The 576,716-nt window shown below is 39.0% G+C and overlaps 21 protein-coding genes, 6 long non-coding RNA genes and 32 other non-coding genes across 80 annotated transcripts; 49 read left to right on the forward strand and 10 right to left on the reverse strand.

Moving 5' to 3' along the window:
- The first annotated feature begins 2,716 nt into the window (after positions 1-2,716).
- Positions 2,717-7,292, forward strand: umps (uridine monophosphate synthetase). Its single transcript, XM_088605577.1, has 6 exons — positions 2,717-2,957; positions 3,664-3,817; positions 4,513-5,184; positions 5,605-5,780; positions 6,039-6,153; positions 7,053-7,292. The coding sequence occupies exons 1-6, from the start codon at positions 2,814-2,816 to the stop codon at positions 7,232-7,234; spliced, it is 1,443 nt and encodes a 480-aa protein (XP_088461703.1). The 5' UTR covers positions 2,717-2,813; the 3' UTR covers positions 7,235-7,292.
- A 4,016-nt stretch (positions 7,293-11,308) lies between these two features.
- LOC148649204 (uncharacterized) lies at positions 11,309-12,958 on the forward strand. Its single transcript, XR_015926303.1, has 2 exons — positions 11,309-11,899; positions 12,053-12,958. It is a non-coding gene; the product is annotated as an uncharacterized LOC148649204 (long non-coding RNA).
- Positions 12,959-24,355: 11,397 nt separating this feature from the next.
- On the forward strand, positions 24,356-27,232 carry LOC148649205 (beta-crystallin A2-like). The gene is made up of 5 exons (XM_088605579.1): positions 24,356-24,478; positions 24,870-25,055; positions 25,928-26,069; positions 26,586-26,728; positions 26,989-27,232. Exons 2-5 carry the CDS (start codon positions 24,895-24,897, stop codon positions 27,134-27,136), a joined length of 594 nt encoding a protein of 197 aa, XP_088461705.1. The 5' UTR covers positions 24,356-24,478; positions 24,870-24,894; the 3' UTR covers positions 27,137-27,232.
- LOC148649206 (uncharacterized) lies at positions 25,082-29,886 on the reverse strand. The gene is made up of 2 exons (XR_015926305.1): positions 29,549-29,886; positions 25,082-25,689 (listed from the first exon to the last, which is right to left on the reverse strand). It is a non-coding gene; the product is annotated as an uncharacterized LOC148649206 (long non-coding RNA).
- LOC148649207 (uncharacterized) lies at positions 29,806-31,663 on the forward strand. The gene is made up of 2 exons (XR_015926304.1): positions 29,806-29,941; positions 30,583-31,663. It is a non-coding gene; the product is annotated as an uncharacterized LOC148649207 (long non-coding RNA).
- Positions 31,664-37,381: 5,718 nt separating this feature from the next.
- Positions 37,382-41,047, forward strand: fev (FEV transcription factor, ETS family member). 2 transcript variants are annotated; one of them, XM_088605581.1, is made up of 3 exons: positions 37,382-37,478; positions 38,070-38,141; positions 39,278-41,047. In XM_088605581.1, the coding sequence occupies exons 1-3, from the start codon at positions 37,430-37,432 to the stop codon at positions 39,814-39,816; spliced, it is 660 nt and encodes a 219-aa protein (XP_088461707.1). In that variant the 5' UTR covers positions 37,382-37,429; the 3' UTR covers positions 39,817-41,047. The 2 variants fall into 2 exon arrangements, with proteins under 2 accessions (XP_088461707.1, XP_088461706.1); XM_088605580.1 differs by lacking the exon at positions 37,382-37,478 and having other exon boundaries at positions 37,523-38,141.
- A 15,738-nt stretch (positions 41,048-56,785) lies between these two features.
- On the reverse strand, positions 56,786-60,211 carry cdk5r2b (cyclin dependent kinase 5, regulatory subunit 2b (p39)). Its single transcript, XM_088605582.1, has one exon. The coding sequence runs from the start codon at positions 59,826-59,828 to the stop codon at positions 58,851-58,853; it is 978 nt and encodes a 325-aa protein (XP_088461708.1). The 5' UTR covers positions 59,829-60,211; the 3' UTR covers positions 56,786-58,850.
- A 76,636-nt stretch (positions 60,212-136,847) lies between these two features.
- Positions 136,848-156,208, reverse strand: wnt10a (wingless-type MMTV integration site family, member 10a). Its single transcript, XM_088605586.1, has 4 exons — positions 155,670-156,208; positions 153,770-154,032; positions 149,626-149,999; positions 136,848-139,548 (listed from the first exon to the last, which is right to left on the reverse strand). Exons 1-4 carry the CDS (start codon positions 155,729-155,731, stop codon positions 139,081-139,083), a joined length of 1,167 nt encoding a protein of 388 aa, XP_088461712.1. The 5' UTR covers positions 155,732-156,208; the 3' UTR covers positions 136,848-139,080.
- A 48-nt stretch (positions 156,209-156,256) lies between these two features.
- LOC148649211 (uncharacterized) lies at positions 156,257-180,783 on the forward strand. Its single transcript, XR_015926306.1, has 3 exons — positions 156,257-156,562; positions 157,349-157,489; positions 180,644-180,783. It is a non-coding gene; the product is annotated as an uncharacterized LOC148649211 (long non-coding RNA).
- On the reverse strand, positions 178,759-195,306 carry wnt6b (wingless-type MMTV integration site family, member 6b). Its single transcript, XM_088605587.1, has 4 exons — positions 194,375-195,306; positions 188,431-188,651; positions 180,688-180,989; positions 178,759-179,742 (listed from the first exon to the last, which is right to left on the reverse strand). The coding sequence occupies exons 1-4, from the start codon at positions 194,449-194,451 to the stop codon at positions 179,281-179,283; spliced, it is 1,062 nt and encodes a 353-aa protein (XP_088461713.1). The 5' UTR covers positions 194,452-195,306; the 3' UTR covers positions 178,759-179,280.
- A 17,195-nt stretch (positions 195,307-212,501) lies between these two features.
- Positions 212,502-223,020, forward strand: LOC148649213 (sterol 26-hydroxylase, mitochondrial-like). Its single transcript, XM_088605590.1, has 10 exons — positions 212,502-212,519; positions 213,464-213,685; positions 215,558-215,748; positions 216,742-216,941; positions 217,172-217,369; positions 217,949-218,112; positions 219,129-219,295; positions 219,946-220,024; positions 221,004-221,207; positions 221,617-223,020. Exons 2-10 carry the CDS (start codon positions 213,485-213,487, stop codon positions 221,740-221,742), a joined length of 1,530 nt encoding a protein of 509 aa, XP_088461716.1. The 5' UTR covers positions 212,502-212,519; positions 213,464-213,484; the 3' UTR covers positions 221,743-223,020.
- A 1,623-nt stretch (positions 223,021-224,643) lies between these two features.
- On the forward strand, positions 224,644-242,185 carry chpfa (chondroitin polymerizing factor a). The gene is made up of 4 exons (XM_088605589.1): positions 224,644-225,329; positions 230,523-231,087; positions 236,292-236,474; positions 237,072-242,185. Exons 1-4 carry the CDS (start codon positions 225,031-225,033, stop codon positions 238,332-238,334), a joined length of 2,310 nt encoding a protein of 769 aa, XP_088461715.1. The 5' UTR covers positions 224,644-225,030; the 3' UTR covers positions 238,335-242,185.
- Positions 242,186-243,953: 1,768 nt separating this feature from the next.
- Positions 243,954-255,649, reverse strand: vps16 (VPS16 core subunit of CORVET and HOPS complexes). The gene is made up of 24 exons (XM_088605591.1): positions 255,458-255,649; positions 253,986-254,074; positions 253,347-253,438; positions 253,038-253,166; positions 252,639-252,783; positions 252,298-252,413; positions 252,077-252,199; positions 251,661-251,716; positions 251,489-251,583; positions 251,112-251,201; positions 250,756-250,832; positions 250,425-250,556; positions 249,705-249,832; positions 248,599-248,634; positions 248,364-248,472; positions 248,112-248,246; positions 247,478-247,586; positions 247,119-247,216; positions 246,910-247,014; positions 246,549-246,626; positions 245,525-245,694; positions 245,304-245,400; positions 244,888-244,991; positions 243,954-244,617 (listed from the first exon to the last, which is right to left on the reverse strand). The coding sequence occupies exons 1-24, from the start codon at positions 255,505-255,507 to the stop codon at positions 244,473-244,475; spliced, it is 2,508 nt and encodes an 835-aa protein (XP_088461717.1). The 5' UTR covers positions 255,508-255,649; the 3' UTR covers positions 243,954-244,472.
- A 1,288-nt stretch (positions 255,650-256,937) lies between these two features.
- On the forward strand, positions 256,938-259,619 carry LOC148649216 (uncharacterized). The gene is made up of 2 exons (XM_088605595.1): positions 256,938-257,540; positions 258,061-259,619. Exons 1-2 carry the CDS (start codon positions 257,493-257,495, stop codon positions 258,823-258,825), a joined length of 813 nt encoding a protein of 270 aa, XP_088461721.1. The 5' UTR covers positions 256,938-257,492; the 3' UTR covers positions 258,826-259,619.
- A 5-nt stretch (positions 259,620-259,624) lies between these two features.
- Positions 259,625-265,372, reverse strand: tyw5 (tRNA-yW synthesizing protein 5). Its single transcript, XM_088605594.1, has 8 exons — positions 264,845-265,372; positions 263,590-263,744; positions 262,697-262,766; positions 261,840-261,884; positions 261,415-261,552; positions 261,134-261,221; positions 260,925-261,041; positions 259,625-260,250 (listed from the first exon to the last, which is right to left on the reverse strand). The coding sequence occupies exons 1-8, from the start codon at positions 264,929-264,931 to the stop codon at positions 259,898-259,900; spliced, it is 1,053 nt and encodes a 350-aa protein (XP_088461720.1). The 5' UTR covers positions 264,932-265,372; the 3' UTR covers positions 259,625-259,897.
- Positions 265,373-265,417: 45 nt separating this feature from the next.
- On the forward strand, positions 265,418-269,823 carry maip1 (matrix AAA peptidase interacting protein 1). Its single transcript, XM_088605596.1, has 5 exons — positions 265,418-265,789; positions 266,472-266,543; positions 266,742-266,868; positions 267,608-267,758; positions 267,984-269,823. Exons 1-5 carry the CDS (start codon positions 265,460-265,462, stop codon positions 268,060-268,062), a joined length of 759 nt encoding a protein of 252 aa, XP_088461722.1. The 5' UTR covers positions 265,418-265,459; the 3' UTR covers positions 268,063-269,823.
- A 671-nt stretch (positions 269,824-270,494) lies between these two features.
- Positions 270,495-301,847, forward strand: pgap1 (post-GPI attachment to proteins inositol deacylase 1). Of its 2 annotated transcripts, XM_088605592.1 has the most exons (27): positions 270,495-270,820; positions 274,565-274,718; positions 275,621-275,796; positions 276,053-276,224; positions 276,316-276,476; positions 277,592-277,644; positions 279,486-279,552; positions 279,926-280,031; positions 280,209-280,267; positions 280,744-280,827; positions 282,157-282,206; positions 283,294-283,345; positions 283,736-283,813; positions 284,147-284,222; positions 284,892-284,965; positions 285,208-285,259; positions 285,571-285,637; positions 285,917-286,022; positions 287,867-287,905; positions 291,421-291,514; positions 291,805-291,895; positions 292,691-292,930; positions 293,699-293,834; positions 294,725-294,775; positions 295,110-295,312; positions 295,843-295,947; positions 296,149-301,847. In XM_088605592.1, exons 1-27 carry the CDS (start codon positions 270,689-270,691, stop codon positions 296,285-296,287), a joined length of 2,817 nt encoding a protein of 938 aa, XP_088461718.1. In that variant the 5' UTR covers positions 270,495-270,688; the 3' UTR covers positions 296,288-301,847. The 2 variants fall into 2 exon arrangements, with proteins under 2 accessions (XP_088461718.1, XP_088461719.1); XM_088605593.1 differs by lacking the exons at positions 270,495-270,820; positions 274,565-274,718; positions 275,621-275,796 and adding an exon at positions 275,867-275,885.
- Positions 301,848-308,201: 6,354 nt separating this feature from the next.
- On the forward strand, positions 308,202-322,528 carry gtf3c3 (general transcription factor IIIC, polypeptide 3). 3 transcript variants are annotated; one of them, XM_088605597.1, is made up of 18 exons: positions 308,202-308,563; positions 309,452-309,554; positions 310,455-310,639; positions 311,027-311,150; positions 311,799-311,990; positions 313,401-313,566; positions 314,194-314,341; positions 314,673-314,754; positions 315,009-315,109; positions 315,347-315,518; positions 315,775-315,977; positions 316,172-316,273; positions 316,501-316,636; positions 317,268-317,493; positions 319,351-319,541; positions 320,352-320,476; positions 320,575-320,727; positions 320,991-322,528. In XM_088605597.1, exons 1-18 carry the CDS (start codon positions 308,465-308,467, stop codon positions 321,111-321,113), a joined length of 2,631 nt encoding a protein of 876 aa, XP_088461723.1. In that variant the 5' UTR covers positions 308,202-308,464; the 3' UTR covers positions 321,114-322,528. The 3 variants fall into 3 exon arrangements, 1 of the variants encoding a protein (XP_088461723.1); XR_015926307.1 differs by lacking the exon at positions 320,991-322,528 and having other exon boundaries at positions 319,351-319,426; positions 320,575-320,711; XR_015926309.1 differs by lacking the exon at positions 320,991-322,528 and having other exon boundaries at positions 319,351-319,405; positions 320,575-320,711.
- A 1,099-nt stretch (positions 322,529-323,627) lies between these two features.
- Positions 323,628-323,744, forward strand: LOC148649221 (U5 spliceosomal RNA). The gene has a single exon (XR_015926582.1). It is a non-coding gene; the product is annotated as a U5 spliceosomal RNA (small nuclear RNA).
- A 391-nt stretch (positions 323,745-324,135) lies between these two features.
- Positions 324,136-324,252, forward strand: LOC148649222 (U5 spliceosomal RNA). The gene has a single exon (XR_015926583.1). It is a non-coding gene; the product is annotated as a U5 spliceosomal RNA (small nuclear RNA).
- Positions 324,253-324,643: 391 nt separating this feature from the next.
- LOC148649223 (U5 spliceosomal RNA) lies at positions 324,644-324,760 on the forward strand. Its single transcript, XR_015926584.1, has one exon. It is a non-coding gene; the product is annotated as a U5 spliceosomal RNA (small nuclear RNA).
- Positions 324,761-325,151: 391 nt separating this feature from the next.
- Positions 325,152-325,268, forward strand: LOC148649224 (U5 spliceosomal RNA). Its single transcript, XR_015926605.1, has one exon. It is a non-coding gene; the product is annotated as a U5 spliceosomal RNA (small nuclear RNA).
- A 391-nt stretch (positions 325,269-325,659) lies between these two features.
- Positions 325,660-325,776, forward strand: LOC148649225 (U5 spliceosomal RNA). Its single transcript, XR_015926585.1, has one exon. It is a non-coding gene; the product is annotated as a U5 spliceosomal RNA (small nuclear RNA).
- Positions 325,777-326,137: 361 nt separating this feature from the next.
- Positions 326,138-326,254, forward strand: LOC148649226 (U5 spliceosomal RNA). The gene has a single exon (XR_015926586.1). It is a non-coding gene; the product is annotated as a U5 spliceosomal RNA (small nuclear RNA).
- Positions 326,255-326,645: 391 nt separating this feature from the next.
- On the forward strand, positions 326,646-326,762 carry LOC148649227 (U5 spliceosomal RNA). The gene has a single exon (XR_015926587.1). It is a non-coding gene; the product is annotated as a U5 spliceosomal RNA (small nuclear RNA).
- A 391-nt stretch (positions 326,763-327,153) lies between these two features.
- LOC148649228 (U5 spliceosomal RNA) lies at positions 327,154-327,270 on the forward strand. Its single transcript, XR_015926588.1, has one exon. It is a non-coding gene; the product is annotated as a U5 spliceosomal RNA (small nuclear RNA).
- A 391-nt stretch (positions 327,271-327,661) lies between these two features.
- Positions 327,662-327,778, forward strand: LOC148649229 (U5 spliceosomal RNA). Its single transcript, XR_015926579.1, has one exon. It is a non-coding gene; the product is annotated as a U5 spliceosomal RNA (small nuclear RNA).
- Positions 327,779-328,169: 391 nt separating this feature from the next.
- Positions 328,170-328,286, forward strand: LOC148649230 (U5 spliceosomal RNA). The gene has a single exon (XR_015926603.1). It is a non-coding gene; the product is annotated as a U5 spliceosomal RNA (small nuclear RNA).
- Positions 328,287-328,677: 391 nt separating this feature from the next.
- On the forward strand, positions 328,678-328,794 carry LOC148649231 (U5 spliceosomal RNA). The gene has a single exon (XR_015926589.1). It is a non-coding gene; the product is annotated as a U5 spliceosomal RNA (small nuclear RNA).
- Positions 328,795-329,185: 391 nt separating this feature from the next.
- Positions 329,186-329,302, forward strand: LOC148649232 (U5 spliceosomal RNA). The gene has a single exon (XR_015926609.1). It is a non-coding gene; the product is annotated as a U5 spliceosomal RNA (small nuclear RNA).
- A 391-nt stretch (positions 329,303-329,693) lies between these two features.
- On the forward strand, positions 329,694-329,810 carry LOC148649233 (U5 spliceosomal RNA). The gene has a single exon (XR_015926590.1). It is a non-coding gene; the product is annotated as a U5 spliceosomal RNA (small nuclear RNA).
- A 391-nt stretch (positions 329,811-330,201) lies between these two features.
- On the forward strand, positions 330,202-330,318 carry LOC148649234 (U5 spliceosomal RNA). Its single transcript, XR_015926580.1, has one exon. It is a non-coding gene; the product is annotated as a U5 spliceosomal RNA (small nuclear RNA).
- Positions 330,319-330,709: 391 nt separating this feature from the next.
- Positions 330,710-330,826, forward strand: LOC148649235 (U5 spliceosomal RNA). Its single transcript, XR_015926604.1, has one exon. It is a non-coding gene; the product is annotated as a U5 spliceosomal RNA (small nuclear RNA).
- Positions 330,827-331,217: 391 nt separating this feature from the next.
- On the forward strand, positions 331,218-331,334 carry LOC148649236 (U5 spliceosomal RNA). The gene has a single exon (XR_015926591.1). It is a non-coding gene; the product is annotated as a U5 spliceosomal RNA (small nuclear RNA).
- Positions 331,335-331,725: 391 nt separating this feature from the next.
- LOC148649237 (U5 spliceosomal RNA) lies at positions 331,726-331,842 on the forward strand. Its single transcript, XR_015926592.1, has one exon. It is a non-coding gene; the product is annotated as a U5 spliceosomal RNA (small nuclear RNA).
- A 391-nt stretch (positions 331,843-332,233) lies between these two features.
- On the forward strand, positions 332,234-332,350 carry LOC148649238 (U5 spliceosomal RNA). Its single transcript, XR_015926601.1, has one exon. It is a non-coding gene; the product is annotated as a U5 spliceosomal RNA (small nuclear RNA).
- A 391-nt stretch (positions 332,351-332,741) lies between these two features.
- On the forward strand, positions 332,742-332,858 carry LOC148649239 (U5 spliceosomal RNA). The gene has a single exon (XR_015926593.1). It is a non-coding gene; the product is annotated as a U5 spliceosomal RNA (small nuclear RNA).
- A 391-nt stretch (positions 332,859-333,249) lies between these two features.
- LOC148649240 (U5 spliceosomal RNA) lies at positions 333,250-333,366 on the forward strand. Its single transcript, XR_015926594.1, has one exon. It is a non-coding gene; the product is annotated as a U5 spliceosomal RNA (small nuclear RNA).
- A 391-nt stretch (positions 333,367-333,757) lies between these two features.
- Positions 333,758-333,874, forward strand: LOC148649241 (U5 spliceosomal RNA). Its single transcript, XR_015926595.1, has one exon. It is a non-coding gene; the product is annotated as a U5 spliceosomal RNA (small nuclear RNA).
- A 391-nt stretch (positions 333,875-334,265) lies between these two features.
- On the forward strand, positions 334,266-334,382 carry LOC148649242 (U5 spliceosomal RNA). The gene has a single exon (XR_015926606.1). It is a non-coding gene; the product is annotated as a U5 spliceosomal RNA (small nuclear RNA).
- Positions 334,383-334,773: 391 nt separating this feature from the next.
- LOC148649243 (U5 spliceosomal RNA) lies at positions 334,774-334,890 on the forward strand. The gene has a single exon (XR_015926596.1). It is a non-coding gene; the product is annotated as a U5 spliceosomal RNA (small nuclear RNA).
- A 391-nt stretch (positions 334,891-335,281) lies between these two features.
- LOC148649244 (U5 spliceosomal RNA) lies at positions 335,282-335,398 on the forward strand. The gene has a single exon (XR_015926597.1). It is a non-coding gene; the product is annotated as a U5 spliceosomal RNA (small nuclear RNA).
- Positions 335,399-335,789: 391 nt separating this feature from the next.
- Positions 335,790-335,906, forward strand: LOC148649245 (U5 spliceosomal RNA). The gene has a single exon (XR_015926608.1). It is a non-coding gene; the product is annotated as a U5 spliceosomal RNA (small nuclear RNA).
- Positions 335,907-336,297: 391 nt separating this feature from the next.
- On the forward strand, positions 336,298-336,414 carry LOC148649246 (U5 spliceosomal RNA). Its single transcript, XR_015926607.1, has one exon. It is a non-coding gene; the product is annotated as a U5 spliceosomal RNA (small nuclear RNA).
- A 391-nt stretch (positions 336,415-336,805) lies between these two features.
- On the forward strand, positions 336,806-336,922 carry LOC148649247 (U5 spliceosomal RNA). Its single transcript, XR_015926598.1, has one exon. It is a non-coding gene; the product is annotated as a U5 spliceosomal RNA (small nuclear RNA).
- A 391-nt stretch (positions 336,923-337,313) lies between these two features.
- LOC148649248 (U5 spliceosomal RNA) lies at positions 337,314-337,430 on the forward strand. The gene has a single exon (XR_015926599.1). It is a non-coding gene; the product is annotated as a U5 spliceosomal RNA (small nuclear RNA).
- Positions 337,431-337,821: 391 nt separating this feature from the next.
- LOC148649249 (U5 spliceosomal RNA) lies at positions 337,822-337,938 on the forward strand. The gene has a single exon (XR_015926602.1). It is a non-coding gene; the product is annotated as a U5 spliceosomal RNA (small nuclear RNA).
- Positions 337,939-338,329: 391 nt separating this feature from the next.
- LOC148649250 (U5 spliceosomal RNA) lies at positions 338,330-338,446 on the forward strand. The gene has a single exon (XR_015926600.1). It is a non-coding gene; the product is annotated as a U5 spliceosomal RNA (small nuclear RNA).
- A 391-nt stretch (positions 338,447-338,837) lies between these two features.
- Positions 338,838-338,954, forward strand: LOC148649251 (U5 spliceosomal RNA). The gene has a single exon (XR_015926610.1). It is a non-coding gene; the product is annotated as a U5 spliceosomal RNA (small nuclear RNA).
- Positions 338,955-344,128: 5,174 nt separating this feature from the next.
- On the forward strand, positions 344,129-392,601 carry hecw2a (HECT, C2 and WW domain containing E3 ubiquitin protein ligase 2a). Of its 13 annotated transcripts, none has more exons than XM_088605601.1 (32): positions 344,129-344,910; positions 362,435-362,511; positions 364,004-364,125; positions 364,546-364,905; positions 369,037-369,144; positions 369,917-370,011; positions 373,031-373,106; positions 374,603-374,772; positions 374,993-375,135; positions 375,989-376,089; positions 376,479-377,284; positions 377,769-378,069; positions 379,284-379,379; positions 379,764-379,914; positions 380,054-380,154; positions 380,976-381,100; positions 381,632-381,817; positions 382,244-382,396; positions 383,221-383,323; positions 383,650-383,746; positions 384,032-384,115; positions 384,369-384,478; positions 386,403-386,523; positions 386,804-386,917; positions 387,564-387,716; positions 388,118-388,216; positions 388,933-389,062; positions 389,286-389,432; positions 389,810-389,924; positions 390,208-390,293; positions 390,547-390,659; positions 390,786-392,601. In XM_088605601.1, exons 2-32 carry the CDS (start codon positions 362,453-362,455, stop codon positions 390,895-390,897), a joined length of 4,737 nt encoding a protein of 1,578 aa, XP_088461727.1. In that variant the 5' UTR covers positions 344,129-344,910; positions 362,435-362,452; the 3' UTR covers positions 390,898-392,601. The 13 variants fall into 13 exon arrangements, with proteins under 13 accessions (XP_088461727.1, XP_088461726.1, XP_088461728.1 ...); XM_088605600.1 differs by having other exon boundaries at positions 362,438-362,511; XM_088605602.1 differs by having other exon boundaries at positions 344,129-344,518; positions 362,438-362,511.
- A 2,167-nt stretch (positions 392,602-394,768) lies between these two features.
- On the forward strand, positions 394,769-408,264 carry stk17b (serine/threonine kinase 17b (apoptosis-inducing)). Of its 2 annotated transcripts, none has more exons than XM_088605613.1 (7): positions 394,769-395,606; positions 400,514-400,744; positions 403,569-403,707; positions 404,140-404,266; positions 405,303-405,351; positions 405,727-405,906; positions 407,228-408,264. In XM_088605613.1, the coding sequence occupies exons 1-7, from the start codon at positions 395,485-395,487 to the stop codon at positions 407,457-407,459; spliced, it is 1,080 nt and encodes a 359-aa protein (XP_088461739.1). In that variant the 5' UTR covers positions 394,769-395,484; the 3' UTR covers positions 407,460-408,264. The 2 variants fall into 2 exon arrangements, with proteins under 2 accessions (XP_088461739.1, XP_088461740.1); XM_088605614.1 differs by having other exon boundaries at positions 394,774-395,606; positions 400,532-400,744.
- Positions 408,265-414,200: 5,936 nt separating this feature from the next.
- Positions 414,201-420,189, reverse strand: c14h2orf69 (chromosome 14 C2orf69 homolog). Its single transcript, XM_088605615.1, has 2 exons — positions 419,817-420,189; positions 414,201-418,118 (listed from the first exon to the last, which is right to left on the reverse strand). Exons 1-2 carry the CDS (start codon positions 420,111-420,113, stop codon positions 417,360-417,362), a joined length of 1,056 nt encoding a protein of 351 aa, XP_088461741.1. The 5' UTR covers positions 420,114-420,189; the 3' UTR covers positions 414,201-417,359.
- ftcdnl1 (formiminotransferase cyclodeaminase N-terminal like 1) lies at positions 419,931-425,129 on the forward strand. 4 transcript variants are annotated; one of them, XM_088605618.1, is made up of 6 exons: positions 419,931-420,069; positions 421,207-421,322; positions 422,158-422,253; positions 423,410-423,565; positions 423,949-424,137; positions 424,430-425,129. In XM_088605618.1, the coding sequence occupies exons 2-6, from the start codon at positions 421,211-421,213 to the stop codon at positions 424,852-424,854; spliced, it is 978 nt and encodes a 325-aa protein (XP_088461744.1). In that variant the 5' UTR covers positions 419,931-420,069; positions 421,207-421,210; the 3' UTR covers positions 424,855-425,129. The 4 variants fall into 4 exon arrangements, with proteins under 4 accessions (XP_088461744.1, XP_088461743.1, XP_088461745.1 ...); XM_088605617.1 differs by lacking the exon at positions 419,931-420,069 and adding an exon at positions 420,440-420,582; XM_088605616.1 differs by lacking the exon at positions 419,931-420,069 and adding an exon at positions 420,441-420,586.
- A 1,077-nt stretch (positions 425,130-426,206) lies between these two features.
- trnas-cga (transfer RNA serine (anticodon CGA)) lies at positions 426,207-426,288 on the forward strand. Its single transcript has one exon. It is a non-coding gene; the product is annotated as a tRNA-Ser (tRNA).
- A 210-nt stretch (positions 426,289-426,498) lies between these two features.
- Positions 426,499-434,170, forward strand: nabp1a (nucleic acid binding protein 1a). 2 transcript variants are annotated; one of them, XM_088605621.1, is made up of 6 exons: positions 426,499-426,618; positions 429,433-429,571; positions 430,521-430,592; positions 431,339-431,423; positions 433,105-433,171; positions 433,562-434,170. In XM_088605621.1, exons 1-6 carry the CDS (start codon positions 426,579-426,581, stop codon positions 433,768-433,770), a joined length of 612 nt encoding a protein of 203 aa, XP_088461747.1. In that variant the 5' UTR covers positions 426,499-426,578; the 3' UTR covers positions 433,771-434,170. The 2 variants fall into 2 exon arrangements, with proteins under 2 accessions (XP_088461747.1, XP_088461746.1); XM_088605620.1 differs by lacking the exon at positions 426,499-426,618 and adding an exon at positions 427,448-428,408.
- Positions 434,171-437,214: 3,044 nt separating this feature from the next.
- Positions 437,215-457,263, reverse strand: cavin2a (caveolae associated protein 2a). Its single transcript, XM_088605611.1, has 2 exons — positions 456,441-457,263; positions 437,215-442,061 (listed from the first exon to the last, which is right to left on the reverse strand). Exons 1-2 carry the CDS (start codon positions 456,948-456,950, stop codon positions 441,234-441,236), a joined length of 1,338 nt encoding a protein of 445 aa, XP_088461737.1. The 5' UTR covers positions 456,951-457,263; the 3' UTR covers positions 437,215-441,233.
- A 4-nt stretch (positions 457,264-457,267) lies between these two features.
- Positions 457,268-461,163, forward strand: LOC148649259 (uncharacterized). Its single transcript, XR_015926312.1, has 3 exons — positions 457,268-457,370; positions 459,120-460,124; positions 461,026-461,163. It is a non-coding gene; the product is annotated as an uncharacterized LOC148649259 (long non-coding RNA).
- LOC148649260 (uncharacterized) lies at positions 460,194-465,150 on the reverse strand. The gene is made up of 5 exons (XR_015926311.1): positions 464,764-465,150; positions 463,269-463,419; positions 461,922-461,986; positions 461,655-461,805; positions 460,194-461,353 (listed from the first exon to the last, which is right to left on the reverse strand). It is a non-coding gene; the product is annotated as an uncharacterized LOC148649260 (long non-coding RNA).
- Positions 465,151-480,834: 15,684 nt separating this feature from the next.
- tmeff2a (transmembrane protein with EGF-like and two follistatin-like domains 2a) lies at positions 480,835-557,058 on the reverse strand. The gene is made up of 10 exons (XM_088605622.1): positions 556,344-557,058; positions 541,334-541,443; positions 529,952-530,081; positions 522,821-522,847; positions 496,450-496,546; positions 489,292-489,440; positions 488,794-488,853; positions 487,257-487,383; positions 485,787-485,945; positions 480,835-481,205 (listed from the first exon to the last, which is right to left on the reverse strand). Exons 1-10 carry the CDS (start codon positions 556,525-556,527, stop codon positions 481,109-481,111), a joined length of 1,140 nt encoding a protein of 379 aa, XP_088461748.1. The 5' UTR covers positions 556,528-557,058; the 3' UTR covers positions 480,835-481,108.
- Positions 557,059-576,716: the final 19,658 nt, after the last annotated feature.

Consider the following 576,716-nt stretch of genomic DNA (forward strand, 5'->3'; position numbering starts at 1 on the left):
TCATACTACTTTCTGAAAATATTATGTTAAGTGTGGTTTTGAAAACATGATGCTCTGCAAAATCACTACAGAGAGCAGACGGAAGCAAACCTAAACTTGTGGTGCCATACTCTTCAAAACTCCTGCTTCATTCATAGAGTGCTGGAATTGGAAACACTTTCATTTGGTTCTAATAGAAGTTTCTACATATTACTTCAAAAAAAAGCATTCATGTGATTTGCAAGTCATTACAACTGGAAAAACAACAACAACATTTTGTCTAAATATTAATAAATTACTTTACAAAAAAGGCCTTATCATTCTGAAAATCACAGTGAGCTATGCAAGAAAAAAAGATGCTGATGCAGTGATTCCTGGTTTTATTTTCAAAACAAAGCACACATTTTTGCAGAAGTTGATGAACAAAGCCTTTTTTCCTGATAAACAGGTAACCATTTCTGAAATGTGTATATATATATAAATGTATTGTATAAACATCAATGTTTATATAATACATTGATTTCCGAGTGTTGCATACTGGCACAACAAGAGGTTATCACTTTATAGGTCTTCTCAAATTATTGCTGGCATCATGCCTGATGTATTAGCACTATTTTTTTAGATATAACTCTATAACTTGTGCTGATAAAGCCATTGTACAGTGAAATGTTCAATATAGGCTAGCAGTGGTTAGCATTGCTGCCTCTCATCGCTGTACTGTACTGTATTCTGGATTTAATTCTGGGCCTTGGCTACCATCTGCATGGGGTTTGTGTCTTCTCCCCATATGTGCCTGGGTTTTCCTCCAGGGCCAAAAACATACTGGTAGGTTAATTGGCTTCTGAGAAAAATGTATCCTGCACTCATTGTGTGCTGGGACAGGCTTCAGGTCCCCTGCAACCCTAAATTGCATGAAACAGTTAGAAAAAGGATGGATGGATACTCAGTATAGGTTAAATTCTCTTTGCAAATTCTCTGTAACTTTCCGCTCAGTTTTGGCGGGCTTGTTCTGAATTAAATTGAGATCTCGTTTGGGAGGAATTAAACTATGGATCAGGTGGTCTGTATCAGCAATGTATGATTTGTGTGATTTGTAGCATTTTCTGTGGCAAAAGTAATGCTGCTTTAAATGGTACAACTGTGTCCTACCCTCTACATACTGCCAGACCATGATTTGCTGAAAGACTCCAAAATTAAAATGGTGCCAGAATGTACACATGGTAACCCAAAGGGCATCGTACAGTGTTTTGCCAATCCTCTCTGTGCTAGAGTAGAATTGTAAAAGTGTGACAGATGCAGAGGTTTAGGCTAGATCTCAGGTGCATATGAACCTAAAGTGAACTCACTAGAAAGATGTCAAACTGCAAAAGGAGAGACAGTACTGATACATTACTATAAGGATCTGGCAGCTAACTTAGCATCCTTGTGGAGCCAAAGGTGTTACTCTCAATAATTAGCTAAAACAATCGCTCAGGAATCATGGCTGCAAAGATACAATCATAAGAAAATGTGTCTTTATTATGCTCGAGATCTAGATCTAAATATAGATTCACAAACCTGAGCATCAGACTATCAAGAACAGCTGCAAAGACTACAGCCACAGAGCTCAAAATAAAGTAAACCCTAATGGAAGCATTTATAAGGAAAAGTAGGGAATTGATTGGGACATTGTTACTCGTAGTTCTGTTCAATGTATACAGTATGTACAGCATGCTTGTCTTCGTATAAGGCTATAAAAAGAGCGAAATTACCGCTCCCCAAAAATGTTCATTAAACTACCCTTCTGTACGCCTTTATCACAATATGAATTTACTGACTGTGTGCAACCTTCCTGGATCACGTCCCAAGAAAGAAACAGGAGAAGAAATGCCAAGAGTACAGAGCCCATCAGGAGATGGTCTCACACTATCTTTTCTCTTTCATCGCAGTAAAACCTATCAAAGCAGAAAAACCTGTGTCCAATGTTCAACGGCGTACTACAGGGAAGAGCTGAACTGTCCAAAAGGAAAGCTACAGTAATTGTACACCTGTTCGCATGATGTGCATGACTAAAATATATGTTTATTCTTGAGTTAGACGCTATCGTACTCCAATGTATAGGTTGCTGAATCAAATCTTAGAATCTTTATTGCTTGTGGTCAAATAGGTCAGGCTAAGACCAAAGCAGAAAATACTTTTTTTTTTCAAATAGCATTCTGACGTCCATATTTCCGCTGCCTTCTTTCCCTATTTAATTCGTAATTTTGTAATTGTACTAAAAACACATTTTAATCCAAATGACAAATGAACTTCATGATACTAGTACAATGTGTTATAGTTTAAGTGCAAAAGGCTAAATAAAACACTTTACATTTTTACATAGACAGAAATCAGAAAATCTCTACCTTAAAGTCGTGTAAAGAAAGAAAATTCTCACTACAGGTCTGTGTCTATTCATGGACATACTGTATATTAAATGCAGCTAATTACAAACATGCGCTGGATTAATGTTTTGTGAATTTTAATTACTTACTAATTAATATCGTCATACGACTTTGAATCGCGCACATTCTCGCCAAAATTACACGGAAAGACACGAAACGTACCGAGAACTAGCGGTATACTAGTTCAACTAGTACAGAGAAATTTGTGGGATTTTCTAAATGAGGTTATACCACACAAAGTGATGCGGTGTCATTTCGAGTCGGAAATACACGATATATTCCGGCTACTGCCGAAGCAAGAGAGACATATTGGATTCTTTATGTGGTTATGTCACACAAACCAAGACAGACACAAGTCGGTGAAAGGGAACGAGTTCGTGCAGTATCTTGTGTTCGTGTTGAACTGCAAAAATGGAAACTTTAGACGAGCTCATCATTAAGTTATATGAAGTTCAAGCAGTTAAATTTGGCTCATTCCAGCTGAAGAGTGGGATAACTTCACCTATTTATTTTGATCTGAGAGTAATCGTGTCTTACCCAGCTTTACTGAACCAGGTAACGTAACCAGTTTACAGATTTCACATTCACGTGCTTGTTAAATTCACGTGTTCCAGATCTTGAGTGTTTAAAAATGTCACTCTGCAAGATAAAGTATCTAATATCCTCAAATGTGATGTGACCCGCATGCATATACAGAATATCAACATAACAAATTAGTGAAATAATAGCACGCTATACCAGCACGCTCTCAGTCAAAATGGAAAAACAAGATTTGTGTAAAAACCCAGTGTTCAAACTAACCCCGATCTAATCAAACGTTAATTGTATAAGCAGTGAGTAGACGTCTATTTTATTACCTAGTAATAGAGTACTGGTTTACTTTTATATAAAGAAAATGCTCCCATGGAATATCCTCTTACTTATTACTTAGTTTTACTGATTATTAGCAAAAGTTCTTATCAATTAAGATCGTAGTCGATATCACAGCTTTAAAGAGCTAAATAATTCCTGCCTGGTCCTAGAATTCTCTTAAAAATTCATTTCAGCTGACTATATGTCACTGAAAAGCGATATAGGAAATTCGAGATGATTTTACTGGCAAAAAATATTGCTATTTTAAACGACATTATGTCTTGAAAGTTTGATGATTATTTAAAAATATTGTTTATTGTTAATACGTTGGTATAAATGGTGGCCTCTCTTGAAACCCATATTTTTTTTGCATTTTTTTGCATTCTGTATCTGGATCATTTCGAAACAGGTGTCCAGCCTTCTCTTCCAGTGTGCTCAGGGTGCAGAAGTGAAGTTTAACAGTGTGTGTGGAGTCCCCTATACAGCTTTACCCTTGGCCACCATCATGTGTTCTGCCCATCAGATTCCAATGCTTATTCGAAGAAAGGAAGCCAAAGATTACGGTATGCGAATTATGGAAAATTGTCCACATCCATAGGTGTAGACATTCAAACATTAACATCAGTTTATTTGCTTAATTTAATCAATCCCTTGTTTATATTATAGGTAATATGGGTAATGTCTTCTCCAGCGACTTCCCATAGTTACATGGGTAATAATGGATCATTCTGACGATGATTCAGTAGTTGTTCTACACGCTGAGCACTGCATTTGAAGTTGCCATGCTTACGTTTTTGTGACGTTCTGCCGGTGTGACACCTGACAAAGGCTTAATGGCTGAAACATTGTTTTTTCTTTCGAATTTTCTGCGTAGAAAGAAAAAGCACAACGCCATTGCACACTGACGCAGCCCCACGCCTGAGCGTGTTCTTGTCTTCCGCTGTTGTCACATAATCCCGTTTTCTTCTGCACGTGCCTGTGTTGAGATGACTGATGAGGTATCAGCGAAAAAGCTTGTGCTGTTCCCAAAAGATTTCAAAGAGGTCCACTGACACACAAATCGGAGAATCGCAAAGGATCAAGACCGTTTCCTGTAACTTATAGTCATCTTTTAGATTGTGTGTCATGTGGGCTTCTTTGATTGTGGAATTGTAGGGGCTGACAAAAGCAAGATATTGATTTGGGGAAAAAAGGTTGTGATGAAAGATCTTAACTTGTTCCCTTTGATGCTTTTTTTCTTCTTGTCATCTACATAAAGGAACAAAACGCCTTGTGGAAGGTACCATCCATCCTGGGGAGACTTGTCTCATTATTGAAGATGTGGTGACCAGTGGAGGCAGTGTTCTAGAGACCGCAGAGGTGCTCCAGACGGAGGGCCTGAAGGTGACCGATGCCATAGTGCTGATGGACAGGGAGCAGGGGGGCAGGTGCAGGCTGGAACAGAAAGGCATCCGCCTGCACGCCGTGTGCTCCATTTCGAAACTCCTGGACGTTCTGCACAAAACTGGGAAGATCGATGCCGAGGTGGTGCGCAGCGTCAGCAGGTTCATACAGGAGAACCGCGCTTTTGAGTCCCCGAAAGGCAACAGTGCGGCGCCAGCAAAGGAAGAGGATGAGAACCTGAGCTACGGCGCTCGTGCTGGACTGCCTTCAGTGCATCCCTTGGCAGCCCGGTTGCTGAAGCTGATGGAGAAGAAGAAGACCAACCTGTGTCTGTCGGCTGACGTGACGGATTCTGAAGAGCTGCTGAATGTGGCAGATACTCTGGGTCCCTACATTTGTCTGCTCAAGACGCATGTTGACATCCTCCAGGACTTCAAGCCTGACTTCGTCAAGGCTCTGAAAGCTCTGGCGGATAAGCATGAATTCATGTTGTTTGAGGATCGGAAGTTTGCTGATATTGGTAACACAGTGAAACACCAGTACGAAGGTAATTTGACTTAAGTGGGAAACCAGGGCAGTTTGTAGATCCGAGATCTTAACTAAGAACGTGTAGTAATTGTTTGTGATGGCTAAAGATATTGTAGTTGTCTTTTGTATTAATGGTGCACAGAGTGCTCCATCTCATTTAGGAGATATGTCTTTACCTTATTGGAAAGGGAATGGCAGCCAAGCTGAAATTGAATAAAAAATGTCTTTTGGGACATCCAGATACTTAAGTGTCCTTTTGAAACTAAATGCTTCTAAATAGAAATAATTAAAAAACTTAAATGTCAAATGTGTTGTTTTTTTTTTTTAATTAAGAACCCTGCATTAGAGTCCTGATTAGAGTTCAGATCCCTTAGTCCAGATTTTAAAATTGCATTATCCTGTTTTCGTCACAAAATCTTCCTCTGGTTTTCTTCAATAGGCGGCGTGTACCAGATTTCCACTTGGGCTCATGTAGTAAATGCCCACGCTGTGCCAGGCCCTGGGGTGGTGAAAGGACTGAGTGAGGTGGGGAGACCCCTGAACAGGGGTTGTCTCTTGATAGCCCAGATGAGCTCACAAGGCTCCTTGGCGACAGGAGACTACACCCAGGCTACGGTTAGTATTGCAGTTTATACAGAGAATAAATACCATCAACATGGTTTTAATCTATCCTATTACAAAGGACCTGAAGGCTAATATAAAGCACAATTTTAGATCTGTGATACCGGTTATTTCACATTTCCTGAAGCAATACTGTGAACTCTAAACTAAAACAAAAAGAGAGAAATCACTGTATGTGTGTATGAGCCCTCCTGTACTAAGAGTGAAATACAAGCTGTGAATGCAGTAACCAATATTTCCATGTTTTCACAGGTTAAAATGGCTGAAGAACATTCTGACTTTGTATTTGGCTTCATTAGCGTTTCAAAAATAAGCAGTAAACCTGGATTTCTTCATTTGACTCCTGGAGTACAAATGCAATCAGGGGGTGAGTATGGTTCTGCTCTTAAGAGAACAATGAAGAAATAGTCAGATGTGGATCTAAACAGGGGTATATTTGTCCTTAACATCTTGAACAACCTATGACATTAAAAGTCAAGGAGGAAAATATCTAGCATACTGCATTTGAAAGTGAATTTTAGTGGACCTCTGTACTGTCTTAATGGATTTATATGATTAGAGTGCCAGAATACAAAATTGTACAGTATGATAAGATACAGTGACTTGAAAATGTTATTACCACCTACCAAGTCTCATTTAGATTAATTATAAGTAATGTGTACACAGTGCAGTTTCATGGGTTTACTTAGCAAGACTGACAGCTAGGTTTTGAACGTTGCCACAAGATGGCGCTACAGTATCAAAAATCAAAGATTGCTGCAAAGGTTGACACAGGAAGCAGTTAATAAGTTAGACTTTCACTTTAGTGTGTTTTAGTTCCAATTTAATTTTTATTTTGATCTTTTTGCCAGCATTACCATTAAAAATGTCTTGCAGTCTGAGTTTTACATCTATTTTTTTCTGCTTCAGAGATAAAAAAACATTGCTTAGTACATGTATCTGCTTCTACCAAAATCCTTCATTTTTTAGCACTTAAGCATTACAGGTCTCGTGTTAATGATTTGAATGGTATAGGCTTACAAAGGCCTTTGACCATTTAAGACAAGTGCTTTATATGAATCCACAGCAGACTGTGCCATAATATGTATGATGCAAGACTGCTGTCTGTATTTTCATCTATTACTTATGCTGTCGAGAATGCTCTGAAATTGAAGAAAAACAGGCACAAGGCAGAGTTTGTTCACAAACGTGTATTTACTGAAAACTGGAAAAAACACAGGTTGGTTGCAAATCAAATGAATAACTTGTTTTACATTTATTTTGAAGGAGATGCTCTGGGACAGCAGTATTTAAACCCAGAAGAAGTGCTTTTTAAGAGAGGTTCAGATATCATCATTGTGGGAAGAGGTATTTTAATGGCCCCAGATCGAGTGAAGGCTGCAGAAGACTACAGGACAGCCGGGTGGGCGGCTTACCTGAAGAGGATTTCTGGACCTCAAACCCCATAACTTCAATCATCAGAAAGAAGACTTACATTCCTAAATAAAAGCAGAAATTCAAATCGGACTTTGGTTTCTTCCTGTTCGAACTAGGTGCTATTTTCCACTTTCCAGCCTTGGAAAACTAAATACATTTGAGTTCTAGAACTGCAAAAGCCCCTTTTCAAAATTTAGCATATTCAAAGCAGTTACTTTTCGGAACCAGCAATGTGACATCTTCATTTCATTCCTTCAGCAGCATCGGAGTGAATGTGTAAAGATACACATTAGCATAATAAATCAAAATTATCAGAATTTAGCATTAAATTCTTCAGTGTTATGTATAGATACATGTGTGAACAGTTAATTATGTATTTCTAGTTCTACACTAGAAATGGTAGACAATTTCAAATATCCAATACAAATATTAAATGTCTGCATCCCCAAAATGTTAGTACTATTTGCATTGATAGGCGGCGCAACAATTTAAACTTTTATTTCCATTAATGTTTTTTTTTAATCATGAGGGCAAGAAATATGATTTTAATTTATTCTTTAGCATAATTATACAACACATCTAATACATTGAGAGCGCTCTTGCATTGTAATAGCAGCTCTTAGAATCTTAACAAACGCCGCTGTTGCTAAAATACAAATTCATCAGTCAGAAAATGTCTTCATTATAGAAGAGGACTTCTTTAAATGTTTTTGTTTTTTTTCTGGAGTGTGCAAGTCTTATCTGCTGGGGTTTACTTGACAATCCAGGTCGAGAACCTGATATCTGCTACTCTTCTTTCAGATGAGCTCTTGGTTGTTTTAATCAACTCCAAATTTAACAAAAAAAAATGCATTGGCCATTTTGTATAGAAATGTCAAATTATTTTTTACAGTTAAAGATTCAGTTGTAAACATAGATTTCAAAATACTCTTGAAGTCCTTGTCTTTTGTTTGAAGCTGGAAACAAAAGTTCTTATCAAATCATTGGTTCAGTTATATATTTGACTGAAAACCAGCATTGCAGGTAAAAGATTAGTAAAAATGATATTTCATCCCTCCCAGGGCTACTATTGGACAACCCCAGAATATGTCTTTAAAATTTCATTTTAGCTAAGCTTCTGTTTTACCTAACTAAATGTGTTATTGTCTTTTACTACTCAATAGTATTTACCTAACAGATGCCCTTCTACAGAGTGACATTAAAATGTACAAAATGTGCATTAAGTGCAAGTACAAGGAGCAATCATGCAGGTACAGCAAGGCAAAAATACTAACCGTGAAGCTATAACACACTGGCAGTCTTCAACTGAAGGGCTGCTCAGAATAATTGAAATGGTAAGAATTAAAATAGTACACAAAGTGGATACAGAGCAGAAATATAAACACCTTATGTATTCCATACTTACAGTACAGGAAATAACTGCAAATAGCAAGTTACATTTCCAGTCAGAGAATTAAAAACATTAGTACCTTACAGTATAAGAGTTATTGAAAAATGTAGATGAGAACTGAGAAATCAAAGGCACTCTCTGAACATATGTGTTGTAAGGTGGACAGGAACCATGCAATTGTAATTTTACTGAGTATTTCCTCCACAGAGGAGTAAGATTATAGAAACAAAGGTCTCTGGTACTGGAAATCTGGCAGAAGAATAACAAAGAGGAGGCAGAGAGAGAGAAAAGACTGAAGATAGGCAAGAGCAGAGTGTTTTATATAATGGTAGATAATAACTAGGGTTTTTTTGTAGCAGAGCGTGCAGCAATAGACAGCAAGTGGAAGAACTAGAGTAGAAGGAGCAAAGAGAGTGAGAGAAAAGACAATGTGAGAAATGACTCTGGGAAGAGTTGAAGGGGGCAGAGACAGTAGTGTTGACATTGGGTGGGCCAGGAAGTCAATATTGGTCTAGGTGGAAGAGTATCATTTTCAAATATACAATTTTTTGTCACTTTTTCTCCCCCAGAGAGTGAAGAAAAAGAAGGAAATTACAGGAGGTCAGGCTTCAAATAATTTATTTTAAGATTATGAGAGTCTATCGAGAAGGAGAAGGCTCTGGGACAAGCAGAGACATGCGAATCGGTGGAAGGAAAAGAGAGGACAGTCTGAGCCTCATTAGCATAAAAGTGGTACAAAAAGATGTGGGAAGCAATTAAATGAACCAGGGAGTCATTACAGAATAAGAGATGCAGGGGACCCAGGACAGAACCTTTGGGAACACTGATGGCAGGACAGCAGACCCCACTAGTAGAGCTGCTATGACATTTAACAAGGACAGAAGAGAACCAGGCGTGTCCACTGACAAACATGTCTAGTGCTGAGAGAGGTGATAGAAGAATAAAGGGATCAAGTGTCGAAGAAGGTGTGAGATCAAGGAGGATTAAGACATGAAATGGAGGGAGCATACTGTAATCTGAGTGAAGAGAATCATTAACCTGAGAGCAGCTTCTGCTCAAATGTGTGAAGTCAACGTCGAACTGGAGAGTGTCAAGCAGCAAGTCAAGCAAGAGGAAAATGGAGGGCTAAGCAATGCATCATCTTCTCAAGGGTTTTAGAAAAAAAAGGGAAGAAGAGAGAAAGAACAGTAGTTCTTCAAGAGATGTGAGACATAGTGTGTTTTTTTAAGGGATACACAATCAAATGGAAAAAGATTGAGAAAAAGAGTATAGGGGTGTTGAAGAGAGAAGAAATACAGTGTAGGGAAAAAAATCAGTTAGGGATAAACCTGAATGGTAGTTTTATGGCCCTGGACCAAAGAGAAGATATCCAAATCATGTATCTAACTCACACTAGCTCTAACATGCAAAAAGATGTTGCATGCTGCTTATCTCTCCAATTTTGAAAAGGGGCTTTGCCTTTCTGAACAAACAGCTTAGAATCTTTTTACAAATAGGTGTGATACTAGCAATTTGCCAGTGTTGACACAGAATGTTGTTTTGTGAGTCCATTGGTTGACAGCTGTCTGTATTGACCTTAGCTATGATTATGATAATTATCATGGATTCTTGTTTTTAAAATGTCATTGAAACATCCATTTCCACATGTGAGTGCATTTATAAATCCACACTGCAGGAGACCTCATTTACATTTTCTAATGTATCTGACACAGGAAGGGTTTCCCATACTGAATTTAATGGTATTCAACCAGGGGAGCTTCACAGTACCATATTATGTAAAGATGTCCAAGTTGAACTCTCCTGTTTCATCAGATGTCATAGAAACACATTGATTTTGTTCAATTTTCATACAGGTATACCGTGCCTGCAATCAAAATCTGGCACAATATGCAGCTTTTCAAACTAACTGTGTATTATTTGAAAATCTGATACTCTTTAATCCATTACACATATCCCACTTACTTAAGTGACGTTAGAGATACTATACATAAAATAGTTTACGTTAGAATAATTCAGAGTCTTGCAGGATAAAATTATGTTTACGAATCTGTGGTAAGAGCCCAAAACAATCCACTTTAACAAAGGGTCAAGGACAACAAGAAGTCTTCTCTGCATAATCCTGAAACTATCTGTAAAATTGAGATTTAAATTATGCTTTATGGTATATCACCCACCTGACCTTCATGTGTTCATAAGAGCAAGAGGAACTTGCACAGCAGCTTTTGTCCAAACTCAGGGAAGCACAGAAAATGCACTCTGACCCATGTACAGTACTTCCTAGTGATAAAAATACAACAATGTTGTAATGTGTATGTCAGTGTTTGACTCTTCCTGTGTTAAGGACGTTCGTATTGTTTACTGAGCACTGTATACAGTATCTACTAGAATTTACACAGATACTGCAGTTCATCGAAAGGCTTCAGCTCAGTTTCTGCTCTTCTCCGTAGTCATCTCAACCACACACATTGTTTATCACACCTATGGGTGCATGTTTAGATATACAAAAAAGAAGTGCATAACACACACCAGGAGAACCTGTATATATAAATAAAAAGCTTACATTATTTTCACATTAATCTATTATGAAACACACACTAGTGTTTTATTGTTCAGATTAGAAGTCATCCTTCCCTTCTCCTATCCTTTCACTGAAAATTTGCTTTTCAACTTTATATTTTTTAAATATTTTTAATTTTTATTCTGGGCTCTTCAGAGTGATTTTGCTAGCCTACAGCGAAAGACCAGGAAGCGGGCTCAATTTGCAAGCCGTATGGAAATCTTTGTGTAAATTAGTTGCAGCAGGTGGGTGGAAAAAAGCGAGACAGGTGCTTTTTTTTCAGGTTAATGAAACTGCTCTATGCGCCACTCAATGCACCTTTCTATTCTATTTTACAATCATCTCCGAGTGCAGAGATCAGCCAACAGACCTATCGTATCACCTCCATCAGCCCTAATTAACAAACTGACACACTCGTTAGTTTGCATAGAGTCCATGCTGGAAAAGCCAAGGGACTTAATCACCTCCCTCGGCCCACCCCCTAGTCCTTGTGTAAATATTTGATCAGAGCAAACGCACCGTGCGACAGGTGTGCAGAAGAGGATCCTCTCTCTTTAAAGACTAATATATTTTCCCCCCTCTTACCTCTTCTGATAAATGGAGGGGTTGCTATTTTTACCCTGACTATATAAACTGGTCTTCTGGCGTACAGGTTCATTTCCCCTAAGGACGCAGAAATGAAAAAGGTGACATTTCTTCGGGAGAACTGCCGACGTGTCATTCACTGGAAAGCAAACAAGCTAGTGACAGGTAAGACGTTCGTGTACGTGATTCAGACTCTACATCTCAACTTTCGGTAACAATTCTAATCAACCGCCACTCTGTTCCTTTTGTTCAATTGATTACATCCCAGACTTTAAACTAATTTTGTTTGATTCCTCTCGTTTTTTCAAATTGGTTTAGGACCTCACCTTACATGGAAATGAAGTTCACCTGGACAGGTTTGGTAGAAGAAGACAACCTGAAGACGAAAGCTGTTCTTTTCAGAACCTGAAGACGACATCGCAAAGGTCAAACTACTCAGATTCAAGACGAGTTCTGCAGAAAATGACTTTAGGGTTGTGTTGACCTTACACGGAGACTCAGATTATTTCTGTATTTGCCTCACGTTGAGCCAGACGTACAATACCTGAAGACGAAGTTTTGTTCGTTCGGCTCGCGTTAAGCAGGTACAGATTGTCGACCCATCTGAATCCAGAACCACGAAAATTAAACAACGATATTTACTTGGAGAGATAAAGAGGACAGAACCTATAACGGAGGCGCGTAAATTATGAAACCGAGGACTACTTCAAATTGAGCCTTTATTCAAAAACGTTCAATTTAATAAATCGTCCTAGGGCAGATTTTAAAGCGAGGGATTTTCAGATTTGTAGATATTTTATTTATTTTTGAAGCTTTACCTTCTCTGTTAAACGTATAGAGTACTTACAGGTTTGATATACTTCATATTCGTCCTCGCCCCTTCTCTGTATTTCACTTAGAAAGTGTATATTTGATTTACACCATTCGAAGTCATGGTGTGTGAAGAAAATATCGCGTAGCGTTTAGGTGAAGAAAGATAAAACGCCTTACTTACTGTTTCCTGTTATTAAAATGTTCATTTCCTAAAACAGAATATCTTGTATGATTCTAGACGGAACTTCTAATAATGTTTGTTTTTAATGAAAGAAGTCATTACTTGCATTTAGATACATTTAAGTCACAATTAGGCTACTTTGGTCTCTGCAGGAGTTTGTACAGTATGTGTATGCCAATATTGTTCACTGCAAGTGGAAGTCAATAAAAATAAGTACCCGCAACAAATAATCTGACACCCACAAGAAGTTCTGAATAAGAGTTTATATTTAACTACATCAACCGTTTCCCCAGCGTGCTTTTTGGAAGGATTATGAAAATGTCTGCGTATTAAGAAGAATCCGTATGGATTGCTGCAAAATAAAGAAAATGTGGGAAACCGGTCTTACCCAAACGACATTACTGTACAACGCAGCCACCGGCACGCAATTAATTTTCATTTAACCAAAGTTTCCAGTGATTCACCACCCAATGTTTTGTAGTGCTAACGAGTTCATCTTGGAACAACTTTGCATGCTTTCATTATGAAACTATTCTTTAACATAAAACTAATACAACGTTGTTCCTATTTTATTTTTTAAAGTGGTGTCTAACTATCAATTCATCCGGTTTATCTCTAAAACAAATTGTTATAGCAGTATGAATGCGTAATGCCATTTGTCCTAAACACTCCCACATGAATTCTAACTTTATCCATGTCCAGTTTAAAAATTACAATGTTCTCTTGGAGATGTAAGTTCTTGCTACAGACTGAATGCACTGGAAGACTAAACAAGCTTTCTGCTAATCATCTGGGCATCCAAAAATCTACAGTACATACAGTACGATGCAGCTAATAACACATTAAAAAACAAATCCTTAGAAAAACTATGGACGCCGAGGGAGCAGACTAATATAGAAAATGCATCTGATGTATTTTTAAAATAAATATCTGTGTTAAAAAAAGTCATACACTGCATGCATTTTGTTAAGAACAGAGATGATAACTACAGTATTAGACATTACCATGGAAACCAACACCAAGACTTGTGACATAAGCAGCAGCTCTAACATGTTTAACAAACACTTTAATGGAACAGCGTAAAACATTAACTACAGAAAACAGAGTGGTCAATAATATGAAGGAGAACATCTGTCACTTTAACTCCCCTGACGTCCTAGATCTACTTATTAGTTTATAGCCCCGAATCTGAAAAAAAGAAAAAGCCATTTTCATGCTCTGTTTGAGTGTCCCTTATTGACTTCTCAATCTTTTTTCTTAAATTTTAACCTAATTTCCAGAACCCTATTAGTTCTATATAACAATATATACTGAATTTGAATTTGCCAGATTTTAGAGAAAATCCTTGTTAAATGTACAGTATCATTAATTTACACCTTATGTTATGACTTCTATCGCTGCACAACAAAGGATCAAATACTATTTTCTTAAAGTCTGAATAATTCCACATGGTTGCCTTCCATTCTATCACATATAATTAGTACTTATCACTCCTGTTTCTTTTAAACAGTCCCAAGATTCCAAGTTAAATTTTACTATAACATGAGGTTGTGAAAGATGGTAAATTCTTTACCTAAGACTTCCAATCCTCTCCTGCCTAAGCAAGTGGAGACAACTAGAGAAATTTGTCAAGGGCTCACAAAACCTACTACAGGGAGAATTTATTTTTCACATTCTAAGCTACAGTTTCTGTTTATCAGATATCATGTAATGTCAATTTGTTGTGTATTATAAAGAATGATTATCTCAAACTATAGGGAGAGAATGAAGGACTGTTTTCCGGCCATACTGTAGAAATAGCGTATTATTCAGTGCGTTTCATCTTTAAAGAATGTGACACGATTCTGTTACGCTTTGCAGAGGTTGTGGTCCAACAGAAGCAGGACAACAAATGTAACTAGACTGAATACTGAATTGTGTCTCAATGGCCACTGAATTCAGCCCACTGCTGTGTTCCTTTGACTTGTGAGAGAAAGACATTTTAGAAAAACTACTGGATTTATGTATAGATTATAGGGCTTAATATGAGACATTATCATTGATTCTCCAATAATCTTAATGGCACTGTAGTGACTTTTTATTTTTCCTTTGTCTTTTTCAACTTTGAGAAACATTTCCTGAAAATAGAATAAATTACAGCAATTATACATTTTAATTTAACAAATAAAACAAATAGCAGAATTCTTTCCCCAGGTGACCAAAGATTAATGTAATGTAGTAATACTAATGTGTGTATATATACAGTACATACTGTACACATATTATCATACAGTATGTACAGTAATTATATCACTTATTGTATACATACAATAATGTAAAGACATCAGAAGTATTTCAAGCTCAAACCACAATTGGCAAAGCAAAAACCGGGATGGAAGAGAATTCATGTCAATGAACCAGTGTTTAAAGAAGGAAAAAGTAACATTTTCAATAATATTTTGGTATATAAAACCTTTCAGCTATTTAGCACATATTGTAAAAGTCAGTTTAATATGTTACACTTTTGCAAACACAGGGACGTATCAGGGAATTGACAATCAAAAGCATTCAGTTTTTATAACGTAACATAAAGAAATTGCCTTTACTTTAGAGCAACATAAACTTACAATTACAAACAAAAGAAAGGTGTCTGCAAAAAGTACATAAAATAAGGATGTTTCACAGGCATGAGTTAAGTAGTTAGGAAAACTGCTTATGCTCTGTTCACATAAGCTTTAGAAAAGTTAAAAGTGATCTTACTCTCTGTATTTTAATACATTTGCATACATGACCCGGGACTAGTTTTTCAAGAAGATGAACAGGAGCTACAGGTATACTGTATACAGTACATTCAAGACAAACATCTACCAAGTTCTGTGTTAGAGCAGAATCTGGAAACAACACAAAACAGAAACTTAATTTCTTCACAGTTAACAACTGTTCAATTATCAGATACTCTCCCTTAAAATTCAGGATTCACATCATTTTGCTTTCTTTTCTCTGCAAATCAGGAAGTCTATAGAAAACAACCCACAAAAGGCCACTGTCAGATTTTTACATAGATCTGAATTTTGTTATTAGCCCCCTTATTATTTTATTAATGTATTTTTCTAACCGCAATTCATGATAGTACTGTAAAAACTAGTATAAAAAATACATAATATTAAGTTTGACTTTATATTAATGTAAAAGGGAAAAGAAAATGTCAAAATGAATCACAATTGGGCACCATTTGGTGCATATGTTTCATTGTATATCTGTATATCACTACTACTTGCACAAAAATGCACAATGTTTGAAACTGTGTTGCAGTGATAAAGCCTTATTACACCTGAAATATACAATTGCTAATTCATTCCAAGTAAAAAAAAACATCCTTAATATCCTTGTAAAGGAGAATGTATAGTACAATGGCTGTAAAATGAAAAAATAAAATAAAATGGCTCAGAAACAGCCTACAATGCTACCTTTTTGAGTATTTATCAATCTACTTCTTACTTTTGTTTCTATTGCTCTACACAGCAGCTGACAAATTTGTATTGTGAAAAATTTTCTTTGCTATAATGCAAACAGCTGTTGTAAGCTCTGTTTATGCCTGAAGTGTTTTTATGCTGTTCCTTCAGCACAGGTACAGATAAATAATGTAAGGAATTACAAAGACAACTATGCCTGTTCCCCTCTTGTTCTAAATCAACCATTACTCCACCACCTCCCAAAGTATTCACTTTACATTTTGTGATGCTGGGTATAACTAACAACTACTGTAGATGATATACATTTCTGTGTAAACTGTTGTTGAAGGCTTTAAATAGCAAGGAGGACAAAACAGGTGGAAATATACCCATTAAAATTGTGATTTGTACAAAATGCAAAAATGTACAAAATGACTATTTAGGGATGGTCTTTAAACGTACATAAAACTAAAAATCTTATTGAATATTTGCCAGTAAGGTCATTGAATAATAAACAGGCCTATCATTCAAGAACAGGATAAATGTTGATTAGAGAGCACTAGGAATTATAATGATGTGAAGGATTGGTTCTTGTATAAATGGGACAAGAAAGGTAGTCTTGATAACACACAGTACAAAGGGTTTTCAAAGTGCTATTACTTCAACATAAATAAGCATTGCCTTCGATATTATTTGACTCCATTTTGTGTAGAAATATTCTAGATCATTGCTTTTCTTGGGTGGTAATTACTGATTTGGATGTGGGTTTTTAAATAGTAGGGATACTCTTTATTGAAGCGACAACCTTAGTTTTAATGGAGTTTAAGGGAGTTTGAAGAGAATTAAAAAACACAAATCATCATAAATCTTGAATGAACAACTGAAAACAGATGCAAAATATTCATCTCAAATTAACTTTTTAAGCATATGGCTTTCTTTTTGTACCTTACTAGTAGCTGTACAGAAAGCTTTATATTTTAATTAACAGTGTATTGCACCTATCCGTGTTTAGCTACAGTTCTGCACATATTTATTCTACACATTGCAAACTAAACAAAGTCTCAAAACCAGCATCCTGGTCAACACCCAAAATGCTAACTAACAGATACCTTTCCAGTTCTCTGTTTCATAGTGCATCTATTGCCGATTCAAATAGAAGATATACATAGAATAAGTTGAATGTTACTATTATAACATTTTTCTCATTTATGTTCCTTGTCATCTGCATCTGTAGTATTAGGCTGCAATGATGTATTTATGAAGTTATGTATTTTGACTACTTTCACACATTCTAAAAAATATCAAAACCTTCTATTTTAAACTTTCTTAGGTTTATGATTAAGTTTCTATTCGTTTTTCCCACAGAACACAAAGAAATTGAAACCTTGCTTTTTTATTTTTAGCTCAATGTTTATACTTTCTAGTTGAATTAACATAAAAGGATTTAAAATGTATACAGGAAAATAATGAGCAGAAATAAAACTTTGATAATTCAATGAAAAATGCAGGACTAATGATCAATATAGGATTGATTTTCAGACTGTCCATTTGTGGAATTCAAACATAGGTGTAACACATATAACACAATCATGGCGTCAAAGAGTGTCAAATTGTTTATACTGATTGTTATCGATAAAAATACATTTATTGTCATCTGTATTGAAAATAACCCTGCTACAGCAGTTCTGCTGGTATCTGTTTCATCTTTTTGGTGAAATACAGAGTTATCAAAAGACACAGCACTGGTCATGTTACACATAGTAGTCAGGAACAGATGCAATTATTTTAACAGCTGTTTTCTTTATTAAAATTTGTTGCACATTATTGTATTATAATACTGTGTTTCTGCAGTACTTGTTCCAATTACGGCTTTTTGTTCTTGGAGGTTTTCATAGATAATTTATTACATTTACAAAGCCAGGGGCACTGTGTTGCTGGTTAAATGGGTCTTAGTCCGTGCCTGAGGGGTATGAGCTGTTTAATACAAGGATGCATGAAAGGTTACTAATGAAATATGCAAATGTTTCTAGGCTGTTTATCGTTGTATTTTATACAGGAAAACTGTGTGATGGTGTCCGAATCAAGAAATTAAGTAAAGGGTACATCTAATAGTTCCAGTTTTATGTTAAATGCTTCATTGCTATTATATGCTTAGGGTTGCACCATAACAGAAAGCTTTCAGAGAGCAGATGTTACCAGGTGGAGCTGTCAGTGCCCGTTCAAATTTGTCCTTCAGAGGATTAGTTTCTATGGCAGCAACAAACATGTGGAACAGGTAATTTTGCTGTCCATTCAATGACTATTTAAATAGCACTTCCCAATATTAAACATACAAAATGCCTGGTAACTAGTCAACTTATATTGTCTGCACTGCTAGCTGTTATTATTGATCCACTCAAGGCAGGCATCTTGAAAATGTCATGTGTGCACAGCTACATTTTACAATCATGCAGGATCAAATTCAGAAATCATTTACCATCCTGTTAAGTTTACAGCTGTTTCTTTTCTAACATGTACTGTATGAAACAAAATCAAGCATAAATTTAATGTGTAATCGATCAATAGACAGATGGTTAGTTCGCATGAGTCTTAAGTCTTAAGGATGCTAAATGAATATCTGATGCTTCCCAAATTTCTTTTTAATTTTGTAATAGTAGGAGTTTTCAAAAATATGACCATGCCCACAAAACTGCAACTTTTTGCTTTTTGGATCAAAGAATGATAATCCAAAATTCAATCATTATTCAGTATTCATTCACAAATATTTTAAGGTATAAACCACTCATGACTTTAATAAAAATGACAAGCTGTTTTAAAAATCCAGTCAAACAACTTTCCACTCATGTTCCTTAATAAACGATTTACAATTATCAAGTTTTACTGCAATTTGTTTTCTTTTTGTCCAGATCAACATATTTTACAATACAATTTTCCAATTTTCTTTGAGTACTACAAAGTTGTAGTGACATTTGTAATGTAGAGATATAAAAGTTCTTGTATTTTGCAATGTGTGCAAACTGATACGAATAGTTTACGAAGCTACAATGAGAATCCTGACAACACAGTAAATATATATTCTTGAGAAAAAACAATATTATGGTGGGCTGAACAGATAGCTGTTTTTTTCTCTGCTTTTCTGAGGAGAACAACATAAAGTCAGCTTTGGTAAGATGTCACATCAACGCTGTCAGAAAAGAAGTCCACACCCTCTGTTTGCATGCTTTGAGGTGGGATAAAGAGATCATTCTCTGATATGTAAAGGAGAAATTTACAAGTTAAATAGATGTAACTGTTGGTAGTTTAAAAGTGTTGGATTTTTCTAATTATTTTACGAAAATGCCTTCAACGTTTAACATAACGTCTTTGGATCGTCAGCCTATTTGATTGTAGTGTCATAAACGAAAACGTGGCATTTCACTTTGAACCAGCTTAAATCCTCCCTTCTTTCAAAAACAATTTAATCACCAACCTGATACGCTCTTGTTTTCGTGCGACTGCTCTATGGCAGTGTGTGGGGGTGGTGGTGACGGCCGGGTAACCATGGTAGACCTTCATTCAGGAAAGGTTTATTCCTTCATCACGCATGAAAAGCGCATGCATTCAAAATGCCCTGAACTCTAAAGAAGGGGAAATCTTTTGGCAATTGATTTCTGTCGCTCTAAATTATAATGAAGAAATAACAGCTGCATTTTGATGTGCGACTAATAAAAAATTGATGCGCAGCAAAGATGAGAATACTGCAATAAAACAATTCAGATGTGTTAAGATTTTTGTTTGTGTCCATCGGCTTTATGAGTCATAATGTTTATGTTTATCAATGCAACAAGATATGCCATTTTTATTTTTAAAATGTGCGTAGTACACAGTAGAAATATACCTTAATATGGTTTTAAGCCTGTTGTGCTGAGTCAGTGCATTGATATTTTAAACACCTACACATTATACATTATATTTATATAACACAAGGTGTTAAACTATTTTGGTGTAGATTTAGAGACTTATTTTTTGAGAATTATTTTAGTATACCCAGGCCCACTGTTAGTTAATGAAAGAGAAACAGTAAAACCTTTTGTAATATCTTTGTAGCAAAGATAAAATTCAAAGTAGACTAGTGAGTTAGCAAATTTACATGGCTACCTTCTACTAACTCAAATTTCCTAGTAAAATAAGTGCTCAGCTGATCCTGAGCAGACACAGATCTAATCATTCAAATACAGGAACAAAGGACACCTGCTGTGCATCTGCCTGCCTTGTTAACAAAGTCTGCAGTATGCATTAGCCAGGCAACTGAATTGACAATCCATCAGGCAAAAAGAATCAACCAAACACAATGTAAACACATTTCAATTAACCCAAAGCACTACCACCTCCCTTTGCACTGTGCAAAGTGGGAAGAGTTTTATTCATTAGTCACACATTTGGATTTTTATCAACCTGCACCATGTTCTCCTGACGCTATCATACATAACATTTTAGATAAAAAGAAACATAAAAAACACACATATATACTCTTACTTATTCTATTTCTCTTTAGCAATTTGTTCCCTGGTCATTTTTAAATTTAATCTCCAACACTGCATAAATTTGGACTTTTATTTAATGGAAAAAGGGTGTATAATATAGCAATATATTCCAGTAATTATATTTTGTTTAAGGTATGTATTGTTTCACAAGCCTTTTTTAAAGTAATAAGAATGTTTAAAAAGATTAGGTGTAGAATCAGATTATATTCTCTGGCAGAGAACCTAAAACAATTTCTGAATAAGATGTAAACTACACTTCTTAATGCTGGCAGCAGCATTCACAGCAGATCAGCAGTAGTCTGATCTTCTAAGAACTCAGCAGCCAAGCAAAGCTGGTCTTGGATAGTACAGGGATGGGAGTCTTCAAAAGATTGAAGTTGCTGGTGCAGGTGGCACGATGCCCTCTGGATCAGAATTCCAAAAACAACATGGCCATAGAGTGGCATGATGGTGTAGTGACTAGCATTGTTGTCTCACATCACTAGGTTCTGGGTTCAATTCCTGAGGTGCCATCTGCATGGAGTTTGTATGTTCTCAATGTGCTTGCATTGATTTCCTCCCATAGTCCAAAGACCTACAGGTAGGTTAATTGAATTCTGGGAAAAGTGTCCCTGGCGTGAGTGAGTATTTGTCTGTGTCCATGTGTGCTCTTGCACCAGTTGCTTGCTGGGATGGACTCCAGCTTCCCCACAGCCCTGTACTGGATAAAACATATAGAAAATAGATGGATGTAATATGCCAATATGAGCACTGTTAAGAAGAGTAGGGCTGTTAGCCCTGGTGTCCTGGATAATTTCCACTTTGCGCTTGTACAATATAAATTGCTGTCCATAAAGCAATTTCTTACTTCTCAGTGTGATCTGCAGTACAATGGGACTGCTAATGTATATTGTCTGTGTATCATCTAGCAGGTGAGATGCACTTCAGCAATGGATGAAGTGGGTTCCCATTCATCCATTGAATCTGCTTTCAGATTCTTTTGAAAGAAAAGCACCTAGCTATAAACTCAGAGAATTATTATAAACATTATTATTAAGGAACTAATAAACCACAAAGAAACTCCCCTTTCTCTTTATTGCCTTTAGTACACATTGTTAATAACCTTATTTTATTATTTTATAGGTAGCATGTTCTTGTTGCTATTGACCTCTGTGCATTCGTAGGTGAAGGGAAAAAATAAATTATTATTTTGCTCAGGAGGAAGGGATTTTTTAACCTTATTCCCTCTAAGCAATTTTTCCTGCTGGCAAAACTGTTAAATTCTTTGCATAACAATTTGATGCACCAAACATACTGTAACATAATTCAGTATTGTACATGAAACTCCTTACTCCACAATAAGATTTTCACTAGCCACCACTAGGAGGTGGAAAAAAACAAGGCTTCATCCAATAATAGAAGAGGGAATTATAGAAAACCATTACAACTGTATGATTTCACCGTCCTTCCTTTCCTGAAGTAATGTGTGTGACTAATGTTAAAGCCCATTTACAGGATTGTACTTCGTTGAAACCAGTAAATGAAATAAGAAACATTATAGTAAGCCTTGAGGCCAAGTGTAAACTAAAGTTAGACTAGCAATTTAGTAACAATTCTGTTCAGCCAAGTTATTATGGTCTAGGAAGCTCCACAAGAGCTGCTGTTACTTTCTTATTCTTCTTCATAACTGTTTCTTGATCACAGATGTCCCTAATGCAACACCGTAATTTGGGCCTTGTATGGTAAAGTTCCTAAAAAAAGTCTAAGCAACTATCAGTATTTGAAATGATGCCAAATATATAAATATAAAATGCAAAAGGCCGACCTTACGTTTTATATACAGTACTTATACTGAACCACTCACTGTACTGATATGAATACCATTCCATTCTCCGTCATTTTGCAAAAATAAAATGCAGGTTTTGGATTTCTGAAATTCAGATGGATATTTAAATAGAACATTCTAAATGAGACAGCAATTTTCACATAATAGATCTCTCTCCATCTATATTTAACATTATTGGTGATTGGCTAATGGTGGTTTTAGACCTGCTTCCTACAGTGTAATGAGGCGTGATCCTCCATCACTACACTTTCTCTCTATATTTGCATAACATCTGTCAGGCAGTTGTAAATACAGTATGTCCAGGATCGTGGTTTTGTTACTCTCTTGAGAAGAGACATTAAAAAACTGCTGTAAATAACAATAATAAGGATTCTGCAGGTTTGAAACATACCTTACATATAATTGACATCTGGAAGGTATTTCTTAGCTTTAGAGTTTTTTGTTTTTACCAAGATATTAGCCAAAATAATTATTTTCTCTCCTTTTTCAATATATTCTTATAATATGGCATTTGACTGTGGGTATACTCAGACAGAAGCCCTGTTCATAACACTGACCAAGATTTTTTAGCAGTTTGTCTTTGATATGCAATGTTTTAAAAAGAAATATGACAATGTTCCTTAAATTAAAATAACAAAGCAATGATCATGTCGTACTATTAAGAACAATTTTAATATTTAAGACTTGTAACTATTTTATCATGTACGTGCAGTACACAGTTACTCCACAAGATGTCATTTGAGCTTTATATTTACAATACTATAAGAGAAGTACTGTACATTAAGGTTTTTTGCATCTTCTATGTCTGCTTCAAGAGATATAATCAGTAAAATAGTTTTAAAATAGTTGACTTTCCTTTGCCTGATATCCAGATTTTAAGAGAATAATGGAGAATACAATGTCCAAGCAGGAACGTTTTGAGGAATGTAATTGGTGGACCATCTGAGTCTCAGTAAATATTGTAAATCCATAACTAAAGAGATTCTAAAGAGACTTTCACAAAGGCTACATGACATCTGTCAAACTTAATAGATTCCTTTCAGAAGCAGAAGATTTTCTGTTGACTAAAACCACACTGTATATCATTATTTAATACTGCCAAATAATGAAGCATATTATACTTTCAGAGTGACTGAAGCCTGCTTGACCTTAGTATTGAGTATCTCCTTATCAAGCCAAAAAGGCAGATGCAGAAAAATAGTAAAACCTTAAACCTAAAAAAACCCTGAAAAATGCAGACCGTAAAGATATCTTTTCAAGGAAAAGACAATCCTTAAAACAATGTTGCTGATGGATTCACTGAATAACAATCAAAAAATCATCCTGCTAACCACAAACTAATACTACTTACTAAGGTACTAGCCAGGCTAAAACTGTTCCTTTTATTAAAGGTAAAACCTTATTTAGCTAACTTTTAAACTTTTCTTAACATTCAGACATTATGTGGATTCATTTTTACAGTATTATCTCTTTTGTGGCACAAAATAATTCCAGTGTTTATCTATACAGTTGTCTCATTAATATCTCTTTTAGAACGGTTTCCTGCAACATTTCAGGGAGATTCTTCTTCAAACACAGTAACAAATGCCGTAGCTCTGAATGTCGAATGGCATAATGAAGGTACTCCAAAAAGCAGCATTAATGACCATCTCTACAGTTAATCTCGCAGACTACAGTTATTATCCTGCTTTCCAATCAAACTGTTGTGTCAGTTTTTTGGCATTGAAGGTGTCTCTCCATCAATCACGGGGCAATAGTTTCTATTTTGATGAGTCAGAAAACCTAAGACCCTCACAATAGACATTTCAGAGCCTAACAATAGTTTGAGCTAATGCTCTCTTTCAGTCAGGCATTGCTGAGTGAGCAGTGGTTGTGCGTATTCTGCATTTAAGCCAAGGCCTGGTACTATATAAACACTGGAGCAAAGCTTGTCCCCGACATTGACTTTACTGGATCTGTCCACTTCAGAATGTAAGTATCCTATTGCTGTTGAACATATGGACTGAATTGTATCACATTATAGTTTTTCATATATTTAGACAAGTACAACTACGGTGGACTTCACGGTGCACTTCAAAAACAATAACACAAACCATTAATCTAAACTGACTTTTGGTGACAGGGAATTAGAAACAAGGCATCTATAGTTCCTTTAATTACTTTTCTAATGTAAGTTGAACTTATTGCTTTCAAAACATCAGGGCATCAAAACATTGCTGCCTAAGCTAACAAACATTATATTGTTCTAGACTCTAGATGATGGTGATCATGCAGTTTTTGAGTCTAGATTTGTAGCCAGTTAAAAAGGTTAATATTTAATCTCCTTCACTTAAGTCCACTTTCTATGTTTTTATTCATACAGAAGAAGGTAATTGGAGCCAGCAAAAATGACTACGCAACCAATGGTCGAACAAATGGGACAGTGGAAAATCACTGTGTGGGAGGAGGAAAATTTCCAAGGAAAACGTTGCGAGTTTATGATGGAATGTCAGAACATCATGGAGAGAGGATTTCACAAGATCCGCTCCATCAAGGTGGAAAATGGCCCGTAAGTCTGAATGGATATAAGCCTGGTTCTTTTCCTCACAACATTTTTATTTTCAGTACTTCTTTTAAAACTGAGGTAGACCAGCACTCTATTTAGAGTAAGATGTGATTTTCACACACATTATTTTTACCATCTTGTCTCTAACATTTGCCAAAAAAGTATTTGTAAGATACATTTGAATATTTCTATACATTTTTGTGCTATAGGAATTGATATAAACAAGTAAAGTACTAGTATTCAAGAACATATCCCTTTTAACAATTTCTGGAATACTAAATTTCTAGTATTGAATGAAATGTTAAATAAAATAAGTCTGACAAATAAAAGGGAAGGTCATTTATGACAAATCATTGTCATATTCATAAGTGAAAAACGTAAAATAACAACCTTATAAAGAGACCTTTTTGTAATTTAGTTTGTAAATAACTTCCTTAAACTGTATTATTACAAGCAGTCAGACAATGAGAAATATATAAAAATAACATTTTAAAGTGGACAACTAATAATTGTGGTAATTATAATTTTATAGATAACATTTTGGTAAAACACAAGATTAATAAAAATTGCTGGTTCTAAGATGTTATTAGGATGATGCCATCAATGAACCTGAGTGTGAATGTATCATCATTAAGACCTGTAAAACAAAGGTAGAAACATGTTAGGACAATGTGTGTTTTCACTAGAAAATAACCCACCTTGACTCTAGCCCTTTCAGGATGTATTCATGGATTTGTTTCATGCAGATTTAGACAACCTGAGACAAAACAATTTGATCCATTGTGATTCCAGAATAGGTTTCCTTAATCTTATTAACAAATGCGATTTTGGTCAGATTCCCAAGTACTCATCTCGTTTCTCACCCCCTTGCACAGCTGGGTCGGCTATGAGTATCCTGAGTACCAAGGCCAGCAGTTCATCCTGGAGAAGGGAGACTATCCTCGCTGGGAGGCCTGGAGTGGAAACAGTGGCTACAGAACGGAGCACCTGCTGTCCTTCAGACCAATCAGATGTGCTGTGAGCTTGAAAAACCAATATATGTACCTTAATTTATACATTCAGACAGATGCACATGCTCTAGACAAACACCAGACTAAAGATTAAAGTGAAAGAAATTGTACTAGAATGGCCCTTACATCCTTCCCTATGTATTTCAATTACGCTGAAGTGCTAAAACACTCGTGTAATGTTACAATTACAGCTAACACTTTAAAGTTATTTTCACAATTTAAACAAAGAAAAGGAATGATACATGGTTTTTAGCCCTGTCAATTAAAACCTTCAAAAAAATGGTTCAAACACCCATTTTATGAATTACAAAGGCCATGTTACTTAGGGGAACTAAGAGAAACTACTGCACTTTGTTCTGTTAAAAAAACACATCCATTTTGTAGACACATTACTAATTGAGATACTCTGACATAATATTGCCCTGAAAGTGTTCGCATTTTGAAACAGCTTCATCAAAAATCCAAGGTACCCATTTGTTTCCCCTCTTTGCTATCTGATCAGAGTTGTTGCGTTTCTCTGTAGAACCACAGTGACAGCAAGGTGACTCTGTACGAGTGCGAGGACTTCCAGGGCCGGAAGTTTGAAATGTGTGATGACTACCCCTCCCTGCAAGCCATGGGCTGGTGCAGCAAGGAGGTCCCATCGATCAAAGTCAACTCTGGGGCGTGAGTTCAACTTAAATACCAGTTGACTTTAGTTTAGTAAAATTATGTGCACTTTTAACCACACCAAGCAGTGAAAACTGTTTTTAATAATCCTGTTCTGTTTATGTTTTCCTCATGATGATGGTGGGATCTCTTCATTGCTGGAAGCCTGCCAGTCATTCTTAGTCAGCGCTTTTAAGATCCCTTTTAAACCTCATCATGAGCACATTCTAGTGGCCAGTTCTAACAGTGATGTTTCCTCCTCTATTGATTCTTCACAGTTGGGTAGCCTATCAATACCCAGGTTACCGTGGATACCAGTACATCCTGGAGAGAGACAGACACAATGGAGAATACAGAAACTACAACGAGTACAGCACCCAGGCTCACACCAACCAGATTCAATCTATCCGCAGAATTCAGCACTAAGTCCAACCGACACTTTTCCTTACAGTGATTATGTATCTAGCATTGCATGAAATGTACTAAAATAGGCAATAAAAGCATTGTTCAAACTATGGAAAAGAGTGCATGTGGCCATTCCTTGCTTTCTTCAGTTCCTCCCAAAAGTGGAACTAACTATCTATCTATCTATTATGCTAGATGACAACCTGAGGCAGATTTTAAATAAATGTACCACACTTGACTGTCTGACTTCTTCTACATTTAAATCATATCAACAGATTTTCAAATTTCAATTATGATAAAGTTGAAGTTATTCATTATATCAATTCAGATCACTTTAATCCAGTATATAGACAGACCTTTTCAGAAATGTTTTGTATACATACAATAGTGTGAAGAAAAGGATGGCTTGTGGTTATTTACAATAATTAAAAAAAAACATTTTTTCATGTTAACTATAGGCTATCTATCCTTGTCAATGGGAATGTGGAAAATCACAACTAACAATAACTGTACTTTATTTCCAATAAACATAAGCATAAGTTTAATCAATGCTGTAAATGTTTTGATTATGTGTTATTTCATAGATATTATATTATATATTCTATATATAATGCTAAGGCAAATAATACATTTTGTTTGCCTTGGAATACATCAATTTTAAATAGTTATGAATACATGCATTTCTTTGTGGTTTTCACTAAAGAACAATGTTTTAAAATGATACTGTGAACTTTAGTTTCAGCTGTAAGTGAAATTTATTAAAAATTCCCCGAACTGTATACTAGAAAAAATGCATAGATTACGATACATTAAAGTGCCTCATATTCCTTTATTCTATTTCAGCTATTCCTTTAAGACCTATATTCTTAGTTTACATTTGAAATCAGCTTTGTCTATAGATGTTTTTCTTGATCAGTTTACATTAAGACATTGAAGGGTTGTGTTGATGATGTTTAAATTGGGTTGTGCAAATCAAGTGCTGGTAAACTGTTTAAAAGAGAAGCACTCTTCTGCATATTCCTATTTTCTCAGAATCATCTCCAAACATTATGTTGTTTTAGTGGGACATTACAAATTTTAGAAGTCAAGCTTTTAATGAAACTTAACAGAATGTGGGTAATATAGAATTATTGTTGTTTTTTTTTTTACAGAAACAGAACAGATTAAGTACAGACCAATAGCTATCGATCTAAAATATCTAAGAAACTAAGTTTCAAAGAATTATATGAAGGGTTATGAATTGGCTCCTGGTGTTTCACAGCACCATGGTATATAGGATATCTAAAATAATTCTAATTCTGCCTTTTGCTTATACAGTATGAAATTGAACTTAGTAGCCTTGGACAGTAGTTTCCACCTTTTTAGGGTTAATCAGCATGGCATAGCTAACTGGTGATGGGTGATAAGGACAATATACAGTAAGCATCTTACACTGAGCACCTTTCACATCTACAATGCTCTTTAGTAATATACTGTCAAACACTAACATCCATTCTATACTGAAAATGTTTTGTTAATAATTTCAGAAAACAGAAGAAGGGGTCACAAATATGCAGCTTAAAATCAAGCAGGTAGATGAAAAAGAAGTGACTCATGTTTTCTTTACTTAATGTTGCATGCCTCTGGAATAACTCAAGTAATGTTGCTGATTCTTCCAGTTAAACTTTTGTTTACGAGGTTCTCTGAGCTGTCCAAGGTACTGAACATTTTCAAAACCTTTATTCAAGGGTTCCACCTGCATATGAGAGGCAGTTGTAGGTTATTTTAAATGGTAAAATGATGATTCGGTATTATATACAGCAAACCCATCAGTTCTATCATTTGGTGAAGATTTGCCTCTGCTAAAACACTTAGATAATACTGAAACCTAATCCAGACTTTGACTAATTAAACCTTTATACTGACTTGAAATATCATGCTTGTAATCAGTGTGAATGTGAACCTCACAGTATTGACCAAAATATCTTAATTGCAGGAGAACATGAATAGTCAGTCCCTAAATCTGGCACTTTCATATTAATCTCTCTTGCTCTGTGGTGTAATATGGTAGCTCTCAAAACGTCATTACAATCTCCTATTGCCACTGGAAAAATAGGAACAATGGGAAAAAATATAAAGTTATTATGCTGTAAACCATGTTTAATTAAAATAACTGTAAAAAGTACTTGTTTCGTGGTGTTTTACTTACCTATTGCATAACATATAAATCTATTTCTCCACCCGTTTGTAAGCTGCGATCAACCTACTACTGTACAGTGTTAACAGATTTCAGAAACTAAACTGCAGTACACAAAATGAAAGACTGAAAAGGTACAGTATTTGTTATAAAATGCTCCAAAAAATGTTCTGTTACAAAACAAATGATTTTTTACACACTTTTTTTTCTTTTAGCTGGGCAGTAGTATAGACAGTGACACGTAGTATTCCGGATACCTGTCTTATTCAGTGGGTGGGGTACGGTGCAGTCGGGAAGACGTTTGTGTAGTTTCCTTCATTTGAATGCAGCCACGAGTCACGCTGTCACATCCTGCTTTGAATCCGTCTCCTGTTAAAATTTACAATGGAGGACAACACTGGCTTTACCTAATAAGTTGTGCTCCCAACACACCCACAAGCTAACTTGAATCCATGCTCCAGCTTTGAACTTACAATGCAATTTCCCACACCCAGAACAGGATCTCTTAATAAATGTTCAACTATACACACCTTTTACAAATACACTTTCCTATCTCAACTGATTTAATCAGCTGCCCTAGCAGTGTGCGTTTAGCATAGCCAGACTACACAGCTTCTTAAGGGACAAATACTGTATAGTGCTCCTAGGAGGTAAGTTAAATTATTAACAAGGCAATCTTGTGTTTTAGAAAATACTGCCATAATGGAGACGTTTTGTAAATATATATCTGCTTCATATTAAAGAAAAAAACGAATATTTATGGGAACCGAGGTAAAAGGATTTTGTTCATTATTTTAAATAGTTATACACATGCAACAGGTCGTGACATGTGAAAAGTGTTCATGCACATCAATCACCTTTTTCAGACGCTTTGAAAAGGATAATTTTGTTACCATTGTTTAATGTGATTTTATTTTGATTTTTTGTTCTCTTGTGTTCATACTTATCGTTTTTGCTCTTTGTTTTAAGGTGTTAATTTGTTAATTCTGTATTTCTTGCATACGTTAAAAACAGCAGTTAATCTGTAAGGGAAGGCAGTTATATTTTGCGTTTTATATTGGTGTCCAGATATCTCTCTCAAATTACTTCAACTACATTATCTTCTTTGGTTAAATTCTGTGAACTACTGTATACAGGCTTTTATCCTGATTTATATCATAATTCTGTTAGAAATGCAACAGGCTTGAATGAAAACAGCCTTTAATCCTTAACGCACTGCTACAATCTGCATGTCAAAGTTTGAATTTAAATATAAAATAAGATTTTAAACGCATTCACTTTATTATTTCAGATACGGAAGCAGCACACTCCTCTGAATGAAACGTTCCTGCATACTGAAGCCACTGATCACAATTATCACCTGGAAAAAAACCCAAAACTTAGTTTTGAAGGGGGTTGAAAACAGCATGTATGCTAATACACAATTGTAATATACATAAAGACCTAGTTAACGTATTTGCGAATAATACTGTTTCACAAGGAAAACGGTAGGAAAGATCTCTTGTATTCTGGGCTTGTTTTAAGTTGCCTGCGATTTGTTTAAAGACTCAGGCAGCTAAAGCAAGTCTGGAAAGCCGGAGGCAACTTCGATGGAGACCCGATAAAAGCACAAAATATTTGTAGAAAAAAAATTTACCATAATTTATTAATCTCTTTTGAAACTTTTACTTTATGAAACGTAAAATAATTAAAATAACATCGCAAAAAATGCGTCATTCCTGCCTAGTAATGTATATACAGACGCTAAAGGGACGAGTATTTCCTATTTTAAATTCAGTTTGCTAGTCGATCGCTATCAAACACGGAAAGCGACGTCACTTGATCACTGGACTTGCCTCTTAGTTCCACACAATCCCTCAAACCTCTACTAACGGAGAACATCACAGAGAGCAAAGTTTTCAAACCTCAACAACTCCTGAGTAATTTAAATACAGATTTGTGTTGGGATTAAGCTACCGGTGTTAGCATTTAAGATGAGCTGTCCGTTATTTATGTGCAGCTGCCGTGCTCCTTGTTTTCAGCAATGCCATGTTACTTAGTTACGACAGGGTGTCGTTTCACGAACTGCTGCACTGGAGAGAGACAGTAAAGAGCGCATGAAAATCCGCAGTCAGTGGAGCTGTTGTAGCGTTGAGGATCGTTGTACTGAATTGCAAGGGCTCTGTAAATAGTTTAGAATTAAGTACTGCGCTCCTTAGTATGTTAGGTTAGTATGGTACAGTAGGTTTCCCGGTGAGGGTTGGGCGACAATTATTTACAGATCCCTTGTAGTTCAGTAGAAGACCAGGTTCACTCCACTACACTGTGCGTTTATGAAGTGTTAGCCTTGCTCTTGTAGCTCTGTGTTGAATAAAGAGTAAAACTGGACAACACCCATCACGTCTTTTTTTTTTTGTATGTTACAGCAATGTTATAACGTTTGTTCTTTTTTGCTTTTTATAGTATCTGGCTATCTGACAGACTGAAGCCGGAAAGTAATTCTATAATATTGAGCTGGTTTCATTTAAAATATTTAGATTATCATATTATATTTCATATTTATGTTTGATCTCCAGATACACGAAAGCCATCCGAGTCAAAATGCTGTGGTCCGTGTTTACATAAATTAAGTTAGTTAACCGAAATACCGAAAACCGAAACTGTACTTTCAATGTTTTCTAATAGGTAGCCTTGTAGGTTTTTACTTACTTAAACTGTTCTAGTGCAGCCAACATACCGTAACCTCGAGTATTTTCTTCCTTACGTCTCATACTACTGTATGACGTGTTACAATACTGAAAGATATGTTGGCTTGTTGTAAATGGATTTTTCAATTATATAATTTTCTAATCCACCTTGAAACTATTGTAAGTACTTGTAAAGTGCACACTGTGGGAAATGTAGATAAAATGGAAAACAGACATGCCTTAGAAAAAAAGTTGTTTTGATTGAAAAATACATATTTTGAAATGTAATCAAATGCAACAAAGTCTTCCTGAAACAGTTGTATCCTGTAATGACTGTAATCATCAGTGTTGTGTAGTGACTATCACTCAACATCACATTTCAATTTTAGAAAGGGTTCAATGTTATAGAATCGGTCTTAGAGTCAAACAATCATACAGACAGAATGTATGGCAAAATGAAAAATGAAGTAACAAAAAATAGTATACAGATATTCATTCACAAGGAAAATCCAGCAAGTTATATTAGCTACTGTATACCATATTGCATTCCTCACATTAGCATTTAGAAGAAACAAGACACTGGGTGAATTTTACTGTAATACTGTAAATAAAATCTGTTTAGTTTGCATTTAAAGTGTTGGGGACACCCCCCTCTACATCCTCAAAACAGTTACAAAAAAGAGCAATTGGGACTTTGAAAACACCAGGTAAGTGGAGAACCAAGGTTACATTTTCTGTCATTCTGAATGTTTTTGTTTACAGGAATAACAACCTGTAAAGAAAAAAAAAAAGCAGAGAAAAATAATCATTTGAATACTTAGAGGGGTCATTCAGGGGCCATCCGAGTGATTCTATGGATAAAGGTGCTCACCTGAAACCAGGATCAACCCTCTGATACAGGATTGAGTCCGGGTCATGTCACTGTCTCACTGTGCCAGGCCATGGCCTAATGGTTGAGCATGGGCAAGGGTAGGACACGGTTCTCAGCAACACAGCGACCCCAGCAACCTCCTGGGCACTTGCAGGCACATGGCACTTTCGGTGTGTTTCACCTGCAATCTACGCTGAATCTCAAGTATGGGGCTGACTAGCTGGTGACATGTTAGGAGCTGAATGGCTCAAAGGTGGGAGGGTCCGAAGAGTCTGCCTACATTTCCTCATTCTCCTCCGTGTGTCACGAGAACTGTAGCCAGGACATCAAAAACACATGACTGGCTACTCCAAAGTAGATGGGCGTAACAAAAATAACAGGCCACATTAAACTTGTAAAAACACTGTCCTTAGAAAGAGGGGAGATCCAAGACAACTGCATTTGCAGCCACAAAAGTGTATTCCATGTTTAAGTGTACCTACTGTAAATAGTCAGGTCACAATATCCTGGACTGCTTTGTTACTTTTAAAAACATTCTCTGTTGTAGTTACACTATAAGAGAGGACTAGGGGAAATCTGCCACATAAGTTCTTTGACACTGCAAAGCACTGAATCTAAGAACTTTGGTGTTTAGCATGTAGTATGGCAAAAGACATGGTCTTAAATATCTGTAAATACTTAAGTGGGAGGACAAGACATGCACTGATTTTCTATATTAGGCAGAAATACTGAAGTATCCTGTTAAAAGTGTCTTATAAAGGATAACGATTTCAAAACTTCCAAGGCAATGTTAAAGAGTTCTAATCCTTACAATGAAGGAAATGTCAGAGTAAACTTTAAAAAAAAAAATTAAGACCTATCTACAGTACAACAGGGAAAATGGAAAAAGTCTGGGTGTTTTGTGTATCTGTGGCTTCCCCCGCAGAGGCTTTGTTAAACAAAACGTAATTGATATAAGAATATGTAAATATGTTATATGTAGAAGATTAGAAGTATTGGATAAAATCAGGTCAATAATAATTTACACATAGACAGTATTACTACTAAATGAAACGGCTAGTAGAGTTTCAGAGCAAAGGCGGATCGTTTCAGCAGAAGCATTAAACAGAGATAAAGCTGAGCGCCCCCTGGCTGACAACCTGATGATAAATGATCTGACCAGCAATCCAGCTGCAAGGTATCTACAGTAGATGATGTGGCATTCGGTGAATGCGCCGTATTAAGTACTTAAGGCAGCATGCTGAACCATAAAGCTGACAAGCTAACTGAGTGAAAAGACCAGGTGTTACCAATACGTTATCGCTGTCCGATATCTAGCAGTTCTCTATGTAATTTCCGTAAACCAATGGAACACTCAATAAAAAAAAATAAAGTTTCAAATTCTAAATGCACAAAAGTCCTTTTTTTAAATCGTTAGAGACTTGAAAAAGGAGTTTCCGGCTGTAGAGAAGTCAGGTGACAGCACTGAACCACGGTAAAGTCTTTGACTAACGCTGAAATATTCAGAGAATGGTCTTGTAAAACAACAAAACAGACCACTTGATTGTTTTCGATTTCCCATCTTCATGAAGAAAATCCGGAGTTCCCCCGTCACCCAGCCTACGGCACGCCTCCAAGGCCATACTGTACAAAGGCACTGCGCGTTGTCTGCGTGCTCAGAAATAAGGAAGACGGTAAACAAGAGTCAGTTCCCTCCCTCCTTCAAATCTGGTCCTGCAGACCGACACACCTGCTGATTTTTGTTACACCTGAGCACTCGGTTAGGGTCTTCAGCCATTAATAGACATAATTTAACTGTTAACCATGCAGTATAGACTGTTGTCTATTACAAAAAAAAATATAAAATAATTGTATTTCTTAAAATCTCCAATCTTTGAGTAAAAAAAAATAACATACAAAGGTTCAAAGCAAGAGACATGCTGGTCCAGATCGGGATTCATTTCCGTAAAGAGCTCAGCAGCAATGAAACCAGTTTGTGGGAACACTTGTGGTAAAAGCCTCATGTAGAACTCCAGGATCGGGTGCTAGATTCTTGCAGATTTTACGTTTAGCAGCAAATTAAGACCTACAAAAACAAGTGACATCACTTCTTATCCAATATCCAAAAATATTTAGAGATGCAATACTGTATATTTAGATTTACACGTAAATAATTGATTAGTATTGTGCAATTTTTTTAAATTCCTTAAAAAGAAGATGTATACAATTTTACGATGTCTGTAAAAACCGTAAGACATATTTAACATATTATACTAATTTATAGACTAATATGCTTTCCAGATATCTAAAAACATTCTTACAAATAAAATATATGAAATGTATTGTGATAAACACCACTGGAATGAAATTCCAAAATACAATGAAATTAGTGGAATCTGTTGCCACTGCAAAGTCTGTCAGATACTGCATGCAGTGTGGACTCTCACACTGGCCTTATCCTTCATCATTGGTTAATTGTATAACTGTATAAGGCACATCGACTTTCTTTTTAGGAATTCATGGGTGCTTGGCATGTCTTCTTAAACACTGTTATTGTGCATTCTCCATAAATAAACTGGAAGTGCAGTTCAAGGAAATTGTGATGTCACATTTGAATGCTATTCTTGGCATTTGTTTGCATTTGGGTGGAATAATTATGTATGCATTAGATATATATTAGAATAAGCATGCTCTGAAAGGTGACAGGGATAAAGGAATGAATTTCCACAATGCCACTGGGTCCATGGACTTTCTTTGGCAAAGAAATGACTTGTTTCCTGACAGCCAGTGTTTGATTTCCAGTTTGACCTAGATCCCTCCAGAGCATTGCTGTGTACAGAGCATTACATCAGAATGAAAAGCCAAGCAAAACAGAAAGCAGGGTGATATCAGGCTGGATTGCTTTCGTAGGGATATATGTGATTCTGAAGGGAACACTTCCCCTGTTTACACATAGATGTAAAACGTGGACCCTGGATGTAAATAATTATATCAAAATTGCAGACAAATCAAAACATGTTTGTGTGGATCAGCAAAAAGAAATAAAAAGAGGGCTAGAAAGCAAACAAGTAATTAGAATGCCACATCATTGGACCAGCTAACTATACTCCTAAGAGAAACAAATGGAAAACAATATCTACCTACAGTAGATAGCATGTTCACATGTAACACATTAACAAGATCAGTGTGGAGAAGTATACAGTAAGAACAAAATTCACTGTGGCATCTTACAGAAGTGAACTCAAAAAAGACTAAAGAGAAAGAAAATTATCTAACTAAACATCATAAATAAACTTAAAAGTATTCTGAAGTCCATTATTCACATGGAACAATATATTGGATAACATAACAGCAAGCAATATAATTTGTAATAGGTTGTGGGCATACACACATACTGTATACACAAACAGTACACAGCTTAATAATCTCATGTCATGAAATAACTTTTACCAATATGTGAATAACTCAGAATGAATGAGTAAAATGTACACAGTAGCAAACCCCCCATCCCAAACACACAAAGTACCCTGATATTCCTCTGCCATTGCAATTATGACACTAAGAGCTTGTAAGATTGATTGTAGTGGTACCATATTAATGTTTTCTATTGATCAAAATAATCCATTTCAACCTTAAGTTGAAAATCAGCCTTTACCCCTGTATATTTAGCACCTGACATCTGAGTTTCGTTAAATAATACCACCGTTATTCTTTGAAATATTAAGCTTTTACAAAAAAATATATTTATCCAGACCTATAACACCAGCTATATGGATGTTTCAATAAATATGTAATATGTATGAATGCTTTGAAAAAGATGAGTCAGACGTTTGTTAAATATGAGCTTTAATAGATGAAAAAGATAATTGTGGATGAACAACAACGAGAACTAACGACATATTGTGCCAGTAGTCTTTTTCATGTATTCATGTATGAATTTTCTTTTAAAATTATATTCTAGATATAAGGTACAAATTACAATTCTACATCAAATAATGCCATCTGAATGTGAAAGCTTTTCTCAATGGCTGGCATTTTAATAAATTATTGCTTTAACTTAAGATTTTAAGTCGATTTATCACCATTTAACCACATATTGAACTATTATTTCATTTCGATCGCTGATAGATAACGACAACCCATTATCCAGAACTGGAACAATCGTGTTGCTGTTTTCTTAGGCGCAATGAAGCATAATTTAAAATGTAAATATTTTGTTCAGATTCGAGCCGGACCGTTTTGTTTACAAAGAGTTAAAAAGGCGGAAAATTGAACGGATCTGAACAGGTTTCCATGTCAAACACTTCAATTCTCCATAGAAACTCTGATCTTAACTCGGAAACTTTATTAAACCCCGATGGAGGATTGATAAAGCAGAATTTCTATCGGCTTCTTTTTATTGTGGAGACAGGGCATGATGACAGAGGTAAATTGCTCTTTTAATTAAAGCAATGCACCAAAGGAAATTACAGTCTGAATATTGTCTCAGAGATGGCGTTTGTGACTGTTGCCTGGAAACTTCAATCTGTTTCACATTTATTCCAGATCACAGTTTTGAGATAAAGTTTAATAAAAATCCTTCCCCCAAATGAAATTCAGCCCTTTCTGATCAAACAGCTACAATGAAACAGAACTGTGGAGCAAACCTTATGTTTAACATGTATCTCTCAGGTATCCGCCACTTTCTGATTTAAAGCTTTTACAAATACAAGTTTTAACTAAAGAAGAGGATTGTTTTTAATTTTACATTGCCTGGTCGTTTTCTTGTCTGCTATTCAGCTTTTCCCTCTGCAGTCTGCTGGCTTTAAGCCCCCATCTCTTTGTCGGAAATCGGATTTCCTTTTTCCTGAACGCGTTTCCTGACTTCACCTCTAAAACTCGGAAAAGAAAACTGCAGATGCTGCCAAAGGAAAAAAAAAAACTTTGGGAAAAGAAGAAGACTTGCACAATACAACAGTGCAAGAAAGTTTTTAGATGTATAAACTATCTCAAGAATTAATCTAATACAGATTTAATATCTTGTATTTTTTCTTTTATATTTTTAAAAACAATTAAATTCATTTCGCTTGCCCTATTCTCCTACTAGTTATTTCATCAGTTAAAAGCAGAGGAAATGTCGACGATGGCATCAAAATAAACAATTAAAAAATGACCAATTAGCTGTCATCAAACACAAAGAGTTGTCTAAGTGTAAAATCCAAATGCCAAATGTTGTGCAAATTGTTACTGATAGACACTCGTGTTCATCTTTTTTTATTTCAGATCCCTCAGAAAATTTATTCAAAGAAGGAAAAACCTCATCCTGGAGTCCTATTAACACCGGCGTGCAGAAAGGTAAGTCTTGAGTATTATTATTGTTATTATTATCGATCGAGACGGACGTTTTCTATTTGTAATAGATTATACTTATTTAAGAAAAAAATCATGGAAAACAATTTATATTATTTCAAAGGTTAAAAACAAGACAGTTATTGAAAGGTAGCTTTTGGTTTTCTTACGCTTACAACAACTAATAATAATAATAATAATAATAATAATAATAATAATAATAATAATAATAATAATACAGATGACAATCACGCACCAGAGGTTCGCATTCAATGGCTAAATTATATAAAATCATTGCTAATGAGGGCCGTTAGTCCTCATGTATATAGACAATTAAATTATATCATCATACTCCTCACTTATTTTGAAGAAAGCTAAAAAGGAAAAAAAGAACATTTATATAAGCACAAAGTGCTTACGATAATACGATATCAAGCCCATTTTAGTTTTTTATATTCGTTATATAAAATATGTATTTCATTTTTTTATTTTTATTAAAAAAGGTGATAGTATAGATTGTCCAATGTTTAAAAGCTAAGGAACTCCTACATTCATAGACTGCAGGTAAAGTAGTATGTTGTATACAAAATAAGTCTATGAATAATTTGTATACGATGCCTTTAATCCCAAAGGATTTTTTTAAAACACTTTGATTTCCTTATTCTTGCCATGTGGCGGCACGTTAGTACCATATTAAATGTACTGTACGTTTATATTAAAAAGAAAAAAAAAAACAGTATCACCAGGAGAATTTCGAGTATTAACCTTAAATTTCTTCAGAAAAAAAACAGTGAACTACAAACATGGTGCATGTTTTAAATCCATATGTACACATTCATAAACATGTTACGTAGTGTATGCATTTGCTATATGAAAGATATACAGTACATGTATCACTTTATACTGTATATATGTGCAACTTATTGTATTGTAATACTGCACATACTAAATCTTTCAATGAATGAACCTGAAGTCGTTGCCTTATGTCGATTTTAAACATGATTTGTGACACTGGTATCTCTTAATCTTTGTGTTCCTGTTGAGCCTTACACAGATCTCCAGTATATTCAGATGTTCAGGGTAGGCTGAACACTATAACAGAATAACATTCGACAGAGCTGATAATTTGTTGTCTTTTTTAGGAAGCGGACAGATTCAACTTTGGCAGTTTCTGCTGGAACTACTATCTGACAGCTCAAATATGAGCTGTATTGCCTGGGAAGGGACAAACGGGGAATTTAAACTGATTGATCCTGATGAGGTGGCTAGGAGATGGGGTGAGAGAAAGAGCAAGCCTAACATGAACTACGACAAACTGAGCCGAGCTCTTCGCTACTACTATGACAAAAATATAATGACAAAAGTTCATGGGAAACGGTATGCCTATAAATTCGATTTTCATGGCCTAGCTCAAGTCTGTCAGCCGTCCACCACCGAGCACGCCTTGTACAAATTTCAGAGCAATTTCGCTCCCATCCCCTTTTCGGGAATTTCTAAACTCAATCTCGTCACTCCAAGTGTCGCTCCATCCGGATTCTCCTACTGGCCCGGGTCTCCGCCTGCTCTCTACCCCGGACACAACCTCCAACCCTCCGGAGCGTTCAGTTCAGTAGCAGCATCTCATATAAGCGGCATCAACAATATTAACAACTTAAGTAACATCAGTAACCACTACCATTAAGCATTTAGGGTTTTTCGTGCTATTTACAAAGAAAACAGTACAAATTATTTTTAAGGATGTGCTGATTGTATATTTTGAAACAACTTGTCTGTTTACAGATCTCCTACTACAAAATGTTTTTAAAGGAAGGATTTTTTGTTTTAGACACGGACCGCATTACGCTGGCAGTATTTTTCGCTGCATGCAAGTCTGCTGTTGTTGGTCTGAGTCTTGTTGAATTATTAATGGGCGATTTCCATTCCTCTACCATCATTAACAGTGTGCCGGAAAATACACATATTTATAGATCCGAATTCGTCAAATGAAAACAAAGCATTTGCCATTAATACAGTGAAGGTATTTTAAAATTGGCTGCTACCTTGAAGCGACCTTGATGCTGCCATCACGTTCGATTGAAAAATTGTCCCAATGGGACATTTAGCGCCATCTGGTGTTTGGAACTATATAGAAAAGGCTATTATTATCGTTGTTGTTTTAGTAGTATCTGGATACTATAAAAAATAAATGTGAAAGCATTGTCATTACGGGGTTCATACATTTTTTAAAAACGAAATCTTTGATTACCGTAAGTTTACCTAGGCTATCCATCTGTTTTCTAACTGCTTCTTCCAATTCAGGGTTGTGGGCAGCTGGATGCATTTGGGGTATCTATACATAAAGTATACAAAAAACATCTTTCTAACATTATTTCTGGTCGACAATACCCACACAGTGTGAAAGGCAGGATGAGTATATGTAGAATTGGATTAATGTTTGTTCTGTGATCTGCGGTAGGTGGTGAATGTAGAACGCCTCGATATCACTGACTCTTAGCTTTTTAGATGTTATGATAAAAAGCGTTTTCAAGGCTAATTCAAGTTTATTCCACCCCCTGATGTATACACACAGGACACCAGGAATCACCAGCAATGTTTAATTTTACATCCTTAAATACAGATCAGCTTGATCAGTTCAAAGAATATTTAAGAATAATTAACATACATGACTATTCTGAGCCATTTTTTGTGTAGTGATATTTACAGTTTTTTTGTATGTCCAGTGTCAGTCTAATGTCTTGATTATGTAAAATAGATAAAGCCTGCATTCCCATTGCCCATTGCTCTGTAATATACTGTAGCTGTTTCCATTTCATTTTCTATTGCACTGTAGTATAATTATTTCTCTACAGTATGTACACCTGTCTTGTAAAATAATTAAGTGTTAATAATTAAATGTTCTTCAAAGTACAAAACTCTGAGCTTTTCTGTGAGTTTATATATGTCTAAAAGTAGTACAATGTTGATACACAGTATGTACAGCTGCTTTATGTATCATTAATGATCACATTTTCACAGTGAACCTTTCTAATGCCAGTTGAAAGACATTTAAAACAATATGGTTTAGCTTTTTAACACATAAACCCAGCCAGTCCATATTTGGTATAGTATTTCTGAGCATTGAAAAATATCACATGATATGTTTAGTAATTTTAAAACATGATATATTAAGATTTATATTAGAACCACTTTTATTTGAACCTTTCTGACTTGATACACATAGTCTTGAAAAATACACGTATCCTAATATTTCTGAGAAAAATAATTACAGAACACTGTAAAGGAACAGATGAAAACAAGATTCACATGTCAGTTCTTTCTAAGGGGAAACCATTTTAAAAACAATTATAATCAGATCCTAGCACTGTACCATATACAGTATTGAAGTCTTGCACAGATTACCATCAATATGAAACTGGAAAAAAGACAATCTACATTTTCACAGTTCTGACAGGCATTTTTCATAGAAAAACAATTACCTTTTCTCTTAAAAAGTCCCTCTTTTTTTACATTCAGCACAGACGTTTGGAGCAAAAGGTGGCCAAGGTGTTTTATATTTCTAAATAAAATATTTATGAACAGATTTTCAGGTGTTTACTGTATGTGGGCTAGAACTTTTTATAAAACAAATGGTATTTAAAAACAAAATTAAGCGCCAAAGATACGCTGCACTACACTTAGGCTTAGTGTCACAGTAGTGCAGAAGGAATAGTAGATTAATTACATTTAGAATATGTGTGTGCGTATGTTTACAGTATGGCAAGGTTTTTCATTTCAAAACTAGAGGCAAGACCTCCTTGGGTAGACTAGACTTGATACATCGTAATCTCATTATGTAGTCCTAGATTTTTAAAAACTCAGTTTCACGTCTAAAATTTCAAATCAGTTTGTCCTTTGCATTTTAAAAATACATCTTGTTTAAGGAAAAAAAGGATACGTTTTTCAGTTCTGAAGCAGTTACACTAAAAACAACAGCAAAAGAACTATTGTATATTTTCAAATAACTGTTTCGATCTGTATGCTAGGCACAAACTCACTGGGCCCTACATTCAAAACACTTAAGTGATTGAATACCAGTTTCTTTTTAGGGGGATTTTAATATTAGGCCCATTGTTGTTATCCATCCATCCATTTTATAACCACGTCTTCCAAAACAGGATTGCAGGAGAGCTGGAGCCTATCTCGGCAAGCAACAAGCAAAAGGCAGGGTATATCCTGGATGCTATGCAAGTGCATCGCGGGGCACTCACAAACAAACACACACTCACGCCTGGGCCAATTTCCCCAGAAGCCAATTAATAATAATAATAATAATAATAATAATAATAATAATAATAATAATAATAATTGGTTACACTTATATAGCGCTTTTTTCTGGACACTCCACTCAAAGCGCTTTACAGGTAATGGGGACTCCCCTCCACAACCACCAATGTGCAGCATCCACCTGGATGATGCGATGGCAGCCATAGTGCGCCAGAACGCTCACCACACATCAGATATCAGTGGGGAGGAGAGCAGAGTGATGAAGCCAATTCATAAAATTAACCTACTAGAATGTCTTTGGAACGTGGGAGGAAACCAGAGCACCCAGAGGAAACTCACGCGAACAGCCATTAATATTATGTAGTGAACTAAATTATCTCAAAGGAACAAGTAAAGGTTTATTCCATGCTGAAAAGAGAAGAAAAGAAACACAACATTTCAGCTGTGGAGCCTTCTTCGGGTGTGTAATGTAAATTACATTACAATTACTCACACCAGAAGAAGGCTCCACAGCCGAAACATTGTTTCTTTTCTTCTCTTTTCAGCGTGGAATAAACCTTTACTTGTTCTTTTGTAGCCTATGCATGCTGATGCAGCTCCCTACTTGATCTAAATTATTTCAATGCTTTCATTTAGGTCAAAGTAATTCACAGCCTGCATTAATTACTGCCTCATAACCCTGTTGCCAAGGTCATGCTTTAAGTGCTGTGCAGTTTATTGATGGATAAATGATCTTGATCAGCATTTTCACACGCTTCTACACCGTATGATTCACTTCTGGTGAATAAAAGAATTTAAAATCTGTTCTGTTTTTGAAATGTGATATTGTAGAGAATAGAGAGTTTGGATAATAACCGAATTTTTACTTTTATTTTCAGTTTATTTGATTTTTTTCAAAATTATTATTCCCTCTGTGATCAGGTTTTTTGCGCCATACAATTGTGAAAAAACGCTTAGCGTTAAAAGGGTATTTACCCTCAAGAGGGCGCTGTTCCTTTAAAAACAAGGTCATAGACAAAACTGCAACTCGAAATGTCACTGCTTTGCTGTCGGTCGATCCTGACAGGTTAAATCGAAATTGTATAAATTTGCTAATTAATATGCAGGAAGTCAGTAAATGATGGAATGTCTTTTTCATAAAGTACAATTAATTAAAAAATCTTAAAATACAACTGTGAAATATGGCTGTTTATGTTTTAACAGTTCTGATTCCTTCTTAAAACTCCATGACAATCGAACTGCATGATTTCCCTTCTACCATATTCCCATAAAGCAATATGGTATAATCATTTTAAGATAAGTTTGACATTCTAATTGTTCAAATCTCAATGGTTTTGAAAGTTTGTCTGTGAATGTTTGGTTACATGTAATTCAATGTTATTTTTACTGAAAGAAGCAAGCTACTGTATATTAAAACATCTATTAAAATGTACACACTTTAAATATATTTGCCTTGACATATTTAAATAACTAATATGCAATTGTGCTGAAGTAATAATCATATTAGCTTATCATAATATGCTACTTTAGACAAGGTATGTAGTATAGACAACATACTGTATACTTACAGCTGTGGCCCTTAATATATCATTTTTTTCTAACAGTACAGGACATAAATCTAGGTATCGAGTGGATGTTAACACTGCAGTTATGCAACTAAAGCAGCATTTTAAGAAAATACTGATGAATACATATTAAATATGTTTTGAAATATGTATATAATTATAATAAATATATATTTAAGAACAACTAATCTAAACAAAAAAAAAAGGGCTGGCAAAAATAAAATGGCTACTCAAGAACATGGCTTTTTTCCAAAAAGGAAAATCAAATAATCTTCAGATTAGGCACCACTCAGACACTGCCTGTGACTTTTCCTCTAAAACGGATGGAAGAAATTTAATCTGGATGATTTAATCAGATGTGATTGATATGCAAGCGTGCTAAAAAAGGTACATAAACTATTGAAATTAAAGAGAAGCTGCTAAAAATCTAATTTGGTGAAATTGATAGGTGAATTTAGCAGGTAAATAATACAATTTGCATTGTTTTCCAGTGTGAATAGCTTGATAAGAAGACTGTATGTGTGACCTGAATATCAATGACATCATCTGGGACTAAGGATTTCCATTGATGGCAATGTCTGTGCCCACAGACACAGGAAGCGTTTTAAATCCAATCACTTACTGATAGAAGCAAGCCAAACAGTGAGCTCTGAAGACATGGATTTAAAACCTCTGTGAGAGAACAGTACTTGGCTGTAAGAACAGTCAGATGATTCATAAAATATTCAGTAAGAAGCTTCTTTACTTTAACAGAATGAACAGCTATGTTCCAATCACATCGCCTTTAACAAAAAATAGTCAAATGAATAAAACCTATTCAAAGGATCCTAAACCCAAAGCCAATAAATTATTTTTAACCTTAAGAATATTAACGAGATGTATTTATAGCAATAATAACACGTTATACATGTTTTAAATTAGTGAGGGAAACCTGTTACTTAGTATTTGTAATGCAATACATTGTAAACAAGCTTTTGGCTTTAATTTCATCTAGACTGTTTGGCCTATTTGTTTTAAAGAAAACAAAGGAATAATAACCACCAATGGTTTCCCACTGCATGTGATGTTGAATATGCAGTATCAAGAAAAAAGACTCTCACAATTTCCTCTGTTGTGTGAAAGTATGACATGATATGAGTATTTAGCTATGTAAAAAATGGATGAGTATACAACCATTCAAACATTCAAAGTTGTCAAGAATAAACAGACAGGTCTCTATATTGTACACTGTACAGTTCATATATAGCATTACATTATTTTACATATTGATACATATTACAGAGTGGAAATCAAAATGAGACATCCATTTGTACTATAACAAGCATGCTGGTAGTGACTTCTGTGGGCTCAGAAATATTAAACACTATGTGGGCCATAGCATTTAGTATAATTTTCCAAAACAGATCCTACTGTGCTTTACATAAACTTTCAAGCCATCTGAAAAGAACAGTGCCTCAGAATTCTGGTTTAAGTGATGTTTGTTTACGTCTTACTATGGGGGAATTCAGGTTAGGTTAGTACTTTCCATCTTTTGTTGTTTTACAGTATGTTTAATTTTTAAATTATGCACACCACATTCCTCTCAAAGCACTATAGAAAACATAAAAGAAAATGTCCTAGACAGAGTAGAGTGATTCCAAATTTTTCTGCGTCAATAAGCCAAAATGCTAACCATTGTCATGAAAAGGAACATCTATTTATTTATTTGATTTATTTGTGCTGATTTCTGTTTCAGCTCAGACATGAAAGCTTTGTATTTGCCTCTATACTTTTGTTTACCTCAGAGCTTGTTCTAAAGATGTATTCCTTGTAACATGCTGTTCTCTTTACGGTGAGGCGTTTAATATGCATCATTAACAACATATTGTACACAAAAGGAGAAAACTGACATATGGTGTTGATGTAAAATATTAGATGTAGTCCTAGATTTGCATTGGAATCTTCAGCTTTAATCAGAAAACATTTCATTATCCTTCAAACAACCTACTGTATAATATATTCTACAAGAAATATACTATATCTATGGACAGGTTTAGGTTTAGGAATTAGCAAACACTTTGTATTTTTTTTATCTTGATGCACATGTACAAATATATTCGGGGGCTTGGTGGTGCCCTTTGATTTTTTTGGCTGTGGAATGAGGGTAGTCCCTACACTGCTGTCACAATCGCTCATTTAGTTTGTCAAAAGCAACACTGCTGGCAACCATAGCAACAATCTCCCGACTGGGCTCCTAGTGAGGCCAGGCAGAGATTGGCTGGACTGATCCATATTCTCCATGGTTCACTTTCTCAGCAACATCTGATTCAGGTACAATACGCAAAAAGACAGATGCAATCAATTTGCAGGACACTTGGTGGAGATGACATAGAAATCGTTTGTTTAAGGGAAAAATAAAAAAGGTAAAAATTTGGACCCACCAAAATTTAAATGAAGATGATAAAAATAATGTTTTTCCTTGTAGCTATACTATTTATAAGAAGTGCATAAACAGCAAAGGAATAGTCCTTTTAAAGTCAGTCACTGTAAACCTACCAGAACCAAAATGTTAAAAGAGTAATGAAAGAAGATGCTTAAGTTCCAAAGAAACATACTGTAATTGCAGTGAAATAGGCAGTGTATTGGAATACATTTATTGTTTTAATTGTTTTTAGTTGAACAAATGCATCAACTGATTATAAATGTTCCATCTTTGTGCAGACATGACAATATGTAATTTAAGTTTATCTTAGAAATGTGTGTGATATTTTTTTCAAATTACAATATGACTCATTTATATACGATATATATTAAGTGAACAAGGTCAACATGGTTATGTAATTCAGCTTAAAATGGCTTCTTAGCGGAGCTGAGATGGAGATGAAGATATAATCCCTTAGGTAACTATAGTATGTAATTTGAACCCTAGGACACATGGCCCATATTTTATTGATACAAAATTATATTTAACGATCAATACTTTTACTAGCATTAAATAAGGAGGTACAACTGCTTTTCAATCAAGAAACCCTAAAACAAAGCATTACCTTTTCGGATTCAAAGCTTCAATTGTTCATACACAATGCTCAAAACAGTCCTGCCAATAAGTAATCTTTAAAAGGTCTACTGTACTTTACAGCTTGCCACACTATTTACTGTTTACTGTGACCTCAGAGTCGAAGACAACCCACCAAATCTAAGGTTCTCTTAAAAAAACTATCTGGGTAAGGCATTGTTTTAAGATGATAGTTATTGGTATCTAGCTAGGGTTGTAGAGACATTTCAGTTTTGTAAAGCCCAGCTGATATTGTTAAAAATCCAAATTGCCTTTCTATTTTTAAAATGAACGTTTTCATTAGAGATTGGCCCATTAAAACTTTGCCATATTAAGCGGATTTACATCAGTACATGGGCGGCACAGTTGTGCAATGGTTAATATTGCTGCCTTGCAACACTGAGGCCCTGGATTCAGTTCCAGACCTGGGGTACTATCTGTGTGGAGTTTATGTGTTCTCTACATGTTTGTATGGTTTTCTCCCATAGTCCAAAGACATACTGCTAGGTTAATTGGCTTCTTGGAAAATTGGTAGGAGTGTCTGTGTCTGCCCTTTGATGGACTGGTGCCCCATCAAGGGTGTATCTTTCCTTGCGCTCGTTGCTTGATTAGGCTCTGAACTGGATGAAGCGGTCAGAAACTAGATGGATGGACATCAGTACATAGAGCCGTACATAGACAGACTATGAAGTACTTCAATCACATCTTCAGTCTGAAAAGACAGGTTTGTCTGCACATTAAATTTGACTTTAACATAGGAAAGAAAGCCAACATTACCGCTTTGATAAAACATAATGATGAGGTATTTTGGCCATAACCTGCAAATGATTTCATATACCGTATCACTTAATAATTTTGAAATACTTTAAACAAGCATAGTATGGATTGTACAGAAAAAAATGTATTTCATGATAGAAAAATTAGACAAGTAATAGACGAGATTGACTGAATAAGAAGACCCTACTTACGTCTGTAAAAAATAAATCGTAATGGCTAAAACCTGTGAGAAAGTTCATTTAAAGGGGAACTGCAATGCTATTTTTATATTCCGGTTTTAGAAAGAATCAGCATTGATGAGTGCATTTCAAAGCACATTAAAAGCAAAATGTATATAGTAATTTTGAAAACCTCCAGATAGACTAAATGTCCAGGTATGCGCAGCGCCATATTCTGCGAATTAAAAACGAGGCAACAAAACTTTCGGTTATGTGAAGCGTTCCCATTGCATTCTAAAGAAGCAGGCTTGTGATTACATCTCTTTTAATCCAATGAAAATATTGTTCTCGACTTTAAGAAGGTTTTGCCGATAAATGTAATTTACTTGTTAACTCTGTGTGAAGATCACATTAGAATCTTTCTGCAGTGAAATATCAGCTGCACAATTTACTGTATACTTACTGTAATTCACTCGTAGATCGCATTACATTGGTTATTACTGCGAGTAGCAAGCAGGAACGGCCGCTTCAAGGCACAATTCGTGGGAACTCTCGCTCTCGCCAATGCGAGGGGTTTGGGACAACATGGCGACTAACAGTACTTTCTCAAAGTTCAGGATTTTGTGCTTCATTCGAAATTTGTCATTTTTTTCTCTACTGTTACTTAATTTATTTTGTTACCGAGATTGAATAACTAATGGGATTGAGTTCCATAGCTGAGAAGTTACGTCTTTGGATCTGGGTGATGTCAGTTTCTGTCTGTGATGTGTTTATACACTAGTCAGTTTGCAGTGTTATCACAGAGTTGTATCACTCCTCCAGTCAATTCTAACTGCACTATGATTAAGCATTGAGAGAGTGGCAAGCTGTTTTCATTAACAAGCAGTGAGTGATACCTCACTGGAGGATTTTATAAAGAAAATGAATTGCTGACTTAAAACAGTATAAAGTCAGTTCTGTCATGTCTTTTGTAACTGAGATTTCTTAAAGATGGAGCACAGTTGGCAGAGGCAGAAAGCTGCTGGGGGTAGGATTGAGATTAACTAGCCAGGGTTCTCTTATAACTTTTGAAACAGTGACAGTATTTTTTTTTCCCCTGTGGGGGAGGAGGAGTCATTGCAATCAGAACTGAGACATAAAGAAACTATTGGCGATTCCAAATTTGGTGGATTTAGAATATAAAATCTAAACAAAAAATAAAAGTGAGATCTATAAATTCAATTACAGCATGTTTTTGTAATAAAGAATCTTTCCTATATTTTAACTGATTTATTTCATATTCATATTCAGATTGACTTACAGTATCCCTTATAACCCGTAATACATTAGTATGATGTCAATATTTAGTGACCTCTGCAAATAGATATTAGACATTTGTGGTTTATTTATTTTTTCTGAGCATGGAAATGATTACTTCTCTGTTAACAACTTATACTGTACCATGTGATTTTTAAGCCTTAAGATCAGGTTTTACCAACATTTATGAGAAAGTCATACCCCAACTCCTGTAATCACGAACACAGGACCTTCTTTCCCAGTGTTCTTTGCTCAAGTGCCCCTCTGATGACCCCACGTCACTGTCCACACAGCAGCTTTGTCTTGTCTGTAGAGGACTCTGACCGCATCATCCACATGGCCAGGCCGGACTCCCTTGAGTCAAGTGGAGTTGAAGCCAAGGTTTTTAAATCTTCTTCTAACTCAAACTAATAAATTGCTGTGTTGTTGTTGCATCTCCTGAATGTCATAAAGAGAATGGTGCAAAACCATAGAAGTGTGAACACATTCATGCATAGTTATTCAGCTATTCAGGAGATGAATATACTGTACTGTTGATATTGTAACGCAACGGGGTTCAGGTGGGCCCTTGCCACATCAGGTCAGCCCCGCACCGTCGGGGGCTTGAACCCGGGACTCCCGCGTCACTCAACAGGGACCCAGCCCGGTGAGCTAAAGAGAGATCTCTCTACAGCCCCCTGGCTGTAGTCCTGCTATTACAGGGAAGGGCGGTGACATCACCGCTCTGGTAAACCAGCTCTTACACAGTACCTGTCGGCCATATGTGTTACAATATTATATAAACAGTTATGAACATTTACACAAAAGAAAGGCAGTTCATGGATACTAAATTTGGCTACACAGCTAGAGTGAAAGGAAAGACACAGAGCTGTGGAAACTCACCACAGTAAATCCTTATTAAGGTTAATTGTTACAAAGCACATCTGCTAGTGTGAGTTACGTATTACAGCTAATCTTTTTGAAGCACAATGCTCAAGCTAATAGAAGATCCATACTTTTCTTCTTATATAACCATCATTACTCTCAGATTGAATTATTATTGAATAGACACCAAAAGAACTGTTAGAGAATCTTCTTTAAGGCTCAATAAGAATGATACAATTCTGTGACCACATGCATGAAAACAAATGCAAAGTAGACTAGGGAGTTAGAAACTGTGAAATGATTCTTTTGAATGAAACGCTTACTTGAGGGTTTTACAATTACTTGATGTAAATGAAAACACAAAATCTCTAATGGAAAACATTTACCTCTTGTTTATTTTATGTTTTTTTATGGTTATGTTTAGAGTATGTATGTAGAATGTTTCGAGATGTTTTATTTACATATTAGCCAAATGTAACTGTTTGGAGCTCATGTGGTGGACTAAGACTTCTAAATTCTAAAATCAGTACTGTAAATACAAATTTTCACTGACATTTCTCACAAAACTTTGATAGTTTGAAAAGGAAAACCACGAAGTACTCTTGAAAATCCTATTATTTTAAATATTAGTGAAACTGTAGTATAAGAGAAGAATGCTTTGTACATGGATTCCTATGACTGAACTGGACAGTTATTCAGTTACCACTTTATAATAATGTTATTAGAGTTTTTGGAAGATAAAATCTGAAAGCTGGACTCCTGTGTTATCGCTCTCTCTTTGTCCCACCTCCTCTTTACTCTCTTTCTAACGTTTTTTTATTGAATTTTGCAAACTGAGCCCAACATGTTTTTTGTTTGCAACAGATGTGAAGGTGATGAAAAAAGCCACATGCTGAGCAGTACTTTTGAGGGAATTATTATAAAATGGTGCTCTGAATCTGTCTAAACGATCCAATGACTAGATTCCAAATCTGTAGGTGGTGTTGAATATCTCTTCAGTTGAATTCAGCCACAGTACACCTGCCTCCTTTCTGAAGATAAACCAGCAAGGGGTCTCCATTAAGAAGGACCTGTGCTTTTTATAGAACAAACAAAACTGCAGATGAGTGTTATTTTTGGACTTGTCTGTTCCACTTTTTAGAAAAATGAAAGAGCAAAAAGCACATAAAGCATGTCCTTCTAATTGACTGCTTATTATGTTTTGGTTAAAAATACAAGAAGGATTTTGTTTTATAATTGTGGTTTATATAATTACTTATTTTATTTTTGATACTATAGGTAGGGACCGGACCTATGACATCATACTGCTAATAATATAATATCTTTAATTTTAGTAGTTAGATCAAGCCCTGTCTAAGGCAGATACAGTAAAAGGCATGATTAGAAAAGTGAACTTTATTGTTGTACTCATCTGGTACTGTTGGAACTCCCTCTTTTTAGTGAAGAATGAGCTAAGAAGCTGCAGCAAGGTTGAAGATGGAGAGGGATGAAAAAATTAAACACTTTAAAAAATGTAAAATTTACATGTAAGTACGTGGATCTGGGTGAGTTAAGGTTTGGTAATATTCCATTTGTAAGGCTGTTGTGCTGAGGAAGCACTACAATAGAATGCTTTCTGAAAGTGTTCACATCCTTCCAGCAATGTCCAATTTTATGTGTACATATTTTTTAAAGTGAATATTATTCTTGAGTGTTGAAACTGAATATTTTTATGGGTGAATAATGTTAAATGTCAGCAATACAATATATAAAACAACTTACACCAAGGCACTGTACTTGTAAATATACAGTACATCACAGAATATAACCAAGACTCAAGTGAATTCCATGCATATAGTCTGGACATTTCTCAATTTCACTGTCTTCACAGGTTTTCTGAACCCACCCACAAATATTAATTAATTATGATCAGTTACAGAATATCTAGTTTTTGTCTAATACTAGCTTCATTCTTTCAGTTTTGAAGGATTAATTTTGTTGCAACTTAAACAAAGATAAAGTTTAGTTTTGCTGCATGTCAATGTGTTTTTCCTCCTTCAGAGTACAGTAGCAGTTGTCAAACTGTGGGGTGCAAACCTTTCAAGGGTGTGTGGGATGAATCAATGCAAAAAAAACATTTACAAACTTGTAAACCAGTTTACCACAACCAAACCAGTATTACATGAGTACTAGGAGATATCATTAGTTAATACTTGTTCATCTTTTGTAAATTTATAATCTGTATATGTAATGCAACACCATGTAATGCTTACAAAAAAAAAAACCTAAATCAACCCCTTTGCTCTGAGGCTTATTATATTATTTGTATGGCTTTTGTTGAGGAGTTGAAGATAGTTCATAGATACCTGTACACCATTGCCATGATTCCAAAGTGAAGCAACAACCTTTGCAATTTGCAACTTTCAAACAATGTGCAGGAGTGGAGCAAGCAGGCAGATACTTTGAAAGAGCACATTGGCTTCACTCAGAGCAATCTCAATAATTTCTCTCACACCAGCATCTTCTCCTCCACTTCTGTGCTCTCTGGCTTCTATTATTCAAAAGCTCTTACTTTTCATGGTTCTATGCAGCTGAATAAGTGCTGTTGATTGCCAACGGTCTGATCTTCAGCCTGAGACAACCCACCCATTGCAGCCTCTTTAAGCTGATTAGAATGCCTCCATATAGTTACAGCTGAGTCTGTTACATTTGAGCTAACTGAGATTCCCAGAATTACCCTGTGTGAGGGATTATTCACAAGATATTTTTAGTAAACAACAACCATAATCTTCCCCTGTTTACTCCAGATTTTGTGCCTATAAGGTGAACATAATGCTTAACTGTGCAGTGTATACAGGTCAGTCTATTACTGTCATGGCCTATACTGTAAATACAGAGACCTTAAAAGACAGCGTTCATTGAGGTCTGCCATGAAAATACCAATGATTAACAGTAATAAATGTTTTAATTTAAGTGTATTGTTGGGATCTGCATTATCTGAAATTTGCATTATCTGAAACTTCAGATTGTTCAGAATTCTACTTTACAAGGTGCCAGAATAAAGCTGCATGCCCAAAGGAGGAACTGCTTGGAGTTAAGAAGCATCTTAAAAAGGAAGGAGAGTGGAGATTGATGAGAACTCAGCAGGAGAATATTAACTGTAATTATATGCAGAAAAATATCTTAATGTATAGAAGACATTAATTATAATGCACAGCAAATATTTCACATTTGCTTAAAAATATATTCCATGAAGCCAAATACAAAATCAGCTTTAGTCAATTTAAAGCATTGAGACAAAAGCCATTCATTTTTTCTTGTAATATCGTAACACAGGCTGCCAGTCCTTCATTCAAAACATTATGCATTTAGTTTTTGTTCCACTACTGAAGCTTTGTGTCTCTCACATCGGCATGTTTGAACAAAAAACAGTTAAACTGGTGAGATGAGTCTGGTGCAAAATCATGCTCATATTAAACATCAGATTAGAAATATGTCATGTGTGTAATTGAGCAGGAGGTTGGTTTGTTTTGCTGGAGTAATGGGGCCAACTATATTGCACCTGTCAAGTGAAGTTTTGTGCTAATGTGGATCACCAGTGTTGACAGATTCGTAAGTGGAAATGGAAATTTATTTTTAGAATGGCCAATTGGATAGTTCATAAGACCAACCACCTGAACATGGAATGCAAAAATCTAAGACACCTGCTAATAAACCATCATCATAATAAGTAAACTTCACTGCATGATTCCCTCAGCTGACATTAAATGCTTAGCTAATGTCTTAATTCTAAGAAGTTTCCTCATTGATAATATTTAAATCGGTGTTTCAATAAGTTACAGTTGATAAAAGTTTGTATTAAACCCCTAAAGAAAAGTACAGAGGATACCATTCCTTATAACTTGCTACTAAAATCTAAAAGTACCTTTCCCCCCTTTTGGCATGGATTGCAGAAGAGAGAAGAAGACAAAATAAGAAGAATTTGACAAATGAGACTGAGACTTAAAGTCTTGAAATATGCACAGTCCATCCTCATTAAGAAATATGGCATATTGGAGGAAAAATGACATGTAAGAAGTTTATCCATTCATTTTCAATAAAGGTTCAGGCCAGTTCAAGATAACTGTGAAGAAGAATCTAGCACCTAGCAGACAGCAGTCTGCCAAACCTTGCAGACAGTGCAGGTAAAATGGCACCCTTAATGGCATGCCATTCTATTGCACAAAAAACAGACATACTTGCATTATTTTGAAATGGCGATCAACCTTGGCATCATGACTAGGAAACCAGAGCATATGACAAAAACATGACCACAGAGGGAACACATAAACTCTGCACAGGAGGGATCTCAGTCCCAAATTGAACTCAGGACCCAAATAGGAGAATGGGAATACCACGTCTTTTTGGAATTTTGTGAATTTTATATTAAATACCAAGCTGTAATAAGCATATGAATATGTTTCCTAGTTCAATTAAGTTGTTAACAATATTATTTTTCTTAAACTTTTCAGCTAAATGCATTATCATGAATCTGTGATTAGTAGATATGGATAACTTGAAGCCAATGTGGTGGGTTAACTCTGTGAAAGTTGCATTGTGGGAAACTGTTTTCTTACAAAACAGGAAAAGATAGTCACTTGTGGATAGATTGTAACTGATAACATGCTGAAAGGTGAAGGTAACATCTACACAGGTCTTCCTATAATATTGTGTGTTTGAAACGTATTCATTATTTAAAATAAATGATTTACCTTGTGAAAAACATACAGCATTTTGCAGTTAGAGGCTGTCATTAGTACTGAATCAACAGCATTTCTATTCCTGCACTACATCTGGATATCTTTACATTTCTGCTTTGATATATACTATAAGCTGACATAAAATATGCTTTTTAAGATTGAACCCAGTTTTGATATCTTTATTATGTGAAACTGATTCATTAGAAAGCACATCCATCTGGGATGCAAAATACTGTTGGTAGGTAACTAGTAAGAAACATAATAACTGTGACAATTGAGGAAGTGTTAAACTGTGTTTCTTTCCCATGGCCATTATGCTTTCTTCTGAATCACATCCTGGTTTTGTCCTGATACCGTATCTCCATAACAACTATGTTTCTATAAATGTCATCATCACATTGCCAATGAATAACATATGGCAGTTTTTAAAATTATATAACTTGGACTCTTTTCTTTCAGAATGCTTTCTATCCATGCATTTCTCAAACACAAACGTGGGTAATGAAAGCATTCATTTTATAGTTAAGCATTTGTCCTTCAAGTGTCCTCAATGAACTAGCTTGTTGCTAGGAAATTTCATTACGCAGAAGAACTGTCCACCAAATTCTAAATCACATTTTAACACAAGGTGATTCATGTTTGTGATTAAGATATGTAGGCAAAATAACTTTAAAAGTTGTCAGACATTTCAATTGTAAAATGTGCTTCATTTAAAGATGTGTGAGTACCTTCTCAATGAAATTGGAAAATTTAGTTTTTACCTGTTCAACCACTTTAAAAAGTGAAGTAGTCTTTCCTCTTCCTTCAAAGTTTAAACATTCTTTCACTGCCTAATTAAGGATAGTTTTGCAATGCACACTGTTCAAGGTTATAGTACATTTTAAGAATAAGCAGTTGCTATGAAAGTTGATAGTTGATAGATTCATATACTTATTTTTCAGTGATCAGACCCACTATATGCCCCACTGACGATTTCTATGAATAAAGCTGGCTGTGTCTGCAACTTCAAATTTACATACAATAAGCAAAACAGAATTAGAAATGCAGACTGTTCTATCTACACTTTCCAGCGCTGTAAAACGCTGAATACATTAATATTTATATTGCCGTTATTCAATTACACAGTTCTTTTAAGAAACACCTTTCAATGTTATGGTATTTTTAAGAAAGAAATTACTGCAATGTCATCCTGATTATACACACCGTTTACCAGTCCTGTTAGATTTAGTTGGTTTTCATGTATTTCAAAATTAAAATACGTTACTTTATTTTTTGACTATGTACTGTATGATGCTAAACACGTATTTTTTGTGTTTTCGAGAAAGCAAATCCCTTAGAGGTTTTATGATAGAAACAAAGAATTTGAGAACATACATACAGTAGTAGAATTAATTTGACAATTGAGTTTTTTCACAGATGAGTGCGCTGTCTCGTTCGCAACACTATGTATAGAAATCTTTATTGTTAAAGGTTACAAGGTATACTTCTGCAGTATTGCATTATACATTAATCTAGTCCACGCTTGATGTGGATGATACACGTTTACTAATGTATCGGTTGCTATGGCTACGAAGGGAATGCGCCTGCAGTGCTGGATTATAAATTCCCCTGACCCAGCAACCGGGCTCCGCAGCTCTCTGTCAGAGTGACAGCTCAAACAGACTGCACCAAATTCCAGCCAATCAAGTTTGAGAACGGCGATGCCATGTGCTTTATTCACAAATTCAGTTTTTTTTCCCCTTAATTCAAGTTTAGAGTTTAGTGCGTAGGCATGTAGTATGTAGGATCAGCCGCTTATTAGTGACACATTTCTGGAGGCGCAATAATATAGTCCATCTATAGTCATTCTATAGTCCTTGTTTTTCACAATTGGTTCCAAGAAAAAAGATAATTAAACATTGACGCATTTGGTCGGCTTTGTCACGAACTAGGAGCTGCTTTCAGAAAACAGAAAACAAAAGAATTGACTGAAAAATCGACTTTATCAAATGCTTTTATTAGATATAATTGTGGAGTTTCACAAATTCACCGTAGATAGACTATACTACTACATTAGGATGATTATATATAACGCTGTGAAAATCCTGTGGATCGCAGGGTGGCGATTGCTGAAATAATACTTGGATTAATATTAGTGGTTTTGTGAATTGCACGTTCCTCAATTAACGAATGTTGTTATTATTATTGTAATTGTATTTACCGTCTATTGTCTTGTCTGCTGTTCTGTATATACTGCACCTGACAGACTAATGAGAAACACTTTCATTATACTATGCACCTGTGTAAGTATAATGACAAATGGTTGAATTGAATTGAAATTATAAGTGCATTCATTGAGAGTTCTGTCAAGATCTGTAGGTCTTATAATAATAATAATAATAATAATAATAATAATAATAATAATAATAATAATAATAATAATAATAATAAATAGGACTATCAGGTAAGCTGACTGAGCTACAGTACTACTGTTGGTTGTTTTCAGCACCAGGACCAGCGACTGCAAGTGAAGCACCCTGACAAATTCCAAGGACAGCCCTGACGAGCTCTTAAATTCCTTGGGTCTTCTTTCATTTAAGATGTCTTTTACTGGTCAGGTGTATGTTGGTGTTTTTGTTGAATGGATCATAGGTCACACAAATCTACAGCACAAGAATATATCTATGTAAACATGGATCTCTTTGGGAGATGACGTGACCGAGAAAGGTTTCGTTTAAAAATGTTGCTGATTTCTAATTCATTACTAGGGAAAAGAAGCAACATGCAAATTGAAAATATACGATGTTAGAATTTCTATGAGGATTAGCCGAATCGCTAATTTTTAAGTCTTGGGCAGAACAAATTAGAACACTGAGGAGGAAAACAAGATAGATTTCAGTTGATTTAATTAAGGGATTTGATCTTTAAAAAGACGATAAACCACTGCTTTCTTGAACAGCTACAAATTGACATATTTACAATAATACTAGTTTCGTTCCAGTGTTTGGATAAAAGATCACAGATTAGGCTTATTTTATTCATCAAACACATACATCTTATATGTGTGATTATTTAATCATAGCAGAATAATTAAACATTATAAATACAAAAGTACGTTAATAAACTTAATAAACAACAGATAATCCGCCTCTTTAAGGCTAAATATAATTAACGAGTTTAAATCTAATGTGTCTTGAACGTCATTGTTATATCTAAACACCGATCTTAGAAAATCGGTATTCCACACATAGACAAATCTGTTAAAGTGTGAGGTGTACTGCCAGATCTGTCATTAATAAATAGTGCACAATGACAAGGATACAGTTGCAGCATCCACATTCATGAAACTCACTTGTACATACACTCTAAATCATTTTGAATTTTTTAACAAAGTAAAAAATAAAATAAGAATTCAATATCATGGAACCAGATGTCATTAGTATTTATATATATATTTTCTTAAATATACAATATAAAACAATACGTTTTATACTTTAACAATATTGGCACATAGGACGGTATAGTAACATTTCTTTGTAAAATTGTACATTCAAATAGCATGAGGTTCAACATAGTAATGTGCAATATGTCCGTTAAAGGCCAGCACCTTGGATAGCTCCATCTCCAACCCCAAACTTTAATACTGCTATTTCTCTTCCGTCTTCCTTTACAATTAAAATATTTATATAAATAAATTATCTAAACATTGACATACTAGCTAACATTTTATTTGCCCCACTGCAGCTCTGCATCACCACCCATTTTAAAGCCACAATGAAGGTACAATTGGAATACACATTAGGCATGCATTTATTTACTCGTAACTGCCCCTTAATCTAACCCCAGTGTACTGTGATTCACAGTAGCAAGGGGGTATTTATATTACACTGATTTACAACACGAAACATCTCTTGTCAGCAAAGGGATATCCCAGTCTCTTTTGATTCGAAGGCTCCAGTACACATTACCTGTTCGCTTTCACAGAATCTAGACCCTAAAACCAGCCTCCCGTTTCATGGGTGCAGCAGAATATTTCTCCTACTCTAACATTTGTTCTATACTTAGCGATCCAGATTGATAGTCCACTGTCCATTTGTTTCTCTAGTTCCTGCTTCGTTTTTCAGGTCCTGGAATACCTGAGTAAAGAAGTGTGGATCGGAATTGATCTGCAGCATTTTGGCACTCATTTTATCAATGACCTGCAGACATCTCTCCCAGAAGACCTCCTTGTTGGTCTCAACTAGAAAGGGTTTTAGAGGGTAAGATATCTCGTTACCCATGTACGAATAAGCCAAGTAGAGGCAGGTCAGGAAGGTGGCTTGAAGTTCATATTCACTGCTTATGTCGTCGCTCACGGCTTCTCTGCAAAGCAAGTAGACAAACACCAGGTTAGCGGGTGTGATGAAGCCTTGATCCTGCCATCCCTGAAGCAGGAGGGATCGGTCCACATTTCGGAACCACAGGATGATCTCGTTGGGGCTCAGCTCCTTGAGTTTAAAGCATCTCCTGCACATGAAATCGCCGAGGCAACGCAACAGCTCCCCTGTAGATGCCTGAACAATCACGCGTCTTGGGGAGATGAGGGAGCGATTGCTAGGCTGCTTCTGAACCGATATGAGCTGCTTTCCATTCTGTGAGACGTTTTGGGTTTGACTAGGATGTAGGCTCTGGTTGGGTACAGTGGGTACCGGTACCGCGAGGGGTCCAGACTTCTGGTCCCGATGTGATCCTTTCCGATCCGAGCCCGGCTGCTGCGATTTTTTCAGGTTTTCGTTATTTAGCTTTTCGACCGGGTTGTTGTTAGCCTGCGACGCTGGGGGGTTCGGATTAACTTTCTTAGCATTCTTTTTCTTAGCCGAGGCGGCCACCAGCCTTTTCCATGTAAGAGCCGAAATCAAAACTGAGTGTCTCTTCAGGCTCTTCTCCGTTTTGCCATTTTTGCTGTTAGGAATAGCCGCGTACCCTCCCACTGAGTCAGGCTTCTCGTCGAGAATGCCACCTTTTCCTGATGCCGGAGATAAAGAGAGGACCGTTCCCATTTTTTTTGTGATCAACCAACACCCTGTGGCCTTGATGTACGCTGTTTCTTGCCTTGCTTACTCCGACGTCTGTCACCCGACACAAATAAAATAGCTTTCAAGTCAGAGCCTCAGATTCAATTCCATTGATAATTAATTAGTCCACTGGATAGACAGTGGGGAGAGGCTGCGGGAAATCGGATGGAAGGCGCAGGCTGAGATTCCAGCAAGAGATGTGAGGCTCACAGCCACTCCTTCTGCAGCAACCCGCTGAACCCGCAGCTTCAGTCAGTGAGAGGAATGGGCTGGACTGAAAGATTCGTAGCCAGGCAAAAACAATCTGGATCAACCTGCAAACCGGGATAAGCCGCTCTGGTCTGATGAGTCAGCCAACCTGAAGACGATGCTTCAAGAATGACAGCCGCCTGTGCCAATCGCGAACAGCATTTTCCACACCATATCGTAATTTTACGGCAAGCAATTTATAGCATGCAGTCGAATACAGCGTTCTATTTTCATGAACTCTTCGTCTTTTTAGTACACGTTGCTAGTTGTCTCGCAGAACGATCTAAGTTTGCCACGTTCTCTGCTCGTATTGTTTAAACACGGATTTGTAGCTATGACCCGTTTTTATTATTCAGTATAGAACGATAACTGTTGTACAAACATTAAAAAAATCAACAGTTACCCTAACTACGACAACTGATGCAGCAGAAAGCTATTGATGTAAACTGATTATTCTTTTATTTTTCTTCAAAACTGCAACGTTTCAGAACTCTCGAATCGTATTCTACGTGTTCTATTATGTGTATTAGAACTCCGGCTGAAAAACCTGAATACGCAATAAAGGTTATGTTTTTCGAACAGAAACAAAGACAATCAAACTGGCCGGAAGTGTTCCGTGAAGTACGATTCTTACGGTTTTATAATATTCTGACGTTCGTCTAAAAAGACATGCCAATAGTGGTTCAATAAACCAAATAAACAAAAACATTAAAAATTCAACAAATGTTTTTGGTTCCAACACACCTGTATTGTATTTGTAATGCTCTCAGTGTGGTAGCGGGGTTTCTGAGATGTGAAACTTGGACAGTTATGACTATGTCTACAAGAAAACCATAGTGTACATTTCTTTCAAAGAGCCTCCAGGACGAATTGCAACAAACTAAACTACATAAAATTAGAGGAAAATTTAAATAAATTGCCTAACTTCATTGGTATAACTAATTTAAAGCCAGAAAAGTGTGTTTTTTTTTCACCAAGAAGGGCACAATTATGAAAGTTTAAAGGTTGTACTGTACGTACAGAAGACTGTATTAATTTCAACAGCACAGTAAATCAACAGCAAGAAGTAAACGTAAAAAACACTAAAGACAAAAGTGCAAGTGGGACAGTTAACAATGAAAAATAATCAGAAGTAGGATGCAAACAGAGAATACGTGTTTAACAAATCTGCATTTTAAGGAAGATGCATGAGTTTCAATAAATGTTATTTTAGTCCTCTCTTCACTTAATCGTTTAAACATTTAAGCTATTAAGTGGAAGGCACAGGCTGTAATGGAAAGTTTCCTGAAACTGTAAGGAACTCGTAAGAAGATTAGCCTCAACCTGGGGCTGTGCTCTCATTAGAGTGCTGCCAGTATCCATCTGGATACAGCCACGTCTTTCTATATGAATGACCCAAGGCTTAGGTTTACAATATTTATCAACAGTGCATGACACCCGGACGACTCAAAATTACCAAGGCAGCAGTTTCATGGCAGCTAAGGAAATGTGACAAAAACACAATAAAAACATTCAGCTGAATTTGCAGTTGCATTATAATAATACTTCCTGCCACATACAGTACAGTATATAGCGCTTTTCTGGACACTCCACTCAAAGCGCTTTACAGGTAATGGGGACTCCCCTCCTCCACCACCAATGTGCAGCATCCACCTGGATGATGCGACTGCAGCCATAGTGCACCAGTACTCTCACCACACATCAGTGGGGAGGAGAACAGAGTGATGAAGCTAATTCATAGATGGGGATTATTAGGAGTCCATGATTGGTAAAGGCCAATGGAAATTGTGGCCAGGACAGCAGGGTAACACCCCTACTCTTTTTGGGAAATGCTGTGAGAAATTTGTAATGACCGCGCAGAGTCAGATCCTCAGTTTTTCATCTCATCCAAAGGATGGTGCCTTTTTACAGTGAAGTGTCCCCATCACTATACTGGGACATTATGACCCGACACATCCGACTGTGGGACACATAGACTGCAGGGTGAGCGCCGCCTACTGACCCCACTAACCACTTCCAGCAGTAACCTTGGTTTTTCCCAGGAGGTCTCCCATTCAGGTACTGACCAGGCTCACACCTGCTTAGCTTCAATGGGTTGCCTGTTATGAGCTGTAGGGTGATATGGCTGATGGCCATATAAGCAACAGAAATAAAAAATGTTCATCCAAAAGGCCAAAGGGGCCTTTGATCTTAAATTGGATGGACAGGGAAAGAAACAAAGAGATACAAAAAGAATAAAAAAGTTGTGTTGGTCCAGACTGACATTTAAGACATACATATGTTTATTAGGTCAACCTGTTCTCAGATGTTATTCATTTTGTGTCCAGTACTGACAATTATAACAGGATTTTCATATGTGTCTGAGCAGCATAAACCAGCAAAGGTGACTCTTTGGAGCAGACATTGGGGGCTTAATAACAGACACTGGTTTTTGAAGACGTTCAAGTAGGTAGCTGCATGCACAGGCTGCAAAGGAACGGGAAAAAGGTTCATTCCATGCTGAAAGGTAAGGAAAGAAAACCTAAAGAAGGCTCCACATCCAAAACATTGTGTTTCTTCCCTTTCAGCATGGTATTAATCTTTACTGGTTTCTGAAGTCTTGTTAACTAACTACTGTATGATGGGGACTTCACAAGATGTGGTGCAAAGGTTTTCCAAGTGCAATAATGCTTAGTTGGGATTTAGTTGGTCAGTGTTGGGCTTGTTGGGCAGCTGTGAGCTTACAGTGCTATGAGCAAGAGAAGTATCACTCCCTCAGTCAGTTCTAACCGTGTTGTGGTCACTGTAGATATTGTACTGGGAAAAGTGACAGAGAGGTTTGATAGCGCACATCAATCACAGAAATGTAAGTGCAGTCCTCATCTGTCCTGTACTGATATTCCAAGCTAGAGAGAAGATGGGCTGGTATAAAAGAAAAAAATGTTGATTCTTTTATGTGATATAGGATATGGTTATTACAAATGATAAACAAGTGAAATAATGTGAAAAAACAAATGTAGAGCATATTGAATATTATTCACCCATGTGAAACATTACAACTTAATGCTGATCTGATCTTCAGAGAAAACACAGACGTAATTGTTAAGTGACACCTGTGAAATGTAAGATTAATGTGATACGGTAAGAACTCCAGTGTTTAGATACAAAAATGTGCATTGTAAGGTGAAATAAAATCTTGTGAGATCATTTCTATGATACATTAGTTGTGTAAAATTTAATGTTACACAATAGACTATTACAGTTTAATACAATTTAAAAAATAATTTGTCGAAAGAGCTACAGTACATGGAGCATGATACCAACATTCACTTACTATATGGGTTTATATGAAGAACAGAGTTCTGTGTTCGAAGACCAGATTTAATTTTTTAATTATCTAAAATAATGTCATTATCTACCAGAACATCAACAGGCTTGAATTTGGACTTAATCAGATTTTTAGCAGCACAGTTACATAACATAAACCAATACAGTGATACATTCTAAGTCTACAATTTATTTTACCTTCCATTTTAAAAGGGTGCACTTTACAGCTCCTTTAAAATACCACTTGAAACTTGTACTCTAATGCTAAATATGATCCAGACTCTCTTTTGAGTCCTATACATTCAGGATAATATTGGGGTATATTTACAAAAGCTAGGCAAACACAGCTACTTCAATTAAATAAGAAGTAGTTTAAATCTGAAACTGTACATTGCCCTGTGATGGACTGGTGTCCTGTCCAGGGTGTAGTCCTGCCCTGGTCTTATGTTTCCAGGTTTCTGCAACCTTACAGAGTACCATTACCATTACTATGCCCCTTACCCTTTCAGATTACCAGATAAGCTTAATGTGTCTTGGGAAATATACAGATAACATCAAACACTGAAGTCAGATGATTAATTAATTGTGAATTTTAGTGCAATTTAATCAAACAGCAATCGTGGATTCCTGAAGCAAATACCTCTCTCTCTCTCTTACTGTTTTTCACATGCTTAACAGGCTTGGCAAGCTCCTCAATCTGGGCAAGACTACCATGCAGTACCCATCTGGGAAATTCATTGACATAAGATGTGCCAACAAGAATGGAGAGTTCATGCAGCAAAACTCCAGCCAGCTTTTTGTTACATGATCTGAAACACAACTGTATGCTTCTATTAATAGCTAAGAATATAATATCAATTTCATTGTGACGCTATGCGCACCATCCAAGATGACTCTGCCCTCAGAAAACTGCAGCACGAAGAGGCCCAACAAATCATTTCAAAAATTCAAAACAGAACTTAAACATCACAAACGGAAAAAATGAATTAAGCCTTCCTTTTTTAGTCACTGGCAAAGAGCAAAATCACCAACGGCACTAACCCTGTCTGAATGGCATTGACATTTTTTTACTTTTTAATTTCTGGATTTAGCTACTGATCAAGGAATATATTGTTCAGCACAAACCAGGATGTTTTTCCACAGGTATGGACAGTTGTCATATAGCTTGTCGGCAGTCCTGCATATAAGATTAGAGCTCTAGATGTGTGCAAAGCAAAGCACTATACTAAGTTGCTAAATCAATCGATTAAGGGTACAGATATACATCTTCTACACAGAAGAAGGAAGAGATAATTGTCTCTGTCCCTGCTTTAAATTCTGAAAATGCCTAAGAACACATTCTCTCACTGACCTTTAAAAGTTTAGCTTTAGGACAGCCAGAGGAAGAGCCAATAAGTACATCAAAATCTCATAAAGCAGGTGTTAACACATTAGTTCTGCTTAATTTCAGGTGCTGTTTACTGAGCTAACAAATATTTCAAGTGAGCATTGCTATGTAATGTGTTCATTCAGAATGGAAATGAGGACCAGGTGACATCTATTTGACAAACGTGTGTTTTGAAAAACAGTCTCAAGCAGTTCCAAATTGGCATTCTGCTTTTCAAACGTCCACAATCATACGAATGATGACAAAAACAGTTGCATGTTTATGGCCAGCGGCCTTAACTTCACCCTTGAATTCACAACTGATAACCCACTGAAGCTAGGCAGGTGTGAGCCTGGTCAGTACCTGGATGAGAGACCTCCTGGGAAAAAACGATGTTGCTGCTGGAAGAGGTGTTAGTGGGGCGGGCATGGGTCCTCATGCCCCAGCATAGTGACAGGGACACTATATTGTAAAACAGGTGCTGTCCTTTGGATGAGATGGAAAACCAAGGTTCTGACTCTCTGTGGTCATTGAATATCCCAGGGTATTTCTCGAAAGGAGTAGCGGTGTTACCCAATTTCCTCTTGGCCTTTTCCAATCATAAGCACGTACTGTAATAATCCCCATCTATGAATTGGCTTCATCACTTTGTTCTCCTCCCCACTGATAGCTGATGTGTGGTGAGTGTACTGGCGCACTATGGCTGCCATTGCATCATCCAGGTGGATGCTGCACATTGGTGGTGGTGGAGGGGAGTCCCCATTACCTGTAAAGCGCTTTGAGTGGAGTGTCCAGAAAAGTGCTATATAAGTGTAAGCAATTATTATTACTTGAGCAACTTTTTTGTGATCTTTCATAAATACAAATATCCCTTTTCCAGTTGTCTGAAGGAAGACGTCTAAGATACTGTAAGTCATAGAGCTACTATAGTAAATTTAATGTGAAGTTTTACGGATCTGTTTTTTTTTCGTTTGTGTGCCAAGAAGTAGTTATTAGACCTGGCAAGGTGGGTGATGATTCAACGCTACATCTTACATTTAAAGAGTTTCTCGGCTCCACGTTGTGGTCACTCTGGGGTGGTGCAATGCCTGCGGCATAATACGAATTAAAAGCAGGAGTCTGCCGATCCGAAACTGAAAGATTGTGCTTGTCACAGTCAATCTAGCCTTTTAGCTACAACAAAATACAAATAAAAACTATGAAAATATATATACTCTGTATACGAAGCAAGAGAGTAATACAAAAATTAAAAAACATTTTGTGTTACTCCGATGTATTTTACAGCTTAGCCTGCTATTTGTGGTGTGCATAAACCATGCAGTCAGCTGTTAAACTGTGCCCACTAGTGATTTTATCATCTGTGCATTAATGGTTTTTATTGGTTTTTGATATTAAGGAATTGCAATACTGTAGATGTTGTAAAAATCCTGGGTTCAGTTGAGGTTTTTAGGCATTCATATATGAAGGAAAACAGAGCTTTTACTGAACGATAATCAAACTTTATTCGAAACCGAAATAAAAAAGAGATTAAAAGAAAAAGAGTAACAGCGCGAACGTGATTTCTCAACCCCAAAAGTCCACACCACAATTTCCTCTGGGGCAGAGATCAAACAAAACTTCTCTCACACTAAACAAACCACCACAGCAAAAATAAACCTGAATAAGAACATACAACACAAAATACTGAACATGTTAACACAAATTAAACGTCTCGTAATATTACAACAAACCGTTTGATTATTATGGTTATTTCATGAGTTAAATAGGTACATTTACCCAAATTAATTTTTAGCTTCCTAGGTGTGCTTTTGTTCCTGTTAATGGGTATGTGTAGTCAACTTTTGAACTCTCTGTCCTAGTTCTGTAGGTTGAACAAACAAGTCGTGCAGTTCTTTTAAAATATAAAACACTTTCTACACTTTCGTCCCTAATAATATAGAGAATATCGCAATCTGCAAGCTAGTTAGAGAGCTAGGAGTATGAATGAGAACTAAATCCATCTTTACGACAATGGGCATGTCTAAATGTTGTATATTACATAGCTTTATTACATGGCTATGACCAGCGTTTATTTGTTGGATTTACAGCTATATACTGTAACTGAATATGACGAACAATGGTACTTGCATTAACTTTCTTATTATGGGTTGTACTAAGATCAGCTATGTATGAGGGATTGCCGGAAATGTAAGCATTTAGAATGAACTACCGGTATACAGTAATGCTTTCAATCTAGATTGACATTCTTCCTCGGAATCTAATCCAATTTTGCCTACAGACTAATGGAAAAAATGTTATTCAAAAAGTAAACAGCAGATGGCAGCATTTTCAAAGCTAAACTACAGTATTTAATCATAAAGTGAGTAATTCTGGTTGCATGAAGGCTGCTGAGCTAACCTGTCAGCGGTGGCCTTCACCACTTCAGGCTAATATTTAATAATCCAAACTGCAAGTCAGTGAAATAATAGATCTCAAGGCTTCTATCTCTGTAATATTCACTTTAATGACAGAATCCTGCTTTCAACCCACTTACCAATGCCAACAATTTAATCACAGAACAAATGGCAATTATACCTACCCAGCTGTTAGTTCAAGAAAACCTTTTTATATTAAAGAAAGCCATTTACTCAATTTGTCAGCATTTAGTAGCTGAAGTTAGATTTGAAATAAGAGGACATAATGAACACGTGTTCTCCTTAAAGGCCTTTTTCAAAGTTAATGTCAGCAGAATTGTAAAATTCATTTCCAGAAAATTTAACTAACAATTACCTCTGATATTGCCTGTAACGTAACGTTACTGGCTGTGATCTCACGTTTCCTATTTTCTCTACTAAGAAAACATTCTAGGTAAAAAAAAAATGCACGTAAATTCTCATGAAAAAAAAATAATGAATCAAACATTAGATTACTGATTTTGTTGTGAGAAAAGGATTAATTTAATCAAAGGTTAAAAATATATTTACTGTAGGATGCTGAAAATCTTTACATTGAGTGTTTAGGTATTTATTCACAACACTGCAGGAATTGCCTAAAAACGGTTGAATAATCCAAGCATTAATCAATTAGAAATCAGAAAAACAAATCTTTTAACTTTGGTACCCCACAGTATAAACAATCAAGTATGCAAAGGTAATTTCACTTTGTTTTCACAATCCTCCTCATCTCTACAGTTATTGTAAGAATATTATAAAGGGCAGCAAAGCCTGAGTACCTGGCAAGTTTTAAGGCTCATAATTGTGTTATATATAGCAGAAAGACATTCTGAAGATCCCATTATGTTTTGTACTCAAACACATCAAAAGAAAACAAAAGATCACATTCCTGTCCTTATCAAAAAATTGTCCATCATTCCATTCAGCACAGGCTTAGCGTTGAGTTTGAGAGCAGGTGGATGTCTGGGAAAATTAGAGATCTACAGCAAAATAAAACTGCAGCTGGGGTGCACAAACTAGATAAGGCGTACAACAAATGATAAATGTGACATGAGAAAATAGCATAAAATTACAGATCACAGAAAGACATTCATACCTCATGACTGCCTTCTTATAAAAAGGAGGGATTGTTACAGAAATGGAGGGCTTTGTCAAAACACACACCTAAAGACATGGTACAGTATATACAGTACTGTATGAACCCATTTCACAGGAAAAAAAACAGCTTAACAGTTCTTGGATAAAGTAATTGGAAAGCTTTAAGCCACATTGAGTCTCAACATGCTGTTGTCTTTTACTTATCCTATTTGCTTTCTATGGATCCTTGAGGGTTGTTTTTAATTTTTTTGTGAAATGAGACAAATACTGTACTTCAGATAAGGGTTTGGTTTCAGATTACAGCCAGCTTGTCTAATGTACCCAAAACAATTTTAAGACACTGTAATGCATACATGAAACCGTCCAGCTGTATGCAGTGTTAAAAGCATAAAGCATTTGTTCCTGATTAAAGGCTCTCATTTGAAGATAATAAAGTGCAAAGAATGAGGCAAGTCTCGTGCAAACAAATCTGTCTCTATTTTAAGTCATTGAAGACATCAGTTTACATGCTTGATGTTATGTTACTGAGTTTGCAGAAGAAATCATCCATTTTAGTCATTCAACTAAGTCTAAGAACATAGTGAAATAATTTAATTTTATCAATACAGCAGGGATTACTTCTATTAAAAATAAAATCAGCATGGCGAGCAGATTCACTCTGGTTTCCTGTTGTTGCAAAGTCCTCAGTTACACAAAACACACCAGAAAATGTACGCCATATTGTGTGTTTGTACAGTATTTTGCTGTTGGAGATTCCAAAAGGATAATTTTACTTATTTACTATAATTAAAATGTTTATTTTTCCTGTCCGTGGTTAAATGCTGGATAGAGATTGTATTATTACAGTAGGTACATTACAGTAAATGGAACTTAATAGCACAAAAAAATCAGAAGACAGATTTTGATTGCTCATTGATGCACTTAGAGGTGTTTAGTTTTCATTTCATACAATGTCTCTGAGAGATTGCTCATTATCTGGTGATGGAATAAAATATAATTCTTTGATATTTCTTTAGTCTAGAAAAATCATTTTTTTTACAAGGGTGTTTGTGGAATAACTGGATGTATATATTAGACTACTGGAGTTTGTACACCATTTTACATACAAGGCTGCTTTATTAAACCTTTAATTCAGTTGAACATTAAACCTTTAATTCAATTGTAAATTTACTATCACTTATCACAGTGACTCTCCACACATTATAAACAGCTCTAACCCAGATTTAGTGTTGCTAAAGTCATACAGTTGTCAGTTTTAGAAAGCACCAGTTTTTGTTTTAAGGTTGTTCTGTGTCAGTTTCTGTCCATTATGATCTGTCAATAATGTACAGTTCATGTTGTTTTTGTCCACTTTGATCTAGTCATGCTAGACAAAGTATAAATGTGGTGCTACAAAATATAACAGAGGCTTTGAAGTTATTTACAATAACAAGTTGTGATCTTCACAAGCATGTTAATGGCACTTTCTGAGAAATTTGTCAAAACTAGTGTCTTAGTACACGTGCTGGCAGGTATAGGACTTTTCTCTCTTAAAAGAATATTATACAATGTATTTATAATGTTTTTCACATTGATATTGAAAAAACAAGTTAGGATTTTTCTGCCTTAAAAATAGTAAGTTAATCAAGCAGAAACAGTTAAAAGAGTCAAAATAGTGCTCAAACATTATTTGAAAATAATAAAAGCACTTATTCCCTTATTTTGAGTCTTGTAAAGATGCAATTGAAAGATTAAACTAGGCAAGTAAAAGGAAGGTAGAATCAGACAGGCTGACTTAATAAAAAGGTTATCTACATCTGTTTCCCGCACAGACCTGCTGGGACTGGATAAGACTGATAAAATGATCTGGAATACTACATTTTGCCATCAATAGGTGGCAGCCTTGTCTGTACATCTTGTCAGTATCTGATCTGTTGCAGTTTGGGATTTGCTTCACTTGTGTATAGTATAAGGGAGTGTTGACTGGTTTATATCAGCAGACAGTGCTGACCCTGTGCATTGAGACAGGGTCGTGTTTAATGCTCTGTTGCTGCCAGGATAAACAGACAAATCCCTGATTATATTTAAGGAAAGCGGTTCATGAAAGGCAACCCTGCAGATAAATACATTAAACACCACTCCCGTTGTCATCGTTTCAGCCTTTGATGGAACACTACCCACCGGCTTCCCAAAATAAACCTGTTTCCTCTTACAGGCCTGGGAAATTGGCTGTGCCTGCCACCGGAAAAATATTCCACGCTTCATTTCAGTCAAAAATACATATTCGCTCTTAATCGTTTCAAGTCCTGTAGTCTTCTAAGAAACCAGTGAATGGTGTGGATTCTGGAGAGCTAAGACACAGTAATTATTTTCTTTAGTTACAGATGTAAAGATGCTCTTTACCGCTGGGTCTTATTAAAGCTTGTATTTTCTTGTTGTTGTTTTTGCTACTGGATTGGTCTGTTTCTGGTAGTCCGGATTAAACAAAGGAAGCATGGTTTTCTGGTGCTTAGCCTCACAGCTCTTGGCTTCTACGAACAGTTCTGGACTTTGACATCTAGTGAGTGGAGTCTGTATGTCCTTCCTTTGATCACATGCGTCTGGGTGCTCTAGTTTCGTCCCACCTTCCAGAAGCATGCTTGCTCATTGATGTAAATTGGGGTCTTTGAATCATACCTGTGTAGTAGTGAGTGTGTCCTGTGATACACTGGTGTCCATCCTGTCAATGGTGTAGTCCCATGATCCCTGGATAGTCTGTAAACTGTTGTGACCTTTACCTGAAAAAACCAAAAGTAATTACCAAAACGTGATCTCTGTGTTTTGAAAGACATAGACCACAGAAATCCATAGCACAGGTCTTTTTATCTCCCAAAATTGCTTTTCCTTTTCCGAGCTCACACTGCCATTACCGAAGAACACTAAGCGTGCTGTTTAGCTAAGGTATAATTGCTGCCACCTTTTGATAAGGGCCTGTTAAAGCCACCAGACAATGAAAACTATTGCAGAGCCTTACATATTTCACTCACTTGCTCTTTAATCGTATTTGATTTCAGAAGATGTAGATTAACAGTATCTGTGGCCCTGAAGGTAAAGAATGCACACACTGTAGTCATTAAAAAATCAGAACTATAAGTGCAAATTTCCCTTCTCTAAGTCAAGGCTGTTGCATTCCTATCGACAGGTGGTTAAAATGGTTTTCATATCAGAGACGCTCCCCCTCTTTTCCTGTCTGTACCACCCCCAAACAGACTGAGAGAGACCTCTTGTTCCTCAGCCTCAGTGCTAGCCAAACACCTGGTCCAAAATCAACAGCACATGTTGAAAAGGGCTAACGGCTCTCTGTTCCATGCTGAGGATGATGTCATTCCATCCCACTATGGCAAAACACTATGACTTGTCAAACTAAAGAGAAAAGCCACAAAAAACTCCCTCTGGAAGTAATAAGGAGATTTTTTTCTGGGAAAGAGTGTTGTGCGAGCAGTGGTTTCCAGATTTCACCTGCTGCCAACTTTTAATGCAGAGATAAACAGAGGAAAATCATTATAGACTTTTAAAACAGATTTTGCATACCAAGCGTGACCTTCATGTATTGATGAGTGAAAGAGAAACCTCAGGCAAAGACTTGTCTTAAAAAAGAGAATATACATTATTTGGTGGTTTATTCTATTTCTTTGAAAGTCATTTCATCCAAAAAATCAGTTAATCTAGTAAAGTCATATGGTAAAATATCCACGATTCCATTATCTTCTTACTTCTACTGTGCAACAAAAAGTGATAAAATACTGCCATGGCTAAATAAAACATTTGTCTATGGTCATGGCACTTTAACTATGTATTTAACATAGAAATTGATATAGAAAGGTTAGCTCAATCAGAAGAATTTTTAGTTTTCAAAATGGGCTTTTGTGAGTAGAACTAATAAAGTCCTGAAACTAAACGCAGACTATTCATTTTAGAGAAATATTTAATTTGTGCTTTTTGTACTGTGGGGGCAGTTGCTCATAAGAAAATAGAATGTAAAAACACTCTATTCTGTTTTCATAATGAGAGTTTACTGCTAAGCTCATGTAACTGAAAACAAGCTCCATTACTTCTCTACTGTCTGCCAACACCACCTGTCTCTCAGATGCAGAAAAGGTATTGTACGTCTTATGAAAAGTCATCCAACAGAGGGCAACACAGGATATCAAATCTTTACAGGGCTCCAATAACAGAAAATTAAGATTTCTTAACAAGAAGTACTTAATTTATTCTGAATGAGACTGCTACGTTAATTATGCAGACAATTAAAAGATTTGTGATGTTAAAAACCTTTCTCAGGAAATGCAATACAACAAAGAAATAAATTAACACGTCCACCTAATATACTGTAGTGAAATACTTTTAGAACCACGTAAGCTACTTTTATGTCTTATCACATTACCTATGTTTGATTCTTCTACTAAAAGAAGTTGTAAGTTTAAAATGCTTGCCTCTTTTATGAAATGTTCACTCGTATAACAATGATATTTTTTCTGAATATTAATGCTGTTAAGTCTGACCTTTGTACTATATACGTACACAGCGAATTTACAGAATTTAGTTCAAAGGCACTTGCTTGCACAACACATACTGTATTAGCTGCTTGTTTTAATTAATATGTCAGTGTTTCATGAATTATGAAAGATAAATGTAAAATGACCTACTGATGAACAATTAGTAACTGTGGTATGTCATATTATTCTCTGTGTAATATAACCAGTTCAGCACTATACATTTTAAATCAAATATGTAGCTGCATCAGCATGCATAGGCTGCAAAGGAACAAGTTAAAGATTTATTCCATGCTGAAAAGAGAATAAAGGAAAAAACGTTTTGGCTGTGGAGCCTTCTTCGGGTGTGAACTGAAGAAGGCTCCACAGTCGAAACATTGTGTTTGCTTTCTTCTTTTTTCAGCATGTAATAAACCTTTAACTTGTTCCTTTACATTTTAAATCATTTTCTCACAATTGCAGTGGGGGAATTGTGACTGAAACAGATAGAACAGGGAGTGAGGTGACATCAATAACTTACTTCTAAAACATTAATTAGGAAAAATGTCATGGATTGAAAACGTTTAAAAATGGTACATCTGTTTTCTGACTATAGTGGTGTTTGTCAACAGAAAAAAACAAGAACGAGAAGAATAAAAAAACTGATGAGAACTGATGCTCACATAATTGCAGAAGAAATGCTTTATATTTATTCTGTTTGGGCAACAATTATGCATAATTCTGGACTATGGCATGGATAGCATTAGCATAGCTCCAGAGTCCTGAGTTTGATTTCTGTCTTGGGAGTTTGCTAAATTGATGATTATTAAATTGTCTCTTTCTCTGTTGCCCTGTGTGATGTGTATCCTGATGTGCATCAATCCATTGAAAGGGTCAGTGTACTCTCAGATACGCCTAGTGTCCAGTGCTTTCAGAATAGGCTCCTACTTACCACCACCTTCACCAACCTTACTTCTGTAAAATTGAGAATAATCTGATAGGTGTGTTTGCACAGCTGATCTCGATAGAACTGTTATTGAATTCATAGAATTCAAGCATACGAGACAAACATTGGCACATATTCCCGATTACGTGAAAAGAAAAGACAATATATTTTGCATTGAATAGATGTGTTATGGTTTGTTTCCATGGTTAATACATCAACATTAAAGACAATATTAAATGAAGCCTAAAATCAATTAACAAAAACATTGAACTTTTTTACACAGCCAGAACAAAGCACATCCTAAAAAGAAGTATAATTTATGGGTTAACATTTTAGTGTATTCCAGCATTATTGTGTTGTATATCTACAATATATCCAATTCTAATATTTTTTTATTAAAAAGCTGCTTTTTTATTTTATTAATGTTCTGTAACATTCTGTAGATGGTTAATAAATATGTCATAAAGTATTAACAAAGCAATACAGTACATTACAGTGCTACATTATTAGAATATATTGATAGTTTTAGTAATATCTTCCACTGACTTCACTTCTACTATAAAATGTAATATCTAAATAAAATTCTAAATTTTATTTTTTAAAATAAAATCTACAATTATCACTTATAAGCCACATTAAAGTAAACTGTTGCGCATTGTATTTGTCCAGATATTGAACCGAGCAGTCAGTGAAAATGAAGGTTTAAGGTTTCAAGATGTAGAATACAAAGAAAAATCTTTAGCGTATAAAAACAGTGATGGAAACCCTTCATATTTCTGCAGTCATTTTAAGATATCTGAATGGCAATTTCTCCTAATGTTTTTTTCTTTGCTTTCGGGACTGTTATCGCCTCTCATCAGGGCTCCTTGAAGTTGTTTTATAAGACATGACGACAGAACAGTTAGAAAGTGATCAGCCAGCGAGGAACATCTGAAATCCATTTCCAGCAATTAAAGAGAGAACTATCAGCTCTAAACATCACTCGTTACCACGGAGCCAGTGCAAACATTCTCCTCACACACATTCCCATAAACAGTGACAAAACATTTCCAAATATAATCAAAGTACAGAAAAATAGCTCTTCATGAGCAAGACTAAGAATGTGCCGATATTCAAAAGCCTTAAAGTTATTGACAAAGTCATCCTAATTGATTTCTTCTCAATCAGCAGTGAAACACATACCAGGGACACACATGGAAACTAAATGGAAGTGGATTTTAAAATGTGAACAGGAGACACTTTTCAACACAAAGGGTTGTGGGAGTCTGGAACAAGCTACCCAGCCACACTGTTGAAGTCAATATGCTAGGCTGTTTCAAGAAATGGTTGAATTAGATTTTTGTGTTAGTTAGTTTCTAGCAACCAAATGGGCCAGACATGTAACCTTTGCACTCATTTGAAAAGTTAAGAATATATCCAAATAGCAAATGTAAATGCCAAGAATCTTAGCATAAGGGCACTCTACAAATTTAGAAGAAAATGAAGAATTTTTCCACTGTGATAGCTTTACTTTATCATGGTTGTCCCATTGTGATTACTCTAAATTTAAATTTAAATCAGTCTGGAGTTACATTTTCCAGAGTGGGACAAGCCATATTACAATGCTGTTTCAGTTTATTTTTCTTGTAATTATGATTATCATACTTTACATTTTGTTTAAACAATAGCTGTTGCTTTAATACAGTCAGGACAGACTTTGAAAAATGTGCAAAGCCTTAGTCCCCCCACCCTTTAAAAAAGAATAACAAACACAGTATAATGAGCTCCTTCATTAATTAATCGACTTGTTAATTATGTTTTTAAGATATTGAAAGGATGCAAGTTTTTAAGGTCCTTCTTATCAGTTTGTTCTGTAACAGGATATACATGTAATAAACATGCTGGTTTGACAGACAATAGAAGCACTTTTGACACACTCGGTGCTGGAATGTCCCTGCCTGTTATAAGTAAAATAGCTGGAAGAGAATATGCAGCAGGGAGCATCATTAATGTCTCTCAGTAACAACAGAGGGAGGCCTCATGTTGGGTCAGAAGGAGCAAAGAAACAGTGAGGGGGTGGAGCGGCGCCATTGGAACATAATGGCAACAAAAGGTTACCATGTTGTAACAAAGATAATGTGTTGATTTTTCAAAGCAAGAAAGAAAAATGCTTTCAAGTGTACTCAAGGATAACGCATTCTGAGAGACACAGATTCCAACTGCATTAGCCAGTTGTTTCTTGGCAATGATCAAGTCTTGCATTTACAGTATGCAGATTAATACATTAGACAGACAGACAGATATCCTCTTTCCAGCGTTTAGATAGTCAATGTATGTCCTTCAACAAGACATTGCCAGACGTCTGAGATAAGAAACGAAGAGAATGTGAAGGTATAATGTTTTAATGTAAAATATTAGATGTTGTTCTTTACAGATAAACGTGACGCTTTCATTTTGACTTTTCAGGATCTTGCAGATGAATATTTGTCTTCATTTGGACCCAACTCAGTGAGAAAACACTGTCACTGCTTTTTCCCCAATACGTGTAAATTCCTTTTTTATAAGAGATCAAGAGAACTGTGAAAGCCTTGCACAATACACCAGTAATTCATTCTTCAACTGGGTGGCAGAAACTTAATTGAATATCACATGGCTGTCATTTCTAACTGATGTTTTCTATGCTATTTTACAAAAGACACTTTTGGAACGGAAGGTATATTTTCCATACAGGAAACTTTGGGAGATTTTGGACTTATTTTCTTCAGTGTGTGATGATGTTATGTATAGGATGAGGAGTTTGGATCATATTTTTTACTATGAGAGCATGAGCATGTTGTTTTTCTTATAAGAACATAAGAAAATTCCAGACGAGAGGAAGCTATTCTTCCCATCTAGCCTGTTTGGTAGCTAGTAGCTATTTGGTCCAAGGATCTTATTCAGTTGTTTCTTGTAAGAAACCAGGGTATTGGCTTCAACAACATGACTATGTTGCTGGTTCTATAATATGTACAACAAATGCTTGTGGGGAATACAGAACTTATTTGTAGAGCAAGCACTGAAATGCAGAAAGCTTTACACCTCTCAGTCAATCACCTATTACCAATAGGATCTAAGAACATTTTTTTGTTTTCTAACAAAAATGTAAAATATTAAATCAAACCATAACTGTATTTCAGATTCTTCTATCCCCTTTAGTTTTTTAGATTAGGGTAAAACACACAGCTCGAGTAAAGCAACTGTCTACATTCTCTTTTGAGGATCTAAAAAAATAACTTATTTAAGGACGTTTTTTTTTTCTTGTTAAACTATTCCGACTGGGTGGAAAGTAAATTATTAAGGGTGTGTTTGTGCATGTATAATCCCAAAAGTTAAAAACAGGGAGAACATACTTTCTGCTTTATTTCCATGGTATTTTCACTGTAACACAAAAGAAACACAAAACAAGGATTCAATCTTAACTGGACACTAAGGGTACTCGTACAGGAGAGCTTATTTAAATAAAAAATCAACACAAAGTATAAATTGTCATCTAGCAATTGTCAGATAGTAAACCTAACATGCCATCTGGATTGAATCTAGTTTGGTTGACTTAAGACTGGAGGTTTATGCTATATTTACAAGAAAGGAGTCACAGATGTAGGAAAACAGTTCTCCCAGAGATCATGCAAAAGCCTGGATCACAGTTTTCATTCAACTCTGAAAGACCTTTTGGAAGCAGTACACAACAGATTTCACTGCTTGGAAAATGCAGGCAGTAAAAGTTTGTTCATGTTTGAACAGAAAACTAGCACTTGATGGAAGATAAACTGTCAAAAATTAATATAAAAATAGAGATAATTTTACCAAATGCCTGAGGTACACAGCCTTGAGCTCATTCTTACCTGTATTAAGCTGTAAACAGTCTTCAGACATCTTTGCCTTAGTATGAGGCAGACCTCCTGATGCAGCAGGTTAATTACAGATCATTTTTATTTAATTTCAATTAAATATTGATCAAACAGTAAATGAAATAACTGTTCAATGAAGTTAGGGTAATCAGGAAATTTATACCAGACTCTGGGACTCCTGCCCTCAAACTCTTTCCCCATCAAATGAATTTGACAATTTCTATACTTTTTTCCTCCTAAAAGCTTCAGTTAAAAAGATATGTGAGAATTTATGCCAAGATGCAAAATCCTTCTTTTATTATTGAATTGTGGATTGAGCTTCACGTATAGCATGGGGTTAAATTGAGCTAAGGTCCTTAGTATGAGTCCTGCGAAACCCTACCCTTTCATAGATCTTCAGAGAGGTGGCAAAAAAAACAATCTGTGAAATTTACCAGTCGTGGCAGCGTAAGGGTTAGTCTGTACAGTCAAAACTGAATTTCGGCAAATTAGCAAACTAAAACAAAATGCAAATAACAAAAATAGATAAGGCTTATTCTCTGGCAAGAAGTAACCTGCTCTAGTTTGCTGGAGGAATACATTCTTTTTCTCCAAAGCCAACAGCTACTTGTCAATATTTTATACATGTTTAAGCATCTCTTTATCAGGCTACAGCTACCATGCATGGCTTGGAATTTGGTATCCAAATATTAATGTTTTAAAAGAGAACTTTATATTGTACAGTTTAACATGCTTGCTCTTCCATTCCATCAACTTAATTTATGGTCTCCACACCCACATCATTTTCCTAAGACTGAGCCGTATCAACTGTATGTGAGTGAACTTGTACACTCAAGCAAAACAGTGTTGTACTTGAAAAAGGAAGGTAATGTCATCATCGTTTACAGCATTTACAACCTGAGTTAATATTTTTCTTTTAAATCTGGAGTTTTGATTCGATTGATCTGGTACAGCTTTGCTTTTGCTACAAGCACCTGTAGAAAAAATTACGCAGAATGAAAAACAAAATCCTTAAAGTCTTTAAAGTATGAAATCTGGCTCGGTGAGCACACATCTGTGTCTGTCCCAGCTTGGAAGAAATGCCTTTAAGAATTTTTCAAAGAAAACTCAATATGAAAGGTGTCAGTTAATAACTCAATTAATTTCTATACTTGTAAGCAAATAAACACAAAAAGCAAGAATAAGTAAAAGAATTTGATTTAGTTCTTATGTTAAATGATTACTTATTTGAAGCTGAACACCCAAAAGCTTTATTTTAAGAATGGAAACCACAATGTTTTAAAATGAGTGTTTTCCTTTATTGTGGAATAGTTTCTTATCAGTGGCCACTAACTTGGAGAATTTTTAATTTCTCATAACTCTGCATATTGACATGTACAATATTGAAATAAATTATTATGTATTATTTTATGTGAGTATTTCCATGTATACTAAGCCCTTACTATTGGCTACTAAAGCCTTTATTATTACTGCAGTAAGGACAGACCATCTGTCATTATTAAAGCATTTATTAGATCCTTTTAACTCAATCTACTTATCTCACTGCACTGAATGACATTAAATTACCAGGGCAATTACTCATATATTTGAAACATCCACACAAATAACCCCTGCTGGAGGGAGTTTAATAAAGATTTTCTACTTTCTACTGACACTCATTATATTAGCCTGCAATTAGTACTAGGAATGTTCTGACGTTTGAAATTGAGTAGCAGTATGTAATATAGATTGTATGGCCTTGTCACCACTAGTAACTTCCACTACAGGGACAGCATGTGAAAGATTTCTCTTTTTATTTCCATGTGCATTTGGGAAGCTGAGAATTCTTCATGGAACTGTATTGAAATATTTAATAAAAGATGCCATTCGTGGATATTTTGATGATATTGCTCTGTTGACACACAATACTTGTGTCTATAAAGCCTTAAAATTGTGAAATTATCTTTCCACAAAAAGCACCAGCCATTTCCTGAGGTACAGTATGTAACACTTCTTAGCATTCAGATATGCATTGGACCAAGGTGTGCATTGGACATTTTCTGTGTATGTTACTTTTAGAATCATGCATCATTATTTATATTTTATTATATGAAGACTGCAATATTCAATGAAACCGGTATCAAAAAACATTCCAACATATAAAATTATATGCCGTAATATAATGACTAGAGGCAGTTTAAAAATACAGATGCCTTAACAATTGTAGTGTATGTTTTTATTTCATTACGTTCATAACAGTTTGTGATTCAGTTTAAAATATTGGATCCTTTTCACTATATCTCCGCCCCCATTTATGTTAATGACAATGTGGTAAGTTAACATTTTAAGACCTGTAACAAGCACATCATTTTGTTACAGAATCGATGCATTTCCTCAACAGACTGATACAGACACATAAGCGGCACTTTGAGTTTCTGTTTGTTTTTTGTTTTTGTGGAAGAAGTTATATCGTGCCAGAGTCACAATCATGAGAAAACAAATGGTGTGGTTGACACAACACTAGATTTTAATTTGACATCGCAAAACCACAAACAACACTGATAAAGATTGATTTAATACAACTGGATAATATTTTGACCAAACCCAAATTAATCACAAAATGAATCGTTTTGAGACCACCAAAGCTTTGCACTCACGTCATGCTGTTTGTCTGTTTTTTATTTAAGGCACTAATTAGTGTAGTTGAACACTGGAAGTGAAAGCATGCACTGTGGGAACGCCATATCTTGTACTGAATGTAAAATTGTGAAAAACAGCATCCACTGACAGATATATTATTTGAAATATCACTGCCAATAAATGTCAACAGATTGGAATATACAATACAAGACAGCTGGAAAAAGAAAACTCAATTTCTATATACTACATTTGCATATTCCCAATATCTGTGGATTAATCTGGTGTTTTCAAATGTTCGAACTACACTTGCTATGTCTGTGGAATCAGACTTCAAGATAGGCTTTTACTTTATAATAATGAATACATTTCATGAATGGGCAGATCAAATTGTACATCTTCAAAGCTATGATATTGATTATGTGGGTCAGATGTAAGACCATAAATATAGGTTTTGAGGTTTTTTTATGCCCATGTTATTTATATATATATACACAAGGCACAGGCAGAAGAATGCAGTTTAGCTTTTGTCCTCCACCTATATTATATTTTTCAGAAATTGTCAAAATGCAGCAAAAAACATTTAGAAACAAATGGTAGTGCTAAGAACAGGAGAGGTTACCAGCATTTATTGGTGGAGCTTACCCTTTCCCTGTCAAAATAGCAGTAAGATTTATGGTGTTCATGAAATGCAACAGAAGACTGGCAATGCTGGCTAATAACATGGCTAAAGAGAGAATGATGCGTAGCTTAGTAATATGAAGAACACAGCAAGGGGCGAGTGGACCATCCATCTATGTCCGACAGCATTGTCTCCTTAACAGTGGGGAACCGATGCTTCTCTTACCTTCAAGCTTTACCCTTTGAGAAAACACAGCAGTGGTCTCGCAAATGGGTTTATCATTAATAAACTACAATTCAGGATGGAGCACTGTGACTGCAGTGAGTCTGAGAAAGCGCCAGTGAGACATAAATCTTAAATGGAATGAATGGAGGAAGAGATGTGGCCACTGGTTGTGGCTGAAAACGATGATTTACAAAGACAGGGATCACAACTAGTAATGTGTACATCTCACTACGCATACCACTCTACGCAGACTTGAAGTAGTAATCAGTGGCAATGAACATAAGGAAGACTGTAAACAATAAGAGGCCATTTGTCCCATCTAGCCTGTTTGGTTAATAGTAATTATTTGATAGTATCCAAATCAGTCTCTGATTCTGAAATGGAGGGTATCCATTCCAGAAAGATGTACAGTACGTGTAGCTTGTTCCAGACTCCCACAATCCTTTGTGTAAGAAATGCACTTCCCTGCAGTTTCCATTTTTGTCTGCTGGTTTATGATTCACCGATGACTGTTGAGACGTCTACTGGATTGACTTTGTCAACGTCTTAAAAAATTCACAACACTTGAATCCTTTCCATTCATTGTCTTCTCAATTTAAGATGAAAAAGGTTTAGTCTGAAGCCCGTCAGTGTGGGACATTCCTCTAAGCCCTGGAATGTATTTGGTTGTTCTTTTGTGGACTGACTCCAAAGAAGCAATAGTATTTTTTGTAATGTGGTAACCAAATTTGTATACATCTTCGTAAATTAGGTTTACCTAGTGTATTGTTACAATAGTAACATACTATCCCTTGTTTTAATTTTCATTTACATATTGTTTACATTTTTATTCCTTTCCCACATTGTCTAGAAGATGGAAACTTCAACACAACAAATTTCTACATTCTCACCAGCTAGTTCAAGCTCAGTGTTTACAATGTGTATAGTTTATAGTTTAATTTACCTGAATGTAGAACTTATTACTTAGCTACTGCTAGTTGCTTGCCTATTCTCGAAATGTATATACTGTAGGTATTTTGGAATTGCCTTTGCAGTCTCTATAGTGTTTTCCTATCTTAGTATTTTCTGTGAGTTTGACAAGTTCACAAACTAAGCCAACATCTAAATAACGTATTTATTGATAGCTATGTGATTCCCCCACATGCCTACTTGCAATTTAAGAAAGAATAAAAATGGCTCTGAAGATACCTTATGGCCTAAATACTTTAGTAGTCTATATGGTTTAACCAATTCTAATTCACACTTATACTGTATGTTACAGTATATAATATACTATCATAAACCAAACAGATATTATTATTCTTTCTTTTTTGTTGCTTTTGAGTAATGCATATGAAAGATTCAAATGACTTTTGAATTTACTTTTTTTCCACCCTTTTATAATTAAGATTTTTGTATGACTTTTTTTCTAGTTTTACTTTTTTTTAGCAATTTTGTACTAGAAATATGGATAATGTTAATTTCTGGATTTCATAGAAAATAATTAGGCATAATATTGTACCAGAATATATTTTTTGAACATAGAATTGAGGTCACATTATTTTAGAAATATAAGGGATGGTTGGATTAGATCAACTTTTAGATAGCAGAGTTAAATAAAATACAGTACTTCCCTGACCTGAAATAACATACAGATGATTCTGTTGTTGTCCCTAAATTTTGAATGTCAATGAGCTCCTATAGCCTTCCTTTATTTACATTGTGTTTCAGTTAATAAAACCTTTACAAGTGTAATAAATAATTCATGGCAGTATAAAGAAAGGTTTTGTTTTTGTTTATGCTTTAATAAGATCTATTTTGGACTTCTTTAATGTAAACCTTTTGATTTATTGGCCTCAGGAAACTCCTAACAAGTGCTATAATTATCTCTATTTATGTATACGGAAAATAGTGCCTTGAGCATATAAATACACCTTGCGCTAATCATAAAACACTGGCAAGACACTGGCATCAAGCAGCAATATTTATTGGCATATTGGTATGATAATGAGGTGCTATTATTGTTGGTAGACAGAGACAGCAGGTCTAAGTTTGCCTGCTAATTAACGTTTTATGTTATTGTTGACTTGTGAATATGACCATTTGAAATTTCGCTTTCTTCAATTTATTTCTTAGGTAAACTGCTGAAGGAAAAAAAAAAGTAAAAACATTTGGACACAGACAAGTTAAGCAGGATAGAAATTGCAAGTAAAACAGGTTTGAACAGAGCTTTTAAAATTCTGATCTAAGAGGTTGCCAGCGGGATAGCCTTTAAAAGTGTAAAACATCAAATTGATGAACATAAAATGATAGAAAGCTTTAATGCTTTCTGTAAGTCAGCAATTGGTTCAATGAATGAGTGAGTATACCAAATGCACTAATACTGATCTCCCAGCTTTATGCATCAAACATTTCCTTGACACTTATTTCTTCAGTCAGTAGTTGTACAGTAACTTCAAAGATTAGAAAGGTACATGTGGCTGCAGAAGCACTTAAACTGATGCAACATTATTCCACCTTGCAGGCAAATAGAAGCAGAACAAGTCTGGCTGCTTGAGTTTGGCAGATGATGAAAAAACTAGTATTTTGCTGAGCACGAATCAGATCCCTTTCTCTCCCCAGTTTACTTCGGTGCATGACTCGCACTGAAACACTTTCACTGCTCATTGAGTTTTATTTTTTTTTTGCGTTTCTTTTTTCTCAGCATGTTGCTTCACCATCGTGATTTGAAATAGAATTTATAGCTTGCGACCTGATCTAAAACATCCTTAATATCCAAAGCAATAGCAGTTACTCTGAATTATAAAATATAATTCAGTCAAATTAAAAAGAATTAAAAAGAGTGTTGGTTCTTTAAATTGCACCTTCATTGTTTTGGTCTATTATTCTGTTCTATTAAACTATTACTTTAAACTTGCCAAAATATTAATGTTATTCAGAATGTCAATTACTTCATTATGATACTAAAGAATTCCTCTTCACTAGCTTGTATGCATTCTACTACTAAAGAAATACAATTCAGCCACATCAAGGCAAAGAAAGCTTGTATTGATCTCATATTTTTTACATCAAATATTTTTATAATGGCTCAGGTTTACACAAAAGTTAAATACAATTACAGTACAAGCCCATATCATTTAAAATATGAAAAATGATAAGGCGTTCCCTGTAAATTAAAACACATAATTAAAGGTGCTTGCATGGAGATGACTCATTAGAGTTAATGAGTTAATGAGTTAATGATACTGAAAGACACAGAAAGTAATTCACAAGTGAGACTTGTGAAATGCAGTTGACCTACAATATGTTCTAGAGAATTTGTTTTCACCTGCTTTATGTTAGACTAATTGAAGCCATGCCAAGTCTAGTAACAGATTTCATGAATTCATTTTCAGCTGCACAGAACATTATCTGTTTTTTCACTGGTCATACAATCATTCAATTGCACAAGCTATCTCTGACTTATAATAAAAAGTATTCAAATCAATTACAATTTAGCATATACAGTACATCTGTACAGCATATACTGCATAATAAAGAACACACTTTATTTACTACCCTTTAACAAATCAATATGGTTTGTTATATATCAATATAAAAACATTATGAAATAAAGTTTTTGGAATCCAGAAAACAACAGAAAACAATTTAAAAGTGAATGTTGAGTACAAGGAATGCAAGATGTTCTTGCCTTGTCTATGTAGTTGTGACATAACATGTATTCAAACATACGTTAGGCATCTAATTTTACTTTAAACTGTATTTTAAAAAAAGCTAAAGATATGAGTTTATACATATTTGATCACCAGAGAACATAAAAATGTAGGATTTACTGTAGATCCCAGACACAAGTACCTGAGCCACATGGTCCAAATAACACCTCAAACTTGCTACCACAAAGCTCCCTGATTCTGGAATTCAAACAGTCTTTGAACTGTTTGAACAGGCTTGTTATAAACAACAAGCCCTCTAATGCTTTCCTCTTCTTAACTCTGCAGCAACCCTGGTAAATGAAAAGCATCAGCCTAATCCCCTGGAGTTAATGGCACACCCCTTGAATTTGTTCTTGGGACCCTTAGTGCTTGAGATGATACAGACCATTATGAAAAGGGGCTCCTTTGCAAGAGACATCAAAACTGCTATTATGTCTTTACTGAAAAGGGAAAGGTCACCTCTGAAAGTGTTAGCTATCACCCTCTGTCCCCAATAAATGCAGATTCAATGCTATGTGACAAATTACTTGTAGGCAGATTTGAGGCCTAAATTACTAAACTGAAGAATTGTGATCAACAATTCATTTGACAATTATAGTTGTCATTTCTTCTATATCATTCATGCCATTGATACCAAAAAATGAGTCAGAATTATTTCTTTAGACTGCTGAAAAGGCCTTTGATCATGTGGAATGGGACTATCAGTGGTTGGTATTAGAAAGTATAGGTTTAGGGACTGGGGTCATTAAAATGATTTATCACGCTTACTGACATAAAACTAACGGGTTGAAAATTAATCTTATCACACTACGGTGATTGATGAAAAAAATGCTAAAATTAGAACAAAGTGCTATTTGCATTAATCTATTTCTATTGTTTTGTTCTATTTAATATTAAAACATATTACCTATTTTTATTATAACAGCAAAATATATTACAAAAAAGAGAAGCATTAGCCTGAGAAATGGGAAGCATACTGTAGCACCACTGTAAAATATAAAGTAGATCCACAGAATGGAACCTCCATTTCAAGCACACCATGGCACGAAGTTCTAAGACACATCCCACACTATAACATTCCACTGATGTAGAGCATCTGACATATTTCTGAGAGCCCATCAGAATGACATGTAGAACAGACTCAATTTACAAAATGACCTATATGTTCCCTTGTGAGGACAGGGAAGAGACACAGTACTGCATTATTGACTATGATCACAAAGTTGTCTAAGTGTGATGGCAGGGCCAATGTCTCCTCCTTTCTTTTTAGGAGAGCCATACAACTTGGGATGTGTGTGCTGGCTGTGAGTATTATGTTGCATTGCTGCTTAAATTTTGGGAAGGATTGGTAATGTTTAAAATAACTAGAAAAAAGCAGTCTTCAAAGTTGATAAATCAGGAAGTTTCCTGGAATGTACAGCTTTATTATAGTAAGAGGAATAGGTATTGGGCTGTACATATACAAAAATAGGATGTTATCTGTACAGGACTGATAGTAGAGTACAGTAGTTTACACATACATTGGAATTCTTAATCGCGCTGAACTCTCAGGATATACACAGTACAACAGACAACACCACACGATGTAGACAGTACATGAAAAACATAATAAATAATAACAACAGGAACAATAAATATGTTGTGGGACAATAAATATGTATTAGTGAGAAAAAAACATGGTAGCCCATGCAAAAAATGTGTAGTGTAGTTGTGTATTGAGTCTGAGAGGCTTAATATTAGTAAATTTAGGTTTTACAGAAGTATAAATATCAGGCAGTAATTGACTTCAAATTGGTTTGCTTACGTCAGTCCACATTTATGGTAGGTCACCAGTTCCCACCCATATTATTACTTAAAGTGGTTGGACCTACGTACTGTATATGGCATGACTCTGACTCAGTCTCTGGTTCTGTGCACACACAAACATATGGGATGTACTTAGTGTCTTGCAAAGCATATTGTGGTTAAACCTCTCTTCTTTTATAGTTATTTTAATCTTTTTTTATTACATCCTTAAACATTGCTGATAAAATGCAAGTTCAATGTTAAAGTGAAGGTCTTGAAAGGAAATGTGGCATAAAGGTGATTAAAACTCAGTGAGACTGTGTTGTCAAACTCTGAAATCTACATATGTTAAGCGTAAGGTAAACCTTTTTTTAAAAAGACACAAATCAGTGCAGAAATTCAAAGCACGGCCTTATTGTTATCACTACAGCTGTAGGCTATTTGTATTTAAATCCATAAAAAGTTGCCTATTGTACCATTGGGCAGGAATCTAAACCCGTATTATTATATACATTTTTATTCGTTGGGAAAATCAATTTGCCAGATTTATGTCTCTGCAGGTTGCACTGTAACCTGATTTAAATTCAAAGGCCTGTATTATCTTCCTCAGTACAAAGTGTTTCAAAACCTCCTGTCCCGACTCACTATAAATCCTAAAAAACATAATAAAGCTGTCACAATATATGTATATATATTCAATATGATATTTGTGAAGGGTGAATAAAAGGCTCTCAATGGTTACAGCATCATCAGACAGGTTCCTTAGAAAGAGCTTGTGACATAATAGATTAGCTTGACTGTTGTACTGACATCTTGCAAAGTTTTCAGGTTCTTCCAAATCCAGAAGATTTACTCTGCAAAATTGCAGCTTCTATTCAGTTTCTTGTAGTTGCTGAACCACTGTGGAAAGCCTACTCTATTACTTTAATACTATTATGGACATTGTGGTCAAGTGGACTTGAGAGTCGTTCTTTTGTCGAAAGGGAAAGAATGACTCAGTCCTTGAGCCATGTCCACCTACAGAGAAGTTATAACTAAAGACACGCAAGGACAGTGGGTCTTATTGGAAGCATGGGAGACTGACAAAATATAACCTTTTATTTCTGAGGGGCTTGATATAACAGTGCTGATTCTATATAGTTTGAAAAATTAGACTTTTAGAAATATGGGGTTAAATTAACAAAACCTCCCTTTTAAAGATCTACGAAAGTCATTTAAAAAAAACACTCCAGCAGAAGCAATTGGAAGGAGTCCCTTTAATATAGTTTTGAAACTTTTGCTTCATAAAACTCTTTGTCCTGCAGAGGGCAAACTTTGCCATTCTCAGCCTTCTCTGTCACAGCAGCGGCCCTCACACCTGTTCACCAGATGTTAAGAGAGGAGAAAATGAGCTTGACATTCATGGTTTTCAGAGATCTTTTTTATCATTTCATTCTTGCCTGTGACATTTTTTTTCTTTTTTTTTTCCTCATACTTATTTAAACTGTTTCTTAACCTTGCTTAGTAGAGGGTGAACTGTAGGAAATTCAACCTGATCCTCTGCAGCGAACCTCAGGAGTGTGTACCACAAAGCCTAATATTCTTCATCTTTACTGGTAGCACACCGTCACTACAGCTTTTTTAAAAAGAATTCAGCAGCGCCAATCAGGAACCCTGTTTCAGTACTATCACATGTAAATCACTCCCTCAGTAACAGAAAAAGTGATCAGTGTTCACGTAGGCAAATTAACCAATTATAAATCCTGGATTAATCCATTGTTCTTCCAGCAAGAATTTAAAGTAAGTTCAAATTAAGTTCACATCTTTCTTCTCAGGCACACACACAAATCAAACCAGCAACACAATTAGGAATCATTTTATACACTACATTCCCCGTGTGTACATTTTTGAGGAGTTTATGTAATCAAACACAGTTTTGCTGTTTGAGGAAGAATCTTGTAATAAACTGAGCCAAAATATTTTAGCACTGGCATACAAACATGCTTGGCTTGAGTTTGCATAACCCTCAATAAAATATTACAAAAAAATTAAAAATAATCACAATAAGACCAACCTACTGTAAAATAAAAGTGAAAATGTACTAAAAAACTTGTAATACATATTGAAATTTATTCTGATTTTTTGTTTGTTAATATAGTTTTAATTTGATTAATCATTCATTCATCTGCAGAAGACTAACATTTCAGACGATATGCAGAGATAAGTATTAGTTGCATGTTTATTAAGTTGCTAAATGCAGCTCTGCTGAAGAAAGTTATTGCTTCAATATTCAAAACTGAACAATCCTTGTGTATTTTATAATAAAAATAAATGAAAAAAATACCTTCAAGAATTAAAACCAGCCTTCTTTCTGAAGATCCTTTCTCACTATTATTATAAGAATGTATTTAAAAGTTGTATATGAACTTTGACAAGCCCGTTAAATTTGTTCTAGGAGTGGTATTGACAGCTTGGGGCTAATTTTAATTAATGTTTACACAAGTCTTTTCTAAAATATAAATATTACTAGCATGCACTCATGGTTTGCCTTCCAAAAGTATTTACTTACATTTATCCAAGTATTCTGCAGTTCTTCACTTTAGAAAATGTGTATACATCATTAGTAATTATAAAAACAGATCAAAAGTCATAGGAAGGGGGTGAAAACTATTGCAGGGCACCGTATGCATTTCTGTGTGTGGCCTATAAAAAGATGAACAGCACAGTATGTCCACAAGGGCCGAAAAAGGCTACAAAAGGTCAGTGACACAAATGTTACAGTATTGTAGAAACAGTTCTGAAATTTAAGCTAAAAGAAAGCAACAACATGAATGGAAAACAAAACCAGTGACGTGAGACTCCTGTGGACTTACATGATTATATGAAGACACCCAAGATGAACACAGAGTCGAAGAGAAGATTCCCTTTCAGAAAAGAGGGTTCCACTGCCCAGACTCCCCTTGAGCAGTTCTAATACAGGCTTGAGCACTGAGTTTGAGTTTCAGTGTGTAATACTTCATTTAACCAGAGATCTTTGCGTATTATAAAAGTTTTATTTTTCTAAGATAAGTATTTAAGTAAAAAAGCAAAATAGTAAAATGGTTCCCTAATAGTTAATAGTAATTGGACTTTTACAATATATGGCTATTTTTTTTAATGAAAATTCATTACAATTATTACTCCTCTTCTACTATCTGCCTATGTGGGCAGTTTTGTATTTCTCTGAACACATATTTACTTAATGAATATAAAATATAAAAAATGAACATACAGTACACTAATACTGTAATATGTTTTATACATAACATATACAGTATTGTGTGATGCAGGCCTTGGATGGTTTTTATTTAATTTTTAGTGGCTTTAGTGCCTCAGCCACTCAGTTATATCTTTGAATTAATAACCTACTCCCAAATACAGCACACCACAGCGTTTTGTACAGTATTTGTTCAGGCATAAGAGACATGGCAACTCATAAGTATTACATAACATTTTCACATGACTCTGACATGCCTTAAATATGTACAATAATAACTTTGCGAGTTAAGAAAATTCAATGGCTTAGTAGTTCACAAAGCAATATGAATAACTGAACAATACCCTTATACATATAAAACCTGATGTTATTACAGTAGATTATGGTAAAGAAAGCTGATTAGAAATCAATATTTAGTCTGGCAAAGTAGAACAAAGTAGAATTTTAGTAGAACAAAGAATATGCAAGTTATTAAAATTATTTCAGCAGATGGTGAACCAAACATACATGTTTTTTTGTACATTTAGGATTTCACTAGATTCTCAGATATTAAATGCACAAATGAATGAGTACATAGCAGTTTTTATTTATGTGACCACAAAATGGCACATGAATAAAGTAAAATAAAAAATGTTAAAATTAAAGTATCGCTCTTTAATATTTTGTAAAGAAAGCCACAGAAAGGGTGTTCCCACTGAACAGGGCCCAGTGGTGGTGGCTGGAGTCGATAGGTTGTTTGATCCTTCAGCTGGATTCCCTGGAAAACCCGAACTCTTCAGTGTTCAGATGCTCTGGGTTTTTGGAAATATTACAGTCAACTCAGCACTGAAGTAACCCTGATTCACATCAGCTGTGTATCAGCGTGCCACGAGAACCACTCAAGAAACTCTGCATGTGTTGAACCCACAATTTAGCAAGATTGTTGTGTTACAGATATATGATACGATAGTACTTATACAGTTATTTTTAAAAAATCTCTTTATTGCCAGCAACAATTTGGAATATGTTGCATTCCAGGGAATGTGTGTGCAATAACTACTGATACACAGATCTTGCCTCAGAACAACAAATATGAAGAAAATTACCCTATTACTGTAAGTAACTTTCAAGAGAAATAAAATCTTTGTAGGGTCACACACATTTTTCTTTTTTCTCCTGTTATTTTTTTGTTTTGACAAATGTTGATTGGGTGCTGTGTATGACCATGCTTGTGCTGGCACATAACAGGCACATATGCTTGCCTGTTATTTTTATTACTTACATTTTTGAGTTCTGATGCTCAGTTCTATTCCAAGCTGCACAATAATGTTCCAGAATTAGGGTTTAAACTAAATTGATTGCAAATTGTTTTCTAATGTGTGCCCACCATGACCACTTGACTAATATGGATTCGCACTGGAACAGAGGTAACATACAATACATAACATACACAGATATATTACAAACAATATGAATTCAAATATTACATAGTTTTTTTATTGAAATATTTGAATGGATTTAAGGTCAATTGTTAAAATGGCTTCACGATGGATTCAATATGATCTTGTTATGGAAATTGAAAGTAGTTTTTTTACCCCAGACATATTTGTTATGTGATTAAAGGGATTAGATTACATGTATTTATTGCATTATATATAAAAAAACAATATCTATGATCAATCTCTAATTCCATTAACATTTAAAATATGTTAACTTATAAATACAAAACTGAATGTGTGTAATGTCTTCATGAAAACACGTTAAAATATGTTTGTGCTTCGTCTTAACTTCCCAAACCAACCTGGTGCTCTAGTGTTCTCTGTTTATTATTTCCAAAAGAGCTCTAAATGAACCCTTAATTGAACTAGAAACATGCTCATTAAGTATTGTTTAAATAAACCACTTCCCATTCCAGGGCTAGGGGCTCCTCTCTTTGATTCTCCCTGCAACGGTGACTGTGATTGCAGAAGAAATCACACCACATTCCTGGTGAATGTAAAAGTATTCTTGATGAAATAATCGGGCACTGTATGGACCTAAATCCACTCAAATGCTTTTAAATAATAAGAAAAAGAAAAGTGGTGGAAGAAGCTCACAGAAGATGTGAAACATTTTCTTTCTTTAAAAATATGCATGTTTCTGACAGAGCTTAGTCTGAATCGCTTCATCAACCTGCATATTAATCAAATCCATCACTTGACCTTGCATATATCTGTCTTGCACCATGCGTTCATTCAGTATATACTAAACCCATCCCTCAGTTTATGAATACCTGGTTTACGAATGTTCGCTGTAAACAAACATGCATTTTCATATCTGTTTTTCAAAGGCATCAAAGGTTACAAAGAGTTTTGCTTCAATGAAGATGCATCCTTCATTGTCAAAGAGAAGACATGACCCTTCCAGTGTGACATCCACAGCGCAGATCTTTTACACATTTTATCTTGTCTATTTATCTTATTAACTACTGTATTAGAATAATGGGATTGGTGTTATAAACAAGTAACAGACAATTTCAGACCTCAATCGGGGTAAAAACAAGTATGGCTAAGTGGTTTTCTAAATCTTGGGAATTAATCTAAAGGCTTAACACGCACCTGTAAAGGTTTCAAACAATCAAGATAAAATAAAGACAGTGCAAGTGAGAGAATCATTAGGGAACTGGAAGGAAGATATGGTTAGCTTAGATGTTTTAAAATTCCACATTAATCCAAACTGAAGTTTTGCAATATTAGAAAAAGTAAAGTATGAAGAAATGAGACAGTTTAGTTAGACATGGAGTTAGCAGATAAGAGGTTGCAAGTTTCAAGATGTTGTCTGAGGTACAGAACAGATTCATACCAAGAATAAGCAAATCCAGGGATAGAAAGGATATGGTTTAATTAGATCATTGTGAAAAATCACAATATATAATGCACTTCATGAAAACAGTTATACGAAGGATGAAGTTATAGAAAATGAGTATTGCTGTATAAACAGGTTCGGGAAGTGGGAGAACATACAGTAGATGGTGTACAGAAATTCAAGTGAAAGAGGAGAAATGGAGAGACAGTGAGGGGACAACAGGGAAAGATAAGGGACTAAAGACAGGTAGATGCAAAATAATTGAGAGATTAGAAGACCTGAGGACTAAGGGTTTCAAACCAGGTCATTGAATGCGTGTGGCAAAAGGCAATAAGAGGAGGGAGTAGAATAATGAAGTAGCATGAGAAAAGTGAAAAAGAGAAAAAACACAGTAAGTCAACTTCTGGTTGAGGTGGAGTGGACTGATAATTTTAACAATTTTGTCCAGTACTTTCACATAGCACTAGAGCTTGCATGAGTTGTGTGGAATTTAGTGAAGGAACATTTCCAATTATCAAACATATTGAAGGCAGAAGCATCCTAGAGAAGTAGTGAGCTCAGAATAGGACTGATATAAAGTCTTGGAGGAAGAGGAGACGAGGGCAGTGGAGTCAAGAGAAACAGAAACAAAAGTCCACAGAAAGAGGAGAGCAGAGTTTGAGCTAGACGTCCAGGAGAAGTACATTAAGAAGTTGTTCTACTAGCATGAAAGACAGTCTTTTATGGTATTACAATATATAACTGGAGCATGTGTGGTTACCTGATTTGAACAGTCATCTCAGGACCACTTCAGAGTGCCCAATCTGTCCAGTTCTAACAGGTTCTTAACCTGTTATGTACCAATATAAAGTCATTTGCAATTTGCAGTTTTGAACATTATTGAGAGTTGTGGAGAGTGTCCTCTTACAGCATAAGAGTTTATACATGTCTTATTCAAAGTAACCTCTAGTGCATCTGTATTTTAATGTTCTTAAATATATACTGTAACCTACCATTCTTTTGGCTTTTCCAATTTACTGTCCATAGATTAAATTATAACCACAACAAATCCACTAAAACATCTGAAAGGAGCTATTTAATGCTTGAAATGTTCTTACTTATGTTCACTATACTTGATTCTTACTAGTATCAAGTTCTTACTAATGTTCAATATACTTAATCCTTACTTATTTTATGATGTGACTATCAATTTATGTATGTCATCTTAGTATGTTGTTCCACTGACCTTTTCTATCAGCATTCAGTTTCTCAAAGGTTTTTATACAACAAGAAGAGCAAAATATCTATCAGAGAAAGTTATGGTCCTCATATTTTCAAATGTCATTATATCAGGTGATGTTGCTTTTCTTCTGGTATATTTCCACCAGTTTTGAATCCACCTGCAACAGGCACTGAACACCAATTTCAATTTTAAAACCTGAAGTACTTAGTTGTATGCTTTCTGTAGGTCTACGTATGTATTTATATACAGTATGTGAAGTATATACATAAAACATTTAATGAGCATTAAAATACAGAAAATTCTTAGTTCCATCTGGAAATGGAAAATGAGTGTTTCCCTTAATTTAGAAACTGTAGTTTATTATGTTTATAGTTTATATTTGGAAGCTGTATTTTAGAGGAACAAAAACAAGAGACAAGTACTGCATTTAAAATATTGTGTATTAAACACTTAGAAAGTTTACTGTATAGCATTCCTTCTACAAGCTGGAAACCATAAATGAGTTATAAAAAAGAGTTAAATATAGACTTTCAAAAATGTGCGTGATGCAGGGAACATAAACATAGTTACACTGCAGATTGTAATATAAATTCCTTAAGTAACAAAATGAAAAAAGCTGTTGTAGCACTGATGTTGTAGACTATTTGGTTCCAATGTAAAAACAAAACAATTCAAAACAGTGACACGTACTGTATATGTCATGAGTTTTGTGGTTGCACATTTTACATGTTCATATTCTAGAACATCCACGCATGCAGTAGGAGACATTATCCTAATAAAAGACATTTAAAGTGATCTTTTTGTTATACTTGTTTGAAAGCAAATAGGAGAGGATGGAACATACAGTAGAAACATCATAAAAGCATACAGGTAGAGGTACTGTAGTGCTACAAATTCCATTTGTAATAACAAAAACAAATAAACCATATAAGAAAATTCTGAAAAAATGAATGGTGATTTTGATTTCACAAAAAGTATAAAACAATGCACATATAGAAAAGTATATAAAATATATTTAATATATATAATATAAAAAATATAGAATTTCACTGTAGAATATGAGGACTCCCTTCTTAAACAGCAGATTTTGTAAATCTGGACAGCTGTCACTGTCAAATTGCAATTTGAATGAAAAATCAGCTAATGTCATCTTCAACAAGACCATTTTGAGCCTGCAGGCTGTTGCCTGGAAGTTATGCTTGGAAGTGAGTAAGTACACCGTGAATCAGTATCTTAAACAGCTATGCAATCCATATAATAACCAAAGACCTGGCCATAATGTTTGCATCCAGTCACCCATGAGCTCAGTGCCTAGGAGCTAAACTGCAGCATCATTTGGAAACCATCAGTCTCAGACAGGCTCAATCAGGCAGTCACCTCATCTAGACCTCCCAGTCCCTCCCAGATGGTAGTTACCCTTGCCTTGCCTGACTTCAAACAATTAAACAAACAGTAGCAATAAATGTGCACAGAACCACAGAGAATAATATAAACAAACCAGTTAAAACATAATGTGTGGGTTTGGGAGGTAATGATTGACTTTTCTAAAAAATCATTAAGGAAAAACATTTAAGTAATGTTGCAAAAAGAAAATCCACTTATTCTATAGTCATTGTATATGGGTTGTATGTTTAAAAGTACACAGCATGTGTAAACAGAGAGACTAACGGGTGTTCAAGTTTTATTGGAAAAATTATAGAGCCAATTCAAAAAGTAGTATAATTAAGATCAGATATTTGATTATAATTTGATATCCTGTTATTTGTGATGCATACACATCACAGATGAAAGACTAGGCTAAATTCTTCTGTAGTTCTTGGAACTAGCAGTTAATCTTTTCCTTTCGGAACTGGAGATGGTGAATGTAGTTTTCCAATATTTTTCCCTTCTATACCGACAGTCTACAATAGTCCTGATGCAGTGTTACAGACCACTCATTTATTTAATCACACATTTTTAAACAATACACATATAATTGTACGTTTTTATCCATGGAACCATAATTAACATCTACATATGTTATACACAGTATACCTTTCATCATTAAGTGAAATGGTTGGCGGCCTGAATAATCATGTAATGGATGTATCTTAGCATAAAATGCTGCCTCACCCCCCGCAATAAGTGTTTATCACTGCATCAAAATTGTTAAGTTAGGTGGAGTTCCATTTATCACTGACTAAAGTTCTGTTTGATGGGGCCATGCAATCCCAGACCAAATCACAATGCCAAAAAGGAAATTTAATCCAGGCTCAAGTCATGATGTTTTCCCAATGGCTTCATTGTAAAGCAAAGCTTTACCATTTTTTTGGATAGATCAGAGAGGATGGAAGAAAAAAAACAAATGTAAGTGAGGTGGACATCAGGACAGAACATCTCATTATTTTAAGAAGAAAAAAAGACAACAGTGTCAAAGACACGGTCAAGAACAAAGCAGAGAATTTTAAGTATTTAAATGTTTTCTTAAACAGGAAGAAAACAAAAATGGAGAAAATGAAAACTTGCATGGCTCTTTGATTTTTATCAACAGCAACCTTGAGGTGTTTCACAATTGCTATATTTTTCCATTTCTTTCAAGAAAATGTATTTTTCAAATATTGCAAGTGTATTTTTTATATAAATGTAGCGTGTATGTGTTTATTTTTTCTAGTTTTTACAACTGTTTTGAAAATCAGTACATTGTCAATATAGTTTGTGTCTGTGGCCAATACTATTACACTTATGTACTGTAGCAATAAATCTTGGGTGTTTGTACAACAATACATAATTCAATAGCCAAATTATAAACCTTGACGTAAGGTGGAAGAGAGGCATGATTTGAATAGATTTACTTTATGGGGGAAACTGGACATGCTGAGGCAATGTCAACCAGTCTATGAGAGCAAGACTGTTGGTACCCCCAAAATAAGTGAGTTTATAAGTGAAACAAGTTTAACAGAATATGAAACAAGTAAACTGTAAGTATATCAAACAAGGAAAGGGGGATTTGAAAGATCCGATGGAGACCTTAGTAAATTTTCCTAGCCAACCACTGAGAGTGGAGAGGTTTTGGGTGCTGTCTGAGGCATGTTAATCCTGACCAGTATTGTTTTAAGTGAAGGTGACAAAGGTGATATGGGAATATAACTTCTGAATAAGGAAAAGTCATTCTCAGTGGTACATCGCCATCAGAGCTTGGCTTAATAAAGCCCCTACCAAAAGTAGGTAAACAAAATGCCAATGAGAAATGCAAGAGAGAACTGGAGATATTTCTCAAGGCCAGGGGACTTAGAACATTTCTTCTCTAGATGGGTATTTAGGACACTGAGCAGGCTGGCAAAGGTTGCATGTAGGGAACATTTTGGGAAAAAATCGTTGGGTGCTATGTGGACTTGTCACACAGGGATGGAGATGCGACACTTGAAGGAGCAGGGGCTGCAGGGTGGGCACCTGGTGTGGAAAGAGCTATCACTGGCGAGTTCAAACCAAGGCAGACTGACGACGTGGGCATGAGTGAGGACGGACCTCAGCATCTCAATGAGTTCAGTATAAAAAAATATTAAAACTGACTAACATTTACTTAAAAATGATATTTTATGTGATATTTTTTTTCAGCAGTTTTCTAGCCAATAATTATGGTAACAGATGACATGGATATTCTGTGGCATGTTGGTAACTATTTTATGGGCCAGTAATATACAGGTGTGCTCACTCCAGCTGTCATAACATCAGTTGAAACTTGTTTATGCTGAGTATATTAGCCAACTTCCTTTCACATTTTTTTCTGAATGGGAACAAGTGCGTGCAAAAATCCCCATAGAAATAAAAAATGAAAATACATGCAAATGACAAGATCTTTTACATATAAAAATCTACAAAACTATCTAGGTAGAGAAATCTTGTAGTCATCAGTGGTAGAAACCACCATGCACACAATTCATTGAAACAGGGAGAAAGAAACTGATAAAAGTCAAATTTGACAGAGAACGCAGTAGGTGTATATCCACAGTGCAGCCTTGCACATGTCTACAAGATACTATCAAAGCAATATCACACTGCTTGATCTTTTCATGCTTCTGCTAATATTCTGTGATTGGAAACAGAAATGAGGAACAGAGCAGAATATAGCAGATAGACAATTAACAAAACAGAACCACTGAATCCCAGATATTCAATAGTCATGGGTCAGAGGAGGCTACTGTATCTTACTACTAATGTCCGGTGTTTGAGATGTGGCACAGAATTCTCCAACTGTTGTAATCACTCATAAACAGTCATTCAGACTAAGAACTTGTTGCTACACTGTCAAATGACTCAAACAATGTGCCTTACAGCTAAAAGTGCAATGTCTGGAGATGCGTGGTACCCGATTGAAATTGCTTGTCAGGCTTTTGTCAAAAATCTCCATAACGTTGTTTCAACTGGTTATTTTGGAATAACATAAATGAAGAGCAGTGCCCTCATGCATATTACCATGCATATACTGCGAAACCTTTAGAAATCCAGAATTACAAAACACATGGGAATTTATTATTGTACATTTAGTTTGATTGAAGATGTTTCAAGTAAGTTTTTTTGTTCCAAATCAGTTATACTGTTCTTGGTGAGGTACTGTATGTAGTGGGTACTTGGTTAAAAATACTTTACTAATGCAAGGACTACATCATGATTTGTACTGTAGATAAAGATAATATTTCAATGACATGATCAAACCAAGTCTGTTAGATTTACAGTGTACGCAAACGTTGTACCAATGGCCGACTACTTTAAAGAAAAGTCTTATCATATGGTTACAATTTCATTATTAAAGCTTGCTTTCTGGAAGTGTGGGCAATGTAAATACCCATCTGATAACCGTTTAAAAGACTACCCTCCAGATTGAAACTAATTGGTATAACCACACAAGTTGAGGCTACAGGAAATGAGATTCATACTACTTTGTCAAGACCTCCTCCTCAAAAGGACATTAGAGTCTCCAGTGATGGGCACAAGAGGGAAGGTAACTACTTCCTGGAGTAGTGTTCTCATTGTGGTGATCAATTTAATTCCAAATTATTTACAATAACCACTGTATTGAAAAACAATTCATCTGCTCCTTTATAATCAATATACAGTTATCTCTGCAAAATTGATCATTACTAAATAATCCTATTAGCAAATCAATTTTCATGCCAAAACAATGTTTCAGAAATTGTTTTTGTATTTTTATACACTGAAGTTCTTTCTAATCCAAAAAACTTAAGAAGGCGGACATAAATACAACTCTCATACAAAATAAAAAGTCTAAGTATACTGATGTATAGAAAACAATAAAGGAGTACTTATTAAAAACAGAACTTAATAAATGACTGTACAGAATCTTAATTTTAATATGCTTTTGTCAGTCTTTTGGAAGTGAAAGTTTTAAGCTTTAAAACCATTAAAAGGAAATTCAGAAGAGACTAGATTGCCTAACAAATTTAAAAGAGCTTTTAGGAGAGAGTTCTTTCCTTACAAATTACAGATTGTAGTATATAAATCCAAGCAATCTCTAGAGAGCCTTATAGTTTTTCTTTGACATTATAAATAGGGTTTCAGCAATGAGATTTGATACTATTTCATCTTGTAGACTTAACATGGTACACTCATCCACTGAAGGCTGAAAATGAATCAGCCACCCACAATTAACATTCATCTCCATTTACAGTAAATCGAATTAAAATGACAGCCCAAGTAAAATTATTAGGTAGGCATGTTGGAGAACTCTTTTTCTTTCAATCCCACAACCAACACACATGTTTTAAACTATGATACTGTGCAAAATCTGCACTTGGGAAACACGAAGAGACATACATACTATAATGATAAAGGTTTAGCAAATGGAGGAAATCAGCAAGTCTACATTAATAAATGTCCTCAAAAACAGTTGTTTTAATATTAACCTAAAAAGTGCAGTGAGTTCATAAATCATACAAATAGGAGCCCTAAAATTGTGGTAAATTCTGATTCAACTAACTATGCAAGACAAAAACAATGCATAAAAGATTATCAATTTAGTTTGCAGTTTCTGTTGCCTTAAGACAGCCTTTTTAATCCTAACCACATAATCAAATGTCTAGAGATCACTGAACCCTAAGGCTTTTTTTGGAAATAGTCCTAGAATGTTTTCACCTGTAGAATATGCAGGAGGTGCAGCAGCATTTAAGAAGCATCCACTATGGCCTTTCATGGAAATGTTGACTGTTTCAGAGACTGACATGCTTAATATTACTTTACTGCTACAGGTTTTGCTCTGTACCGGTTTACCTGTGTTTCATATTAGGTAGTCATTACCTCATCACAACTGCTTGAAGCTGGTCCTTCATTGACTGAAAGTTTTCTCCACAAAGGATATTATATCACAGACTCATGTGAGTCATTAAACCACTTCATTTCTCTTCAGCTCCACCCTGACAACCACTCATTCACCTGTCCCAACTCTAATAATACTGTGTCATTTAGTTGGACGGATCTTCTTACCCCATTCAAAGATAAATGTAGCCCATGTAGATGTTTCACTGAGCATGTGGTTAGCACTTAGAAAACCTCAAAGGACGCAGAGTGCAGAGCGCAGATCCTTTGTAATGCAGTGTTTAAAATATTACTTGGGGGGCCACCTACGGTCTTTTTGACTTACTGTTTGTTCATCTGAGGCCTTTAATCTGTCGTTGTGGATGGTAAGGGATTCAAGATATAAGGAAACAAATTAAGCCTTATGTAAATGAAATTGAACAAATGTGTGGTCTGGTTTTGTGAACATGGCCTTAGGGTGTAAAGCTAAAGACTTTTTGGAGGATTTTGTTAATGGGAAATTTCATGGATCCTTTAAGTAGTCAGCACACTGATGCTGCAGTGCAGAGGTCTTTAGGCATTTGCCTGGCAGTGTCTTTCTCCATTCATTCTGTGTTGATCAATCCTGTTGTAATAAATAACTTCATGCTTCCTGTTATACTTTTCACATAATTACAGTATATCTAGTATTATTTTCAAGTATAATATAACTCACAAAATCACAAACCATAACTGCCTGCTGTCCAAATTGAAGTTCAAGGTGGTAATCAGTAAGCTTTACAAATCAGCAAGAAAGCCTGGAGATTGCAAAGCGTATAACCTTCGAACACTACATAATGAGTTAGAGTGAATATTAATTGATGTCTATAACTGTTCTGTGCTGAGCATTTGTATTTCTGTATAAATGCTCAGCTACAGTGAATCTACCATAAAATTAAACACGGAAGCTTTTATTGTTGACTATGCCGAATGGTATTTATTTACAGAAAGACACTCTTATTTGCAAGTAGAAAAAAACACCACAGACTGTGTAATTGATCTGACAGAGAAATTCCACTGTTCTGGTTTACATTAGTACCCTTGTTTCATAAAAGACGCTGTAGTAATGTATTTGCAATGTCACAGACTGGGATTTAGGAAGCTCAAATTGAATTATTTTTTTTCTTTTACCTTGAGTCATTCCTGAATCATTTATGTGGTGCAATAGGTAATACTATTGAAATTAGAAACCATTCATTAAAGCAAAATGTGCATCCCAGACAGACTTGCCAGCAGAATAAAAGAATCTAAAACCATCCTCCTCCTCAGTGCTGACAAGGCTAGGAGGTATTGCATCAGGAAAAAGAAGCAATTATACACTTAGTTCTATTTTGTTATATATTGTTAGATCAGAAAGAAATTTTGTGAATTTACACTCAGGATGATGTCTGTGTCCAAGAAGATATGATTACAACTGATTACAAAATTTTAATTACTGTACTTATTTTTACTGTTTCTTTATGCACAGGAATGCAGTAACACAATTCTGAAGACTATTATTGAGCAATACAGGTTACTATTTAATACCTTAACAAACAATTCCAGAGATTAATATATATCTTTTATTCCTGTAGTAACATTGGCTGAATTTATTTCATTTTATTTTATTTTATTTACCGCAGGTAAACACCCATTAAATGTATGCTCCAAGAAGCCTTTTAACAATGCAATAATTTGAACAGTATCCTAGTCATTAATCACAGTAGAAAAAAAATGGTTTCAAGAGACAGATTGAAGCATGGCTTAAAGAAAGTGGTTTCTTCAATATCACACATTTCAGAGTTCAATGATAAATTCCATATCTACTATCTGTTGTGTTGTCTGACAATTGAAGTTGTAACATTAAAGTCATTTTCTTTGGCTTGCATCTGGTAGTGATTTTCTGGAAACCTTTTTGCCGGGAGGAGTGAAATGTTTTTAGGCACCTAAAGGTTACAAACAAGAGGAGACCGTTCAGCCTATTTAGCTTGTCTAGTAGTCAGTAGCTAATTGATCCAAAGATCTCATCCAGCTGTTACTTGAAAGATTATAGACTTTGAGAAAATTGCAAAGGAACTTTTTCCATACTCCCATAACCCATTGCATCATGAAGATGTCTCCTGTTATCAGTTTTAGAGTTTTACAGCAAATGCACTTCCACATAGTCTTCATAATACAGAATGCACCTTGTATTATTTATTTTACCCTTAATTGTAATATTTCCTTCTCTCCCAGCCAGTACTTTTCTTCAACTGGTTCCTGTTCTTTTTCAATCATTTTATGAAGTGCTTTTTTCCTGAAATTTTTCTCAAGTGAGTTTGTAAACCATGTAAGATACTGCTTTTTAGCCTTTGTTTTACTCACTCTTCGGATAAATCTGTTCTTTGCTTCAAGCGGAATCTTTTAAAAGTTGTTGTCACCCATTCTGCATTGAATCAATATCCACCTATCCACCACATGAGTTTTGTGATCAAAGATGTCTTATAATGTCTTAAGGTTACAGCTTACAGTACAATTTTAGCTGGAATTGGCTGCAATAAAAATATTTGAGCAAAAATAAACTTAGTATAAAAAGTTAGTGGTAAAAATAACAAAATGGTTAAATATAGTACAGTAGGGTTAAATTAGCATCCTCAATTCAGGTATCTTTTTTCGACCATATCATTTACTGTATGGTTATGAAAAGGAGCCATGACTCTCACCAGAGAGAGTTAACTGAAAATAAGTGGAAGGATGGGTTATGAAAAGGTAATACAAATGTTTGACACTTAAATCTTGTAAAGGCATTTCAGCTGACTTTTCTCTTGATGCCTTGAACAAATCCATTCTTAAATTTGGCCTTTGAGAAAACTTGTGAACACAACTGGGCAACAATTAAGATCTTAAAAGAAAGCTGCCAGCATAAAAATCCATCAGATTAATTCATCTTTATGTAATTATTACATCTTACTCTAATGTACAGTATTTAACATGGGACTGTTTGAAAAGAAAGAGAAAATTGAAATGTTCTTTTCGTAACTTTCTTAGAAATGGACTGTTTTTGATGTGCAGATCACACTTCAGTGCAAACAACTACAATCCACTGGTAGAAATCTTCGTATATCATACAGAGAGAAGGGCCAATGTATTTTAAACAGTCTAAACAGACAACAATAATACAATAAAGATATTTAAAATATCCAGCTTCAAATTGGAACAATATACAGTAGGCTACAACTCAAATATGTCTTGCTCCAACAGAGATGCTTAAGTATTTCTCAGACAAATTAAAATAAGCATAGATTGAGTCTATCATGTTCTTATACTATATACAAAAGTCTGCAACACAGCTGCTAAAACCCACATCAATTCAAGAAATTCTTGTTCATTTTAATTGAGGTCCATGTGCCATTGCCCATTTAATTAATCTGTACAGCATACTGTAAAACATAATTAATGTCTTCTAAACAACAAAAAAGTGTTGCTCTCTGGAGCAAGATTCATTTTTATTTCAGTTGGACTGCAAGGCAAAAAAAATTGTGGAAAGAATACTTTCCTTTTCTTCAATTCTTATTTCTGGCTTATTAAATGTCTTGGTTCCTCTAGATAAATACCAGGAGTATTTTGTACAGTTTCAAAAGAAAAGTCATCCAACAAGTACAGTATAACATGAGCCTGATATACTTCTTTTGGCACAAAAGGCCAGACCTGTGATGGGAGTATATCTCTGGGATGGACGCTTAACTGTTACCAGCATAATTGTGTAAAAATAATGAACATTCCTGAAAAGTATAAATAAATCTAAAGTGGATGTTGATTACAATGTCACAGATATACAGGATCTACTCTTAAATATTAAACTTCACATAAAATGTAATTGTTTTTTACATATCCATCTGAGAGCTTTACAATCAGCAATTAGATCTCACATTAGAAAACTTCTAAGCTTTGTGGATTCTTAGTTGATTCTGCTTTTCATTATAGTCCCTAAGTGCATAATTCCTTGGATTATTGTTCCTGATCTACAATGAGCTCAAAGATGCAGCCTGTCTTTTTAGTAACTCAGTATGAAGGCAAAATTAAATATGATGTTCAAGGGAGGATATCTGAAAATGACAGGGGAGGTAAAAAAGACATATCATGTACAAAAATACCCAATAAGCTTGGGATTTGCTTTGGTGAAATATGTGTTTGCAGATGCTATGATGTCCCATACATGTAGAAAGGTAAACCACCTCATTTGCTCTTCACACAAGCCACCTCCTATATACTCCCTTTGTTAATTCTGAGTTGGTTTGCTTGGTTGCCATGGTGGGAAATGACATCAGTGGCAGGTTCCACACCCTTCCCTATAATCTGAAAAGTTTTTTGTATGTTATCTTAAGTACAAAACGATTTTTTAGAGTTATAATTATTCCAAATATACAATGATGTTTTCCATGCTAAATTACACAGTAGCAACAACTGTGTTCCAGAGTGTGTGTTTTTTTTTCCAAAGGTGCCTTCAGCATTTAGAAATGCATGCTGAAGTCTGAAAGGCAGAAGTACTTCACCTGGATCATAAGCACTGACAACAAATTCATATAAATAATAGCTGCATGTGTTTCTCTCAGGTATGGCCAGGGGCACAATGGGTGTGATCCACAAGCCATGTACAGTACATGTCCTGACAGAAGATACTTGCTGACATTTACATAAGTGAAGCATTATTAGTATGAAAATTGTGTAATAATGCTACAGGACCTTTTCCTTCCCATGACTTAAATGTCATATGCATATGATACACAAAAATTCTCATTGGGAATTATTTTCTTAGTGCAAAACTATTACACTTAGAATATTTATTTCTCAGACTTCTACACTAACTTAAGGGGCTATTTGGTTAACCAGTAAATACAAGTTCTAAACATGGTTAGAACTGGGCTGGGCTGAGAGAAAAGATGGGTATTGCCGAGTACAAGAAGAATGTATAGAGAAACACTTTCCAAAATTACATTACAACAGGCTAAACAAAGAACATTCCTGTGTCTGACATAGGGCAGTAGTCTACAATGTATTGCTACAGATAAATGTTTACTAAAATCAGAGTCTGGAGAAATCAGTTTTAATAACTCAACTTACCTTTTCCTTGCTGTGTGTGTAGATAATGCATTTAGATGCAGCATTTGAAAGACTTTGTAAGGCACAGCTCTGACAGCCCAAATTACACAACCAAAATACTAATCAAACCCACCGTGCCAAAAGACCTTCCCCATTTCATCATTAATTTATTCCTTCTTTAGAAGACAGGATGTGATGACAACATAAACTCATTACAAATGGGATTCCCAACTGCCATTATCATTATCCAGAATTAAGCACGCTTTTCATCAGATACCAAGAACTTAACAGAAATATTGGCCCAGTTAAACCTCATCACAGGTGTAAAACTGGTTAGAACTGAAAGAGAATTAAAAACCCTGCTGAACTGTGGGCACAGATCATCTGAGCTGGGAAGCAGTTTATGATTGATGAGCATAAAATCTTCAGATGGAGATAAAACCTTTGATCTCTGGCATCTTAGTGCTCCCACATATTTATCTCATTAAAAACTACATGGCAATAACTGGTAATAACACAGAATGCAAGTTAAGGTATGCAAAAAACAAATTAAACATTGAGGAAGAGAAGGATAAACCATGTGTTAAAAAACTTAAATGGATATCAAAGAGAAGTAAACTTAAGAAAAGTTCTGAGAATTTCAGCTGTCTTCCTGACTTTTCAAAGATTAACTGAGGACAAAAAGTATAAAAGAAAGACAAGCCTGAACTTCCTGGCCTGGTATTGGAAAACATATGATACATATTATGGCATTTCTGCAGGCAGTAGAACCTTGGTCTCAAACCTGAATGCATCCAAACCTCACAGAACCACATAGCTGTTTGAAGACCACCACATCCATCATGCTCAAGCTGCATGATGGTAGGAGGTCACTGACCATCAGCTCCTATATGAAATTAAATAAATGGTTTTTATTTCCTTTCCTTGAATAAAGCCCAAATAAAATCTTTAAAGAGCTCATCATTAATTCTGCAAAGGAAGTATCGTGTGAGACTGAACTAGGTGATAAGACTTATCCACGGACTTAGAATAAGGACAATTTGGAACAAGTGCCCTCTGCATTTTAATTTGATTACTACATAATTTCTGTATGAACTAAACTCAAATTAATCAATCCCCAGTGTTCTGTGTAAGTGCATTGAAAAATAAGTCTGAAATAAAACCCCTTTGTGGTTTATCCCACAGGGTTGAAGAAGGTTGATTAAATCAGTTTGTATGCTACAGTATTTAAACCAACTGTTTGTGTGTACAACTACACTGCATATTCATGTCCTTTTGACTCCTAAAATCTTTGCCCTGAGGTTCATAGTCTCAAATTGAAATATACAGTATATGTATTCTATAACTTAAGATTGGATAGGAGAAAATAGAAGGCTAAGTGACGCAGAAGGAATACCCTTCATAAACATGAACCTAAAGCATGCTATTTTCATTAAAAATCCAAAGTTCTAGTTGCTTTAAATGTCTAAATTACAGAACAGCACATTTCAAAGTTGCACACTAAATATAATAAAAGGATTTGTGGGGATTTTAATTGTATATATGCATGAACTCTCAGTGCAGGCTGAAGATGTGTGGTTTGCATGATTTATAAAGGTTTAGAATGTGGTTTTTGGGGTTTTTGTTACAACAGAGGAATCCTACTTTCTAGTACATACTGCTTTCACATTACAGTAAGTTCACATTGCAGTCTTCACCTGCTTTCTCTCTTCTTTGAGAAAAGATGATTAAGATCAGTCTTTCAGCAATAAATTACTAAAGATTGAGGTTAAGTTTCACATTATATGATCAGTCATAGTAAGGTGGAGTAACAAACCCTTACCCTGTCAGGTCCCTAGGGTCTGCATGTACAAAACTCATGATGACTCTATAAAGGCAAAATCCAGTAGGCTTTATTTTCCTCCTTTGCATGCTAAGACCACAAACAAGTCAGCACTCAAAACACTAATGTAGCTTAATGCAAACCCTTTATATAGCAAACAAACGATTAACTATACCCATGCGAAACTGTGAGTTCCTACACCCTTTACCAATTAGCGATTAATTACAAATAATGAATCCCCACTGTGGCTATTTACAAGTGAATTAGAGGCCATATACAGTAGCAGCCTCTAGTGGCAAGTCAACTGCAATTACAGCCTTTTCTACTCCTAATCTCAGGTGTATTGGCCAAAAATTATCTTATTACTTATTACAACAATTATTACTTCACATGCTACTTTTAATAATACTGATACTGCTGTAGCTAATTATAATATAATTGCACTTTTTATAGATTTCAGTACTGAAGTTATGGAGAGTACTAAGAGTTATGCATGGCTATGGTGTAATGTATCAGTCATGAAGCAGTGTAAAGCTGTCATACTGAAACATAACATCATATCTCCTTGAGACCTAATAGCACCACACCCTTCTGTACCCCTCATGCACTTTTAACTATGAGACTAAAATATCAGATCAATACAGTACAAACACAAGAATGTTTTAATTTTCAAACCATGTGAGATTGGGCCATTTAGTCCATCTAGCCTGTTTGGTAGTTAGTGTCTAATTGATCCATGAATCTGATCTAGCTGTTTCTTAAAGGAAGCCAAGTAGCTTGTTTCTTACAACCTTTTGTGTTCTACTAGTTAACTACTGTAACTATACTAGAATCTAGATCACTGATGTAATTTAGGAAAAACGGTGGTCCTAGCACAGATCCCTGTGGTACTCCACTAATGACATGTCCTCAATTGGAGCATTCAGACATTTATCTGTATTCTGTTTCCTATTAACTAATTTAATTCCTAACATAAATATTTTCTCAGATACCATCCATACGTAATTTGGGAATTCATATTTTATGAGAAAAAGGCTTCTGAAAATCTACATACACCATATCACATGCTTTGCATGTCTAATTCTACTCTTTAAAATTCATGTTTATTAACCCTTAGGGTCTTATCCATACAGGCAAACATCTAGTTTATTTCCAATAATTGTTTTCATGACCTTATAGATAAAAGTTACTAGCCTATATAACAATTCAGGAAACTAAGTGGATAGATTTGAGCAAGCTGTTGGCAACATATGGGTTATCTCTCTGCTCCCAGAGCAAATGCCTGGTGCCTTATCCCAAACATTATCTTACTGTCTTACTGTCTTACTGTCCCATGATGTGCCACTTTGCTCTTTTTGAACTTGGGAAAGAGAGCTTTGATGTCAACTCATTCTTGGCTGCTCTCTTTTCTCTGCTTTTTAATGTGTGTTAATGACAGCTAAGTCAAAATTCTAATATTTTGAAAAGGGAATATACTGTAGCATACTTTTCCAAAGGAAAACTGTGTATACAGAAATACTGTAGAAAGCTCAATGGAGGGCATGTCATCACTTCACTATTAAATTTTTAGTGACTGGATTTTCTCCACAGGATTATCTCTTAAAAGAAATTACTTGTGACAGAAACTAAATCAATGAAAACACCCTTCTAAGTGCTTGCTCAAGATTCCATTAAAAGCATGTGTTCCATTTTCTCTCACTTAGTGAAAAACACACATTCATGGGATTGCATAATGGTTGCATAAGACAGTGCTTTGGTACTTTTTTATGAATTGTATATGATTTATAATTTAGTCAGTCCTTTCTAAACTAGCATTAAAGTACATTACTTTTTTGTCATTTCAAACTTAACAGAAAATTTTGCAAGGCAACAGTAAGTTGGATGAGGCTTTCATCCAAAAAACAAACCTTTTGATTAAACATATTGGGCATATAATAAATGTTTGGACCTTTATAAGTTTGTTAGTGTTATTATTCCAGTTTATTTAATAAGCTCTTCTCCTTTGGATATCTTAGAAAGAAAGCAAAATAACAAAAATCTAAATCTAGAGTCACAACAACAAATTTACCTGATCCAGAAAATAATTTGGGTATAAAAATAACATCCCTTATTTATAGTCATGGAACAGATCACATTTTTTAATGGCTGTCTGACCTGGACATTACTAATCACACTTTCAATACACTTCATGCTCACATTATTTTCCAACATTAATCAAATCACACATTGTTTGCTCAGCTGTGGAAAGAATCAGCTTGGTTAATGAGATACATCGGAAGTTGTGGGAAATCGCTCACCACATACAGAAAATGGCAATTTTTTAGGCCTTTCCTAAAATTGTAATGTTGACTATTAATATGCAGGGACAACAGTATGATGCATGATCAAAGTATGTATTCAATTTAATAAACTGAGCCAATTGGAAAAGATGTCAACACCACAACAATGATGAAGTGGCAGATGGTGTGCTAATAGACCTATAAAACCTACTGTACAGCAGCCCTTGAAGACTGGAGCTGGGAACACCTACCTTGAGTGCAAGCAGCAACAACATTGTTTTGAATTTTATTCTGAAATCCACAGGGGGCTAGTAAATGGAAGCTAAACCAAGTGAGATATGCTCATGCAATTTAGTTTTAGGTAAGGTCTGAGCAGCTGTGTTCTAGACATGCATCAACTTGTTAAGAGAATGTTTGGAAACACCAGCAAGCATTACATTACAATAATTGAACCTGTGAAAGGTCAGTTTCATACATGAGCTCTTATGCATCGGATTGGAAGAGATTTGACCACATAAGAGAAATGTTATGGAAATTAAAAAAAGACACCTTTGCAATATTTCAAACATGAGCTACAGTATTTCATGGCAAAATATATGGCTTTAAGAAAATCATGCATTGCTATTCCCAAAGCTGTAACTTAAAATGACTTCCTTTGGTTTTAGCTGTGCTATAAAATAAAAGCTAAAACACTGAACTTCTTGACTGCACTAAAACTCCAAATACCAGGGAATTCCACATTAGTTTGCTTTGAAGAGAGAATTATCACAAAGGTGACATAATCGGATCTGTCAGGGAAAGTTGTCACCTCTTAATCACATGTCATTAACAATTTCCCTCCAGACGTTCAGACCTTATTTACGCATTGTGCTATTTTGTTTTTAGCTGTGACAACAAAGTGGGTTTTTTTTCTCAAAGAATGGAATATCAGACTTTTTATACAAATGTAAAGCATCTTCTATCCTGTATTATCCTGTAGAAGTAATATATCTTTGTTAATGTGAATCACATGTAAAACATATTTTCTGATGATCTATTTTACATCTTTAAAAAAGACTTGCATTGTGTAAATATTAAACCAGACTCAAATCATAGGAAATTGAGATATAACAATACATATACAGTATTCACATGTGTGTTAAAGTGAGCTTGGATAGAGGGAGCTTCATGAGTAGTTATATGTTGAATATGTTTTTCTCAGGAAGAATTAAGCACTGTACTTCCAATCATTTTTTTCTTTTCCATTAATGTCTTTGTTTTTGTCTCTTACGCAGTTTTACACATTTATAGTATACAGTATGCTTCCTTTGGTCTGTAGAAGTCAGTATAGGTGACGAGTCTGAAATGTCGGTCATCTGTCAAATTTGTTTACTATCCACTCTTTCTTTAAGATGAAATAACAAATAAATATAAGTAAGCTCAATTAACTTAAAGTGTCTTAGAAGTATAAGCTATACATGACTTCAGAGAAAGTTTTCTGCATGCAATGAGGTTCACACGCACAAAATTCGGAAGCAGGAGGGTTAAACCACTTTGTCTCCTGTTGTAGTACACTGGTACACTATGTTTTCTTGTCGGAGGACTTCAAGGTTGTCTCAAATGCCTCTCAAGTGGGATTTTGTAAGACTGTATAATTAATAGGGACATGCACATAAATGATAAATGTCGAAAGTAGATCTAGAATATGTCATAGAGGCCATACAACACAGGGATTGATGTCCCACATGAGTAATAATTCTGCAGCTGGCCTGTGGCTGGAAATATGCCTTATATAAACCAATACATTTCCAAATCACTTGTTATTAATTTAGATAACCCAGCTCTTACATAGAAATACTTTCTTCTAAAACTTACTATCCTACTATCTAACTTACTAAACTTACTATCTAAAACTGACTGAATTTACTTTGGCCTAAACATCACAGGTTTTAAAACACACATATATCATATATCAGTATATGATTTATTTATATACAGTATATCATATATGCATCACATAAGTAAATAAGAAAGGGTACAAATAAGGGAAGAACATTTGGCCCATCTGCTCATTTGACAGTAGCTAAGTGATCAGAGGATCTCGTCTAGCTCTTTCTTGCAAAAAGCCAGGCATCAGCTCCAACAACATGGTGGGGTAGCTTGTTATGTACTCCCATAACACAACGTTTCACATAAATAAGTGCCTCCTAATTTCAGTATTAAGCTTCCACAAGCAACATTTTCACTGTTGTTTCTGAAGAAGTCGACTGGGCAGATCTTATAAATACATTTGAGGATTATGGATACCTGAATCTGGGTTCCTTCACGGTCTAATCTGTTCAAGAAAAAAAACACTTCAGGTATTTTAACCTGTCAGTGTAGGGCATTTCTTCAAGTCTGGTGGCTCCCACCTTTGGCTATTTACAGAGCAGCAAAATCTTTCTTGAAAAGCTGTGTTGGAAATTGTACACCATTTTTAAATGTAGTCTTACTAGCACATTACACTTGAATTTTAACATGACATCTTTTTATTTAAATTCTACACTTTCAATTTATTGTACCATAAATTCATATTAATATCCCTCATATTATATTCCTGCTAATATGGTCGCCAAGAATATAGCTTATTCTTCCATTTTTATTTTTGCTCTTCTCAGCAGTTGTGGTCTTAACTATTTGAAAAGAAATCATAAGTGTATTATACTCGTTATGGTGCAGAACAATATTTTGAATGCATAATTTATAAAAAATAATATAAATTCACAATTTTGAGTATTGTATACACTGACATGTTTTATCTTTAATTTTATTTTGATTATGCACAGAATATCTACAAACAGAATATGTATGTACATATCGATACCACCAGACAGCTTGATCTATCTTCCTTTATTCTGTCACTGACTGACTTTTTAAAATACTTCATACAATTAGCAATTTATTGTACCAAACTATCCAAATATGTCAGAAAAGTACCTGAACTCAACTGATTATCTCAGGTTATAAGCACGTGAAATGAATAAGAGAGTTTTACAAGTATTTTAATGGTAATTTAGTGTAACTTTTATTAGTTTTTGCCTAAAAGCAAAAAGTTTGGAACCAGTTGTGCTCATAAAGTGAGGGATGAGTGTATATACTAACACTTTATTTGTGTTTTATATTGCTTCCCCACGTGTCTAGAAGTTGTACAGTAAATGGTGTGTTTCCATAAACGCCTAAATCTTTAACATAAGCAGTATTTTCAATATTACCCTTTTGTATCTACAGTATACCCAATGTTTTTTTTCTGCCTGCATAATTTTCTGCACTTTTCTAAATACATTTCTGGGTGTCTTAAATTTTTATCTTAATATATTTAATTCCATTTGTGGTCCCTATTCTTTTTCTTAATCCTTGTATTTTGATATAATTTTCAAATTTAACTGGGTTACTACTTGACTAAAGTTCACTGAATAAACCAGAATCTATATCATTTCTATAAATTATGAAGAACAGTGGTCCTAATACTGAACCCTGTGGTATTACAGAATGAACTTGGGTCTTACTACTGTTGACAACATTCATTTGTCATTGGCATAAGTAAAATGCCTAAAGTAACCACCTGTTATCTCACAGTAATTAAACCTGTGATTCACTAACAACAGCCAGAGGACAAAAATGTTAAGTAATCAAGCAGCAAACAACAAATTGAGAAAAAAATCGCATAACAAAGCCTAATCATTTCATTCTCGGGCATGTGATCTGAGAAGTATTACCGACTTTTAATTTAAGAAGCTTAGAGTAGTTTGTATTCCTTTACAAACATTTTTTATGTTGGGTTCAGAATTAGTGGATATATCCCACCCTTCAAATCTACAGACAAGCTTTAGATTCACATGCCAACATCCGTTGAAACATGATTACGTTTTCCAAGGTTCCTCCTTGTTATTGCATAAATGTTAGATTTGTAAAAAAAAATTGGATTGCATAAAGGTTAGACTTTTACAAACCTTTTCTGGATAATTAATTACTGTACACTTAGACAAAATTATGTTTAAAAATCAATATTTTTTAGAAAACGACGAGTCTTAAAAGTTCTTATTCAAGTTTGATTTGCGTGCAGTTTTATTGTGGAAGGAATAAAATAGATTATACTTTTTGTAGGACGTCTGAAGGAATAATTCATCGTAAATTTTTATTTATTTATAAAAATAAGAAGACAGAAGAAAATCCAGAATGCTAATGCTAAGTTTAGAAACTGAATTTGAACTGTGGAACTACCAATTCATGGTGAAACTACTATGTGCTATTTAACAGATGGGAAAGATTAATATGGAAGATTTGTAGCCTTTGGGACTATACAGTACATCAAGTATTTGCTCCTCAAGACAATTTTTTCATGTATACAGCTGCAATTAAATTGCTAGTTTTATATACTATACTACTGTATATGTTAGCCCATGTGAACTTTATACTGATATTAATTGTTACAGTACCAGCGTCCAGCCACCAGACCTCTTTTTTGCGAAGTTTCTCTTTGGATCCTTTTGGCTTCTTGACTTTTTGCTCGCCTTTAGACCTTGACCTTGGTTTTCGCTCTTGTTCCAGTCGCTCGTGTTATTTTATCTGCATAGGGTTCATCCCTCAATATCAGTTTAAAGTATTAACATTAATACTTTATACTGATATTGAGAATCATCATTGTTTGACACCTGTGTAGTAGGTATGATTTTTAAATATACAGTAAAAACATTTGAGGTTCCTTAATTATTACAAACAATAAAACACTAAAGTGATTTCTAGGGATTATTTTAATAAAAGATAAATGAAAGATATTGAAGGGACTTCATAATCCCTAAGAATATTTATTTTTCTTTCCCCCTTTTTTACTCCTCATTATACTTCAAAAATGTCTAAAACTACTGCTCAACTAAAACACAATCTACTGACTGCTGTTAATACTGTATATGTCTCTGTGCAGAATACTGACCATTTTGGCTGCAAACTGGTTCATTTTCATGCATTTTTGATTTGTAACTTCTGATTGCTGGCAAAGTGCGGAACAAATCAAATTGTTCCTTCATATACCTGTCACAAATTTGCATTCCTGTCATGTGAAGTAGAAGCTAAACTGCTTAAGGCAAGAATGGAGCTGCCTGTGATCTGTATAACTCTTGAAAGAGACTTCCTTTCATGTTGTTTTATGTTCATGTCTTATGCGAAAGCTTCACTAAAGAAAAATTAAAATACACAAGAAAGTGCTGCTTCCATGTATTACCAAATCTTGGACATTAACTACATAAAGCAAGATGCATAACTGGTAAAAGATGGACAAAGTCTGCCACATAAAAACACTGTGCAAGCTGTTTAAAAAGTAAAGGGGCTTTACCTGTTGTATCACCTGCTTTTAAAGAGTGTTACCTCTTTTACAACAGCTGCTGTTGATTTTTTGGTTAATTCATCTGACTTATAGTATAGTGTCACTTTAGTATAATTTACATGACTGTGTTATTTATTAATTAAGTAAAAGCATTTAAGCAATGTTTCATAAATTTGTTAAAGTTAATTAGAAATATTTACAGGTGGCTTAGACATAAGCCTTTACAGAGGCTTTATGAATGGTTAAGCATTAAGAGATTTTTCACATTTTTATGAATGTGTAATAAATTGATTTATTTGGCAGCAATGAACAATTGTAGATAATAATGTTTGTTATACTTATAAATATAAATACATGATTATTTAAATAATTTTAATTAAAAATGTAATTTATCATTTTTAACCACATTATAGATGATCAGATTTAATATTTATAGTATATTCAATCAAAAATGTCACTACATAATATAGGCACAATCTCAGCACGCTTTTGTTCTCTACAGATGTTTCACTGCTGTAAGTGTTGTAAAGAAGGTTTTTATAGTAATTACTATAACATTTTGAGAGAAATCAGCATTACATACTGTAACATAGTGAAGAAGAAATGTTAAATAAACTGAAATATATTAATATATATGCTTTTATCTAAACCAACTCTAAATATTATTTAAATCTTATTTTCTTATATGTCCAACAGTGTGACCAATAGAAAACCAAACAAGACAATGAATTATTTAGACAGTATTCAAGACAGTAAATAGATTTGGACATTGTAGCACATTCTCATAGAGCTCTTAATAATACAAAAGGGTTCAGATCCATCTGAATTACATGGTTCAATAACCTCAATAAATAAAACACAAAGGAAACTTGCAGCATTATGCAATTATACAACATTATACCTATTTATTCATGGGTTTTTCATGAATTATTAAGTACAACAAATCTACTGTAGGTGCAAAGCTCAGTTGTAAAAATATACAGAAGAAGGTACACAAGATCGCATTATAATATAGCTTACATTTTTACAGTAAAATATGGTTTACTTAAAAAAGTAGCATACTTACAAAAAAAGTACCTTACTTACAAAAGTAAGGTGGAAACACTTCTAATGTAAAAATGGTGGAAATTTTTTTTTGATGTTAGAGATGTGAAAGGAACCATCACCTGTAAAATGTTTTTCTCATATGGTTTTAACAAAAAGGCATAAAATACAGAGGTTTTAATAGTCTAATCACCTGTTCTGCCAAATAATTCGTAGTTCTACTCCTGTATTTCAAAATGGCTATGCCTAATAGCTGGTTAAGGCATTTTTCACAGTTCATTAAAGTTAATTAACACATGATACTGGAGTAAAGCATTCCCATTGCCATTCCATTTCTGGCCTTCAACATGAATCTCTAAAAAACAGTCTTCATTTTTGCTTTGTCTTGGTTTTATTTCTTTTTAATCACTGGGGTGAATGCTGAGAACTGGCTTGTAAATCTTGGAAAAGGATATTGGTTTAGCATAAAGTGATAAAATATAATATACTGTCATGAATTTTCTTTCTAGAAAATGTTGAACTTCTCTTTAAATGGATTTACTCTTAAAAACCACTAATCCTTGTTTTCTTGGAGCACAATATAACCTACAAAAATCTTAAACCATAGCTTGTTTTCTGTAATCTTTCTCCAACAAATTAATCCATTAGAAATAAAATAAAGCTTTCCATGAACTAATAAAAACACAGTTTAGTTTAGTTATAATGATTATCTCCAATCACATTTAAGTGAAGTATATGGCACTATTTATTTTTTGTTCTCTCAATGTTCAGGAAGGATTCCAAACTTGTTCAAAACAACTTATCCCTGGTAAATGCCAGCCCAAATCAAAATTCATCTTCATTCACCTGAAAGAAATATTGTCACTCGGCAGTGTTTGGATTACTCAGACACAACGAACTGCTGCAACAGAGGCAATGCTACTGCTCTGCATGTCTGCGATTAGGAGTGCCTTTCTTTATGGTGATGCTATAATTAAGTTTTTTTTTTGCCTTTTTGGAAAGTCCCTCTCTTTGGGAGCTATGAGGCTGAGGCACGCCACATGCAGCTGTGTGACCACATTAGAGGGCCGGTGAAAAAATAAGGAGATAATGAGAACTTCAGCGTTGTCAGGCCCTGCCAGCTGCTCCAGAGAGATTAAAGGCTTGTGTTTATTACTACTCTTACTGATCTGCAGAGCGGACGAGTGTCCAGGCCTCAGTAAACACACTACTACACTCCAGGCAGCTTTCAAAAGCCCTCACCATTACCTAATCAATCACAATTTTAATAGTCCAACATTTATGCATTAAATACGATTTACCACGGCCAGTCTAATGACCACTCCTGTGCACAGACCACGTTCCCCTTCTCCATTGTGGGCTGTCATGGTGCTCTTTGATGTGTTGGTCTGTCCATTTTGAATCAATTGCTGAAGATTTTTAACCTTTCAGAAGGTTTTATAACAAAGTTGCTACAGTGAATAATCTCCAGTGTTCATCAAAGAAGCAGTAGCAGATGGGCATATATTCTGTGCTGGCCTTTATTGTGGTATTTATAAGACTTCCTTACAAGTTATTTAACGACACATTCAGACTAATTAAAAATCATCAAACGATTCAGCCACATTCATCTGTAGATCATATTACATTTAAGACCATTTACTTTGTTTATGATTCCTTTTCAGTTCAGAAGGAGTGTGTTATTATTGTATGTTTCTTACAAAATTCAGTAAGCATGCATGATGACTCATTTGTCTCATTTAAACCGCTGCTCCAATTTAGATGTGCCAGCGATCCATGTTCATAAGATTAAATAGTATAGCTGTCTTTGACAGGATGATGGCCATTTGCTATAGTTTCCACAGCAACAGAATTGATTTCATATATTATCTGAGGAATGAGTTATTAACATGTTGACAGTTCTGAAGCATTAGTCATAAGAACGTAAGAATAATTACAAATGAGACAAGGCCATTCAGCATATCCAGCCTGTTTGGTGGTTGATTGATCCAAGGGTCTCATACAACCAAAAGAAGCCAAGGGCATCGGCTTCGATAATGTGGCTGGTTAGTTTGTTCCATACTCCTTAGGTAAAGAAATGCCTCCCCTGCTCAGTTTTAAATGCACTTTCATGTACAGTTATTTGCACTTGTGTCCTCTGGTTTGTGTTCATTCTTCATTCACTCTTCATTCGGAAGAAGTCCACTGGATTAACTTTATCAGTGCCTTTGAGGATTTTTAAAAGTTTTTTTATCAGGATCCCTTGTAATCTTCTCTGTTCAAGGCTACAAATGTTGAGTTCCTTCGGCATGTGAGTATAGAACATTCCCTTAAGCCCAGGAATGTAACTAGTTGCTATTCTTGCTATTCCCTGGATGGATTCCAGAGCAGCAATATCTTTTCCATAAAGTAGAGACCAAATTTCTAAACATGGTCTTACAATTCATGTATACTTTATATATACTATATACACTGTTACAATTAGTAATAATTAGAGCCATGTACTTTAATTGAGCCTGATTTGAGATAATCAATGCACATAAACTAAACAATGCTTTTAATAGTTCATGGAAGGCTTTCAATATTTTTTTTTCTTATGGCTTAATGTGCTGGAGAAACTTTACAGAAAACAAGCTATGGTTATCCTTAGTCAGGATTTTTGGACATGAAAAAAACACGTTACTTGATTCATTAGTTTATCCTCAAGTCAAATGCTAAATGAAACTATATCAATAAAGGCTAAGTGCCACATTGCATCAGTCTACCAAGTAGAAGCCCCAAGGCTTCTCAGATGTGGTTGAAGTTTTAGAGGTAGCAGATATCTGTGTCACTGTGCATTTGCAATGCCTTAAAGGTAGCTTTTTTGTCTTTTATTTGTCTTTGTGATCCGTGTAACAAAATACACCAATGGCCTTTTCCCTCCTAAGGTTTCCCAGTTTTGATTTCTTCAGTTCTTGTCAAGAGGCTGGAAAACTCCAATTCTGGCACTGCTTCATTACTGGATTATTTCCTGGAAACTCACACCAAAGGGTTGGAGATCAGGTAGGAACCTCTGACCCCACATATGTCTTGCAAGGATTCTTCTCTGGGCAAGAATAAATAAATAGGTGTTTATTTAACATGTAGGAAGAACAGGATACAGAGAAAACCAAATCAAACTTGTGACCCAGCCATAAGTTGCAAATTACAAGGCTATTGCTTGATAGCTGATTTCCTCTGGGTAGAAGGAGGAGGTTTCTTGGTATTTGCAAATAAAAATGATGTCAGTAAATATCACTTTTACAATTTTCAGGTGGCAGAAGGGCTGAAGTTTTGAGATGGCCAGAGCCTTCATCCAGTTGTTTTAGGGCATCATACATCATCCTCAGAGTGAGTACATAGTAACATCTATGTTGCAAAGGAGCAGGTAGCGGGTCTATTCCATGCTGAAAAGAAAAGAAAGGAAACACAATGTTTCGGCCGTGGAGCCTTCTTCCGCTGTTTGCATATGTACAGCATTTATGTTGTACATACAGTATATGAAAAGAATACTGACAAAAATCAGGAGAATTAGAGTAATTTCCCCTTCCTTGGACTAGATCCTAGTCAGAACCCAACAAGATTAGAAAGCAGAGTGATTCAGAGTTGAATATTTAACAAGTTTTTCAACCTCCGTCTGGACTGATCTATCGTTTCCTTCATATACGTAAGCACCAACTCTAACAACCATTCCTCCCTAACCCTGAAGAAAACATGTTTAACCTTCCAGTAACACACTATCCGATATCCAATAAAATTTGAAGTGACAGGGAAAAGCAAACGTGATTTCCTGGACTTATGATTCACCCTGCCACATACCAGCAGTATTTGGACAGCAACATTCATTCAGGCTGAGTATGATTTCACAGTTTGTCACTTCTTTATTTGTACATTCCATTTTATAAAAATAAATCTTTCAACACTGTGAAAACACAAAACCCATGAAACAGACACTAAGCTGTAGGCATGACCCCTGTCTTTAAGGTTTACATGCTCTGCTTCTGTTGTTTTCCCTGAAAGTTGTGCTCTCCCTCAAGCATTAAACCAATCTGTTTGAATCCCTTCATGATTCTTGTATTTCAAGAATATTTGTTTAACATTCTGCCAGCATGATCCTGGTGAGGTATCCTGTAGACTTGTTTCTGTGAAAGCAGAGAAGAGGTTCTGTTCAATAACAGACTTATCTATCCATCAAAGAGCTGCTTATTCCTTGGAAGAGTCAAGGCACCCAAGTGCCTGTCCAGGAAGCACAGGATGTAAGGCAAATCCTGAATTCTATTTTCTTTGTATTTGTTCACCTCTGACATATTGTTAACCTCTTTAGAGCACATTCTGTAGACCACGTCACATAAAAGACATTAAGGAGTTTTTAATGTAGAAAGCACAGTGTTGACACCTTTTATATAACTTTTATTCAGAGCATTCTAACCTTTTGTATTCAGAGCTGGGGAGGTGCCTTGTCTTTGGAGAACAAAAACAAGCTAAAGAAAGTGGTCAGGACTAGTGGCAAGATTGCCGGCACATCCTTGGACTCAATAACATGACTAATGGAGAGACATATTATTAATCTTACACATAAAATGTAAGATTTTTCCATCCAAACAAGTATTTACTTCCTTTATACCTAAAAGCGTTCAGTTGTTGAACAATGAAAAGATTGTTTGCAGGTTGTGATCTTATTTTATTGCTGTTGTTATTCAATGTTTTACAAGTTAATGGTCTGTTTTTTAATCTTACGGTAATGGAAAAGTTCTGATTGTTAAAGACTGTTTTGTTTCATAGTATTGTACTGTTGCTGTATAGTATTATTGTTGTATGTTATATATATATAATATGTTACATGTTTATGAGCTCTTGATGTGCAAGAAACATTCCCTTTGATAAAATAAAGGTTAATTAATTATATGAATTAATATTCCAAGATTGGAAGTATAGACATTTAAACTAGAAAACAAAACAATAATTTTTGTGATAAAAGAAATCAAGTCAAGGCTTGCCTTTAACTCGTACTTTATCAATACAAGTGAAAGTTATAGTACTTAGTAGTTAGTAGTTAAGTACAGTACTACTGTATACAGACAGATACCTTGGTACAGTATTTGTAAAATGTATAAACAATTTAGGGACACCAACTAACTTAACCAACGTGTCTTCAAAAGACTGTAAGAAACAATATCACATGGAGAACATTCACCCAAACACTGGGCAAACTCCAAACTCTGAAAGAATTTTAAAGAGAAGGTTCCCCAGTCCAAAATCAACCCAGGACACTGACACTGTGAAGCAGCTCCTCCATATCTCCGTGTCATCCCTGGTGTACAGTACTTAGTCAGATGTAATGATCAGTGCTAACAAAGACTATGCACTGATCCATTGTTCATTTCAAGGTACTGTGTGCTGCCTTTCCTGACAAACACAACTGCTTAAAAAAGTCCATTCAAATACAGTCAATTTACTACCACAAGGAAAACTTTATAACCATATTTTAAAACATCTTATTTAGAAATTGTTACAAATTATGGTATTACAATGAATCTGTAATGAATGGTGTACATAATATCTTGCATTTTTTCTTGACATTATGTAATGATTAGCTTTACTAAAATATTGCCTTCTCATTTGTGCCTTCTGTTTTCACAGACACTGAAATGTGGATTAGCTTTAATTAGAATGTAAAACACTGAAATTACGTTTTACATTGAATATATTCTTTTAATTCAGAAACCAAAATAATCTTATAGTGCTCAATTCTATGTAAAAAAACAGTAGAGGAAGCCTGCAAAAACACCAAGACATAGAGACTCTCTACTGATATTTGATTGCATTTCTGAATAAAAATAACCACTTTTTGACCATGTAATCTGTGACATAACTCAGCTTTTTTTTATAAAGAACTTTATTTGTGTGGCCCAGCAGGAAACAACCACCTAAAAGAACTTTCCATCATTTTAGATGTATGCATTACAAAGGCCTCATCTACAGTGCGTTTACAGTAGACCAAGAGGGTTTAGAGACTGTATTCCTGTCTGCATTTATTCAATACATTGTAAATTCTGAAACAGAGAAGAAACATGTATTCTGTTTGGCAAAACATGTCTGAAATATAAATTTCATATTATACAAGAAGCAGCAGAAATGCCTTTTATTGCTGGATCTCGTCAAGAAAGAAAAAAAATGCCAGGAATGATCCCTGTGTGCAGCTTTGCAAGTCTGAGCAGAGCTGGGTGAACTTTTGTTTAAGGTAGGAGAACTGCCTCAGGCCTTTTTCTTTAACAAGTGGCTGTTACTATTATTGAATGACTGATTAACCCATATTTAGTCTTCCTTTCCTCATTTCCACATTCATTGTTTCTGTTTTTGCTAACACTCTTCTATTTTTTTAGCTTAGCTTTTTAGTCAAGCTTTTTTTTTTTATTCCATGCACCATAGTGTATACTTTACAACAGAAAGTTATTTTTTGTTTTTTTCTTGAACTGATCGTTCCTCATTTTAAAATATTTACAGTTGGTCCATTGAACATACATTGGCAAATCTGAATATTTGACAAATGCACTGTATAATTTTCATTAAAAATGTTTTCTATGAACATTACTGCAATCAATTTGCAGTTGTTTGACTAAACGTTTACTACATTTTAAGCAAACCATAATATTTAATTTTGCCTACATATTGAAATCATCTTCTTTATCTCAGGCCTCAGTTTAACATGAGACCTTAGCATTGTATTCAGGCTTCTGTGATTACAAAAGAGTTAGACAAGGTACCCTCATTTAGTTATACATATTGTTATCTGAACTTGTAGCCTGGAGAATTATTCAAAACTAAGGAAGAATAAGGAGATTATATAAAGATAGGTAGTGATTACATGCTCTGTTAACGCTGTGAAGTTTTGATTTTAGGATTCCGGGTGTCTGGAGCAAGGTACAGAGCCACCAAACTGGTTGTTTTCAAGAAACAGCTGGATTTGATCCTTGGATCAATCAATTAGCTACTAGCAACCAAAAACACTACTGGCATGACTGAATTGTCTATGTTCTTATATTCTTTCGTTAGCAGTAAGTTTGTAGATCTTTCAATACAAGTCACATTTTTGAATTAGAAGGTCAAGAGATATTCTGTTCATGTGTTTGTAATATTATATGGCATGTATCATGCCAAAAGCACTTTCAGATTTTGCATATTGTAATTTGTATTTAGTTATGCAAATGTACAGGTAAGTAATTGAGCAAAATGATGCGATTTTCACTTTCTGATGATGTGATTTTTTACTTGTTGATTTAGTGTTTAATCACTTTAATGTTTGTTGTAATTTGAACAATTTTGACATATATTTACATAAAAAGTTAGTAAAACAGTAAAACCTTATCAAATCTCTTTCATTCTAAACCCTGCTTTGGTAACTATTGTCAGGCTGACAAGCTATTATAAATGGCAACTTGTGTTATGTAACCTTATTATCAGACTTTCCTGGTATGGCTTGAGGGAGTTAATGATTAATCTTGACCTAATGATTGGCCAGTCCTTGGCTACTCAGTGATTTGTAGCTCTTAAATTGCAATTCTTGTCCAATAAAGCACTTTTTGATGTTCGATAATTTGACCCTGGAGAAAGAATTTTAATCAGAGTGTAAAACCACACTGTGGCCTTAGGGTAGGATCTGGGACTTCTTTCTTTCTAAAACAAAGGTACAGCCTTTGTAAATTACGAATGTACATTCAAGAGGACATCTTTGTTAAAAACCTGAAGATAATAACCTTCAGTTTTATAAGACATTGGGCCAGAGGGTGTTAGTTAGCCCTTAGTAATGATTCTGTGCTGCGACACCTTCTGTAGAGAGTTCGCATGCTCTCATTCTCCAACATGTCTGTTAAGTTAACCTAGGTCTCTAAATCCTCCTTATGTGTGTGTGCACCCTGCAATGACATCTTGTCCAAGACATATTACTGCCTTTCATCTTGTCTGTGCCTCATTAGGCTGTATTAGCTAAAACAGAAGCATTATGATGACATTATTTCTAGGGAGACTTTCCACATAAGAATGCCTGAAAAAAGGAAAAAGCTTTAGTTCTATTTCTCATATCAATAATCCAAGTTTCCATTACCCTTTATAGCACTTTACTTCTTTGCATTGTCCTTCTTCAATTTCCAGAGACAATATGTTTTAGAAAACATAGCATGATCTCATTGATCCATATGTGAAACGTTTGTCAAACTTATCTGAATGTACTGTTTCCTAAACCAAAGTGTTTCCTAATCTCAAGCGAACATATACTGAACATATACAGTACATTATATAGTTCTAGGAACCTCACACCTGAAGAAGGCTCCACAGCCAAAACATTGTGTTTCCTTTCTTTTCTTTTCAGCATGGAATAACCCCGCTACCTGTCCATATACATTATATGAGACAGCATTTAGGATTTTGGATTTTAGGATTAGAACACGCCTTATAATTTTAGCCATTTGAACACTTTGGTAAAGCCCATCTTAAACTTTAACTCAAAATTTTGAGTGCTGGATGTTGTCAATAGAGATCTTGTGGAACATACAGTTGCTCTGCTATCAATGAATATGCTTCCCTGTCTTGTAAAACCTCTCATCTGTGTTACTGTGCACCTAAAAAGCATGGCCTGCTCTTGATTACAACCTTTCTAATGTTCTTATAAAAATACTTTTTAAATCATAACCTATGTGAGAAAAAAATAAACAAAACATACAAAATGTCTTTTTTTGTAGGAACTCAAATGCTCTGCTTCTGTTCTCACTCAACCGTAGCTTTAAGATCTGTCAATAAAAAAGATTTACTATTTAAAGCTCTGTGATTTAATATAAAGCAACCAAAAATATGGCTTGTGGCTTAAGCGGGTCAGCATCTCAGCAAACAAGAACCAAGATTAAAGGGTAACTTTTCTTTTACATTTTATGTTATTAATGCTGAAATTGCTAATTATACTGTGTGGAACTTGGAGGATGGGTTGATGATGCAGTAATTTAACTCATTTAGTACAGATAACTTTGATCAAAGCAGTAGAGCTAGGGGTCAACAGAGTAGATTGCCAGGGTTTTGGAGGTAATTTCAGCAGTACAGTTACAGCATTTTATTCACATAATGACCAAGTGTAAACATTTTAAAGACTATATTTATATTAACAAGGAGATGAAGAACGTATAGTCACAGCTGTCAGCCACTGAGCCCCTGCAAAATGGTATGACAGATGACCCAAAAATGCTTGTTAACATTGATATAACTAAAACTACACATAGTAGAGTTACCAGAATGCACATTCCAGTATAATGCTGACACCAATGTGCAAGGAGAAAGGATTTCACTTTAGGCTTCTCACAGTGGTGTCTCTGAGATCTTTTCTCTAGTCGTAAAATTCACACTCTCTTTTTAAAATGTTTAAAAATATATAAAATCTCTTCAAATAAAAACACTCGCTTTTTTTCTAATCATACCTGTCAAGAACAAGAATGACAAAATATGAGTTCAGTATGAATCAGAATCATTTAGGCTCTTGTGATAGATTATTTTGTTTTTTATAAAATAATGTAGTCTCCCTTTTGTCAGATACCACAGCAAAACTATTCCTTATCATCTGAAACCATGAAATATAGTACATCTGTACATTGTGGTTATTTTTCAGCCTTACTAGAAATGGATTCATCATTTTCAACCCTTAGAGGTTTAATTCCACTTTTTCTTGGAGGTCATATAAAGAAACAAAAAGGCTCTCCTTCTATTTCTGACCTCTCTTTAACCCTTCTTAACGGTGCTGTGGGCTGATTTATTTAGCCAATTTCCTGTCTTTGCCATACCCTTGCCTATTAATCAGCCATGCTGTTTAATAGCTTTATGATGTTTCTATTTCAAACTAAAGGAACTTTAACAACAAGAGGGAAGCGTTAACTAAGTGTGACATTTTGGTGATCTAAGATGTAAAGCAGAAAACTTGTTTTCCACCAAGTTAATGGAACATTTTCCTTTTAACTGACTTGGGTTCCTGTTTTAGTTTAATAAACACTTAACAAGGATCCTCATATTCGTGACCCACTGCACAACTGCCCAGTGTTAACAGATCTTGGATCAATGTGAAAAACTGGTTTTAAAAAATATTACTGTAAAATAGTAGCCCCTTAGATAATAATAATGGGGGAAGATGTCCGACAGGGCAGGATAAAATATAATCAAACGGCAGGAGAAAAAAAAACCTCCTCAGAGTAAATAAAAAGATAATCAGTTCTCCAGTTTATCCATTCATTCCTTAATGCATTCATTTTAAATACAATATCAGGCAAACTTGCCTGTTGAATGACAATTCATGAAAGCCTCTATTCATTGGCTGGGCTAGATGTTTCTCGGAAGCCTTGTACAGTAGGATATTTTTAATTAAAAACAAACTTTGTTAGATCCGGTCTTTATAAAGGTTTCATACTAAATAATGCGACTAGACACTGCGTATGTTACACTAGAAACCGCCTGCTTGAGGGGATGAATGCAGTTGTAAATATAAACATTCATTAAATTTTCATCAAAAGGAATGAACCACATTAAACTATTTCTTCAAATTTAGCTCAGGGCTCACAAAAATCAAGAACTTACCCCTCCTCAGGCTATCTCTTTGCTCTCAATTTAGTAGAAATTTTTAACATTTTTTTAAATTATTTCACCTTCATCCCTTATCTTTTTAATGTCTTGACTCCAAATTACTTCCTTCTTTTTCTGTTCTTTTGTGTGTTCCCCAGCCAGCATTGTTAATCACCCTTCAGATGTTTACTCTTTTGATCCTAGCAAAAGAATGAAAATGATCTTGTATACATGTGAAACGTAGATCTATAAAAACTGATATGTAGGCAGGAAATAATTGATCTTCATCAATTTAATTTTATTATTTATTTTTGGTATATTTTGTAAATGTGAAAGGGCATTCAGATGGAAAAGAGCGTACATTGTATTTTTTACAATCTAAACGGCTGTGCTCCAGATTAACAAGGCTCTATTTTAATTTCCTTAATATACCCTTCATGTCTGATTTGGATGATATTTTCAAGATTTTTATAACAGATTTACAAGTTGGCCAATTTTGGTTAATTTTGGTTTGTTTGTCTCAAAATGCATGCTTTTGCAGTGCTCACACTGGAGCTTCAGTACATTTATTGTCTACATTGGACATGTGAATGTCGGAACTCAAGGGAAAACATCCAGCCAGTAGCCAAAGTACCACCCAGACTGAGGGCATCACACGTATCAACCCTGGGCTGGTCTTTCAGTGTGGAGTGTGTGGGGGCCTTCTCCAGCCACGTCCTCTGAATCCTAGGATTCTCTCAGAAGCATGAAAGGATAGTGATCTACACAGACCAATATTGCTGATCTTATCCATGTGATGTTTAAATACAATGTGGCCAGGTTTAAAGTAAAAGATGGCACAACAAAGTATAACCAGACTTTTATTTTGATTTTGCTATGAATGGTCCCAAAAAAAGGTTCCTGTCAACTAAGGCTAGCAGGACCAATGCTGCTATAATAATTAACAAATTAAAAATGAGCAAAAAAGTACTTTACAACCTCCACCCTATGATAGTAATCTTATATAGTAAAACATCTTCCATGTAAAGTACACTTCATCATTCATTAAAGAGCATGATACACTAAAATAATGCACTTAAAATAAACCATTATACATGTAAATATGTTTACATGCTTGATATGTAACGACATTTTTTCTGATTAGTTTTTATCCTGTTTAAAATTAAACACTGCTGCATCTGATTTGATACATATATTTATATTTTAGTTAGTCTACATTATTAGCCTACACATTATGTACATTTATATAATACATATACTGTACACAACAGAAAATTCAGTCAAACCTCACTGTTTGTGTGTATTCATCAGTGGACAGTTGTGCTAACTTGCTATTTAATTGAGACTAGACAAACAAGACTATTTTAAAAATGACCTACGTGAACAGTGCTACAATCATTAACTTAATTAGATACTTAAGAGCTCCTTTTGATGGTTCTGATTGCAGAACTAACAAAATATAAAGTACCACTAAATCATCTGTCTTTAGGCTTTAGCTTGCTAAGTTATTGACAGCTAAGGACCCAATGCTCCAAAAAGCACAGGCAACAAGTAGCCAACAACTGAAATCCTTTTAAACAGTACTTATGAATTATGAAAGAAGTCACAAGACAGAGACCGCAATCAAATACAGAACAGATTTTAGTTAATGACAGACGTGGGGCTGGGGAGGAGGTTGGTGGTAGCCCTGTGGTTTTCAAAATGGCTAGATTATTGAACTTGCTATAGCTGCTGTCTGATTTTAGCACCAACGAAGAAGACATAATTAAACATATTCATTAAAATTTCATGAAACATCTCCTTGTTTTACCCTCCTCTGTGCATTTTTGTTCAGATGATGTCGCAAATCCTAACGTGAAAGTAGAGCATTCACTTGGGTACACATTGCTTCATTACTTTCATTGCAAAAAGCAATCGAGAAAATGACTAAGTTGGCATGCAGTGTCAAATCAGGTCGACTTGTATGCGGAGCATACTGTAAGTAGTTAAAGGCACATATTCCATTGCATGAACACAAGGTTTATCCACTTTGAGTTGGAACATTCTAGTTGGACTAGAAAACATCTTGAATTAAGGAGACGCAGTACTGTATATCACTTATGTGTAAACCAGAAAAATAGAGTAATTGTGGAGATATACTTTCTGATGTGCACTCAATTGTAGTTATGCATTATTAGGTTACACTTATGCATTATTAATGCAACAATTGATTGTAAGAACTTTTTTTGTTTCCATCCATAAAACTGGCTCTGGTCAAAATCTGAGCAGCCAAGCTTCTTCAAATCTGATAACAGAAAACAATTTAGTTTGTGACACAAACCAGAGTCTTTTATGAACTAACATGGCAGATTAACTCAATTTTTTTTAAACCTTTTGAAGTAATGTTCTTCTAAATGACTACACATGTTGAATTCTGTAACTATTGGTGAAGATTCAAATAATTCCTATACAGTATATTATTTCTGACTGACACATTACTTCACTACAGTACTTCTTGAGACTTGAAGCGGGGACTTTTGTTGGGATTGAAAACGTCGGCAGGTGTACTTTAGTTCGCAAGATGATGAGAAGATGCAAGATGCATGGAGCAGCAACTATTTAAACACCTGCTTCATCTGAGCTTCCAAATATGTAACCCAAATGCTAAACTTTAACCCAAAACCCTGCATGAGGCAGGAGCCAAAATCACAGCTCAGTACAGAAAAATTGAGGAGCTACAGCTAGAAAACTATCATGCTAAAGTGTTTGCCCCAAGAAAAAGAGGTCCTATGCCCAGCCCGCAACAATCGCATAGAAATTAATGCTACTTTTCCACTTCACTGCATGTACAATCGTCTGCATTGTGTTACAGCAAATATCTGAAAAGGCCATTCCCTACCTTCTGCAATGCACAATTGCTAATGTTAGCAGATGTGTAATTTTTGTAGGAATGGGAGCAGTGATTTAGATTTCTAAAAGTTAATGGCAGTGAAGAATTTAAAAATTCCATAAGGTTGTTTCAGTGGACTTCAAAGACAAGGTTAACTCTCTTTTAGTTAGTTTATCTGTTACATTATGGTATAGTTATTGCATTTTTAAATACATGTGATTTATACAGTACATTCACTATAAATTAGCTTTAATCGATCGTCAGTTATTTACATGTAATTACTAAATAACATATTTCTTGTAATATTTTTTGGTACTTGCATAGAAATGTCTTACAGGAAGGAAAAGTGTCTGGAATGTTGTTCCAAAGTACTTTCCCAGTGTAAACAGCAGGGAACTCTAGTGACAAGAATATAATAAAAGAAATAAAGACAAATGGAAACGAGTCAATGTGTAAATAATTACAGAAGGAGATGTAAAAAAATCACACAGTGCACACTAGAGACCTACTTTTTTCACATACTGTACAGTAGACACTAATCATGCTTTCTGTGACCTGATCAGAATGTCCTCCATGCACTAAACAGACAGTATTTCAGAATCTCCTTTTTTCAAATAAAGGAAAAGGAATAATTCAGTAAGACTGAAGATTTTTTTTACAGAACTATATTCTTAAATGAATACAATACTGCTCCCATTCTGAAATGATCATAATGATACTGTCAGTAATGTTAGTAGACCAGTAGGTAGCAAGTTTCACTCTGGATCATAATTTACAAACCCATGCTCCAGTATAATAACAGAAGACACTGTTCTATAGGAGGTACATGTTTTCAGAAGAGACTTTAAACTGAGTTCTTGACTATTTAGTCATTAATGATCCAATGGCACTGTTCTTTAAAGTAAGAATGTTAACCATGTGTCCTGCCTATAGTGCATTTTAGGATTGCACAATCTGGCTTATCAAAATTTCACACTTTGCTCACTCAATGAAAATGTACCTACTCCTGGTGTTCAGTATAATGGCTGGCACAAGGCTTCATGGTGGACACAGCACCTCAGCTACAAAAGTCAGCCCCTTTCTTTTACGTAAAGCACTTTGGGATCCTTGGAAATGACAAGAACAAGTGACTGTAGAAGTGCAAGCAAATCTAAGAAATAAAAAGGCTGTGTTTTCTATTATTATACTATTATTATAAAATAATTTAGATATAACACTGCAGTTTGAGATTAACTAAGAAATCATCTTGCTAAATGTGTTAAATAATATTGGTCTTGCTTTAAACACTCTTTGATTTTGAGTATCTTACCTTTAAGGCAATAATAATGTACAGGTTACTTCACCAGTTACAATATATTGTTTTATTATAACGTATCAACCTCTAACCAATTAAAGTTCCTACAGGAAAGTTAACAAGGTCTATTATAATTTACTGTTGTTCAGAACTGATGTAAATATGTACTGTACTGTATGTTGTTTGTGTGTTGTTTAAATATCAGTGATTTATTTAAGATTTTGAATTACCATTTCATCATTTTATACCACATTTAATACAATGATATCCCTTTATGATCTAAAGTGAGCTGAAGCCAGTTTATTTAACATTTGGTTCTTTCACAAGAAATGAAAATGAAGGTAAACAAATGTAATGATTAATTTCATGATTAATTAGTCTTGTGTTTCTGCACTAGTTTATAGAGTGGCTTCTGGCAAAGGAAAATGTGCACTTAAAAGCGTAATTTTATAATAACATGGTCTGGAGGCAGATGTAGCTTTAAAATCTATTTCAGCATCCAGATGTATTCTAAATAACAACAACATTAATGACTTTTTTAGGTCATGATTTAAAATTCTAAAAAATGTGATCCAAGAGCCTAGGCTTTGTAATACCCCTACAACCTGTTGCCTTTTCTATCAATGGGATAGGGTCAGATTTATGGAATAAAACATGACAGGAATATAGGGTAATATCAATGTGCTTAATAATCACCAAAGTGGTGTTAAACAATATTAAAAGAGCTGCTTACTTCATTAATGGAAAAAATGCCAATCTGTTCAGATCAAATTCACACTACTTAATAATCTCATCACTTCTCATTAATACATGCTTGCACATTTCTTTGCATGTACAGATAGCATGTCTTTTTCACAGTTAACCTTTGATTCAAAGAAAGACACTTTACATTTATGGATTGACTGTGTTGACATCATTCAGTTCTAAAGACTGCATGCAGATAAAGCAGCAGTGTTGCAAAATTTAGCTATTACGGTATAAAAGAAGGCGGTGTGATGCTTAACTTGTAGGTCTCAAAAATGTTCTGTTCACTGTTTGTAAAACGTGTGAAGAAGAAACAAGTTTAGATTAATTATTGAATGAATGAACATTAAGATCAGCAAAAAACATTTAAAAATTCATAACCTAAAAATATCCATCCATTCAAGTTCCAAGCTATTTATCTGATACTATCCCACCTTGCAACAGGTGCAAGGCAGGATGCCAGTCCATCGCCTGACACACACAGACAAACACACACTCACTCACACCAGGGCCAATTTTCCCAGAAGCAGATTAATCTACCAGAAAGTTTGTGGATTGTGGGAGGAGACTGAACCACCTAGAGGAAACCCATGCAAACGCAGAAGAAACATACGGACTCCAAGCAGATAACACCACAGGCCTGGAATTAAACCCAGGGCGCTAACAGTGTGAGACAGCAATGCTAACCACTTTGCTACCACAAAGCCTATTTTGTTATGTATAAATAATTTGTATTAATTTTTTTTTCAGCAAAAGAAAGAATCCTCTAAAACAAGCAATTTCTTCTTTACTTGGCTTCCTTACTGCTCTCTTTTTTCATTAATTTTATATCGGAGTGCAGACTATTGGAAGCCTTTCTTGCAACAACATCCCCACATGTGGCCTGTCTGCAAGTAGGGAGGTCAAAGTTCATCATAGTTTACAGGCTAGTAATTAAAGAAAAATCTCCTAACAGGTCTCCTGAGATTTAAGTATTGTGTTCATTTCATATACAGTCAAAATAAACAGGATGATTCACAACTTTCTTTTAATAAACAGTTTTATTTGCTCCAGCTTTTGTTTCATGTCTGTAAGTTTATTTACAAAATGTAAATGGGACAGCAGCTACTTGCACTGTAATTTTTCTTTTTCTTTGCTTCCACTTGGAAAATTGTTAGGCTTTTTGAGTGATTTAAAAGCAGAGTCTTACTTTTCAAAAAACAGTGAAACTCCCTTTTTGCTGCAAAAGAATCACTGTCAATCAGGAGATTACATTGTGTGCATGTGCTTTTTGTCTATTCGGTGCCTTGCTTGTATGAACTGGTTCTTAAGAAGTGTTTGACATGATCCACCCTTGGGGGAATATGTACTGAGATTTATTTCACATCAGGCCTTGGCAGTAAATTGCCAATTTTTCCATCTGTTTCTCTGCCCAGCTTTTCGGGTCCTTCAACTTTTTTAACCACAAAAAGAGTTGCTTGATTTGAAAATCATACCAGTGTTTTTTCTAGCAAATCAGTATGGTCACCTAACCTCTTCAAAAGACTAGAGTTGTCCTGAAAATGTATGACTGGTGACACAGAATTTCTTTTTGATTTAGAAAGTTATTAATTTAGCAAGCTATAGCATGTTGCACCATTTATTTTTTAAATGGTTCATGTACAGGCCATGTTGAATTTCCTAAGCATAACAGAGTTATTCATTTCGAATTAAACAGTTGAATTGTTTTTTGAGATACAGTAATGTACCATTTTTAACTATTGTTTTATTCTTGCAGTGAGTTCATCTCTGTTAATAATATTTTTTTAAAAGCACATCACATAATACAAATATTTATAAAAATTAAGAAACAGCATGTCTACAGATTTGAATTGAAAGAGAATATATTTGTAAAAGCTATGCATTATTGGTGTAATTGATTGTAACTTTTCATGTTTTATGGTATTAACTTCAGCTTAGTAGCAAACGAAATACTATGGAAATCAGAAATATGTAAGGCACAAGTGTGATTTACTGTGAAGTAATCATGAGGTTATTGTAGTTCTGTAGTTCTGTTTTTGTTATGATAGGTAGCCTAATTAGTATCAGAGAGATGAAAATCAAGAGGTTTCAAGATGTGAAGGATTACGGAAATACTGAAACATTTCACCATCACCCACACATGCCTGAGTATTCGCATAATACTGCGCCAATTGCGTTTTCTCTCTGGTATAGACTGGAATGAATGACATTAGTCATTATAAGTGATTGCATGTCTACTTCAGCTACATTTTCTAATGATTTAGTCTGTAAAATAACAGTCATATTCTAGAAAAATATCAGGGTAGGGGTATACCTATAATAGGTATATAATAGTTCCTTTGAAATTATTTTTAACAATAAAACACAAACCAGTATGTTAAAATAAACAATGGGAAACACTGGGAAAGTGGTGGGATCTTAACTAGTAAACACTTACCAAAATCTTCATCAAGAGAAAATCACACAAATTAGATCAACATTTGGTTTCAGCTTCAAAAACAGCTGAATGCTATTCCTGCTGCAGTTACCTACATAGACAAAATAGCATTTCATAGTTAAAAACCAACCTGAAGTCAAACCTGAAGCAACATCAGATGAAGTGAGTTTATAGAGAGGATGAATTCTGCAGCAAATATTACAGTATGCTTTTCCAGTTTGGGGGTGTGAACACCAGAATTTATGAGTGATAGTCTTAAATCTTGTAACTTCATTACAATAAAGGGGTATCTCTTTACTTCATAAACAAAATCTTATACCACTATATTGTATCCTTTCTGGATGAATAAAGTGCAATTCATTGCTAGCTAAAATGCCATAAGGCTTAAAAAGAATTCAGATGGTTTCTGGAACAAATAGTTATAGAACACATAAAAGTGAATATGTCTATGAAATGATAAGGAATTACCAGTTCAGAAGAACTTTTTTTACCACACTTTGGCAAACATACCACAAAAAATAAACTGAAAAACACTTATGAATTAGATTTGTGATATTTTGAATTCCTTGTAAATGAGTTCCCTCTTTAAAATACCAGATGTTGCAAAAGAATGACTATAGTAAAAACAATGGACTTTGTACAATACTTTTGTTTGTGGCTTGAATTAACAAATTGTACTTTATTCATTGTACAGGATGAGTCAATTGAGAATGCATCTTCATTAGTACTGACAATCTGGAGATATGTTTATACAAAAATGTTTTTTTTACTAAGTAAACTACCCTGCACAACAAAAGCAGCATGTCCCTACTCAAGATCTGTACCCACAACCTTCTGTTCAAGGACTTCTACATTGCTACCTTTACATCTATTCTTGCCAAACACTTACACAAAATTTCACACGCAACAAACAAGAAAATATTTGCATAAATGTCATATCTGTTGAATGTGAAATTTGAAATTGTTTCATGAATGAAACAACTACCTTCATTTATAGTTTTTTACCTTTGTTTTTACTTACTGTACATAGTTTGGATTCTCAGATTACTTATGCTGAACCATGCAGACTGGTACAAAAATCATTTCCTAGTACTAAATTGTTTTGTGTGCAAACCAACAGGTTATGTATCATTTGTTTTCTTGAAGAATATACCATCTCAATTGTAATGCTAACCACTCTGAGTAAACTTGACAAAGCTAGTTAATAAATGGAGGAAAACATTTAACTCAGTAAACTTTCACTTTGAAACCAAGAAAATGGGCAACAAGATAATAAAAATATATTTCTTTTACAAAGTAGCAAGACTAAAGAGGATCCTACATAGAGTACTGTATCTTATGACAACAAGCGAAACAGTAATGTAAAAATGGCAAACATTGAACATCAATGTAAAAGCAGGAAGACAAATTGCTTAAAACCTGCAGTTAAGTACGTAGCCTTACCAATGAAATGGCTTACAAAGCAGGTGTCATGTGGACACAATAAAGGTATTTGGGAACTAGCACCTTCTGTGCAGTTGAAGAAAACTGAGACACAAAATTTTAGCAAAATATCAAGATGCATTTCTTAGTGATTTCTCTTGATTGCAAGCTTATCAGACACAGATTCCCACTTCTGTGTGACAATCGTATGAAGCATTCAGCCAGCTCAACAGAACAGATTTTTAAAAAGTATTTCTAAACATATGGGTGGACCTCAAGGAAGTTGCGGCCGCTAGGGAATGCAGTAACGGTCCATTGGTGGCCAAAGGGCGACACATGACGCACCATCTTAAGATCATGGTGTCATTGTAGGTATGTAAGCCACTAATGCGTATCTGGTAGCGTTTAAGCAAACGCATAGATTGGGATTTGGGGTAAGGTTTGAGGTTTGGGCTGTGATTTAGGATAAGGGAGGAAAATTTAAATAGACCTGTACCGAAATGTACCGTTACAGTACATAGCAGCACTGCCAACCACTTTAAGAAAACTTGTATTCTTCATGTACCTTTTTGCAATGCAGTTTTATTACGGTACGCATATTAAATACATTACATTTTATATCAAGCATTCTTTTAACTGTAATATTTTTGCATTTTTATCTAAGTATAAAATGTTACATGAAGATTATTACTTTGTAGATGCAGAAGGTTTTTTTTTGTTTCACATTTGTCAGATTCGTAACACTTGAAACTTTGGCAGTGCTTGCAAACGTGTAAGCAGTCATCTGTGTCAAAATCTGGGACAAGTAGCCTCTAAAAGTCATAACAGTTTTAGCAGCCTTTAAAGGCCAACATCACCATTACTTACAGGACAAGCACAGTCAATACGGAGCAGCATACTGCGTACTCATCGCCAATGGGTAAACCTCATAATAATATGACAGACAGGAGACAGACTGATAAATGAATACAATGTGTTTAGTTTACTATTGTATATTTGTTACCATTAATAAATGACATGAAAAGAGTAATTACTAAGGTGATTAAGCCTATTCACAATTCATGGACTCATGATGTAGACTGCAAACAGTGTATTTTAAGATGGATCAAAGACAAATATAATTACTAAAGGGAAACTTTAAACGTTCTTACACAAGTACTTTTTGTTAATTTATATTACTGAATGTTTATATAAAGTGAAAAATAATCAGTACACTGCAGCTTGGCTAATGCCACAGCTTTATCTCATCCAACGTGTGCCTACAGGGCATCTCTACAGATTGCAAAATGTACATGTCAAACTGAGGCTTGATGTGGAAGTATGAACATGTTCTCACGATTCAGAAAGAGATTTAAAAAAACAACTCACACTGATAGGCATTCTGTGTGTTTTTCAACTACTGTGAATGTGAACTACTGTCTTTTTTGTGTATATTATTTTGTTAAATAAACCAGAATTGGAATAGCAATGACACATCTGACAGATGTAGAATTGCCATTATTGGTTTGCATTATCCTGCCCTCCTCACATTCTTACAGTTAAATCAATATTAGTTCATGAAGCAATTTCTTGAATGGGAAAAATCTATTTTTGTTTGACCATATACTTTTTTTCTGTAAAGGTGTATTTGTTGATTAAGGAAAAGCACATAAGAATATATTCTCCATCCTTCTTAGTGATTTCACAATTTGTAACCATTGCTCAAAAGTTGGTTATGCTGAATTTCATATCTACAATAACTATGCGTTCAGGAGATGGTAAGCTAATGAAGGTACAGCTGTACTGAAGGACCATTACTAATGACAATCACTGGTTTAGTTTTTGAAAGAGTTTATTCGAAATTAAAATTTTAGTGGAAAGGCAACTACAGTATATGCCTGCATGTGAATTCATCTCTCAGTCAAAAAGATGTTTTCATGTCTACATACCTCAGCACATCACACTGTGCATATCATACCCCACTGCCTTCTCCAGCTGATATGTTTCTTCATCTTCTTCAGTGGACTGTTAATTTCCTCAAGGATACCTGGAAGTTCTATATTGTTGTCTTTAACAAAAGTAGTTTTAAATTCAATACATAATGATCAAAAGAAACAATATATTAAATCTGTAAATAAAGGACAATTATACAGAAATTGATTTACTACATCGTGGAGAGCCTAATGTTAATGTCAGAATGGTATGCATATTTAATTTGAAAATACAGGTCTCACTTTATTAGTCTTTTTATGGTTGTTGGATATATATCAGCCTTTTTGATCCAATTTCAAATAGGAATGCTACGGTCTATACAGCTTTAAGGGAAAAGCAATGACCTTTTCACAGACATACAGATGAGCAATACAAATATGGGGATCTAATGAATTTTGGATTTAAAAGGCACTATATTTTTTTTAAATGGTAAACATTTTGTATTTTAAAATTGGATAGATTATAACATTTCATTTAAATATATATGTAAATAAATATTTATGTTTTGCAGTATACAACACACTAACTGTATACTTTACATTTAAATTTTAAATGCCATAAAGTACTGCAAGTTTATAAGCCAAACATGATAAAAAATTTGTATAAAAACAAGGTCAATATTTATTTTCCAAAAACGCAGATTTGGATCATTTGTTTTATGAAACAACACCATTTAAACATTGTCACCATTTAAATCCCTTTAATACTTACCAGTATTTTCACTCAAGACATTTAGGTTTACAAATAATAGGTTATTCACAAAATAAAATAAGTTATAGTACAATAAACTTGACAAAGTGAAAACAAAAACTCATACAATGATGAACTGTTCTCTGAGGCATCATGGGTTTTTTTAACCCACCAAACTCTGTAGTCCATTGCTCAGTTTTTACTGCAGAAAATATGTCAGAGCTGTGCAAATGATTAAATTGCATAACAAGGACACGTGCTCACAGTCCATAGACATAGATCCTGTTTTCTTGAATGTCTTTGATATACAAAGTAACTATATAGTTACATCCAACAATCCCTTGTTTATTATTCCCAAATGGTTACACATTATATCGGCAAAATAAAGGTCATGTACAGTACAAACCAGGTTCCATGAAAGGCAATCCCAGAATTCACAGATTTTGCCACCGACAGGTTACTTACTTCATTTCTGTACAATAAACGTCAACGGGTATTATGTAATCTTTGAGAGAAACTGTATGGAGAAATCTTCAAAGGGAAAATGCCACATCTGATAGCTCTGTAACCTTGTTAAATTGGAAGAAAGATCCGAAGTCCCATACTAGCACATTCATCTTTCATGTGGGGTTAAATCTGCAAACTCTGAAACTGCATTTTTCAATAGCCTGGCCCTCTACACGTTTAATTCCATTAAAGCAACTGGGCGCATCAACTTACTTTCAGAGATTTCCTGAACAAAGCTTGATGCTTTGGATAATAAAAACATCTGCCAAACTAAAAACAAAAACACTTTGGTGACAAAGTATTGCAGTACGTAATTTAGCTTCTATAAATGCCTTCTAAACAAATACGTGTGGTTTATACTGTATTTGTGTGAATTTATTAAATTACAGGCTTTTGTGTTGGGGTGTTGGGAATACATTACAAACAAGGAAGGCAGATTCCATAGATGGCCATACCTGCTGTTCCATGTCTGCTTGTTTAGTCATATTCCTCTTTTACAGTATCATAATCCCAGTCCATTGCTTTGTAAAATACATGTTACGTACAACACCTTTCAACAATTTATACATTTTTTTCATTTTAGAACCCTATTTAAATACTAAGTAGTGCTCAGTTCTTGATAAAAAGTATTGTTTTATTTAAATTATTTAACTTAAGAACACTTAAAAAAACACAGTGCAGATTTAAAGAATCAATCCATATTCTAGTGTTATAATTCATGCTGTGTTCATTGCACATGTACTTTCCACTTGCACATGTTCCAGTCATATTTTGTGCTTCCAAATCTAAAAATGGAAATGGCAGTCCACAGCAAAGGAAAGAGTGTCTAGCAGTCCATACATGTCACTTCCCTTGGTATGAAATGTTTTTTTTTATTACTATTTGCAAACACTAACCCATTCTGTTATTCTGCACTCCTCACATACGACATAACAACACCAGTGAAACTTGCAATTGCACCTTTCACTTCTGGTCTGCTGCAAGATGTTATGCCCTCTTCCACAGCAGAGACTTTCACAATTGTCCATCTCTGTGCTGGTTTTATTACAGATTCTTCCCTGTGTCCCAGCAGAATCCGACTCTGGCTGTCTCTCGCAAAAATCGGGCGACTTTTCAAAGTAGACCAGCTCGTTGATGCTGGCCCTCCGTCGATGTGGCGGGTGGGCATGTTCTACCTGGCCCGTGTTTCTGTTGTGGGCTTTGATTAGTGTCGCTATCTTGAACCTCTCCTTGAGAAGGGACCCAACAACTCTGAACTCCGGTGTAACCTGCCAACAGGTTTTTAGTTGACAGCTTCCCGATGTTCCATGGCATTTACATTTCCTCTTCATGTGGTCCATCACCACCTACAAGAATAAAACAAATTGGCTGTCAGAAATCAAGCCCACGGATTTTATTTTATTATTCAAAGGAAGTCAGAAAACAAAAGTAATGTGAAATGTGTTGGGCTGGGGACATGTTGTGCGTGCATTGAAACCAATTATTTTGTTTTTCCTCCTTCCATGTGCACTCATACAAAAAAACACACTGCAGCTGAAGATGTTTCTCTCACTTCCTAAAACTCCAGCTCTAACAGCAGCATAGTCATCTGTCAGCAACAGCTTTAAACTTTCGGATCCGATTACTCACAGGAAAAGGGGCCAACCTCAGCAATGACAGATCATGGAATACCAACCCCTATCAATAAGGAAAGCAAAATCAGTAGCACACCTTGAGAGCACTATTTCACTTTACGCTGAACACTGACTCCATCACTCTAAATTATATTGTCAAGAGGAAATACACATGTGACACACAACTGATAAAGTCCTTTCCTGTACATAAAAAAGTGGACACTAAGTTCTTCAAGGCATGACTGCTAAGGATATTTAGAAGGACACTAAAACAGATAAGTGAAATGTTACTTATCATTTTTTCTGACACCCTTCAGTTATTTCTGTGTCTCTCCTACCCATTTTAGGATCAAAGTGAAGATTCAGAGAATATTTCATCCATTGCAAAAACAAGTCAAGGTCATTTAAATAACCAGCTTGTTCCTTTCCATTACATTGGGTTTCTTTCAACGAATGCATTCCTCCACTTCATAGTTAGCATGTTGTGCTTTATTGCCTTTATCGGGAATAAAGGCCACCTTGAAGTTTTGCCAATTACAATGTAATTACTCATGGTAAAGATCTGTAGGTGTAGTAAAATACAATTAAGAATACCAGACTTCAAGAATACCAGGCTTTAATGGGTGTTACTACGTATTGGGAAATTTAGTGTTAGAAACTTTAAATGTGTCAAAAAAACGATGAATAGAACTCCTTGTCTCATCCATTAGGAATGGTAAGCGTGATAAACATCAGACTCAGTCTCACTGAAGCCAAAGCTAACATTAATTCATTGTGATGAACAACACAATCATCACCCTTCTGAAGAGGTGCTGAATGTCTCTTTTAAGACTGCTTGCATCACATGAGTTCAGTGATAATTCAATCATACTCTAACAATAAAGTGACTGATATGGACAAAACAATATGAAAAGTAACAAAGTAAGAACGGGGGAAGAACACGGCTTTCGTAACCATTTCCTGCCCAGTGTGTAGTGAAAAGAGAGTCTGAAGACGTGTTATTAAAGGGTTGTTGTGGTTGAAACTGGTTGACTATTTATTTCTTTTTAATTACCAAGCCACCTTCAGCCTCCTCAGACATCACATGTTTTGCCTTGAAGGCAGAAAGAGTTGCTGTGAAGCAATAACCAGCACCCTGGCCCTCTAAACCACAAAGTCTAAACCACTGATCTAGTATCACAGGAGTAGTAGCTGTTGTTGTTAGAGGTGGGGTGCTGTTAGTTACAATGAAAGTAGAATTTTCTGAATGGGAAGATGCCATTACTTTATTATGAATATTTATTATTCATTGTAAGTCTTTTGAAAATCATAAAGGTGGTCACCATAAGTATCACAGAAATTCCTATGAGATTGCTATCCTATATTACACATAAAGGTTTTTTAAGTACTCTGCGGTAGATCTTTTATTTCCCACCAAAGCAGGTCTCTTTACTCCTCACAATGTGCCATGCTCATACCTAGCAAAAAAAAGTAACACGCAGTTTCTATTATTTAAGTATTTATGAGCATATAAGTACTAGATGCATCTTAAAAATGTTGTCTGTGGGAAGAATGGGAGGGAAAATGATAGACCAATTTTATAGATAAAAAAGTACCAACATCAAAGCCATCTTGAGGGCAAATCTACCTTAAATATAGACCATAAAGAGTATTAAGTTCTGGTGATTAATGTACTCTTTCTCAAAAAACTTGGTTTCTCTTAAACTGACTATGGGCTGTTTTAAAAGTACTGTACATGTGTAACAGAACATCTGTCTGTCACAGAATGCTTCCTCTGATTTGGGGTCTAATCTCCCAGACATTTTGACCGAGGGAGTTCTTTCAACTGCCTGTTGCATTTTCTTAGAAAATTAAGAATGCACTGAGTTATTCCTTAAAGGCATGTACTCATTATAGAAAACGCATGTTTACAACTCACTTTCCCTACTTATTAAAACCAAACAGGATACACATTTTACAAGAAAAGATTTAATATTATTTCTAACAGAAAATAGGCAATATTTTAATAAAGGCTTAACACGATGTGACTTCTAGGGTTATGTAGGTTTTTATTAGATGTGGGAAGAATCACTTGAAGTAATTACTGAATAATCAGTGGTTGAAGAGCGGTTACAAATATACAACATCTGGCCTTTCCTAATTGAAGAACATAGGGAAAAAAGATTCAATAAACTGAGTCCCAAGTAAGATCAAAAAGAACATATTGGTGGCATACTAGGACCATAGGCAATTTATGGGGCCTAAGCATTATAAAGGTTTACTTTCTTTCATATCTAAAAAAGGGGACCTAATCTGTTCGTCATTGACATTTTTCAGAACACATTTATTGTTAATTAGCTTTATATATGCAAAATCTTTATATCATAACAGCACTCATGTCACAACCTGAAATGTTAATGGCACTGTGTCCAAGTACAGTACTTATCTATATTATCAATATTATGGTCATAAAAGTGATATGTTTGTTTTTTGGAATTAGCAATTTATTACAAATGGGAACAATAGAAAAGACTCCCAAATGTAGACGTAGTCATAAAAAAATTGAGGGGGGCTGTCCTTCTCAAAACAAATCGGTTATTTTTGTGTAGGTTTCAGCTTTCTTTATAAAGTTCAAAGCCATGTGTGTACAAAAGAAGTGATCTGAAATCCAAACCAAGCTGTTTCCACATGAAACCATTGAGTAAGCCAGGATGAGTGTTTTATACCTCAAAATTGCCTGTGAAGATGTATTTTAAAGGAAATATTAAAGGGGAGTGGTTACAAATGAACAGAATCATTAAAAATAACTGGGAAGTGAAATTTCGCATCATTTTGATTCCTTAATCGAATGTACTCAGTACAACATAAAGATGCTTTGGATTTCAATCTGAAAGGTCCTGTGTTCCCATAATTCACTTGTCAGATCCTGACAAGGAAATGTTGCCATGATGCCATCCTGTTTTAAGGCTTTAGGTTTTAATTGGTATAGTTAGCTGAAAGCAGGGCAAATATCACTTTTACTATACATGACTGCTCTTAACATTTGCGTGTGAAAGGAAGACAAAGGCATAACATTTCTTTTTGTTGCAGAGGAAATGAAAGTTATTCCTGCAGTCAATAAGCTGGCAGAACTAAAGTATCTAATCTAAGATCTGTCCATGCACAGGTCTTTATCAGTGCAACCAAATTGGTTTTGGCAAGATTATGTTTTCGGTGGTCTGTTAACCCTTCAAAATTAACTCACAGAAAACAGACAGATTCCATATTTCCTTTAAACTAAGAAGCATTACTGTCACCATTTGCATATATGGTATACATACCTTTTATTCTTGTTTATCTACACACACAAAATATTTGGCTTTACTTGTGAACATCTGGCAAATTAACATTTCTTCAGAATAAATTTATCTCAAAGTTTTCATTGACTGTAACAAAATGCCCCTTAAAGTCTTCTACTCCAAGGTAGGATCTGTCTGCAGTTTTCTTCTAGAACTAATTTTCACCCGTCTTTTTCGTTGAGCGACAGCTTTCATAATAGTGTCACACAAGAGTAATGTGTTGTTACTTCAAAAATAATGTTTAATAAATTAAGCCAATTTATTCATTTTGGGTGGAATTTCCCCATTTTCAGTGTCTCTTCACTTTGAGAAATTTGACTTAAAACTGTATTTGGGGAAGGAAGGGCGAATCTCTTTCTACTTTCCGCCTTGTTTGATGTTTCCAATCTTTTGCTCAGTTTAAACATCTGTTTCCAAACAGCCAGCAGCCACTAATTAGTGCTTTTAACAAGACTCGACATCGTGAGAACCAGAAGGTGGGCATGAAAAAACATGTAAAAGCCCCACTCAAACGGTCACATTCTTGCACAAAAAAGGGGATTTTTTTTGGTGGTGGTGGTACGTCTGTGTGTGTGTGGGGGGGGGGGGGGGTATTATACAAGACCTTGCCTGTGGATTGTTTTTTTTCTTTTGGGGGCTCCTTCATTGTTTGAAGTCATCAAGGTGCTTTCATGAAAGGTAAGCTCCAGATTTGAACGTTATCTCTATTTTTACAGTGGCACTGAGATACAAAAAAGATAACCCTGTTTTAATTCAAATGATTTTTTGAGAAGCAAACTACCATACGGTAAATTACACAGAACAGAGGTGACATGCACTGTGATTGATTTCATGGGTGGAGAAGGGGTGTAACCTTATATCAAAGTGAAGCACATGATTCAAGGATACTGTGGGTTGCCTATATTCTGCTAATCTTTAGGCCAAAGAAATGGTGTCGTTTAACACTTTAAAAGGTTTCATATATTTTTTGAGGAACAGTTTTATTTACAAATACCCCTGGCCTTTACCTGTATTTTATAAGGGTAGTTCAATACATAAAACAACCTCCAACAAATGCCATTCCCATTGCAACACACTTTGTTTCAATTACACTGGGTTCGTGACCTTCAACCACACTACACAGAAAGCAGCATCTGCAGTAACTATGTCCAAGACACTTGAGTGCCAGAAATAAAATACAGGGACTTTTTTTTGCTAGGTATTAGATAGTATGTTACTCAGTAATCACATTCATTGGAAACAAAACACAATCAATGAGTCAACTCAAAATAAAAAAGACAGCAGGAGTCACATGCAGGATACCTGCAGGCGTGTTTTCCACTCTGCATGTAATGTCACTGACTTAAGGATATTGATTACTTTCATTCTTTATTATGTGACACTGCATTAATAAACTATAAATGTACCGAATAAGACGTGCCAAACTTCTCGGTTACAGTAATTCCTGCAATTAAAATCCACTCCTCTACCTCAGCCCATTGCCTCGGAACAAAGTACAGCATGTTTTCTCTGTTACTTAGGTTTACATTCCTGAAAAAGTGTTTCTTTTAATGCAGCTATATTTCTTTTGATTAGCTCCCATTTTGATATCCTGCCAGCATTATGACATCCCAGTAGCCTATACTCTTTTCCCACAATGTTAAATTAACCTTTGATGCCAAATACATTTTCTGGCAATCACAAAAGCATATTCTGCCCAAACAATGCAGCTATTTTCTGATTCATTCCACCTTAATACCGAAGCTTATCGTTAGCAAGCTTGGGATTTACATTATAGATTTCTTCTGACATCACTTTGATTTATTGCGTTTTCTTTTTTAATTATTATCTTTCATATTCTGTATACTCAAATGAAAGCAAATTGCCCTGTCTTTTAAGTGAGTAGCATTTGCAGTAAGATCAGATTCATCATAGAAGAATAAGGTGCATGCTAAATAAAAAGATACTTAAAACCTCTATGAATTAAGAAAACAAGATTGGCACTTAATAAATGAGGCCTCACAAAAATGCGAAATGTATACTTTTTGAATCTTTATCAAGACTAAGTACATTAGATTAAAATGGATTTACAGGCATTAAACATTCAACTGGTGGGTCTGAGAGACTTTTCAAAACAGAATAAGGATGTCTATTTCAAACTCTTATCTCCTCCAGCAGAAGAATATTTGGTGATAAAGAGAAACTTGTTAGAGATTTATAACTGAAAGAAGGAAACAACATTACAAAACAGCAGTTGATACTGGAAAGAGATCATCAGGCTAATGTGTTTGGCCTACACAGGGATTGTTCAAAAACCTTAATGTTACAATTAGACAGTTTTGACTGTAGAATACGAAAATGAAAGGCCTGTGTGCATTACAGGCAACTCTTATGTTCTTACTATGGTAATGCATAACAGTTTTAATTGCACTGCACTTTATCCAAACTAACGCAAATTCAAGCAATGTGTATTGTCACATAATATCTCTCCACTGGGGACAGGGAATACAGCCAAAATGAATCAGTGCAATGTCATTAGGTAAATTTAGTTTTCCTTCATCATATGCTATCTTGATGATTAAACTCATTGGAACAGCAGAGTCATTATCTTGTTCATTTTCTGTACCAGATGAACAACTCCACATTTTGTGTTTTGTCTAAACAATCACTAAATGATTTCTTTTCAAGGAAACCAAAAATAAACTCTGATGAAAAGATGTAAGACCAAATTACAAGAAGGGAAACAGTGAACAATGAGCAATTTAGTGCTCGTCTTGCGTGTACAAAAGCACTGTAAGTAATTTGGCTTGCTAACTACCGTTTGAGATGTGGGTGATCATTTTCAAGGAGAGATAGAGAAAAAATAAGAATCATATTCTTATAATCCACTTGAACAGATGATAAAGTTTTAAAGAGTATGTTGTATTTTTTTGTTTACTTACTACGTATGATTGTTCTACCATAATACTGTGTGTATTTTAGCAGAAATTCTTACACTTAACATTTAGGATAGAATTCAACATCAAATTTATCAATAAATGTTTCACTGAAATGTTTTTACATAGATGTCTTTCAAATGTAAAAAATGTGGGCATCTCTAGCACATGACTGTTACAAACACTGTTTTACATCACCTACATTGGTAATATGCACTACAGTACATCACCAGTATTTTGGTGCAGGAGATTGTCCTGGTTCCTGATAAACAGGAAGCTGGGACAATATCTTTGTAAACAGACAGATGTTGGGGGCTGGCAAAATAAACCGCTGGCTTATTTCTTTGAAGCCCAAATGAATTGCAGTTACTTGAGGATTGGTCTCCCTCACTCATTTCCTGTTTCTACACTAATTATACCATATGCACTAGAAGCCCTACCTTTTCTGTATCACAGCTCAGGATTAACATTAAAGCAAAGAGAAGCCACACTTCGATACACAAGGCAAAGGATGGATCATTTGATGTAGTGTATTCAGTGCTCGTCTGTGTTGTTTAGGTGCTTGGAAGTATGCTGAACACAGAGTTTGAAATCCAATGTCTGACCGCACACACCACACTAGTCAATATATAAGATGAGATGAAAGTTGTCCTTCCCAAGCTCTCTCTTTCAGTTAACTGTCTAAGCTGAATGTGCCATTAGCTTCAGCTATGTCTCTACTATCCATCTAATGCCATCAGCACCTTACAGAATCCAACTAACATCAGTACCACGGCCCAAACGACTGCCCCACACAAAACTTGCTCTAGGTGATACAACAATAACTCTAATGAACTACAGTAAAGGCATTCTTTTAAAAGACTAGCCTGTCTTGCAATTAGATAATAATAGTTTCCAAGGGTCTGTTTTACATCCTGGAGTGTCTGTCATCAGTAGAGAAAAAAAGATGTGACCACAGAAAGACTATAATGTGAACTACAGTACATATTAAATCCGCACAGAAGACTTGAAGGTAAATTTGACATTTCACAGCGAAAAGCAAAAAAAGACACTTAGAGAGTCATACCCAAGAATGCCTCAGTAATGCAATGCTAACCATAATTTCTTGATAGTCTTAACTGATGAAAATTTAGTTTCCATATCAAAATAATTAACCATGTAATTACTAACGGCGTAAGGTCCACAAAAAATGGAAATGTTTTGTTATGCATACTGTATGTGGCTCCAGTAGAGCAAACTGACCTACAGTACATATACTGTACATGATTTTATACAATCCTACTTTTAACACAAGAAGCAATTACCCATGAAAATGTTACAAACTCTCTGTAACTAAAACTCTCGCTATCATGCTGTATAGAAACTGTATATCAGTGTATTCAGAAACTACAATGTGCTATGCACTACTGATGAAAGTGACTCTAGATAAATTGGTTAAAGGTCTGATATATTTCATTTAAGCTGGTAGCAGTTGTCTAGTTTTTATGATCACCTTTGGTTAAAGCAGGAATAGATCTTAAGTGTTAGCAGATAATACGTATACTAAAGCTATGCTGTCTTCTTCCATGTTTCAATGTTTAGAAACAATAAAACAATATACAACATTCTCTGCTGCTGTGCACATGCTAGAGATATAAGCAAACATGAGTTTCTCCTTTGATGAATTCTGGGAATATTTTTTTTTTCTTAAAACCCATTTAGATCCTTTTTTTTGCTGTGGTAAAATGGTATTTTGCATTTTTTCACAATAATTTAATAAGACAGAGTAATCATTGGAGGAATCTGTCCGGAAATAGCAACAATGGAGAGGCAGCATTAGTGTTCATGATGGAAAGCGTTCTCTCCGGATCAAGTGCAGTCATGCATTCTCAGCTCTGCCTCGTACCCTGTGCATCCAGGAGAGGATCCAAGTTACTGCAATCCTCACCAGGGCAAGCAACTTTCTCTTTACGGATGGACAGTGGCAGTACTTATCTACAATCTTGCATCACCACCTACAGGATTTCTCATCTAACTTTAGCTACTTCCCTTGTTTTTAGTCTTGTCTATACTCAATACTCAACTATTATAACTGTCTTATACTGTATGTATACATAAGACAAATGTTACATGTATGTAAGAAAGTATTGACCAGGGTCAATAATTGTTATTATTGTTATTATTGAATAACACATTATTGACTAGGGTCCTTGTTTTATCTGATTCTTTTCAATGAAATGTTCACATAAAACTTTATCTGTATATGGTAGCATGTGCCGGCCAGCAGTGAGCATTAGGGGCTCGTAACTCTGAACCAGGCATTTATGGGATCAAATCTTGGGTTTTTGTACTCTTAAGCAAGGTACTTCACTCAGAATGCTCCCGTAAAAGACATACTACTGCTTAATACTGTAAATGGATACTGTCTAGGTCATCACTGAAATTAGTTGATTCATCTGGAGAACACAAAGGATTAAGTTAAAAAATAACAAGCAAGGGTTAAACTAAAATAATAGTATAGCAGAAAAAACGTTAGTGTTCTAAGATGCAAATCAATATCGCCAAAGGCTATGTGATCGGTTAGCAGTTCAACAACTCAACTTGGTCATCTTTCATGAAAAGAAGAAGACCATGTAAGTATTCTAAAACAAGCAGCCAACAACGAAAGGTTATGATAAAGCAGTGTGTCTCATGACTCAAGTCTGTACACATCTTATCCAAATGATCTACATGCAGCTGCAGAACCACTTAGCTTTCTCTAACATCTGTAAGCAGTTCATTTAATGTCCTCTTGTCTCGACAAATGGGCAGGTAGGCTATACTCTTTACTAGACATTTGTAAAGCAAGTATGCACACATTTAACAACTTTTAGAAGGAGACATTGTCCAGTGTTATTCTGCATCACAGAATAACTTCATTCGGAGTAATACTGGCAAAGCTGTCAAATCAGGGTGCTACATTCCTCAAGGGATTTAATACGTATGGCAGAGTTTAAATTTTTTTCTGTCATATTAATTGACGTGAAGGCTGGTATTCTTTCCAAGAACTGAAAAATGTATGTACTGTAATAAGGACCTTATACAGTATATCCACCTATCCTGTGCTGTGATGACAATGTTAAATAACTCCTAACCAATATCATCTATGAAATCCAGCCAAACCAGATGTGAGATAATGAATATACTGTATATTGCAATGCACTGTCCAACTCCTGGAGCACAATACAACCAAGGAGGAATTTACAATTTCATTACCACAAATTATGGGAAATACAGTTGCTGATGTAACATAATATTCTCGTTAACTTAATTTTTTTAGCTCTCTTTCTTTACTTGACTTGCTATGGATTGCCTGAATGTGACTGAATGTTAAATGTACCCCTGAAGGAGAGAGAACAGCTAAATCTGATCCCTCTTCCAGCACTTGCCGTCTTTGAAATTGTAGCTGTTTAAGACTGCTTACACAGTCTGACAACATTAGGTAAGTAAAACTATCTGTGGTGACTTTGTAAGACTATTGCTATAAAACGAGCATAAGCAATCAGTGAGGTCAAATTGAATTCAGCCAATCTGTAAAGAAGATGAGTATAACTTCTCACCTGCCTGCCAACTCTATTGTTGTGAAGTCTCATCCTTGCGTGGATATCCTTGTATGTTTCTCTCGAATCCAGAAAGTCCTTAGAAAACCTTTCTCCAAATTCCACATCGGGACTGCAGCCCCCCCATTCCCAAGAGTCCTGGGGCCCAGGGGCATCAGCTGGGATGTGCTCCATGACACCATGAACCATGCCTTTCCCTCGGTTTATGGCTTCAAGCTGCAGCCGGTTCAACTTGACCCGAAAAGCCTCTTCATCCCCTCTCCTTTTCTCATCACAGCCGCAGGCTTTCAGCTTCCCCATGGAGCAGGCATTGGACACTGCATGGACCACACCTGCTGCCGCAATGGCATATGCAAAGGCGCTCTCCCTGAAGCCTGGAACAGCAAGAGGACAACAGCTGAAGAGATGCCTTGACAACTGAGACACGGTGGAGCTCCACGCCTTTTCCAAAAAGAAAATGAAAGAACTGAAGCTCTTGCAAATTGTGTCATCTCTGGAGGACAAAAAACAAAACCTCTTTTGCATATACAGAAACTAATTTTCAGGAATAAAAGCTAAATAAGCATCAAGTTGAGGAGAGGGGTGGAAAAACTCCCCAGGAAAGAAGTACACCAGAAGGAAGTGAGCACTTAGCGTGATCACACTAGACAGACGGTTTATTGGGGGGAATGGTGGCTCTGTGGCTAAGGATCTGCGCCTGTGACTGGAAGGTTGCCGGTTCAAATCCCGTGCCTGGCAGAAGAATCCTACTCTGTTGGGCCCCTGAGCAACTGAGCAGTTTAACCCCCAACTGCTCCAGGGGTGCTGTACAATGGCAGACCCTGCGCTCTGACCCCAAGCTTCTCTCCCTGTCTGTGTCTCCATGGAGAAAAGCTGGGGTATGCAAAAAGACAAATTCCTAATGCAAGAAATTGTATAGGGCTAATAAAGAAACATTATTATTGAAACAATCAAGTGAGCGAAACTGAGACTTCATTCAGCACCTATTTGTTTCTGCTAATTTTCTTAAATTAGTTCTAGTTCATTACCAACAGATCAATGTTAGTTATCCCAATCCCAACGATATTGTATGTGTATTCAGGCATCAGTGAATTCGGAAAATAAAATTAATACTTGTTATAGTGTGAAACAATTAAATATACAGCAATTAAAAAAACAGACATTTTTTCTCATGCAAAACAATAAATAATCATTCTCTTGGTTCCCTTTTAAAAATTGTGTTGCCTGTCACTCAAGACATCATCTCTGGACAGAAGCAGACACATTTTTGCGTATTGAAAATACATTAATTAGAAAAAACCATGCTATTATTTGGTGTAAAGTCTGCTGGCTTTAACATGTATTAAATTAAATATACAGCTGTTTTCTGTATTTGATTTTCTTGCAATAAAAATGCAATACCTGATTCTGTGTTACAGAATGCTGTATTATAACATATTAAACTGGAGGAATCTCTGTTGAACATCTGTGTCTCAATTAATTAGCGTATTCAATAGTTTTATGACTGGACAGCTCCATCAGTCTGATTCCCTTCTAGTCAGCATTTATAAAAGCGCCCTTTGAATGCCTCGTGTCTCCAGGCAAAATAGTCCCATTAGTTTTAATTCAGGGCTTTCCTGAATTAAGTTTGTTTAATCTCCTCAGTAAAAGACAAAACACATTTCACTTTCCCTTGTTTTCTGTGCCATTGATCTTCACAACTAATAACCCCTAACTGTAATACACTGAGGTCCTACAAAACATCTGTGCTTCCAGATCACCTTCCTGGACAGGAAGAATATAAAACAGAGATGCGAGAAAACCTTAAAGGAGAAAACCTGGATGTAACAAGGTCAGTTAACTTAACAAGAGTATGAGAGTCTGGGTATCTGTGACACACATGAAAGAAACCTCATTGATACCTTCATGTGAATGGTTGAGTTTACATTGGAAAATGCGGAAATTAAACTAGGCTTAATAATAATTAATTGTGATCGTGTTTCCCCTTTTGATTTTTAATTACTTGGTTTGAAAATGGCATGAAGTCTTTAAGTTTATCCATTTGCCACTGCATGGCCAAGGTTATATTCAAAAACATGGTCGAAACAAGCGGCTAAAATGACTAATTTAAAAAGCACAATGAAAAGTAAAAAATTCTGTGTTCAGACCTACTTTACATTGATATGTATTTAACATTGAATCCTTGAAATCTGACTGTGATGACCTGGGAAATTGGATTTGACTATAAAAGGATCCACTCTGAATGTAATTTTGGGGTTAAATCGTCAAATTTAAGACCAATAGACACTCTCATCAAATTCAATATCTATCAATAATATTACTTTCTTTTACTTTAGGAAATGTTATCTTTAGAATTCTGGAAGATATTCAGAAGGATGCAGGTTCTTTTCTTTTCCATCTATACTTAATTAACTTTTCTACATAAGATCTTTCAATATTCATAAATGTATAATACTCCTGTATAACTCCTGCCAGAGTTGTAGGAAAGAGATTTTTTTAATGAGATTTAAAAAGCGTCAGTTTTATCGTCTTTCATGGTGTACATCACCATGTGATGGATTGATTTTAACAGTTTACTCAAAGGAGGCCATAAAACAGTTATGTCTCCTTTATAAACAGTACACAACCAAATATACCAACATACATAATCCATTCCAAGAATTTGTGTAAATGACATTATAAGCATGTGATTAATGCCTGTTGGTATATTGTGCTGCGTACAGTTTATGAAGGAGATATGACTAGTTCAAGTAAATCTTTACCAGGTAATCCATCACATGGTGATGTATACCTTGAATGTCCATTAAACAGACATTTTTTCTCATGTAAAACAGTAAATAATCATTCTCTTGGTTCCCCTTTAAAAATAGTGATGCCTGTCACTCAAGACATCATCTCTGGACATAAGCAGACACATTTTTGCGTATTGAAAATAAATTAATTAGAAAAAAACATGCTATTATTTGGTGTAAAGTCTGCTGGCTTTAACATGTATTAAACTATCCATGAACCCTCCAAGTTTGGAAAAAGATCCAGGCATAAGACTTTGAGAGCAGATTGGAACTTGCCACACTGCTTTAAATACAGTCTCACCTAACCTCAGTCTTTTCTTTTGTCCAGTTTACAGAAAGCAATGCCTAATAATCTTTAAAATGTTTAATCAAGTGTGAAAAGCCCAATGTTTGGAATCTGCGTCATTAAAAAAATATACAGAACTTTCCAAAGGCCTAAATATCTTAAATTTAGAAAATGTCAGGGACACTGTGGATCAGAAAATGAATGATATTCAATTGACTTTTCCTCTAACACATTGGTACTCGTTCTATTTTTTTCATTACTCCCAGGATTACTTTGGGGGCGGATGGCACTTAAAAGCAGCTTAGAGACACTGACATGAAAATGCTGTTTTAGGTTTACTCTCAAACTGAGTAGGAGAGACTTGGAACAAATCAAACTAACAAATAATTTAAAGTGAGACGCACGCACGGCTGAGCTGATAGCTGAAGAAGTGGGAAAATGAATTAAAGATTTAAGAAATCTGTCACTCCAGGTTATAAAAACCTACTAAACAAGTTTCTGCTTTGCCACAGAGAGCTGGGAAAGTGCTGAAAGCAAATTCACAGCAGTTGCTCTGGTGAAAGGAAAAGCATTAGCCAGCTTGAAGAGGCCTATTCGATACATTTGAATGCATTTATATCTCAGTATTACATTCGGTGTTTCAATAAAATATAAATTCTTCATTAAAATCAAGGACTAGAAAAAACATACCAAATGTCTATTCTAAAAATAGGATATGAAATAGGCTTTGATGTTGTGTCTGATGTTATATAAATAAGAATTAAGGAAGTTAAAGCACATACTGTACAGCATTGTCATGTGACAGTGATTTATGACCATGCAAAAGTACCAGAAATAAATTAACAATATTTCAGTATGTTTTTTTTCTTGCTAAATTTGGGACATTGCCAATAAAATTGGTAAGCCACACCATGAATAATAACACAGTACATTGGAATTTTTCAAGAATTAGCATAACAATGTGAAAGAACCATTACAAGCTATGATTTACTACTCCTTTGATAAGATCTTGTTTGTCCTTAGCAGGTTCTGGTGCAGTGTGATTTCTTCTTTTTGTGCGCCTTACCTCTGCTGAAAACGACACTCTCATATGGAATCTTGTTCCTTGTTTCGAGACTGGAGCAGTTCCACCTGTGACCTCTAAACTGGTGCTGGCATTCATGGATAGCAATCTGGATCCCTTGAATTGCAGATGCTGTGACATCCGGATTCCGCATGCACACATCCAGTTGCCGTCGTGTCAAACCAGGGAGAGTCAAGCACACCGTATTTGCATTGAGAATTGGATCAAATGGGATCTTCAGTCCCAAAATTTCATTTGAATCTACCCTGAAACAGACATTAGAACAGATTTTAAGGCATGCCCTGATGATCACAATTTTCAATCAGTGCATAGCAGAGTTACTACACCTAATTTCTTTGAATAAACTTCTGATCTTTGAACAATGATTTCTGAGGAGTGAATTGAACTTCCTTATTTTTATTGTTTTTTGCCACCTACACCAGCAAGCATGTTAACGTATAGGAAATATATGTATGCACAAAATGCTAAAATAATTAATCGTCATAATTTGAAACAATTTGCATGACAGTAACACTACTAGACATAACATGTTCTTTCATTTACATTAGAAATACAATATTGGTCTGACCATTACTCTCAAAAACGTATTAGTATCTACATTCGAGTGCACATTTTATTAGAATCTGAAACATCAGTTCAATACTTTAAACTCACACCAACATTGTGTTTAAATATTTGACTAATTCAATTATTCGTTTTGTGGTCGCATTTGATAAGGTGTGCCCTTTGGTTTTATTTGTTTTGAATTCAATAACCTATTAAGGCATTTGTCAACAATGGGCGCGTTTTTAATCTATTTAATTTGACTATGCTACAATAATTTATGTAGACATTTTTATGTTGAGTTTATTAAAACATTTTAAGACTAGTACAATGGAATATTGAAACGTTCGCATTTAACCATTTAGTACAGGAAAACAACAACACACTAGTTTTGGCATAGAAACCGCAGACTTGGATGAGGACCTTATCTAATTATTCAAATGAATTCCTTACAAATGCTAACTACTGTACAGCCTCAGGATAAGGCTGCCCGTATCATAAAAATACGATTCCGCAATACCACTCAGCTTCATAAATACATTAAGAGATTAAATCTAAGGATGGAGCAAAACTAAATAGCCACTCTACCGCCCACCTAAGCAGAATAAAAGCATTAATTAAATCCCTTAGCTTGATTTAAGACTCTCAAGCTAGATATTTATATCCTACTTTATTTTTTTAATTACATTTAAAAGCACCGTAGTGGATGTTGTCATTTCATGCTCTCGTGCAACAGGGCACAAAACTTTGGTTACTTGCAGCACCAGCACAGACAAGAAAATAGTTTTCATTAAGAGCACTGTTACTACAGGTATCTTATTTTTAAAGACGTCTATGAGTACAGTGTAATGTAGTGATGCTTTCTATATTTATTTTTTATATTCTGAAAATAAGACATGCATGATCCAAGGGATACGTTTTGTTTGGAGACTACAGCAATCACTAGATGCTCGTTTAAACAGTTTTTAAGGACAGCCAAGACATTAAGTAGGCTTTTATTTTACTTTAAATAGTTGAACCTGTCAGTTTTCAGGTAGTCTGCCACTCAGGTACCAGTCTGCGTGTTCGTGGTGTGCGTGCATATTTAGCACAGATGGAGCCTCAATACAAAGTATGTGTAAAATTCTAACCTGTTTAGAGAATTTTAGGAAAGGGCCACATATTTCGTGAAACTTACAGTGGACATTATAAAATATTATTCAAATACGTTTGTATTAATTTTTGCAAAGTAAATATACAGTAGAAGCACAATAAGACATTGCACAAAACATTACAATGTTATACAACACCGGTTTACGTGTCCCTTTGGATATTAAAATCTCAGCTTTAATAAACTTACCTTTGCATAAACAAAGTCACAACCATTAACGAACGGAAAAGATGTGCTATAAAAAATTCCATAGTTTTTTTTTTCTAGTAAAAGATGCGATCACTCTTCACTTTTTAGATGACTGAATTTTGAATGTTCTCTTAGGTCCATACGCTTAACAATGCTAGCAGTCGTTGCACAATGTAAATCAGATCCAATGAACAGTTCTTTGGTAAAATGCTAAAACACGTAACATTCTAATTATGAACAACCGATTTCAGCAAAAAGGTAGAAGGTACTGTAGCAGAAGTTTTGCCACTGTCTTTCTTTATCTGCAACTAATTTAAGAAGAACCACAGCTGGAGCGATCACTAGAGGCTGTCTTCTTACGCCTGCCCTGTTTTAAATGATCCAACCTTGCACTGTTTGCATTTGACTATATCCGCACTTTTAGGACTAACCGCTCTCTATCTTTCGTCTCACGGATTTGTGATGTTTTGCATGTCCCGATAGCATTCTAAACTACACCACTTAGCACATCGCCAGCCCACTTTTACGTCATACTAAAGAATAAAGAGCTGCACCAGAACAAGTGCCGTACTAGAAGAAGCAGTTAAGATCCCGTAGATAAAGGGGCACGACTATGTAGTTTAGTTAGAAAGTGAGCGAGCCTTGTGCTTTCAGCAACAGCACTGTTGCTCCAGTTCATACAGGTGCACGCACTGTAAATGCACACAGCCTGCTTGTACAGGTATCTCCGTACGCTGTTAGCGCCACAAAAATCCTGGCCCGCGGTAACGTCTCATATGCTCAAAGTATTAAGGTCTTATTTATGAGCGTTACCCTACAAATATTTGAGATGTCAAGATATCCTTCGAAGGAGCAAAATCTGATCTCCTTATTCATTCGGACCTACAACTACGGTAATGCTGCAATTGTTGCTTTTGTTACTGCTGTTGTTTGACTTGTACTGAAATTATTAATTGTTGTTGATGTATTGCAGCTTTAGAAATTTCACCTTATAATTCTTGATATTCATCCCCCTATTTCTGTAAATACCGTTGTTTTTATTTTAGTTAATAACTTATTATAGCGTACTGTATATTTGAGCATTAAATTTAGATAAAACTCTAAAGGTTGGTACAGGTATTGGTAACTATTTTATTCCATACAAAATCTGCTCACAGCAAAACGTGGATAAAGCTGATTTTAAACAATGCTTTTATTTTTAAATAATAATGACAATATATTTTTTAATACATTTTCGATAGTATCCGTCTTCTAAGGGCACGACTAATTTCAGTTCTGATTGAGAAAATAATTTGTGTTGGCAAATCCCGAATCCCTCTTTGGCATCATATATTTCTAAACTATCTTTGTGTAATCCAAACTTTCTGCTTAACTCCAAAAAATTGAAAATGTCACTATGTTACTCACAGAACGCTTCGTGCTGTAAGGGCACAATTAACTTAGATTAAAAACAAAAACAGAAAAACACAAACGGATCTCTCGAGCCTCAAAAAATGATAACAGGACACTCGAAAGATGATTCATGAAAACAAAAGTATGACTTGTACCTTAACATAATCAGCTGTGTCCTTTTTGTATTCATTTAGGTTATTTTTTAGGTTAGTTTGTACTTTTCCTTCACGAACATTGCCCAGTATTCGTGACGTTCATTAAGATTGGGAGAAATGTTTATTGCTTAGTCACACGTGAAGCCAGCGATGAGACGTCTCTCTGGTTGAAAAAAGAAAAAAGGACAGAACACAGATGAAACGCATCTGTTCTTTCTCGGCGAGACCTCAACCCCCCAGAGGCCTTGTGCTGCAATTACAGACATGTTGTGGGTAAGGTGCCTTAAGAGAGAGAATTTACAGTCTGTGGTGTCTGCTGGGCTCAGCCGCTGTTTTGATGGCATTATTGCGACCGAGGTTCAATTGGTCGGAGATTAATATGAATAGGCTCTCAGCAGTGTTTTACGCTACATACAGTACAGTATGTACCTGTGATTGGTTACAACGTGCCCTAGGTCTCACGAAAGTTGCTTTAATACGACATTAAATATTGTTGCGTAGAATGTAGATTATATAAATGATGGCATTTTCCATATGTACTGTAGGTCGTTAATGTATATGGTCAAATTATTCCTGTCAAAAAATACTTTTGGTGTGTTTTAGAAGTCTTCAATGATTAAGTTCTCAATATCCACAGTAGCCCGATTTGAGGTAGCCGCACCTACAGTTCCTAAAAAATAGTCTACAGAACCGACCTTTGGCAACATGTCAAAAAACAGCAATTAAATTAACGAAGGAGAGTGGATTTATCTTTTTGTTAACTGCCTTTTAATTTCTGTTGCATACTTCGTGCTAGATAAATACGTTTTCATTCCGTTATTGTCATACCAAAATTGCGCATTATTGCAAAAGAGTCGTGTAGGAATGTGCTTTTAGTCAATTTAACTTAATTTTAGACAGACGCCCATAATATGTTCACATACTGTAGATTACGTGGGAAACTTAAAGAAAGTTTGAATTATTTGTTAAATAATATCTGGCCCTTTAACACCGTTAAGGAGGATACAGGCACTTTTGTCTCGATGAATGTCATACTTTTTTTATGAATGGATGTTGTTTTTAAAAACAAGTAGGTACACTGAATTACAGTGTATAGTCTGTTTGCAAGCACAACCTGTTGCCCAATAGGTGATATTGAACATTGAAATATGCATAAATACATTACAAGATAAGGTATTAAAAAGCAGTTGTCATCAATATAATACTTTTAAATTAGGTGAAATAATTTTTCATCACCATGCTTGGGATGTTATAGTGCCTATTAACAACTGGTATTGAAATTCATGGGGAGAGAAAGCTGAATCATAATTAGTAGAAAAATATGTATAGGGTGATTTTTTTATCACACATTTTACCTAAATTTAGAATACCAAATTCTATGTTCATTTCAAAGTTGCACCCCACAGTTCTGAGTTGACCATTCATCCCCTTTTTCATATTTTGTAGTTCAGGGGCTAATTATAAAGGAATCCAAATATTTCTCAATCTGTTTTTTTTTTTTTAAAGAGTACAGAGTCTGGGTCTCAGTACACCTGCCAGGGTACACCCAGGACTCTTTCTAAAAAGAAGTGCACTTAATCAATTCACCTTGTACTTAATTCACTTATATGTTCTGTTTGTGACTGTGTGTACTTTCTTTGCTATTTCACAAGAAATAGGCCCCTGGGTTGCCCCTATCTACAATATACCCCTTAGGATTTCAAATACTTGGGTCAAAACTCCTTTGATATATAATATACTGATTATATACACCGGTTATAATATACTTTCTGTGGTATAGTATGGTGACCAAAAGTGAGCACAACTTTCTAAGTGCAGCTACTGTAAATGCTTTCTCGGTCATTGTAAAGTTTGTGGGCAGCTTCCACGGATTTAAATGCTGCTGAATGCACAAGCATTTTTTTTGGTTTTTCATTCTTTCCCTACATTCTGTTGATGAAAGCCCAGATTCAGCATAAACACCCTGACCCCTTTTACTGTATGTGTAGCTTTCTGCAGTTCAGAACCACTCACATGAAATGTACAGTATATTACAGTACATGTTCCTTCCATCTGCATGGATCACTTTGTAATGATCAAAATCCATAATTTTGTCTAAATCTTTTTATATTTCCCTTGCTGCCTTTCTGTTTCTTTTACCACTGTCCATCCATCCTCTAACCAGGGAAGCAGGTAAAGGTTTATTCCATGCTGAAAAGAGGGGATCACACCTGAAAAAGGCTCCACAGCCAAAATGTTGTGTTTCTTGTCTTCTCTTTTCAGCATGGAATAAACCTTTACTTGTTCCTTTGCAGCCTACGCAGGCTGATGCAGCTCCTTACTTGAACTATCTTCTAACCAGCTCAGGGTCATGGGGGAGCCCGAATTTATCCCGGGAAGCAAGGCAGGGTGCAGCGTGGACAGAACACCAGTCAATCACAGGGCAGACACACAGACACATTCACGCCAGGGTCAGTTTTCAGAGAAGCCAATTAACCACCCAGTATGTTTTTTGATTGTTGGAGGAAACTGGAGCACCCAAGGAAAACACATGAAAACATGGGGAGAACTCCACACAGATAGCACCCCAGGTCCAGAATTGAACCCAGGGTCCCAGCGCTACGAAGCAGAAATGCTAACTACTGCATCCCTGTGCTGCCCTTATTCAAAAAAAAAAATAAAAATAGCCTCCTAATCATATCAAAATCTTAATCGCCGGTACATTTAAGGAAGTGCAACAGGCCTAAAACAGATCCCTAGTGCAAACCACTACTTACTGTACAGAGGCCCAATTAGAGTTTATGCCCCATAAGATATCATGCTGTTCTTCATTAACCAGTTCTTGCTCCATGTGTATGTTTCTCTGGATTTTTATAGTTTTTTATTTAAGAATGTATCAAAGATATTGGTATCCCTAGATGCCAAATAATCTTTTTAATAAGTAGATCTAATTAGTGGATGTAACAAAGCCCTGTAGGAATTAGCCTGAGCCTGAGCTTTTCATTAGTATTGGTATATTTGGACAGGGACGCTCTGTCTTGCTTTTCTGGTTTTAAGCAGGTTGAAAGACAGTATTGTCTGCTGGTGTGAAGTCAATAATGTGAGTGTGGTTTAATTTTGGATTGAAATTTTTGGAAAGAACGCCATATACATATCTGAACCCAGTTAATAGACAACCCCTAAGACTGAAATAGTTGGTTCGGTGTTTAAGTATAGGACTGCTGGTTATGATAGCAGATGCAGGTCAGAATAGGCTCCAGTTTACAGTTTATGAAATGGAGATTCACAAAAAGCTGTATATTTTCAAAGGCGGTGAACATCTTCTTAAAAGAAAGATAGCCAGAGCAAACTGGAGATATCTGGAGAATGTGAGGTTTGCTTTCAGCTGTTAAGAGACTGTTCAAGAAATGTCAGAAAAATACTGCTCAAACATGTCCTGGACAGTCAAAGTGTACTGAGCAGATATTTGATGTTCTGAAATAGAGAGTAGAAACCAAAGATCCGCAGCCACCTGCAAATGTTACAGGACATGCAAATGTCTAACAGCACCATTAGATATTAACTCACAAGGTAAAATGGGATTGGATGTCACTCTCTCCAGGTTCTGTTCTCTCATCTCTCTTTTAACCAGCACTTAGTAGGCATCAAAGGAAAAGGTTAAGGATACACTCAAGGTCACTGTCAAGTGTGGAACTATCAACAACAACTGGAATAAGAAAGCTTTTGGCCACACAATGCAGTATCACCTTGTCCATCAAGGGATGTGCAACTTCAAGAGCCATTGACCTGATACCAAGATGGACTGGTATCAGTGGAGAAAGGAGAAGGAGACCAATTTGGGTCTGTTCATCTCATTCCTTAGTTCAAAAACTGTTCAAGAATGTGTGCATCAAGAGAATTAGCCTCTTTATTTATCCAAAAATTCATAAATCTGATGGACATTATCCTTGATGATAATAGAAGAGCAAACTGCAAACCACACCTTAGTTCACACAGCATCAGTCACCAGCTACAATAAGCAACAGAGATGTAACTGTGTCCTATTACATTTTGGAACACAGCTGAAAAACAGAAAGAGTATAATCTCGGTCATATTGTGGCTCAGTCACCAGACATTCTTTCTTTGAGTGTTTGCAGGTGTAACAGAACACCTTGTGAAGAATGAGCCGGTTGCAATGATGTAAGTCCCTGGGGTTTATGAAAATTCTCAAATGCCCCCCTGTCTGGGGACAGAGAGCATGGCACGGTGGGTTTGATATGCCTTTGTTGTGTGACTGAGGTGCTCAGGGGTGTGAAAGAGATTGAAGGCTCAGAGTCGACTGCATGCTCCACGGGGGTTGTCTCAACTGATCCCTGCAAAAGCACCATGACAGCTTATGAGCTCATGAGCACCACGAGTTTCTAACACAGATAGTGTGTCAGGAATGTGTAAGTGGTGGCCCTGTCAATGCAATAAACTTGTATTCTGCCACCACTTTCTGTATAAGGCTCCTGAAGTAGAGTAGGCTACTGCTGTCAAGTGCAATCAAACTCTTTACAGAAAATGGGAACATGCTTTATGACAAATTAGAAATATCACTTTCATACAGTATATTTTCAGAGCAGCTTTTTCTGTTGAACTTGAGAACTGCCTAATGTAACTCTCATGTGAAATCACACTACTTTCCTCACTCTGCTTCTGCTGCCTGGAGTCATATATTAGCCGTATACTGTATATCTGTAAGTAAACGCTCATTGCATGTTATTGAATTACCCCAATTTGCAAATTATGGAAGATGAAAGTAAACAGGGGATGACCAACAACTACAGTACATTACACAATGATTTTAAGTGACCATACGTATTAGGACATGCAATGTAGAATAACGACCTGGGCTTATATGGCCTTTTTTGAGTTGAATACAGTACATAATGTTCTCCTTCTAATATGTTCTAGCTGATTAAGGTCTTGACTGAAGACCTTTGCTGTTGCCCACATCGTGCAATTATCGCCTCAAGGGATGTACAACCAAATATTGACCTTGAGACTGATGTGTTCTAATAAGTACAGTATGCTCACTTGAAAACAATGGGTTTAATAAAATGTATGTTTTTGCATAATCAGTTGTATGCATGTAATGACACAGAAATAAACCTTATTGTATCTGTCATTCATATTAATATCATGATTAAAAAAACAAAGTGCTTGACTGCAAAAGCAAAAATAATAGTTTTGTCTTTGCTGCCCCAGTACTAATGGAGGGCACATAGGTCAGCCAGCAACCATTATGTAATGTATGATGACCATGAACACCTGAGAGAACGGCATGCCCTTTCTCTCCACAAGTGACCAAATGAAGGCTTTTGCTGCACAACTGTGGTTGAAATGAAAGCATATATTTTTGGTTCACCTTTATTTATTAAAAGTATAATACTCCATGTAGAACTTAAATATAAACTTTAAAATGGTAAAAAATAATAATTTGCAATAAAAGTTTACATCAGGAGCAGATAATATATCAAAACATTAATGTTAATCATTTCCCAAATGCACAAGACATCACCAGTCTGTGCATCCTGGTGGATTGGATTGTTGCAGAAGAGATTAATTCACATGGGATTCTGCGAAGTTCCTTGGGGAACATTTCCAAGACTTAATCTGGTTGTGACGGGTCACAACTGCCATTTTAGCTCAACAGGAAAATGTAGTCTTTTTAATTTTATTTACAAAATATATCCTACCCCAGGAATTACACATATAATGATGATAGTGAAATTAGATCCTCCTAGAAAACACTCAGGTGTTTTAATATTGGCTGTTTTTTTTTTTAACTCAAAACAATGTCTGTTCTTGGACTGCTTGTAGGTAATTAAAATTCTTTTCTAAGGCACATGATGGGTACTTGGATTAATGTTATGAGGACAGCTTGGTTTCCTGTCTGGAGGAAAAAAATACCTTTTGTCAGATAAAATTTAATAGCCTAAGGGGACAAATACCTTTTACTACGCCCCCTGTTAAAAAGACTTGCTTTAGGCAGTTTAGTAAGTCCTTGACATAGTACTGCTTTCAGCAGTCAGAATATTCAGCATCAGATTCCATGCAATCAGATTGCGGCAGTGTTTGTGCATGAAGAACAGACTTTCAGATTTGATAAACTCATCTGTTTATACAAAGGCAGTTTGTTTTAATGCCATGAGCTTCTCACATTTCCTTTATCCCAAGTTTGTTTGTTTATTTTTGTTGAGTTCTTACAGAAACAAATTATGCTGTCCTTTGCTTTTGTCTGCGGCTTAAAACAGACAGCATAGCATCAATAAATCAGTACTTAGGGTTACAGTCTCAGAGAATACCCTATCTCCACCCCCAGCGCATATAACTTATTTTTCTGTTACTAGCTCCTCTTAGTTTAATTATGTCCAGATTATTATTTTTACTTCTTAAAATCACTTTATTAAGTTTCACATTAAAATGTGGTTTAACAAACTATACATTCTTATATCAAGCATAATGGAGGTCAAGCGAGTATGAATTTGCTACATATTGTTTTTCTTGGGTGTGCAACGTTTCTGGTGAGGGTTTTTCATGTGTCCAGGGGGTCCCTAGAATCAAAAGAGGCAGTTTTCATATTAAGCCTAGAAGAGTGTAAAATCAACAGACTCTCTGCTGACCTGCAGTTCTGCTTTTAATATGTAGTAATTATTTGAAGAATTAAATAAGCAATCATGCATTGCAGTTTTAAGTTTAAAATAGAGGTCTTTAATGAGGTGAGTTTCTTGAAAAGGTATCACTTTGCCACAAAATGCTTAAAACTGAATGACCAGTAAATACTTATCTTGTGTATGTTATAGAGATGTGAATCTGTTAGATCAAAAATACGAACAAAATCCATTTATATTGATCTAATTGTCTTTTCATTCATGAAATGCAAACATAAAGCATGCTATTAATGTTATTTTAAAACATTTTTCTGATCTTTTATAACATACAAGTCAATTATGAGTCAATTGTAAACCTGTTAAAGAAAATGCTTATACAGTAGATTTAGTTTATATAGTAAATATCTAACTGATAAAGTATAAAACATTGAACCTTACTGCATCCTCTATATTACCACACCTCATTTTCTTTTAATTAAAAATGTATGTGCTGTAAAAATTTGCCTATTGTCTCCATCTGGGTTTGATAAGAGCACTTATACAGATTTAGACATGAATTTGACAGATCTGTGCAGAAGAAAGGAAATATAAGAAATGTTTATTTGGTACTATATGTATATATGTCCTGATCTGTTTTACTTTAAAACCCTATTACATGTTCCAGTATTTCTAGTAAAATACTACAAAAGCAGTCAAAATCTTAGATATACGCCTTGCAAGGGCTAAATAAACAACTGATAAAGTTCTCAAAAACAATGCATTTTTATGTGATATTTAGTATGAAGCAGCAAGTAAAGATGTGAAGTTTTTTTCAAGTTTTATACTGTATATTGTTGCTTTACAGGCACAAGTAGAGTATAATTCCACACTGAAGATAAAATATTGCCTTACTGCTCAAATGTTTACACATTTACTTTCTGTTCACCAATTTTCTTTCCACTTAATTTGTTTTCTGACTAGTAACAGTACAACATCACATTCCTAAAGCTTCCTGCAAAATCTCTTTACTTGCATGTAGATTTCCACAAGAATTTATTACCTTCATTACGTTTACAATAGTGTATTGGTAAAAGGAAACCAGTGCAGACAAACGTTAATTCTTAACAGCATAAAGAGAAGAACACCCATATACCTTCCACCAACCTATCGTAACACTTTGTTATTCACACTACAGACAGTGAAAACCCCATAAAAGGATCTATTCCAAAATTATTGCACCGAATTGAATATCTAGATAGAACCCAAAATACATGACATTAAAAACTTTGAGGCAAAACTGTACAACTCTACAACTTTTAAACTCAAACTGCAAGGAGAAGACCCACTTGTCTTGTCACGCCTGAGTGACTAAGACAAGACCCATATCACTGGCAGTCCAGAAACCCCTTTTCCATCTGAACGTTCTGGTTGTTGGAACCCCTCCAGGACCCTGGATCTCACACATAGTTTCCCCTTCAGGGAATACTGGAAGTCTTCTCCACATGCTGTCTTCCTGCATGGTGTTCATGCTGAGCGTCTGTGCTATCCAGGCCATGCCTACTCTCCACTTTCTCCCCAGTACACCCATCACCCAATCACACATGGGTTGCTGCAGCCTACAGTTAGTATCCTCTCAAGCCATGCCACATCACTGTTATTTCAGCCAGGAAACAGTCTTTCCTGTTAAAGTCAGCTTCCACTCACTCCAGGCAGAATCCATTGAAAAAGTCGACACCATTCCAGTCACAGTCCGTGCACAAACGGACTCTTCTGGCAACAGTCACACTGCATAACACACTATGCCAGCTCAGCACCTCAGTAGTTGTCACCCCTTGGCTAAGCCGCATTGTGTCTCTGGTGAGCACAAGCAAAAACATAGCTGCCATAACTTCCTCTCTTACCTGGCCAGCCTACATATAACCCTCCTGCATCTTCCTGTGTCTCTTTCACACTAGACCAACCTGCATCACACATTAATGCAAATTCATAGCAGGTTTAGGAGGTTTCTCCATCAACACACACTGTTGCTATAAAAGAAGCTGTACTCTTTTTCTCTCACTCCCTGAGAGAGCCATCGTTGTCAGCCTGTGGTTTGAGTCCATGCAGTCTGCTTTAAAGAAGCCTAACTGGCCATATAAACAGAATCGTCCATAGTTGCAGTTCATCAAACCTTCAGTTCCCCACAGCATCCTAAACAGACACTGGCAGATGGCCTGTCACAAAGTGCCATCTGTTGTCCATTTAAGGTGTCCCTGCAAGTAGTTTCAGCTTGTGTCCTCTGGTTCCTGTTTCACAGTTTATTCTGACCAAGTCTACTAACTGCCTTTGTCAGTACCTTTCAGGATTTTGAATACTTGGATCAGGTCCACTAGTTACCATCTCTATTCAAAATTAAAAAGGTTCAACTTCTTTATTCTGTGAAATTGTATTCCCTCAAGTCCCATAAAGTATCACATCTAGCAGTAATAAGAATAGTTTCAGCGGACCTACCAATAGAGGTTGTCAAGGTCTTTATTGGTTGTACATAGATTCATGTGTTTTATTGATGAACTAGACAATTGGTAAAAAAAAAACAATCGGTGAATTAATCCCATATGAAGAATGGCTGAGAAACATTTTCATGGGGTTCGTTTATTATGTGGGTACCTGGTGCAGGGCTAGTTTAGAATAAGTGTTTAGTGTGAGTAAGATTTGTTAGATGGTTTCTGGTGCATAGTTTTTTACTATTCATTGCAATGTGCTGAGGCCTCAAGAGCCATCCGTCGAGAAGGAAACCAAATATTACTACTGCAATATTTTTCCATACATTAACAACATACATAACTCTTATATCATAAAATTGTTTGCCATATTATATTGCTTCCTCACATGGTATATAGAAAAAGTCAATGTATAATCAAATACATAAGCCTCTTTCTTTTAAACTCGCAGTTTTACTTATATATATATACACTATATACCTGTAAGACATTTAAGAATTTAACATTAAGTGCTCAGCTTGCCAAGAGTTTGAATTGTACGCGTTTCTTAAACCATTTGCCAATTCTACATTGGTTTTAGTCTTATTTTGGTAACTTCACTAGTTTACAAACTTTATCATTCAGAAATTAGATTAATGGTCCTAGTACAGATCCTTGCAGTACTCCACTGATCAAGTTACCCGATTTTGATTAGTCATGCCTTACCTGTCGTCTGTTTTCTATTAGTTCTATATAGAGATACACATTTTCTCACCTGCCTGAAGCCTGCAATCTATGAATTTAAGTTTTAAGAGGAACATTATCAAATGCCTTTCTTCTGAAAATTTAGCCATTCATCCATTTTCTAAGCCATTTGCTTCAGCTGAGGGTTGTGGTGATAACAGGCTGAGCAGGTCTGAACAGAGTTCCCTCCCAGCAACCGTTTCCAGCTCCTCGTGGGGGATTTCCAGGTGTCTCCAGCCCAGCTGGATATAATCCCACCAGTGTGGCCTGGGCCTGCCTCAGGGTCACATCCTAGTGGACAATACCCACTCCACCTTCAGCAGAAGGTGCTCAGGGATCATCCTCACCAGATGCCCGAACCACCTCAACAGGCCCTTATCAATTCAGAGGAGCAGTGACTACTCCATCATCCTCCCGGATTGCCAATCTCCTCACCCTGTCACAAAGAGTAAACCCAGCAACCCTACAGAGAAACCCTCTTTTTTGCTGCTTACACCCATGATCTCATTCTTGCAGTCAGTGCTCAAAGCTTGTGATCATAAGCAAGGATGGGGATGTACAGCAGAGCAACTGGAAAACTGAAAACTCAGTCACTTACTTTTATTTCTGAAAACCTAAATACACCATATTGTATCCTCTATTTGTTAGGTTCACCCCCAGCTCAAAGCTGCAGAGTGAGCTAGTGTTTGCAATGGTAGCCAGCATCCCACCTGTCTCTCAGTGCCAGTTACCCTGGAAATGCATTCCACCAGGATATCTGCTTCACCTGCGAGCAATTTCTATCCATGCCTGATGCAGTGGTGCAGAATACTTCAGGAAGGCTCCGAGTTGTCAGCACTCTGGTATACAGTCACGCACTGCATAGCCTCAAGTGCTCACATTCCCTGGTTCCCTGCTTGGTTTGGACCCTCGACACTGCTTCGTCTCGTCTTTGTCCTTTGGATTACCCTTGGTACATTATACTGTATTCCCTGGCTTTGAATGTTTCTGGTTTACGTCTCTGGACAGTGTTTCCCTATACTTTTGGCTTGTTTACCTGCTGCCGGGTTATGAATCTTGCTATGTTCCTGGACCACAGCCCTGGACTGTGTTTTGCCTGGTCCACACTCTGTTTCCCCAGCCTGCTACAGCACCACGCTCCCTCGCGTGTACTGTTTTTCCTGGTTCTTTCTGCTGTCTCACCCAGCCTGTGTGTTCACCTTATGAAAACAAATCTCTGCCTGCTCCCCACAGCAGCAGGATCTGTCAGTATCACAGCTGTTGCTTTCTCAAAGCAAGCAAAGTACAAGTTAGTTAACCAAGACCTACCTTTTCCAAATTCATATTGAGTAACCTCTAGTATCCCATTTCCATAGATGTGATTATGGCAACAGCAGTATTTTCTCAACTATAATTGCCACCCAACCAGTCGTCACCTTAATTTTACAGAATTTAATAATTTTTACACAATTTTGCAGTAGCCTGTCATTTATTCTAACAGACAAAACATTACTGGGTGCCTAGCTCATATTGTCCCCTGCTGCATGATCTTGGGTTTAATTGCTCTATACTTGAAGTTTCACAATTTTTTATTAACTCACTCCATGTCACCCAATTATACTTAATTTACTTCAGTAATTAAATCACTAACTCGATCAGCCCTTCTTGTTTCAACTATTCACTTGTCTTCCCCACAAACACCATCTTTGCTAACAAGTCACTCTTCAATTCTATACCAGCTGATCCTCATCTGGTCAGGGACACTGTTGTCTTTAATCACCACTTGTGCACCGGACACAGCAACAGCCGGTTTATGTTCTCTTATTTCTCAAACTTTCTCCCTCAGAGACCGCACACATCTGCTGATAGTAAACACCTGGAGTACTCAGAACACCAGCTATGCTACCTAGACTCCCAGCTATAGGAAAGATACACTGCTAACACCACACGTCAGCCCCAGACAAGCTGCCCAACCCAGTTCCACGGCTGCACACTTCGGGCCCAACGAACTACTATTTTTGTTTGATATACAGTAGTTTTTTCAAGCATCCCACAAGCCTGTGAGCCAGCTCAACCCAGCCCATTGCCACTGAGACCACCCTCGTCAGTGCTCCCTTCCCTTTCTTCCACGCTGAAGCCTAGAGACAGAAAGAAACCTTTTTTCTCCTGGCTGGTCTTATACGCCTTCCTATTAGTCTAGGGGAGTGGCCAGATCCACACAGATCCTATCCTATCTGCTCCTCTCTCTCATGTGGAATCTCACTCCATTTTGGAAGCCAGGTATTCAACTAGCCCAGGTGAATGGCATTTAAACCCGGTCCTTCTCCTAAATAGGAGGCTTATTTTTAATTTCACTTCTCACTCCCTCACAGTGATCCTCTAGTTTAGTTCTAATAATTATTTCCATAACCTTGTAATAGACGTTCAGACTTAATTGTCTAGAACTACCTAATTTGGTTTTGTCACCATTTTCATGGATAGGCATTACATTTGCAATTCTCCAATCCATGGATCTCAAGGCAACCCCTGTCTTGTGAACCCCTTGTTAACTGAGATATACAGAACGCAGATGTTGATTTTAGATTCCCCATTAACAGGCTCAGCTCAATGGCCACAGAAGCAAAAAGATTCATTAATAATTGCCATTTGTATTAGAATTGTCTCAGTAGACACTTTGATGCATGCTGGAGTCATGTGTCTCAACCTAGACTTTCAGTTCTTAGGTCCAGTTGTGTTAAAGTAAAGGTTTAGTGTACAAAATACATCTGTATAGTAAATATAGTAAATACATCTGTTTGTTTTAAACATATATATGTTTTATTTTTCTACACTGTTCTCCTTCACAAATGTTAAATTAAGACTCAAAACCAAAGTATGCTAAGGTTATAAATAAACTTATATTATTTATTTTGAAGAAACATGTTTCTGAATGGTTTGAAAAGCTTTCATTGTTCTTGATGACTAGAAGCAATGGATTTTTTTTCTAGCAAAATAAACTTTATTTCACAGAAAAACATCTCAAAACAGTAAACATTCTCACAATCTGTACACGTGCTAACACATTTTGAAACTACCATCAAATAGAAACTTTCAGAAAGATGTGATTGTCCATTTTCAATCAGTGCAAGTGGATGGTGGGGCCAGATTTGTTCAATTAAAGAGTCCATCGCCATGGGGAAGCCCCATTAGGCGACGTCGCGCTTCGTCCTCCTTCTGAGGTCTGCGAGGACCCTCATATCCAGCTCCCTCGCTCCTTACTCTGTGTTGTGCCAGATGAGAGTGTTCCTTGCGTTTTATCAGGGACAACAGCAGCCACAGCAGGAACTGTGTCCCCTTGTCCGATCAGATGGTACCAGCCCCAGCAGGATGCACTGGTAACGGAGCACCACTCCCACTCTCAGGAGTTGAAAAGTTTTGTTAATTCTGGCCCACACCGCTTTGGCAAAGGGGCAGCTCCAGAACAAGTGCTCCTGATTCTCCTCAACAAAACACGTGTCCTGGGGGCAATAGAATTACAGCTGACTGAAGTAAGATAAACATTTCACAATACTGTATATTGTTATTTTGAAAATTCTGAGATCAAAGGTTTCTTTAAAGCCCATGGGTCATTCAAATATGAAATTTAGTCATTGATATACTGTATCTATCCTAGGCTTTTGACTGAACAGGGTCAACAGAATGAGATTCTAGTCAAGCTCTATATTACCTCCAAGATGAAACATAATTGTGCACATTCATTTTTGTGGGGTAGCCAGAAACTATCCCAGCATGCAACGGGATACAACCTGGATGGGACATGAGTCCATCGCAGTGCTTGCTAAAAGTCAGATCAGATAAATAAAACATGTTGGGCTTAGCTAACACATTTTATAAGTCTTCTTATAAAATGATTGGAGTAATTTTCTTTAGATAAACTATGCTGTGTATACTGTTGTTTCTGTTTAATTTCTGTAGCTGGTACTGATTCAGCCCTGTACTCTATTTCCAAATCATTCGCAATAAAACATCTTAGTCACAAGAAAACTTCAGTTTGGTCTAAGAATAATTACTGTCTTTTTTCAAATTAATTACTACAGATATGTAAAAATAAATAGCTTGCAACCTGCAATATCTGACCAACAGTATGGTGAAGAACATACTGTGAAAAGCAGAGCAACTATCAAATCTGAGGCTCCCTCTTCTGGGCTGTTTGGTCAGGATGATATTTGTCAGGTCTTTTCCCAGTCATCAGAGGTGTGCTCTTACTAATAATAGATTGTTGTTTTATACATCAGAGTAAATAACAGAATATGTGAAGAATTTTCAATTAAAAGGTTTATTAGTTTATTTGTTACAGTAAAAGCCTATTGAGAGAAAGCAGAGTATTGCTTGTTTTTCTTTCAGGTAGATTACATCTAAATGCTCCCACTTTCCTTTTTTTCACATTGTGTAGAGAACTTAATGCATACTTATAATTTGATTTTGTAAACATGCACACTTCCAAATCCCCCAGATATGAATGAGTTTCAAGCTGTTGCAATTTATGAACATGTATGAATAGGCTAGTTTAACATCGGAAACAAAGTACATAAAGGAAATATTACTTTCTAGCAAAATCAAAAGATCAAACATGTTAACTGCAAATGTGGAGGAGCCACACATCAAGTAATCTGCTACCATGTCAACAACAAACACCTCCTCATCACATTTCTGTGAATGAAGCTTGACGTTTTTTTGGTGATATTTATTTAATGTATTGTTTGGACTCTGAAACAGTCTTTACAAAACAAAATAAATCAAGGCCAGGGTAAATCTGAGACCTTGGGGAAAAAGATTCAAAACAGTAACACATGAAGTATGCAATACGATTGGAAATTATGGGAAGAAATTGTAAACATAAGAAACAGAAATACTTTTTTTGCACATATGGCACCAACTACCCGGCCATGTTGGGGCTAATACTCTGACTTCTTTAAAGAAAAGGATGAAATCTTTGGATCCATTAGCTTCTAACTAACAGGAAAGATGGATGCAGCAATTGTCCTCCTTTGCTTGTAACCTTTCTTATTTTCCTATGTGCAGTAAATTAATTGACTGACTGTAGAGGTACTGAACTCATGGATTTAATGCAAGATTATTGATTGAATTTCAGCCCTAATCTGATAAACATATACAGTAGTAGGACACCACAGTGTGATTAGATGAATGATCATGCTTTATCTCATCCTGACAGTACTATATGAAAGTCCAGATTGAACTAAATCCTAAACAGCATCTAGACCCAGGTTGTATGGGCTCCAACATACTGTACACGCACAACTTCTAAAACAAAACAGTTGGCCCATTTGCCATGATTGAAGGTATGGACCTTAGAAAGCATTTGTCTCAATGCTTTCTAGGCAAAGGTGTTCCAAGGATTCACAGTATTAGCAGCTATGTTCCTTCAAAAAAACGTTTAGCTGCATAAAAGATGCATCAACCAAAAGATGTCACTTTCCCAAGCACAGGTTCTGTCTTATGATCACTGGTTCAAGATTGAGTTAAGTCAATATCCAATTCTATCTGGCATTCCCCAGGTGGCAGCACACAACTGGCTAAGCTCCGTTGAGGGTAGGGTGGGATTAGTTGGGATTAGATTAGTTGACCGCAGTGCTTTTGGCTTTACTTGGCACAGTGACCCCTGTGGTCTCCTGGGCCTCCTTGCACCTCTGTGCCTCTCCTCCAATTGGTATTGAACTTCTCATATATGAGGCTGGGTTTTTAAAAAATATGGAAGTACACCACCTCACTCTTCCCTGTGTTGAGTAATAGGGATTGTAGCTGAAGCTGTTGACGTGAGAAATGAAAAACACAGCTCTGGCTATTCCTTATCATGTGGACATGAAAAAAATAACAAGGACTTCTATTTTATGTTAAAGCATTATAAAAAATTGAATAAATTAGGAATAGAACAATGTAAATGTATATTATAGTTTTATTAAATCTTTTAATAAAATCTGTAGATTTCATGTTCCAGTTAGTTAACCTTCTGTAGGCTGGTTTTTGGTTTTCCATCCAAACCCACAAGTTTCATCATGGCCTGACTAAGAATGTAGTACAAGCTTGCATTTTATCATCAACGTTTAAGCACGTCACACCCACAGACATTTTCACTACAATAAGATTAGCAATACTGTAAATAACGTATTCTTAAAAACTTGACCCTATGTAAGGTATTTTAAGCGTTTGTTTAAAATTCAACAACAAATGGTGATTTATATCTTTAACAGAGTTATAACTTTCCACATTCCTTCATATTGGATTCATCTTCTATCTGTAAACTGTGATTTTCAGTTCTCTTAAGAAGCAAAATAAATGAGTAATGTGCTTCCTAAAAGTGCATCGAGATGGAAATCAAGACTAAAACCCTTTGAAAGTCATTTGAATATTTTTTTCTACATATGCTTCTGACAGTTTTGGGGAGGTGGCTAGCTAAAATGTTTAAAAGTCCATTAGATGGTGCCATATAAATCATACATTTACTGATCGTGGATAAAAAGGCTATAAAAAGATGCAAGAAAATTCTATGGTTCTCAAAAGGAAAGGGGAAACAAGGTTGAAGGCTCACAAACTAACAAAGTGGTAGAATAGGAGCACAAGATAGTGATGAAAAAAGCAATACATTTTTACATTAATGACTTCTTTTCTAAAGACCTAAGTACCACGTTTTTCCAGTCATGGAGACAACAGCAAAGATTATACTGTAGCAAGGGTCATCAGGCCAACCTGCTGACTGAGAGACATTTTCAATGTTCATTCCTTTTACCATGAAATCGTATTGATATTAGCAAGGCATTTGCTAGAGCAAACTGTGTGAAGAACAGTACCTTGCTCATGGGTATAAATGCAACATCCCACCTTAGATTCAACCTACTGTAAGACTGCTCTGTCTGAGGTCCAGAGCCCTAACCCTTATTGCACTCCAAACTTAATGATTCTTCTGCTGGCTGTCTGGGAGTACAAAATAATAGCTAACTTATCATTTTGGTAACAGAATTAGGTATTGCTGTCATTTTCATACTCAAGTTCTTTTTAGAAGAGACTTTGGGTATATAACATGTAGGAAAAAAAGGACTTTGGAACTTAAAATTGTCATATTATTTTTCTGCAAATGTTTTTATTATTGATCTCAGGCCCAGATTCCTTGGAAAGCTTACACCAGTAATCTTACACTTTGAAAATAAAATTGCTCTATCTAAAATAATGATGTCATTGAATAATTTGCAGAAGGAAAAGGAAGAAAATTCTTTCTGATGGCCATAAATGCAAGGCTTTTGCATTTTGAGCATGCAAGGTTTTGATATTGGTTTTGCAAACAATGTATTGTATTAACTAGAGTTTGCATTAGCTTTCCATAAATAAGTTATGGACTGCATAATAGCTGAAACTATGATCGCTGGTGGTATGTTACAAAACAACCAACTAGATAATGGAGGGATTACATCTCCTAAGGCTCCTAAAGTCAAAGCTATGATTGACATATTTCAGGAAGATAAAATAACATAGCCAATACAGCAATACTGGGTTTGCTCAGTTAAGCCACATCAGTGCCAATTTTCAGACTGTTTTCATGAAACCTGAACACTAGACCACTAGTAGTATTAAGCAGATAATCCAGTGTGTTGCTTCATATACACTGGTATATTTTCTGTAAACCATTCAGGGTTGAGAAGTGTTTTGAGAGTTGATGTTTAAATGTGAAATAACGATCTAAGCAAAAGTACAGAAAAAATAGACCCACAATATTTAAAGTATCTTAAATGATTAGTAAAAAAATAAAGCAAATAAAGAATGATTCCATCCAGCATGGAGTAAAAAACATTTGCTTTTGACTGTTCCTGTAATGGTGTTTTTGGACGAGGCTCTTATCTTTTTGAAAGATGTGAGCAATTGTAAAAGATTTACGATTACATTTCGGTGTTATTAACTCAGCTTACACTACTTCATGGAGTTTTAGCCTAGAACACAGCTGGTTCATTATTATGGATGCTGGCAACAAACCCTCCCACTAATCTGAAGACTTTCCTTTATGCAACTCCCTCAACAATGGGAAAATGAAGAGTGTAAATACTGAATGTGACTGAAACATCAAAAAGCAATTTTAAAGCTGCAAAGTACAAATGTTAGGTAGAAAAGGACAATTTTAAATGAAGAGATTCTAACATAAAAAACAATTTTTGAGATCTCTCTGTCTTCATTGTTTTTTAAAAAAACATACTGTTCAAATGGCACCACCTTGTGTTGAAAAATTAAATTGTACTGAACTAAGGTTAAGAACAACTGATTGTAAAGAAATAAGTAAACCAGAAGAACATAAAAACGTTTCCAACTGAGTAGAGGCACTCAGCCCATCCAACTCATTTGCTTACTAGTCCACAAATCATAACTGATCTATCTGATATTTGAACACAGAGCAATCAGCAGTTCATTGGAGGAAATGTTTGGATTATATGTAAAATTCCAATCCAAAATGTATGCAAACAACATTGATTAAAATACAGACCATCATCTTGCAGCTGATGTCTAAATACACATTACAAAAAGAAAGAAATCAGGTACTGCTCTCTTTTCCACCAACACAACCTAAATAGCTTGCAGTAATTTACCTGGGTATTTGTTTTTACATTAAGGGTCATAGGAACAGTCCAGAAAAATACAAGCAAAACCCTTCATCCTGCACAAAAATAATAGTGTTTGTACTCTTATAATAAAAGCTTAAATACAACAATAAAATCACACAATGTACATTAGTAAAATACATAAAACATAAGTTTTAAAATGCAAGGACTGTGATTTCTACATTATTTTACCAACTGATATTGAATGGTAATTAATATTTTTTCTTGTTTTTTTTAGTGCCAAAAATGGGTCACAGAATAAAACATGATATAATATGAATGATAAAATGGTTTACTGTATATTTTGTGAGATTAAGGGTTTCTATATTAACAATTTAGTGTCTTTGCTGTTTTGGATATATTCATATCCATCCACTGCTGGAGGAAACGTCTGACTCAGACCAAGACTCACACATTTACCTGTAATGTGTGTAGAGAATGAAGGACACTTTGGTTTCATGCGAACTGTCAGTTTCCAGTCACCAAGGACGGCTTTATTTCTGTGAAGAGCGCAGATAAACTGTCCTGATCATTCCCTTTAAGGTGTAAACATTTTGAAAAAAGCTTTGTTTCCAAGAGTCATTACTTGAATAATATATTGTAGGTGGAAATGAATTTGGAAGAAGTTAAGAATTTCTTAAAGGGTTTACAAGAAGTAAGTATTACAATTTAGCTATAAGTTAAGGAGCACTTATCATAATTTAGTGTTCATTGCGCTGTAGTTACCTGAGGCTGTTTTTTATTGGAATTGTTTGCTTCTGTTTGTCAGACTGAGAAGATGAGCTTCTAATAGCGTGCCTGAGGACTGTTCTGCAAAACTAGAGGAATTGATGTCCGTTGAGACTGTGCATTGCCATCATGAATTCATTCTCTTCTTTTTTTGATTTTGCTCTGTAATCTAAAACAAAACAAACTCTATTACGCTTTTTTTTACTAGTGTGCATGTAAAACTGGGCACAAGAAAATCAAAATGAATTAGATTGAGGAAGACAGGCATAGATCAGAAAACAATATTTTGATGCAGATTAAAGTTGACTTCAAATCAAATGGACATCTCACCACGTTCAGCAGCATGGGCAATATTAGTAGCTATATTCCATAGTATTCTATCCAGACTTTCTGTTAATTAAATCCTACACAAGGATGACTACAGTCAAAACATCACCAGGTCATCATTACTTAGTAATGGTGCAGTTATGTGGGTAGCCAGCATTTACTGTAGCTGTGTTTCTTTTAAAAAGTGAAGGGTTAGAAATGAGATAGATGACCAACTAAACTCTAAATCTACCAAACCGATAAGCAGGTACGTAGAGGACATGACGTGTGCACAATAATATTGCCATTAAAATAAGCAGTTATGTAAATAATAGCAGTTCAATAAATCTATACATTCCTTTGGATTTATTCTTGCATTTGCCAATGTTGAGAGTCAAACTTTCAGGAGAGTGCTCCTGGCAGTTTTCATGTCTGTAGTCTACCTCTGTCTTCAGCACTGCTGGCTCCAGAAGCCAAATTCCAGGAAAAATATTAACTTGTGCTGACTTGCAAAGCTCAAACTAATACAGAAGGAGTTTCTTCCAACTGCATAAATAACTCAAAACAACACCTTTTTTTAGGCTTGAATCAAACATGTCTAAAATATATTTCTTTCTGTTTGCAAATGACTAAGTAGAAGGCTGGCCAGCTATAATCCAGTCTTATTCACCAGTTAGATTAATAGAATGTTACATCTAAGGCCAGTCTAAGGAAAAATACAAATGACGTTAACATTAAGCTATCTTCACAAAACATAGTTTTTTTTCTATTAATCCTGTTGATATAGGTTACAAGGGAGTGATACTACAGAATAAAGTACAAGTTAAAGTGCGCACAGGAATCCATGTTCTCTGTCATGTACCAAAAGAAATGATGAAAAAAGACATCTGTGGTGCACAATTTACGGTGCACAAAAATATGACAAAAAAAGTTTGACCTAGACATGTTACAGTATATCAGTTATGGTTTCTTTGCAAAGTTTGTTGCTCAGCTGTTAATATGCAAACTTCATACACACCTGTAGTCTCACACCAGCTTTCTACCCTTTGTCATTTTCTCAGAATTAGTCAAAGAATAAATGCCATCTTTATAATCTAAAATATAAAGCTAATTAGGTGTTAATGTTTAGATAAATTAAGTGTATGATAATGTTTATAGCAATATCAGATATATCTCAGTTTCTGCAATCTTCTCCATTAACAAGAAACATTTTAGGTGATCAAGAGAAAGATCCACTTCTGTTTGTGCTTATGTTCAGTGTCTTAATTCAGGAACATTTTTTAATTCTGTAGTTTGCAATTTAATTCTGCCTTGCAATTCAAATGCAGAAAAAAAGCTTTCTCAAGAAAGAAATTTTTAAAGTACAATGGTTTGTCTATTTGAAATAATTTTTCCCTTTCTTTTTTTGACACTTGAATTGTAGAACACCCCCTCAAAATGACCTTAGATTTGGTGATTTTTTGAATGGTGAGACAAAGCAATATGGTAATAATGCATTAATACTGTATGTGCACACTGCTGTGATACTTCAAATCTATTTTAAACATGTAATACTTTTACCCAAGACAGATGTATCCGTGTTGATAGTGTAACCAATGCAATGAAAGCTTCTAAATGGTATGTTCAAATCTAAGTTGTTATTTTTTCTTCATGTATTTTTTCAGAAAAGTAATTTTCAGAACTGTCACAAATTAAGATGGCAGTTGTGATTTGTGCTTGTTGCTGTTGATGTTGTTCACTTAGACAAATAACATCTTACTGAAGAAGGCTGGGCACTGGGAGTCTTCCATGTCATGGTTATGGTATTCTATATTCAGGATAAAATGGCCTTTTTAATTCAAATTGTCAAACACTTTGTGATTTTTGACTCTACTGAAGGTTGCAACATTGGAGAAAACTGGACAGGTAGGTATCAGAATGTTTCCAAATGTGTTAAAGTTGCAGGATGGAGTGCTTTGAGTTTTTTTTTGTTTTGTTGTTAAAAGAAGTGCATTGCATGTACCCCAAACCTGTTTGCCACTGATAACTAACCAATATACTGTAGAATACATCTTTTGAGTTTTACAAATTATTTAACATACCACTGTATTCAATCTTTTTTTTTTTACAAAACAATATGATTTTACTTAAAAAATGTACACATACAGTCAAAAAACAGTCTGTAATTCATGGTTTATACAGTTTTTGTATTCAAAGTGCTTTAAAAATGTGGGCACATTAGTCACATTATTACTAGATGGAGTATTATTGAGAATTACTTATAAATAAAACAGTACAAAACTGGAAACAGAGCGACCTTAGTTGATTGCCTCAAATCACTAAATATAAGATGTGCTTTCTCTCCAGAGTATCAAAATTTTGTTTATGAAATACTGATGTTCACTTCTTTATCCTTAAAGCTTCTAACCTTATTGTCCTTCGAACACTCACAAAAGTACATGTTTATGTCCTTAGAAATATAATTTTGACAATGCATACTAAACATCTTTTTCTGCCTGTAAGCAGTGGGGGGGAGGTGTTTATTTGTGGTTTACACAAGGCCGGAGGAGATGTTTAAAGTACCAGTTGAGTCTCCAGTAGGGAATGTTAATGTACCGTTCCATGCGGTGCCATCGTTTTAGAAACACAGGCTGAGCTCTTTCCTTACAGAGCACTTTTTGCACTGCACAACGCAGCACCAGTGAAACCTGCACAGGCAGTTTTCCTCAAAGACCACAGTCTCATCTCTGTATCCCCGCTCACAGCAGAGCAAGTCACATCCACTGACGTCCATTGCTGTGCTGTTACACATCCGGCCTCTGGTGCCCAGCGAACCAGTCTTTCTGTTAGGCAAACAAAAGTCAGGAGATTCTGCTGAGTAGATGAGATCCTGTTTGTCTGGCGGTTTGATGTTTTGCCCCACGGGGATGAGGGTTTTGCCATCATTGCCTCCCATCACCTTGAAAGCTCCATTAAATCTTTCCAGGAGGCGATCACCCACCTCGCGAAAATGAGGCATCTTTTTCCAGCAGGTTCTGAGTGTGCAAGAGCCAGACAGCCCGTGACATTTACATTCAGTTCTCATATAATTCTTCACAGCCTGTAGTTAGACACAGAGATAGATTGGTAAGATAAAAGCAGACGCTACTCTGAAAGAATTTACCCCTTCTTGCCTCCAAGCCATCTGAGAGCTTACAATGCTTGATGGCAGGAATCACTTAGATATACACTTTTGATAACTGGGCTGTGATAAATGCAATACCCTTATCTCTAGCCTTGCCTTTTAATTAAAATACTTTATGATAGGGCACACGAAAGGATTATTTGATTTGTTTTATTATTTAAAAGGACGGTGTGTGCATAGGTTCAGTGGAAAATATTACAAATCCATCTAAATCTTCCTTCCTCTCCACCACACCCCACACCTGCCGATTTACCTGTATTTACCTGTACCTGACCCCTCACCAAGCATGACTTAAGCTGTGTGACGGCATTTCAAACAGTGATAAAGTGATACTGACAAAAGGTGAGCAAAGGTGAATACTGGGCAATTTATTACCATTAGGTATAATTAAGAACTGCAGTCAAGCATGCAGCAAAGAGTCAGCCCCAACTGTCTGCAGCCAACTAACAGGGTGAACTCCTAGCCTGAGAGCAAACTAGAGACCAAGGACCTTATCTCGAACTTTGTTTAAAGAGGGAATCCTTTCAATTTGTGTTATATCCAAATGTTAAAATGTTTATTTCTTTGTTCAAAGATTAATAAACAAGTAAAATAATCTAGCATGTTATTATAGGGAAAGAATGCACTCCTTGTGTTTCTTGTAGTATTATAAAATCCATCCAACTGAGGACATTTAGAAAATAAAAAAAACCCCATTACATTATGTTCAAATAAATTTGTTGAAAATGTATTTCAAATATCTGTCCAAACAGGGAACCAGACCCAAGTCGATCTACAAAACAGTTACACCTTTTATATTGTTGTTCCTTTCTCTTAGGTTTTGCATGAAGGAAGAAAAAAATGGATAGAGTTTCACCATACCAGCCGTCCAGCTTCGTTGTTGTGAAGGTCAATCAAGGTCCGGATGTCGCTCTTGCCCTTCTTCCGCTTGGCATCCATGAACTGCTTGGATTTCTCGTACCCAAACTCCACGTCGTCCCCACAGCCGCCCCATTCCCACTTCACGCCTTCCATCCCGACCCCGGCTGCAGGGAGAGGGGGGGCTCGACTCCTGGTGGCCTCGCAGCCACACTGCAGAAGGTCCCCCATGCTGCAGGCCTGCGTCACTGTGTGCGTCACCCCGGCGGCTGTGATGGCATAAACAAATGCCGTCTCCCGGATGTCTGCAAGATACAGCAGAAGTCAAGACGTCAGAAGCGACTCCCCAGCTTTGCCTGTCTGCGGTTGCCTTCGACACCAATTTACCTCATGTCGTTTGCGGTGACATGGAATGAATGTCGGCGGCAGCATGGCAAGAGCACCTCTTGAATGCCCGCATACTCCACACATAATCATTATCCGTGTGATTCACCTCCATGCCATTTCCGTTTCACAAGCAGTCACAAAATGGCACAACATCATCTCTTCATCGGTATATCCAGGACAGAAGAACCGGGGGGAAAAACTGCCTAGTTTGGCATTACTAGTCCAAGTCTTACTTTCATTTTGGAAAATATTTCTGACAACCCCTTATCACCTGGTGAGATAAATGGAATTCTTTAAGTATATATTAAAGAGTCATTGCCATGTCATTAACTAGCACACGCATTATCGTCACTTGCATATCTACATACCCTGGACCTTTATCAAGTCTGCATTGTCCTTCATTTACTGGTCAAAGTGCCTCTTGTTAATTTACCTGTACATTCGCCTGGTCTTTGTAGCTTGTTGTAGGTATTTTCACCCAAGTGAGATCTGGAAACCTAAATGTTCAAGTTTGCCAAATTTCTTAAATGTTTTATTTTTGAGTGTTCTTACTGTGCTAACATTATTTTCTTTGCAATTTACTGGAGGGATGCATTTCCCAAGATCCATGACTGCTTATTGTCAAGCTGCACTAGTCTGTGAATTTTCTTGTGGAAGACAAGATTCTTGTAATGCGCTGCACTGTTGCATTAGGGAGGAAATCTGTTTCACGTTTGTAACTGGGTTGCTCTGGATGTATCAACTGAAGTCATTTATTTGGTGTCTGATTTGTCCAGGAAAAATACTTGAATCTGATGAAGAGGCACCAGGACTGTAAAAATACTGAAAGTAGAAACAGAATTAATAAAAAGCCAAGAGGGTTTGACAAGGCTGTTGTGCTTCTTTTAAAGTACCACAAAAACAGAAGTAGCCTCAATCAATTCATAGAAACACCACAAAATAACAAGCAATAGCGTCCTGCACTTTTGAGTGAGTGTGGCTCTTGAACATTTTGTTAATACAAAATAAATATTGAATACATTTCAGAACAAGCTACAGGAATGGGTTAAAATAATATTTATTTAATACTTAGCTAACGCTTTCTGTGCCAGTTTTTAACGTGACAGCCTCCTTGAGGAATATTTGTGCTCTTTTTTCCAAATGACTGAAGGTGGTTATGAAACAGCAGCATTAAATTCTCTCTTGATTTCAACTCCCTTTTTATTTTCCTTCGGGACACAAATTCCAAACAAATTTTACCAGCAGCCTCTGTCCAGGCCTGCCAGACTAAGTAACTGATGCCAGAAAGGGCTTCTACAAGAATTAACAAATAATTTTTCAATACACAATCTTTAAGTTAATGATGCATATAGCAGTTTAAAAAATGTTTTCTTAAATTCAAGCTTCCTCCCTCTACTAAACATTAAACATGATTTGACAGGTGTGAATAATTCTGATTGATTTATTTTGCCTCTATGTGATATTCTCTAAAGGAATCGGCATGTTTTTTTATTGCAGATATCTTATTGCATACCTGAAATCTAATTTAATAACTTGAGATGGCACGCATTGTAAGTAATCCTAAACTATGCATCATGAGTTCATTTTATTCTGGAAATACAAACATTCCATTATATATATATATGAGAGTTTGGTTTTAGATTATCTCTGCTATAGAGTTTATCTTAATAATATCATGAAATACTAATAAAATAAATAAGTCCAAAGAGCTGTGACTGCAATGTTTGAGCATTTAAGCAAATCATATTGCTTTAATTATTACAGCGCAATACAGTGTGCTTCATTTTTGCTGACAATGATCCCTTCATGCTCAATTTCTTAGTCAATACTAATAATATTGAATGTATTTTATCATGTCAATTTTGAAGTAATAAATCAAAATGATACATTAGAAAGATAAACAGGTACTGCTGACTTTCAAAAAATACAATATATCAATATATTCAGTTGATAATAGTAACAAATTATTGTTTCTTTATTATTTAAAAGAAACTGCTGGAGTTCTCAAAGTTCATTTCTTTCTACAATGGTTTGCCCCAGGGGAACATCTAACTGTTTCTACTATCTCTGTGTTACCTGATATAACATCACCATTTTGCCAGTTCTACTCACTTAGTGCTTACAGAGTGAAATGTGAATGTGCTTCAGTATTTTTTCATGATCTGTTACATTTTTACCATTTCTGTAATTATCTTTAATTTTTTATGTTAATTATAATCTAATAGTTTAGTTATTTAAAAAATACTAAATTTAATTTACAAAGAGCTAATAATGTGAAGATCTGAAACATGTTGCTCCTAATTTGCACCTTATTTATGAAAAACAAAATAATTGCGTTTACACTTACACAAAATTATTTAAGTTGTGTTTGAACAAAGATGTGTTTGAACAAAGTAGGGTTTGAACAGACTAAGCACAAAATTCCTGATTGTTGTTAGGAATTGATGAAAGTATGGTTTAACAGGTGTACAGCTTCTAAGACTCTCGTGTTCGTACACAGATAGCGTGACATGGGTCTGAACAAAAACCTTGCGTGCAAATCACTTCCTATAAAGATACTGCAGATTAGAGCCAAACTAATTTTCCTAGGCAAATGTGGTTCAGATCTGTGGTGTGTATCACGTGAAGGGAAAATCTTAAATGAACTTAGCTGTTTAACCTTTCCTTCCATAGACTCCAACCACAGATCCTCAACCAGAAACCTGAGATTCTCCCATAGATTAGACAGATATCTACTGTAAGAGTGTTGTTCTGCATCTTGATTACTTTTAAATGGAGTCACCTTCTGACAATTTTAATGTCTGATCAGTCTCCAGCTGTGAGGTTCATTTGAAGGTGAGGCAATCTTCTGAAAAGAAAGGAATGGAACTCTTCCTCACTCCAATTGTGTGATTCAGGGACATTGTTTATGCTAACACATAAGCATTGGTGCCATGTGATTAGAAAAGATGTTGCGTTCTAATTGAGCAAATGTAATAAATGTTGGTTGTTAAACTGTACTTACTTTTCTTTGAAATCGATTGAAATTGAAATCGGTTCCCTGGGGATCCCTGATGAAACAGCTGAATGAGATAATTTTGTCTTTAAGCTACCAGCTCCCAAACAAGCAAAATGATTGGAATGGTCCCCTTTCAAAAAGCTCTAACTCATGTATGTTGAACATTCATTCTACTACTGTGTGTGATAATTAGGATATTCTAAGGGATTAGCTAATTTAAGATACAATGCTCCAAAAACTACAGTTCTACAGACAGCTCTTGAGGGACAAGTAACAGAACAGTCTAGCAAAGCTCAGTAATGAACAAAAATGCAGTGTAGATAGTGCAATGACCATGGGTTTGAATATTTCTGTTTCAAAATAATAACTTTTAAATGTAAACAATTTGTTCTGTTCTCCTAGCTGTTATATCATATAACTTGCTTTGTGTTTTGAGCCAGAACAGAAACATTGCCACTTTATGACTCTACTTTTGTTCAACAGTGTAATATGTGAAAACACACGGTGTTGGACTGAAACCTGATGCTGTTTCTCTGATATTACAATAACATCTGTGGAGATTGAAGCAAGGATGTTATTTCTGTTTTTTTTTTGCATATAATGCAACAATCTTTCTCAATTCCTTTAAAGATACTGAACCTTTCAAATGAAACTGTTTCGAACTCTAAGAAGTGATCAGCAGAAACAGAATCAGGGGCATTTGAGTGAAAAATAATTAAACAAAAAAGCACTTTATAGACAGACATCCATTATTATTATTTTTTTAAATTAGAATCAAATATTGTCTCTGAGCATTCCTAATTACTTCATTACAACACAGAGAAAACATGTTTAAGCAGTCAGCAGGGCTTGAAGCAAAGGTTGGCAATAACCAGACTCACCCCAGGGTGAAGAAAAGAACTGGTTTAGTTTATATATTTTAAAAAAATGAAAATAGCCTCAAGTTATTTTTGAAAAGGCGGAAAAATGTAAGCCACTTTAAAAAGGCTATATGTAACTGTAAAAGTATTCCTTTCTCTACAGGATTTTTACTTCACTGAAATATGTTCATTATTTCTTTAGATCATTTATCATTAGATTATGTTCATGACTTAAAGAAATAGCACTTAAATACCATTTACATTTTACTTGGAAGTGATACAACTTGACTTAAGCCTGGGGTTCCCATTCCTTTACTTTCTATCAATTATAATTCCATTCAGGTCCTTTTAAAAGTTTGTTCACTGCATGAGTATGTAGACACTGCTCTCATCTTCAAGGTACAACATTTTAGTAACTTCTCATTTTCTAGATGAGACACATTCTGTGATACAGCCTCATCCTTGCTGAGGAGAGAAAAAGATTTCTGCAGGAAACAAGGAAATTTGTTAAAGTTATGTTACGATTAAAGTGGGCTGTATAATACATGAAAAAGATACCTGTTTAAAAAACTCCATGAGAACTATTTATTCTCTCAAAGGGAAGAATAATGCTGCAAAAAGAATACAAAATGATAAATACCTTTGAAATACTTACATACTAATTTGTCCTAGTATAATTTTTTTGGCCAAATGTGTTCTTCTTTTCACTAATCATAAGGTCGAAAGAACAACCCTTTGAAACCATTAACTCCTCACAATGCACATTCTCGAGAAGGAAAAGTGAATTCACAATGGGATGCGCTGTGCTCAGTTCTTGACACCGCATAGAAAATCATACTGTTATACCACACTCTGTGACTACTGTATTGTCAGTATATAGTGATATATATGGTGAGTATGATGAAGATCAATCTTTGGACTCCGGTTGTGTAAAGACATTCCAGTGTAATCTGTGACAGGCCAAAGCCTGTTAGATTCAGTGGTCTGAGCAAAAATGGAAAAATACAATTACATACATATGGATGGTGAAATTAAATAAAATTGTGCAATTTGTAACCTTAAAAAAATGGAATTCATACGATTGACCACAGCATTCCAAACACTCACTGCCCTCTACTGGTTATAAGAGAAACACTGTTTTGGTGCAGAATTCACATTAACAGCATTTTAACATTTGTATCAGAAACACTGTTAATAATCAGAAATGTTGAGTGATTAGCTGCCTTATTTACTTGAAAGCTAATCCGGAGTGAATAGATATGCCCACAAACCACTTAGCCGTACCACAGCTGATTAAGACTTAAGATGACTGCCATTTGGCTGGGAATACAATCAATCATTTCTTTGACGTCTGATAATTTTCCTCACAGCAATTCTGCAAAGCTTGTAAGGCACAATCTCCATTTATTGGCTCACACTTATAGTATCACATTCAAATTGAAAGATAATACTGCTTCCATAATCCAACTTTTGGAAGACACAGTATGTACTCAGTATGAAAAGAAATGTACTGCTACACGTGCAAAACATTCACAATGCTATTGTCAAGAAAATGACAAAATCTTTTTTGTAGTACTTATAAAAGAAACGACATGAACAAAAATGCCATAGGTAAGTTATCCATTCATCCATTTTTTAACCCCTTTATCCAATACAAGGTCACAGGGGACACATATCTTATCTCGACAAGCAACAGGCGCAAGGCAGGATACACCCTGTATAGGAAGCCAGACTGTCACAGGGCACACACAGACCACAGACAAAACCAGGAGGAAACTAGGGCACCCAGAGGAAACCCATCCAAACACAGGGAAAACATACTGTACAAGTTCAATGCGGACAGCACCCCAGAAATTGAATCCAGGGCCCCAGTGCTGCAAGGCAGCAGTGCTATCCACTGCATCACCCTGCCGCCGAAGGTAAATTATACTCATTAACATTTGTCATCAACAGGGTGGATCAAAAGGGGTCAAAGGAAAGGCACAGGCTAGTAAAGTGAGTCTCCCCCAGTGGAAGCAATACAACAAGCACATGCTTTGCAATATGCAAATACTTTCTTGTGAACTTCTGTCCCATTCCTCTCTTAGAGCCTGGACAAGATTGTGCCTGTTCACTGGTCTCTGAGCCTTAGATGCCTCACACCATCCCAGCTAATCCCACATGAAATGATGGGATCACTATCATGTCCTCATCAAGCAAGAAAGTCATTATTCCATTAACAGTCTGATACAGCAGGATACAGCAACTGGAAGGGCAGCATGCAAGTTCCTGGGACTGGATCAATATAGCACCCTGCATTCAGGTTGCCATCAATCACTGCAGGTAGAGTTCGGTAGTGACGAGACTCTCCTGCCAGACTATCACACTTGGACCTCTCCTTTGACTGGCCTGTTGCACAAACAATTTGTGTATTGTTCTACCGGTCTTGGCCATAGTCACTGACATCAAAACCTTAATTCGGCACTAAAGAGAACTTGGCTCCACTCCTCTTACTTAGACATCCTAATTAATAGTATTAATTTGATCAAATAATCACAACTAGCTTCTAAAACCTGCATACTTTAGTTTTCGAAAAAAGGTGCATAAAGAGAGTGATTCATTTATAAAGAAAGAAATAGCCATCTGAAGTTCACTACCATTTGACCCCGGTATATGTAATTGAGGGTCTCAGAGAATATACTATTTTATGAACAGTAAAATGCTTCCATTCATAGATCCCTTGTACTATGGTGAGTTTAGCATGGTTTAGTTGTTTTTCCCATGGGTTTAGTTTACTGGTGCTGTGATATCCTATGTTATTAGTGTAACTTCACTACACTTTTATGCAAAAACTGATGCATAAAGAACAGACATTACTCCTCCCAGGATATTGGTCTAAGCAGTGAAATGGCTCTGACATCTTAGCTACCCAAACTGCAGAACAAAAGTTTACAAACTAGAGATGGTGCATGACAACAAATGGAAAATTGTCTCATAAAATCACAATGTTTTGCATGTATATAATTGCCTTGAAATTCCAAAACTCCTGTTGTAAAATACACAAAGCCTGGTTTATTGTGGGTCATACAGTAAAAAAAAGGGTGGAGCACGCTTTTAAAAAATCTTGGTAAAATAATTGCACTGCGCACAGCCGATGTTGATTTTATTACTTACTTCAAAGGCTTATTAGACAAAGTAGATCAATTTTTACAAGAGACAATTTAGAAGAGTATATTAAAGCTGCAATCTGATGCTGAAGAAGAGCAACCAAGTGTAACTGTCTCATTCAAAGCACAGCCTGAACCTTCTAAACACAAGAGTCGCCCTTGTTCTCTCCTTGAGCCAAAGTCAGAATTTGTCCATGTATGCATTCATATATATGCATGTAATTTTCAGTGAGGAATTAACCTCTAACTGCTCCTTTGCAGCTTGCACACTAATGCTCCCCTCTTGATATGTACAGAACTACTTAGGTTTATGTGCGTGTGCACGCAATAGAACCGTCAGTTCATGAAGTCTTACCTTGCTGTAGTATTTTCCCAAAATATTTATTTTGACTAGTGCAGTTCCATCTCCTAAACCTGAACTGGTATTGACACTCCCTAACTCCCAGCTTTGCTCCTTTCGCCACTTCGTTGACAATCTCTGGCTGTGTCTGGCACAGTTCCGCCTGCCTCCCCGCCAGCCTCTTTGTCTTCCTGCAGATACTGTTGGGGTCCATCACTAAGGGACTGCCCACGGCCCTGGAAAAACAAACGTGACCAAGGATGAGTATAGCTCAAAGTCACCACATACCAATATCCAAATGGTAGAACATTTTATTTCAGCCATGGTTAAATTGTTTTATTTCACAATTTAACCTTAGATATGTTCTGCGAAAGTTACAAAAGTTCAACTTTCTTATTTTAAATTCCTTATAGGTCCAATGAAAAAAATAATTGCTAAAATATGCAAAGTCCAGGTAGACTCATGTCAACACAGTGCTGCACGAATGTGACTCAGTTTAGCTTTTTCGATGATTGAGGTTTTTTTTATTGTAGACAACAGCACTTTCTATTGTAAAGGTGCAATAAGGTCTCGTGTTTAATTAAATATTAGCCTCTAAGTATTATTTTACATTTCTCAGTATTTAGACCATTAGAATAAAAATAAACCACATACGATGTTAAAAATATATTAAATATATTTTTATATATTACTAAAATATATACTGAAATATATTACTAAAAGTATAGTTTAATTTAATTAGAAAGAGAACATCTGAGTCTTTATTTTGCCTCTTTGATGTTGACAGATTTATACTAAATGTTAAGCTACATTTGTGAGGACTTGGGTTGAAAATGCTATTTTAGATTAACTACTCCCAGAATGTCTTTGGATTATACATCAAATTTAACCATGCCAAATACCACTTCATGGTAACACATGACATGAGAGATTGTGATGACAAAATTTTGTGGAGAGACACTTTATTATAAACAGATTTTATTGAAAACAAGTTAAAAAACACCACTTCTCTAATAAACAGTCAACTCTACATCGAGAACTCACATAAACGTACATTTCTGTTTAATGTAATTCAGTCTCTAAGACGTTTTCCACTTTTCCCTAACATACAGAAAAGAATACAATTATATAGAAATTCAATTTTCAGCACTTTGTAAATTTTAACTCTTTTATTCACTTGTACAGAATGTTGGGTTTCTTTTCAGATATTTCTGGATTTTTCCAATACAAGATTTGTGCTCAATTTTACTGTTATACTTGTTATTGGGGTTATAATTATACTGTACACCTGAATGGAGAGTTGGCCATAAAGTCTTAAGTGACATGTTTATTTGTTTTTATCCTTAAGAAAAAAAAACACAATTCTATAGACTTTCAACGGGAAATGAATGCCATGGCTTCACCCCTGTTTCCAGAGATACTCATACTGCCAATTATCTAAGGAATATCCTTTTATTAAGGAAACAATAAAAGGATACAAACTCTTACAGACTTTGGTACCTCTATTAACCTTTTATCAGGAAATAGGGCTAGCATTTAACAGATATTATTTAAAGTTAAAACTCTATGGTAGTAAATGGCACAGAACTCTGAATTTATGTATCACTTGAATCCTTCTTAAAGTGGTTTTCTTTTTGGTTTCTGCATCATAATTACTATTATCATGAACGTCTTTCTTTCAAAAATATTGGCAGTGCCTTAAAGAAATAAATGATGTTTTATTACATTTATTTCATTATCACCCATGGTAAGTGAATCATAATGCATTTTAAGTGCTATAAATCTACTGTATATCTAATTTATAAAGAAATAATCTTTATTTTTTTCTCTATGCCTCCATGTTAAGTGTGCAAGTACACTTTAATACCAGTCAGTGCTTCATTTGTTTCTAAATTTCAGGCCTTAGAAAAGGCACACATTGTACAGAAAAGAGAAGGACATTTTAAAAAAGCTCACAATAACTCTTGACTTCAAACTTATATCTGTTATATATGTACTATAAAGACAAAAACAAGATTATCAAAGCATTCTTTATCAATAACAGGTTCTATATAAGTTACATTTCTGTATAAGTTACAAACTGAGGACATCAGCTCTCAAAGAGGATAAATATCCTACATTCAAGCCCAAAATATGTCGTTTTTGCCCCTGTCCTACTAACTGCATCCCAGACACCTGGTATGACATAATTCGGTATTGTGTTCTAGTGTTTTCAGACCTTTCCAGTTACAATGCTCCAAACCTCTTTTATGAATATGCCATTTGACTTGGTCATCAGAGTTTGCTGGGGTTGATCAATAAAAGCTAAGCTTCATTTTTTATAAGATAATTGCTGAGACAGTGTGACTATGAAAGTATCGCGGAGCTGTTCCATGACCTCAGCCTCACTGTAAATTATTGTATGAAATGAATAATTACTACCTCATACAGGAATCCCTTCCAAAAAGTATACCAAAGGCATGCCATTACAAAATCTCACAATGTGTTATGCATTGCAATAACATTACATAGTTCTGCTAGATTTTTTAAATGTACAAACTAATCACAGATGAACGCACACTGCAACATGCATTTCATTTTCACTACTGCATTGTTTCAGTGTGGTGTTTATAACTCTGAAATCAACAATTTTGGTGATAACCTCTTTCTTTTCGCATTCTTGTACTTGCAAGCCAGCGTGCACAGAAAAGTAAATGTTTTCAGAAAACTGGTAACCCGTAATCATACACAAAGTACAGTACAACTCCACCACCTCCATCTAGCTAGCTAGCAGCTGTCTTTATCTCCCTGGAACAGGGCTGAATAATACAATTGACGCCTTGCCAACTTAGAATTTGACTATGATTGTCCAAATCTAGTTCTTACACCCCACACCATGCTTCCTCTGAGAAACAGCTACGTCTTTGTTACACCCATTGTATTTTCATCCCAAAAGCCCATTTTTCTGGCACTTCCACATTACAAGAAGCATAAAACAGGAGCACATATCCTTAAGAAGATGCAAGATGTCAGTGAACATCCCAGACCAATGAATTTGATGTAACGCAGGGTGCCAGGATGCTATCTACAGATGTTCAGCAATAGTGCAGTAGTTCATCAATTAGTACACTGTGTCATACCTATCAGTGCAACCAGAAACCATCAAGAGAACAGGATTGTCACACCGATGGTGAATGGTACCACTGGTAAAAATGGTGTGTGGAACACATTTAAAAAATAAATAAATCCACTCTTGTAATTGATCATGTACAATAATATATCATATTAAATATGATCACAGAAATAGAATAGTAATGATGATTATCATCAGATAAAAAAACAATTACAAAAGGTTTTGATTTTGTGATCCAAACAATTATAAAATCATGCTATGATTTTATGGTATTCTAGACATGTTGCTGAACAAACATCTCAGTTATGAAAAAAAGTAAGATTTTATTTAACAGTAATTTTAATCCTCAGAAATGCAAACCATTACATCATTCAAGACAATGTTCTAAACCAAATGAGGGGCTTGACAAAATGCATAGCATAGTCCTTCGGTACAAATCTGCACTGTATCACAACTTAAAGTGACAAATTATACAACTTGATAGTTCTATTAAAACTGAGGTACTTCTGTCACATCTAGGCAGCACATTATAGGGACATTATTTTTATCTTACGAGCAGCTCAGTGGTTAGCATTGCTGCCCCACAGCCTTCGGTCCCTGGATTAAATTCTTGGGGTGCTGTTTGTGTGGAGTCTGCATGCTCTCTCTGTGTTTGAACGGGTTTCCTCCTGGTGCTCCTAAATTCCAAAGACATGTTGATAGGTATGTTGGCTTCTGTATAATTGTCCCAAGTGTAAGCGTGTGCATGTTTGTGTCTGTATGTGACCTATGAAGGACTGGCGATCCAGCCAGGGTCTATCTTGTATTGCACCCAACACTTACTGACATATGACCTTGAATTGGATAAGCAGTTATGAAACATATGTGATATGATTTTTCTCCTATGCCCCATTTTGCCTAATATACTGTATCATTCTGCTATGTACTAGGAATTTGTCACTTAAGAAAATAAATGTTTTATTATTTATTATCCTTAGGAATAATTTATTATGTCAAGACAACTGCTTAGAAATGTAGCAATATTTATCATATCAGAAATACATCTGTGCTTTTTAGCATTGATAAAGGCAGACAATTCTCAACGTCCTTGGCACAAGAAGATATTTAAGTCAGAGCATGCTCCATGACTTTAAAAGCTGCATGCTCTGTGATCATATTGGTCATGTTCTCCTCACTCATGGCTCAAACTGCAAATGGTGGAGTTAGAACGGTCCTATTCAAGAAGAATGCTCTCAAAAATTGGGGGACATCATTCTTAAGGCAAGATCACACGACAGGAGTCACAGAGATAGAAACGTTCTCCATGTCTTCAATAACCACAGTCACACTATTTCAGAAACATGAGGTTACATCCTTCTGCATATCAGGCAAACACTTGTACATACTGTAGTAGCTGTTTTTACCATGCAACACTATTCATTTTCACAACCCTGAAAAAACATACAGAGACCAACAACTATTTCTCAAGTTCTAGACTGGATGCATGCCTTGTGCTTCCCAGGAAACGACATTCTGCTCCAAGTACCAAGAAGATCTTTCTTACTGTATGTCTTGTTGACAAACTTGTACACTTTTTTGTCTGAATGCACTATATTATTATTATTATTATTATTATTATTATTATTATTATTATTATTATTATTATTATTATTATTATTGCTCAATTTCTATCCTTACATTTTGAGTGCTGTTTCATTGCAGTTGATCGATTAAACATCAATTTCTATACTTTCTACATTTTCTCAAAATCTCTATGTCTATTATTTTTAAAGGAGAGAAAAGAACTCCTTTGCAGTTACATTGGATATTCAGTATTATACCGATGTGAATATTCAATATTGATAAAGGATCCCCTTCTCAACCTTTATCATCCCTAAGTAGACTGTCCGCATGCTGAATTGAGAATTGTTTTATGATGACATCCATAGCCTCAAGTTCCACCTGAAATTCCAGCTATGACCTCCTCTTGTCTCACAGATTTGGCTACAGGCTATAACTTAACTCTTAGAAGACCTAAAACAGCTAAATGCCGAACTCAACCGACCCAAGGAATGTGCGCACGATCCTAGAGCTTTATCTCGCACCAGCGCTGAAAATGATGATGAAACAAGTTGTCATCTGTTAATCATTTTTTTTGTGCTGCACGGAGAGTTAAAAGGCTAATAGATTAATTAGTAAAACTTTTTTTTTCTCATTTGCCCAGTTAGACTAGAGAAAATAAATTCCCGCTATGAATTTTAGCTTCTTCACAGAAATGCAATTGCGTGCGCTATATTGCTGGAGTTTGTAATAAGAAGCCCGTGAAACTAATAGGACATTCTTGTGCGCCTCTAGTACAATGGCATAGACTTATAATTAACCCTATCATTACTAACTTCAAGTACACCTCAAAAGGAAAAAAGAAACGGCTTATTCTTCTTAAATGGTACACGGCAGTTCACACTAGCAGAGGCAAGACAATCTTTGCAAAACCAAGAGAATATTATGAAATGTCGCAAGCGCTCAAACGAAATTTAAATGCATTACAGTTATCCGAAAAACATGAAAGAAATAAAGAGGCTGATAATGAGTAGGAACTACTCGGTAAATGAAGTCGGCTATAAAAAAAGGGTAATAATAAATAATGAAGAAAATAGCGATGAACAGCAGATCATATATAATATACACTATTATTATACGTTGGTAAGAACATAGTTTTAAAAAATGTCTTTTTTTACTATTCCTAACAAACAAATACACGTAATTAGTGTACGTGTGTGTTTTATAGATTCACAGCAATGAGTAAATTAAATTAATGTAGCTGTGTTTTTCTAAATCGACACGCTTTTATATAGCATGTTTACTTACCACCAAAGTCCGATTATGTTAACGGGGCAAAGCAAAATAAAAAACAAAGCAAGCTGTGTTCTGGAAAGAGGAAGCATCCTGAAGTGTAAATCTATAATTGGCAAAAAAAAAAAGGAAAATCCAAGCGCACTTGGGGTCGTTTTGATGTAGCGTCTTGTACAGCAGTGAGGACAAGCTGCAGCACCGCCGAAAAATGTGAGTAGTCCTTTGAAGCCAATCTCAGAGGCAAGACGGTGAATTCAGAAACTCTGTGCTCTTAGAGAAGAAATCAACGGCGGAGAACTTAAGCAACATCTTCATGGTAGCACTCTGGCAAACTCTTTAAAAACCGAAGACTATAAGGAACCGTACTCAAGGTGACAAGCACGTCCCAAGTCAAAACTCCCGAATTCCAAGAGCGCAGCGATTTCAATCTTGCAGCGGGGATCCAAGAGCCTGAGGGCGGATGGAAACAAGCCAGACCTCGGGCAGGAGTTACAGAAAAGTAAACCTAAGGAGCGAACAGACTCAGTGAAGAAACACAAGCATACGAGTATTTTATTATTGTTTTCCAGTTAAATGGGTAATATGTTTCCACGGATTTCGTACATTCCAACTTTTAAATTGAATGTCTTCTCGGGTTAACCGACGGCAGGTAGGCGAGAAGTAAAGCATTTTACTTAAAACCTAGAGGAGTGATGTCAGGGAGTCCTGTGTGCAGTAAAGTCGATTTTTTTCCAGCCTTCAAATGAGAAACTACTTTTTTTTTTCTTTTACAGAGAAATTTGCTCATCTCCCGCCCGACGTGACGTCGCTCCGGGCCAAAAAAAAAAACCTTTACTGTCAGTCACAAAAGTTGAATAATTTCTAGATGAAACTGAATGACTCAGAATGCGCGCATTGGAGAAAAGGGGGAGAAAGAAAGGTATCTCAGACGTGCGTTGTTTACTGTAAAGAAATCGGAGCTCCCAGGAATGAAGTGATCTCATTTTCAGGTGTTTTACACGGACGATTCAGACAAGCAGATAATCGGCTCTTAAGTAGAGGCTAAATTGGAGCTGCAAACGGTTGCGAAACGGGGTGAAATTATTGGAGCTAACAGGGCAACGATCCTTACATTTCAGGGAAAGATAATGAACAAGAGCAGTTTAAAAATGTTCAGAAACGGTCAGTGGGAAAGACTCAATCTAAATATTATTTTTTTTAAAAGCTGGTTTGATTTGCAGTAGTCTTTTTTAAAATATTGGCCCGTCTCTTGTGGTATGTCCATATAAAGTTGGTAAAACCAACTTTTTGGAAGTTGGTTTCCATTTTTTATTGCTCTTGGAATTCTTTTATTAAATTTGGAACCTTATTGATATCAAATGTACTGTATTATTTGGCTTTATTTTAATGTCGCAAGTGTGTTTAACGACGAACTCGTTGACTTATTTTAGCGTAAATCAAAGATTTAGTAAATTTCTTGAGCACAGGTGTACAAACAGGCTGCACCTGGAGTTCCACATGACTGCACATATCATATTCTGTCCAGTACGAGACCCAGGAACATTCTAATTTCTGTGCCAGTTCTGTTCAGACCACGAAACAGGACATGCGGTAAATAAATGCTTCAAAGATGATGATTTATGTAATACTCGGATCACCACTGTTATTTGTTTTCTAGACTACCAGCACTATGAAACACTCCTGTATGTTTATCATTTTACCTAAATATGCGACTATTTCTCAGTTTTTACTGAAAATGATAGGTAGAACTAACAAAGGATCAGTGGGTACCGTATGTATAAAATAGGTTCAGCTCCATTTTGTGTTTCAAGTTTAGCTAATTCATTGCAGTCTGTCAGACTTTTCAAGGTGTGGACCTTAAACACCACTTCATTTCTACGCACACACAAATTTAAAATAAAAAGTTATGAGATTTAAGAAATGTAGTATTAAAAATGTCAACTGAAATACACGTACTGTATGTCACAATCATTGTAATGTCTTATCTACCACTGTATCTACAAACACACACATGCCTTCTACCTTCAGTATGGACACATAATGACCAGTTCAAGAAGTGGTTCCTACATTAAATATTTTGTGGTCCACCAGAGGTATGGGAACAGCGTGGTATCTGATTGACCCCAGCTGCAGCAGAAGCACGGAACAAAGCATGTTCTTGATCTGAAGCTCTTGCAGGAGTCTCTATTGCTTCTCAGCGCAAATAGTTGCTTAATGATGTCAGGGTGGTCTTGTATGAACTCAGCACAACTTAGAGGGGGTAACCAGAAAGATTCAGATTAGGCTTCCTTACATGTTGATTCATCCTCATGGTACTTTTGGTTGGTGTGAAGTAGTTTCTGAACCATTACACACCCCATATCTTACTGGTCTGTGACAGATACCAGGTGATGTCATGCAAATGTTTATATTGTGAAAGGGTTTGCAGTCTGTCACTGTCAATGTCTTTTCACTTTTGAGTTGTCAGTGAAAAGACCCTAATCTCCACTACTCTGTGGTTCGAGCTACAATGAAACTAGAGGTTTTCTCCACTATTTCTGGGTGAAACAACAGGCAAACAAACAAGCAGTTACCTGAATCAGAGTCCACGTCTCATGCTGCCATTTCCTGATTAGTCAGCGTTCAGCAGCCCTGCCCTGTAGCTTGTGAAGGTTCAGCAACAGACCAGGAGTTTGACAAAGCCTTAATGAGCTCATACAAATCAAAGCTGGTCGTGACCGATTGTCAGTAGCTTTGCAGTCAATGTCAATGAACACCTGCACTTTCTTGAAAATGTTCAGAGATCTCTAAGCACAAATGCCAAAGGCTTTGAGAATGGCCTGGCGCTAGAACTCCAGTGCCTCTCCACATCGCATTAACAGTCAAGGTTCCTCTTTTAAATGTATTGGTGGTGAGCTTTTAAAAGAATACAGATACTTTTTTTAAAGTCCAAGTAAAATCTTACATCCGATGTTGTATGTTATTAAGGACACTAAGTACTTGACAGAGGTGAAATCCTAAAAGTGCTGCCAAACTACACAACAAGTAAACATAGAACTCATATTAGGAATATAAATATTAAACTCATATAAAATATTAGGAAGGACAACTGTAGTTTATTTGCACATTTTTAATATATGTACATTGTTTGAAATTCTCAGTTAAGTTCAGATGATGGCAAGTAATTTGAAACAGCAATTAATATTGACTTTGTGTAATTGATAACGCTTAACATTAGCTGCAAGCTATACAACTACAATATATCCACAAGACACAGACAGGTCACCTTGGCTTTAAAGTAGATACAGAGTTCGTAATGAAACAGAAATTTAAAACCTGTGCTCTTTTGTAGCCTCAAAAATATTTTTGCATTCCACTATAATAAAGAAAATGAAATCACTCCTAGCATGAGAAAGCAGATAGCTAATGTCACCAATGCTCATTCTCAACATATTTTTTAGTCTGTCTTCTTTGATACCTCAAACAGAAAGGAGATCAGATGATCCATTTATCTCCTATCACAAGAAGAGGCCTCTTTGATTTTCCCTCTTTGTTTTTCCTAAAACTTCAAAGGGAAAATATGGAACAGTTTTGTCTGAGCTGCAGGTGCATTGCGGTAGTAATACTCCAATTTATCAACTTTACATGAAAGAGATGATAACTCCCTTCTTGTCTCAGTGATATTTTATGTGCTTATAACAGTAATCAAGTAATCCTCAGAGACAGTATCATGTGACTTAAATACTGTAACTTCTAAATCAATTAGCAGTGAAAGACTACAATTCTAGAGGAACCCGTATGGATTTATTAGACACAAGGATTTATGGTTCACTAAATTACCTTAACTGTGTGAATCACTGAGCTCATCCTCTAAGAACATCAATATGTGTTCACGCTCAGAAGTTTCTTAGTGATTCAGTCGCCTAAATGAGTAACAATAAGAATGATGGCAAAATCAAGAAAGGCAGATGCAACTTTTCAAACATTGAAGACATAAAATTAAGGTGAAGCCCACATTATTTCTGCACTGATAATTTGTAGAAATCTCTCGTATAAAAAAAGTGTTTACAAAGGAAGGATATATTATATACAAAAGACAAGCATAATTAGGAATAGTTGCTTTATACTGATTTTTGTACAAAATCAATATGTTCAAAGAAACACCTTTTCCTATGACAATAGCATTTCTGAATAATTGAAAAACTAACAAACTCTCTCAGGGACAACAAAATGAGTACGATGGATTAGATGAGGCAGGAGAAAATGAAGGAGGTGTTCATGACGTGAGTTGTTTGTGTAAACCATAAAAAAATATTTACATGACATACATGGTTTAGTAACTGATATCCGTTTAAGTAAAATAAAGCAAATTGAACATTACTGACCGCATGTTAAACGTTTCGTCCTTATTGTAAATGGTTTATAAGTACTCTCTCATATTCCAGAAGAAAATGTTTATCCTAGTTGTACAGATATATGCAATGTTTTCTTATACTGGTTATGTAAGCTGTTGATATCTGCATTCGCTGATGGATAACTGAAGACCTTTGAAAGGACCTGAGCGCCAGAAAGCTAATGGTACTGTACATGCATGTGTCTCTGCGTGTGTGTTGTTAGGGAGGAGTGATTTTTCATTCTTGGCTTAAACTTTATGGACAATAAAGATCCCATTTCAAAGTACAGCAGGGTGTTAGGCCTGGGGTCCTGGCAAACCATTCTTGGGAACAGCCTTTGTGGATAATAGCATATGTCTTTGAGTCAGTACTTCGGGTTCTCATTCAGAAGGCAGTTACATTCTTGACATCTCAACCTCACTTGGGTGACCAAATAGATATTGTTTCTTACATTCTTACATTATCATACAAAAACACACACACACACACGCTCTAACTCTTCTTTTCCGATTTGCCTGGCGGCTTACTTTGTTCCTCTGTGATGTCCCCCTTTCCATTACTTTTGCTCTCTCTGTTTCGCCGATTTCGAATTTCAGATTTTTCATCAGCAGCCAGGATGCAGATAAAGCCCCTGCAGATTATCATCCTAACTGATTAGAAATCCTGTTACACTTAATATTTTTTTAATGTGAAGTTAAAATTCACGCCAAATCAAAAACATATGATGGTTATGTTCTGTAACCATTTTTAAAACAAACCACAGTCATTTCTGGAATCTGTATGGAAGTCAACTTCATGGAATTCCTTAATAACTGGCAGTGGACCTATGTTATAAAATCTTGATGTTGCCATAAAGCTTCTGAACTCTGTAAATAATGACAAATGTGTTCACAGAAGATGTATAACAAGAATTGAAGTTAGATCTGACAATAATAAATGTATATGATCTGGGTTAAGTATTCATAGTGGACATGCCTAATTCATCATTCTTATTTCTGTAAGTATGGAGAGAAACGCTTGCAGAAAATATCTTATGCTGTGTTTTTCAAATGTATACCAATGTTTTAAGCATGTTGGTGCTGACACTAAAGAATTAGTGGTATTTCTTCATGGTTTTGTAACTTGTTTTGTCCTCTGTAGAAAACGTATTTGACCTTTGACTTTTAAGAGTATCCAGAGGGAAATTGCATGCATCCTCAACATTGATCACAAGCAGATTACATGCCTTTGACCATAAAACGTGTTAAGGTTTACTGATTATGAGGTCATCTCTTAACCTTCAAATATCTGACACAAAAATAGGTCAGGTTATTGGAAACGTAATTAATTCCAGCAGTTGTAGCATCTTCCAAGTGCGTCAAATCTAACTTTCCATGATAACATCACTGCTTAACTTTTCTTTATTAAATTACAGTTGGCCCTGTCAGTGGTGTTACCCATTATGTTTGTGAAAAAAAACAGAAAAAAAGTTTTTGAATTTGCTTGTGCAGGAATTTGGTGGCCACTTGACCAAACTTCTATATTTATAGAAAAAGTGTGAGCCTGTGATCTTTTGATTTTGAAACGAAAGAAAAGCACTCAATACCACTTTTTCTATAACAAAAAAGCAAGAGCCATTCTTGCAAAGAAACTACTGCATTAATCTAATGTAACATGAAAATGGAGTGAAATGAAACTGTTTTGATACTCACTGTCCATAAATAACCAACATTAGCATTCCGGTTTATACATATATGAATATAAACCTGTTTTTTAAAGGAAAAAAAAACATCTATCATAAATTGCTTATTATGTTTTGATAGTGGCTGAGCTGCACTAATATTGTACTATATTCACTATGATGTTTACAACCACTGCTTGGTAAATGATTTGATTATTTTTACATAGTTTGGTGTATAGCCCAAAATCAGTTTTCCTACTCACCTGGTTTTATCATGCCACAACCAGGTTGTTTAAAGAATAGCAAAACAAAAGCAAAAGGACAAAACTATTGCCTCCCTTTGCTATGAAACTTTTAGCACAAACAACAGTAAATGCTGAAAACTAATTGCATTCATAACTGCAAAGGTCACCAAATAATGCCCATACTAAGTTAGCTTACCGTATGTAACACTGTCTCATGAAAGAAACACATTCTTATGAAATGAAACAGTACCCAAACTTAGTGATGTCTGTCCATTCATCATGAAAAATAAAGCCCATCGTGGTCTGAGGACGAGTACAATCTACACTGTTCTCTTATAAAAAGCCTTTGTGGTGTTGCACATTTAAAGAGAGTTGCTTTCTGAATATTATTAACCGCAAGCTGATGGCTAACATGATAAACAAGGTTCAGCAGTGATCCTTGAAATTAGAATCAGAGAGACGCTACACTTTGCATTGCATGACTAATAGTAATCAGTAGTTTCCCAATATTGCTTTAAAAATGTTGTACATTAATGGAATGCCATTCAGACCTTTTTAAAATTATTAGAATACTATAATATACAGTATAATTGTCAGGAGTTATACTAAGGAAACAATTAAATACATTTCAACGAGTTAATTGTCTAGAAACATATATGTCTGAAGCCTATAAAGAAAAAAAACAGCATAGAAAAATTAAAAAAGACTATAAAAAATCCCTTTAAAAAGACTAATACATTTTATTTCGACATTTATACACCTCTCTGCTAAAGTATAATGAAAGAGCTTGTAGGAGATGGTAGAAAACATTTTAGTAGGTATTCTAAGGAACATTATGAATATAGGATTCTTTCCATAAATAAACTTCAGCATTTACAGCTCAAATTGAATTTATATTCGTAGCAGTATAAATAATCTTGTAATATTCGGGTTATCAGATCTTTAGATACAGATTTTCATCAGCCCTTCACAATTAATTTTTAATAAGTCAGAGAGATATTTAAGCTTTTTTTTCTCTTTGGTATTTCATTGGAAATGTGACTGCAAATCTATAGTAACTACTTTACGGAATAACTTTGCGGAGAATACGGTGATGACGGCGTTTGTAAGTAAATGTCGCCACCTTGTGGCCAGCAAAAAAAAAAACAACAAGTTCTTGGAAAATCTGAGTTGAGTTAAATTGCCAATCTGTTATCAGTAAACCTCTTAACCTGATGAGGGTCGTTGCAAGTCGGAACCTATTCCAAAAGCACATGGCACCTCCGGATTGAGACCATACGCCTGATCTCCCTCTGGACAAGAAGTCAGTTCATTTCAGGATCGCTGATAAAAGGATAGTAGTCAATCATACCTAGATGCCAATACTTAGGAGATCAGTCTCCCATCTGCCAGAACATGGAGCAGGCAAAAACCTATAGGAACATGTACTGTAAATTCCACACAGACAACTGAGACTGGAAATTGAACATAGGACAGAGGAGCAGCAAGACTACAGCACTAACTGCCTAGCTATTTTCTTAGCTTTGTGGAATGGTCTCAGGGCAAATTAAAGTTTATGACAACTAAAAATGCATGTTGTTTTGTATGCCTGTTTTGTACACGTGTTAAGGTGCTTTTTGCTGCAATGTGTATTTTATTCATTGTGTGGGTAGAATGCTATAAATTGCATATAAATAATACACGATCATCCTTTGGGACCAACACTGCCTAAATTACAAAGACATTATGGGACCATATACATTAAAAACTTTGATCTTAGTTTTATGTTGTTGCCTACACAGTAGTTTCCACTGTGAATAATCACAATGAGAAAAGAAAACAAAGAAAACACAACGTTTCGGCCGTGGAGCCTTCTTCAGGTGTGAGGAAGGTTTTCAGGTGTTGGAAAATACATTTGTTTAAGGCCATATGTGTAACTGATTCCTTACACACACTGTTGACAGAGATTAGAAATTATTTTCACAATATGAACAGTTCAATTTGTATATATCTGTTAACAACTTACATGAGCTTACGTCTAAGGGGGATAAAATTTGATTAAATGAGCCTATAGGATAATTGTAATTGACTTTCATGGTTTTTCAGAGAAAATAAGGCGTGGTTGTCTTCAAACTCTACTTCTTATCTTGCACATCTTAGTTTTTTTCAAGGGATTTTTTATAGTCCTTTTTAATTTTTCCATGCTGTTTTTTTCTGTATAGGCTTCAGACATATATGTTTCTAGACAATTAACTCATTGAATTTGATTTAATTGTTTCTTTAGTATAACTCCTGACAATTATACTGCATATTATAGTATTCTAATAATTTTAAAAAGGTCTGAAGGGTGCTCACACCTGAAGAAGGTTCCAAGGCGGAAACGTTGCGTTTTCTTTCTTCTCTTTTCAGGATGGAATAAACCTATTACTTGTTCCTTTGCAGCCTACGCATGCTGACGCAGCTCCCCACCTGAACTAATCACAATGAGACTGATAATTCTCATAACAGTTTGGTATAACTGCAGCATTTAGTGTTTTGAATAATGGAATAGACAAACATGGACTTTCAGACCGTTTTAAGAATGTAATACTTCCTGTGACAGACTTCTTTTCATTAATGTGGAATCCGAGAGTCTGGTCCAGAAACTTCTCTCAGTCTCTGTCTCTCCTCTCTGTATGATTTGCTTTTTCTTTTTCTCTTTCTACCCTCTACTCCATATAGAGTTGTACATGTGCTCTCTCCAGTGCCAGACTCCATGGTGTCAAAACTTTCGGATGTTTGCATTAAATTTGGGTTGCTTCTCTCCTCAGACCGCCCTGGGATGTGAAAACATGGTAACAGATCTCATCTCCCTCCATTGAAACACTTTTAATGCCACAGCAATTTCTCTTTTTTAAGAAAAGGAAAAATAAAACAACCACCACAGATATTTAATAATACGTCCTTGAAACATCCAAAACATAATATTAATGGAATAGGGCAATCCACATATATTCAAATAGTCTGGCAAACCCTTTAAACCCTTTAACTGGTCCTAAACTTTAAATAATTAATCAATTCTGTCCTTTATTATTTGGCATATAGAACAAGCAAGCCCTTATAGCCTTTGCAGTTTATATCCAGTCTGTGACTGGAATAGCCACAAGAAATCATTTCTCTGCCACTATCTAATTCTTGAATATCTTTGAGCACTATCCAAAGTCAGCAATAAAAGAGCCATTCTGACCATCATACTTTCATTTACCATATAAATATAATCTACGAAGGAAAACAGCATGAGTGTTTTGGCTTTTTTGCCAAGCTGGAAAGTATTACCAAGGGGGGAAAAAGTAATTGCAAGACACAGATAAGCGTCAGTAGAAAGGAGGGTTGTGGAGCTGAATACACTCTTGATGAATCTTAATCTGAACCCTGTTTCTGCTCAGTATTGACCCCTGTTTTCTGTCTTCAAATTCATGACATTTTCATATTTGCCTAACAAATGTTCTTTCAAATAGAAAACAAACTTGTTACTGGCAATATCTTATCTTATCATTTGACATTTAATAAAGAAATCTGAATCCCTAGTGCTTTGCCTTAAAGACATATACTTTTGGCAACTGCATAATTGTCACAAGCACAAGCCTGCCAGACTTATCCTGATGCAAAAGGGGTATTTTACATGAAACAAGCTCAGCACAAGCCTTGTGTTACCCATCACAACACCTGTTCCTGACTATCCCTTCAGCCTGTCAGCACCTCAGGTGGAGCTGAAAAGACTTTCCTTATGCCAAGATGTGCAGGATAAGAAGTACAGTTTGAAGACAACCACACCTTATTTTCTCTGAAAAACCATGAAAGTCAATTACAATTATCCTATAGGCTCATTCATTCAAATTGTATTCCCCATAGATGTAAGCTTTGTGTAATTTGTTAACAGATATATACAAATTGAACTGTTCGTATTGTGAAAATAATTTCTTATCTCTGTCAACAGTGTGTGTAAGGAATCAGTTACACATATGGCCTTAAACGAATGTATTTTCCAATTTAAAAGGTTACCCCACCCAATAACACCCTACAATTAGTGACATCCATAATTAACTTTTGAATTAGCTGTGGATGCAAATAACTTTTCTTTATTTCATGGTTACGTCAAGGATTAAAAGGATCCATGAAAAGAATACCCAGTTTTGCCGGAGGCCACAAAAGCACCAACAAGCTTGAACAGACACCCAAAAGGTTTGCTTTGTGACCGAAGCTAATCACATGATTTTAATTGCTTGAAACTTTGCACCAGAGGGAAAAAAAATAAAGCTTTAATTAGGAATGGCTCCTCTGGTGAAACTGCTCCTTCATTCAAATTGGATTTGTTACAATACATTATGAAATGACCCTACCAGAGCATTAGTGTCATAAATAGGCAAAGTGAAGAGAATGTAGACTGAATACTTCATCAACAAAAAAAAAATGAAGCAGCACAGAGAGCGAAAGGAAATCACTATAAAAGAACTCTTCAATATGCAGTTGGGTTGATATTAAGGAGTGTGACAACCTACAGGGAGTAAATCCTGATTGAAGGCACTCTGGGGCCTGTGCTTTCACATGTTCTCTTTCCTAGGGCAGAACATTGTGGCAAGCAGCTCACTGACATGTAGGAGCACATTTATAGCTCTGTGGGTGGAGAAGGTGGAGCAAAGCATGGCTTTCTGCCATAGGCAACTGCCAGCATGATAATAAGAGGTGTGGGAGCACCATGACCCTTGACAAGCCCATCCTTGTGCTTCCACATGTCCATTGTCAGAGCAGTATCAACACAGTGAAGTTGACTAGCACCAGCTACACAACGGTGTTGACCTTATGAAAGAAATAAAAGATTTGTAATTGGATGAAACCCACAGGGGAACAACACAAACTGCTGCTTTTTTTTAATCAGAAAAAAAAAATCTGAAAAACAAATCAGATTTCTATTACAAGAATAAGTCCTCTGTATTTTAAAGAACCAAAGGTTTTTATTTTACTTCAATGACTTTCCTAAGCGAGCACAGGGCTCTTTTCACTCAAAACAAAACAAAAATAAACTTAGTTCGGAAATGAAACAACAACAGCACTGATGAGGAACTATCTCAAGTTTAGTACTTCCGAGATTAAATCTGGCAGCAGTCAGACTGAAATACCCTGGGGACCGGGAGAGGAGACTAATGATGATACCGTTCTGTGATCAGATAAGACAAGAGCCCGTCTCTTTCTTCTCAAAGCACTATAACATCGTTATCTCACTCTTGTTTTCTATCAACCTCAGCCAAGACCTGGATGTTTTTTTTAATGATTTAATGAATTATGTTTTAAAATATCCTGAATATCTCCTAAATCGCTGCATCTCTTAAACATAAAGGTCAAACATGAATCAGAAGTTTCAAGTTGTTAGTTAATACCGTATATGCTTCTCTCTGCTAAGGTAGGGTATGATGTTCTGTAGGGAAACTATTTCAAATCAAACGCACACTCACTTTCCAATATACAAACCAGCGAGGGAACTATTTCTAGCGGGTAGAAAATTACTTGTGGGTTATTTCGTATAATGTAATGATAGGCGGTTTAAGATCTTGCACTATGATATTTTTTTTCAGGTCATATAAACAGAAGACAGCTATGAGTGACTGGGTGCAGTGCAGATGGAAACTATTTTTCCCCATCAGTATCTGAGAGTATTTTGTTGTCATTACAAACACTTAATGTATAGTGTAGTAATTATGTAGCTGTTATTTGATCAGTTTTAGAAAATAACATGAGCTGCTTTCGGACCAGCTTTTAAACTATTTTAAAGTAAAGAAAAAAATAAATGTAGATTTGAATTGCTATAATTGATCAGCTTGCCTGACACCGGGGATTCTCCCTTTTGCCACCCATATTTAGGGTATACTAACGTATCCGATAAAATGCGGACGCGACGTAAAAATTTCCAGACCTTAGAAACGTCGTCTCCTGAGTCTCAAAATAACTTGAAATGAATCAAGCAAGCAACATTAGCGCGCAAGTACGGAACAATAGATGCGAAGTCATATGGACAGACACTGCCCTCTGGTGGCTAATACTCATCTTCACTACTCTGTTATGGATGCAATTCATTATATTAATTTTTCTATCTGGATCCTGTTTATCACTTTCTGTTGCCTCGTATTTTTCTTGATTTATAAAACCATTTAAGTCACTGGTTTCTAGCCTTTCTTTTACATACTCTTGAGATTAACCTGACCCAAGCTTCAAGCAAAATCTGTTTAGGTTACAATTTTTCTGGCTTTATAAATTTAATATCCGTTCTATGACATTTTATGTCTTATAACCTGTTTCATTTCTTCATAGGCTGCTTTCCTGAAATGGTTAATCTTTGATTTGCATGCACACACTTCAAAAGCACATTATACTATGGTCACTATTCCCTAATAAATTATGGTTATTTCCAGTAAGTTCAAGTTCATTTGTCAGTCCAGCCCTTTACAAGTATACAGAGAAGAGAGATCTCGTTCTCCAGCTCTATGGTGTGAATACAGACAGACACTGACAAGACAATGCTATACAGTAGCCATTTCTAAAAAGGTACATAAAGTGCGATGTGCAATTTACTTTACAGGATTGTGCAAAGAATACATCAGACAGTATGCCTGAAATTGGGCAAAAATGTAATGTCAGCAAACAGACCTTTTTCTCTCCTCCGCTTGCAAATTAGGATTTCCACTTTTTTTTTTTACAAACAAGCTCGTACTAGGCAATACTTTTATGATGAACCGACACAGGTGAAAGAAGACATAATACATTCCCACAGTGGTTTTTGTTCATCTAAAGTAACTGGTTACGTTTAAAGTAGGACAGCTGAATATGGGGAGTTCTGAATCTCAACTGGCATAGGTTGATACCAAATTCTAAATCCCATTCAATGTCTTAAGAAATGAAGAAAATTAAACACGCACCTACAATAGACAATTAAAATTCTGCCTCTGCTATTAAAATCTGGGATGAATTACAGGACAGAGGGGCTCCCAGACGAAGGACTGAGATTCACTGCACTAGATCAATACAAGCATTCCCTCTTGTAGGTGCTCTGACAAAGTGAGTGAAGAAGCACATATTAGTTGTGTTAAGAATCCCTGGTGGAAAGATACAAGGATCCTGTGCAGACGCAGGAGTGGGTAGTTGACAAAGCAGGCAAACGATCCAGTACAATAGGCGATTACGTAGTCCAGGAAGAAGGGTGTTTCAGTAACCTTGGTAGAAGCGAACAATCCGAAGCAAGAGGCAAGGTTGTGGTCAAAAGGGGTCAAGTAAGTCGTAATCCGGGGAGAACATGGGAGGCAAATGGTCCGAGACGAGAGGCGAGGTCCGAAGTCGAAAAGGCAGAAGAGAAGTCCAGAATCAACGAGGTACGGGGAAAACCAGCAGGTAGAACTCTCAAGGAGTAGACTCAATACCGAGCAACAAGAAGCAGGTTAGGATGGTATAAATAACACGGCGTGCAGCACGGTAGAGCATTTGCAGGCGTGTTAACACGTGCTGCGGCGCTTGTTAATAATAACCTGCTGCTGATAAGACCGGTTAAGAGTTGGTCTCCGCTGGCTGGCAGTTGTGACAGTACCCTCCCCCGTCACAGGTGGCTCCCGACGCCCAAGACGGCCGATCGGGATAGTCCTCGTGAAAGTCGCCGATTAGTATAGTGTCCAAAATATCCTTCTCCAGAACCCAAGATCTCTCTTGGGGTCCATAACCCCCCAGTCGGCTAGATACTGAAGGGTACCGCGGTTCCATCTGGAATGATCTTGTGGACCGTATACGCCGGGCGCCCCCGAATGCAACGCAGGGGTGGTGGCGACGTTGGGGAGGCGCAAGGGGCGAGCGGTAGAAGGGTTCCAGGAGGGAGACATGGAATGATGGGTGGATTTTGAGGGTGGGGAAGTGCAAGACGGAAGGGTGATCCGGGAGAGAATCCGGAAGGGACCGATATACCTGGGCCCGAGCTTCTTGGAAGGCAGGTGTAGAGGTAGGTTCCTTGTTGATAGCCAGACGAACTGTCCTCTCCGAAAACGGGGGGGCTGGTCTGTGGTGCCGGTTGACTAATTTGGCATGGCGCTGGGTTGACTTGGGGAGAGCGGTCCTCGCCATTCTCCAGGTCCTCCGCAGCTTGGAAATATATTGCCACACCAACAGCACTGCCGTGTCCAAAGGGGTGACAGGGATGAGAGTGGGTTGATATCCTCTCTCCCCCTTCCTCCTGTTCATTAGACCTGTGGAGGAGGAGGAGGTAAGAGAATTGGGGGCATACTCTGCCCAGGGAAGCAGCGATGACCAATCATCGTGCGAGTTGGAGGTGAAGCCTCTCAGAAAGGTAAGGAGGCTTTGGTTGGTCCTTTCCACCTGACCACTGGCCTCAGGATGATAACCCGAAGTCAAAAATATGTGGGGCCCCTGAGCTTGAGAGAAAGCCTTCCAAAACGCAGAGACAAATTGAGGTCCCCTGTCCGAGACCACATCGTTTGGCAAACCATGCATCCTGAAGACCAGCTGCACAAACAGTGACGTCATTTCCTGGGCTGTGGGCAGTGCTGGGAGGGGGACGAAATGGGCTGCCTTGGAAAAACAATCAGAGACCACCATGATTACCGTATGGCCTTGACGGTTAGGAAGGTCCGTAATGAAGTCAACAGCTATGTGGAACCAAGGGCGGTGTGGGATCGGAAGGGGGTGAAGGAGGCCGGCCTTCCTAGCGTGCACAGTCTTGGTCCTGGCACAGACCGGGCAAGCCCGGACATACTCTGCAGCATCAGATCGCATGGAAGGCCACCAGAAGTTCCTGGTGAGGAGGTCCAGAGTGAGTCTGCGACCAGTATGGCCTGCAAACCGGGAGTCATGCCCCCACTGCAGGACGGCAGAATGCAAGTGGTCCAGTACAAAAAGCTTATCCAGGGGGGGCCACACAGAGGAACTGAAGTTCCGTTGAGGGCACGTCTGACCAGATCCTCAATAGAGCAGTAGATCGCCCCCAGGATTCTGTTAGATTAAATGATTGGTTCCGGTGTGTAGTCCAGATCTGGGGGATCATGGAGCTGAGAGAGAGCATCAGCCCTCCCATTCTTGGAGCCGGGCATATAGGTGATAAAATTAAAGCGAGAAAAGAAAGAGACCAATGGGCCTGACGGGAGTTGAGGCGTTTGATAGACTGAATGTAGGCCAGGTTCTTATGGTCCGTAATAAGAAAGGGCTGATGAGCCCCCTCCAGCCAGTTTCTCCATTCCTCCAGGGCCAGCTTGATGGATAGGAGTTCACAATTACCCACATCGTAATTAACCTCAGTGGGGGAGAACTTCTTAGAAAAGAAGGCACAGGGATGAGGAATGTGCTCTTCTCCGTGGCGCTGGGAGAGGACTGCCCCAACCCCATAGGCTGAGGCGTCAACCGCAACAATGAAAGGTTGAGAGGGATCTGGATGTCGTAGAAGTGGCGCCAAGCTGAAGAGTTGTTTTAAGCGTAAAAAAGCCTGGTTGGCCTCCGGGTTCCAGTTACTGAAAGGGGAAGGTGTAAGTCAGTCCAAGAAACTTCTGCCAGGAATAAAGGCCCAGACGAGGTTTGAGAAAAAAACAGCACTACACACTCTAACAGTAGGCTGCGGAAAGGTTCGAGAGGGATATGGGGGTCTCAAGGTACAAGCAGAGAGAAGGTGATCTGGAGCAACGCAATACAGACAGTCCCTCCTGATGGCACCTTTCCTTTGCCTCCAAGGAAAGGGGTGCATGATGCAGAGTGGGCACCGTGGGGGTAGTACCCTTGGGACATCCAGGACTGATCACTGGATGACTCTCTGCTCTCTGCAGCCAAATGCGAGTGTCCAATTCAACCACCTGAGCGATCGCCATCTCGAGAGTGGGTGTGAAGTGGCATGAGCACCAGGTGGTCCTTTAGTTCTTCTGAAAGACCCTTAGAAAAAAGGCAAATCAGGGTTCCAGTCAGACCCCGTGGCGAGGGCTTGGAATTCATCCACATACTCATACAGTGACCCGTCACCCTGACGAAACGAAGTGAGCCGGAGAGGAGTCAGGTTCGGGTTGATTGGAGAAAAACGTGCCTGGAACTGGTCTGCAAGAAGCTGAAAATCTCCCCAAGCAAGCAACACTGCTGCCCAGTCCAAAGCCTTGCCTGTGAGCAAGGAAAGGGCAAAACCGATCTGCTCCCGGGGAGGAAAAAAAATGCTCGGGATGCAGCTGGAAAGCCAAGGAGCATTGAGCAATAAAGCTCCTATTGCAGTCCCATCTTTCCGGGAGAACGAAAGGTGATGTTACGGGAGTGGTGGGCAGGGTCACGGGGATCGGAGCAATAGTCGGTGCGGAAGCCGACCGACGTGGTTAGAGAGAAGTTGGATCGAAGATTGAAGCTGGGTGAGATCTTGGGTATGGGGATTGAAAAGTGAGCGAAAGGCTTGAACGTCCGCGGGATCCATCTTTTTGAGGCTCGGTATTCGGTTAGGAATCCCTGGTGGAAAGATACAAGGATCCTGTGCAGACGCAGGAGTGGGTAGTTGACAAAGCAGGCAAACAATCCAATACGATAGGAGAAGGGTGTTTCCGTAACCTTGGTAGAAGCAAACAATCCGAAGCAAGAGGCAAGGTCTTGGTCAAAAGGGGTCAAGTAAATCGTAATCCGGGGAAGTCCAGAATCCAGAATAAACGAGGTACGGCGGAGGAGACTCAATACCGAGCATCGGAAAGCGGGTTAGGATGGTATAAATAACACGGCGTGCAGCACGGTAGAGCGTTTGTAGGTGTGTTAAAGCCTGCGGCGGCGCTTGTTAATAATAACCGCTGCTGGTACTGATTAGATCGCTTAAGAGTTGGTCTCCGCTGGCTGGCGGTCGTGACATCATGTCTACCATTTCAGTATATGAGGAACGTTTACTGTAAGATTTCAAACCACTTTTTTTCCTTTACTCACATGTTCTGAATTTTAATATACAGCGCATTATGATTCATATCTGAATTCAGCAGTCTGTAGCATACCCCTAACTCTTTTTAATCGTGTTTTTCCAAAAGAGACGGATTCAATAACCTCCTATGCCTCAAAACTGAACTCTTTTTAATGTCTGAAATGCTCTTTCTGATGTGGTATTGAATTAATCCAGAAAGACGTACAGTGTGAATTACTTTAAATTATGTTTAAAAAATAAACTATAATATATCTTAATCGCTATATAGAATCACCACACTTAACAGGTGTGATTTACATCTGTAAGCAGTTCACGAAGACATGCACAGTATTTAATACTTCTTCCTGACTGTGTTATTTTAACAACATCTTATTTCAGCACTTGTTTCACAACAGTCATTTGAGGGTTTTTGCGACTGGTTTAAAATTGTTTTTTACAAAGTATATAGATAAAAAAATTCGACAGCAGGAATCACACATCATATCGGTGTAAATTAAATGTCAGTCCTATCGCGCTTGTTATTTTGTACTTTCCCTAACGAGAATGTGGTCAAAAGCCGTTTCACGCTCACCTTTGTTCCAGAGTGTTTGTTATATAGTAGGTGAAGGGTCAAAGAGAGCACTTGGATTGCAGTCAGTCTCGTAGTGTAGGCTATGGAAACCAGTTTCCACCAGGGAGTAAAAAAAACGCGCTATGGTATCTCGCAGTTGCGACTTCATACTGTATCTCAGAATTGCGACTTAAAAACTCAGAATTACGACTTTATATCTCGCAATTGCGACTTTTTATTTCACACTTGCGACTTTGAAATGGCCCACATCTCATTGTCCTTTCGTTTTGTAACGGATTCGGGTTCTAGGGCTTGTGCCCTCGCTGCTCCCACCCTAGTTCGTGCCTCACTGCATGGGCTCGAACCCAGGTCTTGCCAGCTGAGCCATGCAGTGAGGCGCGAACTAGGGTGGGAGCGGCGAGGGCACAAGCCCTAGAACCCGAATCCGTTACAATAACAAAAGGACAATGAAATGTGAGATAAAAATTCGTAATTCTGAGTTTTTAAGACGCAATTCTGAGATATAAAGTCGTAATTCTGAGTTTTTAAATCGTCATTCTGAGCTTTTAAATCGGAATTCTGAGATTTTAAGTCGTAATTCTGATTATGCGTTTTCTTTTACTCCCTGGCGGAAACGGGCTCCCATAGGTAGGCGGGTTTACTAGCTCTTCAGTTTCAGTGAATTTAGGACCAAGTAAATAAACCGTTTTCGCCTTTACATAACCTATCTGCTTTTGTTCCGGCGTCGCAAGTGAGTATACGTTTCTTCGCCGAGGAATATTACTCACAGCAACAATTATTTTGCAGTGCAGGTATCGTATCCAATTCACTACCCTTTGGGAAACCGGTAATTTGAGTAATTGTGTGTACGAAGGTAGCTGCAACCGTGATTACGTCTTTAATTTAAACATAACCTTAACAGGCACGAGCTACAAGTTTTCTCGCGTTTTAAAGGGACAGGCGCGTTACATTCGTTTCTTTATCTCCTTCTTTATTACATACATTTACATGAAACTAACTTCTACAGCAGTTACAAGACCACAGGTGATTTGATTACAATAAAACTACAATGGCGACAGTACTGTACGGCATTCCTGTACCAGGCTCTGCCAGTTCACGGTGTCATTCCCCCTGCTTTGCCAGTGTTCGGGAAGCTACAGTAGTTCTGTTCAAAATTACGATTTTATGGGTCAATAGCTCTTGGTTCGCACGCAGTTTATTATTATTATTATTATTATTATTATTATTATTATTATTTGCAATGTAATTTAATTTAAGTAAAACAACTTGTTTATCTGGTTTAAAATTGTTTAAACTTCAATTTTAGGTACTGCTCTATGTTTTATTTTCAGACACCGGAGGAAACAATCAGGATGAGGAAAGCATTTTTGCGAATGTGGCAGTCTCCGTTTTGCTCCCCATACAAAACGATATCATCAGTATCAGTCAAGCCACAGCCACTGGAAAATGCTCCTGTACAAGCAAAGCCCCTGACAGAGATGCCTGGACATGGAATATGGACTATGATCTATTGGCTTATGAGAGGATACTTAAATAAAACACATGAGCTTCAGGTATGATTAAATTATGATGATTGTATTGTTTAAATAAAGTACTGCTTCTAGCTACTTGTTCGAAATAACTTTAAACTACATCAATAAGCTATATCACCCTGCAGCTCATAACTGGCAACCCACTGAAGCTACGTAGGGCTGAGCCTGGTCAGTACCTGGATGGAAGACCTCCTGGGGAAAACTAAGGTTGCTGATGCAAGAAGTGTTAATGGGGTCTTTAGGGGGCGCTCACCCTGTGGTCTGTGTGGGTCGTAATGCCCTGGTCTAGTGACGGGGACACTACACTGTAAAAAGGCGCCGTCCTTCGGATGAGACTTAAAACCGAGGTCCTGACTCTCTGTGGTCATTAAAAATCCCAGGGCGTTTCTTAAAAAGAGTAGGGGTGTAACCCTGGCATCTTGGCCAAATTTTCCTTTGGCCTTTACCAAACATGGCCTCCTGATAATCCCCATCTATGAATTGGCTTCATCACTCTGCTCTCCTCCCCACTGATAGCTAGTGTGTGGGGAGCATTCTGATACACTATAGCTGCTGTCGCATCATTGAGGTGAATGCTGCACATTGGTGGTTGAGGAGAGTCCCCATTACCTGTAAAGTGCTTTGAGTGCGCTATATAAGAGTAAGGAATTTATTATTATTATATTTTTTTCTGCTGTTTTTATGCTTTTTCATCTGCAGTACTTTGGGGTGAGCCATCATAAAAGACAGATTTTTCTGTATGAAGAAATGACATTGTTTTGGGATTTAAACTAAAGTTACAATTTATTTATTCTTCTGGCAAGATAGTTTGAATGTGCTCATTGCTCAATCCAGAGAGACCTTGATGATGGACATTGTCAGGAACAAGTTAATTCCAAAGCAATTCTCTGACACAGCATCCACTAGCCCTGCTATAGAATGATGATGTTTCAGATGTTTGAAAAAAAAGCTGTTGAACACTTAAAAAGCTTAGCTAATGCAAGGAATCCTGTTTATGAATGGATTATTTCATGGGAAGCAACTAGAACAAGAAAATTAGGTAAAAAGGAATAACTGCAGCAGAAGTCATTATCATTAGACTGATATTAGCTGGGACTGTTAAAGGACTAAACATTCATTGTTTTTTAGAATAGAAGTGGTCTTGTATGTGCAAAAGATAAATGCTGACTTGGAGGTCATTTTGTATTTGTTATTTAGATATATTTTCCATTCTATCAGCTGTCCAGCTTAAACCTATTTTAAAATGTCTAAAAAAAACAAAAAATAAATATGTGATGCCTTACTTTTATGATTTTCCTGATTTTTGTGCATCCGATTCGTGAGGCTGTAGTCATGGTCAAAGAGCAAGATCAGGTTCAGAACTGTGGTTTCCATTCAAGAGATATTTTTCAGAGCAAAAGGCGAGGTAAGAGCTCAGAAGCCAGACCAATACCGGCCAGTGAGAGACGGGAAGTGAGGATTTAAATCAGAAGCAGGCTGGATGATGATGGATTGCTGGGGATAATTAGTCACCTCGTGTAGTGGTGCTTAGGGTTAATAAGCTGCTTGCGGTGCAAAGGAGCCGTAACACCAAAAGTATTGGGACAGGAAAGTCAACACTTTAATTTTGTTTTACAGTCTAGACATTTGTATTTTTGATCACAAGATTAATATTAATTTTAAGTACAATATCGTATATTTAATTTATGTGTAATTTCATGCCAACATTTGGGTCAATCCAGTGATTTCAAGTGACTGTAGTTATGTTTAGCATTAACACTAGTGATTCTCTCTTGTGATGGAGTTGAAACACAGTTAGATATAACCTGCCAAGCTAATGTACAACTCAACTTTGCTGTTGTGACTTTGTGTCCTCCTCCCCCCTGTTACTGTGTTGCCCATATTCCCTTGCAGCTCATCAACAAGAAGAAGTATGGCACTCTGTGGCTGTCAGAAGTCCGTGGACACAAAGCAGTGAATGTTGCAGATCCACATCTGATCGAGCAGGTATTAAGGAATGAGGGGAGGTTTCCCAGCAGAGGGGACATTAAAGAATGGAAGGAGCATCGTAGACTTCAGGGCCTGGAATTTGGACCTATTCTCAAGTATGTTTTTCTTTTTTAAGGGTGGACTGCAAATTGAAGTATTTGTGTCATGGCAGAAGACTTTTAGAATGCTAAAAGCCACTGTTTTTGTAGATCTAAATTTTTCATATAGGTATCAACAGAGGCTATTTCATGATTTGTTACACTCGGGTCATTTCAGGTAGTGGGTGTGTATGTCATTGGTGGGAGGAAACTGGAGCATCTAGAGGATAATAATAATAACACTCCACTCAAAGTGCTTTACAGGTAATGGGGACTCCCCTCCACCACCACCAATGTGCAGCCCCACCTGGATGATGCAACGGCAGTCATAGTGCGCCAGAACGCTCACCACACATCAGCTATGTAGGGGAGGAGAGCAGAGTAATGAAGCTAATTCATAGAGAGGGGGATTATTAGGAGGCCATGATGGGCAAGAGCCAATGGGAAATTTGGCTAGGACGCCAGGGTCAGGACCTCGGTTTTACATCTCATCCAAAGGACGGCGCCTGTTAACAGTATAGTGTCCCCATCACTATACTGGGGCATTAGGACCCACATGGACCGCAGGGTGAGCACCCCCTGCTGTCCCCACTAACACCTCTTCCAGCAGCAACCTTAGTTTTTCCCAGGAGGTCTCCCATCCAGGTACTGACCAGGCTCACACCTGCTTAGCTTCAGTGGGTTGCCAGTTGTGAGTTGCAGGGTGATATGGCTGCTGCTGATACTCATGCAAACACAAGGAGAACACACAAAAAGCACCCCAGGAATTGAATCTAGGCCTGCAGAGCTCCAAGGCAGCAATGCTAACCACTGTGCCACACTGCTGCCCAAACATTTTTTTAAATTGCCATTCATTGACTACAAGAATTAAAGTATCACAGGATTAAATTATAACTCTATAACAAAGGCGATAAAAGTTAATAAACTTGTTCTGTTTTTGTTATTAAAACTTGAGTGATCTGAAGACCACATCCAATATTTAAAGCTGCATTTTTTCTTTATTTCTGCCAGAGAGGGTGAAGACTGGCACAGGCTTCGCACCATTCTTAATCAGCGAATATTAAAACCCCAAGAGGCCAAGCTGTATGAGAAAACTATTAACAGTGTTGTTACAGACCTGATCAAGAGAATACAGTTCCTTAAAGAAACAAAGGGCTCTGGAATTATGGTTTATGATCTTGCCAATGAAATGTACCGGTTTTCATTTGAAGGTAAAATACCTTACATACAATATATACTTTTTAAAGATGTGGAGGTTGTTCAGTGAACCAGAAAATGTAAACTAAATTAAAAGCTTTCAAGTGCAGTTTAATCATTGCTATTGAGCTTTACTAAGGAAGGGAGGGCCTTTTAAAAAGTTCAAGACAAATAGAGCATTTTGTCTGATTCAATAAAATGTTATTCATCAGTTACTGTAACTCTGAATCTTTGTCTTCATCAGGCATTTCATCTGTTGTATTGGATTGTCGACTGGGGTGCCTAGAGGCCAACATTCCTAAAGAAACTCAAGAGTTTATCAGTGCTGTTAACACTATGTTGCAGATGTCTGCCATAGTCCCTGTTTTACCAGAATGGACCAGACCTTTTCTTCCATTCTGGAAAAAACACAATCAGGCCTGGGATACCATGTTCAATTTTGGTAACTACTTTATAATGCTGTGTATAGTATTGTATAACCTTTTTGGTAAAATACCTTACAATACAAAGACATGTTTTGATAATGGTCTATGTGGTCAAGTATAAAATAAGACAACACATAGTCCTTATTAACAGTATAAATACAGTATGTAAATTAAACACTTTTCTGTTCCATTGTATATGACCAAAAGATTCTGCATGTGCAAAAACAGCATTAGCAGGATAATTGGACACTATACAGAAACATAGGAATGGTTGCAAATGACAGGAGGCCATTCAGCCTGCATACTTGGAAGTTGAGTAGCTAAGTGATTCTAAGACTTGGTGGTGTTCTCAAGGAACCTAGCTATTGCAAATGTTACTCAATGCTAGGAGCTATATTAAAAAAACATTAAATTACAGTGTATATGTATCAAGGACTTATTCATCATCATTTATACGTAATGTTTAGTCTTTTTACAGCGAAGGAGACAGTTTTCTGAAACAGTATATGAAAGCAGGATTTCAACCCTGATTTAAAATGTAATGAAAACAGTCTAACATATCCATAAGACATTGTCTTGTCTGCTGTTGTTTTAAGCCAAAAGAAAAGTTGATCAAAGGTTAGCAGGTCTTCAGACTCAGCTTGAGAGAGGGGATCCTGTTGAAGGTGATTACCTGACTTATTTACTGAAGTCTCAGGAACTGACTCAGTCAGAGATCTACAGTAGTGTCACTGACCTCCTGCTGGCTGGGGTGGATACTGTAAGTATTGTACACTGAGTATTAATCAATTCCTTTGCCTGCAATGTGCATTTTTTTCAGCACTATTAATAGGATTACATTATTCCCACTGGAGACAACAGCGATGGCAAACCTTCTCAGACCATTGAGCGAAGTGACCAGCAAAGTGTGTATAAAGTCCAAAACAGTACCTTAATAAGAAACATCAGCAAAAATACTAAAAGGCCTCTTTAATTGAGCAATAATTACACAGTCCTGAAAAAATCACCTTATGTATATACTACTTTTTATCCTATTTTCTTGTATGTATTTTGTGTAACATACATTATACATTTTTGCAAGCATGTGGAAAGGATGAAACAACTAAATTTGAAGAATACTTAAATAGCATATATTTAAAAAATCTTATAATTAATAATAGAACTGAAAGTATAATTCATAGATGTAAAAGGAGATAGAAATACAGTACTTTTGTTCTTTTAACTCGTAGGGTTATACTATAGAACAGTAAGTATAATAGTTACTAAACATGCTATAGCTTGAGGATAATAAAAACCTGGCAAAGGTATTCACCCCCTGCATAGTTTTCACATTCTGTTATTGTGTGAGCATGCAGTCAGGACACTTTCAAATAGGACTTTATTTTTTATAATCAAAATGTTTTCCAAACTGATCAAGTTATAGCATGCACATAATTTATATTTTTTAAAATAACTTAAAGGTGCTTCCTCAAAGTACTGACTTAGGGACTGAATATGTATGTTTGATCACTACCATTCTGAGCAAAAAATAATTTAAAGTATATGTAATTCTTAAAATGATATTATTGGCAGGGGATTTGCAAGGTATTGTGTATATACTGTATATATAAAATGTTGAAAACCTCTGTTTATTGTATTGCGTTGAAAACATAATACAAAACCACATATGCATAACGTATTAGTTTACAGTAATATGTTGTTGGGTGTCAGAATATGCTTCAAGGCCTTTGTTTTCCCTGTAGCCTGACCATTTAAATGTCTCTCTATAAAACCCAGACTTCTAATACACTGACCTGGGCTCTCTACCACTTGGCAAGAGACCAAGAGTTACAGAACTCTGTCTACAGAGAGGTGTCCGGTGTCGTTCCTGGGGACCATATTCCTAATGCAGTGGACCTGGAAAAAATGCCACTGGTGAAAGCAGTTATTAAGGAAGTGCTAAGGTACTGTATCTGTTGCCTCGGGAGGCATCTTTGTTATCATTGCCTTAAAATGGGGTAATGTGTGGTATCATGAAACATTCAACAAAACTGAAATGTGTTTAAACAAGGCAACTCTTGTCTTCCCAATATTAATTTGCCCTGTAACAAAAGCTTGCTTTCATTACAGTTTAAGTTCACTGATCACAGAAGGACAATTTTGCAGTATAGTATAAACTATTACTAATGATTACGAGTGTAAAAAGTGATTTTTTGTGTATGGATTATTAGTACCATTTTTTCCATCTTTATTTTTTCAACATAGTCAATTTTTATAGAAATGTTTTCTTTGGGTCATATGTGTTTGTTATTTTCTGAGACTCTAATCTTCTGAAGTATCAAAAACTGCAATTAAACACTGAAACCTAATGTACAAAGAAAGCAGCAGTACAAATAAAACAAGAACTTGAAGGCATGTCTTCTTAGAGTTTTGATCTGAAGTCCGATCATTTTAGTCTCTTGCTTTAATGTTGTATTTTCATTTAGAGTATGTCTACCTACTGTATATTAACCCGTGTTGGAGAATTACTGCCTGTGTTTGCCAAAGGCAAGTTTTGTTTTTACATGTCTTCTGTATTGATTGTATTGCATTTAAATCTTTGTTTAACCTTTAGGTTGTATCCTGTGGTTCCTGCAAATGGCAGAATTCTCCAAACAGACCTTGTTCTTGGTGAATACTATATACCCCCTAAGGTAATCTGGTTTTAATGTTTTGTTTTTTTAAGCGTTTTCATCAATTGGCACATCGATTCTAAACAATGGTCAAAGAAATAGATATGTTTTGTAACAGGGTAGCTGTGTAATCATATATGCAGGAGGATATTAGGGGATTGGCATCGGCTCTGTGCAGCCAGTGTCCTATGTAGTGAGTGAACAGTCATGGTTGACGCAGGAGAGTCAGAATCTCTCTACCAGGTGTGGCAGTGGGGAGCCGGGTCTCGCAGACAGACACACAGAAAGTGAAAGATCTAAAACCCATCAGGGGGACGGTTCCCACAGCAATCATGGAGGATTTTACAGACAGCCTGTTCTAAGGTTGAGCGAGAGAAAAGACAGAGGCGTATATGTGCCTTATGTACTGCACAAGTACTTATTCGCACCATTCTCTCTGGACATGCACGGTGCAATAGACAGCACTACACCGTGCAGACAGTACTTTACCAAATAGAAAATAATAAACAGTGACAATATGTACAGTATGTATAAACAAACAGGGCTACCTAAGAACTACGTGAGACCAGGGCTAAGTAGAGCGGTGAGTTGTCTGTTTGAGTGACATGGTGTAGCAGCTCGCTGGTAGGAAGACGACAGGTGGAGCAAGACCAGCCAAACAGCATCGACGGGGGTGAGGTGTCTGCTACTGCTACATATATGCTGTATGCAAGGAGGCGGACCTGTATGGGAATCCTAATTCTGTGTGCATGGTGGACTGATGAGCAAACGTAAGTCCGCTTCGTATGTAAAGATGTAGGTAATCGTGCAGTGATGTGGCCCAATTCCCCCATATCACTGCCAGTCACGGTTTTGTTTTTTGTAGTAGGAGTCCGGTTTCACAAGATACACATTATGTACTGTATCTAACTTTTGATACTGTAAATGTTTTGCTATTTATTGCGGGGGATTTAAAAAGTGTCTTTTTATTTAATTGAAGCTGAGACATTTGCTATTGCAGGTTTTCATGGTTCTCTGTCACTACGCTGCTTCAGTGGAAGAATCACAGTTTCCTGACCCTCTGGCATTCAAACCAGAGCGATGGATTAAAAAGGAACAGGGGAAGAAACCACATCCCTTTAGCTCAGTTCCTTTTGGATATGGAGTACGAGGTTGCTTAGGTCGTAGGATAGCAGAGCTGGAAATGTACCTGGCTTTATCAAGGGTAAATACAGCGCTTGGCTTACCTACCTAATGCAGAAACAAATTCTTATATACATTATAAAGTGTTTTTTTTTAATGTGTGACCTGAAGCATTGTGATTTCACATCATATTATATCAATTTCAAGTTACAATTATTTTATGATGATTTTTTTATTTCACAGTATAGTTGAATCATTTCAAAAGCTATAGTGTTTAAGGTGTATTTAACGGCTTACATGCAGTGCATCTACTAAAAACAACCATGGGATAAAATGATGGTTTTTTGTTTAAAAAAATGAGGATCATGTAATTTCTTGTTCAAAAGATTACAATAATTTGTATAGCACCTTCAGACTGGAACCAGTGAATATTCATTTGTTATATTACGCATGAGTTTGTAATTTTTGTTTTCTCTGTTTCTCTTTTCTAGCTGGTTAAGAACTTTGAAATCCAAACAAATCCAAAATCCAAACCTGTCAATCCAAAGACCCGAATTTTGATTGTCCCAGGAGCTCCTGTCAACCTTGAATTTCACAATCGAAGCTCTGTGGTTTGACATTCAGAAAGTATGTTAACTGAATGCCTCTAACACTAACACTAGGCATTCTGTTTATAGAGTACGCTTGACATTATTTTAAAAATCCTTTAAAATAGTTATGGTTTGATAAAGGCAATAACATGTTAAGATAAGAGGTATATAACTGTTTGTTAAACTGCTGAGTGAAAAAATTGGCTCTTTTATTCAGTATTTGCAAAGGAAGGATTCTGGTCTGACAATAACCAGAGGTCGGTCAAATAAAAAAGTTTGGTACCCACACAGTAAAAGCAGTACACAGCAACATAAAAGATCTGTGCACATACTGTACACATTTGTCTCACCTTACCTAACAGTTGACAATTTCTCAGAGGTATACTATTTTCTGTCTTAAATAATATTTTGTAAAATGTGCTAAAGCAATTATGCATGACATTTGGAAATGTTTGTTACAAATATATACTGTACAACAGGACCAAAATGATGAATATTAATATAAATTAACCAGAAATTGTCTGTTTGCAGGTTAGGAGAAAACAAAAACATTTGTGTTCATAAAGCAATAACACTCTGCACCACTACAAAATAGATCTTGCAGTGCAAGGGGCTTCCAGATGTGCTTTTTTGTAAAGCATTTTATAACAATACCTGGTAAAAGTGAGTGGTATTTATGCAAGTGTTCTATTTCACTCTGCCAGTTTGCTCTAGAGATGAAGTAAACTATAAACAGCTATTGAGGTGAAGCAAACAGTGATTAGAAATTGCATGTTGTGTCCCTAGGGCCCCATCATTTTCTTATGCTCCAAATCATGTTCAAAGTGAGTAATAAGAAGGATGGGTACAGTGTAAGTGCTTATTTACTGCTACATACCATGCTTTTTAGTGCAACATACTGTACATCATAACTAAGTGCCTTTTTTCTGTAAAAATAAACAACCTTTTCAAACTCACATGGGATAAAAATAGCTGTTTCCCATTAACGATAGCACACAGCTTCTGATTAGGCATCTGAGGTTGAGTCCAGGGAGTCAAAGGATAAAAAATGAAAATGCAATTGCTTGAGATTTAATTGCTCAAGTCTTGGGGTGATGGTGGTGGGGGTGGGGGAGAGGGATTTAACTATTGCCCTTTATGAGTGTTTCTTAAGTAGAAAAAAATCAGCTTTGGTTCATTTGCAGTGCACCTACAGGGGTTGTATTGGGTCCTGGTGAGGCCTTTGAGTTTAGTTATGTAACTAATTAGCAGTTTGCTTTGATGGTGTCTTTGCTCTGCCATCATAAATAAATCCTCCTGGGTTAAGTCTGTCTGGGCAAGATGTATTTGTGTTCTTCAAATCTCAGCTAGTTATAAGGAGAAAAAAAACCAAAAAGTTTGGTCCGGTTCAAAAGCCTACCCGGATGGGGAATGTTTTATGCCCATACCAATACCTGTAAGAGAGCTCTACTGGTTTAAAACATCAAAAAATCAAACATTGTAAAAATCACATGCACATTCTGAATTTTAGTTTTACAATGGGTCAGTCAAATCCTGGTCTTAGAGAGCCATGTGCCAACAGGTTTACAAGGACTATCGAAACTGCACCTGAAGTACAGTAATGATATTTAATAATAAAAGTCCTTATACTTATATAGCACTTTTATGGACACTCCACTCAAAGCTACTCTTTTCAAGAAACACCCTGGGATTTTTAATGACCACCGAGAATCAGGACCTTGGTTTTACATCTCATCTGAAGGATGGCGCCTTTTTACAGTGTAGTGTCCACGTCACTATACTGGGGCATTAGGACCCACACAGACTGCAGGGTGAGCGCCCCCTGCTGGCCCCACTAAGACTTCTTCCAGCAGAAGCCTTAGTTTTTCCCCAGGAGCTCCCACTAAGGTACTGACCAGACTCACACCTACTGAGCTTCAGTGGGTTATCAGTTGTGAATTGAAGGGTGATAAGGCTGCAAGCCAGTAGTTTGATTGTTTCTATTTATTAAGGCAACAATGAGCTGCTAAAGGCCATTTTGAACTGGAATTATACTTGCAGTCATTGAACTAGTTGTTTCTCTTATGAAAATGTTTTAGTTTCAGTATCATATTCTTTTTTGGAATACTTCTGGAGTTTCCTCTTAATATTCCTTGTACTGTATGTCAGCTGTTTGATTTAGAAATTATAACCCCAAACTGACCTGGGAGAGCTGGAGGCCACACAGAGTACTTTGAGATATGCAATTAAACAGTTCACTTGTTTCTCAAACATCCAAACCAGAAGACAGAAGAAGCTGATAATGACAGCACATGGTCTCATAACATTGCCATTTGAACTCTATTTTAGACATTTCATTTACATTGGTGTTCTGTTGAGGCAACACAGTGAAACATTTTTAAAATCCAGTTAATACTACCCTCGTCATTTCATATTCGCATTTTTCTAGCCCAAAATATCCTATGAAAGTCTTAATTAAAACGAAATTAAAGTTAGGAGATGTCTTGCACATTTTTAACGGACTTCATATGAGCAGCCAGCCTTGACGTGGCTTATGGTAAACTATAATTGCATGTCTTTTTCATTGATTGTAGCGGTACACGATGTGCTCGTTGCCTCAATTTTAAATTTGCATTTTTTCTTAAATCTTTGTCGTTAAGAAGTAGGTAACTTCTATGTTAAGAACACACATTGAGCAAATATCAACAATCGTCACTTAGTATATGTAATTAAAAAAACGAGATGTTATTAGGAATGAGATATTGCCGGGTTAACAGGTTTTCAATCGAACGTTTTCATTTATATAGCGGAATTGTAACTTGCATTTCAGATTTTTAATAGAAAAGCACTTTAATGTCTTTGCATAACGTGTTAAACTCGGGTTTTCACTAATAACACAGGTAGCCCGCTAGCGCACACTGCACAACAGGGCATTTTGAAGGGAGGTTGTGTGCCTACCGCCGCACGTAAGCAAAGCTCTGAAGAACAGCGGGTGCCCTGTCTTTTGGTAAAGTTGAATTGCCTCCGGATTCCGATGAGTCCATACTCGCAGCCTGCAGCGAAGTAAAGTGTGCTTTGGCGAAGAAAGGGTTGAGTCTTGTCCCTGACGTTTAAAGTAGGCGGAGCTCAGGGTGGGTGACACGTAAGTCCTGAGAATGTAAGAATAAATCTGGTGGAGAAACACCAAACGTCCCGTCTGTATGTATTATCTGTCTCCGAAGTTTTGTATTGCCTAGAGGGTTTTCAAAACACTGCTCTACTTCTGAAAAACAAAACCGGGAGGACCCACGTGGGAGCTGAATTTCCTAGCCTTGCGGTTTTAGGTCTGCAGAAACAATGAGGTTTTCCATGCTTTTTTCCCTGAGCGGGCCGATTGGGCCGGTTGTTATCGGGATCTCTTTGGGGTTCACCTTGAGTCTGTTAAGCGTGACCTGGGTCGAGGAGCCCTGTGCCTCCGTTGGGAAGGGAGGTGATGAAACTGTCTTGACTCAGGAGGAGAAGCTGAAGGGAGCTCGGAAACCCAACTCGATCCCCGCTGGCAACGCAGAAAACGGTGATGCCCTGGAGGATTTTGAGCCCAGAATTGTGCCGTATAAACCAGTAAAACAGCAAACTCAACCCAAGAAACTCTTCAGGTATGACCGAATTGGTGTCTCATAGGCCTGTGAAATTAACCATTAGTCCAGCCAAAGTGATGCTTGTTAATAATTCATTTTATATTATACATTGGATCTGCGGCATAGTACTTCAGTATACCACCACAGCGTTTCTCTTGTCTCAGTATTTCGGATTTCTGATATGAATGACCCATTCAGTTTATTTATGTTTATTTATATCCTTATTCAACGATTTCCTGAGAGACTGAATCCTTAGAGCCGAATTTAGCTGTGGTTTACGATTGCAGCTTTTTACAGTGGGCTACAGTGTGTGTGCTGCTAGATAAAGAGCGAAAGTAAATCTCATTAAATTCATAATTATTCAGTAAAGTTTTACTGTTCCTGAGACAGTAGAATGGTGAAACAAATTTTATTCTACGTTTTCTCGTATTTTCTGAAACGAATTGAGGTTTTACTTTCATAGACGGTTTTGCAGTAGTGGTATCGCAAGTCACAAGTACTGAATATACAGTATCAAGATATCGAAAGTCTCAGTCAAACTCGTAAAAACATCAGGGTTGCTTTTTCTGTTGAGCTGCAGTTGCAATGAATCGATTCGGATGAATTGTGATCAAGGAAACAGTAATTATACAGAATATTTCACAAAGATAACGTGAGTATACGACAGATATTTTCAAGAGAACCAGTTATTTTTCGGGGGCATATAAAAGGTTGACGGTTAAAATTGGGCGTTAATAATGTGGGTAGGTGCCAGTCTAATGAAAAAATTCCAATTGGTAATTATAGCCTTGCCTTATATAGATTTTGCTAAAATATTCAATCACTTGTTCTGTTTGCTTAGTTTTTCTCAGACAATTTGTATGTAAATGTAAAGAATAGCATCAGTGGGGAAAAGATGTATAGCACATTCACCCCCATTTAACTGAAAACATTTTCAAGATGTGTGAGAGGGGACTGCTCACTCAACACTGAAACTTTATATATTTTTAATAAAATAAATAGTAAAATTAAGATGGAGAATTTTAATTAACATTGAAAGTCTAATAATGTGATAAAGCAATTAGTCAGTATTACTGTTGACTTCTTTGTTAAGGACACTACAAATATTCAGGAAACATTGTTACTTGCTCCAAAAATGCTTTAAGGTATTTCTGAAGAATAAATTAAGAAGAAGTCCTGTCTTTAAGGACACACAAATAAAGCCTTGAAGATATGAATGCGGCAACAGGAATTCCACCAAATCAAATATCTTTACTCTAAAGGAATCTGGTGCTTGATTTCCATCATTCCTAATAAATTACAAGAGTAAACAATTTTGCAATTTTGTGACCTTTTCTGGAGAATGAGCTGGAGACTAATAGTTGAAGCTGGCACAAGATTTCAAGCTTACATAAAATAACATCTTTTTCCACACAAAATCTCTAGAGATGGATTTGTATTATTATTCCATTCTGTCAGTATTTAGTGTTTTTGGGTTCTGAATTCTAGATGTCTTGTTTTAGCAGTGCCCTTTTCTGATATCAAGGGACTGTCGCATTACTCTGCAGTAATGTTTCTGCTAGGGCACCAGGCATACATAACATTTAAAGATGATACCTACAAAGAGTGCTGAAAAGGTAATATTCTAATTTGTGCTTTAGGGTCTTATTTTGCTTTATTATTCTTAATGTGGGCAGTGAACCTCATCAGCCTAATTCAGTGAACCTGAATTAAAAACTGAAACTGTTGTGTATCTGAGTTAGCGTAGCTGTTTTTTATTCTATCCAAATTAATTTGGAAGATGTTCATTAATGATTTTCCTTTCTTGAGCATACCACATATGTGTTGTATGTTGTATGCCTTTTCTGAATTTTGTTATTATAAGACCCTTTCTGAATCATGTTTTCATATGATAGTGCACCTTGTTTCTCTCATAGTTGAGAGAGTGGAACTACATATGGCAATTTTTTCGTTTTTCCCATGTTCACACGGCAAAAGACACAACTTACATTCTTTTCCAAGATCAATTCAAAAACAAAAATAACATTCCTCCACCTGGCAAGACTTCTTAAGCCTTTTTAACAGATTAGCTGCTCTCTTAAATTCAGGACAAGGTTGCACAGGGTATGTGGTTTCATAGACAAGTGTGTCTACTGACCTTGCATTCTTACAGTAGCTGCCTGGCAATCATTCTCAAAAGGGCTAAATGATCAGAAGAATGCTGTCTGTAATCCAGCCGTGCTTATAGTGTAACAATCTCGGGGCTAAAATTAGAAAAGTTAGATTTAAAGGAATTGGTGTTGTAGAGAGTTTTAAACATAACAAAACTGCAGATTAAGAAAAGAATCAAGAGTTTTTATGTTAGTATTTCAAAAGAAAATAGCAGCTGGGTTTCAGCTCTGTAAGGTTTTTTTCTTCTCATCCTGACAAGATTAGAAAATTGACAGGCTGCGATATGTTCCTATGACAGCACACTACATTTCATAGACTAGGTTACATTTGCAGAGCACAGCTTGGACATTCAAGTTGCTGCTAGTCTGTCAGTCCCCTCTCCCAGCTGCTAGAGAAAGACCAGCTGCCAAGACTTCTGTCACATGAAGGGCTGAGGAAGGGCGTTGTTCCAGTTTACATGAAGTCGGGCCTCCATAAAATTCCTCAAAAGCTTTATGGCTGTAGGAAGAGTTTTTAGTCGAGGAAAACTCCCAGATTTCCTTCCCTTGTAACCTATTTTACCTCAGTGTTTGTTGTGAAAAGGCCTGGCCCTTATTTAAAATTGAAATTTAAATTATTTTTACTTTTTTTAGGGACTGTGTCAGTATTGTAAACTGACATGAGATTTTGGTGGCTCATGTCAGTGAGGATGGGGGTCAGTACCGCGCCTTCACAGCTTTTGGGTTCCGGGGTGCCTTCTGTGTGAAGTTTGCATTTTCTTAAGTCTGTGTCTATTTTGAATTTTCACTTGGTTTCCTCCCACAGTCCAAAGAAATGTGGTTCAGGTTTATTAATGGTTCAAGATTTCCCATCCGGTCACATCCACTGTGCATCTTAACTTGTACTTGCATGCTATAGCTCTCTAAAGATAAGTGGCTTCTGAAAATGGTTGGATGAAATGTTGTTTTGATTATGATCATGAATGTTAGGTTTGCCTTCAAAAGCTTTATTTTGGTAGGAGGCAAGAAGGGCTTTAGTGATGGTAGTGTTTCATGTTTTCATTTTGTCCCATGATGTCCTTTTAATCTGGCCTTTGTCTGATTCTGTTTCCCAGTAAAAAAATGTAATCATCTAGTAGTTCCAAAGCACAGTAATCTGCTTTACATTTTGCATCTCAGCTGCTGAGGGTTTTGCATCATCACAATTTGTTTCAAGCATAGTTTTATGGTGAAACCACTTATCACTAATCCCAGAGCCTGCTTTACTTGTTCAGCTCCTGCAGTTTACCACTTTATATGTAGATACGGTTTACTGTTACCGTTTTCAGTTTTTGAACAATGTGTGCTGAAAATGTATATAATATTCCCAACTACCACTGACAATATTTAAAATCATTATGGCAAATAATGAGTAAAACATCCTCATATCCAGAAGATGATGACCATGTATTCCTGAATTTGAATGTAGTGAAGACACAATGGTTGCTGAAGATATGTCACTGTGACATTAGCTAAGGTATTAACAATGCACAATACTCCACCTCGGAATCCCTTTTTGCTTTGTTTCAGAGCAGACATTAGTAATTTGCAATCAGGTAATGTACTGATTCAAATATATTTAATTGCTGATAAATTAACATCTTAGCACCTTTTTGGATTTTACTCTGTTTTTTTTATTCTAAATCCATAAATCCATCCATTATCAGAAAACCAGAGACATTTCTAGAAACATAGGGAACAAAGCAAAACTACACCCTGGATGGGACATGCACACAGGCTTGATTTAGAGAAGTCAGCTAACCTACTGTACATACAGTAACTTGTGTTTGGAAGGTAAAAGCTCTGGCAATGTGGGGTACACCATGCAAGCTCCACTCCGAAGGTGCCCAAGTCTGGACAATAAATCTTAATAGTAATTATACGTTATTTCACTAATAATACAGCTTGGACTTTACCAGCAAAACTAAAAAACAGGGTAGATTTGTTTCTTCCTGGGTTGGTGCCCAGTCGTTTATTTAGCTGTAACATTTGTGAATGTGATTAACAGCTGCCTGTTTTCTGCAGATTTTAGGGAAGAGTTTGTATTGTCGTCAATAAGAATTAGACTGTTTATCAGACCACTGGACTGAGCTTGGAAAGAAAGAGAATTCGGAATGTGGGTTTGACTCATTTACAGAAGAGCTGCAGTTGCTCTTTCCCCATCCAGAATACTTCCGGAACCTGGTGGTGTTGTCCAAATACTCCGGAGCACTGCAGGATGTTGCTAGGATACTCCTTTCTGTTGCAGTGATGACACCTGGCAGGTGGAGGCAACAGGTGATACTTCAGAAGGACCCAATAGTAGTAGTGACCGTTTTAAAGGCAGCTCCGAAACTGAAAGAACAGCAACACAAACAATTTGTTTTTGTGTCTCCAAACAGCATGAGATCATTTTGTTAGTTGTTGTCTTCCAAAGCGCACTGCATTAGTGAGAACATGCAGGGGAAGATTGCTGTTTACTGTATGTGCTTTCCGTTTTTGAATGATAATTGAAATGGTAAATCATTTATTTGGCTCCCGTTATCCTTCACTAGCGTGGCACGGTGGTATCGTGGTTTACATTGCTGCCACGCCCTGGGCCCTGGGTTCAATTCCAAACTTTTGGAGCTGTCTGTGTGGAGTTTACATGTCCTCCCTGTATTCATGTTGGTTTCCTCCAGGTGTTCTGGTTTCCTCCCACTGTCCAACGTCATACTGGTAGATTAGTGGGCCCTGGTGCGAGTGTGTCTGTCCTGCAATGGACTGGCGTCCTGCGCAGGGTGTCTCCTGCTTTGTACCTGTGGCTTGCTGGCTCCTCCGCGACCTTGTATTGGGGTGGTTAGAAAATGGATGGATCCTTCAGTTCTGTGTGTTTGTTGTTTGTGTGGATGGTTATCTTTTTCGTAGTCTCAATTTCTTTGTGTTCATCACTCTGGGTACAATTACAACTAGCGGAGATGCATCTTAAATTGTGAGAAACGCCTCCCTGCTCAATGCCACAGTCCCAGATTTTACAGACCGCTTTATTTTAAATTATTGAATTAGTTCATGCTCTCCTTCGCAGGGCGAAATACATCAGTACAGAGCTGGGAATCCGGGAGCGTGTCTTTGTGGGGGTCCTGACGTCCAAGAACACTCTTAACACCTTGGCTGTAGCGGTCAACAGGACCATCGGTCACCACCTGAGCACCGTGGTCTACTTCACAGGGATGCGCAACCGGAAGCTGCCTCACGGCATGTTTGTGGTGACGCACGGCGACGAGAGACTCATTTGGAACATGTTCCAGACCGTCAAGTACGTGCTAGAGCATTACATCCACGAGTACGACTGGTTCTACTTTGTGCAGGACGACACCTACACCGAGGCCGACCGCATCAAGTCCCTTGTGGGGCACTTGAGCATCGACGCGGACCTGTACATGGGCAGCCCGGAGGAGTTCATTGGGGGAGAGACGGAGGGGAGGTACTGCTACGGAGGCTTCGGCTACCTTTTGTCGCGTACCCTGCTGCTCAGGCTGCAGGCCTACTTGGAGAGCTGCCGCAACGACATCCTGAGTGCCAGGCCGGATGAGTGGCTGGGCAGGTGCATCATCGATTACGCCAACGTGAACTGTGTAGATGAGCACGAGGTGAGCCTTGTTTTTCGTAGCCCTTTAAACAGGGCTGTATTATTCGTTTTTCTTGCTGTATAGCCCAGAGGTCTGCAGCCTTGGTCCTGGACAGCTAGGGCCTCTTTGGATTTTCATTCTGTTTGACCTCTGATTAACTTAATTGGAGCACTTATTTGCTGTGCTTACGCAGGTTTAACAGAGATCTTATTTATCATTCCAACCCCCTTTATATAACCCACAGGAGTGTGTGTCTTCAGCTGCAGGAGCAGCTTCTTATACTTACGGTATAATTATTTTAATGTTTCTCTGGAAACAGCCACCATTCTCTGCAATCCTGACTTGTAAAACAACACAGCTATGACAGTTTGATGTGACTGTGTCTCCTGATATACAGTATGATGGCTTAATTTTGTATGAGCTGCTTGTTATACACCTGCAACCTAGTAAAGATCTAGTTCAGTGTAAAATGCCCATCTGGTAAACACAGCACCCAGCTCATTGCCCTCTCCTTCAGCTCAATGAAAGTGTGATGACTGTTAACGCACACAGGTAGTGTTTCCTTTGACAATTCACACTACCATTTAAATTGTTCTGTAATTATGGTGTATCTTATTTATAAACCCCCCAACCAGCGCAAATTTCAATTTTCTTTTAAGTAATGTGAACTTCTTTTCTTCTTCAGCAAGGGTTTGAGGTTAGCAAATCTCTTTGCATTCATAGTTATCTTGTATAACATGTGAATACTACAATCAGAAATAAGACATTGTGGAAGAACTATTTTAGAATACTAGTGATAAAACTTAAGCTAATACCCTAATGGCACACTTTCCCTATGCCAGATTTTACTCCATGTCTGTGAACCTGTCACAGGTATCTTTTAGAAAATAAGGTCAGTGCTATTAGGCTCATTTTGAGTAGTGATGGACCCAAAGGCTTGCTCTCGGATACTTTTGAATGTTATGTGAAGTTACCCCCTAATGATTCAGTAATAAATGCACAAGGAAATTGAGCCATTCCAAGATGCTTAAATGTATAGACTCAGAGACATTGAATTGATCATCTAAGCCCTAAAAAAGTTATAGTTTTCTTGAGATACCTTTTTAATTTTCATTACAACAAGCTTGTAGTTTGTTGCCTGTGGTCTCTGGTTTCAGCAGGAAGCCAACTTACCCAAGAGCCATTACTTAAACATGAACACAGGGCCTTATTTCACAGTTCCCTCAACACTCAGGGGGGTGTGGGGGTTGGGAGACTTTGCCATTTTGAAAAGTCTTACGTTCTTGTTGGCTTCAAGAACACACTACATAAATTACAACTTCTGCCGAGCCTCGTGTCCTTTTTAGTCTTCCAAAGCACACTTCAGTTAGAAGTCGATGAGGGTAGAACTACAGGCTCACCCCTGTGGCACTTGGAAACACACAGGCCCTGTTTACTTGGCTCTTCCCTGCAGAGGGCCTGCTAGTAAGTCAATAAAACCCTGTAAAGCTAGGAAAAGCCCTCGGGCCTCAACCAGAGAGATCATCTGTCCGCAGTGTGAGGTGATATTGATAGCTGAGGCCACTTACGGATTGGTGACGCCAACTGGATCCCTAGAGATGTGGAAGAATTGATCATATCTTTGCAGAATATGTTGAACTGGTTATTTTTGTACTTGATAAGCATCACATTTGCCTGTGTGTGCCAAATGTGCTGGAGTAAAATATTCTGATTTGAGTTAAAGATGTTTTTGCTGCAGTTTGGTAAATCACAATACCAGAAATGTTATTATTTGTGAGGCTGCGTTATCAACCAGCAGCTCTTCCTTTAAATCAGATCACTATAGAAACAGTGGGTCTTGAAGACTACATAACAATAAACTGTTTTGTTTCAGAAGAAAACATTTAAAGAACTCTTAGTAATCATACCAGTTTGACTGCCAGTCTCCTGGATGGATTTAAAAAAAGATTCTGTCCAGCCTCGTCTTAGTTTCACTTTTACCTCTGGTGAACATATTTCCTTGTGTGCTGACTTCATTGCATTTAGATGAGGAGAGATGTGTATGCCAATTTATTCATTGGCAAATATTAAATTTGACTAATAATTTTAATTTAAATCATTATTTAGGTTTATAGAATAAAATAAATAAACATCTTTCTGTTTCTACTCAAAATACCTCTATTCAGGATCCTTGACATAAATCTTTGCACAACCAAACTTCATGTTCAAAAGATTGCACATCTGAAGCCAAGGAAAATATGTATTTCTGCATTCACTTGGGGCTTGGAAGCTGTAAACAGATCCTTTTCCTGTCCTATTTTATTCTGTTTCCCTAGTATGTGTAATTACAGGCCTGTGGTATATGTAACGATCTTTGTAAGAAAATAAATTGCAACAGTTTCTACTTTTGCCTATGCTACAGTATAAAGGCCTACATGTTGCATAGTGCCAAAGTTATGAGTCCAAATGCTCTGTAGGTGTTTAAAAATTAGCAGTATCTCTGATAAAAGAAAAGCATTAAAGAAAACTTGAATGGGCTTTTTTCCCCATAGTTTTTGTTTAACAGATGTTATTTTTTTTTTAGGATATGGTTTGAAATATAAAGCACTATCCAACCTTATACCAAATAATTGCACATCATGATTTACCACAGTAAAAACTCATTTCTACTAAGGGATCTGTTCAAGCTTTAATTGAATAATAGAAATTAGTTTTTATCAATTGAGCAAAATCCAGAGAAAATACTGACATTTATAGAAGCTCCCCTGCAAATTGGACATTACTGATGATAAAGTGGATCCAGCTAAGCATAAGAGTGTAGAGGCGGATATGAAATTAGCTTTTCACCTGAAAAACTATATTGTTCATAGAAGTGGAGTAAAGAAAAGTACCCAGAACAGAAACATGTGGGACTCCTTTAACATGTGGTAGTGAAAACCATCTGTTCTATTTTACAGAATGTTTGGTTTTGTAATTCTGAAACCATGCAAGGAGTTAGTATTAAGATCAGCGCTATGCATCTTTTTCTAAACTGTTAAACACCTTATATAAATCTAAGGATAGCTGCAGAAGTGTGATTTATGTCATGAGCCATTCTAATATCATTGAGAACTTGCTGTAACATATTCAAGACCAAAATGAAAACCAGTCTGCAGATAAAATGTAATTGCTGTTTAAAAAAAAGCGTAACAGCTTAAAACATTTCTTCCATGACATTAGGAAACCAAGATAAAACGGATATGCTGTACAGTCCATTTAACCTGATAGTTGCATTGTAAAAATTGCAAAAGTCAAGTATGGTATGTGTCAGCTTTTGTCGCTAAGTGATAAGAAATGGAGCAATGGAGGGGGGAGTGCAGAGAGAAAGCAGTGAGAATGGAGGAGGGTTTTACATTTTAACAAATTATAACATGAAAATGGTTAAATTAAAAGTATTTTAACCTTTATTAAATGTATTAAATGTACCTGTACGACCATTGCTCCTGCTTGAGTCTGTGACTCATTTTCCTATTTACTCACCTATGTTACTGTGTTGTAAAAAACATCACTAAATTCATTATATCCCTTTTGTGCTGGGGAAAAATGGTTCTAGCTGAACTGATAATAGGTTTGTAGCAGTTAGTCTGACTGAACAATCGCAGAACAAGTGCACCTGTCCACTCTGCTGGGATTTAAACTATTGTGAGAGATTTAATAAGCAGGTCAGCAGAACTGCAGTTTTTTTTTTAAATTCAATATAAATGTAGTTGTGACCAGCAAACTTTAGTGCAAAACGTAAACAAACTTAAGCCCTGAGTTGTTTACCAAACTAATTAAAATGTTATCACTTGACCTCATAATTGGTGCATCCATGTTGCTGACTTCCTAAAAATTATAAGTAAAAAGGCTGAACAATAATCTGATCCAGTTAACTAATACTAGATCGTGTCTAAAAGACAGTTTGTTGGAATCCTAAACTTTCTCTTCTGCTTTTATCTGAAAGAAGATCTTCTTTCAGTACTCTTTGAATAGTCTGAAACAGTCACTAATATCTGAACAAAATACGCAAAATGTCCTTTCCACTTTCATTCTTTAAGTCTTGTTTTCAAAACAAAGCTTATTGCCCAAATCATTTTAATTCAGATTGCTCGTAGTCTTCTGATGTAATTCAGAAGACTGGGAAAACCGAAAATCAAATTGGTAAACCATGACACCTGAGCCTTGACATTTAAGAATGTGCCTGGAGTTATTTCAAACCATTCCCAGTGACCTGCTGATAATTAGTAATCGTATCTTATTTTTCTTTCTTAAAAGAATTGTGCAATAATGATAAACCTGTATGTTTTTTAAAAACTGTAGTTCATACAAGTCATCAGGAATCAACAAGATTTCAGGCTTGTTACTGTAAGATGGTGCCAGGCAAAAATCTGCCTAATTTCTTCCCGATTTTCTCAGCTGCGATGGTTTGAAAATCCCATAAGATTAAGATCGACTTGTCTAATGTAGATGTAAACTACATTTATCCAAAGAAGAAAAATTAGCTTGACAACAATACTGAAAAAAATGCGTTTCCTTCCAAGCAATGCAATGTATTTGTTACTGAATGCCTTCACATTTTGATCATTAAAAGGATTTCAGTTCCTTTAAATAGGCTTTTCATTCAATGTTACTTTTGTTCGGATTTTTGTAATGGGCCTAAAATTAAATTTCTCTTTGATGTATGCAAATTGTTTCAGATGCGTTAAGTATAATCTCTTTGGCCTTTTCTCTGTCTAGACTGTGGCAAGAACAGCTCCATGAATAGACAAAGGATGCCAGAATACAAAGCTGTATTTTTTTGCTTTCTGGAGGAGTGTCATTAATCTGTGTTGCTTTGTTTACCATGTTTGCAATGTGGGGAGCAGGTTAACTTCAGCAAAAGAAATGCGTGCTACAAATTTCAACCCAGCAGTTTGTGTGTTCCAGTTAATTCTAGTTGGTCTTGTTTTTCCACCTACTACCTATTTATGCACCTCATACTGTTGTGCCTTGCAGCAAGGTTTAATGTCTTGAGCGACTTGCCAATTTTAACATGCTTTCATATTCAGATTTCTGCCTGTAAGGGGTCAGTTAAGGGACTAATTAATTTCTTTCACAAAAAGGAAGGTTAAGGTTCCTGCAGAGGTCCATGTATCATCTAGACTTGACCCACGCCTTTCTTTGATTCTCAATCAAGATGTTCCAATTTTACTTGGTCTCATTGATTTTATTCTTTTTTCTGTTCTTAGGGACTCCGGTACCATCGCTTTGAAATGGGGAAAAATTCTGATCCAAGTAAGGAAGATGATGTGCGCTTTAAAAATGCATTTACGGTTCACCCAGTCTCAGACCCCGTTCAGATGTACAGACTACATAAGCACTTCACTGAAATTGAATTGCAAAGAACTTATGAAGAGATTGAAAAATTACAGGTATGTTCAAAAAGGTGTTTTATTCAAGAAGTAAATGCGTTAAACACGAGCTGACCTAGTTCCCCAATGTTTGTTGGAAAAGGTATAATTTACTCTGAGTAGAACATTTGATCTTTTCAGTTCATATTGAAATTGAGAATCCATGTCTGTGCTTTGGAATTCCATGGAAAAAGGTGAGTATTGATAGAAGCACAATGTTCTTTTTGTTTGATTTAATAATGCCTTGCATGACCTCCACAGCAATTAACATTCCTCTACCAGCAAATAGTATATCTAATATGATATGTATGGCTGTTTACCATACCAGATGATACATTTATCGTTTTAAGTCTGTCTCTATTATGAATTTGTTTTTACAATTATTTTAGGTCTTAAAGATAAAAATCACTGAATTTTCACAGAGTTACATTTGCTGTTGAGTACTTCAAATCTTGTTATATGTTGAGCTTTAGTGTTACCAATGGAGATCAAGTTACTGTCTGTAAAGGTGGCTATTCTTTTTGCTTGTATGTGTTGGGGGTAGGAAAATCTATAGGATTTAAAGAAATGTATAGGTGCAGTGCATGTAACGTCAGTATCTTTGTTTTTTTTTCACAGGCAGAAATTAAAAATATAAGTGAAGTTGCTTTTGAAGGAAATCGCAGTTCTCAGTGGCCTATTGGAATCAATCCACCATTTGAACCAAAAACCCGCTTTGAAGTTCTCCGCTGGGATTACTTTACCGAAGATCAGGTCTACAGCTGTATTGATGGCTCCCCAAAATGTGAACTCCATGGGATTGATAAAGCGGATGTTACCGACGTCATTGAAACGGCAATGGGGGAATTAAATAAGAAGTACAAGCCAGTGCTGCACCTAAAGAAACAGCAGCTCCTCAATGGCTACAGACGTTTTGACCCAACTCGAGGGATGGAATACACTTTGGATCTTCAGCTGGAGGTTGTCAATCAGAAAGGAAGGAGCCGTTCTATTACTAAACGAGTTCATCTTGTTCGGCCTCTGAGTGAGATTGAGATCATACCTATGCCTTACGTTACAGAAGCTACCCGAGTTCACATAATTCTGCCATTGACTGTTCATGATCGAGACTATGTCAACCAGTTTCTTGAGGTATACGCTGCAAACTGTTTTGAGACGAGCGAAAATGCAATTTTGTCTTTCTTATTCATCTATGACCCTTTCGAGGCTCAGCAAGTCAACCAGAATGACATCTTTATGGATGTGAAAGCTAAGATCAGTGCCTATGAGCACAAATACCCAGTGACCAAAATACCATGGATCAGCGTGAAGACAGAAGCTCCCTCTCAAATAAAGATAATGGACATCATCTCCAAAAAGCATCCGGTTGATACGCTATTTTTTGTAGCGAATGTCAACACCAACATCAATTCTGAGTTTCTCAACCGCTGCAGAATGAACAGCATAAATAACTGGCAGGTGTTTTTCCCCATCCACTTCCAAGACTACAACCCTGATATCTCCTACCACAACCAGCCACGTCCAGCCACAGTTGACTTGGTCAAAGACGCCGGGCACTTTGACCGCAATGTGTTCGATGAGGCGTGCTTCTATAACTCCGATTACATGGCGTCGAGAACCAGGATGTCCGCTGACGTGCAGGAGAATGAGGACATCCTGGAAACGTTTGACGTCTATGACATGTTCATCAAGTACTCAAATCTTCACGTATTCAGAGCAGTTGAGCCTGCGCTGCACCAGAAGTACCAGTATAGGGTCTGTAACCCACGACTCAGTGAGGAGACCTATCACAGATGTGTCCAAAGCAACCTTGAGGGCCTTGGATCTCGGTCCCAGCTAGCCATGCTGTTATTTGATCAAGAGCAGGGGAACAGTACTTGACCAAATACTGAAAACAGAACAAGGTGCAGGATTTCTCCTTTTAAAGAAACAAAAGTCTTTTTGTTGTTGAGCAATGTTTACAATACATTCCAGATGATTTCCAGTCCATTTGCAGAAAGCATTATTCTATTTTGAGCAGCAGCAGACTTGATTTCACTTGTTCGTTACCAAATCCTTTACACTCATGAGCCTTCTTTTACTTGCTTTCCAGTGTTTCATCTGAAGGGGATTTGGTGAAGTATGCTTCTAGCCATTTGAATGGCTACTTAATTCATTTATATACTCTGTTTTTTCTTCTTTTGCTATAATTACACTTTCTATTCTTAACTTGTGGGCACAATTACAGATTAATAGGTCAAAAGGTTGCTTAAGGATCTACAGTACAGCAGCTACCTTTTAAGCGCTTACAAGATGCTGGCATCTGCTTTAATTATCCGTACAGAGGCAGATGTTCATTCTGGTGCCTGTGAATTGCATTTTTAATTTGTTGGCATATTCTTCAGTGAACTTATAGTCTGTTTTTTTAATAAACAGTCATCACACAAAGGCCTCGTCTTAAAGCAAATGAATGTTGAGAGGAAGGTGATATTTTAAGATACCAATATTTAAGGTCACCTTTAAAGTTTATTAAATATGCCTTTTTTCAAATAGTATATATACATTTACAAATGGTATATGCCTTGCCTTTCTCCTGTTTGACATGCTTTCATTATTTTATATCAAAATATTGAAAGTGAAACATTTTCTTTTACATTCTCACCTGTAGAGTGGATGAGACATTTTGTGGTTAGCCACTGTTAATGTTGGTTTTAAAGAGCTGCTTTTTTAATTTATAGAACCCACACTGGCACTGACCTGTTGAATCCTGGGAGGTGGGAGGTACTGTAGCATTATGTGCAATATGATATTATTAGTGTTAAAGCAGGAAAGGCTACATACCTTTCTGCCCTATAAAACAGTAACCCAATCGCATTTCCAGAACAGCAGGTTGATGCTCACAGAATTACCAAAGTGATTTCTGCTCTGTTGCTGTGTTTTTTTGAATGTACAGATTGCAGTTGCCTGCTGACTACTTCTATTTAAAAGAGCTAGTGTACCGAGGACTAACACACTTCCTGAATATACCAAGAAGCAGGTTAATTAACTCTTAGCAGTGAAAAATAAACAAACAGAAGCTTAATGTGTTCTGCCAGTCAAAGGTGTATTGACCCATTGTTCTTCCAATCTTTCTAGTGTGGAATAATTTAACTCATGATAAATGAGTACTTTTTTCTATAAAAGCTTCCTCTTGGTACAGTATATCTGGTTTGGTCTTTTTTCTTAGAGGGTTTTTTGTGGATTGCTGTTCTTTTTAAAGACAGGAATATAATTACAAAGATGATATAGGTTTTGCATCATGCAGTTATTTCTGAGATCATGAGTGGAGAGGACAATGGAATCTAATTAAAGAACAGGACAGACAATTGTCTTCTTAACATTTCGTTAGCAGTAATGAATAGGGTAGGGCAATGAAGGATGATTAATTGACCTCTAGACATACATTTTGTCTGGCATTTATGTGCATTAATAGTATGCACTCTGTCCTATGCTAGATTAAAATGAACACATAACTTTGTTTGGGGAAAAAAAATGATTTTTGTTTTCAATAATTTCCATCTTGGCCAAGAATGAGGAAACTGATTTGTATTTTCTCCACTGTTCCACGTGGCACTCCTAGGGAAAGGTACAGGCTCATATGGAGCAGCAATAGAGTAGACAATCAATAACAAAAATTTGTATTTATTATTTACGTCTTATGCAACAGTACGTATTTGTTTTTCAAATGTTACTTTTTTTCTGCATTCACAGTATTATGTTAAGTCTTTTCTTTCTTTGAAAGTTCCCTAGGGCTTCAAAATAGATCTGAAAGCTGTATTGGATTTTGAATGATAAAAGTAAAAGGATATTCCTCACACAAAGTACACTGTTTTAAACTTCCTTGAGCTTGTGAAAGTATGAATCTTGTTCCTTGGAATTCATATGTACAGTATACCTGTTTTATACATAGATTGAACATTTGTTTTTTCTCTGAGCTGGTATAATATAAGTATAAATGAATACTTCCACTTAGTTCATTGACATTAAGAGCACAAATCATTGTCAGACTTAACTTTCAATGTTCTGAAGAATGTTCCAGTTTGCATTGCACAGCAGATATTAATTGGTGATGGTATCTCATCTATAGTTGGCACAATGGTTGTAATTGAAGCTTATTCTCTGTTTGCACCAAATGACTTAACTATGCCAGCAGCTGAAACCTGCTTGACAATACATTTGCAGGAAAGGGGTAGGTGAAACTGTTGCCTAGAGAAGCTAATTTTATGTTGTTCAATACAGATCATTGTTACCAGCATGTTCTGAAAACAGTATTTCCAATGAGACCAGCTGTCTGGCCCAGCTTAATATCCTGTTATGGGATATATTATCATTAAACGCACACAATATTAATAATAATCTTAAGAATGGCAAGAAGTCGTCTTCTAATTTGCAGAGTACAGTATGTGTAATTGCAACTTGGTTTTGTAGTTTGTATCATATGATTTTACCAGACATAGAAATGAAGAGCAGTATCATTACTTGTTAATCAGAGGTTTTATAGCTGAAGGATTGTCCTGTGTAGTGAAAAATAGGTTTTTATTGAGGCACTATGTTGTTACTAAGCTTGTGCCAAGATGGGTTATGTTTACTCCTTAGAACTTGGTCACTTAGGATTTAACTTTAATTGACATAATTATTAATAATGTTTAAGTGATTAATAAGTATACTGTAAAAGTAGGAACTCCCATTACATGGAGTGGTGCTATAAAGTCTCATTGTGGGCACTTTTTTTATTTTTTATGAAAAAATATAGATTTCACATTTTGCTACATGCTCAAAGGACTCCTGTGCATTCATTTATATACACAAGTGCTGCAGTAAGTTTGTAACATTACGTTTTCGGTACGACGCCTGTTAAAGTTTTCTTGGTAACACTTCAATGCTTGATGTGTGTGCAAATGTATCTAAATACTATTTTATATTTGAAAGTGTAAAATGGTAGAATTTATATAGCTTGGGACATTGGCAGTTTTCAGGTACAAATGATCCTGATTACAATTTCTTCAAGAACAGCATTTTGTGGTGTAACTGTGAAGTTCTCTTTACTTGCAGTTTTGATTGTTCAGCTTTATTTCTGTCTGTTTTATGTCCATTTACATGATCAGAAAATATTCTGTAACAAAATAATGTCAATTAATCATTTGCAGTGGCTTATACTAGCTCTAGTGATCTTTCATACACAGCATGCACACTGTACTCAACAATGTTGGAATGGAATAGTGTTTAAAAACATATTTTTTGGATCATACTGGAGTGTTTTAAACTTTGTTTTAGAACAGGAATTAAGGAAACAATAAGATAAAAAGATTCAACATCTTAATGGTTTTCCAACCTGCAATGGATTTGAACGGGGAGGGTATCCCTAAAAGGCTTTGAAAATTATCTTTGAATGATGTGCTTAGGAACTTGTCTCATGTCTAACTTCAGGAAGCAGGAAAAAAGCACTATGAAGTTGGTTGTTTTCGAATAGCTTCAGTTTGAAATGTATCTGAATAATTTAACTTTTTTGTTTGCTAAAATGTTCAACGTTGGATGTGACTGTAGTGAACAAAGTAAACATTATGACAGAGTCAAGAAGAGTGAATTTATTCATAAAAAAACTTATGTAATGCTGTTTGGCATTGTATCAGGATCATTAACTACATAGCTGCCTTGTCCAGTTTTCACAATAAAATGACTGTGAATTTTTCTAACTATAAAAATATTTAATAGTCTCTCTGTGTTTTTTTCCTGTTTTAATTTCATACATACTGTATGATGGCTTTTTATTTTTGTTTTTTTCAAAGACATTGCGTTATACGTGAAGCACTACATTTTTGTAACTATTTCCTGGATGTTAAAATATAGGAAATTTGTAGGAACCGAAAAGTGTACAAGGGACATGAAATGTTTGTTTTATGTTGCTCCAGGAAATCTAACAGCGTGGTTCACAGATTTAATTATCCACAAATGATACATCAGGTAGAAAATGCAGTTTTAATGAAAACAATAGTCACCTGACATTTAGCACCTGCATGTCGTCTCGATTGTTTCCTTCCAAGTGATAGAGAATATGAAGCTTAATAAAAGCATATTATATTTAAGGACACTTTTGGCTATTGTCCATTTTGATAAAAATAGATTTTCATGTCTCATCAAATGGCAGACAAGAACAATAGAAATTGCAGCCTTTTGTAAATGTTCTGTATAAGGCTGTGTAATGATTTTTGTTGGCTTTTTTTGTAATGTCTTTCGCAATCTCATGTTTTCGGAAATATAAACAGGACCTACCAGTAATTCAGCATATTTCTTTTTATGCATACCTTGGCAAGATAATCACGTATGACCAAGCAAAGAAATCTTGGAGTAAAATTAGAATCGGTAACAACGTAGCTGCTATATAACAACTCTTCTGTATCATACATGGGAGAAAAGGAACAAGTTCATTTTTTTTCAGCAAAATATGTAGGTGAGCTTCTGTAAGAGAAATTTAGTACAAACAAAAGATATTAGGTTGTCTCAAAATGATTAAATGCAGAAGTGACGTAGATTGGAAAGTTAATGGCAATTTGATGTGTAGAAAATTCTAATTTTGTGAAAGTAAAATCACCAATATTATGTATAGCACTAGGTATTACGTTAGGTAATAGTCACCTAGTTTTTTAATAAGAATGATTAATACTAGAGTACTAATTTAAAAGAGTATTTAGGTTCAGGGATGCCACACATTCAGTTGTTCATGCAAGCAAAACTACATCACAATTGTCAAATCTCAAATGTGGATTTGGTGTTATGTACCATCTTAAGCCACCCAAAATCTAGACTGCTGAAGTGTGTAAACTTTAACCCTATCTGTAGCTTAACCATAAAGTGCAGATAAATCATCACTCTCTAGTCCTAAACTCAAAACCATAAACCTACACTTGACCCAGATCCTGAAAGTGTCTTTGACAATAATAATGCTTCCCTGCATTGTCTGGATAACGACATTGAGGAGTACACATACTGTAAATACCTAATGCCTTCCATATGTCACCTCCTCAAGGTCAGTTCTCCCATTTGCATCTTATGTACTGTTTCTCTACCCAAGCCTGCTGTCTATATACAGTATATACTGTCTATAGCAACACATTGCTGCTTCTGTAGTGTTTCTAATCCCCAATTTTCATATCTGCACATTTTACAGGTTTGCCAACTACACCAAATTATTTACATAAATCAGACTTTGGTTCTCCACTGATACTGCAGCTATATCTTGACTTTTTTCCATTACTGTTACTTCTTTCTTGTTATTACAAAATTCAAATAGCCCTGTGGCTGGAGCCTGTTTGAATTTATTCCAAATCACATGTCTCTGGGCAAGTCATTTTAGCCCATTCTGGCAAACCATGTTCAGCCTGGGTCCAGATCCCATTATCCCCCAGGCCTGATTTCATTACCTGGACTCGGACTCAAGCCTGGCACACCGCCTTGTGTGTGTTAACAGACCACAGACCACAGATGTTGGAACTGAAGTCACAAAGTTTAATTTTATCAACAGCAATTTACACTGAAAAATGCAGCACAGAAATACTGAGGAGAGCAGTTAATTTCACTTCAGACCCTGCAGTCTTTCCTTCTCTGTTTGGGTAGAAGTCAAAGGGTAGGTTAAGGAACATATATGAGTACATGTTGTCCATGTGTGCCTTTGTACATGTAAGGTATGCAGGTGTGAATAATTTAAACAAACAGTTGAGAGCTCAACTGGAATTCAGATAAACCAAGATGAGTGCGGACGTGAATTGTCTGAGGTTAGGCCCTGCTGGCCAAAAAGCACTAGAACCATCGTCCAAACTCTGTAGATGACTTAAATCTCTAGGTGAAGAGGAATTTGTGTGGGGTTGACAGGAGCTCTGTGGAGTGCATGGTCTCTTCTAGGCTAGGCTGGTCCTCGACCCTCCTAAGACTGACTCTCTCCACAATGGATAAGCTTTCTCTAGGGGTGTGCAAGCGCTCTCTGGGTGAAGCCATGTGTTTCAAGGGCTATTTCTTGCTGGCAGTGGTGCGTGCACGGGTGAGGCGGTCCACCAGGCTACGGTCAGCAGAGGGAGGGCAACGGGACAATACCAAGCTAATCTCTCCTTCGCTGCGCCGCTCGATGGCTGCCTCTGCTGCCCCCTCCAGATCCCTAGGGAGACATACAGTAGCAATACATACAGACTCACACACTTCTGCCAGAAAGAAGTGAACTGCAACACTGTTGCTGAAAGGAGGAGAGAGAGGGAGCCACGCACTGCCCCCTGACAGGAAGAGAACCCACCCACTCTTTAGGGACAGAAAGATAAACTGAAGGCAATCACACAGTGACCCCCTGTGTTTTAGAACAAAATGGATGCCTACAAATGACATATAGCAAAATAAAGGAGAGTGTAAAGGACAGATGGGCACAGATACTCACCCCACAGCTAGATGTGCCTTCACCTTCTGCTCTGGTGTGACCTTGGAAACATACTTTTTGGCCTCATATTTGTTGTGATGCTTCACACAGATTTCTACAAAGGGCTGAGAAGAAACACCAACTATAACCTACATGAATACTGCAGAAACATGGACCACACAATGCATATTTTATATGGTGTCAACTTTTCAGTACATCGTATTACGAGTTTAAAAAGGCAATCAAGTCAGTCAGAAAACAAATTCAAATTTTCAAGAATTAGGCTGAATTCAGTTCTGCAAAAGAATGGACTTTGTTCACAGTACTTAAGTATAGGAATTTTATACATTTCAAACACAATATAGTAAATCATGGAAACAACTGTCCATCTGTCCACAGGCCATGCTTGTGTCTTCACATGAGATGTCATATCTTACCAAGTATCCAATGGGAGATTTCTTGCTCCTGGAGAATTTCTCGAGCTCCTCCCAGTCCTCCTTCTCAGCCAGAGCAGAGATCTTCAGCCACCAGTACCTGACAGACACGTGCACAGACAAATACACTGGGTGACAGAGAGTCAGGCAGACCAAGACAGATGCACACACTGTGAGACAGTCAGATTGGCACGCAGAATACCCGCTGCCCTGCCCCACCCCACCTCTTGTCTGGAATGCGGAAGTCCTTGTAAAGCTGTTCTGCCGGCCGGATCCGGCCTTCCATGAGCAGGCTGTGCAGCGTTTCCTGGAGGGAATAATCCATGAAGGGCCGGTCAAACTCCTCCTGCATTCGCCGCTGAAACCGCAACAGCCGCATTTGTTCCTCTGTGGCCTGCGAAAATTGGGAGAGGAGAGGGAAAGGTAAAGAGGAAGTGAGGAATTTGCAGGGAAGGACACACAAGGAAAAAAGTGGCAGCAGTAGGAACACAGTGGAACAGGGTGGCAGAGGTGGAAAGGCAACAGAGAGATGGTTAGAAGAAGGGCAGATGTGACAGAGATACAGAATCAGCTGATACCTGACTTCTTCCATCTTCCATCAGCTAAAGTTGCATTTATCAGGGTTTCAAGGTTGAGAACGAGGAGAAAGGGAAAACACCTCCAGTGGCCTGAGTTCTAAAAAGGCCTCAGTTCTAAAAGAAGCCCCATGCAGGAGGATGTAGATGTGTAGAGACAAAATCAAGGAACTAACACTCAAGTAGGAGAGTGCATCTTTTCATGGAATTTCTAGCCTACAGCACAATCTGGAGCTCAGCAGACGGTTGTCTGCAAGACTGTTTCTCCTAGCTCACTATGTATCTTACTGGGTACACCACCAGAGTCAACAAATACACAGATCAACAATAGTATTCTACCGGTGTTCGAGATGCTCAGTGCAGCCACGATCCATGCACCACACCAAGAAAAAAATAAAACGACTGTGGAACGAAATCCATCCTTCAAAACACTTATGATTCCACACTTTGCAATCACTGAGGAAAGGAGATCACTACTTATAACTTACAATTTAAATAATACAACATGTTATTTTAGCTCCACAGGTAAACCCTCAACAGCTAAAGTTTAGTTGAAGCACCACTATAGCAAGTAAAACATTGTGCATTGGTAATCAGTGTCTGCATTATACCGTCAACAGTATTTGTAAAAGTTGCTCACAATGCCCCAGAGAAGTGAGTTAATTTCGCTCACCTTGGCAGCGAACTCATTCTTGGCCTTGTTGTATTCATCAACTGCACTCTGCAGGGCAGCTAAGCGTGCCTCCAGTGTCTGTAGAGGAGGAACACAACAGATTGAACAGGCATAAGAATCAATCCACAACCCGCTCTCTTCTCTTTCTCCTCCATGGTTCTTATTTAATCAACAACCATAGTCTTCTCAAGGTTGTTTAACTGTATGAGAGGTTTTCTTCCTTCCCACATACTACAGATAGTTGAACCATCTCTTACAGTGGACTATAGGCAATCTTGGTTCTTGATCTTCTGTGCCCGATTGTGTGCATTTTTCTCACTATAGCTGTCTCTTCTCTGTGTGTGACAGTGTATATACTCACCCCCTCTCTGTAGCTGGCTCTAACATAGAAGTTTCCCAGCTCCTGATGGTCATCATCCTGGTTGAACAGGTCCTTCAGTGTGTCCTGCTCTTGGTGCTTACAGAACTGAAAGAGAGAATTGGACAAGTTAGTACTGATGGGGCTTAAACGGTTGATGAATTGTTAGTTCAATACATATCCGTTCAGATATACTGTAACCCCTCACTCACCTGTCTGTACAGACTCAGAGCAACTGGCTGGTTTCTCAGAGTCATGAAGAAGTCTCCACGGTTCATCTCATTTTTCAGATAGGAAACCACAGTGTACACTAAAAGGGGAAAAAAAGATGTCTTATATACTGCCATTTACACAAAATCCTGACCCATAAGAAATTATGCAGCACCCTCAGCCATCTAACAGGCATGTGTACAGTGTTATAGGCCTATTCTGCAAGTACAGTGGCTGGCAAAGTTCTGCATATGGTTTTGAAAAAATCAATAATAAAAAATATTAAGAACTGTGTAGGTGTCCAGGGTATTACAGTGCAGTCTGCGAGTGTGTCACAAGCTCATGTGCCAGTATGTCATACCCAGGTCTGTGTCCCCACTCTCAATCGCTTTGCTCAGAGCAAGCTGACTTCTCTTCATTTTCAGCAGAAGGGGCACTTGCTCCCCAGAGCGAGGCTCAAACTCCAAGAGCTAAGAGAGGAGGGAGGGAGATGAAAGAGAAAGATTCAACATACAGTACTCTGTAAATTCAAACCGCTGCTTCTCAGACACCCCTCAGAGCTCAGTGATGAGAGCAAAGCAGAAGGAGACCCGAAAACTGTGTCTCTGCAGAAGCCCTCTGATTTGTCCTGTAGGGAGTGACGTTTGGCAACTACAGACTGCTAAGATGCTAAGGGTTTGTTAAGAATGTGACTACACCTCCTGTAAAATGTGACTTTGTATGTGTATTAGGTAAGGTACTTCTCTGTCTTACAGGGTCATTTGAAAAGGGGAATCTGAGTTTACATTTGGCTGACACTTTTATCCATTTATAGATCTGGCCTTCTTCCTGACGTAAGGAAAAGCTTTCTCAAAGATACAACCTAACCCCAGAGATCTGAAAACTCAACCTTCCAGTTAAACGTCTAGAGCTCTAATTACTACTCCACACTACTGAGTGTATGAAATCAGCACTGCTCAGTGTGTATGTTAGTGTGAGAGAGAGTTGGACAGCACCTTGATGGCCAGCTCTGTCCTGCCACATTCATAAGCCCGTGCCGCTATCTCTGAATATGAGATCCCCACTGCATCGCCTAGCTTCTGATTCACAGCCCGTGCAATAACATCATCAGGCTCCTCCTTTTGCTGCACCTGAAACACACAGTCCAGAGAGAGCGAAACATTACATCTGTACAGAATCATCAACATCTGGGCTACAAGACTTTGTTCCCACATGTCCATGTACACGTCAGTCAGTATTTTTCTCACCTTGTTGCAGGCCCAGTGTTTCAGCACTCTGCTCACACCCTGGTACTCCGGGATCTTTAGGTAGCGGCAGACCTCTATAGCCAGAGGATAGAGCCTGCGGTACACCAGCCTGCAGTAAACAGTAAAAGAGCAGAATAGTATGAAAGAGGCAGAAAGCACTATACTCAAAAACAGCTACTACCCATACAATGACAATATACAATCCATAACTGTGCAGGAGTGTCCTCCAACTCACCTGTCTATAAGCACCTGCACCGTCATCTGCTTATACCTGAGAAAGAGGTCAAGGACAACACGAAAGGCACACAGATGTGCAGGTTCACTGGTACTCAGTGTAGAGGAAATACAGTTTCTGCAAAACCTAAAGTGAGCTGTTTTTAGCATTATTACACGCATATTTACTATATTATCTGAATGCACAATTATGAATTGGTATCACACATATTAACACACTGAAAGACAAGTATACACACCAAATCAATACAGTGGGCTTTTGCATTTTTGAAAATCTGTTGTTTGATGCTATGTATTTCACATCACTGGGGTACTCTACGAATTGGCTACATTACTCTGCTCTCCTCCCCACTGATAGCTGATGTGTGGTGAGCGTTCTGGCACACTATGGCTGCCGTCGCATCATCCAGGTGGATGCTACACATTGGTGGTGGCAGAGGGGAGTCCCCATTACCTATAAAGCGCTTTGAGTGGAGTGTCCAAAAAAGCGCTATATAAGTGTAAGCAATTATTATTATTATTATTATTATTATTATTATTATTATTATTATTACTGTCTATTACACAGCCTCATCCTAAATCTAGGAAACAGCATGCTTGTATTTTAGTAGTATATAAAGTAAACATGTAACAAACGCTAGTCTGGTTTCTTATTTATGTCAAGTCCATTTGAATGACAACAGTAAAAAAGTTTGAGAAAGTTTTAGGGATAGTAATAGTCTATAAAGCAACCTTTCAAGATCCACTGTTAAATCAAGCTTTGATCAAATTTGGACAACTTTTTATTATATGGTTTAAAAGAAAATATATTTGCAAATTATTTAAAACATCTACACAATATTCAATTAGCTTTAATGAAAAATAACTGTTTGGAGACCTTGGAATTATCTTAAATAGATTGCTTATTTAATACAAATGTGTAATCATTTTTAGTTTATTTGGTACTGTGCCTGTGTTCTGTTTCTAATTAGTTATTACTTTATTCGGCATACATTTCAAAGCATTTGATATAGTAAAGAGTCCATTTGTACAACAAGAATATAGAACTAGAAATCAATATTCAGATAAACCCAAGATGGACAGATAGAGGAACCCTGTGGAGGATACTGAGGGTGTGTGAGTGGAATGCCCACGGTATAGTCACGCACTGCATTCAGGACCCGCAGCTCTCTGCACATGCTGACGAAGAGATCGGGAGGGAAATTACTGAGGAAACACTTCCCAAAGGATGCGGCCTGAACAGACAGAGAGTAAAGTCAGCAATGAGTTGACACAGTGACTCCGGCCTGCCTCTCCTTGTCCTCTAAAAGCTAACACTTCACTCCCAGAGAAACTATCGGAGAGACACAGGTATGTCAGCACGGGGTTCACATGGCGTTTTCTTCTGCCAACTTCCTCCTGAAACTTACACTTCCTCCACCAAGTACACAGAGTGGGCCCTTGTCACTTTGTGACATGTGATGAGAAAGTGACAGTCTAGAGCTTCCCATCCCTGAATCCACACTTTCTACAAATCAGACAGTGCGACAGACAAAATCCACCGATTTGAAACATTTCTGTCTCTTTTTACTTTTCCACTCCCCCTCTGAATGTGTACCTTCTTCTCCATAACTCCTTCTCCTTACCTCCCTCTTTCTATAGGGCCATCCTTTTTCCTCCTCCATTTCAGTCTCTCTCCACATTCCTATATCTCCCTCTGACTTCTATTGCCCTTCTCCTCTGACTCAAGCCCTCTTACAGCTTGTCTTTCTCACCCCCCTCTCCACACCTCCTTCTCTCGCACTTCCACTTCCTCTTTCTTCATAGCCCTCCCTCCCACCCTCTCACCCTCAGCAGTGTTTTCTGGGTCTCTGGCTCATGCTCAAAGCCAGCAGCTTCCACGCACTGTCTGACTGCCTCCCCCAGCAGACTTTGTTCCTTTATCTCCCGGAGATACTCGTCTGCCTTCTGACTCTCCTTCTGCAGAAACAGACACATAGACTCTTGTTACCAAAGACAATGGCATATTTTAACAACACCACACACAAAGGAGCAAGCACGCAAACGGAATCACAAACCATTAATTATGATAAGACATTTAACACATGCATTGAGCAAGACAGAAGAGTGCAGACACTGAAAGAGAAAGACGCATAGAAATACTACAGCCTTTTCTCACCTCGTATTCCTTGTGTGCCTCCAACAGCAGAGCACCAGGGGCCATGGAAGCAATCTTAAAAATCTCCTCACAGGGCCCTGAAACACAAGAGAGCAAAAACCAATGTGAGATGACTGGTTAGCACAGTAGAGTACAGTATGGCACAGTAATTAGTGAACTGGGAAATAAAACAGTAAAGCACAGGACTACTGCACAGTGCAAAACAATACAGCATGAGGTGACAGGACAGTACAAGACAAATGGGTTTGTGAACAATATCACAAGGCAGAGAACAGTATACTGTAACAGTAGGAAATTATGACATTGTTTGCTGGTTATCCGAGTGTCACTGCAGTTGTGTCAGAATGTGTCCTGACCTGGTACTTCTTGAAGCATCTCATGGTGTGTGCTGTTGATGACTCTGACGCCGTCCAGCTCTGGAATCAGAATCGAATCATCGTCCAAGTGATACCAGTGCCAACGGTCAAGGACAATGAAAGAGAGTGCCGTAGCCCCAAAACATGCCTCAAAACTGTTGTTCTGACCAGCTCAGAGATTCAGGGAAGTACAGATACAAGTCAGACCTTTTGATAAATCATACATCATGACTCCACTCCGTTCATCATATCAATTTTAATCTTCATTGAAGGCATATATCTCGTGCTATTCATCACACATGTTGAATTCTTCCTCAAATTACTGCCCAACCCCTCAATCCCTCAACAGGCCTGCCCATCTAAATGCTTTTGGAGAGGATACTGGATGGTCTCATTACACTCTCCAGCCACCAGGAGCAGTCGGTCCCACATCACCACCACTGAAGGCTGCTGGCTCTTGGGCCGGCGACACCTGAGAAGAAAACATGTTCTGTAAACACAACAACTGCTGGTAATGCATGACATATCGTCTCACACGCAAACACTTACCAGACCATCTGCTTAGGTGGGGTGCGCACCTTGGTGTCCACTTTGCTGAGCTTTTCCTGCAAGAGAAAACGCAGATCCTGAATCTGCCAAAGGAAGCCCCTCCCCGCAGCCCCACTGCTTAGAAATTTTCTCCACACCCCTTTCTCCAAAGAAGTTATTCCCTCTATTTAGAAATTCAAATAATATCTACTGCACCGCTGTGTTTCTCATACAGAAGTTCAGGGCTAGCACATACAATGTTAAAAGAACACACAACCACCTGATCGTGCCTTCCCAGACTCCAATCATGTCTGTAGCACATTCACTCCAGTATGTGTAAGAGCTGTATACACTCTGCATACCCAATATGCACACTGTGCATTTGGCAACTTAGAGAAAGCAGGTGTGTGTCCTGCATGGTCCCCCTCAACACTCACCTTGAGGTTGGAAGTGCCCATCCACACGTGCCCTGTGTCTGTGAACAAGGCCAGGTATTTATAGCTGAAGGAGATGGCCATCTGAATATAGCTGCTGACCTGGGGGTCAATGCCTGGGGGTGTCTACAAAGAACAAACATGCATTTAGCGTGACGGGTAACAATAGACACTACACTGTGATGGTTTGTATATATTTTAACGCGTATATGTGCACATCTCACCACAGCAGTGCAGGATGTGTTGTCCAGTATGTACAGGTCACTCCCACTGGCCAGCAGCACCTTGGTCTGTCTGTCCTGAGTTAGCACAGCCCAGCATGAGGGCGCCCCCTGTAGCCCTGCAGGGGACATAAAAAACATTGTCACTGTAATAGAAAGACATAGGAACTGGCTCACAGTCAGTCAGGATGTTGAGTGAAACCATTTGTGAACACACAGAAAAACTGATATCCAGAATGTCAGAAATGCAAGGCAGAAACATTCTGAGATACATACACAATGACAACAAAACAAGCAGGTGGACAGACAGGTTTAAATACATTTGAAAACAATAAGGCCAGTACCTGGGACCTCAGGCAAGCGACGCAGTTTGAGATCATCAATGTTGGTTGCCAGGGTAAACCTGAATGCTCCAGTCAGTATAGCAACCCCTGTCCCATAGGGTGAGTGGAAGACCTTAGCTTCAATCACATGGTTCTGAAGGACTTCCTATGAACAAGAAGATACAAAGCAAATCAGTGTTTGAGTCTCTTGGCTTGAACCACTGATTAATACTCCATGGCTCCGAGCTGTAAGCATAAGCCCAAACACCTCTGCCTTCACCACCTCCCTCTCTCTCTTCCAGGACTCTCAGCTCTAAACACTACACCTATAAGCTTTCTTTCTTAATAATTCACAAAATAGGTGTTTATCGATAAGAGCACATAGCAGATGAAAGCTCTGTGACTGTGCGGGGTACTTACATTGCCCATGCTGAAATGCCTCTTGAAGTCACCAAACAGGTCATACAGCAGAACAGAACCATCCTCCTGCACACACAACAGGTCATCGCTGACTGTCCAGCCCAGGGCCACGACTGTGCCACTCTTCCACTGAGAACAGAGATACAGACACTGTCACACGCGTGTACAGCATTCTTCACAATCATACACCTTCACAGAAACACAGGTGCACTCCGCAGAAGAGCGTTACAGGGAAATAAAATGTACACAACAATTGCAGAACAAACAGTATGCCGCTGTACAAAGGCAAAGTGTGTCCTGACTGCATACCAAGAAGCTGGCCAGGAGAGAGCCGGATGCAGAGTAGATCTCCAGCTGGGGTCGAGCAGTGGGAGAGCGCTTCTGGTGTCCCTTCAACAGGGCTGAGAGTGAGGTAGAGAGGGAGAGAGAACAATTTGGGGGTATAGTCTGAACAACCATGCCTTCACATTCTACTGTACATGCATGTTCAATGTGGACTGGAAATGCTTTCTTTAAATGCACTTCTGAATGTCTTTTATTATCTGGGTGAATCTGAAGACATGATGAAGTGAGGTTCATCCTGAAGTCAATAATTGTTAGAGAAAGCCAGTCGCATATGGTGCTTTACCATAAATAAAAGCACATTTGGACTATTTTCACCATTTTATGTTCAATATCCCATTACCTTGTGCCTTTTGGCATGCAATGGACTTTCTGATATGATTGCTTTTGGAAGCATTTACTGCTGTGACCTTGCCATCCCAATAAAGCTGCTTTGAACTGAAGGCAGGAGAGAAAGAAAGTGAGGCAGCAATGGGGAAGATAAGATAAAGAAGTGGAGAGGCAGAGACAGATAGGGGATGCACAGAGAGACAGAAAGCAGACAAAAGGGGGAAGGAAGAGGGTGGGAGTGAAGGAAACTAAAAGAAAGATGTCTTAAATGCCCACCGATAGGACCCCCGTATGGCGCTGCGGCAATCAGACAGTCTTTTAGTCCCTCCTTTAGGTTCCAGCCCATCACATACAGCTCGATCTTCCTGTGACACCAGACAGAAAAGATCACATGCTTGCTAGGTGATTCATAGTTCACTGATATCACCAGCCATCTCAAAATGCAAACAACACATACCAGCCATGACAAAAGTACAGCATGCACCTGGGTGTCAGGAAGAAGCCATTATGTAATAGAAGACTGACTACATGGTGAGAAAGTACAAAAGTGCTTCATTAAGAGGGTCATTTCACAAGGCCAGGTTGTACTAGCTCAAAAAAGAATTTAGCCATACCACCAGAGTTAACAACCCTATTCTTACAACAGTGCCATGGGATCTGTAGTGACCAAGTAGCAACTCTTACAGCAACTGGAGATATATGATGGTACTCTGTCTTTAATTCTTAAATTCATGCAGTTTCACTCAATTTTACTTCTTTACTAGTTTATTTTCTCAGATTAATAATTCAACATTCAGTCTTATACAAATTAGTAGGATTTACACTATTATCCACAGCATCCCTGGGTTACAGCACTATAACACAGAAAAATATGAAATACATGAAAAATACAGAAAATAGTAGAAAATACATAATTAAAATAAGCTTTAAAAAGCACTGTCCCCAGTCACTGTACTGGGGCATGGATTGGGGGATATTCCGAGATAACAGTGCCACCAACTGGTCATTGGAAGGCACAAGTAACTGCAATACTCGATAACACAGGGACAGATATGCTATGCTAATATGACACACAACAAAGCGACGATTGTATAGAACACAACAAGAACAAAGTCAGCACACACAAGCACTGCAGAATTGTATCTTGTAGTTAACCTTTGTGCATTATGCATATTGTGATGTTACGCAGCCGTACAGCGCGGTGATATCGGTACCATGAATGCGTTTTGAGAAAACTAGACTATTCAGAGCTTGTCCGAGTGGACAAGTTAAGGGTCAGAGGCACACATTCGCATCTCGGTCTTTCTGTCTATCCCTCCTTCTTCCTCACCTCTGCCATCGTCTTACTGTTAGTCAGTACGGATTTGGGATGCCCGGTTAAGTCTGCAATATTATATTATCCACGCAAACATTCAACGGTGCATTCAAGCAGAGAGCTACACACCAACAGCTACTTCACACCAATTATATCGATTTCTCCAGCTCGCTGAAATCAATGAACATTCCTCTTTTCAAAAAGAGGGGTTTGCATGATGTCTAGATTTATTCATACTTTTCAGCTAATGGAATTACAGCTAATTCCACTACCAGCAATTAGCTGAGAATGAAAAAAATTCGAGAGTTCACGCTACTCCTAATATACACTTGTCATTATAACTGCCCGCACAGGCAAAGCAACCCTGACTATCACATGACCCCCCACCGCCCGTCGGTGGTGTCCATCACAGCCCAAATCAGTGACTACACACCTGTAGAAGGCTTCGCCCAGAGGATTCCAGTTCGCGGTGACAAATGCCATTTTCTTCCCTTTACCTAGATCATGAGCAAAATGGGTTTTGGGTTATTCCTGCGAAGATGACCACCGGCATTAACGATATTCTATTACCAGCTTCTCTCTCTCTGCATCTTTATTTACTTCCTCTTACTGTTCTCTGCAGCTCATCTCGCTATCGCCACCTGTCGAGTGGAGGACGCAGTACACAAGAGCACAAGGGTTGTATTAACCCGGCTGTTACCAGCACGTTTCCGTATCTAATCCAAGGCGCTCATCTGACCGTTTCTTGAAAGAAGCTGGGGTAGTCGCCCCAACAGCTCGACAACATGGCTCAGTAGTATGTTACCCTCAAGCTTGGCCTCCAGTTTTAAATTTAAATAAGGCTTCTTGTTTCCTTGAGTACAATTTGTGAAATACCATCAGACCCTAGGGATGTGTTGATCTTGAGAGCTTCGTGTACCCCAAGACACTTGTCTCTTCTACAGTATATGAACACTACAGTATGTAATACAGAACTTCGTCTTTCCCATGCCTGAAGCACGTTGTTGACATCTTGCTTAGTGAACATCTGATTGAAATACCCATGTAGTACATCACCATTTTCCTTTCATTGCAGTTTCCCATTATCATCCCAGATATATTTTACTTCATCCTTAATGGTTCTTTTGCTGTTGCAGGACTGAAATTACTTTTTCTTAGAAATTGCTATTGAAAAATAGGTTATTACATCTTCCCTTAATCTGGAAGCCACTGGAAGCAGATTGTTTCTGTAAATTACTGTTTGTATTGTATGTGTGCATAATTTAGCAATAGTAGTTTTCTATCAGTGTTTTTCTAGAAACTCAAAATGCTGAGTAACATAATGCATATCCCTACTGTTTTTGATTCTGGCTTGCAGGGCAAAATGATGTAGATTGCTTGAATATTTTTTTTTTGCAAAAACAAAACACAATAGTCACAGTACTTGTGACACCAGACCAGATGTCAGAAGAGCACTAAAGCCTAGCAAATAAAGTTCTGTAATACCAAAATGATTTGTTTCTAATTTGAGGTCAAATGATTGGTTCAAATAGATAGAAATGTAAATTATATTTAGACCTTGTTCCATCTTGTTTTAATGGAAGTGGTTTAGCGGTTCATTAACCTAGGAATTGAAACCTTTCTTCACAACTTCACATTTCTCGTCCTGTGCAAAAGGAGAGTCAGTATGAATATAGACAGGAGGAACCTCTAGGGCTACAATCTGTTTGCACATACCCGCTGACACAAGAATCACCACGTTGTCCAGCCAGGCTCCAGCTGTCTTCACACCCCACCAGCTGAAAGACAGAGCGGAAAAGGAAGTGGTGTGGAAGAGATTGGATTAGATCAGAAGACCTTAATTATCCCAAATTTGGCAGTATTGCTTGTTAACCTTCACCAATAAAAAGAAATGGCACGCGTAGAAGTACAGAAAAATACAATAAAGACAACATGAAATCCTTTCATTACACATCATTACAATACTATAGTGACTGAAAGGGATGAGGAATGAGAAAATTGGTGGAGGGCAGAGAGACACTTTTAAATATAAGCTTAAATGGATCATCTCTTTTCTAAACTGGTCTTGTTTGTCAAAATGCTCAGTTTGTGGATTTAACCATGCCATTACATCCCCACACAGCCTGCCACCCCTAACTGTGCCATCCAGGCCTTTAGTTACCCCCTCTTACCACCCCTGCAGCTCCGGCCTTTTGACGAACAGCGGGGCAAAATCGTTACTCTCATCCATTATTGATGAGCTGCCAGTAATCCCCCTCCCCCTCCCCAGCTCTAGCAAATATTACCTTCTGCTGGGTGCACACACATTCCAGTGCCTCTGATCGGGGGGTGCATGTGATTGGGAAGCCTTCTCCTTTCCTAGAGATGCAGTGAGAGTCAGCCAACTCAGTCACTCACTCGGCTTGGCAGAGGCTGCCCGTCTTATCACACTCTCGTTTTTCTGTTTTTGTGGGCTGTAGATCTCCAACATGCATTTTCATCAGCGCACAACCTGGACTCTCAGCACTACCAGACAGGTGAGTGAACTCTCAGTGTACACTATATGATCTGCTGCTTTGTGAAGCAAAAAATACGCTTTTGAAGGAATAGGAAGTTATCGTGAACAGTTACATTGAAGTGTGTCCAGTGGTACCCTTAATTGTTCATACTTGGGTGTATACTATATGGTTCTATAGTCTCTTAATACTATACATTCAATACTTTTAATATAGTGCTGGCTATTAAGTCTTTTGACCAACCTGTCTGCCTATTGATCACCAGCATAAATGATTTTCAATTAGGCTATAGAAAGCTTTCTAGAGCAACTACTATTTTTCGTCAAAAATACACTGTACGTGGTTGTTATGTGTCAGTAGACCTATTGGCAGGTTGCATGCTTAACAGTGTTTTTTCCCTGGCTGGTAAGCCAGAGGTGTGTGCAGAGGGGTGAGGTTTTCAGTCTAACAGTGTACAGTCAGTACTGTGTCTTGCACTCTGATCCATTGCGTGTTGCACTCTCTGTGGGAGAAATTCATTTGTACTGCTCTCTTCTCTCAGGACATGTTTGCCGCGCTGCTGCTCTTCGTCCTCCTCTCCCTCTGCCCGCCCCTGTGCCAGGCGTTCCCCCGGTGCTGCCGCACGCGCCAGTGTCACTGCCGTCTGCTGGATTTGCTGATGGGCCCCGGCAACCACGCCGCTGGCATCCTGACCCTGGGTCGACGCAGCGCGGGTACCATTGACTTCTACACGCCTCCCACACTGCCCAGCAGTGCACACAAGACCAATGTTGCGAACCCTCATGAGAGACATGCGGGTGTGCCTCTGGCTGGCAGGGTCTATACCAGGCAGACCCCATTTTTTACTGAAAACCCCCTCTCCCTAAGAGCCTCTGGGCATCACTCGAGTATTCTCATAAAGCCCAACGGAAATCATGGTCTTCTAACAAGCAAAGTATTAGATGACAGGGTACTAAAGAACCCCAGAAGCTATCAGGGCATATTCGTGACAAAGAATGATAAAACCAGCCTCACAACAACTCTCATTAAAGACCCCAGCCTTCTCTGGCAGCTGGCCCATGACTCCCTATCCAGGGACCACGCAGCAAAGCTCCAGGTGCCTCATCTCAGAATCCTGATTGTCCGCCAACACCACGCCAAAAACAGAGGAACAGAGAGTAAAGCTGGTGGCACCATGCTTACAGTGAGCTCTCTCAGCAGATGCCTTAACGTTGGGCTGGGAAGGGTAAGACAGAGGGAGGCAGGGGCATGGGATCTGGCTCTGCGGAGGCAAGGAGTGACAGGGCCCATGCTCTTAAAGGCATGAGCAAGTGAAGTGGGCAGACTAGCTTCCATTTCCTTCTTCTGTCTTGTGGAGGCTGGGGTATGCCTACACCCCTGACAGCTGGTAAAGGCTTTGAAATAATGGGAATTATTCAAACTCCTGGTTTTACCTGGGTATACTGCAGGACCCTAAACGCTTCCCTTCACTTCTGCTAATATCCCAAACCTGGCCTGTGCTAACCACCTCTATGCTGCACACTTGCTCAAACTACTGATCCAATTTAAAGTGCTCTAGTTCCATTTCATGAAAAGGTGGAATGCTTCACTTTTGTTTAATTAAAAAAAAATGTTATTTATTTTTTATTAAAAAACCTGAACCTTACTCATTGTGGATGTCACTTTACCTCAAACCAGCAAGCTCTCCTGCCTCTGCCTCTTTTTTCTCATTTTGGTGTTGCCTCCCTCAAACTGATTTGTCTAGTGTTCTGAGAAGTGGGACAGTACTGCCAGTTGCAGCCCTGAAGTGACCAGCAGGTCCAGTGCCAGAATAGTCCCAATGTATTCCCCTGCTGAGAGCCCAATACTCTTCTCTCTGGTGCCAGAGGAGTTCTCCTCTACCCCCACCATTACAGAATAGCATGGTGTTACTTTCAAAGCAAAAAAGAAGCAAATTATTATTGTATCTATAGTTCAGTATCTGATTTGTACTCTTTTTGTGATTCCTTCAGTTTTTATAAATCATCTGGGGTAGTCCCCCTTGACAGTTATGGCTCTATTTGAGACTGATTTTATGTGTTTTTTTTCCAGACTGTGTAAAATAAAGACTTGGCCTGACAACAGGATTGTATGCTTCTTATTATTCTTATACAGTTGATGCTTTTTTCCAAAGGGACTTACACTTGAATACATTTATACAGCTGAACAGACACAAATGGGCACATAAAAACATGGCTGCATCTGGTAACATGATTTCATGCATCACGCAGAGCTTGATTCAGACAGTCATGGGTGACCGTGTTTTTATATCTCCTCGTGGCTTTATTGTGCCAAACCTAAACCTCCCCTAAATCAAAATATGTGCACAGGACACAAAAAAAAACCTCCAAAACTGACATTCACTGTTTTTCCGGAAGAGAGAGAGGGCTGTTAGGAGTTGTAGTCTTATGGTCTTCTGCCATTCCATCTGCATCAGAGCCCTGTTCCTTGGGCAGCTTTGATGGCTGGGGGTTAAAAGCACGGCTCTGTATGTGAAGCACCATCCGCCGGGCATAGAAGTCCCGATATTCTGGCGGCAACTCTTCCAGGGTCCGTAAAGCACGCTCTAACACTTGCATAGCCCGCGATGCCGCCACTGGGTCTTTGTTCCCATAGGGGTCGTTTTTGTCATAACACTCCGGCGGGAGGTGCCTCCAAAACACATTGACACCTACCCCAAATTCCAGAGCCAAGGTGTTGTGGAACCACAGAGCTGTAAGAGGGAGCAAGTGTCAAAAATTATATAGATATGAAACTGAAGATATGTTTGCAGTGAAGTTCATATTCCATGCAAAGGTGTGAGATGTTACTATTGACTGCACTCATCTGCCATCTGAACATCTCAGAGTTTTACCATGCAAGTATTACTGCAGTGCCTCTGCAGGTTGTCCACCAAAAAGCAGCCTGGAATCAGTTCAGATGAGGTATTATCTCTCACACACACAAATTTGTTTCTTTTAAAGTTGTGTTTTTTCTAGCAGTTTAAGGTCACAACACATGTAGCAGAAGGGTTACTACAGCTAAAGTTATTCAAATATATGGTATTGGAATGTAGCCCGATTATGATTGCCAATTGTGTCAAAAACACTGCAGAGATAACGCACCCTACCAAACCCATGAGAATGTGGAGGACAGAGTCACTGTGCTGGTGGTTGAATCCCGTCATCTCAGTTTGTATTCTTTACAAGTAGAATCAATAAACATCAAAGCTCTGTTATACCAATCTCTCTTTTAGCCCCCATCACCTGTACTGGCAACTCCCCACAATGTTGAATTCAGTTTTCCGCCAATTCTAGAACAAGACAGCATTTCTTCTAAGGTCTTCTAATACAACCCCAGACCTAAACTATCTCCCCAGAGCCTCTGGCACTCAACAGACTTCAGTACCTGGGATGAACAGCAGGTCTCCTGGCTCCAGGATGCACTCGTGACGCTGCGCTTTCACAAATCCAGGATACCGGCCTAAATCAGGATTGTCAATATCCAGAACTTCAGACTTGTCACCTTGGAGACAGACACACAGACAAAAGCACAGTAATAACCTTAGTGTTTATTACAGCATGTTACAGCATCACAATGAGGACCTCCACCCTCACCTGATAGGTAGAGGTGCTGTGCATCTCGGGGGCTGAAGAGAACAACACGCTTCCTCCCAGTGACTTGGGCCAGGAGGTTATCCATCACCTACAGAGCAGGAGGGAAAGAGACAGAAAGTGGACATAATGTGAGTGTGGGGACAGAAGAAGGGTCCCCCAGAGCAGACTGCCCAAAACATCAGATGTGCACCTCTGCTCTTAACTCCTCTACCATCCCTCTCTTGCCCTTTATCCTTTCCCCCCATCTTTCTGTTCTGCGTGTTCCACCATCCCTCTCTCACATCATAGTGTGTCCACAGCTGCAGCCCTCGGGAACTGATCCTGAATACACTTGAAAAGAATCGCTCTGCCTCAAAGAACTCTGGGATACAGAAGTCCTCTGCCAGGCCAGGGAACTGCTTCTGGATGTCAGCTGCTTCCTAGGAGAAAGACAGAGGAAAATAAAAGACAGAAAAACAGCAGGAGAGAGAGCAAAAGAAAAAAGAAACAGACAAAGGGAGAACTGTCAATGTAGTATGAACTGTCTGTCTGTTGAGAGCCCCCAACAACAGGAAAAATGAGTGTAGAGCAAATGGGAGAAAAAGAGTAAAATATGAAAAGCAAGGGGATGAAATGAGAGAACGAGACAGATGTTACAACACACAATCCTTGTAGCCATTCCAGTTAAAGGCACAGAGGAGGACAGACACTAACCCAGACTACTCACCCTGCGAGAGTCCTGTCCCAGTGATCGCAGGTAGTAGCTCTCCTCCTGTAAAGACAGAGACAGAGGTAGCCAGGGCCATTTTGAAAAATAACAGAGGGGTGTCTGGTTACTTTACAATGTAACTAAGTCCTATTTGCATAAGACTCATTATTTTAAAACTGTTACTTTTCAACACACATGCTTCTACTGGTGTTACCATCTCACCAGAAGCAGGCATGGTCTCCTGACCCATTTGATAAAGAAACACTTCACTGACGTGACAGGGAACACAATACTTTGTGAATATTTGGGAGAGCAGAAGTAAAAAGGTAAGATGAAAGAAAGAAATGGAGGGAGAGACAAGTGGTAGGTGATTACAATAAGTGGGGTTTGGTGCCAGAATTAGCCCTACCCCCCGCCAATTAATCCCAATTACAGCGGCTTAGCCAGGTTAATTAGGTATGATTCAGTCCACTTGCTAAGCATTCACCTTTGTTAGAGAGAGATGAAAGACCACAAGCAGTCAGGGGGCATTGCCCTTTCCTATTGCTCCCCCCTGCTGGCAGGGCTACAGAGCTCTGAAAAACAGGACTGTCAGTAAACACACATGCACACAACACCACATCCACATCCACTCGTGCACCCTGATAGACAGGAGGGCTACTTCTGAACAAGGCTAAGGGGTTGCAGTGAGAATGAAGTGGTAAAAATATAGGGATAATTATAACAGCACATGAATGGTCCTGTTGCACTGGGACTTCAGAACTGTGAGAGTTTAGATAGATTAGATAGATTAACTACCAAACAGTCCATAGAGGCTGAATGGTCACCTCTCATCAATAAACGTTCTAATATTTCTATGAATGCTGGAGACCTACCTCAGAAATGAAGTACTCAGAGTGCCTCTCCTCTGCTGCTCTTTTGACAAACACTGAGAAGGGTAATGACCTGCAGGAGCACACGAATCATTGGCTGAACACCCTCACAGGCTCTGAATAACTCACACTGAGATCAGGGACAGAATCTTCTCAAGAGACCTCTGAGATGTGCTCTGTAGAAACTCAGTGGAATCTGATTATAAACAGTACAAGCGTAGCAGACTGGCCTAGGAGTCTACACTGCTGTCTGTGTGAGGCACTGTGAGGACCATGGCAGGAGGCTAAAACAGTTGATTTTGAAGTTAACGTACAGGTACTAAAAGTGGCACAACTTCATATAGCATGTGTCTCTTGGCGTTCACCTGTGACTGCTCTCTCAGAAATACTCTTGATGTTTTCTAACGTGCCTGTATATTCTGTGAAAAATGATTGTCTGCAGGTGTTAAAACGTCCATTTTGGTACTGCTATTCTGATTGTAATTTACAGTACATTTAGCAGGGGATTTTTGGTTTAATGCTATAAGTTGACATTGACAACATGACTAAAACACAAGTGAAGCAGTCCACCTATGCATGAAATGGAACTAGTGCAGTTTAAATTGGATCAGTAGTTAGGGCAGAGGTGCAGCATAGAAGTGGTAAATAAGGTTTTTACTGGGTTATTTGTGAGAGTACTGGGAAATATAGGACTTGGTTATTTGCTGAAGTTCCCTCTGTGCTCTTGGGTCCTATAGAGGGTTCAGTATAGCCCCAATACCCTGATATTTCAAATGATGAGGTCTGCAGAAGCCTGCCAGCTGGGGATAGACAGCAATGTTACAGACTGGCCTCTGCACATCTATATGTGTGAGGCATTATGAGGATCAATATAGTTGTATGCAATAACCAGATACCTGTACAGGAAATTCTTGCGTAAGAAATCCATCTGTGGCACAGCTGACACATGAATCTTAACTTCAGTAGTCCCTCCTTTTTCACTGAGGTAATCCACAGTCCACCTTTCAGTGCAGGGCCCCAGAGATATACCTCTCAATACTGCAGGAGTCCTCTGGAAGACAATCACAGTACAGCAAAATCAACACATAGCATTAAAGGGACAAAAGGCTGTTTCTTAAAGCATTCCAGGAAGTCAGCTTCAACTAAATTGGGGTATTTTGTTTATAACAAATACAATTCCTTGAGTAAACAAAGTCCCTGTAATGCAGAATTCTCACCACATTGTTGAGTTTGATGCATTGTGTCCTGGATTTACTTTATCAGTATTTCTGGGGTTTCAGAAGGTTTTCTTAGCTTTATGTTCTACAATTTCACAATATATCAAAGCATCTAGACCCTGCATCAAGGCAACAACAAATCACAGTATAACTTCTTTCCAGAAATGATTTGCTTCTATAGTTCTACTACCATAAAGACAGAATTGTGTTTTGCAGGTGTTTAAACAGTGCTGCTTGGGACTAATTATTTTTCTATTTCCTTTGTTGCTGTTGCAGCATTTCCTAATATCCCTATTTTTTAAATTACATATAATTTTAAATTGAGTATATAAGTATATATACAGTACTAAAGGAAGACCAGTCAGTCTAAACAGTTCAGTATATCTAATATATAATATCCGAGGCTTCTTCCCTTTATGGCAAGACCGCCGATTTTAGTTACTTAGGCCGCTTTTTTATTAGGCTGACTATATCCACTCTTCAGAGCCAGAGATTAATATCAGAACCGTGTTGCTTTTGAGATTAGAGTGAATGCTACCACATGGTAATTATTTACTTCTCTTTTGCTTTATATCCCTGTAACATTTTTCATCCTCACATCTGTAAGAAGAGACAACATTCGAAAAGTTGTTGTTTTTTCCTTCCATAGTCTTTTCAACGTCGAATTAACCTCTATTTGGTTCACTGCGTGTTTAAGATAGACTCTGGTGCCACATGAGCTGTTCCGTGACTGGTGCAGACCGGTAAGGGAATAAGTTGTTTCACTGTTTTTAAGTGCATGCTCGACAAGGATGAAGGTCGCGAAAACCTTCGATTGTTCCCCTTAACTATTATAAAGTGTGTCCAGCAACAGCTGTCATTGTTGCCGTTTACTGCTGATACCTCAATGTTAACCGACACCCACCACCTTAGTTTTGTACAGTGCTTTTCTTACCAAAGGGTAAATATCCTGCAGAAATCGATCCTTGTCAATGCCGGTGTATATGGGCACGGGCACTTTCTCTTGAAACTGACAGTCCATGAGCAAATATCACATCGACTAGCTACTGTCCCTGTGTAAGATTTCTGCTGGCGAAGTGTGGATAACTCTCGCCGGAGCGACCCATACCCAAAACCATAGATATCTGTGCTCACAGCATCACGATTAACATTTCACTTCGTTCCCACGTTTGACGTCCGCCCGAAACAAGGATTTTTCTGCATCATTACTTTGAAAAAATCTCTAGTATGTCTCCTGATGGCGAAGTTAACGTACACGACTGTGACCGTTTCACACTGATTATTTTATGTCATAGCTCTTTATGATCATGTATGATCTGATTAATATTATATCTAACACTTTTACTTGAGAATACGCTTTAAAAGCTTTAGTCCACAATTAAAGTGAAGCCTAAATCCATTGTCTAATGTTAGTTTGAACAAAGCCTTCCACAGGTGACGGGTTAAGAATATAAGCTTATATTTAGTGAAAAAAGATTTTGTAGAAAGTGTGTTTCCAGACGGAGGATATAAGGAGTCGGACTGCTAGGGGCATAGGGGGAGGGATAAGATGGCGTTGCCCGTGATGCGAAGTTGGACGTATTGGGCCCCCGGGCAGCTGGTGTCTCTCTGCCGTCGTGGTATCGGCTGCGTGAAGCTGACCGCAATTTCAGCAGTCCACCCTCCACCTATCTTCCCACATCGTCCTGCGACGCTCGTTAGCTGTAGGCTGTTCAGCTCAGAGCGGGAAGGCCCGTCGCACAGGCCAAATAAGAAGGTGTTAGTGGTCGGTATCCCGAACCCGTTCATATGGTTCCGAACTCGTATTTACTACTTTCTGATCCGGGCGTACTTTGACAAGGAATTCAACATACAGGAGTTCACGGACGGAGCCAAGCAGGTAGGAGCTGGTCCCAATTGTGAATTCTGGAAGTCGGTGACAGGTTGTTAACCAGTGGTCCTTACAAACTGCCCTGTTTGTCTCCAGAAACAAAGCTGCAGTTTCATTTCAGCGAGTAACATCAGCGCTACTGCACATCTCTCTGACGGTGACCATGCTTGATTTGTTCACCAGCAGTTTTGTTGGTAATAGTTAAGATCACTTTATTGTCCATAAACAATTCTTGAATTAGGAATTTGTCTTTTTGCATACCCTAGCTTGCTCTCCATGAGACACACAGACAGGGAGAGAAACTTGGGGTCAGATTGCAGGGTCAGCCCTTTATACAGTGCCACTGGAGCAGCTGGGGTTAAGGGCCTTATTCAAGGGTCCAATGGAGTAGAATTCGTCTGCCGGCCACAGGATACGAACTGGCAACCTTCCAGCCACAGGCGCAGATCCTTAGCCACAGAGCCATCGCTCCACCACTAGCCTTATGTACAGTATAGTTGTAGTTTTCAGTTGAGTTTTTCTTTTTAACTAGAGATTCTTATTGAATGAGATATAGGGAGAAGGGGTTGTTCAGTTGGAAAATCCTGAAAACCTCTGAGCTGGAAGATGGGGCCTTGCTGTTGAAATACAGCAGTCTGGGCTGTGGGATATGTTTGTTGGTCTGTCTGGTATTGTGTCATTGTTTTTCTAGGCATTTTCCCATGTCTCCAGGCTTCTGTCCCACTGTAAGTTTGATGCCCTGGAAGGATTGGTGGCAAGGGATGTAAGTATCTGTTCTCTCATACAGTTTTCCTGAAATAAATTGGATCTAAAATTTGCTGCCTTTAAATGCTGTGCACCCTGCCAATTTCATGTTATTATTAATATTGAAGATAATGCTTTGTTAATATAATATTTTAATGTACAATTTAAATAGCCAGATTCACTTGCTGATGTTAGCTGTGTCTATATTCCCAATCAGTTGTTGGAAAAGCTGCAAGACAAGTGCTCCCTCCTCCCTCTGAGCCACAAGCAGGCACTGGCTGCAGAACCTGATGACATCATGTACCTCACCCCTGGAGACGTTGGCATTTACTATGATGACAATGGTGAGTGGAGTCCTCTAGTGGAGGTGGCTGGTAGTGCAACAATCCCTCACAGACCTCTTTCTAGTTTCAAGGTGTACTGTGACACTTTCCAGTATTTATAGGTACTGACTTATCTTGTCTATGCAGCACATTTCCAATTAAGATAGATCTACACTTGTTTCAAACAAATTGGCATATTACACATTTCTGTCTAGCACCTTCTGAGTCCAAACTAATGCAGTCATTGTCAGTAGTGCCATTAAATAGATCAGTTATTTTGCAGATATATTACATGCAAATGAAGTAGTAGACTGCTAAACCAAAGGAATAAAATATAGCGTGTCAAGTCTGAGATGGTAGTCAGTTCATGAGTGGACAGTCCAGTTCAGGAGCACATTCCGATTGTTGTGCAAAATGTGCCCTGGCTTGGGGCATCTGTTTTAGGCAGATCACGCAAACATTCACTTGCATTGTTACAGCTGCTCCTATTTCCTTCCAGCTCCCAAAGCCATTCCGGTTAAATCTGACTAGTTTTCCTGCTGGGTTTCAATGGTATTTTATACTGCGGGTGTTTCCTGTGCAACCAGTGGGCTGAATGGTCTCTTACTTGTTCTCTGATCAGTATCAGCTATCCTATGGCTCCTGTTTTGGAAGAATGTGTTAGGAAATGCTTTATGCGTGCCACTACTTTCTATCTAAAAGCAATCCAATCAAGACTTCTGGTTATATCCATAGTACCCTGATTTTCTCTTTCTTCCAGGGCGAAAGTTTGTCAGTATCCTGATGCGATTCTGGTACCTGACAAATGCTCCGCTGCCAGAGGAGACTCCGGAGGGAACCCGTGTCTTCCAGGTGGCCTTTGGGGAAGAAGGCGGGCAAGAGACAAAGCAATTGCTCACAGCCAATTATGAGTGAGTATAGCAGGGGGAAAGGTGTGTGTAGAGGGGAGGGGCTCATGTATATGAGATGTGGGATTTTGTATTGAAGGGTGAATCTTGACCATGCCTGGATTGTGGTTGAAAGACTAGATTTCATGACATCTCTTCAAACCAGAGCATGTGATTGGCAGGGCATTGTTATAATGAAAATCAGCTTTTTATTTGTATTATCTGTCATTCACTGTGTGTGTCTGGCAGGTTCCAGAGGGAATTCACTCAGGGAGTGCAGCCTGACTGGACCATCACAAGGATAGAGCACTCCAAACTACTGGACTGAATGATGCAGTGAGAGGGCCCCAAAAAAGGTTGGGGATATCTCTGCACCTCTAACATAAACAGTTGCCATGGGGCCCTACACTGCAATACATCCCAGTGCTGTGTTTCTAATGGGGTAGCCACTTTTCAACAAGTGGCCCCCGTCCAGAGCCAAGAGTCGCTTCCTCTATTCAACAATGGATCAGGCCTTGGCTGCTTACTGCTGGAGGAGACAGTGTTCTGTGCTGCTGCATCTGCAACCTCTTTCCACTAGCTTTAACTTTACTCCCCACATTCCTCACCTGTGAGGGTTTGGGAACACAGGAAAGGGTCTGGGGGTTGTACTGCTAGGTTACGGTCATCTGTCCTACTTAAGAAACTGACACTGGCCTCTTCAGGCAGATTTCAACCGGTTAAGTTACAGTTATTACATTGTTCTGGTTTAGCAGAAGATAAATGGATAATGTTAAACACTGCTTTTCGATGGACTCTGGTATCTGAGCAGTACAGGCCAGCATTTACTTTAGAGCAAATTTCATGCTCCCAACCACAACTGAAACAATTGCAGAGGGCTAGGTTGGGAAGTAGGGAAATATTGTACATTATGTGGACAGGTGCCTTCGCCATGAGTTTGTTTATATTTTTCACTATACTGGATAATTGTTTCAACAATTTTATGGAAATTATGGTACTTTTTAAAATGTCCATTATAATTAGTATTTATATCCCTAAAGTATCATGTAAATGCAGTGTTTGGAAGTTTGGTGGGGTTTTCTTGAGTTAGTCAATCAGACTGCGCTACACTACCGTAGCACCTTCCTTCTTCTCGTAGCTGGAGGCAGCAGTTTCAGGACCGCTGATGGGGGGGGAGGAATGAAACAGTGCAAATTCCCAACTGAAGTGTAAAATATACATGCAGATTGTCTGAAATAAACTTCTTTTGACTTACACATCTGATGGAGTCTGAATATGGTATAGGCAGAGCTGGTTTTCCATAGCTGGCAGGACATTTCCAAATGAGAAACTACAGGTAGTCCTCATCAGGGCTCTGACAAGTCCCTGGGGACTGGGGAAAGTGGTCAGGGACCAAGGTTTGGCTAAGGATAAAGGTGAGCAATAGGAACACAGCTGGGTCATAGTTTGGGGTGTGGATTTGAGTTCGCATGATGGGTGGGATTTGGATTAATACTAAATTGAGGTGGGGCGTTTGAATTAGGAGTAGAACTAGTTTTATGGCTGGAGTCAAGAAATTGCTTGGAGCCATAGGGTTTGAGTTTTAGTAAAAGGTTAGGATGTAGGGGTTAGGGGCACAGTTTTCAGTTGTGCTCATAGAACAAAGTCTTCTTTGTAAGATGAGAGTCAGTGATGCTAGAAATTGGTCCCAGAATAATCCGAAGCCCTTCGAGGAGGGCCTGTAGTAGATTGTTCTCTGCTGTCCCCAGTGGTCAGTGACTTGTTTGCCACTCTTTCTCTGGAACTGTACAGAGACCCCTGCTGTGTGAATGGACAGGAGGGCCAGTTGCTCCTGTGACAATAATAAATATGCAGTAGGTACACACAAACATGAATTATTTAATCTTTGTATTGATTTTTTTAATGTCCAATTCCAAATGACAGAGCTGTAAAGGACACTCTAATGGTTGGTGTTTAATTTTTAATATACACTGAAGAAAAACATTTTCTAGTTAAATTTGGAGACTATTCTTTGAACAAAGATTTGAATAAATGTCTTCTTTTGTATAATGCATCTATTAAAATAAACTTGAGTTTCTTGTTTGCTGTGCTTTCTGAATTTGACCAAGTTATTTCCTTTATAGTCCCAGATGGAAAATTTGCTTTGTGGGCAGATAAAATACATAATGCAATACATTTAACACAATAAGAACACATAAGAAACATACATGTATGATGAACAGTATTGTAAAATTACAATCAATTGTTCAAAGTAAGGATTTGGTTTAATTTTCTTACTTCTAATGAAAATGTGTATTGTACATTATATTCTAGATACAATATCTCAATGATAAAACATACAGAATTACCTGGCATGTAGTTAATTTTATACAAAGGAACAAGTAAAGGTTTATTCCATGCTGAGAAGAGAGAAAACACAACATTTCAGCTGTGAAACCTTTAGGTGTGAGGTGTTAATTTTATACTCTTGACTGACATCTACAGTGGAATTAGAATTAGACTTGTGTGTCGCTTATTTCCCCCTTTATGATATTTACACAAGCTAAATAATCACAATTAGCTCGTACGCAGAGTGCTAGGAAAAGCCAGTCAGACATTAAACTGCACAGCAATGCCAACAGGTGTTAAGTTTCGCTGCCGACCTCAAGAACATGGCGTATGTCTCTAGACAGCTTCTCCACGCTGTCGGAGTTAGATGACATCACACACCTGAGGAAAACCCGCCTTTTTGTAGTTTTCTTCTATTGGCTTTTGATCGGGACTTCCCCGTATGGTATTGGAGGCCAGTAAAGGCAATCCGCTGATGTCATGGAGGGTGTTTGCCGGTGTTGCAGTGTGCATTCCAATGGGCAAATGATGTCAACAGTTGACGTTAGGGAAGCGAGAAAAATAAAGACCGAGTAGAAGAAAGGGGGGAGAAAATAATATTGAAAAAGAAAACTAGCGAAAAGGAAATGAGATTCGTCGCAGTGGCCTTCTATGGCTGTCTTCTGGCACTGCTCGCTGTGGGACTCCGCGACCTGCTGTTGGGATACGAGGAGAACAGATGCAGCATGACCTACATGTTCGAGTATCCCGAGTACCTGGTGAGTCCTGGGAGACACGGGGCGATTGTTTCCATGGTGACCTCGGGCTGGGGCGGCTGCTTTTCACTCTGACCGGGAGTCGGGTACAGAGAGCACGCTTAATCCACGGACTGTGCTCACAGTGTTGCTACTGTATCTGCTCATACTAGTGACATGCTCCTGCTGAATGACAACAGGCGATTCCATCATGTGTGAGAAGCTTGTTCCGTGTCAGTTTCCCTCTTTTTATCGTACTGATCGACCACACCCTGCTTGTGGTTGCTATGTACTGTACCGTGTACGTACTGTATAACAATTCTCCCACCATGTAGCACCTGGAAATCGAGATTCAAATTTTGAATGAGCCTCACGTTGTTGCACGTAGCGTTTTGAGGAAGCAATAAAACTAGAATTTTAACTGCAAACGCCCGCCTCTGCAAATCTATTTTAAATACGGTCTCACTGGAGTTGTATGTGTTCTTCTGTAATGTAAATGACTGTAGTTTGCAGACAGTAAAATATATCAAACTTTTAAATCTTATCTTTCCCCCGATACTTGTCCATCTCATCATGTATTGTATTACATTCATGCAGCAGGAGAAGATTTAATGCAAGGTAAAAGCATCCTATTTTAACAGAATTCTTACTCAACTGCAGCAGGTTTAGCAAGAGAATTTAGAAAAGAATGAGGAAGATGTACTGTAAATTCTGAATAGGTCAGAACATGTTTTTCTTGAATTTATTTCTCCCTTCAGTGAAAAAAAAGATAAGGGAAGGCACTGTAGTTATCTCCTTCTTTCATAACAGAATTAGATTATTTTTGGATAAATAATACCTTTTAAAAATATTATTTTGACTCAAACCTCTTTTGTAAGAAAATCGAAAGCTTGGAAGTGCATCTTCATTTTACAAGTACTTTTAACCAAAAATAAATTGCACAGAGCTGGTGAGAGGTGTTGGGTGTGTGGCACTAATGTTTCCCAAGACTGCCCTTCTGTTTCTCCCTTGAGATTGAGATGAAATGGGCCAGCATGATCCATGATTCCAGGAGATACTTATTTTGAGTCATGGGGGGATTTTCTGAGTTTCTGAGATGTCTGTCCTTTTTTATGCCTCTTTAGAGTTTGAAAAAGTGCACTTCTAGCCAGGCTTTTCTAGCCAAAGTATGAAAGACAAAAAGTTATTTTAAGCATGGCAGAAGCATGAAAAAAGTAACAGGTTTATTTGAAGTTGAAACTGTTTTTGCCCATAACTAAATGTGGGCAGAGAATACAATGCAATAGTAGTTTTCTTTCCTGAAAAGGTGATGTAACTTGAAATTATTGATTCATCTGGAGTGTTATAATATAGAAGCCTTCATTTATTCTCTGATCCCCTTCGGCATTCACCTAGTGTGGGAAGTTCACATGTACTGTATCTGGGTTCACAGATCTAGATTCTTCTTGGAAGGTGATTAGACAATTAATGCTTTGAGACTGAGATTATCCTCCGCCTGTCTCTCCTCTGAACTGTCCACAGGAAGGGGCTGGAGTGATGATAGAATGGGTTTCTTTGATTTATACCCCCTCCAGGCATCTTATTCAGGCATCTTATCATTCTTTCTGTCCATATGTCTGTAGACTTCAGCAAAACGTCATATGGTCCTTACTCAAGTGTAACATGAATCATTTAAATGTTAGTTTATGGTTATAGGTGTATATGTATAGGCTCCATTACACAACTGAACCCTAGCTTTGACTTCATTATTGGATTAATTTGAACTGTTGGTTTTTCAGCTCTCAAACATGTTGGAGGTTGCTTTTCGTAAGGAAGCAAATCCTAAACTTTTAAATGAATAGAAAGAAACTTGTAAATGTTCCATTGAAGCAACTTGTTGGTTCAGGAACAGGTAAAGGTTTATTCCGTGCTGAAAAGAAAAGAGACACAATATTTCAGCTGCGGAGCATTCTTTAGGTGTAAAGCCCAAACGCTGCGTCTCTTTTCAACATGGAATAAACCTTTACTTGTTCCTTTGCAGCCTATGCATGCTGACCTATGCATGCTACCTAATTGAGCTTCTTGTTTGTTCAGTTCAGGTTTCAATTAAATAATGAAACTCAACTGGAATGAAAATCAGTAGGTACAGGACGTGAGCCTTCTGGATAGGGCACTGCTACTGTGTTAGCCTAAAAGATATCTTGGACAGAGTTTCTAAGTTTCATTCTAGTTCGGCTTTCAGGAGCTCATTGGCTCATTTTCTAGCTCAATTAACCCACGTGAACAGACTCTACAGACCCTGGTTGTGGACAGCTGTAAAATGGACTGCACTGGGGTTTTGTTGGGTCAGTGGAGTACTGTGTGACCTCTGGCACCATCTTGAGAGACCGAGAAACCAAGAATCCTGTCCTGTCTCAACATGGCCCTTTCCCACCTTGTCCTGGAGAATGATAACATTCAGAAAATGTGCTAAATCTGTTTGTCACCATTCTGTTTTGTTTCATGAATTGTAACATGCATGCGTTTATTTGATTGTTGTCGTCTGCTGGAAATGAGAACCAGAGAATATCTGTATGAGTGTGGGGACATTGCACAGTTTCAATTAAAATTAAGAAGTCATGTAAGAGCAACCACGTGCACACCAAAAAAAGCAGATTTAAAAATTAAAATGTGGATTTTGTAATAGGCTGGTGTAACAAAGATAAACAGTGTTTTTTAGTAATAATGCAGTGATATCACAGAAAAAACGTTTGTGTCTGTTGAATATTCTAGTTCACTTTAGTTAAGCTCGGGTTTCAATAGCTGTCCTGTCTCTCAGAGATGTAGAGCGAGGAGTGTGTTCAAGCTGGGTTACTTCTGTACTCCATTTTTATAATCAATCAATAATTTATTAAATAATATTGTGTATAATTTAGCCCATACAGCATCTTCCCAATGTTGAATCCCATGTCTAACAGACAAAGCAAGGGAAAGGGACAGAGACAGGGAGGCAGAAAGAAAAAGGATGGCTGGTTTGTCTATGTGGCTCAGTGGAGCAACTGAAGTTACTGCTGCCTCTCCAGCAAGACCCTTTGTTTTTGACAGTACTGTTAGTAATTGATAGATGAGTAGACTGCAATTGAAAGCCTTCTTCCAAGAGCAAACAGTGAAACAGGAATAAATATTTAAGATTTTAACTAGTTGCAAAACAGCTACTAGACTACACAGAACCTGTGTTTTTAACTTTCTTTTTATTGACAGGTAATTTGTAGTTGAATTTAAAGCTAGTAATCTTATACATGAAAAGGCCATTTTTTTTCCCTAGCCATGCAGATGATTGAGAAAGAGAGGTGCCAGAGACTGAAGGATACGTGCTGGTGCCTGAGGGAGAGAGAGAGAGATTTTTAAGACAGCTCTGTCAAGCTCTGTGAGGAGGGTACAGTGTGCGTTAACTCCCCTCCGTGATGAGATCTATAGACGGTTCGTCGGCACAGCTCCCCTTCACTCCTCTCCATCAGTCTCTCCCTCTTTGTCTCTGTGATTTATGCAAAATGCAATAATGGATCTAGGGTGGTGGGGAGGATAGCCAGATAAGTGAATACCAATGAAAATATATGTTTGGGTTCCAGGGCTGCAGGATCTTTGGGGTGCTCTGCTCCCCAAATTGTCTGTGTCTCATGATCTCGGCTGCTCTGGCCAAAGTGCTAACTGCTGTTAGACTAGACTAGACGTGTCTTGCTGTTTGTCCACTGTTTGAGCTAATGGTGCCAACTGTTTTCAATCGCCTGTGTATGTGTGCTGTCACTGTAGCGGATTCAGCTGCCACACCGTGTGTCACAGAGGTATCCAGGCTATGGGCTCTACCTGTATGGGGAGGGGCTGTATGCCCAGCACAGCCACAGCCTGAAGCTCAGCGGCGTGCCTGTGCTTTTCCTTCCCGGAAATGCAGGCAGCTACAAGCAAGGTGAGGACCATCCCCTGTTGCTGTGCGAATTTATCTGTAGTTCCTAGGGATTTCAAATGACAGAAGGCTGTTTGGAAATATAGGTACCAAAAAACAAGTCATAAACATGCATTTGACCAGCAAAAAGCTCTATTTTCTACTTGAGTGAAAATTCCATTTTTGTTCTGCAAATACACATCAGATGCCAGTATCCAAGCCCCATTCATTCTATGATGAATGCCATCATTAGAACAAGATGTTTTTAACATTATTCATTTTGTGTTCATATCCTACTGTAGGTTCAAATCATGCTGTAGATTTTGATGAAAGACTTAATAAAATGTTTTATTTTTCAGGAAGGTCATTTCTTATTTCTAAATTAAGTGTAAGCTAATTTGGGTTGAGACTGATGTTTTTTCAAGTGGTCAATACGATTATGTAAACATCAGTTGGTATGAGCAATTTAATGCAGACATTTTCAATAAAATATTGAGGCTCCTTGCAGCATTTCTATTTCACTTTTCTTTACTGACTACTGGGCAATCAGTGACTGAGCCTCGTTTGATTTTCTTAGTGATTGACTCAAGTGTCAGTGTGCACACCATGCTGTGTCTTCTAAATATTCCTCTACGTTAAAATCCTTTGTCATTTTTTTTATTCAACATTAACAAACAAATCCAGCCATTATATCAAAATGCTTAATAAAGACAACAGAAGATTGGTAGTGACCTGAGATAAATCTAAGTAAGATCTAAGTGCTGTTGAGTCCCTAGACCCCAGCAGAGGCGCTGTGTGTGTTCATGCTGCAGAAGTACACATCAGTCTGTCTCTAGAAATGAATTGTCCTCTTCCAGCAACAGCAGTGCTTTTAAGTCATGTCATTACGGTTAATATCTCTGGCCCTCTCCCCTGTCCCTCTCCAGCCCGGTCCCTCGGTTCTATCGCCCTCCGGAAAGCAGAGGACATCGACAACGGGTTCCACCTGAATGTGTTCACCATCGACTTCAGCGAGGAGCTGGTGGCTCTGTACGGCGGCAGCCTGCAGAGGCAGACGCGCTTTGTCCACGAGAGCATCAAGGCCATTCTTCGGCTGTACAAAGTGTGTGCGAGAAAATAAGTGGACTGACTACAAGGAGTATCTATACCAGTATGGAGATACACACAACAAATATGTCATGAGTAATTCCTGTATGTGGTAGTACAGCAGCATATATTTATCTGCACTATAAATATATGAGATACAATACATGAGGTTAGAGATGCTGTATAATTACATGCGTCTCATTGGTTGTTTTCCGTAAATGACTGATATAATGTAAAACTCACCTGTGAATTGTTTCCACCCTCTCCTCCAGGACCAGGAAACCCCCCCACGCAGCGTGGCTGTGGTAGGGCACTCTATGGGGGGCATCGTGGCACGTGCCCTCTTCACGCTTCCCAAATTCAGTCCTCACCTTGTCAGCCTCATCCTCACTCAAGCCAGTCCGCACCAGGGCCCAGTCCTGCCCCTGGACCGCCACCTCCTGGGTGAGACACCAGCTCACCCTGCTGTGTGACCTTGTGCCCGTCTCTCTCCGTCCCCCTTTCAGCCTCTTCCTCTCTCTTCCTTGGGATCCAGAGTTCTATTCCGCTGTCCGGCGTCGCTGGTCTTCGGGGACAGGGGATTTGCGCAACGTGACTGTGCTGTCCGTGGGGGGTGGCTACCGGGACTATCAGGTGCGCTCTGGCCTGACTGCTCTGCCTTGCCCTCCTGACGATCATAACAAGCTCTCACTGGTGGTAAGACACTGTTCCTGATCTCATTCTGCTGCCTTACAAAATACAAGCCCAAAACAGCAGCCATGTGCTCAAAGCCACACTCTTTAATCACAAGCAACATGACCTGGATGCTTTCTGGTCTCTGCTTAAGAACAATTACAAACGAAACCAGATCTTTCACCCATTTGGCAAATAGTAGCTAACTGGTCATAGGATTTCATCCATCTGTTTTTTGAGAGAAGTCAGGGTATTGGCTGCAGTAGCGAGATTTGCATAGTCCTTCGGGTAAAGAAATGACTTCTGTTTTGTTTTGAATATACTTTCAGTTATTTTCCACATACTGTATGTCCTCTAGTTCCAGAGCAGCAATATTTTCTCCTATAACATGGTGATGAAAAATGTACACCATATTCTAAATGAGGTATTACCACGGCATCATTCAGTTTTAAAATTGTACTCTTTTGCTCTGCAATCCCCCTGAAAAGATTCCATTGCACATGTATAAAACTTCAGTTGAATTGTTAGTTCACCTGTTGTTTCTTGTGGCAGAGCACGTGGTTGGACAAATACAGATCTTAGTGTATTCATAATACATTGTACACTATGTACAGTAAATTTGTGAATGCCAGATACAGGCAGTGCGATAAGCCCCCCAAAGACTGTGCAGCTTGAGAGACCCAACCTGGGGCATTTCCACCTTTGTGTCTTATTTTATTTAAACATTTTATGACCAGCTCATGCCACTAAGCCTTTTAGAGCTCTTTATTCTTCGCAAAGTGATTTTTCTAAATGACTTTTGAAAGTTGCCAGTATAACGGCCACCACAGGGTAGGCTTGGGCAGTTAATAATCTACAAAAATGTAATAGTCTAAACAGGCTTCTTATTTTAGTGTTGTATCAGCATCTACTTTTAGGCAGTTCCGTTTGTCTCCTTGCTCAACCTTTTTGGAAATATTAACCGAGGCAACTGTTAATTAATCCTTTTAACATTTTAAAAAGCTTTAATCATACTTTTTTTTAGCTGTTATATACCAGATTAATCAGTCTATCCTGGACTGATTCTGGTTCTGGACTTACTTGAAAATATCTATAAACAGTATGTCTTTGTTGTGACTGTTTCTCTCTGTTTTGGACAGAGCACTGCTGTGCCCAGGACCTGGGTATCAACTGACCATTTGTCTATCGTGTGGTAGGTATGCATATGTTGTAGATTGACACTGCACAGAGACCCACAGGTGTAGTTTTAGGTTTTATTTTACTGAAGATATTTTTCAGTAGTTTGCATGACAATTTACATTGCTACATACTGTAAACAAAATCAAAGGTACAAAATATATGCGTAGTATAGAGCATATGTCTGAAAGCATGAAAATTACAAGCACAGAGATTCTTCTTGGTGTATGCTGTTGAGTCTTCTGCACTGTCATTAATCAGCAGTCTCTTTTTCAAATCCTGCTTTGTGCCAGAGCAGTCAATGTTTTCATTTTTGGAAATCCAGACTCTGCACAAATTTTCGCCTTCAGTTATAAAAGTATTTTCTGTGTGGAAGTTGTTCAGGTTATTTTTTTATATATATAAAGGGTGTCTTAACATAATAGATTTATATATAATATATTATAATTATTATAATAAAGCTTTCGTGTATTTGTTAGGATCTCCATGGTTGAACTTGTATTTTTGGAACTGAAACAGTTAATTCTTCTGACAGTACCAAATGACTAGGTTTATTGATATCTCTAAATTGTCACTCTGTGCTCAATGCAATTGTTTGGCTCTGGTTTGCTGTGCTTTTTAGCAGTAATAAGTAGCTCTCTCATCTTCAATAAAGGTTGCCATGACAGTGAAGCATAGGAATAATGCCCAACTCTGTTTAAAATTCAGATGGGAATGTAGTTTTCACTTTACAGTTGTAAAGTGAACTGTCTACCTAAGGAACCAAATTTACTTTGATTTTCAGGTGAATGCTAGTATTAGCCCTAGGCAGTGCTGGAGCAGCAAAAAATATCCTCAAGAGGGTGATGTTTCCTGCAGTACTTTCCAGAATAGCCCTTATATTTGCCTGTGGTTCAGTGACTGTGGGGATCAATTGTCTTGATAATGGTGGTCGATTAGGGCCAGAATTCGTCTAATATTATTGGTCAGTTAAAAGTAGGAGTTGTGTCGGACCTGGAAAAAGCATATCACATTCAAGATTATTTCATACTAAGATGAAAAGTGTTTCCTGACTCCAGACCTAGGGATCATTTTATGATTTTTAATCCAACTAGTACTTAACCATCTATTTCCTAATCTATGATACTTCTTTACTTCATTTTTAAAACACTCACATATTTCAGGTCCTAAATAGACTAGGGCGTCATGCACGTCACCGTGCACTAATTGTCTACAAAGGAACATCCATCCATTTTCTCATTGCTTTATCCAGTACAGGGTCAGGGGGGAGCTGAAGCCTGTCCTGGCAAGTAACAGGCATAGACAGGATACAGCATGGAAGGGATGCCAGTCCATTGCATGGGATACACAGTCAAGGCAGGGACAGTTTTCCCAGAAGCCAGTTAATCTACCAGCATGTCTCTGGACGGGGAGGAAAATGAAGCACTTGGTGAAAACACACAAACACCACACAGATAACACCCCAGGCCCAGAACTGAGCCCAGTGCCCCAGCACAGCGAGGCAGCAGTGCTGTCCAATGTGCCACTGTGCCACCCATACAAAGGAGCATTTAAATCTTATTTTGTATGTCTTTTAAAATACCAGAACAGCCTCATCTTGTTTGTAAACTTCATGTTGTATTCTTTCATTTTTTGAAAAAAAAGCTTTACAAGTGAAACACTCACATCTTCTGGGAGCCTAACTGACCTGAGCAATTATTCATCATGCATGCATACTGTAGATAACTTGCTGAAATGTAAGTGGATCGGTTTTCAGTAGAATTTCATTAGAACTCAGAACTTTTTAGCGGCCCTGGAACTGTGACTGGGCATCAGTGCGTTTGTTGGACTGGGTGTTATGTGTCTGTGTTCTTCCAGGTGTAAGGAGCTGGTTTTGGCCACCGTCAGGGCATTCTTTGACCTCATTGACCCTGACACCCGACAGGTGGGTACTGCACCTCTGGGGGAAGATCTTCATGTACGACAACAAGACAGTTAATTAGATTCAGCACCAACCTGACATTTGTTGAGCTCGTGAAAGAGCTCATTCATACATTATCTCCATGAAAAAGCTAATTCATAACTAATTCCAAGCATGTAGAACATTTATTTCTTTAAGGAAGTGATTGTTTTGACTGCACTACGCAGTTTCTAAACACAAACAGACCTGCACACAGAATCTTAAATTGTTTAATGTATGCATTTAATATTTGGATAATCCCTCTCCACTAGTATTTTGCTGCTTAGTTGGTTTCAGTCTCTGTGGCGATATTGTTCACTTCCCTGTGTTGAAATGTTGCCCTGTTTGATCTCTCCAGATGACAGAAGACCCTGCACGCAGGATGGCTGTTCTTAGGCACCACTTTGTCAGGCACCCTGTCAGGTTGCTGGCCGAGCAGGATGATACAGTGGTCACCTTCCCAGGTGACTGGCTCTGTGCTGTGTGTCAGACAGTGAGCGAAACTGGAGGTTGTGTCTCTCCTGTCAAGGAAGGGAGCAGAATGCGTCACCTTTGCTCCTGCAGTGCCTTAGGGTCTTGTAATGTTTTTCTGTGCCGTTTGTGTGCAGTGTTAAGAGCTGTTACTCTTTTGCTTCTCTCAGGGTCACCAGAGCTGTGGACAGAGGTCCATACACCCAGACTGTCCTACAGCTCCCCCAAGGTAAGCTTCTTTGCCCAAGTTTTCACAACCTATCTCTTAAATATCTACAGTATGTATATATAAATGTATGGGAATGTGAATATTAATTAGCTCTGGGTGATTTACAGTTGCAGAACACAGAATCATCTAAACAGATTCTGTGTATACATAATCAAAGTTCAAAGTTATCTAGGCTGATTGTAGGCTAACATTGTAAAACAGCAAGAGCTATTCATATTAGAATACTCCTATTTAGTGACAGCTTTCTGTTAAAACACAAAATATTTAACAGTAAGCCAAATTAGAAGTCCCTTTTCATAGTTGTCTAATGTTGTGAAACAGTAAAAGATAATTAATATCTGGTTTGTCCCATAATTTATGTATATTATTAGATGTTAACCTGTCAGTATTTTTGTCTATTTATAGTTGAATATTTAATTAACACATTTTGCTGTATTTTCTCATGTTTTTTTTTTTACTTTTTCCATTCTGTGCAGGAACCTAGGGCCAGATATTTTATGTTCCCTCTTTCAAGTCGTAGAAAAAGCCATAGTCACTTCCACTGCCAGAACAGCAATCTGGTAAGAGAGCCGGTCTGCCAGGCTCCTGTTCTCAGGGTGAGGGGAGGGGTGGTGGGCAAGGAGGGTAAGTGTGGAGGGGTAGAAAGTGCTGAAGGGCCAGAGCAGACAGTGATGTCTGTTCCTCCATTGCAGTGCCTCACACAGGACTTTACAGGTCCTGTTTAGGGAAGCAGTGCGTTATTATTAGGCAAAACAGCTATTGAATAAAGTGATAGAGATTAGGAGTGTTAAGATGGCTTGAGATGGAGGTATGAGTGTCTTTAGCTGCACAGTACAAATGTACTGTATATTTCTTCAGACCTACAGAGTAGGTACTTCTTGGGTTAGTAATGTTATTTTAAAACGTTTTTACTTAATTTAGTCAACAGCAACAATTCTTAAGGATATTCTGATTTGGACAGTTTTAGAAATAACTTTTTGTTGCGGATGCAGACATGCTGCTGGGTATATAAGATGATTCCTCCCGTTAAAAGCAATGCTCTGAAATAGCAGACCTGCTGAGCATATGCATGTTTATTTCTTTATCTGAAAAAGTTGTTCAGATTAATTCTGATGATAGCACTTCTGTATAAACAGTGTTCAAATACATGTAATAAAGGAATTGATTGACTGAGCACTGGAAAACAAAGTGAGGGACATTGGTTACTGATCTGTTGTATACAGAGTTGCAACAGAATATGTTCAACATGACTGAAAAACGTACTTTACCTGTCCAGTTTATGAAACTGCTATGTAGGCACTGATTACTAAGAATATCTAGTGGTCTGGTTGTAGTCTCATGAACTGCCAGGGCATGTCATTTAACCCTCTTGAATTTACTATGAGTGAACTGGCAGCAATAATACTTCAATATTGAATTTTCAATTATTCTTGTTCAGTATATGTTTGTGCTTTTCGCTCAGATAGAACAGATTCACAAACAACAGTTTAGAAAAGTGTTTAAAAATAAGTTTTCAATAATTGCTTCCTTTTGAAAAGTTAATTGTACCTGTGCTAGTTTGTGTAAGCTGTTTTTTAAATATTCCCCTGAAGTCCTTTTTTCTGCACATTCAGTGGAGTTCTGCATATGATGCTACATACATTTATGTATATGCATATGCATTTATTATTTCTGGCATATAAAATTCAGTTGATCAAAATTATTATTTATCCTACTATATTCCATTATTTCCAGAACAACAGCTTTCTTTATTTCAGTTTTCTAAATGCATTTATTTTTATTCACTCACAAATGACAAGGACCAAGTATTAGTAAGCTTCCAGCACTTCAGCTCTTCTTTGTAACCAATCCTGCATTCTCATGAATGCTGTGTTATTGCTGTGTTACAGGAGATGACCAGCTGGCTGTTTGGCTGTACTCAGAGTAACGGCTCCATGTGGTGAGTATGTGCCTCTGCTGTCTCTCTGCACTTTGCTTTTTTCACAGAAATCATCACTGGTCTGTGACTTCTAAGAAGACATTCTTCAGCTTTTGCTGCCTAACTTGTGGATCTGTCCGGCTGATATGTTTTAACAAAACAAATAATTTCTCACCCCCATCTCCTACATAAATAAATTCCATACTGGGCCTAGGGGTGTACCCAGTGACCTCCTGAAGCAACACATCATCCCGAGACAGGCAAAATAAACCAATGCTCTCGCTCAATAATCAACTTTATTGTCATAACAAGGATGTCTAAACCTGCTGTGCTGTGTTTTACAATTTTATTATTAGTATTGCCAATTTTAATGTTGACGTTGTCTTTTGAAACAAGGCTAGTGGGGTTTCCTGTGAAAACATTCACTTTCTAAAGCATTCCCCCGGCCAGAGACTGGGACACCCTCCCTTCCTGTGGCCTGCTGTAGTAGTCTGTACTGGGGCTCGGCTTAGTCCACTGGGCAGCAGACGTGGATGTACGTGCTGCAGGTCCAGGAGGCCAGGCTTCAGCTCTAGCAGATATAGATTTAAATATGGACAAACAAAGATTGATAATTGATAAAAGATAAGATTGTGTTTTAGTGGGGTGAATTCTGTCTTGTACTTGTCCTCTGAAAAGAGTTTAAGAGAGTAAATATTCTGCTATAAAATGGTATTACCTGGGAGGATTTTCTCTAGGACTCAAAATGGTACGCATCGGTTAACACCTGTCAGTGCTGGAGGCAGGGGGAGTTCGGCGGATTTGCTAAAAGGGATATTTAAATGTATACATTGTGGTAATCAAGCATTTGAGTTGTTCTATTGTGATATTGATTCTATGATAAGATTAAGGTCACAGGTAAACTCAAACCTTTGGTTCACTTGATATCCTGTCAGAAACATTGGGGTTGTCGGTCAAGTCTCTCAGGTGAAACTGATCTGAAGAATTACAAAAGTAGTCCTTATTCTTCACTAGCATTTCAGGCGAGTTATAGTAGATCATCTGGAGGCTATGTGCTCAATATGCTTTGTTGGTAAAATGTGTTGTGCTTTATTTGCAATTCTCTCAGTCTGCAAGCTGTGGATCTGTCCTGGGACACAGAGCTGCTCCCAGCATACAAGGTAATTCCTCCATTGCAGTGACTGTCACACATTTTGTTCCCTGTCTTTCCCTGTTTTGTTTTTTGTTCTATTTCAATGGAGATACTGCGCAGGAAGAGGATTGCAAAACTGTTATGGACATGCTTTGGCTGTAGAAATAATATGACATGAACAGCCCTGTGTGAATTAGGAAGCAGCGGGGTGGGATTGAGAACTCTCAGAGGGTCAAGGGTCACCAGTCCATTGCAAGTCCACAGTTCCATAAGGAGGAGGGGACGCTTTAGAATAAACACTTCTCGGCCGCATGTCTTGCCTTTTTGAAAAAGAGCGGGTTAGAGCTGGGGTTGAGGTAGATCGTGGATTGAGGTTCTCTTTGAGAACCTGTTTCACATGTCTGTCTCTATCCGGCAGGTTGTGACAGTGAAGCTCAGTGACCTGTCCTCGTTCTCTCACCTGGTTCTCAGCGCTTCCAGCCTCAATGGCGGTCAGGTAAAAGCTAGGCCTGGCGATGCACAATAGTACGCAGTTGACAATGAGGTATTTTACCAAGAATCAAATAGAAGGAAAGACACAAGCTTAGAGTGTTACTAGTCCAATCAGTAGCAGGTGAGTGATTTAAACTCATAGTTACAACCACAGGTGAGCAGTTCAAACACAAAGTCATTAGGTTGTTGAACGTGGTGTTTTGGATATTTTAATGATGGCTCTGTAAATTAAAATAACAATGAAGACAGATTTTCTTAGTTCCACACCCACCACGATGAAGGTTGATAAATCAGATAAATCACTGCTTATCCCGTGCCCCTCTCTCTGTGTCCACAGTTCAGTGTGGAGTGTGAGTGGTTCAGCGAGGACTCCCGGACTGCCTCTGTCCTCGTCCCTCACATCTTGTCCTTTGGTGAGTGTCCGGCACACAAAAGCTGGTCTTCCTTTAAAACGGGGGGAATGTCATCGGTTTATTTTTAGGTATTTATTACCAATTGAGTAATTTTTGATGAATGAAATTAGTTATTTGGGTAATAAGAAACTGATAAGAACAGTCTGTTTTCATAACGTTTTCAATAGCACCATTTTATTTGACGTATATTAACAAAGGGCAGCATGGTATTGCGGAGGTTAGTCAAAGCTCTTGAGTCCTGGGTTTAAAAGCAGACTTTGTGGAGTTTGCTTGTTCTCTCTGTGTTTGTGTAGGTTTTTGCTGAATGCTCTAGCTTCTCTCCAAAATGTGCTGGCTGGGCTAATTAATGCTTCTAAATTGTCCCTGTATGCCCCATCTGTCTGGGATGGGGTCCAGGCTACCATGAGCTTACAATGAATAAGCAGCTTTCTGATAATGAATGGGAATGTTAACAATGTTGCACACCCCTGTGGAAGGACAGGTTACTACTGCCCCTTTCCTGGCACAAGGGGCAGTACCCTACTACCAACATTAATTACTTTAAATTGGTTGGTATACTGACTGCTCGATCTGTTTGATTAAGGGCATCAATCTGGCCTGCTACATCCATGTACAACTGTTTTAATAATACCAAGAGTTGTGTAAAAATGTCAATCTGTATCTGGACAGGCATGTCCATCCGTGAGGTAACCCTGAGCTCCCCTGCACTGTTCCACACTGTCGAGCTATTGGATTTCCACCAGGTACAGCTTTGCATTTGCTTATTTTGTGAGGATATGCCAAATAATTATTTTTTGATAACATACAATGGTTTGAAGTTTTACAATCGGCTTTTAGTCTACCCAATAAACCACCTAATAGTCAGAACTTGATGTACCATGTTTTACAATTTCAGTATTCATATTGCCATCTGTAGTTTTGACTAGTGTTTGTGGGGGTTATAAAACAGTTGTAGAAGTACTTTTTCTCTGTCTGGTGTTTTCAGGTTTACCAGGCTTTTAAAGTCACCATTGAAAGCCAGTGCAAAGGGACCCGAGGTAAGATGAGCTCTTCCTTTTCCTAGGCATGATGTAGGCAGTCTGTACAGTGTCAGAGTGTGATGGGTGGGAGTCTTTAAACAGGGTCCGTGTGCCTTAGGACTTTTTCACGCTATCAGACAGCAGGTGATTTAGAGGCCTCTACCAATGACAAGTGTGAAGAATAGGACTCTATAGTGTCCAACAAGTGATGTAAGGGTCTCTAGAATGATCTGGTTATAGTGAACTAGTGATAGAAGATAAGAAATGATCTCTGCAGGTAACTGGGGTGATATGAGTCTGTATCTATCCTATCTCCTGTTTTACTACAGGCAGACTTCCCAGCGTGTACAGGCTTCAAGTTCCCTGGTTCCGAGAAGACTCCTTCACAGCTGCTAGGTACAGCTGCTGTTTGTTTTGTTGGCAAGATGGATGACTGTTATTTACTGTAACTCTCTGTGGTTCTGTGTGCCCCTTTATCTTTTAGTTGCTGTCTGTGTCTTACAGTCTTTCTCAGCATCTCAATTATGGTGAGAATCTCTGTTTCTTGGTGAGAGACAGGTGTCCTTCATTGTCTCTTAAGTGAGCCTCAGGGCCTCTTTGCATTCTCTTACTGGCTGTGTACTGCCTAGCCGCTGCCTGTCTTTCAGTGACTTTGTTTCCCTCTTTGTCTGCCAGCGTGCCTTCAGTGACTGAGATATTTGCCAAGCTGCACACGAGTCGCCCTGACAACTCCTCCAGCGCCATGCTGCAGCTACACACTTCTCCAGACTGCCAGTACAAGGTAGAGCTCACACAGGCAATGGCACCATGCTGACAGAAGAACAGTTTATACCAAAAATGGCCGCTGACATAGTGCCTAGCAGACAGTTGAAAAAAATAATCATGCTAAGTTGACTGTACTGCAATGGCAAGTTATTTACTTAGGCAGTTAGTTGTGAGTTAGACATACTTTAGTGATAACCCGGAATTCCCTGACCTGTTACCGTAAAGCAGTGGTGTTAAGTTATGTACATCTGTCATTCAGCAACCAATTTAAGCAGTTATACTGGATAGTCATTGAGGAATGATATTTACAACTGGGTTCAAATGAATCAGCGACACAGCTGATTTTTATTACCTGCAAGTTATAAGTAGGCAACTGCTGCCCTCATAACAATTGATATCAGAGCAGGTGGCATGGTTAATGAAGCGGGGGCCCTTGGTGTCTTTGTAGTTGCAGAGATGTGCTGGTTGTAGCAGGTCTCCAGTGCCAATTCCCCCCTTTTTGTTTACTTTGGCAGGTACAGTAATTGGTTTCACAGAAATGTTACACAGCTAATATGATGACAGCTGAGGCCATCCTGTGTTTGTTTGTATATGCTGTGAATTTGGGTTCTGTGACTGTATGATGTCACTCATGAAGTGAAAATCACCAAATATACAGTATTCGGCCTTGTATTAAGAAGTACGCTAAGGTTCTTAAATCCCCATTGCTTCAAAAGGGGGTTTAAGAAATACTCATCTCTAGGGGCATTCATCGGGGATGTCCACTCTTAACTCTGTTGTTTTCCTTGTTTTATGAATCACTAGTTTAAGCTATCTTTTGAAAACCATTTCTGTCCCTTAATGTTGCATGTTGCTGTGATATGATGATATGCTATACAGTGCCTTCCAGTTCAAAGCACATGTATTACCTATTTTGATGGCTTGATTGTTTTGTCAGAATATTATTGAGTATTAAGGGTAATAATGACTGGTCCAAGTCGGCAGTGCTGTCTTAAAATGTTGCAATGAAAAAACAGGCATGCTGGCAAGTGTCCTGCTAGTTAAAAACTTCAGATAACTTGATGTTAGGATTTATTACAATTTAAACACATCACACTTAATATTTGAAGAATGTGTCTTAACTCCCCTTTTCCCAGTTCTCTTAAAACTTGTGTCCTTAATAAAAACTGAATATGATTCTGTGCTTTCATTTTTTCAATTTTGATTCCTCTTTCTCCTCATTTAGGGTATTGAGATTAATTGAATTTTGAAATACTTATGGAAAGGGATTCAGCCTCATAATAAATTCTTCAGAAAGAGAATTCATGAAAGACATGAGGCCTGGCTCTGTCAAACTTAATTTTTAATTTTTACTGTTTTATTCCTGTCACTCTTGTATCTAGGCTTCAACTTTAAGGAAGCCTGGTGTCTCCATATAGGCTTAAATATTTAATTTATTCTAGCATTCCCCTGAGATATTAGATATTCATTTTGGCATCATAATTACACGTTTTAAATACAACCTGGGATTTTGTGGAAAGATTTTGTGTAAAGTCCTGAAATTTTTTACAAGAAATTTCTTTCTCCACTTCACAGTGGAGTGATAGAATGATTCCCATTCTAGCAGATAATTTGATGATGATCTTTGCCTGTTCCAGGACTTCCAATCTCAGTACGAGCTTCCTGCTTGTTTGTTTCCATCTTCGCACTGTGCACTTATAGTGTTCCCTGAGAAGTGAAGTGCAAAAAAGACTGGCTTCCTTTGAGGTTTCTGTTAGTGTTTTCATGCAAACCTTTTACTTTCATTGAGGAAGAGCTGTATTAGAATAAGGCTCTGGTTTGAGCAGCACAGTTCATATGTATTTCCCTTTGTCTCTCCAGGTGTCTGTCCAGACCTCTTTCTTCCAGGTGCTTGGACAGGTAAGACATATAATATGACTTCATCACAGCTTGTTACCATGTGTTATTGCAAGGTTATTTAAACAATACTGTGAAGGAAAAAGTGTCTTGGACAGAATAGGTTAATGAATGAGGGAGTTTGTGCCTGGTTTGCACAGGATGTGCTCAGGAATTAGGTGGTGATTATTAAAGGTTAGCTATATTATCTATAGTGAGGTCTGTATATCACACGCTTATGAATTTAGCCTTTGATTTGAACTCTCTGCAGGTTGAAGGCTTTGACACTGATCTGGGCAGGTCTAGACATGTCTTACCTGCTTCTCAGCATGACATTTTTCATTTGTCTGAATTCACAAATTAAGACAAACAGTGTCTGAATTCAGACAAATACAAATTCAGACAGTGGATATGTGGCAGGACTGTCTCTCCATACTTGTGGAGAAAATAACATTCCCTTTTCTGTATTTTTTTCTGCATATTTTCTCTTATCTGTGAGTCTGATAATACTTTTCAGTTCTGTTTCCGTTCTCTTCCTCACTGTTCCTTGCTCTGGGTGTTGGAGATTAATTACCCCTGTCATTCTTTTATTGTCCCACCTCTGGTGCACGTGAATGAGGGGTGGTACAATCTGCACATTGGTTGCAATGGGTCCCTCCTACGCTCAGATTTATAGCTGTTCCACAACAATGATGCAGTAAGTTGGGAAGGATAGGGAACTGAAAAAGCCAGAATGTGGCAGATAAAGTGAAGAAGGATAAAATATCAGGAGAGATTTAGACAGAAACTAGTGAGAAAGCAATCGAAGGGTAGCTGTTAAGAAGAAAAGAGAACAGTTCATGTGAAGAGCAGCCTGGTCTGAAGGCCGAGAGCAGGGGGATGTCTTAGGTGATCCGCTGAGTTCCTGAGGGGTTGTTCCTGGCATCTTCCTCCGCTCTGAGTAGCTGGAGTCAATAGAATAGAGCTCAACAGGACACTGCAAACAGAAACGCTTAACGTCATCATGGGAGCAGACTGGGAAGTGAGAGAGTGGTGCTTTTTTTTCAAGGTTCTATCTGCTTCTCCTTTTCTAAAGAAGATTCCATTCTTCAGAAACCTATCACAGTGAGCATATCGTTTCTGAATCAACTAACATTACAGCAGTGGGCCTGATGGAACAATGCACATTTCTTTTTGGTTTTTGACGAGATCGTTTTAATCCCAGTCCAAGTTCAAAACTGAAGATTGCCTATAGGACTTCTACTCTTATCCCAATGTAAGACAAGAAGATGAAGAAAATGCACAGAATCGAACCTGCCGCCCTTTTTACTGTGTGGAAAATAATACAAAAAAGCCAGTACTTACTGTAAAGGCAAAGAAGACATGGAGTTCTGATGCAGAGTAAAGCTGACTTATCTGTGGGAAGATAGTGCTGTGTGGAGCTATGTATTGGGGTGTGTCTTTGCCACTGACTGAGGCCAACCTCTTACAGCACTGTGCCATTCTGGATAGGGAAGGGGCTGAGGACACCGAGGGCCATGGTTTAGGAACAGTGGAGAACTGGCTGGCAGGATTGCAGCGAGTAAGGGGAGACATGCCAAGCCTGGGGAAAAGAACTCGGTTCTGCCCAGCCAGCCAGCTGGTTCCCTTGGGGACGCCACAGCTCAAGATCTATCCTATCAGTTCTTGGCTTCGGAGGGCCTCCCAAATTCCCCCGTGCACGAACAGCAGACCTGTGATGTCCTCCAAACCCAAAGGGACAGTACCCTGCTCGAGCCAAATCCGTGTCGAAGAGCAGTTCTACAGAGTGGGTCAGGCCCCTTGCCAGAGGCCCAAAGTAGCCCAGATTAGGTCCAAAACAAAGTCCAGCCTCTATTGTAACCAACAGAAGATGGAAACCTGCCTTCCCAGACTCAGTCTTACAACAGTGAAAAAACAGCCCAGAGAAAAGGCATACAGATGAGTTGATTAGGTAAATTTGGATGGGGTCTTGGAAAAATCAGAACAGAAAATGTCAACAGAATGTTGCACAGTGTAATAAAAAATAGCTCTTAATTTTTATATTGAACAGAATAAATGTGTCTGCAGCGGACTTGCAGCCCATCCAGGAGGAGACAGGTGTTGTGTGCTCTTGTCTTTTCCCCTGGACTTGGAACTGCCACAAGGATGGGCATGCTGTTAATAAATGTAACTGCACAGAAATGCCTATAAACTGATTAAATCCATGTACTGTATAGAGACTGAAGATGTTCTGGAAGCAAAGTGTGATGACGAGGTTTTCACTGGGTGTCGATGAAAACTGTTCTAGTGGGACTTTGGGATCCCTGCTGTTTGCAGAGCTTGGGGAAGGGCGCATCCTGACAGTGGAAGATTCATGGCTCGAGAAAAGACTTCCCAAGTAGAACTGTCCAGTGAGAACAGATTGTGACAACCTGTGTAAGCCCTCACCTAGAACAACTGCTGCACAACTTCTTCCTGCAGGACGCCTGCGAATCGTCCTGCAGATCTCTCCATTGAAGTCTTTCATGCAAGCCTTTTTATTTCTACATTGTCTGTGCTATCTACTTTCATAAGGAATGTTACAAGTATATATGATTTCAGGATTCAATCCATACTGTGTGCTTTGTAGTGATTTTCATTTTGTTTTCCTAATCAATCTTATTTGAATGAATGATGCGAAAGTGAGTAAATTCTGTTAGTCCTGTCACAGAATAAATGGTTTGTTCTCCAGATTTTCCCCTGTCCCCATGCTTATTAACACAATGACGCTTTTGTCTCCTTGAGCACATTAAAGTACTTTCCAAATCATGTAGGAGGTATTTGGTTCTGTTTCTGCCAGTTAGCCTAGTGGGTAAATTATCTTCATTGGCAGAAACAGCAAAATCACAGTAAGAGGGCTGGATGGATTTGACTCCAGTACGTCAGTGGCTGTTTATGTAAAACACCATATGTTAATTTTTCTCTTAGTTTCCTCTTATCCTCCAAGAGTACAGTATTGTCACAACTGAACATATGGAAGTGAACACTTAGAGCTAAGAGAAAAGTTTCCATTCACATTGCATTTAACACATGACGTATTTAAATTCTACTGTTCAGTATAACAAGTCTATTTCTGAGCAGCATTGTTTTCACTGGTATTAGTTCAGTTGAAGTTTGTGCTCTTCATCGTGTCTCGTAGTCTAAAGAATCCCTTCAAAAGCTGTTAACCATGTAAGATCTTGTGAATGTAGTTTCCCTTAGTTTTTCAGTCTTCTGTGGCAGTTTTCCTTAAATGATAACATTTACTAGAACAATAGAGCATTAAATTCTTAGTTTAGGAAAAATGTCTCCAAATCCTGCAAATGAGGGGAAACTGGTGAATATAATTGTGTTCTACAGAAACTGACAATTAAGTACAATGAAATAAAAATGAGCAGGACAGAATGTTATGCATGTTCTACACATTTGCAAGAGGTAAAAGAACTGCAGCCTATAGACCATTGATTTGCCAAGGGTGTGTGCCTGTATTTGTTGGTAGTAGTCTGTGCAGGCTGTCCCTATGCCTTTGTGTATGTGTGCAGGTCCTGCGGTTCTGTGGTCCAGTCCTCCCTGTGTACATGGCTGTCTGCATCCTGCTGGCCTGCGAGGGACAGGTGTACTCGCTCATCCACACAGGTTAGCACATCTGGCCTCCTGTGGCCCCTTGACCATGCACTTCTGAGCTCACTTTATACTACCTAAAGCAGTACGGATTTCAGTTGTTTACATGGCATCAAGTAGTTGTTTATTAGTTCTCAAATTTTAGACATTTGCTGCTGTTTTTGTTAGACATTGTTCTTTTCTGGCCAGTGTTTTTGATGTACAGATGTACGCTTTGCATTTTGCTGTTGAATGAGAGGTTTTAGACTGTGGTGCTCTATGAGAGTGGCATATCGGGATCTCAGTAGACTGTGTCACTGTTGCAGGGCGCCCTGTGGAGCTGGCTGAGGCTCTGGGAGAATCTACCCAGCTGCACAGAGTGGAGCTCCTGGTCTCACTGCTGCACCTGCTACTCCGGTGAGTCTGGCATGAAGTGTTAGAATCTAAATGTGCAGATCTAGAAAGAGGCGAATGTTAACCTCACATAGTTCACATACCTTAGATCATTGTGGAAGAAAACTAGCTGGGAGAATATTTGGATTCTATTTGGAGCAGATTTGGCACTGGAGCTAATGAGTTAATTCATTTCCTCTAATTCAGTGAAAGACTTGGGTAAACTCATCTGTTGGCATAAAGATGGATTTTTAGGGCTCTGTCTTGGCAGAGGGCAGGCTGGGGTGTCTGTGCAGGGGTCTGCATTTTGCTTCAGTACCCAGTAGCCATGTCACCCCTATCTACTGTCATCTGCTTCTCTATAAAAGGAAAACAGAGTTTATTTATTTCATAAGGTCATGATGCTCATGTTCTTAAAAATATAATATACCTAGTAATTGGGATCTACACCTTTTTTGTGCTTAATTTTTTTAATTTCTTATTGGCTGAATCTGCTTTTTACAAGCATCTCTTCGTACTTTCCGATTACAGGGCGTCGTTTGTGGGTTAACACCATGACTGTAAGGATGTTGGTGTGTTATACAATATAAATCACGTTGCACATTACATTGCTATTTTAATGCAAAAACAGATATTGTTGCCAATTTATGAGGTAGATTTGTTATAATTCTGGTAACAGTGTCCTTGCATATCACATGTTTTATATAATGTGGCATGTGCAGCGCTGTGTCTCCCTGCAGAAGCAGTGTAGCAGTCCAGTATTCGGGTTTTAGACCTGATATTTAGATTCCTGATATCCCATGCGGCTTTGTGTTGCAGGCTGAGCTGGTTCCAGGCAGGCTGGTCTGCTCTGGGTCTGCCCCTGGTGGACACCTTACCCTTGACCGCTCTAGACCACGGTGTCCTGGAGAGCTCTGAGCCTCTGTCCCCAGCAGAGGGCTGGACACGGCTGGTCTCGCTCTTCCTGCTCCTGTTGGGCGCTGCTGTTGCATTCTGGGGAGGAGCACTGTTCCGACTGTCCCTTGAGCTGCTGTCATGGATCCTGAGCCCACTGCACAGGCAAGGCTCCAAAACCAGCCGCAGAGCACAACGACATCATCACCACTTATGCTCTGACATCACCAGTACCATCTCCACGTGATTCATAATGTTTTTTGGTTCACTAAAACACTATCAGATTCCTGGTAGAGAACAACCAGTTAAACAGTCCGAGTTCACTTCTAAATTAATTAATCGGATTCAATGTCACATCTGAATTCAATAATTCCTTCAGAGTGCAGCTGTTTACAGTGTGTCAAATTTGTAGACCAATTTTGAGAGTGCATAGGTTTGATTTTAATACAGGATTGAATTTTATAAATGGATTTAAACTCTTTTTTCTCCCCCTTTTTAAGGGGTTCGTGTCTTTGAGATACTAATAGTATTTAGTACTATTACAGCATGCTACTGTATGTGCAGCGACACCTCCTGTTTAAATGAAGATCCACAAGTCTTCAAGACTCTACATGAGCTCTTAATGTTTTAACTGAATAAATTATTGACTTTATGAATTTACTACTGTTTCCAAGGCTTTATTGAGGAGTTGAACTTGTCTGTGAAACCTGCAGGGGCCGTCTCTCTTCATGAGCAGAATGAAGGTGCAGAGGTTTATTGTAAGCATAGCAAAGAGGTGGCCTGGAGAAAGCAAACGTTTCTTTGATGCTGCAGAGTTTTGTAGACATTAGTAGTTGAGATGTCTGGGCTGATGGAGTTAAGGCAATGCTGTGATTAAGGAGAGGCCGGGTTGTATGGAGAGCTGACATAACTCTCTGCCCCTGTCCAACACAGACCTTCCATCATCCAAGATAGTGGGCACCCACTAACACGCTCACGGATCATCCTTATCGTCACTCTGGGGCTGGTCGCCTGGGCAACCTGTGGAGCACTGGCCCTCGTGGCAGTATACTTCCTGTACCTGTACAAGGTGAGTCTTAGTCCTCTGTCTGTCTGTGCAAGGTGACTTTCTTCTTTTCTTTTCACCTGTGAAACTGAATTGGAGTCATCTTTAAACCTGGGAGAGCAAAAGGCAAGACTGTGGTTCTCTGTGAATGAATGTGTATCTTGCAACATTGAATAAGAAAAGGGTGCTGGTTTGTTTGAAAACTTAAGAACGTGTGAAAGCTTACAAAAACATAAGAGGGCTTAGAGAATTGGACCTTTTTGTTTAGTTACGTGTAGCTAATTTATCTGACTCGTACAGGTGTTTCTTTAAAGCTGTTTAATTATTTACAACAACAATACTTACCTAAAAGCTTTGTTACTTAATTTCCTTTTACTTGTTTCATTAGTGTTAACAAAATAGTCATTTTAGCTTAGCAATTTTAGCTAAGCTTTTTGATTTAACAAATCAAATTCCCTCACAGTCTTCATTGTTTAAAACCAAATGGATTCAGTTTCTTCAATTTGTTTTTGTATGATATTCCCTTGAGGTCAGGAATTATTCTGTTTTTTACGCTTGATAGAGCTTCAGTGTCCTTTTTTATATTGAATTGGTCAAGATAAAAAGCTGTATTCTAACTGAGGTCTTACTGGTGTGTTTTATTATTTGAATTTCACACATTATTTGATTTGAAATTCAACCATTATTATAGCCTCCTTTTTGTACATGCATTTCTGATCTCATACAATTATCTGCCTTTATCTTACGATCTATCTGTCTTTCTTGTAAACTGTAATGAATAAATCTGTACAGTTCCAGTCTATTGATACAACATCCTTATTACCAGCTAATGCAGTGACCCATAGATCTTAAATTATTTAAGACGGTAGTATCAGAGTAATGTATACCTTCAGTCGATGTGTTTCCTTCCCCAGGTGATGAGGTTGCAGATGTCTGAGCGAACACTGAAGCATGTCCTCAACCTGGTGAGCCTACCATGACTAAGCTGCTTTTTCTCTTTACGTCTTCTCTGTGTGCCGGGTGCAAAGGACGAAGAAATCCCTGAAGTAAAGACTTACATTAACTCCAATAAGCTATTGTGCAGGTGGTGTACCTTCACTGACTGAAACTTAAAAATAGATAGTTGAACTCCAAAATGACATTTCCAAAATGGATATGCGTGCTTTTGTGATAATACAGCATGTCTTTGCAAAGCTGATGTGTATTCTTTGGTACCTGTATAGCAGGAGTGCAGGTGTTTTAAGCCCTGTCAAAAGAAACTGCCTTGTCAGTGACTCCTGTGTCTTTCTGCCCTAATAGGCTCCCAGGGAGAAAGTCAGAGAAGCAGGGGGGAGTGCGGGGCAAGGGGAGGCTCATCCAGCAGGGTCTAATTCCCTCATAACAGTCTCTGCCCTGGAGAAGGTGCAGGACAACCTGCAACTCCATCTGAGCCTATCTGTACTCCTGACGCTGCCCGTAATGCTGAGTGCTCCCTCCCTGATACACTGGTTGCGCAGCCTGCGGTAAGCTCACATTGTCACGTTCCCAGTAGTCCACCCCCACCTTCAGTTAAGCCACAGCTTTCTTCCTAATTTTTGTGGGGATAGACTTTATATAAATGAATAATTCACACTGGTCAATATGAAAAGAGATGCAGGAAATTGTCAGCTTGAACTTGTCTATCACGGAGATGCCAATGCAGAAGAATTTGTTGTTGCTGAGTTTCTTGACAGTCTCCATATGTTTACCTATTTAGCAGAGTCTTGAGTAACTATGCATTGTCAGTATTGAATTGGGAGGCTCAGTATGTCAACAAGCAGGTTTATGTCAACTCTAGAGTACTTGAGTCCTCTTACTGGTATTCTCCATATTAATAAGTCCTTAAGTGTCTTTAAGAGCTTGAAAAGAACTTGACCTGAGTCATGATTTATGTGACAACTAGGTGAACACCTGGATTATTGTAAAAAATAACATTTTCAGATATTGTAGTGCAGTTATGCAAATGTTTGTTTTTTTTATTCAGTGTGGCTGACATCTCTCTCTCCCCATTCAGGCACTCTCTGCAGCTCAACCCTGATCCCTGCTGGCCAGTTGTTCTCCCTCTTATCGTTTCCTCAACTATTCTCATGAACTCTAACACCCACACTCTGTGTTGCAGGTAACTAAAGCCTGTCTATCTGCCTATTAGCCAATCTCCTTGTCTATCAGTGTGTTGTTCCCTCTCTCTTTTTGGCTTGTAAATCACCACCGCCTTTTATTATAAGTGATTTTCTAGAATACTGATCATCGTGTGACTGTAGCAGTGTGTAACTGTGTGTCAAAGTGCAACAGTGTTTTTAACTGTGTTTTTGTTCCACAGTAAGCTGCTGGCCGTGATCTGCAGGCTGCACTTGCCGGTGTGTGTCTCCATGGTGACCTTCTCCCTGATGCACCTCTACAGAGTGACCTACTTCCTGTCTCTGTCCCTTGCCCTGCATGCTCTCTGTTGCCTCATATAGCACCTGTTAACCAGGGTGTGACCTGGGTCATGTCTTTGAAATGGGAGGGAGTTTGGGGTGAACAGCAGGCTGCAGGACAGCGAAGGATAATCTTGACAGAGAGGAAAATAGGCATTTTCTTGCCTCTCTGTGTGGCAACTTGTGGGTGTTCCCTAAAGGGTTGATATATTCTGATATATTTCACCAAGGAAACTTGCCACCCTTTCACACTGCAGGGTCAGTTATCTGAGTATCTGTACAGAGACATCTTTATAATTAATAATAATAATTATTAATATGATTATTGTTGTTTGGTTTGGTAGCTTTTATTATTACTACTGTTACTCTGCCTTTCATACTACATTCCAGGACTGCGTTTCTCAAAAGTGATTGTAACTTGGTATTTACATTTTTTTCTTCACTTTTTTTTTGTCACTGTTCCTTTTCCCTGCTCTCCTCTTTCTCTCCCTCTGTTCAGTGACAGAGGAAGCTGTTGTCTGTGTTTGAATTTTCGACTTTGATTTTACTGTCAGCAGGTCTCCTCTAGGGGAGCAAGCTGAGCCTGTCTGTGTTTGTGGCCAAATGCACTAATTGTTTCAGGAATTCGATGTTGTGTGTGCGTGTTTGACAGTTTAGTTCCAGTTTTAGGAGTCTGTGTATGTCTGCTACAGTAACAGGCACTGGCACTGCCGATTTTCTGCAGGGATTGGTGCAGTGTTGGGGCTGCACAGAACGAAAGCAGTACGCTGACATTCATCTGCAGCAAAGGATCTATCATCATTCAGCCTCATCTTGCCTTATACTAGACACCAGCCTGGATACTTCTCTCCCTAACTCTTTGTCTTTCCTCCTGGAACAATAGGAGACAGACTCTGTGAGGGAGATGAGAAGAAAGATATGCCAAAACAAAAAACAGATTAAAAAGTGAGGAGTTCCTTCCCCATGTTTTGACAATCAGATCTTCAAACCTGAATGGTGTTCGTTCTGTGTACAACATGAACAACACATTGCCAGTAGATGGCCTTGTTTGCAAAGTCTATCCCCCGCTACTTTATTCTTTTATCATTTTAAATTGATTAGTGCAATGGGATTTTACTCCGAGGCGTATATTGATGTGTTTATGTTGCTCTCATTAGCACAACATTTTAAAGTGTCAGATCACGGATACCTTCTGTAGTTACAAATACGCCTTTCATGGGGTGCTCACTCTTAAGAAGCACTCCATCAAATAAAAGGTAAACTGTGCAGAATGAATTCTGTTTATGCTGTAAGGATGTGCTGTGGTGGCCTTACAGAGAAAATAGTTGGAATCAGACGTTGAGGTTTCTGTAGCTGTCTGAGACCCGTGATCAAAGGCAGAAGCCCTGTGGCTCTTCGAAGCTTCTATAATCATAGATATTTACAGTCAGGATGAATTCCTTAATAGGTGTTTAGTTGCCACACTGAACAAAATGCCACAAAGGCTGTGCTCACAGGATAGTCTCACTGGTGCACACTGTCCCAGTCCCATTGAGTCTCCCAACTCTCCCTATGTTAATTCTCCCACTATTTTGTATATTGCAAATGCTTCCCTACCTCTTACTCAGCCTTCCTGTTTCTTCCAGCATCACTGCTCAAGTGGCCTGTAAAACTGTAAAGGATATTAAAATGATTTTTTTGTATCTTTCTTGGGTGGAGGAAGAGGTGGGTGCCGGGAGTAGACACCCGTGTCATCCTATGTTTTATTGAAGCCTCATCTGTGCCGCTGAAAGAGACACAGCCCTGAGTTTTAACTGATAGTGGGGTTTGATCCCCTTTTCCCTGGAGACGATACACTGTCTGCAGCACAGTGAGAAGTTATCTCCCTTGTCCCATTGCATTGAAAGGGAATAGATGAAGATTACAGAAACAAGCAGACAAAACACAGGATGACAAAACTAAGATCATTTTCTGTATATTTGTTTCAGTTAAATACACTAAACCTCCCTCTTTCCATCTCCGATGGTACGTTGCCCATTTTTATGCTTCTTCATGCTACCAGAACTATAATAAAAAGACACGCTGTAAAGATGGCCATCAGAGAGACGAGATCTGCTATTTATAATCCTGAGACCAAGTGAGCATAATGCAGTATTTCCTCTCAGCCATTGGTGGCCACTTCTTTGACACAGAGAGAGAAAGAGGCCATAGGCAAGCGGACAGTGGGCTGGAAGTCCTGTACAGTCGCCCTGGTCTATCCCTGACCGGTATGGCTGCAGGTTGCCTTTCCCTGATGTTGTCTGTCAGATGTATTAATGGTGTTACAGTAGATCACTGGTGTTAAAAATAACTGTTTTCTTTTGTCAAAGCTCTCTAGTGTTTGAGTGCTCTAAGTGAATGTGATTATTACTGTAACCTCCTTGTGGCTGAGACCAGACTTGCCAATGGGGGACTTTTTGATCAGGTTATCCCATAAAGTGGAGTGTGTTGGCAGACATTTTTCACAGTGGCTTCCACACACCCTGTCTAGCTGCTATACCCCAGGGGCCTGAAGACAGAGCTCTGGGGCCAGACTCATAAGACAATTGTCCTAGATACTGAACTACCACACTACTCTGTTCTAACATGCTTTTAACATGATTAAGTCTCTATTTACTATTTACTTCTATAATCTATATCTATAATCTATTATTATCTATTTACATTCTGCTTAAAAGCTGTAAATTGTCAATGAGTTATGGGTCTGGCCCTGTGTGATTGAGGTATTCTCAGCTGCGGTGGGGAATGGGATGTACGTCTTGTCTTAATGGCACTGCTCAGTTTAGTAGCCCTCCACAAGGAAGCAGCATGTCTGTCAAGCTCTGCCATTTTATTGGCTGTCCCAAAGCGGTAGCAAATGGGCATTGCAAGCTGTACAGATTACCTCTGAACTTCCTCGACGGGGTGATCTGCCAGTGTGAAGAGATACTCTCAGAGTATCTGCACATCTGACCTGCCCTCAGTGCACCTCTGTAATCCAGCTGCTTTAGTCACTGCCTCCCTAGGAACCTAGTGGACCAACACTGTGATTCTAAAGCTGAACTGATCACTGCAGCTCAGAAGAGCTTCTTCTTCATTCTCTTATCTTTTCTAAAAATAGCCAGTGCCTTTTGCAGAAATGCCAGATCTCCCTGTCTAGTGGATTGTACAATTATGGTCTACAGCTTTGGTTGTATGCAGTTTCTGATGCTATATAAGCTTTCATACAATAAGTGTCCAGTTTAAAAACAACAAAAATGTAAATGTGCTGCAAATATTGATCTTATACTGTCATGTGTTTTCTTCAAAGTGGGAGGTTTCCTACTATAACTCACAAGTTAGAAATAACAGCCCAGAGGGATTTTCCCTGCATCACTCCACACTGGCATTTCTGCTACCTTTTCTTAACTACTAGGCTGCAATGACCACACTAACCCCCTGTTGTCCTGGATATTTACTGTACACAGCGTGTCTTTATGAACTGCATTGTGAATGTACTTGAACGTGCAGCTGTGGGCAAAGATGTGCTTACCATTTTTTGCAGATTACTCAATCTTTTATTCTATTGAGCCTTTCTTTATGGTGAGTACTACCTTGAAGAGCTTAAATGATTGTGTCATTGTAAAGATTCTGTTTAAATAAAAACCTAGAAATATCAGCAATAAGTTGAAAATACAAGTACTGTCTGTACATTAGACGAACAAGAGTCTCGTTGTGGAACGCTTTTTCTGATATCGATAAGTGTTTTACAAAGGTGTTGCAAGCTTTGGCCCAGAGCCCTGTGTAGTTGTTGTGTGTGCCCAGTGGATTGAAGGTGCGTGTGTGTAGTGATGTCTCTTGCTGCTGGAAGACTGGTGTTCCGTGATGTTGCCAGCACTGCCTGTGACTCGTGATTGGTGATGGAGTGTTGTACAGCGTGTGTGCTTAGAATCATCTACACCATGCTCAACTAAGAAGAATGTAAAACATGAATAGACTGAATAGATTTGTATCGGCTTAACTATGTGGTAAAATCCTTTTTCTTGCGTGCAATACTTCTTGACTACAACTTATAACACTTGATTGTGATGTGTTATTGAAAGATTTTTGGCGGTTTTCAGAGCAGTGTGAAGTGTTCTTCTCAATCAGGGTCTTTCTCTGACTACACAGTGAATACCACGGCCATGCACCTTAAAAACATTCCTTATATCCCAGATTCATTAATTGTTCTCATATTCTTTCATAACTGGCAAATGTTTTCTTGGATTTAAAAAAATTATATATCTGTTTCAAAATCTACATAAATCTACAGACATCAGCAATGCTCTACACTTGACTTAGCCAAGGCAGACCAGAGCAGAAATACAGTTAAGAGTGCTGTTGATATCTGTCTGTAGTGGACATCGCTGTGCATATACTGTACAGTAGTGATGTGCGGGTCGGCTTTTTACCTGCAACCACCGGCGGTTGTGAGAAATGAACCTGCACCTGCCTGACCCGATATAAAATCTTTTTTTTTTTTAACCTGAGCCCGCCCGACCAGCGGGTAAACCCATACCCACCCGCGGGTGTGTGTCAACCCACACATCACTACTGTACAGTGTGCTTGTGGAGTCGGTTGGCCTATTCAGGAAACTCAGAAAAAATGGGGAATCTACAGCAATGAAATACAAAGGGGGCCAAAGAGACCACATTTCACAAACCACCATATAAACCAGAGGGTCTTGCTTTCATTCAGGTTCAGCAGAGGTGGCTTACTCTGGTCCTGGATTTTCACAATGCAGAATGTTTTAGGTTGTCCTTAATCGATTTTTAACCATTCTCATTTTGGCTACCTAAATAGGTGGCTTGTGCACTGCGATGAAAATTGTGACACACTTTATTTCTTTTGGAGCACGATTGGCCACTTCTGTTTTAGATCTGTCTGTCTGAAATAGATCTAAGGGTGACCTGTAAGACCTACTGAATGGTGGCTCTTGAGCACCAGGGTCCAACTCCTGTCGATTTAGCACCTTCTGGCCTGCGTTGTTCCAATTGACAGTTCCCAAGGTCCCGTCTGATTGTGCAGTGTATTTCATTGCTGTCTAGGTGTGTGGTTTTCACAAAATGTTCGAATAGGCCAGTGAACTCTTTTATCATCCCGCCTGAACTTCTTGAGCTCGTCATTCCAAAGCTGAATTTAAGAATCTGCGTAAGCACCACAAGGTACGAAAACAACTGACAAAAAGAGATTCAAGAGTAATAAAATCACCTTCATACAGCATCAGTGTTTGTCATAAGGTGTTTGTGTTTGCTAAAGCTGTAAGATGCCCTGACCCATCACAGCAATAGAACGTTCTGCTCTGTGTGCCAGCATGCAACGCAGTGCACTGCAGCACCTCATTGTCAGCCACTTTCCAGAGAGGGGGTGGTGACGGCTCTGGTTTGCCACTCAACTCTCCGGTCTGTGTCTTTTTAATTGTGTTTGTGTTATGACTTGTCGGAGTGTTACCATGAAGGGATATCTCATGTGTTCGACTCAGGTGTATGCACTGTTGCAAAAGATGCGCTTTTTTTAGGTTCAATTGTATATTTATTTTACAACTGTGACATTTTTGAGAAAAAAATAATAAATTAACTGATACAATTTTTCTTATTCAGCCATTCTTTTTCTCTTTTTTCTCTAAGCTCATGGGGTTTGCAATTAACTTTTGAATTCATAAGCAAATTTGAACCCAGTATATCTTGCATAGTGTTCTGCTTTATTTGCTAATACATTTCAATATTAGGAAAAAAGAGCATCATTTTCACTTTACATCCTCTAGTTTTGCCTTTTTGCTTTGCCAGAGGATACATGATTCTCCCGTTCACCTCTGTATTCACCACCAGGGTCAAGTTTTTAATTGAGCTATAACCTAATCATATCATTTTAACATTTTAACTGCTTGCATTTAAATGCTTACCGTTTGTGTTTAATTTAAACAAATGTCAGAATAGTTTTAACACTTTTGTGTTACTGGCCAGTTGGTTGTTGTTTGGGTGTGGCTAGGTTTTGGAAACCCTAGTCATGTGAAATAATGATTTATTTAATCCGTACAGTTTTTATTTACAAAGATGACTTTATAAGTACCCATTTACACCGCAGGGCATTTTATCTCAGCAATGTGAGTGACTTTCCCGACTGAAGGGAACAACAGCAAACGCAGAACTTAAGAGGTGAACTCACAGGCTTCCAGTGAGACATTCAGAGTTGCATTCTTGTAGCCAGGAGGCTTTACTCAATGAAACCCTTGGCTTTTAAGTTTAAATGAAGTTTTGTGCATGTCTGTTTTTCCCCAAAGCTCTACAGTACAGACTAATCCTTCAGAACCCCTTAATAAAATGTCACTTTTCCTATAGTTTTTTAATACTCTTTCATTATTCATTTGCTTTTCTAAGGTTTGTATAATCCTGTAAACACATGTCCTCTTTTGTGTGCATTGATTATAATTTCACTATTTTACTACATCTTTGTTTTATCAAGTTGTATCACAGCAATATTGTTTGATAGGCATGCTATCATATGGTGAGGAATTTTAGACCAATAAACAGCCCTGCACTGAATTTAGAGTTTATGATTTTTAGTGTTTTGGCAAACACTCTGATGCCCAAAAGACAATTCTGTTCTTTTTTTTATAAACATTGAACTTGCCTGTTTACTTTCCCCCATTGAATGTTTACTGGGTAATGCAGGAGCCTTCCTTTATTACACCTGCCTTGTCTGTCAGACTAGAGAGGTCTAGAGAGCTTGCCTTGCACCCTCTGGATTAATCCGCTGTTCTGTGGCCTGTTGGCCTTGCTTAATATCCACAATGTTCCACAGTAGCCCTGCAGATACCTCATAAAAATGGAAGACCTCCAGACAGCTTCTTCACCTGCATTCATTACCTGACTGGCATAGCCTGTGATGGCAAACAGCTATATATAGACAGATAGGTCATTGAGTTTTAATTTAAGTTTTTCAGAGTCAGTCATTTTAAGCCAAGAATATACTATACTGGAAAGAGGGAGTCTGAGAACAAACAGGAGATGGAGAGAAGGAGAGAAAGAGAATGTAGGTGTTGAAGGGCTCTTGAGCTATTATGAAATACAAATAGAGAAAGATGCTTTATTAAGTTGATGTGTACACCAGTTTTACAGATGGATTTCCTCAGTTTCTCTATCCATCTTTAAGACAGGTCAGTGACAGGTACACACTAATTAGTGCATCTCAACATAAGTAGAAGTACAAAAATTAAGCAGTCTCCATTCGGTACAGAATGCTGAATCTTATTTTTTTCATTTGCTTCTGTCTTATAGGTGGAGAGAAGACACAATGTTGATTTTAAATAAAGCACCAGTACAACAGTTCTAATAAAAACTGTCAAAATATACTGTAGTTTTGGATGGATCCATAGCACCCTTGCAGAATTGATGGGAGGGACAGGACTGGCATAATTTCATTTCCATTGTGAATGGATTGGTTGCGTAGCTTTTTAATCTTGATCGGAAGAATACAGAAAGAATTATGTTTGTTTATAAAAGAGTGTAAAGAAACAGAAGTTATTATCTGGAGCTTCAAAGCGCTGTCGTGAAATACCAGAGAGGGACCTTCTGACCTTGCTGTCTGTAATGGAGATTAAAATGACCGAGGGACAGAGAGGGAAGGAGATTGAGAAGAACAGAAATTTCATTAGCTTTGAACGGGTGTGTGGAGATGCCACTCATTCACATAATAACAGTCAACTCCCCATCCCCCTTTACAGCTGCCTCACATACACTCTAATAATCCTCCTTTCTCAATGCCCATCAGATAAACGAACTTCCGTCTTAATTGGCATTTATGCCCGTCATCACACACTGATATTATCAGCCTATTTCTGACGCACACAAAGCACCACTACTGTTCATCACATGAGGGACCTGATACAGGATGTTTCTCCGTCAATCTGGTGGGTGTTGAGAAGGATGTAGAAAAGAAGAGAAAGGTCTTATTTAAATATTTTTTAAAAATTAAAGACCGAGAGGGTCAGTTTTGTCAATCTTGTTTTGTACCACCAAACCAGTAACCAGAAATGCCCCTACTTTCAGTTAAAAAAGCACCATTCATCTTTAACCTCTCACACCAGTGTCCTAGCTGAGCTTGATGCCCGAGTTTGATTTTTTTTTTAAATTTTCGGCCTTAGTACATTGACTGATATTTGCCACGCTGCATTACAATTTCAGCATATAAAAACAAACACCGTGAGGAAGTGAACATCGGGGATTGAAGTGAACTTAAAACTGAGCAGCGGCTGTTTTTTTTGCAGTCTTGGAACATTCATTTGTTTTTTAAAGAGTTCCTCAGACTAATTTCTCATTTATGTCTGTGTGAGCTCAGTGACATTCATACACAATGCTCTCTTCGATGGCACTGTTGTCATACCTCTATGTTTCCAGACACGCCTCTCAGCAGATATAAAGAGGAAGGGAAGACGCAAGTCAGGCTAACTTGCAGTCTGACATTAAGAGAGACTCTTTCTCTCTCACAGGCAGCTGGACAAGGAGCGGAACTGGTAAGTGTGTCAGAGTGTGAGTGGAAGTGTGTGTGAGCAGAGGTAGACTTGGCTCAGAAAGAGTGTAGGAGAAAACTGTTTTGGTGTTAGACTGTTAGTATATCTCAATGTGGCATCTTTAGGATAGGAACAGCAGCTAAATAACAGGAGGTTTTATGATCCAAAGAAAAATTTAGACAACAGGTGTACAAATAGTCCTTGCCTTTAGACAATGAATTAAAAGAAATGTAAACATTTCATTTCCATTAATAAATATTTTGAGTGAATAAATATTATATATCATGCAATTAGGTTTTGCTTTGCTTTTTTAGTTTGAGAAGTACACAATCTCTTGGGTAACTGTAGCTTGCCATAGTCTCTGAAAATAATATTTCTGCATGTTGTAGAATGTTTTCTCAGAGAGGACTGTACAAATTTCTGTCCATTCTCCAGATTTTGAGTTGATAAACCTTGTTCCCTTTTACTATCACTTCTCCTGTACTGGATGAGAAGGACAATAATTTGAATATTTATTTTTAATTAGTTTTCTAATTTTCTTTTGTGTGTGCTCTTATATTTATTACTTTTTTGGAAAACATGCTCCAAATTTGAGATGCTACTATAACATGTTTGAGATGGTGTTCACTGCTAAAAGAACACTATAACATAATTAATCATTTCATTGATTGTATATGAAATGTGAATAGCTCAGCCACATCTTTGTACGCAGGCAGTTCACTCTGTGCTTTTTCCCAGTAGTGTCCCCTGTTATCTCCAGTGAAGATGTTGTCATTACAAGTGCTGGTCCTCTGTCTCTCTGCAACGCTGATAGCCCAGGGGCACTGTAGCCCCCAGGGACCACCAGAGAAGTGGAAGTCCCTGGAAATCCCAAGCAACAGAGACCTTGTAAGATATTCCCTTTGGGGGGTGGACTAAATTGTCATACACAGTCATGCTTATCAAGAGGAGCAGAATAAACATATAACGAGATAGACCCCCACTGAGAGTAAGCAATCCATATTTGTAAAGACACAAGCTCAGTGAGCCAAAAACATATTAATTCCCTGTTTGTATGTCCTTGCTTTGTCTCCCAGTTCTTCCGCACTCTGCAGGCATATTTTATTCGGCGTGGGGTAGACATGTCCAAGGTCTCCGGACGGTTTCCTGGGGACAAGATGAAGGCTGGAGACCCCCCGCCGTCACTGTATGCCCCCGACTCCCTGACTTCTGCCTTTTCTGACTACCTAGACAAGAAGGACTCTTTCTCTGCTTTCCTGAGAGGGTGAGGCAGTGGGGACCCGATGAGGATAGGAGCAAAGGATCTGAGAGGTAGGTCCACACAGTCAGCTACACCTGCCCCAGAGACTCAAGGAATAATGTGCTGGGGTTGTGTGGAATGATGCTGGTACCTGTATGTAAAACAGAACAAGAGAATCTCTGAATTATTTCACTGTTCTCTCCCTCTATTTCTCTTCCTGCAGGTGGCACAGGATGGTAGTATCTGCTGCATTCTGCTCATCTGAGATGCCAACAATGCACCTGGATTTTCAGTTTGTTTATTGTTCTTATTTATTATTTTTACTGTGTATCTTGTTTTTGTTGTGAATAATACCCTGTTTTTCAAACAAAACGTGAAAAAAGATATATATTAAATTAAAACAAATCCATATAAACTTAAAAAAACATTGAACTGCTATAGAGCAGTGTCGGTAAAGTACAATAAGTTTGTTTAAAAATAAATGTGTGGCACCCTATAATTTTCAGGTGTGTAAAATACTGTATTTTCACACTTCACACTGACATCTGTCTTGCCTCACTCATAACCTCCTCATACAGATCTGCACAAAGTTGGGCATTTCAATGGGACAATATTATTTTATTCTCCCTAATCAATGTGTGTCATCATAGCAGCATCATAGCATAACAGTCAAGAGCAGATCACTGTATGAGATTAGTAAGTGGCGCAGGACAGTTGTGTGCAGTACTCAGCATTTCTACTTCAAAATAGTTTGAGAGCTGTTTATGTGAAGTATTCAAATACCAAACACCCCATAAAGAAATGTACAAGGCTGTTGGGTTGTATAGATACCTACTTTTTGTGATTATAACTACCTGTAATTATATTCAGAAATTACATGTATATAAAAAGTAAAATTCAAACATTAAAAATAAAATATCAAGTTTGCACAATATTGCAGTACTCTGTTATATGATTGTCTTACTGGACCGCACCGTCCCTCTCATTGTGAACTGATTATGGGTCCTGAAACAGGTGTCCCTGGGTGTTCTTTCCTCTACCCAAAACTGGACTGGTAGACGATGGTGGGGAATATCCACCTCTGCTCCCAGTCCCTGGTCTCCAGGTCAAGTCCTGTCCTGGTTCAATCTCTCTCACATTCCATTCTTCTCCAAAAGTCCTGAGTTGTCTTCTGACTAGGGCTATCTGAAACCTGTGAAGCCCCCCTATACAGACTCATGACTCACCCCAGGGGGGGGAGGCTAGTCAGGACTCATTAATTAAGTGGCTGTATACAGATGGTCAGGGGTAACAATGTAATGATTCATGGTGTATTCTCACCCTGTTCCAGAGCCCCCCCTTCCAGTCAATGGACAGTTTAAGAACCCGGGGAAGGAAATATAAATGTACTACTTTTATAGAAGCACTGTGCATCAATGCCCATAACAATCAATCAGTCATAGATAGCTTTTGTCCCACACACCCATTATTGCGCTCACATTAGAATGGACAGTTCTAATTCACGTATCAGGCATTGAATTCTTAATGTACAGATTTATTTCAAAGATCTATTGTATGAGTACTGCCAATCTGTTAATCCGACATTTGGTGATTAATGTGTTCTTCCTCAAAAACCAGGCAGCACACAATTCAAGACAGACCCTTCTCATCTGTAGAACCTATGGAATTGACTGCCCAGAAGCAAGTCTCATAATTTTTGTATCTATTCGTCGTCTACTTTCGACTGCTCCAGTCAACACTTCAAAACCATGTTTTAAAAATTGATTTTTCTGTAAACCTTTCAATGTATAATTTAGTTCACGTAATTCAATCTCTAGTGCTTTTTCCGAGTTTTTTTGGTTCTGTTGTGTATTATATGTTGTACTGTACGAAGCTTTTAGTTTAAAGTGCTCTAAATAAACGTCTATTAGTATTAACCATTGGACCCTCGTTCCATTTATTTCGGACACTGTGCTGAGATGTACTGCTTTTTTCTATTACAAAAGTGCGTCTTTATCTACAGCAAGGGCAACCTGAAGGAGTGATAGAGAAGGATTTGCGAAGCATTGTGAAAATACAAGGGTTTAAATATTATTATTATTATTATTATTTTTATATTTTATTGCTTATTACCCCTCTTCTCACGTCATATTGTGTAATGTTAACATCAACAAAGGCGGAACCGTTCTTGCCGGGCAGTGTTGCTGCGGGGAATACATTTACATGGGAATCTTGAAGTGCGATCTGTGTTTTGCTTGTGTAGTATTTTTTATTTCCCTCATTAAAATCAAAGAAGAGAAATAAAAATTATATAATTCAGAAGACTATAGAAGTTTGATTATATGACGTTCTCCAGACTGGATGAAATACGCAGTGAAGGGAATGCTGCCCAACAGAAATTACATTTGAAAACCGGTGTATACAGTACCAATATTTTGTGGAACTCTTGATTGTAATTACCATTCGCCTTGCACGATGTCGGGTTTCAATCCAGAGCTTATTGAATATTTGGAGGGGAAAATATCTTTTGAAGAGTTTGAACAACTGAGGGAGGAGCGCAAAGCCAAGGAGAGGGTACGGTACCTTTTTGTTCAATAAAACTAACCGCACACTCCCAAACTGCTTTCCGTTACTGTCAAGATCCAGATGCATCACGCTTAGGGCTTTAGAGTCTCTAGCTTTTTTTTATAGCTATTACTTGTCCCTTAAATTCAGAAGAGTTGTATACATTATGATAAAGCTGCACCAGGCCAACCACAACATTTATAGAATCATGTCATGTGCAATATGAGAAAGGTTACAAATGTAAAGAGCTCATTCGTTCCATCGATTTTTTGGTGATTGCTAATCGTATTGAAAGTAAAGTATCCACTTCCAATAATGTTGCCACGTAGCTTGATCCACACAGGCCCCACAATCATTTGTGTAAAAAACCCTTGTCTCCGTTTCAAATGCACAATGTCCTGTTGCTTTCTTGTTTTATTGTCGATTTTGAAAGAAGTCTATTGGATTGTCTTTGTCAATGCCTTAAAGAATCTTAAAGATTTGAATAAAGCTCATTCAATACATATCTGAATCCATCACAGATTCAAGAACAGCAGTAGTGTTTAAAGTAATGACCAAAATTTTAAATTGGATCTTACTAGTATATCGTAATATAATGCTTTAAAAAACATTTTAATATATATCCTAACATTGTCTGCCTTTTATTATTTCGTTTCTCCACATTGGCTTACTAGATGTAAATATGTCAACATAAACACATTAATCTTTTCAGTGGAAACTTCCTCAGTCTCTGCATTTCCCATTTTATTTTTATAGGATATGTTTCTGCTACCTGCATGCCACACTCTGCACTTTCATATTAAACGTAATCTGTCAGGAGTTTACCGAATCTGGATTTTTGAATTTGCTTTGCAGCTTCTACAATGTTTGCTAATCCTCTTGTTTGAATATGTGCAGGTGGCAGAAGGTGGGGCCACAGAGGATGAGGATGCTGCACCTCTGGAGGACTCTCTCCCCAGCACGTCCCAAAGCCCACGGCGTTCCTATCCACACCACACAGGTCAGTCTGTTTCACTGCCTCTGTGGCGGACCATGAGTTATATTGTCTGTGTCCCTGCCTGTGGGACCTCCTTGTCTGTTTGCCCAGCAGCATGATTGTCCTTATGTCTTTATGAATTCCTGTATCACTGACTTTTTGTGTGTCTGTCTGCTCTTATACTGACTGTCCAGAAGAGCAATAAGAAAGGTTACGAATGAGTTGAGTCTGTTTCATGGTACGTGAGTCCTTCTGTATGTGATGAGGCAAACAAAGGGGGCTTGGGGATAGTGTACGTTTAGATATAAGTATTGCCAATTCCGATTCCAAAGTATTGACTTTTATGTTGGCAAATATTGTCTGTTTAAACTGTACTTATTGGAATATTCCTTTATGATTATTATTTAGCAGACACACTTATTAAGGGTGATTTTCAAAATGCAGAGCAACTAATGAGCGAAACACAAAAAAAACATTGGTCAGATACAGTAGGAAAAATGCAATGTGTGTGTTGTACAAAGCAGAGTGAGAACGATGTATACAGTATTGGTTGGTGGCAGCGTGAGAGAGGTCACAATTGCTGTATAAACGAGATGAGTCTCGAGGAGATTTAGGGAAAGTAGTCAGGAAATTAACAATTGTGAACACTTGTTTTACCCAGTCAAGTGGTCGTTATTTTCATCACATTTGTGTAGAATCGCATTCACAAGAAGTACACTGTGTCAATGTTTATTTCTGTATCCCAGAATTCTGTAGTTCTATCCAGTATGTACATGCCTCTGTGTCGTTTTGTAGGTTTGTGTCTGTCTGATTGTGGGCGTGTGTTTGAGTTCTGCTGTCGAGGTGGGGATTAAAACATCTTCCTTAATGTCTAATTTTTTCTGGTCTTCTCCCATTATGTCCTTGTCTCTCTCGCCATCTCAGGGGATGTAGAGGAGGGTATCAGCCCCTCGGTGCAGCGAGTCTTTGCCTCAATGCTGGGGGAAGGATCAGAAGAGCAGGAGGAAGACGAGGAGGAGGATGATGAAGAGCAGACGGTGGCACCATCAGCAGGAGATGTGTTTGCCCTGGAGATGGAACTGAACCGGGAGAACAAAAAGATGATGAGGGTGAGGAAAGGGCTCAGCTCACACAGTCTCAGTACAAAAGAGAAGAAAGAAAACACAACGTTTCAGCTGTGGAGCCTTGGCCGAAACATTGTGTTTTCTTTCTTCTCTTTTCAACATGGAATAAACCTATTACTTGTTCCTTTGCAGCCTACGCATGCTGACGCAGCTACCCACCTGGACTACTACAGTCTCGGTACAGTCAGCTTGGTACCCCTCACAATAAGACCAGAACACAGCAGTCTGATCCAGACCTGTTTCATGGACAGTCTCTCTGTCTGTCTTTGTATGTGTATATTGTTAAAGAGTACTGGCTCTGTTCTCTGTGCTTGTAGTATTTTTATATATCTATTCAGTGTGATGCTAAATTCTGAAATATCTTTTCATCAGGAAAGGCGGCACCGAAGTAAACTGCCTCGCGCTCTTCGTGGTCTGATGGGTGAGGCCAATATACGTTATGCCCGTGGAGAAAAGGAAGATGCCATAACGATGTGCATGGAAATTATCCGGCAGGGTGAGCCTGATGCAATGTTCCTGCATTGTACACACTGTATTGCCACTGTTGCTATACATGGCATGATCTACACTGTTAGTGCACTAATCTTTATTACAACACATGATACACTTTAACTGCACACTGTCACTGTACTCGGTGCACTCTACACTTTCAGTATATGGTTTCAACACTTACTACATATTTACTGCACACTCTGCACTGTCTCTGTGCTTTCTATCATGTCAGTGTCACTGCAGATATCTCTCTCACACTCTGTATACACAGTCTATATAGACTGTACCCTATAATTGCTCATCTGTCACGTGAGGCAGTGCTGTAAAATATACTATATTCGTTTCAAACTCTTTAATGTTTTGTGTTGTGGAACTCATGTCATGTAATCCTTGTGTAACCTTGGAATTCTTCCTCCCCCCTCTGTTTCTTTTCTCCCTTTTCATTCCTTTTTTCATTTCCTTCTCCAACTTAATGCCCATCACAACTCTGCATCCCCCTAACTCTCAATGTTTCTTTTCTATTTCTCATCTCTTTCTCTCCTATTTTTCCTCCATCTCTCCCTCCCTGACACCCTCTTTTCTTCCTCTCCCCTGCCTTCATACCTTTTTTCCCTTTCTTATTTCCTTCAAACTGTCCTTCCCTCCCCCCTAGCTCCCCTGGCTTATGAGCCCTTTTCCACCCTGGCGATGATTTATGAGGACCAGGGTGACATGGAGAAGTCCTTGCAGTTTGGCCTGATTGCAGCTCACCTGAATCCCAGCAACCGTGAGGACTGGGTCAAACTGGCCGATATGTCCCTGGAGCAGGACAACATTCGCCAGGCCATTTTCTGTTACTCCAAAGGTAGGTCTGTCTCTCTCGTCATCTTTCTCAATCTTTGTTCTGATAGCGGGCATGGTTTTTTGCTATAAATAATGTTAAAGTGATATCTACCAATTTTAACTGAATATAGCTTGTAGCTTGTTCTTGCCTGGTCTCAGAAGATTATCCAGGTCTTGCTTTGTTCTGGGATGTGAGATATTCAAGGAGACAGGTTGCTGCTGAAAAACATTGTATTGTTGGATCAGTAGGTAGCTCTCTTTCTTCTGCACCAAAGTACTCATGTTAAACTGAAGTCCTAACTACTTGGTCATTAAAGATCCCATGGCACTGGTCATAAAAGTAGAGGTTTTAACCCTAGAAGGCTTGGTTAAGTTCTGCCTCTTGCTTGCAAGATTTAGCCTACCTAAAATTCCCCGTTAATTAAATTGGTGAAGCAGTTTCTCACTTCTACACCTGATCTGATGCATAATGGTTGCAGTTATCCAGGTAGTTGCTGCACTTCAGTGGTGGATGGAGTGGGTCCCCTCCTACCCACTTGTTAAACCACTTATGGTCCTTTCAGATGAAGTACACTATATAAATGCAAGGATTTATTATACTAAAAATGTTCTAGTTTTACAATATTTTGAATAAATAGTGGGGGACAGGGACAAACAGAAGCAGCTAAACTGTGAACCATTGTTTAAATTTAATTGGTTGGCCTGGTTTTGCTCCTGACTTAGAGGTAAATGTGTTTCCTGTTCAGTTTCAGGTTAGTTCATAAATCTGTTTATGGTTCAAACCTGGGTTTGATTCAGTTCCCTATGTTTGAGCGAGTTTAAATAATGAAGTTTCCAAATATAGATGATATATAAATGTGAAAAACCTTTTTCCCCTAGTATCAGTTTAGTTAATTTTATATGTCATATGCAGAAGTGTAGCGAAATGTTTTTTTGCATATGTGCTTAAATAGACAATAGACAAAAGACATTCAAGGAATCACCAAAAACATAAACACAGAACAGCAGCAGCAACGAGTTAAATAACATACTGTACAACAAGTCAGACAAGCAGTGTGAGAGAAAAATGCCTGTAAAAAAATAGTATGCCCATTAAGTGCCTTCATGCTCTTTACCAATTATTCCTCTCATTGAGCTTAATGGTTGAGCTTTTAGGCTTTCATTTCAGTTTCTGGGTGCATGTATGGTTTTTACTTATTAGGATTAGTATGCAAAATTGGAAATCTTGTGTGTGTGTGTGTGTGTGTGTGTGTGTGTGTGTGTGTGTGTGTGTGTGTGTGTGTGTGAGAAGGACTGCAGTATGACTGTTCGTGGATTACAAATCTAAAAGCCCTGCTCTTGATTTTTTTCCTCATTCTCTTCTCTTAAACTGCCATATTCCTTCCCTGAAACCGGCTTCCCCTCTGTCTCACTCTCTTGCTTTTCCCCTCAGCCATTAAGTACGACCCCAGTAACGTGCGGTATCTGTGGGAGCGGTCCAGTCTGTACGAGCAGGTCGGGGAGCACAAGTTGGCCATGGATGGGTACCGGCGTATCCTCAACTTGCTGCCCTCTACTGATGGAGAGCACTTTATGCAGCTGGCCCGTGACATGGCCAAGTGAGTCCCCATGTTACTTCCTGATACTCAGGTCCCGACCACAGTGTGCGTTACGACTGCTTTAGCGTGGTCCTGGACAGCCATGTACCCTGTTCCTGGGAACCTGAAACAGTGTCTGAGTAGTGTCTTGGGGAGGCATGGTGACTTGTACTAAATAGGCAAATAGCCAGTCCATTAAAATCCCTCAGATCTCATCAGAAACAAAAACCATGACTCTGCAGGTTCATTGTAGTCTATTGCTTTAGACAAAATAGTCGGTGGGAATAATTCTGTTGCTTGTGCGATAGTTATTGGATATGATGCATAGTGTTATGTAGATTAATTATTTGTCAGTGCAGTGAAGTAATTTTGTAGAGGTGAATGTTTATTTAAGTGGAAAAAATGTCTTAGTGTTTTTGTAGATTCCAGGATGTCTACTGTGGAATTACCTTAAGAGTATTTTGGGAGAGTGTAACTGTTGGTAGACCTTTTTAATGAAGTTAATTAACTTTAATGTCTAAGTGATGGGTACTGGAAATAGAATATTCCTGTCTAGAAATAGAATATTCCTGTTATTATATGAGTCTTTTGTCTGAGTGTGTATGACCCACCTGGACTATAAATCTCTAATGTGTGTCTTACTTGTAGGAGTTACTATGAAACAAATGATCTGTTGTCAGCTATCGGGGTGATGGATGAGGCGCTGCAGAAACACCCTTCCCTGGTCACTGTGGAGAGCGTCAACATGGCAGCCGAACTCCACATCTCCAATAAACAGCACAAACGTGCACTGGAGGTCAGAGGGAAGGGTTGTCTCAAACTGTTTGTGGCTTTCTTATGGGTCTGGCTCTAAGCTGGGTGTTTCCTTGCCTTTGCCTTGTAAAGGGTGACCCCTGCTGACCATATATATTATATATGCAGAAACATTGCAGATCCACTACCTGCAGTCCAGTATGTTCTCCTTTGTTAAAGAGTATTACTGGTTCAAGTCCTGCCAGGGAGTTGAAAAATAACCAAATTCATTTTATACAGCTTGTCTCTCTGTGTGTAATTACCTGTAAATATTCCTTTGTGACTGTTTTCTGCAATTATTTGACTGCATGTATCATCTGCTTGTCTGTACCCAGGTGCTGGTGCAGTTCTGTGGCATCACTCTTGAGAGAGATGGTGCCAAGCAGGAAATGGAGGAGGGTGAGGAGATAAAAGAAGGTGAGTATGCCATAATGTGTTATGTATGCACCACTGTATTAATGTGTTGCCAAAACCATTCCAGAAAGATAGGCTCTCACACACACGTACTGAATTAAAGAAAAAATAATTTTAAATTCACCAATTGACATCTCAGCATATGGATACAGACAGGCCAACACACTCTGTTGCTTTACATGCCTTATCCCCTCATTCTTTCTTGCCCCACTTCTCTGTCTGCTCTCAGTCCTCTCTCTCTGCTTCTTCTGTCCCAGGGGAGGTGCTCTCAGTGGAGATTCCTGATGAGGTGCCAATTGACATCCGGGTGAAGCTGATGGTGTGCCTGATTCACCTGCAGATGTTCAAACCTCTGGATGTGAGTGACCTCTCGTGGCTAGGACTTATAATAATGTGTTTGTGAGAAGCTCTTTCTTCTCTCCCTGTTCCTTGTTTCTCTTTCTCAGTGCGTCTCTTCTGAGGTCTCAACCTGTAAGCTATATCTACAAATGAATATGTGTGCTTAGAAGCTTTAATGTACTGCCTTGTACTTCTGCTCTCCTTTTCTCTCTGCTTTCTCTCTTCCACCTCAGCTCACACCCTCTGTATCTCTCAGGGCCTGCTAACAAGTCTGATGGAACAGAGCCCGGAGGAGTTAGGAGACCTGTACCTGGATGTGGCCGAGGCCTTCCTGGAGCAGGGGGAATACAGCTCCGCTCTGCCATTGCTGAGTGCACTGGTCTGCTCTGAACATTATAACCTTCCTGTTGTATGGCTGCGTCACGCAGGTACGCACTATCACACTGAAAGTACACAATTCTCTGAACACTGCATGTGTCCCTGCATCTATGTTTGTCTGTTGTTTCGGCCTGTGCCTGAAGACAGTTGAGAGCTTTAATCACAAGCTATTATGAGCAATGTTTAGCTGCTTTCTGCCAGATGGTGTTGGGTTATATTCTCCAGACACAATATGCCATGTAATGCTGTACTTGCTGCGTGGTAGGATAAAAACAGTACATAACCATGTGTTGTGTGTGTTGTCAGAATGCCTGAAAGCCCTGGGCCATATGGAGGTAGCTGTAGAGAGCTACAGTAAGGTTGTGGAGATGGCGCCCTTTCACCTGGAAGCCCGGCTCTCGCTCTCCACCCTGCAGCAACAGCTGGGCCGCCCACAGAAGGCACTGGATGCTCTGGAGCCGATGCATGACCCCGATACATTGGCACAGGATGCCAGCGCTGCACAGCAGGTGCCGAAAGGCGGGAAGGGTGGGACAGGATGGGGAAAGGGAGGAAGTTTGTAGGAGGAGAGTAAGAGAGAATGACAAAGAAAGGGGGAAAGACAGAGAAAAGGGAGAGAGTGAGGCGGTGCAGGAGGGAGGTTGAGTTAGTTTGCGGTTTTGTGTGCGTCTGACTGTCAGTATTAACCCTCACTGTGCCGTAGGAGCTCAAGCTGCTGCTACATCGCTCCACGCTTCTGTGCTCTCAGGGCAGGATGGATGACTACACTGACACACTTCTCACGATGCTGGCCATGCTGCTCAAGGTGACGTGGCCCTCCCTCTCAGCTTCACTTCAGTCTGTCTCTCTTCCAGTCTCTTCCCTCCTTTTCTCAAGACATAACTGCTATTCTTTTTTGTCTCCCTGTTGCTCTCTCCTTTATCACTCTTATACTCATTAACTTCTATTTCTCTTTTTCCTGCTATTTCTTTTATTTATTCTTTCTCCCTCTGTCTTTGAATGTGTTTCACTCTTTCACTCTCTCCACCCCAGGTAGCGATGAACCGTGCACAGGTCTGTCTGATCTCTAGCTCATGCTCTGGTGAGCGGCATCTCTACCTGATTAAGGTGTCCCGGGATAAAATATCTGACATTGATGACCAGGAGGCAGCCTATCTGGACATCATAGGTACTAATACATGTGAAGTCCTATGATAAAATATTACACTTATATTATAATAAAATGGTTTTTTGTGAATTGTGAGTATTGTGTATTTGGTTCTTTGAGGATTTGTGTACAGATTTGCCTCATAGATTCTGAAACATTCTGAAAGTCTTCATGTTTGGATTCCTGCTCTCATCATCCAGTGAGATATTAACTTATGCAAGATTTCCTACTCAAATATGTTTGGCTTTTGAAAGTTTAGTCTGCTTCTGTACCTACTATTCCCAGCTAGCAGTTGCAAAGTGAGAGAAACTGCTACTCTGCTTTCTTCTGTTTTACTTGAAATGTCTCTTTACTACTGTAATGTAAATGAGTCCCTTTTGTTGAAACATAATTAATCCTGTTTGTAGAGATGGTTTGCACAGAAATTGTGCCAGTTATCTAAGATGTTGAATCCACAGACACAATAACTATGTTTTTGTTTCTCCTTCACTGCCTGTCCTCTGTCTTTGTCCTCTCCCACATTTCTTTTTCCTCCCTCCCCTTCCCACATATTTCTCTCTCCCAAAACTTGTCTCCTTCTCATTCCATCCTCTTCCCTCTCACACTTCCACACCCCTACTTCCCCCCTTCCTCCTTCCCTCTCTTCCACCAGGGAAGACGAGTGTGCTGTCTCGAGAAGATTGGTGGCAGTTGTTTTTGCAGTGTGTGTTTGCACTTTGTGACCTGAAACGATTTGGGGAGGCAGAGCTGTTGGTGGACTCCTCCCTGGAGTATTACTCCTTCTATGATGATCGTGTCAAGAGGAAAGAGCTCGAGTATTTTGGCCTCTCTGCTGCTATCCTTGACCAGAACTACCGCAAGGCTTACAATTACATACGGTCAGTAACACGTAAAGCATAATCCCTCTGGATAATCCCCAATAATTTTGTTAAGAAGGATTTAGAATGATTGATGGAGGAGTTTATGCGTAGAATTTCCCATGCATTTTCTGTTACAATATTCCAAACATCGTTTAAGTGAAAATGACTGTTAAACAAGGGGGGCACAGTGGCACAGTTCTTAGCATTTTTGCCTCATTGAATTTTATCTATATAAATTTTGAAAATTTTCTGTCACTCAGGTTGGTGTCATTCTAACTATAACTGGGCAGTTCATTTGGTTCAGATGAGTTATTTGATTACATAGATTTGTTCATTTGTTTCACCAATTCACTTGAAAAATGTGAAAGTGAGGGAGTTTTCAGAAAGTTGAATCAGTACTGCCAATCTGAAATAACCAGCAAAATTAATTCTTCACACAACCCTCCACACACCCCACAAATCCACACATTTCAATAATATAAGAGATATCTGTGTTATATAGAGTTTGACAATTTATGATTGCTTAATCTTTTGCTTGAATTGCTCAATTTACTATTTTTGATTTGGGTTCAGAGGTTCCTACCTCTGTTCTCTAAGCTTGGAGGTTGAAATTAAATAATTTCCTGTGTTGACTTGCCAATCCTGGTATTCAATTCATCTCACTTAGTCAAATGATTTAGTGAGCAAAAGGAAAGAATCATCCTGGGACTTGTGAATTGATTAATTGGGTTCGCTGCAACAGTTTGTTCAAAAACAACAAGTTCAAGCTCGAATTCTAACTCCTCAAATAGTTCTCACATTCCAAGGAATTGCCTAACACAGGGGTCAGCAAACTTTCGGATGGGGCGTGACAAGAGTTAGCTCATGCATTTGTTTTTAGGGATTTGCTTGCTTGATGATTTTTCAGTGTCAATAATAGCCCTACTTTCATTTTAATTAATAAAAAATAAATTAAAATATAAGATCTAAAATGATTAATTTAATGTTCACATATTACCATTAAGTATGATTCTTGTGTGTGATGTCGCTGATATCAAAGCTATAAGGTTTGTTCAGAAAATAAAACATTGGGCCAAAACCTGAAATTCTGAAATAAGAGAAAATGTAACCCATTTTTCATTGTGCTGTTTGAGGTTGTTTTGACCTTTTTGTGACAAAAAGGTGTTGATTGCATCAAGATACATCAGAAAGCATGCCAAAACCTGCCCACTGCTTTATAATGATCAATGATCAATTTTACACTTGTTATCAGAGGCATGGATTGATAGCTTTCCCATGAAAATAAAAGTCTAGCCCTGTTAAAAATAATGCATAACATAAACCAAGTGAATTGTTTTTGCTATGTCAAAGAGCTTTAATTGATTAACATGTTGTGGAGACTTACATGACAGTCAAACCTAGTGTTTAATGTTTTTTCTAACTTAATTTCTGTGTGTCTAATGAGACATTTATTGCATTGTTCTACTTTAATAGCACAGGTTGTTAAAAATGACTTTATATGCCAATAATGGCACACATATGGAAGGCAGCTGACCCTCGGTCTAACGCAACACTAATTTAAGAACTCCAACAATCTTGTAGAAGACGGTATCAGTGACTAATTTACCAGATAAGGGAGGTCCACAGTGCTTCAGGTTCGCTGTTTGCACAGACTGGTTTTTGAGTCTGCTGTATTAATTGAACTTCAAGCTCTGCATTTGTAGCATTTTAGAAGCGCACTGCACACTTCTAAGACCAAAGAAAAGGTGTAACACTGGTGTGTGATCCGACTGTATCTGACAGAGTGCTTCGTTCCTGTTTTGTTGCTGATGGCCCCTGCTGTATGTGCAGTGTTATTAGGGCAGATTGTCATGGTGTTCTGTGCTGGTGTTCCAGGCTGATGCTGATGGACTGTGTGGAGCGCCCGCAGCTCTGGAACATCTTTAACCAGGTGACCCTACACTCGCAGGATGTGCGTCACCACCGTTTCTGCCTGCGTCTGCTGTTGAAGAACCCAGAGAGCCACGCACTGTGTGTGCTCAATGGACACAATGCCTTTGTCTCTGGCAGCTTCAAGCATGCGCTAGGTACACCTGGGGGGTGGGAGGGGAAGGCCCTGCTTTAAACACATAGTCTCGGGTAGATTCTCACAGCCGTTGTTTGCTCATGTCCCAGCTTTCTGAACTCCTTAGATTTTCTTGCCTTTTATTATTATTGTATTGCCTTTTCCCTCCTTTTATTAAGTCCTGCTAAAATGCTAACACTGTGAGTCGGGGGGAAAAAAACACTTTTGCACTCTTACATTGATGCTATTTGTAGGGGCATGGGTTACACTTTCAGAAAGTTTTGCTCTGGAGCAAAATCCTTTCAAACCTGAACCTCACTTGTGTTTTGGAACTTTTTAGGACTCAGGGCTTAGCTACAGTATACTGTATGTCTTCTCTTTTATAAAAGTGACTGCAAGACAGTTCTGTAGTCTATTGTGTGTAGAGCAGTCCATTACTGCAATATCAATTTAAACTAGATTTCATTTTATAGATACGTTTGTGAGCAGTCTGCCTTCCAGTCAGTGTCATCAGTGGGCTTTCTGAGTGCCAGATTAGTTAAAAAGTCTTATTATATATTTTCTTGTTGTTTATCTAATGTTATATGTATCCTATCATCTTTTTTCAAAGAATCTAAATGCAGTCATCTGTATCCATCCTTGCTTTTTTCTCTGTCTGCATTTCTGTGCACCTACCAATTGATTTTGCCGTTTAATTGAAATCATGGGCACATAAAGACCTCAGGTAAATGAAGGGTTTGGAAACTTGTGAAACATGTAGTCTGCAGTCAACCTGTGCGTACAGAATGTAGAGCCATGGTCACTGAGCTAGTAATCCTTGTCTCCACTGTAGGTCAGTATGTGCAGGCCTTCCGCACGCAGCCCAGTGAGCCCCTGTATAGCCTTTGTGTGGGACTGACCTTCATCCACATGGCCTCGCAGAAGTTTGTCCTGAAACGACACCCTCTCCTGCTGCAGGTTGGCCTTGGTTCCTGGAACACTTTCCCACTTTTCTAAACATCTGCCTTCATTAGTTGTGTATAATACTAATACTGATGAGTGTCACTTACTATCAGGGCTTCTCATTCCTGAATCGCTACATGGAGCTGAGGGGGCCATGCCAAGAGAGCTTCTACAACACAGGCAGAGCACTGCACCAGCTGGGACTGACTCACCTCGCCATACACTACTACCAGAGGGCACTGGATTGCCCCCCACTGCAGCTGGAGGTACTGACACTAAAACACAATTTGCTATCAGAAGAGTGCTAAAGAATACACCTTCTATTTATTTTCCATACAGTTATTATTATTATTATTATTATTATTATTATTATTATTTTGTGCTCCTCCCAACTCTGTTGCTTTCTCACTTTTTTAACTTCCTCTCGTTGTCTCTGACATTTTCCTTTTGTGTTCACTTCTCTCACCACTCCAGCCTTTTCTCTTTTATTCTCCTCCTTCTCATTCACTCTTCTTTCTCCCCCTCACAGGGAATTGAGAATGACCAGGTAGACCTGCACAGAGAGATTGCCTACAACCTGTCTCTCATTTACCAGTCCAGTGGGAACCTCAGTATGGCACGTTACCTACTTTACAAGTTCTGTACTGTATGACTTCTGACCCTAGGCATAGACGACAGCAGTCTGACCTTTCAACTCAGGTGCACACTGTATTGTACAGATGATCACTCATTGTATCTTTGTATTTGCATCATGAAGGAGAGCTTCTTTTAAGGTTTGTAGGTTTTTTAAAACATTCTTCCTGGAAAAAAAAGGTTATAGTGGTTCACTAATGTTAATAACTGAACCAGTTACCTAATTGAAAACTCAGGTGGACTAAAACTACAAATGATGTGGTCCACAAACTAAAGGTCCTTCCTGGAGCAGGCTGAGCCTTGACCACTGCACTGGTCAAAATGAACTTGCAGTGGTGTCAGCGAGTGGAGTCACATCACACCTTCAGTTGGTCATAGTGCACTATGGCACTTGCATTTATGAAAGGTAATAAGAACCAGGTGGCTCTAACAGTGCATGTGTTAGGGTGAAGAATAAACTGGTGAGTCCGTTTGATCCATAAAGATGAGGTGTGTGCAATCTGACTCATTTAGTATATCCAGTTGTCAGAAAATCTTTCCCAAAACTTACTGTACATTTTATTTGAAGACCAAAATATAAAAGTTGTGCCTTTGGAGACATGATTTGGTTTTTATTTCTGTTGATACCCATATGTACCCTCATACAGTGTGGACAGTGGTCAGCCATAGGCACAAAGCAAGTCATTTCTCAGGTGTGGCAACAGATGTGGAATTTCCTAGGTTGTAGTACCTTTTGTGAAAAGGACACGATCACAAGCATCTTTAATATTGCTGTTAGTAGGAGTGTAATTATTTCTATGTATTTATGAATATTAACAGTAGATTTCCAAAGATCACTACTACTGTGATTCATAACTACAGCACTCAGTGACTTTTATAATCCTATTAAATTCAGTATGAAATGCTTCAATCCAGTTTAATATTATTTTCATGTATGAATTGAAATTATATTTTTTATATTGTAATTCTTCAAATGCATACTCTTAGTCAGCTTTTAACTGTGCCCTCCAAATGTATTTACAAGTCTGGTGAAATAAGAACAATAAACATCAACTTACAGATTGTATAATGTGTTTTGATAAACAAAATTCTAAAGAAAAACAGAGTAATCATTATAGAGTTGCACAGAGCAAAGCCATAACTGTCACACCTCTTAAGTATTTCTTTAAATAAAATCTTACAGGATAAAATTGACAATAACACCATACTCTTTATAAAAATTAATTACGCACTATAGTCCTGTATAACACCCCACCAATTGTGTCATCAAATGCCACTCATAAAGCTTCAAAGGCTTTGAGTACTGAGTCTTTTGTGCGATTCAACACTCCAAAAAAGCTTCTTCTTCAAAAGTGTATTCTTTGCTTACAGATTTCTTTGTTCCCCATCCATTTTGGATACATGACTAATAAATTCTGTTTTTACAGTCTTTAATATTTTCTGACTTTGTCCAAGGTGAGTTTCCTGTGCAAAGAATCTCTCGTTCATTTTCAAGGGGCCCCTATTATTTTGTATTCAGGTGAGGTAGTTTCCAAGGCTTTCTTCCTGTCTGTCCAGATGGACTCTGTTCATGTTCACTCTGACCTGTTTGATGTACTCCCCATCTGATACTCTTGTTAGTATTTATCCATTAGTTCCTCCAGATCATAGAGTGTTTTGTACTTAACATTCCCCCTCGAAAGGCCAGGGGGCTGATGGGATCCTACACCTAGGGCTAACCTGTCCTCATTGTAGTCTTCGGACTACAGCTTCTTTGGGTTGGAGATGAATGGTGCTTCCTCCACCTTTCTGAGAAACATAAAGTGGTTTTCCAGAGGGCATAGGAGTATCTCTCAAACCCCTGGATGTTATTAATCATGTCAATAAAAATTGCGTTTTTTATAGCTGATATAATTCTGTTGGCTTTTTTTATCTAGATGTGTATAGATACTGTTTAAGGTATAAATATTACTGTAAAGTGTTTTTCTTTTTGTAACTTTTGGTATTTGTGAAAATAAAACGGAAGACTTCCCAAACAAAGTAAATCGCCTTTTACTACAAAATTCCTCTGCATTTTAGGAGTAGAGCTAGAAAAGGCTTTTGACCGCATAAACCAGCACTACTTAACATCTGAACCTTTTGGCCCCATAATTAGAAAATTGATTAACCTGCTGTACACAGGTAGCAACAGCACAATAATGGTAAATTGGTATAGATCACAGCCCTAAAAGCCTGTTCTGGGGTGAGGCAGTGCTGTGTTGGCTATGGGTGATAGCTGTTATAAATCCATGCAAGTGGAAGACGGATGATGGGGCCAGATTTGGGCGATATGAGAGTCCCTCCAAGCCCTACCACTTAATTGTGTCTTTTGTCAAAGAGAGAAAACAAAACCGCTCACAATCGCTCTTGTTATGGCCAAGAGAGAGCCGCAGGCGATGAGCCCGGAGCTGAACGGGCCCCACTGGCTCGTTTGTAAGGCCAGGTGCATTGCCAACCACGACCGGCAGGGCAGAGGCTTTGAAGGCGGCCTGGGCTCCTGCAGCTGTGCAGCCACGCACTCTGGTTTCTCTTCATCTCGTACAAATCTTTCGCCTTTTACTAAAGATTTCCGTGGAGAGGAGCATGAATGAGTTCCATGCAATTTTTGTGCTTCCCTGCCTTCGGGTGGGGCGCAGCTGGGCTGGTCAAAGAGAGAAAACAAAACCGCTCACAATCGCTCTTGTTAAGGCGGTTGTGGCCGTCTACTCCACGAGTCCTCGGTCTCCGGCCGTCTGATTGGCGCTCTTTTCTTCGGGGGGCGGGAAGTGTCCGGCCGCAGGGGATTTTGGGACCTCGCTTTGCATAGCGGCTTCCCAGAGTAAGTCGTTTGCGGCACAGTGTGGCCGGGTGTTTTCCGAGTTATCGCACGGATTGGGCACGCCCGCAAGCCGAGAGCCGCAGGCGATGAGCCCGGAGCTGAACGGGCCCCACTGGCTCGTTTGTAAGGCCAGGTGCATTGCCAACCACGACCGGCAGGGCAGAGGCTTTGAAGGCGGCCTGGGCTCCTGCAGCTGTGCAGCCACGCACTCTGGTTTCTCTTCATCTCGTACAAATCTTTCGCCTTTTACTAAAGATTTCCGTGGAGAGGAGCATGAATGAGTTCCATGCAATTTTTGTGCTTCCCTGCCTTCGGGTGGGGCGCAGCTGGGCTGGTCAAAGAGAGAAAACAAAACCGCTCACAATCGCTCTTGTTAAGGCGGTTGTGGCCGTCTGCTCCACGAGTCCTCGGTCTCCGGCCGTCTGATTGGCGCTCTTTTCTTCGGGGGGCGGGAAGTGTCCGGCCGCAGGGGATTTTGGGACCTCGCTTTGCATAGCGGCTTCCCAGAGTAAGTCGTTTGCGGCACAGTGTGGCCGGGTGTTTTCCGAGTTATCGCACGGATTGGGCACGCCCGCAAGCCGAGAGCCGCAGGCGATGAGCCCGGAGCTGAACGGGCCCCACTGGCTCGTTTGTAAGGCCAGGTGCATTGCCAACCACGACCGGCAGGGCAGAGGCTTTGAAGGCGGCCTGGGCTCCTGCAGCTCTGCAGCCACGCACTCTGGTTTCTCTTCATCTCGTACAAATCTTTCGCCTTTTACTAAAGATTTCCGTGGAGAGGAGCATGAATGAGTTCCATGCAATTTTTGTGCTTCCCTGCCTTCGGGTGGGGCGCAGCTGGGCTGGTCAAAGAGAGAAAACAAAACCACTCGCAATCGCTCTTGTTATGGCGGTTGTGGCCGTCTGCTCCGCGAGTCCTCGGTCTCCGGCCGTCTGATTGGCGCTCTTTTCTTCGGGGGGCGGGAAGTGTCCGGCGGAAGGGGATCTTGGGACCTCGCTTTGCATAGCGGCTTCCCAGAGTGCGTCGTTTGCGGCACAGTGTGGCCGGGTGTTTTCCGAGTTATCGCACGGATTGGGCACGCCCGCAAGCCGAGAGCCGCAGGCGATGAGCCCGGAGCTGAACGGGCCCCACTGGCTCGTTTGTAAGGCCAGGTGCACTGCCAAGCACGACCGGCAGGGCAGAGGCTTTGAAGGCGGCCTGGGCTCCTGCAGCTGTGCAGCCACGCACTCTGGTTTCTCTTCATCTCGTACGAATCTTTCGCCTTTTACTAAAGATTTCCGTGGAGAGGAGCATGAATGAGTTCCATGCAATTTTTGTGCTTCCCTGCCTTCGGGTGGGGCGCAGCTGGGCTGGTCAAAGAGAGAAAACAAAACCGCTCACAATCGCTCTTGTTAAGGCGGTTGTGGCCGTCTGCTCCACGAGTCCTCGGTCTCCGGCCGTCTGATTGGCGCTCTTTTCTTCGGGGGGCGGGAAGTGTCCGGCCGCAGGGGATTTTGGGACCTCGCTTTGCATAGCGGCTTCCCAGAGTAAGTCGTTTGCGGCACAGTGTGGCCGGGTGTTTTCCGAGTTATCGCACGGATTGGGCACGCCCGCAAGCCGAGAGCCGCAGGCGATGAGCCCGGAGCTGAACGGGCCCCACTGGCTCGTTTGTAAGGCCAGGTGCATTGCCAACCACGACCGGCAGGGCAGAGGCTTTGAAGGCGGCCTGGGCTCCTGCAGCTGTGCAGCCACGCACTCTGGTTTCTCTTCATCTCGTACAAATCTTTCGCCTTTTACTAAAGATTTCCGTGGAGAGGAGCATGAATGAGTTCCATGCAATTTTTGTGCTTCCCTGCCTTCGGGTGGGGCGCAGCTGGGCTGGTCAAAGAGAGAAAACAAAACCGCTCACAATCGCTCTTGTTAAGGCGGTTGTGGCCGTCTGATTGGCGCTCTTTTCTTCGGGGGGCGGGAAGTGTCCGGCCGCAGGGGATTTTGGGACCTCGCTTTGCATAGCGGCTTCCCAGAGTAAGTCGTTTGCGGCACAGTGTGGCCGGGTGTTTTCCAAGTTATCGCACGGATTGGGCACGCCCGCAAGCCGAGAGCCGCAGGCGATGAGCCCGGAGCTGAACGGGCCCCACTGGCTCGTTTGTAAGGCCAGGTGCATTGCCAACCACGACCGGCAGGGCAGAGGCTTTGAAGGCGGCCTGGGCTCCTGCAGCTGTGCAGCCACGCACTCTGGTTTCTCTTCATCTCGTACAAATCTTTCGCCTTTTACTAAAGATTTCCGTGGAGAGGAGCATGAATGAGTTCCATGCAATTTTTGTGCTTCCCTGCCTTCGGGTGGGGCGCAGCTGGGCTGGTCAAAGAGAGAAAACAAAACCGCTCACAATCGCTCTTGTTAAGGCGGTTGTGGCCGTCTGCTCCACGAGTCCTCGGTCTCCGGCCGTCTGATTGGCGCTCTTTTCTTCGGGGGGCGGGAAGTGTCCGGCCGCAGGGGATTTTGGGACCTCGCTTTGCATAGCGGCTTCCCAGAGTAAGTCGTTTGCGGCACAGTGTGGCCGGGTGTTTTCCGAGTTATCGCACGGATTGGGCTCGCCCGCAAGCTGAGAGCCGCAGGCGATGAGCCCGGAGCTGAACGGGCCCCACTGGCTCGTTTGTAAGGCCAGGTGCATTGCCAACCACGACCGGCAGGGCAGAGGCTTTGAAGGCGGCCTGGGCTCCTGCAGCTGTGCAGCCACGCACTCTGGTTTCTCTTCATCTCGTACAAATCTTTCGCCTTTTACTAAAGATTTCCGTGGAGAGGAGCATGAATGAGTTCCATGCAATTTTTGTGCTTCCCTGCCTTCGGGTGGGGCGCAGCTGGGCTGGTCAAAGAGAGAAAACAAAACCGCTCACAATCGCTCTTGTTAAGGCGGTTGTGGCCGTCTGCTCCACGAGTCCTCGGTCTCCGGCCGTCTGATTGGCGCTCTTTTCTTCGGGGGGCGGGAAGTGTCCGGCCGCAGGGGATTTTGGGACCTCGCTTTGCATAGCGGCTTCCCAGAGTAAGTCGTTTGCGGCACAGAGTGGCCGGGTGTTTTCCGAGTTATCGCACGGATTGGGCACGCCCGCAAGCCGAGAGCCGCAGGCGATGAGCCCGGAGCTGAACGGGCCCCACTGGCTCGTTTGTAAGGCCAGGTGCATTGCCAACCACGACCGGCAGGGCAGAGGCTTTGAAGGCGGCCTGGGCTCCTGCAGCTGTGCAGCCACGCACTCTGGTTTCTCTTCATCTCGTACAAATCTTTCGCCTTTTACTAAAGATTTCCGTGGAGAGGAGCATGAATGAGTTCCATGCAATTTTTGTGCTTCCCTGCCTTCGGGTGGGGCGCAGCTGGGCTGGTCAAAGAGAGAAAACAAAACCGCTCACAATCGCTCTTGTTAAGGCGGTTGTGGCCGTCTGCTCCACGAGTCCTCGGTCTCCGGCCGTCTGATTGGCGCTCTTTTCTTCGGGGGGCGGGAAGTGTCCGGCCGCAGGGGATTTTGGGACCTCGCTTTGCATAGCGGCTTCCCAGAGTAAGTCGTTTGCGGCACAGTGTGGCCGGGTGTTTTCCGAGTTATCGCACGGATTGGGCACGCCCGCAAGCCGAGAGCCGCAGGCGATGAGCCCGGAGCTGAACGGGCCCCACTGGCTCGTTTGTAAGGCCAGGTGCATTGCCAACCACGACCGGCAGGGCAGAGGCTTTGAAGGCGGCCTGGGCTCCTGCAGCTGTGCAGCCACGCACTCTGGTTTCTCTTCATCTCGTACAAATCTTTCGCCTTTTACTAAAGATTTCCGTGGAGAGGAGCATGAATGAGTTCCATGCAATTTTTGTGCTTCCCTTCCTTCGGGTGGGGCGCAGCTGGGCTGGTCAAAGAGAGAAAACAAAACCGCTCACAATCGCTCTTGTTAAGGCGGTTGTGGCCGTCTGCTCCGCGAGTCCTCGGTCTCCGGCCGTCTGATTGGCGCTCTTTTCTTCGGGGGGCGGGAAGTGTCCGGCTGAAGGGGATCTTGGGACCTCGCTTTGCATAGCGGCTTCCCAGAGTGCGTCGTTTGCGGCACAGTGTGGCCGGGTGTTTTCCGAGTTATCGCACGGATTGGGCACGCCCGCAAGCCAAAGGCCGCAGGCGATGAGCCCGGAGCTGAACGGGCCCCACTGGCTCGTTTGTAAGGCCAGGTGCATTGCCAACCACGACCGGCAGGGCAGAGGCTTTGAAGGCGGCCTGGGCTCCTGCAACCATGCAGCCACGCACTCTGGTTTCTCTTCATCTCGTACAGATCTTTCGCCTTTTACTAAAGATTTCCGTGGAGAGGAACATGAATGAGTTCCATGCAATTTTTGTGCTTCCCTGCCTTCGGGTGGGGTGCAGCTGGGCTGGTCAAAGAGAGAAAACAAAACCGCTCACAATCGCTCTTGTTAAGGCGGTTGTGGCCGTCTGCTCCGCGAGTCCTCGGTCTCCGGCCGTCTGATTGGCGCTCTTTTCTTCGGGGGGCGGGAAGTGTCCGGCCGCAGGGGATCTTGGGACCTCGCTTTGCATAGCGGCTTCCCAGAGTGCGTCGTTTCCGGCACAGTGTGGCCGGGTGTTTTCCGAGTTATCGCACGGATTGGGCACGCCCGCAAGCCAAAGGCCGCAGGCGATGAGCCCGGAGCTGAACGGGCCCCACTGGCTCGTTTGTAAGGCCAGGTGCATTGCCAACCACGACCGGCAGGGCAGAGGCTTTGAAGGCGGCCTGGGCTCCTGCAGCTGTGCAGCCACGCACTCTGGTTTCTCTTCATCTCGTACAAATCTTTCGCCTTTTACTAAAGATTTCCGTGGAGAGGAGCATGAATGAGTTCCATGCAATTTTTGTGCTTCCCTGCCTTCGGGTGGGGCGCAGCTGGGCTGGTCAAAGAGAGAAAACAAAACCGCTCACAATCGCTCTTGTTAAGGCGGTTGTGGCCGTCTGCTCCACGAGTCCTCGGTCTCCGGCCGTCTGATTGGCGCTCTTTTCTTCGGGGGGCGGGAAGTGTCCGGCCGCAGGGGATTTTGGGACCTCGCTTTGCATAGCGGCTTCCCAGAGTAAGTCGTTTGCGGCACAGTGTGGCCGGGTGTTTTCCGAGTTATCGCACGGATTGGGCACGCCCGCAAGCCGAGAGCCGCAGGCGATGAGCCCGGAGCTGAACGGGCCCCACTGGCTCGTTTGTAAGGCCAGGTGCATTGCCAACCACGACCGGCAGGGCAGAGGCTTTGAAGGCGGCCTGGGCTCCTGCAGCTGTGCAGCCACCCACTCTGGTTTCTCTTCATCTTGTACAAATCTTTCGCCTTTTACTAAAGATCTCCGTGGAGAGGAGCATGAATGAGTTCCATGCAATTTTTGTGCTTCCCTGCCTTCGGGTGGGGCGCAGCTGGGCTGGTCAAAGAGAGAAAACAAAACCGCTCACAATCGCTCTTGTTAAGGCGGTTGTGGCCGTCTGCTCCACGAGTCCTCGGTCTCCGGCCGTCTGATTGGCGCTCTTTTCTTCGGGGGGCGGGAAGTGTCCGGCCGCAGGGGATTTTGGGACCTCGCTTTGCATAGCGGCTTCCCAGAGTAAGTCGTTTGCGGCACAGAGTGGCCGGGTGTTTTCCGAGTTATCGCACGGATTGGGCACGCCCGCAAGCCGAGAGCCGCAGGCGATGAGCCCGGAGCTGAACGGGCCCCACTGGCTCGTTTGTAAGGCCAGGTGCATTGCCAACCACGACCGGCAGGGCAGAGGCTTTGAAGGCGGCCTGGGCTCCTGCAGCTGTGCAGCCACGCACTCTGGTTTCTCTTCATCTCGTACAAATCTTTCGCCTTTTACTAAAGATTTCCGTGGAGAGGAGCATGAATGAGTTCCATGCAATTTTTGTGCTTCCCTGCCTTCGGGTGGGGCGCAGCTGGGCTGGTCAAAGAGAGAAAACAAAACCGCTCACAATCGCTCTTGTTAAGGCGGTTGTGGCCGTCTGCTCCACGAGTCCTCGGTCTCCGGCCGTCTGATTGGCGCTCTTTTCTTCGGGGGGCGGGAAGTGTCCGGCCGCAGGGGATTTTGGGACCTCGCTTTGCATAGCGGCTTCCCAGAGTAAGTCGTTTGCGGCACAGTGTGGCCGGGTGTTTTCCGAGTTATCGCACGGATTGGGCACGCCCGCAAGCCGAGAGCCGCAGGCGATGAGCCCGGAGCTGAACGGGCCCCACTGGCTCGTTTGTAAGGCCAGGTGCATTGCCAACCACGACCGGCAGGGCAGAGGCTTTGAAGGCGGCCTGGGCTCCTGCAGCTGTGCAGCCACGCACTCTGGTTTCTCTTCATCTCGTACAAATCTTTCGCCTTTTACTAAAGATTTCCGTGGAGAGGAGCATGAATGAGTTCCATGCAATTTTTGTGCTTCCCTTCCTTCGGGTGGGGCGCAGCTGGGCTGGTCAAAGAGAGAAAACAAAACCGCTCACAATCGCTCTTGTTAAGGCGGTTGTGGCCGTCTGCTCCGCGAGTCCTCGGTCTCCGGCCGTCTGATTGGCGCTCTTTTCTTCGGGGGGCGGGAAGTGTCCGGCTGAAGGGGATCTTGGGACCTCGCTTTGCATAGCGGCTTCCCAGAGTGCGTCGTTTGCGGCACAGTGTGGCCGGGTGTTTTCCGAGTTATCGCACGGATTGGGCACGCCCGCAAGCCAAAGGCCGCAGGCGATGAGCCCGGAGCTGAACGGGCCCCACTGGCTCGTTTGTAAGGCCAGGTGCATTGCCAACCACGACCGGCAGGGCAGAGGCTTTGAAGGCGGCCTGGGCTCCTGCAACCATGCAGCCACGCACTCTGGTTTCTCTTCATCTCGTACAGATCTTTCGCCTTTTACTAAAGATTTCCGTGGAGAGGAACATGAATGAGTTCCATGCAATTTTTGTGCTTCCCTGCCTTCGGGTGGGGTGCAGCTGGGCTGGTCAAAGAGAGAAAACAAAACCGCTCACAATCGCTCTTGTTAAGGCGGTTGTGGCCGTCTGCTCCGCGAGTCCTCGGTCTCCGGCCGTCTGATTGGCGCTCTTTTCTTCGGGGGGCGGGAAGTGTCCGGCCGCAGGGGATCTTGGGACCTCGCTTTGCATAGCGGCTTCCCAGAGTGCGTCGTTTCCGGCACAGTGTGGCCGGGTGTTTTCCGAGTTATCGCACGGATTGGGCACGCCCGCAAGCCAAAGGCCGCAGGCGATGAGCCCGGAGCTGAACGGGCCCCACTGGCTCGTTTGTAAGGCCAGGTGCATTGCCAACCACGACCGGCAGGGCAGAGGCTTTGAAGGCGGCCTGGGCTCCTGCAGCTGTGCAGCCACGCACTCTGGTTTCTCTTCATCTCGTACAAATCTTTCGCCTTTTACTAAAGATTTCCGTGGAGAGGAGCATGAATGAGTTCCATGCAATTTTTGTGCTTCCCTGCCTTCGGGTGGGGCGCAGCTGGGCTGGTCAAAGAGAGAAAACAAAACCGCTCACAATCGCTCTTGTTAAGGCGGTTGTGGCCGTCTGCTCCACGAGTCCTCGGTCTCCGGCCGTCTGATTGGCGCTCTTTTCTTCGGGGGGCGGGAAGTGTCCGGCCGCAGGGGATTTTGGGACCTCGCTTTGCATAGCGGCTTCCCAGAGTAAGTCGTTTGCGGCACAGTGTGGCCGGGTGTTTTCCGAGTTATCGCACGGATTGGGCACGCCCGCAAGCCGAGAGCCGCAGGCGATGAGCCCGGAGCTGAACGGGCCCCACTGGCTCGTTTGTAAGGCCAGGTGCATTGCCAACCACGACCGGCAGGGCAGAGGCTTTGAAGGCGGCCTGGGCTCCTGCAGCTGTGCAGCCACGCACTCTGGTTTCTCTTCATCTCGTACAAATCTTTCGCCTTTTACTAAAGATTTCCGTGGAGAGGAGCATGAATGAGTTCCATGCAATTTTTGTGCTTCCCTGCCTTCGGGTGGGGCGCAGCTGGGCTGGTCAAAGAGAGAAAACAAAACCACTCGCAATCGCTCTTGTTATGGCGGTTGTGGCCGTCTGCTCCGCGAGTCCTCGGTCTCCGGCCGTCTGATTGGCGCTCTTTTCTTCGGGGGGCGGGAAGTGTCCGGCGGAAGGGGATCTTGGGACCTCGCTTTGCATAGCGGCTTCCCAGAGTGCGTCGTTTGCGGCACAGTGTGGCCGGGTGTTTTCCGAGTTATCGCACGGATTGGGCACGCCCGCAAGCCAAAGGCCGCAGGCGATGAGCCCGGAGCTGAACGGGCCCCACTGGCTCGTTTGTAAGGCCAGGTGCATTGCCAACCACGACCGGCAGGGCAGAGGCTTTGAAGGCGGCCTGGGCTCCTGCAACCATGCAGCCACGCACTCTGGTTTCTCTTCATCTCGTACAGATCTTTCGCCTTTTACTAAAGATTTCCGTGGAGAGGAACATGAATGAGTTCCATGCAATTTTTGTGCTTCCCTGCCTTCGGGTGGGGCGCAGCTGGGCTGGTCAAAGAGAGAAAACAAAACCGCTCACAATCGCTCTTGTTAAGGCGGTTGTGGCCGTCTGCTCCGCGAGTCCTCGGTCTCCGGCCGTCTGATTGGCGCTCTTTTCTTCGGGGGGCGGGAAGTGTACGGCCGCAGGGGATCTTGGGACCTCGCTTTGCATAGCGGCTTCCCAGAGTGCGTCGTTTCCGGCACAGTGTGGCCGGGTGTTTTCCGAGTTATCGCACGGATTGGGCACGCCCGCAAGCCAAAGGCCGCAGGCGATGAGCCCGGAGCTGAACGGGCCCCACTGGCTCGTTTGTAAGGCCAGGTGCATTGCCAACCACGACCGGCAGGGCAGAGGCTTTGAAGGCGGCCTGGGCTCCTGCAGCTGTGCAGCCACGCACTCTGGTTTCTCTTCATCTCGTACAAATCTTTCGCCTTTTACTAAAGATTTCCGTGGAGAGGAGCATGAATGAGTTCCATGCAATTTTTGTGCTTCCCTGCCTTCGGGTGGGGCGCAGCTGGGCTGGTCAAAGAGAGAAAACAAAACCGCTCACAATCGCTCTTGTTAAGGCGGTTGTGGCCGTCTGCTCCACGAGTCCTCGGTCTCCGGCCGTCTGATTGGCGCTCTTTTCTTCGGGGGGCGGGAAGTGTCCGGCCGCAGGGGATTTTGGGACCTCGCTTTGCATAGCGGCTTCCCAGAGTAAGTCGTTTGCGGCACAGTGTGGCCGGGTGTTTTCCGAGTTATCGCACGGATTGGGCACGCCCGCAAGCCGAGAGCCGCAGGCGATGAGCCCGGAGCTGAACGGGCCCCACTGGCTCGTTTGTAAGGCCAGGTGCATTGCCAACCACGACCGGCAGGGCAGAGGCTTTGAAGGCGGCCTGGGCTCCTGCAGCTGTGCAGCCACGCACTCTGGTTTCTCTTCATCTCGTACAAATCTTTCGCCTTTTACTAAAGATTTCCGTGGAGAGGAGCATGAATGAGTTCCATGCAATTTTTGTGCTTCCCTGCCTTCGGGTGGGGCGCAGCTGGGCTGGTCAAAGAGAGAAAACAAAACCGCTCACAATCGCTCTTGTTAAGGCGGTTGTGGCCGTCTGCTCCACGAGTCCTCGGTCTCCGGCCGTCTGATTGGCGCTCTTTTCTTCGGGGGGCGGGAAGTGTCCGGCCGCAGGGGATTTTGGGACCTCGCTTTGCATAGCGGCTTCCCAGAGTAAGTCGTTTGCGGCACAGTGTGGCCGGGTGTTTTCCGAGTTATCGCACGGATTGGGCACGCCCGCAAGCCGAGAGCCGCAGGCGATGAGCCCGGAGCTGAACGGGCCCCACTGGCTCGTTTGTAAGGCCAGGTGCATTGCCAACCACGACCGGCAGGGCAGAGGCTTTGAAGGCGGCCTGGGCTCCTGCAGCTCTGCAGCCACGCACTCTGGTTTCTCTTCATCTCGTACAAATCTTTCGCCTTTTACTAAAGATTTCCGTGGAGAGGAGCATGAATGAGTTCCATGCAATTTTTGTGCTTCCCTGCCTTCGGGTGGGGCGCAGCTGGGCTGGTCAAAGAGAGAAAACAAAACCACTCGCAATCGCTCTTGTTATGGCGGTTGTGGCCGTCTGCTCCGCGAGTCCTCGGTCTCCGGCCGTCTGATTGGCGCTCTTTTCTTCGGGGGGCGGGAAGTGTCCGGCGGAAGGGGATCTTGGGACCTCGCTTTGCATAGCGGCTTCCCAGAGTGCGTCGTTTGCGGCACAGTGTGGCCGGGTGTTTTCCGAGTTATCGCACGGATTGGGCACGCCCGCAAGCCGAGAGCCGCAGGCGATGAGCCCGGAGCTGAACGGGCCCCACTGGCTCGTTTGTAAGGCCAGGTGCACTGCCAAGCACGACCGGCAGGGCAGAGGCTTTGAAGGCGGCCTGGGCTCCTGCAGCTGTGCAGCCACGCACTCTGGTTTCTCTTCATCTCGTACGAATCTTTCGCCTTTTACTAAAGATTTCCGTGGAGAGGAGCATGAATGAGTTCCATGCAATTTTTGTGCTTCCCTGCCTTCGGGTGGGGCGCAGCTGGGCTGGTCAAAGAGAGAAAACAAAACCGCTCACAATCGCTCTTGTTAAGGCGGTTGTGGCCGTCTGCTCCACGAGTCCTCGGTCTCCGGCCGTCTGATTGGCGCTCTTTTCTTCGGGGGGCGGGAAGTGTCCGGCCGCAGGGGATTTTGGGACCTCGCTTTGCATAGCGGCTTCCCAGAGTAAGTCGTTTGCGGCACAGTGTGGCCGGGTGTTTTCCGAGTTATCGCACGGATTGGGCACGCCCGCAAGCCGAGAGCCGCAGGCGATGAGCCCGGAGCTGAACGGGCCCCACTGGCTCGTTTGTAAGGCCAGGTGCATTGCCAACCACGACCGGCAGGGCAGAGGCTTTGAAGGCGGCCTGGGCTCCTGCAGCTGTGCAGCCACGCACTCTGGTTTCTCTTCATCTCGTACAAATCTTTCGCCTTTTACTAAAGATTTCCGTGGAGAGGAGCATGAATGAGTTCCATGCAATTTTTGTGCTTCCCTGCCTTCGGGTGGGGCGCAGCTGGGCTGGTCAAAGAGAGAAAACAAAACCGCTCACAATCGCTCTTGTTAAGGCGGTTGTGGCCGTCTGCTCCACGAGTCCTCGGTCTCCGGCCGTCTGATTGGCGCTCTTTTCTTCGGGGGGCGGGAAGTGTCCGGCCGCAGGGGATTTTGGGACCTCGCTTTGCATAGCGGCTTCCCAGAGTAAGTCGTTTGCGGCACAGTGTGGCCGGGTGTTTTCCGAGTTATCGCACGGATTGGGCACGCCCGCAAGCCGAGAGCCGCAGGCGATGAGCCCGGAGCTGAACGGGCCCCACTGGCTCGTTTGTAAGGCCAGGTGCATTGCCAACCACGACCGGCAGGGCAGAGGCTTTGAAGGCGGCCTGGGCTCCTGCAGCTGTGCAGCCACGCACTCTGGTTTCTCTTCATCTCGTACAAATCTTTCGCCTTTTACTAAAGATTTCCGTGGAGAGGAGCATGAATGAGTTCCATGCAATTTTTGTGCTTCCCTGCCTTCGGGTGGGGCGCAGCTGGGCTGGTCAAAGAGAGAAAACAAAACCGCTCACAATCGCTCTTGTTAAGGCGGTTGTGGCCGTCTGCTCCACGAGTCCTCGGTCTCCGGCCGTCTGATTGGCGCTCTTTTCTTCGGGGGGCGGGAAGTGTCCGGCCGCAGGGGATTTTGGGACCTCGCTTTGCATAGCGGCTTCCCAGAGTAAGTCGTTTGCGGCACAGTGTGGCCGGGTGTTTTCCGAGTTATCGCACGGATTGGGCACGCCCGCAAGCCGAGAGCCGCAGGCGATGAGCCCGGAGCTGAACGGGCCCCACTGGCTCGTTTGTAAGGCCAGGTGCATTGCCAACCACGACCGGCAGGGCAGAGGCTTTGAAGGCGGCCTGGGCTCCTGCAGCTGTGCAGCCACCCACTCTGGTTTCTCTTCATCTCGTACAAATCTTTCGCCTTTTACTAAAGATCTCCGTGGAGAGGAGCATGAATGAGTTCCATGCAATTTTTGTGCTTCCCTGCCTTCGGGTGGGGCGCAGCTGGGCTGGTCAAAGAGAGAAAACAAAACCGCTCACAATCGCTCTTGTTAAGGCGGTTGTGGCCGTCTGCTCCACAAGTCCTCGGTCTCCGGCCGTCTGATTGGCGCTCTTTTCTTCGGGGGGCGGGAAGTGTCCGGCCGCAGGGGATTTTGGGACCTCGCTTTGCATAGCGGCTTCCCAGAGTAAGTCGTTTGCGGCACAGTGTGGCCGGGTGTTTTCCGAGTTATCGCACGGATTGGGCACGCCCGCAAGCCGAGAGCCGCAGGCGATGAGCCCGGAGCTGAACGGGCCCCACTGGCTCGTTTGTAAGGCCAGGTGCATTGCCAACCACGACCGGCAGGGCAGAGGCTTTGAAGGCGGCCTGGGCTCCTGCAGCTGTGCAGCCACGCACTCTGGTTTCTCTTCATCTCGTACAAATCTTTCGCCTTTTCCTAAAGATTTCCGTGGAGAGGAGCATGAATGAGTTCCATGCAATTTTTGTGCTTCCCTGCCTTCGGGTGGGGCGCAGCTGGGCTGGTCAAAGAGAGAAAACAAAACCGCTCACAATCGCTCTTGTTAAGGCGGTTGTGGCCGTCTGCTCCACGAGTCCTCGGTCTCCGGCCGTCTGATTGGCGCTCTTTTCTTCGGGGGGCGGGAAGTGTCCGGCCGCAGGGGATTTTGGGACCTCGCTTTGCATAGCGGCTTCCCAGAGTAAGTCGTTTGCGGCACAGTGTGGCCGGGTGTTTTCCGAGTTATCGCACGGATTGGGCACGCCCGCAAGCCGAGAGCCGCAGGCGATGAGCCCGGAGCTGAACGGGCCCCACTGGCTCGTTTGTAAGGCCAGGTGCATTGCCAACCACGACCGGCAGGGCAGAGGCTTTGAAGGCGGCCTGGGCTCCTGCAGCTGTGCAGCCACGCACTCTGGTTTCTCTTCATCTCGTACAAATCTTTCGCCTTTTACTAAAGATTTCCGTGGAGAGGAGCATGAATGAGTTCCATGCAATTTTTGTGCTTCCCTGCCTTCGGGTGGGGCGCAGCTGGGCTGGTCAAAGAGAGAAAACAAAACCGCTCACAATCGCTCTTGTTAAGGCGGTTGTGGCCGTCTGCTCCACGAGTCCTCGGTCTCCGGCCGTCTGATTGGCGCTCTTTTCTTCGGGGGGCGGGAAGTGTCCGGCCGCAGGGGATCTTGGGACCTCGCTTTGCATAGCGGCTTCCCAGAGTGCGTCGTTTCCGGCACAGTGTGGCCGGGTGTTTTCCGAGTTATCGCACGGATTGGGCACGCCCGCAAGCCAAAGGCCGCAGGCGATGAGCCCGGAGCTGAACGGGCCCCACTGGCTCGTTTGTAAGGCCAGGTGCATTGCCAACCAAGACCGGCAGGGCAGAGGCTTTGAAGGCGGCCTGGGCTCCTGCAGCTGTGCAGCCACGCACTCTGGTTTCTCTTCATCTCGTACAAATCTTTCGCCTTTTACTAAAGATTTCCGTGGAGAGGAGCATGAATGAGTTCCATGCAATTTTTGTGCTTCCCTGCCTTCGGGTGGGGCGCAGCTGGGCTGGTCAAAGAGAGAAAACAAAACCACTCACAATCGCTCTTGTTATGGCGGTTGTGGCCGTCTGCTCCGCGAGTCCTCGGTCTCCGGCCGTCTGATTGGCGCTCTTTTCTTCGGGGGGCGGGAAGTGTCCGGCGGAAGGGGATCTTGGGACCTCGCTTTGCATAGCGGCTTCCCAGAGTGCGTCGTTTGCGGCACAGTGTGGCCGGGTGTTTTCCGAGTTATCGCACGGATTGGGCACGCCCGCAAGCCAAAGGCCGCAGGCGATGAGCCCGGAGCTGAACGGGCCCCACTGGCTCGTTTGTAAGGCCAGGTGCATTGCCAACCACGACCGGCAGGGCAGAGGCTTTGAAGGCGGCCTGGGCTCCTGCAACCATGCAGCCACGCACTCTGGTTTCTCTTCATCTCGTACAGATCTTTCGCCTTTTACTAAAGATTTCCGTGGAGAGGAACATGAATGAGTTCCATGCAATTTTTGTGCTTCCCTGCCTTCGGGTGGGGCGCAGCTGGGCTGGTCAAAGAGAGAAAACAAAACCGCTCACAATCGCTCTTGTTAAGGCGGTTGTGGCCGTCTGCTCCGCGAGTCCTCGGTCTCCGGCCGTCTGATTGGCGCTCTTTTCTTCGGGGGGCGGGAAGTGTCCGGCCGCAGGGGATCTTGGGACCTCGCTTTGCATAGCGGCTTCCCAGAGTGCGTCGTTTCCGGCACAGTGTGGCCGGGTGTTTTCCGAGTTATCGCACGGATTGGGCACGCCCGCAAGCCAAAGGCCGCAGGCGATGAGCCCGGAGCTGAACGGGCCCCACTGGCTCGTTTGTAAGGCCAGGTGCATTGCCAACCACGACCGGCAGGGCAGAGGCTTTGAAGGCGGCCTGGGCTCCTGCAGCTGTGCAGCCACGCACTCTGGTTTCTCTTCATCTCGTACAAATCTTTCGCCTTTTACTAAAGATTTCCGTGGAGAGGAGCATGAATGAGTTCCATGCAATTTTTGTGCTTCCCTGCCTTCGGGTGGGGCGCAGCTGGGCTGGTCAAAGAGAGAAAACAAAACCGCTCACAATCGCTCTTGTTAAGGCGGTTGTGGCCGTCTGCTCCACGAGTCCTCGGTCTCCGGCCGTCTGATTGGCGCTCTTTTCTTCGGGGGGCGGGAAGTGTCCGGCCGCAGGGGATTTTGGGACCTCGCTTTGCATAGCGGCTTCCCAGAGTAAGTCGTTTGCGGCACAGTGTGGCCGGGTGTTTTCCGAGTTATCGCACGGATTGGGCACGCCCGCAAGCCGAGAGCCGCAGGCGATGAGCCCGGAGCTGAACGGGCCCCACTGGCTCGTTTGTAAGGCCAGGTGCATTGCCAACCACGACCGGCAGGGCAGAGGCTTTGAAGGCGGCCTGGGCTCCTGCAGCTGTGCAGCCACACACTCTGGTTGTTTTTCATCTTGTACAAATCTTTCACCTTTTTCTAAAGATTTCTGTGGAGAGGAGCACGAATGAGTTCCATGCAATTTTTGTGCTTCCCTGCTTTCGGGTGGGGTGTAGCTGGGCTGGTCGCCGGGGATCTTATTTTTGTTCAACTTTATTTTCTTTTCACAAAAAAATACAGGCCATCACAAATTAGAGACATTACATTAATATACATACTTAAACAGTATATATGATCACATGTCATTACATTTTGAGACTGTACCAGTTATATAGCAACAATTTCTTTTGTTCTGGTGCACATCACGTTCTTTACTTAAATATGATAATGTTTTTCACAGTTTCTTGAGATATTGACCTACGCCCCCTATTTCTCACAGATTTTCTGCTTCCTCCTTCCCTTCTCTTCACTGATCTCTGAGGTAATAGTTCTCTCAGGTGATGAACAGGGCCAAGTTACCTGCTGCCTTGAGTGGGACCTCAATGCCTTTGAACAGCCCCATGTTTCTCACTCTCCACAGGGCGTCTTTCCCACTGTTCTCCACGGCCCAGATACTGTCAAACATGTCAGGAGGAAGTTTGACAGGAGAGATGCCGTATATGACGAAAGCAGCGGTCAGGGTAAATTGGGGTGAGAGAGCTTGCAACCAATCTTCAAACTGTGCCCAGAAGGCCTTAGCAAGAAAGCAGGACCACAGGAGATGGGTCACAGTCTCCTCCTCGCTGCAGCCCACTCTAACGCAGCGAGGGCTGGGGGTGAGGCCCCTACGGTACAAGAAAGTTCGTACCGGTAAGCACTGGTGGATGACACTCCAGGCTAAATCTCTGTGAAAGTTGCACAGAAGCTTAGATGATGTGTGTTTCCACACCTTCCTTGTTTGGACTGATGTTGAAATGCCCACAGGGGTCTGCCTATTGTTCTGGGGTGCAACGAAATCTTCTAGTTTTTGGACGCTGACATTTCGGAGGGGAATATGGCCAATTGGGTGAGATCTTAGAAAACTTTTAACTGTCCCATAAATTGCAATATCTCAAGAAACTGTGAAAAACATTATCGTGTTTAAGTAAAGAATGTGATTTGCACCAGAAAAAAAGAAATTGTTGCTATGTAACTGGTACCGTGTCAAAATGTAATAAGATGTGATCATATATACTGTTTATGTATGTATATTAATGTAAAGCTTTCTAATTTGTGATGTCCTGTATTTTTTTTTTGTGAAAAGAAAATAAAGTTCTTAATAATCTAAAAAAAAAATCGATACTGTTGGGTTTTGTTTTTGTGAAAATACTTGATTTCACTATAAACGTCTCACAATAAGCACACCTGAAGAAGGCTCCATGGCCGAAACGTTGTGTTTTTTTCTCTTTTTTTTTCAGAGTGGAATAAACCTATTAGTTGTTCCTTTACAGCCTACGCATGCTGACGCAGCTACCCACCTGAAATCTCACAATAAGTATGCACTCATATAGACTTGCAACACTATTACAACTGTTGTAACAAAAGGTGATCGTCCTTTATCAATCATTAAATTAGAGGAAGTAAATGCTTGTTAAACTCTTGTTAATCTGTTTGCAAAGTATCACCTCTGTGTCTTGTTTATGAAAACAAGATTCTTTGGTCGCTATGGTTCCACCATCTTGCCACCAGAGGGCACCCCCAAACTCTAGGAGCTACTCTTGCTGTACAGCAGAGGAACAGACCAAGCAGATGTCTTTTGCCACTCCCTCATTGTCTAGTGTCACTAGCTCTCCCTACTTTCCTTCATCAGGCCTATTTAAATCCTGCTCTCTAACCACATTGTGTATAGTGTTGTTTGCTGTAAATATTCTCATTTTTTACTATTTCCCTTATTATAATAGCTTTCTCCTAATCCTGCTTGCTTTCCTTGTTAGCCTAATTCTTGTTTTTTGTTCCTGGGATTTGTTTCCTTCTTTTTTTTTTTGCATCTTGGTTTTTCCCTGTTGGTTGTTCTATGTTCCTGGTTACCTACCTGGTTTTGGACTTTGGTCTGTTTGTAGACTTCATTAGTTGATTGTGTTTTATGGTTGTCTTCCTGGAATGCTTTCCTGGTTCTGGACTTTTGTGTGTTTGTAGGCTATGGGTGCAGATTGTGGTTTTTTGTCCTCATCATGATTTCTTTGACAGTTGGAACCTGCATAGAATCCATTCCTTGAATATCTGTGCCATCAGACAGCCCATTCAGAGGTGAATACAATGCAGAAACCAGCCCCCTTGTGCCAGGTCAATAATGTTCAAGAAAGAAAATATAGGAATGGAAAAAATGATGAGAGAGAACCCAGAGACCCTTATTGCTGGCTGCTACCAGGCAAACAACTGTGAAAACTACCTTTTTTTTTTACTGGGCGGAGCAGTGGTTCTGTGGCTATCTTCTGCAGCTGGCAGAGGAATCCTACTCCGTTGGGCCTCTGAGCAAGGCCCTTATCCCAAACTGCTCCAAGGGCGCTGTATTATGGCTGACCCTGTGCTCTGACCTCAAGCTTCTCTCCCTGTCTGTGTCTCGTGGAGAGCAAGGTGGGGTATGCGGAATGACAAACTCCTAATGCAAGAAATTATATAGGGCTAATAAAGTGATGTTATGTTATGTTACTGAGCACCAAAAAGCCTGGCACACAGATATATGCAAGATATAATCAAATATCACCAAAAGAGGCATCAGCAGAGGTAGGCAGCAGGAACTGATTCTGGCGAGATTCACAAAGTGGTGACTACCACTTTATTAAAAAAATAAAGTATCACATTCAAAAATGAATACAAGATCTGAAATCACCACATCCAGATGCAAATGATAGAGTTTGCAGGACAACAAAAACCTGCAGTCCTCAATAGCCTTGCAGAGCCGAGCTGCAGCTCACAGAAAGGAAAGTAAAAATTCTCAAACAACAGCTTAGGAATCTGAATATTTCTTACTGCAGCCCTAAAAACAACAGAACAGCCCTGAGGCTCAGGATGCAACATAATTACACAAACCTCCACACACACTGACAACCCTGTTATCTGCACAGCAAACTCTAACACCCCAAACACTCTCACTGCACACCTGTCTCTTTTTTGCCTAAACACAGTGCGATTAACACACACCACCAGCCCCACAGATGGCCTCACCCAACACCCCCACCTTATTTTCACACATTCCCACACAAACTTCTGCTTGGCAGTATAGTGCACCTCAGGCACTCCAGAACCAGTGACTCTGAGGTAGCCATTCCCATTGACTGCAGTGGGAAATACATCAGTGAACACAGGCATTTCCCAGGACTCAAAACAGCAAAGGTATGGTGTCCAATGAAAGAAAAGGCACCTCGGCTTCCTTCCAGATCAACCCTATGGACACCAAGGCACATCATCTTCCATGGTACCAACAATCTAAAGACCCAAAGACAGCAGGCGGTTCGGTCCATCAGTCCTTCTCATCAGAATAGAGATCTCCACCCTGCTGCCAAGAAAAGACATGCAACACCACACAATCTAGAAAACGTACTCCCAGCTTTCATGGTACTGCTTCCAAACATCTGCAGCACAAGCCTCAGCATCCCACCATGTGACCCCAGTACCTAAAAGACCACAAACACCTCAAAAAGCAATCGGAATGTTTACAAAGGAGAGCACAATCGGCAGGGACCTAACCAACTCCTCAAAGAGGACACATAGCCAGAAATAAAATTATAAAGAAACGTTTTACAAATCAAAGAAAGGTTGTGAAAATTCAGGGGTACCGTGGAACCTGTTAAACACATGGTCTGAACATCATTGGTGCTGTGGTGGAAAAGCTATTGACTGTGAAAGATCCCCTGCCTCTCCCAGAATATTGCAAGTACAAAATTTAAATACTTAAATATTTAAGTGCCATATTTTTTTTTTAAATCATTAACAAATGAAAGGAAAGTTTCATAATTAGAAGAAAGGTTATGAAATTTCAAGGGTAATGTGGACCCTAATAAACACTTGGTTTGGACATTGTGGCTCTAGGTAAAAAGGTATTGACTGTGGAACAACCTCCACCTAACCCAGAATATTGCATGTAGACTAAAGTCATATTAAAAAAATCCGTAAAGTCCACAGAAAGTATTTCATACTTTCCGTGGACTCTGTAAAACACTTGGGTTGAACTTCATCGGTGCTCTTAAAAAAAGCTACCAAGTACAGCACATCTTTCCTTCTTTCAAACTTATAGCATATGTACAGTAACTGCAATACTAAAGGCCCTTTGAAATGAAAACAGAAAATGAAAACTAATTAAAGAAAATCGAATCCAACACACACACAAGATGCATTATTGTAACCTATTTTGAATTTTGGTATTCTGCTTTATATGGTCATATGCAGGTACTTCGCATATTCTCGCGTTATGAACTCATGTATATTGCACCTAAAAACGAAGGTTTCTAAATAATGCAGTGTAAATACAATTCCTGAAAAAATAAACATCAGTGGTTTGAAAGTTCTGCATGTTTTCCTCTCAAAGTTATTAATATTTGAAAAAGTGTGTATCAAAAATAAATAGGCATATAAATGCTCAAGTGAAGGATGTAAAAAAAATCCCAAATCACACACAACAAAATACAAGAAGTTTGACATCTCTAGGTGGTTTCCTTGAGACATTATTGAGGTATTAAAAGATGTAAATCGAGCTTATATTGTATATAGAACTTCAAGCTGGTTTTATGGTGGTAAATTATGTAACATAGAAATTCACATACTGTACCTCAATTCCTAGTTACACTGCTTTTCATCCGTCATTAAAATTGTAATATTGGAATTGTAATTCCAAACAACGCAAAGGATGAAATGCTGAACAAGGGTTTAAATCGGAGAGTGCAAATCGGAGAATATCTGCGATCGGGTTGAGCCTGTGTTCTGTGCGTGGGATCCGGAGATGTGGACAATGCGATAGTTTTAATTTGCAGGTTAAGATATGAAGTGCTGCATTAGAAATTCTGAAATGGGTATTATAATCATCCTGCTGCTTTAAAAAAAACAATGGTTGTCGTTAACGACAGCGACTGTAAAAACGTTTTTTTTCGCATTCTTTAAAAAAAATAATGAATTTAACAGACGTGTATAATACAATGACAAACTAGGAATGCTCTTCTCGTAGAGTGAAATGGTGATAGTTAAAAGGTAACAGAGGACCTTAATATACGGTTCTCTTTCACCTGACCGAATGTGTGTACAATACTGTATTTTTGTTTGTATACGTTCCGTAGAAATCGGTTCGCTCTCAGTTTTATGCACAGAAATCCTCCCCACTCTCTCCTGCGGGATGGTTCAAACCCCTCTTCAGTGTGCGTTTTCTTCCTGGTTTGCTCTTTGCCTGGCGCTGTAGAAATCCAAGATGAAGGGAAAGTGGTGCTTCCGTATCCAACAAAATTAAAAACTGAATGATAACTCAACATGTTGGTATTTCACTGGGTTTGTAAAAAATAGGGGGTACCCCAGTTATCACTCCTTTACCCGTTTTGCTTTATTTTTTTCCGTTTATATTTCAGCACATATTTTCTGAAGGAGAAAGAGAATAGAAAGGTGTAGTTAACGGATAGTTATGCCTGTGCATTTTGGGGATGAGGCGAAGGAATGCGTTTGTGATTGCAGGGAGCTACAGTATGCAGTGGGTGCTGTTGCTTCTGCGGCGGAAATAGGCGCCCTGGCGGATGCGAGGTGAGGTCTTTAAAAAAATACATAAGAAATGAGATTTCTCCATGAGACGACTGGCCGCTGCCCATCCACTCGAGGAACACGGGAAAACATCACCACTGCCGATTTCGGGGCGTCTCTGATTCCTCACTGCCCCTCGGACTCCTCAAACATCTGAGCAAGCCCGCACGAGCAGAGGAGAGGGGCAGGCACGGGGATGCAGTAAGAGCCGCCTCTGGCGCACGCCAAGTCCTGGATGAGGTCCGGGGCCCATCCCTACAACGCTGTAACTGGATATACAAAAAAATACATGATTTTTCTAAGCATCTTTATGGTTTGAATACATTTTTTTTAAATGGAATTGCTGGCTCCCTTTCTTTCTTGCCTCCCCTCTTTTGTATTCCTTTCTTCCCGGGGTAAGTAAGGTAGTGGAAAAGTGTATGCTTACGTAATGCGCGGCTTAGATTGTTTTTGCTTATTTTACAACCAGGCGTGCGGAATATGTATATATACACCAATAATAATAATAATAATATCTGATGTATGATAAGATTTGAATTTGGCTTGTGTTATTTTCAAAACCTTCGATCAAAGTGGGCTACGTGTGGTCTTGCGGTATTATATGCTGATTCTTTGTATTATTAATATAAATAGATATCGAGGGAATTCCCAGAACAGACTCTCCGTTCCAGAAAGCTGTGTTTTTATTCAGTAACGCTAGGGAGAGGGCTGAGGCTGTAGTATTAATGATGATACAGGCATATGCGAGTGACAGTAAGGAAGACAGGTAAAAATGTACAATAGAAATACACGAAGGAATGCATAAAACTTACTAGTACTGTACTGAATGGCTTGGGGCTTGTGTTGAATTACCTGTGTTGCACTATGATAATTACTGTATTTTTTGCATTTTTTACTTCATAACGGTACCACGCAGAAAAACCCTAAACCGTGGAACTTGTTGATGTTATGCAATTTGTTGCAGAGCAAATTGTCAATTACACTACCGTAGTTTATCACGTTTTTTTATAGTTTCTGTATGCTTCATTAGAATGGCGATTAGTTGTTTTTCCACCTCGTCGAGACCGCATGCCAACTGAACCAAACAACGGAAGCAAAATCATACAAATATACAATAACTGTTAATTTAATAGTGTTGTATTTGTTCACTAATTTTATTAGCCTGTCCATAAATTAGTTTTCTCCTCCGTTAGAGCCTTTTTTTTAAAGATAAAAGCCACTAGCTAGCGGTTTGCGAATTTTAAGAACCTAGCCGATAAACCCAGTACAGTATTACAACCATGACGTGTAGCAGAGACAAAGCTACCAACTCCTGAAAGCCGTTTCAGGACTGCAGTATCACAGTGACATTATTTATTCCAAGGGGACGGAGTCAGCTAATTCGCTTTATTAAATTACCTTGCGATTCAGTCCAATTTCAGTGCTCGTGACGTTTGATTGGGCTGTCAGCGGGTTTTTTTTTTCCAGTAGACTAATATCCACTGTCCAGCACTCTGCGCTTCCTATGCACACCTATCCTGTATGATCCGTCACCTCTCACCTCGGATATATCCATACTGTACGTATTTCGATTCCGATCTATACAATGTACATATGATCGTATTTATGATTCGCTTCTTCATGCAGTGCGACATTTCAGTCTGTCAAAAGCTTTAAGAATTTTTATTTTCACCATGTGCACCCGAGATCCAAATAGGGGTAGTTAATAATAACATGGTTTTGCCATTATTTTTCGAAACAACCTCCTGGCAAAACTGACACACTTTGTGAAGCCCAGAAACGCTCTCCACGACCCCTGGGACCATGCCTGTTAGGGCCCACCTGGCAGGCGACGTGTTACAAATCATATGATCACTTCAGGTCACGTGAGATGTTCCGAAATTTCGTATTGGGTTAAATCCAGATTGAAGGCTGTTTTTACGGATTGCTGAAAGAACAGTGTGATAGTATAAAGTGGTCGGGAGTGACTCCCAAGGGTCAGTGAGAAGTCTCTCCAGGCGTCTGTCTATAAAGTGGCTAAAGCCTTCTTGTGTAGCTATGATGAGTGTGTATTGAGTTCATCACTGCTGTCCCACGCTGAGCTGACTGTGTGCTGAATCCTCATTTTCATTCCCTGGGGAGCAGACAGGTAAGCCGGCTATGAGAGTCTTTACAGTAGAGTTCAGTGAGGGAATTTAGCTTGACTGCTGTTAGAATTCCAATCAAATATGTAAAGTATGGTGTAAACCTTCTGCCGACTATGTGGAAAACAACTAACAGAGTCTTCACAGTAAATAGTGATATGGAAAGAGGAACATCTTAATTTGGAAAGGCACTAAAGGATGCTGTTTAAAGTATGTATCTGGGGTCTCTTTTGGTATAACATTACGTGTGGGTGTGCAGCAGTTTACTGGCCATTCACTCACAGTTCAGTGAGCACCCTGAATGGGATCATGTGATCTCTAGGTGGTAGGCTGTCATCCTGTATTAGATTATGTGATCCCTAGGTATCAGAGGCTGTCTGGTGTCCTGGAATCTTAAGGCTTTAGGGTTTCATCCTGCACCTTCAGGTTATCCTGTAGCCACTCTTTCTGTTGTGAATCATGGGAAATCCAGGATTAGGAATTTGTTGTGGGATCTTAAGGCTGTAGGGGTTCATTCTACATGCTCATGTTGGGGAGGATTTCTAAGTGAATAGTTATTCTGGAATCACCAGTTAAGGTGGATAGAAGCAGTGCTTCCATTTTAACTGTTTTGGAATTGGTGTATACCCCCATCTCTGATTTTATGCATGGAGGAAGGTGGGTTTTGTTTTTTTTAATTATTTTTTTTTTATTTTATATCTGCATCAGGATAACAGTTTTTAAAATCTTTATTATAGGGATATTATATAATATCTTGACAATGCATGTGTGTTTTGCATCAGTGAATTACTTCAGATAATTTACTCATTGCAAAACCTGATTAACAGAACCAATGACTGGTGTGGTTAATCTTTTCCAGGTTGGTACAGATGGTCAGCAGTTGCCCAGTTAATTGAAAAACTGCAGTTCAGAAAAGGGTTTGGTGGGAACCCTGTTTGACTGAGTCCCGGGGGAGTGTAGCATTGGGCTGCTGGGTTAGAGTTTAAAAATATGCCTTGCGTGACCAAGAACAATATGGCATTAGCCGCCCCTGATGGAAATATCAGGATTAGCAGTGTAGGTGTTTCCTGTGGAACATTACCAGTGTGCCTGTAAGTTGTGCTGTGTTGTGACTTGCTCAGTGACGCCCAGGCCAAGTTAGAGACTGTAACAGGGCTTCTGAATCCTCTGGGACAGCAGTCTTTTGCTTTTCTTTCCAGATTACACTCTCAAGGAACTGATTAGCTGGCCTTTTTGTTAATTTAGACATTTGTTTTTAACTCAAGGAGTTAATGTAAAAGACACACTCCATTCATTGATGCACCTATCACATTATTCTGAAGCCAAGGGAAACATGTTTTATGTTAAGCGTTTGAGTGAAGCTGGTGATTGAATGGAGAGCTTTGAGTGGAGGAATTGGAGGGCACTGCCAGGAATTCAAGCACAGGTATTTAGTCTGGGCCTCTTTCAGTGCCCTGTCCTACTCTGTCCCTTCTCTCTTCTGCCACTCCTGGGGGGAAGAAAGCACTGAGCTCACTCCAGTTTTCCTGTGTTGTTCATCTGTGTTGCTAACTCGTCTCGCCCCAGTGCCTTGTTCAGCCTCTTCCAGAAAACAACAGGCTCCTTTTGCTAATAGTGCTGTGATCAAAGCTTCTGTTTATCTACTGATTTAAGGACCCAGTACTGGATTTGAATTCACTTTTCCTTCTGTTCTGTGTGTCAGAATTTATGGTGTCTATGGGAGCAGACATGGTGAGACAGAGCTGTTCAAGCAGCGTCCAGTAACTTCAGTCCAAGCACTGTGAAAGAGAGAGACGTGTACGGCTCTGTCCTGTAAAGACAGGCCAGGGTATCCCCCTTGTCGTATTTGCAGCCCTGGCTTTTTCCTCACACCCACGCTCTCCCCCCTGTAGGTTTGTAATCAGCATGTTGCCTTATGTTGTAATGGTAGCAACTAATTATCATTGATGCCCTTCAAAACACAAGCTGTTTTAAATCCAGAAATTCACAAATGGTATTCCAGTGTATGAGGAACTGAGTAATAATAGTTGTTATTATAATGATGGTAGTTTTAGTAATAATTATATATTTGTAACAACAATAATTGTAGTAATATTCCAGTTAGTAAAGCATGGTGAAGGAGGTTTATAATTTAAGGCTTTGTTTAAGGGCTTTTTTTCAATTTAGTTGACTTGACTTGGGCAGTGCGGTGGCTCTGTGGCTACGGATCTGTGCCTGTGGCTGGAAGGTTGCCAGTTCATATCCCACGGCTGGCAGAGGAATCCTACACCGTTGGGCCCCTGAGCAAGGTCCTTAACCCCAACTGCGCCAGGGGCACCATATAAATGGCTGACCCTGCGCTCTGACCCCAACCTTCTCTCCCTGTCTGTATGTCTCGTGGAGAGCAAGTTGAGGTATGTGAAAAGACAAATTCCTAATACAAGAAATTGTATATGGCCAATAAAGTTATCTTATCTTGAAGCAGCTGCTCTAACAGAGTGTGCAAGTTACACTGCATTAATCTCTAAAGATCTCATGGCAGTGCACAGAAATCTTATTGTAAAACCAGCTGAGCAGCTCATGTACTGGGAGCCCATTTACGAAAAAATGGGACTTTGTATACCCTGTGGTGGACCAGTTGTGGTGGTGTTGTAAGTAAGGTCTCCGGGTCCTTTCTCTTAACCTTGTTTATCACCTGCTGTCTGGGAGCCCTGTGCCCTTGGGATCTTTAATGTTGTCCAGCCAGTGAACAGCTTGGCAGGGACTTTTAATTAAGGCTTGATGCTAGTCTGTGTAGAGCAGGGGGGCATGTACACACAGACACTGGCGCATTTGTTGGCCTGGCTACTCTTAAGGAAAACAGAAGGAAGGTTTGGAAGAAGCCTTCAGACATTCCCTGGTCATACTGGAGCAGTGCTACCCACAAACTGGTATAGTTTTTCAATATGGTAAATGTGCCTGGTGTTGTGGCATATTTTGCATGGGTTTCTTTTAAATGACTTACAAATGAGCCCAAATTCATTTTCCTTTCCTGTAATTTCTGATTTACTTGAGTTTTCTATGCTAATGTTGTGACTTACCATAACAAATGGAATATGCAATACTATCCTTAGGAACTTTTACTATAGTAAACAATTATCATAATCTACTCTAGTACAGAAATCAACATAAACCTGTAGGCGAGATCAATAAAAGCAAAGTAATTCCAGTGTAACATTCCTGAGAAAGTAAAATTACCATGCCTATACACAGTGAGAAATTTAATAAGTGTATTGGCCTGGTTCAGTTATTTGCTTCACTTCCATAAGTCTCTGTGTTCTGTAGGGCAGCAGAAACGAGCACTGCCTGATTGCTTTTCACTTTCCTCCAGTGTGCATTTCTCTCCTTTCAGGCCAAGTATATAATTTCATCATCTGCGCTGGGCCTTAATCTTAAATCATGCTAATTTCGAGTCTTTAATGAAATTCTGAAGAAGGGTTAGACTGGTTAAAAAATGAATAAATCCTTATGTCTCTGAGCAGAGAGAGCTACCCATCCTGGAAAACCAACAGACCAGAATTTTCATCACCTTTATTCTAAAACGTAGTCTTCTTTATATTGTACACAAAATATTGAAATGTAAGTTTTAGGCCTATATGTAATTTATGTATACCGCACATGAAAGCCTGGGAAGTTAAGTTAACATAAGAGAGACTTCGGCGCTCCATGTATTTTTAGTAACATATTACAGGGACTAATTTGTCTCAGAACAGGTTGAAGCAGAAAAGCCTCAAATTTGAAAAGTAAAATGTTCATAATAAATATTTGATGATTATTTGCAAAAAATTACAGGGTATTATAAACAAAAGTTTCATAAAATATATGTGCTAGATGAGACAGCAATAAAAAACAGGATTTTGTTGATGCTTAGTCAATAAAAACATTGGTGTTTTTATTGACTATTGACAAACTATTGACTATTGACTATTGACAAACTATTGACAACAAAATGACAATTTTGTCATTTTTGTCAAGGGCCACAACCTTTGTCATTTCTATTCCCTGGTTTTATACAGGAGTATAAAGATTCTTAACCTCAATGGACTTGATTTAGCAAAGAAGTTGCAGGTGTACATCAATATTTTTAAACCTTTAGGACTTAAATGTGATCCAGATTTATCAAGAGGAATACTGAACGTATCAGTAGCCAAACTGTACAAATCCATACATTTCTGCATACTGACTATTCAGATTTATTCATGTAATCTAAATCTGTTGAAAATAAATGCTAAAAATTTAGTTCTCTAATAATTTTTTTGTCATCTGGTAGTTTTACAAGGCCTCAGAAACTTAATAGAAGCTTCTGGAAGTCATCTTTATTGTTCCTTGATGTCAGAGGACATCAAGTAGAGAAATAGGTGAAACACTCTGTACTTTGTCATGAAAGGGGAACTCAGAGATCTGTCCAAAGATCAAAAGTAAATGATTACAACAATTTGAGTTGGTTTTAAAAAATTCTGTAAGACATGTCAGTGACGTTTGTCATTATGAAGTTCAAGGTTAATAGGGTTGTTGAAACCCCACTGTGGTGCTGATGTAAGAAAGTTTTGCCCAACTGTGAGGTCAGCAAATTGATTGGGGAAGTTAACTCACACCCAGGGGTAGCAATTGGAAATCTTGAAAAAAATCTCTGGCATCATTAGGATACAATATCTTGAATGCTACCCTTTAAGTCCTCCTGTTTGCCGCAGTATCAAGGAAGCCTAAGAAGAAAAGAGAAGAATTTTCCAAACATCAACTGATTGGCTCAAATTGGACCAAACAAAGTGGATAAATGAGACAGAATTTTGGACAGTCTTGTTAGTCTCATCATCCCTTCTGTGAAAAAGTCTGCTTTAGGGTTGGTTTGGATCCTCTGGTCCTGGTGTCCTTGTTAGAGCTGAGAGACAGACAGGTTGAGTTCTACCAGGGTATTTCAACCAAAAACATACGTAATGACATTAGTCACCAATGTTCTGTACAATAGGAGAACGTAAAAAGCCTGTGCCATGCTCAATGAGGAAATGACTAAGGAAGCATAGAAATACATTTTTGATGGTTATCAGTGTCTCTAGTAGAACATTTAACACAAGTGCAGGTTGTGTGATCTCGAGGGTTTGGTTTTGCATTCTGTAGTGCGTTAGTTTCCGTCATGGTACATTTCTGACCCTATTGAAATCCTACAGGAAGCCTCACCTCAAGGTTATTGTGGCCAAAGGAAGAGTCACAAAATATTGAATGTGAGAGGTAAATAAATCCATATTCAACATCATACATTCAGAATTAGATGCGACTGTTTTTGGCTGCTGTTTCTTTTTGTACCTATGCTTCCATTCTACAGTATCTGCCTGTGGAGTCCCATTAGGAGTGAGGTTGCCCTTGCCACCTATGCATGATTTGTTTGCACTCATGAGCAAATAGGGGGGAGGGAACTAGCCTTTTCATTATTTAAGATTTCATAAAGGTTTAAAAAAAACATCTGTGCTTCGATTGTCACAGATGAAGTTATTTCTTTGGGTAATATATGGATTAAAATAAATTGTGCTTCCAAAATCCTAATCATCAAATTATTTTATTTAAGATTTCTACCCAGAGTATATCGGGCTCCTTTTTAGATGTTTTAGGAGTGTCTAGAGAGATTAAATCCTGGAAACAGGTCCCGTCTTCTTTGTCTGATTCTCTGTGTAAGGGCGCAAACTCCTGTTTGATGTTGACTCTAATATGGGCCTCTCGCAGCGGAAGAAACAGATTTGGCTGGCTGGACTGACAGAATTTCAAAAGAAACTCGTTCTGAGCTGAGTGGCTCAATCCCTCCCTTGGCATCACTGGATCCTGGCTTGTCTTCACATTATTTACATGGAGCTTTATACAGCTCAGACCTATCAGGAACTGTTTGGTGGATGGTGTAGGTTCATAGTGCCGCTGCAGTCAATGCCTTTTTTAAAAGGAACTGCAGTCCCAGTTTCTCAGACGAGTTATTAAATCTCCGTACCAAAATAAATTCACTGAAGATAGAGAAAAATGTTACAAATTTCGAATGAAGCACAAAATCGTGAACTTTGTGAATGTACTGAAAGTCGCCATGTTGTCACAAACCCAATGGTGAGAGTGCGAGTACCCACGAATTGTGTCGTTATGTGGCCCTTCCTGCTCACTAGTCACTGTAATGTGTGTAATGTGCGAATTAAGTACAGGTTGTGCAACAGATATTTCACCACAGAAAGTTTCCAAAATAATCTGTATGCAGGGTTAATAAGTAAGTTCCATTTATTGCCAAAGTCGAGAGCAATATTTCTATTAGATTAAAAGAGATGTATTCACAGGCCTGCTTGTTTACAGTGAAACAGGGCTGCATCATGTCACAGGAAATTTTGTTGTCTCGTTCTGAATAGCAGAGTATACCACCGCGCAGGCCTGGAAAGTTAGTCAATTTAGTGTTGTAAATTGGAGGTCTTACAAGTTACTGTGTACATTTTATTTCATTGTAGTTTGAAATGCACTCGTCAATGCTGATTCTTTCTAGTTGGTTGCTGTCTGACTTTATTACAGGGGTCCTTGAGTAAAGACTGGGAGTATGGTGCCAGTTAGGGTGATGGAGGGTTGGTAAAGTAAAAAAAAAAAGATTTTTGGAAACTTTTTTGTATTCTTTTGAAAAAATAATAATACAAACAGTTCACAAAATAAATGCACAATATAAATAAATTGAAAGTTATGTAAGTCTTTTTATTGATTATATTGATTGTTATTGAACTGCTTAATGTGAGGTTTTCATGCTAAATCAATGTTTAGTTACAGTTCATCAAGGGTATAAATACAGTTTAAAGGCTACCATATACATAACAGTTTACAGGGGTGCACACACACCCAGTGCATATATGGGTCAGTGCTCAGGGCTTGTCTGCCTGTGAAGTATTCTGTGGTGTATAGTTATAAATAACAGTCTCCCGGGGGGGAGTATAAATAGCCCCTGCACTGAGATACACACAGACACAGGACATCCAGGGAGACAGGGCCATAGAGCCTGATGACTCTGAAAGTTCATTTAATCTCTTTCAGATGGTAATGCAGGAGTTCTGTATCCAGACCATTTTCCTTTCTCCATTTTGTTAATACAGAATTTGGTTTCAGTAGGGTATGCTCTTACTGGATCACAGCCACAGGCTAAATGAGGGATATGTTTGGGTGCCAGATGAAAAGGGGAAATGTGACAGAGGTCCTTCAGAATGTTGAGAAGAGGAATGGGTACAGAGTAACCTATTATTAGAGTTTTGTCAGGTTTAAATACTCGCAAAAAGCAAAAAAAACTGCTGTTCTGCATTTGGTGACAGCATGTGAAAGAACTGTATCTGTACTTTTCTTTGCTTTATGAAGCCTGTTTCTTTCATCTCACTCATGTTGTTCACTGGTAAACTGGATATTGTGGTTGCATGTGCTAATGAATATAGGTATCATTTTAAAATTGGGATACAATATCTCCGTACCACTTATGGGCCCCCACTCATTACAGAGGTTTGCATAAAAATTGTTCTGACAATTTCTGAAATCCAAATGAAACACAAACCTTGTATTCAAAAATCCGTATTTTTAAATGTATGCAAAGTCGTGGCAAGCATAAAATGTAAAGGGAATACATGAATACACTCTTATGAAGAAGCATAGGGAGACAGAAGGAGAGAGAGCTCTGTGTTGAATAATTTACAGATATTACTCAAAGAATAGTGTGCATCTTTCAGTAACTGATCAAAAGCATTGTGAGGATGGTAAGCAGTATGACAGCTCAACTGATGTGTGTTTTGTGGAATAGTGCTGTATCTCATGCTCATGCAGATGCACAGAGTTGAGTGCATTACCCAGGAATAAATTATGCCTATATCTCTCTGGAATACAAACTCTTCTATGCTGTAGTTTTACCAATCATTTTTTAAAATTAAGAACAGGTGGAAGACTGCTTGAAAAGAGATGTTTATTTAACTTTCTACATAAACTGATACTCAATAGCTATATAACCTTCATAAAATGCCAAATAAAGGGACATTTTAACTTTTAAAAGTTATTGTATTTTTGGAGCAATAGTGTATTTGGGGACCCCCATTTTTTTTTTGTAGGAAACTCATTAGCCTGTCAAGAAACCTAGAAACAGTGGTAATGGAGGACCATTAAGTTTAAATTGGGAAGACCTCAGGAGACATGAAAAGCAAAAGAACTGACAGTGATGTTTGAAGTAATGTTTTGATTGAAAATATACAGTAGGATAGCCTTAAAGGGCCACTAGGCACAGTGACAATGGATTTCTGAACACCCACCATGAAAACGCAGGGGGTGCAGCCATACGTCTCCCTTTGATAAAGCCTAAGTGCCAAACTGGGGTGATGTCCTCAGTTTGCTGGGGGTTTGACGTCACACAGCCTATTGAAACAAATTGGAGGATGATCCTATTTGTGGATTAGAGTGAGTAGGAGTGAGTTACTTGATTTGCCTTTCATCTTGTTGTAGACTAGCCTTGTGTAAGTACTTAATTGGAATTAATAATTTTAATTTAACCAGTGTTTAAAAGGTCTTAAATGGCTGTTCACTTAGATAATTCTTATCTCTTTTTTTCTAATATGTATTTTAATGAATATATGAATAGGCAGTCCTATAATAGTATATATCTCCCTTTTGAATTGGATTATCAATTGCTATTGTTAGCCCTTATTAATTTAATATTATGTTAAGTAAAAATAACTTCCTGGGGACAGTCTTCAATCCTGAGATGGTTAAAAAACCTAGTAGAATAATATTGTTTTACCTCTGGTGCTGGAGATTCTAGAGGATCTCCAGTAGCACCGGAATAGCCTAGATTGAAGGAGGTGCATATTTTATCTTCCTGGATAAAAAAATGGATTTCTCCAGTTGTCTTATCCAGGTAGGGTTGGGATTAACATAAGAAGGCCTGCTAGTCTGATAATTCTCCCTGATTCCATTCCTGGCTAATCCCTCCTTGTTTATCCAGGAGGCTCTCCTTGATTTCAGATCAACAGTACCTTGCTGTCCTCACCTTTGCCTGAGTGTTTCTGCACTTTTCAATCAGCCTGTCTGCTTTTTATTGTGCTGGACATGTTACAATAAAGGCTGTTGGCACGTGCTAGTGAATTATGTCACGTATTGACACAGGAGGCTGTAATAAAAGTACATTAGAATATCCATGTTACAACAGGGGGCTTTAATAAAAGCAAAGTAATATAGTCACGAGAATAGGGACTGTAGCTGAAGTGCAGTAATTGTACAGTACATTCTTGTTACATCAGTAGCAGTAATGAATGATGGAACTATTATTTCACTTAGGGGACTGCGGTTAAATTACAAAGGAATAATCACATTGCAACACTGGTATAGTTAAAGTGCAACCAAATAACCATGTTATATAAGGAGAGTACGGTAAAAGCATAGTAAACCAGTCATGTGGCAGAAAGCCCTGTAGCAGTTGAGCCGGAGAGTTATACTGAAAGTGCAATCAAATAATCAATAAACCTGAAAAATAAATGGCATGATGCTAACAAACTACAGACAAGAGGACTCAATTTAAAGCAGTTCAGATTTTCTCACATTTTGCCCAGGAAGAAAAATATAGTGTATATTTGCACCAAGTTTATAATGCCTCACCAAAGTTATAATACAGAAATCACAGGGTGTAGTGACTAGTAACAATGTGTGATAGGAAATTCGACAAGGTAAGAGAGATTCAGCGAAAACTGCCTGCGACTGTTTAGCCCTGCACATTTGTCACTCCTGCATTTTGCTTTTCCTAGCAGAGAGTCGCTGTGTCATTGCTCAGTAACAGTCCGGGAAGCAGCTGTGTCAGCCACCCAAGGTGCCCCGGCCTAGCCAGGCAGGGACTGAAGTGTAGTCAGCTAAACCGCGCATCGGTGTGTACATGATGAAGAGGGTGGTGTATGTGCCTAGTCAGGCTTTGCCAAGAACAAGGGCAGGGAAGAGGAGAAATTGTGTTTAAAACAGGTTTGTGGGCTCTTGAAAAATCCCGCCTAGTCATGCTGTGCATATTGAATCACTTCGTTTTTCAACGGGGGCTCTGGGATCTTTGGGTTACTGGCATGTGAATGAGTTGGAGGGTCTTGATAGACTTCTCTCATTTGAAACGTTTTTGATAATTCTGTCGTCTAAATTGGTGTGTGAAGGTGTGATTAACTGTGAACCCTGGTATCTGTAAATTGGGACAGGATTATTAGGCTTTATGTTCCAGCTGAGAGCAATCTGGTGTACATTTTCTCTCAAGGGAAGTTAAACCGGCTAATATTGCAACACTAGCCCAAAATAACTTGAAGCAGATAGACGCCTGGCCCCTTTCTTCTGAAAACCCATCACAGTTTAAGTCCCTTTCGAAAAAAAAGATTAAACATGACGCCAGCTACAGAGAGTAATAACCTGTTTTAAGGAGTTTACCAGTGAAAAGCAGGTTTGGAAGGTATTGCTAAAATGCTACCTGTATTAGAGAAAGTCAACTCCATCAACGTCTTCAAAATCAACAACAGTGAACTATAGGACACAGGTAGAAGCTAAGAAGAAGTAAATTTAATACAGGGATCAGGAGTCACTTCTTTACAGAAAATATTGTGGGAGTCTGGAACAAGCTACCTAACAACATGGTTAAAGCTGATACTCTGCTTTTGTCAGGAAACAGCAGAACAAGAATCTCAGATCAATTACTAGGCACTAAACGTACTTAATAGATCAAATGGACACTTCCATTTGTACCCATTATTATGTTTAAGCATTAGCACTGAAAAGTTATCCAATAATTACAATCCAAATTACACAATATTTAAGGGATATCAAGGTTGTGCTGCTGTGCTGGGAACTCAAGGAACAAGAGTCTTGGGTTTTGTCTATATCTTTTTGATGCACCAGAAGCAGTAGGAGCATTCTTGCAAATCTCAGCAGGATAGCAGGCATTTGAGTAAGGCATGCATTTGCAGAACAGGACAGGGAAACGAATTTTATTACTGCAAAGGAACAGGTAAAGGTTCATTCCGTGCTGAAAAGAAAAGATAAGAGACATAATGTTTCAGCCATAATTAATAATAATAATTGCTTACACTTATATAGCACTTTACTGGACACTCCACTCAAAGCGCTTTACAGGTAATGGGGACTCCCCTCCACCACCACCAATGTGCAGCCCCACCTGGATGATGCGACGGCAGCCATAGTGCGCCAGAACACTCACCACACATCAGCTATTAGTGGGGAGAAGAGCAGAGTAATGAAGTCAATTCATAGATGGGGATTATTAGGAGGCCATGATTGGTAAGGGCTAATGGGAAATTTAGCCAGGTTACACCCCTACACTTTACGAGAAATGCCCTGGGATTTTTAACGACCACAGAGAGTCAGGACCTCGGTTTTATGTCTCATCTGAAAGACGGCACCTGTTTACAGTATAGTGTCCCCGTCACTATACTGGGGCATAAGGACCCACGTGGACCGCAGGGTGAGCGCCCCCTGCTGGCCCCACTAACACCTCTTCCAGCTGCAACCTAAGTTTTTCCCAGGAGGTCTCCCATCCAGGTACTGACCAGGCTCACACCTGCTTAGTTTCAGTGGGTTGCCAGTTGTGAGTTGCAGGGTGATATGGCTGCTATTACTGTGTATAGCACCAGGAACTCTTTCAGGATTAATCAGCAACTGGCTCTTGTGGTGAATTCATACTTTTTTGCATTTTTTAGAGTAAGTTTATATAGATGGACATGGAGTTTATCCACCCATCCATTTTCTAACCGCTTTATCCAGTACAGGGTTGCAGGGAAGCTGGCCCCAATCCCAGCAAGCAACTGTTGCAAGGAATGCCAGTCCATTGCAGGCAATACACATACTGTACACAGACAGGCACACACTCACAGGGTGAATTTTCCCAGCCTCCAATTAGCCTACCAGTTTGACTATGGACTGTGGAAAAGGAGAACATACAGTACAAAAATCACACAGCACCCCAGGAAGTGAAACCAGGGCCCAGCGCTGTAAGGCAGTAATGTTAACCACTCATAAAATGTGACATGGCACAGATTGCCTTTCGAAAGAAGTCTTATTTGCACCCTGCAGCCTGTCTCTGGCCTGCGCTATTAAGCACTCTGTATCTGTGACCATTGAACAGTGGGCACTCGGAGCTGATTTAAGTCTCCTGGGACGAAGTAGGTTTTTTTTTTTATTCATCTGTTGTAATTCATTTATTTTTTTAAGTCAGTCATTGTGGATCCCCCTGTAAGTATTGGGGATCATCTGACTCCCAACAAGATTAAAATTCCTCCCCAATACAGAATAAAATGTGGTGATTAAGCCCACTCTCCCTCTGAGACTCCCTTTCTCTGGGCCCCTGGTTTGCTGTAAAAGTAAAGGCTGGGTTCATCGAATGTAATAGCTATTCTTTATGGTTGTGGGAAGCAGTCAGCTATAATTAGGACAGAGCTCAGTCCTTCTTTTTGTGTGCTCTCTCAAATAGTTTTTATTTTTTATTTGGTTAGAGAGTGTTTTCTGGGGAAAACGGGCTTTCTGGATTGGGTTCCAGCTCACCACACCTCTGTATGGAACTAAGTGGTTATGGATTAGGCATAATTTGTCAAATGTTACAAAATAAATTAATAGTCTAATAGAAAGTTATAACAAAAAAAAGGTATACAGTATATACAGAAATGTCCAGATTGATTTTGAGCTTCTTGTTGAATCTATTAACACAAAATGTTGGCATGATTAATTATGCTGCATGTCCCATTATACACTAACATGTTAAATTTATTTATACTTTTTTAATGTTCCCGTTAATTTGCAAGATAGGCCAAAGGCCTTTCTTATTTTCACCTATCTAGTTTGATCTGTTTTGTTGCCATATTCATTTGGGTGCACCTGGAGGAAGACAGGAATCTGTTTTTTTTCACATCTTTCTCACTTTTGAATTTCTGTTCCCTCTTTCCTCTCTGCTCTCTTCCATTCACCCTCTTCCTCTCAGCCCTCTTTTTCTTTTATTTCTGTCTCATCTCATTATCTTTCCCACCTCTCTAGTACTACTCCAGCCCCACACACTGTAATACCCTCTTCCTACAGTACCTCTCTTCTGGATTTCATCCCAATGTCCTTTTCACTTGCTCTCAAAGTCAAATTTAACAAGCTCTGGACTGCAAAGACAATGAAAGTCTTGCCATAATTCAGCAGTAATACAGTGCAGAGACCAGCATTACCAGTCCGTATCCTTTACAGTAGGTTTACAGATAAGCATGTTGCCCGTTTCTCCTCTACTTTATGACAAAGTACAGTAATTGATTTTCAATTGTAATTATATTCTCAGAGGCATTAAAATCTCAGCATATTATATTGGCAATACTCATCTGTTACTTTTTTAAATGCCTCTCTGTATATAATTAGTTTTGGCATGTGGCAGTTAGTTTCAAACAAATTTTGACACTTAGTTATAAACTAACTGTGTGCTGCTATGTTTTCATTGATAAACATAGTTTTTAATAATGAGAAAATTGCAAAAATATTTATACTTTATAGTTTATTTGTACTGTACCTAGCTTACATTTTAAATGCCCGTGCAGCACTCCATCTTTTGGATTGGTACAATAAAATGTATCAAGACATAGAGTATAACAGGAGCACTAACAATGGCTCTAGTACCTACAGTTCACTGCTAGTGTAATCCCCTCATGTGCTCCACAAAACTTAAACACACATGCAAGTTTACAAATAAGAGGTATCCTTTAACCACATGTTGGGCTTATGGATTCCTGTAGATTAAAAGCTTGTTTCTCTTTCTTCAAAGATCCCATAGAGTCGGCCTCAACCACATGACTTGGGATGTGGTTTCAGATTCCCACAGTCCTCTGTGGTATTTTTTTATTTGTGTTACAGTTCAGAGCAACTAAAGAAGTATTTCCTGTTATCTCTCTTGAATAACTCTAAATTTGGGATTTTGAGTTGCTAATATTAGGAAGTTCCCCTGAGTTAACTTGGCCAGTGCATTTCAGGATTTTGAATAATCAAAATTTAATTTTGAATTGAAACTTAATCAAGTCCCCACATAATCTTCTGTTTTCAGATCAAAAATAATCTGTACTGAGTACAATATACACAAGCATTTCGTTTAATTGCTTCCTTGCAATGACCCCTTTACCAGGGGTCCACTTAGTCCTGGATTTTACTTTTTACTTGTGCTGTTGTCACACTATTTAACAAGTTTATATATACTGTACAGTAGATCATTGTTGTAAGTTAGGAAAAGCAATGATCCTAGAACTGATCCCTGTGGTACTCCAAAACTTACCTGCTGCTAGTTTGTGATACATTTTTATATGTTTTAGTTGATGCATTATGTACATACATTGCCATGTATTCTTCCTGCTATAAACTACTGTAGAAGGTTAGACAATTATGTGTTACTTTATAAATGCTTTTTGAACACCCAAATATGTTTGCCATGTGTCCAAATGTTGTCTATTACACTAGTTACTTGCTCAAAGAAATCTAGTTTGTTTTTGTAAATAATCTAAAGATTTGATCCCAAAAATAAAACCAAGTTGTATTATACACATAAGTTAAGTTTAACCTTATTTTTATACCAATATTCTTTGTTGTCATGCCATTTTGTACATGTATGGTGAAGAATCACCAGGTCTTTAGATTGCAATGCTCAGGTTCTTCTTCCAGGAAAAACCACACCTACTGTTTTATAAAGGTAGCAACCTCTGTTGTGCTAAAGATGTGTCAGAATCCTAGTGGGGTGACTCTGAATGCATGTGTAACATCACCCCAAAAGCGATGGAGACGGAGACGGAGAGAGAGGGAGGGAACTGCCTGGCTGGGGCAGGGTGCTTTAGACAGACTCTAGGAAAATGACTCAGATTCTAATCAATAGAATCTCTCTCTTGTCTCTCTCTCTTTCACATATATCACAATGGTTGCCATGCCAAGACAAAGAGAGAGGGCACCTGCCCTTTAATCTTCAATTCTCACATCCTGTATGTCTCTCTGTCTGTCTGGTGTTCTTTGGGAACAGACTCCACCATTCAAGTGCAATTTAATTCTGCTAAAATAAGGGACTTACCCACTGTCTCACTTCTAATATTTTTAATTAACCTTTTCTATTTTTTTTTCTGTTCTAAAAGCCCATGTATATTTATGTTATAAAAAATGTTTTTGGTGCACAATGAGTAATGTCAGTATTGACAAGACTGACAGTGATTCAGTAGAGAGCTTGGTGGGAGTGTTGTTAACTGACTATAAGGCTGTGTTTGCAGTGTGCGCTATTTACTATGGCTCCTTACCCATGATCAGAACCGACATTTGTAGTCTTTTTACTTTGTCTCACACACACATGTATTCCCTTTATATCTAGCACCTCTCTAGTCCTTTTCTCTTTCTCTTATCCACTTTCTCACTCATTGACCTCTTCACCCATCTTCTCTCTCCCACTCCCTTTTTCCTTCCACCCTTGTCTTCCTCCTTGTCCAGTTTTAGTTTTAATGCTACGCAGTACAGATTCAGTGGTGCATGTGCAGTGTGGATTCAGGGCTTCATCAGTGTAGTGGATAGCGGGTCTCTCCACCACAATCGCCTTATTGCTCTTTGTACTTAACATCTCACGCTGCCAGCATTAAGTTACCCCCTCCCCCAGCACACACAGAAATTCTCTGTTAGCTACTGCAAAGGCATGTGAATGTACGACCTGAAACTGATATTGCCAAAGACATTTGAGGTTGGCTAAGTACTGTACATGGGGACATTTACAAATTTACTTTGTGTGTTTTCCTAGTAGCTTGGCGATCCAGGAATGTTGTCAAGTCCCTCCTTGAAGGAGATTAGAACAGTAAATCGGCAAGAAAAACACAGGTAGTTTGTTCTTGACAACTTTGGCTTTTATTGTTAAGTGATGCCTTCTGCTTTCATTCTTACATTTAGTTTCCTCTTGTGTCTATACATCCTTGTTTTTTTTCATCGTTTTTCATCCTTGCCTTGTGCTCTCAGTTTTAAATTGACCTTCCCATAGTTTACATTATGTGGAAATAGTATAAACTATGGGATACAGTGGTGTTTTGGGTTGACTTTGTCTGTTTCTTTGAGAATTGTGAATACCTGAATCATGTTTCTTCATAGTCTAACCTGTTCAGGAATAAAACAATCTAGTTTGTTTCACCTATCCGTTTACGATCTGGATCTGGTCCCTCTTCTGAAGATTGATTCTAGAGCAGCCATATCTTTTTAGTATGGTGTTGACCAAAGTTGTATAGAGTATTCTAACCCATATCTTTCTCGTTCATAATCTGTTTGATGTCATAGCTTTACTCTTTTGTTCTTTAAAACTAACCTACAGTATATGCTGAAAGAAAATGTAGAAGTAAATGAATTACAAATGTATTTTCCAGGGACATTGTACTACATACTAGAGAGATTGTACATAGTCTATAAAGTAGCTTGAATTTTTGTAACTGTCAGCACATCAGAATTGAAATATAATATACAAATGTCTGATATTAACGTGTTTTTGCTGCCTTTTGTTCGGGTCTGTGTTTTTTTTAACAAACTCTTAAGAGAAAACAAAGGAAGAAGTTCTGTGCGAAACAGTTGGCCCTGATATTAAAGGAAATATTTTCAAAATTCATTGAGAACTTTTCAGAAGATGAGAAAAAATATAAATCATAGGAAATGCATTAAAACATGCGTTTTGGATTTGATCATCAGACTGCACTTTGACATTTTTTCACAAAAAATGATATATCAACAATATTATGTTAAGGCTGGAGTTGGAACATTAGAAGTCATATTAAATTAAAGCATGTCCCAGAGACAAACGGACACCACCTATACACCTTTTGAATGAAACAGGGAATCTTTTTTCTATCCATGTGCTGATTTTTCACTGGGCTGTAAGAAATTTTGGTGAGGTTAATGTCTCTCCATTTTCGCAGCCTCACCAGCAGCCTTGCTGCTTAAATACAGTAATGAACTGATTACGCTTTGTTTTTTGGCTGTTTTGTGTATAACAGTACAAATCAATATTCAGATTGAAAAGTGTGACATAGTGGCTTAATATACGTTTTATCCACCATTAATGCTTATTAAGTAATGGAGCAGGTAGTCACATGACTTTCCCCACAGTGTACATTAGTTGAAAATGTCTATGATGTAACAGTTTTTCCACATTTTCTTTTCAAAAACTGTCAGGAGCAAGGATGTCTAAAAATGTAGATTTCACATCACTTGCTACAAAGAATGTAATTTTATGCATTTTTCTGTGAACATATAGACTACTGTACTCTTCCTAGGCTCAAATGTTTTGTGAGTAATAACCATTAATTCCCCCATTTCTCTCTGTGTCTCTCAGGTCCCTGTTGAAGTCCGGAAACTCAGCCCTGCTCCTAATTCTCCATACAACAGGGCTTGTAAGATACCCATTTATAAAACTCAGGTTTCCTGGATATAACCCTCCCATCCTCACTCTGCAAGGTGTGGCCCTTGCTCCCTTCAAACTTTGTCAGTTGTGATACCTATATAAGCACTCTTCTCAACCCTGACTATAAAAAACAACCTGGATCTCCCCTTCACTTTCCCCTCCCTGTCTGCCCCCACCCTCCACCCTCTCCTCTCCAAGTGACAATTTCCACAAAGTCATTTGAATGGGGGTCACACAACTTGGGTGCCCTGCTCCTCCTGGCCTCTGATCATATGTTCCTACACATTTTGACATGCCTTTTTTAAAGACTCTCTCTGATTGGATGTGAATAGAAAACCCTCTTTTTGGTGTCAGATCATACACTTTTAATGACTGACCCATCCCATAAGACTGTATAAGAAGACCTGTAATAGGTCCCACAAGGCGTACCCTGCAGGAGCTCTGATCAGTACCTGCCCTTGCTCTTCTTACAGTTTCCCTAAAAACTTGTCACCGTCACCTAAACCCCGCCCTTCCTTCAGTCCGGTTGGCCGTTGCCATGGCAGCCTCGGCACGGGAGCACCTGCTGTTCGTGCGGCGGCGCAGCCCCCAGATGCGTTACACTCTGAGCCCCGAGAATCTGCAGAGCTTGGCCGAGCAGAGCTCTGGGCCGCCCGAGCCAATGGGTCTCCAGCGTGCCAACAGTGACACCAACTTGGTGACCTCGGACAGCCGCTCGTCGCTCACTGCTAGCACGTACGAGTTCACGCTGGGGCTTGCGCAGAACCTCATCATCTCCTGGGACATCAAAGAGGAGGTGGATGCCACTGACTGGATTGGGCTGTATCATATTGGTGAGTTATGCCAGGCTGAGTCTGACACTGTACGTATCTAACCCTCTCCTGCTTATTTAGTTTACATTACCATGATCTTCAGCTACTGTTATAAGGCCGTAGCTATACATTGATATACACTGATGTACACCAAGGATTACAGAGAAATCTGTTCAAGGTAGATCTGGACATTAAGGATTGCATTAGTTTATTTGTCTTTCTCAGACAAAAGGCAATGCAATTCTTGTATGTCTTGCTCAGTTCTTGTATGCTGAGTTACACGTTCTCATTATCCAATGCATTTAATCATCTGTGTAACTGTGTTTGAATAAGGTACATTTTTATAAGTATAACTGTAAAGGGCCATCCTTGAAAAAAAGATTAAATCTGTCAAACTGACAAGATCAAGAAAGTAGTTCATTAAGGAACTGAGAGCTTAAGTGGGAATGGACCACTGTTTAGATCCCCTCGCTGAAATGGGACAGGCTAGTGTCTTGTCAGTCTGGGCTGCAGAGCATTGGTGCTGATTCAGCAGAGTGTGTGTGTGGTGCAGACACCCGGAGCCCGCCATTGGACAGGCAGTCAGGCAGCACCTCACACTCCCCCACATAGCATCTCCAGCATGCTGGAGCATTGGCCCCTGTCTTTCTTCCCATCACACACACACACCCGTACAGTATACATTCACATACATCATGGGGTTCTAACAGTTCTGTGTTGGTATTTATTGTTGCCTTCAGCTTTTGTTTCAGTGCCCCTCTACAGAAAGCAAAGTAGTCTGCCATCTGTAGAATACTGCTAAAAAGTGTGCCCAGATAGTGGAAATTAGGAAAATCATCCATCCTGACACCACTATTACAACCTCCTTCTGCTATCACTCTGGCACCTGCCTCACCACAATTTATCAGTCTGTATATTGATCCATCTCATCTTACACAGGAAATACAAAATTAGAGAGATGTTTAAGAGGTATTGTAGTGGCTTCATGGGCACAGCGCCCAGCCCAATGGATTTTAAAGACAATAATGACTTCATTATCTGCACCAAGAATAAATTCGACAGGAACTGTGTAGTTTGACTTGTAACTGGGCACTGTCCCAGTCCCAGTGATCTTGGGAGTACTGAGACACAGTAACCCCAGGTTATTGTAAAACAGTGTCGTTAACTTATTAAAGACTAGTGGGTCACTTATTAACTGAATATTGAAAACAAATACCGCACAAAACAGTTTATGAATGAAGTTTTCAAGCCAAAGTACTGTTTAGGAAGACTGGACTCCGGGATCAGTCAAAAATAACTGCATGAGTCGGCAAGCCTATTTTTCATGGTTGAATGAACTCAAAAATCTGTAGAAAACATGTTGGGCTTTTTTAAAAGTTTTCGATCAATGTCTTTTTCTCTCTTATTCCACACCCTCTAACATTCTGTTCCAGTTAACACTTTATGCATGCATGTCTTGCCAGCAGAGGATGATTTGGAAGGAACAAGGCAATCTTCACAGAAATGTCCAGCACGCTGCTTTTTAGGATTGCGTTATGCTAGACTCTATCATGAAACCCACAGAGAAGATCCTGTAAATAAATAGGACATTCCTGACGGTGGCCAGAACTCCATTGGGATTTATGCACGTGTTTGGAGGGATCTTCTTTAAAGAAAAAGAGCAGTACTTTTTCCAGACGGTTCACCTTTCAGTTGGCCTCCACAGTGTCCTCACTGGCATCATGTTGACTACACACAGAAAATGTGATGTAAAAGCATTATCCAGCATAAGCTTTCTTCAAAGGCAGAACGACAAAGGTAACTGACAGTAGAAACTGAATAGCTTGTGGGCATTATGCCCTGGAGGATCTTTATAATAATTCAGATAAATGGAAGTCCTGCAATGTACTGAATTGTGTTTTTCTATTGTCAAAAAAAGTATCGCTAAAACTGTTTCTGTGGATTTCTGTTACAGTCTTCCCAACAGTATACAGTATATCAAAAGCCTTATACATTGTGACTAAAATTGTTAGCAGCTGTTTCTGTGTTCAGATAAAGGTCAGTGAGTTTTGTGACACTTAATTCATATGAGGTTTACACCCTTTTGCAGAAGGTCTTAGGTTTACCTGTTACTTTTTGTTTGTTTGTTTGTTTGTTTGTTTGTTTTTTCACAGTGAATATATTACTGCCTTTCTGGCTTGACTACTTATTATCCTGATTATCAGGTCACCTATCAACAAACAGAATGCAAGCATTTTTTATGCAAAGTAGTTATTTCAAAAGAGGGCCCTTACAGATTAAATTGTATTGGCGTAGCAGACATGAAATGCATAGCAGCTGTTATTGGTGTATATGCCAGAACCTGTATCTTATAAACCCTGGAGTAGTTTTTGCAGCAGTAGTGGGAATCAGAGTTACATACTCAGCCATCCAGAGGCACAGAAAAACCATGTTGGGCACCTGGGCAGCAGGTGTGTGGCTCAGACTGCTGTCTGAAAGAGTGCAGAACAGATGTATATGGACCTCACACCCGTATCCTTACCCTTTGTGCCTTTAGAGGTGTACCACTGTGAAGATACATGGCAGTGTTGTACCTTTTCATGTTTTCTACATGCTTCTGCTAATGATATGCCCTGGATAAGACTGTTTTATGTTCTATGTTAACATAAAACAATTAACACAATTAACACAATTAGATAGCTTTCACTCTGCTTTTAGAGTACCTTGCTATGATCTTCTGTGACAGTGCTGTGTCACACTATCGTAAATGTGTGTAAGAGTAAGTGCAGATGCAATAATAATGAAAGGAAGGAACTGGAAAGCATTCCCAAAAGTGTGTTAGGCAGCAGAGTGTCAGTGGACAAGTCATCGTGAGAAAGATGGTTGTCAAAACAATTACTATCTGTTACTCATTTCCTAAGATTATTCTTCATTTGCAGCTTCTGTAAAATGAGCCAGGGAATATGTTTTTACTACAAAAGTGCATTTGATTTTCTTTGATTTCTGCAATTTGGTCTGTGTTTCTTCTGTTTAAACCTGTTTTCCTGTCTCAAAATGTATACATTTTACATGAACATGTCTGAGTGCACGTTACTTTTAAAGCAGCTCCACCTTTTTGATGTTTTTCCATTCCTGTTCTATAGTCTAAACTTTTTGTTCTATTAACTACCTGAAATTTAGATGTTTTTAATCCCAGTCATTCCACAAAAATAGTGGACATCATCATAAAAAATACTTTCATAATAAAATCAATTAGTACCATAATAAAACAATTTGAATTATTTATAATAATAAACTTTATTTTACATAGCCCTTTTAAAAGTGGCTTATCAAAGTGCTTTACAGTAAGAAACAGAATTGCGCAATTATAGTTAGGGTTTGGAATACAGTAGGAAAGCATAGAGGCAGACAGAACCAATCAGTTACTCAATTATTTAATCAATTCAGCAATTGCACTTTTTAATGCTAATAAAATGCTAGTGAGGAGCGTGTTAGTATGTCTGTGTTTTTGGGGGGGTTGGCGATTACATATTAAGGAAGACATTTACAAACATCCTGCCCCGGGGCGGAGAGGACAGGAAGTGCCATTTGCTGTTTGAAGTTTTAAAGAGGGACATGCTGAGCACAAGGAGAGAGGGAGAGAGACTCAGAGAGGAGAATCTAAGGCACAAAGGAGAGGAGAGAGAAAGACAGAGACAGGTTTGGAAGAGCATGAAGGAGAAGGGTAGGGTTTAGTTAGGTGAAAAGGAACCGATGAGCTTTAGCATTTATCGTCCTCTTGACCTCGTTTCCTGTTAGGCTTTGTAGATTGTGAATTTTTAGATTGGAGTGAGAGGGAGGCTTCGGTGGCAGCGGAGAGGAGGAGGAGGAGGGATTGCCTGGTTCTGATAGGATACAGTTTGGCTGGGAGACAACATGAGAGTCTCCACCCCAGAAAGATAGAGACATGGAGGCAGTGTCTGTCTCAACATCCAGGGTATTGTTGTTACATTATATGGCTGTATGTACAGTATGTGGGAATTTACTGTTGTGATTCCGATTGTGATGAAAGGCACTTTTTTATCATAATCTGTCATAAATGTGAATATCTTGGACTGCATGCGTCTGTGTATCTTGTTGTACTGATGTGTCACTTCCTCCATATCTGTCCCTCTCCTGCTCCACTCTCTCCAGATGAGACATGTCCAGCCAACGTGTGGGACTCGAAGAACCGTGGGGTGAACGGCACGCAGAAAGGGCAAATCGTTTGGCGCTTGGAGCCAGGGCCCTATTTCATGGAACGTGAGTGGGAAATAAATTATTATACCGCAGCAATGAAGTGAGAGATGAGAGGAGGACGGGAAGGATAAATAAAAGAAAGAAATGCATACAGAAGGATGTTTCTGTTTTTTTTTATGGATCCAGTGGATTGACTTGTGCTGGGAGAGAGGGAGATAGTAAGAAAAGGAGAAAGTTTGCTAGTCAGAGGAAAGTGCTAGAAACCACGCGTGGGTGGAAAGAAGACTCACAGTTGCACTGCAGTTGTGAGTCCAAGTGTTATAAGCAGCTAGGTCTCACATAAGCCAATGCCAAATACTAGACATTTCAAGGTGGTCACATTTGTTTGAATAAAGATGTGGAATTATAATATTGAAAGCACTATACTGCTTTTTTGCTTCAACGGTAGAATTTGCACAAGAATCTGAAGTGGATCAAACTGTTACAGTATATGATAAATGTCTTATTCCTGCATCTGCAGTTCTCTGTCTCCCCACCCTGCCTGCCTGTCTGGCATTGGTACTGAGGGGACTGAATATACTGAGGGATTTTTTTAGACCAGATCTGATCATTTCGGTATCCAAAGAGGTTGAAGTGATTGAAGGTGTACAGAGGACAGGGGAGTGATAAATATTCTGACTTGCATGGCGCAAACATGACACATTGAGACAAGGCCTGTGAATGATATTGTTATATATCTACTGTATAGGTACTCTATTTAACATAGTATTTTTCTTTTCTGTAACCCATGCCAGTGGCTGGTCAGTAATCTAATTTGTTTCTCCTGTCTCCATAGCGGAGACTAAGATCTGCTTCAAGTATTACCATGGAGTGAGTGGGGCACTGCGGGCCACAACGCCTTGCATCACTGTCAAAAACCCCGGCATTCTGGTGAGTGAGCCCCTCCCACATCATCATACTCCTTACTTCGTAATCAGACTATTCTAAGGTTCTCTACTTAGGCATGCCTTAGGCCTGCTGTTGAAACAGCAGAGATTCCCTTTTGATCTTGACAATCTGAGTACTGTATCTCAGTATGGCAGCTTTTATGATCCTCTTCCTGAGTATATAACGGCACGGCCCAGCATGACACACTAAAAACATCTTGCACACAGCAAGCAATGCTTATATACAGCAGAGAAAAAAAACATTATTTCTGCATTGTCTGTACTGCCTTTATTTATCGTTTTTGTACAGTGTGACTGTGAGCTAGGCAAACACACCAGGGAAGGGGGTAATGCACTTGTCTCTGAGGTCCAGATGGTTTCCCAGTCCAGATATAAAAAGGAGACTTTTACTGCCTTTGCACTGACAAGGCAGTCTGGACTTTCCCTTAAGTCAGCATGTCAGTCAGTCCTCTCAGACAGCCATTGCATAGCAATTTTATGCATCTTAGGTTTTACAAATTGCATGCTCCCATCTAGCATCTGGGGTGTTTATTTTATTTATTTTGCAAACAGCCTAATTTTAAATAAATATGTATAGGTACAGTAGATGGGAGAGATGAAAAATTATGTTCAAATATTCTATGCTGCTTTTTACACAAGAGTCTCTAGATTTTTAAATTAGAAATATGACACTGGGCTAGTGAAAGGGAATCTCATATGATTCTTTGTACTGCTGTCAGGCTGTGCTGTTGGGGGCTAATGAACATTGACTTAATACAGGCCCAGTGGAGTGGAATTGTGCTGCAGACTTAAGGAGGTTATGGAGGATTCTTAGATCTCTGACAGATGCACTGTATGCACAGTACCATATTGAGTGGAGTAAGAAGCCCTGAACCAGCAAATCAACAACAGCCCAGATCACTGTAGATCGGCTATGCAGAGGATTTTGTAAGCACAGTGGAGAGAATTCTGCAGATGGAAGAGAAGGAGAGAAATAATGAGTGTAAGAGTAAGAGGGAGTGAGCGTGGAAGGACAGAGTGCCAGACAAGAGGGACAGAACAAGAAGGAAAAAGCTGCATATGAGAAAGATGCTGTTTGTCCAACTGAGACTATCGTCTCAGGACTGAGGTGTAAGCTTAGTGTCGGAGGCCATGAAAAATTGAGACAGAAGGTGAGAGAGTGAGAATGAGAGTGAGACGGAAAAAAAACATAAAATAGATAAACTCGGAGCACTAATCAAATAAATGAAAAGTTCAATTGAAATTTCAGTTTTCTTTAAGTTAAGGTCTGGGAAGCTCTGAGAAGAGCGAGAGGGTCCTGCAGGCAGTAGGGGTTCCTGCACCTTGTGATAACTTTTAAAACAATAAAGATTGATATTAGGAAAAACTGTCAGAGAAATTGGACTGATTTAGGAATTTGGCATTTTTAATTTGACCAGGAATTTGACTATTTTTAAAAACCTCAAGTAGTGTCTGATGGAATAGCTAATCAACAGGTCAAAGTTCCATAAACCATTTGACCTAGTTTGGTATGACCATGTGGGCATGAGTCGATCAATCTAAATTTTGTTAAGGCCAGATATAAAGCATAATTAAGAGCTGCTATCTCATTGTAAGTCAGGCTTCATGTTATAAGGAAGCTGCTTGACTGATTTCTAATCGTTTATTGATTGATCACAGAACCTCATAACCTTTTATTTCTTAAATCCTTATCAGTTTTTTCTAGTCTCAATTGTTCTTTCTCTTGCTCCACATTTTCTTTTTCCTTAGTTCCTTATTTCTTTATTTTTTGGCAAGGTTCTTGTTCAGCCCAACATCTGGTATTCCTTCATGCTTTTGTATTACAGGCATTTCATAGTCTTTTCTTCAGAGTTTTTGGCCTCAAACACATTTTTGTCATTATGCCTGTCTTGATATTCCTCATTCTCTCAGTCTGCCTCAGTCCTACGGTATGTCTTTCTCTTTCCTGTACTCTGTTCCTATTATTTGCTGCCTGGTTTTTCTGTGCCTCAGTGCCTGACTCTTTCTCATCCTCTCGCTCTCCTTTGCTCTCTCTGACCTGTTCTCCTTTCTCTCCTTTTCTCGCTTTCTCTGGAGATACCTATAACCACCGCAGTGACAATGCATTAGCTATCACTGCCTTGTTACTCTACTACCATCTGGCACAAATTAATTTGATATGAAAACTCTAAAATTAATCCTCAGATCAGAATCACTGGCTGCCTGCCGGGTGTAGGGGGGAGTTAAGCTTAGGCTTACTCAATGTAGTGCAATTCAAAAGGGATTTATTACAGCCAGCTATGAGGAAACACTCATCACTTGTCACAGTATAGGACAGACCTGCAAAAAAGGCTAAGCCGTGAAAGAATGAGACTAGTAAACGCTCCTCTGCCCCTGTCCTATACAGACAAAGCAGAGTCCTCAGAGACAGCTGATTCAATCTACAGTACCTTACTGTACTGTTCTCTGCTGTAGTCTACTGCACTATGCCATATAGTACTACCTTGTAATGCGCTTCAATGAATTGCACTGAACTGTACTTCACTGTATTGCTCTGTATTAGTACTGGATTTTGTAGTATGGTTCAGTCTATAACAAAACCGTAAGAAATAATGCTAAGGAAACTACATAGTACAAGCATGGAAATATCGCAAAACTACCATAGTCACACTGGAGAAATGTAATGTTACTGAACTTGTCAACAAGATCTGCTTTTACAATACGTTCAATTTTTAGGTATTACTTTGTGAAAACACTCAAATGCTTAGGAACAGCCCTTTTCCATTTTGCATTTTGGATTTCTTTTCACTTAAATGAGTTTGTTAAAGAGGGCAAGAGTGAGGTTTCACTACCGACCAGCTTTTGTTAATTATTTTTTACATGTTTCATATCTGGATTTTTTTTTTTAATTCTAAAAGCTGCAGCCATTTACATTAAAAAATGGGAATTCATATTACCAGGCATAAAATATTAAGCCCTCAGCCCAGCATGGCATGTGTTTCAGGTCAGCCTCTCTCTTTCAGGTGGGAGCTGAAGGCCTGGCGGAGGGCGAGTCGGTAGCTGAGCACTGTCGAAAACTGGTCAGCTTTACTCTGTCAGGTAACATTTCTGTCTTTTATGTTCTGCACAGTGGAGTAAGTGTGAGAGAGAGGGATGGGACTTTCAGTGGAAATAAAGGACAGAGGTGCAGAGAGAGGCACTGGGAGATTGGGTGTAAAGTCTGGTCTGTAATGTTAATTGCCATCTAGTTCATCCTGATTTTGTTGCAGGAGTTACATTCGAGGGGATGGGCGTAAGTGTACGTGTGTTGCAGTAGGTGCATCAGACGGTGTGCCTCATAAGAGACTGTGTACAGTGTATGTGCCATGCAGCGCACATCTTTCGTCTCTCCAGTCCCTCAATAATGCAAACTGTTAGTCACGCCTGTCTGCTCACATACACAGGCCCCTCCGAGTCTTATCTTCTGCTTTCTTTCTCAATTGTGGGGCTGCTCTGTGGTGAAGCCACAAGGAAGCAGACTCCACAACCTGACACTGTAAAGTTACTTTTACATTAACTTGACACACAGGTAGTGAACATCCATCCATCTTCTAACTCTTTCTTTCAATTCAGGTTCTCGGTGAAGCCGATCCCATCAAGCAATGGGCATAAGGCAGGGTACACCCTGGATGGCACACATGTCCACAGGGCAGGCAAACACAACCGCAGACATGCACAACCTCACATCAAGTTTCCCATAAGCCAGCCATAACCTACTGTTATGTGGGGGGGAAAGGACCATCTGGAGGAAACGCAAATAAATGAGTGGAAATCATACAGACTCTGCACAGGAAGGTCTGGACTTGAACCCAGTGCAATGCTAACCACTGCACCATCACGGTGTGCAATGTGCTGCCCAACAGTGAACATTGACAATGTGAAAACCACTGGCAATAAATAATGTAATGTTTCTTTATTAGCCCTATACAATTTCTTGCATTAGGAATTCGTCTTTTCACATACCCCAGCTTTTCTCCACAGAGACACAGACAGGGAGAGAAGCTTGCAGTCAGAGCGCAGGGTCTGCCATTGTACGGCGCCCCTGGAGCAGTTAGGGTTAAGGGCCTTGCTCAGGGGCCCAACGGAGTAGGATTCCTCTGCCAGCCGCGGGATTTGAACCGGCTACCTTCCAGTCACAGGCGCAGATCCTGAGCCACAGAGCCACAGAGCCACCGCTCCACCAGGGGCTTCCATTCATGAAACATTAATAACACAACACTTCACAAAAAGCACATTTATATAAAATCTGTAATCGATACATTTAGTTTTTTAATATTTAACCAACAGAGCTCATTGTTTCATTTTTCTTTTCCTGTTGTGATGAGCAAGGTCGCCCCCCTGTGGTAGATGATATTCACTTCATTATGGTGTTGGCTGCTTTGCTCTTGTTTTGCAGATCACTTGTTCAGAGCAGTGTCAGGGTCATGGGAGGGTCATTCAAACAGGTCAGGACAAACCTGCATGGCAGGATATGGGGCGTCTTTGTTTCTTAAAGAAAAGAAAGGCTTTTTGGTTGTTTTGTAGATATATGAGTCTTTGCCCTCATCTCTGTGTAGATATCCGTGCTCTGGGCCTGAAGAAGGGCATGTTTTTTAACCCTGATCCCTATCTAAAGATGTCTATCCAACCTGGGAAGAAGAGTACTTTCCCAACCTTTGCCCACCATGGTCAAGAGAGAAGGTCTACCATCATTGCCAATACCACAAATCCCACCTGGCATGGAGAGGTATGTGCTGAAACACACAGATACACTGAGAAACAGTACCATACATTGACGCATACTACTGTTTTTGCTTTCCTCTCTTACTCTCACCCACCACTTCTGTCCCTCCCAAACTTCTATTTGTCTCTTCATCCATGACTCCCACTCCTTCTACTTATTCCTTGCCTACTGCCCTCCTTCTCCTATCTCTCTCTCTGCATCCTTCCCTGTTTTCTGTCTGTAGAGGTACACCTTTGTGGCCCTGGTGACTGATGTGCTAGAGATTGAGGTGAAGGACAAGTTCGCTAAGAGCCGGCCTATCATCAAGCGCTTCCTGGGCAAACTGATCATCCCCGTGCAGAGACTGCTGGAGCGCTATGCTGTGGGGTGAGCACCACTGCCAACAAGGGCCTGGAGTAAACAGGGCAGCGAGAGTGCAGGGGTTACCCAGCTCAGTTTAGAGGAAGGGACATGGTTCTGGAAAATAAGAGTGTTTTAATACGTAGAGTAAACAAGAATCGCAAAAAATAACTGTACAACAACCATTTTGGCATCTTTTCCTTTAAAAAAATCAAACAGGGATCTCTAGCCAACAGCTTGTATATGCGGGCTGACAGATTTCTTTTAATGGGCCTGGTGGAAACCCAGTGCAGATCAGAACAACAGTACACCTCTCTGGGCTTGGTTCAGCTCACAAGGAGCAGCTCACAGGCACGCTGGCTTCTGTCATGAAAGTATGTCCCATGGGATGTCCTGGTTTTGCCAGTCAATAGTAGTGCAGAAAGGTTGGGATCCTCACCCCAGGTCCTGTGGATCCACTGTGTTCCTAGTTCTCATTCCGAGAATACTACCTACTCAGGCCTACACTGAGAGGTTTTCCATTTTTCAGCTATTGGGCAATTCAATAAGTTATTGAATAAGAGAGTCTGAACAGGAGAGCAGTGGATAAGAAATTACTGTAGTAAATAACTGAGGAAATAGTCTGAGGCTACTTCAATCAGATCACAATAATACGGCAGATCACAGAATCAAGGTAAGCTATAACTATGGGAAAAAGTAGGAGACTGTCATGCATTTTATACACTATATTAAACAAGTGGTAGTGCTTGGGACAAAGACTTGCACAATTACTGAACTTAATGCCATATAATCTGTGGACCTCAGCGTGCCAGTGTGAGTGTCTGAACATGTGCATGTGCTTCTGTGCCCATTCAGTGATGACTATGTCTCTGTTACACAGGGACCAGACCCTGAGCTACACACTCTGCCGCCGATTGCCCACAGACCATGTCAGTGGTCAGCTGCAGTTCCGAGTCGAGATCACGTCCACAGGACATGAAGGTGGGCACCGTGTGTGGCTATATTCTCCAAACAGGACCAACTGAGAAGGAGATAATAGCAAAGACCTGTACTGCAAGTAAATTAGAACTTATAAGACCCCTGGTATCTACAATACATCAAAGTAATGTGCCTGTTCATACCGTTTAATTTATTTTAGGAAAATGATACAAAGAATTGGAATGAAAATAATTTAGATATAGAAAGGAAATGTACTGTTGTGCTGTTGTTCTTTAGTCTACATCAAGTATAAATAAGAACGTATCAGACTGCTGTGCCATGGGAATCTTAATTCCATCCCTGCAGATACGTTGGTTTAAAGTTACTAGAAGGAAACGTGTAATATATTGTTGTGCTACACTTTGGTCTCCCCTCTTGCTGTATTGTCTTAGACGCCTCGCCAGACACAATGGGCTCTCTTCTGGGGGCTACTGCAGTGAATGGGGACCCAGGGAGCCCCTCTGATGATGAGGACCTGCCAGGTGGCCCTCACCCCCACTCCCAGTCTGTTCCAGGGACCACTAGGGAGCCCTCTCCCACCGGCTCGGAAGACTCCGTGCCTGGCGAGGTCCTGCGCAATGGGGAGGGGCAGGAGGAGGACGAGACAACCAGGGAGGGCTTGGAGGGGGGCGCCGAAGGAGGATTTCAGCTGCGCTGCACCCACGCACTGCGGCAGGAGTCCCTCAATGACTACCTAGATGCAATCGAGGCCCCGAAAGGCCCAGGGGAGCGGCCTTTGGGTGCCGCATCGCCCAAACTACGCAGCAGCTTCCCGACGGACACGCGGCTCAGCGCCATGCTGCACATTGACTCCGACGAGGATGAGGAGGTGGGCCTGCGACCCGAACCGGGAGGAGAGACGGAGGGGGGTCTGCTGCTGCTGCTCAACGGGGGCCTGGAGGGGAAACCCCCCCGGACGGAAGGGGGCGAAGTGGAGGCGGTTCAACCGATAGAGGAGATAGAGGGGACAGCTGTGGCCGTTGCCCAGCTGCCTGAAGAAGGGGAGCCCCCCTCCCATAGCCCCCCAGGGCCTGATGTCCAAGAGGGGCCAGAGGAGCCAGAGCCAGGGGGGTCCAGCCAGGAGCAAGAGAGCGAGGTGACAGAGGGTGGCCCCAGCTCAGGCACGGGCACCACCCATCAGTCATCCACAGGCTGTTCCTCCTTTGACAGCAGCCGATACCCCGCCTCCTCTTCACAGGTCAGTGGGCCTCCTGCGGGCAGAGAGGGGGCAGGGTGACAGCAGTGGGAGAATCTCCAAAGAAATCTCCAAAGAAATGAAGCCCTAGACACTACTGGGCGGGCTGATCCTGATTTTCTGAATGTATTTGTAAAAGAAAATTAACTAGAGAAATCTAGCGAGAGACAGTGTAACCCCAATAATGAGGAGTCAAATGTTTTGACTTATAATTAGTTTTGGAAAATTGTTTGGAGCTTATGTGGTTTGCAGACTTTTCTCTTGGGTCTTCCTACAGATGTAGCGTAGTGCGATCAAGTGTTTGGCATATTTTATGACTGAGATAGAGAATGAACAAATTCCGATGTGGCTCCATGGCAGAGGTACATATATTTTGCTGAGGTATTTATACGTAGTGAGGTATCCAGCCTCTTTTGCACACTCTTTTCTTTTTTCTTACTCTCCTCCTCCACCTCCCAGCATTGTGGTCTGGCTCGTTTCTTTTCAGGAGGAGGAAGAGGGAGGGGCACCCTCCAGCGACCCAGGAGGAGGGGGGTCTTCTGAAGCTACACCCACCACCAGCGATGTTGCTGATGAAGGAGGAGGATCCGGTCAACCTGCTGTAGGAGGGGAGGATCCTCAGGGAGCGACAGCCGCCAATGGGGATGAAGAAGAGGAAGAGATCTGGAGGAGGAGGCAGAGTCTGCAAGCTGCTGGAGGTGAATCGCAGGAAGAGGACGTGAGGTCAGCTGGGGCCAGTGGCCCAGTGGACTCAGGTCAGAGTGCCACAGAGACTGACGGAGATGCAGGTGAGAGCAAAGTGGATTTGTGCATTTCTTGAACAAGTTGGCACTGCAGCTGATTCTTTCCACATTGAAAGGGAATCACTTATAATTTCACAGTAGTATACCACTGTGGCAAAGCATCGTCAAGCACTATAAAGGCACTTTTAGTATAGCAAAACCAGGGAAGGTCAACCTCTTTTATCTGGAAGATCCCCTTTCCAAGAATCACTCAGAAGAACAGAACCTATAATCAAAACAAAATATGTATTGGGAATTACTATCAGACAAGAGCTGTTTATATGACAAAAATGGAAATGAATGAAAAAACCTCTGGTTGAAAGTTAGCTCTGTAAGCAATCCATTAATGATGGAAAAGTGAGTACTGTGCAGGGATTGATTTCACAATTAGTTTTGGAGTGAAAAATGTTGCATTCTTTGTTGGGACCCCCTGGACAACTGTTTGAACTGCACTGATGCAGACAATTAGAAACCAAGGCAAGGGAAAATGAATATGAAATAAAAATCACAGAGCTTCTGTGCATATTTCAACTGTTTAACTTTCAAAATCAATCTTAGTGGATGTTTGAAACATGTATCTATTGAGTATAGCAGTGATCTCCAAATCTGGCCATTGTGTGTCTACAGGTGTTTATGGTCTAGACTCATAATGACCCAAATAAGCACAATATTGACTTAATCTGACCAGTTTGAACGTTTCTCTCAGCTATTCAGGTATTCAGTACTTTTGCAGTTAATTTGACAATCCACAGAAATGAAGACAAGACTGATGCACACAGAATCTGGAAAAAATAGACAAATGGAAACAATTCTTATTGTGTGTCATTAACAAAAGCACATCTTTACAAAGATAAGATATTACAATGAAATATTACAAGCAGAACAAGGCAGAATATGAACATCTGGATATGTCTAGAAAACGTGAATCATAAAATGTCCTGTCTAGGAACAGTAACAAAAAATGAAAAGAAAATCATCCACACTATACACAAATAGGTAACAGTGTCTTGGAAAAGTCCCAGAAAGGTAGTGGATATTGATTCTTGACTATACTGGTAGGCTGTAAACAAACCACCAGTTATACACTATTTTCACTAGATACTTCAGTGAAGCAAACTCAATGAACATTGCTCTGTCTATTCCCTGTTCTCGCTCCTCCTTCTGTTTTATTTGTCTTTTCTCTTTGCCGTTCTTCTTGACTCTTTTTCTCTCACCTGCAGCCTCCCAGGTCAATGGGCACCAGCCAATGCGTTCGCTGCCCTCAGTGCGTCAAGAAATCAGCCGCTACCAGCGAGTGGATGAGCCACTGCCACCCAGTGAGTCCAGATTTCTGGGGAAAAGAGGGGGAGGGGATCAAGGCCTTGCTGAGGAAAACCCCTGAAGTATTAAATCATGAGTATCTGTTTCTCAAGCAGGGCACTGACGTCTGTTTTCATTCTGTTTTGCCCAGCAGTCTTTGCAAAGTGCCTTTAAACTCTAACAACACTTAAAGGGAAAACTGAGGGGAGATTTCACTGGAGGTGTTTATGCAACTGGCCACAGGGGCTTCAGAGTGTTGGGTTTGGGCAGGTGGTAGGCCAGAGGAGCTAATGGGTGTGAAGTAGGTGGTGGAGAATTGATGGAGCCCAGTAGATCCAGTAACCCCGGTTAGTAAGTAAGTGCAGTAATATTGCTGCTCTGCTGTGTGTGTTGTGCGTCAGACTGGGAGGCCCGTATTGACAGCCACGGTCGGGTCTTCTATGTGGACCATGTGAACCGGACAACCACCTGGCAGCGGCCTACCGCCCCCCCTGCTCCCCAGGTCCTGCAGAGATCCAACTCCATCCAGCAGATGGAACAGCTGAACCGCAGGTAGGGCCAAGCACAGAAAGACAGATAGGGATCTCCTGCTGGGGGAACGAGAAGCCTTTGTATGTCCTTCTTTTTGCATGGGTGGCCTGTGGAAGCAAACATGCAGTGCCCTGTCTGTCTATCTCTTTCTCTCCCATAGGTATCAGAGTATCCGGCGGACAATGACAAACGAGCGGCCCGAGGACCAGGCATCTGAGATCCCCCCTGAAGACGGCGACCTGCTGCACCACACTATCCCGGGTACAGACACAGCTGCCCTTCTCTAACCACAGCACAGCAGGGAGACAGGGCTGCAGTTTAAGGGATGCGGGATATTATAGGACCCAATAAAATCTTCTGGTTATTTTAGGATTGTTGGGTTACTTTGGGCAAATGTTACTTTTTACATAGATAAACATGAGGTTTATAATTATTTAATAACATATTGCTCTTTTGCTTTGTTAACACAAGCCTACAGCTTTTAAACCCTGACATGGATCAATGTCCTGTTTCTGGACCTTATTAGGATATTTTATCCTCTTCGGGTCATCTGTGTATATTGGTATATTGTATATTGGTATTACCATACCCATGCATGAAGGACAATGTAAAAATCATCAAATTTAGATGGTATGGAAATTCAGACCTTTAAAGATCAAACAGTTGGGCGTTTCCAGCACTAAGCCCATTCAACATTTGACTTGTAAATCATTTTATCTTCTATATGGTTCCCGACAGCCACCCAGATTCATAGTCGCAAATTCCTGATCAACTCATTTTGGCTGCAGTCCTAGTATCCCTCGTCCTGGCTGGATACAAACTCATCCACCCCTGGCCGAGCTCAGCCTGCTGCGCGCGTCTGCTTGGGAATGTCCAGTCGGCATCAGCGGATGCCAGTAACAAAATCGGAGTCGTATGGGGATTGTAGAGCCCAAGCTGTGTTGTTATTTAATCACCCCAGGACCTTGTGTGTTCAGCTTCATGGATCAGAATTACAATTACGTTTTGTTGTTCGTTGAATATAGAGATGTTCTTGCGTGTTTAGGCACTGTATCGTTGACAGTCATTGTTGTCTGGGACAGAATACCGGCGGGATGGCATGTTGCCCCCCTCCAGCACCCGCTCACGCCTCAGCCTCCTGCTCCAGTCGCCCAGCGCCAAGTTCCTGACCAGCCCCGACTTCTTCACCGTGCTGCATTCCAACCCTGTGAGCAACTGCTGGAGCGAACGGCTGAATGCATGCTGCCATATGTGCCGCACAAACGTACTGCACACGGTTACACATAGCAGTCACACATGTACAGCGCTGCAGTACTCACACTGACGCACACGCACTGAGAATGGTGGTGTGGATGTCATGCCTATTCACCTAACAAACTGCCTGTTGGGTAGACTCTGATCTTCAAGGCTCTTTAAAAATCATAATCTGCATAAGAGCAAGGAGCAGCTTAAACTTGTCCGGTTGAGCAAATAATGAGATCGATTAGGTCATTAAGTCTCAAGAGGAAGGATTTCCCTTTCTAAATATATTGGAACTAGGAAATGTAAAGCGGGCACTTCACCGTGCTTTAGTTTAGTTTAAGTTTTTCAGTTTTAGCTTGGTTGTGGAGTGTGCAGTGGTTAGAGGCAGGACAGCGGAGTTTAGTAATTTTCCTAACGTGAGTTTTTTCTCTTTCGAATAATTGCTATCAACTTAAGTGTGGCAGTAAATGCCTGGATTCGTTGTCGCTCTCTGCAGAGTGCCTATCGCATGTTCACGAGTAACTCGTGTCTGAAACACATGATCAGCAAAGTGCGGCGCGACGCCCACCACTTCGAGCGCTACCAGCACAACCGGGACCTGGTCGCCTTCCTCAACATGTTCGCCAACAAGCAGCTCGAGCTGCCGCGCGGCTGGGAGATGAAACATGACCACACAGGCAAGGTCAGGGAGAGTCCCACACTTTCTTTACCAGAAACACCTTCCTGTCTTCCCTTCTATTCTCCCAACTGGGCTCCCTACTTCCTTTCTGTGGTGCTAGTTCTTATTTTCTCCCTCAGTCCCCTGTCTGTATCATCCTATTTTTCTTGCAAATGGTTCATCCCTCCTGTCTTTTGTCTAGAATTTTGTCGGCTCATTCCCTTACTCATTCCTTTTGTGTTTTCTTTTCTGTTTCTCACTAAACGTCTTCTTCTCCTCCACATTGCCATCTTACTGCTATTCTATCTCTCTCTTTTCCTTGCTGACCAACACTCTGTGGGTGATAGTGAGGCACTCTGTATCCCTGCAGGAGCAGCAGAGAGGTGCTCTCAAGCTAACTGTTCCACCCCTCTCTTTGGCTGTTTCTTGTCCCCTTGTCTGTTACTCCAGCCATTCTTCGTGGATCACAACTGCCGCAGCACGACCTTCATCGACCCCCGCCTTCCGCTGCAGAGCGCGCGGCCCAGCAGCCTCCTGGCGCACCGCCAGCACCTGACCCGCCAGCGCAGCCACAGCGCCGGGGAGGTGAGCACCCGGCGCCTGGTGAGCACTGCGCCCGTACCTCCCCAAACTCCCGACCCCTTGGCCTCGGCAGCAGTCTGCACTGCAACACTTTCTGACATATTCTGTAGCAAACCACCCTGCTCTGTACTGCATCTGCTCAACCCCTGGCCACTGACTGACACACAAAATTTCCAGTCAGTTGACACTGATACAAACATTTTTAAAAACAATACATTATTTCTATGAATGGAAATCAGTAAGGAGAGTCTTTCTTGTTTTGGATTCCAGCCTTGTGCTGGATGCTAGAAAGTTAGTGGACTAGACAACCTTGGGGACAGAAGTTCAAGTAGGTAGTGGGGTTAGCATGTGTAGGCTGCAAAGGAACAGATAAGGGTTTATTCCATGCTGAAAGGAAAAGAAAAGAGACTTCTTCACTTGTGAGCCTCACACCTGAAGAAGGCTCCACAGCTGAAACGTTGTGTCTCTTTTCTTTTCCTTTCAGCATGGAATAAACATTTACCTGTTCCTTTACAACCTTGTGCAGAGTCACTGGAAATCACATGATTAGCTAGCTGTACTGGGATGTGTGGAGTATGAGACATGCAGACAAGCAGACAGGGATGACTATATTTTCTTATTTTCTTCAGGTAACGGACAGCATGAGCCTCTAAATATCTTATTAATATCCCAGATATATGAACTGCTAACTGCTCTTTCACATTTCCGCATTTATGAATCATTCACAATTTCAACCCAGAACACATTATTTGTGGAGAAACAATTCTGAAAATGGAGGTGCTAGTAAGTGTCCTGTGATGGACGATGGGAGGTATTAAGCTCGGCGGTTCTGTGCTGTTTTCCAGGTGGGTGATGATTCCCGGCACTCTGGCCCACCCGTTCTCCCTCGTCCCTCCAGCACCTTCAACACAGTTAGTCGCAGCCAGTACCAGGACATGGTGCCTGTCGGTGGGTATGACACCAGCTTGCCCTCACACACGGGCCCACTCACATTTTACCGCACTGACATGTGAGCAGATTCTGAGAGAAGCCTGCCCCACTGCCAACCCTACCACAACCAAATTTACCCCACAGTGGTGCTATCCTACTCTCTGCTGTTCCCCACTTTGCCACTCTGTACCACACATAGTGAGGTATGGGATTTAAAGTTAATTATGTAAAAAAAGACACTTTATCCTCCAGACCAGTAAGACTGAAAAATGCCTAGGCCTGTGTTTCCAGTGGGTGGGTGTGGTGTGTCTGTGCCTGACCCCTGGCTCTATTTTCCATTGCAGCTTATAATGACAAGATTGTGGCATTTTTGCGGCAACCCAACATCTTCGAAATCCTGCAGGAAAGGCAGCCAGAGCTCATCAGGAACCACTCGCTCAGGTGACACCTTTTCCTTCATCTCGGTTTCTCTGTTTCACTCCTTGCCTCCATGCTTCTCCTTACTTTTCCTCTCTATCCCGTCTCTCTTCTTCCATCTTCCTTCTCCTGCATCCCACTCTCTCGCTCTTCCACGCTCTCCACTCCCTTCCATTTCCTGCCTCTTCTCCCTTCCAGTGTGTGTGCGGACAGAGACAGCGCGAGCTTGTGTTTGTTCAGATAGACGGCGCGAGCGCGTCGGCTGTGCTTCTGTGTTCAGTGATACAGTGGCTGTGTCCGTCTCTTCAGGGAGAAGGTGCAGTTTATCCGCAGTGAGGGTGCCCCTGGCCTTGCCCGGCTTTCCAGTGATGCTGACCTTGTCATGTTGCTAAGGTTAGTCAGGGGAGTAGGGGTCACTGTGGGCTGAACGAAGGCTCATTGAGGTTGATTTGATCTTTCTAGAATCTACTCATGGCCTGCTGGAAGGAAACAACGATCCTAAGAAACCATTAAAGGGTCAGAGATGTTTCTCTGGGGTCATGACAGAACTGTAATGAAACAGCCAAATAGACCTGTATGGAAAAGAAAATGTGAGGTTTCAGTCGTTACTTCTCTGTCTTATACGTCCTTTACTTTCTCAACACAGCTTGTTTGAAGAGGAAGTGATGTCATACGTACCACCCCATGCCTTACTGCACGCCAGCTATTGTCAGTCCCCACGGGGCTCGCCCGTCTCTTCCCCCCAGAACTCTCCAGGTGGGTTTTCCTGCACTCATTCACCTGAGGAGAGACCTTTTTACTGTATTTATATTGCTTCATTTTTTAATTCTATTCTTTGATTTTTTGCATTGCTTTTTGCTCTACAATTCCAATGAAAATAGTGTCTTACCCCCCTTTCCTGTCTCACTCACTCCCCCATGTTATTCAGCCTTTCCCTTATTGCTAGCGTGGTACACTTTCCTTATCTACCCTCACTTGGTCTCAGTCAAGTTTCTACCCTTTACATTGTTTTTTCGTGGATATGTTGGATGCAGTTAGTCTCAGGAAAGGGTCCCTTCCTATATTTAATATGCTAAATGATTCTTTGAGATGAAAGATGCTATATAAATGCAATTAATTATTTATTCATTGGTATAATTAAATCCCCCACCCTTTCAATCGCCTTTTCTTCACCAGATTTATTCACTTGAAGTCTGTTTCTATAGTCCCCGGGCCCAGCTGTGCCCAAACTGTAGTATTGTAATAGCAAGGTAAACAGATTTAGCTAAGGCAAAGAGGTGTCTTGTCTCTCCCACTCTGCCTCTCTCTCTCAGATTCAATTGTGGAAGAGCTTTTATTGGCCTAACAAGATTAGTCATTTTGCCAAAGGAAATTGGCTCAGCACAAAACATATCTCTCTGCCTTTTAATATATTTGTCGCTCCTTGCCTCTCTCCTTCTATCTCCTCTTGCTGATCTGCAGCCTTGGCATGTCTTCTACTGTATCAAATCCTCAGATTTCAGTAGCAGTTGTGTAAAATTCCTTTATACACCTCATATCATATTGACCGAACACACCTATGCACTGAGTATGTATATGTGGGGTCTCGATATCTGTAAATTTAACATTTGGGAATCTGCTTATTCACGATTTAGTCTGCGGAAGGGGTCTTGCGTGAAGATGAAAGTTGAGCTGAAGGTTGCAATGCAAAAGACTAGGGTCCTGAGACGAATCTAGCTAGTGAGAGAGCCTCTTGCTGCCTCCTGCCTAAGTTCTCACTGCCTAGTACACATCACAACATGGTCTTGTATTTATGTTGCAAGAAACGCCCCCGGTTCTGTGTTGGCAGCATGGGGAATGACAGGCTGGAGATGACTTTACAGGTTTTTTCTGACTGTTTTTGCCCATTTCATTCCAGTGAGGTACGTTAATTTCAGAGGCAGAGAAAGTGCATGAGGGATGCAGAGGAGGCATTCATGTTTATTTTAACTGATTATTACTATATGTTTGTGAATACTGTTGTTTCCTTTAGTTGATCGATGTTTTTTAAATTAACTTAAAGCCAATGAATAAGTACTTACTTTCTCTTATAAGTGTGGGCTACTTATATCTTTGGACCACATGTGCTATATTCTGTGCTACATTATGCGACAGTGTAGGGGTGGACTTGATTCTATGCGAATGTGACTATTTCTGATGGTTCTCTGCAACCAACCCCTTATGAATAAGACTACTGAATGTGCACTGTAAATGTATACTGCATATAAAGGTGTAAGAAGTGTAGTTTGTCAGACGTAATTATGTGCGTTGATAGTCTATTGCTGATTGATGTCGATATATTAAATGCAAGCAAATATTTTTTCAGTACAAATGAATTAGATTATGATTTCCAATGTTTTAATAAGAATGATTTATAATATGAAGGTGTAATGTGTTGAATTTTTCTCCCTTCTTTCTGTGATGTCTTCCAGTTTTTATTGTGTTGAGAATGACCTCGTTTCACTATACTAATTAAAACAGAACAGCTCTGCCAAAACTCCCTGAGAGACAAAAGACTTCCCTTCTCCTGCTTACACTTCACTTTGTCAAGAACAAGAACTCACTCTTTAACCTTCTCTTTTTCCTCTCTCTGTGTTTTTTTTTTCTTCCTGCACGCCCACTTTGTCCTTCCTCCCTCCACCTCCCTCTCTTTATCTCTCAGGTACTCAGCGAGCAAATGCCCGAGCCCCTGCTCCTTACAAGCGGGACTTTGAGGCCAAACTGCGCAACTTCTACCGCAAGCTGGAGACCAAGGGCTATGGGCAGGGCCCAGGGAAACTGAAGTAAGTATGTGGGCAAGAGGACAGTGCCGTGACAAGGAAATATGAATGGTAGTGAAAAGATCTTGGTTTAGCATATCATATTACAGAGCACATTTATTGTGATTTAGCTCATCTTGTCTCCATGGTGGGGTCTGGCGTTCTTGCACCAGAGAGGAGTGCCACCACTGCCCCTTCTAGCAGCAACCTGACTTTCTAGCGATGAGTCCTGTGCAAGTGATGGTGTCTCTCTTTCCCTCTCTCCCTTACTCCACCACTTGCTCTCCCCCTCTCTCTGCCAAAGGCTGATTATCCGCAGGGATCATCTCCTAGAAGACGCCTTTAACCAGATCATGGGCTACTCCCGCAAGGACCTGCAGAGGAACAAACTCTATGTAACCTTTGTAGGAGAGGAGGGGTAGGATGCACTCCTCTGCACTGATACACAGCTATCCACAGTGTATAACACTGAATAAACACACTTACACTCTTAAGTACTGTTATTGAGGTGGACATATTCTGTCATTTTATAAACCTAGTAAGTCATTCACATGTACTTCTAATTTGGAGCCTTTCTAAAAGATTTTGAAGTTTACATTAAAAGAAGTAAAATATAGCATTAAATACCAATATGTGAGTACTGTAACTATTAGCATCCGTTGCATTTTTATTGTCTCTCTGTAAACTGTCTACTGTATATTGTAGCTGTAGGAAACCTTAGGCAATGTTTACTAGCTGTGGGATTATTCTATGCAGGAATAAACATACATTACACTGTCATTTTCTGAAAGATGATTATATAGTTCGTGGAATTCAATAATGTCAAAAGACATTTCCAATTGGGAGTATCTAGAAAATTCTGTATGACAGAATATCAGAATAAATGTGTCAAAAACATGTTTCCAAAAAACTGCTGAAACTCCTTTGCTTGTATAACTGTACCAATAGATACATACTCTTGGATAACATGCAAAAACACTGCTGTACACACCCTGATATTCATACTGATATAATTGTCCTGACCTATGGCCTTTGACCTCTGATCTGCTATATGCATGTTTCAGGCTGGATTACAGTGGCCCATCGCGAGAGTTCTTTTTCCTTGTGTCCCGGGAGCTATTCAACCCCTACTACGGCCTGTTTGAATACTCTGCCAATGACACCTACACAGTGCAGATCAGCCCCATGTCTGCCTTCGTTGACAACCACCACGAGTGGTTAGTTTTCATCCACTGCGTATGTGTGTCCTCTGAATGAATGTACAGCAGCAGGGTGACTTTCAAGACTACTTGCCCCATATTTACGTTCCTTTCTCACTCATTAAATGTATCAGCTAATTTGATCTAATTATTTTTAAATAGAAAACCTGTGGTATTTCTTGCTACATCTGCCACTGTGTAGTTTTACATTTACGTTTTGGAAAATTGAAGGAACAACATTCGACCCTTGAACAAAGTGTCTTCAATGTCAGCCTGTGAGTGTGTATGCTTGTGCACAATGAGAGTGTTTGCAGTGTGCTGTGGTTGTGCTCCATGTCTATAAGTGTGCTGTGTGTTGTGTTTAGCTATACTGTGTATCAGTGTCTCAGTACTGTGTGACAAGTCTGTCCCTCTTTCAGGTTCCGGTTCAGTGGGCGTATTCTGGGCCTGGCCCTGATTCACCAGTACCTGCTGGATGCCTTCTTCACCCGACCCTTCTACAAGGGGCTTCTCAGGATGTAAGTACTGCCACTAGTGTATTAACATTTATCACCTCCCCATGACAGTGTTGGCACTCACACAGTGGGGAACAGACCACACGTTTCTCAACAAAGGATCCTGTCATGAAATCCATGAAATATTAATTGAATCCAGAATTGTGGTTACGTACATTTACAGTAAGCCAAATCAGTTGCATTAATGAAAGCAATTCATTTAGTTTGAGTCGGTTCTGGCTAGAGCACCTGGTGAGGTGTAAGGGGTATGTGTTCGTTGACAACCACCGTGATTGATCAGTTTTCATCCAATGTATATGTGTGCTCTCTGACTGAAATGGAAAGTATGTAAAGTGTATGTAGAACTTTTGATTATGTTGAGTCCTTTACCCTGGAAGCCTACAGTCAGGGATGTCCATTTTCTATTATTCAGACACTGGAGGATATGCTTTTATTTCTGGATTATATTTCTGTTCAAATCTGAATTTCTGATCTAGACTGTTCTTCTCCTCTGGATTGAAGCAGTTATTAGCTTAACTGCTAATACAGTTTGGTTACATACTTAACTGCTTGGATACATTATGACTGTATCCAAGCCTTTAGTCATGAAGGACTGGACGTTAAGTTGTCATGGAAGCCTGGAGGGCTGTGGCTCTCTAGGAGCAGTAGTAATGAGTGTGCTGTATATCAGAGAGAGTATAGCTGTGATCATTGTCCCTTGTCATTTTTCATTGTCCCAGCCCATGTGACCTCAGTGACCTGGAATACCTTGATGAGGAGTTCCACCAGAGCCTGCAGTGGATGAAGGATAATGACATCAATGACATGTTGGATCTCACCTTCACCGTCAACGAGGAGGTCTTTGGGCAGGTCGGTCTCCCTCCAACTGGCACAGACAGACGGCAAAAAACGCGCCAACTAAAGGTTTACCAGGATGTATCGACTCCATGCATTTTGTGACATTGCAGTTGCAGTTTGTGCTGTTAGATGTTGTAATAATTGAAGGCCAATAATCATTTTCAAGATCTCCCTTTTTTAAGGGTGGAGTTAATTGTTTCCTCTGTGTGTTTCCTCCCTGTGTGTTTCTGCACAGATCACAGAGCGAGAGCTGAAGCCGGGCGGCGCCAATATCCCTGTATCAGAGAAGAACAAGAAGGAGTACATTGAGCGCATGGTGAAGTGGCGTATCGAGAGGGGCGTGGTACAGCAGACTGAGAGCCTGGTCCGTGGCTTCTATGAGGTAGTATATTGCCTCCCGCTTTCAGTACACTGCCCACCCCCATAGATGTAATAATGTTTATGTTGATTAAGCCATAGACATAATATAACGGTTTGTCTCTGTCATTAATGAAGAGAGTGATACTTCTATAATACAAATAGTCAAAATGATGATGCCACTGTAACAATGGCGACAGTAACTGATACAGTAGCAATAGTACCAACTATATTATTACAGTAGGTAGCAGTACATGCTACTGTACATAGTAACAGTGATAGTGCCATATTAACAATGGAGGTACTATCAGTGCTTTAGCTTACCGTTGTGCTGTTGTTGTGTTGGTTGACGTGGTTGATGGTGGTGGTGTGGAGGCTATGGCATTAATGTGGTGATTGCAGGTGGTTGACGCCCGGCTGGTCTCTGTATTCGACGCTCGGGAGCTGGAGTTGGTGATCGCTGGCACTGCAGAGATCGACCTGAGCGACTGGAGAAACAACACTGAGTACAGAGGAGGTGAGGAAAAGAGAAAGAGCAGAGAATTGAAAGAAAGGGAGAGGGAAGGAGTGGAGGAGAGGCCAGGAAGAAGACAGAAAAGGGCAGAGGGATAGAGAAATGAAGGAAATCATGGAAGGTTGCGAGTAATAGGGACGGGGGGGTTGGTAATTTTGACCTATTAATAGGGAAGGAAATTGGGTGGTGAGAAAGAGAGACATTGAGGGAAATCGGGTTGATATGTGGGGCGGGGAGGCAGTGTGGAGTGTGTTCTGCAGCTGACGGTGTGTCTCCCCCTGCACAGGATACCATGACAACCACATAGTGATCAGGTGGTTCTGGGCAGCAGTGGAAAGATTCAACAATGAGCAGCGACTCCGACTGTTACAGGTATAGCGCCACTCACACAGTGCCTTCTGCTGGGCTTCAGGTTATACTTTTCAGAACAAAGAATGACGGATAAGGCAAAAGGCAAAAAATAAACATAAATAAACTGACATCCTTTAAGATTAATATGAGCCCTAAACCGTACACTTGCTGGTTGCTGTGTTTGTTTTACTAAAAGGTTTGCCTCTCTCCGATCCTTCCTGCCCTTTCGGTCTTTCACTCTTTCCCTCTTTCTGCTCTTCCCTCTTCTCCACAGTTTGTGACTGGCACCTCCAGCATCCCATACGAAGGCTTCGCATCGCTCCGGGGCAGTAACGGTCCCCGCAGATTCTGCGTGGAGAAGTGGGGCAAGATCACGTCTCTGCCCAGGTACTGCCTAGTCCTTACACCCACGTTTGTTCGGTTCCCTATCTCTATCTGTCACTTTTCTTTAGAAAATCAAATTAATGAAAAATGTGTGGTCAGACAGTAAATACGTCTGTTGTGTCACCACAGAGCTCATACCTGCTTTAACCGTCTGGACCTGCCCCCCTACCCTTCATTTTCTATGCTGTATGAGAAGATGCTGACTGCTGTGGAGGAGACCAGCACCTTCGGTTTGGAGTGATCCCTGCTGTTGGCTCACCTCTGACACCTGACCTCTGGACAACAGCCCTGATTCCCCTGGCTACTGGTTACCTCCTTATGCTTGAGAGCTTGGGACATGACACAGTAGAAACACACTGGCAGAGACACACACCTGGTTCCATAAACTGGTATCATAAACATGTACTGTTATGCACTACGCAGGTATACAGACATGAACACATTCACATGCCTAGACATAGCCAAATGTAAACCTCACATACACAGAGAGATTCCCACTCACAAATTCACAGGTGTGTTCATTTCCAAGGGGCTCATTGTCAGTGTGTCTGTGGATTGGGGGAAATCCGGGGCGTCTCCTGTTGAAATTTTTCAGGACACAAGCCATGTGGGACTCCTTCACGGAGACAGAGAACATCTCGCTGGAGTTGATATTGAGGAAAAAGGGAAGGAATTTGCACCCAACCGTCTGCCACCATCAATACTCCCACCCCAAACCCTACCTCCCGTTCTCCAATCGCACTCAATTCCGCCCTCCACCGACCTCAACTTCCGATGGGAGTCAAGGACTAATCTCTCCCGCCAATCACAGGAAGTCAAGCAAAAAAAAACACATTTCTGATAGTATAACAATACAAGAGACTCATGTTTTAATATTTAAAATATGAATTCCAAAGGACGTAACTGCAGAGTTTTCTGAATCAGTGAAGTGATAATAAGCTCTAAGTTCTGGATGTTAGACAAACCCTCTTTTGCAATTGTAGTACAAGAATCGACATGCCCCTGACATTCTGCCTGAGCAGAGACTGTCCTGCAGCACACGGGGATTGTGTAATGTGGTGGGTGTCAGTTTCTCTGTGGTAAAAGTCACTAAGTAACTTAGTGACAAAAGCAAATCAAGGAAAATGAGCCTGTGGTGAAAGAGGGGGTGGTCTGACAGCCCGGAGGGGGCAATTCCTCTAGTCAGTTACAAATACTGACAAACACACGCCATACACACACAGACAAACATGCACACAGTGGTGTTTGACTGCGCTGCAACCCCTTTCTCTTCATTGTGTTTCACAAACGTTAACGGTTCCTCCCACAAACCCCGAGGTAAAATCTGCTGGTCTTCGTTTTAAAACACCTGTACATTGACAGGAATGATCTATCACTAAAAGCACTTTTTTTCTGTACAGTAACTGAAGCACAGGGCAGTTCTTATCAAAAGGTCGACAGTTCACTCTACTGCTGTAGTGCGGGTAGGAATCTGTGCTCAACTGGGTAATACACTCTCTCCTGGCAAGGCCTGACTCTGCACCATTACTGCCCACATGTGGTAAACTGTTCATTCTAAGGCCATCTGTTTGTAAAAGATACTCAAGTCAGTTACAGACACCACTGTGAATACACCCTACATGTAGTTAAACAAGTCTGCAGGTTTCGCATGATATGACAATGCTTTTTTAAAAAGGAATTATTTTTGTTTTATTATTATTATTATTGTTTTTGAAGCAAATTAAGAATGAAGTATCCCTTTATGTTTTTGGCTTATAATCTGTTTCACACACAGCCACACACAAATCAGCAGGCGTACTTGTATACACATGCACTCACACAAACACCCCCACACTTGAAGGTATAATAACCGAACTTTTATTGAATGTGTATATTATGAAACAATCATTTATGAATGCTGTCTGAATGAATGAATTTTGCGAAAAAATAAAAAAAATAAAAATCAGTCTCACTGCCTGGGAGGTGATGAGAGACACTATTTGGAAGGCTTTTCTGGAGGCTGAGAGAGGATGGAGGGAGCTTTCTATCTGTATGCAATTAACAGAATGTATTCTGCCCCTTCTGTGAACACAGCTGCCGGAACTCATCTTGGAAAATGCACCAGTGTGAAAGGGTTTGCATTACTCTGACAATGCTGTCATGAGTGCTTTGTGTTTTATATGCTCTCCTGCATGAGGAAGGAAACCACAAAGAGAAACAAAGCGCATGCTTTTGTATGGGACAGTGTGATGTGTGTGATGCTACCTGGTTAAGGGGCTGAGGGAATGATCTCACATGATCCATAAGTCAAAGTGCTGTGAGTCAAAGGTCAGACCAGTGTTCGACAGTTAAGTCTCATCTAAGTTCCTGTCTACCTTAATAAACTAGCGGTGACCTACACAGAATCAAGTCAATTCCAAGAGGAAACTGAGCATTCCATATTACTGAATTACTGAACACTTGAACTGTCATAGCATATTTTGCTTTTCAGGAACTCTGATCAATTTCTAGTAAATCAAATGCACACAATTCTTTTTCAATTAAACATAATCCTTCTTACTGCTTCTATGATATTCTCCTTTGACAATCTTTCCTCATGGCTCCTAATGGCTACTCGAAATGAGGTTTCAGCACACTGCCAGATGTTCCCAGGAAAGGCAGCAAATTATTTTTGGGAGTATCAGGACAGCACGGGGACTGTTTGAAGAGAGGGGTTACAGATAGATTACAGGGGAAAAAAAATGTTCTTTGGAAAAAATCCAGTGAGAGGTTTTGCCATTTCCCAGGGTCTATAGTCGGCTACAAACATGGCTCTAGGATGGTTCTCTCAGAGAACATCCCTGAACTTACTATCCAGCTTAGTGTGTTAATACAAGATATGCTGGGGGACCCCTTTACTGTGAAGCGAGCACTGTCTTTTAGGTCTGATTTGAAAATCATCCTTTCTATTACTCCCTTCTCCGTATGCCTCAGAAAGAGCAAAGGGTTAGAAAACAATCAGCCCTAGAGTTGGCTGGGCTCAAGAAGGTCTCCTTAAAATATTGGTTTGTTTTGTGTTTAAAACTGGGTTCTTTTAGGTGTACCTTTCAATTTGGCTAATTCCAAGTTTAGAACAGATACCAGGGTGGACTAAGATTGTGTTTAGAACTCTACATTTTAGACTTCCACTGGTCTCATATTTTAACAGGGTTGGTTAAGGCTTCAAAGTTTAGTATGAGTTTAGGCTGGGGTCTGAGTTTCTATTTAACCTTAATGAAACTATAATCCGGGTTGGTACAAGTTTAGCATTAAAATCACAAATGTGTGACAGTTGTGATCAGAACAAAATTCTGTGTATTGTGTCTTAAAGGTGACACTTCAGATTGAAATTGTTTTATGACTATAGTCGGATCAAGTCAAGAGTTCATCCGAGTGTCTTTGTTAGGTTGAATCGTTTGTGGGGTAACATTGTGGCTGGATAAGCTTAATTTTGGATTCTGCCTAGGTTTTTGGTCTTTATCACTAAACCTGTATTTCACATCTGATTATATATTTATTATAAATTATATTTCACTTTAATAATAATTTCAACATCAGGTTTGCCACTGTCAGAAGCTCAAGTTTAATCGGAAACAAGAACTGATCCACCTACATTTTGATATAAATATATCCGTATTAACAGACTGTGCAATTAAAAATAGTTGTGGCGGTACGATCAGAACAGCGAAAGGGATGTAGAGGCAGAAAGTCTTCTCTATCTCCTTTCAATTGTGTATTCTGGTGCTGATAGTGCTTTCTCAAAGGTAAGCTCGCAGATCCAGAATCCATTTGCCGAGGTTTTTGTGGATGTTTGGGGGTCTGTGTGCCATGATGAAGTCAAATCAGCAGGGTTTGTGTTGTCAACAGTTAAAGTAAACAGTTAAAGGAATCAAAAATAACATCATTATATAAATGAAATCCCAGAATTTATATACACGGAAAAGTGAAGCTACTTAGAACCTGCAGAATAAAGGAAGAGGGACACGGCGACCACCGGGGGGCGCTTTAGCGGAGAAAAACGCAAACGGAGTCGCAAGAGAAAAGCCCTCTTCCTTTCGCCCGCCTTGACACGCTGTGATTGGATTATCCGACAAGCCTGACGTAATGCTGGTGCAGACGAGCTCCGTTTTCAAATGCAAACCGATCAACAGAAAGCGCAGGACCCGGAGTGTGTTAGGATTTGACGGACGGGGCGACACTTGAGTTTACCGTGACCTTCAGGTTCTCCGGGGTTCGTGACGAACTGGAGCAAAGCGAATTCTCAACGCGTGAAGCTTGCTTTGGGGTTTTATTTTATTTCGATGAGAAAATGCTTCCCCCTAGTGAACGTTTTGGAAGGAAACCGCTGTCTACTCGTGTTCTTTAAAAAATAGTTATCTTCCGCTGGAGAAGTGACACGGCCTCAAGGGGAGAGAGAGAGAGAAGCAGAAGCAGAAGCAGAAGCAGAGAGAGATGCATTGTTCACTCTTGCGAGAATATATTTCAAAGTTATGTCAATTTGCCGCAATAACTGGAAGAAGCCTGCATTTCCTCTTGAAGGTTGAGAGCAACAACTAATTTTTACCTATAGCAGTAACTTAGTTGGGAAAAAACAGGCAGTCCCACTAAGAAGCAAAATACTACAGCAGCACTGGTTACGTTACTATTTGTGGTGGGACTAAAAAAGTGACAAGTAGTTACTTAGTCGCCCGGCACCGTGCTACTGAGGTCGCACGCAGGACCGAGTGTCACGCAGGTGTGTGGTAGTGATCCTGTACTTGACAAGGGACGACGCCGCAGATCGCTGTGGGCTGGTCGGTCGGTGTGATCGCCCCGTCTAACCTGCCAAGCAATGGCTCGGAGGCGGCTGGACAGCCGGAGCTGCCCACCAGGGCTTTTCACGGAGATTCAGACACAGATCCGCACTGAGCCCCTGGACAGCCTGTACGTGATCACGAACGCCGAGCTGGGAAGGTGAGTCGCCAAGTGTGGTCTGACAACATGTTTTACTGGCTGTATCCGGGTCTGTAGGGGGTCAGTCAGTGTACCTGATAGCTGTCCTGTGCCGGAGCATAGTTGTGTGCGTCTCTCGGTCCTTCAGTCTTCACGCGTTTTTCTATTTTTAAAAAACATTTTTGGGAGCTCAGCTGTCTAGCCCCCAGAAGTCTCTTGGATCTCGTCTCATTTTTAAATTTCTTTCTCTGTACCTATTCGTGGGATTTCTACGTCTGTTTCTTTCCGCCAATGTCAGATTTGCTCTCTACTGGTGTTCATTCTTATCTCTCCCCCCCCCACAGTTAAACTTGGTGTTTATCAGTGCTTCAGTTGTCTGTGTTTTTTATGGTTCTTTCACTTTCTACCCGTCTTGTGTGACACCCCAGATCCTGTCTTCTCACTCGCTTGGTGATTAATGCTGCACGATTATTCGGGTGTCCATTTTAGCCGGTACTACTAGATGTGATGTGTGTGAGGAAGACTTCAGACGGCGCAATACAGTGCGAAACGTAAAAAAAAGATATGTATTGCTGATGCATCGCCCTTTTATATTTTTTTTAGGAGGAAACATGAGGCATCAGTTCAGCAAGATGGTAGTTATGTTTGGGGAATTATGTCTCTTATATGTATATACAAGTACAGCACTGAATTTGATTTACAGCACATCCTTTAAAATAGTACAAAATACATTCTCATATAACAAAACAAAAGGTTATTTATCAACTTCCTCCTCAACTTGACACTAATAAAATTCCAAGGCTGTGAAGTATTTCTTGGTTGTTGTTTATGTATTCTGGTGTTGTTGACAGTAAAGTAAGGTGTGATTTTATTTCTCAGAAGGAATGCTCTTGGCCCTGAGGAATTAAATAAAAGAGAGGGTTCGAATTCCTTCCCTCAGAGAATACATTTCTATTTAAATACAGCAGGTCTCCCTCAAAGCTGTGCAGTGTCTCATAATGGGGAGTGGTAGAAAATAAGTCTAATAGTACTTCAAATATTTAACACCCATTGACAAGCTGGAAATGAGTTAGGGTGAGTTTTAAGAACTAGGTGTAAATTAGTTATTAGGGTGCAACTTTTATTGTACTGCATGACACTAAATGCCTGAAAAGTCTATAGTTGGTGTCATGACATTGGATGTGCAGTATAAGCCTGCCAGTATCACTATGCATTGTATATTTGCATTTAAAGCAATCAAAGGACAGACCTTCATTGTGCTTACCAGTTTGCATGCTGGAGTTGCTTGTGTATTTTACTTAAAGAAGAGTGGTATTCTATTACTTTGTAAGCACTAGTGTCTTTGATTCTGTAATACAGTGCAATAATTTTGACAGCAGTGAGAGAGATCAGAATTTGTGAGTTTCCACACATCAGGTTAAGTTGTGATGTGTGTGATGGCAAGGTTCTGGGGAAGAGCCCGTAGCAGAAGCAGCATGTTCGCAAGATGCTCTCTTGAGCAGTGCTCTGTAGCAGCTTTTGGTTCTTATTAGTGCAGCCTCTCAACTTGCCTTTGCATCAAGACTGTGATACTATGCCTATACTAAACAAAATGTTCATGGAATTCGGTTACATTGATTTTTTTCTTATTTTGATGGAATCAAAAGTATTTAGGGTATCTGTTGAGTTCTTTATTTCCTCCAGGAGCTCTTTGTCTTGAATTATTTAGTTGAGGGGACCGGAGTAGCCTCATGGAGCATTGAAGATATTTGTCTTTTGACCTCAGTTCCTTGAAGATCCTTTGGACTTTGTAGAGTTCTGTGAAAAAACTCTTCATGATAAAATGCAATGTGGCTTTCAGTGATGGTGTGCCAGAAGTGTTAGGTGCTGATTGTTTTCTGAATGAAACCTTAGGTTCTTAATGATGGATTATTTTGGCAAAGGATAAGTCTTTAAACAAGAAAGGAAGAGCACATTTGGATGTTAGCAGTTATCACATATTCTGAACATAATGATTTATTATTAGCACATTATTATACTCTAAGCTAACCCACCCCAGTCCCTTAGACATCCATAATGAAAAGGAGCAAGTCTTCCAGAATTAGCTGCTCCTGGAAACTTTAATATAGAGGACTGCGTCTGGAATCAAAATACTGTATATCTGAAATGTTTTGTGTGCGCTTTCTGAAAATTCAGGTATTTGGCTGGAGCAACCTTATTGAGCCTGCTTTCCTTTTCAGTTGATAATTTCATAGAGCTTCCTTTTTTAAGAGCAACATGATTTTAAACAGCTGTGGATTAAACTCTGGCATGGGAGCTCAGAAAAACTGAAGGGATTCCTTCACCTAAGATGAGCATTTCACATGTGTGCTCCATACTGTTATTTGCAGCAGAAGAGTGATATACAGTAAGCTACAGTGTAGCTGGATGGCTAAAGAAACAGTGGCTGTAAGTAAGTAAGCAAGCTGTATACTTTGCTTTCCTTTAAAAGCAGTTTTTTTGCAAAATCCAAGACTATAAGAATAAATGTATTTAATTAGGAATTACAAAGAGAAGCCTAACCAATGTACAAACCACAGGATGGAGTACAGTGCTAGACAAAGAAATTAAGTCTGAGAGGATGCAGCTGGAAGACAGAAGGTCTTCACGGATGAGTCTGTGGTCTGATGCTGTCAGCCAAGCCTGGAAATGAGCAAGCTTGTTGATCAATCGCTCTGACGTCTAGCAGCGTGCACAGAAGGTGAGGCAACAGCCTAGCAGCAAAGAAAGTGGAGACGTACTGTACTGTACAGATGCACTATCAGGGATGTGACAGTGAAAGGCACGTGAACGTCTTAAAAAGCCTTATTTACTAGCAAGTCTGTAATCTGATCCACCTTGTCTTTGCCAGACAAAGCTGGCCTTTGATTCTTGTAAACATATATCCTGTCCCTGATTTTTAATATATTTTTAATTGAAGGAAAACATTGATCTGGGTTTTTACGGGATCATAATCTTGGCCTGATTCCCCTGCTGAACTGTGCCTGAGGTCCAGTGGAGTTGAAGCAAACCACAGGTGGAGAGGGAAGCCAGCTCTTAGCTCTCTGAGACTTTCACTGGGAGGTGTGGTAGTTAACTCCCTGCATTGGCAACATGACCAGAGCTCTTGCACAGTGGCAGCACAGTCTGTTACATCCCTCTGTAGCCAATTCGGAAAATGATCTGTTATGACAAGAGCTGAGAGAAAAGCGAGTGTCATAACATAAGGGCATTATGCATGTAGTGCATAAGGTTGCATATTAAGAGCTGATGTCATGTCACAGGTTCAAGGATTTGTTTTATGGTTTTTCTGACATGTCATGTATTATTTCAACTAAGCTTGTTGAGACTGTAGGAGGAAGGAAGTGAGCACATGTTTGAGTAGCTAAGAGGAGGGGATAGCTTGAGAAACAGGAACAGCTGTGCCAGGTTTCCAGGTTCCTGTTTCACACAAACTGGACTGGCCCGGGGGTGGGGGGTGGGGAGGGAGACAAGCTCAAGGCGATGAAAAGGTCCTCAGCTCTCATCCTCAAGTGGGCCAGAGATTCTTAGTTACATTTCCTTCATAGTCTAATAGAATTCAATTAGATCAGTCTGGCCCTTTTGTCCTGGTCATAATCCATTTGTGCTTTTTCTGAAAAACATGGAGGCCAGAGGGCCTCATAGCCTGGAGACTTCATATAATTCAGTTACCTGAGACTGCAGACCCTCAGCTGGGTTATCGTATCCTTAAAAAACACAAATATAACAAAATATTTTAATTAATCCCTCAGCTAAGAGAGAGAGGCTGATTCATACTGTAGTGCACCATAAGTGCGATTCAGTGACTTACAAAATCCACGCATCTGCTGCTTTCCTTAAAAGTGTTGTCAGTAGTTCTTCCTGTATGAGTGTATCTGAAAAGAAAGTACTATGAATGCCATAAAACAGTAGTAGATTCTTTTTCAAGGATATATTCACAGATTTCTGTTGGCTATAGACAATTGATTAAAAGGCAAAACAATACCCTGAGTCTTCTCTTGTGTTGGTATTTGGTTCCAAGAACCAGTGGGGCCCAGTTTTGGAGGAACGGGAAGAGGAGCTTTGTCACAGTTCAGTGCTCACGTGTCTGTATTCCACAGCCATTGGAGCATTACTGCTGGGGCTCTTTAACAGCACAGCTAAGAGCTTCTGTCCACAAAGTCACAGCTGAGATAAAAACAGGAACTAATTGTTTTTCATTGCAAAACATTTTTGAAGCTCATATTCACACCAGCTTACCGGGGAAGGGGGTTCCCTGCAGCACTACAGAGTGTGTGTCTAGCTTGTGTCTGCTCATCTGTGTGTGTTGTTGACTTGAGTTGTTTTGCACGCTATTGTGTGTGTTTGTATCTCATTGTGGCTCTCCCCAGAGATCAGCTGTTTAAAAGCCAGTGAAGTGTCCTGCGGTGCAGAAACAAAAGCTACAGTCACATGCGAGTCATGTTTATTACCAGCAGTGTCCTCCTAGTCATCTGCTCCGTGTGGGCCTTTCCACATCCTTTGAAAAAGTATTTTTCCCCCTTTAGTTTTGCCTTGCATTTTGGAGAGAAAAGTGCTCAGGCAAAAAGAAAACATTTCACAGTCCTGCTTGTAGCGAGAATTCCTGGGCATATTTTCTGTTCTTTAGAACAGCTGCTGTAAAGTCTGCAGTGTGGTTTACCCAAAATTGCTGGCTGTGGCTCATTTTTATGTTTTGTCTTTTGTCTTTGTCTGGGTGTAGCAGCTGTAGGCGCAGCATATGGACAGCTTAATGTTTCAATATTGGGAAGCGACTACTGTTTGGTGACCCATACTGTTGTGAAAACTCAGTGTCAGTACAACTCATTACAACTCGCCATGTTTAAACCAGTTTGTTTAAACCAGTACATGTTCACTGTACTGGTTTACCTCTGCTGACCTTTACCTGACAGTCTCTTTCTCTGCCCCAGGGGGAAGTTTGCGGTGGTGAAAAAGTGTGAGGAGAAGGCCACTGGGAAGGAATATGCCGCCAAGTTCCTGAAGAAGCGCCGCCGCGGACGAGACTGTCGCGCTGAGATCGTACACGAGGTGGCCGTGCTGGAGGCAATGCGTGCCAACCCCCGCGTGGTCAATCTGCACGAGGTCTTCGAGACCGAGCATGACATCGTCCTGCTGCTGGAATAGTGAGTTTTCCTGCTGGTGCTAATCTAACTGGTGTACTGGTTACAGGGCACTGGTTTTGTTCACTTAAGACTCTCAGCTGAATCCGGTGAGTCATCTCATTGGAGTACAGTGTGTAGTTTAACACTCTTCTGTAATGATAGTGTGGTTTTTGGCTCATACTGGGTCAGTAAGTAAACATCAGTGACTAGTGAGTAAACATCACCCTGGTCAGAATATAGTCCTAACTATAATCCTAATCAAATAGCATATAAAGCTCAGTGATCTCCGAGCAGTCCACCCAGGCTGCCAGTCGATCATTTAAAATTGTGTTGTGTGCATACTGTTTGCACCGCACATTCTTGATATATCTGGAGTGTTTAAATCCATCTGTGTTGGATCAAACAGAAGGCTCACAGAGTTGCAGGCATACTCTCTCTCACATGTGCAAAAACACACACATTCACTTTGAGCCATATCCATTACAGTACCTAAACTGTAGATACGTGACTTGTGAGAATTTAGTTAACGCCTGATCTCAAACCGCCTCTCCATCTACATTCCAGGAAGGTCTTTCATAAGTGAAAATGACCCATCTACAAATATTGCAATATTGTAAAATCTTTTATATATGTTTTCCTGTTACTTGCGTCGCACCCTTTTTCTGCACGTCCTTGTAAGAATCACATTCTTCGTCTTCAGCAAGAGGGGTGTCGGAAAAGACTGGCTCGGTTACTCTTCATCCCCTGAAGTAATTTTCAGTTTTCAAAAATATCTGCCTACAGTACATGCAAGGGGCAAGGAATAGAAACTAACACCTGTTAGTAAAAAAATCAAATTTAGAGAATCTTCAAAATATACAAAATGCACAGCAGGACTGCAGCATGCCCCCTTGGACCCAGGTGTACGCTGTGCCGTTTTATTCTGACCCAAAGATTTTGGTCCCTTAGAGAGAAAATAAAAACGCAAAATGAAATAAACGTCACATAAATGTACAGACACCTCTAAGCACAGTTGAATATATATCTGAACATGTGTTTTCTAATTATTTTTTGCCTTTTGCCATACAGTTTTTTTTATTCTCTTTCAATGTAAAATGTACACCTCTGTGGAATAGCCACTTCTGCATTTTCTTACTGTTTCACCTTTACCTTCTGTCCCAGAAAGAAGGAATCGTCTGCAGTAGCATGCTAAAACCAGTCCTATTCAAACCAAACAGAAACCACCTCCAAAGTCATCAAGATAAGAGCTACGAAAGGAAAACCATAAATGCATCTTTTGTTTGCTTCTCTTTATTTTAAGTGGCTTGATTTCAATCTCAGATAGCAGATAGTCAGTTTTCATCACCGAGCATCTGGTTTCGTCTCCAGTCCCCTCTGTTCTTCAGTCTTTCTTTACCTACTCTTCTGTGATGTTGTTTGCTTTTTTTCTTTCTGTCACTAACCTTGACTTTCCCTCCTTTCCCCAATCCTTTCACCTTTTCTACCCTTTCTCCCCCTCTTCTCTCTGTGGTGAGGTGAGGTGTTGAGGTGTGTGACAGGCAGTGTGTGCAGGTCTGTTTGTTATGCAGGTTGCCATAGGAACAGTGGGTGGAGCCCCGAGGTTGGAACAAGAACAGGGGAGAGGTGCATTGCTCAATCATTTAGCACGAAGATCTTGTTGTGCAATACACATGTTTTTATAACTAGATATCTAATCAATCCAGTTTGTGCTGGCTGAACCCTAACAGCGCTATAATTGAGAAGGAGTTTAAGATTATCAGAATACATGGGTGGAGGTCTCTATATATCCATATCGAAAGTCTGCCCTTGCCAACTGCTGCTGCATCTTAAAACAGTGCTGGAAAAAAGTCTCCAGTTGCATAAGACCTTGATTTAATTTATGGTTTACACACCTCTCATATACAGTATGCTGTACTAAGGAAGCACCATAGAAAAAACATTAATATTATTTCAATTCTGTGTCTGTCAGTTTATGCAACACAAGGCAACAAGCCTGAAGTATCCTGAACCAGGTGTAGTCTTGTTGCTTGTATAATCTGAAATGCCTCACATTGCTGGGCAGTTAGAAGTTATTATTATAGGTAAGCAACAGGAGCCATAATGCTGATTGCAAATGCCGTGTAGCATGTAAATATGTTTTCAGCTGGACATTGTAGAGTAAAAGTTCATACAGGGAAACTTGAACCAGTCCTTCTAATCGTTGTGGGCTTGTCCAAGAGAGAGGCACTTTATATTAGAGGACAGAGACTCCTGAGTCATGGCTGAGATACTGACTCACAGGGATTCTGAGGTGCCTGGGACACGTACACAATTTTCCCGGAGGAAGAGAAGTCCTAATCCTAACACACCCTTAGTCACACACCCAGTCTAACTGACACATATAGGCCATACAGGAGAGGCCGCCAAATGATGAGTTTTTTTTGGTAAGATCCAGTGGCCCTAGCATGTTTCTGAGCTTTTGAACACCCCATGTGTGTGTTACTGGATGACTTTTAGTCCTCCTGTGCAAAACAAACTTTAACCTCTTACTGTAAGTGTTTGTTCTACAATTTTTGGTGTACATTTAGAGTAGGTTCTGTCTGTTATTAGGTATTTATTCAAATCATTTGAATGTAGTTTGTGGGGTAATTGCATATTTCGGCTTATTATTGCCCCATGTTGACTTTGATAGGTTAGCTGATTTAATTAAAAAATATCCTTTGGATAAAATGTTGTAGCCAAACTTTCATGCAACATGCACATTACAGGCTGCTATAATATGAGCCAGTGATCCTATAAAGGTTCATGCGTGTTCTGGAGTGCCTGTACTGTTTGAGCTCATTCTGTGCTGGTATGTGTCTTGCAGTGCAGCAGGAGGAGAGATATTCGACCACTGTGTCTCGGAGGAGATTCTGTCGGAGCGTCAGATCACTCGACTGCTCAGACAGACCCTGGAGGGTGTCCACCTCTTGCATCAGAGCAGCCTTGTACACCTGGACCTCAAGGTGACTGAACACACCTATCCTCTTGAAAGATCATGAGAGAACGTCTTTCTTCTGATTTCTATTCAACCAGCACCTGATCATTATCTTAAAACCTGTGCTAGTTCGTGTTGAATTTAAGACTCTTCTGTGTTGTTTATTTTAAAATGACACATAAATTATTTTTAAACCCATAAAAGCAGGTATATATGCACTTATTTTTTGGAACAAAAAATACTCATTAAATGGCTTCACTGTTAAAATGAATTGTAAATAAATATAGTGGTTTATATCAGGGTTGTTCAGCTTCATCACACCAAAGCATGGAAAAAAATCTTCACTTTTTTCTCTCTATTGTCTCAAGGTCACTAATCTGCCAGACCAAAAATATTTTAGATATGAAACTGTGCTTGTGTTCAACTTGCATCTTTTGTCATTTCCCATCGCTCCTCACAGCCCCAGAACATCTTGCTAACTAGCCTCAACCCGCTAGGCGATATTAAGATTGTGGACTTTGGTCTGGCCAGGCGCCTGGGAACCACAGGAGAGCTGAGGGAGATCCTGGGTACACCGGAGTATGTGGGTAAGAGCATGGAGAGACCTGCTGGTTTGGAGAAGCAAGTCAGTCACAGAAAGCTTAAATGTACCTTAAAAGGTTTTGCGCAGCACTCTGTCGTTACAATGACTTAAACTTTACAAGTCTAGTAATGGGCTACATTCCAGAATGTCTAATATCTAATAAGAAAGGTGGTAGAGTGAGGAACCTGCTGTCTGCCAGCAGACAGGGGCATGCGAAAGCGGACTATCCTTTTCAGGAAACGTTTCTCTATCTATTGACTTTCTTAGTTTTTTTGTATTACAAGTTCTTTATTAAGATTTTGGGTATAAGAAATGTCGTCACTGCTTTCACACTATGTTGCAAAAGTGTTGAAACCGCTACAGTATATGGGTATAGATCACCCTCTGGCTGGTAAGCCAGCCCTCTTTTCACAGAAAGAGGAACTGCTCTTTAGAGATTTCCTGAGGAAGCTGTGCACACTGCTGTAATGCCACTGAAATTGCTTATTGGTATACAGAAATGGTGATGATAAACAGTTTGATATGTAAAGTGTTCATTAGTAGTTAAAAATGGTCAAAGTTTTAGATTTGAGCCTTTTTGTTAGGCAATATATATAAAAAAAATGAAAAAGCATCAGTAAGCCAAGCATGATGGGGAAGAAAATGGCTGTACTTTTTACTTTGTTTGCAGACTGTAGTTCTTTCCTTATTTCTGCCTCTTTGAGAATCATGCCTTCTCAGGCAGATAGAAAGTTGTGAGATTTAGTCAGTTAAATGCCTTGAAACCAGAGAGCTTGTGTCACCTGCAGTGCTTGCCCAAAAGAAAACTAAGGTATAAGCAGAGGTGTCAAGAGTGCCAATAAAAAACATTGTAATAAGAAAAGTTATTCACTGTTTAGGTGCTTTTTCATTTTCTATAAAGTACACCACTTATGAGATGTGTTCTTGAGTGTAAAGCCCCTTCTTCTGGTCCAGATATAGTAGGTAGTATAATAGATAGTTTATGTCAGGGAAGATGTAGCCCTTTCTTTATAACGAGAAGGCCTTTCCTTTTGTTTCAGCCCCAGAAATATTGAATTATGAGCCCATCACAACCGCAACAGACTTGTGGTAAGCTGATTTTCTCTCTTGTGAAGCAACCAAACTCCTCTTTAGAGCCAATGTCATGCCACATTATAGACATCTGTGTTTTCAAATGTAAGCAAAAGCATGTGTATTCAGAGAAGGAAGTCATTTCCTGTGACTTGAATTATCCATTTATGAATGATAGGTTACAACTGACACTGAGGGTCTGAATGGTATCTTTCAGTAGCATTGCTGCTGCAAAACTTCATAGATGTTTAAGTCTTTTGAAATTTGAATCCATAATGCACATTTTTGACACAGTTAATAAAAATGCAAAATGAAGACCTAAATAATGTTATTATAAAGATTGTGTTAATAGGTGGCCTGTGACTTAAGGACAGTGTCGTGTTCTTTATGCAGGAGTGTGGGCGTGATCGCCTACATGTTGGTGACAGGAGAGTCTCCGTTCCAGGGAGAGGACAAGCAGGAGACCTTCCTCAACGTGTCACAGGTCAATGTGGATTACTGCAAGGAAGTTTTCGCTGGCGTGTCTGAATTGGCTGTCGACTTCATCCAGAAACTGCTGGTCAAGTCCCCAGAGTGAGTACAGCCTTATGACCTGATGTACAGACTCAAAGTGGATTCACACACACACACACAGACACACAATTTGAGTAAGGTGAGTCACACATCATACCCAAATTGAATACACAACAGACCAGCAGTTTGCCCCTGTGTTCTGTAAATAGCTATGTAACCTGTCGTTCTTGACCCATTGTGGCCATATCAAACAGTCACGTCATGAGCTGTTAAGTCTTCTTTAAGCGCTGAGCACTAAGCATGTGTTCCAGTGCTGATAGCATACTATACCAGTATGGAACAAACATTGGAGGTATAAAAATAACATGGTGTAAAGTCCCTTAGATGGAAAAGATGGTTATAGCATTTCCTGTTACTGTTCGCTAAAACTGTGAGAGCAAGCAGTTTCAGGGAATCGAAACAGTTAATTTCTTGTTGGAGCTAAATTGGACTGTGAGAAAGAGGCATGTCACTGTAGTTTCATTATGTCACGTTTTTTCTTCGTATTGACTCAGCTTAAAAATATTCACCATTTCTGCAAGCCTTGTTTTAATCTGCTGATGTAGCAGGCTATTTTTAAAAGTAGTTTTCTATTGAGAGCAAACACAGGAAACAGCAATATTTCTGTTTGCTGAGCAATGAATGAACCTGTGCTTAAGAGAACATGTTGTTTTTTGTAGGCCTGTATGGCAAGCAGATAAAACCTAACGTTTGGGGTGGAATGGGGATTTTGTGGGTATGAGTGAATCACACAGTTCTTCATTTCCTCCACTGACTCAAACTGGACACTCTGGTGTTCCTAGTGATTCTTTCAGATCCCTTTTAGTACACTGTTTGCCAGCCCTGGATCTTTAAATTTAACAACGAGGCCAAAGACCTGTAATCGATGGTGGCATTCAGTCTAGTGCAATACATGTTGTCAGTCTTAATTGCTTAAAATAAGATAAGATAAGATCACTTTTATTGGCCATATACAATTTCTTGCATTAGGAATTTGTCTTTTCCCAGCTTGCTCTCCATGAGACACACAGGTACACAGACAGGGAGAGTGAAGCTTGGGGTCAGAGCGCAGGGTCAGACATTTTTATACGGTGCCCATGGAGCAGCTGGGGTAAAGGGCCTTGCTCAGGGGCCCAACAGAGCAGGATTCCCTTGCCGGCCACAGGATTTGAACCGGCAACCTTCCAGCCACAGGCACAGATCCTTAGTGCCACTGCTCTGCCCCAAATGGACTTCACTGTGTTAATGGAGAGGTCTAGGCTGGTAATTGAGAGCCACAGTTAAGTAGGCCTTAGGCCTTAGTGTGTGGAGACCTGGATGTTAACTAGCAATTTTTCAACAGGGACAGGCCCAGCGCAGCCGAGTGCCTCACCCATCCCTGGCTGTGGCAGAGCAGCCCGGATTCAGAACCTTCCACCCCACAGCCCAGCCGTGGGCCCCGCGAGAGAAGTGCCGGCAAGTGGGGCGCCACCACCCCACTGGATGACCCCGAGGACAAGGAGAACTTTCTGGAGGCCTCTTTTGGGAAGAGGTTCCGCTTTGATGAGTCACTGCTGGGAGAGAGCATACAGTGAGGGCTGGCCCGGTAAATTGTCAAAGTGTTTCTGTTTTTGTCAAAAAGGTTTGTCCTGGACAAAAGACATTCAATTTGTGACCTTTCGGGAGAATATCTGCAGGTAGAGGGTGCCTCCTTTTCTCTTTGTATGTCTACATAATGGGTGTTTCTGTACAGTATGTTGAGCTATCAGCACTTCCACCTGCAGTATTTGGAGGTGTAAAGCTGTACCCAAAGATTTAAATAAGATTTTAAAGAATTTTATGTTCAACTTTTCAGTGTGAATATTTGTTTTAGGTCTGACTGGAAATGCTCTTGTTGGAATTATTTGAATGCAATAATTTAAGTTTTTTCTGTTTATGTTCATCAATATTAGTCCATAGCTCTTGACTCATTTATTAAAATTGTGTGGTTCATTTTTTCTTCCATGTAGAAGACAGTCTGACAGGTCTGACAACCTGCGGTTCTCTTGGTGAAACTAACCTGATAAAACTGCAAACACCTTGTCTAAGATCGTTCTTAGGGATCAGCTGGACTGGTAGATGTTCAAACATTCCTTTAAAATGCTAACGAAAACCGGTAGGGTCTAAAAACCTGTTGGTCCTGTTTTAATTTGTGGATATTTCCAATGTAAATTAGTCATGACCGCATGTATGAATGGGCATTTTTTTATCTGTGTCTTGTCGACATGTTGTCAAGTGAAACTACAAATATGGGTCTGTCAGTTTGTAATGTCTAGGACTTTGTCAAGTTGATGCTTTTTAATTGTTCCGTGCCATGGAACAAAAAAAAAACAGTAAAATGCATTTTATATGGAAAAAAAACCCTTGTTTTCTACTGTAGCCAGATCGGCACACATTGTGCCGTAGTAATTAGGTTAGATGGCAATTTGACCATTATAGTAGATCAGACCTAACATTTGAAAAGGCAAGATCATCTTTCACTGATCCAACATCTGGACAGTGTGTGCCACAGTGCACGCCATGCAGTGGTTTATAATCACTTTGTAAATATTTACTATTTTTCAATGAAAAAATATGTAGTTTTATGAGGCTTACAGGGTATTTTCACTTGACGTGAACCCCTTTCCTCCTCTAAGTCCCCCCAGGGCCTGCTGTGCTGTGACTCAGGTTTAATCCTGGTGGTATCTTGTACTTTGGAAGATGGGGAAGCTAAATCTGTCCATTTCTCCTGTTCCTGGCATAGCAGACCTGGGTGTGTCTATACACAGGGTGTGTGTGAGTATAGCCCTTGGACTGGTTCATTTGAACTGAAGAATGTTAATTATTATATGGAGCGAAATGGATTACTGTATGCATCTGAACTTTGTGTGGTAGAACAGTCGAGAGAAATTCTTGGAAATTCTGTGGCTCTGATTACCGTACTAATTAAGCTGTAGAATGTCATGCGTCACCTTCAATTTTGATAACTATAGCATAACAAGCGAAAGTATGTAGGAGGGCCAGAGTGTACTGACTGTGAACTTGACTGCTTTTTATTGTTAGGGTTACATAACAGATTCCTATACCAGAGTTTTTCTGGGCTCTGGGCTCTTCCTGTGTAGTAAGTAAAGTTGCTGACAAGAGTGTAGTCTGGCAGAGTCCTGTTGCTGAAAAATCTGTAGGAGCCAAGCTGGTGCTGAATATATTAATGTTGTTAATTTGTTTTCTGAATTTTACTTCCCTGTTGGTAAATGCGATCTATTTTGGCCTTCCACAGGGTTTGTATTGAGGCAATCGCTTTATCTCAAGCCTGAAAACATTTCTTCATTGGTAAAGGAAGTGGATTGGGCTGAAATTATACAATTCTGAATGGTCTAATTAGTGCACATCCTTTTTTAGAAATAAAAGGTGCCAGCATCGAGTTAAACAGTCTGTATACTATTTTAGGTTGTTGACTATATTAGCAAAACAATTACTTGAAATGTATTAATATCAGTCTTTTCATAGATTTTTAAAATTATTTAAATATATTACTGTAGGCCATGAGAAATGCTTAGAATCCCAGTATCATTGTGGTTATACTCGCATACACCCAACATGTTAACCCGCGTTTTGTAGTGATCTCATAAGAAGTCACACAGCAAGACTGTTCTGTTAACTGTAATTATTTCACTATATATAAAAGGATGTTTGTGCAAAAGGCTGGCATGACATTTCTCTTAAGCAGCTAAATGCAGAATTTTTTTTTTTTTTTCAGGAAGGCTTTTTTAAAAAAAACATGAGCAAGAAAAAACAAAACTTAACAAGAACCAGCTGTCATGATTACATTTTAAAAAGCCCGTGTGCCATAACTACTTTAGTTTCATTTTGTATCAGTGTAATGCTCCTGGGGACAAAGGTCAAAGGCAATAGAATGACTGTTCAGTGTTCTTGTGGGAATTTTAATGTATTTCTTAGTTAAAATACCCCACCCACATTACAAGTATGTTTTATTTTTCAGACTTATTATTTTTGCCTCTCAGCAATTGAGCAACATCCTTCTCTTGTTGGTGGGGACCAATATGTCTGTCATGGAATGACAGCCTGCTGACGAAAAGTAAAAGCAGATAGTCATTGAGGCCTGCATAAAAAAAATCATTTTTGCCGTGCGTGGTGTAACTAGACTCCATGGGTGGTAGTGGCTGTGTCTGTTCTCTCAAGGTGGTGTATTCTGTGAACCCTGTAAGTTGCGTTTTCTTAGGACACAAGTCAAAGGGGCTGCACTAAGTAAAAATGAAACTGTCTCTTCTGCATTTTGTTCAGCGATTGCAAAGATATGCAAACCAGCATGCACACCAAACTGTTTTATGTAATTCATTCAGGTTTTTTTTCCAACTCTGTAAGATCTTGCAAAGGTAAGAACAAAATACTGAAGGGCAAGCAACCTGTAGTAATAGGAACTGACCAGCTGGAGACTGCATTGTCATTAAAAAAGTAATGGGAGATGAGAGCGTTCCCGTATTAAGTAGCAGGGAAGGGTATAATTCATGTCCTCCTTGTGCCTTGTATGTGAAACCCTGTAGGGGACAGTGCACTGTTATTCCGCCCCTGGGTCAGCTGGACTGGAACAAGGGGCTCACTCTCAATGAAAAGTGAGCCACCATTCTCTAAGATGTATATGTGGTGCTACCTGTATTGATTTTTACTTTGACAGAATATTGAGAGGTGGAGAGGGCAACTTGCAGTATTTTCTGGCAGGTTAAGAGAAACCGGATGAAATATTTTAATTTATATGGAAGTAAATGTAAATCACTTTGAGAGTAAACACTTTGAATTGTTCTGTCAAAAAAAAAATCAGTGCTAGTACACATTGTGTTGTTTGCGCATGTGCGTGTTAGCGACATGGTCTTGTCTCAATATTATACTGGTGTTCTCCTGCAACCTTCTACTGTAGATTTTGACTGTCTGAGGTACTGTACTGCTCAAACTCATGATTTCATTTGTATTTGCTGTTGTTTTAAAAGAGTGAAAACTGGGTTGCAGATACCATGTGTGGGTGAGGGGAGGGGATACAGTGGATGGTGCAGAACCCCCAACCAGCTAGACATTCTTTGGGGATGGAGATCACATCTGTTGGACCATTAATGGTTTCTTGACCAAATGGCTTTTGCATGGGAAATGTGAACTTCTTAAAATCTTAAACCTTTTCAGTTTGCTTCCTCCCCATGTCATCACCAGTGAAGACGACTGAGCTGTACTTGGTTTCTTGATAGTTTCATTCCTTAGATTGATTTTATATGTTTGCCATGGAGGAAAAGGTTTTTATTGGTCAAGCATAGAGGACTGTGGTGCTTTTAAAGTAAATGGTAGAATCATTGACCTCAAATTTCAATATTAAGGCAGAAGTGCAGTGATGATATATTAAAGCCTATGTTTGTAACAACTGCATGTAGTCTTATTTGGCTAAATAGTCAGCAAATACTTACTCTTTTACAAATATAGCATAGTATTCTGTCAGATGATTGTGGTTACAAATGCAGAAAACAGAATTCAGTAGTTGAGAGACTATTCTACCTCCTGCTTGCCTTTAGTGTTAGCATACTGTTGAGCAAGAGTGCAGAGCTGTAGAGTTTGAATTTAGCTGACACACTTGCAGTACAGTATACAGGAGCACCATGGATAGCAAATTGTGTCCTGTGTACTCGGAGAAGACAGGAAGGATGTGTTTTTAAGAAGGAAGAGCAGGATGTCAAACTGAAAGAGCTGTGCAGTCGTTTGGGCGGGCAGCCATTACAGAAGAGAGGCAAGGACTGGAGTCTTTATTCTGCAAGGTTTTTGGAAATGATGCGATGAGACTAGGAATTCTTTCTGAAGGGAATTTGAACTGAAGGCAGTGCAAGGAAATAGCAGACCAGTTACTGAAATACATCATAAACTGGACTACAGCACCCAGCTCAGGTGTGACACAGATTTTTAGAAGAGAAACACTCGGTTTACTACATAGTGCTAGTAAACAAGTTTATGTTTTAGTTGTCTACCCCTTGCAATCACAATCGAACATGGGGGAGGGAGCAGAGAAGTCTGTAGAGCTACTGTATGAATAATGTTGAAGGCTGAGCACCTATACAAGTCTGTAGATATTTAAACTTGAACACTGATGCTGCTGCAAAGCTAATTTGACAACATGGCACATTATAGTATTTGCACAACAGCCAGCAGGCTGCTTTATGGGATTGCTTTATCTCCGGTTGGTGGTACAAAGTGATGACTGAGGCTGATAACTTCTTCAAAATGGTCATTGTCCCAAGGCAAAGTAGAGGTCTGGAGAACACTTGTATATGAACTGTAATTTATTAATCATAAGAGAATATAATTTGTTTGAAATATAATAATTTATATTGTATTTTTTAGAAACTTGATTTTTTTTAAGATGAAGGGTTAATTGTATTTTTAAAACTGGATTTGTAAGAGATGAATTTTATATCTGCTTGTATTCAAATTGAAAAGCATTTAGGCAGAAAAAAGGTTATTAATAGGGAAGAAAAAAATATTAAACAAAATGAAACTCCTACTGTTGGAATGTGGCTTTTTTTTCAAGGGGACTCTAGTCATTTGGGACTTGTATCTGTGTTTATATATACTGTACACTAAGGATAATAAGTAGTTGATAAAAATACAAAAGCACAAAAGCTATCTATACAGTATATATGTCAGTACATATGGGGTTACTGGCTTCTAATGTGACATTTTATCATGACAACAAGAAAGGCCTTTTAAGATTAAATCAACTTCTTTAACAGCTGTTCAGGCTTCCTGCTGTGTGTAAAAAATTGCCGTAAATGACAGAATAGGCTAGACAGCTGAATGTTTTTTTTTTCCTCATCAGACCATCTGCTTTTGTTTTATACTGCCCAATTTACCCCTGAGCACCAGCTCAAGGTGTTTTAAGCATCATTTAACTATAGGCTGCAGTAACCGTACTGTCATATTTTAACAGCAACAATGACTATGATAGCCTTTTCAACATCTGAATATGCGTGGGACACAACTCTGATGCTCATCTTTTATAGTTAATGCTGCCTCTTCAAAGAGATCTTAGCTGTGATATGTTTCAGTGTGTAACCATGAAAAATATCTTTACTGTTCTGGATTTTTTTCCCACTTCAGACCTTTGTAGTTTGAACGGTGTGGAGGAGTGAAGTGTCTTTATTAAGGGAACAGAGAGAGTGGCACACTTGGCCCTCCAATGAACTGTGGGACCAAGAGTGAGACAACAGACTGCTGCATTAATACTACACTTTAGGTACTGAACAGTTTAGTCTAGAAAAGGCAGTATAATTTTGGAAACCTGTTTGGAATGTTTTTTAAAGTTGTTTTTTTTTTAATTAAGGAAGGTACCTGCTAATTCACAGAAATAGGGGAAACTGTCCAGAATTTTCCAGCAAGCAGGGAAAGTACCAGTGCAGAAGACTGAGCGGGGGGGGGGGAGAGACGAGTGGCCAAGCTCAATTTCATATAACTAAAAATTAATATAATCAAGCCACAGTGGCGCCACACTTGATATTTTTAGTATAACTATGTAAATATGTATTTATGATGCAAGCAGATGCATTATTATACACTTTATAAAGTACACAAAGATATATTTGCCACTTACAGCTGATCACATCATCTCCCTGTGTGAACTACACCTTGAAGGGGGCTGACCCCCCCCTTCCTCCTCCCCTGGACAATAGGAGAGCAGAGTTTTACTAACAATGGACCTGTTTGCAATACCCATGCTGCCCTTCACTCACTACATTACCTTAGCAGAAAGGAATGCTTTTTTTTCTCTTCCTGAAATATCTAAGGGGTGACATCATTCTGTCAGGTGTAGTTTTCCTGTAACTTGATCACAACAGATAAAAGACCATGTGCATATTGTCCCACTATCCAGGTGATGGCTCGTACCTTAAAAATCCCTATTGTTCAAAAGTGAGTTTCCCATTACTACAGCGCTCTCATGTGCTGTGATCACTGAAGTAAATTTTAATCCAACAGACCCAATTTTCACACCCCTCTATAATGAGATGTTTTAATATACTGTATGAAAACAGCATAGTATATTTAAGAAATGCACAGATACTATACAGTTTCTTATTTATATGTATGCGAAAGAACAAATGTCGGGCAAAATGTCAAAATGTCATTTTGTACATGGGGGCAAGACTAAAAATAAGTACAGCACCGTTCAAACAAAACCAGTTTGCTTTGCAACCTGCGGGAAGATAAGGCTTCACATTTTCCTGTTCCACCCCGAGATCTACAAAGCCAGGAGTCAATTTATAACGCAGGAAGGCTTGTGCTTTTATTTCCATTGTATTTTTTTTTTTGCTACTTGTTTTTAATTCATTCCATAGACAGTCTTGCTGCGAGCAATATTTCACAACATTCACAGCTTAAACACACAGTGGCCTCCTGCCTGGTGGAGTTGCTTCTCTCAGGAATGGGGATCACCTTCTCCCTCAAAACAGCTCAAGGCAGACAACCATGAAATGCCTAAGGTTTCACCTCATTTCTAAGAAAAAAAAACTTATGTCAAGTTTCTCAAATTTCTAGTAACCCTTAAACAGACATGTGATCATCTCCAGTTCAATTCTGAAAACCATCTTTGTCATCAGAAACCCCCCACAACCCACACAAAAACAGTTGTGCCGAAATAATTCTGAAAAGACTTATGAACAGCAGAGACAAAACATATTTAATTGAGATCTTTTTATCTCAGCACTATGAAGCCAATACTCCATCTTGAATCCACTGCTGAATTGAACTTTTCACTTGTGCATTTAGGATCACTCCTGTGTAGTAAAACTTTAAACCTCACTTTCAACATTTTTTCCACAAAATCACTTGATATACCTTTAAAAAAACAGTCAAGGAAACTTTTTTTAGCAAGGTGCTTTCCAGCTGAGACGCGAAACTTTGATGCTTAACTCCATTAAATGCTGGATCAGACTCCATGACATTTTCTAACTGCTTTATCCCAACCAAGGGTCACAGGGGAGCTGGAGCCAGCTGGGTACACCCTGGACAGACGCTAGACTAACCCAGGGCACATACAGACACAACACACACTCACACCAAGGCCAATTATCCCAGAAGCTAATATAACTACCAGTATATTTTCGACTGTAGGAGGTAACTGCAGCACCAGGAGGAAACTCACATGAATGTGGGGAGAACTATACAAACTCCACACAGGGTTTGGAGCTATTCTCCAAATGGATTCAAATTAATGAAATGTCATGAAAGACAAATTAGTGCTGGGAGCAGCAAAACAAACTAGACTATGCTTAAAAACACAGAATGGACATGAAGACAACAGGACGTTCTACTGCATTTCCAAAATGACTATCCTAACAACATTCGTTATATACAGTATTTTGGTAACTTCATTCAAAATTAAAACTTTGGTTTATAATACACATGCCATTGCTATACCAGAATATGTTCTTATACTGTACGTGTATGCATGTCTGTGAATGCATATACAGTATACTGTATATCACACATAGAGAGTCTGAAATAAAAGTATACACAGTGCAAACAGTGAGCTCCAGGAATATGTACTCTTCACTTGAGGTTCAAAAGCTTTCATTCTCAGCTGTAGAAATACCCTATATTTATCTGTATGACACTGAGAGACTTTCCTCTCCCCCTGCTTCCCCACCTGCCCAGGGAAACAGTATACAAAGTAAACAATGTTCCTTATTGCACTGAAGAAACCGATGCAAAAAAGCAAAAAGAATAAAGTACACACTGAATAACTAGTAAACAATCCTTGACCTTTTTAGGTCTCTAGGAGACTGCACCTGACCTCCTCTGTTAGTTCAGAGCTGTGGTAATGCAAGGGGCAGGGGCACAACAGCATTTTTTTTGGGGGGTGGTCAAGGCTTCTACATAAGACCTCACTTCAATGTATTGCAAATGCTATTGCTTGTAAAGTCATAAACAGCTGAATAAGTAAAATTTCCAGCAAAGCAATTAGAACCCTCAGTGACTAATGCTTTTCATCACCATAGATCATTTCCCAAAACAACCAAACAGAACAAGCTTTCTTCCATTACAAATATATACACCTTTTACAGAGGAAAGAAATCTTTTCTTGTCCTTTTTAAGGTGAATGCCAGGTGAAAAAATGTAAGAGTTCAAGGTGAATATTAGTTTTAGAACCGTCTGCATGGATGGAGAGCTATAGATGTGCGTTTCACTGGCACTGATTCATCTTAGCGGCTCTGAGCTTTTTGACAGAAGGCAGCCTGCTCCTCTTCTCAAGCAATACAACAGGCCTGGAGTGAACGTCCACCACACTGTAAAGGAACTGTGTTGTTTTAAACTTAAGAAATCTCTCGGTTAAAAAAACATCCCAACAAAATAAAGGCAAAACCAGACATACACAAGACTGGTGTGCTGAGAATAAATCAAAAACGGAATACTTCTTATTTTTACACATGAAAAAATGCTTTTGGGGGGGCTGATAGCACAGGTTCAGCTTCTGTAAGTGTGGTGGGATAGTCCTTCAAGCGCTGCTGGCTCGATGGAGGGAGTCAGATGCGTGGTACATAATTCAGTATGGATCTTGCAGAGTCTTTAATTTTCCTCTTAGATAGGTTTCATTTGCCGGGACTGTCAGCAGATAGTCTTTAAGCTGAGTACCAGCTGGCAGATGTCTCTCATGCTGCCTGTGAGGAGCATGGCTGATGTACAAGTACATACAGTATGAGAAACTGTTGTTTGCATCTCTTAGTCAGAGGATGGAAGTAAGGTGCATTTTACATCACTTAGAACAATTTAAGGATTTACATTGTAAAAGGTTGTATTTTTTAAGCACATCTATCCATATCAAATAACTTACCATGGGTAACAACCATGGAGGAAAAACAGGCATGTCATCCATAAAACTAGAAACAGCTCTTTGAAGCAGGAAGTAAGCTCAGGACAGCACTTATTTACTTGAGGCCAAAGCACTGATCCTTAGGATTCCTTAAATGGAAAAAAAAGATAATGAGGTATTTATAACCTTCACCAAATTCTGGAAGAAAGGTTGCCAGATTCATTTTTTTCTTCACATTTATAGTACATATACATGGCATCCCTGTGAAGATGTAAAAAAAAAAGAGTTCTGCACAATTTAGAAAAATAAAGTACTTAATTTTGCTATATGCATCAACATAAACTCTTGCAGTCAAGCTCTATCTGCTGCTCTGCATGGAAAGCACAAACTGCCCACATTTGATCTGGTTGTCCAGCCGCTGGGGCTGCCCTCAGGCTTTTTCCAAATGATGAGCCAAGTGAGAGCTGCAGTCTCACAGGGCAAAATCTTCAATGGCATGTTGAGCAAAAAAAAAAGAAAGACGTTCTCCCTGGTACGGTTCAGCGTGAAGCTCAGTTTGAGATGTGGAGTATTCAAAGTGAAGGATAAATGGAATCCAGAGTGGCTCAGAGTGCTTCCAGGCCCTTCAGAAGTCCTGAATGACTCTGAAGTGGTTGTCCAACGAGGGGGGCTCATCCTCGAAGTGGAGTTTGCAGATCAGGGGTGCCCCCAGCTCCTGCAGTGTCCGCACAAAGCGCCGGTGCTCCCGGCCCACCCAGGCTCTCATGGGGTCGTGCACTTCGTAGGGCGTGACGTGGGCATGCAGCCCGATACCGCTGGAAGCCAAAGCCTGCAGGGCCTTCCTGTCCGTCACCCATGTCTCGCTGCCACCTGGATGCCCCCCGTCAAGCCAGTACATGTCCCGTATACTTGCTAGGAAGGCTGCAAGCTCTGGGTCAGCCTTGGCGCCTGCCAGCTCATACACCATCTGGTTCAGAACCACGCAGCCCTTGCTGAAGCCTACCAGCGACAGCGAGAGGTTGGGTGGCAAAGGACACGACACAGAGGTCACATTGCTAGGGCCAGAACAACCATTTGCGAACGGGCGAGAGTTCTGTGCGGGACAGTGGTGCAACAGGATGCCAGCTTGTTCCATGGCATGGCTCAGAAGACCCTTCAGGTGCTGGAAGGCACCATGGTTAGGCGAGTGCTCTGGGGCCCCAAACAGGTTGCTCTCCACAAAGTTGTCATAGCAGCTGAACTTGTGCAGGTACATGCGCGCCGCTCGCACTACCCACACATGGTGCCCAGGAAAGCGGTGCCCCAGCAGCAATGCCACTCTCTCCAGGCTCCAGTGTTGCCACTGCCCATTCTCCTGGTGCTTGGACATCTCCTGCTGGAAGTTCTGGAAGTGGGGGGAAAAAAGAGACACAGGTGGGTCAGTTTGGGTTGTTGTCTAGTCCCTTTTGATTACATTTTGATTGGAAATACAGCATTGATTCATCGGATAGCTGTGTGCGTTGCTGTTGCAGGCTCGGTCCCCTTGTTTACACCGAAAGGTTATTTCCAATTGCAGCTCATCAGCAAGCTAAACAGAGACATATGCAGAAACAAAGGGGATCATTCATAGTGAGCCTTGGTTCTTCCATTCAAACCTTTACACGTTTTTATTCCAATAAATTCTTAAATATTTAAATGATCTTTAACTGTTGGGGTGAAGGACCACATCTGACCAGAGCAGATGATGAGGGGACCCGATTCAAGTATTCAAAATCCTCAATGGCACTGTCAACTCAATTGGCCATTGTGCAGTGCTGTCCTAAAACAAAGAATTAGTGCTCTATTTCTACCCTCACACAGTGCTGCCTGCTGATCTAGAACCATTGGGTTACCTCTATGCTCACAGACTGCTACCTATAGATCTAGAACCAGTGGGTTACCTCTACCCCCCATGCACTTCTGTCCACGGGTACAGAACATGTGCATCACCTCTACCCTCATGCAGCGCGTTCCTCAGACAGACCAAGCCTATCCCTTTTGGTATTCCAATGCTGCATCCCTGGCAGGAGGAGAGTGAAGATGCCAGGACAATGTGGCCATTCATCAGGGAACCGAGTCAGGGGCTGCTCCTGGCACAGCCTTCAGCTCATCCACAGAATACTAACACACTCTGGGAACACTGACAGGGACCCTATTACTCATTCAGCACTAAGTCCCGTAACACACCATGTGTACTGGGTTATTGATGTCCTTTCCACCTTTGTTCTGTCTGTTAGTGTCTTATATAGCAAATTATTCAAACCCTTAATTGTTTTCCTGCTTTTAAGTACTTTAATAGTGCCATGAGACTATGAATAAGGCAAGTACTACATAATGAGTGGCCTACTGCTCTTCTGCTTGTCTGACTCTCTACTAACCTATATAAATCTTGCAGCTTTAAAATGATCGTTTTAGTGCTGTAAACTGTCTTCCACACTGTAAACAACTTAAAACGTATGTCATTAGCTGACGGGTCTCCTGGCTGTCTATGTTGCCAATAAAAAAGGATCAGACTTCAGACGAGGGAGGAGAGATCTAATCAAAGACCACACGCAGGCAGATTATAACAGTCTGCCAGACACGAATTCTGTCTTGAAAGGAGTAATAATACCGTCCTTGCATTTATACGAGACCTTTCATTAAAATGGAAATCGAAGCGAAATAGTGAATACGCACACAAAAATATCCTGTTACCTGTTAAGTTTTTATAACCAATAAAACAAATTCAGAGACGTAAATGATTTGAAAAACGACGCACCCTTTAAAGCTCGACAGTAAATTATTTTATCAACGGCTGCAACCTCCTCCCAATTTCAGAACCGTGCGCCGTCTAAACTTAGTATAAGTCTTAAAAATATTATGCCCTCCATTACAGACATTTCGTCAACCTCTTTATGCGCACAAATATTTCATACGTCAATAAAAGTTAGATTAACAGATGCTACCTGCAGACAGACTACGTATCAGATAAGCAGCTTCTACATACAGTAGTAATGCCTGCTAGTGCAACTGACACCGACGACGACAAGGAAGCATGTCACGGATTCCATATGGTATCCCAAACCTGTATATCCCCTGGGAAAAATACAACATGCTGGCTCGCATCTTCCGCGGTATGCGTCTCAGAGCTGCACCGACTCAGAACTGCAGTTGGGCGGAGAAGCAGCATCTCGTTCACCCGGTGCGGCTCGAAGCCTGGGACTGCGGGCAGTCTAAACCAACGCTGCTGGCTGCACTGGCCATCCGGGTCGCCCTGACGTGGACTCGGCCCCGCAGTCTCGGAGAAGCCAGCAGCGGAGCTCATGTTCCTGGCTACGGTAATGAGAGAGAGAGCAGTGGCGGCGGTTCGGATGCTGAACATGTGGCGGAGAAACAGGGCTAAGAGATGTCGGTGCTTTCATATATCACCCGTGCACTGAGAAGGCCCATCCTCTACCAGCCTATGAGGGGGAGAATTTTTTAATGAATAGCGACACCTGCTGTATGGAAAACATATAAACTTATCTTCAAATATAATCTTAATAAAATATCAATCATATAATAATAATAAATCATATAAACATGTCTGAATTGTTACCTGTCCTTTTTTTAAATGGCGCGCAACTTTACATAATGAAGTTTTTTTATGACATCAATGAAGTATGTATACACATAAAGTATAAGAAAACGCTTCTCTACGTTACGCAACCAGTTTCATAAGGGGGCGCTAAAAGGAAAAAAAAATGTTTGTCACGGAGTAAGAGCAACTCGAGCCCGTGACATCACACGTTACAAAGTTTGATACGTTGAGGTTTCAGCAAGTGTGACTGTAAATCCTTTATCATACTATGGCAAGTAAGACGCTTTTATATTACTGGTTACAGGAGTGGGTTAGTGCACACTAGAAGGTTAACAGTCAATGTTCTTCGTCTAATCTTTGTGCTATGTGTAGTTTATTGATCTGGTTGTACGAATGAACAGTGCTTTAAACTTTGATAGCAAGACCTGTTAAGTCGCGACGACATTTTCAGTTAATTTTCGATGTTTTGTTTTAAAATATTGAATATTGTAACGTTGTGTTACGGTCGGCAAATTCAGCCGAACACATACAGTAGGAGTCGACAGTGTCTTTTTCTAACAGTGTTTTAAGTAGAACATCGTTGTTAAATGTAATTGGATAAAAAATAGAGCGGTTTATGATTATAACCGGAGTCTGCAATAGTAGTAACATTCGATTATGCTAAAATATAAAAAAACACAATACACAAATACATAACGAAGAAGAACGGTGCAACTTCCATTGTAGTAAAACGTTTCTAGATTTGCACATTAGTGAAGTTCTGCATACAGCAGTGTTGAACTGTGCAAAAAAACATCTTGACATGCGACAAGTAGCTCCCAAACAAGTTAAGAGTTTACGCAAGTAAGTATATTTATTACTGCACGTGATTTCCCTCACCCCTGCTTTTTTATAGGGTAATGGCTGCTGGGGTGGGCCGACGCCTGGCTGCCTGTCTCCTGAACATCTCAGAGGCACGAAGCAAAGAGGTAGTGGAGAGGGTGGCCAGGGCGGCTGTCTATGAAAAGCAAGGTGAGCAGACGTGACACAGGTCACAATCCCACACGTGTACACATGAGCAGGACTGAACCCACAGACAGACATACTGTAAAAATACATTAGTTTTTTTTTTTTAAATCTGAGCTCAAGAGTTTTCCCGCATCAAGAATGTCAGCCTAGTGAAAAAAAAACTTAGGTTCTCCTAGAAAGCCCCAGTGCAGTGAAGGAGTGAACTGAAGAGATTTTTTGGAAGACTATTTTATTTCCTCATTTCCTTATTTGGAGATCTGGTGCATAAAGTTAAAATATCCATTCTTTCATGGGGAGTCGCGGGAAGTCGGAGCTTATCCCCGCAAGCAATAGGCGCAAGGCAGGACACATCCAGGACAGGACACCAGTCTATTGTAGGGCACGCACTCACTCCAGGGCCAATTTTCCCAGAAGCCAGTTGACCTCCCAGTTTGTCTTTGGACCGCGGGAGGAAACCAGAGCTCCTGGAGGAATCCCATGTACATACAGTACGAACTCCATGCAGGTAGCAGCTCCCTTAATTGAACCCATAGCCTCAGCTCTGTGAGACAGCAAAGATAACCACCACGCCACTGTGCCACCCAAGTTAAAATATACCAATGTTTTTTTTAAGAAATGCCTAGAATTTATTACTTCTGTTGGTCAGTTGGATACCGGTAGTGTATTGGCTGTGATGCTTAGGGGTGACGCACCATGTGATGCTGGGTCGTGAGTTCTGGAGTGCACTTGACTGTGAGCTGCTCACCAATGATGTGTCAGACCAAGCATGTGAGCCCAGCAGGATGTGGGTTAATGGCTTTGTGGTTACCTAGGCTAATAGTCTGTCATGTGTTTTCAGGGGGGAGACGTGAGGGGATAACGGTGCTCAACATCTTCAGTGACCATGACTACAACCGCTCTGTCATCACCATCGTCGCCACCATTGACCAAATCGGTACGACACCCGAGTCACAGCTGTGCTGTGTAGATGCATTTACAAAGCAAGTTTGGTGTAAACCATACTGAGGTCCTGGGCAATTTAAAGCCTAGCAAAAAACATAAGTAAATTATTAAGTCATTATTTTATGATTTACGAAGAATTAATTATTTTGTCATTTCCAGACGGCCACATGGCTGAGTGAGTGTTCCAGGGCCACAGACAGGTTCCTCTCCACAAAACTGTCATAGCTGCTGAACTTGTGCAGATACATGCGTGCAGGCACTACCCGCAGATGGTGCCTAGTGATGCCCCTGCCCATGTGAGGAAAAGGTCACACGTACTCCCAATTTCTTCTTCTTGCAAGCAGGGGGAGCTGTAAAAGAAAATCATTTTTACAGTAGAGACACGATTATCCGACCTTCGCTTATCCAAAATTCGGTTTTATTTTCGAAGCGGCACTTCTTACGCTGGACAACAAGAGGAGGCAACTGCTACTGATGGCATGTTACTCAGACGCTGGCGAGGCCTTGCCGCAAGGAAGAGAAGCACATCTGGGAAACAGATTCCAATCACTCATTTTTTAAAATAATCACTAACAATAGTTCTGTAGTCTGTTATTTTAGTATTAAAGTAGATGAATAAATCAGATTTCATACTTGTACTGCGCTTCCATTAATCTATGAGTTATCTACTTAGTTTCCGCATTATCTGAAATTTTCAATCGGTCCCGTTTAGGTCGAATAATCGCAACTCTACTGCGTATCTGTTTCTAAAGAACATAATTTTCTTTCATAGCAGTCTGTTTAAAGGAGGTATGGGCTGGGAGTACGTGTGGCCTTTTTTAATATTTAATGGAATGGACACCTTGTGTCTGTTGGAAAGAAAGTTGTGTACTAGGAGAATGTTTTCTATTACATGGCCTCAAACATAATATTAGAATAGGCCACATTCATGAACTACATTCTACCACAAAACAGATGTCACTTTTTTGATAGAACAAAAAAAATCTGCCATCCCAGCATAGTTTCAAGAAAACTTGAAACCCAAATTTGTTTTTTTCTTTGAAAGAAAGGGTGTAGATAAATTGGCTGTAAAGGCTTTTTTAGATATCTGAGGTGTTTTTAACATTAAACATTAACGGGAAAGAGTTTTTCCATGTCATTTGTATCAGGTGGAGCAATAGTATCTGCCTGTGTGCAGGCCTGTGAGCTCATTGACATGCGGCGGCATTCTGGGGCTCACCCGTGTCTAGGGGCGGTGGATCTGGTGCCCATATACCCGCTGGGGGAGTGCGTGGGGCTGGAGGAGTGTGGGCAGGAGGCACGAGGTAAGGGGGAGGCGTCAGGACCAGAGTGGGGGAGCAGGTGACCCCGTGCGAGAGGGGCAGTCGCTATAAGAAAAGACAAGCCAAGGCAAATGTGGGTACACTACACATCTATACTGTCTTGAAGCCTGATTTCATCAGATGACAAAAGCAATATTTAGTAAGACAAAAGACATCAGAGAGAAAAAATAAGTTTGTTGCTAAAACTGGTGTTGGTATACATGTAGGTAGCACTCTTGACCTGAATGAGTCCACTAAATTTTCCTTTTTTAAATTTTGCAACTATAATAATCTGGGGATGAGAGCTTTCACTGTTTCCCCAAGTTGCAGAACTAGTAAGGTCCTCAGTGTATTCATCTTGCCTTATTTTCCCTGCCTTTGAGCAGCAGTAGCAGTGAGCCTGACAGAGCGTGTTCCAGGTACCAGTGTCTTCCATTTTGGGTTTGCCGACACACCCCAGCAGCGCAGTTTGGTCCAGAGAAGGAAGGAGCTCGGCTGGTTCCGAAAGAACCCCGACCTGCGTGCCATGCAGTCTGATGTGGGGGCGATGCCAGGCAAGAGATACGGGCTGACAGGTCAGGACTGGCATGTAACTCTCCAGGGACGAAACTCTCACTGCAACACTGAACACAGTTATGTGCTGTCCTTCTCTCCTCCCATGTTCACATTCATTTTTGTACCCCTTTCTCAAACACACTGTATCGACTCACCAGCACCCTTTCGGCCTTTTCCTGCTATTTTTCCTGCCTTCATGCATTCTGAAGAGGGCAAATGGCTTCCAGTTATCTGTCACCTTTCCACTGGTCTGACTCCCCCTTTCTCTTCTCACTTCCTGCCTCTGTCCTCACACTCTTCTCCGTCCTTCAGGTGTGGGTGCCAGCCCCTACGTGATGAACTGTAACGTAACGATCAGCACAAGTGCTGTGGGCGTGGGGCGCCAGGTTGCGGAGGCATTGCGTGGCTCCAGTCCGGGTGGAGTTCCAGGACTGCAGGTTATGGCTCTGCCACACGAGGGTGCCGTGGAGATTGCTTGCAACGTGGAGAGCCTGCTGCGACCACCGGAGGGCCAGGAGAGCTGGCCATCATACTGGATACAAGGACGGCCGTACTGCTACCCTCCTGCCTCACTTATCACTGCCCGCGTGGCAGAGCTGGCCATGCAGCACAGAGTGGGCACACTGGGCACTGCATTGGTGGGGTTCACCCCCGAAGAGTGCAGGAGGCTTGCAGAGCGTGCTCTGGCACAAGGGCTGGGGGAGTACTGGAGGGAGCAGCGTAAAGTGCACATGTGATGCTCGAAAAGAAAACACGAAACATCCTCTGTCTACTGACAGGCAAGATATTACTCCCCTTAGATGTTGTGAGGGGTGGAAATAACTCCCATTGCAGGTTACGTGTTGCAGGCTCCTGCATTCAAGCCAACTTTTAATGATTTATATTTCATGCTTGTTATTCTATTTTGAGGAACCTTGCATGCACATTTTGTTTAAAAAAAAAAGTCATATTTTCTTTTCTCCTTTGTATCAGTGATGTGTAAGAACCTGTAATTGATAAAAGGCTGAAACAATTTGACGATCTGCCTTCATGCTATCTGGAACAGAACTATTGAATGTTTTTTTTTTTTTATTGCACTATTTTTCCATGACAGACACCAAATTCATGGCATCACAACAGTGCAGAGGACACAACCAGCATCACCTAAGGCAGTGATTCTCAGTCCTGGTGTACCAGTCTGGTGATGTTTGTTCCAGCTGGGCCTTGAATCACTAGTGCTTTTTTATGCCATTTATCTGCTTGGTTGTTCTGGCTTTTTTTTGTCCATTCAGGACTTCAGTTTAAAAATTCGATTCCTAATTAACTGTACAACTGTATTTTTTACATTCAAATTTAAAATACAAACAAGGCTTAATATAAATGAATAGGCGAGAGAGTACATTCAAATTTTATTTTTTTAGCATACCCGTTACATTGGGAATTTTCTACAATATGTTTCAGTTTCTATGGATTATATGCAGGTTGGTTGACGCGGGAAAATTTAAAAAATCAGAAGTGTCCTGCAACCTGCTTTGTATTAAAAACGACAGCCCATCTCGCACCTCGTTTCCTTGAACTCCACCAGCGCTCAGAACTGACACACCTAGACAAATAGCATAAAACTTGATGTATCAAAATGAAACATAGAGGGGGGGGGGGATTGGGGTAATATCATTTCAGATTCGTAACTAAAAACAAAACTTATATACGAACGAACAAAACACCAGGCGTCGTGTATACATCCGCAGATTGTTTTTTCCTGTTTCCTGTAGCTTTTCTAACCACGTGGGTAGCCAGTGCAGCTGGGATATTAACCGTTTTCCATATTCAGACAACTGTTTTATCTTGATTAATTTTATTGAGTATTACATATAAGATATTCTTAAGATCGTGCTCTTTTCTGTTTATAGTTCTGGGAAAGTACATGATTTTTTTTATGGTCGAAACGGAAATATTCCAGAGAACAGCGTTTTAAAACTCGGCAAAAAGCGACTGACTTTACCTGGAATATTAGCATTATTTTACCAGTTTATGAACCAAACAAAGTAAGATGATGAAGACGACCCAAGAGGGCTATGGACATAAAAACAAAGCGAAGCGCATTGTTCAAGTCACGGTGGCCGAGAGGTTAAGGCGTTGGACTCGAAATCCAATGGGGTTTCCCCGCACAGGTTCGAATCCTGTTCGTGACGGTTTTTAACTTTATTAAATAAAGTAAAATGATATAAATTCAGAGCATTACGATTTTTTTTCTACGAAGAGTGTGCTTATTGCGTTTATTTCACCACCCCTGTGGAATTTCGTGAACACGAAATAAATGGTCCGTAAGAGACATAGGCAATGATTACGTGTCGTTAGTGAATTTGTTTTTTTTTCCGGTTCGATAATTGGTCTGAATTCAAGTCGCTTTATATAAATGTAAGGCTGAATATAGAGGTGAAAAAAAAATAATTTTTGAAACGAACTGCAGATATTCTAAAGGATGTTAGATTCTGCGGGAAATGCAGTAGCTCAGCACCCAGGTAGTAACGTCTCATATAATCTACAACACATTTAAACTAATTAATCGGAGGAAATTTAAAAATTTGCAACCGATGTGATGTGATTCAACATTGCAGTACACATTGAACCATTTTAACAATTTCTTCTTTTAAAATTTTTACTTTCTAACAGATCCTGATACAGGGTGTATGTGTTTCAAAACATATTCCATTCACTCCGCTGTAATTGGAGTGACTAATAAAACAGATATCTAAACGAAGAAGTAAATTGTTTTTGGTATCTCTGAAAAGTGGAACATTCCTAGTTACAGAAATGAAAGCAGCGTATTCATCATGATCCTAACGTTGGACTTCCAGTAAAAGAGGGACACGTAGTTGTTCAATCGCGCAGAAATCTAAAACAGTTGCACATAATTAAAACAAATATATGCACCGAACACTAATTAACGATTAATTAAATACACGACATAAAGTCGACAAATGGAAAATGCAGAATACACCCCTGCAGCCTGTTAACTACAAGAAAAAAATATATGTCGGAGGTCGGCCATGTTTCTAAATGGCCAATCAGATACTTCGCCTGGGAAGCCATTGTAGTGAAACAGATCATAGAACCTACCAGTCTTGGGCTTTAGGTAGCGCGGTAATGTGTATATTGTGTAGTATTCGGAGTAGAGAAATTCATCTTTGTATGAACAATAAAAGTTCTCCTAATTTTATATTTGAATTATAACATTGCTGAAATTTGGAGATTGCGACTGATAACTTATTTTTAAGAAATAAATTACCCTCCCGTGTCCCCCTTTAACGAGGTGGAATGGAATAGTCGGTCCTTGTTTATAAAGCCGGTGGAACGCACGTTGGCGCAGTTCGGGGGCTTTGTGTGGAGGAAGTGAGGTTTAGAGTGAAGCATTCTGTGTAAAATTGAGAAAATTAAAAATAAATCAGCAACTGTAGTGAATAATTAAATCGCACGGTCTCTTAGACGACGGCTTATGCAAAAATAACACTTGAATTACTTTCAGAAGACCTTACAGCCATTATATCACAGTGTCACACTGTTACATTAATGTAAAAAAGTTAACCCGGTCACAAAGACGCAATTGGTATTTAAATCCGCCGTCGTTTCTAGAGAGAAATGGGGTTTTCAGAGAAATCAAACCAGGCCCCGGAACCTAGGTACTAGGTTAAACAGCGGAGACTCAAACAACCAGGGATATTACAAGTTATTTTAACTAGTAGGGTTTTTTTTTCCAGATTGGAGCTCCGTGCTTTAACGAAGGCTTTACCCCGACTGTTACTTGATACATTGATAGCGTAGGGATAGTATAATCGGACATATATATTTTTGTACGAAAACGGAATCTTAGACGCCGATTAGAGTAAGTTTTCTATTTTTAAACGAAGATGGCTGTAGTCCTTTTAAAAGGCTTGGATGCTGGTTTTATGTATTTTTACTGAACATGTACCTTAATCAGAGAGAGGAAGTATAGAATCTACATATTTAAAAGCGAAACTGCAGCTGTTAAGACGTATTGCAAGTGGAAGATTTTTTTTTGGTCCTCAGAACATTTTTAACTCAAAAGAAAAGGTTGCCAAACTGAGCACTGAATTTGTTGTAAATACAGCCAGCTATATGTTTATACCTCGTCTGTTTCTCACACCCCGATGCTGCTAAAATAGTATTTTATACATATAAAAACTGCAGATCATCAATATGTCAAACAACTCAAACGAAGCTCTTTTCTTGATAAAAGATGTAAAAGCCGGATTGAAAAACTTAAATATCGTCTTTATTGTTTTGGAAATAGGTAAGTTGCTGGTGTAGACGCGTTGCAACGCGTGGAAACCATTTTTTTATGTTATGGGGCGTCTTTAACTTTGAAAATAGTATGTTTTGTAACGGGCATCCTTTTTAAGTGCGTGTTGAACGTCTGCTGATTTTGAGGTGCAGCGCTGTGTTAGGCTGTGTGACTAGTTTTTCTTCACCTGAGCTGAACTCGGCGATGTTCTGGTCATAGTTACTGTCCTCTGATCCTGAGTGGGGTTGGGAGAGGGCTGCGGGCAGTGTCTGGTAAGAGGAGCCTGGGTAAGTATTGCCCTTACCGTGCAGTCACTTAACTCCTGAGTGGCCGACCAGAGCTGTGTCCAACTTCAGGCTTTAGCGGGTATTTTCTATTGACTTCATTTCAAAGTATGTTTGTTCCTGTCTAACAATGCGTGGTCCCTTTTCTTCAGTTTTCTTCAGAAGTAAAAGCAGTTACTCCAAGCAAGGTTTTAACTTTATTCATTGGCGCTATATATCCATTACCGATGTAAAGGACTTTGTGTAAAATTATCTAATTCTTAATTGTAAATTTTTTTTAAAGCATGGTCCCACAGAACTGTTGTAGAAGTAATGTTTTTGTTGTATTCTTTGGGAAGCACAGGTTTTTGTAGTTTTTAAAAAAAATCTCTAACATGCATTTTGAAAATACGTTCTTGGAGAAATTTTTTAACAGGTATGGTATCATTTGAGTGTTAAAGATTTAAGGGTAGTGGTTCAAGCTCTGGTTTTCTTGCCAGAGGGTCACGGGTTAAAATCCCCAATGGGGATACTGCTGCTGCACCCTTGAGCAAGGTAGTTTGTCCAGGCTGGTCTGGCAAATGAGTACCAAAATGTTTTTGAAGAAATATATAGGAAACGTTGGTCGATCAGAGAAGCTTTGGATAAAAGCACGAGCCAAATTATTAATAGCTGCCGGAAGGGTTGATTGCACGCTGACTCATTGGTATTTAGTGGGTATTTTTGGTACACTTTTCAATTGCCATGTGTCCCGTTTCTCCCACATGCAGGTCGGGTGACAAAAACAAAAGATGGCCATGAGGTGCGGTCCTGCAAAGTGGCAGACAAGACAGGGAGCATCACCATCTCGGTGTGGGATGAGCTGGGGAGCCTCATACAGCCTGGAGACATCATCCGCCTTACCAGGGGGTAAGAAGGGCCCCCACATCTTGGCTTCTGGCCTGCCTGGCACCCACCTGCTCGCTCGCTCTTGTTAACCTTGTGCAGCTCTGTCGAGGCAGTGTTCTTCCACCCAGCCCTCCTGTGGGTTTTCTCACTTGCCTGTTGGTGGTTCTTTTGTCTTATTTGTGCCCAGTGGTTTCCCTGACCCCCTTCCTGCCCACAGCTCCTCATTGCTCACATGCCCTTCGTCTTGCTTCTTGTAAGCACCCTTTTGTCACTCATTTTCCATCCTGGCTTGAACAGCTGACCTACAGCTAGTATGTAACCTCTTGCACACCTGATGCTGAGTTTCTTCACACCTAGTCCAGTGTATTATCAGCCCCAAAAAAACAGACTCATATATCCCACTATTAGGGCTTCAGAATGTTAGTGGCAGGAGAGCAGATGCTGTGCTGATGCAGTTGACTTCAGTTGTTACTTGAGAAACATTAATCAGCTGAAGGAGCTGTTTCTTAAGCATTCAGTGATTGACTTCGATGAATCATGTATTGAATATCCTGGTCGGGCTTACTCACTGCATATAACCTTTGGGAGCAGTAACTTGAAATCTTATGATTCATCAGAGGAGCCTATGCTTTGTGTTGATGTCTTTTTAATTTACAAAATTCACAAGTGCCATCATGCTTAGGCCAGGACTTGATGCAAAACAGGTTAGTACACCCTGTTCCTAGTTCTAACATAGAAGTGGTTCATCTGCACTAGATGTTCCTACTGAGTACCCAACTGTACCAACATTGTTATAGCTTATTTCCAAATTACTTATTTTTTCCTTTACTTACAGTAAATGTAGTCTTGTGTGTCCTTGGCTTTGTAGGTAGGAGCCGGGAGTGTGTGGCTTTCTTGGTAGAACATGGGCTTTTTGTAAAAGTGCTGTATTCGGTATTGAGTCCTAACGTGCCTCTGTTCTCACCTGCAGTTACGCCTCCATGTGGAAGGGATGCCTGACGCTGTACACTGGTCGAGGGGGTGACTTGCAGAAGATTGGGGAGTGAGTACCGCTGTGAATCCTGTGACTTCCCAGGAGAGAGTGAAGTGTAGGCAGACGTCTCTGACCAGGCCACCTTCACTTGACTCGTGATGTGCAGCAAAACCTCCATGCTGGAGGTTTAATGCCAACTGTGGAGAGCTGCATCCCTCATTGACAGCACTGTGAGTGCTGAGGCCATAGGCAGCTTCAGCTGATTCCACCCTAGCCTGGGCAGTGCCCAGTGGCTTATTGGCTTATTCTGCTTTGTAAATTATGTATTTTATTGCATTATTGGTTGTGATTCGTGTGAGGTCTATAGCTTATCTTTATGAATCCATCTTTCCAGAGATCTATATTTTCTTGTTCAGTAACCATGGCAGCATTCATACCCACCAAATGTATCATGTTCTTAAATAGAAGCTCATTGTAGCACCTTTCCAAAGTTGTTCTTAAGATTCAAATTAGAAGGTTTTCTCATGGTGAATGTGTATGTCCCAGTGGCTAGGAGGTACCATTCAAGATCACATTTCATCTTAAAAGCTAGTTTATATGCTAAATTTCTTATCCAGCAGAGGCCATTTCACAGAAATGTAATAAGTTCACAGTCACAGAATACTATACCTATTGCAAAAATCTATACAATTCTATAACAAAATGAAGTAGGTAATAAGTCCACTATAAAGCAGTTTCCCAATGAAAAGGCTCGACTTGGTCAGTTTGGCGCTCCTCTAACCATGGTGGTGTCCTGCTCTTCCTCTTCTGGGCAGGTTCTGCATGGTGTATTCAGAGGTGCCCAATTTCAGCGAACCCAATCAGGAGTTCCTGGCCCAGACAAACATGCAGAACAAGACAGTGAGTATCCCTGCTGCCCCCCCCCCACTCTATGGGCAGTGACGCATGAGGAAGGTTGTTATACCTTTGTCCTGTGGTGATGTTGGCTTTCCTATACATCTTTACCATATTTAAATGAGCACCATCTGCACAGAGGGGAATATGTAGTTGACCTTTCACCCAGCCCAGGAGTGAACAAAGACCGCTATAGCAATAACTGAACACTTAGCATTAAGTATTTAGCAGTAAGTACAGATGCTAAGGCAGGTGGCAGTTTATAGCTTGGGTTTGTGTTAGTTGGGGTGCCAGACACAGTTGTCTGTATTGCAGGGCTCTTTGCAATTTTTGTGTCTGAAATGGTTGCACTCCTTTTTTCTTTCTATACATGGCTCTGTTGCCTAATTCAAGCAGGCATTAAATTCTAGAAGTTATATGATGCTCACAATGTTGCCAGCTTCTAGTCCTCCCCAAGAGAGAGTAACGGCTGTTTGTAATGATGCTGGCTTTCACAAGAGTTAATATCGATCTTAACATACAATGTTACTACTAGTAAGTAAATAATAGTAACTAGTAATACTGCATACTAGTAAGAAAGGATCTGACTTTTACATTTGAGCAAATGGCATGCATTTTCAATATGCAAATGTCTTCCAAGTTTTGGGCAGTAACTGTTCCCTCGAAGGCAGGACTGCCTTGGTGTTTATCAGTACTGTGGAAATTCTTACACTTCCCTCTTTCCCTCCAGCAAGTCTGTACAAAGAGCAGTCAAATGATCACCGCTTGCTGCATTCCTCTCATATCTCCAGCACCCTCATTTGGAAAATTATCATGAAAACTCACTTCGTGGGCTGTTGTTGCTATCGGCCTGCTGCAAAAACATAATCGGCTCATCTCTTTGTTGCGGGATAAAAAAAGGCACCCCTTAATCTCTCCAGTCCTGCGCTGATGCCTTTTGTCACCGCAAGTCCTGTCATCACTTTTATGTAGTTAGTATATATTGCTTGAGAGTTTAAATGTAGGAACATGTTACTGACACAATATAATTGTTATGCCATTTCCTTGACCTTTTATTATAAGCAATAACTGAAGTTTTGTTCTATAGATTGCTTGCTCATCATAGACTCAAAGGTCAGTATCATGAAAAAGCATGCTTTTTTCAGCATACCTCTGTTAAAAATCATGGTCAACACAGCTGGATTTATTTAAAAAAAAACAATACTCTTTATCTGTGCTCAGTTATTCATGGTCTAACGGCCTATGTTTAATTTAGGAACAGTTTCAATACATAATACTTCCCTGGAGCTGAATAAGGTAGTGTAGCGGAGCTGCTGCTGTGCAGAACCATGAGACTCACCCAGGAGCATGGACATGTGGTGTAAGATACTGTAAAACCAAGTCTTGTTTTTTCAGCTTACTGCTTTTCATTATGGTTTGTGATACCAACCAGTCAACCCGAGAAGATGCTTCATAATTATGGGAATGTCGGTGTCCGGTCTGGATTTAAATAGCCCCAGAAAATTGACTGTCTATTCATACTGCCTTATGAAATTCTCTTCTTATCTAGGGAGAACTGCGATTTAGGAAATCACTGGCTTATACATTATATATGTGTATTTGTAGTGTAGAGAATGGCTAGAGTGTGTTAGTGTCGGCAATAAACTGTGCCCATGGCACTCTGTAATGTGTACTATTTCTCTTGAAGGCCAAAGCTGAGCAGAGGAGTAACTCCCCCACCAACATTGCAAATTCAGGTACCCCAGTGCAGACAGGTGGGTGACTTTTTGTAAGCCTGACTGCTGTAAGGGTGGTATATTCATTTTTTAGCTGGGAACAAGTGCACGTCACTACATCTTAAAGTTGGAATAGAGCGATGTGGATATCTTGCTAAATCTGGTTTGCTGTTGCAGTAGCCGTGGAATCTGAGGTTGAAATAGTTTTTAATGTTTCTTTATGGTTAGGCTAAAGTGTTTAACTTAAATACAATATAAAATGCATCAGTACTATCCAGTATTTCTGGTTACTGAATGTGTAAAGCTTTTTATTTTAGAATGACCTTGTTCCAAGAGTTTAGAGGTATAAAGTTGCAGATAGGCTTTTAAAGCTATGTTTGGGATCCTGACCCCCCACCTTTCTCTCTCTCTTCCCTTCCCCCCACTCAGGAAATGGTTCTCAGCAGTCGTACTCTACCGCCAGCCCTGCTCCTAATTCCAGGGATCCTGCTTCCTCGTTTGGGGGTGCAGGGCGAGCTAACGGGCGTGTTCCAGGCAATGGCTCTCCCTCGGCTCCCCCGGGGGCTCCACCTGGGATCTCTAAACCGTCTGTCACCATCAGCAACGGCAGAGACCCCCGTCGGGCCTCAAAGAGATGAGATATGGAAAACGCGCCAAACCAGCCTCCCTCTGCCCCATTACTGCTGCCAGAGCCAGTGTTGAACTATCCCACCCCTACACACCCTTTGCTAAAACTATACACCCTACTTGAACACTTAATGCACTTTTTGTCTTTTAATTTATCATGAACCTTGAAAGGTTATTGCTGTAAATTTCATCAGGATTTTTAAAATTCTCTAAATGAAATGCTTGAACTTGTGAATTTTGTTTTTGTTTAAAATGGAATTTCGAAGCTGCTGCTTAAGTTTTTCCTCTTCTTGACCAAAATTTTACCAGAAGTGACCGTGTTAAAAGTAGAGGTGGTTTGTTTTTTTTTTTCTCCACTTTCAGTTTAGGCTACGTTAGGGGGCAAAACCAATAAAGCCACAACCAAAACGATTCCAGGCATTTCTGCTGACCTTCTGTTCTTTTCTGTCCTCCAGTGCCATGGCTGTTGCCCTGCCCTGCTCCTGTGTGGGAGTTTTGGTGAGGGGCAGTTAGCCGTGCAGGGGTGGATGGTGTGCCGACGCCTGTGTGCTGTGCCAGGAATGGCGACCTGTCTTCACTTTTCTTAATGCCCCTTTTTCACGTTGCTGCTTGTACAGACACACCAAACAGTTTTCAATGTGGCCTGAATACACTATAAGGTCAGGATAGCGATCCCACTGATAGTTACACCAGCTCTTACGATCTGCTCTTCCCATTTTGGTATGTAGGTTTCCCAGAAAAAATAGTTGTCCATTTAGCTGGATGTTGTGAGTCCCAGTGTGAGGTCAATGCTCTTGGCATTTGTTCAACACCTGGATTTTGTTAATCTAGTAGTTGGAATAATTATACATAAAACCTTTCCTTCTAGCCTCAAATTATTCATGTATGGTTCAGTACCTTAAGTTTTTTTATACTAAAACATAGACAAGAATGTAGAGTCTTATACCATGCTCTAGACTGCTAGTTCCTAAGAGGAATACTACCTCTTCTGTTTTTTTTTTCTCCAGCTTTATTCATCAGAGGCTAATTGATCTCTATTTGCACTTTGTAATTTTGATTTCTGTTCTTAAAAGGTTTAAGTTAAACGCTGCTCCATTTTCTGAGTACCAGAGCTACGCTCTGGAACTGTCTACAATCAGTCCACTATAGAAGGAAAATGCTAATTGTGATAGTGTCCGATAGTCATTCCTTTTTGTCTGTTAATCAATTAATGTAAGAGCCTTTTAATCAGAAATAATGTCAAGTCATTTGAAGTGAGGCTGCATTTATTTCTGTGCTTTAATTGTTGGAAACTACACTTGAAGTAGGAAATGTTTTATATTATTTACTTAGGAAGCAGCTTAAAAGTCAAAACAAAACAAGTAAGCAGTTTTTCAGTTTAGCAGATCTAGAGTTCAGATGGAATGAAAACCATTATCGTTCCTCCAAGACAAAGGTAGTGTACCGCTACACTAAAATGCAAGCATCTCCCTGCCTTATGTCTGCAGTAGTGATGGCTATGGTTATGTACAGGCCAGGTGGATAGCCAGTTTTAGATTTCTCAAAAATTAACACTCTTCTAATGGCATTTTTAAATTCTTAGTGTTGATTTCTAGTTAAGTATATTTGCAAGAATTGTTTTGAAATCCCAGAATTTTTTCTCATCTTGATTGTGAGGAAAGAAAAGTGTATAGCCATACTGAAAAATGTGTGCTCCAGTTGTTCGCATGTTCATAGGTAAAGGCTAGTTTCTTGATCCAAGGATTTCATCTGACTGTTTCTTGGAAGAAACACCAGTATCTGTTCCTACATCATGGCTGGGTAACTTCTTCCATACTCCCCAACCCTTTGGATAAAAAGTCACATTGACTCTTGTCCTTGGCTTCAACAGAATAACAGTGTTGTCGACAGTATTTTCTGTGAAAATACTTTGCACCACAAGATGTCAGTGTTTCCTCTGTACTTCATGAACCACAGCATGTGTAATGCATCTGTGCAGAAATATGTGAAAATTCAAAGCCCAAATCAACATATTGGTCATCCTGATCCTATTTGACATTCTTACTTTGCTGGAGATCCTTTGCAACTGCAGGCCCATAGTTACAGACTCAGTGTGGTAATTATAAATGACGTCTTTTTAATTCACTTACAAAACTCCAACAGGAAGTAAGAGTTTTCTCATTGTAGAATAATAGCAGGCTTTCCGATTAAACCCTCTCATTTACCCTCCCTACATAGGATGTGTCATTTTGGATTCCATAAAAGTGTTCACTGAAGAGGGCCTCAAAGAGGACATATACCATCCTTTAACAGAGTACAGGAGGAACAGGTAAAGAAGCAGAGAGCTGAACGGGCGAGTCCAGAGAGAATCTGAAACTGGGCTCTTAAGCTACACCTTTTTGTACATTTTAGTACATCATTTGAGTGAGACATCAAAGTTTTGCACAGACTTGCAAATTAACATTTTAAAACAAATATCTAACTCATCAAAGTAGTGAAATCGGGAAGCTGTGCTTTAAGGTCCAACACTAGGAACTGAATTTCACAGTTCGTGCACTTTACATTCCTTGCGGTAGTCTGATTTCCCCCACCTGATGGCGCCACAGCATCAGATATTAGTAGTTTTTTGCAAGCTTGAACGTGGGTATGCTGAGTGGGGCGGATCCCTCTCGCTGCAGAATTGCCATGTGTTCTATGGTAAACCCACAGCACATATAATTGTGAGGAAGGCTGCAGGCTTGTTCCCATGTTTTCAAAGTGTAGTGCTTGTGAAACTGTTCATATGGAGTAGACTTTTTTGACAAAGTTATAATATAGTTCCTTTTGGAATGAAAGTACATTCTTAGCAAACTAGAAACTTGACAGTTCTTACGTTGGTGGTTTCAGTATAAGTTTTGGTATGCATTTACCTTTTGTTTAATGTATACTGAACGTTAAAGGAATTCAGGGCTCTGGAGTGTCATTATTCTTCCTGCTATTATTCAGCTCGGTGGAGTTTCAGCCAAGCAACTTCCCAACACTAGCTGGAAAGGCAGGGCAGCTGCTTCTGTTTTTTTGGGGATGAACTTAATGGTGTTCTGTCAGGAACCAGCTATCCCATTGTTATGCTCCTGTTGTGTTTCTTTGCTTTGTCAGCTATATTCTTCACATCAAATACAGCCCCACCTACCCTCCCCCAAAATTCAATCCCTCGCTTTTAGTGGTCTGACTTTGCATTATGCAACTGTGTAGAAGTTGGTTTCTTTAGAGTTTGGGAGTGTTGGTAACATTTTGTGATGCCAATCATCTTTGAGAGTATGCTATAGGTTATATGTCCAGGTATTGTTTGGATTGGAGCTATAGCAGTGGAGATATGAGGGGTAACAGTTGTTCTTCAACAGAGGTAGTTCCTGTACTTGGGGAAGGACTGATTGTTTTTATGCCTTGGGGGGTTGATCTTCAAAATGTATTAGAAGAATGATAAAAAAACATGGAAAAATTGTGCAAATTCTTTATTTTATACTTTTGAAAAAATGTTTTAATACAATGCAATGGATTACAGAAAGGCAATATAGCACAGTAGCAGTGAATCTTCCATGGTAAGAAACTCTTTGGTATCATTGATAACTATTAATAAAATCATTAAGACAATATATACTTCTATATATTACTGTGTCATCTGCAAGGTTAGCACTTGAAAAACAACATACATGTCATTGATTTGTGTGAGATAAAGTAAAATAAAAAATTAAGAAAAGCCATCCCTTTAGAACAAAATCACACATTTCTGTACTCATAATACAAAGTGGGAAATCCTACACTGGGTCACTATTATAGAACTCCCCTAAAGAAATATAATTTCAGTAGTTTCATATAAAAATCCCTATGATATAATCCATCGTGATATTCTAACACTTTTTAAAGCATTTGATCTATTATGTAACATGGCATGTGGTAGGTCCAAAGCATATGGTGTCTTTGCACTGAGTATAAAGTTGTCTTATCTTTAATAAAACTTGTCAACTCATGTCAGATTAAGACCCCTTGAAACTCTACATCACTTAATTTTCACACTCAACTACGTACTTCAAAGTCTTTCTACCTCTCTCCTGGAGTTTAGTTAACAGCTATTAAACCAGTTGGGCAGGTTAGTCATTTCAAATTGAATTACCTTCCATGACACAGCCTGGTTACTTTTTCCTTCACATCGCTAACTGTGGACAAGTATTCTCTGTCTGACATCTCTGGCAGTGAGGGAGAAGGCAGAGAAATTAAGAAATAATTATATGGGAGGGGGGAAAAGATGTGTTGCATTGGTTGTAGAGGCAAATGTTTCTTCAATGTATGTGAGGTAAAGATGGTTTTATCTATCTCCATATCTACTGTGATGCAGCTCTGAGGAGTCGCAGAAATGCACGTCTATGTTTATAAAGCTTTATTCACAGCATGCTGCTCAGTTCCCTCTGAAGTTTTTTTTCTCAAACATAAAAATCTAGAAGGACTGAAAATAAAAATCTTAGGGTATAAATAAATGGTTTTGCTACATTGACATGCCAGCATTTGTTAACGGTGAATAGTTTGGAGTGTTTATTTTTTTCCCACTGAAGTTTACAAATCTACACTGCGCTGGTTGCTTTGTAAACACAATTCAGCTCTGTATGTGTGATATGGAAATGTGTTGGATTCCAAAGCTGTTTTTTAGAAAATCTCTGTTCAAAACCCTCCAATGTCTTCTCTCAATTTCTCTCTCTCTCTACCCCTCCCAGTATTGCTCCCTTTATCAGTCAGTCTTGTCTTGACTGAAAGATGCCTCTGCTGAGCTGTTGCCCAGAGGCTTGCCTAAGAGCAGCACACCTGGATCTGACGCCCCCCAAAATCAAAACATTTAATGGAAACTAAGCCATCAATCCTACCTGTAGAAGAATGCACTCATCCTTCTTCCTTACCAATTATTTGGCAAAATGAAACTTTGACAAATTGAAAAATAGTTGGAAGAGATGCTTTTTTTTAAATTAACAAAAATAAAAGATTCTCTGCATTCCATCACGTGTGCCCACCTCTCCACGCATAAAACTAGAGCTAAATCCATAACAGTGCAGCCTTGCTCACAACTACAAAAGAACTGTTTAACCATTTCACCTGTCTGCTCCTATGTGTAACCAGAGGGACTGGTGAATCTCAGATCTGCGGTTTTCAGTCTGCTGTGTAACGGTGAAGGGAGCAGGCTTTGCAAGCAGGAGCTGGGCCTTCCTTCTGCAGCTCACTACCTCAGTTTAGAGGTATTCTGTTAATAGTGTTTAATGAATAAACCCTTAACAGCTGAAGAAGTATGATAGGCCCTATGACTTCCAGTTGATCTCGATCTTTCTCATAGTTTAATGTTCTCGATGACATCTACAGCGCTTTCACTGCTGTGCTTTTTCTATCTCCTTTACCTGCTGTGAATGGAGAAACTGTGATCGTTTGCTATAATCAGCTGCTGTATTCTGATGTTGAGACAGGTGTGCTTTCATAGGCTGGTGCTCTAACTGCGGCAGTTGTGCTTATGGAAAGAAATATGGCCAGGTTACATTTGGACAGTTCAGAAACTGACAGCATGGTCTGATACATCTTTCAACTATTAAGACCGGCTAATTTAACCCCCTTTTCAGATATAGATTTTATGGTTTGTGAGCCCCCACTTCTGTACTATATTTGGTGTATTTTTGTACTTCTTTTTTTTTTACTTGATTATTGATGATGTACTTGATTTTAAAAAGATTGCTGTATTTGCTTTTTTAATGTGTTCAGATGGGGGGGGGCAGTGTAATTCCATTCTGCCAGTTTTGTGAAGACATTTTATGTTTATGTACTGCTTCAAAGTTATTTGAAAATTATCTACAGCAGTTATATATACAGTACAGTATACATCAAGTATAAACCAGCCCCACTTCTTTGATTGTTTCAGGCGCAAACTAAACCTACATCTGTGAGTCTCTTTTGTTTACTTTGTCAAGATTATTATGAAGTGTCTCTCAGTTTGCAGTTCTGTTTAGACTAGATGTTATGTTGTGTGTTGACGCACAATGCAGTTGCATTCTTAATGCCTGAGGTGGATTCTGCCATTCAGTGTATTGATTAGTACCTATCAGTAGTTTTGCTGGTTTTCTGTTGTTTTTTCTCTGGTATCCTTGATTGCAATGTAAGGCAGATTTGTAGATAAGTTTGAATCCTGTTTTGCTGTCAGAAGAATTTTGTGGAGTTGTTGGTCATATGCTGGAAGACATATTGATGGAGCGGAAGGCCCACATTTGTGCATTCAGGGAAAAAAAAAAGATTTTTTTAAAGAGAAAATTGGCTCTAGTTGTGAGTGTGTGCTTGTCTGTATCTGTATCTGCCCTGCAATGGACTGGTGTCCCATCCAGGTGTATCCTGCCTTGCGCCTGTTGCTTGTCAGGATAGGCTTCGGCTCCACCACGACACTAAATTGAATGAAGCAATTGTAAAATGGATGGATGTTAGAAAAAAAACAATAATTCGTCTAATGTCTTATACTTCTACTGTTAGAATGGATTGCCACAGCTAACCTCTCAAGATTAGCTAAAGACTGAGAAGAATTATTTTCTAAAATCATAAACAAACATTTTATTGGGTATAGCTGAAACTCAAATGTTGTGTGTTGGGCTGAATGACACAAGTTTAGGCTTTACGTAGAGTAAACTCTTCTTTCAGGCTCAAAGCTTACGTTTGATAGAATGTGTTCAAAAATAAACTCTGCCAAACAAGGAGTGGTGGAAAAGATACAGTCATCCAAGGCCCTTTGCCTGCTCTGAGCCTGTGTGCTGTGCATAAGGTCTCTGCCTATATGCCTTAATGAATGTCTACCCACTCACCATTTTATAATAGTTTTTTGCTAAGTGGTTGTTCAAAACAAGCTGCTAAGATCAGCTTTGAAGCTTGTGTGCCTAAAGCATGATTCACAGCTTAATGTCTCTCCTTCTTTCGCTGCACTCACCCTCCCTTAACTTTTGCCCTCAACAACTGTCCTTCCTGCTGCTCAGTATAGCTGTTTCCTAACACAGAAGCAGTGCTTCCCACATAATCCAAGCCGGAGGGTATGAGTCAGAAAATCCTGGATCAAGGGAAAATAAACATGAAAGTGCACAATACAGATCACTTGTGCCAGAATCAAATCTCTTCTTCACACTAAATGTATTGATAGAGAAATAGCTACTAAGTTATAAAACAGATCTTGCAAAAGACCAAAGCAATCTGGATTTAGGACAACATGATTACAAATAACAGTATGGGTCAGGGGGAATAGTGATTTTGAAAGAAGAATCTTCAGAGTTCAGAAACGTTTTGGGCGTTTGTGAGGAGGGATTGGGTGGGAAAAGTCCTGTAGAAGGAATGTTGGAATCTTGTAGCTCAGGGATGTTCTCAGAGATAGGAATGCAGACCTTTATTCCTGGCCCTGAGAAAAGAATGAGGGGTGTGTGGATGTGTAGAGGGTCAGGGCAAGACTCATCGAAGGATATTAAGGGGTTTGATCTGAGGTGATCTCTGTCATCTTTTCTTCCGCCTTCCTGCAGGCTTCTTCTTCTTCTTGGTGGTGGAGCTCGTCATGTGGGAGAGTGGAGGAGAGGGTGTACTGGGGGTCATCATCCTCCACAATGGTGAGCTCTGCCTCCAGGCCACCAGTTGCCACACTGCTCTGTCGTGGGCTGGGCAGCTCCTCCTCTTCTTGCTCCTTCTCCACGGAGTCAGATGCAGATTTCCCCTCTTCAACCGCAGGGGCCAAGTGAGAGTGCACCACAGTAAAGGGGGCCTCTTCGTCTGGGCTACTGAGGGGTTCCAGCTCAATGGATGCAACAGCTGAGGGAGACTCCTCGGCTTTCGGAACAGTATCGCCGTCCCGCATTTTCTTAACATTGAAGGTGAGTGGTGAAACCTTGAAGGAAGAGCTCTTGGCACTGGGATTCTTCTGGTGGTTGGGAGTAAGACTTTTCTTGATCTTCTCACGCTTCTCTGGGGAGACTATCTTGGTACTGATCTTGCTCATCTTTTTCTCTATATTATGGCGGGAAAAGGCCTTTTTCAGGCTGTCCACCTTCTTCAGGCTCGAGCGCTTGATCTTCTCTGCGCGTGTCTGCTCCAGCCGTTCGCCAGGCTGACCCACTCCCACTACCTCCTCTTCCTCATCCTCATGGCCCAGCTCCTCGTCGGAAGACAGGCTGATTGTCTGCAGGGTCTCCTCCTGAGAGCGGTTGGCATCCACTGTGGGTGGCTCCTCCTCAGCCTCAGGCCCCCGGGGGTAAGGGACTGGGTCCTTCACGAAAACGCTGGACGGGATCTCGTTCTCCTCCTGAAAACGGGAATGACGAAATCCATCATGAATAATTGTGCACAGTGCTAAACAGAAGAATTGGTCACTTTCAGCTAATGGCAGCAAATTCTGTAAAATTGAAAAGCCTGTGAAGAACACCCGAATACCTTTTAACTCTGGTAATGCTATATTCACAAGGCTTAGTGTGAAGGTTGAAGTTTGGACTAAATCTTATGCACATGGTAAACATTCGATTTCCAAAACCACAAAATTGGTGTTACAGTGATATAATTGATCATTGATTTTAAATCCTACAATCCCGTAATGCTCAATTTAAACAATTTGCCTAGTGTATGGCAGCGGACTAGCTTTAAATTTCTATGGTATCCCTTTTATTTTTAGCAGATTTTCTGTGATGGTATTCCATCAGGGTATGCTGCCTTTGATAGCTGACTAGCTGCAGCATCTCTGAATCTTATATCGCTGCCTAGTTTGAGACAGGTCTTGTGACTTTTCCAGGTGTGCTGTGTCATAGCAAGTACAGTATCTGTGTCATCGGCAAGGTAAAAAAAACACAAAACTAAAGAAGCTCTAAGTAAATTTCTTATGTTCATGGAGTGGTTGGTCAGTCACTTCCTCATTCCCTCCTCCCTCTACTGCAGCACATTATAGAGGCTCTGCTCTCTTGTTATCCCAGCGTCACACTACATGACTCGACACGACTTCTAGTTGGAGGGCATGTCAAATTTAACAACTGCAGCTGCTGAATCTCACTGCCTTTTCTGTCCTAGAGGGTGTCAAATTATACGACTAGGAGTCACAAGGGGTGACTAATTTACATGATTCCCCCAACTTTTCATCATGGTTCCAAATCTAACTGATGTGTGGTGAGCGTTCTGGCTCACTATGGCTGCCATCGCATCACACAGGTGGGGCTGCACATTAGTGGTGGTGGAGGGGATCCCCATTACCTGTAAAGCGAATTGAGTGGAGTGTCCAGAAAAGCGCTATATAAGTGTAAGCAATTATTATTATTAGTCTCATATTGTGCCGCGAAAGTACCGCGAGGTCGCCTCATTTTGGCAGCCAATCAACGTGGAGCACACCTGAATAAGAAGAGGAGAACAGTACGAAAGTAAATGAACAACAAACACGAAATGACAAACACGAAACATCGAACAGACATCTGTGCTGGCTCCAAAGTTTCACTTCACTGTTTGTGGGCATTGTATGCATTGTACTTCCGGATGAGCGCTCACTGGCTGTTGACTGCCGCAGACACCCACCGTAGCGAGTCGCAGAGAGTCGTATGGGCTATTAAGAGCGCTATGACTGAGTTGCTAGGGGTGTCACACTACACAACTCACAGTAACAGCCGTGCGCTGCGACACTCTACAACTCGCTGTGATTTTCTTACTATTATGTAAATAAAGGCTACAACTGAAAATCCTAGGAAAAGTCGTGTAGTGTGACGCCGGCTTTAGAAATCGGAGATTTACAGCTCCTTCCTGGTTTTTAACTGTTACCTGATCATCTATGTACTCCCATTTAGTCAGGTGGCAAATCATTCCCCACAACTTTCTGGGGAATGTAGTTAAGATACGATGTGCTATAACAGTCTGTTCTGTCCTTTCTTCTATCTTCTTAAATAGACCATCTGAAATCATTGTCAGTTTCCACATGCTGAGCTTGGCTCCCTGTTTGCCTTGTGAAAATGCCAGCCATGATTTGCTTTGTATGCGTAAGGGAAAAGTCCACCATACATCTCAGCTGTTCTGCAGCTGCTCTGTCACTTTATATTAAAAAAGGATTATTATTGTTAACATACTAAAGCTTTAGATTCAAGTTTTTGCACCTTCCCATGAAGGCTAGGTCATTTTTAGACTGGGGATCACACAGACTTACACTTTGGAACATTCATACTTCAGAATCCAACTGTTAGACTCTACCTTTAATGCACTCCAGTTATTTATTTGTACCGGTTTGTACAGTCTAAATAATGCATTTACAGTTTAACAGATGTGATTCAAAAGCAGTGATTGTGTACTGAGGAATACCTTAGTGTTTCTGCATTGGGGGCACTACTGGCTTGTGGTGATTGAATGGATTGTGCCTGTGGTAGTTTTACACACAGGCCTGGAGCAGACCTACAGTATGGTACTGTTGTAATGTTAATAGTGAGAGTCCTCAGCACCAGCTGCACTCGGAGATTACAGGATACAGGGGTAACATTAAAGCTGTAAAGAACAGTGAATGAGTGAAGCAATGATGCTTGATAAAAACTGTTCCTATGGGAAAAATAAAACCAACTGAAACAAGATTGTGAAAACCTACCCTTTGACTGGTTTCACAATATTGCTGTTCTATATACTTTAAAATCTGTGTGTTTCTTTCCTCATTGTTACTCTCCTGGAGAAACGGTGCAACTAGCAGCACTGTGAGGAACAAGGGGAAGGAAGCCAAACAAAGTACCACTCAGATTTTCCACTGGCTTCTGGAGACCCTCCAGAAAAAGGAAGGGGAGGGGAAAGAACCAGTGAACTGCTTGTCCTTCCTGGCACGGAGCCGCTCCAGGAATCCCAGCAATGTGCAGGAGAATTAAAACCTTACCACTACCAAGGCCACATAGTTCACGAAACCTCCCTTCCCTTGTCTCTTCCAGCTTGTACCTCAGATCAGTTATTCCTCAATACTGCTGGGAGGCCATTTCCAGAGGAGGTTGGAAATCTGATCCAGATTTTGTTTTGTTTTTTTGTTTTACATTGAGGATCTTAATTACTCAGTTGAACTAATTATTTGTTAATTCTGTAGAACAACAACAGTGAGGCCAGCAGGACTGAAGACATTCTGCGCTGTTGTTAGGATGTGGGTCTAGTGAAGCTGCAGCTGGAAATTACTTTTCTTATTAGGGTCAAAATAATGGGTATGAATTACATCTGTGCACTGTGTTGTACGGTAAATAGATTCTGTTTAGCACTTAAATGCATTTATTTAACTTTTATTTATGAACTTACACTATTTAAATCGAAAAAGTGCTCCTCTTTGTTTTGTTTCAGAGTTACTCTATATGGCAAGAACATGTAATTAGCCAACATCTCAACCAGTGCTCACAAAAGTGATACGACTAGTCTGGTTCAACAAATGACTCATTGTTTGTGGACTAGCGAGTAAAGCCAGAATAACTGGAACTGGTTGTACTGACTGTTGGCCATCTCATGTCAATCAGTCCCAGCTCTACTTAATTTATAACCTAAATTACCAGTGCAGCATGTCAGTACATGGAATTGTGCTCCTTGTCACTCCCTGCCATAAACCTACAATGTAACTCAGACATACAGATGTACTAAAGCACAGTGACAGGAGACAACAGAAATTTCCTTTTAACAATAGGTAAAACGTCAAGTCCTGCAATACACAATGGATTGTCAAATGAAATTATAGTTAGGACCTCTGAGCACACTGCTGTCAAAACAGGCAAGTTTTTTTATGTGCTTTATACAGTGCAATAAAGACACAGATTACTATATTAGGAAATTAGTGCTATTGCCTCAGATCCCTTGGTTCCAGAGTTTGATTATGGCCAAGGGTGTCTTTTATGTGGAATATATATACAGTATACACAGTATGTTCTCTCTTTGTCCATGTGATCCTCTTTCCTCTCAGAGACATGTTTCTCTTAAGTGATACTTATATGTGATCTGCTTCTGTATGTGTCTGTTAGACTCTGTGATGGTCTTGTATTCTGTCCATGGAGAAGTCCCTGATCCATCTTTCATCTTCAGCTTCTGTGATATGCTATGAGTTGCTGTGTCACTTACCAGAAATGAGGAGCTTTCCTATAATGGATGGATGATTAATGGATCTTTTCTTTAAGTGCAATTACTGTTTGTGCTTTACCAGACTTTAGTGTGGGAGCAAAGTCTTGTATGGGAAAAAAAAACAACAACATTTGAATGAAATTGTTTTGAATTAGCTGGGCATAGTAAGAGTTTAGTTACACACAGGAAAAGATGAGTGAGTAAAGAAATGCAATCTTAGAATCTAAGAATTTAGGATGAACTGCTAGGTTATAGTGAGATGTATATGATTGAGATATAAAAATGAATATACTGTATGAGTAATAAAAACACTAAAATAGTTACAAACAAGAGGAGGCCATTTGGTAGTATCTTATTGATATAAGGATATCAGCTTCAATAATGTGTCATCTTTGTTCTATACTCTGTCTCCTGTTCTCAGTTTTCAGTGTGCTTACATGTAGTTTCCACTTGGGACCTTTGTTACAAATTTCACTATCAATTCTGAAAAAACCCACTGGGTTGATTTTTCTCAATGCCTTTTGGGGATGTTGAATACTTGTATCAGGTTCCCTTGTTGTCTTCTTTGAGTTTAATTTGTTACTGATAAATCTAAGAACTTAAAACCAGTCTTTTGTTTTACCTGAAAAAAAAGATTTAACAGCCTGAAGTAGAAACATATAGCTTTTTAGAAGGTGCTTGCCTTAGGACCATTGGAGTTTCAGGTATTTGGAGTAACCTGTTTGTCTCCTACTGCCTCAGGACAGCTGAAAGAGAGCGATTTCATAACTGAACTGAGAAAAACAAGAATTCACGCTCGCGAATGCCTTAAGATACTGAAGAAAATATTTTCAAAGTATTTGGAGATCATATTCCTTTATTATTAAGGAAATAATGAAAACTGCAATCCAGGACTGTTACATATACTGTAGATAACCTTTAAAACTGAGGAAAAGAGCAGCCACTTTCCCCAAAACAAAAGCAAATGAAAGACACTGTGAGTCGTTTGTAAATATTCAACAAGAGGGACCTCCTGAATGCATAGAGAATTAAAAGGGAATTTCATTTGCTAATTGTAGCTCTTTTCATTGACTTAGTGCAGCTTTCTGCGGCTGAAGCCTTATGGACGCCTCCTAAATAATGAAGGAAGCTGTAATCGGAAAGTCTGTGTAAACAACGCAGAGCCAGGCAGTGAAGACAAGTACAAATTCCCAGTTGATTAGTCACAGAGAGCTATAGTGCTGCTGCAATTGCAATTCCTCTCTTTCCCATGGAATGCCAGCCATGGCCCAGTGGTATGTTACACTACAAGGTTAGGAATGCACAGATTATAGCCCCCATACCTGGCTACTATGTGGGAGGGGAGGAAGGAGTGGTGGGAAGAAGACACCATTGCTTTCACACTGTGGAAATACTTTGAGATATAGAATAGTATGGTGGCAGGGTTGGCCAGTGGACAAAGTGCAAAGCTCCAAGTTTCGATCCCATATTGGAGTGTCTGTCTCTGGAATTTGCATGTTCTCTCCAAGTTCATGTGGCTTTTTGCTGGGTACTCTGGTTTCCACCAACTTTTTGAAAACGTGCAATGTAGGCTTGATTCGTTAATCTAAATGACCCCTTTCTTGAAGGGTGTGATCAAGAGTCTCTCATGCTTAAAAGGTTCGTTCGTAGTACAACAGGTTCTGGCTATGGGACGTGATGAGAAATAGAACCAGATGAGCACAATGAGTTGAGTGGCCTCCTCCTGTTTGTAGCCATTCTGATGCTTTGATGGTCTGTTAATACTAAACCGGGAACATCTTTAAGAGTAGTTAATTATATTATCCCTGTGCTTGCCTCTCAAACTTTCAGATGCAATTGAGTGAAAAAAAGGGCTGCGATGATGAAAAAAGCAATGTTGATCTGCCTCACAGCTTTTCTGACTAGTCCTGCTATTTTGCTTGTCTCTGAGATCTCGGATATATAATGGGATCTTTTGGACAGATTATGGATAATCTCCTTCATAAACTCATATAGCCCTGCCTTCACATCTATCTATTGCATTCAGAGCGTTGGCATCTTAAGATCACTATTTGTTGTGTAAATATTTGCGTTCTCCATGATATTCTGCATCATACCTTGCAAGATGTTCTACATGCCACAGTTTTCATCTCCATATCAAACCTGCTCAATTTAGCACAGTATGCAGACAGAAGAATAAAATAAACTACAATTCAAATGGTACACAATAACATTCTACAATAGTGAGTGTCACTCTTTTTTCAAAATAGGATAAACTCTAAGGAAGAGTTTTTCTATATCTCACTTCTTGCAGGGCTATCTAGTAAAGCGAAGAACATCTAGAAGCTTTCTCTTCTTGCGAAGAATAAAACCAGCGCTGTCAGGCTTGCATGTTCCTCTGGCAGATAACAATATTTTCCTACATTGATGTGTTTTATTCATAGAATTGCAATAAGATACGAGAAGTTATCTATGTAGTTTTTAGCAGGGCTCATGTTGTTTTTCCTGTTAGCTCCAGGGCTTGAGGTTAGTCTTATTATTTATCTGTTGTTCACGTGGTGTTCTTTGAGAGAAACCCCACCTCCTCTCCATCCTGCTGTCACCTCCCCTCTCGTGTTTCCTGCGTCAGTACTGAGTAACAAATCCACTGCCTCCCTGAGCGAGCCTTTTGGAAAGAACTGTGAAGACCACAGATCATGAGGTCAGCACAAAGATAGCTTTTGTGCAGAATCAATGGCTTTATTCTATAGAAGCCAGTTTGCATAGATAATAATAATCTAAATTAAGAACAATGCAGGGGTAGGGTGGGGTTTATCTCAAAATAACACTGTTTTTTTCAAGTGTAATCTGAGAATGAATTAAGAGCAGAGGTTTGTTTTGCAAACACCTATATTTCTAGCTTACAGCGAGAAATTCATCTACAAATGCTGAGATGCTAACAGCAACAAAACCTATGTCAAGCATGTTTAGCGAAATAATTTTTAAGCTCTCGGTATTAGTCAGGATTGGTACTGTTACTATCCAAGGCCCTTAATGTTTGCACCCACTCTTATGTTCTTAAGCTCTAAACAGTGTTTTGTTCTCAGGATAATAAATTTATGAATATTATGGCCGCTTACTTAAAACTGATCCTTTATAAAGTACAAACTGTATTCTACGTCTATGTGCTAAAATGAGTACAATATAACATAATGAAATACGGAAATATTTAAACCACACCACATTACTGCTGTTTTAATAAAATTAAGTATAATATATTTTCTTTGCTTATTAAGCTCTGGCCAAACTGTGGGCCCGATGATGAGGTACAGAGCATTTCCGTTCCCAGAGGGCAGTGTTTTCCCAATGAAAACAGACGTGTTGCTAGGGAAATAAGCAAGGAAAAGGCCTGTTATGATGAGAGACATTGGAGCAGAGAGATCTATCTAGCTTGTTGTGTGCAACAAGGATAAAAAATGCTCCTTGGGCGTAAGGTGAAGATTTTCAGGGCATATTTACCATATAGAATATGAAACAATCTTTTTCTTGCTGGGTTGCAAGACATAATGGTGGTTTGAGGACACATGTGGGACAAAAAAGTATTTTTTCCTTTTATGGAGAACTCTAAAACTGAAAGAACTTACTTGGGACTGCTCTTGACAAGATTTAGAAGCCTGACTTGTGCACACTTGTTTTCTACTCAACCTACATTAGCTTATGATCTAGAAGAGTGATTTAATAGATTAGGTGTATGGCAGGGAAATGAACTGACTTGATTTTAGTTTGCCCCCTTAAATACCTCAGTGCAAAAGAGGCCACCCAGCAGTTCCTTAGAACAAATTCATCTTTTGCTTGCTTTGCATACTAAGCAGTGTTCTCACTATTAGAAGTGCCTCCTAATAGTTGACATTACACTTGGTTAAATGTTGTTATTGTGTTTTGCCCCTTTATGAGCGATATATGTATAAGCAGTAATTATGAAGAAACACAATGATGGTGCAAGGGCATGGAGTTCTGACAATCATGCCAAGTGAAGTGCAGATTATCTCCCAGTTATAATACATCCCCTTCTTTCACTTTCACAAAAAAATAGGAAACACTATTTATTCTTCAATGTATATATTTATTGCCAGTGTGTTACAATATAGGGTTTTGCTCAATAGAGATAAAATATAAAGAGATTAAGTGTCACAAAGACACAATATTTTCCATTCTGCTTTGGATCACTGTTGGTGTTCTAGGGCTTATTTGGTGTGAGGCTGTAATGATGACGTAATCCTCTGGAGCTTGAAAAGCATTGCAAACCTGCTGGGTTGCATAACTACCTTTTTGGCTAAAATTTGTTTGCCTGTCTGTGTGAACTCACAACTTCAGAGTGCTGGGGGGTGCCTGAGAGTTGGTGCATTGAATTCTGGCTATGAACAAATTTCACACACACCACTGGATCTTGTGATAAACCCACAAATCACCAAAGAGGTTCACTGTGCTAACATTGCTCTCTTTTGAGAGCCATCATATCGTCTCAGTCCTTTACGAAACTTTGAAAAGATGAGATATTTCTTCCAAAACCTTAGAAATATCATTGGAATCAAGTTGAAATATGTGTATGTACAGTATCTTGCATACATTCATTTTCAGAACTCTTTACAGATAAACCCCTGTATTGCTTGTGCAAAAAAAAAGGTGCAAAGCCATTGTTCTTCCCAAAAGAAAAGTATCTTCCAGTTAGCTTTCTGGTGCTATTATCTCACTGTATTTTGTACAGAAAATCAGAAGGTCAAACTTTGTCCTTGTTGTACCCCACAGTCTGGAAGTGTTGGCAACGTGGAGTGCTGTGATTACCAGGAGCCAGGGTGCAAAAAGTCAGGCATGCTTGCACTCAGCACTCATACCTCTGCGGCCCAGTGCAAGGCTCTCTGCACCTGGTGCACAGGCACATTCCTCCCTGAGCAGATACTGTAATGGAGGACATAATTTCCTTGTTTTTCTGGAAGCTATGGTTCCATTGAGTTGTGGATTTAAAGACCAGTGATAGCTCTGTGTCCGTGCTGACTGGATGGTGATAACCAGGTATCACCTTCATTTCCACAAATTAAGAATAATTTTTAAGGTAGGACGGAAGGATTTTTTCCCACTTGTTTAGGCCTACAGTAACGCCAACTTCAGCTCTGTCCCTAACCCCTGTAAAAGTGGTCAACATCAGCACTCTGTGGAAATGCACAAGCCATTTCAGGTCATTATCTTTGAGTTTGACCCTTAATTGTTATTGATCATTTGCTTAGTATTCCCACATAGCTCTAACATGACTTGCAATTTCACAGATACCTTTCCCGTCCTCACGCCCCACCACACAGTATTTTGTCTGCCAAGATTTACAATAAGAAAACAAATATGTAATTAGCAATAAAACATGACTGTCTCCAGGGGTCTTGCACAGTGCTGTGTAAGCTCTTGCCTCACAATGGACAGTTCTAACAGCTGAGAAGGTGAGAGGTGGTCAGCAGTAGCTGCCAAGAGTGTAGAAAACACCAAACAAACATCTTCGAATTAAACAAACTGAATCTAATTTTGCTTATATATTTTCATTCTGGAGGTGTGTGCCTTTTCTGCAAAACAACTAATTAGAGCTGCGGTAGCATCACAGAATTCACGCATGTGTGTCTTTATTGCCAGTGTACTGTATTGGGGTACTGTATAACTGTATTGGGGTTTGTTCCATAGAGTTAAAATCTTAAATGTCATAAAGACACTATATAATTTATTTACAGTTGGTATATCACTATATACAGTATGCATTTGTTTCATGAAAAAGAAGGAATTTTAAAATTTCACTTAGACATAACATAAAATAAGCACTGTATCCTCGGTAGAGACAATGTTTAACTTTAATTTACTTTCCTAAGGGACATGTACAGTAACTGTATATTTTTTTGGGGAAAAGGTAAGTCTGCTTTTTTGCTTCAATTTAAACCCCGGTGTCTTAAATACTGATATTTATTAAATCTGTTCTTTATTAATCTGTTTCCAGATGTTAATCTGTGGTAGATTTTAAATCAATCATGACATTATTTGTTAATTTCAAACCTAACACTTTTGCAGAGCCAGAAACAATTAAAGTGCTTTCGTTAAAGATGTTAAGATTTTACTTAAGGGTTTAATTGAGTAATTTAGAGCTCAGCTGGAAGAAAAGATACAGAGGCGTAATATAGGGATTGAAAAACTGCTATAAAATTAAAATGTGCCTGGTACTGCCTCTATCCTATGAACTGATGAACAAAGAAGTTGTTCATTTGTTACTTGACTTTTGTTGTAGGAGACTTTTGTTGTTTTCCAAAAGGGATGAGTTGTAATGGACCCATATGCAGTTTTATGTCAGACCTGCAAAACCCACAGTCTGTAAAATGCAGTAAACTCAGGGCAGTCAGTTAACGAGACACTCCTCTCAATACAGATTGCCTTCTCCCTCGTAAAGCCTACTTATTGTTTTTGTTTTTCAACATTCATGATTATATATTGAAGGCAGCTCATTACAGAAATTTGAGAGTCACTGGTCTCTCAAAACCCTGAAGGAAAGATATAAATTACAAAGAAAAAAAAATGGTTTCATGTTTCTTCCACTCCGTTGAAAACCGTTTCTTATTTAATGAAAGCTTTCATTTTTCTTAGGCCGGGTGAGCCATATATGGGCAAAGCTCAGAACTCCAGATCTGTAAGGCAGGAGTGTACTCACATAGCTCTAATTCTGAGCACTACTCTATGACCTTCTTTCCCAAGACTATATTAAAAGAACTGAAATCACAGAAGGTATTTATGGATGTTTTCAATAGCCTTCATGAAAAATCTCAGAGATAATTGAACTCACATATTATTTTATAATTACAAGACATAATAAGTAATCAGTTTGGACACTCAGATCTCTGTGAAAAAGCCCTGAATTATATACTGCATATTCATGCATAGGTTTATGCAATGCCACAAGGTCGCAATTTCTTTGCTTGTCAAACCACGGGATCACAAACTCTCTGTCATTACTCTACTGTAGCACTTGGAAAGCTATGCAGAGAATAATATGACTCTGGCAGTACTAAGCCGATTACAGTCTTCTCATTCTGCCATGTATCTGAAGTGAAAGCTGCACACCAGTATGTGTAGTGCTCCTGAGAGCAAGTGTAGCTCTCTGCAGACCAGACATTTTCCAGAACAAACCTGCCTGCACAACTGCTCCTCGTGTATACAGACCTCCACAGTGTCTTCCAGGATGTATGGAATTAATTGCGGTTGCTTTGTAAATCAACCGGGATGCGTTAACTGGTGCTTGCAAGGCGTTCTCCATGAGTCAAAGTTTTTTTTAAAAAACAAAGATGTAGAAAGTGAGAAGATGTTAACAAAATGTGAATCTGTTGGCTGTTTTCATAAATAGCCCTATGTTTCTCAGTAATGTTTGTATTGGTGGTGGTGGAGGGGAGTCCCCATTACCTGTAAAGCTCTTTGAGTGGAGTGTCCAGAAAAGCGCTATATAAGTGTAAGCAATTATTATTAATTATTATTATTATTATTGTAGTTAGTTACTTAGTCATGTGCTGCAAAACAAAATGATAAAAATACAAAGTATTATTATGCTGCTGATGTAAAATAGAGTTGTGGGCTATGTCTGAATGTTGTTCTGAATATTTAAATAAAAAAGATATACTAACATGAATTTATCAGTGCATGACAAATAACCTGATTGTGACTGATATCAATATGCAAACATTATGCAGGGGTCCCTAAGCCAAAGAATCCAGTGTGATTTGTAGGTCTCCTGAAATCCTCAACAGCGCAAGACCTCAGGGAGAGGGTTAAACATGCTCAATTAAGGATCAATAAGAGTGATGTACCACTTCTGCACAGCTCTGAAGCTGTTACTGAGTAACAGTGAGACACAGTGGGAAAATTCATGACTGGCCATGGTTGCAGCAGTTACTAGGAGGGGTTAAGAGCTAGTTCACTATGCAAATGTTTATTAGAATGACATCAGTTTTTCTCTAAACATTGCATGACATCCTGCCAAAGTAGAGCCCTTCAGGCGTGCCAATGGAAATCCAACTTAGAATATGGAAAACACCTGCAGTGCTGTTCCCGTGGAGAATCGCTACAGTAGGCTGTGGGCCACAGATAGCGCTCTTCAGCTTTGATCATTCCAAAATCCTTGTGGAAATCAACTGCTAGAGTTGACAAAGGGGCCTTTCTCTTTGCGTTAATGAATAAATGAATAAGTTGAGAACCTTAATGGCAAAAATGAGCACAAACACTTTCATTAAACAACAACGTACAGCAGAACACGAGAGAGGAACACAAAATAACTGCCTGCCTGGGAACAGAAGAGATGCCATCAATCCTTTTGATGTAGGACAGCAAAGAAAAATGTTGAATATTGTAAATCATGGATTTTATGTTTTTTAAGAGTTTTGCTACTGCATTAACTAATGTAACTGGTGTAAAAGTAAATGTGAAAAAACAGACAATGGTGTGTTGTTGGGCCAGCTGACACTTCTGCTGGTCCTGTTGGTCCTTCATATGGGCTACGAAATCATGTAAATTTGAAAATTAGGAGAATAGACGTTCTGATCCGTAAAATCTGGTCCAGTGAGCATATGGCAGGACTTGGATAACTGCTAACATGTTGAATTTTCTTTGTCTTGTTTAAATGCTCTTATTGGGACATCTATCCATTCATTATCTTTCCAAATAGAAAGGCCTACAAACCATTTAATAATTTTAACAATACGCTTCTTTTTGTGTTGCATTCGTGAATGAAACATTATATCAAATTAAAAATTAGTAGCCCATTCATGAAAGAATAAGTGTAGTTACCTAACTCAAGCAACTCTTATAGTAAATGTTTGTATAAAAATAAAAAGTATATCAGTAATCAACAATGCAAGTAGACGGCACAGCCATAAGTAACAGTGTAATGAGGTTCAGCAGCAACCATTCCATTACATACATTAGGGCTGTTATGGGACCTCACAATAAGATGAAACAAAAAACTTTAGCTCTATTCTCAGCAGGGAGGAGAGGGAAATGAGATCTGCAGCACAACACAAAGCACAAAATGCAACAAGATAGGCAGCGGTACAAACACAGGGTGACAAGCAGCTTGACTTGGTGCATCTGGTCCAGACAGTCAGTGTGAAGACCGATATTTATAGTACAGGCTAGGAAAGTCCATAGGAATCCTAGAGTCTCCAGGAGTCATTGATTAAAGCAAGAGCTACATCTATCGTTATCTGAATTCAAAAGGAGTTCATTCTCAGTAAGCAGGTCTGACACTTTTCATAATATCCAATACTTGTAATTTAGGAAATTATGAAATGTGTGATAACTGATTACTGCCAATGAGCTCCATTTGTGCTGCACAGATATCACAGCCCTCTCATGGCTGCTTGTTTCAATATGGTAGAACTCGATATTTTTCTTGACTTCTAACATCCTTAGATAGCGTCTCTGATATCTGTGAGTAACAGAAACTTATTATGCATAATAGAAGAGCAAAAGTAGCAAAGAAAACGAATTAACTTTGTTTCTTTGGTGGTCATAACCCATCTGAAAGGAAGTTAATTTCCCATGGCAACACTGGAAAAACATTGCTATAGGCCACATTCATCGCAGAGCCACTGAAGACTGTATTGTTCAGTGATGGAGGAATAATGTTCGTGTTCATGATCCTAACACCTGTTTGGTTACACGGTTAACTTGAGGTCTTTGAAATCAAGAATTGGTAAACAGTAACTTGAATGCACCTGATGTTTCTTTCACAGGCTTTTGAAATAGTTTAGATTACGCTCAATTACTGCTTCCAGATGACTGCAGGATTCATTCAATCCAGTCCTTTTGTTTCCAGCAAACTTTCAAGTTGCAGACTTCCAGTTTTAACAGTAAATATTACAACACAGCTGCAGAAGCTCAAGAACACCTTGTGTCATTCTTTCCTAAACCACAGTTCCAGGGATATTTTTAATTTTTGTTTTCACTGTATGAAACAGGAAATTCTTAAGCATTACCTTCTTTACAAATATTCATTATTACAGCAGTAATCCAAAGTGCAGGTGAAACACACCTGCATGCACACACATGTAATCTGAACAATACACACGTACAGAAAGCTCACCAACTATGTTACTACCTATTTTTGTGACATTGTTTTTACCACACCTTGAATTTCAAGTATTATTCTGCTGACATTTATGCTTCTAGTCAACCTGAACATAACATAGTTTTCAATCTCTTCCTGTGGTATAAAAGTCAGGGATACCTTATTTGGTTAACAAACACTGCACAGAAGTGCTCTTGCATGGCTGTAAACCACCTGTTATGATTTATAAATGATGTAAACATGCTGCTACATAGCATAGTTATGGATACTGTCCACTGAAGGTATAGTTCAACAAGGCTTGTACTGTATATTCAAAGCAGCCACATGTTATAGTGTAACTTTTCAGCTTTTTATTATCCATGTCACAAGGATAGTCTTTTATGCAACACTGCTATGCACAAGGTCGACTGCCATTGTCAGCTGAAATTAAATGAACAAAAACCTGCTTTCTTTCACTATGTATGCTTCCCCAGTCCAAAGCCATCATCTGTAAGGGAGACTCCTTACCTGGAAAATGAGCACCTTAAAGTTGTTCCTCTTGAGAAGGTGGGCATGGTTGGCCTCTAGCTTCTTGACCTGGACAGCCTGCTTGTCCATCTTGTCCTTGACCTCTTTCATGTGGACAGAGACCTTGCGGGACTTCTCTAACAGCTTGCTGACCGTGTTGGAGGTGGAGGTGTGGCTCTTGGACAGCTTGGTCATGTCGCTTTGGATTCCCCTCACTGCAGTTTCCATCTCTGCCTGCCGCTGCTCCATCTTGTGCTGGTTCTCCTGCACCGTGTCCAGCATGTTGACCAGCTTGTCCAGCAGCGTCAGCACTGTGATGGCGTTGATCTGTGAGGAGCCTTCCCCTCCGGCCTCTCCAGTGCCCTTCCCGGCTGCCCCACCCGTGCCCAGCTGGTTGAGACTGTGGCTGGGGGAGGACTGAGTAGGACTCGGGCTGGGCACCACCAGATCCTGGGTCTCATGGGAATTGACTGCGCTGCTTCGCTCTGCCTGAACACCGTCTTCTCCCATCTTTACACTGTGCGCAGACTGCTTGCTCTCTCCCTTAGCCCTGGAACCTGATTTTCACTTTTCTCTTTTGCTTCACCACTCAAATGGGTTTATTCTTCACCCTTCTTCGTGTTGTCTCTTCTCCTGAGTTTCTTGTCTTGTCCCACCTAATAATACAAAAAGGAATGCAACCGTCGAAGTTTGCTCTCTTTTTTTTCCTCTGAAGCAGGCTTTAGGAAAAGTTTGCTTCTTTACTGCACAGCCTAATGTTCCCTCCCCTTTCCACAGAGTCCTCGTTTCTCTCTCTCTCTCTCAGTTCAGGCAGCTGCGCAGAGTCCAAAGCACAGAAGCATTCCTAGCCCTGTGCTTTAAAAGCTTCCTCCCCACCCAGTGGGAGGTGACTTTTTTTGCTTCAACCACCAGCTAGTTCAGCCCCGGAGGGTGAGTGTTTGGCTTTTTGTGCATGCCTTCTTGTGTGTGTAGTCTTTCTGTGTTTATACATAGTGAATTACAGTACCAACTGCTTTCTCCACTCCCTTTCACACCACTTCGCATTTTTAAGAGGTGAAGTTTAGGCTCCATCTCTCCCCTCTTCTTGCAAACTAGGTACAGATAATGTGAAAGGCATATTTCAATAATGACTTCATCTCTGCCACTGCAAAACACCCACCCCATGGCCACCTGCCATAGGTTGCTCTTGGCTGTGCTTAAAGCACCGTGGTAATGGCTGGCAGAAGGTGTTTTTATTTCTGGAAAATGAGGGTTCCTCAAGGCTGTTCTGTTGCACAGACCACAGGGAAGGGAGCATCACGGGGTACTTTGTTACTGTAGTTTTCCTGTAGCAATACCTAAGACCATTACAGTAAACATTGCTTAGGATTAGAAAGGTGTGTTCATTTCACTTTTTTTGGCAAAGTATAATTAAAAACCTTGTTAATCGAAATGGCAGATGCCATAGAAAAAACAAAAAACCAAGATGGTATACTAATATTTTTATGGAGAAAAGAATGTAAACAGTTTGAGATACAGATATATCATTGCAACACATTGTGCATTGCTGCTATTCAGAGCAGTTGTTAGGGCCCTGGACTTAAAACTAGAAAATTGTAGTAGATTTCAGTCTCATGTGGGACAGTACATGGGATTAAATCCCATTTAAACAACACCTTTCACTTATATTGCTCCAATAAAATGCCCAGTTGTATACTGTAAATATGTACAAATGATAGTCTAAGATGGTACGGTGGCATAATGGATAGCACTGCTATCTTACAGTTTCTGAGTCCTGGGTTCAGTTCTAGATTGAAGTACCTTCTGTGTGCGGTTTTTACACTCTAAACCCCTTTGCTCTGGTTTCTTCCAACTCCACAAAGAAAGTCTGTCCAGGTTAATTGGCATCTTTAAATTGTCCTTTATGTGCAGGGTTCACTGAATGAGTATGTGTAATGGAGTGTTGCCTGATGTTTAGTCCCACCTTAGGTCCTCTGGCTGCCAAGTTAAGCTCTGCCTTACCATAGCCTGCTATTGTTACAACATTATCTGCTTTTGCTAGAAAAACATCAGCCAAATAGGGAGTTGCAGTAGAAGAGATGCCAAATTAGTACTCACAATCATCCACTCAGTGTCTGCATAATAATATCTTAATAAACAATGCAGTTTGAATCATGGACTGTAGCTCGTCACTGATTTGAATTCCGTTCACAGGGGTGGGCTCTATTGTCCAATTGGCTAACTACACACAGACAAGATATTATTAAGGAATGGGTTCCTCCCCTGAAATTCAGAAGAAACAGAGTGTTTATAGTTATAGGGGACATCATAAATCTTTATATTCTATGTAGTATGATTGTTGTGACTTGTTTACTTTTTAAATAAGTAGTGGAAATTATAAAAATTAAGATATATTTTGTTGTTGTGGTAGAATTTCTTATGAGACATTAAGGTTTAACAGATTATGCAAATGTTTTAGCTAATGAGCACAATAAAGTAGTCTGGTATTTACATGTTTTGTCTGACGTTTTTACAGGAATATGGTGTAACTGAATAAGAAATTTAAATTTTCATTACTAATGCCTTGTTATCCCAGCATTTTACAAAAGTGACAATGCTATCAGGTGGTGTTATGGAAGAGATTAATCACACTTAGTGTTTTATTTACACATTTAGAAAATTACTTTTTGTTTTCTTCAGGAGGTGCATATTATGAATTGTAAATAGACTGTACTGAAGACTGCAAAGTAACAGATGATAATGTGACACCTGAAAGCTAGATACTGTAAGTAAATTAAATGCATGTTGCCTTTTGCTCGGATTGGTTGTGACCTTGGGTTTCACAGTTATGTTGATGAAATTAAGATTTACGTGCAGTACAAATGAAAAACTATGGCTGTAGTTTCTGCACTTTACAGGTGTCTGTCTTATATTAAGACATGGATGTTAAACAACAGCTTTGTCTTAACCTATACTGTGAGTGAAGTTAAACTCATAGATCTCCCAACACCATCTCTGCAAAGTCGATGACTTCAGTGTTGTTGTTGATGATGCCAAAATTAAGCAATTTGCAGAAGTTAGAAACTTTGGTACTTCTGACCCTGTGGTGTAATTTGAAGCTCATGTGAGGAATCGCACCAGGGTGTCTTCTTTCCACCTGCCTAACATTACTCTGTTAAAGATATTTGCTTTATCCAAAGCCTTTATTTATTGCACCCAGTGAAATTCAGGTTGGAAACTAAGGTTCTCCTGCCCACATGTAATGTAATTATTGTATGTGCATTGGCCAGTACAATCTAAGATCTGCTGATTTATTTATTTCTCAGCTGAAAACAATTTCAAAGTCTCTTCAAATTTAGATATTTTGCTAATACTAATAATGCTGTTTATAATTTAGTATTAATTTAGTATTGTTCAGATTACATTAGTATTAATTTTAATGCTGCTATTTGTGTTACATGTTTGCTATTGTACGGCACTATGATGTTTTGAAAAGTGCTTACATTTGGTGTATTATTATTGCTCCTCTCAGACATCCACTATTCCACTCACACCTTGGTTTCTGGCTAAAGGACTGTAGTAAACACATTATTATTTTATTTGGAGATGTGATGTTTTTTTTTCCATTTTGTATTTCTTTAAAAAGGCTTGATGGAAAAAAATCTGCAATGTCACACAGGTCTAGCAAGGAATGATATGAAAATGGTAAGCAACAGTAAATGGTAAACAGTGATCAAAACCCATAAAGAATGTCAGGCTGTTAAGAAAAAGAAAACTAACACGTTTAGGAGAAATTATTTTCTATTACAGTTTATTTTATCACAGTGTGTAAAATGGAGTGACTTCTTCCACTTTTCTATGGATAAACACTTCCAAGTGTTTATTGACAAAAAGTACAAGTTTGTAATAAATATTCTAGGCAAAAAGCACTGTACTGAGTGAAGACATGCAGCCTTTATGACAAAATTGCTAAGATTTCACTACGTTTGCAGAATGTCTTAACTGAGTTTGTGCTTCAGAAAAACCGAGAGCCAGAACAGACATATATCACAGAAGAATCTTATGTTAACATGTGTGTCAAATTTAAATAGCTTTCCAAAGAGATGGAAAGATGGAAACTCCCCTCCTTTATCCTGTGATGGTTAATTTAAAAAAATATATATATACTGTATGCATTTTGCATCTTAAAACGTCAGAAAAATGGTCTTCGGTTTCAGTTCAAATAAAAATAACTGAAATCCTTATAAATGGGAAAAAATTACCCTGCACACCCTCAGGTCATTAAGGAAACCTGGCACCATTGATCCCAAATTTTAAAATAGTTACTTCTCAGAAAAGCAGGCAGCTTGTGGTGGTTCATAGTGAGAGTGAGGGTAACTTTTAATGACAACCAAGCTGAAAACAACTGCTGAAACTTAGCCTTTCACTGCTGAGGAGGAAATTTATCACAGCTTCCAGAAAATAGGTCACCTAGTTGTAGTTCAGTAACTCATTTTATATAATAATAATTTGTTAATAATATTCTGAAATTAGAAATTCAGTACATGATTACTGCGGAGGATAAGGTGATGAGCCCTGTCTAATTCTGTCTTATGTTTATATGCAGCGCCGGCATCTAAACTGCATGCTGCTTCTCTCACTCCAAATTCACACACGAGGGTTCGGAAGGTAAAACTGTAAAGCCAGACGACATCTTAAAAATGCTTGAGTGCTGCAAACCAATCCATTGAAGCTGTTCCCACCCAGCCCACACAATGCCTTAATTGCAGTCACTTCCTCTAAAGAGCTGCCAAATCCATTGTGTTTGGAAGCCTCCATGAGGTCACCTTTCCTTTGCAGCACTGAAGCTTGTGGAAACGTTGGTCCCGTGAGGTCATACGCGATCCCATCTGCTTTCTCTGAACCCTGGCCTGCAGTCCCCAGCAGCCCCTTCACTGAAACATTAAACGGATATACGATGGAAAAAATAAAATAATGCCTGCACTATATATTCTGTCTTAACATATGATATGCTGTAAGACCTAAAAATACCAATAAAAACATTTTCCATGTTAGGCAGCTGACATAACCTAATTGTCAACCAGCTACTCCTACTTAGAGTAGCCTTCTAATGATCATCGCAGTGGAAAAAAGCACCTTACAGAAGAATTACTAATATTAACATAATCCCGATTATTATAATAACAGTGAATAGATAAGAACACATTTACATTATCTAGTCAGAAACATACTTACCCCCACATTCCTCTGAGGGAGTCTGGAGAGCGCACAGCCCCCCCTTGTGTCTAGCTCATGCAATGACTTTGCATTTTACAGGTCACTCAACTAGGTGTGATCACTACCTCACTGTTCCACTGAGAGGTGACTTCAGTTGTGAACTACAAATCTTGTGTAAGAGGAGAGACATAATTAATTTATTGTAACATATTAATGACTGAGTATTTGGCATCAAAGCATGAACTGAACTGAAGTACCTAAAAAAAGCACAGAAATGTTCGTTACCTTAGGCAGAGTGAAGGATGATCGACATTTATATTTTTAGGAACAAGTAATAGGTTTATTCCATGCTGAAAAGAGAAGAAAGAAAACACAACGTTTTGGCCGTGGAGCCTTCTTCAGGTGTGTTTTATTTATATTTTTATTTCACTTTCAACTTTAGGTTCAATGGAGACCTAGTATTTATTGAAATAAGACTACAACCTCTGACAATAACAACAACAACAACAACAACAATAAATAATTTTTAATTATTAAAATAATTAACATTCTTAAAATTTTTATAATGTTTTTTTTGCCTCACTCAGTTTTAAAAAGCTTGATGCACAGAGTCATAGGACCATATTCACAATCTCTCATCTTCCATTTTCATATACAAATGGTACAGTAAGTACAGAATACTGTGCAGTGTCCCTATAACTGTAAACACTCTGTGACTGCTCAGTCTTGATCCAGTGATCCAGTCCTGTCAAAAAGCAGTTGTCTTGCAAACTCTGGCCAAAGTTCACCAAGTATGGAAGATGCCAGCAGACTGGTGTCTGTCTGTTGGGAGGTCATGCTGCCTGTAGCTGAACTGACAGGATCATAGACCCTGATGAGTAGAAAAAAGGATCTCTGTGTGGGGTTCACAGTGTGGCTTGGTATTTGTTGCCTGAACAGGCAGAACTATCTTTTGTTTTTCTTCTTTTTTTAATTAATTTTATTAACTTTCATTTGGTTTTCACCTCACAATCTTGTAAACCTTTATCAGACTTTAATTTAGTGCAGGCATCTTTAAAAGAAACCAAGGCCTAAATCTCTGGAGAAACTCTGCCAAGAATCGTGATAAACAAGGCATGCAGTGAAAGTCTATGTTCTGTTCTGTGACTAGTAACTCAACTGAAAAACACAGCTCAAGAAGACAGCATGCTTCCCCTGGGGTAAGTAGTTTCATTTTAAACTACAACATTAAACTTAGTCAGAGGCTCTCTGTTATTAACCTGCTAGGGACCTCAGCAGGCTGAGGCCCTTACCTGCATTACACTGAACTAGCAAACAAAATACACTCAGAACTGTAGAAGCACATTTCATGTTTGACCACATATATAAACACAAAAATGGAAATGCATCAATTAATTTGATTTATTTATTTTTGTCTATTTTTGTCTAATGTCTTAGAATGAACCCTGTCCTTGATGTACTTCTAAGGTCATGAAAACATTGTTAGCAAACTTTTCATTACTAGATATACTGTACAAATGGTTTGTCTAAATCTTGCCTAGAGAAGACCATACTCAATACTCAATTGATTGGAATCACAACAAAAATGGTTAGTAGGTAAATAACCTGACATAAATATAAATCACCTCTTACCTCTAAGATACAAGTTGAATAACTCCATTTGGTGTTGTGCTGTAGCCATTAATTAATGGAGGCAGATTGCTGGTGTCAAGGGCCCAGTAGTTTCTAGGTGTTATTTCTTCATTTGATTGTGCACAATAGCAAGGAGACAGCTCCAGCTGACCTGAAATGAAACAATATGCACTGTGCCTGTTTTCAAAGTTCCTTTTAATGGGCATATAAGATACTAACAGTTTGTGCCTGAATATAGCATATGCTACAAAAGACAGGTTCTATTTAAGTAGTGACCAGCAGGGGGCATTATATGATAATAGATGGAGTGAAGGCACTGTGAAGTGGGTGTATCATCAGGGTTAACCACTATAGTGAATCCTGGCATGGAATGTTACATGAAGTAATATAATAGGCACAATTACTATATTAAGAGCTGGACAAAAAATGATCTCAAACAGTAATACATTTTAAACTTTAAAATTATTATGGTTTACATTGAGATGAAAGTGAATTACATTGTGATGGCTTATCCATAAATCAATTTTTTTATTTAAAAATGTTTTCTGCCTTTTTACAAGTAAAGGTAACAGTGTGTGTGTGATCTATAGGGTGGTAAACTTCATTCATTGAGCTTTGTTGGCCAATACTCATTGATCTGGATGAGAGGGCACAGTGCCAGCTCAACACGTTGTTGCAGGTTGAAAACATCTTTAAAGCTTTCAAATGAAATACCACATTTCTGGACTTTCACTGTATTTGAAGAACAATGAGTGAAGATTAAAGCCTATTTCTTACTTTCCTTTATTGGTATATTTTAAAAATCATCAAGTCGGCCACAATTATTGCATTTTTGCAAAACATGCGTAAATGTTTCCTAGTTTGTTGACATTAACAATAATATTTTTGTTAACTCTGCAGTGTAAGACACAGATTCACTCTAAAACCTGAACTGGATGAGACAATTTACACTACACTGATGTTTCATCAACTTAAGGTTCTGTCTTCTGTATTTAGACTGTGATCTTTTTTCTCCTGTATTTCCCCTTCTACTTTTTGTGATATTAACATGCCATTTTAAACGTTAGTTTGTTTTATTGAGGGTGCTACACAGCAGAAGACAATAATAGAAAGCATAGAATTACAAATGCCCTGTTCCTGTTCAATGAATTATACTAACTCCAGATTCAGCCTTAAATGTACTGTTAACTGCATTACCAGTGATTATGTAGAGGCAAATGTTTAATTACATGTACGCTACAATTTCTATTAATTGCTGCCTGGAGGAAGAGTGATCTGTCAAGTCTCTGGCACACTGCCCATGTGAGGACACCATAAGGCAGAAGAGACAGAAACTGAAAGACAGCAGTTATATGCTGTCCCCATGCACATCCTGAAACTTTCGTGTGCACATAAATTAATTCCAGCTGTCTCCTTACACGTAAACCATTTTGGCATTCATCTTAAATTACTTTTGCAGTACAAACTGTGATGAAGTTCAATAATAAACCCTTACCTTCTTTTCTTCAGTACACTACAATCCATACAAATTCCAACTACTGTTTTAAAGTAGTATTGTCCTCTGATGATTTTACCTAAAAAAAAGTAAGTTTAAAATGTGTTAACATAACGTACAACCAAATTTCAGTTGAGTGTCATCTCAGCTTAAGTGAATACAGCAGCATATTCTGATCTAAATCCCTGACTGAATTAACTCATGAGTGCCCCCTCATTCTCGGCTGCATTTGCACCATGAACCTGTTCTGTAAGGAGACGAATTTCCAAATCCCCTCTATACCACCTTCACCTTTCTTTTTTGACAACAATTGATTAGCTCAAGCAAAGGAAGACAAAATGGAAGGACCGTGCTTTGATATGAAAGGGATATGAAACAGAATCATGTGTGCTGCTGTAAGGGTTGTGTGCAGGTTCTCATTTTTGCCTTTGCTGGCTGCCAAAGTTGAGGGTGGCTGAGTGCCAACAGTATTAGGTGGCAGAGAGAGAGAGAAGTCCAGCACTACAAAAGGTTCTGGCTGATACAGACAGCCCATTTTAAATTGTGTGGAATAAAACAAAGGGAATGGATTTTTTTCCTGCTGAACATTAAAACATAATAACACCCTTATGTGTCCATCAATTTCTAGCTTGAAACAACCGAGGACTAGAAACAGCTCGAAGGTGTAGTGTGTTTCTGTTACCAGCACTTCCGTGAAATTATTACTGAATGGTGCATCGTTGAGAAGAACAGAGAATGACCTTTTTTTGCAAGCTGTTAAATTCAGGCGCCTTCTGCCAAACGTTGGTCCTGATGGGGCTGCATGTCTACGGGTGTCTGTAAAATTTGTCCTTTTCACAGAAATAACTTGCTCATTTTGACTTATTTTCCATTTTCCCCAGATAATAAGCAGCTGCTCATTAAGAGATTCATAATGAAAGATGCTACAGCATCACAGTTTTGCACATCTTCAAAATAGCCTGAGTACAAGAGCACTTTCCCAACAGAGTTTCTTACACAACTGGGCACACAGGTTCCTAATACAGTTCACCATCTCTTCTTGAACATGGGGAAGATGCCTTTTGAATCTATGACCCCTTTCAAGATGCACATTATGCCTCATTCTTAATTCATTAGTAGGGCACATCTTCTAGCATGCATTGTTCAAACATCTTATTCAGACAGATGACTAACTGCTAATGGCAAAGATACCATTTTTGATTCTGCATTAAGCAACTGTAAGTATTCACAATAATGCTGCTTACACAAGGTTTAACACACACATAATTTAGCATGGATAAATGAAAATAATCTTTTCACTGAATTATTAATATATTATAAATAATTTGCACTTAGTTTGTATCTTATTCATGAATGATTTATCTTCAGCCCCTTTAGAAATTTCTTCTGTCGTCTATTTATAGTTTTGCCAAAGCTTTGAAGCTTAAAAAAGTCATCCAGTGCTCTGAGATGAAGGGAACAAACATATATTGATGAAACGTCAGTCTGTGGATGAATGGCTTTATCCTGTCAGAGGGACCCAGACTGGATCAGGTCATCCAGAAATCAGCATATAGCTCAGTTGTCTGAGGATCAGTCAGCGCAATCAGCTGATTTACATCAATGGGTACAATGAGAAGACAGCAAGAGCATAGAATCAGGGGACATCCACCTGTCTTGAGCCTCCTTTCTTCATTTTTTAATTACTGTTTTTAATGACTTAATATTATACAAATTTATACAGCTGGGCTTTTCACTGAAGCAATCAGAGAAGAACTTTGCTGAAGGGTACAACAGCTGTGTTCAGTTCAGTGGTTGATCTCACGGCCTTTCAGTTACGAGTCCAAAGCCCTGTTCAGTACTCTTTACCCTGCTGTCTGTGTGTGGATCTGAGCTAGAAGGTGAAACTGATATCTAACAAGAAAAAAAAATACACTGTCCTTGAAATCCTTAAATCATAAAGAAATAAAATGCAACAAACACACATACAAAGAAATGAGTTCCAGTCAAGAGCCCTAAAGTCAAAGCAATAGGAGCAGATTAATAAAAAGGGTTTAAGTGCCCCTGAGAAGTGAGATTTGGGTTTTACAGCAATTCAGGCTATAACAGGGATAACCCAGGGGATTGACAGGGCCAGATTGAACTGTAACCTTTCTCTTCTGATGCTGTTTGGATTTTATTCTTTGTAGAACTAGGTCTGTCCCCTCATTCCCCGTTTGCTGTCTTTAAAGATGGTAGAGTCAGTTTGACAGGACAGCGGACAAAAACATGAAATGAACATCTCAGTTTGATAGTTAAGACAGAAAAGGAGAAGCTGGAAAAATTTTGAAACAAGAAGGCATTTTCTGCATGCAGAATACCTGTTCAAGCTGAAGTTGAACTGACTGTTGTTACTGTGGGGATTGAGCGGTTGGTGAGAAACACAGACCTTTGGATACGAGGGATTACTCTGTGCGGCTACACTGCAGTAAAGAGCTCCTTTCCTTCCTTGTGTCCTGCGAAAACAAGACACCATCTAGAGCAAGCTTCTCCCATGTTGGGGCTGAACAGACCATGACAGCCATCAGGTTAGGTTCTACCTCTGAGAGAACCCCACAATTTGTGAAAATACTGTATTGCTCTTATTACAATTCTCTCTCACCTTAGCAGGGAGTAAGGAGGTGTCAGAACAGGTTTTGAAGCTCATGTGTGCTGATATGTAACTTCATGCTTTTGTTCAGTCTGATAAAGGGTGCTGTTTCCCATTTTTGTGTGTTGTGCTGAAATGCCAAGACGAGACAATGCCCACCTGGGATAGTAGGAAACCTTCATTTTGTAAAGGTTAATATCACTGGCCATGTCATAAACATGAATCAAAGAGAGATGTATATTCACTCTCCTTTCATCTCTAGAGACCTTTGCTCCTCATTCTTCAGGAGTGGAGGATTTACAAGCCCCAAATAAAAGCTCAGAGAAGAAAAAAAATCAACAATCATTTATCAACATTATGTACAGCTTGAGACGACTATTTTATCAACATGTAGTTAGACAGGCCTTTTTTTAAACTGCCACTGGGTTCTGTATCATTGGGGAATTAGAAATGATTATTGTTGTCTGTGAATTGCATAATGCTTTGCTATTTTTCCTCGCTTGTCAAGATGATCTAATAATTCATAACAAGTCATCGGCGGATTCATTTAAAATACATCAATATCATGTACTCCATTATGCCATACTTCTACTATTGCAAAATTAAACTTTGCTCTATTGTTTTATGTGGGTGAATGATGTTTCAATAAAATATAGACTGGTTTTAATAAATGTGAATCTTCTCTTAATTGATAAACATTTTATTCTGGTTCGAATACAGGTGTTTGAACACAGTGGTATCATTTTGTCTCCTGTTTCCTTCCAAAAACATGCATGGTAGGTTAAATTGTCCCCTCAGGATGTATCCCCATGTTGGGTTCCCCATTAGATTCCTAGTACAGGAGTGGTGGGGTTTTAGTGCCTACCCTTCCTACAAGATAGCTGTTCTGGACATAAGAAGACTATACAAGTGTTTTTACTTCTCTATTCTCAGAAACTGTTTATGGAGGGAATTTGGTCGAAATTACAGAAAGCCGATAAGGAGACTGATTTAATTATCCACAAAGCACTGAAAACAAAAAAAGTTAATGTAACAGGTAGATCAAATTCTGAGGTAGGAAAAGGTGTTCTTTACACAGAGAGATGTGCATAACTCTACCCAGCCATTTTATGGACTATGATTTCTATAAAAATGTTAAAAAATGACTTAATGAGGGTTTGGGACCATATTGATGAATCAAATTATCATTTTGTTAAGGACGTATGTTCATTTAATCTTTCTTCGGTGACACTTCTTATGTGACCAAGAGGTTACAATAACTTAACAATAGCTAAATGATCGCTGGATGTCATCTAGCTTTCTTGAATGAAGCCAAGTTATCAGATTCAACAATGTGACTGGGTAAGTAGTTCCAGACTATCAAAGCAATTTGTGCAAAAAAAAGTTTTACATGCACTTTATTATAATCTCCACTCGTGTCTCTCATGCATGTCTCAGTGTTGATTGTGAAAAAGTTCATTGGGTTGACAATGCCTTTCAGATCTTTGAGTTGACAAAGGTTTTGAATACTTTAATCAGGTTCCATCATAATCTTCTCTGCTCAGGACTTAAAAAGTGATTTGGTTCTTTTAATCTGTCAGTAGAAGACCAGGATAGTATGTTGTCTCTTCTTGTTGAAATCATTCCAGAACAACAATTTCTTTCATGTAGCATGCATATCTTACTTGCAGTGTCCCTGAGGACAGAAAGTTTGTCTTAAGAGATTCAAGCACCTGTAACACTTCTGTCTCTTTGATGCTAATATTGTTTCACTAGGAATAACAACACCCAAGAATAAAATGTCCTGAGGGGATGATATAGCGTTTAGTGAGGTTTGGTTATACCCACTTCGTTGAATGCTAAGTTTCTGGCCATAGGGAAAGGAGGCTAGGACCCCCATGTAGAGTGAAGAGTGACCAAGGGGTAGCTGCAAAGATGGAGATAGGGTGGAGGTGGGATGCAAAAGACATATGCAAGGCAGAGAAAGGGATCACGTATGGTATTTATAGTGTTTTAGGAGGGGAAATGACATCAGGATTGATTTCTAATTACTGACAGCCGAGTCTGATTGAACTGGATTACCCAACAGAAGTTTTTTTACAGATTCCATTTAATATAGAACATCAAAAACAGATCTACTGTTGATTTTTTCCCTTAATGAATCCCCAAGTGAATTATTAATTTAATATATCTGCACTGTTTATTCACCAGTTTCTCCATGAGACACTTTACTGCATCCATTTGCTGTTAGAGAAACTTTATTTTAGAACCCATTGCAATACTATTTTCTCTCTTAACTTTTCCAATATGTCCAATGTTCTTGCAGTTTGTTAATTTACTTTTTTAATTGGATTCTGTTCCTTTTTTACCATTTTATAAAGCTATGTTTTATTTGTTTTTTTGAACCATTTGAGCTCTTAGTTTCTAGTCTTGGATTTGTTTACAGAATAGCTTTAAATTGTTGCCAGCTATTATCTACTGATGCCATCTGTATTCTAGCCTATTCTGCAGTTATCAAACTCTTTCTCCGTCCTTCATAGTCTGCTTTCCCAGATGTTTAAATGAAGTTTACAATTTGTTGTGAGCCAATTATTTTCCTAAATTACAAAAAAAAACTATAAATATTATTTGTAAGCCTCTTCTCCTTTGCATTGAATTTTTTTCTTCCCTCTTCCATCCCATCTCCACCTTTGCAGGTACGCCCTGGTTAACTCCTCTCTCTGCACAAGATGTCTTCTACAGCCAGGTAGATTTGGGCCAACCTAAACTATGGCTAAGCACTCAATAAACACTTTTCAATAATTTAATACATACAGTAGGTGTTGTTATTCCTCACAGACTTTGTTTTTAATTCTACCTATAAAGACACATATCGTACAGGTACTTTAAAACAAACCATATTATAATCACGGTTCCCTAATGGTTCTCTTGTCCCGTTTTCCTCACTCTATGTTGATTGCTTGAAAAGGCTCAATTAATACAGACTTTCATTCTAGTTTACTAGCATTCCTTCCATATCTACTGATAAACTGACTAAGGAAGTAATTCTTACCCGTGACTAAAATTTCAGTTCCAGCTGCTGACATTTATTCCCAGTTATTCCCAAATTATATGAGGAAAATTAAAATCTCCCATGATAATCACTTCAGACTTTACACATATGTTTCTCATTTTATTCTCTAAGACTGCAGTACAATTTATTTTTAAATTTGATAGTCTGTAGGATAACTCTAATGCTACGTTCTTTAGTGTCTGTAGACTTTTTTCTAACTCTTATAAATTCTTTCCCATGTCTTTGAAATGCTATATATCCACTAATGTTGTATTTGCCATCATCACTCTCCATGTTAATTATGTTTTAATTTTTCCAATACATGGTAGCCACTTGTTATCTTTTATGTCTTGTATTTTGTTCCTAATACTTCTGATATTTAGATAGAAACATTTAATTATCTGTGTTTTATTAAAGGCTATACTATCTGTGTATTTCTCTAACTTTTTGGGGGATTTTCTTTACATTCTAGTTTAAATGATTTTGTACTTTTATACACATTCTTATTCTGAGCTGACTGGTAACCGTTTCATCTAGATGTTGTTTCTATCCTCTATATAAACAGCCTTTACTATGGAAACTTTTTAATGACCCCAAAATCTGAAGCCTTCATTGGGACACCGTTTTCTTATGTCTCAGTCATGTATGTTTTTGGACTAACATTTCCTTTGCATTGCACAAATATGATTCTTGAAAAAAATACTGATTTAATCCTGCTCTTCAGTATCTTTCCAGGGGCTTTGAATTTCTAACAGAAAGTGCTTTTTTTTGCCAGTCTTGTGTGTCCAAGTTTGAACTACCACTGGTGGATCTTTACCAATGTTACTTCTAATTATTTTAAATAATTAGAGTGTGTCATGACAGTCGTGACTCTCAGCATTTTGACAGTCTATAAATACAAACAATATCATAAAAATATTATGGTAAAGTTTGATTTGCTTATTAACTACTTTTATTTCATTGAAATGGTATAAAACACTTATTCTTCAACATCAAATAATTTTCTAGGAACTACGGTAGCTATTTAAATTCAAATAATGCAGTAATAATAATAATGCTGGCATAATTTTTCTTGTGCTTGGCTTGTAGAACAACATATTACATACAGTACATATAGCACAACATCACTGATTTTCATATTCAGAGAAATAATGACTGAAACAAGTTTTAATTATTTATGAAGCTTAATGGAAAATTGTAAAAAAAAAAGTCTCGTTAGCTTTCCTTCTTCCACATTGAAGGGCATGTATTAATAAAATAAATTTGTATTTTTGGAAAATCCTAGATGAAATATTGTGTATAGACAATTTGGTTGATTAGAGCTTCCCCTGTTTGTTGTGTAAAGCTGTCTTTTGCAGAAAAAAGCAGCAAGGTATAAATGATAAGGAGGAATATTCATAAGGTACTGTAAATGGAAATCAAATTTAGATTTTTTTTTTATTTCTAAACAAACATCTCACCAAAGGTAAGGGTGAAATAAATTATAAATGCGATACACAATAAATAATAAAATGGTAAAATGCTCATTTTTACATTCTTATTTCTGAACCCATCAAATCAAGGTTACTAGGTAAATATTTAATAGTGGAATGCTAATGCAAACTATAAAACAGCAACATAATGTCACATGCTATTGTTTTCTTACTCATGGGCATAGTTTCATTCACAGTTGAAGACATTATAATGTATGCATTACTGAAAGTTTAAAACAGACAAAATTATGCATTGTTCTTAGTAGTTGGTACAGTATATCCATGTTTATTATTTTAGTCTTGTGTAACCCATGGAGTTGAATCAACACATCTGTCAGAGATAAACAGCAAAATATACTCTTCACGCACAGCTTTGAAACCTACATTAATAATATGAATGCAACTTTTTATTGAGTTGGGCAATTTATAACTGCTCAATATTTACCGTATTGCATTTGACTTACATTACTAAGTTCTTCCCTTTGTTCTCTGAACTTGGAATTTGGAACAGAGTTTGAGTTTTGGTTCATTTCCTGTGTTGACTCACTAAAAAATAAATTCTTCATGAACTGCATATCTCTATTTGCTAACAAAATATATGGTTAAGTGAAGGTCTTATAACACAGAGTGAAGAGAATGGGTACAGCGGCCGTGTGATGGTAAGTTGCATTGATGAAACAGTGACACCCTGGAGTTGATGCATTTTCACAACTTATTCTCTGTGTTTCCTGCCCTGATGATATGTTGGGTTTGCTAAACAGGTGTAACTCTGCCTGTGTTCGATGGTGGCTGGGGGCTAAGAACATGGTGCGATTGAACAATACATCATTACACCTGGCCATCTGTATACAGTCATTTCCCGAATGAGCCCTAGGCAGTTAGTTCTGCCCACGCCTCAAACATCACAGAGACAATTCCTCTCTATGCAGGATGAGTCAAGGGCCCTTCTTAAGAGGGGCTAAAAAATCCAATGAGAGAAAACACAGGATTTGGAGAATGAAGTATTGCAGGGGAGGTTGTAACAGCTGAACCCAGGAGAGCTCAACTTGGACACCAGAGATTGGGAGCAGAGGAGGAAGACCTTGTCATCATCTTTCTCCCCCCTCTACCCCAAGACTGGACTTGGAGACAAACAGGATGGAGGGGGGGGGGGGGAGAACAGGGACACTGTTCAGGACACCAGGAATGAGGAGGTTGCCTAGAATTTCAATGTTTCTTTGCTGTGGCGTAAGGAGGCACTCCAGGTCCTGAAAGAAATGGTTCTGCAAAATAATGCTGCTGGTCTTTTACTTCTGACATTCGGTTCTTCGGGTCCTTGGACTGCACCATGAGTAAGCTGCTCTGCATAAGGTGGTCTGTGCATTGTGTCAACTGTTGTAGGAATGGCTGTGTTACTGAGAATGCGAAGGGAAGACTGATTACAATAAGTAAATAGGACATTATAACTGTATGGTATGATATGTAGATGCAATAGTGATTCTCGGAGATAAACAGATAAACCTGTGGCAGGGGAAAAAGGTGCTATCATCCTTTTTAATGAATTGTAGGTGGTATAGTCGTCTGCAAAGCCAAAATAATAAACTTTATAAATTGTTGCACAGCCTTGAATGTTTAATGCAGGCATCACAGGTCTTTATCTGTTGTTGTAGTCAGTGATTTCACGTTTTTCAGAAAAGCATAGAACTAAAGTTGTATGTTGGCATTTTAATGCTGTTGGGTCTTTTGATGAGACAAAAATGAATCAGTTTGACTGCAGCTGGGACCTATTATTACAGGCAAAACCGAAAAGGTGACAATTGCAGGAGGATAGGCCAATGGTATTTAGACAAACATAGATAAAGACCTGCCCTAAATCTCACCAGCAATATGTTATTTTTTAAAAAGGAGCTTATTTTGAATCAGTGTGGGACTCCACTTTATTCCCTTTTGTATTTAAAAAATGCTTTCAAACATCCAATTTTAAAAATGGTCTGTAAGTCTGTGATTTGTGGCTTGTGAAACATGGGGAGCATCCTGTATCAATCCCAACAGTCATACTATACCTGTATCTGCTACATACTGTAAATTGCAACAGGATCTGTTTCCTTACTGAAAAGGTGACTTGGAGGTGGAGCTAGAGGAACTGAAAGAGACTAGAAGATGGATTTGCCAATGCCTCCTACATTAATGGGGGTATGCATCAGAAATCCCCAGAGCAACAGCACGGTGAAACCAACTGCCTAAAACTGGTCCCAGTTGGTCAAAAAAAGTAAAATACAGCAGCCTATCACAGTAACCCTGCATAACATCATATCAACAAACACATTTTCTTTGCTCTAGGACATAGAAATAGACAGGCAAACCTTGACAATTCAAGGCAGAACTCCCAGAATGGCAGTATCGCAGATCCTGAACTTCTGACACTGGTGTTCTCAACACCACTGCCACCATTTTCTTGCAAAAATGAAAAAGCTGACATGTTTTTGGAGACTCAAAAACAATACTGCAAATGAGATATGCATTAAGGACCCAGTTTCATAACAGTAATTAGGAGCCATGTTGTCAGTTTTTTCCTCAGTAATGCCTAAATGAGACATTTATTAAATGTATTTGCCAATTGTCTCTCACCTTCAAGATTTTTTCCATTATTGAAATTGCCGCTCTCAGACACTTCATCCATTCCTGCCTTTTTCCAGTAACAGTACAGAAAAAAAACGTTAATTACTTATTTTAGCCACCATTGCAATATTATTTTCTATCAGTCTTGTCCTTTATATATGCATTTATATAAATATATATAAATATGCATATATGCATGTCCTTTATAAATTGATTGGATTTCTTTTGTTTTGAAATAATTCTATATAGTGCTTTCTTTCTCCTCATGTTTTTTTTTTAATGTATTCAATCATTTGGGCCTCTGCATTCTAGACTTGCATTACTTATGAATGAATTAGTTCTGTCCTTCAAGTAGAATATCTGTGTAATTAAGCCATTCATACACTTATTCTATTTTGAATAAAATAATTTTTTCTTTCATTCAGAATTCCAATTTGAATTTTCTTAAAGACTTCCTCTCTTCATTATAATTTGCTATCCTGAAATGTCGTGAAATTGTAAACCTTTGTTTTGCATTTTGACTGTGCATTTTTTAAAATATACTTTAGAGCGTATCATTATAGTAATCTGACTTTCATAGCCCTGTGATCACTACGTTGTGAAGAGTTTAACACAGCAAGAGGTTTGGGCACTCATACTGCTATTGTGATTGCTTTTACACTTCTTAGGAGCTTGTTAGCTGGGGGAAAAATCAAAATGACGTGAATGAATGTTCATAGCTCATTGAGCTGCAGATTGAGGTATGTATTTTACTGAGTGTATTGTACATCAAAATTCCCTGGACTAGCATGTTATCTTTATGAGGCCATATCACAGTCATTTCCAGTCACAGTCCCTATAGTGCTATGAATACACAAGTAAATCATTGTAAATTGAGCTTATTTCTGAATTGCTTAGCCCACTGCCAAGTGAAGGAAATGATCAACCATGAATACCTTCACTCCACACTGCACATTCTGAATTCAAATCTATGACTGAATAGATAACTCAAGAGAAACATCGGGAGTCCACTGACAGAGTTCTGGTCCAGAGAGACAAGACAACTACATAAAAACACTAAAGGTTAAACAGATAAATAATTCATGTCAGGCCATTTACACCTCCTTTCAGATTAACTGCTGTGTCTCCAATGGAAGGAAACACTCGGCTCTTGTGATCAAGCACACAAACCAGCAAATACAGGACCAGACAAGTTCAGAGAAGTGCCACAGTACATATGTATGCTGTTTTATTTTTTATGATCACTATGACACCATGGAAATTAACTTATTATAGCAATAATTATTAATTCACTGGAAAAAAAATCCCACTTTGATGATCCTCCATCTAAAAATGAATTGTACTATTCTGAAACTCTGTTTCTTTGAATTGCTGTTGCCTTCAATTTTCATTATTTTTCTGTATTGAAATGAACCAGTTTGCTTTTTAAATCAGCATGGCGTATGTAAAGCTGTTATTAGAGGTTTCTGGAGTATGCAAATAGGAAGGTATGAGATTTATATGCATTGTTCTCATATCCATCACTGTCCTGAAATGTTTAGATAGGGATCTGACATAGGAATGAGAGGACTGATACCTGAGTTACAATCTGCTAACTAAAATCTTTCATTCTGCCTATAGTGTGCTGTTTAGTGCTCACCTGCCACATGTCTACAGCATTGACTTGTCTTGGTTGACCGGTCATAGTGGTGAAAGGCGAGCTTAGTGATGTCTGAAAGGATCATCGATTGCTTTGATTGAAGGCGTTTATGTGAATGTGATGGATATGCAGAGCGAACAAGATGTCTCCTACTTGCTTTGATTCTCTGTTGATGTCAGAAAATGAATCAAGTTGTGTGGCATGGTTGAAAATTGATTTTTAACCATGTGAGAACATTCCATGCTTGCTTTACATGAAAGGCAGACTCATATAGAACTGTTTGTACAGTATATGTGAATATATAAATGATAGAAAATACTGTATATGCATGCAAATGGGTGTGTTAAGAATGGTGACAGCTCTCAGGGCTAAACACATATTTGCGTAAACAAGTTTCTTAGGAGTTGTCAATGACTTTGTAAATAAGAAAAACAGAAATGTCCATCTGATGAACAATAGAACAGAACCTTACTCTGAGAGACTTTGTGCTTCCTGGAGGGAAAAGAGGATCATGAAAAGACCTCTTTGCTACAGCTTAATTGAGGATCAATTTTTTTAAACTCCTATTAGGTTATCACTATCCTGGTGATGAAGAAGAAAATACAATGGGACTGAACCTAAATTTATGACACTGAATTAGTGTGAAAATGTGAAAATGTTTATGATGAATATACGATAATAAAAAAGCTTAGTAGAAGTAAGTTTGCTGGGAAGTTTTCATGTGTTAAAATTAATTGCACTTTTAAGGACAAAAGCTTTGTTTTTCCAAAGCTGTAGATAATTAGAAACTACAGCTACACTTCCTTTTCCTTAATTAGTAGAAACATGAAACATCATTGTTACGAGCACAGACAGCACCAATTATCCCTAATTATTCAATCTTCATTCCACACCCTTTCCTTCACTATTTAAACCCTCAGCTTACTCCAAACCAACCCTTGGTATTAGGGATCTTTCTGTCTCCTGAGCTATTGCCTTCTTCAGCTGTCAACACCCCCTCCCTCCCTCCCTCTCTCTCTCTCTCTTTGGAAGCAACTTTGCCTGGAACTGACCACTGTCCTGCCTCCACTGTCTTGGACTCATTTACTACTGGGCCCCTTTGGAGACCTGCACAGGTTCGTTAAACTCGCTGTAACAATCATGCTGCTGTTCATTTACTGTAGTACAGGAAAAACCAACCAAATCTGTTTAGGGAACAGGTATAGGTTTATTCTATGCTGAAAACCCTGAAGAAGGTTCCACAACTATAACATTGTTTCTTTACTCTTCAGCATGGAATAAACCTTTACCTGTTTCTTTGCAGCTGCAGCTACAGTACCTACTCAAATCTCTCTTTAGTGCAGTTTGTCATATATTATGGATTTCTTTGTAACTGTCTCTTAAAAGTTTATTAAACTCTAAAAAGCTGAAAAAATGAATGACAACACATTTAAAAGTATTGTATTTGAAAGGGAGTAATTTCTTCAATTTGTCAAAGAAAGAAAAAATTCTTGGAAATGTTCAAGGTTTTCTTAATCAGAGGACTATCTATATATTTAATTGTAATAAACTAATACATTTAGAGGTGAAATTCAGATAGCCTAATGCAAAAGATTAAAAAGTATAGCTTTCCAAACTTGAATTGTATGTGCTGTTCCTTGTACACATAGATTTGAGGTGTATATGTTGTAATCAATGGGGATGTATTCTGGTACCTGGTGAAGATGCTCTATACAATGTAATACAGATACTGAACTTTCCTTCACACTAATGATGGTCTTTAACCTCTTTTGCTTTATGGCAACATAGTTGTACATAGATAATGTACTGTGATTCTCAGTTGAGTGTTTGACTCCACAAACACTGTACTGCAAACAGTCTTGTCATTCCAAAGACAGACCACTGTCTGCTGGCCCAGAAACCCAGCCCTTTGGCACCTATCCGTGTGTTTAATACAGAGCCCCAATGCTGTAGTACAGCTCATGGATTATTTACTGTAATCTTCTGCTTCCTGTCTGCTGTGCTGCAGTCACGCAGTTCGCAAAGAATATGAATGGAGTTAGACAGCTGGTTCACAGAGCTTTCTCCTCACGTCTGCTCTCAGGTTGTTCAGTGCATTTCAATTGTCCTGCTGCCTCTAACCTGACCTGACACTCCCAGTGTTGTGCTTTTTATACAGAGAGGCAGACGAATGCTTTTCACTCTTCTGCCTAATAACATTGCCCAGTAAATTGTTTTCAACACCTCATGTTTAAGAAGTCTCAAACCATGTCATGGTATTTGTTTCTATGCTAACAATATTGCTTAGGTTTGACAATAGCTCTTAGATTGTACAGACCAGGAAGCACTTCTTATCTGAAACACAAAGTCACTATAAAGTCTATTGACATTGGGTTTGACAGAAAATAAAACTTTAAATGAATTAACACATTTTACTGAGATTGAGTTCACTCAATAAGGACACTATAATAGTTTTTTTTTTAGGGAAACATTTAAGAATCTGAATGCATAGTAATTTATCTTACCTAAGAACATCACATGCTGGATAATTCATGCTTGTTACCATTAGTTTGTACTAGACTTACATGGACAGGTGTGTGAAGCTAAAATATTAAAAGCAGTCCTTTTTTACTTCATTACTATAACTTATACCAGAGCCTTTAGCTTATCAAAACTCAAATGGATTAAAACTGTGTATACTGTGTTGCATATTTTGGATTAATTTTAAAAAAAATGTATCCTACAAACTGGTAGAAGAAGTAAACGTGCTGTGTGAAAGCATTTGCTGCATTCAGAGTAGAGGCTCTGAGCTCAAGCTGTACTAAAGCTTTAAAAAGATGTATTTCTTTTCTATACATCCTACAAAGTTCTACAATACTTTATACATTTCCAACAATGCAACAAATATTTCCCTGAGTTTTTAAGAAGAACCTTAGATGTATCCTGTCACTCTCATCTGATATCCCATTACAATGGGACACCAAAGACAATGCCAGGAGAAATCTACAAACTCATTCTAATAACACTGGGAACTGGAAGCATCACCCGCTGTTAGCTTTTATTCCATCTGACAGCTACCTTGCGTAGGAAAACGGGAAAATACAATTATTACAGGCTTTCTGCTGTTGGCTTCTGTGCCTGCATTGATTAGGGAGTAATGGGCAGCATTATGCTATTGATCGATCAGAGTGAGATTCCACTCTGCAGCCCGGCTCAGTTTAAGATGCAGACAGCTTTCTTTACTTTGCACATCAGTGTTTCTATATATCACCATGTCACTGTCAGCCAGTAAGGCACTGGCATTCCTGCAGGCTATGGGATGAAATATACTGAAATGCTTTTAAAAGAAGGACTAAAAACATGCCAGAAATTCAAAACCTACTGTACTGGAAACTGAAAGCACACTATATCCCTCTTTAAATAGCAAATTCCTTTTCATATGTACTGTATACACTTATTTTTGTATGCAAGATGCAGTTTTGAAAGGTATTTCAGCAGGGGATGCAGTTTTATTGAAAAACCGATAATGGTGCCAAGGTCTTATTTATACAGGGGAAGGATGTACTGTTTTTTCCTGAGCAGTAAACATTAAAACGTTGGCTGTATTTAGTTCTCATTCGGAAACATTTTTCTAAATCTCATCTCTTGCAGGAAATGCCAGGCTGTGGTTTAAATTGGATTGTTATTGCTTTCTTTCTGTCAAATAACAAATTCTTATCTCGCCTCCAAACTGACAATGAGATGGCATGAAAAACGTCTAGGTTTTAAATAAAAAGGCCAGCAACAATTTTAGATCAATTGAATTTAATGTGATACATGATCGCTCTTGAGACAGGGATTACTGAAAATGATTGGTAACATTTGTCTGTAGAAACAAACCTACTCTTTGACAAGCATACACCTGATTCTCCAGCTCTTCTCCTTGTGCTTCTGAACAGTCTTCATTAACCACTTGTCTGCTGACATGACAGAAAAGAGATGAGTAGATGGTCAGATGAAGCCTGTATTTCTGAATGGTGAGTGACTGAAAAACACGATTTTCAACAACACATTTTATTTTGTAATTTTCTCTGGTTATCAAGGGCTAAAATACTTTTAATACAGCAACCGTACTCCACACACTATGCTTTATAGAACTATGAAAAAAGTGTTCCATCTATATAAGTTCAAAGCTACAAAAATACGGGCAGTAACCAGGCCAGACCATTGAAGGCATTTTCCTTGCATGTCTATGACTGATAGTAAAGATGGTAAGACTTAAAGAGGTGTAGAAAAAAAGGGATCAATTTATACATTTAAAAGGCCGATACCCATATGTTAAAATCAATTTGACTGATTCCTTAAAGTTGATTTTTTTTCTTACTTTTCTGTGAATTCTTTGTTTTGGTAGGGTAGGATTAGACCTCTGCTGCTTTTCTTCCTGGTCACAGCTCGTATCAAAACCACATTTGGAAATGTATGATATGGTGGTTGGATAGCTCAGGGTCTAGAACCTGGCACTCAAAAACATCAGGTTCTGGAATTTGAGACCCATCTAGTAGCAGTGTGGGGGAAGAATAAACACCTCCACCACTGAACACATAAAAGAGGCACCCCTCTCTCCTCCATGACTGGCAATGAGCATGTGGTGTTGATGAAGATGATGATGACCTAGAAGCATACACATTAATTTGCAGTTTTATTTATTATTTTTACATAAAAGTTCTTCTACAAGGTGCTTTATCAAAATAAATAAAAAGCTCCATTTTCTTTTGTGATATAAATTATTTATTTACATTACAGAAAAAACCCCATCAAGACAATGTATAACTATTTGAAATATATTCATACATAATCAAATATAGCCATAGTATCATGTCTTCATTGGTGTCGTGTACCACAAATGCAAGGCAACATGTGTAGCTCCTGCCCCAGTCCAGAGAGACACCCCCCTGCCCCTGCGCAGCTGTGAGCAGTCCGCAGTGTTGAGGTGGGAGGTCAGGTTTGGGGGGCATTGGTTCAGTACTCTTGCATGGTCCTTAGATGAGCCGGGTTGAAGCTCGCATTGTGTTTTCTGAACTGTAGTGCGTTGCATTTTGTTTCTGCCTGTTTATCCTGTTACTCCTTGGACATTTGCTGTTAAAATGTATAAAAAAAAATATTTTCAATTATAAACCTGGTCATTCAATTCAAATGATTCTCGGGTATTGTGTAAACCATAACTGGTTCTTAAATCATCCATTCATTATCAAATAGTTATTTGTATGGCTATTTGATACAACTGTAGAAGTGTAGAGAGCATAGAAGGATTGAGGGCATAGCACTAGTCTCACCCTGGACAAGGTCATTCCACCAACATGGATAAAAATAGCCAGTCAAAGTGAGCCAGCATGTTTTGGCAGATGGGTGGAAACTGGAACACCTGGTGAAAACCCAACCAAGCACGGGACGAGAAATAGAAACTCCTCACAGAAGCAATCCCAGGCCAGGACTGCACCCAAGACACAAGAGCATTGAGGCGTGAGAACTAACTGCCTCACTCTTTATCTGTTTTTATGTCTTTTAAATCCTCCACTATCAAAACCTGCATCACCAGAGAAAAAAAATCATCTTAAAATGAACACAAATGTGAAACTGAACTATAAATAGTTTAATTCTGTCATTGCTGAAATACGTTCAGACATTTAATGCACCTATATGCACATTTTGTTTGTGTCTGTCAAGTAGGTTTAAAGAGTACAACTCATTGTTTAAAACTTTAGTGTGGGCTGTTCCTATGTTCTGCCTCATCCCTCATACATGCTTACTGTGGCTCAGATATGTAAAATCTGAGTGTGAAGTGTGGGTAAACGTAAAGAGAATCATATAAAGACAGATGTTAAAGAATGGCACAATCATTGAAGACAATAGGAAAACCATAGGAAAATGCAAAAGGACTGTCCACATTTATTGTGGTAAGCTTTCATGAGGATTGTACTTCAACAAATGTGAAATTAAATAACAGCAAAAATCTAGATTATAAATGATTCATTAACAGTGAGGTCTGTGGGTGCAGACTGAAGGAATTACTCGGCCCTAATAAGGCAGTTAACATTGATGAGACTGCCCTCTAATGAAGCACTGACTGGCTACTCTCAATCATTAAATGATTTAGATTAAATGTGGCTGAAATGTAGTTCTGGTGACACCATCCCTTGTCCTGGCCCATCCACAGTTTGAAGACAGCAAGAAGCTTTCTGGGAATAAGTTACATCATTCCTATTAAATATGAGCACCCTTTGTTTTTCTAGTAAATAAATGCACAAATTCAAGCACTTTAGCACTGCATTACTTTTACATAAATCCTCAATTACTCAATTTACTAAATGCCTTCACCTAAATCTTGGCAGCATACTGTAGCTGTCTTTAGGATATCTTGATGTATAGCATTTTAAGAGTAATCTGTTGGATATACCTGCTGTGAAGCATGAGACATAACACATTCTCCATTTGTATGCCTTAAAAGCTAGAGAAGACACTCCCCATAATTACTGTAAGAAATAAAGGGGTAACATAAAGTTGGCTTCTACTCGGTAACCTCTCAAAATTAACTTTCTTGAATAGCCAGTCTATTAAGACTGTTCTTTGACTGCATGACAAATAAGGCTAAAACTATTAATTTGGATTTAAAAGCTTTGAAATAGTGAGGAATTCAAAAATGCACTTAGTGTAAAGCTTCATTAGTGTCATTTTTTAGTTACATGTTTAGAGATGTTTTGATGAACTTTTAAAATGGTTAAACAGTATATGTGCATGTGTACAAGTTCCTGTATAACCCTAATGTTTAACTCATTTGCCTACCGTGTTGATATCCAGTTACCCAACTCAAGGAATAACATTAACAGGTCCAGTAGTTTCAGTTTAAGGAGTAAAACTTGCAATTGAAATGCAAAAAACACTACCATAAGGGGAAAAGGCTTAATTGTTCTGAGTTGAGCTGAAGCGTTTCAGTCTAGCCCAGGGCTGGATACTCAATGGAGACCTTCATTTCTTAGAGAATTACAAATGTTGCATACATTTGATTGAAGGTCAGGTTCTGTTGAACTCTTGCATTTTCTCATTGAGAAAAAAACATTCTGGTAAATTTGAAGTATTTTAAGATCTGAAATCAATATTTTGCCTAGGTCTGGCATGGTGTGAAGGGCGAAAGGAAAGATAGGGAAATCAGCCCAGCGCCACACAAGGTCTCATAGCTGCTACTCTCCCCATGCAAGAGATCAGCTCAGTAGCCCTGAGGTCCTATTTTCCATAAACAATAGTTTGGATGCGTTTCCCTGTCAGGCCTTTGGATTAGGTTTTATAATGCTGATTATTACTGTAGTTATCTGCACTGACAGCAAAGCTCTCTTCTAGGTCTGGAGGCCATGGGAAAGAAAACTTACTGCTCACATGTGGCTGACAACCAAGTACCTATTGGCGCAATGCAGCCAGCACTATGGCAAGTTAAAACTACATGGGAGTCTGCCTCACATTTGGGAGGGGAAAAAAAACACAACTGGACTGATTGAGTAATGTATTCTAAATGATCGCTTAAGATGTGTAGACTATCAGTATAAGAAGTGGTCTATTGAGATTTCCAAAAATAGGGTAGGGTAGAAAGAAATCAGAAGACAAAGCTTGGAAAAGGGCAGAATAAGGTAGCTGAACTCGGTTAGACGTCACTGGGAAGCTCACAATAACTAAACCCAAAGGTATCGCTGTGGTGAAAGCCCTAACATGTAAAAAAAAAAATTCCAGAAAAGGCCCCGGTACAAGATTGAGCACAGTAGGCTTTGGGTGAGCAGCTGAATGTGAGAGATGGAAATGTTTTTTGGGGGGCAAGTGGGGAACCACGGTCTGTCAGCTCAATACCATCCTCATGTGTTTATTCACTGCTGCTGCTCTCCATAAAGATTTCTTTACATCATCAATCTTCGAGCGAGTTTGAATCCCCTGACATGTTTGGGGAAAAAAAGAGGTAAATAAAAAAAGACGGTGTGAAAAGCAGCCACAGGAGGCTAGTTTACAGGTACTGGCTTGAACAGAGGGGGGGCACTTAACATTCAGGGAAAGGTCACCAGTCAGAAGTTCCAGTGCTGATTGCCCTGTTGGGATGGCTCAGTCCCAGAACTGTGTGCCTCTGAAAGCAATCATTAAAAGGCTGCTAAAGCCCGGAATGTTTCAATACTCTTGGAGTTCAGCAACGTAAGTGTTTATGTATCTGTATGTCAGTGTGCCTGTATCTACATCTGAATGTCTAAGCTATTCCTGCTAAGCATAACCACTTTATTCTCATTTTATAAATAAAAGTACATTATTTGATGAAGCATAACCGTCAAAGCTTTCCCAGTGTTTGGAGAAAATATTTCTGTTTACCAATGCTCGCACTTCAGAAATGAAATACTTAATTGAACTAGGGTAAACAGCAGTCAAGAAAATCAATTTTCTAATCTCAGCCTTTTACATATGAATCTGAAAATTTTCTCCAAACACATCTCAGTACAAGATACCGATTGGTACAAGACCAGCTCAAAGGTTGCTATAGAAACACTTTATTTTTATTTTAGGCTGACTTGGGGAAAGTGTAACCTTCAGAAGTCTTTTTTTTTTTTTTTTCCCCCACAGAAGAGCATAATGAAAGGACTAAAATGGATTATTAAAGATTTTTGTTTTGGCTGTGACTGATTTTGTTGCCTTGTTAGCTATATTGGAAATGTTCAGCATGGATTGCAGAGGGAAAAAAAGAAAACTCCTGGTGCTTGCTATAAAGGGCTGATTTATTTCACATTACATTGGAGTGGCTATCCTGACTGGACTGCTGCTCTGTGCAGGGTGTAAACCTGATTAAGAAATAGCAATGTGCGAGAAGCTGTTTTGGGATTTATTTTTCATGCTATTTTGACCTAAAAAAGCATTTTCTGTTTTTGCCTTTTTAAACAATACATAGTTACATTTTATTCTATTTTTTTAATCAAACTGCTTTACATAATAACTAACATAACACTGAGGCACGCTATATTTTTATTCACTGACACAGCATATTTGTAGAAAAAATAGATCATCTTCTGCATTTGTATCCCTACTTTCAAAAAGAGGTATTACAAATTTTAAATTCATAAATAATTTATTGACTTTTGGGGGCTTTATTTACACAGTGATTTCCCAACAGCTGTCTGGGTTTTTGATTTGTAATTCAGATGGGTTGTCTGTCCTCCCTAACTGCCCTACAGTATGACAGACAAGAGATGGCATATTCTGTCTAAAGTTACATACCTTGCTTTAAGTGGAGTATTACACTAATAGCCCTTACACATGATGACTCATAGACAATGTCTTTGCATGAAGTGTACTGATGCTTTGGACTTAGCCCCGTAGGGACCGACTGACATTAATGAGAAAAGAAAGAAGCTGTGAAGATGGGCACAATGCCCTTTTTCCCAGGTGACGCATACTAACTGTTTTCTCCATGTAGTTCACCCCTGTGTGAGCAATAAAATAGGGGAGACAGTGTATCAACCTTGCTTTGCTATTTTGTCATTATCTATTTGTCTGTGGTGATGGTTAAGGGAATACTCCTGCCCTGCCTCTGATGTTGCTGGTTGTGTTCCTCCCTGGGTATGTCTCTGAATCGGTGTCCGAATTCCTGTTTGTCCACAGCTGTCAGGCTGCATCTGTGAGCCTGTCTCACACTGCACTTACCGTGTTATACATAATACCACCACACAGATGATGGCAACCTGCACAGCTCCAATAATGGACGCGATGAGGACATAGCGCAGCTTCCCTGAGCCTGGCACCACATACAGAACGTTGTACTCCTTGGTGTCACACTGAGGCCCGCTGAAGCCTGAGTCACACCTGCACACAAGACAGTGAGGCTGGGTGAGAGTCAGGACAGGAGGGCTCCAGAGAGCCAGTAAATCTCAGTTCTACACTGTATTCTGTGCACCTGTACTGCAGAACACTCCTATCACTATATACAGTAACATTCCCTCCATAAGGTGGAAAGAGTTTGGAGTAATACGTGGCTCTGGTCAAATAAACAGCAGATTATATGATCTCTTTTACAGGCACTGCAGTTGCAACTCATTCTGACTGCATAAAACCGATCAGTCCATTTATACATATTGTAACGCTTACGGCCGACAGGCACTGTGTAAGAGCCGGCATACCAGAGCAGGTGACGTCACCGCCCTTCCCTGTGATAGCAGGACTACAGCTACTGGGCTGTAGTGAGATCTCTTTGGCTCACCGGGCTGGGTCGCTGTAGAGAGACGCGGGAGTCCCAGGTTCGAGCCCCCGACGGTGGGGGGCCGACCTAATGCGGCAAGGGCGCCCGCCTGAGCCCCCATTGCGTTACAATATGATATGTTTCTTATACTGGTGCATTTTCATATAACTCTGCCCAACATATAATTAAACTCCAAGATTCTTAAGACCACACATTCTGTGTGACTAAGTGGAACATTTTTTAATTAGCAGCTTCACTCATATCCTGGCAAGCTTGGATCTGTACAGGTCTCGGGAGAGGCCATTACTGGCAACACCTGCAGAGACCTGCCTCCTTTCTCCCACTGTCACCTGTCATCAGCATCACTGACATCACTGAATCTTTTGTTCTTAAATTATCAACTGGCTTCACTTTGTCAAATATCACAGATCAACTGTTATAGTGATGCTCCCTCCTAGTAAGCTAGTATCTGTTGCTATGTCCTTTGCATCTCTCAATGTTCAAACCCACTAAAATACAGGTGGGAAAATTAACAAAACCTAAGTGTTTTTGCAAATGTTTTTTACACATTTTATCTGTTACTGAAGTTGAAGAAGCAGCTCATGTGACCTGTAATGACCAAAGATAAGAGATTTACTGTGCTCGTGTAAAAGGGATGATTGTACCGATCCAGTTATAGAAAATGGTGTCATCTCCTTTCGAAACTGGATAACACTGGTTTCTGCCCGACCTGGTGAAAGTCTGACTATTTTTTTTCACACAATCTAATTAACATGGCACTGCAGCAGCAGTCAATCCATAATGCTATCCTGTAGATTGATTAATTGAAAATGTACCTCTGGAAAAATCCTACTCTTTTTGCTGCTTAAAACTGCATACTACAGGAGTTGGACAAATTAGAAGTTTCATTTTGCATGAGTTGACAAAAACAGGGTTACCTGCAGGAAGGAGGCAGCATGCCGCTGGGATATTCACAGTTGCCATGAACGCAGTAGTTCTTGTAGTGCTCTGGACAGGGGATATATAGGCCTCTTGCTGCCTCCTCTAGTTTGTTCGTGTTCTCCTCTGTGAACCAGACAGGTGGCATTTTACATATGAAAAGAGCTGAGAGTTTAATTATGCATGCTTTGCTGGCTCTGGTAAATATCACACAAGGACAGAGTTTGCAATGTATGTTTACTTTAAAGAGAACTTCGATGTGACTAGAGTGCAGAATGAAAAAGCCCTCTACACTCCTTTAACCTTTCCAAGCTGTGAAGAAGAGAATGATTACGTATGTCAAATGTCATGTGGAAATGCACTTTATTAACAGGGAAGACGGCGTGTGTTGTCCAGTTACTCTTAGAGACCATATTCACTGATTTGTTAAGATGCATAAAGAATTAATAAATTTTCCTTGAATCTCAGCATCTTTTGCAGTATATCCCTGACATAACATAGATGCTTTTGAAAGCAGCTTCCTCTCATTGTAATGTTGATCAGCTTCACAGAAAGTGAGTATTCTCCATTATGAATTTTATTTTTTAAATCTGAATTTTATGAATAAGAGGAGACTTGTTGACTACTAAAGCTTCCAGGGAGGGTAACGGTCTTACTGACCCTGTGATGTCAATGTCATTAAGCAGTCAGGAGCACAACATTGACTATCTATTAAGTGCATGTGATAAGAATGAAGAGCCAAAACCTTTTCTCAAACAATGCCTTTTCATTGTGCAGGATGGCTGTACAGCTGTTTAAGATATGAAGGTGCTGGACTTCACATAGTAATTCCATTGATATGTAATAACAAGCAGGCTTTTGTAATACTGTGTGCAGGGAGGGAGGTATTTTTCAGTACCATTTCTGGATATATTTTATTCTTTTTTCCCCTCTTTTTGCAGATGTCTATGCTGCTCTGCAGCTGTGCACTCTAGTGTAGAGGACACTAGTTAGGCATACAATTAATCAAAAATACTGCTCTCTCTTATGACCCTTGGCATTCTCTGTTCCATGGCAGTATTCAATCAAAGTGGCAGGCACGACAGGGTGCAGCGCACACCATGCTAACTGAGCAAGCATAAAGTCCTGAAAAAAATGCTAGCAGGATTTGCTGTAACCCAGCTTCAGAACACTATACCTTGAGGAGCATGCACTGCCTCTGAATGACCTAAGTATAGATTTTATGCAAGTGCTGCATGCTTGAGATGCTATACTGCTCCATAAACGCAACACAAGTTGCATTCTCATTTCACCTTGTGAAAGTTCTGTTACAGCATAAATATGTATATATGTTATTTATATATATAAAACTTTTCAATGGTATATATGCATGTACATGTGATTTTGTTTTAAAATTGATGGCATACAAAATCCTCTAATTGTAGACAACATTTTGAGGTAGGTAAAGCAGTGATTGCCCACTTTGGATAGAGTATCGGTGTTCTCTCAGAAATAGTCATGCTGCCCCTTAATCACTATCACAGGGCTTCGCCTCACCTGTGTAATCCGTTCTTGCATAATGGCCATCCCCAGTCTTTGCCCCTGTGGTCATGTCATCTGGAGAGGAAATAAAAATTAGTGAAGTGCTGTTAGAGACAAGAGCATCAAACATACCTTTCGCAGGTTGGTTCTGATCATTGCACTATTACATACAGAGAACACAGCATGATAGGGGCAACAGAATACACCATGTGCAAAATGCCCTACAGGGACCACTGCCCGCTTCAATTAACATAGATCTTACCTTAATCACAGGGCATGCTGAGGCCTTGTAGAGCAATAAGTGTGGTGTTCTTGTTAATTTGCTTATGTGTATCTGCACAGCTGGGTTGCACGGCAGTAATGACATGAAAACAGTGTGAAGGCTGTATTTGATTGTAATCATAAGCAAGCCCATGCCGAATGACAGGGCACTGGAAGTCAGTGAGCAGTGGAAATGACAGTGGGCTGCAGACAGTGGATTAGCCATCACAGGAAGGAATTTGGGGAACTCACCTTGACAACGGCCCAGGTACTTCACTTCAATACGCTCCTGCTTCTGACAAGAGGCCTCCTTCACCTGACATGGGTTGTCATAGGACTTGCCATCAGAGGCGCAGACAGGGTTGAAGCTGATGTGGGAGCAGTCGATGTTACAGACGCACCTGAGTGAGCAGCAGACCAAAACAAGACATGGAGAGGAACGGGAAGTGAGAGTTGAGAGAGGAAGGGGGAGGGGGAGAACGAGTGAAAGATGAGAAACGCTGTCAGACATGGCAGCCGTTGGGATGTTAGGGGTGATAGCTTGACAGTGCAAGGTCATGTAGACAGCAAGGAGGCCCTGGGGATGTGTGGGGAGGGGATCATAGTGTTACTGATCTCGCTCAGGCAGTCTGAGGGCCACAGGGGGCAGACGGCCTTCCAGAGCCTCAGGTATCTCCATTTCAACACTGAGCCATCAACGCCACACACAGCATGGGCTTGGACAGCTCCATAACAGCAAATCAATTAGCAGACAGCACAAATTACTTATTACTTTTTTGCTGTAACTTCTGGTCCTGCTGCTAGTGTTGTGTTTTCCTATCAATATTATTACATCTATTGGATTCAGTACTATTTAATACAATAACTTGGTAAATGTAATTTATAGGGAGTGCATCAAAGTTCTCCACAAACCAGCCCATCTTTAGGAATTCTAGAGAGAAATTCAGACTGATATGCGTTTGTCATCTGCGCTCTGCTGCGAAATGACTGAAATTCTAATGATTGGTACCATGGGCAGCAGTGGAATTAGGAGGAATCTCAACATTGGAAATACAGTGGCACTGGTAGGCTCTCAGCCTGGCAAGGCTTCTAGATTGGAAAGCTATTATAAAGTGGACAAGAAAGGTCATCCAAGGTGCTCTCTTTTTCATAACTTTTATTTTTGTGACTAAGTACAGCAGGACAGTGGAATGGTTAACAGTACTGCTGATCATAATCAGAATCACTTTATTTGCCAAGTATGTGATATGTACAAGGAATTGTATCTGGTGAATTGGTGCAAAACTGCATTGCATATTTCAGCAGCTATCTTAAGATTCAATACCTTAGTCTGTTATCCTTCATACACAGGTTTTCATGTATTTCTAAAAACTGTGAATTGGAAATAAATTGATAGTCTGAATGTTTATGAATTTTTTTGGAGCTCTCACTGGGAGACACTATTAAAGCAAAATATCTGATTTACTCCTGCGAACAGGCAATCCATAAACTTGCATGTTGAATTTATCCAGTTTTTTTTACATAAATACTGCACAAGGCCATCTAGAATGAAATCATTTAGTCTTTCTATTTACAATGACACTCCCAAATATGGAAAAAAGCTCACTTAAATTTGAATGGAGAAGGGTGTGGAACTCCCAGTGTACAATGTTCAAATGGTGCCACGTGTCGTCATATTTGCACTGTAGATCAACAATGACATCTGAAAGAACTGCACTACAGGCTGCTCAGTAATTGAATGAACTTGGTAGTGCTATTTATTGCTTATTTGCAGTACTATCATTATAGCATATTCACAATTGATTAAGAAGACCAGAGCAAGACAAACTATTTTGCATTATTGTAAGATGTGGTCACAGAACCCTACTGATTTTTAAATGAGCACTCTTCAAAATACTGTCAAATTCAATTTTCACACAATTAGTTCATTGCCTGCTTTGTCAGGCCCTGCATGATGCACAAGGACAGGCTACCATATTGGGCTATGTTTGTGTCTTCCTCATTTTGTGTTGGATAATGTGTGAGGGAAGTCTACAAGGACACTTGACTGAAATATGCAAAATCCTCAAAGGTGCCAACAAAGTCAACACAATAGATTTTCTGGATTTAAAGTTTCTCACAAACCTGAACACACAAATGGAAACTAAGGGGAAGTGAATTTAAGGCTGAGACCAGGAGGTACTATCTTACACGGGAGCTCCCTAATTTCATTGTTGAACATGATGACCTGGCTTCCTTTTAAAAACAAGGTTCTCACATCAATTACTAATTAGCAACGAAAACGGCTAGAAGTACTATAGGTAATATCCACATGTGTGCCATATCAGCTATCAGGCCAAAGCCTTTACTGGTTTACCTGGCATTAAGTGGATGAGAAAGCATGTGTCTCTTCGTTAAGTGGATGAGATGCCAGACCATCACATTGATTATCCCAAGCAAAGCAGGTTCCCACTTATACAGCTGGATAGACTGGAGTCACTGGGGTAAAGTACTTCAATCAAAGCACAGCAACAGGACTGCAACAGGGACTTAAATCCACTATGCAGTTATGAGCCCAGAGCACCCACCTAGATGACATGCAGAGCATCCCTGCTACACAGTAGATCAGGTGGAAAAGCAAGAAGTCAGTGGAAAAGTGAGAAACAACAGTTAAATTAAGGGAGAACTTAAGAGGGGTGTGACTGTGTAAGCCCCAGGTAGAATTTAGCCAGGACATTTGGGTGAAAATCCCCACATTTATGAACTGAACTGTGCCATGTGATCATGAATGATCAAAAAGTCAGGGCACTGGTCATACTGGGGCATCAGTTTGTACACTGCCATTAGTTAATGGTTGAATGGCCTTCTTTCATTAGTAACTGTTTTTCTGATCTGTATGTCAAGGCTGTTCAGTTTATACAGGGCTCTACAAGTAAGTAGTATTTATGTGAGCAAGGTGGATTCTGAGGGTTTGGAATGACACATTGGTAAAAATGTTCTGCATAGCAACCATGGTACTACTCATCTGTTTAGCTTCACTGCACCTTGGGGAATCTTTTCAGAAATATTTTTTTGTGTGCTGGAGTGGCTAGTTGACATTGCAATAACAACAGTTAACATCTAAAAAATCAGATATAAAAAATAGATGTTGGGGAAAAAACAAACATTGATATTGATCTGTCTTGTCAGGAGCCTGCACTCAAGTTTTGGTACCTGGAAGGGGGTGAAAGTGGTAATTATCACTGCTACTCGGATCAGAAACCACTGAGAGTGTCTTCAAAAGCACTCCCTCTGAACTAGGACACTGCAATCAGAACCATCATAATACAGCAGATTGGAGATGCAATGTGGTAAGACTTTAAACCCTCCTGACAAAAAGGTAACTACTGTATATATAGGAAAAATCAACAGACCACATTTTTCTAAGATTGGACATTTGTCCAAGCAATTCAGCATTATTCCTCCAAGCTCGTCCTTACCTTCACCCAAGGTTAACCCTCTCAGATTCTGAAGGACAAAATGTAACGGAAGTGTAAACCTTTTAGCTACCTTATTCTTCTGAACAGTGTTGACAATACTGACCCAGTATATCATTATTTAGAAAGAGAAGGAAAATATTTTGCTCTCTATAGTCGTTTGTTCTGTAACACATTGCTAGATCTAAAGCTGATTTCTGGCAATGATAACTTCAAGGGTTAATAACCGGATCAGAAAAACAATTAATGAGTGAGTTGTATGTGTTGTCATAGCTCCTGCATTTAGCAAAAGCTCAGCTTACCCTGTGAATATTACCCCTTATGAAAGTTTACTGTGATATATCATTATAAAACATGAATAACCTGCAGTAAGAAACAAAGCTTTATCATTGGGATTAGTAAAACTATGGGTAAACAGCTAAAATACAATGCAAAGTTACTGTGGTGAACATGATTTACACCCCAGTCTGTTTCAAAATCAGGGTGGGAGAGTTGTGCTGTACATTTGCAGTACTACCCAACAGTCTTATCAGGAATTAATAAATGTCACCCACTTCTCAGATGAACATCAGCCCAATCATAGCTTTATTACCCATTAAATAAGGCAGGGAACAGCACAAGTCAGTTCACCACAAGGACAAGCAACACCAGGTAAACTGAAGAGACAAACACACACACATTTAATCACACACAATGGGGAAAAAAAGACACAGAAAGAAGTGCAAAAATGCATTATGGAGCTTGTTCCCCAACACGGCAACCCACTGGTGTACATAAAGGATAATGTGTCTGGAGCCCATGCATTTTTAATGAGCCTTCTCACATTCTCCTGCCCTGTGCATTATTGCAACACTATACTCTAGTACTGCCTCAGACAAAGTAGAACACTGCATCACACTCTGTTCCCTTGTTAGTCTGGAGTCATGACCCCACACTCTGCAAACACGCATATTAAATCTGGCAATTGTGCACTCTCATTCACACAAACTCGATCCTACACTACTATCCCACACCATCTTTACCTATTGACAATTAGTGACTTCTATAAACAAAATAGATTCTAAAAAACTCAAGTAATGACAGAACAGCTTTGAGAAGGGTAGATATGGAGCGTGCAAAAACTGGGGCCAAAAACATGTCATTAAAGCATAAAAAAATGCCAAAAGCACAAATACATGCTCTGACTGCCAGGAAGCATCTGAAAAAATCTTGGTAACAAAAAGGTAAAGATCTAAAAGTGTGCAATATAACCATAATAGTTGGCACAGAGTGACACAGTGGTAAAGGCAGCTGACATGCATGTTATAGCCATGTTGCTTGATTGTTCTTTACTCAGGCCTTTCTTCCTGCTAATGGTGCACTCAGTCAGACAGGTCTTGAGATGCTGTGTGCTGGATGAACCTCTGTGCAGGACATGGACTATCGATTTGCTAGTATCATGTATTTTATTTTTTTAAGCCTGATGATTAATTATTGTGCTTACTCTATCACTCTGACACTATAGGCCTATGGTAATGTGTCTCACTGTAAAAGTGTCTTGAGAGCATGCTTGCCCTGAAAACGTGTTTCTATGTAAACAAAAAAGCATTGACTGGAAAAGTGCACACCTGATAGCAAACATTACTCATATCTTCATCACTTTACATGCTAAAATTGAAGTTACATAAAATACCCAGGAACCAGGACAATAGCAACTTAATCTGTTATTTTTACACTCAAATGTTTTTGAAATTTCAGAAAGAATATTGACCTGATCTTTGAGGTCAACATGCAGCTGCTCTGCTTGAAAAGCCTTGTACCAGGCTTAGCTCAGAGCCAAATCAGATAAGCAGTCATGGCACCAATACCCTTTTCTAGTAGTCTGTTCCTGTCAGTTATAGCTCAGTTACTTTCTAAGCCTAAGGTGCATGCATTAGAAAAGAATTAATTACTATGTAGTTCTATTCAATGGAAAGTGCACAGCGGACAAAGGTTGTTGCTGTACATCAAAATACAGAATTTATCCCTTTAATCCCTAATCTTAATATTTTAAAATAAGACGTGTGTGAAGAAAAAATCAGATATAGTCCAACGCACAAATTGTAAAACTCTTCTTTCTAAATTAATCTAATTTATCGGTCAGTGCAGCAAGTGCAACTGTTTCTACAGAGTTAAGACAGTGAACTCAACCATGTTGGGTCAACTATGGTTAACAAGACCAGAGCAAAAATGAGCCAGAGGAAAATGTCATGAACTACTGCCTTTGTCACAATTTCATCTACTGTACCTCTGAGCTGCTCAGCTGTAGACTATGCTTTTGTGTGTAACTAAGGAGAACTCCCATTTCACTTTGACTATGCACTATTGCTCTGCAGAACATCACACAATGAAAAAGTGTTATAAAATAATTGATTCAGTGTTTCAGGTTGATCATGATCATTAGTAAACTACAGTAGCCACAGAAATTATTTCCTTTCCAGCTGCACCCTTCTAGAGTAATGCCAAGTTTCTACCCACCAAGTTTTCCATCCAAACCACTGGCTATTCTCCCTTTGGCCTGTTGGCATTTAAAAACTAGGTCTTTTTACCTGGCTAAGCCATTTGAATAGTAATTGTCTGCCTCCATTTGTTGGGTATTAATCCTACTGCTCAGACTCTATTAAAGAAAGATAGAATTGCTGCGACTGTAAGCAGCCATTCTAGGCATCCCTGAGCATCACACAAAATAATCTATCTTTCTCCACAGTGACTCAGCTCAGTAAAGGGAAAGTGGGCCCAATTCAATTAACATTTAGTTAGGGAAGATGCATTTTAAGGTAAAAAAAATTAATCTACAGGAATAAAATGGGTGGTGATGTTCCATTTTAAAATCCCATGCTAAAAATAAATCTTATCAGCAGGCATTTGGCCAAGATATGAAGTTAAAGTCATTTTCATGGTCTGCATTAACTCTGGGAGAATTAGCCAGCTATGTTAGACTTGCTGAAGTTTGTGTGCAGATAAAATCTCTTACATCCCAAATTAGGCAAGCAGAGTCAGACATTCTGAGCAAGTCTATTGCTTATGACTTGAGGTTATGAACATGGACAGTCTACCTACTTGTTTAAAACCTCGTTCATGCTGTAATTGGGTAATTCAGGAGCAATAATTGCTATTGCCAGCTAATGTTGCTATACAGTGCAGATAGAGACATCTATGTCACTGTGACTTTCCTCAGCTTTGCAGAAAGCCAAAGAAACCTTATGAACTTGTTGTTTTGGTAAAGATGCTAGCTCTTGCTCATTACAAATCTGCCAAAAGCCATAGTCATTGTTCTCTCTCCGTTTTATTCCTCTTAACTCAAAGCATGTCTCAGTAATAAAACATTTTAATTATATAAACCATGAAGGGCATGCACCATGTCCTGATGTCCTGGGACCATTACACTTGGAAATGTTTGATATAAGCTTTCTAATCAGTAGCTCTGTCTTTACTCCCTTGGATAGCAGCATGAAACAAGGTCATTATATGAATGTGAAAGTGGAGCATGCACTTCTCTAGGAACCTCCTTACTTTGAAACCCGGTGAACACATCTTTTAAATTGTAAAAGTAAAAACAATATACTTCGTTCTTCAATCTAATGTCTGTGTATGTTTGTAAGATGTGAACTGTTTTTTTAAGAAATGTAATCCATGCCCCCCACACCCCCCCCCACTGGCTCTTGTATTTCTGTATTTTGCCATTATCAATAACGAGAATAAAAGATTTCTGAGACAGACATTTATCACACTGTGATCATGCAGCTTTGAGTTACTTAAAAATCTGTGAATTTCAATGAATGTTTTCTTACTGATTTTTTTATCTTTCATCAATATGATGTTTTCATATGCAATATTCTCAGCAATGTGTTCTCGATGGCCACTTTTTATCATGAAAGCAATGCACATGGTTCTTTGGTCTGAACCTATTGCTTCTTTGCTTTTAAATGACTCTTACCACACATCCTCGGCATCCTCGTCACACTCGGCACCAAACTGGCAGATGTCACATGTGGATGGTTCCTTCTGGTTGGTCTCTCCTGAGCCCTCTCCCCCTGCAGGGACACAGGGGCATTTTCCATGAGGAACAGTCACATTGTCACAACCCACCTAGCATAACATCTGCAAAAAACTTGCCAAACCTGGTAAAACATTCAAACACTTAAACATTCCATTAAACTCGGTACCTGTGTGCGTTCATTTTTGTTTGATGGTGTACAATGGGTACAACATAAATGTTATGCATAAATAGATCAGTTTCAGTCTTTCTGTTTAAACTTCAGCTGGCTCTATACTCACTCCTTCACACACAGGAGTTCACAACTCCGTCAGGAACACTAAATTAAGCTCTGGCTGATTTATCTCGCCATTTAATTTTGGTGCAAGATAAGATTTCAAAGGAAGGCTGCAGTAAGTCTAACCCCGATCTCCATCATCTTATAAGCATATCTGCTCTATTTGCATGGCAATGAGGAATGTAGCAGGAAAGCAACTTCAGTCTCCTATAAAACCTCAGTCTGCTGCGACTTGCTGCTCTTGCATCACTGAGGCACTGCCTTTTAGTTTACCACAAGAAACTCTTCAAAAGAAAGAAACAGATCAATAGTGGCAAGCGCTCAATCATAAAACAACAGGATAAAGCTGATGCAGTGTGAGATATAGTATCTGCTACCAGACTAAGGGCCATGCCTATAAAACATTTCTCACCACAGTTTCCACCTGCTTTCATTTTTAGTAAGGAAACAAGACAAATTGTAAAGAGTCATACGCATTTGTGGGAATGCTAATCCTGGAGACCCCTTGGGTAGTTTTGAGGCTTATGTTTTTCATTCCATTCAGAGTTCATACTTCTGTTTTCTTAAAAACACTGCAGTAAACTTGGTATAATGGTAAAAGCTCTGTATTTCTGTTTTTTTCCCTTTCATCTGAGCTTTCACCTCGGCATCAACATGTCATTATATTACTCTGTCCGATTTGAGGTTGCTCTTTCCTGTTTCTGGAATTTTTTCAGCAAAATAAGATATTGTACTTATTTACTACCAGACTAAAGATCCTGATGCATAAATAGAGGCTTGTGTTGTAGAGAACATACATTGTGTTAGAGCAATCTGAGAAATCTCTATAGAACCTTGGCATGGAATCTGTCAGGGTTACCACAATCATATTTACTAAAGATCATTATTACTTCTGGAAATGTAGTCCATCCTGAAAGCCTGTTGGTCAGGAGATTCAATGTATCATAAAATTAATGACAAGAGGATCACACATGATGAAGTTGTGCAAGTGAGTGCCAAAAAGATTCTGGTAATGTTTAATACTGACGTTAATTAACTTCTAACAATAGAATCTTAAAAAGAGTGCAGTGGCTGTTATCAGCATATCAACAATAGCAAAAACAATGATAATAAAATGGACTCATGCATTTCCTGACTTACACAGGAATGTGTAATATCTTCCTTATTTGGTACTTTAGTACTTAACTGAATCTAAAATTTTAACCAAACCATTTCTTGAAGATGCCTAGAATTTGAGACTGACAGGGAAGTGTCTTCCAGTTACCCATAGCTCTTGTGCAGAGATGTTTCCATTTCTCTCTTCTGAATGCAGTCCTGATTAATTTCCAGTGGTAAGCCAATGTCCTGGTTTCACTACTGGGCAGGAACTGACTCAATCTCTACCCCACAGAATATTTTTATCCTGAGGTAAAATCTCTCGTGTTCTAACCTTAAACCAGGAATCATTCTTATTGCATCAGAGGATGTAACATACCATTTTGAGGTAATGGGACAAAACCTGAACACGATAAATTAGGTTTTACTAGTGCATTACAACTTGAGCACAACATCCCTGGTTTTATATTCTACTTTTTTGCCATATATCCAAGTCATTGATAGAGATAAGAAAAAAACTAATGGGGCTAAAATGTTTCCCTGTGGTACCATTGCTTACCTCTGCCCAGTTAGAGGTCCCTAGACATGATGTACTGTTTCCTGTTTGCTAGTCATCTCCCTTCAGCATAGATGATGACCTTGTTACATGTTTATTCATACTAAAAATCTCACGCTGTGAAATTATACAATGTTTTTCTTTGTATTGTGCTTAATTTGACTACAGGCAAAGTAAATCAGTAAAATTTATCTCCTATTGTGGGAATCCAGACAGATTTTGAGAATCTCGGGTCAGATGGAAGACACTCTTTGGAAGCAGGATGTAACCAGCAGGTACAATAATGGACAGAAACCTGTTGTAGTTAATGATATAGTGATTCAAAACTTTGGAGCACAGATGTTTATGATAAAGCCTTAGAAAGAGAGGAATAGTTAGAAATTAGAAATCTCCCTTTAAAATTCAGGGTGCTAAAAGAAAGTGTTTGTGGCCTTTGTTAAAACCTTGATGTAGCAACAAATCAAACTATCCATCTATTCACACCACAATGGGCAGAGGTGTTAATGTCAGAAGAGTTGCAGAAGAAACGATCCACTGTAAAACAACAGAACTGAAATCCTTACTCCTATCAAATCTGACACCATAAAGTAAGCCATCTTCACTGATGCCCTAGCTAGAGGGCAATTTTTCAGTGATGTATAATCACTACTTCCAACTTGTACAGTAGAAATGGAGAAGAATATTTCTGTTTCTTAATTAAGAAAACATCAACAAAGGATATACTTCTGAATGTATGCTATGTCTCATCTTGTAGAATCCAATAATATAAATCCAAGTAAAAAACGTGACAACCCCTCCCCTCAGGTCATCTTTTGGGCCGAGCTCTAAAGTAGTCTGAAGTTCCTGTCAGAGCAGGGCCCGAAGACCTTGTAACCATGGTAACATCCAAGTCAGCTGGTATAAGAAATTGCTCCTATGTAGGTATTTTATAACTACAGGGGAGGGCTGCCAAAATGAGCTATAGCACAAACTCAGGGGCAAAGCCATTGGAAGGCAAATCAGGAGAGGAAGAATAGGTAGGAAGGGATACTGAAACAACAACATCTCATCCTGTCAGTCCTGACAGCTAACCTCCTGGAGAGGAGCAACAGCTAGTAAAGACACAGCACCCTGCCATTTTTGTCATCGCTGAGCCATTAAAGATCAATTCAAAATCAAAACACAGCACATTTTCAGTGTTAGAATGATACTGAAGAACTCAGACTTCACCTACTCCACTTTCAAGCTTTAAAGTTTACATTGCTACCCTCACCAAAAGTTCTTGCTGTCAAATAAATATCAGGTATTCTACACAATGCAAAATTCAGCAAAACATAGCACTGTAAGTCCTACTGAGTTGTGACTCAGAGGTTACAGTCTCTATTACCTTGCATTACCTATTACCTATGCACCTGGTGGTTTGACTTTTTGTTCTTTTTTACAAGTACAAATATTTCTGAATAAAAAAATAATTTTTAAAAGTATAACTGTCAGGCTCACCACAGCTTAGAGCTAGCATTAGCATGGCAGCTGGCAGCTGGCCTCCACTCCATTCACCTGTCTCTCAGCCCTGGTTGCCATGGACACCAACTGACAGGAGACCTGAATCACCTAGAGGCAAATATCATCTCGCCTGTCTGGGTGATTCAGGGATATTTAAGGGCAGCTCAGACTCTGCTCTGGGCTCTGTTATGGTGTTTGTACTCTGAACCTCTCAAGTCTCGAGCTTGTCCTTGTTTTCCCTAGCTTTGCCCTAGCCTTGTTCCTGTTTCCCTAGTGTTGCCTTTTTATTGGATTCCTGACCTCTGCTTTGATTCTGACTTTGTTCCCCGATTCCCCCTTGGCTTGTTTTTCATGGTTACTCGGCTTCGGACCCTGCTTACCTTCACAGCATTGTCCCCTAGGCCTGCCCTTGCTACAAACTGTTCTATTGTGTTTCTTGGACCTGAACCTCGCCTGCTTTGACCACGCTCCTTGGTTCTCCCCTCCGTGCTTTGGACAGTGTTTGTCTCCCACCGGCTTCGACCCTCAGCTGCTCAACCACGGACTTGAACTGCGTTTCCTGCCTGCAAACGCAGATCTGCCACATCACTGAGTCCCCAGCTAGCCACAGCATCACGTCTGCCCGTGTGCTCGGCTCACTCAGCTCACCTGTCGGCAAGCAGCCTGCAACTCGTCTCCAGTGCGAGCGCTCCCCGCTCAACCCGGTTCCTCTGGAAAACGCGCAGCACTATCCAGCTGTTCTGTCAGCGCCCTGCCCACAGTTTCCCATCAGTTACCCATCTCATCTGACTTTCGCCCAGCAAGTGGGTTCTTCTATACAATTCCCGATCCACTGCTAGTTCCACTGAGCTACTGGATTGTTACAATAGCAATGTAAAAAAAAAAGCCAGGACACAACAGGATGATTAAGTTCAATAGAATAATTAAATAAAATTACATATTTGCTATTAATTAACACAAAACATGCTAAGATGAGCCTTTAGTGTCCCAGAATTTCTAGACTACTACTCTTACACAGTCAGGAGAGCAAAGCATTAAACAAGGGCACTGAGTCAAGCCCAGACCCAGAGAGCCAGCTGCAAAAGGAAAGCCAATTACAAGCAGAGCACACGATACAGCACATTTCAAATTTCTGTGGCTAATCCATAGAACAGAGAACAGAGTAAGTATACAGATTTTACTCAGGCTTCCCTCTTTCAAATTCTCTCTCTCTCAGCAAGCCAAATCCTTCCCAAGCGGCATGCGAAATTCATTATTACTATTTTTTTTTAATGGTCTGCCAACTTTGTTGTACCGTGCATTCTCTGAGCTAAGTAGCTTAGACTTAGCTATCACATATCAGTGGGGAAAGTAATTGGTAGCTGGTTGGAATTTAAATCGTGTTTCTCAAGATACAGCATTTATGACCGTTCATTTGGACAGCCTCCTGCAGCTCTCCAAGTCCTAGGTAATGTAGGCCTATACAGGAATGGAAGAGTTACAGTGCCCACTGTTCCTCCCAGGTGCTGCATCTGAAATTTTCCTGGCCCTTAAAAAGCACAAATGTTTCTTCCATTTGTTATTAGCCTCATTTCCACTAACCAATCAATGTACTTACAGCACATTTTAAGCAACTGAACTGTACAAGACTGAAATATTTTTTTCCAATGAGCTTTTCATGTCCTCTAAACAGCATTAGCCTTTTGAAAAATCATTCTAAAGCATTGTTCAAAAGAACTTCACGACACCATCAGTTTCCCTGTTAGCTACTGATCCCAAACCAGAAATACCCACTCAGTTATACAGAGAAGGGCACTGCGACCCTCAAAGGGCAGAACACAGGAGAACTCACTCCATGCTCCTGTGTCCTGTATCATGCTACACTGAATGCTTACAACTGAGAGCCCAAATACTTAGAAAGGTTGAGAAAGATGTCCTGTGTGAATATTTCTCTTCCATACTGGGAGTGTCGATCTACTGTACCTTAGCTTTCCGATGTTATATCAGATCTGCTACACGTCTGCTAAAGAGGAGGTTCTTCATGAGGAATAGACAACTTGTGTTTCTGCTGCAGTTTTTAACTTGCCACTGTCAATAAAAGCTATGGCCTAGCCATCTTTATAAATTTCAGCACAAATAACAGCTTTCTACATGTGGTCATACTTATTAAAAGCTGTATAACAAAAGCCATTTAGTTGTATTTTTATATGAGAAGTGTTCAGTATGCATTATCCTACACATGTGTAATGTCTATCTGGTTTTGAACAATACTCTCAAACCTCTCTGTAATACTTAAAATAAATCTCACCCCTACAACTGTAAATATGACGATACCGTGATAGAAGACTGACTGTGCTTTTATGATTGTGTGTGATTTGCTACTGGGTGAAAGGTTGAAGAATCACTGTGCTGCAGGTGATTCAATTTTAAAGTATTTCCTTTCCCTAGTTGTTTAATTTTTCTCTTTATCTTGGCTCTATAGTATCCAGACTGCTAAGGATTCTCCTCTTTTCAATGAAGAATTAATCTGAAAAGTTTAGTCTTTTTCTTCTGTCTGCAAATCTGTCTTTTCTGAGCCAGGTGGCCAGAGGCCATATTATACTAATATGAAAGCATTATCTAAATGAAAACTAACCCATTTAGCCAGGTCAACAAAATTTCTCATGTATATTTCTCAGAATCATCTAGTATAAATTGTGAGCAATCCAGCTTTGCTGCTTCACTGGATTTTAAACTTCCATTTCTACCCAATATATATGCATATTAATTAGCTCTCATATTTTCACAATGTAAGAATCATCTAAAAAGACTTCTAATTCATACTATAAATATAAAATAAATATATTAAGTCAAAGTGAGCTGCCACAGACAGCTGTTTTCCATTATTAGAGCTCATTACCTTAACATACTGCAGCTATCCTCTGATGATTTAAATGAGCTTATACTTTACATGGACCACACAAAGAACATCTTTCAGGGCTAGTGATTTTAAGAGCAAGCAGAAGTCAATATGAATATCTATTTGGCTAGGTGTTGACTTGTATATGTATCGATAGGATTTATGTAGTTATGGAAAACTTGTATATCACATTATAACTGAAAAACAACCATGTAGAAATGCCCTGTTGTAATAGTGGGGAAAAAAGGCTTGTTTATTGCTGACACATTTGTCTGCAATCTGAGAATGAAAGAAGTGTAAGAAAATGGCTGTAATGATCATCCCTTTCTCTGCTTTTCCTCTCTGCGGCTCTCATATCTAGTAAAACGGGTCCATATTAAAATGCACTGCTGTAGTCAGCAAGGTATAGATCTGGAATGATAAAGAGCCCACTTAAAGCAGCTCTGCATCCCTTTCATTTATTACCAAAATGCAGATTAAAGTCTTCCTTCCACCATCAGGGATACATGTGAGTTTGAACCAGACCAGACTGCAGGCAATAGGCCCCTGTGAATTAGTTTAGGCCAGGCAGAAATCTGTAAGATCTGTGCAAAATCTTAAACCTGTAACAACAGCTCTGGTACAAATAAATACTTGGTTGGAAAACCTATAGGTTCAAAGTCTGAACTTCTAATGATTTGTTTATATTGTATGTGAAAATAGAGTAGCTGATCCTTTCTATATAATAAGCATAGTACACACATATCATCACTTTAAAGAGTAAGAAAGAACAAAGTATCAAGATAAAAAGTGAGCAGCTATAAATGACAAAGAGTTTGGACAACCTGCTGTGCTCTGTATAAGTGTAAATATTTATAGAAGCTCAGAGAAAGATTTAGAGCACTGTACAAACTGTCACAGTGATTCATAGATCTAGAGAATTACTGTATGAAGGATGTTCAAGGTAATTTGGTGGGATGAAGTAAAATAGAAACTCCTTTGGAAGCACTGTAGTATACTTCTAGAAAGATAGTTGTTTATAAAAAGAACAAGCCCATTGAAACAATGCCCTGTTGTCTGTGCAGTTTTTAAACCTGAAAAACTACTCAAAGAAGTGACTGGATGAGCAGGGCTAATGGACAGATGCGGACATCTGGTATGTTTAAAATACATTTTCTATTATCACTCTGTTTTAAGAATAGATTTAAGCATGGACATATATGCATATTAAAAAAAGAGACCAGAGAATGAAAAGTAGTGAAAAATATGTGCATCTTTTTTTTCAATCAGAAAGAATAATGGAGCAGTCTAGACTCCAGCACAACTGGAAGATAATTTTCAATGTTGGATTGTTATGTTAATAGAAAATAATTAAAGGTTTCAATGTATGCGTATGTAAAAAAAAATTGTCAGCCTGTGGTAATAGTTTTCAGTTTTTTTTAAATACTAATTTGAATGACTTTGGTTTCTAACCAGATGCATGTTAATTGAAATTATAGTACTAAGTGCAAAACAGGACTTTTGTAGGTGAAGAATAGGAAAAGCTTTTTCAGTTCCAAGGGCTGTGTGGGACATGCTATGTATGCATTTTGATGAGTTTGTCTGTGTTGCCTTGTTAGCTCATGACAGTAATTCTTTGAGATGTTTTGTCCTCACAAAGGAAAAAAAAAACAAATCAAACAAAACAGAACACTCATAGAATCATCACCTCCTTCCTGCTCTTTAGACTTCTTGTTTTATACTTAAGAGACTTATTTATCTTTATTGCAATTTTTAATACTTGGCATACTATTCATTTGAATAGGTTCCATCAATTAACCATTTATGCTTGGACTTGGACTGCAGAGAGATTAAAAGATACTTATTGAATGTCAAACAGCTAATATGTTTTTTAAATAAATGTGTATAATTGCCTAAGCCTTACCAACTACCCCTTCTTTGTTTCGTTGCTTCGTTTTAAATGTCTAACACTCCAAATAAAGTTTCTATTTTATCCATCAAATACTACCAATAGGAAATCAGACCCTGTTCAGGATTACTAAAAACACTCCAGCTCTTGACTGACAACTTTTGACATTCATTTGCTTTGTCAACTGGACAATGAACATCTAGTTTTAATATTGCAATTAGAATAGTTCTGAGACAAATGTTTTCCAGGCATGATTATTGTAATGCAGTGCTTATTGATGTATCTGAGCATGTTAAGTTCAAAACTCAGCTGCTCAGATCTGATCTAAAATTTGAATGCACAAGTATATATCACCTGTTTTAGGTTCCTTGCATTGGAATCCTGCTGCTCATCTTACGTGGCTTGAAAGGATTGTGTCATCACTAAGCCAGGGAACTGTTGTCTCCCTATATACCTACACATTGTGTATTTGTGTGGTATTTAAATTTAAATTTACCTGTTTAATTTGTGTATACCTGGCTCTTTTGGTTGTATTGTAAAACACTTTGATATGGTTCATCATGAAAGTTGTAACATAGACCAAAGATTATTATTCTAACAGTATAAAGTTAAAAGGATGTTTTAGCAAACAACTGATACAGGATGAGTAATGTTGGAAACATCCAAACGTGGACCAGAAGTGTCTGTCACAGATTAGGAGTATCTAACTTCACAATATTGGTGCCAGAATGTATTCCAGGACATGGCAGGAGAGGAAGTGCAAGTGAGCTGCCCAAAACTACCAAATTAATTTCCTCAGCTTCTCTATCATTTAAGACAGCGGCTTGACACTGGCGCCTTTGAGAGATAAGGGGTAGCTAAGCTTCTTGCTCATCTGCTCTTCAGGCACATGTGGCCAGAGAGCAGAGCAACTAGTTAATCCTGGGTTTATCAAATTAAAAAGATCCCTTATGCAGCAGCTTAAAACAGCCAGGTGACAGGTTTTAAATTGCTTTTAATTTTTCTCTCCTCTGTTGTTGGTCCCTAGGGCTGGCTCCTTCACGGCAAGGCAAGGCAGTAAAGATCACAGCTCACACTGAAGGGAGACACAAAAACCAATTCCCTCCCTCTGACCCTCTTTAACTCCCTCTCACATGTACTCTCACCATATTTTGCTCTCTCCCTTCCTTTCTTTACTATTTCTTCTTCCTCACTACCACTCCCCTACTCCCTCTTCTTTCTCTCCAAAAAATAAGAAGTACAGAGCATTTTCAAAACCTCTTAATATTCTCTTGCAAAGTAAAGAAACTCTTTGGGACCAATCCCCTAAGATTTACTCTCTGTATTTAAGCAAAGGTTATTTTTATTCTGTGTTAACCATTGCCCTTTAAAGAATCCAGGATAGCAAAGAAGCCTGGTCTCAGCACACCTCGAAATATGGTTACAATTTTAAGGTGTAAAATAAAACTGCAAAGCTCACCATTAGAGAAACATGTTTGTACACCAGCAGCACACAATATAGTCATTCTGAATGTGTGAGAAAGGTTAAATTTCCACCTTGAACACTGCAGAGTTGAGGTCTCCAAGGAAGTCATGGAATGAAGTATTCAAATAAACAGCTACATAAGAGTTAAATTAAAAATTCAGGCACAGAACCCACTTTGAAAAGCAATCAATATGCGGGCAGAGAGGAACTTCACAATCAATCTTACATCATATAAATGCATTTCCCGCCCCGTGCCGAAAGCTGATTGCAGTCGGAATTGGCTCTGGAACTGCCTATTATTTTCCTTGCTCATTTTCGTCCTCTTTCTGTCCTGTTTAGAGGTGACAGGTGAAGAGAGAGGGTGCAAATGTAACCTATTGGTGCTTTCTGTGGTGACAATTGGAAACAATGAGCAGCCAAATGGCAATCAGCCACCTCTTGTCTCATTAACACCAGACTGGAATCATGCAAATCTGCCAGCTCATTCACAGAGTTGCTCTGATTGTATGAGATGCTGATTTGATTGCACGTGTCAATCATGATTTTTGCCAGTGCAGATTTAACTTTTCTGACCTTTTGTAAAGCTCCTGAAAGATGCTGGAACAAAAGCAAGAGAAGCTGAAGTCCACTTATGTGTTAAGATAATAGGAATGAGGTCACCTTAGAAATTAGCTGTCAGGTGGCTCATTAAAGTACATAATAAATAAGGTAAATATTATAAGGTATTTCTGAGTAATGTTGATATCGTATAAAGTTTAGTTACTTTATTCAGGGATTTCCACTGTCTAGAGAAAACATTGGCTTGTGTTCCAGTTCTACTATAGCTTGAATATTAATCCCCTGTTTTTGCAGTTATCCAGGTTATTCAGAAGGCTGACCCAAATACACAGAGTAACAGCATGACAGTTAATCAGATATATTCCAACAATAACTTAAATTCTGTCCTCCAGTCTGACAGTAGCCTCTTTTTCGCTTGCCATGGTGTAAGATATACAGTATGCCAGCATCCATCACACAAAATTCACTTTGCAGAACGAAGAGTGTGGAGACAAAACTGGGAGCAGATAAGGCAAAGAGTGCTGGCCATAGGGTATGGTTGCATTGGGTTATCTGATTTTCCAGATGCTTTCTCTGAAGGCAAGAAACAAAACAAATATGTTTTCTTAGCTGGAAACAGGAAACTGAGATCCCTCCAGCAGTAGCCTCTGAGGCTGTGGAGTATATAACCCTCTATACTTCAATGAATTTGATAGGCTGAATATCCTGCTCTCTGAGAAGCTCTTCCTACGAATTAAGGCGCCTGGCAGTAAACACCAAAGGAATCACAGAATGGATAAAACATTATAAATTCCAAAAAGATTTGTTTTTTTAAATGTAAATATACATTTCTTTAAACAACTTCAAAGAGATAAAAATGAAACAGACAATGAAGGAACAGCAATGAACAGGAAAATGAAGTCCTCAATAACAGCTAAGACCTAAATCGCAACGTCAGATTCCAGTAGGCTGTTTTCTTAACAGGTTCTAATGCAGGCATTAATGTGGGTCACAGCTCCTTTGCATACTGATTCGTACAGCCCTGGCACTCCCTGTCAGGGTAAGTCAAGACAGCAGTTCCCTGTAAGAGCCTTAATAAACTGTAATTACACAGTATAAATCTGAGTTTGGCCTTGACGTCATTTGTGTCCCTAAAGTGATGCGAGTATAGCGATGCTACAGATACGAGCTGATAGAGCTGCTATGTAATTGGGTCTATTTTTTTAAGTATTGGTGCCAATGCTACTATACTAAATAATAACAAAATAATAATTTATTGTTGTTGTTGTTGTTACTGCTGCTGCACTGGGGCCCTGGGTTCAAATCCAGACCTGGGGTGCTATCTGTGTGGAGTTTGTATGCGCTGCTCAGCTTTGTGTTGGTTCTCTTTGGGTACTCCAGTTTCCTCCCACATTTCAAAAACATACTAGCAGGTTAATTAGCTTCTGTAAATACTGGCCCTGGGTGTGAGTGTATCCCATGATGGACAGGTGTCCCTTCCAGGGTGTACCCTGCCTTGCGCCCATTGGTTGCCAGGAGAGGCTCTGGCTCCCCTGCTACACTGGATTGGAAGAACTGACTTGAAAATGGATGGATAATAAGAAGAATTCCTGTATTATGTTTATATTTTCCTTTTTACTAATTATTATTTAGTTGGCATTTAATTAGATTTCAGTCAAACTACTGAAAAGTGTATCTCTGAAGACCGCATTTCAAAGATTTAAGAGTACTGATTCTAGCTCCACAGCAGTGCCAGAACTCATTCCAAAAAGGAGCACGCGAAGTGAAAATAAAGTGCCTAAAACCACAAAATTAATTTCCTCACCTTCTCTGCCCTCTAAGGCAACAGTCTGACTTCGGTGCCTCTGTGGGGTAAATCGGAACTTAGCCTCTCTCTCACCCACTGGCTAGAACAGTAACATTAGAAAATGTCTTTACATTTAATCTAATCTTTTATTTAAAAAGGACATCAATGGAGAACAAACAATCATTTATAAGGACTGAGAGCATATTTATTTATATGGCAGAGCACTTAGAAGAGCAATTAGAACAAAGAACCTTACTCAAGGTTACAACAGCGGCCAGCATCTCATCTGGGATCGAATTCATGAATCTTTTGTCTAGAGTCCAGAATGCTTTACACCACTCCTCACTGCTTCTATGGCTGGTCGTCCTCTCAGGGCTCAGGGTTCAACATAACTTCATATGAGTCCTACACACAGTGATCAGTGTTCAGTTTAAGAATACCACTTGTCATATTTAGTACTGAAGATGGAAGATTTTGAAATACCTAACAAACACGCTTTGAGTGAGATTCATGCTTTGATACTTCGGCAATTCAAAATGATTTCATACAACTGTTAGAAAAGGCCTCCAACCAGAAAGACTTGTGAGCCCTGCCTGAGGTGTAAGTGGCTCTTTCACTTACAGCTCACTCATAAGAATGTGAAAGTTTCAGAAAAGAACACTCATTTTGCACAGCTGTGTAAATATTTTCCAAAGTTCTTCAAAGAAGTTTTCAAAGTAAAAAAGAGCAATAAAATGAAAAAAAAAAAGGCTTCATGATTCAGTCCAATAAAACAAAACAAAAAAGATAATGTAAAACAGGTCTAAACTGGGTTAACTGCTTGGAAAGGATTTCATAAAGAATTAGTATTTTAACTTCAATTTTTCAAGGCTTTGACTGATTATGCAGCATATTCCCTTGCTGGTTTGAAGTGGGCTTACTTGTGAATAATATCTTGCGAACAAGCTGTTCCTTCTCTGCCGCTGTTATTATCCTCAGCTTTAACTTCAGTGAAGCAGCTTGGCTCAGGCAGACAATGTCACAGGCGTGTGGCCCGATCACCTCTCTTCTGAGGACATGCTGAGAACAGGAACAAAGTCTAAAAAATGTTCCTGTCAGTCAAAAGAACCAGACAGCCAAAAGGAACATGATAATAAGACCTAGCCACCAACCCCAAAAAGAGGACAGCCAAAGACGTATGGCAATACTCTGTCCACGGTGCTCACATCCTTTCTATTCTATTCATCTCCAAATGAGCATTTAGAAGAGTTCTCTCAGCTTCATATTAATGTGCCTCAGGTTCTGTTTTCAACCAAGAATAACCAACAGAACTTACATTTGCACTTGATTTAGAAACAGGTTGTTTATACGGTATCCGTGAAAAATAAAAGATCAGAAATAGCACATTAATCAATGCTTGGTCAATATAGCTTACTTAGAATGGATATTGTACATGAATTATCTGTCCATCACAGAAAGTTCGAATAAGAAAAGAGAGAATCATAGAGTGCTGGGTTTGCATTATAGTATAAAAGTTAATAGTAGCTGCGAAGCTGGAAAGGTATTGTCATGGTCTGGAAAGCTATGAAGAGACAATTGCAAAGCTTGACTTGAGGATTGTCCCTTCTATCTTGAACAGCCATGCTCTCTGCAGGAGCATGACCAATGCAAAAACAACCATAGCCCATCCTTCACCTAGTGTCTTTCAGGACAGGGGATCTCAAAGAATTGTAACATACATAAACTAAAACGAATTTAAAAATGTGTTCAAGTAGCAGCAAGAAGAGGCAATACTGCAACTTCTTGACTGTGTCCCCAGCAGATTTCACATAGATTTAACCTTACACCAATGCCTATAGATGCAGGGAGCCAGGTGAAGCCTGGCCCAAGGGAAGAGAGGGTCTGTACACCTTCATTCTGCCTGAAGAAAAGTCCAGTCCTGTAAAATGACTCTTGGTGATCTACAAAAAGTTTTGAGGGTACAGATCTAAGGTTATCACTTGAAATATGCATAGTGCCATTTTTAATATTCATGTTCGTGACTGTAACGTTTGATTGATGTGATGTGTGGTGATGCTTGTTCCTCTGGGGGCACCGGTAAAAAAATGAAGGACTTCTTCCCAGTGGGATATGTGAGTAATACATGACATGTCGTATCTTAGAGAAGCCAGCTCTACAGCACTCCAGGCTTGGCAGTACGAGCTTAGAAGAAAAATACAATGGCTCAAGCCTTGTGCAATTCCCATGCAGGCTTTTGTGAGTGCCTTTTTTCCAAGTGTATTGTTGCATTGGAAAATAAAAGGTCTTTTCTCTTTGTTGCTGTGTCTGTGCTGTACTAACACAACAGATATGCCCAGCATTAATCAATTCTTTCTGCTGCCTGTTTTTGAAATGAAAATGAAAGGTCGAATGCATGACCAATTCATCTGTGTATACCTCTTGAATTATAAAATCTAATTTATTAGGTAAATTGTATATAAAGAAAAAGATACTACTTCCAAACTGCCTTGTGCTGCAGATATGGTGGGATTGATTATGGGCTGTGCACCAGATGTAACAGCAGAGCAGTTTGCCTTGCTATGTTCACTCCTGACCGGGCACAGAGCAGTTTGCCTTGCTGTGTTCGCTCCTGACTGAGCTCAGAGCAGTTTGCCTTGCTGTGTTCAATCTTGACTGGGCTCAGAGCAGTTTAGTTTGCCTTGCTGTGTTCACTCCTGACTGGGCTCAGAGCAGTTTAGTTTGCCTTGCTGTGTTCACTCCTGACTGGGCTTAGAGCAGTGTGCCTTGCTGTGTTCACTTCTACCTAACTGGGCTCAGAACAGTGTGCCTTGCAGTTCTCAGCCTTATCACAGCCTTCAAGGTGAGAGGATGGGAACAGAATCTTCTGCCCCAGGTATATCCCTCTGCCAGGTCACAGCCCACACAAACAGCATGGTGACAGAACAGGAAAAGCTGTTCTTCACTAGCCTCCCCCTCATGATGTAATGCATAAAATAACTGTATAGCTCTTCAGTATTTTACAATACCCACATGTTGTATACTTAGCCAAAAATAAATATCCAATGCACATTTTCAATAAATGAACATATTGTATTTATCTTACACGACATAGCTTACATCATTATGCAGTTGTAGAATTTGGAATGGAATTAAGATCAACAATCAATGGTAGATGGGTATAATTAAAAACCCTTTGTCTTATTACACACTTTCTCACAGCTTTGCCCTGAGTACAAATGTGTTCATAAAAACAAGTGTGTCCTAAAAACAAAGACCTTTCCTGTTTAAAGTACACAATAACAGGATAGGAAATATGGATAACCATGGCCTGTACATGTCAATGCAGCTTTAGTATTAAAATCATAGAAGGTTTTAACAGACTTAATGGATTCCACTCTTTCAGAGGATTTCTAAAATAAAATCACAGTAGGATTTGTCCTCAATTCCTGATATAGAGATGAAAAAAGAATTCATGCCCTTCAGGATTTTCTCTAAAATGTTGGTATGTTGGGAGTTATCTGCCTCTTTAAGACTGAGCGAAGATGAGGCTAAAAACCAAAGAAGATGCCTACGACAGGCCGCACGAAGCCTGCGGGGATTGTCATCAGCATTACATCTCAGCTGTAATTTGCTTTTGATGACACTGCAGGCAAACAAGCCTGACGATACCATCAAGGCAATAATTCCTCCAGAAAAAAAGCCGGCATTCTTTATCTGATGTGTTTTTTCACTGTGACAGAACCAGACAATTATATTAGGGCCAGCTACGAGCGAATATATCGCAAGGAGAAAAAAAAGAATGAGTCTGACAGGAAAAGCCAAAACAAGGCAAGCACAAAATAAAAAGAATATAAAAAAACCTCTGTTTCAAAAAAGGACAAAAATTGTCCCTGCAGATAAGTAAATTATGGACCATTACTTATTCTAGCATTTGTGTACAGTGCAGAGACATCTTGTCTCTGTAGATCCCAGTCCTTGGAGGTCCTTTTCTGCTGAGTGTTTAACCATGGAGGTGCTCATTAATAATGACCCTGTTCTGCACAGCAGGGCTGTTCTTTATTCTGTAATGCTTGCTAACATTATTCCTTTGGTTGACTGGAAACTGAGAGACTGTTGTTAAGATGTGCTGTAAACAATAATTCTTGTTATTTATGAAAAAAGATATTATGGGAAGTGGTGGCAGCAGGGGGTGGGATTGTAACAAAGCAGGTGTTGTAGTTGCCTTCCAAGCCTTGGAGCCTGTGTTGGATTCAGGGTGAGCACCTTCTGAGTGGAGCAACTTCCACCTTCCAAAGACGTGAATTCTCCCCTTGTGTACAGGACTGTGGCCTGAGAGGAATGGCATTCCATGCAAAGCACAGTTCTTTCATGCACTTTATGCTTTCTGGATAGGTTCCTGGTTGCCACAGTCCTTGGAAGGCATAGATTTTCTCATGATGGATGTGCACTGCTATGGTCTCACATTTTTCATGTACTTTTTTTTTTCTCTCCCCAAATTGGCCATAGACGTCCTACAGGCAATTACTGTTTTTACAAACTAATCTGGAAAGAAACGTTTTGACATCTGTCTTCTCTTGAGAGTACAGCACGAATCTGTGGGATTGATGTTTCAGAGCTCCAGCTCCTATCTGAGACAAAGGGTATTACAGTGGATTTTGCACTAAATCCTCCTAATTCCTGTATCTCATGGAGCTATCACTGGGACTGACTGAGTCCGCCCTCATGTCGCCTGCCTTTGATCTGAGTGCCAGATCCCTCCCGAAGATTGGAGTGGCTTTTAGGACTCAGTCTTCACTAAATTCCCAGGGAAAGAGTGCAACAGAGAAAAGAAAACTAAAAAAAAACGTGTATTTGTGTTTCGACTGAATATGAAAAGCTCATTAGCAATATAAACCTATAATGTAATGAAAAGGTGATCACAAGATTGCTCTCTGTTAACCAATAGGACACAAAGAAAAAAATTCAGAACATTGAAGGTGGAACACGCAACAGTGGAAAATGGAATCAATGAAAAGCTAAATACAAATCTGAACAGAAATGAAGAGCACAAACTTAAAGAGTAGCCAAATCTGTCTCTGTCTCCAACTCTGTCACATTCTCTCACCAGTGATACTGGCTAAGAGGAGGCTGCTACATTTAGTTATTGTCCAACTGAAAAAAAAATATATATAATTCAGTTCAGAGGCATAGTAATCCATGCTTAATCCTGCAATTTGAGATTGGTTACCAGCCTTTCAAACGCAGACACAGCTCCAATAAGATCTGTATTACTTGTGGTGTCTTAGTCTTATTTTAAAGTTACATCATCGTTATTTTTCTAAAATGCAGTTGATCTCAGTGCAATGTAATAATACAGTGTGCTTTTTTGTCACTGGCTGTTAGTCTATCCAATAACCTCTGAGACAAGATCTTGTTTTATTTTCTTTACCAGCTGTCCAAATCCTCTGTGTTTATTGAAGATTTACATGTTATCAATGCAGATAAGACAGTCTTCTCATCATTGCTAATTCTAAAGAAACTAGACATGCGACAGAGCAACAAGACAAACACTGAAATCAAATTTGTCTCCTTTATATTTCCTTTCTCTGTGCTAGAAAGGTTAGCACAGTCATACAGGCATAAAACAGCTACAGTACAGCACCAGCATGCTGTTCTGTCTCAGTTATAATAGGGTTCTACAATGATAAGAACCTAAGAAGTCTGAAAGGTAATGGGAATTCAAATTAGATTGTTTCACTAATCTCAGTGACAGTAATAACAATCAACATTTTCATTTTTGTGTATATATAGAGGATATTTTTTATACATCTGACCATTAAGAGCATCTAAAACATTGTTATATGCACCAAGTATATTAATTTGGCCTCAGTTTTTCACCACAGTTAAAAATCAAGTAGATACAGCATGAATAAAGAAAACAGTGTGGAATGGGTATTCTGTTGTGACTGTGCTTCGAAACTTCCAAAGAAATCTCTGAAACTTGTGATGCATAGACAAATTGTTGAAAAGAAATACTAGAGTTCTTTCAGACAGGATGTGTCAAATACATTATTAGGGAATAGTTTGGTTTGAATACTCTTATGATTGAATGAAATTTCCTACTTGAAAGGTACTGTAAGTGTTCAAGGTTAACCCATGCATCATTTAGGTTGTAACTGAAATTATGCAACTTTACCTGACATTCTACTCTTGAAGAATGTGACCCTTTGCTTTTTAATACCAAACTGATTGAGGATGTTTGCAATTCAGGTGAAATATTTTGCTGGTTGTCCATGATTTCTTAATTATTTAATATAAGATCAGATTAATGAATAATTTACTACAGAAATCTAATTAGTTTTTCATTTTGCAACCCTGGAAATGTGAAAGATTTAAAATTTACTTGTGAATATTGGGAAGTAGGATACTGCAAATTTTGAGGACAGGAAGAATAATATGGAATACATCACACTTTTTTAAAATAAGGGTTCAATTAAGACCTCAGGAGCCCAGATGTAATGAAACCCAGCAGATGCTGTAGTCACAAAAATCATTATTGGGATGGTGCACAGGCTGGTTCCTGCTTGGATCAACAAAACAGGCTATTGAAAATCACCTAGAACAATACTCTAAAGAGATCTCGCTGTTCAGGTGAACCAGAGAATCTCACTGCCTGTTGTCAGGAATAAAGACACTTTTGATTGATTTTTAATACTACTGAAATCCATAAGCAAAAGAAGTCCAAAATTAATCAGAAATAAAAGTAGAGAACAGCAGAAAAGTGAACAAAAGCAATTTGAAATATCTCTTCTTAAAACTAATGTCACAGCCATGGTGCAGTGGATTTAGTGAAAAAATATATTTTCTGGCAGGAGGGCAGTTATGCAGTGTTACGGCCATCTATTCCAACCTAATTCTAGCAAAACAGCAACACATATACTGAACCTAACACACTAGCTCCAAACCTCATTCTCACTCTAACATCTAGCTACAAAGTTTACCCTAATTCTGACTCTGGTTCCAACCTTAATCTTTGCTCTAACCATAACCAGAAACTCTAATTCTAAACCATTTACATTGACTTGCTTTTTGTATGTTACTTTGCCTTGCAAACTAATGATGCATGAAACAGATGTCTTTCATGTCCTAAGAGAGGTCTAATCAATAGCATGACAGGCTCACACTTACTGCTCAGCATAATTAATTTAAGAATGTTTACTGGGGAGCTAAGCAGAAGACGTTTTGGTTTATTTCACTTGGCTAAGGACAATCCACTTTGCCCTAGTACAAAGAAATGGTGGATAGAACCCACTAGGACATAGTAAAAAAAAAAAAGCTATCAAGGAGTAGCAGCAAAGATAGAGCAGGGGGATGTAGAAAGATGAATGTGAGAGAGAGAAGATCATTATGAAATTTATAATTTTTTTCCGGAAGTAACATCCTGCTAAATTCTGAGTTTGAGCAGAAGAGGTGAAGGGGACCTTGGCTGTTCACATACCTCCTGAAGGCTCATTGTTAACTGCTATTTGTTGTCTGTAGACAATGTAAAGACCCTGATTTTCAAGACACAGCCAGATGTGGTGTAAGGATGAATTTCCAGAAGCAGAGAATCCATTAAGAAAGAATCAATAAAGTGAATAACACTCAAAACACCTATCAGCTTAACCGCTTAAAGAAGAACAAATATGCTTCTTGATTACACCTTTTTTTTCCGGGAGAGGTTTTGGAAATTTCAAAGTTGTTCTGCATACTGTAGCTCAGAATTTGGAAATCTTAAAGAAGACAGCAGCTCTTCAACTCTACAGCCACGCACAGCCCAGTGTGACAGGTCAGGGCAGGGATTCAATGCTATACAGTACTGTAGTCAGCACCTGCTCTTTTACTGGAACCTTGGCTTCTTCTGTGCTAGAGGCTGTTGTTTGACTGCAAGCAACACAGCTCGAACTTCTGCTGTACAGCTGCAGCTTCTGTTATATAATGTTAAAAAGGGACAAGTAGAGGTTAATTCTAAACTGAAAAGTAGAAAGTAAAAAAAAACTGTTTAATCAGTGAAGCATTCTTTAGGTGTCTTTCTTTTTCGTTTCCATAGCTGAAATGTTGAGTTCTGTCTTTCGTTCTACTTTTCAGAATGGGATCAACCTCTGTTTCTTTGCATCCTGTATACTGACGGAGCTCCCCAATATAACTAATTATAGAAAAAATCTTCATTGTAGACCGGAATTTGAGCTGACAAGCCGGTGTGATCTTGTCCTCTTTTAACACATGAAAAGGAGACACTTCTTTTCTCAAAGGGTTGTGGGTGTATGGAACAATCAACCCATCCTTATTGTTAAAACATGACTTTCCTCAAGAAACATCTGGATGAGGTTCTTAGATCAATTAGCTACTACCAAACAAGCTGGATGGGTTGAAAGGGTTCATCTAATTTATAAACCTTTATTATGTTCTTACACCACCTGGATTTCCATACAAGGTACATACCTTGGATTGAGGTTTATTTACTGACAGTAAAATAAAAAATACAAAAATGCAGACTGGGGAATCCTTCTCCACCTCCCTTATTATGATTAATATATTTAGTTCATTATTAACAAGAGGAGCTGCCAGTGTATCCAAACATGTGACAGAGTGAGAGCAGTGTATCCATAGAAGTTGCATTTTCCAGATGAATGTATTTCGTGTTTTTTTGGGTGCCTGAAAAGTCATTAACCTTCGTCTCACAAGACACTGAAACAACAGTGAAATTGTTTCTAAGTCTGACGTGATCATTTTTTTAGTCTTTCTTTTTATGACTAAAAAGCAATATGCAATAGTATTGATAAAACAGTTGTTTCAAAAATTGAGCAATGCAGGCTTTAAAACAGAATCACACTGCTAGTGGAACTGAAGAGAAATGGATCTAACAGTACTGTACATATACGGTACGATACTGTATACGCAACCCAAATGTTGAACCTTAAATTTTCCAATCTGATCTTGGACCAGAGAAGCTAGCCAGGACCTGGGGATGAGCAAATGAGGTTCTGTAAGTTTTACAGATATTTTCCAAAAATCAACGGATTAAGACCTATAAAAGGCAATCTAACCTATCCAAATAACTAGTTTTCTTAAGAAATTACATGACAGGTAAAAGAAAAACCACAGTCCCCTCAGGATCTTGGGGACATCAGTTACCCATCCCTGGCAGGACTGACAGTGCTAATTGAGGTTAGAAACCATTCCTAAGTCATACTTTGTTTAACTCAACTAGCCTTGTTGTCTGAAAATACAGTCACAAAGTTTAGAAAGTCATTAAATAATAAACGTTATTTTATATAGCGCCATTAAAGGTGGCTTCTCAAAGCGCTTTACAGGATGACAACAATAAATAAGAATACATAAGATAAAACACAATTACAATATATAGAAGAGACCGTGGATGGTTGTACTAAGAAAAGCAGAGTGTTGAAGAATGGAACCAGTTAAGTAAAGGCTTTTCTAAAGAAGAGGGTTTTGAGTCTGGATTTGAAGGAGTTTAGAGAAGGTGACTCTCTGATATCCTTGGGGAGAGAGTTCCAGAGCTTGAGGGCATAACAGGAGAAGGTCCTGTCACCCATACAATGTAGACGGGCTTGGGGGACAGCCATTACTTAAAAAACCTTTGTTTGCAGTTGATAACCTTGATAGAACATCAATTTTCATATAACAGCAACATTTGGTCAGTGTTTCCTTGTGAGAAATCCTTGTATCACGTTTTTAAACTGTAACCTTGTTGCCATGGTTACATGATCAAACAAAGAATGAGGAAGGGCCTGTGAGGACAAACAGTATTTATTTCTACATTCTTCTTCTTCTTAGACTATTTCAAGGTCACTAAATTAAACTGCTTCCTTTTCAAGCTTGTGAAAAGTCCTCAGTAAGTGTTGTGGCAACTTAAAAGAACCGAGGAAGGAGAGAGGATTTTGGGGACAGAGGTAGAATTGGCTAATGTCCTGCTGTGATGACCCCTAACTGCATTTATAGGCTTGTTATTTTTTATATTACCCCTAGCAATAGAGGATGTACAGCACATAGCATTATAACACAAGAGAACAACAGAGAGCTATCAAGAGATGAAAAGGGGAAACATATTTTTTAGTAGAGTACTGTATGTAAACTTAGGAGCACTGGGACGACAAGTACAATTTACTCTACCCAGATGTTAAAAATATTCTGGCATTTGGTTAATTTATCTGTTACAGTGAGGGAAATGCCAACCAGACTTGATATTTTCCAACTAGACTTGGCAGAAGATGCATTTGCTTTCTAATCACCAAACATAACACTTACTGGGAGTTCATACAACAATATTTACAGTCAACTGGACATAAAAGTCCTGTCAGGTCTCTTCAGAAATTCTTTTGTTAATAGGTTTGTTTTGGCTGTTTTATAAAAAGTGTGCATATTGCTATACTAGATGCATACAATTATCAGTCTTACACATTTTTAAAGATGAGTGAGATACATTCAAAAATGAACCATCTACAGAGAATGTTTTATGAAAAAAACTTATTTATTAGTATGTGTGGCACAACCTAGAAAAATAATTACAAAAGGAAAACTTTGCAGAGTGTGCACCTTGAATGTGGGAGACATTTGACTTTTTAGTGGAACAAAATTTACACAGGCTCTTTGGGAGACTAGCTCTGGCTAGATTTCACCTTGATTCTGCAGTCTAATGTCTTTTGACATTCCATTGCAGTCCCATCAAACCGGAACACTAGATTCAGGGTTCACAAAGCTTTTCTACTGGCAGGACTAACAGGCCATAAAGGGTTATTAAAATGTCAACCCATATTCAATACCTGCAAGTCTGGACAGTTTCTGAAACTGGCTTCTCCCTGCACTGCAAGAAAAAGAACAATGGTAGTTCCCTGCTGCTTTTTTCTGGACCTCAAAATGCTCGGTGGCCTTGCAATCCAAAGGCAGAAGGCTAGTCTTTCATGCAGAACTCATGCATGGTTCACAAAAGATCTGCTGAGGTGGGCTTTTATAAGTCCGCCATAGTCCACATTAGAAACTACTTGTAGCAATAAAAGGCAAAATTCATACTGCTGCCAAATGTGTCAGAGCAACAGTATTTTTGGCAGCTCTTCAGGGAGTTCAGTACTGCTTCTCTTTGGAAAAAAAAGTCAGTGACTGCAAAGGAAAGAGTGAAAGGCGCAATCTTTCAAAGCTCCTCCAAATTGAAGCTTTTAAAAGTAATGCACAATCTCAGCGTGACACTGCCAGGGAGCTAGGTAAAGCTATTATTGAAAATGTGTGAAAAGCTGTGATCGACAGTGTGAAACAAAGCCAAGTGGTGGTTATTTCAGTGGACAATTCTGAATACATGACCTGGGGGGATGAATTAGAAAGTCTTATCAGTACTGGTAAATAAGTATTGTAAACCCACACATTTTTTAGTGATTTGATTTTAAGGGTGCTAAGTCAAGCACTTTTTTTATTTACTGGAACATCAATAAAAAGTAACACCCTATTATTACTACTCTAATAAAAAATAATCAATACAGTCTCACAGTGAGACTTTGCACAACTTAAACAGTGTGCTGTTTCAAGGGATTTGAATCACAAATTTTTAACGAGATGACATGGAGATATTACAGCAGTAAAATGCAAAAAAAGAGTATTAGAACTTCTCAAATATGTACAAAAAGTGTTAATTTATTCATCTGATGCTGTTATCCAAAACAACTTATATTTACAGTATACCCATTTATACAGCTGAACATTTTACTGAAACAAATGTGTACCTTACTCACACACAATTAAAGGGAACAACAGATGTGCTCCACATCTTCCAGTTGCAAGCCGAGAGCCATAACCTCTACTCTATACTGCTGCCTGGGCACATGAGCAGGCTTTAGAAGATTACAACTCTACAACATTACATGTAGTAGAGAAATAAAACGTTAAATACTTTACTAAAGGAAGAATGCAGAACACTCATCATTAAGTTAAATATAGCATTTGTAAATTCCAATCACAATGTTCTACTGCTATCATTATCTATTCTTACACTTAAACCAGGCCTTGAAACTCATGTCTATCATGGAGAACAATATCAGCGATTTTCCCTCTATAGCCACACCATGCTCAGGAGTATAAGAGGCCAACCAGAAAGTTGTTATTTCAGAAATGAAATCAAGTGCTTCTCACTTCATCCAGCTTGTTTCTTTTACTGTTGATTCAATTAGGTAATCTAATAAATGTTCCATTTATTGACTGTGGTTGATTATGTAACACTTAGCACAACAAAGCATTTTATTCCCCTCCAGCACCATGTACCAGAGACTTAACTATTTTATTGGTGCTCTTATCCTTTACTGATAGGCCTGATAGGGAAAAACCATGGGGTGCCTGTATCTTTCCTGATTGCTCGGACTCTCAAATACCACACACCACCAGGAATGGCTTCAATGTGAAAATGGGGCAAAGAGAGCAGTTTGAAACACTTAAGAGTATTTTATCTCTGCTTCATTTAAGGAGTCTTGAATGAAAGGAAAACAGAGTCCTTGAGGGAATCCTTAGCTGTTCTGCGGATAGCCGAATGAAGTTACAGAGGCACTTTTTGTTTAAAAAATCCAGAATAAATTACTTTTTGTTTATACACACACATCCTTTCCCTTCACTGCTATGACCCTCTGTCCAGCATGGAAGCACTGTGCACACTTTCCGTCAACACCATATAGTATCGGAGCCATCTGCTGCTTTTCACACTGTGAACCCCACAGAGCCACAGCTGAGTTAGTATTGACAGGAGCGAATGATCTGGCACCCCAGTATAGCAGGGATTTTGCAAGCCAAGGACACTCTGATCCACTGAAGCCAACTCAACCCTGGACAGTTCTCAGGCCAATTGATCATCACTACATGGAGAATCCAGTGACACGTACAAGTACAGTAGTAAATGATATAATGTAGATTGAACCCGTAGTGTACTGCAGGACTGAATCTTGACTCCAGATGAGAGCCTCTGAGGCTCTAGAGTAAACAAAGAAACTAATGCCACCGATTACTTCAGTACCCCATTTGGGATCTACTCCTGTCAGCTCCTGTCGGAGAATGTCTTGCAGAGTACTAGGACAGTGGAAGTGCTCTTCAGCACTTCCACTGCTCCAAGAATCAATCTTCCAAAAACTGACGCTTGGCAGTCTCTGTGTGCCTCAACACTTAAGCTGCAAAAAAAAAAAGTCACTTCAGGAAAATTCAGCTGTGAAGCAGGGACAGCAGAGTGTGACAGAGCTGCTGAGAAGTGAATGACTCCTCCTCATACATTATTCATCCCGGGCCATTAAAATACGCTTGATGTTATCTCTCCTATATTGTACTTTTCTCTGTTTCTCTTTGTCTCTTTAACCTACTGTTCTCTCTATGTCCCTGCTTCATCACTCTCTTTTTTTTCTCCTACTTCCTATATTTATATGTATAATGAGAATACATTTATATATTCTTTCCTATATTTTTTCTCTTCTATCTCTCCATCGCCCACTCTCTGCTATCTTTTTTCTTATCACCCTGTTTCCTCCCTCCCCCCTCTTTCTTAATCTTCCCTCTTTTCCCCTTATCAGCTTCCCCCTCCTGTCTTCCTCCAAGCTTATCTTTCTCTTCATCTCACTCCACTTCCTCCCTCTGGGTCTTATCTCTTCTCTTCAACAAAACTGTCTCTGCAGTTCCAAACGCTATATCTTTCTATACAGTATATCCTTCATCTTTATCATTCCATCCTGTCTTCCCTTTCCCTTAGCTATGTGTTTAACTGTTTTTTGCTACCTTCCCCTTTTCCTTATAAAACCTTCTTCTTCGCTGCCATTTCTACACCCCCACTTTCTCCTCTCTTCCACCAGCACCTCTCCATCTTGCTTTCACCACCTCATGTAACTGTCCCTGTCAAATTATTTTTTTTTCCAGTTCAAAGAGTTTTATTGGCATGACCAATGAATAACAGTGTTGCCAAAGCAAAAACAGTTAGTAGACATTTACAGATATTCAGGACAATGAAGACATTTTATTAACTGAGAACCTCCTTCTTGCCTATGTCTTTCTTTTAGATAGATCCTCATCCTATCAAGCCCACCTAAGACACTTTTTCTTCATCTGCTTCATTTATCATATTAATACAAATATAGTAGAATAATAGTTCCATCACTGTGAAAAACATGCTTCCTATTCCATATTTTCTGAATACTGATCTCTCAAAATGAAAACTACTTGTAAACATCAAATTAGCTCTTATTATGAATCTCCTATCTTCTCCACTATGCTACAAAATACTGTATAAGTGCACATACAGAAATGCCAATATGGTATTGTGTATATGATGTGGATTAACATATAGTGAATTTCTTACCGTCATCCCCAGAGCCTGATCCTGCATCTGAAAAAGAAAAAGAAACACTTTAAGAACCTATTAATTTTAATCATAAATGTACACAGCAAAGCATCTAGAAATATGACATACTGATGAAAATATAGGTATCCGAAAGTCAGCTCAATCTCTTGACACAGCCAAGAAAATGCTAGGTATTACTGGAATGAATAATTTCCAGTGTCTTTGTATTAGTATATTTGTATACGAAGCCATCCAGTATAACAACAGCGTTGCCAATAAAACGGAAACTAATTCTAGCAATTCAGCTTGACAAGCAAAGGAAAATGTTTTTAAAGAGGATACAGTGAGGGCTGTTGGCCTTGAATCTCCAATCCAAGCCACAAGGACATGCATACACAATTTCATTCTTAAAAATAGACAGTGTTACACTCCAGCACGTTAGCAACCAATGCAACAGAGAAGGGATAATCTGTTTGTTTAGCTTATTTGAACAATAGCTCTGAATCTCCTGGCATTTATTGTTTGGTGCCCAGCCATTTAAAGCTAGATGATGCTAAACACAAGTCACATATTTTTCCCTTTCCCAAGATTTCTGGAAACTACCAGGATGAAAAAATGTCTTGCTGTCTTATTTGGTACTCATAAATGTCAATGTAAGAGACCCATTTCAGGAAGTGCTGATGAGCTGAGAGAGTGAGTGATGTTATTATTTGAAACTGCATATTTCTTCAGTACTCTGGGTACAGTAATTGACTTTAGAGAAACAGACCTTACAGTCATTCTACGCTCTGTAAAATCTTTTAGGAAAGCAAGGACGTTTCATCCCAGTTGTTTTGAATGAAAACATTTAAATAATATTTCACCATGAAAAGTCAATATACTGTCCAGGCTTATAGTCTGAGCACCACCATAGTGATTTTTGAACCCCATTTTCTCAGGCCTGTTCCAATTTTCAAAGCAAAATACAATTTCACTGATTTCTGTTTTTTCCTCCCTACAACTCTATCTCAGTCTGGCATCTGAATATAGAGTGAAGTAGCTCTGTTGGACATCCTGATCACTAGGCTAAAAGTGAATCTGACAGAAAGAAAAGAAAATATGAATTATACAGGTGTAACAAATAAACATTCAGTAAAAGCAGAATAACATCTCAGTGCATTTTATTCTGGTTGGATTCCTGGCCCTACAAGCAACCCCTAAGGGCTGAAAGGACAGAACAAGAAAAATTTACCCTTGTTTATTGCTGAATTGAACAAATGGTAGCGATAGTTTTTATTCCTTTTGCCTAAGTTATCATAAATATCAAAGAAAGCTTTTTTTCTTTTTTAGCCCTGTAGTGGCTAGATGACAAAATGTAGATAATCCTATGATTGAACAGGTTTGGAAAGTGATGGAGCAGTGACGAGTGAGTCCTACTGCCAGCAAATGCCAATAATAAAACTATAAATGAGGGGACAGCCGTGCTTCTGGAGAGCTCTGTGGATATGGGCAGCTCATTTGATTTTCACACCATCTGGACAAAGTGCATTGGCTCATCTGCATAACCCTGCCTGTTGAGCCCGGAGAAGATGGTCAATCTCCACATCACAAACATGCCTAAAATGAATGCTAACTTTTGTTTGTCCTTGGTGCTGCTCTGCTCTGGTAGTGCAGGTGCAACAGATGTCAACAGATAGGTTTTTAATGTTTCTTTTCCCAAACTAACAGCAAGGATGACGTTTCCTATCCCACTGCTAATATATCTTGCTGGATAGTATACATCAGTATCAGAGTCATTTAGAGTTGGAAATTGTAGGGCCATAAGCCAGTCAGACCATTAATAACTTCTGTGTATTGACATGTGGAGCTCTGTCAGTCTTGAGCCAGTACTGCCATAACAGGGCTTGTGAAGAAATATACAATTATTTTACAAATCTAGAAATCAAAATACACTAAGCTCTTACTTTTTCTATACAAGTTCTTTCTTTCCATCACTGAACAAAGTGGATTTCAAAAAGTAAGGGATTGTTTCTGGACAACTGTGTCTTCTAGAGCTTAGTGCCAGATTTTCTAGAGTCTGCCTTGATCACTCTGACAGTACTGATACAGTTGGTACACTGAGAAGCTGTCCTTCTGTCTGGATGATTTCCTGTCATTGCATCTTGCTGTTTCTACATCCCAGCCGCTCAGCACTGATGCAGGAATGACACTACCCATCGGCATTATGCATTCACAAGCACGCTCTGTTTACATCCCAAATTGCCTGTCAGTCTTTCTGTCTTGGTTTTTATCTTCCCCTGTCATCCTTTAACACAGAGATGTGTTGAATTAATTGCCCAAATTATTTGTCCATGTCTGCTTTTCTATCCATACATCAAAACCATCTGAGCACTGAAAGGAAAAGGTGGAATGATGAATTATTTTAATGATCCATTTCACAATGCCACTTTCTATATCAACATCCCAGTGATTTATGACCCTAAATGGTCTGTCCATCCTTCCATGGCTACAAATGCTTGATCAATTGCTAAATTTCCTGACCTCTCTATCTTTTAGTGTAAACACAGATACAGCTGTCTGATTGATTGTAATAGAGAACTTTGTAACTGGACAACTTGGGGTGATCAATGTCACAATTAATATGCCATCTTCCGTGTTATATTTCACATTTGTTATTTTTATCAAATTCTGCCTGACCTGCTATCCCTTACGGATTACTATTGCTTATTAGAAGGCTTGGATACATTTTATTCTCCTGCAGCAGCTGGTAATTAAGAAACAAGCCTGCGAAAATGCTGGTCCAGGATGCCAGCATTAAATGCCAGGCACTTTTGGCATTAACTGTGATGGTTCACTGGGTAAACAAATTTTTCTTCTGAATGAAGATCTCAGTTATGCCATTTGCAGAGCCACTGAATCTTCATATTTGTATGAAAGGAGACTCCAGATGCCTGGCCGAAAGTATGTCGAAGGCTTAAGTACGAGTTTAATTAACCACATCAGGGCTTAGTTAGACATAAAGCAGTTGATGCACAACACACCCTTAAGCAAATTAAGAAGAGAAGAATGGCACAATACACAACTGCCCTTTTAAAGTCCAAAATATCTGATTTGATGTCTGGAGATATGCATATATAAGTTAATCAGAGCCAGCCTTTCAGTATTTCAAATGCAATCTGGGAATATTATTCACAACCATTAGCAAGTCGCTAGAATAGTGGGAAGTTAGGTCTGTTTACTAAAAATTATCAAAACATATTTATTAAAACATTGTACCAGGAGAAAAACACAAACAAATTGAAACAATGTTATTTTCAAGGCTATCTTGAGGTTGAAATGTTAGTAAATACATTTTCTAAATATAAATGTGCCATTTAAAACTGGGCTATACTTCACAAGCTAAATGGGGTGGATCTTGTAATCACCTGGTAGTTACATAAATAACACAGATTAGGTGGCTAGATTGATATATATGTATCGTATAATGTTTCATTCCTGATTTACTAGGCAAATAATCAGATGCATGGTGATATGTTATCTGTTTCAGATGTAGAAGCTAGTCACGTAACTCAGTAAGATAATATCAAAGCTGAAAGCAGTACTAAGGGCATACTGTGATCCCTCTGGTACAGGCTCCAGGTATTTAAGGCTTTTTGAAAAACCAGGCTCTTTTTGAACACTTCTGCTCATGGATAATTCACATCAATAATTAATAATCTAATGGACGATGCATTTTCTAATGGCTCATTTACATCTCCAAGGTTTTCTGCCTTATGATCCCATTAGTTTTACACTAATTACTCATGCAGCTCAAGTTCATCTCATGTATGAGAGAGAAAATGTAAAGAGAAAACAAACAGAAATATGTATTTGACAGAGGGAAGTTACTGTAATTGCTTGAAGAGAAAGTATTTTCTCTTGACACAATCTGCGCCACAGGTGCCCAAGCACATCCCTGAGCTTTTTAAATGTTGGTTTTATTGGAAAACAGACATCTCAGCCTTTCTCTCCAAAGACAAAAGGAATCCAATCACTCTCATCTGAATGCCAGTGTCAAAGGTTAAAAGTCTTTAGTCAGTTCACTGCATTGAATTTGAAAGGTTAACAAAGTCATGAAACAGTGATTGGTGCTGCTCCTGCCATAAGATCTCAAAGATGCCCTTCATCCATTGGAATAAAAGGGTAAGCTACCCTGTGCTACCAGCCCCAAAACACAGGGCACCAGGTGGAGAACCAATAATAACCAAAATGAGAGACTCCCCTTACAAAAAATAAAATTTACGATTTCTATAGAAATGCCCTAATTTTCCTTACAAAGCTGTAGGTTTCTATATTTCTCAGCTATTGGCTATTTTTGTAAAGGTCTGAAACACACTTTGCATCTCACAGGCAACATCATTGAGTGCCAGTCAGGTTATAGATGGTTACACATTCCAATACTTAATTTTCTAGAACACGTGGAAAGAATCATATGTTTCCTTCTTTAATCTGAGCTGAATTAGTTATTGTGTATGTGTATCTCAAGATGTGAATCACTTTTATAATAATTACAGTATAATAATAATTGCTTACACTTATATAGCCCTTTTCTGGACACTCCACTCAAAGTGCTTTACAGGTAATGGGGACTCCCCCCCTACCACCACCAATGTGCAGCATCCACCTTTTAAAATGTAAAGTAGAGCAACTAAACCAAAGATCTCAAATTCAACTCCCTGAGAGTACAGGGGATTTCAGTTTTTGTTCCACCTGAGCTACAGTCATTTCCTTTACTGCATACAGTAATTGTAATACTTATAAATATTATAATAATGCTAACACTTATAAACAGGATCAAAAGGTTTTTATATCTAACTGTACCTGTAAAGAAGCGAATATTTTGAGTGACCAAATGCAAAAGACCATAAGGAAAATCTTAGATTTGTCTAACAATGAAAATAATTAGTTTAACTGTAAGTGAGGCCCTTGAACTGTCCACTCACTGTGTTTTTATAACTCATGCAACACACCATTTTAGAGCACTGTTATGTTCTGAAATATTAATAAATAAACCTTTACCAAATTAATATTAATGGTGTTTGTGCTATGAAGTATGTCTTAGTAATAATTTGGTCTATTTCTTTGCCCCCAAAATTAATCATACCATACACAGCATTTCCAGAATTAACTGCCAGTGTTTTATTTATCCATTTATCTTGGTTATTCATATAGTACACATAATATACACCTACTATTCTAGTTAAAGGTAGCTAGCTATACAATATACAACAATGAAAGAAGTAATGAGGTCTAAGATTACATTTAACTTTTGTTGGTCACAGCCCAGAGCTCATGTTAAAGAACTTTTAATGTATGGGATCTTGAACTATGGTTTGCGACCCAAAGCAGGTCATGAACATAATAACTTCGTGAACAGGAAAAGCTGTGAACCTGCAGACTGGGTGAGAGAATTGTAAGCTACTATGGTCATGGGAAACTTGTCTCTGTAAGTTCCTTCAGGCAGGTAGTGAATTTTGATGAAGCTAAATGAAGACCAAAGAGTTTTCAAAACAACCCAGTTGAGGGAACTTGGAAGGGTATACACATTTCAAAGACATTGAATATCCCGTTGAGTAATGTAAAATCTATCATTAAGAACTGGAAGGTGTACCCCATTGACCAGATGCTATCTAGATCAAGCTGTCCCTCGAAACTGAACATCCTGGCAAGAAGGAAGCTAGACATAGAATTACAGCGTTCAATGGCTGAGATGGGAGAAAATATCCATGAGTCACTCCTCAAAGCCTGCCTGTATAGGGCCAACCAATTTTAAAACCCATATGAGATTTCAAACAAAGCATTTAAGTAACACTGCAAAAAGATTTTGTGGTCAGACTAGACAAGACTGGAAGTTCTTGCTCTGTATGCAATGCATTACATCACCCAATTAACACCATCTCTACTGTGAAGCATGGTGGTGGCATCATTATGTTATGGGGCTGCTTCTTGTCAGCAGGGACTTGCAAGCTTGTTAAGACTGAGAGTATAGAAAGGGAGTGAGCAAGATACAGGCAAAACTTTCAGGAAAGCCTGCTAAAGTCTGTCAGAGTCTGCTAAAGACCTAAAACACGGTTGAAAATGTGCTTTTCATCAGGACAATGACTCAAAGCACAAGTGTGGCTTAACGAGAAACTGAAAGTCCTTAAATTGTCCAGTCAATGTCCTAATTCGAATCTGTGGCAGGTCTTCGAAATTGCTGTCCTAGAATGAGCAAACATTGTGCAAAGTTGGTAGAGACTTATTCAGAAAAACTCATAGTTGTTATTGCTGCCAACGGTGCTTCCACCAAGTGGCTTAGGTTTGTGAATACATAAGCATACTATACACACCATATTTGTTTTATTGATTTGTCTTTGCTGACATTTAACTTCTTTCACCCATAAAAGTGTTCAGTTTGTGCATTCACATTTTGATTAAAAGTATTCACTTTAAACATATGAGCATGCATAATGTGTAATTCAATAAAATAATTTTCATTGGAAAGGGGTGACTACGTTTGCAAGGCACTGTATGTGTCACAATGTCAGCATAACTGTTGGTACATACAGAAGATATTTTTCATGACTCAGGAAGCTGATTAAGAAGTGAGATTTTTTAGACTGGCAGTGTGGCATTACAGAGGTGTTTTGGAATATACAGTTGTTATACAGTGTTTATACTAAGATTGTGCTTCATGTTGGTGTACTTTGTTATATTTTTGTTTTGCAAATTAGTTATACTTTAACTAACTAGGCAGGGGCATTTTGCTGGGATGGTAATAATAATAATTGCTTACACTTATATAGCCCTTTTCTGGAAACTCCACTCAAAGTGCTTTACAGGTAATGGGGACTCCCCTCCACCACTGATGTGCAGCACCCACCAGGATGATGAGACAGTAGCCGTAATGTGCCAAAATGCTCACCGCACATCAGCTATCAGTGAGGAGGAGAAGCCAATTCATAGATGGGGATTATTAGGAGGCCATGATCGGTAAAGGCCAATGGGAAATTTTGCCAGGTCGCTAGGGATGATACATTACCCTCCTTAACTATATGTTGAAGACCATGATATCTGCCATAACAGGCAGTAACAGTATCTTAATATCTATATTCTTGCATTACATTTAGTGCTGCAATGTGCTTTTCTTACCAACAGGACAGGATCCCTCTGACACCACCAGCACTTCTGTCTGCTGTTTGCAAGCATCTTTTCGCAGGTAGCACTCATTCTGGTAGTTTTCATTGTTGGAGCCACACACTGGCACGTAGTCATTGTTGCACTGTGGAAGAAGGAGGAGACACTAGTGATTGATTCATTAATTTGTATTCACAATGGCTATGTGAATTTTTTTTTTTAATATTGTGAAATAGCCTTCAGATAATATAGTACCAATGATGTGGGGTGGCCAGATGATCTGGTTCATATGATTGTAAGCCCAAACCAAGACAAAACATTCCAAACTCCCTACTGAATATAGGAATAAAGTATAATTCTAGTTTTCTAGAATTATGTAGTTTCACATTGGATTCAGAAAGTTACAGGAACAGACTTGCGATCCTCATGCTCCTATGATGCTAAATTCATTAACAATAATAGGGGGAACAGGGTCCCAGTTAATTTAGATAACAGGTTATTCTCTGTACCAGCAGGTTTCATTTACATTATACTAATAAAAACTATGCACACTATCTGAATCTAAAGTTTTTCCTTCAGTTAGCAGTATTAAAACTTCTTTTCTGTCCATAGCAGCTATAGCCCTAGGTCACAAACATCGAACCTTGCTTACCATTGCAGGGGAAACAACAGCACACAGGTGATGTTTTATGTGCCTGATAGTCTTAATTACACCAGGTTCAATCAAAGCAGGAAGATGCTGCTGTATGTGTAATGCAGTTGTTTTGTTCCAACAGTCTGTGGTATGAGACCCATGCAAAAGCACTTTGTTTTCATTAGAAAAGAAATGAAGACCTCTAAAATGTTGTCTAACTTTCCTGAGCCTACAAACTAAACAATTAAAAAAACATTTAAAAAAACAACTTGGACTCAAACAATTATGTGTTAGGCACTGCAAAAAGAGCGTGGAAAATTGTGTATACAGCTGTTCACTCCAATATCATAAGCTGCCTTTTTTAAAAAGGTCAGTTGTTCTGTGTTTTAAATGGTGTGGTTAAAGCTGAAACTCATGTTTTCAACACCTGTTAACCTCACTTAATATAACAAACACTCTGTTCAATTAACAACAAAGGGACAATAATGAACTAAATTAAAACGTATTCTGATGGTGCCAGGATGAAGCTGGCTGGTATTTTATTGTCATTGTAGATGGAAATTATATAAACTGATTTTGGCTGAGTGGAATTTTGCTTTGAAGCTCACGAACACAATGAGAGATAAGAAACACTTCAAAACACAGCGATAAGTATGAAGAGTGTGTTGAAAAATTAACTATTCATTACTTGTTACACAAAAATGACAGGCCTGAACCACTGAGAAATAAATACAGGATAAATATCAAAACAGCCCCATCTGCAGGCAAGGGCCTGGTAGGGGGGAAAACTGTAGCCGGAGAGTATCATGCTGTGTGTGTCAATTAGAAACCAACACCCTCAGATTTGCACTTTAAATGAAATAGGTGTACAGCATGAAATAGGTGTACAGCTTGAGATTGTGTCTCAAAAACGAAAGTGAAAAAAATATACCTCCAGATCAAGCACAAATATTCAACAAGTCCTGCAAATTTAATTTTCTTTCTTAAATAATACTGCAAAGGTAGCGTGAGAGAGATGATGATATTAAACAACTCACTAAAATATTTCAACTGACGTGCCAGTGTGCCAGAGTCCTGAAGTTGTTCTCTGATAACAATGTGGAAACTGTGTGGTACTGCTGTATTTTACCAATATTTTGAAAAAAACGTCAAAAATGAGAGAGTGAAACTTGTTGTGCAGCCTCCAGTGCTCACCATATTTCACTACTTGTGTTTCAACCACCGCACATATTCATATTTTTGGAACTTACGGTATACTAAAACCTAGCAGCGGGTCATCAATATGCAGAGCAGTATCACAGACCAGTAAGAAATGATATGCATTTATCACTGAAATATGAAAGAGCAGACATGAACCAGCAAGGAAGTAAATGACTGTATGGATCTCTTCCCTGAAGTGGTCTGGGCCTCACACAGAGAAATCGTAATTTTAATCCACTTTCTCCTGCTAACAAGGAAATCCAACACACTCCATTAAAAGAATCCGCACATGGCATTTCAGTCACATAATAAGATTATAAAATAACTGTGCCATTGATTTTCTTTTTATGTTAAATCAATTAGCATCCATTTTTTATCAGTCAAGATGTAACATAATCCATGAACTCTGACCAACTGTTCGCTTCAAATCACGACAAAAGGTCACATTAGAGGGAAACTCGCAGCGAGAGAGGAGCATTCCTCTTTTTTCTTAGTTGCTGACTCAACTAGGAAAAAAAAACACCTCCCTAAACTCTTTAACCTTGTCCTCCATCTGGGATTGATCAAAAGAGCTGAACAGATCTCCAGTATACGAAGGGTGAAAACATCTTTACGAGATGTCTGAAATCCATACACCAGTAAGAGTGCTCCTTGATCTTCATCATATCTGCTCAATCTCCACTCCAGACTATCCTTCTACGCATGGCCCCTCAGCAGTCCAGGTCTTTATGCATGAAATGTACATTTGGATTTCATTTCTACGTTTTAGTCTTCGGTTTTACTGTTAAGATGACTGTTTAACAAGGAAATACAAAAGGAGCCAGTCTGCTATGAAACATTTCTCCCCCCTGTATGAAAGCATAATCCCTTAAATTGGCTCAGAAAGAAACCAGTAGGCGGCAATCACGAACGTAAGCAGTAATGAACAGCACAGGGTGCTGCATTTAACAGCAATCAACCACATTTTACCACTGGCATTTGCTTGTTCTCATTTGCTTTTATGACATGGATTTGATGTAAAATGGCTTAGTATTTGTTTTCCATGAATACACTGCAATTCCAACATAACAAATCAGTTTTAAAAGCATCTCTAAAGAAACAAAAAAGATAAATGTTGTATCTTTAATATTATACGTATATTAAATTACTGATCTGTTAAATGCTCAGAAAGTATGACATTTGATTGTTTGCAGTTCCTTCACTTTCCTGCAGGGGCTGCTGTGGTCCTTGGGTTTGAAGGAGAGTCATGCAGGACAATGGCCACACACTTCAGATCACAGAGCCTTATGCAAAATGTTAAAAAGGAAATAAAAATGAGACAAAAATGTCATATATCCACTGGAGAACATGAATCCAATCTGGCAGGCTGTCCTGACACACTGACATTCAGCTCTGTATCTCTCTATTTGTTCTGCTCCCAGTCATGTCTTCTGAATGTTAAGTCTTGCATTATTATCTGACAACTGGCTTCATAATAAAGGTGCATTTCAGTATATAAAATTGAAGACAATCTCTCCAAGTGGTAAAGTGTTTTTTTTCTAAAAACTGAGACTGTCAACCCATGTTGTTATTAACCTATGCTATAAATACTCTGCAAAAATATAAACTAAGAAAACAGTAAAGTTTCTGTAATTTCTTGTCAGTTTTTACAATTTTTGTCAAGTCGTATGAAGTAACATACAAAATCTATTTTCTAAAAAATACTGCATCTACTGTTTACCAGGCATTGAGAAGTGTACTATTTTTGTTTTTTTGCTGGTATCCCTATTTGCCTATAGAATTACAATTGTCTGTAAGCTTCATTTGTTATCTGAAATACACTGTTAAAATTGCAGAACATACTGTATCTAAACCTGATGATGCTGGCAACATGGAAGAGAGATTATGGAGATCTCTCATTCCATCTGCTTTATTTCAGGTGGGGTTTTGTTTGTGGATTCATCATGGATGTTAAGTGTGGCAGTTAAGTGATCTATTCATTGATCCTGATCTTCAGATCAAGTCGACAACAAGTCAAGTAAAAGTAAAAATTTTAAGTTTTAAAGAGCCATTCCAAACATTCTCTGCACCATAAATTTGTAAACATTATTAACAAATACACAAAGCATGGACACATTAACGTTTCTTTGTAAGCATGCATGAACATACAAAGGTGTATTTTTAGAGAAAATGTTAGTAGATTTGCTTTTTAAATGGAGTTTATGCAACTTGGTCCCTCCTCACTCTACATGGGGACCATGTAGCCAAGTGAGTTAAGCCAAATTATTGTAACTTAAAACACTCCATAAACTTTTTAATAAGCCTAATTCATGAGTGTTGTCATTCGTAGTGAAATAGGTAATGACAGAACATTAAAAGGGACAGAACCTTTGATGCAAAAATAATTAAGTAAAGCTGTACAGCCAATGTGTACTACATATAAATCCTTATTAAAGCTACATAATGCAGCAAAACATATACTTATCTTTGTAATTGCTTTAGAATTAGTCTTGACATATATCTTAGTGTTAACGATGTGTTGTCATGGTATTAGGTAAAGCAAGAAATCTATGGTAATTAACTGAAAATTGAGCACTTTAGTTCCTACTACCTCTTAAAATTTGACTGTAAATGAGGAAAATTCTAAAATAATACTGTACAGTTTATCATGTTTTTAGTAACCTATGATGGCAACAGGTTTGTAATCCATCCATCCATTTTCTAATAGCTTTATCCAATTCAGGGTCATGGGGGAGCCAGAGCCTATCCCAGCAAGCAATGGGAGCGAAGCAGGACACCAGTCCATCACAGAGCGCACGCAGACACACACTTACCAGGGCCAGGTTTTGCAGCAGCTAGCTAACCTAGAGTACCAGTATGTCTTTGGACAAGGGGAACATACAAACTCCACACAGATAGCATCCCGGGTCCCAACGCTGAGAGACAGCAGTGTTAACCATTTCACCACTATTATTATGTGGTGATTGCCCAGGTTCATAATCCTGCTAGGGACATTTTTAATGCCTACCAACAACGTTTTTCAGAATTGACTACATCATCTCGAAATCCTTTGTGGGCTTCAAGGATTCAAAAAAGGCAGTCTGTACAGACATAATAATTATCTCCCAAAGTGAAACATCTCGGAATTGGGAGATTAATTCCATGTCAAATCAAATGACTATATGGGAAAAATGAAAGGGACAGGAGGAAAATAATTTTCTGATTCTTCCTAACAATAAGATATATAGTTACCCAACCGTCTACCCCTAAAACAGAAAAATAAACTACTATCGTGACAACGGAGTGTATGTGAGTGTGTAGACCTTTTTAAGGGCACAGAGGTGGTGAAGAGAGTGCAGGAGTACTATATTTTACTCTACCATATTTATAGACCAATACAGTCAAAGATGTTTTGGAAAGAGCTGACCGGAGATTCCCAATGTGTTCTGTGAGTATGTTCTGTGTGTTCCGTAACTATGTTCTGCTGAGGTTTTTCATTTACATCTACCCGATCTTCACGTCTGTTCAGTCACATCACTAACAGCAAAGTCTGGAAAAGAGACTCCTCTTCCTCCCTGGTTCTAAGCACTGGGACAGGATTGGGGGACGGGGCAGTGGCTCTGTGGCTAAGTATGTGCGTCTGAGGCTGGAAGGTTGCTGGTTCGTATCCCGCAGCCGGCAGAGGAATCCTACCCCGATGGGCCCCTGAGCAAGGCCCTTAACCCCAACTGCTCCTGGGGCACCATATAAATGGCTGACCCTGCACTCTGACCCCAAGCTTCTCTCCCTGTCTGTGTGTCTCATGGAGAGCAAGTTAGGGTATGGGAAAAGAAAAATTACTAATACAACAAATTGTATATGGCCAATAAAGTGATCATATCTTAGGATGCTGAGTCAGTCAGCAGTCTTGAAGATGGTTGAGTGGAGCAGCACCACAGTGTGTGGTTTATCTCCATGCCCACTGGGCAGGGTAGAGAAGTGACATAAATCTCTTTACTAGGGTGAACTCAAGTGTACATTAAATAATCATCCAGAATTATGACATGCAGAACATTAAGTTGCAAGCAATAAAACCAAATCGTGTATCATAACATTCAAGTGTAACACAGAGTGTATTTATATTGTAAAAATAAAAGATCTGAGCAATGCACTACACTCCTCATCATAGCTCCACTGCTATTGATCTTCATAATCACAAAAGTGACAATATTGTGGTACAGCAAAGTATCGCTATGTTATTTCAATCAACCTTTTTCTCAATGAACAACAGACAAATACTGCTGAAATCCATTTTCACAAATTGCACCACAATCAAATCCAAATCCCAAAATGTCCTACGGCGTAAGCCTTAATTAATAAAAGTAGTGAATAAACTTTCCAATCAATATTTGGACAAAACAGTACTAATACTTACATAAATTACTATATACAATATATGAAAATAATATAATGGTAGCTTTGATTAACAAGAAAATATCTGTATTCAGTGGTTCTGTGATCATGAAAGCATAGCTTGATTTGTAATATCACCAAATTGTCTTCTTGTAATTTCACAGCCTGTAAAACTGTATATTGCTCTTTTAAACCACCAGTATCAGTAGCGTATGCTGCACCATTTACTATTAAGATGGAATTTGATAATTTAATTAATTATTAAATAGAAATCAAAATGTGTGTAGTTTTTAGAGTGTTTTACACTTCGTATTCAGAAACTATAAAAGTCTAATGTTATTTTTAAATGTTTAAAGTAATTTTCTAAAAGCAATTAGCATTTTACTGTCTGTTACATTTCTTGATGTCTACTTAGCCTAAAGCACTGGGCTATTTCATAGAACCTACCCAGACTCCTGAGAGTTATATTTAATACATCTATATGTATATTTATATATACATTTCTATTGAGCATTATGTTTATATTTGTACTTGTGCAGAAAACTACAGTACTTTCTCTGTGGCACACCAGTATAAAATTATGCACTGGGTATCTAATTACATCCAGCAGAGAGGCTGTGAAGTAATGTTCAGTCAATTATTTTAAAACAATAATGGAGCCCTTGGAAGGGGCTGCCTTATCTGCATTAAAAATGAAACACTGAATTGAGAAGAACCTTTCATCAGGCTTATAGATAAGGCAGAGCTTTGCGGGATTGGCAGATGGTACAATTGGTCTTGTCTTGTCAAAAAGCTTCCTTTTTAAGAAAGAAAAATGGGAAAAATGCAATGGAGCTCCTCAGTTGCTTCCACTCTCTTTGATCCCACTCTCACCTCAATAAAAAGCTTTTAAAAGGCACTTCTCCCTTGTTCTCTGTGATGTCCAGGCACTTTCAGGGAATCAAGGCAGAGAGGGTTACGTACTCATTATCAGACTCTCAGTGTTAATGCCTCCTTTGGAGAGAGGATACAGTGCTTTCCATCATTACTTTCTGCTTGTGCCACTTTCAAACAAATGTTTCCCCTGGACACTTTGCCTACATTATGAGACACTCTGGCCTGCCGATCCCCAGTATCAGGTATCAAGACATCCCCTTCTGAGAGCTGGCAGCTCTGTAACACTACACCTCAGGGTCTGGTTGAACATTTTTAATGGCCTTTTCTGACCCAGCTTTGACAGTCTCATTGGACCTGGCCTGGGTGTCTGTTCTGGGCTCTCCCTGTTCTGCATACCTGTCACCAACATTTCTTTTTATTTCTCTTTTCTTTTACACCAAAATGGCTGAATTTTCAGCCTTTTATATATTAGATATATACTGTACAGTATTCATACACCACTCAAATTAGAGATTCCCTGCATCACATTTTGAATACTGCAATTTAGTAATAATAGGAAATAAATTGATAGGCAGTTTAGAAATTAAAGACACGTTGCAAGCATAATCAAATACTATGCAAACATTAAGCTTTAAACAGTCCACATGAACTTGAGAAGCAAGTTTTTAATCTCTATTCATTTTTTTTATTGAAATTGTATGTGTCCATTGTTTCACAGACTGAATACTGGTTAGATGACAGTGATTCAGAATGCTCTCATGATTTGATTGAAGTTTTATATTTATTTATTTTCAAAGTTTATTTAAAAAACCAAGAGCTATTTTACTCTATGACTCAAAGCTATAAAGAGGATTATAGCTGAACGGAGGAACACCGATGTAATATGCAAACATTCAAAAGCCCTTTCTTGCAGTTGCAATGACTCTAAAGTTCTATAATTCCTTGTTTAACTTAGTTGTTGGTAAATATTTGATTCATAGAAGAATTAAAAAATAGATTTCTTTGAGCAGACAAATTAGCTCACGTCTTTATTCTTCAAATACAGTTTCCCTCTACATCTTTTCTGTAGAGACTACCTCCTCTCAGCAAGCTTTGCTTGAGCAGAAGGACTTGATTGATGCTTGATACACTTCTCTAACACAGCACAGAGTAAGAAAAGAAACAACCTGAAAATCACAGACTTTGTCAGCTCATTAATTTTTTGCTTGAAGGAAACACTGACCTTATACATAAAAAAGCGGAAGCAGAAATATTTGAAAGCCCTTTATAATGATACATTTCAAAAAGAATCATTCAAACGTGCATTTGGGTAGCAGAGATGATTATTTCTGAATGAAGTGAATGATTTCTTTTTCTCCTCGATCGTTTTGACATGGAAAGGCAGAACGTCACTGTAGAAGGACAGCACCTGAAAACTGAAGCCAAAAACAGACTGTGTGTGTAAGCATTACAGGAACAGAAACCAAAGACAGGAAGTCAAAGGCCACATTCTAACATTTTGAGTGTGCTACTTGTTTCTTCATTTGTAACCCTAAAACGTATATCATATCTAGAAATACTCTGAAAAACTGTTCTGTTTTTCTACAAAATGGTACTTTAATACTAAAAACTACCAGAGAAGGAAGAAGCACAAAAGTATATCACTAAGGAGTGACATAGACATAGATGGTCCATGCACCATAGACATAGATCTATAGAAGTCTATAGAAGTGGACATCCCAACCATAGAAACAGTAAGGCTGACATGATGCGTAACTGCAGCAAATTCTGTCTGTTTTTTTTGCTCCACACTCTTCACACCCCAAAAGAGAAAGGAACTCTTTGGGCATGACTACCAGACCACCTTGATTCTTCATGGTAGGAGGTTGACATGCCCCTGCAAAGCCCACAGTGCTAAAAAAGATTCATTGTCAAGAAGCAATTAAGTGTACCCATAACCATCTGAGGCACATGACTGGTCACCTAGGTCATTAAGCTGAAATAATATAGTCACTGAAACAACCTGCCAGTGACAAGCATCCTAATGAGCTGGAGATTCTGTGAGGAGAAACATTTGTTCTTAGGAAACAGAAAAAATAAGACCCCCTTTACATGGTTGTTTAATCTGTTTTTGGATTTATGAGCAATGAAGAAGAAAAGCAAGACTTTTAATATATTTTCTTAAATTCACACTTATTCTGCACATTAGAAGCTTGAAATGTCCAGCACCTGACAGTGGTTATAAGAGCCTTAAGGTTTAGGGTATGCCTGTGCAATGGAATGCTTGTTTCCTTGCTGTTGTGAAAGTGATAAAAAAGGCAAGAGGAAATAAACAGAAAAATGTGAGGCTTGGAACAGAGGAGCTCACCCCTCATGTGTCATGAGAATTTCTTCTGTTTCCTTTTTAAAATTATATATGAATTAACACCTACAAAGCTAATCCTTTTATTACTTAATATTGTAGCCTGTGTATTTAGAATAATAGCATAGTCAGTAGGCTTTGCACTTTTGATGTGTTAGACCCAACATACCTCAAAGACAGGAAATTGTAACAGTGAACAAAAGATAATGCTGTTTGTACAAATTAATGTGAAATAAATTATCCTCTCTTCTGCCGCAGCTGTTTGAACCACCTTCTCCTCATGAAGTTTTCTGGTTGAAGCAGTTCAGTGCTGTGCAGCAGACCCTTTCCCTCTCACTCCCAATATCCAGCCCTTCACCAGCCACCTCTGCAGAGTCTTGTATTTTTTTTCAGGAAAGCACAAATCTTACACAAAGATTACCAGTCTCCTGTTTATGAGTCTGCATTCCCTCACACACAGCCAATATCCATAAGAAAAACAGACTAAAGATTGCCATGATTATCACTCAGAATCAGTACAGAAACTACAGAAAACCTGAATACTCATTTGCTATAAAACCCCTTTAGGATTTTTCCTGTTTTGTGTTTTGAAAGTCCATGTATTCAATCCTACATTATCACCTAAGATATCACCAAAGGTATAATGGAAAGGACAATGTTGCATAGTTTTCTTCTCTCACAAACGGTCTTTCTTAATATCCCTAAACAGATCAGTACTCAACCTTTTTATAACTGGCAACAGGTCAGCTCTACAGCTGGGCCCTAATAAGTTGTGTTTTGTCTGGGAAAGCAATGCAACCAAGATTACTTTGTTATTTGCCAAACAGATCCACTGTGAGTACTTAATATTGAAATGTCTCTATACAACTGAAAAGAGAATTATCTCCACTCTGTTTACTGTAGATATATTAACAAGCAGCTAATTCAAATGTTAGTAGGTGAGGTATGGTATAAGCTAAGATTCCAGGCTGCTGGAGAAGACTCATAGGAGTATTTTGGGATATAGTCTCATGATGCTCTTGGATCAATAAGCTACTGGCAACCAAATAAACTCAATGAGCTGAACATCCAGCTTTTATTTCTTATGATCTTAGACTACATGTTGTCCTTTTTCAGTAGCTGCGAAATGTATTGTTCGAATATATTTTTCTCCATTTAGGTCACATAAATATATTTCTTGGTATCTAGGGAACATTATTGTACACTAGACTGTTTTAATTCAGAGGGTAAAGTGAACAAACAATATACTGTACAGTTTTGTAAAAGTCACTATATGATGCTAGTAACTGGATTATATTGATGGCATTGGTGTGAAGCTGTGGTTAATACTCGAGACCAAAACATCATGGGTTCAGAGGGGGTGGGATCCTAGGTGGGATAATGCTGTGGTAACCTTAAATAAGATCATTCCGTTACATTGTTCTGGTAATTGCCCTGCTTTATAAGTGGGTACTACCCAGGTCGTCATTAAATTTGTTCTCTATGTAACAATCTAGTTACATTAAAATATTTTTATTATTAGTGCATTTTAGCGGCATAAATGAAATGGAATGTTACGTTTGGGTATGAATAATACTGGTGTCACAAGAATCTTTTGTAACGTTCTAGTAGCTTTACAAGTATATTACAAGAGAAAGAACACTGACCTGCCCTCCAGCCTAAGATGTCAAAAAGTGCTGTGTACTATATCTCCAATTAGATGTATCCAGGGAAATCTCAGTAACTCATGAAAAAATAATAAGGATTTAATGTTATAATTCTGTCAGCCCTGTACCTGGAAAGGCTGAAAACAGAACCACTGATGTAGTGCAAAATAGCTTGTAAGATGAATTGTATTTCTCATTGTTTGATGTTAAACTGTTCTGCAAATTCAGTATTTTTTAAGATTTATATGTGTATGTTTGTAAGAGTATATAAACTAGTACACCAGGTGTTTAGGAAGACCTTTACAGAGAACATAGAGGTTGAGTCCTACCTTAAACTCACAGACGCACGTCACAGTGTCTCCAATTCTCAAACATTCCCCGTCAAACTTGCATGTGTTTGTGTCGCAGAGAAAGAGGTCAGTGTCTCGGTCATCATAACCTGAAAACAGTAAGGGGCTGTGTTAGCTAGAGCACAAGGAAGGCCTCACCAACAGAGATTGATAACTTTGAAGGAAGTTCATTCATTCTTGTAATCTTTTCAATGCAGGCCTCCAGAGACGCCAAGATGCCAAGGTGCAATTCCATCTAGCTAACCATTCAGAGACATGTCATTTAATGACCTCTTGTATAATGACTCTGTCCATTTCATTCTTACAGTCTATTTGCTTTTTTAACCATTTTTAAAATCATTTCATTAAACATATGGTTTGGATAAACATATGTTCTGCTAAAAACATAATTCAAAACAATAATTCACCCCTAGTAAGAAAGAATGAAATAATGCAGGGAGGGGTATAACTCACAACTGTACACAATGTTGAGGCAGTTCATATTATTTTTATAATTTGGCAGCACTAGTGCCAAATTATAAACAGACAAAACAAACCCCCATTTTTAAATCGAAAGATGAGAAAAACAACAAATTGCATTGATAAAAAAGGTTTAAAAGAATGATTTCACCATAAGGTGAGATAAAGGATGTTCCAAAAGACACACAGTGGATAATGTGGCAAGTATAAACAGTATTAGTACAGTTCCTTTGTAGATATTAGTGAGTTAACTAAAAGCAACTGGACAAAGTTATGAAGCACAAGAGGAATGCTAACAGATGTGAACTCTGCCAAAAACCACAATCAATCACCTTTCTTTCCTGTTTCCATATCAACAAGGTACCAGGAGAAATCAATCTGTAATATGCCATGATTAATAAGGTACTGTGTGAAATTTCCATAGAAAAAAGATAAGGTAGGTAGGCAGTAGGCACTTTTATGATAGTCTGAAGTCTGCAACTGATGTTTTTCTACTGTGCTGAAATTCCTTTTAGATTTGTATTCAGAGCTGAACTACAGTAGATACAAAGTAAATTCTCTTTTAAAGCATTTTACATAATATCTTTTTATTGTTGTTTTTAAACCATTTTCCAAACAGTGTTTTCTTTCGTTTTTCTCTTTTCACTCTCACATTGTGATTGACTCGCTGTAAATCTTTGCATTTAGGCTGTTTTGCTTCAGACAGCATCACTTGCCTTTGTAAACACAAAGGCCTATGAAATCTTCTTTAAGACACCAGCTAAATTAATCTCTGGAGAATATTACCATTTCATGAAACATCTATTTCCATGCCTGGGACTCAAATACAGAGGATTGGTAGAGGGAATAAGTGGTTAAATATGGAGTTAGGCACATTAAGCACCTACAGTAGCACTTTTTTCCTCACTATATTAGTAGCGCATAGACCCAGGACTTAAGAGCTTCAGGAAATTCAGTTTTTCATTCCACCTTCCACCTGGAAGCTCTTCACTTCCAAACTAAACTAAATATTAATTTTACTCAGCTAACTGAAAGTCTACAGAGAAGTGGTCAGGCACATGCACCTACAGTCTAAAAACATATATTTTTTACTGTTGTTCTGCTTTCTTCCTGGGGAAATGTGGAGGTACAGTAGCATTAAAAAGTCACTTACATTATTCATGCTTAATTAAAGCTGTGGAGTGCACCTTTGTCCTGCCTTTGCATTCCTGTAGGCTGATACATTGAAAATCAGCACCTAACGATTTGGTGAGCAGACACCTCTTCATTCAGACTGTTTACACCATATGAAAGTGCTCCCTGATTATGTTTCAGAATCCAATTATAATGATTTGTTTTTTCAATTATTTGAGTCAATGGAACCATGGTGTTTTGAAACAGTACTACAGCACATTTATACATGGGTACGTGGAGGAACCGAGGTGGTGGGGAGGTGGAACCGTGGGTAACACAAGGTACCACTGCTGCCAGAAATGTTAAATGGCACTTCTGTGTCTACACACTAAAATGCAAGAAGAGCTTTTATTTAGATAGATAGATAGATACTTTATTGATCCCGTGAGGGAAATTGCAGTGCAACAGCAGCTTAACACACACAACACAGCCACAGTGTAACGAATTATATACTAATAGTACAATACATACAATACAATACAAGAGTTACTCACAGTCCGGACACACAAGAGGAAACTAGAACAGAACAGTACACAGAAAATCGTATCACACGTATGAATATAAATATAGATGTAACCATAGATATACATATAAATATAAATGTATTGCACAGGTCCCTGGCATATATTGCACAAAAGTGGTTGTAAACGGGAAAAAGAAAAAGAAAAAGAAAGAGAACAGATGTAGCAGTATATGTGTATATGCGTTTAGTCCAGAAACAGGTCACTGTCGCTGTTGCCTCTGCCAAGACGCAAGGTGGATGCGTTGTACAGTCTTATGGCAGACGGCAAGAATGACCTCCTGTAGCGCTCCCTGTCGCACCGTGGGTGAATCAGTCTATTGCTGAACGTGCTCTTCATTCCTGCAAGCCTGTCATAGAGGGGATGGGAGAAGTTGTCCATGATGGCCTCCAGTTTGGACATCATTCTCCTCTCAGCCACTACCTCCAAGGGGTCCAGGTCAGACCCAATGACAGAGCTCGCTCTCCTGATGAGCTTGTTCAGCCTTTTGGAATCTACTGCTCTAATCCCAGAGCCCCAGCACACCACTGCGTAGAAAATGGCACTCGCTACCACCGACTGATAAAACATGTGTAGCATCTTACTACACACATTGAAGGACCTGAGCCTCCTCAAGAAGTAAAGTCGGCTCTGTCCGTTCTTATAGATGGCCTCGATGTTCTTAGACCATTCCAGTCTATCGTCGATGTGCACTCCCAGGTACTTGTACGAGTCCACCATCTCCACGCCACTCCCATGGATGTAGACAGGAGTAGGTTTCCTCCTGAAATCTACCACCAGTTCCTTTGTCTTTGTAACATTCAGTTCCAAGTGGTTCACCCCACACCACTCCACAAAGCTGCTGACCAGTCCTCTGTACTCCTCCTCCTGCTCACCCTTGATACATCCCACAATCGCAGAGTCATCTGAGAACTTTTGCAGGTGGCATGACTTTGAGTTGTACTTAAAGTCCGAAGTATAGAGGGTGAAGAGGAATGGAGAAAGAACTGTCCCTTGAGGTGCCCCTGTGTTACTCACTACCAGTTCAGACACGCAGTTCTGAAGTCTCACAGACTGTGGTCTGCCCGTCAGGTAGTCAGTGATCCACGAGGTCATGGAGGCATCGACTTGCATCTCCTCCAGCTTCCTCCTTAGAAGTAAGGGCTGGATGGTATTGAAGGCACTGGAGAAGTCGAAAAACATGATCCTTACAGTGTTGCCAGCCCTGTCCAGGTGTGAGTAGGCCCTTTGCAGCATGTAGATGATCGCATCCTCCACACCAACACTGGGCTGGTAGGCAAACTGTAGGGTGTCCAGTGATGAGCTGACCATGGGTCTCAGGTGGGATAAGACCAGTCTCTCCAGTGTCTTCATGATGTGAGAAGTCAGTGCAACTGGTCTGTAGTCGTTGAGGACAGAGGGGCGCCCTTTCTTTGGTACCGGGACCAGGCATGATGTCTTCCAGAGCACCGGGACTCTCTCCAAGCGCAGGCTCAGGTTGAACAGTCGCTGGAGCACTCCGCTCAGCTGATCAGCACAGGCCCTCAGAACTCTGGGACAGATGTTATCTGGTCCTGTGGCCTTACCCCCGTGCAGCCTCTTCAGCTCCTTCTTCACCTGGTCAGCTGTGATGGTCAGCCTGGCCCGGGGGATGATGCTCATAGTGCTTTCAGTGCCGGAGGTGTTAATGGCGGAGGTGTTGGAGAGTGGCAGCTGTGGGGGATGGGTGGGTGAGCAGCCGTCGGGGGTTGTAGCTGTAGGCGGCCATGTTTGTGGGGGGATGGAGGAGGTGTTGGGCAGTTGCAGCTGTGAAGGGTTAGGGAGCGTGTGGCTGTGGGGGGATGGGTGTTGCGCCACAGAGGACCCAGAATCAAACCTGTTAAAGAACTGGTTCAACTTGTTGGCCATCTCCAGGTTCCCTTCTGTTGCAACCCCAGCCTGTTTGAAGCCAGTGATCTCTCTCATGCTGCTCCATACATCTCTCACCCTATTCCTTTGCAGCTTGTCCTCTACCTTCCTCCTGTAGGCATCCTTGCTCTCTCTTAACTTCTGCTTTAGCTCCCTCTGTACACGCTTGACCATTTCCTTATCTCCCCTCCTAAAGGCTCTCTTCTTGTCTCTCTTCACAGAATTATATTCTGTGTATAATTATACACAGAATATTCAAACTATGATGAGTGTCCTTCTGCTATCGGACTATTGGCAACAATCATAGTCACAAACTGCAAACCGCAGTCCCACAAGGGACTTAGTTTTGCTAAGGTTTTGACTTTACGGTCATCAGAACATTAGGAAAAACAAGGCTCTTTGAAGGCTTCACAGTCTCTTGTTCTCTTTTCTTTTTTTTTGACAAGATTATGTTGTTTGGCAACCCTGGTTGTTTCACAACTGTTCATATAGATTTTGTCTGGGTTTAGGATGCCTTTCACCAGCTGAAAGAGATACAGAGGAACACTATCTGGTTACTGACCAGGGACACACTGGTGTTATTAGGGTATGATGGCGTCTACTCTCCCCTTTCAGGGTTCCAACTTTATTGTATTTAGCCCTTCAAGAATGGAGAATTCCTGAAGGCTCTCCTATCTTCCTAGAAGCAAAGAGCATGTCACACTCATCGCTCAGTGTTTCACCTCTGATTCGTGAAAGCATTATGAGACTAGCTGTTAACTCGCTTTAATCCTGAATTATCCTTATAAGGCTTTCAACTGGAATGTTTTCTTGATTGTAAGGGTTTTTGTTTTGTTTGGCTCTTTTCATTTTTGAAACTCCTTTCGTTGGAATACAGGGCAGGATAATGCAAAATATATACAGTAGGAAACTGAAATGACAGATGAAATGACAGCAGGACACAGGGGTCCTGTGTTAAATAAAATGGTGAATTCAACTGTATTTGAAAAAAACTTTCAAAATCTTTGTCATGAAGCACTGCACTGATTGAATTTAAACTTTGCAGATTTTATCAACATTGAAAGCTTTTTCACCTGACGCTTTTTACAATCTTCACTTGAAGAAGTACTATTATAATTCTTATGAAAGCAGAAGGTCATGACCTGTTTTGAGAAACACAGGCCTTTATGCAATGTATTCTTGCTCAAAACCTGTCAATTAACTCCAAACATGGTGAGTGTCATTCTAATGGGCCTACAATTAACATTCGACACATTGTTGTTCATCCATATATCAAGATGGCTGCATGGATGCCATTTTGTTCTCACAGCTTACACAGATTCTGTCTTGGGACCCACAGACTGATTGAACCATAACAGATGTAATGTACAACCAAAGCACTTTCTGTTTCACACTTTGGCCACAATGCTTGTCGTCAACTGCTGGGTGAAATCTAGCCTTTTATACAAACTGCTCCTGTTGAAAGATTGGTTAGCCAATGAGCTCCAAACTTGGTATGTGTCAACCTAGTGATAATACAGTAAATAATACAGTAAAATAATTAAATCAGATTCCTGCATATACCACAATAGCCACCACAGCACCATTTTGTTTGCAAAATTCAAATTGCCATTGTCTTGGGTATTGCTTTAACATAACACAAGCGGCTCTTCTTCAAAAACTGTTTGGTAAAATAACTCCGAACAGTAGGTATCATTCTAGTGACTTTGCAATTACAATGAAATCCTACAGTGAAATAAGATACCTCCTAAAAACCAGGATGCCACCTGACCACCAATTCTTTATATACATCCTGTACCATTGCCATCTTCAGCAATCTTCAAACTTGGTTAACTTCAAACCTGGTAGGTACAATTTTGTTGTTGGTATTCTATACATCTGCTATATACTGTATGTTGTAGTGGCAAAATGGGATTTCTGCATAGCCTACAATGGCCATCTTACAACAATATTTTCCTGTTAACAGCCTTTGCCTTGGTAACTTCTTTATTAAAACGTGGCAGGTTTTATCACAACCAGATGTGCTTTGTACTTGCACCTCAAATGATGCAGAGATGCTTTTATGCCCACAATGGGTTACAGGGTTCAAATCCCAGGTGGAATATTGCTGTTGTGCCCTTAAGCAAATATATAACTCAGATCTCTACAGTAAAATACTAATTTGGGAAACTAGATATAAATGTAAGTAGCTTTGGACAAAATCATCAGCAAAATATTGTATTCAAGCGCAGTTACTTTACAAAGAGAAAAAAATCATAGAGTCTATGGGCCTATAAGGGTTGCACTTATTAAAACATTCTAAAGGTATAGAGTAAAAACTTTAATTATAGACAATATCAATTATAATCAATCACTATTTAATATATTCAATAAAAGAAGAATTGTGTTTATGGGAGAATGACTTAACAACTTGATTAGGAAAAATATAAAGGAAAAGAAAACACTTTAAATAAATAATGAAACAAACACCTGTTTTAATTTTTAACCTTTGCAAGCATGGGTAAAAAGTAATAAGGAAGGCCAAGTGAGAAGATTTGTGATTGGAATTTTGTAATTGGAGTTAAAATAAATAATAAAAAGTTATTTTAGTACTACAACACCAAAAGAACTGTAGAACTGGTTGAAGTCAAATGTATTTGGGAAAATAATCAGAAATTGCTAGACAATGAAAAAGAAATGGTTTATGTATCAAATGCATAATACATTTAGGCGTCCATTAACGAAGAAGTCAACAAACATGCCTCAGGAAGTGGAACAATATTCTGTATCAAATAACATTAATATAGAAGATACAGAATTATTGTAGGTACTAGAAACAACCGAGATTAATATATCCTGGACTCATTAATATACCCTGGACGCATGGTATCATACCAGTTGTAGGACTGTTATACAGAAATAATGTTATTCAGAACTCAACTCTCCAGACAGTCGCTCAAGAATGGGACCTTTGCTATTCCTAATTTTTAGCAATGATCTAGATACTGGTGAAGATTGTAAAATAGGCAAGTTTGCAGACTAAATCTTGCTAGCTAAATGGCAATGCAAATGTTAGGATACACAGTAGAAAGCACAGAATTAAAATTAAGGGTTATCATGTTAAAATTGCACGACGCACCGGTAATACCTAAATTAGAATACTGTGTATAATGTTGGTCACCATATAACAAAAATATATTGCTGCTCTGAAATCTGACCACAGAAGAGGAACCAGATACATCTGGGGCTTAAAGCACTGACAGACTAAAAGAGCTGAACCTTTTTAATTCTCAACAGAGAACACAGCGAAGGAACTGGACACGAGTACTCACAATCCTCAAAGGTATTAACAAAGTCAACCCAGCGGATTTCTTCAGTATCAATGATGAAACAGAAATATCAGAGGTCAGAAGTGGAAACTATATGGAAGTGCATTTAATCTAAGAACAGGAGGTGCTTCTTTACACAAAGGGTGGTGGGAATGGGGAAAAAGTTACCAGCCATGTTATTGAAGCAACATTTCTGATTTTGTTTTCAAAATTGTCTGGATGAGATCCTTAATTAGATTAAATAGCTATTAATTGCCAAATGTGCTAAATAGGTCAAATGATCTCCTCTTATTTGTAACCTTTCGTTTTCTTATGTTCTGACCTCCTGCTTAAAGAAACACACTCTCTACCTCTATCTGATGCTAATCTAAAAATTGTTTGGCCACTTTTCTCTGCTCTTAGTAAGTACCATCCCAGTGTCAATGTAATGACAACACAGTATGCTTAAAACAGGATGGTTACCTGCTCTGTGGGAAAAAAAATACTTTGCAAATTAATTTCTAACTTGGTAGCTACCATACTAGTGACAACGTAGTTAACATCTGTCAAAATCTAGGTTCCTGTGTAAATGAAGACAGCTGCCTGCCCGCCATTTTTTCTGACAATTCAAACTGTCTGTGACATGTGAACAGCTGTGCCAAATCAATTGAAACTCGGCAGGTTTTATCAACACACCAACAAGTGAGATTTGCACCTCACATTTTATAGCAACCTACTATAATATTGCAAACTGGTTCTATAAAAAATGTTTTTGGCTGATGAACTCCAGACTTAAGGCTCATCATATTGGCAATACAGTTACAGTATGGTGATGTGAGGCTCCTGCACAAGGCAAGATACTATTTTGTGACACTGTGACATAACTGGTAGCCCTAATATCACACTAATGAGAGTACTGAAGCAACAAATATACTGTGTATGAAACATAAATAACTGCTTATGACAGATACTAAACACAAGCTTAAAAATAAACTTAAACTTTCATATACTGTATTTCTTTGTATATGTATTTACTTTTTGGTCAAAGTCAAAACACTTTTGTTTTCAAAGTGTTAAAACACTTTTGGTGGAGTGTCAAGTTCCCAGCACAGTCACAGAAACGAGAGGACTGCTTGTAGATGCTACAGCATTAGAGTATATCAATAAATACTGTAGCGTAATCACCTGCTGCTAACTGGAAACCACCCAGAAAAAGAAATGATAACATAAAAAAAACATTATTTCTATTTCACCATTCACAGTTGTCTACATATTCCACTTCTTAGCTCATGCATTTTGCATTATGATTTACAAAGTGGCAAATGAACCTTCCTCTAATCTCCTCTATGACCATGTCAAGCGAGGAAAAATAAGCTGTGTGCAAATGAGGAAAATGAAATATTATATAACCAATTATTATTTTTTGACAGGAGGCAGGAAATTGCCATTAGACTTTTAAGACAAGATCGTAACACACTCAGGTAACCATCATTGTTGTCACAGCACAGATGGGCTATTCATACTGTGGTTGAGTAAGAAAAATACAATACATTACTGTGAATTGATGAACATAAGAAAAACTACAGAGTAAAGGAGACATTTCAGCTCATTGATTCAATAATTGTCGGATTTCCATTTACCTAATTGAAGCTAGAACTTCACTTAGCCAGTTTTTAAATAGCCCATGAATCAGAAGCGACAGCACAACATGACTTAGAACTACTTTCTTCTCTCACTCCACTCAGTTTCTCATTCTCCCATTATCTTCCCCCTGTCTGTTTTCACTCAATCTGTACATGTTTTCTTCAGGCCTGGCTTCTAATGTGGTGTGTTTAGTTCATTTAAGAAAGACATGCACCCTTGATGGCAAGGTATTACAAGTGATATGAGAAAGGTTACAATTTCAAAATTATAGAAGCCCTCGATAATATAACCATTTGTTCCTTATGCCATGAGCAGATATTCTTTGCAATGTTTAATGTAATCAAATCAAATCAAAGTTTATTTATCAAATGCACAACAATACAGCATGGAGCAGTAGTTGCTGGCAATGAAATGTCTTTTCTGCGAGCTCACAAAAATCACAAGAATCACAAAATCACAAAATTAAGGTTACGAAAATAAGGTTACATAATAATATATGTAATAGAAATTGAATAAAACTCAATATGAGTAGAGCTGCTATGTGTCCATGGTGTATGCAAAATATATAAGTAGTGCAGTTATGCTGAATACAGTGAAAACTGTGTGTCCATGTAGCCATTACAGGTGATTTGCTAAAGGATCTGCAGGTTGGCTATTTAGCAGTCTGATTGCCTGACTTATGTACGGCATGGTTTGAGTTGCAAACTTTTTGGATTTTTTAAACATACATTAGTGTACATTTGTGACATGCTGCGTAAAGAATTGGAAAACAATTGATTATTGAGTCTGTTTAGTAAATGATTTAAGTCATTTAACATCTGAAGATCCATCGTAGGTCCTTGCAGCTTACTCTGTCCAACAATGAACATCACCATGCCCCTCACTTGGTGAATATAATCAGCACAGACTTGACAGTAGCACCTAGAACACAAGCGTCCAGTAGGAGGTGCTCTTCTCTCATCTGAGTTGCACCAATTCACATTTTCCACCCAAGAATAATAGCATAGAATGCTCTCAGATTCTTTTCATGACTGGAATCAGTAGTCATCAAAAAGTACTACTAAGTATTATTTCACTCACAATAGATGGATTAATCAAGTGAATTTTAAATGCAAATACAAGACTGAAGTGCCCAATCACACATTCATCCTGAGTTGTCCTAATTATTCTTGGTGAAAGTCTGAAATTATTTCAACTTCAGTGTGTCTAGTGACAGACTAGTTAAGAACAGAATAAACGTCAGAAACAACAGGAGGTGGTGGTGGGAGGGAGTGCCGTCATGTTGGTATTCATGGCAAGATACGGAAATAGATTGCCGGGCCTTTTATCTGCGCAGATAGTGCTAGTGTTGTTGCCGTTGTCACGGAAACGTGACCCTCTGCCACCAACACTGCCCCCTACTGCTGCCCAGTATGGGTTATTAGAGAACCTTGCACCCAACCTAGGACACAAACCCACTAACCTCAGATTATGAATTATGATCATTAAATACTCCCTTGTCTGTAGTTCTATAATTTGAAAATATACACAGATGATGTTTGTAACACTTTTGCTTTATATAGATTTTACTGATTTTTGAAAATGTGTTTGTATTACGTGATCATTTCCACTGAGAACAATGGTGCATTAATAGAAAATAAAGCCAGTTCTTTTTTTCCATTTGTATGTGAGAAGTAAAGGAAGATAAATAACCTTAGAATTAATCTCTGGACACACAAGGTTAATCATTAATGACCTCCAGTCTTATTGTACTCCAGCTATAATGCAGTGTCTTTAATTCCAAGTGAAATTAATTCAATTTGCAGGCTACTTTTAAAATTGTCAAAGGACAACATTTTTTAAAGACCTAAGAAGTCTTAAAAAGAATTAAGGAAAAACACTTCAGCTTCTTCACTGATTTTCAATTTGCTTACGGCCAGTTCATATACAGTAACTAAACTTGTTGCTAACTCTTACCGTTTCACAATAAATTTCTGAACTTGCTCATATTAAGAAATTCACATTTAACGCAGTGTGGATAATCTGCAAAGTAGTTTGGACTGGTTGGTGTTAAGGTGAAACCCTCATAAAATATTGTACATCTAGGCAGCAAATATACTTTAGCTGATACATTTCATTGCTGTAATGTTATTTTGAGAATAGAAAATTGTACAGCTTGTATTTAATATTTATTTTAGCACATTCCAGCTGGAAACAGTACATCTGAAATTGCAAAAATTACCATACTTCACGTTTTTTACCCATAACAATCCAATCTTTGGATGGGTTTTGTAAACAGATGGCAATATTCACGTATCAGTTACTGATAGCACATTATTTTTTCTTGAAGAAAGCACCTTAAAATGCTAATAAACATACAGAACATTTGCTGCTGGTAATAATGAAACATAAAATAAAATGCAGAATGAGAAGAGTTACTGAATAGTTCAGCTGAGAATTGAAAGTGAAATGAATAATTTAACAAAACAAGTTGGCAAGCATAAAATATTAAAACAGTGATATGTCTATAATTGAATTACACAGGTAGCCAGATTCCTAAACTGCACTGGCTGAAGGGGTCTGAATTGCTTTTCTCTACAATCGGGGCATTGTGCCAGCTACACCAGCCAAATATCCTCCTGCTTAACCGCTCCCCATTATTGTTTTAAAGACAACAAACAGATCCATTTGACCTCATGCATATTTTAAGGTTTTAATAATATTCTCCACCAACTTTTTAATTGTCTCGACTGAAGAAAAGGGAGGTATCAGATTACTGTCTTATCACAATCACTCTCCGTAGCAGGCTAGGTAGAAAACAGATAAGACGAGGCTGTCCGTATTTCGCAAGAATCACATGACAGGAGGGGAAAGGGGAAGGCGTACCACAGCCTCAATTAAAATAGCTACCGTTTGAGGTCGATCGACTGAATTTTACCTGCCCGACTTAAGCGTCAGTCGATTCTCGCTTCTATCATTGCGAGCAATTAGCAACTTTTCCTTCTTCTCGATTCAACCTCGGCGCTGCAGTCTAGGTTTACGGTTCGCAGACTCCCGAAAGTTAATTGCTCGCGCAGCAGCTTCAGTGCTGTAACCAGCGGTAGCCACCACATTATCACAAAGAAGACCGAAAGGTATTAAACCTCGCCTCATCTTCTCCCCATTCGTTCCTGATAGCCTTTGATAAAAAAAAGTAAAGCTAGAAAACTGTCTCAGCTGCAAATAAATACAGCTCAGGGGGTAATTAATGCCTCTCATGATCATTAAATTGTTTTTTAATAAGCGGAATTAGAACAACACAATCAGCGCACGTCAGAATGGTAACTTCAGTGAAGACTGTAGAACAAGCAGGCTAATCAGAGATACTTGTCACTCTACATGAGCCTAGCCACTGAAAAGATCTTCCTCATTCAGTGAAGTATTCCTAGAAAGTGACTTAACACATTTCATTTGGGAAAATTCTTTGTTCTATGGATTTGTGAAACTAGGACATAAGGTATGTATTATTATTAAATGATAGATCCCTAGTCTTAACCTGTATAATTAAAATTTCATTTTTCTGGTTTAATTTCTGCACTGTTTCGACCGCAAGACCGCATTCCTCTGCAGAGTGTACTCCTCTAGAAACTTAATTGCTTCAATTAATTTTATGGGGCCTAATTAAAGACCCCGTAGGTTCTAAATTAGAATGCAATGCGGTGGAGTAGGCGCCACAAGTTGCCCCAGTCCTGGGTATCCTACAGGACACCTGCCCGGTTGTCAATCACCAACTTCAAGATTAATGTCTGGTTGGTCCTTAATTTGTACACCCATTTTTTCTCTAAAAAATGGAAATGGTGATAACGATGAGAAGCGGAATAATCGTAAAATCATTGAGTTACAAGGCTAGCAAGTAACTTAATACTCAAACATGATTAAAAATGTGTCTTTTTCTTGAACTATAGGCTACTGAAAAATCTACGCTGTAGGCACTATAGGTCCTCAATTCGTTGCATCAATGAAAATATTTCAGACATTAAAACAAATTAAAACACGTGCAATCATTCTCCAAGACTATTAAAGGCGGGATTCCACAGTTCCATGGAGAAATTCAATTTTATTTTATCATTGCCCTTCTGAGTAATCTACTATCGGATTGTGTATTAACCGCGTGCATTATACAAATTGTATGGTATTTTATGTTTTTTGACTTGATAAGACAGAAACATCCACACAATGGGAATGAAGCGATACAGATTTTAGGCTTTCACCTTTGCACTCCCTTACGCTCTGATCAATGTCCTATTTGAAGCATAGGCGACTACTATCAATAAATCATATTTCCATTGTTCGACACTGACATCCTACAGCGTGCTGGGGCTTCGTTTATCACATTGTAAGCAATCCGGGGTCCAGCCGACTTCAAACTCCGGCCTGTTGTTGCAGGAAAATAAACAGAAGCAGCAAGTGATTTACAAGGAAACCCGTCGCGGACATGTTTTATTACCCTTGCGGTAACTTTTATAGAGTTGAGGAAATAAATAAACACGAACTACAGACAGGAGAGGCGAGGAGGTTTAAAGCCGAGAGGATGCTGTCAATAAATGAAACCATAATAAAGTAAACACCGCGGTATAGGTGAGTTGGGTGCAGAAACGGGAGGAAAAACTTTCAGTTGCACGGTACCCGCCGGTGTTTTCGCTGCCTAGTGTAACAAACACAAAAGCTTCCAGAAGCGGTAATTGTGTTTCACACACACACACCGCTTGGTACCCTAAGCTGTGATTCTCAACTACACCTCCGGATAATAAATGCCGTTATCACAATGCTCCAGCAAAATATCATATAGATCAAATTTAAACTGCTGTAATTTAATATTTTGTCATATATTGTCGCTGCTTCTAATAAATAACCTGGGAGTCCCGGAGTCACAGTCAATTCAATTGTAACACTACCTTATTATAAGAATTTATAGGGAGTTTGGTTAACTGGCGCCGATACTTATTTGTATGGAATTCTAATTCTGTAGTTGTTTCTTGAATCCCCATAAGGCAAACTCGGCTGATTTAGTCTAAGGTTATATCTAGTCCTAGCCAAGCTGAGACTGACCTGACTACAGTTTGGATTGTAATTTAATTTAACAATATCCTCAGTATAAAGACTCGTAAATAACTTTTTAAAGATGGTGAATTATTTTAATTTTCTTCGCGAGTTATTACCTAAGAAAGTCTTCTGCTTATATAAGGTTTATCGTGTTAAAAAAAACACTTTTCTGAGACATCCCATAATTGTAGAAATTTAGCTTTGTAGCTTTGCGAAAAGGGGTTTAACAAAAAGCAGGTTTGGCCGTGAGTTGAATTCATAAGCTTGTCTAATGCATCATTATTGGTCCACGGTTGTACAGAAATACTTGAAGATTTCAGGATTTCGGCCCTAAAATCCGTTATTACAACAACAGTTTAAAGTTCCCAAAACTGTCAGTCTGCATAAGGGCTATGCTTATCCTCTAAATCCTCTGTACAACAACAATCTGAAATATTATAATCTGCACAAAAATACAATTTAAATGTTACATGATTCCTCAAGGTAACTACAATAAATTAAGTGGACATAATCACAATAATTGCAAACTACAAACATCGAAAAATGTAGATTTTATCATGAATAATATCGCTATTCTTCATAGTATACTGTATTTTAGACTGGAGACCTGTTCCTTTCAATGTGCTTTTTCCTCAGCACCCTGCCACTGCCTTGATCATTTTTCAGATCCCAAAAAAAATGCAAGACGTAAAGAGTACCCCCAAATAATCTCTAATTCATGTCACAGCGCTAGAGCACACAAACAAAATGATGCATACTGATAACAGATAGTCTGTGTGTGTGTTAGCAGTGACTTTGTCATATGCTGAAATACATGTGATTCCATAATAACTTTCATTAATGACCAATTCATTCTTGCTTTGAGGGTTTCACAGTCGCACACATGCACGCACAAGCTATATGAAGCGCTGGTCTACGGGTGCGTTTCGCTTTATAAAGACTCCCAGGGTCTCTTACCGGAGCAGTTCCATCCTGTGGGTGTTTGGCAGTCGCTCAGGGAGGTAGGGAAAGCGCGAAGTTGGTGAACAGGTAAAGTCGTTATAAATGTTACCAAGGCGATAAAAACCCTATCTCCCAGTGTCCTCCTGTTCCACTGCTGCCGGCGTCTAGGCTCTTGTAGCGCTGTCGCCGAGAAGCCCATTTCAGTTCAGCTGCGTCCCTCCAAAAGAAAAGCGACGCGGACAGAAAACGCAGACATGCACCAGCAACTCCGATCCTTGCACAAGTGGTAGTGGAGTGCTCAGCTGCGAAAAAACCCGCATCTTCCGAGCAAGGCAGAGAGCCCCATGAAGTACAGACGAATCCGCCCGAGTTGGGGTGTTGCTGTGTGATGTCGTGGGGTTAGGGGGTGATGGTTGTGGGATGGGGTTTGGGGATTGGGTGTTTAGGTGACCAGAAGGGTGTTAGGTTAGGAAGCAGGCAAGTAGGATGTCAAAATAAAGCGCTATTCATTAAAAAAAGCCAGGAAAATTACACAATTCAACACGTTAATAAATCCAAACGGCAAGAAGGCTGCTGCAGATGTTGTAAGTTCCTCTAAGGAGACAAGCCATGTAGAGCAAACCTCTCGGCCGGTCTGTACTTGTATGTGCTCAAACCGACTCTCTTAAGTTGCTGTATGAGACGGCGCTCTCCCTCTTCGCTCTGTATCTCGCCTACTCTGTTTCACTGGATGCGAGCAGCAGGTTTCCAGCCTGGTTATGATCACATGACCGCGGAGCCTGGCAAGGGAGGAGCGGGGGCAGTCAGCCTCGGATCTGATTGGGTGAGAGGGATGCAGGTCTGCGAGGCTCTCGCTGCGAGCTCCCCGATCCCCCGTCAGCGTCGCTCAGTGCTCTTCCAGTACTCCACAGACCGGGCGAGCTCCGTGGAGGCTAGGACCAGCAAGCCAGGGAACAGATACCCGCAGCCATCGCTGGAAACCCCACGACCTATCTTAACAGGCTACGGCAAGAGTCGAGTTGACTACCTAGAGAGTGCAAGGACAATTACTCTGATTTGACATAAATGCAGACCTGCGACGTAGAGGTATTGGGACCGCAGCGGCATGCTGTTTTTCTCTGGCATCCAATTAATAAATGCATCGGCTTTCACCCTCGTGTGCCACACACTAACAGAGTGCCGTGGAGGTTCCTTTCTTATTAATGAAGCCCCAGAAGCGTCAGAATCAGTCATTTTTAATCTTACTTTGTTTGGTTGTTGTTGTTTTTTTTTAAAAACCAAGCAGTTAACATTAATCAGATAAATCCCATTTTTTTTTCTCAGTAAAAGCACGCGATGACAAGCAGTGCGTGTTAGTACGCGTGTAGATATTCGGGCAATACAAGCGCTTTATTGTTTTTTGGGGGGTTTTAATTCAACACTAGCCAGAATGGGTGTCAAAACTCAATTAATCATTTCTGAACTCGTGACGCATTCTGTGAATTCTTTTAACTGCATTTGACGCTCGTTTTGAGGAAGCACAAAGACTGTTCTCTTACTGTGCGCTGCTTTTCCAGCTGCGCTTATTAATTTATGGAGTAGATTATTTTAGAAAAAGGGAAGCGCTTTTCCCAAGGGTTTAACACCACACTGATGCAACGATCATTACAATGTATTAATAGTATATCAAATATATTAGTATTATTATAATAAAAAATAGGTGAATCGATTTTAAAGGTGTATGAGAATCTATTGTTGGAATTTAGTATTTTTTTCGCCTCTAAGAAGGCTATATGAAACGCCAAAAGTAACGTCAAAAACGAACACACTTTGCCTGTTTTTCTTAAATTTATGTATGATATATATATATATTTATGACAGTCACGTTTAGTTGTTAGTTAAATCGGTTGATTAAAAACACACACCAAATGAACTGAAGAAAGGATAATCGCTCCACTTTCTCTTTCCATCCCAGTCTGACACTCATGAATGAATAATCATCAATGAATAATCATTAAAATGTTATACAAGCAAGTTACGAAAGAGTCCCCCTAGTTACTAAATATTTCTTGTAAAATCATTGGAAAAAAAGTATTGATGTCAATTAATAACGTTAGCGAGATCGTGTGTAGTTCTATCGGATGTGCACAGAGATGAGATGCCGTTGCCGGAATGCCTATTATAAATTAAGTAAAGTATAATAGGCTCTTAGCGATGCGCAGCACCGGTGGTGTTCTTAAGGGTAAGGCAGAAACATTATCAAACAGACATTTTCTGGTTATAACAGTACAACAGGAAAGAAGGAAAGGATTATACCATGTATATATGTATCTATTATAATATCGATAAATAACGAAGAGATAGGAAATAGAAAATAAACTTGGAGGAACCATTCTTTCCTGTTGGAGACTTAAGGTGGGGGGTGTAATGTTTTTGACCCTGGCTGTGGAATGTGGAATTGCTGTTGCTTTAAATGTTTTGGAAAACTGATTTCCATTCTTGTCATAACGTTTTAGTCTCTTCTATGCTTCGTGTATAATGAACCGCCGAAGTCCCTTACATATTAATTTGGGATAGTTTTTATTTTCTGGCCTGTTCTTCTAGGTTAAAGCCTGTCATCCAGTTGTTGTGCACAGACATTACACTCTAGAGGTCTGTTCGTCTATGCGTCTGTTTATTGTATTCTCTGTACAGCTTTGGGATAGGGCAGAAGAGGTTGCATAAATGTGGGTTGGCTTTTATATTTCATTTTGTGTATACATTTTTTAATTTATAATAGGTTTGTTATGTCATTTTACATGCAATTGTGACTGGAGTAACCTGAAAAAGTAATGAAGGAAATATTCTACTCACAATATAGATAAATATTATACTAACCTACAAGTTTTATATAACCAATAACTGTTGTAATAAGAAGTATGGGTGTCAGATGGTGGGTTTAAGAGGTAATGTATTGCTTAACTACACACAAGACATTCACATGCAGTATGTCATAAAATACTTTAGCAAAAATTAGCCCTATAGCTGGAATTTCATATTTTAAAATAGAAAACGCAAGAAAAGAGGAGTGTGTAAAAGAAAATAGAATTCCTTTTAGAAAAGGTTCCATTTTGTTCCCATGTTTCTTTATCTAAAGCCCTCATAACTGATATCATCTAGAAATACAATGATTTGTGTACATACTGTACCTCAGTGCCATTCTGCTTTGTTAGAACTAGGGATTGTGTAGGTAAGGGATGAATTATAATCAGTGAGCCTTAATTATTCTAAAAGGAACTGTGGTGAAAGGCTCAAAAAACAAACAGACAAAAAAATACAGCCTTTATCCTGACAAGCTCTGATAACCACTGATAGCATTGTGTTGATGGATGAAGCAGAATCTGAAATTCCTCCTTGAAGAGGAACCCTTAAACAGATCAATCTGCCTTGACATCCCCAGGCACTAAGTGTGTCTGAACTTGTGCACATCTACAGTACATGCGCATGCGTGTGTGCACACACATGTGTGTACTGCTTGTGTGTGTGCATTTGTCAGACTGTGCATGTACAGTACTTGTGATTGTGTGCATTTGTCTGTTCGTGCTCAGGAAGCAGAGGAGGGGATAGAGAGAGGATTGGGTGCAGTTAGCAGCTACAGTAACTCCTTAGAGGGGTATGTTTTTAGAGGGACAATTCCCCATACAGTCCAATTAGTAGACAGGAGAACTAGATTCTCAAGGCTCTATTTGTTTGAGTGTTAATCTGGATACCCCAGGAATAAAAGTCTCTTGATAAAAAGTTTTAACTCAATAAATTCCTTAACTGTGCATTATGTGTATTACATCTAATTCGACTTGCAGTATCACCACTAAATCTCACTGTTTATAACACCAGTTTGTGGAAAAAATGCATGTGATGTGATCTTTTATTTTTCATAAGAATCGCATTCTTCCCCTCATTTTCAAATATTGTCAAATAATATTGTCTTTAAATGAATGCATTGTAATGTAAATAGGCACTCGTGAAAAAGTAATGCCACATTCTAGATAGACAGTGGGCAAATGCATTTTATTCTATTATTTGCTAGACTTTATTTCAGTTTTTGTAAACAGGTTGAGAGAAAACTTAGAAATCTGTACCTGGTATATTTATCATCCACATTTAGTCTATCATGCCTGCAGAGCTGCTGCACAGGGATTTCAGGTGCGCTCCCAGTTTGTAAAGCAACTGCCAGATCACAAGCCATTGAACAGGTAAAGCAATGAGTAAAAGATCTGCCTCTGCAATAGACTGACATATGCTATTGTTCTCAGATTGAAGCAAAAAGAGTTATTAAATGACCATTGCTATGTTTGGATGTGTATTACGAAGCTGAAATATAAATTATTTTACCTGTGGTGTTTTCTATAACACAAAATGCTAAACAGATCTCAAACATTTTCCATCATATAGCCCTACAATGAATTTATCATCAATAAAAACAAGATGACTCCTTAAGTTTATATTTCATAGCACAGCATAATTAATAATTAAAGATAGAAATGTATTGCATTTCTGTAGTTTTGCAGTATATTTACACACATGGTGCAGTATATTTATCACATGACTAATTCATGAGTTTCTTCATGTGAACCAAGATAAAATAAACTGTTCAATACCAGCTAAAAGTCTTAAAGAGATGAAAACAGTTTTGATGTTTTCTTCAGGATCTCTGACCAGCATGAGGACAAGATGTAGTGGGGAAATGGGGACATTTAAAAGCGAAGCAAAAATTTGATGGTTTTATACGAATGTTTTTGATATGTTAGTGCAAATTTTCAAAGTCACATTCCAAGGCTATGGCAGAGTCTCAGAAAATTTAATTGTCCATATTAATCCACAGGTCTTCCAAATGTCAAAGTTTATTAAATTATGTATGAAAACAGTATATACTGTACTGTGGATCAGGTAGTTTTCACAAGGCCTCAGAAAATTTATAGAAGGTCATAGAAATCACCTTGATTGTCACTGGATACTAAAAGAAGCTGAACACAAAATTAAAATGTTCAGTTCCACAACATCTTGCGGGAAGTCAGAAACCTGTATAAATATCTAAGACAAAAGATTATCAACTTCAGCAGTTGTGTTGCAGTTACAGTATGTAACTATATGTAGCTACTAAAATACATAAGACCTCAACAGTAGTGCCACCATCAAGCAGGCTAATCTTAAAACTCTATGGCTTCACCCAGACACAATGTTTCCAAGAATTCTATTTGAGGTAGCCGTCATGAATATCGGGTCTTTTGTGTTGTAACAATATAAATACAGTTACAACACAAAAAGAAAAGACTTTACAGCTGCCAAAAAAACACCTAATTGATTCCAAAGTCAAAAGGGACCACATGATGTGGCTGGCTGAAACATAAACTCAAGTTTTGGACAGTCTGTCCACAAATATTAACACAGAAATGTGGAGCTCATGTTGGAAAAGAATACCATCCCTTTGGTGAGCAAATGAAATGGAACTGTTCAGGTTTTTGGGTTGGTTTGCATTCCCTGGTCTAGGTGTCCTAGTAAGAAAATAAGAACATAAAAAAGTTTACAAACTTGCAAGTTTCTAAACCTTTATAATGTTCTTAAAATATCCTGGTAAATCTGGGAATCTGTCTGTCTCTTAGCTAGACGAAACCTTTTGCCTTTTGTCATGAAACTCAAGCTTGGTGGCAAATGAGCTTCACAACGTGGTAACAATATAAATCTTATATCAAACACCATGGCCGAAAGGTGAGGATAGCATAAAAAATCAATGTTCTTGATTGGCTGTCACAGTTTATAGAAGAAAATGTATGATATGAGCTAAGGAAAACAGATCAGCTCAGGTTGCACAACCTGGAAAAGCTGGTTCTGCATGTGGTTAAATATCCCTCATGAATAGTTTAAGACTACAGAAATACTCTTCCTCAAGGTTATCGAAGCCAATTGAGGCTGAGGTATGAATACATTTTATTATCGTGATCATGGATTTAAAAATACGTGTAACTGTTTTTGACAGATGCCTCATTTAGACAATACGATATGTTTTATACCTGATACTAAATAAAGTATTTATTTATTTTATTTTGGACAATATTGATTGTACACCAGGATTTTTATGCTAAATCAACTTTTAGTTTACAGTAAAATCCTATGTCTGCATATTTCCAGATTAATATCAAACCTTCATATTATTTTAGTACAGGGAAATAAGATTCAGCCCAGAACTGGTAATCCTCTAAACAAATATTAGTCTTCTATGTAATGGAAACATTTAATGTGTTTGCTCTCTCTTGAAAATTACAGTACTAAGAACAGAGTGCTTCATCTCAAAGAACATGCAATTTGCAGTCCCAATTGAGTGACCTTTTAGCTTGTTTAGTAATTGATCAACCATAGATATCATCAGTTCTACCTCCTTGGTGCTGATTTCAATATAACTGCTTAAACTGTCTTCCAGTGTCTGCTACAGTCTGTTCCTTCACCCATTATCACCCTGAAATGTTTTAAACTGTTTAAATTTAGAAACATATCTTTGGCGCTAAAGATTTTTTTAACAAGGAAAACACAAGAGATAGTGACTATATAGTATGAAATGAAATGTTAATGTTATATACTACCACCTCCTGAATCCTCTTGAAAACAGATGTAATGAGCAATCATATGTCTTTGATGGTGATGGCAGAGACAGACTGTGCAGGACTGATCCTAGATTATTATACTCTCCCCTTAAAGATACTGCAACAGCTATACTGTCAATTTAGCTTTTCACACTTTAGAACAGACCCTGAACATATGAACACACAATTTCTCAAGGTGTCCCCAGGGACAGCAGACTTCAGTTCATAGGCATGTTCTTCAACTACACAGTGACATCGATACATCATTATAACATTACAAACCTCCAGTCAGTCAATCACTTCTTATGTTAGAAAGCTCCTTTCTTGGTGAATACTATTTTCATGCGTCATATTCAGAGTCGTCCTACTGTACATCAGAACATTGTAAAAGCACAGTCAAAATAATACAAAATGACAATGAAGCATTTAACATTTAAAACATTTAATGATACTTTTTTACTTTTGATATTGAAAGGAATTCTTTCCAAAGCATTGCATGCCCTTTAGAAACAAAACTAAAGATGTTTGAGTTTCAATAATGATTAATAAGGATACTAACCAAAATAATTCAGCTTTCATACTTTTACATGTAATATTAATGACACAAAATACAAAAATGCAAATGTCCCTTTTTATTCCCTGGAATGAGTTTCATTTTATAATTGGGCTTCCTTGTTCCCTGGTTGCTAGCAACACATCTGTATTCCATATCTTTCTGTTACTCACTTCCCAGGGGTCTGTTGTTCACTATATTTTATTGTTCTTAACTTATCAAGCAGTAGGTCTGTTCTACAAATAATCATGTGCTACACTCACAATTTTAAGTTCTCCTGTCAGACACAACTTTCCCTTTAATGGCTCTAGTTATCATTTAACTCTGCTAGTTTCACACTCACACCATGTACAACTGGCTCTACCACTTTCAGTTTAAAATTCTGTTTTGCCTTATCTTTCTGCATTCTGAATGGTCCCTGTGATGCACTTCTCCTGTAATACATAGACTTTCCTTTTACTGTGTAAGTGTCTTTACATTTTTCTTTGCTTTCTTTTTCAGTCTAGATACACAGGTCTTTATACTGTATTTATGTAAGATGTAAGATCTATTGATATGCCAATAAAGAGTAGTTACGCTATTATTTGTCTTTACATTAAATTATCTGTTAAAAACTGACCTGTTTTTTTATCAAGCAAAAGAAATAAAGAATAAATATTGAACATGTTATTATTAATTTATTTGGTTTATGTTTTATCCAAAGCAAGTTTCATTTGAAGCCATTTATATAGGAGAATATTTAACTGAAGCAATTTAAGTAAGGTATATTGCTCAGGAGTATACAGTAGTTGTAGGATTTCAACCTACAATCTTCCAAGGAAAAGAACTGAACCTTTTACACTTTGATATCAAAACTGAACCCCCTCATTTACACTTTTGATATCAAGGTGTAATCTCTACACCAAAGATTGATTGAATGATTGATTAGATTTGTATTGCCATTCAAGGTACAATAATGCTTTTTTATTTCTTTCTACTGAGAATTAGTAAAGAGATAGGAAACAGAGAGCACAGGTAAAGGGTTAATGTTTGAGCTGGGATGCTTTAATAAGTGCAGTACCACGGGGATCTGTGTTAGGACCACTGCTGTTCCTAATTTACAAAAATATGATAATCTAGATTCTTATATAGTTAGTGAACTACTCAGGTAGGATTATAGTAGGACTAAAGGTAGTATTGAAGAAGATGCAAAGGAAGACCAAAAACATTTGGACTAATTTCAAGACTAGGCAAAAAACTGACAGATGACATTGAATGTAGACAAGGGTAGAGTGTGACATTCAAGCAGCAAAAACACTAACTTTAAGTATAAATGGAAAACACTCTTATATAGCTTCAGATTATATCTTGTTAAAAAAAAAGATATTTCTGCTCTGGAATCAGTCTACAGAAAAAGAGAGAACATATGTTTCTGGACTTATCTGGTGTACTTTGACAGGCTAAAGGAACTGGATGTTTTTTAATCTTGGACAGTGTGACTAAACGGGGACCTGATTGAAATATTCAGAATCCTCGAGGGCACTGACAAAGACAACTAATTAGGCATCATTTATGACAGGAGGGTGGCCCTGGAATTCACAGCTGTGCCTAGAGTGGCAACTCAGCCAAGCAGCACTAATGTAAAAGGACCTCCTAGTTATGGTATCAACCCAACCTGGCAGCACTGACGGCACAGTGCCTCTTGGTTACGGTTTGTCGATCAGTAAATGAAGAACGTCTGAATTGTGCATACAAAGACGTCTTAAAATCACAAGTACCTGTTTTTGTCTGAACTATACTGTGTATCGATATTATGTGCATTATCAATGTTATTGTACACGTTCTTTTTCCTTTTCTTACCATTACTAAAACAACATAAGTATTTGTATTTTCATCTTTCTATGGCTAACTTCTCAGAGGTCCCATTCTTGCCATTTTGTTTTTAGTAGCTAAAGTTAAATTGACTCACCCCAGAGCAGAGTTCATAGACAGATGCCCCGTACGGAGTGATTGTCAGAGACCAGAGGTTGAACTATGCAAGATCAACTGTTCTTGCAAAGTAATTTATAATGTAACCCCAGTTTCCCATCTGCCCTGGAGAACCACGTTCAGTATCTGGCTCAAGCTAATGCACAATGTCTGGTCGGTGGCGGACCAACTGACCTTCTGGGGTCAAGTCCTTCACATTAACCACTTAGCCATCAAACCTCCTTTTTAATGGTAAGGACCTAATGAAATAAGCAAGGGTACAATACAAAGATCAATTAAAAATCTATAATATTGTACAGTATGTTGGAAAGCATTTGTAAATATTCCTACACAAGTCATCTGAGTAGATGCTACAAAGCAGCCAGTGATATCCCTGCTGCTTTTTTATTGTTTTAATTTCAAGCAGTTAGAACAACAGATAAAATATTTAGACTGGCAAAATGCAGAAATTTGGACTCTGAAATTAGAAGCAAAGAAATAAAACTGTATGTAGAAAATCATAAGATGCTGACGTGGGAATCTACCTAGAAAAAAACACTTCGAAAATTAAGCCACTGCCCAAATCCAATGCAGAGCTTCTGTTATTGAAACGCCTTTGAACATAATGATGATAAAAGCATGTTTGTTAAGGAAGTTAGAGGTAATTTTAGTTTAACCTCCTGCTGCTCATGCTATGAGGCCCAATATCTTCTGCAGCAGTGCATTTCTTTTCCTTTTGGCTGTTTTTGTGCCCTGTTGCTGCACCTGATACCTCATATAAAACTCCCAACAGGCTGAGATGTTGCATTCCCAGTGGCTTTGGGTTATAACTTTAACTAGGTCTTCAGAGAGAGATTTGTGTTCTTGTTTTGCTAACTGTGCGCTTCAGTCTAATTTGCATTGATTTATTTAACCGTGCTGTGTGGCACCCATGATTACAGTACTGTCAGATACACCAGGGCTGTCTTCTACAAAGGCTGAAATATTGTTCTCAATAACGTTGCTAAGACTGTGTTCTCGAAAAAAAATGAATAAGACCCTATATGGTTATAGATCTTACCTTTAACTATATTATATGGGGGACACAGTGTGTAAAACTATAAAGAATATGAGAGATGAACTCCTGGCATCAATGGCAGCATGACAGTATTTATCTTAAAGGGGGTGTTTCATGCTGCTCCACTCTCACTATGATCGCTGTCCAGCACTCCCTTGATTGCCATTCCAGCTGGCTGATCAATGGCCTGTCAACTATATTAGCAATTATTCGGCTGGCTGTCTCAGAGCTGAGCACCGCACTTAACGTAATGTGTCAGTTTGATCTGCTTTACTTGGTTCCTACATGGAAAACTAACTTTAATTGATCTTAGGTTTTACAACATTCTATTCCTGCCCTACAATGAATAATTGACTGGCTTGTCCTTCTGGTAAACTGTCCATTGCCCAGCCTGGTTTGTTCCTGATACTGTATGTGTTTTGAAAGCTTTTGAAATTAAATACTGCAGACTGTGCTTGTCAATTTCAATCAGCTCAGACTGGCAGTGTTTTACAAAGCACTTGTCACACATATTTAGAGTGCCAATACCCCATTTTTATTTAAATATTACTGTAAGAAACCCACAGTAAATAAGTCAATGAATTAGTGACAAATGCCCACCTATTCTCTTAAAGTAATATTCTAAAAGGAATATTTATTCACTATTTTAATTCCAGCATATTGACTCTTTTGGCTTATTATAAAAAGTTAATAACTGCATAATAACAAATCAGATACGAAACATTGTAAGACTCTGTGAGTTTACTATTAGATCGCAGTTGTCATGAATTCTGGGCAATGCTTCTTCAGTATTCAATAAAGACTATTATGTAACATATATCTATTCCCTACATAATAGATTTGGAAAATATTTGCAGCTGGGTTTTCAGGATACATAATGTGTTTCTTCTTATTTGGAGCACATTTGTGACGGTGTCTTATTGCTCATAGATTTCTACGAGGAAAATCTGAGTTTGTGATCTCTGTCTGTTACCATACTATTTGGAAAAAATACTGCTGTTCTTTTGCTGAAAGAAATATAAAGAAAAGGACTTGGATGAGAGCATCCCAACTTGTAGTAGATGTCACCTGGTATAAATGTTTTTTGTAAATTTAGATTTGTTAATTGCTTTGGGATTTTAATGTCCTCATTCTGTATTGGGCATATTCTTCAATGCTGCCATTAGGTTTTATGATTACTTTCAAAATGTTTATTATGTCTGCATACACTCACATGATCTTGTGATCCATAAGCTGAAATGGAGTCACACATTCTGCTCAGTCCCTTCTATGCATAAGATATTAATATTCATGTAAGTACTTTAGTTGAAGTAAGAGTTTTCTGATTTTGTTGTCTAGCCCCACCAGCTGAAATCCTAACTGCACTTCTTTTTGCATGGTCTTTCATGATTAATGTGACATTTTTAAAGTTGACTAAATCAAACCATTCACAGGCTTTCAGTGATCCTTATTAAGAAGACTGGACTGGAATAAACCTAGGATAAGATTAAATGGCCTTTGGAAGAAAACAGAAATTATTATATGTAATTTTATTCATATAAAACCTATTTTCAGGATTACAAGGTTATTCTTGTTATGAAAGGAAGAGATTAGATTAGGAAGGAAATTGCTGTAGCATGTTGTAACAGGTAGAGAGCGTGATTTATGGAAATTAGATTTTAGGTGATGCATTTTAGATGAACTCTTTGGAAACACTCCCACAAAGATTTTTGAATTGATTATCTTTATGTGTGTATCAATAAATGCAGCTACACTGTAAAATCAGTGCAGTTTTAGTTACTCTATATTGATGAGGACAGAACTTCAGATGGTTTCAGTGTGCCAGTCTTTAAACAGTTGTTTCATCGTGTTTATTCCACGTAGTATACAGTATTCTGCACTTTTTTTACTACAATGTTTACCTCTTGCTTCATAAAAATTAACAGAAAAAAAGAAACTATTGATTGCACGTGATCCTTGTCATGCCTAGGAAATGTTCTTGAGATTGGGGCGGAGCGGTGGCTCTGTGGCTAAGGATCTGCGCCTGTGACCGGAAGGTTGCCGGTTCAAATCCCACGGCCGGCAGAGGAATCCTACTCCGTTGGGCCCCTGAGCAAGGCCCTAAACCCCAACTGCTCCAGGGGCGCCGTACAATGGCAGACCCTGCGCTCTGACCCCAAACTTCTCTCCCTGTCTCTGTGTCTGTGTCTCCCTGGAGAAAAGCTGGGGTATGCGAAAAGACGCATTCCTAATGCAAGAAATTGTATAGGGCTAATAAAGAAACATTATTATTATTATTATTTTAATAGGATTACCAGCAAACAATCCCTTTAAGTAAATGTAAAAAATGAAAACACAAAAAGGTATAACAAACCATCTTTTAACTAATGGATGTGGGCATTGTCTCTCAAAGGGTGTTGTGAAGCAGCCTATGTTCTCTGTCATTAATCTGCATGCAGTCATAATAACCACCAGGTGTTACGTTTACTCCCAAGAACCTTTGTCAAAACAGATGGCTTTTGCTACATATTTAATAATGACAGCACAAAGGCCCATATTCATAATGTATTTATTGCCATGCGAGGCTCATGCAGTGTCTCCTGCACTCATGCTCTTATTTGTTCTCACGCTTTTTTTTTTCTCTGTGTTGTCTTCATCATAAAAAGGGTACACTAAAAAGTAGGAGCAGAGGTATAATACGTATCGACAAAAACGTCTCTTTTGACTAGTTCCAAGCATTGAACGTCTTAAAGGAATCTTTGAAGTTTGACACATCAGACACTCTTAAAAACTCAATTTGTGTCCGTACGTCAATATCCCAGGCATGGAATAGGAGGTTTATTATTTTATGTGATTATTTTCACTCCAGTGCGGAATATGCCAAAACTCTGGAACAGACTGTGTACTTTGGAATTCAGCCCCTAGCTACCAAAAACAGCTGACAGTACCATGATCTTTACAGAGGACCGTCTGGAGTGCACAGAAAGACAGTGACACCTAATCCATGGTAGGATGAATGGTTTTGCATTGTTTATGGCAGCCCATTCCCTGGAAGCCATGGGCGAACACAGAATCAAATGAATGGACATGCTTCATTTGACGTGTTGCTTTCTTGTAATAGGCTTTCTAACAGCCTCCGTGTGAAGTGCCACCTGCCCTTACAGTTGTAAGGCGGTGATCAAAGGCTAAGCTCTAATGAGGCAGAAAAACAAAAATGTACAAATCATTTAACTGGTGTTGGCATGGATGGCTAATCCAATTGCAGCCATGCTTGGGATTTAAAAGGATGCCCTTTAACCCTTGGACATGCCTCTGATCTGTGTGGATAATAAAATCATTTTGACCTTTCACTGCATACAGCCCATTTAAAACAATGATTGATACAAGGTTGTCTCATCACTTATGGGATTTAAAATGCAAGTTGCTTTTCACCAGATGTGGCAATTTAATGCTTTGATGTGGGTGCTGTGTGTGGCATATACAGTAGACCACATTTATAAAGAAGGGCAAGTGCCAAGCAGACAGAATGTGTGCCCTTTTAAAGACGTGTAGCAGTTCAAAGAGAAAAGAATGAAAATTAATGATATTAATGCATGATTTCACATTATCCTGTAGTTATAACACTTTGCCTTTGCTCTGATTTTATGGAATCATTGCAGATCATTTTAATTTTAAACTAAACATTTCACTTAAAATTCTTTGTGTGTGGAAGTGGTGTGTGACCGGGTAACAATTTATATCTTATATTTCCCCACTAAACAACAGATTAACAAATCATTTTCCAAGAAATTGCTTTTGGAAGGAAAATAATGTTTTCCTTCCAAAATGCTTTCCTAGTGTATGGCCATAAAATGGACTGTGAATTGGAGTGTACCTAAAGCACTAGAGGTAAAAGATTTCTAGTTGCCTTTAAGGAACCTCAGGCAGCATTAAAAATGAATCATACATTAATGTTAAAGGGCATTTTTCTTCTTTTTCTTCTTGCTTGCAGGCAGCTCTTGCTTCAAGTAACATTTGATTGTTATGGCATATGGTCTTGTTAATGTTGTAAATTTATCTCTATACTGGGCATATAAGATGCATTATCTTCCATTAGACTCAGGTGCAGTCTGAACAATCACATGGATACAGAAGGATATCTGTTACATTAGAGAGTCATTCCAGTAATGCGTGTGATCGTGGGTTTGCACACAACAAACATCTTGCAATGACAGCCTAAGAATAGTATAATAATGCAGACAGTCACAGTGGTCTTGCTGTGCTCTGTTCTCTACTGTAGTGCAGATTGTCAGGTTCTGTTGTACTTTGTTCAAACATTTGTCAGTTTAATTCAAACAAAGAAAACAACCAACATACAGAATTTTTTTTTGGACTCTATATCTAAAAATGGAAAATTGCTTGGTCAAACCAATGTGATATGTGTTGGTCAGCAGGCAGATCAATTGGGCTGTTGGTCAGTGAGATGGTCAAGAAGAAGGCAAATACATAACTTTTTGACAAAAGCATAACATTTAAGAAAAAGACAACCCCTAAGAATAGCTACAAACAAAATACCCCATTCAGTGTTTGATTGCTGGATATTGCACTCAAATATAAATTATGAGCAAAACAGCCCCTTTCATTTGTATCCATTTAGGCTTTTTTACAAGATGCTTTGTCCTTTTTGTAAGTATGACAACTCCATATTTTTAGTGTGATTAGAGAAAAATGCCATATGCAATGACCAAACAAGTCAGAATAATGATCATGCTAAAATGTTAAATAAAATATTCACTCTGTTGCTGCACTTAACTTTTTTTTAGAGTGGATTCTTGTCATTGTCCATCTAAGAGATCGTTTAGTTTGGCTGCAAAAGAGCACTTAAATAAATGACTTTCTTTACCCAATCATATTGCTGACTAGATGTGTTGTGAGGTCAGATAGTAACTGCTTAATTTGATTGGGGGTCATCCTGTAATCACTTTTCTCATGGTCATAGAAAAGTAAATAGTCACAGACTATTGAACTCCACTGTAAACAGGGCCTCTGTCAGGAAGTCTGGGCACTGTATCTTCTTTATAGTTTCTTCTAGAAATGATTACCCCATGACAATCTGGTATGCAGATATATTTTGCCCTAGGAGTTGGGGTTTTTAACTCCTGTGTAGTACATTTAGATTCAGGGCAGTGTTTTTAAGGGATCTGATAATAGAGAGCTTATTTCTCAATCCAGGACAAGCAATCGTCTTTGTGTCTTTAGCATATGACCTCTCCTCTGGAAAATTCAGAGATGGAGTAATGGCTGGCAGTGGCCTGCTCTTTGACTTTCTTTTGTTAAAGACTGTAAAACAGAGAATGGATTGTATCTCCCACAGCTGGGAATAAAGAGGGTGTTATGTTATTTAAAAAAAGATGAGATATTAGAAGTAGTGAATTAGGTACTGTTTATTAATGCCGCTGTCATTGAGAAAAATTATATAAGAACAGCAAACTTGATAATAATGATAGTAATTATTTCCCAAGAAAATGGTTTATTGTGAAAACTTTAGAGTAGCTCTATTTTAGAATTTTCCTTAAAGTACTGGCACACAACGATTTTAAATCTTAATAATTTCAAAAGACAACAACATAAGAACATGAAAAGCATATAATTGTGAGGAATTAAGCAAAGATAATTTTTTAACTCTGAATCTGTCAGAGATAGCACCAACAAAATATATCCACAATGCATGCATTCTGTGCATGGAACACATTTCAGGTGTTTGAGGAACATGCAGTTTCTATGAAACATGTGAGCAAATATTCATTTTTCTCTTGTCATTTTCACAACACGTGAGAGGCAGAACCCCTCAAACAGATTTCTAATTTCGATTTTTGTTCCTATTAAATTAAAGTTGCCTCCATGCAGAACTGTTTCACACTTATTAGGGACTATTAGTGTGACATACTGTAGCAAACTTTGACCAATGAAAAGAACATGCAATTGTTATGATCCCATAATTCAACATAGCTACAGTATGTCATGCTGGTAAGACCTAAGAAGGTAGAAACAGCTGTGCATGGGTGTTAACCTTGATATACAAAAGCAAAATTAGGATTATTTTCAGATGATTCTGCTTCTCAGATTTGCCTAGCTCTACAGCAATAACTAATTCATAGTCATGTTTGTCACACTTTTTATTGATTTCTTAATTCAGTAAGTGTTACAGTATGTTCTTATTTGTAGAGGAACCCACTAATACATTTTCACTGTTTATCTTGTTTCAGTGTAGATGTAGAAAATTCAGTTTTGCACCAAACGACCCAAACAAAAGAACCTGATGTGCTTTTAGTGATGTGCACAAACATCAAAACTATATTACAGATGCATCTTCTTCTTGATTAAACTACAATGGTTGTGAGCAGGATTTGAGTAAGGCATGCTTACAGTAAATGTGACATTTTTCCATTCCACTGAAACTGTCCAATTAAGATGTTTAATCTTTCTGTTTTAAACAGTTTGCACAGTATATCTGTACATACTAGATTGTAAATTAGTTTTACACTAAATCCAAGGTTGCACCATATCTCCCATTCACACTTTCACTTCTAATTAAACACCTCAATGATCAGATTAAGAGGTCCCCAATTGGAAATTTAATTACTTTTCACATAATTGGATTTTGAATTTAATTACCTCTCTTCACCCAGTGGTAGGTGATTCCAGTTTGTAAAATGTCTTAGATCCTAAATTCTTTCTCAATAAAGAACAGGTTGTGCTACTCCTCCAGCCACAGTTCACCAGATTACTTCTTACATGCTTCAGTGGCACTAGAAAAGCAGGCCATCATGAGCCTGACTCCTGGAGCTGAGAATGTCATAGTGGTTCTGTTCCATTTTTACATTTGGTCTTATCTATGGCACTGACAACACCTGTCAAAAGTGTCCTTAATCTTTAAATGATCCAATTTACATAACTTGGAAAAAATACAACAAAAATCCCACTTTAGAAATATTCAACAATATGATATTAATCCCCCCTACATTACTCTTAATTTAATAAACACCATACAGTATATTGATTTTGTATACTGCCACACTCAAAATGTGTCTTTTTGTCCTCGGGTATTCATTAAAAACTTTTTCAGTCCTTATGAATAAAGTATTAATAAAAACTATATTATTCATAAAGAGATATAACATACTTCTTGGATGTCATACTTGCAGTAATTTATCACCTTATTATTATTTCACTGAAAATTTCCACTTATCCCATTTGAATAATTATAGCATTATTAATTAGCCAAAATAGAGCTCCTTTTATGGTTAGGACTTAGTACAGTTCAGGTGCTCTGATAGTTTTTGTGGACTGAAAATAGGCTCATACAAAATGTCAGATTACATTGGTTACTCATAAAGTTAGTTAAATAAGCCTTTGTGTTTTATACTGCTTATTAAGAGGCACATTTGAAAAGAATTTAATCTTATACAGAAAGAGAAAACAAACAAAATAACAATAATTATGAATTGTGGAATGATAATGCGAGAAAGCACAGTGGTGTGGAGATGTGCTTCAGAGCTCTTTGGTTTTGGGTTCAATTGCAGAATGTGGTGCCATCAGTTCAGTTCAGTTTGCAACTTCTCCCTGTGTACGTTATGTGTTGGTTTTCACCCGGTCTCTGGCTTCCTCCGACTTCCCTCAGACATAATGACTAGAATAAATCGTGTCTCAAAACTTTGTACAGTAGGTGCACTTTGATGCATCCCATCCAGGTATCACGGATGTCGGAAAGGACGAACCGTGGAATGGCAGGAGAGCGAAAAGACCCTATGCGTAGCGGCGAGACGGGGGTTAGCCCGGGCTCAGCTGTTCAGGAAACGCCGTATAGAAACGTATGCCCTCAGGTAGCGGACGTGGGGCGACCTGGTGCTAGGCGGGTTTCAGGACATCCGAACGCCAATGCTGAGCGAAGGCAGAATGAAAGACCCAGAAATGTATAGCCCCAGAGAGAGAGAAACACCGGAAGGACAGCAAAGCACCGGAAACAAGAGACAGGACAGAGAAGGAGCGCCCTCTGGCTGCAGAGGGCGTGACACCAGGATGTAAGTTTGCCCTGTAATCTCAAGGTTTCTGTGACTTTTCCAACGAATACATTTTAAAGCAAAAAATATTTTATAAATATAATATTATAATATTTATAAAACATCTTATAGCAGATTCCTGAGCTTATTTTTAGTGACCTTACACATATCAGAATGTACTGTAATAATAAGAATGTACAACTGATATGATTCTTTGAAACAAATGTTGACTGTTCCAGGACTGAGTGGTTAACAGTTTGTTCACTGGAGAAAGAAAATGATATCAGAATTCTTATAAATGCTAATAAAGTCTAATAATTAGCCAATTAATTGCAATATTAATTCTGTTTTTTAAATCACAATTTAAAATGATGTTTTTTAAATCACAAAACCAGGCATAAAACATTGTTATTCAATGCTATATGCCGTGTAGAGATACTAAAAATGTAAATGATTGTAATCTGTCTATACATTTACACAATGAAGTCACAGACTCTGTAGTCCATTTATCTGACAGTTACAACTCAGTTACAAAAAGCTGTCGTTTAATGACTTATCAGCACAGGACAATTGCTTGTAATGAGGTAACTTAACAGCAGTTACATATTTGATAAATTGATGCATTCGTAATTTGGTAAACCATTCCTACAAAAAACACAAACCTCGGTATCTGCGCTTAATTTGACTTCTTATAATAACAATGAGTGACCTTTCAATAAGCTTAATGATGGCAAAGGAGGCAGCACCAATTCCTGTGCAAAAGGTAAGGCAGGATATTTCAGCAACGCGGGCATCAAACATGCCCTTGGCATGCATCATGACAAGACGTGATAAGGTTTTATCCCAGAAGATAAAAAAAGCAGATAAAAGCAGAAATGATAAAGAAGATGCAAAAGGTAGGATGCTATCATGTGAAAGAAAAAGCATAAACAGTCTGTCACCAGAACACTTTAAGCAAAGTAACAAAAATGCTTGTGTAATGATATGCTCTGCTAAGAAAAATGAAATGCATTTCCATGTCCCATATTCATAGACATTCTGTTCTGCTGGACAACTTAAATAACATAATTAGCATTATGCTGTTCTGCTATTGTGCTAATTAGCATAATTAGAACAAAAAGAGAGACTTAGAAAACTCATGAAGCATTCACTGTGAGAAATGTTTTATTTTCTGCGGGGGTCAGAGAAATTGCTTTATTAATATGAATACTGTACCTCTTTAGATGAGCACCCCCAGTAATCTGGAGAGTCTGGAGTTTGGAATTACTTTTATCATTCTTCTGAAAGATAAGCATTTCTCAATATGGCTACTCAACCTTAAAAGTAAGAGTTACCAAGATGTCATATTGAAGTATATATGACTAATGCCAAATAAAACGATTTAAACTAAACTTGTTGAGCTGGGGAAATTGTAAAAAGTGTTATGCATATATGAATACTCAGTGTGCTGCAGAATCTATTTCTGCTGGAATGTTGATAACACTGCACTAACAATTACATCACCATGTAATGCAGTAGAAATCCTGTTAAATTGCCTGTAGGATGAGCCATCCATAAATCATGAAATTATAAGACTTTATTCCCACAGAAGAAGAATAACTTTTTTTCCTCTCAGAAGTTAAATAAATCAGATTGCTCAATGAAATTCTAAAGAGCAGCGAGGAAGTCATTTTTTCTTTGGTTTCTTATGTTTCAACGGTACCTGATATAAATACGTTAAAAAATAAACAAAAAACTTAATACACTCTTCACACCATCTGGGTTTCCTAGAATCCAAGCACTCACTGGAAATAGTTTTCAAGTCCAAATTCCACAATCTTAACTCCCTTTTGTGGATTGGAGAACTGATCAGAATTCATTAGTTATCACAGCAGAAAGGAAATTACCTTTAATTGCGGAACTGCTGCCAGGAAATTAACTTTGGTTGCAGGAAAAATTGCACTATTGCCCACAAAGATAACATCTGTCTTTGAAGGCCATTGAAGAATAAAAATACTTTCCCAGTCCTTTAACATAAGTAATGTGAGTCAGTTAGTGTATGTACAGTGCCTTGCGAAAGTATTCGGCCCCCTTGAACTTTTCAACCTTTTGCCACATTTCAGGCTTCAAACATAAAGATATAATTTTTTTATTTTATGTGAAGAATCACCAACAAGTGGGACACAATTGTGAAGTGGAACGAAATCTATTGGATTTTTGAAACTTTTTTAACTAATAAAA

Source organism: Lepisosteus platostomus, chromosome 14 (genome assembly GCF_059453375.1).
Source record: "Lepisosteus platostomus isolate fLepPlt1 chromosome 14, fLepPlt1.hap1, whole genome shotgun sequence".
NCBI lineage: Eukaryota > Metazoa > Chordata > Actinopteri > Semionotiformes > Lepisosteidae > Lepisosteus > Lepisosteus platostomus.

Coding starts and splice junctions, on each gene's coding strand:
- umps (XM_088605577.1), top strand. CDS start 2,814: ATGGAAACTTTAGACGAGCTCATCATTAAGTTATATGAAGTTCAAGCA. Junction 5,185..5,604: donor AGTGAAACACCAGTACGAAG/GTAATTTGACTT, acceptor TTTCTTCAATAG/GCGGCGTGTACCAGATTTCC. Junction 5,781..6,038: donor GAGACTACACCCAGGCTACG/GTTAGTATTGCA, acceptor ATGTTTTCACAG/GTTAAAATGGCTGAAGAACA.
- LOC148649205 (XM_088605579.1), top strand. CDS start 24,895: ATGACTACGCAACCAATGGTCGAACAAATGGGACAGTGGAAAATCACT. Junction 25,056..25,927: donor ATCAAGGTGGAAAATGGCCC/GTAAGTCTGAAT, acceptor CCCCTTGCACAG/CTGGGTCGGCTATGAGTATC. Junction 26,070..26,585: donor TCAGACCAATCAGATGTGCT/GTGAGCTTGAAA, acceptor GTTTCTCTGTAG/AACCACAGTGACAGCAAGGT.
- fev (XM_088605580.1), top strand. CDS start 38,009: ATGCCAAATGTTGTGCAAATTGTTACTGATAGACACTCGTGTTCATCT. Junction 38,142..39,277: donor TAACACCGGCGTGCAGAAAG/GTAAGTCTTGAG, acceptor TGTCTTTTTTAG/GAAGCGGACAGATTCAACTT.
- cdk5r2b (XM_088605582.1), bottom strand. CDS start 59,828: ATGGGAACGGTCCTCTCTTTATCTCCGGCATCAGGAAAAGGTGGCATT.
- wnt10a (XM_088605586.1), bottom strand. CDS start 155,731: ATGGAATTTTTTATAGCACATCTTTTCCGTTCGTTAATGGTTGTGACT. Junction 154,033..155,669: donor GTGACTTTGTTTATGCAAAG/GTAAGTTTATTA, acceptor TGTCTGTTTCAG/GGTAGATTCAAATGAAATTT. Junction 139,549..149,625: donor ACAATAGAGTTGGCAGGCAG/GTGAGAAGTTAT, acceptor TTATTCTTGTAG/GTGGTGATGGACCACATGAA.
- wnt6b (XM_088605587.1), bottom strand. CDS start 194,451: ATGCTTCCTCTTTCCAGAACACAGCTTGCTTTGTTTTTTATTTTGCTT. Junction 188,652..194,374: donor AACATAATCGGACTTTGGTG/GTAAGTAAACAT, acceptor TTGTTTTTCCAG/GGCCGTGGGCAGTCCCTTAG. Junction 180,990..188,430: donor TGGGAAAATACTACAGCAAG/GTAAGACTTCAT, acceptor TGTATCTTGCAG/ACATCCGGGAGACGGCATTT.
- LOC148649213 (XM_088605590.1), top strand. CDS start 213,485: ATGAGGAAAGCATTTTTGCGAATGTGGCAGTCTCCGTTTTGCTCCCCA. Junction 213,686..215,557: donor ATAAAACACATGAGCTTCAG/GTATGATTAAAT, acceptor ATTCCCTTGCAG/CTCATCAACAAGAAGAAGTA. Junction 217,370..217,948: donor GGATACCATGTTCAATTTTG/GTAACTACTTTA, acceptor TGTTGTTTTAAG/CCAAAAGAAAAGTTGATCAA.
- chpfa (XM_088605589.1), top strand. CDS start 225,031: ATGAGGTTTTCCATGCTTTTTTCCCTGAGCGGGCCGATTGGGCCGGTT. Junction 231,088..236,291: donor ACTGTGTAGATGAGCACGAG/GTGAGCCTTGTT, acceptor TTCTGTTCTTAG/GGACTCCGGTACCATCGCTT. Junction 236,475..237,071: donor AAGAGATTGAAAAATTACAG/GTATGTTCAAAA, acceptor TTTTTTTCACAG/GCAGAAATTAAAAATATAAG.
- vps16 (XM_088605591.1), bottom strand. CDS start 255,507: ATGGCATTTGTCACCGCGAACTGGAATCCTCTGGGCGAAGCCTTCTAC. Junction 254,075..255,457: donor CTGGGCGAAGCCTTCTACAG/GTGTGTAGTCAC, acceptor CTGGTGTCACAG/GAAGATCGAGCTGTATGTGA. Junction 246,627..246,909: donor GAGCCAGCTACAGAGAGGGG/GTGAGTATATAC, acceptor CCTCCTCTACAG/ACACTGGAGGCACGCTTAGC.
- LOC148649216 (XM_088605595.1), top strand. CDS start 257,493: ATGCATTTTCATCAGCGCACAACCTGGACTCTCAGCACTACCAGACAG. Junction 257,541..258,060: donor CTCTCAGCACTACCAGACAG/GTGAGTGAACTC, acceptor CTCTTCTCTCAG/GACATGTTTGCCGCGCTGCT.
- tyw5 (XM_088605594.1), bottom strand. CDS start 264,931: ATGGACTGTCAGTTTCAAGAGAAAGTGCCCGTGCCCATATACACCGGC. Junction 261,222..261,414: donor AGCTGTGGACACACTATGAT/GTGAGAGAGGGA, acceptor CCTGCTCTGTAG/GTGATGGATAACCTCCTGGC. Junction 261,042..261,133: donor ACAGCACCTCTACCTATCAG/GTGAGGGTGGAG, acceptor TCTGTCTCCAAG/GTGACAAGTCTGAAGTTCTG.
- maip1 (XM_088605596.1), top strand. CDS start 265,460: ATGGCGTTGCCCGTGATGCGAAGTTGGACGTATTGGGCCCCCGGGCAG. Junction 266,869..267,607: donor CATTTACTATGATGACAATG/GTGAGTGGAGTC, acceptor TCTTTCTTCCAG/GGCGAAAGTTTGTCAGTATC. Junction 267,759..267,983: donor TTGCTCACAGCCAATTATGA/GTGAGTATAGCA, acceptor TGTGTCTGGCAG/GTTCCAGAGGGAATTCACTC.
- pgap1 (XM_088605592.1), top strand. CDS start 270,689: ATGAGATTCGTCGCAGTGGCCTTCTATGGCTGTCTTCTGGCACTGCTC. Junction 277,645..279,485: donor GACCATTTGTCTATCGTGTG/GTAGGTATGCAT, acceptor GTGTTCTTCCAG/GTGTAAGGAGCTGGTTTTGG. Junction 285,260..285,570: donor CCAGTGCAAAGGGACCCGAG/GTAAGATGAGCT, acceptor GTTTTACTACAG/GCAGACTTCCCAGCGTGTAC.
- gtf3c3 (XM_088605597.1), top strand. CDS start 308,465: ATGTCGGGTTTCAATCCAGAGCTTATTGAATATTTGGAGGGGAAAATA. Junction 316,274..316,500: donor TGCTGGCCATGCTGCTCAAG/GTGACGTGGCCC, acceptor TCTCCACCCCAG/GTAGCGATGAACCGTGCACA. Junction 317,494..319,350: donor AAGGCTTACAATTACATACG/GTCAGTAACACG, acceptor CTGGTGTTCCAG/GCTGATGCTGATGGACTGTG.
- hecw2a (XM_088605598.1), top strand. CDS start 344,403: ATGCCTGTGCATTTTGGGGATGAGGCGAAGGAATGCGTTTGTGATTGC. Junction 387,717..388,117: donor GTTGACAACCACCACGAGTG/GTTAGTTTTCAT, acceptor TCCCTCTTTCAG/GTTCCGGTTCAGTGGGCGTA. Junction 389,433..389,809: donor TGGTCCGTGGCTTCTATGAG/GTAGTATATTGC, acceptor TGGTGATTGCAG/GTGGTTGACGCCCGGCTGGT.
- stk17b (XM_088605613.1), top strand. CDS start 395,485: ATGGCTCGGAGGCGGCTGGACAGCCGGAGCTGCCCACCAGGGCTTTTC. Junction 395,607..400,513: donor ACGAACGCCGAGCTGGGAAG/GTGAGTCGCCAA, acceptor TTTACCTGACAG/TCTCTTTCTCTGCCCCAGGG. Junction 405,352..405,726: donor ACAACCGCAACAGACTTGTG/GTAAGCTGATTT, acceptor TTCTTTATGCAG/GAGTGTGGGCGTGATCGCCT.
- c14h2orf69 (XM_088605615.1), bottom strand. CDS start 420,113: ATGTTCAGCATCCGAACCGCCGCCACTGCTCTCTCTCTCATTACCGTA. Junction 418,119..419,816: donor TTTTCCCAGGGGATATACAG/GTTTGGGATACC, acceptor CCCCACTTCCAG/AACTTCCAGCAGGAGATGTC.
- ftcdnl1 (XM_088605618.1), top strand. CDS start 421,211: ATGGCTGCTGGGGTGGGCCGACGCCTGGCTGCCTGTCTCCTGAACATC. Junction 422,254..423,409: donor CGCCACCATTGACCAAATCG/GTACGACACCCG, acceptor CATTTGTATCAG/GTGGAGCAATAGTATCTGCC. Junction 424,138..424,429: donor CAAGAGATACGGGCTGACAG/GTCAGGACTGGC, acceptor TCCGTCCTTCAG/GTGTGGGTGCCAGCCCCTAC.
- nabp1a (XM_088605620.1), top strand. CDS start 428,315: ATGTCAAACAACTCAAACGAAGCTCTTTTCTTGATAAAAGATGTAAAA. Junction 428,409..429,432: donor CTTTATTGTTTTGGAAATAG/GTAAGTTGCTGG, acceptor TCCCACATGCAG/GTCGGGTGACAAAAACAAAA. Junction 430,593..431,338: donor GACTTGCAGAAGATTGGGGA/GTGAGTACCGCT, acceptor TCTTCTGGGCAG/GTTCTGCATGGTGTATTCAG.
- cavin2a (XM_088605611.1), bottom strand. CDS start 456,950: ATGGGAGAAGACGGTGTTCAGGCAGAGCGAAGCAGCGCAGTCAATTCC. Junction 442,062..456,440: donor TTAAGGTGCTCATTTTCCAG/GTAAGGAGTCTC, acceptor TCCCGTTTTCAG/GAGGAGAACGAGATCCCGTC.
- tmeff2a (XM_088605622.1), bottom strand. CDS start 556,527: ATGGGCTTCTCGGCGACAGCGCTACAAGAGCCTAGACGCCGGCAGCAG. Junction 541,444..556,343: donor CACAGGATGGAACTGCTCCG/GTAAGAGACCCT, acceptor TACTGTTTTCAG/GTTATGATGACCGAGACACT. Junction 481,206..485,786: donor GTGGTATTATGTATAACACG/GTAAGTGCAGTG, acceptor ACATTTTAACAG/CAAATGTCCAAGGAGTAACA.